General features: G+C 40.8%; 4 protein-coding genes across 31 annotated transcripts; 2 read left to right on the top strand and 2 right to left on the bottom strand.

Annotated features, from left to right (window-relative positions):
* Positions 1 to 11,435: 11,435 nt before the first annotated feature.
* Positions 11,436 to 43,111, top strand: ston2 (stonin 2). Of its 3 annotated transcripts, none has more exons than XM_010878600.5 (9): positions 11,436 to 11,551; positions 17,562 to 17,725; positions 19,603 to 19,752; positions 20,989 to 21,198; positions 28,049 to 29,448; positions 29,637 to 29,969; positions 30,135 to 30,357; positions 34,599 to 34,801; positions 40,273 to 43,111. In XM_010878600.5, the coding sequence occupies exons 2-9, from the start codon at positions 17,635 to 17,637 to the stop codon at positions 40,360 to 40,362; spliced, it is 2,700 nt and encodes an 899-aa protein (XP_010876902.2). In that variant the 5' UTR covers positions 11,436 to 11,551; positions 17,562 to 17,634; the 3' UTR covers positions 40,363 to 43,111. The 3 variants fall into 3 exon arrangements, with proteins under 3 accessions (XP_010876902.2, XP_034153248.1, XP_010876903.2); XM_034297357.1 differs by lacking the exon at positions 11,436 to 11,551 and adding an exon at positions 11,747 to 11,837; XM_010878601.5 differs by lacking the exons at positions 11,436 to 11,551; positions 17,562 to 17,725 and having other exon boundaries at positions 19,661 to 19,745.
* Positions 43,112 to 45,871: 2,760 nt separating this feature from the next.
* LOC105015439 (thyrotropin receptor) lies at positions 45,872 to 57,969 on the bottom strand. 2 transcript variants are annotated; one of them, XM_010878602.3, is made up of 11 exons: positions 57,627 to 57,969; positions 57,139 to 57,210; positions 56,742 to 56,816; positions 55,916 to 55,990; positions 55,051 to 55,125; positions 54,137 to 54,214; positions 53,742 to 53,810; positions 50,034 to 50,111; positions 49,615 to 49,803; positions 46,500 to 47,586; positions 45,872 to 46,207 (listed from the first exon to the last, which is right to left on the bottom strand). In XM_010878602.3, the coding sequence occupies exons 1-11, from the start codon at positions 57,794 to 57,796 to the stop codon at positions 45,977 to 45,979; spliced, it is 2,199 nt and encodes a 732-aa protein (XP_010876904.2). In that variant the 5' UTR covers positions 57,797 to 57,969; the 3' UTR covers positions 45,872 to 45,976. The 2 variants fall into 2 exon arrangements, with proteins under 2 accessions (XP_010876904.2, XP_010876907.2); XM_010878605.4 differs by lacking the exons at positions 55,051 to 55,125; positions 55,916 to 55,990; positions 56,742 to 56,816; positions 57,139 to 57,210; positions 57,627 to 57,969 and adding an exon at positions 54,557 to 54,731.
* An 85,969-nt stretch (positions 57,970 to 143,938) lies between these two features.
* On the top strand, positions 143,939 to 149,788 carry dio2 (iodothyronine deiodinase 2). The gene is made up of 2 exons (XM_010878606.4): positions 143,939 to 144,599; positions 146,424 to 149,788. The coding sequence occupies exons 1-2, from the start codon at positions 144,210 to 144,212 to the stop codon at positions 147,009 to 147,011; spliced, it is 978 nt and encodes a 325-aa protein (XP_010876908.2). The 5' UTR covers positions 143,939 to 144,209; the 3' UTR covers positions 147,012 to 149,788.
* A 28,584-nt stretch (positions 149,789 to 178,372) lies between these two features.
* nrxn3a (neurexin 3a) lies at positions 178,373 to 515,012 on the bottom strand. 25 transcript variants are annotated; one of them, XR_001198455.4, is made up of 27 exons: positions 514,768 to 515,012; positions 495,844 to 497,097; positions 491,727 to 491,747; positions 491,300 to 491,329; positions 490,750 to 490,761; positions 430,937 to 431,238; positions 426,172 to 426,195; positions 424,763 to 424,924; positions 405,748 to 406,041; positions 404,890 to 405,037; positions 402,142 to 402,525; positions 379,378 to 379,581; positions 375,779 to 375,805; positions 371,858 to 371,977; positions 370,734 to 370,854; positions 368,496 to 368,756; positions 367,747 to 367,937; positions 367,053 to 367,226; positions 363,812 to 363,838; positions 361,259 to 361,378; positions 244,532 to 244,713; positions 222,846 to 223,017; positions 213,395 to 213,484; positions 211,775 to 212,073; positions 192,975 to 193,065; positions 183,055 to 183,601; positions 180,387 to 180,488 (listed from the first exon to the last, which is right to left on the bottom strand). XR_001198455.4 is itself a non-coding variant. In XM_010878613.4 (26 exons), exons 2-26 carry the CDS (start codon positions 496,547 to 496,549, stop codon positions 179,536 to 179,538), a joined length of 4,809 nt encoding a protein of 1,602 aa, XP_010876915.3. In that variant the 5' UTR covers positions 496,550 to 497,097; positions 514,768 to 515,012; the 3' UTR covers positions 178,373 to 179,535. The 25 variants fall into 25 exon arrangements, 20 of the variants coding, with proteins under 20 accessions (XP_010876915.3, XP_012992874.3, XP_019909781.3 ...); XR_001198457.4 differs by having other exon boundaries at positions 192,984 to 193,065; XR_001198456.4 differs by having other exon boundaries at positions 192,975 to 193,062.
* Between the last annotated feature and the right edge of the window lie 30,110 nt (positions 515,013 to 545,122).

Genomic DNA, 545,122 nt, shown 5'->3' with positions numbered 1-545,122 from the left:
CTATCGATAAGTTTAACTCAAATGTTTTTTTTTTATTCTTCATGTGTTTTGTTGATTTTTGGTTTGCTTTATTTGTGTTCAACTGCCATTTTTCTTTTTATTGTTTTGAGGGGTTTTCTGAGGAGAAAAGCAATGGATCTTCAGGTTCAAGTTATTTATAGTACACTATTCACCTGGTCGTCATGGAAACTGCATGGTACATTATGAAACTTATGTCAAGAAATCCCAACAGAATTGGCAACTACTTGATGTCAAAGGATCCTTGGTTGTGCTTTTTTTTAACTAATCACTTGAACAATATTGAGTGATTTGTTGTTCTATTTAAGCAATAAGGCCCTAGAGGTTGTATAATAAGGCCAATATTCCATGGCTAAGAGTTGTTTGAAGCAATGGTATATTTGTCATATATCTCAATCCCCTGAGGTTCCTTATCACTTTAATAAACTGGTTACCAATGTATATAGAACCGTAAACAAGTACTTGTTTCTCATACCTTGGGTATACAATCTTGTATACCCCGTTTTTCAGCCAATCTGCATCCAGGGGCTGAAGCTCCTGGTTTATATTGAGTTACTTGTGCCATTGGTAACAAAAAAGAAAAAAATACATAAAAGTCCCCATGTAGTTTTTATGTAAATAACAGGTAGGTAATGTTCTGTAAAAACATGCTACTGATCATTTCTGTGTCCAGTTTTTTTAACCCTGTAGTCTTAATACTATGACCTTCCAACTGATCTGTTACTATGGAGACTGACCTCCGTAGGTGCGTTCTGTATTTCCTTGAAGTTTATCCATATTGCCAAAGACAAACTACTTTATCAATTCATGTAAATATCACCTTGTCCATTACTATGACAAAAGTATGTTTGTTTGAATTTTTTGTTTTGTTTTTCCAATAAGAAAAAAACCTACCATAAAGTTTCTGTGCTGTATTGTCTTCCAGTTGCAATAAAAAAAAATGCATTGCAAAAAGTTACACCTGTGGTCAAGATCTTTCAATAACCCTTCATTTATATTTCCTATTCATTTTCAAAATGTTTGAGCCAGTTTCCTTGACTTAAAGAAAAGATGGAAAAAGGAAAGAACAGCAAAGGCAGGAGGGAGATCGAATAACTGGCATAGGAAATTATCTACATACTGTCTAAAACACTGGCTATCACACTTTGGCTACAAGCTTGTTCCTATAGGAGCGAATTCAGAGGTAAAGGACAGACGGGAGGAAAGGGGAATATCTGTACACAGACATGTTCTGGGACACAGTGGGTCTCACACTGACATGTTTTCTCCGGCCCAATTACTCACAGCTTGTTTATGTTGCACTGTGGACACTATTAATTACAAAACCTCAGTCCTAATCTCAGAGTACAATAAATCTCTCCCCGTCTCTCTCTTTTACACTTGCGCCACACCCTCTGCCAACTCTGTTGCTATGCAACAGCGGCAATAAAGAATGTGGAGAAAGGGTGCATTTAACCAGTTACTGTTACACCCCTATCACAGGCTGCAACCTGCCGGTCTGTCCCCATTCTCACAGCCGGTCGGAATCTCCACTACATCAGCCAATATGGTGATAACTATGTTGTCTTTTTGTTTTTTTTTATTGTGTGAAAAATATGATATAAAAAGGTAAGTGAAGTAGAATGTAAATGTTCTGGTTCTGGCTCTGGTCAACCTTGAGGACCTTTGACCAGGGGTTATGTAAAAACCCATGAGACAATCGTCCACGTTCTGGACTTTGGATCAGGGCCTATGTAAAAACCAGTGAGGCTCAATGTAATGGACTACACACAAAAGATGTTCTCATTTCAATATTCCAGACAAGCCATTGACCAGTGTAATACTTCCTGGTTGGGGATGTCATCCCATGGGCTGTGTCCTTTGTAGACGCTAAATTGGCCACAGTAGACGCCAAGCACTTCCTGTCGACACTGGTCCTATTGCTAAACATGTGTTGCCAATCTTTGTTGCTGAGGAAACAAACTTCATACTTACCTATATCTGATAAGATAAAAGAAGAAAGAAATGTCTGTCTTTTTTCTTTTGTTTGTCCGGGTATTCTTGTTCAGCTTGGTCGCCATGGATACAAAACCCTTGTTTCTTCAGAAGGGCAGGAAAGGTGGGGACTTGTGACTCCTGTGTGAAGTGTTGTGTTAACATATGCCCTTAGAATAAAGAGTCCAAAGTTTTTTCTCAGCGTTCCCTATAGGAGAACCTAGAACAACCCTTTTGGATTCCATGCAGAATCCTCTATAGAAAGGGTTGTGTAGGGTTCTGAAGAAACCTTTTAAGTTCAAGATATCACCTTTTTTCTAGTGTAAAGTGGTTTGCTACCTATGTTATGGTATGAGTTTCAGCTGTCTTCAAAGTTATCTGTCATGTTTTCGTGCAAGCGTGCAGGTGTGTGCGTGCGTGTAGCAAATGCGTGTGTAGCGTGCTCCAGTGTGCCTGTGCCCTCGTGCGTGTCTTGTTGCAGTGCCAGATGTCGCTTTGTTCCGACTAACAACCCACAACCCTTTACTAGAACGCACCCCGCTGCTTACTCCAGTTGTTGCCAAGGTAGCATGGAAATGGAGGTGTTCATCATCTCAACAAATCAATAACCTCCTTGCAGACAGAAACCCACACGAACACACACACACACACACCGATCCGCAGACACCAGATAATAACCTGACAAATCCATGCGTGTCCCCCTAATTCGTCCCAGGGTCCCTGTAAATCAGACACAAATACAGCCGCATTACACGAAAGCCCCGGTATTAGGCTGCCTGTGTTTGCATACATTTGCAAAAGGCTTCCTATCTGTGGGGAGAGGCCTTGATTTGCATGGGGGATGCCAGCTAGGGGGATTTGAGAAAAGATTGAAGGCTTTGTTTGCAGCCTTGAGGAACGTGCCATGACTTCATGTAAGGACGCCGACTGTAGCCTGCGGTGGAGAGAGGAGGTGTGATTGGGATGCTTCTGCACAGGATCTACCTTACTGTACCAGGACAGGAGGGGTTGTTCATGCAAATCAGGAGTGGGCAACTCTGGTCCCATTACAGGGGGTGCTGCCTATTGTGTCATTAGGTCAAAAAGCAGGGCTGGAATAAAAGCCTGGAAACTTACCAGTAGGTCAACTGTGACTCCACTGTAACAAAAAAATTAGATGCAATGACAAGAAAGCTGTCAATGTCACACTGTCCAATAAAAAAATGACACATTTGATCTTTTGTTGTTTCTTTTGAGTTGGCCGTGAGTGTTATTTTCTGTTTGTGCATGCATGTGTGTGTGTGTGTATGTGTGTCTATGGTTTGAATCACGTTGAGGAATGTGACCGCACGGAGACAGAAGGTAATGAGGCTGGCATTCCATGCAGCCACTGCTGACAAAGCACCTGCAAATGCCAACCTATGTGACTCCTTCTCCCCTGCGATCTCTCATTCTCTCTCCTCTTGTTTCACACTCTCTGTCTCTGTCTCTCTCCCCCTCCATTACAAATGAGGCTGCGGTAAATGTAATGTTCTGTGTCGGAGCGTCTAACTGCAGGTAGCCCACTTAGCTTTCTGCTGGGCTAATGCCCTTGATCTTTCATTAGGAGTCTACCTACAGTACCTAGGGGAGAGAGGAAGCAGCTGAGCGAGGGATGAGTGAGAGAGAGAGAAAAAGAGAAGGAAACCCTTACATACGCCTCCGCATTCATATTTAAGCCCTGGTATATGCCTTTTCCCCTTTTTCTATTTAAACATTTGACTTTACCAATCGCTCTCTGCTTTATTATGTTGGTAACAGATGTGTTTTGGGTTTCCTGTTATATCATATATGTGTTAAACTTGTAGGTTGATAGCAAACAACATCTTAAAAAGGTTCAGTAAAGGTAAGTAAAGGTGCCAAAGATGTTTCCATTTGTTGCGCTGCCATGGCTGAGATGCCACTGATTACATTACAGGAATGTCCTTATTACACAGTCTAATACATAAAAGCTGCACTATTCTACTGACACATGTGTATTTATGTGTATTTCTGTGTGTAGCCATGTGATAGTATGGGTTTTGTATGCCAGCTCACTATCATACAAAAGACAGGAGGGTGTCCGAATTCTGCAGATGCTACATTGTGTTTGATCAGGCTAAATGTAAGCAATATTGTCTGCTATGCGCAATGTAAATGAGTATAAGCTATTAGCAGGCTCTAGAGCTCACAACTGTAACCCAAACCTGACGCCACATGGTGTATATCACATTGTACCTGCCATGGCACTGCATGTTGACGCTTGATTGCACCTGAGTATCTCTAATCCTTACCTAACCTTAACACGTACCCAAACAGTTTTAGAATTAAACTTATTAAACTTATTAAACTTAATCCACCAATCGCATTCATTTCTGACTTCAGGGCATATCTTCCTTCAATACATGTGTAAGTAAAACTCCCAACTTGGAAGTTTGTGAGTGTTCCCCCTTTAAAAAGATAAATAGTGTATATATACATATACATGTATTTACAGTATTGTGCAAAAATAATTAGGCATCTATTTGCAACTATTTTCATGATGAGATGGAGCCAGCAACGATTCTAGGTCCATTACAGAGTAACACACTAATCTCAAGACATTTGACTTGTTATCGAAACATGACATGTGTAGGGTTGCCACATAGAAAATTAAGGACGCTCCCCAAGCTCATCGGGGCCACAATCATCACCGGCTGAGGGGTGGGGCGCCAGTGGTGGTAAATCATAGCTTGAAACATTTGTTTCAAGAAAGCATTTAGATTCGTACTTAAAGTTGGAAGTGCTTTATTAACAAGGAACATTGAAAATAAGATAAAGGGATTGAAAAGTTTATACCTCAACCCCTTTCCACAAACCGTCTTATTAGGAAAACTAGAAAGTCTAAAAGTATTTTTATGTTAGTTTTAGTGGACCACTAACAACAGTAAACAGTCAACAGCCTCTCTCTTCCTAGAATCTGTGGTCTTACCTCTTTTTCGATGTGTACTTCTTATCACTGCAGCGCTGATAGCTGTTTGTCTTCAGAACGCTGCAGTAAATGTCGGTAGCCTGTGCACCTGCACAGACAGTAGGCGATTTGGCACAGACAGAGGCGCAGGACTCATCCTACAAGCTGGCCTTACCATTTCCTGTTTTATTTTGTTCATTATTGTGTATGGGACGTTTATGAAAATACGGGACATTGATTCAAAAAGTGTCAAATACGGGACGATTCCTTATTTTACGGGATCTCCATACATCTCTATATGGTGGGCTAGCTGAAGTGCTATATATAATGGAAAAACGTAGTCGTTTTCCATTATATTTACATTTTGAACTTGAGAGGATTTAGTTCTCCAACCGCTATAAACGGCCGATATAGGGTAGCCGATAATAGGGCTATTTAGAACGAAATCCAAAGTATAAAAAGTTACCCAAAAACGCTGTGAATTGTAGTTTGAATTCACTATGTATTAATGGATTAGAAGGGCAATCGTTAACATTGTGCCAGCTCCAGTACAGTAAAAGTCACAAAGTAGGGGTTAGTTAGCAAAATGAGGGTCAAAGGATAGACCTGTAGAAGTGCGAACATTTGAATCTCTCTGAAATGTTTTAGGAAGTCTGCAAAAGTTCTGATGTGTTAAAACTTTTTTGCAATCAACTGAGGGAGTGGGGATTTCAGAAAACGGGCCAATGGCAAAGTATAAAAACTAAAAAGCTACAGCATGAAAGTGGCGAAATAATTCAGGTTCCTATGGTATGATGAAATTAAACAAACTGGGATTGTGATATTAATTAAGGGGCTTCACGCATAGAGTTGATATTGGTTAATGTCATCGTTGCATTTCTATTGCATTTCTACTTTTGCCCCAATTATCTGACCAATGGAAGAAATGTCCAACCACATGCTTTTTGTTTAGAATTTGGGCAGTGTGAAACCCTATCTGACTACATATTGTATTAATGGAAACAACATTTGATCAACCGCAAGACAGGGAAAGGAATAAAACACAACCAAAGTTATAAGTACGGGTATCGCCATGTATTTGCAGAATGGATTTGCGCACGTGTGTGTGCATGTGAATGGCTGTTTAACTCAATCCAGTGAAACCACCTGCAGCCCAGGCCTGTGCGCCATCTGATTGTCCTGTGATTTTAATAAGGGTGTTATTAACTGAATCAGTGTTTCTCAGTGGACAGCTGTAATCCCCTATCAACACTTATCAAATCAGGGATTCATCAGACACTATTTACCAATGCGCTTATGGCTCCAGTTTCTCAGCTGTGTATGTGCATGTTTCTGCGTTTGTATTAATGTGTACTGAAGAAAATGTGGGGAAGAGATGTTTGCATTTGTGTATGTGTGTGTGTGTGTTTGTGTGTCTATAACAGGTGTATGACTATATGTTTCAACAAATGTGGTGACATCTTTTCTTGTTTTCCACTCCATTTCTGAAGAGAGCACAAGCCTTATTAGATCAGCATGTTCACTGAACTCTCTCAGGGGACTAGAAGAGCAGAGATAAGGTCTCTCACTCACCTCCTAGAATGCAGAGAGGTAGTGTGTGTGAGCATGTACGAGTGTGTATATGACTTATGGAGGTGTGTGGTGGGGTGTGTGTGTGTGTGTGTATGTGTGTGTGGTGTGCGTGTGTGTGCGGACCTATACAGGCCATAATATAAAACGTGCAACTGATCCACACAAATTGGTAGTAATTTAATAGAGTTCCTGTTGATGTCTCGGATTTGATACTAAAACAGTGTACCAGCGCTTCGCTCGCCCCTAATGTCCTCCTCCTGTTTCATCTTTTACCATGCAGAGAGGGGAGGGGGGGCGGGGGACGAGGGAGAAATGGAAAGGGAACAGGAGAGGGGGAGGAAGATTAAATAACATGGAGACAAAAACACTGAGTGTAGACAAACAAAAGGAATGAAGGGGATATTTGTCAGTTAGCTGGCTTTTCCTTTTAAACCCTCTGGTTTGGAGAGGTGTGGTGAGCACCCAGCGACCAATTAGGATTAACTGTTTTGCTCAAGGACAGAACAGTAGTATTTTAACCTTGTCTTCCCAGAGATTCAATCTAGTAACCTACTGTGTGGTCAGCTCTAACCGTTAAGCTACCTGCTGCCCCATATGTATACACACTATAGACAACTGACAAAGGTTTTTTGAGATGAACAGAGAGTGATATGGAGAACCCTAAGACTGAAACCAACAAACGAAAGAGAAAATGAGAGTGGTTTGTTGTTCTTGTTCTTGGGGTAGCACATAGCCTTAGCACCCAGAGTGGATCAAGCGAATTGTCTGTGGAGGTACTAAACTGTTAACGTTTCAAGGTTTAGTGTAGTTTCTGTGTTTGGGATGTTATCAAATAGGGACATCATACAGTGAGTTAATATTTTGACCCTGACAAAAAAAATTGTCTCTCTACGCCACCACAATGGGTTTGAAATGAAACAACCAAGATGGAATTGAAGTGCAGACTTTCAGCTTTTATTTAAGGGGTTGAACGAAAATATGTTAAGAAATGTTTAGGAATTGCAACCATTTTCATACATGGTTCCCTTAAATCAGCGGCTCAAATGTAATTGGACAAATTAACACAATCATAAATAAAATGTTCATTGTTAATACTTTGTTGAGAATCCTTTGCAGGCAATGACTGCTTGAAGTCTGGAATGCATGGACATCACCAAACACTGGGTTTCTTCCTTTATGATGTTTGCCAGGCCTTTACTGCAGCTGTCTTTAGTTGTTGTTAGTTCGTGGATCTCTCTGCCTTAAGGTTTGTCTCCAGCAAGTGAAATGTATGCTCGATCAGATTGAGATCAGGTGATTGACTCTGCCATTGCAAAATATTCTACTTCTTTGCCTTAAAAACTCCTGTGTTGCTTTTGCAGTATGTTTTGGGTCATTGTCCATCTGTAAAGTGAAGCGCCATCCAATCAACTTCGCAGAATTTGGCTGAATCTGAGCAGACAATATATCCCAATACACTTCAGAATTAATCTGGCTGCTTTTGTCTTCTGTCACATCATCAAAAAACACTAGTGAACCAGTGCCATTGGAAGCCATGCATGCCCATGCCATCACACTGCCACCACCATGTTTTACAGATGATGTGGTATGCCTTCTCCATAGTTTTTTCTTCCCATCATTCTGGTACAGGTTGATCTTAGTTTCATCTGTTCAAAGAATGCTGTTCCAGAACTGAACTGGGCTGGCTTATTTATATTTCTATGGCAAAGTGTATTCTGGCCTTTCTGTTCTTGAGGCCTATGAATGGTTTGCACCTAGTGGTGAACCCTCTGTATTTGCTCTCGTAAAGTCTTCTTTTTATGGTGGACTTGGATAAAGATATGCCTACCTCCTGGAGAGTATTCTTCACTTGGCTGGATTTCTTTTTTTTGCAGCCTAAGGATGGCCTGTTTCACTTGCATTGATAGCTACTCTGACCGCATGTTTTGGTGTTTACAGCAACAGCTTCCAAATGCTAATGCCTCTGGAATCAACTCCAGACCTTTTGCCTGCTTAATTGATGAATAAATAATGAAGGAATAGCCCACACCTGTCCATGAAACAGTTTTTGAGTCAGTTGTCTCTTTTTCAATGGTCAGCTTTTGGACCGTTGAAAAAGCGGGGGCTAATTATTAAAGAGCTGTAATTCCTCCAATTTGGATATGAATATCCCCTCAAATTAAATCTGAGAGAATGCACTTTAAGCCCACATTCATTATTTAACTGTAACCTTAATATATTTAGGTAAACAGCCAAAATAACCAAAGTTGTGTCAGTGTCCAAGCAGAGAATCAGTGATTCATGCCTTGTGTGGGGCCAGCCAAACTGTCAGTGGAGTACGAAAAGCTGTTTTAGCAGCACATTGAAGTGGGTTTCATTGACAAGGTGAAAAATAAATATCTAGTTGTGCCATTGCCGGAGACACTTCACCTTAACTGCGCATATAAGTTGTACCGATGGTGTTTTAGTGTCTGTTAAAATGTAATTGTATGTTTGGTATTCCTTGTTCTGCTCATTTCAATCATTTCCATATTGTGTTGCACTGGGTATTGAATTGACAACGTTTAGATTTCACGTTTCCCATGCCAATAAAGACAGCGTGTTCAAATTCGAATCGTGCGACAGAGACGGAGAGAGAGAGAATCCGAGAGAGATGGAATGAGATGTGGAAACAGAGTGAGAGAGATTGAGTAGGGATGGAGGGAGATAGAGAGAGAAAGTGCCTTGGGCATTTTAATTGCCTTCAAAGTAGGTTAACCAGAGGGAGGCATTAGCTGCATGTGGAGTGAATGGAAAACAGAACGGAGGACAGGTAGAGATGAGATGAGAGGAGTAGAGACGAAAGGAGTAGAGAGGAAAATACATGAGGGGGAGCAGGAAGAGTGGAAGAGAGGTAGAAGGGGAGAGAAGTTATGGAAAGAAGAGAAGTTGGAAAGAAAGTTGAGAGAAGAGGCTGAGAGTATTATGTGTGTGTGTGTGTAACAGGACAAAAACATATGACAAAGCAGTAGGGGTCACATCCAACACATCTCTGACAGTCAGACGTCAGACGGCTGGTGTGCCTAGCAACAGCCAACAAGGCAGAGGCAACGTCACTTCACTGGCTCTTATGCAATCACCTAGTCTCACCAGCTGTCCGCATGTGTCCCAAATAACAACTTGTACCACGCACTACTTTAGGAGCAGGGTCCATACAGATGCCATCTCTTAATTATCCTGTTCTTTTAGGCATTGTCATGCATTGTACTGTTTTTGACTTAAAGAGGACTTCTTGTTCCACTTTAAAACATCTGATTTAAATGAACTCTTATGGAGAATGTATCAACCCCTAAACGAATTACATTAATTATATCAACATTACAATTCACAATTCCTGTTGCCTCATTACTCTCACTGCTTTGGTGTAACTGGATCAAATTAAGAGCTTGAACTGTAAAGTTGCCCATAAGGCTTTGGTCAAAAGTAAATCACTACACACTAAATAGGATTTCATGTTGTACAATCCATGTACATTATACAGTACATTTACAAATACATATAGCAGCTATAGACTGTAGATGAGTCTAGCGATGAGCTAACCAAGCGTCAAAGGGGTAGATGTTGCCCTCAGGCATATAATACATCTACGTTTGAATCTCAGATCAGCCAGCACTGTGCCAATTCAAACGTCAGAAACCATGCAGAGAAAACAGAAATATGACTTAAAATCGGTATCCAAAGGGGAAACTCATTCTGCTCCTCCCTTGGTTGCAACCCATTTAGACACTAACTATGTATCAACAGTAGTTGTGCCATAGCAATTTAATCCAAAAGAGCAAAGACAAATCTTAGCAGGTGGTCTTTGCCATTGAATAGGTGTGTGTGTGTGTGTGTGTGTGTGTGTGTGCCTGACAGAGAAGAGAAAGTCACCCTTGAGCTCATGTCTCTGATCATGGTGCTAAATATAGACTCTGTCTTCCGGCAGGGGAGACAGGTTAACCTTGGGGGCTCACCTGGGAGGCATTACACAGAGAGGAGATTTTCAGTGTGTGTGTGTGTGTGTGTGTGTGCGTGTAGTTATGCATGCTTGTCTGTACGTGTGTGTGCTTAAGTTTGTGTGTGTTTGTCAGGGATGTTCGTTTCCTTTGCCAGTTCAAAGGCTGACAGTGTGATGAGGTTTGCCTTTCATGTGAATGATAGACAGTGAGTGGTTCCCTGTAGGCTTAAATTCAAGTTCAAGTGAAGGGGGTCATTTTCTCTCTTCCTCTCTATCTGTATCTTTTTCTCTCTTTCTCCATTATACTTCATACATGCTTTTATCTGTCTCCTCCCCACCTTCATGGCACTCCTTCGCCTTCCTCCCCTTTTAATTATTTTCCATGCACAGCATCTATTTATAAATTGCAAAATAAGAAAAAAATATTGTTGAAATGTAGCTGTGTTCACTGGGAAGTGCCACTGTCAACGTTTCAATGAATACACTATACACATGTCCATACGATCAGTAAACATTTCCATGACTTTAGCGCCATCTATTGTATCACTCGATTAATCTCAATATTGCTGTTGGAGAGTCCTTAGTTTCAAAACCACGAGGTGACGCTAGTAGATATCTATTGCATTTATAGGTACGAGTTGATTAAAACTGTTAACAGTATTTTGCATTGTCAATTGACGCTTAGCTAAATACATGGATTTTGACAAAGGAAAATATATATATATATATATATATTTGACTGGGACTTTAACCTATACAATAGCCTATGTTTACATTGTAATAACTTAGCAGGCGTGAGAAATTGGTAACTGAGAAATCAGTAACTTATTGTTAAATATAGTCATCTCAAAGACATTAAATATAATGAGGAAGTAATGTAATTACTTCCTCTTTGTATGGATCGAAAGTAATTGTTTTGTTACTCAGGTAGATCTTTATTTTTTTACAGTAGCACATTGACCAATCACAAGATGCGAGGGCAGCGCATTGTGCGTGTCTAATCCTGCCGGGTCGACTCGCTCTCTAGTCTTGTCAATGGAACACGGGACGATATACAGCAACGCTCGTAACTCGACATAATATCGGTACGTGACACTGAATTAATTATTTATTGCAATCATATTTAAATGACAGTGTACGAGCTACATTGTTGATACTTCTGTAGTTTAGGAGAGACATTGATTCCTTATGATGTGTTACAATGTTGCCTGCAAGTGCGACAGAGTGAGTCAGGTCGGTCAGTTTAGCAACAGGTTGTTGCAGAGGGACGTGTCTTGTTTCTACAGCCTCAGAAATTGAGTACAGATGGATAATTTGCCCCTAACCTGGTTGGAGATATCGAGAGCAACTTGTTCTATTGGGACTATGGGCGTACGTAGCCTACATTTTTAAAACATTTTTAACTTAAACAATGCTTGCGTGGTTATGTCAATATAAGCTGTGGATAGGCTGGCGTACACATGCAATCGGGTTAAGGCAGCTAAACCCAGAATCATGTTCTAGTCAATGGAATACACTAGACTTACAGTAAGCTACTGTGATATACATTTGTGCTGGTATCATTATCGATGGCTTACACGCCACTGCAGGCTACTCCGTGTCATGTGTCCAAGAATGTGAGGATGACAAAGGAGTAGCAACGATTGGACTGTTAGCAGAAGTGACTGGTAGTCAGGCTGTTATACTTTGCGATATAGTAGACTTCCCTGCCCAAGGCCTTTGTGCCAACACGGGCAGAAAGTAGCCCGAAGCAAGGCAAACAGACAGACTCCCACACAGACGACTGCAGTAGTTCTGTATCAATATTACGTCTGCAGTGTGTTTACATAGTGGAGGGGGGTTGGGTGTATGCCATAACAGAGCTGTAGGATGGGGGCTTCGGTGGGCTGCTGAATGCTGTCTCAACTACATGACAGACTTATTGCTGGAAAGTGTGTGTGTGTTTAGAGGCAACCCGCTACCCCCACATAAACACATGGTTGACTGTGCGTGTCTGGGCACTTGGCCCTGTGTGTGTGGGCTGGGTGCTGAGTCAGTGGTTCGGGTGCGCCCCGGGGTAGAACAATCCAGGCCTGTATTCTGCTCCCTCCTCTATCAGCTCAATCCTATCCACACTTTCACTCTCATCTCTGTCAGCACCTCGCTAGCTTTCCGTTTTACCCCTGAATATGATCTTTCTGATTTATTGAATTGTGGCGAGAGATGGAGGAGTCGTTGTTAGAAGAGCAGTGGATGGGATTTGAACCCACGCTGAAGAGGTTCATATGCCCATGGGGCTGCATCTCAGCAGCTGGACTGTCTTAGACCAGACAAACCTATAAAGTTCCTTAGTGTTTTGGTGTCAAATGAAAGCTAGCAATGTATATTGTCTTGAAAGTTGTGATGTGTAAGAAACTAAACTATGGACATAAAATAGACAAGCTTTTTGAATATATCATTACATATCTGAACATACACACATTAAAATGTTTTTTTATGACACTAGTCATTTGGAAGGTTTCTGCAAGGTCAGCAGAACACATTGTACCTTAAGATGACCAAGCAATGGGTTGAGTTGATGGTATACGGTAGTCAGGGCATACACCCTAATGCTATCTTTTTTCAAATAGGACTAATATTTGACACATCGTATTCAAGATATCAACAATTGCTTGAATATAGTTCTAAAAAATCCAAACACAACCAAAAATAATGTTGTGAAAGGAAGCTTCTAAAACTAAATTGTAAAACATAAGTTATCACATCCTGTACTGTTATTAATGATACAGATATTGCTATGCTAAGATAGAGAAATTATGTAAAACTTGATTCCATGTAATGTGCTTGTTGTACATCAACTTTACATCCACAAGGTTATACACTTTTGTATATTTTTTTTACAAAGTTCTCTCTGTCTCCTTTAAAAGGCCCTAAACTCAAAAGGCTTATTTCATAAGTTTGGCATACATTTCAAAGGAAAAAATATAGAAGTTTTAGGCTTGACATGAAATTAACCATCTCCTTTATATTTCCATTCACCGCTCTTTCCTTTTATACTATTTAAAGAGATAGAAGACCCCAAAATCCCTCCAGTTGTTTATATTGCAGTCAGATTAGTTCAGCATTGCAGGAATTACTTAAATATGTAACTAACTTGTAAACCTTGGTTACGGTAAGCTATTGTTATACCTAAATAACTCACAATTAAGTTCAATATTAACATATGAGAAGTGCCACTTACCTACCATCGGAAACCAGCCACCAAGGGCAGTTATAAACGTATTAATAGTTAAATGATGTGGCTGTTTGCAAGGATGTCGTTGTGGGAGATGGTGGGTGGGTGTTTCTGCAACTGACGTTCAGTCTAAATGCGGGATAGTGTATGAGTTAACGTGTGCGGATCTAAATGCGGGATAGTGTATGAGTTAACGTGTGTGGATCTAAATGCGGTATAGTGTATGAGTTAACGTGTGCAGATCTAAATGCGGGATAGTGTATGCGTTAACGTGTGCGGATCTGAATGTGGTATAGTGTATGAGTTAACGTGTGTGGATCTAAATGTGGGATAGTGTATGAGTTAACGTGTGTGGATCTAAATGTGGGATAGTGTATGAGTTAATGTGTGTGGATCTAAATGCGGTATAGTGTATGAGTTAACGTGTGCGGATCTAAATGCGGTATAGTGTATGAGTTAACGTGTGCGGATCTAAATGTGGGATAGTGTATGAGTTAATGTGTGTGGATCTAAATGTGGTATAGTGTATGAGTTAACGTGTGCGGATCTAAATGCGGTATAGTGTATGAGTTAACGTGTGCGGATCTAAATGTGGGATAGTGTATGAGTTAATGTGTGTGGATCTAAATGTGGTATAGTGTATGAGTTAACGTGTGCAGATCTAAATGTGGGATAGAGTATGAGTTAACGTGTGCGGATCTAAATGCGGGATAGTGTATGAGTTAACGTGTGCGGATCTAAATGCGGGATAGTGTATGAGTTAACGTGTGTGCGGATCTAAATGCGGGATAGTGTATGAGTTAACGTGTGCAGATCTAAATGTGGGATAGTGTATGAGTTAACGTGTACAGATCTAAATGCGGGATAGTGTATGAGTTAACGTGTGCGGATCTAAATGCGATATAGTGTATGAGTTAACGTGTGCGGATCTAAATGTGGGATAGTGTATGAGTTAATGTGTGTGGCTCTAAATGTGGTATAGTGTATGAGTTAACGTGTGTGGATCTAAATGCGGTATAGTGTATGAGGTAACGTGTGCGGATCTAAAGGTGGGATAGTGTATGAGTTAACATGTGTGGATCAAAATACGGTATAGTGTATGAGTTAACATGTGTGGATCTAAATGCGGTATAGTGTATGAGTTAACGTGTGTGGATCTAAATGCGGGATAGTGTATGAGTTAACGTGTGCGGATCTAAATGTGGGATAGTGTATGAGTTAATGTGTGCGGATCTAAATGCGGTATAGTGTATGAGTTAACGTGTGCGGATCTAAATGCGGGATAGAGTATGAGTTAACGTGTGCGGATCTAAATGTGGGATAGTGTATGAGTTAACATGTGCAGATCTAAATGCGGGATAGTGTATGAGTTAACGTGTGTGCGGATCTAAATGCGGGATAGTGTATGAGTTAACGTGTGCAGATCTAAATGTGGGATAGTGTATGAGTTAACGTGTGCAGATCTAAATGCGGGATAGTGTATGAGTTAACGTGTGTACGGATCTAAATGATCTCTTCAGTTGAGTGTGCGTGAAAAACGTCTGTGCTACTGGTTACTTTGATATTACACCTTTTTGTCTTTTGGGAAAACCATGCAAGTATGCGCATAATGTGTTGTGGTGGATAATGTGTTGTGGTGGATAATGTGTTGTGGTGGATAATGTGTTGTGGAGGGTAATGTGTTGTGGAGGGTAATGTGGAACCGGTGTGCTGGGATGCTTGCTATCAGGGCCTAATGAGCTGTCAATCGTCATTAGAGTGATAGAGAGTTAGTTGTCTGAAGAGATATGTGAACGGATCCTTCCAGTTGCCCCATCCAGAGGAAACTGAGCGACAAACAACAGTGTGGAATGATTCAGGAATGTTTATCAGACAGTTTCAGAGGCCTGGAGTGTTTCCTTAAGCTTTTCCTGTTACTCCCTTTTTTGTTTCTCCTCTCACCCTTTCTGTCTATCGCTTCTCTGTTGTCTCTTTCTTTGTCTCTTCTTCACAGTGCAGCATAGAAAAAGCCAATGTGATTGTTCGGAGCTATGTTTTTTCTCTCCCCCTCCTCTCCTGACCTTTTCTGACATTTTCAAGACTTAACTGTGACCTATACAGCGCGGAGTTGATCTGTATCCCATTACACACACTTACTGTCCCATTTCAGGGGTTTGGGTCTTCTATTTCACACCTGACTTGAATTAACTTAGATAAAAATCCATATTGGCTAAGGCTGGAATGTCGTGATAACTAGAATTATGTGCTTATAATGAAAAAAAATTCAAATGATTATCCCATACGCTACTATTATTGTTTTGATGGTTGTAGCCCTGTTGTCCCAAGAACATTTGCACCGGATTAGCAAACCTATTCAATGATACATTCGTCTGGTAGAGGCTGCTAATCATAATGAACGATATCAGCGAAAGGCGGGCGGTAATGTGTCATTGTTGATCGATTCGGGTTAATTGTTCCAGCTCAGTCCCACATGCACGCACCCACACACTGTCACTGTGCCCTGGTATAATATCTTAATACATCAGTCAACTGCTTGTGCCGTGATAAGGGGAAATCTGGGCTTTTAAAGAACAGGAAATGTCCCACTGTCGTTGCTGAAGATTTTCATTTGGGATTCTCAGGAAAACATCCTGTACCACATCACCAGTATTTCCACCAGTAACAGGCGGGTTAGAAGACCGGAGCCCAAGTCCAACCGGGATAGGGATATTTCTGTTTGGTGTTCCCATCACAAAAACTGTGAGAGTGACCCAGTCAATGTGTGTCATGTCTAGTTTGTAAAACCCTTTTCACATTAGCAGTTGTCACGAAGTGCTTATGCTGTACATAGCTTGAGTGAATGCCCTCGGTATTTCGTGACATCAGAAAGTGAATAAGGGAATGGAGGCACGTACACACAAGAACAGGAAACAACCACTTTGGTATTTCGACGACTGTGTCAATTTTGTTATTTAATATCCGGCGTTATAGTCCGCTCAGGGACTGAGGCTGAGAGATCGGGCTTACAGATGGAATCTGTCACACTGACGGCCTCTTCCTGACCTGAATCGCACAAACCCCACCCTATGAGATGGACTCGACACTATGGTCAACCTCTGCTCTAGTCACTGTCTAATGATGTTTTGTTATTAGCATTTTGTCTCCGCTGGTTAGAACGTCATTACTCTACAATAAAATGACAGAGTAAAAATAACATGAACACAAAATGTAAATTCACTTTCTGATTCACACTATCAACGAGAAACTGTCGCTTTGCTGAGAAACAAAACACTCGCACACTGTTTTGGCCTGACCGTTAACTCAGAAGGGATATAACTCACTGACCCGCGTGAAGTGTTTTTCGTTGCTTCCCAACAACAGTGTATTTTTTCCTGATTCTCTTCATACATGTAGCAGGGCCGGACCTACGTAACCGCTCATTCCACTACAATACACACTGAATGAGACGTGGTCTTTAGAGGTCAGTAGCCGCTGGAAGAATCTGTCAGGAAAGTGCATCATGTAATCATGAAGGTTGTGTGTGACAATTAAGATTTTCACCTGATTACTCCATATGTCAGTGTCATTCGTAGCTGTTCATCCAGATAAAGCTATAGTAGTCTAAACATGCTCTTAGTCAGGCCCACATGTTACAGCATGCATACAAAATGGCTGCCCACTCCTTTGATGGCGACATTTGACCAGGGCCTGTGAAGTCAATGCCAAGTTTGGATTGAGTAATAAGTGCCACACCTAAATCAGGCCTGTGTTGAGTGTTTCTTGTTTCACACACACACATTGGTCTTCTGATCAGCTGTTCAAAGGCTGCCAGGTCTCGGTTTCTGTTTGTCCTTCTTCCAAGTTAACTCTCTGCCTCTCTGTCTCCACCTTCACTTCTTCAGGTGCATGGATGCAGGCAGACGTAAGGTGTGAGGACAGGAACTCGTGGAAATTAGTGGAGCGGACACAAACATTATGGCCACCGCCAGCAGATCCGGCTCGGGGAGGGCTGGTTGGGTGGCATTCGCAGAAGAAGCCTTCAGGACGAGCACAGATCATCACGCAGGTACGAGTGACATTGTGAATATGGATTTTATATCCTATGCTGAAGAATTCACATCAGGAGTTTTATTGTTTTTGCAATGGAGTGATTGGTGGTGTTTAAGACATTATTATCCACCAAATTGTTTTCTAATTTTGGGCCGCGAAAGTTCAACCAGTGATGAAATTTGTTGATTTGGCCTGCGGATTCTGCATGTTTTGTAGTAGTTTAATGTGGGCTTTGTATTTGCTGATTGCTTTATCAACACTAGTGGCGGGTAGATATGGTTGCTCTTGTTCAGTAGAACCATTGGACCTGTCTCAACAATGTTCCTATAGGACACAACACTTCTAGATAACCAGTCTGACTAATAGATGACAAATTTTTTCTGGCTTTGTAAAGAGTACAGCCTGACTGGAGCCCTGTTCCCACCTTCGAAGGTAGGCTTTTCAAAATGCGGGTGGTACTAGTTTCGGCAGATTTATAACTAGCTGAGATATTTTCACTGTTTCCTCACTGCAAGAAGACCTGGAGAATTCTTAGAATTTTGGATTTTGTGGTTTGCTTAAAACCAGGAAATGTACATGGCCCTTTTCTTCCTATGAAATGTAGCAAGCACTTTGCATTGTGTGAGGAAATGTTGATGACACATGAAATGTTAATACCATATTAAAAGACAAAGGCCTGTATAGGTAAATGGAGCAGTGAAATATCGCTATAATTTGATCAGTGTATTTTTACAAAAATTACATAGTTAACTTGTAATGTATTGGTTCTTAAAGGCTTTTAATATTTCTAATCTTCACATTCAAATGTCAGACATAAACATAATATCAGTGTGATTGTGCGCTTGCGCGGTTTGGAACAGTTGGGTGTGTTAGTGTTGTTGTACCGTACATCACTCGTTGTCCATCCAGCTCTGGATTCAGAGAGTTTAAGCGAGAAAAAAAACAAGTGTACCTTTTTGTTCAAATATTTGGACACCTGGATGTGAGCTTAATTCCAACCATATTGATTGATAAAGGTAACCCACTTTAAGAAATCACGCCGGAAGGTAGGAAGAAGTCTTAAGACATGACAGACATTTGCCAACACCTGGGTAAAACTCCTGGAACACCAGTCTCTGGACAGATGATTGAAAGGTAGAGTTTGTTTGCTGCAGCACTGCTTTTGAACAGAGGAAACTCATACCGACTGTAAAGCATGTGCCATTATGGTTTGCTGCCTTAGGGTCTGGCCAACTTGCCATCATTGAGTCAACCATTAATTCCATATTGAACCAGAGAATAGTTGAGGAGAATGTGTGGCCATCTGTCCAATGTGGAGCTGAACCAAACCTTGTATAAATGAGTATTGCAACGAGACAATCTAACACACGCAAGCAAGGCTAGAGCAGAATGGCTCAAAATTAAGAAATGTGAGATTATGGAATGGCCGAGTTAAAGCTCAGATCTCAATCCTATTGAAATGCTGAATCGGGACTCGCATGCCCTCGATCATGACACAGCAGTACTGTAAAGGAGCGTGCAGAATTCTTTTCAGCCAATGTATAAGAATGAAAAACTGTTACAAGAAACAGCTACATTGTTATTTCTGCCACAGAGGGCAACAGCCGCTATTGAAGTGATGTATTTATTATTTGAGCACTATGAAATTGCATTTCTGTAAATGTTTTGTTATAAACTGGTTGCTAAGGATAATGGTTCAGTGTTATTTTTTACTTTAGGTTACCTGTATCTGTCAACAGATTTTGAATTAAAGATTACATATACATTTTTCCAAATATGTAAAGGAAAAAAGTGTACTTGCCTTCACACTGGACTATACAGGGCAGAGACGTTTTCATGTTAAATTAATTTCTGTGGATAAATCTTGTGTTTGTGTGTCTGTGACAACATTAGATGTGAATAGCAGCTTGCAGAGGCCTAGCCCCGCCCATAGTGAGAGCTCCTCCAGTGTGGAGCCTTTAGCCCCTCCCCCTCAGCAGAGCGCCTGGGTCCTTTTTGAGGAGAAGCCCTGGCCCTCACCCAATCATCAGTCGCAGGTAAAAGGTAATGACACTTCCACCCCCTAGAATACTGCGAACTATATTCTTACAGAAATCGCATTTATTCAAAGTGCACAGGTTTCGGTCAGAGGCTCCCTCTGCATGATGTTAATTTGGTCACCTCTTCCTCTTATATCTCCTTCTTCTCTTCCTCTCTTCTGTCGTCCCTCTCTCCTCTCCATCTAAGTTTTCTCCTGCATGGCTTTTGGGTCCTCCATCATGGTGCATACTTTCAGGGTTGGTCCTGGTCACCACGTCTTCAACGCTCTCTCTATCCACCTCTCCTCTGTCTTTATCGCCGCCTTGTTTTTCTCCTCTTCTTCCTCCTCTACCCTCTCCTTCTGTTCACCTCTGTCGTCTCATGTGACTAGCACAGAGATAGTCAAGTCAAGGTTTTTGCAGGGTGACACAGGAAGCTAGGTTATGCTGCCCTGCTCCACGGAATTCCCCCGGTAGCGTGTCTCTCTCCCCGCCAGTCTGGTGTGGTGCACTGGCACACAGAACACAGTCAGAACCTCCATGAAAAGATATTTTCCAAATATCTATTTCTAGATTTGTTGAATGTGCTTTTGGGGGCCCCCAACGACGGCTGTGATCAAGACTGGACCGTCCAATTTGGCAGGGGGAACACTTGACGTGTGCTGTTACTAGATAGTTCCGCTTGTCCTACTCACTCCAGTGAAGTGACGTTGATGCAGCCCCTGCACAGGTCCCAGTTAGCTCCCGACCCTGCTCTCCATCTGTCCACTGAAGGACGCTAGGGGAACGGTTGGTTGCCAAGGGACGCAAACCTCATCATTGTGGAATGCACATGCTTTGAAATACTCTTCTGACATTGTGTTGGATGGATTCTAATGCTGACATTGGCTCAGGAAGCCTATATTTAGAGGAACAGTGTGTCTTTGTAAAGAAACAGAAACAAAATAAATAATGTAAAATATGCATTTTCTCTCCTTTGTTTGTTAAAATAAATATACCTGACATGATTCTATATTGTGAAGATACTAGTAGGTAGCTGAGATTACCATTGTATTAAAAACATAATATTATAGGATTAGTAGAAACAGAGAAACACAATGACCTGTCATTAATGATAGAATTGTCATTAACACTGCAGCCAGCGATCAATCACAGTTGAAGGAGGCTCGTTGTGAGCATTGATTTGTGTTGCATGAAAAACAAATAATATCATGAGAGTATGTGTTAACTCTGTCTCTGTGTCTCCATTTATGTTTGTCAGGGACGACCAGACACAGTATGTGTTCCACAGCCAGTTTCTGGAGTGCCGTCCCACCCTCGGAGAGCAGCTGGACCCAATCAGAACCAGGCTCCACCTGGACCACCCAATCAGAGCAGAGCTCTGTGAGCATCGGGGCGTCGTCCAGTGATCTGCCTTCCCTAAACGCGGAGGATAAGCCCAACGAGACATCATCACGGCCTCAGTCACCCAGTGAGTTTTAACCCAAAAAAGTGTTTTCCTGAACCAAAAACCTAACCATGGACCCAACCTTAAACCTAACCCTCAACCTAAAAAAACATCTGTCCCTACAACATCACATTTTCCTTTTTTCCTATCCTTGTGGGGATTTGTGGTCTGTAGAAGTATAGTAAAACAAGGATACGTACTCTGCCAAAAACATTGTTTCTGTGGTTGGTTGTGGGGTGTCGGCTCTGAAAAATGTTAAATGGATACTTCCCCCTCTAAGCCACTCAGGTGTGCTACACAACACTTCACTACAGAAAAGGACTGTGCTCCCAACCTAATGATTAGAACACATGTGCACACACCCTTACAAGACCAGTCACATCTCTAGTCTCTCTCTTGCTCTCTCTTTGCTTGCTTACTTTCAGGCACTCCCTTCAAAAAACAGAGAGGAGGAATGGAGAAAGACTTAAGGAAAGGGGGGAGGAATTGAGAAGGGTTTAGAGTCCAGCTGCTCTCTCCCTGAGGATGTGGCGGAGTCAGGAAAGGGTTTGGTAGAGGATGACTCCAGTTGGGTGGACACATCTCTTCCTATTCATGTTCGTTAGCTTCACAGAGAGATGTCTAGAAAAAGCATGTTTGGGAACCGACACACATTTGAGGAATTGTTTTCTGTGTTTATGGATGTTGTTTTACTGTGTAATGTATCAACAAATTGGACAGGCATTAAGTAGAACTCTTAGACTGACGCACACATTTCCAGCCAGACTGGGATTAGACGGGGCAGAGGCTTGGCAAGTTGGATACTGTTCTTGATGACATCAGTGTCCTCAGAGCCTCTGGCAATAAGCATACAGAGAGACAGACCGACTTTGTTTCTCTTAATAATATAGCTTTATACGCTCCAGAGGTGATATCTATTCTCCAGTCCTGTAAAATGGAGGAGGAACTGTTTTGTTTTGTTACACACCGTGATCACTTTAGTCAATCTTTAGATACCGTTGGTTCAAATTTAGAATGGCTGTTCCAAGAGTCAAGTCAGGGATTCTGGTTTCTCTTGGACCATAGTCTTTTTTTTTTTTTTTGGGTAAGGAACCTGCTAACATCACATTAAAGGAAAGTGATTTAATCTCTCTCACTTTTCTGTCACCCCATTTCATCTATTTTCTTTATCTCTATCCACTCTTTTCTTCAATGGTTAAGCAGTTGTTAACAGGATAAGGGTGTGTCAGTCTGAATGACTATTGTGTATTCTTGGAGTACACGTGTTTGTTTTGACCTAAACCTAACCACTTAGCTGGAATGCTGGAGCCTTTTTCTTGTAAGAACCACTCACCAACTAAGACAAAATATAACTTCTTCCTCTCACTAACAAGAGATTCCAATTCATTATTTGCATTTGAGGTTTAGTCCAACAGAAGTCAATGTTTTATTGTATTAGAGGAGAATGTCACAATAAAAATTTTCAAGGAAGTTTCAATTCCTCAAGTTGAATGTGGAACACACCCCACCAAAACTTTCATAGAACTCAGTTTGTGGCGCGTTTGGTGTTGCAGCACCAATCACTGTTAGCAGCATTTTAGCAAGTTACAATTGACCCACACCAGAAGAAGCCTGTCTGTTTGGAGGCAAAGGGGTCCGACCTGGTACGGAATTGGTGTTTCTAATAAACTGGACCCTGAGTTTATACGCTCTTTGAAAACCCTTTTTGGTTTATGGTAGAACCCTTTTGGATTTTTTCCATGGAGAATTGTTCAATGGGATAACCAGTGGAAAAAATACTGAGTGTGAACTACTAGATGAGAGAAACCGATTCTCAACAGGAGGGAAATGTCTTTCTTTTGTGTGTGCTTGGAACAGAACTTTATTCGTTCTGTGAGGAGGGTCAGAAGTGAACCTTGTGTTTATGCTGGGAATGGGACATTGGGGGATGTGTGTGAATGTTTGTGTGTGTGGTCATAAAATGGTTTCTGCTCTAGTAATTGGCTGAAATAACACTGCTTTTTAGGTGACCTCAGTGACCCCAGGGCCTGGTCACTTGTTTTGGTTTACCACTTGTGTCTGTCACTCACACACCCATTGGGCGGCTGAGATGTGGAACGTTTAGGTATAAATATACAGAGCACAACAGACATGTCTGTGTTTACTTGTGAGTTTAAGGAGACTTCAGGTCAATTGACCTACATTACCGGGTTCGGCACATGGGTGTGGTTCAGTTTAACAGATTAAATTTAAACCAGAAGTCCTCTCAAGGATAGTAAAACACAACGGTCCTACTTAAGACCTTTTGTCAAACCCCATGAGGACAAAGTCAATTTCCAGCCGGTTGTTTAGGTTTCGGGTCAAGCTTACAATTCGGGCCAGTGTTACTGATAGGCCTGATCGTGTTTTGTAGGGAGGTAACAGATTACAACCTTATTCCCTAAAGACCTTTGACCTTTCAAGTTGGGTACAGTCCCAGAGGTCCTGTCCACTTCAGGCTGGGTTTATGGTCAGTGGAGACACAGAGAACCATCCCTACGCCAAGTGTTCCCACTCTAGACAAGTGCACCTTGTATAAATTCAGACTTCGTTTTAGTTGCAATGAAGTTCCAGCAATTGTTTTAATTGCTCCTGACAACTCCCAAGCTCCAGTTGACTGGTTGTGTTAAACAGTAATCAAACGTGCTAAATGAGATAGTGGGCCCTCAAGTGAACTGCACAGAAATACAGTCTTCCAGTTATGCAGGTAAACCCTTTATTTACTAGGTATCAAGAAAGGAGAGCATTTCCATCAGGTAGTGAGTGTAGCTGGGGTCTGAAGGTAATCAGAGACCCTCTAAGCTGCTTATGCTGCCTGATCCCTGGGACACCCCCGTCACCTTATAGTGCTGCCTGAACGACTGAACGTACTGGTTAACATACCTGCTCATTTGGGAGGACTGCACAGAAAGTGTGACAGACACGCTGTAAGGTGACTGAAGATCCGCTACAAGAAAGCAACCAGGGAAAGGCTGACAGACTAATTAACAGACAATCGGTTAAGAAGTGAGTTAGGGGGAATACGAAGGTGGAGAGTGAAGAGAAGTAGATTGACAGAGATGAATAATGACAAAAAAAGAAAGGATGGTTTTGGAATGAGGCTTTTTGAGTGAGGCAGTTGGCATGTGAGAAACAAAAAGGTAGACTGAGGAAAAGTAAGAGACAGGCTCTTACACGTTCCAGTTAAACTATGCAGGACGACTACTGGTCACATGACCTATCCTACAGCCAGCTAGCACTGTGGAGTAATGGGGAACTACTCTTATCAAGGCAGCCATTTATCCAGATCTCACACAAAACACCACACCACTCAATCCTTCAGGCATCAAATAGTGGTGAGTGACATTTTCTTCAGCTTTCTCTGTAACTATTTTTCTTATTTTGTCTTAAGTGGTACAAATGCAGAGGTGTGTGTGTGTGTGTGTGTGTTTGGAGGAGGTGATTGGAAGTGTAGTCCAAAGTGTGTAATTTTTGATAGGTTGGTGTGTTATTTTGTTTTTTTTCCTGTGTAATTTGTTTTGAGTGACAGGTAGCAGTTTGAAATAGGATACTAAAATGAAAAATAAGAAACGTTGCCTTTCTGCTGTATTAGTGGCCACCTCTCTTCAGCCTTTGGAGAAGGCTAAACTGGAAAAAGAGAACACATTTGTGTTGGTTTCTAAAGTCCCACTTCAGTCCTGCTGAAGTTTTAGAGCGGGTCTCTCTCTTTCCTTTGTGGTCTTTACTTGGCGAGACATAGCCTGATGTGCTGGCGCTTAGCAACAAGAGCCGTCTTTTTCACAGGGTCTTAGTCCACTGCGGGTGAATCATGCCCCCCCTCGTCTGCCTGTGGCTTTCCTACAGAGGAACAGAGCGTGTGTGTGTGTGTGTGTTTCACATTCAATAAAAAGCAAATGAAACCAAAACGTTAAGTTTCTGTGGTACCAGTAATTCAGTGTGTGTGTTATGTTCTGATGGCTGTATTGAAATGGTGCATTATAATATGCAGCCACTCTGTAGTTAGTTTAGAACAGGTTGTGCGAGCGAGTGTGAATTTATTGCAACGTTACTGTACATTTCCACAGTGCCAGTAAATCCTCTCCGCTCTCCCAGTCAGACTTTCGCCTTTGTCCCCATCTGTTTGTCCCCCCATCCTGACGTGAGGAGACTTGCCCTTCACGGCTCACTACAGCCACAAAAGGAGCCAGATTCCCAGTAGCTAACATACTGCTCAGGTGTTGTTGGCAGCACACACACACTGCTCCCTTCAACTCCTCTCTGTGGCCCTCTCAGATACCTGAAAACAGTTGTTGCTCAACTGCTCTGTTTCACCCGTTCGCTTTGTTCATAGAAGGCTGCAAAACTAGGATTAGTACGTGGACAAGGAGTAGTAAACAAAGAGATTCCTGTTGAGAGCCACACAGCAATGATTTATGGGTAATGTAGTGTAAGGAGAGTGAATGAATGACAATGTCATCAGCTAGTTGAAAGCCCAGAGGATTAGTATTATTTTGTGTTGGTTTGAATGGAGCCTTGTTGTTGCACTGTTACTTCATTTGCCTGCGGATCTGTGAACTGTGCATGTCAGTTACGTCTTTGGAGCCTGGGCAGCTTTTGCGTGGCCTTTTTTGTGTTTGTGTGTTTCATCTGCTGGCAGTGTGTGTTACAGACGTCTTCCTTCGTGTGTTTCCCTACTCTGCAAATTAGTTTCCCACCCTCATACAGCAGAGCTGGCCCTGTATTGTCATTGTTCAGAGGCCACACATCTATCTTCTGTCACTCTCTTCTCTGTATTCCTCCTCCCTCCTGTCTTTTTCCCTCTGCCCTTGTCATTCTGTCTCTGCTTGTCACTCTGGTAAGGGCTGACTACACTGGAGCTTAGCAACTACTGAATAAATGTTATTTTCTACTTTGGAAGGAGGAGTGAACATTTTACATTCTGAGGGACGCAAAGGACGTTAATTTCCCTCACAAGGAGCTTGTATGCAAATGCATTGAACCAGAAATGTGATCAGTACAGAACCCGTTGGCATGGTGGACACCACAGGCCACGCTGAGCTATGTCACATGGTCTGGATGCTGATTGGTGTTTCGTTGATGAAGGCCTACAGGAATTGCTTTACATTTTTACAATTGATGTTTTCCTTCAAGTTAGTTTCGATCTTCCTCCACGATTTTGAATTTTTTTGGTTGAAAACCAACAACAGAACTACACAGACCTAATAATACAAGGTTTGCAGTGGAGAAAAGTAACATAATCCAAATTTGTGTTCAAAATTTTCAGCAACATTTTCAGCAATTCTATACATGCTCACATTTTACAGGTCTAATGCTGTTTGCTTAAAAACTGATTGTGTATTCTCAAAGATTCTAAGATATACCTAACTGGTAGAGAGCTGAGCAATATGGGTCATTGTATGTGTAATTGAATGGGGAAACCTGTAGCTGCTGACACAAACAGTCTCAACCATAAACAACTCTGTGTCAGCAGTTGTATTGGAATTAACTATGTCTGCATGCTTGTACACACACACACACACACGCGCGCACGCATGCACTTTAACTGTCTGTCATTCTCATTGAAAGCAATTCTGATAAATGGTAGATAAATTTTGTTTGCTGCACTATTATTGTTCTTGAAATTTTAGTTTTTTGTTTGTTTATGCAATACTTTACTTTTGTTACTCAGTTCTGTACACTAACCTCAAGAAAAATATTAGTTCATAGAAAAATATATGGACACATCATTGTGCTTTAGTTAAAGCGGCATATGTATGATTTTAACTGTATTACTAGCATAAATACAAACATAAATGGCCAGAAAACATGCAGTAAATGTTTTAATTAATGATTCTTTAGCGCCAGTCCGTCGATCTGTTTGCATTGACTTGTAGTCTCCTCATACTGGCTTTAGACACAGGCAGTACCATCCCTCCCTCACTAAACCACCCTGGACTAGATGATACAATGCCAGTCTGGTTCTGTATGGGATGACAAGGAGGGGACAAGTCGTGTTATTGTTTAAATTCACAACACGTTAAGAGGCTGGCTTCTACACGCCCCTGTAATTTCTTTCTAAAATGTTTTGTTGGAATTTAAAAACCCTTTATTCTAGCTTTTGGACACCATGTTCAATTTTTCCAATATTGCGAAAACTGTAGTTGTATTTTTGTCATATTTATTTTGTCCACATTTCACACAAGCAGTGTAATCCTTTTTAGTTTTCTTTTACTTTGTATACCCTGTTTCTTCATATTTTGTGATATCGAATCAACACACCGTGAACTTGGCAGTTGATGTCAAGACTTTCAAAGCACATTTGAACATGCTGTTCTGTGTCTTATTATGCTCACGAGCCTGAGGGAGCGCATTATCTGAGCCACTACTTTGATTAAGCTCACAGGCGCCCAAGCCAGCAACAAGGAGTCTCTAGAGCGTGACAAGGCGAGGCAACCGTATTTAAATAATAACCCCCCAAGCCCAGCTATTTAACTCAGTGATGGGACCCTGTCCTACAGTACTGAGGTGAGCCATCAACTTTTGTGGCTTGTGATTTGGAGTGAGAGTAAAGCAGCATTTAAAGCCTTCATCTGTAATTACCATTTATTTGCGTTTAGTTGGTTTAAACAAAGAGGTCACTCTTCCCCATGTGCATCTTCAACCAGATATTCTCTTAAATGTTTTTGGCCTCACTCTGTTTCGAGAAACTGTTCCATGCAGTCTAGACCAGTCCAAAGTTCAAATCCGTCTCACTGTTCTTTCAGCTAAAACTCCATCCTCTATTGATTCCACTGTCTCTTTTCTATCCAATAAACCATATCATTGAGTTCTTATGCTAAGAATGAGTCTCATACAATTTGTGTTTGTGTCTCTGTAGATTCATCAGTGTTCCCAGAGGATGAAGGCATAGAGATGGATTCAGTCAGCTGGACATCAAACACCAAACTCCCAATCAGCCAGTTAGAGACCCCCTCCTCCACTGGGCGCTTTTCTTCATGGGTGACATTTGACGACGACGAGAACATGCCACTAGTCCACTGCCGAGAGCGGCCCTCCCACTCCCACCACGGCCTCAGCCACTTCCAGGACGCCAACAGTCATCTAATTAATTCCCTTCCTGATGTTTGTGACCAGAACATGATCCAGAATCGTCACCTCCTGGACCTGACGCCAGGCGGGAACCTGCCTCAAACACTGCTCACCGTCGGCACAACAACCTACACCAAGAAGAATCCTTTCCTGTGTGAAGACCTCAGTGACATCCAGCCTTCTCCTATCAACCCCTTCAGTTCTTACTTTGACAGCAAACAGGAAGTCCCATCACAGCCAATTCAGCACAGTGGTCCTGCCCACCACAGAGACAGCACTCCCTGTGCTTTCACATTTAGCTCTCCTTTCTTCCACTGTCCCAGCTCCCACAGTCAAGAGCTCAAACGAGAATCGAATGCAGTGTTCACCTCTGATTTCGAGCCCAGCGGAGTAGGAGAGACGGCTACTACTCCCCAAGAACGACTAGATCTAAATCAGATGAGAAACCTCCACATTGTTGACCCAGATGACCCAGGAAGCCCCACTCTGCCAGATGACTCTGTTGAAGAGGCGCAAGAGGCAATGGAAGATGGGGTAGAGGGAAAGGAGGAAAGCAGCCCCTATCTCCCGAACCACATGGCTCCTCAGGAGGGCTGGGCCATGCTGCTCCGTATACCAGAGAAAAAGAACATAATGTCCTCACGCCACTGGGGGCCTATCTATGTCCGCCTCTCAGACGACGGCGTGCTACAGATGTTCTATGAGAAAGGCCTGGAGAAACCCTTTAGAACCCTGAAACTGGACCCTCGCCACGAGGCATCCGAGCACCGCCTGCAGAACTACGATGAAGCTGGCCGCGTACACACCATTAGCGTAGACCTTGTCCAATACCGCGAGAGAAGGCGGATCCAGCCAAAGTCACCCATCACCCACCAGCCGATCCGCGAGCAACTGGTGAAGCTGGGCACCACCTGTTACTACGACTACCAGAGTTTTCGGCACTCGCTGGAGGAGACGCTGAGGCGTTTGCCAGCTAGTACGAGCGGGGCCTCACCGGGGACGGCAGGTTCGCCCGTAGGTACAGGGCTGACGGAGGAGGAGGTGCAGGTGGAGATTAGGGACGAGTTCTATGGGACTGTCGCTGCTGGAGACGGGAGGATTCTGAAGCAACTTGTGGTGACGCGGGTGCATGTGCTGGCATTCCTTTCTGGGTCGGCGGGCTGCCGTCTCGGACTTAACGATGTCCAGGTATGAAGGTGGGAGGAGTGGAGAGGACAGTGGTGCATGCTGGGTAGCTCCGAGGTTTGAGGGAGGGTGAAATATCTAGGGGCTGGGCTCCGATTAGAATTTTGTCGGTGGGATGTTTGCAGAGTACGCTGCTGTGAACCACAACGTGGTTGAAATATGAAACCCTTCCCTCAATGTTGTTTGTTCAGGTCAAAGGTAAGGAGGTGGTTTCCAGGCATGACATTATCCCCAACACGACCACACGCTGGATCCGCCTGCGCGACTGCGAGCTTCATGACGAACACGCCGACGAACTAGAGTTCCTGTCGTCGCGCCAGGTCGTCTTCACACCCCCGCCCTGTCGTCGCTTCCAGCTGCTTGCCTTCCGCACAGCTTTCGCAGAGAAGACCCTCCCCTTCACGCTGCGCACCGTCGCCTCAATACGCGGCGCCGAAGTCACGCTGCAGTCCTGGCTACTGATGTCACAGGGTTTCTCTTCCAATCGGGACGCCTTAAATGTCATCCCATGTGAGAATGTAATGGTAAGATTATAGTATTTCATTTGCAGCTCTTGGTAACTTCTCTCAACCATCTTCTAACATCTTTGGGGGTCACTCAATTTAATGCCAAATTGTTGCTATTCCACAAAAATATTTATTTTGGCTTTTACCCTTTTTTCTAACATTGATTATCGTACTTGCCCCTAGATCCGCTATCCTATACCAGAAATCTGGGCCAAGAACTTCCGTCGGGAGGGAGTGATGGGTGAGAGGTCACTTAAGGCCCGGTTTAACAAAGGTGCCAGCTTTGGCACGGCAAGTACTTCCGGGTCAGAGCCAGTGATGAGGGTCACCCTTGGCACGGCCAAGTATGAACAGGCTTTTATAGCTGTGGTTTGGAGGCTCAGCCGCCTGCCTGACAAAAACTCTGGTAAGAAGGGTTGGTATGTTTTTGGGGTTTGATCTTGATTAGATTAATATCCATTAGATTGAAGCCAAAATACACTAGTCAAGCAAAAAATGTTCCTGTCTAGAGGATCATGGAGTTACTGGTTATTTTCACTTGACACAAGGATTTCTGTAAATCCTGGGAATTTTGGAAAAGTTCCTGGAATTTAGCCATCCTAGCTATCAGAGGAGTGTGAGGAGATTGACACAGAAATAGTTTAGTTGTTTTACTGGTCTATTAACTTTATTTTATGATACTGTGTGGTGGTTATTTGTGAATCGCCATTAAAATACTTGGCTTAATCTGTGTCAGGATAACTGCTCCTAAATGTTGACACATGCAGAGGATCAGATCCATCCCCTTTGGCCCAGTTTCCCTGTCATGTTAACAACGCTGTACATTTCTCACTATTCCTCAGATCATTGCTGTAGACTTACCTCGTGTTCTCAGTCTATTTACCTGCGAAAATTACTGTAAATTAAGACCGGTATGTGAGGTTGGGACAAAACTGTAATGTGTTTGGTACTACACTGAACAAAATTATAAACACACTTTTGTTTTTGCCCCCATTTATCATGAGCTGAACTCAAACATTTAAGACTTTCTCTATGTACACAAAAGGCCTATTTCTCTCAAATATTGTTCACAAATCTGTCCAAATCTGTGTTAGTGAGTACTTCTCCTTTGCCGAGATAATCCATCCACCTCACAGGTGTGGCATATCAAGATGCTGATTAGACAGCATGATTATTGCACAGTAAAAGGCCACTCTAAAATGTGCTGTTTCACTGTATTGGGGGGGTCCGGGGGGGTCTGAAAACCAGTCAGTATCTGGTATGACAACCATTTGCCTCACGGAGTGCAACACATTTCCTTCGCATAGAGTTGATCAGGTTGTTGATTGTGGCCTGTGGAATGTTGGTCCACTCCTCTTCAATGGCTGTGTGAAGTTGCTGGATATTGGCAGGTCCTGGAACATGCTGTCATATACGCCGATCCAGAGCATCCAAAACATGCTCAATGGGTGACATGTCCGGTGAGTATGCTGGCCATGCAAGAACTGGAATGTTTTCAGCTTCCAGGAATCGTGTACAGATCCTTGCAACATGGGCCTGTGCATTATCATGCTGCAACTTGAGGTGATGGTCATGGATGAATGGCACAACAATGGGCCTCAGGATCTCATCACGGTATCGCTGTGCATTCAAAATGCCATTAATAAAATGCACCTGTGTTCATTGTCCATAACACACGCCTGCCCATACCATAACCCCACCGCCACCATGGGCCACTCGATCCACAACGTTGACATCAGGAAACCGCTCACCCACACAACGCCATACACGCTGTCTGCCATCTGCCCTGTACAGTTAAAACTGGGATTCATCCGTGAAGAGAACACCTCTCCAAAGTGCCAGACGCCATCGAATGTGAGCATTTGCCCACTCAAGTCGGTTACGACAAAAAACTGCAGTCAGGTCGAGACCCAGATGAGGTGGACGAGCATGCAGATGAGCTTCCCTGAGACGGTTTCTGACAGTTTGTGCAGAAATTCTTTGGTTAGGCAAACCAATTGTTGCAGCAGCTGTCCGGGTGGCTGGTCTGGTGAAGATGAAGATGCTGTGTGTGGAGGTCCTGGGCTGGTGTGGTTACACGTGGTCTACTGTTGTGAGGCCGGTTGGATGTACTGCCAATTTCTCTAAAACGCCTTTGGAGACGGCTTATGGTAGAGAAATGAACATTTGGTTCACGGGAAACCGCTCTGGTGGACATTCCGGCAGTCAGCATGCCAATTGCACGCTCCCTCAAAGCTTGCGACATCTGTGGCATTGTGCAATAATCATGCTGTCTAATCAGCATCTTGATATGCCACACCTGTGAGGTGGATGGATTATCTCGGCAAAGGAGAAGTGCTCACTAACACAAATTTAGACAGATTTCGGAACAATATAAATGTTGCGTTTATAATTTTGTTTGTGTATTTATAATAATAATACTATGTTACTATTATTATTATTATTATTATTATTATTAAGTTGTTAAATATTAGCATCAGGGATAGTAAATGTTTGTTTATATAATTTTGCTGTCAGCAAAAAGACCTCTGATGGTTTTTGAATATAATTGTTCCACATAAACTGCACCATGGAAGCTAGGTGAATTCTTAGCTTAGTTTGTTAAATGTTTCATAAGATCTTTTCTAGCTCGTTTGACAAAACAGGGCTGCTAGCAACTTTGTTATCGAATTGTAATGACAATTCGAGCTATAAGCATCACTTAGTGTTGTTTGTATTACTGCTTGAACCGTAGCATGAAGCCATTTCAGTTGTTGACGTTTTAGTATAATGCCATTGATTTGAGATGATACAAGCTTTATTTGATTTAATATTATACTTAATGTGATAATATTTATTTTTGACCCATATGACGGAATTAGGGTTTATTGCCAGCATGACATTCATGTTAAATTCTTTATTGTAATCCCAATGTTGTGCTGAAAGCGCTAAATAAGTAACATGTTAATTGCGTTGTATGACTTTGAGTTACTTGAAACAATATCACTGCCATCTGCAAATTCAACTGTGTGAATGTTGCGCCATGTAAACTGCTTGACAGCCTTATATTCTCATTTAAGTCACACAATCCGTTATGATGTGGACAGTCTGTGTGAGTGGAAATGGTTGGTATTTCACAGTGCAAAGGGGGACAGGACACGGTGTCTATTTCACCCAGCAGTAAGACAAGATGAACATTGATCTGTTACTGTTGTCATTACACTGTGCACACACTGTCAATAGTCCTTACCCCAGGCAGTGGGGTAGTCCTTACCCTGACAGTGTTGTTGTGTGTTAGTTCTCTCTATATGAGTTGGCCTGTGTGTATGTTCTCCCTGGCTTCAGTCCAGTATTAGCATGTCTCTGTCAGAATGTGGTCCCCCTCCAGGCCTTTCGGCAGCCCGTCAGCATGGCTGCCTGTCCTGAGTGCCGATTGGCCAGACAAAGCCCTGGCTGTCACCATGCATTACCTCACAAACCAACCGGCCACAGGCTTCTATTGTAAATACACAGGCCCTGACACATGGCTGCACCCCCCCCCCCCCCCCCCATTTTGTGGACCTCTTTTTCCCTCTTCCCTCCTACTCTAAACCCTTTCTCTTCTTTCTATTTCACCTTTCATTCCCTTGTCCCTTGCTTTTGCCCTCTTTCTTCAGCTCTGCTTCTCCCTCCTACTCGTCTCTTCTTAACTGTGACCCTCCATTTTGTCTTTCTCTGCTCTTTGTTTGTGACATTTTTGTCTGTCTTGCTTTTAACTTATTTTTTTCCTTTCTTTTTCATACGTATTCATCCCCTCAAGGACCTTTATACCCCCTCACATTTTGTTTTGTTACAATTTGTAATGAAAAGGAATTTAGGTATTTGCTACATTTTATTTGCACCACATCCACAATACTTTTAAGTTGCAAAGTATTGGTCTTATGTGGAACAAAAGTTAATTAGACTTACTGTACCAGTGGAAGATTTTGACCCAAGTATCCATTCATTTGATTGTGTAAATGTCTGAACTTTTAATGAGATGTTTTATTCATGTCCCAATGGATTGTGTCTTCAGTTGATCCTGTCCACAATCCCGTTCAATGTAGCCATGGCCTTTTTGATAATTGTCTTGATAAAAGGGATTATCCAGCTTCGTCCAAGGTCTATCCTGTATTTGGGTTAATCAATTATTATTATTTCCCAGTCCTAGTAATTAAAAAAAGTCTTGGGTGCCAGAGTTACTCCTTTGTTTTTTTTTGTTTTTTTGCTGTGTGCGTGTGTTTGTTTGTGCGTCTCTCTCTGTCTGTCTGTCTGTCTGTCTGTCTGTCTGTCTGTCTCTGTGTGTGTGTGTGTGTGTGTGTCTGTGCATCTCTGTCTGTCTGTCTGTCTGTCTGTGTGTTTGTGTGTCTCTGTCTCTATGTGTGTGTGTGTGTGTGTGTGTGTTTGTGTGTCTGTGCATCTCTGTGTGTCTGTGTGTGTCTGTGCATCTCTGTCTGTCTGTGTGTGTCTGTGCATACTGTTAACCCCTTATCCGACAGTTAACCCCTTATTGGTCCCAGTGCGCCTGAATTTGCACTTCCCTGCACTGTAGGGGTTAGGTTAAAAGTTACATTTTGATTGGACCGTGTGTTTCAGTTGACTACTAGATCATTATAATCTTTAATGAGTGCTTGTCTGTTCCCCTGTCAGCATTGGGCCACCCTCACACCTTCTTCTGTCGTCTGGAGCTGGGTTCGGACCGGGAGGTGCCAGACTCTCTGCAGAACTACCTGGAGGTAGAGTTCGACATGCCTGCCGCCTCTGCCTCTAAAGCTACCGTCCGCTCCCTCTCTGTGGAGGACCGGGCCCAAGTTAAGAAGTGGATCACTTATAAATCACACTACTCTTACCAGGTAAGAGGAGACCAGGTGTTTTTATTTGTATTATTTCCTTAATGGGGCAGTTCTGGCTGTTTGTGAATGGGCTGATAAGGTAAAATAACACCCACCCACATGTGGGCTGTCCTTCTGGTCCGCTGCGGGAGTGAGTGTATGCGTGTGAGTGTGCATGTGCGTGCACTTGCGCGTATGTGTGCATGAACAAGCCGTCCAAACGTGTCATTAGGAAAGATGAGTAACCACTCGCCCTCCCACTAAGGCTGAATTGTAGTCAGCATAGCCACTGTAGATCAACACAACAACTAACTGAGGCCCCCTTGAGTGTTTTCCTGAAGCTAAACCACTGATGACATGGTCACATCCTCCCACTAGAATTTACCGTATACATCTTCTAGCGATCTAAGTTGAGCCATGACTGACTGTAATTGACAGTGAAGCACTATTAGTTTAATTATGTGCTCTGTCCTGCATCCCTGTACCCGTTTTGTTTGCCATGCTCAGTGATTGGTCAAAGTTTAGATGCTACAGAGATTTGATTTGTGACAAACAGTGTTTACTTGTTAAATACAGTCTTGTGTATCCTACATAAATCATTTAATGTCCATGGTACGTCATTGGGAAAATTTAAGCAAATATTTAATGTGAACTTCCTTGGATATGTGTGGATTGGCAATGCTATAGTGTGTGAATCGTTAAGTGTACCCTACAGAATTGCGTCGGTGGCATTTATTGGGTGTAATTTACTCATTTATTTGTGATCTTTCTGCAATTATCTGCAGATTAATTCTAAAAACTGTGATGAATCCTCAGTGCAGGAACAAGAACATACAGCAGACAGGTAGCCTCATCCTGGTCCAAAATACGATGATGATGATGATGATAAATGTAATTACAGTGGATATAAAAAGTACTGTCTGTGTGCTACATGTGACCACAATATCCTGTATTCTTCATATGAATGGGCTATGGGGTAGGGTGGCAAGATGGAAAAACAACACTGCACATCACCCAAAGAACACCATACACACAGTGAAGCATGGTGGTGGCAGCATCATGCTTTGGGGCTGTTTTTCTTCAGCTGGAACTGGGACCTTAGTCGGGGGGGAGGGAATTATGAACAGTTCCAAATACCAGGCAATTTTGGCACAAATCCTTCAGGCGTCTGTTAGAAAGCTGAAGATGAAGAGGAAGTTCACCTTTCAGCATGACAACGACCCAAAGCACACATCCAAATCCACAAAAGCATGGCTTCACCAGAAGAAGATTTTGGAATGGCCTAGCCAATGCCCAGACCTGAATCCATTTGAATTGTTTACGGTGCCCTCCAGAATTATTGGCCCCCTTGGTGAAAAGGCAGTGAAAAAAAGAAATGTGTTTATTAGCTTGTGAAAATTTTATATGAATGTAACTTCTTTAATTGAGTGTAAATGTTCAAAGAAAAATTATATAGTCATCAAGAAATAATTATTTTATACGAAAATCATTGGCAGTAAGATTTTACATTTTTGTCATATTATACAATATCAATAAATATAACATCCTTGGAATGGGAATTCAATAAAATGTTAAATAAGACTAACAAATATAGTTAAATCTGCATGCATTTTATTGCAAATGTAATTAATATATTTACAATAGCTTATTTAATATATATCTTGCTGTAGCTTGTTGACACCCCTTTCCCCAAAAAAATACTAACTTAACAATAGCTAAGTACAAAGTGAGGTACGACTTGACCACATACCATTGTTTGTGGCAAAGCAGGTTACATTATTTTGTTGGCTGTTCTTGCAACTTTCCACTATACAGCATAAAGTTGGGGCAGTGCTGCCTATGAAAAATTCTGTGGTTCTTTTACTTCTAAAGGCAAAGGGAACGTTATTCGGAGGGTGATAAAGTACTGTGCCAATATCTTCATTAAGATTTTTTTCTTTTAATGATTTTCACTCTTAAAATTTAGGTTTTTATTGTGTAAGATCAAACTGATAACCAACAATGACAATTACTGCCTGTTTTGTCCATACTTACCTAGGCTGCCAATAATTCTAGAGGGCACTAGCCCATGTTTAAAGTGTCTCACTTTTTACTTGACAATCTTATTTAGAAATATGTTAATTTTCACAAACTATTTTATCAACTTCAAATAAATATTCCTGATAATTGACCTCTAAAAACAACAAATGCTCTCATACATTTTCAGAAATTTAAACAGTCATATTTTTCTATACAGTACCTCAACTCCTTACAAAAACAGTTATTCAGTAATTTCATATATGTTTATTGAATAGGGACTGACATCAGGTAAACATAACATTTGAGCGATTATGTGTTAGTGAGTCAATGTAATCAAGGAAATAAATCTTCTAGTTGTTATTACTGTTGTAGCCCTCTAACCATCCACTCAGAACAATTTTAAGACAATATTTCCTACAAATGAGCAATCTAAAATGTATTGTAAAGTCTACTGCAGGGTCCCAGGTTAATTCTCATTAAATGGAGAGCTTCAGGCTTATCAAGTTTGAGGTGACAGCTGGTAACGATCACCCAGTCCAACACAGGGATCTATCTGTATCCAGCTCACAGCATGTTATCTGCCAATGTAGTCCCTTGATCGACCTGCTTATCCAGGTGGCCAGATGGTAGCCCGGTGCTATGACCGACAACACTATCCTCTGCTTATATAGTCCAGCCTTAACCTCCCTCTTGTCAAAAGGTTTTTACAGAGACGGGAAAGATCAAATGCCTGATGAAGATTTTCATTAAAAAAATGTAACACTTGCAAGCAGAAACAGTGTGAAAGATTGTTATTTTCTACACTCTAGCCACTACTGTCTCCTGGACTGGTAAAATGTTGTTTTTCTCGTCAGATTATTACGTATTTTGGAGAGTATTGAATACAAGTGGGAAAATCCTTCAATTAAGTGGAGGGGGAAGTCCTTCCATCTTTCGGAATCATAGCTTTTTTAAATTAAAATGGCCTTGTTAAAGAGTGATTTAATCTATTTTGGCTTTAAGCATTAATGTAAGATATTTTATTCTTTCTGGAGACCACTTGAAAGGGAAGGATGCAATTCTGTCTTTGTCACAGTGTCTTACTCACTCCAATTGATCTTAAAGCTGGATATCTTGCTTAAATGTGAGAATATTACTGGTACATGCTTATCTGTGGGTTCGGTACTGTTTGTAACATCTGCATGTGGACTTAACTTAATTTAGCCTCTTTGTTTATTCTAATTCCTTGTGTCCTTTAGTCATCTCTGAGTATGTAGTCCAAATGTTCTGCAAATAAAAGAAAAGGTGTGGTTGAGAGGGTGCACACTTGACACATTCCTCAATGGGGTGTCCACATCTTAAATCAGACTTAGCAATAGGAGACTTCTGTATACAGTGATATACAGTATTTAAACAATAAAGCACAATGGGACGTGTTAAATGGCCAATATACCACAGCTAAGAGCCGTTCTTAGATATGATGTATTGCGGCAGAGCCGTGGATGGAGTACTACAACAATCAGGCCTCGGTGGAAGAGTCACTAGACTGCCCCTTCTGAATAAAAAAAAACATATGACATACCTTCTGAAGCATGAGGGGAAAATATAGAGTTGATGAAACCAAAATCACACAATTAGCCCCAAAATGCAACATCTGGCAAACAGACAAAATAACACTCAACACCAGGCTTATACTCTGGTGAAGCATGGTGGTGGGAACATCGTGCAATGGGGATGCTTCTCAGCGGCAAATACTGGGAGACTGCTCAGGATGGATGAATGGAGCAAACTGGGATGAGGTCCTTCAAGAAAACCCTGATCTAGAGCACATAGGACCTCTGACTGGGGCAAAGATTAATCTTTCAGCATGAAAAACACTCAAAGCACACAACTAAGAAGACCTTGGAGTGGCTTCGGGACAAGTTTGTGAATATTTTTTAGTGGCCCAGCCAAAGCCTGAACCCTATTGAACATTTATGGGGATACCTGAAAGTCACAGTTCACTGACACTCCCCATCCAATCTAACAAGCTTGAGAGGATCTACTAGGAAGAATGGGGGAAATGGACCAAAAGCAGGTATGCCAAATTGGTGAAGTTGATGGATACTGAAAAAGTTGAGCTTACACAAAGCACCAAATAAAGATTCTGAATACTTAAGTACCTTTAGATTTTTTAAATATAAACATATTTTGGTTTATCATTATGGAGGGTATGATGTGTAGATTGATGGCAAACATTTGTATTTAATCAATTAACTCTATAACACAGTAAAATCATGAAGTTGAAGTAGTCTGAATACTTTCTGCAGGCACAGTACATTTTAGCCTTTCCAACTTCTGTTATGGGACTTTCTTTGATTGGCTGTGCATACGTAGGCCTCTGTAAAAGTAAGCTGCAGTGGAAATATACTTTTTATGGATGTTGTCATAGAAAGCAACCTGGTTTCAATAACACTGAAATTGTATAACAAAGAAATGGTGTAAACCAGGATCATAAGTTCACACAATGTCAAAGAGCAGAAACTGAACACATTTTTAATAAAAAAGGAATCTGCAAGAGCATCAAGTTTCATATATGTAGTGATTTACTAATGTCACTAAGTTTCTATCGAAGAAATATCTAAATAATGGACTCTCACATCATCCAACTTACTGTATGGGCTATGATCACCACCTTGTGGCTAGAGACAACAATAACTTTCTTACTGGGGTCCACTTGCTAGTCACTCCTTCCCTTTCTTCTACCTTTCCTCTCTCTTCTCTTACCGTTCTCCCACTTTTCTTTCCTTAGTTTTTAGCCGGAGAGAGGGACTGCTAACTTACTTAAGGCCTGCTAACTAGCATTTTTATACAACACAAGTGCACTGCCCCATTAGTTACAAAGAATGGAAATGTCTCCTTTCTCGATTCTCAACAACCCTTATAGGACAGCTGTTAGTCTTCTTGTGATTACATCTTTGGGCCATTAACTGAATCCTGAGATGACAAGGTTACAAAACAAATATCATGTCTGCTCTTAAGCAAGGCAAAAAATATAGTTTTATAAACCTCACACCACTTGTGTGAATATGACTCAGTCGGGCCGATTGTTTAACTCCTGTTTGCAACAGTGCCTTGGGATCCAAGAGAGGTTGACTTGAATTGGCTCCTTACCGCCAGGGGTGGATATTGAACAGGGCTGCCTTGTCTCATCACACCCTAGCATCCCCTTGTGGTTGGTCAGGCACCTGCGTGCATGAATGTGGTTGTTGGGCTGGGAAGCAAGCAGCGTGAAACCAAACAGAACAGCTTGACGAGATGTGCATCGGAGGGCACGTCTCGAACTTGGACTCCCCACACCTGCTGGGGAGTTGTTGTACTGAGGCAGGACCATAATCGTGAATTGGTAGGAACACCATAAAAAGAATTAAAGAGCAATATCAGCAACCTGTCGTTAAAATTTGACCTTGTGTTTTCCTGCTTGACCATATTATTCCTCCTGTCCCCCCCCCCAGGTGCCAATAGAACTGAAGGCAGATGGTGTTTCAGAGAGCAGCAGCCCTACACTGGAACCAGAGATGCCTGGAGATTGTTCACAGCAGTGAACACATAAACAGAAAGACTGGATGGAGGGAAGGGAGAAAATTACTGCTTTTTTTTTACAAGGGAGGGGAGAAATGTCACTTTTTGCACTTTGAAGAACTGGACAGGAAGATGGTGGGCCAAGGACTCGTTTGGTCACATACTGGCCATAACGGTTTGATACCTGGATATAAACTAGACAGACAGGTTTCAGACTTGTGCTGGGCATGAAATCATATTTTACTATCAATAACCATTTTGAGTATTGCTTTACCTTAAATAACAGTATTTCAATGTTTGGCTTGTTATCATTCGTTCTTACCGCCAGTAAGCGGATCCAAACTGTTAGAACTGCTAAATGCTTGCAAGGGGCTTTGGGTTCATGCGTATAATTTTGAGCCATTAACAGGGCCTGAGAGGTAACGCTGGTGCAGAATGAGCTCACTGTCATGTACTTATGTGCCACAAATTATGATTGTCAGAAACTGACCCCTGAAAGTAAAAACTGCCATTGAATCAATTGAAAACACTTGGTCATGAAGGAGAATATATAAAAATATTTTGATATAGAGGAACATAAGTTATTCAAAGAATAAAAAGACAAACATGTGGTACAATGTGGAAATGAATACAAATGATCGAAGTAAATGTAGAAATGAATGAAAATGCTGACAGTTATTTAAGGTATTTAAGGGAAGTATCATTGAAAAGTATAGAACAGTCAGAAGAGAGAATAGATTTGGCCAGCATGGTGTTACTGAGGGACAACAATTCATTTTGTATTGCTAATGGATTAACCTAACCTGGCGGCCTTTTCATTTTGGTATACAACACAACAATGTAACAGAACGTTCAGTTACAAATGTATTGTGTAAAACTGATATGATTGTCTGTGAGAGTCGAGAGACATTTTGAGTACTTTGGGGATTTGTTTTAAGATGTTGCAAAGCCAGACATTTAAACCAGGGACTTGAGATGGCTGAAGAACTTGCACAGGATTAGAGTAATTGAAGTTATTGAGGCTGTAGAGTGGATTTCCTACACTCTAAGGTTTGTCAAATCGCTAGATAACATGCTCTTACAATATGTGACAATGTAACTGCATGTTGCCAAATGTTACACAGTAGTATGCCACACTACTGCCAGCTGTCAAAACTAGAGAATTCGGTGCAGTTAGAATGATGGCCATTTAACCAAAGTAAATGGCCATCAAAGCTGGCGCTAACTAGAAATATTTTACAGTATTAATGGCCAACTGTTGTCACTGATCTGTGACTGTTCTGTTCTATAGCCATTTACAGAATTTCAAAGCTAGTGTTTGATTAACAAAATGTATGTTTAGTTGAGTACCACAATTGGGTAGATTCCTGGAAGTGCTCCTGCATATGTAATGAGTCTATCTTACATGAGACAAGACAACTATGACATCACTAGAAAAAAGTATTGTACTGAAGTATGTAGCGAACAGTATAGCCACAAGTGTACTTTAATACCAACTGGTTCTATGCATTTTCTGCAGGTTTTATTTTCAGTGTGACAAGAGTTTTGCACTGTTTAGTATTCTTCTGAATACACTTATGTTCAGTCAGTCAGGAGTGGGGTAAGAATATGTGCCCTCTGGTTTTCTCTTGCAAAGTCTCAAGTTATTTCAAAAGGCCTTACCGGTATGTATCTTGGTCCTGTCAGATCAAATGGTTGTCTACACATGAGTTAACTGTCATAACATTTATTGTCCATCATGCAAAGTAATACACCTAACAACAACAACAAACTTTAGTTTGGCTGTACTTTGCAATCTAATGAATACTACTAAGCATTCTTTAAGGACAGTGATGTTGCTTGGTGATAGTTTGCATTTTTATTTTTCTATATTTGTACAATGTGCGTACTACTAATATTAACTCAATGTGAACAAGATACTGTATGAACAGAAAATATATGCTGCAATGGACACTGTCTAAAGGTTTACAGATGTAAATTCTAGCTCATTACAGTAGAATATTGTTGTCTTTTAGTTGGCACAATGGGTGCAAAAAAGACTCCTTAGAAAACTTGAAGAATATGTAGTCTGTTAGCAGAGGGAATTTTACACTTGAAAGCACAATAAAAATAATGCAAATCTACTGTTAATAGGAATTTCTGTGTTAGATGAATTTATTCTAGAGGCTAAATAAGTTTTGGAACAATCTTTCAAAAAATTTACACAGCAAATTGAGTGGAATTATAGAAAATAGTTCAGTTTATAATAGTTTTTCATAGAGAAAAAAACGAAATGCATTTTTACAGCAGGTTATGTACAGATCTGGTTGGAAAACTAGTCTGAACAATTATAAACAACAGAATATTTGAATTATTTTAAAAACACTGAGATATCTATGTTGAAAAGCTATTATTATTTTACATTTTTTTACAAGCCCAGTACATTTCAATGGTTAAAAAAGTGAACTTCTTAGGGGTAAACATTATGCTTGTACAGTCATGATGATAACAAATCATGTAATCTGACAATGTAACATTTTCTTCTTCATGACATTTTGATTAAATGGTTGGGTTGTGCTAAAAAATATGCATTTTGGGAGATGGGATCATCCTGTTCAGTAACATGGCTTTGTGTTATGTACATTTCAACTGTTTAAATCTTTAGCGGCAATAATAAATTGATAAGATCTGTTCTTTTGACAGATCCAAGTGGAGTACTTAAGACGGGTTAAGAGGTATATTTGATAAAAATGTTGGTACTTCAAACAAAATTAAATATATTTTTCTCGACTATTGATTTTGTACTTATCTGTACTTAACTCAAGAAGAGTGGGCATTCTTCAAAGAAAATTATCAAAAGTGAATGCAAACCAGCAAAGGAACCTGGCAAGCCTTCAGCCGGCCCGCAATTAAAAGTAATACTTTTTCTTTTTACCTTCACTGGACTTGAACCCTGTTGTCCCACATGAGAGGTGTCCTTAACCACTACAACACTGTGCTATATGTTTACCCAGTGACTGTATAGCATCTTGACATTAGATCGTTCTATCACACATTAACATCATGCCAATTTTTCAAAAATATTTCTTATTAAGCTTACCTCCACCACAAATGTTAAACTTTTGCCACTGGCTGTTTTAACTAGTATCTACTAACTTACTACTTGGAATAGTCATCAGAATTGAGCAATTGCTAGCGGGAGTGAAGCAGACCTATACACTGCCAAAGCTATTAAAATTCATGACATAATAACATTAGTTTTTCTTTCATTTGTGAATGACACTGGTACAACAACTATCAATATAGGTGACGATAACTCTTTCGTCAAGTGAATAGATGTGAGAATCACGGAAACCCCTACTATTTTACTGCCCAAGGGGTTTTCATCTAGCCTATATTACCCCCCAAAACATGCACGGATGCAAACTTAAAAAATCCACCAGAAATAGTTGCAGTAAACACTTTTATTTTAAGCTTACTACAACATAGCTACTGAAGGTTGTAGCCAGCAAATCTTTGATCCATCCTGAACAGATCCTATGCATAAATTGTTTTGACTGTGATGAGAATCAAATGCAGGACTTATTGTTCACAGGTCAGCGTCTCTAACCACTACCCTATTTAATAAGAGCTGACCCAGCTGACATTTTTATTTCAACACTATTATCTCTCAATGCATTTTATTGAGTTTTGGCACTCTGGAGCAAAGTGGCATTGTTATGAAATTCTATGCATTTAATTTGGGAGACCATTTATGTGGAGTTTGATTGGGGATCTTTAATCAGGGACTGAGGTTGCTTTTGTAATTTTGCATCAACCAACTTCAACAACCAATGACAACCCTTGACATAACCTGAGTTTTGCTTCGATAAATCTACAACCGAATCTCAAAGCAAACCTCTCACATGGGCCTTGTCTGTCATCAATAATGTGCTTCTCTTAAAAAGATGCAGGCCTAAAAGCGATGCCTTGGGGGAAACTGGCTTTATGTACTCAACACATGCCTCTTAGCCTTGGTATCAAGCGTAACATCACTAAGATCTGATAAAGATTATAAAAAATACATAAACAGTTGAAAAATACCAATTAGCACAGTCTGGGAAATAAAACTTCTGGAATTGTTGTTGTTTTATATACATGGATGAGCACTACACAAACCAAATATTATGGCGGCACAGAGTTGTGGACAGAGTTGTGGACACATTTGGATCTAAAGATCGAAGCACTAAGTAACAAAAGTTTTACATTGCAAATCACCTATTCACTTACAGGAGCTTCTTTCAGATGAACGAGTTATGTTTAAGGTATCAAAAACAACCAAACATGCTGCCAAATGAATAGGCTTCAATACAATTTGTGGAGACGACTTCAATGTAGAAATTAAACATCCTGATGCGTGGAATTTAGAGCGGTCAAGTAACTCAAGGGAATTACTGTGCCCAAACCAACCCTCAACTTTATTGCGTTATTGGAACTACAACTTGATTCGTGTTGTGGTGAGATGAGACAAAAATTAAAAACTTTTTTTGGCCACGCACATCATTTGCGTGTTTGGCGACAAAACTTGACTGTATACAAGGAAAAGACTCTGACATTCACTCTAAAATATGGTGGTGGATCATTGATTCTTTGGGGCTGTTTGTGACTAGTGGCTCAGGGGTTCTTGTCAAGATTGATGGCATTGATCGAAATTAATGTCATTATCAACACAGAAATGGTTGCAAGACCACAAAATTAGGGTTTTACAATGGCCATCACATTATCTGTAGTCTTAATTGAAGACTATCAAGGGTCTTGAAATGTGCCACATGGAGTGGTCTAACATCCCTCCAAAAATGTGCACCAACCTCGTCAGACCTTACCGGAACAGTCTCAGTGCTGTTACCCATTCCAGAGGAAAAATATTTAGTTTAGGGGTGCCAATCATTTTGAAACCTATATCCTTCTACCCATTAAAATGTTTTTTGGTTTAAGAAATTATTGTGTTGAAATAAATGTATATGGCTACCCCGTCAGGTTGAAGCCAAAATATGACTAATTGTGTTAAATTTTTGCATAAACCTTTCCCAGTTTCATAGGTTGCCAATACATCTTGAGTAGACTGTATATACAGGCAAAAACCACGATCTCACTAATGACCAACTGATCATTACAATACACACCAGATCACTTCAGATGATAAAAACTTGCAAGAAATAAATTAAAAAGCGATTTCATATTTCCAACATCAATTCCAACATTCCCAAACTGGGTTGTTCACCACAGATTCAGACTTTATTCTGACCGAATACATGGTGGTCTTCATGAAAGATTATGGAACCCAGTTTAACTAGTGTATGAATATACAGCTCCGGAAAGAATTAAGAGACCACTGCACCTTTTTCTTTCCTTTCCAAAAAAGTCAAAAATTAAGGTTTTGAGTGAGGACCAGAAGGGTTAAAATTAAGAGACCACTGCAAACTGAACGCTTCTGTTCCTAACTCAAAAGCTTTACTTTTCAACTTTTTTGGAAAGGAAAGAAAAAGGTGCAGTGGTCTCTTAATATTTTCCAGAGCTGAAATCTATGAATGCAACCTATCTTTGCTACAGATGTAATACATACTAGAGCTTGAAAACTCCATGGGTCCCTCATGTTAGACAAGCTTCTCCTTGGTGTCTCTACACTCTCTGCCTCTGTGGAATTCCAGGACTTGAGAACCCTTGGCTCTTCCTTCCCCCAGCGGTGCTGCTCATCATGGCCTGTGCTCCTCGGTAGAGCTGGGCCTGGCGTTGACAAAGACCCACGCGACTCAGCAGCATCAAGACATCACCGTGGAAGGCCCGCGTCAGGATGCCATACAGGAATGGGTTGGCACATGAGTTCAACGGGTAAAACAACACCAGAAGTACCTGGAGGAAGATATGGACCAATAAGATGAGTCAGTGAATAAAGATAATTGGACAACGGTAGAGAATAAGAAAAATGAGTAGGTGAATGAAAATTATCACAATGATTATTAGAGGATAGATGACGAGGAAAAATAAGTAAATGAAAATCAGGACGATGAGAGGATAGAAGGAAGGAGAGGTGAAAAGTGCCTCAAGATCATGAAGATAATCGGAGGATGCATGAAGATGATGAGGACGGGTGAAGATGATGAAGAGGTGATATTTAGATAAAGAGAGGGGTGACATGGAGAACCTTGGAGTCGGTGACGGTGATGAGTGGGCGGTGCAGCACAGCGGAAAGGCCAAAGAAGGAGATGGGACCCAGACACAGGAAGTTGGTGAAGATGAGCACAGCCATGCGCTTCGCCATGCTGGCGTCCCCTTGGCTGGAAAGGTGCTGCGGGTTGTGCACCATGCAATAGATGTGCACATAGCACATGCACACCACCACAAATGCCAGTATATTCAGCACCAGCAGGGTTACCACGTAGACTGTTGCGGCGGTCGAGTCTGTGTCCATGGGCAGACAGATGCTAACCCTTTGGTAGCTGCTAACACCAGCTAGTGGTAGTATGGCTAGCACCAAGCACAGCAACCAACCGCCTAGCATTAGCACGGCCACGTGGCGTAGTCGCAATTTCCTTTCGGGCCTCATAGCAACCGTGATGGCATGCCAGCGCTGGAGAGTAATGGCGGTCAGCGTGTACACTGACAGCTCGCAGGCGAACACTGTGAGCGCCCCAGCCAGTTGACACCCGGTGCCAGTCTGCCAGTCGATGGCGTAGAGGTGGTACTGGGAGCGCGTATGGAGGTCCACGGATGCGATGAGCAGAAGGTAGGTGCCCATGCAGAAGTCCGCCAAGGCCAGATTGCACAGGAGGAAGCGAGTAATGGTCAGTTTGAAATGACTGGTCAGCATGATGAATAGGACCAGGAGGTTAGCTAGGACTGCTAAAAGGCTGACCAGCCAGACAGACACCCGCAGGAACCCCAGGCTCATCACATCTTCGCAGGGGTTGAAAGCGTCAGGTAGAGGGGTGCAGGGAACACTCTGGTCCTCCAGGTCATCGTCACACAGGGTGTAGTCGAAACCTTCTTCTGGGCCTTCCGTGGGGAACACTATGTAAAGGGCATCACTAAAGCACTTGCCTGATGGGGAACAACTGTAACTATCGGAGTAGTACTGGTTGTCACGGGGGTAGAACCTGCTGCCGGTGGCGTCGGAGTCAAGGGGGGAGGGGCTGAGCCACTCGTAGGCCTCATGGGTGGTCCCAGAAGACCTCTTGGATCGCTGACGTCTGGCAGAGCGGGTCAGGTTGCAGATGACCGACTCGACGTGTCTACAATATTGAATGCATCCACGTGAGCATGGACGCAGAGGAAGAAGCTAATAGGTTAAAGAAGTGCCTTCACTCAGCCAACAATTACTGTGCACTGTAAACATGCTGATCACCAAATATACAGGTGCTGGTCATATAATTAGAATATCATCAAAAAGTTTATTTATTTCAGTAATTCCATTCAAAAAGTGAAACTTGTATATTATATTCATTCATTACACACAGACTGATATATTTCAAATGTTTATTTCTTTTAATTGTGATGATTATAACTGACAACTAATGAAAATCCCAAATTCAGTATCTCAGAAAATTTGAATATTACTTAAGACCAATACAAAAAAATAATGTTTTTGAAATGTTGGCCAACTGAAAAGTATGAACATGAAAAGTATGTACAGCACTCAATACTTAGTTGGGGCTCCTTTTGCCTGCATTACTGCAGCAATGCGGCGTGGCATTGAGTCAATCAGTCTGTGGCACTGCTCAGGTGTTATGAGAGCCCAGGTTGCTCTGAAAGTGGCCTTCAGCTCTTCTGCATTGTTGGGTCTGGCGTATCGCATCTTCCTCTTCACAATACCCCATAGATTTTCTATAGGGTTAAGGTCAGGTCAGTTTGCTGGCCAATTAAGAACAGGGATACCATGGTCCTTAAACCAGGTACTGGTAACTTTGGCACTGTGTACAGGTGCCAAGTCCTGTTGGAAAATGAAATCTGCATCTCAATAAAATTGGTCAGCAGCAGGAAACTTCCTGGTAGACAGCTGCGTTGACCTTGGACCTCAGAAAATACAATGGACCAACACCAGCATTTGACATAGCACCCCAAACCATCACGGACTGTGGAAACTTTACACTGGACTTCAAGCAACGTGGATTCTGTGCCTCTCCTCTCTTCCTCCAGACTCTGGGACCTTGATTTCCAAAGGAAATGCAAAATTTACTTTCATCAGAAAACATAACTCAGCAGCAGTCCAGTCCTTTTTGTCTTTAGCCCAGGCGAGACGCTTCTGATGCTGTGTCTTGTTCAAGAGTGGCTTGACACAAGGAATGTAACAGCTGAAACCCATGTCTTGAAGCACTGACTCCAGCTGCAGTCCACTCTTTGTGAATCTCCCCCACATTTTTGAATGGGTTTTGTTTCACAATTTCTCCAGGGTGCGGTTATCCCTGTTGCTTGTACACTTTTTACTACCACATCTTTTCCTTCCCTTCGCCTCTCTATTAATGTGCTTGGACACAGAGCTCTGTGAACAGCCAGCCTCTTTAGCAATGACCTTTTGTGTCTTGCCCTCCTTGTGCAAGGTGTCAATGGTTGTCTTTTGGACATCTGTCAAGTCAGCAGTCTTCCCCATGATTGTGTTGCCTACAGAACTAGACCGAGAGACATTAATTAGCTGATTAAAGTGTGGCACCAGGTGTCTTCAAAATTGAACTTTTTCACAATATTCAAATTTTCTGAGATACTGGGTTTTCATTAGTTGTCACTTATAATCATCACAATTAAAAGAAATAAACACTTGAAATATATCAGTCTGTGTGTAATGAATGTATACATTATACAAGTTTCACCTTTTGAGTGGAATTACTGAAACAAATCAACTTTTTGATGATATTCTAATTATATGACCAGCACCTGTGCAGTACTGTTTATGCATGGATTCACTGTGAAACTCAATCAATTCAGGATAAAGAGCCACAAAAAGCAACATTTTGTAATGGGAAACTATATCTTGTATCTGAAACATAAAAGGTGTAAACATGAAACAGAAAAAGGGAAAGGTTTAAGTCATTAATTCCTGAAGTATCTCTGTTTAAGGCTCTGTAATGGTGACTGAGCCGGCGATTCACTTCTCATCAGAACCAGTTGATGAGCAGAATTAGAGAGGAATGGAGTTAGGCCCTACACTTTTGGAATACACGACATACACTGACTTCTAAGATCAAAGAATATGTACCGCATCAATATTTGAGGAGGATAAAACAAATGGAGACAAGCTGTTTTTGGGGTATCTTTCCCCTTCTTACCCTCTTTTCCTCTTCAGTTTGCTCAGCCCACAGCAATGACTAGGGTAGGTGAGCTCAGCGCTCTGTAGATGCTGGAAGGCCCTCAGTGGAGGTAGTTTCTTGAGGGACCAAGTGTTTTTAGCCCTCAGTTTTTCAACGGCCTCCAGTCCCATGGTGGGTAAGGAGCTCACTCTGGACTCAGAAATGTCTCTGAGAGGGAGGAGGAGAGGGCGGTGGAATGCACTTTCCCAGCTCACAACAATACCCAACTACCGTGACAAAATCATGTTATTTTCGGCACTTTTGCTGAATGAAAAACATGTTTTGACGAGTTTATTGAAAAGGCTATTAAAAGGGTGAACTTTGACATGGTTGCGTTTTTTTTACGTGTGTAATTTATTCATGAAGTGGTACTTGAAGAGTAAAAGCCTTTCACTCACAAAAGACTTGGCCCGCTGATCACGCCAAAAAATGTCCTCTCATCTAAACGTACCAGAGCCAAGTTCTTATTCAGGAACCTGTAGAGAGCAGAATGAGGAAAAGAGAGGAACCAGAATGGAAGACAGTCAGTGAGGGGCTGGATGTAACCGTTTGCTGCTCTTTGATGCCTGTAATCAGGGTTGCGGTCAGGATTTTGTACAGTGGGGGAAATTAGATGTCATTCACAATTCAGCATTCAAACTATTCCTGGCATTGACTGTTCTCACAATTGTGCTGGGCCTCTCAAATTTCCACTCAGATGCTGCCTTCATACCTTCATGTGGGATGTGGGAATTTACCAGCAGTAAAGTCCTACATTTTGTTTTGGATGCGGCTTGGCTAATGTTCAATAAGCCTCCAGTTGACAGAACTTTGCTCTCACAAATTGGCCAAATATTTGGAAATATTCAGCGAGGTATGTAAATATAAGTTTCTCCCTATATTAACCAACCCTAAACTTTCACCTTAACTGTACTTTTTAAATTATTTTGAATTGACATTCTAATTACTTGCATTGGCATTTGCTTTCATCCTAGAATTTTTGACAGTTATCTTTGCTGAATGAAGCAACTCTCTCCAGCTTTGAGTCGCAGTGTAGATATGATTGTCAGACTCCTGTTGAACAACACATAGGATTTGAAGCAGCCCAGTAGTGGCTGCTTCAAATTTGCAGTAATAATAAATAATTTCCAGAAGAGTTTAACCATTTCTATTGTTCATCCAGTATGATTTGCGGCAAATCATAATCTCCTGCAAATTACACTATGTCCCCTTTTAATATGAACTAAATCTGCCTAGAGTAAATATAGTCTGCATCTATAGCTATTATTCTTGCAAAACGTCCAAGGTCACCTTTTGGGAGAATTAAGCGGGTGCTCAAGATGATAGATGAGTTTCCTCATTATTAATGACTATTAATTAGAAGTTGAGTGAATTTGTGATAAATTCCTATCAGACTTTTGACTCTAAAGGGACAGTGTCTGTGACATGCTAAGCTAGTTATTTTTTGTTTGGTTTTCACATAAATAAAACTCAAACAAAACAGAGAAATTGAATACTTAACACTACAACAAGTAGCATCAGCCCATGATGAATAACAAAAGTAAATGACAAAAACATGGATAGTTTTACAGGGATTTGGTCAAGCATCCCACCCGTCACTAACAAAAAGGATGTAGTCACCTTTTTCTCTTAACAACGAAACACAAAACGGGGGTGAGAACCAGGTGGGTGTGGCACCAGGAGATCTCTTACAGCAGAGAATGACCCTGAACAGTTGAAGGATTTGTCTGGTTAAGTTTGGCTGGTGTGCATTTCAAAATAACAATATTCTGAAAAGCCATAATCCAACAAATATGAAAAGCAGTAAAAAAAGTATACTTTCTGCCGTCTGGTTAAAAGAGTCTAGCTAAAAGAGCATGAGTCAAATTATAATGATGATTAATTGATATGGATGTAACACTGACACTCATCAGTCTTGACAGTACAGATCATAATCATGTCACTCCAAAATGTATATAACATAACAATCCCAAAATGCATGCATAATGGCACATCCAGCAATATTCATATGAATGTGCAGTTTTCTTTTTTCTAAAGAGCATGACATAGCATTCTTAGCTGCTTTGTTTAAATAACAAAGTAGCTAAAGACAGAGAGAACAGTAGTGGGGACGGCCTTGTTTAGATCCACGCTGTAATAGAAACAAACTGGCAGGTGCATCTGTCACCTAAGCAGTGAGGTATTATATCATGTTTCTATCATTTAGATGAATCTAGGATCCAAATTACTCAGAAACAATCCGGATGGTTTAATGCGTTTTCAGTATTTAGTGACATTAGGCGCAGATTGTAAGCCATGTCACAGTATGCAGTTTTCAGGCAATATCTCTTTACCAAATCCAGTATGGTCATGACTCAATAAAAACATCAGAAGTTCAATTTGCGTGGCCAATTATTTTGCATACAGCTCAGCATCAGAGGCAGGTTGTTAACTCAAGCATTTCTTTTCCCTTTTCAATACAAGTAAATAAAACTCCCTGTGAAACAACTGATGGCAAAATAAAGGAGTCCAGAATCATATTTCACACTTCGAGTAATACAGCTTAGTGGGGGACTCTTATCAGGGCTTACGTATGGTATTCATTATTACCAGGGCCTTCGTATGGTATTCAGTATTACCAGGGCCTTCGTATGGTATTCAGTATTACCAGGGCCTTCGTACGGTATTCAGTATTACCAGGGCCTTCGTACGGTATTCAGTATTACCAGGGCCTTCGTACGGTATTCAGTATTATCAGGGCCTTCGTACGGTATTCAGTATTATCAGGGCCTTCGTACGGTATTCAGTATTATCAGGGCCTTCGTACGGTATTCAGTATTATCAGGGCCTTCGTATGGTATTCAGTATTATCAGGGCCTTCGTATGGTATTCAGTATCATCAGGGCCTTCGTATGGTATTCAGTATCATCAGGGCCTTCGTATGGTATTCAGTATCATCAGGGCCTTCGTATGGTATTCAGTATCATCAGAGCCTTCGTATGGTATTCAGTATCATCAGGGCCTTCGTATGGTATTCAGTATCATCAGGGCCTTCGTACGGTATTCAGTATCATCAGGGCCTTCGTACGGTATTCAGTATTATCAGGGCCTTCGTACGGTATTCAGTATCATCAGGGCCTTCGTACGGTATTCAGTATCATCAGGGCCTTCGTACGGTATTCAGTATTATCAGGGCTTTCGTACGGTATTCAGTATTATCAGGGCCTTCGTACGGTATTCAGTATTACCAGGGCCTTCGTACGGTATTCAGTATTACCAGGGCCTTCGTATGGTATTCAGCATTACCAGGGCCTTCGTATGGTATTCAGTATTACCAGGGCCTTCGTATGGTATTCAGTATTACCAGGGCCTTCATATGGTATTCAGTATTACCAGGGCCTTCGTATGGTATTCATTATTACCAGGGCCTTCGTATGGTATTCAGTATTATCAGGGCCTTCGTATGGTATTCAGTATTATCAGGGCCTTCGTATGGTATTCAGTATTACCAGGGCCTTCGTTTGGTATTCAGTATCATCAGGGCCTTCGTATGGTATTCAGTCCTACTATTCTCCCACTGCTCCTTGCTGATAAGCAAAAAAAACCTTGTCCTGTTGGTTTATCAGGGGGATAAACCCCTGGTTTGACCATACAGAATTGTTGATATGGCATTGCTTTAAATGTGATTCCTCCTTCCTCCCTCCCTGTTGAATGAAAAGCCTATTGACAAGCTATAGTATCCTGTACTAACAAGGCAGCATTTACTTTGAAGTAACATTACATCCAGTACTAATTAACAATACTAGTACTACTATAATACAATACTACTGCTAGTCCACAGTCAGGGCAGTTCAATCATGTTAATTAAAGCAGGCATTTCTCCAGCCCCATCCCTCAGCCCATTCTATCAGCTGAACTATTGTTACTTGGCCTCATGCTAGTTAGCAATGTAGTTTAGTTCCCAGTGTCGACCGTTCCAAGGCTCAGTTAAAGTTTTAATAACTTTAAAGAAAATGTTATCAATCAGGTGAACTCTTTCTTCTGCCATCAGAATCAAAAGATTACAGCAATTGGAAAATGGATTGAAGAGAGGTTTGTTAGTGTTAGGCTTTAACAGATCAACATACACTTCATCCAGTCTGGTTCCATTGAAAGCGTAGGGTTGGATGTCCGTCAGGCCATTGCTGTTCAGACTCCTGTTGAACAACACATAGGATTGCTTTAAGTTACAGAGATACACCACCTTCTTCTCAACTTCGTAATTTCTTCTGTTACACAGCCATCTGGCCAGAGATGTATTCTATGCCTAGATACTGTAGGTTGCCCTGACTGCCCCACTTTATATAACAGTGATACTCTGATACAGTATGTGATTTCACTCACAAGAGTAGGGTTGTTTACTTAGTATGTTAGCAATCCTATGATAATCAAATAGGCCACGCTGAAATGACAAGCATAGGACGATATACACAGCAGAAGAAAACACTAGGCTCATAACCAAAGAAAGCTGTTCACTCCTCACAAGTTGATTTCAGTCTCTGAGATCCCATTGAATGAGTTGGCAGGTATGACTTTGATGAAGAGGTTGTCTACTATTTCCCTGGAAGAGTGAGAGACATGAAAAAGAGATAGGAATATATTTATACACAGTCTGTCTGTGAAATACTGTTCATCAACCAATCCCAACGGCCTGTCTTTATTCAGGCAACAACGCAGCAGCGTCGCATTGTAAACAGCGTTTAATCACTGGATCAACTACAGTTGCTACCAGAGAACATCAGACAGCCAGCGAAGCACTTTCCTTCAACATCTCCATGGTGATGGTGATCAGACAGTGACAGAGATACTACTGGCCTATCTCTGACACAATCGACCGTATCCATTGCCTCAATCGGTTGCAGTAGCAAGACATGGTGGAAGGAGACAGTGTGACTTATCTTACCGTTCCATCTTATAGCAGCGTTCTCCCCCTCTCTCAAATGCCACTTGGTTTTGGAGTTGTCCTGGTTCTGCCCACGCAGGCCTGACCTCTTCTGGGATTTCTGATGACAATTCTGGCCAGGCTGGTGCCTTGGTCATCATGTTTTTTTCATCATCTCCATGTTTTTTTTGCCCTACGTCTTATTGTGTCGAGGGCAGTACATGAATGAATCCTCTCCTGAAAGTGCCGGGAGGGACGTGTTTCCCAATCCTGGTCCTGAGGACTCCAAGGGGTGCAAATCTGGTGTGTGAGTGCTTGGGCAAAAATGTGCACCACTTTGGGTCCCGAGGACCAGGATTCAGACACACTGCGGTAGGGTGTTAGTATTCTTGTCTATAACCAGGCTCCCCAAAATGGGAATGGGCCAACAACGAGTTCCCCAAAATGCATCGTTAACATTGACGCACGAAATGTATGCACAAACATCCAGATGTACAAACAAGCAGTATACTTACAGGATGAATTCGTCGCTCATAGAGTGGATCTGGCCCAGGGCAGGAAAGGTCACCAGGCCAGTGTTGAAGATCCCCCTGCAATGGAACATGTAACAGTCTACCTTAGGGCTATGTCTGGGTGCCAGTCGGTTCATCTTTATGTAGTAGGACACAGCACAGACAGATGTGGGTCCAGGATAGGTAAGGTTGAACACTGGGTGAAACTGGTATTCCAGGGCTAAAGCAAAAAATTGTCTAAGAGGGATTTCACAGATTTTGAACAACTTTATTATTCATCATCATCAGATCCATATTCACCCTTTTCCAATAGATGAAAACTGATGTTTTAGAATTGTCTATAGGCAATCAGAATCTTCAATCTACAATTTTGGGCCTTGAAATTAATTATACTTAACAAGTGATTATTGAAAAACAAGTATAAATACCTTGTGAGTATATTTTACTTTTGTACCCAAAAAGTATTGGCTTGTTTCACACGAACTGAATGTACACTAACATCCTACAGTGGCAAAAGATGATGAACACTATTATGTTCATTTCTTTCTTGTCAATGAATGTCTGAGTGGTTAACATTTCCCCAGCCCCATCCCTCAGCTTTTTAAGAAACAAGGTTTGTTATTGTTTCAACTGCTGATTCACACATTAAGAGTGACAAAAATCTGAAGTACATGCATTCCATTGGTTTCAACCTAGCCTTCTAATATTTTATTTTTAATAGGAAGTCATGTTAAAGAACATGTACTTGACCCAGGTGCATGATCTGTAGTCAAAACAGCCATGACATATTTTATGTTCTCAGTCAACTTACATACCCGGTAGTAAATAATATGGCTTAACACAATGAAAGATTTCTGCCCCCACTTACAGGTACTTTAAGTTCGGAAGATCCTTGAAAGCCTCTGGGTCAATATATGACAGGCTTCTGATACTCCTTATTTCTCTGTTACACAAACACACACAAAGACAGCAAAATAAATATAATGCACATTTTTACATTACAATATTTTTTCCTGCCTCTTACTAATACAGATTTTTTCCTGGTTTGCCCATTACAGTGAGAGCCATAGTTTGCAGATGCTCAATGAATTAGCCCTCTCTTGTTTGCGGAAATTAACACAATCAAAAGATACATGTGTGTACAGTACTTTCAAATTGAATCTCTATAATTCTACAAAACCTGAATCATCCTGAATTCAGTAAGTTCATGTACCCAGAATTATAATTGGTTGTAATGGTGCAATGAATAGGAATCAACGCATAGGGACAGAAAACTCCAACGTAGGGGGGCAGACACTGTTGAGCTTTTTAAACGCTTTTAAGCTTGGTGATTGGTATGGTCATCCTATGTGTTTTATGTTCATTTATTCATTCTTGTTTTATTTTTTTATCTTAAATTAATGTTGCCAATTTAAATTAAATTTGAAGTTTGATTTGATATTTCAGTGACTCAACAAAATCCTATAATGATTAATTCTATTGATTTACCATGTAATTTACATTTCTTTGTCTAATCCTTTTTTCAGTTCCAAACCACATAGATTGGAAACAAACACTGGATCTGAGCTTTTAGTGTCAGTGTTCGCTACACTGTGTAAACCTAAGCTGAGGTACATCCATTTCCAGACGTATAGCCTATTAACAATTATTTTTGACGACTTGAGAAAATCTAGTAGGGTGGCCAGCCTACTTACATGTGGATGGATTTGGGTAGGTTGTGAAAAGAGTGCCTCTCCAGTCTGCTCAGATTTTCATCATCTGAGATGTAACTGAAAAGATATAGACAAGGATAAAGAAAAACTGGTTACAAGACAATATGTGGACCACAGGAAGTGTTTCTGCTGACAGCTAATGGGAATTCTAATTAAAAAAACTTAACAACACAGCAATAAACTATGCAAATTAAAAAAAGAACAGTCCTCTACACACAAACTCTAGAACTTAATTCAATATCTAAATTAATTAATCCTATTCTATAGCTCTCCTGTAGGTCTTATGGAAATGTAATGGATGCACTGCAGTTTATACAACGACGCCAGGCATCACTACATTCTCATTTGCATTTGGTTTATTTTACAAACAGTAACCTACATGTGGGAGATGTTTACCAAGTTCGCGAAGGCATCCTGAGGTATGGAGGTTAGTCTTGTCCCCACAAGCCACCTGTTGTTAAATACATAACACATTGTATTGTATAGCGCTGGACGTTTTATTTGTTTTGTGCGTGTAACACTAGGAAGGATAATCTGCTAACTGAACAAACAATGCCTTCACCTTGTCAATCTACAGACACTATGTGGATAAAAATGATATGATATAATTGTCAGTTTAACAGATAGCGAGAGAGAAGAGCTCTTACAATAGGATCAATAATGTCGACAATTTCAGTTACCGCAAAAAAGCTTCGCAATTCCTAGACTGCATGTTTAAATTAAAACATCATAACGTGTAGGATATATGTAATACCTGTTAACGATTCTTTAAATGTCCGTCTGTTATACAGCATTATTTAACCAGGCTCATTTCGACTGAGTCACAGGGAAGATAAAACAAAAAGTACCAACAACTTCAGAACTTACAACTGTTTGGTGCTGGGGTGGAATGCAGGCAAGACATCATTGTCGAAGCATGACACTGTATGTGTAATGCTCCATTTGGTGCAGTCGCAAGATGATGGGCAAATGTGCAAAATATCGGTTTTCACCAGTGAAGTGAAAAAAAGTAAAAGAAATCGAAAATGAAGATTCATTTTCAATATATTGCTATGTGGAGCTCCTCTGTACTATTAAAAGACAGACATTGAATGCATATTTGACGTGCTGAAGTTCATCCAGTGTCGAGATATAAAAAAAATGTTTTTCAAAGGTGTATTTGCCTGGATAGCGCGATTCGAATCTCAGGTAGACATCTGTGTCCTCCGCAGTAAACCGACTTCAACACTGAGTGAGGCGTTGTGGCCGCGTTCCAGTAATACAATTAATCTTGGGGGCGTTGAAGACGTCGAATAACAAGTCCTAAGGATAGAGAGTAACTTCTATCCTTTGGGTAACACGTTAGGCTACATCCGGAAAAAAATGCCAAAAACTTTCCCTACTGCATTCGCCAACAGCCAGTTAGATCAAGGAAGACCACTACAGTGGATGAGAGAAGAAAGCTTACCATAACAGAAAAAACTATTGCCTGATGGATTTGGGACACTCTCCAGGAAATTGGAGTGGATGTGTAAGCCACAACCATCCGCAAAAGACTTCGCTAGCAGAACTATAGGCTATACTGCAAGGTTGAATTTACTAGTTAGCTTTTAAAACAGGTTGGCAAGTATAGTACCTAACATAGCCTGCAAAGGGAATAGAAAAAAGGTTATCAGCAAATCACCAATAAAATATGGTGAATGGAGTGTTATGTCTGGCTACAACTGGAATTTGCTCACTTGTGTTCCTAAAAGGGCTGTCACAATATTAGATTTTCACTACATGATTATCATGGGCAAAATAATTCACTGTCCCAATATTATCGCGGTATCCATAGAAAATGTGAAGAAAATAAATTCTGTCCATCAAAATCATCTTCAACTTTGTTTAATGTGTTTTTTTTCTCTTTTTTGGCAAATTAATTACACTCAAAATAAGAATGAATGGAGGTGGAGAGTCTGTAACCAAAACTGTACAAGCAAAAAAATTTTATCATACAAAAAGAACAATTACACTGGTTCAAACAGATGAACTGATAAACAAAAGATCCACAAGACATAACACCGAGAGGAGTTTTTGGAAAAAAAAAAAAAAAATTGCCCAGTGAATAGGCTACGAAAAGGCCTTAATCCAAACACTAGTGTATAGGTCCGGTGTATAGGTCCAGACTGGTAGTTTAAGAAAATGCATTGTTTGGCCATGAATAAGCCATTGAAAAACCGAGAGCAGTTTTTGGAAAAACACGTCCTTTTAACCATGTGAATAGGCGGAAATGCGAATCTCTCCCAAGGGTTTTAGTGGAGCTAACGAGTTGATGTCAACACCAGTGCATAGGTCCAGTGTTTAATTTAAAGCTAATTGAACATGCCTCTCATTTGCTGATGATGAGACCAAAATAAAAAAGCATTTTCCTTCTGAGTTTTGTATACACAGGACATCCACACAAGACTCCTTCAATATCTTCAATTTTCACATTTTACCATGCACCATGTTTTATGTGAACTATAGGTCAAACAACAACAACTCAGACCATGAATAGGTCTTCATTTCCTGAAATTGAACATTTGAACCACTTTTTCACAACTTTCACATTGTTAACATTTCTGACATTACCCTGCTGGTTTGCTAAAGAGTGTAGTGAATTTTGAACAGATCCATTCTGTGTAAGTGGTTTTAAAGTCTGACTAATTGATTATCTTATAAGATATTAGCTTTAGCTTCATGATTGTAACTAATAATCATAAAAATAAATTACATTTATAAAATTCACTCAAGTATTCTCAAAATGAAATACTGTAAACATTTATTGTAAACAATCATTGTAAGAGCTATAATACAGAACAAAAATTTTTCAGTCATTTCAGATTTTGATGTCAACTTTGTGGACAAAATGGGAACATATCTCTCACTGCTTGGATCAGTAGAGCAAGAAGTCGTACTTCTATATTGTTCTGACCCTGCTAAATGTGTCACGAATCCCTCCGGTGCTCCTCTGTTGCATCGGCTCCAGAGGTCTACGTCACCAGCCTTCTGGGCATCACTGTTCCAGCTAATCACCTTCACCCCGGACTGTCCCCATACTGTCGCCCACACCTGTTCCCCATTCTCACTATATATATGACCCTGTTTCCCCAGTGCTGTGTTGGTTATTATTTCCATGTCACCGTGCAGTGAGTATGACTATTCTGTGGGTATGGGTATGGGTATAGTTCCGGCTTCGTCTGTGTGTTCTGTTTTGGAGGCTTTTCACCTCACTTTACTTTGGCCTTGCACAGTCAGTTTTTGAGGTGCTTTGAGTTGGGTTATAGAAACCCGTACCGCATTTCCTGCGTCTGTCTCCACTTCCTACAACACTGTGACAAAATGTTTGTTTTTTTACTTTTAATCTAATCTAAAAGGTCAAACAGAAGCTTTTTATTCTTTCTAGTTGGTGTCAGATACTGCTTTAGACTACTGTGGCTGCTCCACTACAATTAGTAAAAACATGATTGAATAGAATGTCATGAAGGATATCAGTAGGCCTTAGCAAAAGAAGGTCAGAACTGTCAGGATTTTCACAATATATTACTGCCACATTAACCAAAACGCTTCATTTGGAAACAAAAACGGTACAGTGACAGTTGTTGTTATGGAAATGTAGAACTGAAGAGGGATAGAAGATTTTTATGAAGCTCTGCAATTTTATCAAATGTAAATGACTGCAAAAATGTAACTCTCTTGAGGCCTGCTAGCTGTTAAACCAGCACAACTGTGTGATGCATTTGTTATTAAGAAAGCAACATATGTCCAGGATAGTCAAAATAGACCAAAGAATACATAAAAGTATAGGGAAGATAATTATATATTTTCTTTAGAGACACCTGTCTGAGTTGTTCCTATGTCATGGTACTTGAGGGGCTTGCATATCTGTCAAAGTTTATCACTGGTTCTCAAAGTGTGTGTACCATCTTCTCCAGTTTGGCCTGACAAAAACACAAGATCTACATTAATATGATAAAATACAGTTTAGCATATCTGCTACAGATGCATCGTTGAGAGACCTATCCTTGGCGTGGAGGTTGGATCACATACAGAACGTCACAGGCCAGACCCACGCGAAGATAAACATGGAAAATATGAATGAGAAGTCCTGCAGTGACAGAAGGATGTGGGAGATGGTAGTTTTAAAACATCCTTCATCTCTCAGAGACCTTCTGATGTCCGGGAACTCATGCCCTCAATGAACACTTTATTGTCAGAGCCAAACTTGACTGAATGCCATGGCTGAATAAAAATGACTGGGCCTTGTTAGCTGAAGTTTGTAATAATATAAAAATGGTAAGTTTGCACTTTCTCTGGGCCCATATATTACTGTCAAGTTGAGGAATCATCATGATTTTAGCAAGCAAGCAAGTTTATTTATATTGCACAATTCATACATAGAAGCAATTCAATGTGCTTTACAAAGAAAAAGAAAAAATATAAAAACACAATAGCATAAAAACAAACTCAATTGAAAACATCAAAACAACATCATAATAAGAAAATATAGAATAAGAAAATAGAAATAGAATAAAAACGGGATAAAAACATAGGAAGCTATAAAATCTGTAAGGCTAAACAGTGCGGTTTGATTGTATAACTAAAAGCACCACTTTAAAATCTATTCTGTAACTTACTGGAAGCCAATGCAAAGATTTAAGAACCGGAGAGATGTGCTCTGTTCTCTTGGTCCTGGTTAACATTCTAGTAGCAGCATTCTGAATGAGCTGACGCTGTTTTACAGTCTTTTTGGGGAGTCCAGTTAAGAGGCCATTACAGTACTCAACCCTACTAGAGATAAAAGCATGGATGAGCTTCCCTTGGTCTTCTCGGGACACCAAGCCCTTGATTCTGGCTATATTTTAGACAGCGAGGAACCATCGAACAAATGGGAAAAAAGTTTAATTACATTTAATTAAGAGACTGATTGAGAGACTGAGCAGCGCAGTCAAAAGGCCATGAATGATTGCTGATTAATAATGTTGCATTGTATTGCTTCCTCTAAAGTTCCATAATTTTGCAATTTTATTAACATCTCATATAATAAAACCTAAAATGCAGCTGCATTACCTGAGCTGTAAAATAAAAAAAAATAAACTAAATTAAATAAACAATTTAGGCTACAGACTTCAAGCAGAAAATGCAAAAACAAAGTGTAAATGTTCCTTGTATTTTTGTTCATCGGGTAGTTCTTTCTTCACAGTCTTGTCCTGCAGTCAAATGCGTTTAGCAATGTCATCATGAAAATTTGAATTTGTAATTAATGGGCCTGGTTACTGTAAATAATAATTAAATTAAATCAACACTGGATAGAATATGCTTACAATGAAAGACTTAGCTACTGTTGAAGTGGATGCAATCTTCTTCAGCTGAGACAGTAAAGTATCCAGGTGAAATGTGTTCCAGAAATAAAACAGGTGAAGAGAAGCAGTCACATCTAACAGCTTAATTTTATTCTGCAAGAAGCCCTACTGAGATCAGGAGGACCACTGAATAATTCTGCTACTATGCCAGAGGAAGCTCTGAGCGATTCTGTCTAAAAACCTTTGAGTTGCAACCTCTGATCTTTCAACATACCCACAAAGAAGTTGTACAATATAGAAAACCATATGCTTGTGAAGCTACATGATTTTGGCCAGCCCCACCCAATTTAAATCTGACTAACTTTGGTCTTGCCATCTGATAAAAGTTATCAGCATACAGGTTCCAAAGCCACATCATGCCACAATCAAAATACATCCCTGAACATCTCTGGAAAACAAACATTTACGCATCAGTTTGGAACTGGTTACAAAGCCATATCTAAGGTTCTGGGGTTCCACTGAACCACTTTCAGAGCCATATTGTCCGAAGGCAGAAAGTTTGAGACAGTAGTCAATCTTCCTAGGAGTGGGTATCATGCCAAAATCTCCCCAAGAGCAGGGCATTGAATTCAAGAGCATGGGATTTGCTGGCCACTCTTGTTTCAGCTACTGATTGTTCATGACCACTATCATCAGAAAGACACGATTAAAGAATGGGATTTATGGCAGAGTAGCAAGGTAGAAACCAATGCCCACTATGACTTGTTCAAATGCAAAAAATCTGAAAAAATGTATTAATAATTGCACTTCATGTTATTTACAGATAATCTTTTTGCACATTAATATAATATTAAGTAACACTCCATTATGTACTCAACATTTGCTTCGAAAACCCCTGTCAGAAAGCTAGAAAGCATCTATTCATTTTCCTTACGAAGTTGATTGATTTGGGAAAGGCCAAAGAGCACATTATCCTTTCATGCACACAAGTACGTTTGTTCAGCAATTGCTTACACATTTTATTAAGTCTTAGAATAAAGCTGCTGTTAAGCTTCTCAAGACCCAGTGAACGTGATATGTATAGCCTGTCCTCTTCATTAGTAGGCAGCCGAGAGATTCACAAGGACAATATCAATTTCCTTCATTAACTTCAGACCAAAGGATGAGAGCATGATGATTCATCCATCATCCACCTTTACAATCAGACATTAACTGCTCTCATGTTACGCATAGTACTCATACTGTACATTTTACAATCCTATCACCCATCACAATATCCTCCTGTCGAATAACCACATTGGCAGAAGAACTGTAATAAACAGAGAAATGCTGTTGCTTTCATTCATGTAGGACCAAATTGTGCCTCCAGAACAGCTGGAATTCTTGGCGACATGGATTCAACAAGGTGCTGGTAACATTCCTTAAGGATTTTGACTCAATAAGGATGTTGACTCAATAGTTTCACAAATACCCTGAAAATTGTTTGGCCATACATTTATGCTGTGAACCTCCTGTTCCTCCCCATCTCAATGGTTCTCTATTGGATTGAGATGTGGGAACTGTGCAGGCCATTGGAGTAAACTGAAGTCATGGTCATGGTTGTGTAACCAGCTTGAGATGTTGGATATTACATGACCTGTTGCATTGTCCTGCTGTAAGTACCCATTTAAAACAGTTACACTGTGGGCATAAAGGGATGCACATGGACTGTGGCATTCAAATTAGGCTTAATTGCTATCCGATTACCATCTACAGTGGGGAGAACAAGTATTTGATACACTGCCAATTTTGCAGGTTTTCCTACTTACAAAGCATGTAGAGATCTGTAATTTTTGTCATAGGTACTCTTCAACTGTGAGAGACAGAATCTAAAACAAAAATCCAAAAATTCACATTGTATGATTTTTAAATAATTAATTTGCATTTTATTGCATGACATAAGTATTTGATCACCTACCAACCAGTAAGAATTCCGGCTCTCACAGACCTATTAGTTTTTCTTTAAGAAGCCCTAGATAAAATTGTAGACCTGCACAAGGCTGGGATTGGCTACAGGACAATAAGCACGCAGCTTGGTGAGAAGGCAACAACTGTTGGTGCAATTATTAGAAAATGGAAGAAGTTCAAGATGACGGTCAATCTACCTCAGTCTGGGGCTCCATGCAAGATCTCACCTCGTGGGGCATCAATGATCATGAGGAAGGGGAGGGATCAGCCCAGAACTACACGGCAGGACCTGGTCAATGACCTGAAGAGAGCTGGGACCACAGTCTTAAAGAAAACCATTAGTAACACACTACGCCGTCATGGATCCACGCAAGGTCCCCGTGCTCAAGCCAGTGCATGTCCAGGCCCATCTGAAGTTTTCCAATGACCATCTTGATGATCCAGAGGAGGAATGGGAGAAGTTCATGTGGTCTGATGAGACAAAAAGAGAGCTTTCTGGTCTAAACTCCACTCACCGTGTTTGGTCAATCATGAACCCCAAGAACACCATCCCAACCGTGAAGCATGGAGGTAGAAACATCATTCTTTGGGGATGCTTTCTGCAAAGGGGACAGAACGAATGCACCGTATTGAGGGGAGGATGGATGGGGCCATGTATCACAAGATCTTGGCCAACAACCTCCTTCCCTCTGTAAGAGCGTTGAAGATAGGTCGTGGCTGGATCTTCCCGAAACACAAAACCCAAAACACACAGCCAGGGCAACTAAGGAGTGGCTCCGTAAGAAGCATCTCAAGGTCCTGGAGTGGCCTAGCCAGTCTCCAGACCTGAACCCAATAGAAAATCTTTGGAGGGAACTGAAAGTCCGTATTGTCCAGCGTCAGCCTCAAAACCGGGTCAAAATCCCAGCTGCAGTGTGCGCAAACCTGGTCAAGAAGTACAGGAAACGTATGATCTCTGTAATTGCAAACAAAGGTTTCTGTACCAAATATTAAGTTCTGCTTTTCTGATGTATCAAATACTTATGTCATGCAATAAAATGCTAATTAATTACTTAAAAATCATACAATGTGATTTTCTGGATTTTGGTTTTAGATTCCGTCACTCACAGTTGAAGAGTACCTATGATAAAAATTCTATGATACACACTTCAACATGCTTTGTAAGTGGGAAAACCTGCAAAATAGGCAGTGTATCAAATACCTGTTCTCCCCACTGCACATGTCACAGCAGAAATCAAGATTTGTCAGAGCAGGTGACATTTTTCCAATTGGTTTTGCTGATCACTTCCCCCAGAGAAATGCTGCTCAGTGGACGTTTTTTGTTTAATCGCACCATTCTCTGTTTACTCTAGAGACAGTGTTGCATGAAAATTGCAGGAGATGCTGGAACCACCAAGTCTGGCAACAACAACCTCATAGTATTTTGGTCAAAGTCGCTTAGCTCATACGTCTTTCCCATTCTAATGTTTGGTCGAACAACAACTAAACCTGTAGACCACCATGTCACTTATAAGTTACACGTTCATTCATAAGGAGTTATTTGTGTAATAATCTCTTATACGAGTGTTTCTTTTGTCCAGAACTATAGTAGACACACAGCTAGTTGTTTTTGCAGTATCAAATTGTTCTGTAATTGTACATGTAATGTAATCGCTGGATCCGCCCTCCTCCTCCATCCAGCCTTCGGTGTGTCCCTCCTATTAACTACTATTCCAGTTTCCAGGGAAGCACAAGGTCCCATGGGGACATGAACTGTGCATTTATGCACCTGTGTATGATTTGGGAATCGGTGGGGAATTTAGGGTGTGTGCTGGCGCCTGTGTGGTGTCGGTGATTTATCTTATGTGTATTCTGGTTTTTGTTTTGTAGGGTAGTTTTCACGCCCAGGGCTGTTGTTGTTCGTTTCTCTGTTTTTGGAAGATGGATCTATGTTGGAGAGCTGCCATTAAACCACGTATTCAGTGAGACCTCGTTTGTGTCCTCTCATTTGCTTCCACCAGCCACAACTGTCACAGTATATTTGAAAACGTGTTCCTTTGATAGGTGAATTTTAGATGTAATTTCTATTAATTGTATAAAAGCCAATCAACTTCATCTCATGTCATCTTCATCCGCTTATCCGGTATCGGGTTGCGGGGACAGCAGCTCCAGCAGGGGACCCCAAACTTCCCTTTCCCGAGCCACATTTGCCAGCTCTGACTGGGGGATCCCGAGGCATTCCCAGGCCAGTGTCGAAATATAATCTCTCCACCTAGTCCTGGGCCTACCCCGAGATCTCCTCCCAGCTGGACGTGCCTGGAACACCTACCTAGGGAGACTTCCTGGGGGCATCCTTACCAGATGCCCGAACCACCTCAACTGGCTCCTTTCAATGCAAAGGGCCAGCGGCCAATCAACTTGCAGATGATTTTTTAAATTGTAATTTAGGAAATAAAGGTTTATGTACAGTGTCTTTGAAGAATTCCTTGGACTGCAAATGTGTCACTTTTTGTCAATATTTGCAGCTTTATATCACAAAATATGCAATCCTATTGAACCACCAACATTTGACCTTTTACTAATTTAGCAGCCCCGCATCCCATAATGTCATCCACAAACTAGGCTTGATTTGATGGTGCAAGGAGCAACAGGAGAGATGGTTGGGGTGCACAGAAAGCTAATGGCACTATAGCTATTGGTATTGTTAGCTAAATATTTACCATGTCAAAAACCTAACGTTTGCTCCCAAGTTTATTATTAAAAAGGTTTCACTTATTATTGCAAAGAGACTTCAATAAAAAGATTCCTTCATTAGCAACTGTTGAGGTTTTAGCATCATATGCAATATAACTGGCATAAAGAGAGTTGAGAGTCCCCAAACAACAACCGAAACTCTATGTGCCATGATTAAAACGTGTTAACTACATGGGTAATATGGTAATAATAGGGCTTCTGCATTATGATGCCTAACTGACGCGGCAGCATTCTATGGCAGCAATGCTTTTTAGATTTAGAAAAACATTCAAAAGATGACTTTGAACAGGGGTATTGTACTATGATGGCCAGTTATGACCTTATAATGGGGTTAATCATAAAAGGGCTAATGATAAATATCATAGATATCCCAATTTTCACTCAACCATCTGGTTAATCATTCTCTGGACAACATGTTGTTTGCCTTTAGCTTGACATTTGCTTGGAGTCATGTAGCCATTTACCTCAGATTTGATCTTTGGAGAATCAAGGGAGAGTACTGTCTGAAGGTTAGTAGGGAATGTTCTCCTTGTTGCTCTGTAGATGAAAACCACAGTCTTTTAGTGGATGTGAGCCTCAACTGGAAGCCACTGAATTGTGCAGAGGAGCTGGCTGACCTAGGAGAAGGACTGAATATTGAATGCTGGAAGAGCCTTCTGGATAACTTGCACAGGTTTTATTGCAGTTACAGAGCCTTGGTCTGAGGCACATTTAAAAGGTTATTTACCACATCCAAAAGTGCAGCCTGGGTAATAACGAATATAAAATATTCTATGAAGTTGCAGATAAGGTGATCTTTAATATTGTTAGAGCATGGCACTTACAACACAATGGGCCTCACAAAACAGGCTATGATGTAATTTCACCACATCAGTTTGTTTGTAATGACAATCCATAAAAAGTAGTTAAAGTGCACTAGCCTCATGTAAAACTATTGATCAATTATTGTATCAGACAGAAAGCAGTGGCTATCGTTAGATCTTAAATGTATTTTGGAGAAGCAAAATAACAAATGCTATTCTAGTGCATATCCAACTGCCATAACCCCTCAGTTGAACCCATGTGGAAAAGTAATATATGGCAATATATGTATGTAACTCATATGTCTTATATGAGCATATACAGTTGTGCATACCCTGGCAGAAATTGTGACATTTTGGCATTGATATTGAAAATATGACTGATCATGCAAAATAATGTTCTTTTATTTAAGCATAGTGATAATATGAAGCCATTTATTATCACATAGTTGTTTAGCTCCTTTTTAAATCATAATATTAACAGAAATCACCCAAATGGCCCTGATCAAAAGTTTACATACCCTTAAATGTTTGGCCTTGTTAAATACATACAAGGAGACACACACAGGTTAAATTACAATTAAAGGTTACACCTTTTAAATTTCAATTAGTGTCTGTGTATAAATAATCAATGAGTTTGTCAACTCTCACGTGGATGCACTGAAGTGGCTAGATACTGAGCCATGGGAAGCAGTAAAGAACTGTCAGAAGACCTGGGTAACAAGGTAATGGAACTTCATAAAGATGGAAAAGGATATAGAAAATATATCCAAAGCCAGTCAGTACTGTTCAATCACTTATTAAGAAGTGGAAAATTCTGGGATCTCTTGATACCAAGCCAAGGTCAGGTAGAACAAGAAAGATTTTAGCCAAAACTGACAGAAGAATTGTTCGGGACCCAAGAAAAACCTGCAGGTAACCTCAGGACAAATACAGGCTGTTATGGAAAAAGACAGTGCAGTTGTTTCAAGGAGCACAATACAACAATACTTGAACAAAAATGAGCTGCATGGATGAGTTGCCAGAAAGAAGACTTTACTGCACCAATGTCACAAAAAATCCGGGTTACAATATGCCCGACAACACTTTGACACGCCTCACAGCTTCTGGCACACTGTAATTTGGGGTGACGAGTTCAAAATAGTGCTTAATGGTCTCAGCCATATGCGATATGTTTGGAGAGGAGTCAACAAGGCCTATAGTGAAAACAATACCATCAATACCATTTGGGGGTGTGTGAACTTTAAAGGCATGGGGAAAATTGATGGCAAGATGAATGCAGCATGTTATCAGAAAATACTGGCAGACAATTTGCATTCTTCTGCACGAAAGCTGCGCATGGGACGCTCTTGGACTTTCCAGCATGACAATGACACTAAGCACAAGGCCAAGTTGACCCTCCAGTGGTTACAGCAGAAAAAGGTAAAGGTTCTTGATTGGCCATCACAGTCTCCTGACCTAAATATCATCAAGCAACTCTGGGGAGATCTCAAACATGTGGTTCATGCAAGACAACCAAAGACATGACCTAGAGGCATTTTGCCAAGATGAATGGGCAGCCATGCCACCTGCAAGAATTTGGGGCCTCATAGACAACTATTACAAAAAACTGTACGCTTTCATTGATGCTAAATGGGGCAATACACAGTATGACTGAGTTGTGCTTGTTTCACCAATACTTTTTAAGTTGCTCTGTGTAGAAGCATCTGCTAAATGAACTTAGAACTAGAGTTACACCACCATGTACTTTGACAGACACTCCAACATCAGGTGGAGTAAGGTTTTGTCACAACATTTCAGAAGAAAATTATATTGTTTGATTTAAAGAACATAAATAGGAATGCAGTAACTGTTAACATTTAGATACAACAAGAGTTTCACCTTTGAAGAAAGAGACATATCCGATTGTAGCTCCACCTGATATTTGCTGTTTGGCTTAATTTTCAGTTTTTTGAGGGGTGGAGTTGGTTCTGCAACCTCTTGCAGCAGGTCATTCAGGTACACTTGTAGTGTTGCTTTTCTCTCTGCACATGAAAAAAACATGTGCGCATACAAATTATCATTAAGAAACATAAAATCACTACATTATTAGCTAAGAAGATACTTGTTAGCAGCAGAGGCTAAGATAGTCAGCATATGGTGTGATGTGCTACTAACATTTCTTTGTTACTAGGCTAACCACCTAGATAATTAAATAACTACTGTAGCTAAAATTTACTTGGCTAGCAATACCACAAGTAAAGAAAAAGCTAGCAAGCCAGCTACATTATTCAAATAAAGCTATGTAGCTAGCTAGATAGCTATCTATTTTTGAATTGTTTATAAAGTGGTATGTTTACCTGCAATGTTACCTTCAATCCTATATTTGCAAAGAAGTGTCTTTAACTGGGGCCCATTGTGGGCCCATTCAGCATTTGTTTTTGAAAATGACAATGCTGGCTTACTGAAAATGGTGCAAAGCACCCAATGTGTTGCTGTGCAGATCTGCAAAACCTTTTTGATGGAGAAGGCTCTTCCGCTTTATGCCAAAAAAAAAACATGAAGAATGCTACCTTTGAGTGCATGGATGTTTTTCAGTCATTAGTAAAGACTAGACATACAGTGAAAAATGTTGTGAGATGTGGAGGAGTTACAGTATTGGGACAACCTCAGAAAGAAATGATTGAAAAAGAGGACTGTCTTGCCCTGCACAGTGTTGCCCATCATGTAAAAATGAGTATTGTCAATTTCTATGATATTGTGCTTGTTAAGGGGAAGATCATTCACCCTCAAAATTACAGACGAGAACGTAAAAGGAACTCATATACAGTCATACTTCATGATTATGATCACAGTGCTTTCTCTGTCAAAACATTATGGCAGATTTAGGCAATGGAACCACTTGCTGTGCAAGTTGGTCGGTACCTTGAGGTGGAAAAACACAACGTTTTCCAATTGTTAACAAATCCACAGTATTTCCTAACCTGTAAGGAAGGTATTGGGGCACCTCACAGCTGTACTTGCATCTCAAATTGAGCACAAATATGTATTTATTTACATGCAAAAACAGCGAGTTTACTACATTTTTCGATTCTTGAACCATTCAGTTTGGTATTCCCATAATGAGTTTCAGAATTAGGAGCTGTGGAAATAATAAAGGAAATATGCCCAATATGAGTGCCCTGGGAAGCACACTAATAATAAAAACAATGACAATCCTAATCACATTGTTACAACAAAAAATATGTGTGCCATGTTTGGAAATTGTAGAAAATGTATGATTCATAGATTTGCTATGATTTACAGTGTCTGCGATCACTATGTTAAGTGCTGTATAATGTTCTATATGAGATTAATAAATAATAGGAAAATTCATTAAATATTTGATCATATCTTGTTTTAATGTATGTCACATTTAAATATATAATTAATCTTTATGATCATATATTTTAAAATGAATGTAATTATTTTCATGTGTGTGGCATCTCACCCGATACATGCCTCCGAAACACTTTTTTGTTTTCCTATGCTGTCATTCAACAGGTTGGTTTCAAATGGAGTTTATTTGTTTACTTGCCATTTGTGGGTTTTTAAAATGGTAGGAAGAATAGACAGCAGCAAGATTGACAAAAAAACACAGTCCCAAGAATAGTATGTGAGCCGAACATTCTTCCACTCAGTTTGCTGGTAATATGTGTAAAAATGCAGCTGAATGTGAAAACAGCAGGTGGAATGCAAGGCACAATGATGGCATTTGTATAGGCAATAATCTTTTCTTAGATGTTTGTGTTCATTCTTCGGCATTGTGTTTCACACAGGCTTAAAAGAATGATTTTAATATGGTTAACAAGGGCCGTTTGGACATGCAAATAGACATGGTCTTGCATGAAGACTGAGTCCGAGAACACGTGATATTTATCAATGAAATACTACCGGTGTGTGTAAAATAGTTATAGGATTGTTTAATAAATCCCAATTTTTCTATTCATACATGAATTGTTAATTCTGTTATTCGTTAACGGTTAGGGAAATTTCTACGCAATGTTGTTAAATGAGGCAACCAGGCTGTGGGTTCAATCCCAATGGGGGGCCAATATAAAAAGTAACAAAATGAATGCGCTCACTTCTGTAAGTAACTCTGATTAAAATTCTCTGCTAAATTGCTTAAATGTAATGTGATAAATAGAGCAGAAGTGACTACTAATTGTTCATGTCAGAGGCACGTTTCGTAATATTTCTGAATGTTCCAGAATGTAATCATGTTCAGAATGCAGCTCAGGTAACAGATTTGTAGTGGTAATTAAAGAGAGTGAAGTAAGGTGTGGGGGCTGAATAGAAATGACTCACAGCTAATGCTTGTTAGAAAGCTGCATTCAATGCAACTAAAGAGTTGCAAACAATCAGAAATTAGCTGTTTAGCAATTAGTAGCTGCTGGTTCTTGAGTTGCTAGGAAGCTACATTCAAGACAAAAAATGTAAAGGGTGGCATTCAATTCTGTTCTTCCTGGTTTTCTTGAAAGATTATTGACATGGGAAATCCATTAACAGTGAGTTTGCATCCTCACAGGTTGTAGGAATGTAGTGTAATTATAAAAGTTACACATTTGTTTTTAAATCATGAATGTGTTTTTAAAACCATGACTACTTAGGACAAGTCTGCCAATGGCCTATCATGGCCTGCCCACTAGAGGGAACTATCAGCAAGCAAACTGTCAGTCCTGTGAGCCAATCATCGAGCCTTGTGCAGAAGGCCTATCTCCTCCTTTCTTGTATTTTCTGGGGCATTTTCCTCTGCCCGGGCAGTGGACACATGACATACCTTACAATGGAGGGGTAGTTATTTCCCCTGAGTACCAGAACTTTTTGGGGACGGGTGGTCGACAGTATACTGGGCAGAGCTTTATACAGTTGTATATATACTGAGCAATGATGTCCCTGTCTCCTCATTTCTAAGTATATCTGGGGTGCCTAGTATGTGCTAGGTTCTGGCTCATCACTGGTCCGTGGAAGCATGTGGTCCTGTGTGACGTTTCGCCATTTTGACGACTGCTATTTACAAGGGTCAGTGGAGTTCGACTTCGAACTTGCAATGCCATAGTCAGACCAAGGTAGCACGAAACTTTTTCCCTGAGAGGCTGACCCTAACCTAATGCTTATTCCCTGTTATTGTTTCCTTGGCAAACATAAATAAATGGCAATGGCCAAGTTAAGGTTATTACCATACTGATTACACGTCAGATCCTCTCAGACCTCCATCAGTGGATAGAGCATAGGATCTAGAGATGCATTTGTGACAGGGAATCTCACTAGCCACATCTGCACACCACTACTACCTTTCTAAATAATGGGAATTATGAGTGTGCAAAAATAATACCTATAAAAAACGTATGCTTTAAATGCCAGGATGCCATCAAACTTTCTCAGATTATCTTTTATGTGTCGACACCTGATCATGAAATAATCATGCACAAAGAAAAATAAAATACTAAAATAAGTTTTATCTGAATGAAGCAATGGCATGAGTTGACACAATGTGTAATAGGTGATATATTCTGAAAAGCCAAGTTACATGCTTATAATTATCAAATGTATGTTTTAAATACCCTGTATGCTGTTTAAGTAGTAGTCAAGCTAGACATGGTTGGCAATTCCCTCCCTTATTAAATCACTTGGATATCCAAGACCTTGTATCATAGTATCATAAGCCAGATCTGGAATCCGTTTTCAGAGACACAACTGTCTCAACAAATGGGTAGGAAGGGCTAAAAATGCAGGTCTAAAGTTTTAACCTGTGTGCCTAGTGAAACCAAGTATTCCTCTTTACCCAACTCATTTGTAAACTGTGACGTGTGTAGTAGCATGGATTTACCTCAGTGTGTGGGTGGGGAGAGGATGGTAGTGCCAGGGGAGGCTGGCGTCACTGAACCCTGTAAGCCCTTTGGTCTGTTGGAGTACTTTGAAAATCAATGGCCCAGAAGTCTAGACAAATGTCCAGGTTTGTTTCCAGTGATCAGAAGTCACATGCAAACACTGTTCTTATTAAACATATTTGTCTGCAGAAAGTTAATCTTGGTCTGGTCAATGGTGTGGCTCTGCTGTTGGTTGTTGACCATATGCTTTCCAGGCCCAATAAGTTGTTTATCTCTGCCCAGTGTTTAGTTAAGTACAATGGGGTTTCAGTTTGGTAAAGAAGATGCATGGCAGGTATCTGGTGACGCTCCCGGCTCATCTCTTAGGACCAGGACCTGCATGCAAGGCAGGCTCTGTTTAACCTCTGAGATTCTATTACTAAAAGTCTTAGTGCAGTTCCTGGATTCACTTTTCATTTCAACCTTTTTTCATGACAATATGAACATTATTGCTTTTACATTCATTTCAAATAATTACATTATTTTAGGATAAATCAGAGAAAGAAATAAGGTTTGGTAGAATATTTTGCCAAAGAAATTAATTTATGTGTTGTAAAGCTCGTTGTAGGCAAACTACTCTTGTTTTTTCCATTACCCTTTGCAAGATATGAGACAGATCATTGCAGTCAGAATCATTGTGCTTTCTGACGTGAGACAGTGGGCTGAATGTTAAATTGCTTCCCCCCCCCTCTACTTTCATTTATCTGAACGAGAATCAATTGTGTCTGCAGATGCGTACATTCAAGTGTGTTCAAGTGAGGTCAATATTTTCATTCTGTAAACATTCATTCTTCACCTTGTTTTTGGTTATTGTAAATTTCCATACATACATGGTTTATTTGCTGATCTAATCTAAAGGCCTTATGACATACAACCTGTCTTGTGTTTCAAAGTGATGTAAACCTGTCTGGACTTCACATAATGGAGAGTCACCCTTACATCCATGTCATCACCAACTCCTTTTCCATTCTTTGTGACCTTTGACCCTACAGAAAACAACATGTTATTTCTTTCTTTATCTCTCAGACAGGAAGGTGACTTTTCCCCGACTGCTGCGTGCGGCCAGATCCTAGACCCCCATTGTACAATCAGACGGTTACGCTTTGCTTCAAACAAGACCTCCTAGACTACTACTCACTTCCTCCACCTTCGATCCTTGCAGTTCATATTTTGGAATAGAGTCCATTGTGAGCAAGGTGATTGGTTTGTTCCCTGTATCCTGGCTAAGCTCGAGACTTGGACAAAAGGCTGTGTGATTGAGTTTCATGAAGTAGAGAGAAGGTAATCTGAAGAATCCCTCTAAGTTTTCACTGGAGGTCAAGGAGTTATCTTTGAAGGAGAGAGGATAGGAAGAAACAAAAAAAGTGAGATAAACACTACAAATAGGAGTGGACTTTGTTGCTAGGGAATGTTGTTGTATTGCTCATACATCAATCCACTATGTGGAATGGGTTCTACCTAGAACATATTAACTGTAAATCACATATTAACTGTAAACTGTAAACACTAAAGTAATCTGCTTAATAATTAAAATATAAAAATATAATGCTATATGAATGTTTACTCCAAGTACCGTATGGTTCTACCAACAACCCTCTATGAACGGATTTGCATAACGCTATTATTTTACCCAGACATTGTGATAGACATAGCCCGGTGTTTTGGGGACGTAGCCTGGTGTTTTGTGGCAGCAAATAGTTGTGGCTTGCGCTAGCTAAAAGCATGTATACGGTTTGGTCTTAAATATTAACTAAACAAGCTGGCCAAGAACGAGGAACACTGATCGGCTTGTGCTAGGGCAGAAACTCTTATGTTATGTAGCGCATCAATGCTTTGATGAACATATTGGAGTGGGTAAAGAAACACTAGCTTAACTTGTAAATATTTTACTAGCGGCTAAGAAAACACTGGCTTAATAAATAGTTATATACTCTAGTCTCGGCATGAATTAAACTTATTATTACAGTTTTATGTAAACTTTTTGTAGTTATGCTTTTTGAAAGAAAAATATCAATATAACATCATTGTCCTGAAGCAGTGTAAGTGCAATGATGACAGACCATTGCCAGCATTGTATTGTGATCCATCATTCATTGTCTTACTAATAGCGTCATCTATTATCTCAATGCTTTGGCTAAATAACAATAAATTAATTCTAGGCTTAAATGAAGCATGTATTACCACACAGTTTGGTGTTCTTTTTGGAAACAAGCAAGAGGAAAAATATACTATTGTTCTTGGATGCAAGCAAGAGGAATAATTGGTACTGCTGGTTGCCCAGACAGCTAAAACATAGAAGTCACAGTAAAGCGTAGTGCGTGCACATTGGTAATGAAATCCAGCTATATTAAGGAATGGAGTGGAATCATTAATCAGCCAAAAATGAAATACAATAATTTTGACTTCCAGGGTTGAGAACATTTTTGAATTAGATGTTATTATAGTCAACCACATTCCCAAAAAACTTGTGACGCTGTGTACAATGTAAATAAAACAGAATGCAATGATGTGCAAATCATTTAAACCCTACATTCAATTGAAATAGTACAAAGACCACATATCAAATGCTGAAACTGAGAAATGTTATTGTTTCTTGAATCTATGCTCACCTTGAATTTGATGCTAGCAACACGTTTTAAAAAAGCAGGGACAGGGGCAATACAAGACTGGAGAAGTTATGTAATGCTCAACTAATTAGGTTAATTGCCAACAGGCCAGTAACAGGATGAAAGACTGCACAGGCAAATAGTGAAACAATTTAAGAATAACGTTTCTAAACGTAAAATTGCAAACAGTTTGGGGATCTCATTATCTACAGTATATAAAATCATTAAAAGATTCAGAGAATCCAGAGAAATTGGTACGCAAAGACAAAAACCAATATTGGAAAGCCATGATCTTCAGGCCCTCAGACGGCACTGAATTAAAAAGATGAAAAAACACTTCGAAAAACCATTGTCTGTGAACACCGTAGGTTGCTGTATCCGCAGATGCAAGTTAAAACTCTTAATCAAGAGTTTTAACTTTCATTTGCCGCCTTCTCTGGGCCTTACAATGGACTGAGGTGAGGTGGAAAACTGCCCTATGGTCTGACGAATCCAATCATGGATGCCGCGTCCTCAGAACTAAAGAGGAGAGGGACCATCTGGCTTGTTATCAGCATACAGGTCAAAAGCCAGATTCAAAAGCCATTATGGTTCAAAAGCCATGATGGTTCAAAAGCCATGATGGTATGGGGGCGCATTAGTACACATGACATGGGTGACTTGCACATCTGTGAAGGCACCATTAATGCTGAACAATATATACAGGTTTTGGAGCAACATATGCTGCCATACAGACTACGTCTTTATCAGGGAAGGCCTTACTTATTTCAGCAAGACAATGCCAAATAACATTCTGCAAGTATTACAACAGCATTGCTCCATAACAGCACAGTCTGGGTGCTAAACTGGCCTGCCTGCAGTCCAGACCTGTCACCCAGTGAAAACGTGGCGCTTTATGAAGCGAAAAATACGACAAAGGAGACCCCGAACTGTTGAGCAGCTGAAATCCTATATCATGCAAGACTGGGAATACATTTCACTTTCAAAACTACAGCAATTGGTCTCCTCAGTTCCCAAACACAGAGTATTGTTAAAAGAAAAGGTGATGCAACATGGTGGTAAACATGCCCCCGTCCCAACTTGAAACTTGTTGCTGTCATCAAATTTAAAAAGGGCATGTATTTTTCCAAAAACAATAACTTTTCTGTTTCAACATCTGATTTGTTGTCTTTGTACTATTTTCAATCCAAATAGGTTCCATACAGGTTCTTCGGCTGTCCCTGTAGTTTCGTACATTACAAGGAGAACCTTTTGGTTCCAGGTAGAACCCATTTGGGGTCAATGTAGTATCCAGGTCCTACCTGAGGAAACAGATAATGCTAAATTCAAACTAAGTTTTGCTGCGCTGATAAAACATTTGCATCAGATGGCAGGCCATTCTAAAATGAAGGAACTGGTGAGGTGCTGCTATGTTTTCTCTACCCATAAGAATCTAGACATTCAATATCTTTAAATTAAATAAAGTTTTTAATATTACGCTTTTAACAGGGGTAGCAGAGGGGATGAATGAGCTAATTGGAAGCTGGGAATGATTTGGTGACGATGGAATGACAGTGTAATGGAATTCTTAGTGACCACAGGTGTTTGTTCTGCTACCTATTTGGAGACTGGAGCAACTAAAACAACAAAACTAGTTTGATCTTTTATCCCTTTTAACATTTTATCACAGTAGGGTTATTTTTTACATCCCTTTTATTACTGCAACATTTACATATCAAACAAGAGACATCCTTAATATGACTGCATCAACCACAGTGATTATATTTACTGTATATGCACTAATAATTGGATATTAAGCTGACTGTGTAGGCGGAGTGTGGGATTAGTCATATTATGCAGACATATGTAAAGAGCTTAAAGATATACTGGAGATTGTGTGTAATATGAGCCTGTTATTAGGAAATTGCTGCTCACCATTCAAAAACGGGTCCCCGTTTACTGCAAATGTCAGAACTCAAATTGGCTTTCCAAAAATTGCACAGTAGCTGCATATCTGACCATCAAAACCTATCCTCTATTTCACCACATTACAGAGACAATTCCTGAAAGAAATGTGACCTATTATTAAGATTTTATACATTTTTACAGTATTATTTCTCTTTATTATATGGGGTGACTACTCTCTGTGGTTTAAATACATTGTCCCAACATAGCAGTTTGTCAGAATCCTCAACTTTCCCACTTCTGGGCATTCACAACAGCTTGAACTTTTGAACTGGACTCTGCAAATGTTTTACGTGGTAACAGGTTAGTCAAGTGCTGGACACAAATTTTCCTAAATAATAAGAACATTGGGAGTCAAGAGAGAAGAGATATGCCCCAATTACCCCTTGTTTTTATCTCCTTCTCTGCCCTCCAGACGGACTGTGTCACTCTTACCACCTGCCCCATGTCACACTTCCACTCAATAAAGGCCAGATAGCACGCTCAGTGTCTGCCCAGATTTAATATTAACTTTTGCATGTATTAATGTCTCATCTTTGCTGGCACTATGCTGGCATTGACAGGGTAGCCACCAGATTGACCTGGATTGCTTTGTGCATATCTTTCCATAGAGGAGGGCTGCCAGGCTGAGTACACACATATCCTCTAACTTCTGCTATTTTGTGCCCACTTTCACTATTTGTACTTTTAAAGTATTTCATTTAGACATTTCATTTCTTTAAGTATATGTCAGATAATGTCACACATAGTGCTCTCTCCTTTTTATTTAGAAATGTTGTTCGCAGGGGCACTATGTACGATTTTTGCTAGCATAAAAACAAACTTAAATGACCAGTAGACATCTGCAGGTAATGTTTTAAGTAAATGTTTCAAATAATATTTCTCTACTAAATGAATCAGTGACCAATAGTCCCCAATTAAACTTTCTTGCCTGTCCGTCTACAAGTTTGCACTGACTTTATACTTACTCTAGACACTGACAGTACTATCCTTCCCTCCCTAAACCACCCTGGACTAGCAATTACTATACCAGTTTCTTCCAGTAAGCGAAAACAAGGAGGAGACAATTCGTGTTATTGTTTAGAGGTTGTTTAACATATGTAACTCTATGGCGGTGAATTAAGAGAGGTGAGGAAGGCCATTTTGGACACCATGTCCTCTCATACCTCACCTAACACAGCATTCCTGTTCTCATTGGTATGTGAGAATTTTGACTGGGTTCAGAGCCTGTAAGAGTGTTGAAGAGAGTAAAATATCTATTTTATTTTATAGTTTACATCTACCAACAGATAAGCCAAGAGAGATGTGTTTGCTGGAATTGAGGGATATGTGAACACAAGAAACTAGACCAGCCCATTATCCAGATGTTGTTTATTAGCTAGATCACATATAGTGGGTAAAGAAAGTCACCACCCCCTTTCAAAATATTCACCTTTTGTTGCCTTAATACACCTTAAACTGACCTAATTTTTCATCACACCATAAGTCTCTATCATCGCAAAGCTCATTTCATTTGGAAAATGTCAATTGCATAAGAATACAAAGTCACACTAAACACCAATGTCTTACTAAAATCACCTGGATTAGCATTTGCTCTCTTGCAATAATTCCACATTTCCCTTTATAGCCAGACCGCATTCGTATATGGCATGGGAAATCTCCTAGTCAAATATCTAATAGCATTGTTATATAGCTCCGGTTTCAAGGGGAAGTGATATAGTGCATGTCAGACAAAATGAGGTTTTGACAGAATGTGATGTTATACAAAATGATCTGGATTAGTGCCGTCATCTCTGTCCCCCATCTCAGTCCTTCATTTTCTTTTGGTTTGTATTTCTCTCACACTACTCTCTCCCTTCATGTTGACTATCAGTCCGTCCGTGACTGGTCCATCATCCATCTGTCCGTGAACGCGTAAAGCCCAGCATAGACAGATCACGTTAATCCCGGACTCGTCACCTGATAGTTCTTAGAACTTTGTTGGCCGAGACGGGGAAAAAACAAAATCCTCCCAACTATTCCCAAATCTATTCCCTACTCCCCCAGACATACGATATTAATCGGCTCTAACCCCCCAGTGCTCATACACTGACATGTCGTCTGGTTATTATAAAAAAAAAACGTCACCTAGAAAAAATGAATTCGTATGCTGAGCTGCGGTTGTAGACCTTAGTGTTTAACGTCAATTATAGTTGTGGGGAAGAGGAAGGGAATTAAAGGGACGGCTAGGACAGATCAAACATCGGACAACCCATTTTCAGTGTTCCAAACATGTATTACATGTTATACAAGTGTGTGGGATTCTGCATGCATATCCCGTTTCCCCTGAGACATCCTCAGAGAGTCAAAGCCAGGAATCAGACATTACTGATTGCGACCCTGAAGCAATGAGGTGAAGAGGCTTTCTCCGGGGCAGACCAACAGATCACCAAGCAAACTCGTGGATTCGACCCGCAACCTTCCCTTAACCGGCCAAGCATCCAGCCAAGGAAGGGGCTGCATGGTAATCATTTGCGTACTGTAGATACACTGCGTCAAAGACCCTACTGAACAACACGGATGCACTCATGAAACGCATGAAAGCACAAATAAGAAAATGATAAATAGAAATTCTAGATAAGTTCTGTGTTTTCCTCTACTGTCGCTTTCTTTGTCTTATTCTCTTTACATTTTCTATTTTCTACCACACAATGTTTTATACAGTACATGTCTGTGCTCTTTAAGTATTTGTTCAGTCACAAACATTGCCACATACGTCTCCAAAGCCAAGACCTTGAAAAGGTCATGAGTGAGATTTGTTCTGGGGCACTCACAACATCACTAAAGTGTCACCACTCTTGATATTGGAAAGATAGTATGTTTTAAAGTAAATTCTTTATATTCAAGAGAGAACGATTAACTAAATTGGTAGGGCTGCAGTTGAAGTTCACATCTGTTTTCAGGCCATGATTGCGTCAACTTTCCTTCAACGAATTGCCATGGCTAATTGCCATTAGTTTACTGAGTGATAGACTAATAAAGAAAACTAAGTAAACTTAAAAGAAAAATTATTACATTTATTAATTAACAGGGGTTTTCATTCATATCGCAGAGGCCAGGGCCCATATCCACAAGCACTTGAGAGTATCAGGTTTGCTTTTTAGATTACAACTAATATAATAATAGGAAAATATCGCAGATTATTATTAATTTGAGCCATTTTGTGGAAACAGGCCCTGAACAGGGAAAACTGGAGCCCTAATCATATTGATCCAGCTCAGTGTGACCTTGCATCAAAGCTTAGGTTGTGCAATATCCAAATAATGTCCTAATCCTGGGATAGAAAGTGTACCCCAGTGTACTAGGGAGTTTTTTTTCTTCCATCATGCTATGTAACATTACATAATGTTATGTAAGTCCTGCTCTATTCACTCCCTCCTACTCCATTCACCCAGGCTGCACCACATTCCATTGCAACAAAGGTTACTAAGCTATTACATCATTGACCCACATACGTAAACTTGACCCACTTTGGAAGTCATTAAGGTAATAGATATTACATGCCACACAGGGCAGCTATGTGCGTGCATCGTTGTACACCGTTTCATGGATTTAGCTTCTGTCTACAAACAGCAGCTGCAATCAAGACATTCAACTTGAAATACTCAAACAAACTGTGCATGAATTAGGTAGGTAATTCGGTCAAAGGTTAGCTGTTGTTTACCATTTGGTTGTTATTTTACCTCAAATGCTGATCTTTGCAACTTTTCAACACAGTCATAACACGTTCTGTTTCTATACTCCAAAGGTCAATCCCCAGATAAGAGTATTTTTTGGTTATTACATCTCTTCTAGTTCATCTTCTACTGTATGCACTAACATGGGTTCTCAGGACTCACTGCCAACCAATATATATATATTTTCATTTACATCAATGCAGATGCTCTGAAATTATTACTCAGTAACTTCTTTTGTAATGCTGTTGTGCCTATGTAACCAGTCTGGGCAGCTTGTGGTTTGTTGAAAATGTCTTACATTTATTACTTTTGCCAAAGAAGACCTGAAAAAAAAACATCACATGGGGCCTGGACATTTCTCAGCATGTGTTGTGGGAATGCCAAGGTTTGTTGACTTCTCTATTGGTAAACCAATTTTATTTCACATCTGAATGCCAACAAAGAAATTTGGCTTTAAAAAAATCACATCGGTCCTTGTGAAATAAGAGATATATTGTAATGGAATTAAAAAGTTGTGTTTTGGAAAGGCAAATATTGTCTAGCTTCACAACTCAGTTGTATATTCTTATCTCACACCAATCACACCATTTGCCCTTTTCTCAGAGGAGCAAATCTACGAGGTGGGGAGGCTACATTAACCGCACCTGCTCAGATGAAGTGCAATGAAGGATAGTACAACAATGCTACATTTGAAAAAAGCAAAGCACATTATACTGAAGTTATAGATACAAAACACATGCCTAGATTATGGAAAGGGTGAAAATACTATGAAGTTCAGGGGATTAGTGGGACACACTGTTTGAATAGTTGACTTAATTACCCCTGAAGACTAAAAGCTGTTATTGCAGTGAAAGATGGCAATACCATACATTAATGGGTCTTGAATAATTATGCAAGCAAAATATTTCTGACAAATATTTCCTAACATGAAACCAATGTCACCTCACAACCATTGATTTAGATTTGTTTTTAAAATAAAACATTAAAAAAGAACGAGATTTCAAATATGACTTTATAATGTAATAATATGAGAGAATTGGTCAGAGGTCTGAACTTGTCTCATGAAGAAGGGCACTGATGATTTTTGGATTTTAGTATGTCTTTCAGCATGGTCATCTAAATAACTATCCAGAGGCTGATGTATGAACCACCCAGACACATCAAACATAGTTGTCTTTCTTAAATGAGCTGTAGACCAGGAAGGTTGGCACCCTGAGGCCATTGGTGACTGTAAAACAGATTCCCATTACAGTATATGGTTTTGCTTCAGCTTGGATGTTACTTTAATTTTCACTTAGAAAACCTCAAAGCTGCCTCGTTAAATTAAGGTATTGTGAAGATTAGCTTGGTGGAAGTCCACATTTAATTACTCATAACAATAGAATTTATCTTGTAACTGCGCATTGTCACTCCATGAAACAAAGATGTGAGCCCACCATTCTTTTCCAGGATGACTTTCTGGTAATTATTTTTCAGGAATTGAACAATGGTGGAACTAAGTATTCTGTTTGATTGACAGGAATGAAAATGGACAAATAAAACCCCATATATAACATAAGGTGACTCATAAACCTCTGCAAAAATGAAGTACAAATACTATTAATGCTTTCCAAAAGTTTCACCTCCATAAAATATATAAAACACTATTTTTCCTGCCGATTCATAGACCCATGCAGTAACAATTATTGCTTGAGAAGAAGTCCTCCAATCTATCATATCTGTAGCAGTTAAAAATTAATGCACAAAGAGCTGTGGTATGTTGCCAAAGTAGTAAATATAGGGTATATTTTGTCAGAATGGTTATTTATGATCCTGGAGGGCAGGGCTTCCAGATTGATTTGACAGGTAGGCGGGACATTCGGTTTGCAGGATGGGACTTCCGGAGTGACATATGGACTTCCTGTATGACGTGTGTTAGGGCGGAACTTCTGGAATGACGTATGCCTGTCCGGTGACTTTGTAATTTATGATTACATTTATGTGTCCATTTTTGATGTTTTACAACGACTGATGAGCAACCCAGACTGGTGTTATAACAGGTGGGTTATGTTTGATGTTTAACAATCGGTCTTAGGGTTCCAGAATGTTAAATTCCCTGACAATACATAAGTGTTATATCAGCGGCAAGATGTTTGGTGTTTAGCAAATGGGGCGCCAGGGTTCAGCAATGCTATAAGTGCCTAAAGGGGTCGGGACTTACAATTTTGGGGAGTTTCAACCCATTTTCATTTTAACAAGAGATGGGCCTTAAGATCAGATCTGCCTGTAGAACAAACTGTAATATATGCAGGTTGAAAAACATCCTGTTTTTCACACAAGGTTTGTAGTCCAACAAAGCAATAGAGTAAACAAACATTGTATGAGCAATGCTGTTATTTTGAAGAAACAGTCATGGCCTCTTCATGATATTCACAGATATACTGGTCTTTAGCATCATCGTCAACCACAGATGGCGGGAAGCCGCTAGCTTCCTGCATGTGCTTCTGGAATGTTCTTATGTAATCCGCAAAAAGATTATCTTGGTGAAATCCCAGACTTCGAATATTTTCACAATGCGATAACATTTCTCAACAGCCTTAACCAGCTCAATAGAAACCCAGGTACCAGTTAAATATCTTTCTGAATCAGTATGTGAACAATCAGTTACCTGGTTTTCAGACTCTGCACATAATCTACACAAGGGAAAGAACAGCTTACTGCCGACCCTGTGCGTTAAAACGGGGTGATAAAGGCCTTTCGGTGGACACACCATAGCCCTAACAATACCAAAGGAGGTGTCTAGCGGTTTAAAATCTCGAAAGATTATGTCTGGACAAGTCTTTGTCTTTTTGCAGAGTGGGTAAAGACTACAGACATGGTTATACTGAATAGTCTCCTCTTCTCGAGCCATAAACTTCAAATGAATTGTGTTGGTACAACCGCCAAAAAGAGAATCCCGAGGGTCAAGGCGCTCTGGAGCATTAAAGGTCTTCAAGAAAGCTTTGACATCTGCAGATGTGTTTTTAAGCTGATTCCACTCACACTCCCATATGTATTGAACATGTACATTGTTTTGTTATTTTAAAGCCTCTAGCTTTGTCAGCCATTGTTTGTGCATCAACCCGTACTGAATCTTTGTCAGCGGATTGGTGCTTGCTGAACAATTACACTTTGGGTGACCATGCCAGAAACAGCATAGAAATGTATAGACTGTGCACACCCCATTGCGTTCAGCATATCCATCAACATAGTAGGCACCGATTTTCACTTTACCCCTGTCCAGGGCATGCTGTATTGATATATAGATTGAGCTTTTTGAGAATGTCTTCTGACAACGATTGTAGTTGTCTGAGAGGACCAATGCAATGATGTCCTTGGTGAGGAATCTGTTGCAAAAGACTTTCATGCAAACCGAAGCAATCGTAATTGACTGGAAGGGGTCAACACTACCACACTCCAGGAACTCGAGTCTGTAACAAGTACAACCCTCTCTCAAGATGACCACATCATTCACGCAGTAAGCCTTTATTTCATCCTGCATGACAAATGGGTCTGTGGAAACAGTTGCATACCATTGCAAAAACTCATCTTCTTCTTTAGCCATCATGGTATTCACACCATAGTAATGCGTTTCCGGATGGGGGCCAACATAGTTCTCATTCTCCTTGATGTTAAACTTGTAAGGAAAGTAGCCTTTTTTCGAATGCTTAAAACCCATAGCACGTGGCAAGGCCGACAGCTTCATAGGTAGGAAACAATGACGATCAATGTATCTCTGATTGAATGTGCTGTCTGTAAAAATCATGCGCTTGCTACCATTAGCAATAAGTGTCATGTCAATACCATTGTTAGCAAGGTACTGCATCAAGATTGAAACCTTTAGAGTTGTGTGCTATAAATGTGTAGTTATTATATTTCGGTTGCCTAAAAAAAGCAGCGACACAACCATCTCTGTCTCATTATCAAAGCTTATTGCGCAAACAAAATTTGCAGTGTGTACACCATTCACCGGATTGGCAATTGTCTCAAAATCATAAAATATGTAGCGCACACTGGGGTCCTCGGGCTTAGACGGCTTTATGAAACACTGATGATTCATTTCAACTGTCACATCCATGTTACAATTGGGACACATGTTAGCCGTGCACTTGTGCGCTTTATAGTTGTTAATACTAACATTGTAATGACGGCCACAATCGACACAGTATTTCTTCTCGTCACACCTGCTAACCCAACGATCCAATCAATTTTATTTCAATCAAATTTATTTATAAAGCCCTTTTTACAACAGCACTTGTCACAAAGCGCTTTACAGAGACACCCGGCCTTAAACCCCAAGGAGCAAACAACAGTAGTGTTGAATTTCAGTGGCTAGGAAAAACTCCCTAAGGTCGAATTTTAGGAAGAAACCTAGAGAGGACCCAGGCTCAGAGGCTTGAAGCATCCACACTTTTGTGGTGCTTCAAGCGTTTATGCTGTCTGTAACAAAAGTCAGGTTTCAACATACCCATCAAACAAAAGGAAAAACATGCAGAATCTTTATTCACTGCCACATATAAATGCCTTTTTTTATTGATAATCTGCTCTATCAACATTGTTTGAGCTTTACGTTGCGGGGCACCACCCTCACGGTTGTTGACAATTTGTACCACCAGCCCTTGTGATTCATCAGTCATCACCACAGCATTACTCTGCATAACACTTTCAAGTAAATTACTAAACATGCATTCATTATATTAATCTGCTCTCATGGTCACATGTACAGGGGATATCAGAGATTCACCAATCAACTCAATCTGCAGACGATCACTACTAGATCATGTGAAAAACAGGGGCTATAAATATGTATTACCTTCAGCTTTCAAGCATGAAAGAAAACAATGAAACAAAAATCCCCTGACGCTGTGCAACCACAAGCTGGGGTGTCCATAACTGAAGCCATTATGGTGATGTACTCTGTATCATCACCGGGGGGTATCATCACCTATAGTTTGTAAACATCGTTGCCTGTTAAACATTTCTACCAATGGGAAGAAAACAATATTTTGTTGATCCCCGTTGTACAATTTCACATGTCGCCTTTACAAATGTTTTGATTACCTGAAATAACATATCTTGACCTGTCAAAGATTCACGGTTGTTCATACAAATTTATACGCAACCTTCCTGGTAACTTTGTCAAGTTTTGCCATATAATGCAACTTAAAACAAAAAAAACACCATTGCTCATACATACACATGTACCAAAATCATTGTTTTTATTTTTAACAATATTTTAAACCCAACTACGATACAATCAACCTAGTCATAATGTGTGGTCGGCCCAGGCCATAACTGTTCTTTCAAAAGTAATAGCATTGCTCATGCTATGTTTGTATACTGGATTGCTTTGTTGGACTACCTTGTGTGAAACACGGGATGTTTTTCAATGTGCGTATACTACAGTATGTACTACAGGCAGATCTGATCTTAAGGCCCATTTCTTGTTAAAATGAAGTCCAGACCCCTTCTTTATATCTTACACAAAAAAGCATGTTTCCCACATGTAATTCTGTGCTTGTCGAAAAACACCATGCTACATGCACATTGTAAAACATGAAAGGTTAACACCCACCGGTTGTAGGACATCTGTTGAAGCACGGGGGGTTATAAATGCGGGGGGTTATAGCATTTCTGAACCCTGGCGCCCCATTTGCTAAACACCAAACATCTTGCCGCTGATATAACACTTATCTATTGCCTGGGAATTTAACATTCCGGAACCCTAAGACCCCATTGTTAAACATCAAACATAACCCACCTGTTATAACAGTCGTCCGGGTGCTCATCAGTCGTTGTAAACATCAAACATGGACACATAAATGTAATCATAAATTAAGTCACCGGACAGGCATACGTCATTCCAGACGTCCAGCCCTAACACACATCATACCGGAAGTCTCACTCTGCAAACCATCCCGCCCACCTGTCAAATCAATCTGGAAGCCCTGCCCACCAGGGTCATAAATCACCAAAGTGACACAATATACCCTACATTTACTACTTGCCAAAACACTACAGCTACTACAGCTAAGAGATGTTCTTAGGCAAAACATTTCCTGAGCTACTACAAGGACTAGATGGAGTGTGAGAAGACAAGGCAGCCTTATCTGACATCCACCCATCCATCCTGTGTAGCATTGAGACAGTATGCTGCAAGCAGGATTCTACACCTTGTAATGAACACCGAGACCAGGGGTGTGTGGTTCCAATCGCAGAAACGCAACTGTCAATTTATTTTCGTACAGGGGAGCAGGCAAGAGCAAAAACGGTAGAAACGGGCAGGTAGGTTCGGTAACCAGGAGATCAGTCCACAAAGGCAACGGCACAGGCAGGAATAGACAGAGAGGAGAAACCAGAAGCAGGCAGGCAGGTCAGGATACCGGGTGATCAGTCCGCGATGGCAACAGTACAGGCAGGGGTCAACGGCAGGAGAATCCAGGGGCAGGCAGGCAGGTCGGAATACCGGGTGATCAGTCCATGATGGCAACAATTCAGGCAGGGTTAAACAGTAGGAGAATCCAAGGGGCAGGCAGACAGGTCAGGATGCAGGTTTCTAGATAACAAGATAGGACGGGGACGGGAAGGGAGAGAACGACAGGCTGGGAGTCAAAAGGCAAATGTAATGAGCTATACGACGGCTTGGCAGGTCCACTACGAACAATACCTCACTCTAGAGTGGCGGCAGAGAACAGGCTAAATAGAGAGGCAAACAGGGCACAGGTGTTTAGTATTCCAGTGATTGGGATCTGGATTGCTGGGTGCGTTCATGCGTATCGGGAAGGGAGAGCGTAACGGTGGCAGGTGAGGAGCGTGACGGGGAGGAGCTGGATCCGGAACAACGCGAGAACCTCACACACCTGGCTGGAATGACGCAGCTGTAAAGCAAGGCAGTGACTTATACAACTATATTTATATTGCATTTTGTATAAGTGGAAAAACTACATTACACAGCATGAAACTAAGCCAGTGAAAAAACTAAATTAAAGTGAAAGACAAGTGTACACTTTCTATAAGCACTGTGTATTTAATTTAATAATTTTCATTTCATAAATGTTTATGATCTTATTACATCTACTTAGTCGGGTTGGAACAAAAAGTGTTAATACCAATAAAATAAATTGCAGCAGAAAGTAAAAGTAGTATACAGCTCTGGAAAAAGTTACAAGACCACGGCACCTTTTCTTTTCCTTTCCAAAAAAGTTGAAAAGGAAAGTTTTGAGTTAGGAACAGAAGCGTTCAATTTACAGTGGTCTCTTAACTTTAACCATTCTGTTCCTCACTCAAAACCTTCCTTTTCGACTTTTTCTGGAAAGGAAATAAAAAGATTCAGTGGTCTCTTAATTTTTTCCGGAGCTATATTTCGATTTGTAAATAGGCTTTGTATTATTATGATTGGGGCCTATTGGCTCATTATATTCGAATGTCATTGTGACTGCTGTCTTTCTATCGTACCTATCCTACATGAAGTGTACTTATATTCTGGTTGCTGTCTCCTTAGTATTCTATTGTGTCACAATAGGACTACTGAGCTGTATACCTGTGGGTCTGTTTTTGTGAGGAACCAGGGTGCACTGAGCTCACCCAGCACAACATCCGACTATCCTCACCAGGCCCCATACCCTGCTGTTGGATATGAGCCAAGTTTATACCCGCCTTCAGGCTGGAAACAAAGACTATGTCAGAGATGGGAACAATTGCCTCTTCACACTGTGTAGCATGGTGGTGCCAAAAAAGATGGACATTTGCATTTCTGTATGGATTGCTGTATGGATTGGATTACACGTTTTAATTCCTAAACAAAAGGAAGTAAAAATACCATAAGTACCTTGGACATGTGTAAAGGATGTCAGCAGGTCCCCTAATCTCCTGAGGCCCAAGAACTGACTGCTTTTAGAGTGCTGTGTGGTGTTTTTCATTGACTGTCATGCTATTTTACTTTCACAGAGCTTTGGTACCACTTCCCTTCCTCGTGGACCAAGTGCTGAAGGGGACTGAAGACCATGCTACAGAATACATTGATGAGCTTATAGTGAACAGGCCAGAATGAGAGAAGCATGTGCAGAAACACAGTTGTGTTTCTACCCATTTGCAAAGCTCGACTGGTTGTCAATGCCAACATGTATGCCCTGACCAAGTCTGGGTATCATACCTCGGAGGAGGTGTCATCAAACCTCAACTTAATACAGTTGAGGTCGTCAGGAGCAGTTTTTCCCATGACTACCAGACTGGAGTATGTCCTGGAGCAGTTCTGCAACGGGGGAGAGGAAGAACAGTGAACCTGTACCAGCAGGAAACTCTTTATTTGAGAGACTACTCTACAGTGGAGAAAACGTGTCTGGCGATAAATTGTGCCCTTTACAGTCTTAAGAATGATCACAGTGCCTTACAGGGCCTACTTCGAATGCAAGACAGTAATAACTGTTTGAGTCACTGTGGTACCAGGCAATGGTAGCCATTTAGGTTCGCCATAAGGTTGGCACAATGTCACTGCTGATGATTTTGGATCTCTCAGAGGGACACTTCACTCACACAATCATCATGCATAAATGCCAATAGAGTTAACGTTGTGTGTGACTTTTTTCTGATTGTTATTTATTTTGATAGTCACATAAAATGTTATTACTTCTCCGGTAGTGAATTTATTAACTGAGTTGTCATTTGCCAATTTGGTTAAATCACCCCCTCGAACTGTTTATTTCCTTTACTTGGTTTGAACAAGAAAACAATAACCGATCCCCTCAAAATATAGAATACTTAAAATGGAATAAAAGTGAAGTGGCAGTTAAATAAACATCCCCAAATGCTTCAATAAACATGTTTGTGCCCAGTGAAGCCCTTGTTGTTACATAATAGATAGCAAAGCAAAGCCGGATAGAAAGAGGAAATGACAAGTTCAGTTTCCTATCCACAGGCTCACATCAGCAGGCTGGAGCATTTAGTTCCAGGTCATTGCCAGGCCATAAATGCATACACGCCTTTATTAACCACCTCAGTAACAAAACAATTTGAAGTATAAAGTAGCCTAGGCTTGTGTGTAGATATGAAGACTGCTCATCACCGGACCCATTAAAAGAATGGACTGAGTGGTAATGTTAGAGCTGTAGATCTGATTATTCTACCAGGCGCTTGATGAGTTTCTTGACACATGACACCCCTACATTCTTTCTTATGTAAAAAGTAAAGAACATTTTTGGTGAGCCGGCTCTTGTGGCTCTGTTCACCTAAAAGAGACATTCAGCTCATTTTGGTCCAAAAAGTCTACTCATTCAATTTGCTTGAAAGTTGACCGGGAAAAATGAAAACATATCATACCTCTAAAGTCCCAATAGTCTGTTATGTCAGTTTGGAAATATAATTTAACATGGATTACAGGCAGCATCCATTTCTGGTATAAAGTCTGAGCCAGTGTCAATGTGCAGACCGTGTCTTACTTCCCTTCTTCACCTCTGGTGTGATCCCTTAAAGGAGAATGAACACTATGAAAGGCCTGTGCACTGCTCCTGCCTAGATGAACTGGCTAAGGCCAATATACAATAACAGTGAAACTAACAATGCCTGTAACAAATTAAGTTATGATAATCTGTAACCGATTTCTGAGCGGTCTGTTTCAATGCCCTTGGTCTGCCATCTTCACGAGACGCGCCCCCCCACCCACCCAACAACTCTCATTACAACATCCAAAACAAAACAAAGACAGAACAAGTGGGTGATTCATGGTCAGAGCGAAGCATTGGCAACGGCTGTCATCGTTCGATTCCCATGGCCGAGACAGAAGGGGGATTGTAACAATCACTTGTTTCTTCCTGCACCGATGGACCTCACAGGCAACACTGTGTTCCAAACTGCTTTCCATTTCCTAGGGAGGACCAATACATATTCCTTTTGATGATGAAAAATCAGATAATTATCACATTGTGACCTCACTCAATAGTTTTTTTATGCAGGGTGTGAAGTGAGGGACTGAGATGACAGAGAGACGATGAGAGGGGAGGAGTTTCCATAATGTTAAATGAGACTGCCAAATGATTATCAAATGGCTATCCACATTTGTCTAAATTTTTGAACTATTGTTTTAATAATGACTATATGCAAACACACTAAACGTAAAACACTTCATCCTAATCCCAAGTTATAGTTTTGTCTGACAACTCCATAGGAACGTGTTTTTTGTTCTTTGGTAACATTTAACATGTTCTAGAACAACCGAAGACGTTGCATTATTATCATGAATCATGTTAAACCAAACTGTTACTAGGTAGATTAGCATTTTAATAGATTAACCTATTGTAACATGTTGGCGCAACAACTGTTTATTATCTATCCAACCCGTACATCCATTAATTAATCTAAATATAACATTTTCCCTGTGTTTCAGTCTTTCAAAAAATAATGATATATCAGTTACTCTATTGTACTCTTTTGTTTGTTAATGAAGCATGTGAAAAATTAAATAGATTTTTTTCCATTTTTTATTTAATAGTATTTCTGTTTGGCTGTCCGTTGCCTTTTGGTGCTGTAAAGGAAGGTTCAGTTGGGCCACACAAGTTTAGTCAAAAACAATAATGGAAGACAGACAGAAAGAGGGGGAAAGGGAAAAGTGGAGTACACAGAGACAGAAAGAGGCATGATCGTAGAACTGGGACAAACTATTGTACGATTAGGTACCTTGTCATTATTTAATACATTTTAAATAGATTCTGAATGTTTTTCATGCCTCAATCATCAAAATATCAATAGATCCATGTGGCATCATTGAATATCTTAGCGATGGTTTCTTCCAGATAGAGCTGTAATAGGGTTTACGGGTGACCCCATTTCAGTAATGAATGAACCACATCCAACATCACTAAGGAGTTTAGGATTATAGGGTTATTTATAGTAACTTTCCTTTTTTAGCCTCAAAATAAACTGAATGATCTAGGTCATAGGGGGATACAAATAGGTCTTTCATTTTCATTCATGTTTGCGATGACTGCACTAGCCTTTGTCTGGATGCTTATAAATGAGTGGTCCCTCAGTAAGACTTTGGATAGGGAGACCCTGACCTCCTGTTTTTGCATACAATACAAAAGGTTAAAGTGAATCCTAGCTGCGATACATTTTTACAAATTCTAAAATAAGCTTTGAATGTTGATTTCATTAAAAAAATATATTTGAACATTACAATATTAAAACTTTAATCACAGTCACTTACCCTAAAATAAACTTTCCCTAAAGAAGTATTTATTAAATCATTTTAAATTATAGATATACTTAGTAGAGCATTTATTTAATTGCTATTAATAGGTTTACAAGGGATAAACATTTAAAATAAGACTATTTCCACGAAAAAGAATCTGTGTTTTAGCCCAGTTTACTTTGTATCCTGAAAATTATCTTAATTTTCAGGAGCTATGCTAGATTCAGAAATATTTTTAGTACCTCTTTAATTATCTCTGGAGCTCTAATGCATACCTTTAATCCAAAACAAATTTTGGGGTTATCTCTAAAGTCTGGATCTATGCTCATGTGATCCCACTGCAAAAGTGTGGAGACACTAGAGTCCTTGATAACTATCAACCCTTTCTGTAAATTGTTATCCCTTGCTAAAATCCTGGAGACTTTGGGAAACAAACATTCTATTCCGTTTTATCAGAAAATTGCAATTTGGGCCCAATGCTATCGCAGCAACTACAGAGGTTGTAAATTGTATTTCCAAATCCTTAGATGAGACATCAAGACGTGTTGCTGTTTTTTGACTTGTCAAAGGCATTCAATACAGTAGATCACTAAATCTAATTGAACAAACTGTCTTCATTGCGTACTCTCACCTTTGGTTTGAAAATTACTGTAGCTACAGAACATAGTCCATTATATCTGATAGAATTAAATCAACATGTCTTGTAGTTTACAAAGGAGTTCAACAGGGTAACATTTTGGGTCCTACATTGTTCACTCAATATATTAATTAAATCTGCAACTCTTTAAGAACTTGTGCACTTCCCTTATGAACCCCAGGTTGGTACTAAATGCAAATTAAACTAATCACATGCTATTTTCTAGGTCACAAAACCTAGCATTGGATGACCCTAAAATTACTACCCTAAAGGTTTCTTTTATAGAACGCGTTGCTTCCTAAATATAAAAATTGGTTTCTTTTATTGTAAAAAATTCAGCACAGAGAATATATATTTCAAGATATTTTATATCGGTACTAGATTATGGTAATATACTATATATGTGTGCCTTGTCACAAGATCCAACAGCCTCTTCCCACATGAAGCACCGACACCCGTTTCTCGTTATTCCCCTCACCTGTTTTCCTGTCACTATGTAAGTTCCATCTTTCCTAGGCCTAGTTCACATGTACACAGGTATTTCCTTAAATGGGGGGCTTCACTCCTTCCAGGGTGAAGATATTCAGAAACTTTGTGTTCTGTATTGACGTGTAGACAGGGAAAACCGAGTTTTTGGCTTGTAATGTTAAATGAGGCAATTGTGTGCAATGGCGAATGTAGCAAAAATAGTGCTGGTTTTAATCTTCCTAACGGGACTTTTTAAATGTTTGCACATAAATGTTTGCACGGAGGTCACAGGCTTCTGACTGGTCAACATGTCTTTAAGGTTAGGGTTATATCTTCGCCTGTTGGTTTGACATGCTCTTGACAGTGCTTGACAGTGTGTTTTTGCATTTTCATGTGGACAGAGATTTTTTTTTAAACATTGCTCATATAAACAGGATTTTTTTTAATGAAGCTGCCAGTAGAGGACCTGTGAGGCATCTGTTTCTCAAACTAGACACTAATGTATTTGTCCAATTGTGCACCAGGGCCTCCCGCTTCTCATTTTATTCTGGTTAGAGCAAGTTTGCGCTGTTCTGTGAAGGGAGTACTACATATTGTTGTATGAGAGCTTCAGTTTCTTGGCAATTTCTCACATACAATAGCCTTCACTTCTCAGAACAAGAATAAACTGTCAAGCTTCAAAAAAAAGTTTTTTGTTTCTGTCCATTTTGAGCCTGTAAGTGAACCCACAACACTAAAGTTGTATTACTTCTTTAATCAGCATAACAGTTTTCATTGATACTAACACAATTGCAAAAGGGTTTTCTAATGATCAGTTTTTTTAAATGAAAAACCTGGATTAGCAATAAATATGTGCCATTGGAACACAGGAGTGATGGTTGCTGATAATGGGCCTATGTACCCCTTTTTAGATTTTCCATTGAAAACCAACCATTTCCAGCTAGTCATTAACAACACTAACAGTGTCTGCGCTGTATTTCTGATACATTTGATGTTATTTTAATGGACATAAGTGTGATTTTCTTTCAAATATAAGGACATTTCTAAGTGACCATACAACTTTGAAAGGTAGTGTCTGTTTTATTTTCATGTTGTGTGTGTTTCTATTGTTGTAATACATGGCTCAGCTGTAAAATAGATCTCAGCCTCAGCTGATTTCTCTGTATAAATAAAGTTTGGTAATGTCAGTAAAGTATGAAGGAAAATTCAAAGCAAATCCGGAAAAAGGTTCTTCAAAAGCACCAGTCAGGTGTGGGATATAGGAACATTTCCAGGGCACTGAATATCCCCCAGAAGACATAAATATCCATTATTAAAAATATATATATAGAGAGAATATGGATCTGTCTATAACACTACGAATCTGTCTTGAACAAACCGTGCTCAGAAATGTAATATCTGTGTGAGAAGGGCACTAGGTCAATACTTATTTGGATCAATAATCTTCTGTTTTGTATTTGTAATTAATTCTGAACCAATTCAATTTTTCCCTTTGAAATTCTGGACTTTTTTGTGTTGATCAGTGGCAACATTTCTTGATTAAATCAATTTTCATTTCTTGTTGTAACACAGTAAAATGTGGAAAAATCCAAGGGTGGTGGATACTTGCGAGAGCCACTGAATTTTCCATCAACGTCATGGTTATGATTGGGGTAGGATTTGGGGATATCTTAACCTAGATAAGCAGTTAAGGTTAAGCTCTGCTTAGAATCCACAGTACCTGGTACACATACAAAGGACTCATTAAAAACAACCTAAATAATAGTAATCATTGTAATAACCAAAAAACATATTTTGTATCTCCTTTAGGCCAAACTATAGTCTTGATATGTTGGTGTTTCTGTAGTTGTACAAATTCTCCCAATAATTTCTTCCCTCCCTTGGATGTGTAAATGAAAATATTTTTACTGGATTTTATAGGAAACAAAACTCCACTATGTGTCTTTGTTTAATCTTCAAATCATGATTATTGTTTTCAGACCAGATTAGATTTTTTGTAGAGTTTGAATCAACAACAACAAACTTCTGAAATTCTGTTTCAGAAATATAACAAGATATTTAATTGTTTTCACGTATTGCTTTCTGTCACTATTGCAAAGGGTTCCCGATGAGTTATTTTCTACCATGGGCTTCCTCAGGTTTCAAAGTTAGGTAAGCCTAGTTTCGATGAGGCTAGTCATTCTGTATCACTCTGTCTCTGATTAAGTTGTGTAAACATCTCATATGCCCAGAACATTTTGTCCAGCCCAATGGGATCGGACACACCCACAAAAACACCCACGCAAACAGAAAAGACGCTCCGGAAAAGATTAAGAGACCACTGCACCTTTTTCTTTCCATTCCAAAAAAGTTGAAAAGGAAAGTTTTGAGTGAGGAACAGAAGCATTACATTTGCAGTGGTCTCTTAATAACCTCCCTTTTTTACTTTTTTGGAAAGGAAAGAAAAAGGTGAAGTGGTCTCCTAATTTTTTTCGGAGATGTATGTTAATTACATATTTCACTTTGACAAATATAAAAACGGTAAATTCTTGTATATTTTGACATATGTACATATATGTATTTTCACAAGTTTCACGAGGTTTACAGCTGGACATTTTCTCTGAATTCTGCAGTACATCTGTATGGGTCAAGCTAGTTTCACCAATGACCACAATCGCCAACCCAATCACCTACCTTTTTTTGATGGAGCTCCAACTAGTGGGGGCCTTCCCATTAAGGTGTTGGGGGTGGTAAAGATTATGTTATAATTAATAGAGTTTACACTTTTCATAGAAGTTTGGTAAATGGGTGCAAATAGTCACCTACTACTATCAGCATCATATCTGGGTGTTGAGCCAGGCATCAGATCTGGGTGTTGAGCCAGGCATCATATCTGGGTGTTGAGCCAGGGATCAGATCTGGGTGTTGAGCCAGGCATCATATCTGGGTGTTGAGCCAGGCATCAGATCTGGGTGTTGAGCCAGGTATCAGATCTGAGTGTTGAGCCAGGCATCATATCTGGGTGTTGAGCCAGGCATCAGATCTGGGTGTTGAGCCAGGTATCAGATCTGAGCGTTGGACTAGGCATCATATCTGGGTGTTGGGCCAGGCATCAGATTTGGGTTTGGGCTAGACATCAGATCTGGGTGTTGGACCAGGCTTCAGATCTGGGTGTAGTGTAAAAACAGACATGATCATTCAGAAAAGAACCTAAGTAAACTTCCACAGTTATTTGAGGTGGTGGATCTGTGATGTTATGGGACTGTTTTACTTCCAAAGGCCCAGGGAACCTTATTATGAAACTTTGCAGATTGCAGTGTTGAAAGAGATGCATATTAGGCTCGCTGATTTGGATACATGGTGACATGGACTCAAAGTACCATTTTGCCATTGGACTTCCAGAGTGACAGAACTTCCAAACATTTTAAAACACTTGCTTTTTTTGTACCATGTCACTCATTTCAATCAACAGTAAATGAATGTATACACCTGCATCTGTTGGTGTATATCGCAAATCACATGGCTTGTTGCTTAAATGGTGAATGTTCAAAATGATAATCAGCAAACTCTCTGATATCCTGGTATAACCTCTATTTAACTAGCTATTCACATTAAAAGAGGGGGGTTACTTATCATATCTAATATTGGCCCTCTGGTCACATAGATAACTATTTACTTAGCTTGTGGCTGGCTTACTAATTGCCTGCATTCCCAGGTATATTATTAGTAAAATACATCAAAACTAATATTTGGAATGACATTTTCATCGCTATCAGCAATTCTCTAGTACCCTTTTCAGACATACTGTACCTTTACAGTAACCTATTAGATAATTAAGACAGTGGCACAGCAGTGGCCGTACCCTTTCAGAAAATATAATTTTTCTCTAACATAGTATGTTTAGAATTGGTCTCACGCTGCTCTAGAGACCTGTAGCATTAACAGATGCATTGAACAGAGGGAGCTTTTTCTTATTTCCTATTTACCATTGTGGTCTGAATGAGTTATATTTTTCTGTGCGGGTTAGGGCCAGCTGCACTACACATAGTCTGAAGAAAAACCGAGACCAGACAGAGATCTGTATGTGTGCATTGGGGTGGACTTGAAATGACTGTAACCTTATATAATTCCTTGCAATAACTCTGTCTGAGTTACTGAGTTCAGTTCTGACAGACCAGTTCTGTTGACAATATGTTGTGTATACGAATGTGTGTTTGTGCAAGTGTGTGTGTGTGTGTGTGTGAATACCAGCTCAACTCCTTATTTAGCTTGACTTTCTCATATAGTCCAATGACCATCATCTGATCAACTCAATCACTGTTCTATTCATGAAACATATCAATGATTTCCATCATTGTTTCTCCTAAAGCATGTCCAATTACATGGAGGTACGGTGTGATTGTCATGTGTCTTATGTAGCCAATGGAAAACTCGTAAAAGGGCAAAGGGTTCATATCATTTAGAGTCTGTAAGCACCCTACTCAATATAAATTCAGGAAGAACTAGGTCAGAAATGTTCCTGTTCTCTGAATGTATAGAATCACACAAACATGCGCACGCACACACACAAACACATCGTCAGCAGACTTGATGAGTCAGAGGCAGACCTGAACTCTGTAACTCCATCAGAGCTATTGCAGATAATTATATAAGATTACCACGGTGTGTATCTAACCTGCAGTGCTCAGACAACCACAAGGTTAGCTATTTGGCCAGACAACATAAGTTCATATTTGGTCATCCCCACGTCTGTCTGTTTGTCTGTCTGTCTCACTCTCGTTCTCTCTCCTCTTTTTTAAAGTTCAGTGTGGATGATTACATTCAGAGGGTCATAAAGAGAAACATAATTTGTGGTAATGAGTTTATAGTTCTCCCCATTATCAACGATGTTGCTTTGTGTAGGCCAATTGCCATTGTCTCTCATATACCTTTCATGGAGACGTGCATTTTCCTGCTTGTGAGCAACACTTCTGGTAACTCCGTTTTGCAGTAGACTAAGCAGGATTTCTTCAAACTAATAGGGAGATACTTGTGTATTAAATGTCTCAAACCATTGGCGAAATTCAGAGTATAAAGGGTATGCTCTTATCAGACAAAGTATATATTGTCTATACATGGCACACAAGACAAGGTATGTGTGTTTGTTTGTGTGTGTGTGTGTGTGTGTGTGTTTGTAGCAGTTTATTTTCCAGTGTGTTTGCCAGGTACACTGTTGGCAGACATATGCTGTCTATTCAACTGGAACATTCTTGTTAACTTTAAATCTTTCCACAAAATACACGTTTCTAGGAATCATGGCCATACCTCGAAAAAAATATGTTTTAACGATTGGTCAAGAGTGCATGTGTGTATGTTCATGTATGTGTAGATTTGTGTAGGTGCCCATAGTTTTCTCTACTTAAAATAATCCCTACATGGATAGTAAAACAAGGACAATTCGACCTTGTTGGGACATTTTGCCAATCCTCAGAAGGGAACATTTTTATTTTTGGCTTAGGGGTGAGGTTTAGAGTAAAAGTTTCCTTAGGAATTAATGTTGTAATTACAGTTTGAGGTGAGGGTTTTTATTTTATATAACCCTTAAGGACAGCATGGAAAAATTAAAAAAAGGGCAGCTGACACAGCAATAGAAAAGTATAAAAATAAGCAGTGCAATCTTATTGGCACCCTTTGGAAAACGTTGCAAAAGAATCTATGAAAAGTTTTGGTTTGATATATGAAAGAAATCTACCTTTTAATTGAAGCAAAATAGTTTAAACAAATTCTGAATCAAGAAATTCTGAAACTCTTATGGATATTGTCAGATTTGTTGTTATATGTGCACCCTCCCCTTGCCAAGGAGTCTTCTCGTAATAATGTTTGATGAGATGGGAGAACACAGAAATGGATCTGAGTTCATTCATCAAGTAAAATATCTCCACATCCATTAGGGTCCTTGGCACTCTGTAACAGTGAAACAGGAGGCAGGACACAGGTGCAGGGAGAACTAGGGACTTAAAAGGTAACAAAAACAAACCATACCACCCCTCATTCTAATGCCCCTTCCTTTACACTAGCAGGCTCTTGCCCCTGTCTGTTTCCTGCCTGCTACATATTCCACAGCAGTAAAATTCAGTCTTACCCTTGCAGTATAAATGTGTTTGAGAACTGATGGGTTATGAGTTTCACCTGTCAGTTAAATTGGACAGCTAGTTCCCCATCTAGTCTAAGTCTATCCATCTGACAACTATTACAACAACACTACGTAACTATTATGTCTCTAATATATGTGTGACAGATTATTGTGATTGTTGGTTGTTCTTTTTAGAATGTAGTGATTGTGTGTATAATTGCATTTGAGAGTAATATCATTCAATAACAAATGAATGCAAACTGTTTTGTTCTGCAAGGCTTACACAATGCATTTTGTGACAAAGTTACTATAGTCAAATGACCTAATGTTCATAAAGTTAGTCATATAGTTTGATGAAATTTGGTAGTCATTTGACGATTGTGCCAAAGCGAGGTGAGGAGGAGAGCCGATTCTATTTGAGATTCATAGCAATTTACAAGGAAAATCACTCTTTAAAGGAACCATAAACATACAATAAAGCACTCAGCTTACAGTAACAATAGCAAATGATGGCATAACTCCAAACACAATGCATACACACGTAAAAGACAGGGGAAACCGATGGTTACATATACATGGGCATAACATGGGGAATTGGAATCCAGGGATGAGACATGGAAATGGACCAGGGCGGGATGGAGATGGAACAGGGTAAGTGACAACTCATGGGAGGAAAAGTGAAGCAGGTGTTACAGGACATATTCAAAGGAAATCCAGAATAAGGTTCTTCAAAAGGAACGGGTTGGATATAAGAATATTTTCAAGGCATTGCAAATTCTCAGAGCACAGTAAAGTCAATTATTAAGAAATTGGACAGAATATGACGAAACTGCAAATCGAGAGCAGGTTGTCCCCAAAAACTGAGTATCCAGGCGAGAAGGGCACTAGTCAGAGAGACCCACCAAGAGGTCTAAGGCAACTCTAAGGGAGGTACAGCACAACAGCTAAGCTGGGAGAATAGCCCAGTTGCTTCACAAAGGTGGCTTTTATGGGAGAGTGGCAAAAAGATCCGCCCCCAGAGTTTGCCAGAAAGCACCTGGAAGATTCTATGGTTTGATGAGAACAAACATAATTTTGTGTCCTCGATGCTAAGCGCTGTTTGGCACAAGTCTAACAATTAAACGAAATATATATACAGTGGGGCATAAAAGTATTTAGTCAGCCACCAATTGTGCAAGTTCTCCCACTCAAAAAGATGAGAGAGGCCTGTAATTTTCATCATAGATACACTTCAACTATGAAAGAAAAATGAGTGGAAAAAAATCCAGAAAATCACATTTTAGGATTTTTAATGAATTTATTGGTAAATTATAGTGGAAAATAAGTATTTGGTCAATAACAAAAGTTCATCTCAATACTTTGTTAAATACCCTTTGTTGGCAATGACAGAGGTCAAATGTTTTCTGTAAGTCTTCACAAGGTTTTCACACACTGGTGCTGGTATTTTGGCCCATTCCTCCATGCAGATCTCCTCTAGGGCAGTGATGTTTTGGGGCTGTCGCTGGTCAACAAGAACTTTCAACTCCCTCCAAAGATTTTCTATGGGGTTGAGATCTGGTGACTGGCTAGGCCACTCCAGGACCTTGAAATGCTTCTTACGAAGCCACTCCTCCGTTGCCCAGGCGGTGTGTTTGGGATCATTGTCATGCTGAAAGACCCAGCCACGTTTCATCTTCAATGCCCTTGCTGATGGAAGGAGGTTTTCACTGAAAATCTCACGATACATGGCCCCATTCATTCTTTCCTTTACACTGATCAGTCCTGGTCCCTTTGCAGAAAAACAGCCCCAAAGCATGATGTTTCCACCCCCATGCTTCACACCCCCATGCTTCTCCCCCATGCAACTCAGCATTCTTTCTCCTCCAAACACGACAAGTTGAGTTTTTACCAAAAAGTTCTATTCTGGTTTCATCTGACCATATGACATTCTCCCAATCCTCTTCTGGACCATCCAAATGCCCTTTAGCAAACCTCAGATGGGCCTGGACACGTACTGGCTTAAGCAGGGGGACACGTCTGGCACTGCAGTATTTGAGTCCCTGGCGGCGTAGTGCATTATTGATGGTAGCCTTTGTTACTTTGGTCCCAGCTCCCAGCTCTCATTCACTAGGTCCTCCCGTGTAGTTCAGGGATTTTTGCTCACCGTTCTTGTGATCATTTTGACCCCACAGGGTGAGATCTTGCGTGGAGCCCCGGATCGAGGGAGATTATCAGTGGTCTTGTATGGCTTCTATTTTCTTATAATTGCTCCCACAGTTGATTTCTTCACACCAAGCTGCTTACCTATTGCAGATTCAGTCTTCCCAGGCTGGTGCAGGTCTACAATTTTGTAACTTTGGCCAAGACCAAAGAGACAGCTCTTTGGTCTTGGCCATAGTGGAGTTTGGAGTGTGACTGTTTGAGGTTGTGGACAGGTGTCTTTTATACTGATAACAAGTTCAAACAGGTGCCATTAATACAGGTAACGAGTGGAGAACAGAGTAGCCTCTTAAAGAAGTTACAGGTCTGTGAGAGCCAGAAATCTTGCTTGTTTGTAAAATACTTATTTTACCAAGGAATTTACCAATAAATTCATAAAAAATCCTACTATGTGATTTTCTGGATATTTTTTTCTCATTTGCCTCTCACAGTTGAAGTGTACCTATGATGAAAATTACAGGCCTCTCTCATCTTTTTGAGTGGGAGAACTTGCACAATTGGTGGCTGACTAAATACTTTTTTGCCCCACTGTATGAAAGTCTGTGCATTCGTCTCAAAATATCATGGTCGTATAATTTGAGCTGTATTTGACAAGATTGTACAACGAAGTTTGAACCCATTTTACAAAGTCGAGATTCTGAAACTGTTCATCGTTTTATTGCGACTATTTCTGGTGGAAGTACCCATGTGTGCATGCTATTTGGGTTAGGATAGACAAAAACTTCGCTGGCTACAACGTTCGGTAGCCACGTTATAGTAAGTCTAAAATGGAACTGTTTATATTGCGACTATTTCTGGTGGATTTTCGAAGTTCACATACATTTTTGGGGTTAATATTGGCTATATAAAAACCCCCTGGGTAGTAAAAGAGTAGGGGTTTCCACGATTCTCTCGTTTTTCCACTTGACAAAAAAGTCAGTTATCGTCAACTATATTGATAGTTATTGTATCAATGTCATTCACGAATGGAAGAAAAACAAAGTTTTTGTGCCATTAAATAGCTTTGGCTGTGTTGAGTTCAAGTAGTAAGTTAGATACTAGTAAGCCTCCTGGATAATAAGCTGTTAAAACGGCCAGTGGCAAAAGCCAAAACATTTCATAGATGCTATTTGTGGTGGACGTAAACTTAATAAGAAACGTTAATCAGTTTAACACAATGCTCGATGGTGTCTCGCATTATTCCACAACTTTGAATAGTTTAATGATCTATATGGCACTTCTGTGAGCTGTGTCATTTTAAAGAAAAATTTGCCTCTATACTCATATAAATACAGCAAATTTGAATGAACCCACCTGCTGTGATTGACGAGCAGGATATAATCCTAGCAGCACTAACTCAGATTGTTAACTATGAATTTAAATTTAAATGATGGCTTTTATTGTGCTAAAGAAAATCTGAGAGCTGTCAGTGTAATATCCTGCTGCTAAAATGACACTAATGAAGCCTCGTTTGGCCATCTCTAGTTTAAGTAGCTAGCTTCAATAAAAGGAAACTGAAAAACATACTTTCTCGTGTTCAGCGAGTGCATTATGTATGATACATAAGATTTGCTATGTGTTTGTTAAAAAACATTTTTGGTTATAGATATTTGCTTAGGGAACTGATGCTGCTTTGAGAACATGCATTTGGAGTGCGTGCATGACATGCACCTACACCAAAAGTACTTATTTGAATAATATCAAAAAGTAAATATTTGAGCAAAGTACATGACATGAATAAGTATATATATATATTTAGCTCAGTTAGAAACTAACAACTCACTGAAGGGCAGATCATTAAACTTTCCACAATCGCAGAGAAATAATCGTCTTTTGGAAAGAAATTATTTTGATGGACTTATCCGAACAATGGTAATGCAAATGTCACTGATTGGTCAAGAGTAGAAGGCCCATCCCTCACTTGTTTGCAGAATGAATTTACACTTATGAACCTCTAAATGCACAACTTCTCGTTGTAAACCTGTCAAAAATCTGAGGGCACAAGATCAACACTTGCAGGAAATTTCCCGCTTTAAATACTCTTGTCATAAGTCTGAAAAGAAAATATGCTTGCAATTCTAGTTGAATTTCTACAAATATTTGGTTACAGAATTTCAAATTTGTAAAATAAAAAACCTAAAAACCTTTTTACAAACTTGTACAAACTCAAGTATAGCTTGCAAGCAAGAACTAAATGCATAAACGTGCGAAGCTTGCAACAACGTACCTAAATGTACAAAGTTACAAAATGTAACTACAGATTTGAACATCATAATACAGAGTACAGAATACATCAGAATACACATACATTTAACATGTTTAATATTCCATAGTTTATCATCTTTTAATTGCCTGAAGAGAAATAGCCCAGCTCAACCACAAGTCTGTAGTCAAGTCATGCATCTAATGCCACTAATTCTTACACATTTTATATAGTTACAAGGTAGGAGCTGATCGCACAAGTGTATAAGAGAGAAAAATGATGGGTAGAAAAAGACAGTCCAATACATTAGTGCACACTGTCTATGTAGCTACATACAGTAAACAATTTCCCAGGACTTTGATGAATGAGATGAATGTCAAGCTAGTCTCAGGTAGCTGAGTGTGTGTGTGTGTGTGTGTGCGCGCGCGGGTGTGTGTGAGAGAGAGAGAGTCAATGACAAAGAAACAGAGAGAAAGGGCTATATTTGAAAGTGTTGTGTGTATAATATAGAATACCTGAGGGAGAAAGACTAGAGTATGCGTCAAGTTATATGAAAACTAAAGGATGTTTCTTGGTGTTTTCCCATTTACTGCCACAATGACATGCAGATCATTATTGGTTTTATTCCTGCCAAATCACAAGTAGAGCTTTGAAAATGAGGAAATACAAAATCATTAGCAGTAGTAGTATAACAATTTGAATTAAAATTGAGGAGTGTCAGGGACAGGTTTTTGTGTAGCACATGCACTGAACTTATCAAAGATTCCAAAAGATGCCCAGGGTGGCAGAGCAAACAGAATGCTAACAGCATTTACCAAATGTCATTATTAAAATGTTTATTATGACAGAAATACCTTGAAAATAAGCTCATTTTCTGTGCTTACGCACACTTGTGCACTTTCTTTTATTCATGCCGCAATTGTTTTGGTAAACATATTTTGGCTGGTAAAGAATACAAGTGCCTGGTAACAAAAAGTGTCCACCAGCCTGGAGGCCAAAAAGGTTTATTTCATAACCCTAATACCCATCCAACTTCACAGAGCTTGAGTTATTCTGCTAAGAAGAATGGATTATTTGTCCAGATGTTTGAAGCTAGGAGAGATTTATCCAAATAGACTAATGGCTGTAGTTTCTGCCAAAGGTGCCTCTTCCAAATATTGACTAAATGGTGTGTATACTTAAGCAATCAATTATTTTCTATTTTGGTATTATAATTAATTTAGAACATATTGTAGATTTAACTTTTAACCTTTGACTTTATGGACCCTTTTTGTGTAACACATCCAGCCCAAAATGAGATGTTAAAAAAATATATATTTTCAAAAGTCCCGGACTGCATGTTTTATTATTTTATTTGTTTTAAATCCCAAAGTGCGTCTGGCTATCTTGAATGTGTGCTTGGTTCTGCAGACATTTTTTATGGTTTTGGGATGTTAGCTTGAACATCTGATCACCATGTGTATGCTTTTGGTGACAGTGCATAAACGACTGGGAAAAACTGTCAAAGGAGGTGGTTAATGTAATAAAACTCCAACTTAAGTTTTGTTTGTATGTCGTCACTGTCTGCCATTTGGGCATTATAAAAATGTAAAACAATTGCCCATTAATGTACTTTTTAAAGTACTTCAGTTGAAATACAACAGTTGGAAAAGCACAGTGGTGGAATGTTCATGCCTCATTCATTTACTGGAATGGAAAGATGATGTCTGGGACAGCAAATAAACATATTTTCCAACCTCCCATTTTGGGCTGGATGTGTAAGATGTTGTTTATATGTGCATAGTCGACTCACTCTCATACCTCAATTTCCCACAAAATTCCAGGTTTCAAAGTGATTGGTTTTGGGTGACATAGTACACAATTTTCTGCTTTTAGAGAAAATTGACACCACATCTCAGAATAAATCTTGAACTTATATTTGAAACAAACAAACAAAAAATCCCACCCAAGTTGTCAGACAAGTGTATACCCAAAAGAGTTTGATCCATGAGCGCGACTTCCAAAGCTTACTCCGCCAATTAGAATGTGTGATTGGCCACTACTCCACGTGATTACACAGCATGGTTAATTTTAGTTATGTCTGTGAGCAGCTGCTAATGATGAAGCACAGTCTAATTATGAGTTGTAATATATGCTTGCCAGGCACAGCTGCTGGAGAAAGTGCTAAGTCACGCACAGGCCTACTAATTGATTCCACAACACTATAATTGTTATGTCCTGCTGGACCATGATCCTGGCGTAATGCCCAGCGTTGCTGTCACACTGCGTCAGTTATTGTAGGTCACTACCTTTCAATGCTATTTCCTCTAGTGTTCATGTCGCAACGCCATTCCTTTCAGACCTCCCTGCTTTCGTCTACAGGAAAAAACCCTCTCCCGTCATCATTCTTTTCCTGGTTACACAAGATGTGAGAATTAACTCTGCGCTCTCTAGGCTGGTTACACCGGGAGACCAATTCTTTATTTCCCTGTAATTGGTCTTTTGACCAATCATAGCAGCTATTTTGCTAATAATTGGGCAAATAATGTATTGGATTGTCTGTGTAAATACAGCCAATAAACAACATTTACACAATTTGTCCCCCACACCTTCATGAACTCATCTGGAAAAATAGTTTACAACACAAGAATCTGACCTCCAATGCACCATGGATATTTACATGAGCATTCCCTCCTCCTTTAAAACAAGATCTCTACTCTCCAATAATCAAGCTTTCAGGGGCCGCTCCAGGTGTTCTCTGATGAGTTGTGTAAGTTCCCTTTTTACAATGTAAACTGCTTTGGGCCCTAGTGAAAAGCACTAACTATGTGAATGCATCCCAATAGAGAATGTTCTGTCCCCTGGCTCTGTCTGACCCTGTTGGTAGCCCTCCACTACATTGCCTGTGCCATGAACTGACTTGACCTACCGTTTTTTTACTTCCCCTGGATATTGTTAATTGCTGTTACTTATTGTCTCCCAGTGTACTTTAATATTAAAGACATGTGCCTTGAATGAATTAGATCTTCATACAATGTGCAATAAACAAAACTGACTTCCTTCTCAATGCAGTAGCATTAACTTTCTACAACAATAGTTTTAAAGGAAAACATGAAACCGGTCCAGGGAGTGTTGAGTTTAATGGTTTCCATAGCATCCATCTGTGGATTCCAGGTCATGTTTATTTAGTTGTAAGCTGGTTTTCTGTAGCCAGGCCAAGTGTTTTCTTGGAGGTTGAATGACGTGAGAGTCTGCCTTACAATTTAAACTGCTTTTACCCAGTTTATTTGGGGTTGAATGGTTTAGTCCACTCACCACCCCACATACACATCAAATGATTTGAATCCCTGTCTCTCCTGGTTTGTAACCCTCCTCAATACTGGTTATTCCTTGGTTTGACTGAACGACAAGTCTTCTAGACTACTTCTGTTCCATCCCTGTGGGAGATTTTCCTTGTGAATGTCACCATAAACAGCCTCTGGGATTGTTTTGATCTGCATTTCATGAAAATAAAGGCTTCCACCACTGGTGTAACTTTAACTGTAAGGATAGCTTGCACCTCGGCCTGGCATCTCCACACTATGCCTGTGGCTTCCACCAAAGGTGAGCTAGCTGTCTAGAGTTGCTTAGATGGTAACATTTCTTTTTCCAAATTAGCTGGCGGATAAAATAGAGCAATATCAGAGAAACATACTGAACAGACTTTTTTTGAATATCTCTGAATAAGTCCTTAATCATCCATTTTCTAACAACCTTATTACTGTGGGTTTTAATAGACAGGTTATCATCCAACCAAATTCCAAAGTATTTGTAAGAAGGAAAACGATATGCTTTATTTTATTTGACAACAGCCTAAGATATACAAAGGCTGTTATCTATACATTTTGAAGAAATTGACTGCAAGTGCATAAATGCTTGGGCATGAGCTGGAGCAGCCATGTACACTATTGTGTCATCAGCATCAAAGTGAAAATTACAGTTCCTTGCTCAGGGATTTTCTAAATCTGGTCCGCTGACTGGTCTTATTCCATGGATGAAAGCTTGTCTGGCTGTAGCATATCGCTCATGAAAAACTCCCATTTATTGCACTGATGCGTGTACAGCTTGTATAACAGTGTAAATTTGCTGTCCCCCCAAAATAACTCCACACACAGCCATTAATGTCTAAACCGCTGGCAGCATAAGTGAGTACACCCCTAAGTGAAAATGACATGTGACTCGTTAGTGTTACAAGGTCTCAGGTGTGAATGGGGAGCAGGTGTGTTAAATTTGGTGTTACCGCCAGTGGCTTCGATAGGCCTGGGCGTTAGGGGCTATAGCCCCGGCTCTTTTATGAATAGCTCCGGATCTCAAATTGACCCAAAGTATAAGAAGTATAGTAATAAAAATAGCCCCTGATCTATTCATCTATAATTACGATTGCGCATTATGACAATGTTGACGTGTAGGTCGCTAGCGTGTCCATCGAAATGTTCTGCGTGTACATTCAAAACCCTGTACTTTCTGTCCAGGGCGGGGCAGGTGAGTGGGCTAAGCCCCGAATGTATTATGATCCTAGCGACGCTGGTGGCCACGGAGTCACAAAGAAGTTCTGCCTTCGGCTAAGAAATATTTTCCCTTTCTTTGGAGAATGGCAAATTGTGGTCCAATAGCAGCGGATCACTGCAAAAGATGCTACAGCAAATGATTCATATGTGCTTCAAATGCCATATGTGAGAACCCTACCAGCTTAACCACCATCGTAAGTCATGAGCACACTGCTATAAGGACAATGTGCTCATGACTTACTCTTGTGGCCGAAGAGTCGTGGAAACAAGAACCCTCCCCCCATTAGAGACCGTAGGAACTGCATGCTGGTCATGTCACAGGAGCAGATGAAGAACTCCCAGTGTGCAAAACAACTTACCTACAGTTTGCTGGCACAGCTTTTGATAGTTCCGTCTGGTGCCGTGCCCCACTGTTAGCTGTAAGTTCTTAGGCACTGGTAGGGGCCCTACATATCCATTAAGCATGTTTGCCCAGTGGACTACCTTGTTAGTCATTGGAAGGTGGGGAGCGGACCTACCATGTAAACCTGCTTAAGGCATGGATAGAGGGTGGGGTGGATGTGGTGACTGTCTTGGCCACAATAGCCCAGGACAACGTGCGGAAAGCACTTCTCGTCCCATCTGGAGCTGAAGAAGTTGGTGAACCAGTATACCAATTTGTCCTTGGTGACTCGGTTGGGGTCCCAACATGGTAACACGGATTGGCTCTGAAGGATGCACACTCTCTGAATGGGTTTGCTGGTACTTCCCACGTTCCCAGTGAGGCATGGCACGAGGCTTAGAAGGGGGCTGGGTGTGTCACGCGGCTGCACCTTCTCAAGCGTCCGTCACTCCAACGCCTCATAAGGGCCATCAAGTCCAGGAGATACAGGACCATGGACAGCGCTGTCAATCACAGCAGGCCTGGAAGATAAAGGACCATAGACAACACTGTCAAACACAGCAGGCCTGGAAGATAAAGGACCATAGACAACACTGTCAAACACAGCAGGCCTGGAAGATAAAGGACCATACACAACACCATCAAACACAGCAGGCCTGGAAGATAAAGGACCATAGACAACACGGTCAAACACAGCAGGCCTGGAAGATAAAGGACCATAGACAACACTGTCAAACACAGCAAGCCTGGAAGATAAAGGACCATAGACAACACCGTCAAACACAGCAGGCATGGAAGATAAAGGACCATAGACAACACCGTCAAACACAGCAGGCCTGGAAGATAAAGGACCATAGACAACACTGTCAAACACAGCAGGCCTGGAAGATAAAGGACCATAGACAACACCGTCAAACACAGCAGGCCTGGAAGATAAAGGACCATAGACAACACTGTCAAACACAGCAGGCCTGGAAGATAAAGGACCATAGACAACACCGTCAAACACAACAGGCCTGGAAGATAAAGGACCATAGACAACATCGTCAAACACAGCAGGCATGGAAGATAAAGGACCATAGACAACACCGTCAAACACAGCAGGCCTGGAAGATAAAGGACCATAGACAACACCGTCAAACACAGCAGGCCTGGAAGATACAGGACCATAGACAACACCGTGAAACACAGCAGGCCTGGAAGATAAAGGACCATAGACAACACCGTCAAACACAGCAGGCCTGGAAGATAAAGGACCATAGACAACACTGTCAAACACAGCAGGCCTGGAAGATAAAGGACCATAGACAACACCGTCAAACACAGCAGGCCTGGAAGATAAAGGACCATAGACAGCACTGTCAATCAAAAAGGGAACAGCTGCAAAGAGTAGAGGCCATCGATTGCAGCACTATTCTAAAAAACATCAGTGTCTGTTCACTGGTTTTACTCATTCGAAAGGGAATAACTGCAAATATCTCCATTTGTCTAACTTCAGAAATCACTACAAATAACGTTGGTCTCTCAATGCCCGCAATGCTCTCCCTCAGGGATAGCAGGGTCAAGCTAGTGCGGGTTCAGTGCCATCTGGATATATTACTCTCCCCCCATTAGGCTATTTGAAATTTGTGAAAATTATGAAAAATGAACGTTCTGTCACAGTGAAAACAGTCGATTGTGATACATACCACATACATTTTCTTAAAAAAAAAGTCTGTCGCTGGTTTTAAAGTTTACACTTTGTAATATCACCTTCATAAATTGCTAATGGGCTGCACAATACAACTGTACTGTCCCTTGAAAATTGAATGCAGTTTTCAACAGTTTAAGCTGAGCTGGGAGTCTCCCCACCCCCTATTTAATGTTTATTGATAACCTATGTTCACATATTTCCAAACCAATGCCAACATTATAATATAATACGAGATAGCAAATAATATTCAGAACCTTACAAATTATGATGTAATTGACGGTCATGTAACATTTTTATATGGGTTTAAAACTGGGTTATAAGTTCTCTTCCCTTTCATCTGAAGTGCAGCCCTAAATTTGCTGCCCCTTTTCTCCACCATCCCATCCTCTAAATCTCTTCCAACCCACTCTACTCCTCACCTCAACCCATTTAATTCCACCCTTGCCCTCCGCCAGTATTATGTAACATTACTGTACATGTATTATGTACTCCACCAGATGCCAGACACTGTTTACTCTTCCTGGAAAGGTCATGGTCTGTGTGAGGCGGTAGGCAGGGTTGAAAATACTTGAGGTTGAAGGGAAACGTTAAATGTCTATAGCAGTGTTCCTCAATGGGGGCGTTCAGAGGACGATGGGGGCGCTGGAAGCAATATTTTGGAACGGGGGGTGTTAAAGTGCCCTTGGGGGGCGTTTATTTTAAGGCGAGTTTACACCAAAGATTCACAACAATACAAGTTTAATGTTTCAACTACTTGCTAAAAACTGGTCTGCAACCTTAAAACCTGCCTGTTTACACTGCAACTGGACAAGACGGTGTATCGTAACTCTTCTTCTCTTCAGTGTTTCTGTCAGCTTCTTGTGGCACAGCTCCGGGACATCAGAATATCATCTAAAAAATTTCACCCACATGCCGTTTATGTGAAAACTCTTGAAAATGGATGCTCTTTTTCTTGGTAGTACCCATGGAAGAACATATTTCTCTTAAAAACATTCATTTCTGAGGGATACACAGTGATTGCCTTATTACAAGAGGGATAATCCGAATGTCGAACTTGAAAGCAACTTAGCGACCCGCATCCAGACGCACATTAAAACACTATTCAATACAAATGGCTTTGCTGACATGACTGCAATACAACCAGGTGCAGGGCCCTCACTTCAATGTTTTTGAATGTATTTATTTTGAAAGTTAATCCTTCTGCTTTTACCCCTTGATAAGTGCCAGCTTGTTTTCCGTTGAAACAATTCAAAAGAATGATTATTGTTTGGCATTTCTGATTGGCTGTTTAATTAAGATTTGATTGTTAAATTGCTAGCTGTTTCTAATTTGCTGCTGTTTGTTTCCCTGGGAAACTAATACATCTGTTGTTCGTAATTCAATTAAGTGCTTTTTAATGTTTTTTGATGATAACAATAGTAACAAAAATAATAATAACAACACTAATAATAATAATCCAAACAATAATAATAATAATTAATTAATTAATATTCAGGGCAATTAGCCTATATCTTATTTGATGGGGGGCGGTAAGGGACCTGGATAATGGATAGGGGGACGCTGGCCCAAAAAAGGTTGAGGACCACTGACACTATAAGGGTAAGTATTGCTATTAAGCCCACTAAAATCTAAGCTTAGACATTTCGAATATACACTAGGGATGCAACGGTACAGCGGGCCCACGGTTTGATACATATCGTGGTTTGTGGGTCACGGTAATGGTACAGTTTCGGTATGAATGATGTCATCATGTTAGAAGTGTTTACATTTAAGAAACACAAAGCAATGCTTGCAGACTGTACTTTGTTCACGGTCTTCTTACGCTCGTCATCATGTTGATGGTTAACACTGAATCCAAAACCCACACAGCAGATTTGAAAGACGGCGGTGCCTCTTCAAATTTGCTTCACTCTGTCTCACTAGCATTTGCCATTGGCACGCTGGAGCTGAGAGAATATTTGTTTTTAGTTTCCCCTCTCTTCATGGGGCCAGGATGTCCGAGGGTCCTTAAAAAGTCTTGAATTATTTTAATAAAAGGCGTTGAATAGTCTTACATTACATCTTACATTTCATCTTTTTAATGCTCTTAAAATGCATTTCAGCTCTGGTCGCATGCAGCTAGAAACCACTATTTCAGTCACAATATTAGATACACACCAGATACTGACTTTACTATAAGGCATGCCGAATTGGCACACTCCAAGTTCCACACTGTTAAATATTCTGAAGCACTGCAATCAGACAAACCATGGGGAGACACTGCTAACAATTAATTTACAGGACTGCACTGCAAATAATCTAGTGGAAAGCATTGCAAACGAACACCCTTGGCCCTGCTCTACACTGTCCACCCCTCCAAAAGGACACTCCAATTCTACGTGGCATTTGGGAAGAGGTAAAAACAGACATCATATAGTAAAGGTCACCCATGAAAAATAAAGACTCTATATGGATCTCTCCCGAAAGCCTGGGACACACTGGGACACAACTAGCTTGGTGATCCAGAGTCATAGCCAAACCCTGAGTTACTGGAACATGGCTGCCTGGGCTCTGCTACAGTAGGCAACATCACAGATGGCCCCACCTCTGGAAAGGAATGAGAGAGATGCCAGGCAGCCTGCTGGTTAAAGGGAAAACTAAGTATCCACAACCCCTAAAAGCTCCTAGATGCACGTTGTGCCAACATCTCTCTCTGTCTTTGCTTTCTGCTCTGCTTGTCACCAGCACAGCTGTCCACTTTCCAGAGACACTGTGGCTCCAACCAAAGACGTTTGGGCTAGAGGACTGTCCTTCTAATGGGAAGCATTTAATGATATTTTACTTACTGTATATGTCAATGTTATTACACATTACTACTCCTCCTGCCAAGGGACAGATCAGCATTCATTCAGTCATAACATTATTTAGAAACTAAACTTTCATCTCTGCCTCTCACCCACTGCCCCTTTCCCTCTCTGTCTCTCTATACCTATCCCCCTGTGTGATAAGTTGTGACAGCATTGGTGGTAGTGCTAGTACATCTGCCAGACCAACTTTTGGAATTAGTTGTTACGCTGCACACAGCCAACCAGTGGGATCACAATCAACAGAAACTGGCTTTGTAGATGGTGATGGCTGGGCAGACCTGCTGATGATTAAGTGTTTCATGCTTCAACAGGTATTCACACAAGCATGCACATGCTCGCACACACACACACACACACATACACACAGAAACAGACAAAAACTGTGATTTTCATTAAGGCTTCCTGCCAGTAGCAGCTTCAGCCAGATGCTCTTCTGACTGACAGATAGGAAAGAAAATGCTGGGCTACTCATCAACATCATTAGCTAATGAACGTTACTCAAACTCTTGCCCTCTCTCTCCCTTGTCCTTTCTCTCTTTTTCCATCTTTCTATATAGTTTTGGATATCTCCCACAATCTCTTAGTTATTCTGTTTATCTTACTACTGTGATGAGCTCAGAGGCTGGCTATTGGATCTATCATCTTCACTACATTACCTCTCCCTTTGTTTGTCTCCCTATCTCACCTCAGAGGAGAGGGTACGGTGTGTATTACCAGTTGGTTCACCTCAAATAAAGCCAGTTACATTTCTGAATAGTTAGTATTTGCTTTAGTGTCTGCCCTCCTCTTAATCCCATATTTATTGAATAGCTGTGCAATTACCTAAAACCATGTGTCAATGAATAACTATGGGAACTTTTAGACAAGAAAAGGCCTGATTGAACATGTATTGTCCTGCTTTGGCACCATACCTCAGTAACCTGAGGATCCTGTTAGTGGAAAAGAACCAGGTGGTAAACAACATTATTCTTAAGCCTTTTGGGCAGATCAAGTTATATTAAGCCCCTAACTCTTATCAGTTCAACTAATGATGTTCTTTCCCATTAGGGAATGACCCTGCAATATTTATTTACATCAGAGAAGCGCAGAAGGTTTGGTCAAAGGGAGTGCCAGGCAGGTAGAATGCTGGAAAAGGCAACCGGATCTCTAAAACATTGAGCCGATTTTCCTGTCCGTGTAAGGATGCACTTTGAAACATCTACCCTCTCTTTGTGAATTAATGACCCACATACACTATTCATGGGCAATAATCCTGAACTGAGCACTCAAAGTGGGCTAAAGTCCACTTATCTAGATGTTTTAGGTGGTCCAACAAGTATTTCAATGGAAATGAATAAATACCAACACACTATTTTTCTACACAATTTAGACAAAGGACATTTATCCTCCATTTCTCAGACATTTCCTTCAACCTTATGGCTGGGTATTTTTATTTTTTTTGGGGTGCAGATCAGGGAAGGCAGTCAATGTGCTGTCGGTACCTTCATAGTTATAACAATCCTTCATAACTTTAACAATCCCTTTTTTATTCCTTTTATTTCTTAAATGCCTGTAATGCCCACAAACTCAACAAACAACTCATACAAACGTACAACAAGCATTATATCTTAGACTGCTGTCACAACACAGTAATTCGGCACTTGCTGCCGTAGCCCACCCCTATGAAAGGCCAGACAGGTTCCATGTAGAAGGCACCCAGGCTCTAGAGAGACCATGACAAGGCCTATAGTTGGACCTCTATTTCCCTCTGGCTCTGAACTCCAACATCTCTCCCCAGGCCTGGCCAGCCTCTGGCTCTCAGCTCCGACATCTCTCCCCAGACCTGGCCAGCCTTTGGCTCTCAGCTCAGACATCTCTCCCCAGGCCTGGCCAGCCTGATTGTCTTAATGCTCCGATGGTACAGTACACTGCCTGTGAGTGTGCAAGTATGTGCTTCAAGCATGCACGATGTTGCCAGATGCACGACTCTGCTGGTCTTAGGTTGTCCCGGTATCACAGTAAGGATCTTACCAGTCTTTGGCTTACCAGCCCTCCTCACTGTCCACACTTCAGGACTCATAATGGGAAGGGTTGAAAGATGAAAGTTTTTTATTATTAAAGTGACAGTACTTAGCTTAGATCTACATGGATATAGTTGCTTGTACAGCAAATATAATGGCTGTTTTAAAATGCTTTCTAATTAGAAAAAATATAGCTCGTTCAGCGGTCAACAGTACTGTAATTTTTCAAATGCGATTCTAAATGTACGAATTAGAAATGACAAGTAGGTACTTAGCTTGTAGGAAGTTCTGTGGTGTACATGGGAAATCTAGATAATGAAGCTTGGACCATACTTTTTCATGTGTTTTGTTCCCAGTTTTGTATGTTGTTTGTTAATTCATAATGCCAGAGCATAGAAAACTGTGGCCACTTTAACAGGAGTTATTTTATTGGTGGTATTGGATACATCATCATGCCATTTTATTTGCCAATATACCTAGCTTGTAGCATGAGAGAAAAATCGCCTGAAGCCTGCTGTCTGTCAATTGTTGCTAGCTGCACCCAACTGTGCTGATGATGAAAATGTGTCCTTTCCACAAGTTCTAATACCTTTCATATTTAGCAGACTGTGTTCTCTAATATTAGACAGGTACACTCTCTAAGGTCCTGTAGCTAGCTGAAACACAGCCAATGTCACTTGGTTGTTCCTGTGAGGCCACTGAGTTTGCAGCTCCAACCGTTGTAGTTCCAACTGTTCAGTCCAGACAGTCGTTGTTACTAGACAACTTTTGAAAAAAAAAGACGTGGGTGACACAGATCGAATTTCTGTGAGAGCAGTGACAGCCAAAATCTAAAGACACACATTCCCTAGACTGTACTTTCAGAAAATTTGACTTATTTAGAACCAGTTTTAGCTCAAACTGAAATAACTTATTCTATATGTGATGGACTTAGACCAAGGATTTCAGGAAAACCTGGAGGGGAAAACAAAACAAAAAAACACAATCTCTGTAATGTAAACTACCACAGATTTATTCAGTTGTGGGGTAATAAAGTTGTTTTTGGAAGTGGTGTGAAGAGGCGTCTGGCTCATCAAACCGATTCAGTGATGTGTATAACATCACCAACACAATATACCTTTTGCTTACATAACAGAGGCGGATTCATCGTAGCCTGACTTGTGCCAACGGGTAGCTATAACATCAGGTAGCTATAGCATCTTATACATTGAGGGTTATTGGGAGTTTCTGTAACCAAAACTCCAGACCACTCGTCTGCTACGTGCTTTAGATTACATTAGATCGGAGTATCTACTGGTAGTGATTGATGACTTTTTGATACGTAAAGCTCTATGTGATGAATTGTTTATTGCTTAAGGAAAATATATGGAATTACTTTATAATATACAGAATGCATTCCTTGCAAATGTGGTGTAATCTGCTTCAATGTAGCCTAATAGTTTATGGTAAATGTATGCTCACAAAATGTCCATTTTCAAACTTCAAGTATAGCTAACTTGTGCTTGATCAATATAGACGTTACGGTACAGACATATTCATTAATAGTACTAATTGTGACATCAAGTATAGCTAACTTGTGCTTGATCAAAACAGACGTTATGGTACAGACATATTCTTTAAAACAAATTAGGGATTAGTTTTACATTAGTTTACAGTAGTTCTACCCAATTATTGTTGTCACAAAGTCAGAACATTTGTCACCACACTCTACAAAATTGAATTTGATGGTGTTATGGCAGTCTACTCCAATGTTATGTTATGTGAAAGTAATCAGTGGTTGGATAATCTCCAACCAGAGAATCATAGAATCATGATAACAGATACATTGTTAATGGGTGTGCGGTGATTATGAGTAATTCTGGGACAAATAGCACACTTATTCAAGGAGTGAATCGTTTGTAAATTGGATGCTAGCTTCACCATTTGCATGAATTGGGTCTCATCAGACCAGATAATCTTCCTCATTCTCTCCTAGTCCTTGAACCATTTGACACGTACGCTCACACGTCCATGATCATGAACCTCTGGTCCATGAAGCATACAATCACGCTTCATAGAAGCATCATTAAAACTTAAGGATGACAGAATAATCAGAACTTACCACCGTTACTCACTCACAAAGACCTTTATAGCTTAATATCTTCAATGTGAGCAATTCATTTAATGGTGTAGATGTTTTTGAGTCCTCACAGAAGGCCCCCATTCATTTCACCACAGTCCCTGCAATCACCTTCAGTTAGGGGCAGTCTGGACCGCAATCCCCTTAACATCTCTGAGATCTTCAAGCTCTTTGTGACTGAGCAGCTTGTTGGAGACTGTGGAAGGGACCAAGCACTATGCACTGGAGTGTTCCATACAGGTTGGGACTTGGCATTTAGGAACTATGTGAGTTACTGTTGCTACTCTCACTTGTAGCTAGCCAACTAGTAACTCTAACAGTATACCATGATGTAATTCAATTTATATTTTTTTATGAAGATCTGTGATTTAAATATTTCTTGCATCTATATCATATATTCAAACTAGTGGTGTAACGATATGCAAAAGTCATGGTTTGGTATGTACCCCAGATTTTGAGTCACGGATTGGTATGATTTCAGTACAGTGGAAAAAAAGACAAAACATAACATTTCTTTCAATATATCATGAAAATATAAACTTGTAAGTGGCTAATTGGCCATAATTCCCTAAACAAAGGAAGGCACATTAAAGGTACATATCTTTCTTTAAGTAACAAGAAATTAGGCATGCAATAATCATAAGAATTGAGCAAAATATATACAGCTCTGGAAAAAATTAAGAGACCACTGCACTTTTTTCTTTCTTTCATACGTTTTGAGTGAGGAACAGAAGGGGTAAAATTAAGAGACCACTGCAAATTGAACACTTCTTAATAATAATAATAAACAGATCCATAGGATACAGGAGGGTCCTCAAGCTCTGGATTCTCATTTGCGTTTGTCATATTTATTCATGAGGCTGCATCACGTGCTAGGCTACTTCAGTTGCTAAGTTACGGCTCCAAGATTTCTCTCCAAGGGGAAACTCAGCATTTCGAATTTTGCATGGTTAAAACTAGAGTATGTTCATCCAGATGCGTTCCGAACCGAATGTTCTGTACCGAAAGATACGAATAAGTGTACCATTACACACCTAATACAAAGCAATTCATTACTCATACATATACAAAATGTATTTTTTATGTCTACATGTTGTAGTAGCGACATGAGTGCCACTCAGTATTCCTTTATGCAAGCTTTGTGGCTGTTCATTTTGTAACTGTTTATTATGACACTTCGGACAATGCCAGTGAGTTTTACTTTTGAAGGCTTATTGTTTATGTCCAATATTTCACTTGGGAATTGTTTGCAATGAGAAGTTGGGGATAAGAGACTAGGCAGACGTGGTCAACAGCTTAGTGGAGTCAACTCCCAAAACAAGAGTGGTGAGATATTTTTTCAAGCAAATTAAGTTCCATGCAGTTATGCTGACACCATCTTCCTCATTATCTTCTCCACCCCCTCTCACCTGTAAGTGAAGAAACTGTATGCCAGAAATAGATGGAAAACCTCAATAGACCTTCAGAAGGAGGACCTCACCCCTCAGCGTCTACCCGCGGGAGGCCATCCGGCTGGTGACAACCCCCTGTGCCTCATTGCATGGCATTTACACTCTGAAGTGCCTCAGAAGAAACCCAAGGCAGCCGCACCAGGAGGCACAGCAAAGGCTGCCTGTGCGGGACCAGGAACAAGAAGCAGAGGTACGAAATGTGTGACACACCCCTTTGTGTTACACTATGCTTTGTGGGGTACCACACTTGGAAGCACTACTGAGCAACAATAAGAAACTCAGCATTTAATAACAGGCCATGTAATTAAGCTGAAATGTTTGACATAATATATACTTTGTAGTTTTGCTGTGTATGGATTGTATTGTTAATGCCTTGCATGATTTGTCTTATACAATGTGTCATGCTGTGATGTATGACATTCCTTGTAGAGGCATACCAAGGGAACTTTTTTTTTTTTAAATGCAATACCCCTGTGCAGTTTTATTCCAGTAAAACTATTTAGTCAGTGTTTTATGTATGTAATAGGATGATAAGGCTACTAAAAGACAGTAATGTATATATACTACCGAGAGCCCCGTATTCAGTTCATCACCAAATTGGCTACACAAACATCAATCTGAAGACCATAATAGAAAACATAACACCAATGTATAGTCTCTGTTTCTATGAACTACTTACAATTGTGTTGGGAAAGGATCTGAAACCACTAAGAGAAGAGGGTTCTGAATGGTTGAGATTGTATTGGTATTGAATATTAAATGAACGAACAGGCGATGTGTACCTTTTGGTACACATAAATTATTAAGAAAATAGTTACGCTGCAATATATACCAAATAATGTACTTTTAGCTAGGAAACACACTGGCTAGCCACAGTAGAGTAGCAGATGTTAACCACAGATTAGTCTTGGTGTAATATTGAGAAGGTAGTATTCATAATGTTAATAATTAATGCCGGTAGACATTTACAAATATTATTTAAAATTGATCACCAAAATATGGTTACACTTTATTTAGAGAATCCCAATTTCAATCTACAGATGTTCTATAAATAATAATGCTATCAACAAACCTTCAACAAGCTGCAAACAAACTATTGGTCAATAAACAACTGCTTGCAAAGGTTAAGGTTAGGTTTAGAATAAGGTTTAGGGTAAGGGTTAAGGTTAGGGTTCGAATAAAGGTTAGGGTTAGGGTATAATTAGTTAACATTTTACAGATAATTTGTTGACAATCTGTAGATAATCTACAGGCACACTTTTGGGACTCAATAAAGTGAATAAAGTGTTACCAAAAACATATACACATATAAACATTTTTATAAAAATTACAGACCTCTACATGATTTGTAAGTAAGAAAACCTGCAAAATGTCTGCAGTGTATCAAATACTTGTTCTACCCAATGTATATATACAGTGGGGACTTCTACATGCTTTGTAAGTAGGAAAAAAGTAGGACAAGGGTAGGATGGGCTACAGGACAATAGACAAGCAGCTTGGTGAGAAGGCAACAACTGTTGGCGCAATTATTAGAAAATGGAAGAAGTTCAAGATGATGGTGAATCTCCCTCGGTCTGGGGCTCCATGCAAGATCTCACCTCGTGGGGCAGCAATGATCATGAGGAAGGTGAGGGATCAGCCCAGAACTACATGGCAGGTCTTGGTCAATGACCTGAAGAAAGTTGGGACCACAGTCTAAAAGAAAACCAGTAACACACTACACCCATCATGGATTAAAATCCTGCAGCGCACGCAAGGTCACCCTCCTCAAGCCAGCGCATGTCCAGGCCCGTCTGAAGTTTGCCAATGACCATCTGGATGATCCATAGGAGGAATGGGAGAAGGTCATGTGGTCTGATGAGACAAAAATAGAGCTTTCTGGTCTAAACTCCACTCGCCGTGTTTGGAGGAAGAAGAAGGATGAGTACAACCCCAAGAACACCATCCCAACCGTGAAGCATGGAGGTAGAAACATCATTCTTTGGGGATAGTTTTCTGCAAAGTGGACAGGACGACTGCACCGTATTGAGGGGAGGATGGATGGGGCCATGTATCGCAAGATCTTGGCCAACAACTTTCTTCCCTCAGTAAGAGCATTGAAGATGGGTCGTGGCTGGGTCTTCCAGCAAGACAAAGACCCGAAACACACAGCCAGGGCAACTAAGGAGTGGCTCCGTAAGAAGCATCTCAAGGTCCTGGAGTGGCCTAGCCAGTCTCCAGACCTGAACCAAATAGAAAGTCTTATTGCCCAGTGACAGCCCCGAAACCTGAAGGATCTGGAGAAGGTCTTTATGGAGGAGGGGGCCAAAATCCCTGCTGCAGTGTGTGCAAACCTGGTCAAGAACTACAGGAAACGTATGATCTTTGTAATTGCAAACAAAGGTTTCTGTACCAAATATACATTTATGCTTTTCTGATGTATCAAATACTTATGTTATGCAATAAAATGCAAATTAATGACTTAAAAATCATACAATGTGATTTTCTGGATTTTTTTGATTCCGTCACTAACAGTTGAAGAGTACCTATGATAAAAATTACAGACTTCTTCATGCTTTGTAAGTGGGAAAACCTGCATAATCAGCAGTGTATCAAATACGTGTTCTCCCCACTGTATTTATATTTATATATATACATATGTATGTATATATATATAGATATATATATATATATATATATATATATATATACACTCACCTAAAGGATTATTAGGAACACCTGTTCAATTTCTCATTAATCCTCCATTCACATGGCAGTTACTTCAATGCATTTAGGGGTGTGGTCCTGGTCAAGACAATCGCCGAAACTCCAAACTGAATGTAAGAATGGGAAAGAAAGGTGATTTAAGCAATTTTGAGCGTGGCATGGTTGTTGGTGCCAGACGGGCCCGTCTGAGTATTTCACAATCTGCTCAGTTACTGGGATTTTCACGCACAGCCATTTCTAGGGTTTACAAAGAAGGGTGTGAAAAGGAAAAAACATCCAGTATGCGGCAGTCCTATGGGCGAAAATGCCTTGTTGATGCTAGAAGTCAGAGGAGAATGGGCTGACTGATTCAAGCTGAACTGTACTGAAATGGCCCCCACAGTCACCAGATCTCAACCCAATAGAGGATCTTTGGGATGTGGTGGGATGGGAGCTTCGTGCCCTGGATGTGCATCCCACAAATCTCCATCAACTGCAAGATGCTATCCTATCAATATGGGCCAACATTTCTATAGAATGCTTTCAGCACCTTGTTGAATCAATGCCACGTAGAATTAAGGCAGTTCTGAAGGCTTGTCAAAGGGTTGTCAAACACAGTATTAGTATGGTGTTCCTAATAATCCTTTAGGTGAGTGTATATATATATATATATATTGCAAGCAGCGTCGTTATTCTAGGCAGCTGCAGGTAAATCCTGTTTGGTTTAAAATTCCGGAACAGTGAGCGAATATTTAAAAGGCATGCATAAAGAACTTAATGGTCAGAAAAATGTGAAGAACTCCAGACAGCAGGTCATAAATCTTTCTGTCCGAAGTGGCTTCTGTCCTGTCATTTTGCGAGGAACTATGAATAGAGTTGGACAAAAAAAGGACTGTTACTGTGAAGTAACTAAATCACAATTACAAACACAGCTGCAGAGGTTGCATTAGGTTGATTGCCAATTACAAGAACCAATGTGTCAGCAATACAGTCTGACACTTAACAATTTGATATTTGAGTTTTCATAGCAACATGAAAAAACTAACATACTTCCAAAGATCAAAAATTAAATTCCTGAAATGAAAGTATAATGCTCACAAAGATGTAAAAATTATTCAACGTCGGCAGTGAGGAACTGTGGTCGCAAATCCACGCTGACCAACAAGGATAAACGGACACTTAAGGATATTTGCTCAACTATCCAAACACTTACAGATAGTTGCTCAATGCCCCAAAAGCATTGCCTTGATTATTCTACATAATTGGAATGATCTTCTCTGTGACTCAGTCTCAACAAATCTGTATGTCGTGAGCTTCACAAAGCTGTAATTTACGGCAGGTTTGCCATTTGAAAACCACTTGTATCCAAGGCCAATGCAAAAATACACATAATTTGGTGTAGGAGCACAAAACCTGGACCCCTGAGCAATGGAAAGAAGTTATATGGTCATGAGTCATCTTTAATCCTATTTAGTATATCCAGTCGGGTTAACATTTGGAGAAAGCCAAATTATGTCTTCAGTCCACAATGTCTGGTGCCAACCGTTAAAAATCATGGGGGGGTCTGTAATAGTATGGGAACTCATGTTGTGGGATTCATTGGCTCCGATGATTGCTCTGAATGGTCATATAATGGTCAAGGAACATGTGGCCATTTTACAAGACCAGGATGGCATCAAATGGCCTCCCAAATCACCAAATCTAAATGGTCTTGCTCAGATCCTGGAGTCTTTTGCAAACCTACAGTTATGCTCTTCTCAGAAAATTGCATTTTGAAAAGATACCCATATGGTTTAAAATCTGGGCATAGTACTATTACTATCATTAATGAGATTGCCAAAGCCTTGGCAAAGAAATTGCATTGTGTTGCTTTTGATACAGTTGATCATTCCATCTTGGTAAAGATATTGACCTCATAAGATCTGGCCATGGACCCTTCCTTGCGGTTTCAGGGTCATCTTAGCAAAAGTACTCAGGGTATTATAACAGATGGGGTCAATTCAGAATTTCTTGTAGTTGACAAAGGAGTTTGCCAGGTTTCAATAGATATGTTACTGCTCATATATATTGTATTTTGGTGTATATTGGTGATATCTATAATTCAGTGAGAATCTGTAAATTTCATTTCCATGCTGATAACAAATGCTGTAAACGTCAGCTCTCCTGTTTACATACTTACAGTCAAATTTCTAAATCCTCCAAATGCATTTGTAGATCTTAGGTTGGTGCAGTATGTACATAAAACGAAGTATTTACTATTTTCAGTGTCTCAAAATACAGTTTTGGAGTGTCTCAAAAAAACGATCCTGAACAGTTTTGTTATAAAACGTTCCCTTTTACAAACACCTTGGAATCTGGTTAGATTAAAATATGTCATGAAAAAAAATTATGTATCTTTGTATATGCATGCTTATGAATGAGTATTAAAACCTCTGGGTTCATTCTATCATCCAGCTCTGAGCTTTATTACTGGTGCAAACCTTCGTAAACATTATTGTTTATTAAACACTTTGATTGGCTGGGATAACCAGACTTCTCAAAGGGCCAGATACTGGCCTATGTTTGTATGTTGGGCTATCTTGCAGAAACTTCCTTACTATCTCACCACAAAATATTCAATGGAAAAAGCAGTTATCAGAGACGCTGACAAGACTTGCTAGTACTAGAGAAACAGAAGGCTAACTCTGAACTAGGCAAAACTGTCGACAATGCCTATTATTCTTGAAATGTCTTGCAGAATGAACTTCAGTTAAACATTGGTGCCTTAAAAACCATTAAAATGATATAACACCATTTCACAATGAATTGTGATAGCTTTTCTTAAACGTGTGTTTCCTTTCCTGTGTTTCATTGTTCTTTTTTATACTGTAAATTTCTGTAATACAGCACATAACTATAAAATAGACTTTGGTCTAAGCTTTATTTCAATGTTTAAATAAGTGTCTTTCATAACATTCAGCAACCAATCAATTGCTTTCATTCTTGCACCAGGCCTTGCACCAATTATCAGTTTTATAATTCTGTCTTTTTATTGTCTAATGCTACATGCAGCTCGATCTATGCATGTGAAAAAAATTGTTGTTGTTGGAAGTATTGAGCTGAAACTGATCCTGTTGTACAACTTAATGTTGATAGACATTCAAAAGAATGACAGAATTACTCAAAGAGAACTACAAAATAAATGATTAGTGATTAATACAAAAAAATATACAACATGATTCAACAACGAGTTCTTCAAAATGAATGAATCGTTCGCTAACTGCACCTCACTAGCTACTAGCTTCACAGTGGGAAGTGCCAAACACAGCTTAAAGTCCTTTTGGAAACAGATAGTACAATTGCTACTCTACCTAAAAATGCACAAAATGTACCTGTGCCGTGAAGTCAATCCCAAACAGCTCCTTTAAGCAAATGTCAGGATTATGATCTATCCTGAATTTACAGTAGGTTGGAGTTACTGGGGTATTGGCTTTACTAATTTGGATGAATGATTTTGAGTTGTCTAATGCTCAGAATGAAGGCAAGAATGTCAACATGGAGACGTTAGCTAGCTGGTTAGGGTTTGTAATTAAATTTTCCCAACATGGCATGTAGGATGGATTAGTCCTTGTTACAAGATTAAAGCTTCATTTAGCCAGCAGGTGCATGTAAAATCCCATTATTAGCATTTAAAAAATGTTTACCTTCAGTAAAAGTTTAAATTGCATTTTTGTTGCAAATCTGCCTTATTGTGTTTACATTTATATTTACACACACAAAAATAAGCTTAACATTTAGATTTACACACAAAAAAAATAAGCTAAGATTTAGGGTTTAGATGGGTAACTTCAGTTTAATTACACTTAAATAATGATGTTATTCAAAATCAATGGGTATAGCGCTATAGGCTATTATTAATATACAGTATCTCCAAAAATGTATGAATCAACTAGTTTTCAAAAAGAAATTCTACTACCACCTTCTCACAGTATTTTAATAAGTCAGGAGGTAGTCTGTGTTATTCGAAAAAACAAAATAGACTGCTAATACTCTGTTCCCTTGTACCCTCGTTCTGGCCAGCAAACATTAGACAAGCATACCAGGTCTATCCCTAAAAGTGACTCATTGAAAACATTTCCGAAATTCGAGTCATGCCCATCTACAAAGCTGGCAGCTGCTGGTAGCAGGCTGCAGCTGTTACACTGTGGGCAGACTCCTGAGTTTACTCTGTCAAGCAGATAACACTGTCAGACCTGTCTGTAAACAAAAGAGGTCACAGCAGCTCCCAAAGACACGTCTGCATTTCTGAAGAGAAATCTCAGGTTGTCTTTTGCCAGTTTCAAAATGGATCAGGGGCCAAAAGAAGGATTGGGAGGGCAGTGTGGAGAGGGAGGTGGCACAGAGGAGCAGTAGGTGTATGGAGGGAGAAAGCAGGAGTCATGGTTTAAGGGAGCTGAACTTTGACCATCTAATATTTAAGGGTGAACCTTTAGCTAGAACAGTGTGATAGGCAGCCATGTGACAGCTGTCCCTTATAACGTCTCTGGACCCAGGGCCATTAAGCCCACCCTAGTCACTTAGAAACACGTCAAAATGTGACATAAGGATTTGGGTGCTGACCTTGGGATCACCCTGCTAAATCTTCCTTCGCCGCATGCATTGCTTGATTAGAACGCTGACCCACACCAAGAAAAGTACAATATGGCCTGCAATCTTAATCTAGATATGATGAAAAGCGGTAGAGTTTGTGTGCTGTCGAGGCTTTAACAGTCAGTTGTCTCTCAGGCGACTGGTACTGTAACACAGGCAGGGTCTCATTTCATTCAAACCTGCACTGCAGTATCTAAGTAAAGCTCTTTTTCATACCTGTCCTGGACATTAGGTCAACACCTACAGTACAACTACTGCCAGGGGTATCCACCTCACAGGTATGACTTGTGTTCAGATTGGAAGTGTGGGGACAGGAAAAAATGTCCATAAAGACACTATGCAAATCCCAGCTTTTGTGTAAATACTGCAGTGTGTGTGTGTGTGTGTGCTGTTGTGCTGTTGTGTGCTGTCTTTCTTTGTTAATTGCCTTTTTCTCACCATGATAGCAATATAATACTTCCTGCAGTACAATACCGTCCAAATAATGCTTAAGAGGGTATAGTAACAGAATGGTCCATCAATGCTTTTGGACAGACAGAGGATATGTAATTAGTAAATTGTGAGCATCAACTTTGAAGGCTTAATTAACTTCCATGGCTGCAGAACAGCTATAGTAACACCTAAAAGCCTTTTTTTATAACTCAGAAATGTACATTTTTCATAAGGCTGTTGTTTTCTTACCTCTGGTAGTTTACCACTTACTTTTTTATAATTTCAGGGTCTTCACTCGGCTTGAACGGCTTAAATAAAAAAAGTAATACTGAAAAGTTGGGGAGATCTAAAACTTTTGACTGTTAGTACAGTACTGTATGTACAACCCTGTTTCCAAAAAAGCTTGGATTCTGGGTAAAATGTAAATAGAAGCAGAATGCAATGATGTGCAAATCATTTAAACCCTATATTCAATAGAAAATAGTACAAAGACAATATATCAAATGTTGAAACTGAGACATTTTATTGTTTCCTGAAAAATAAATGCCCTCTTTGAATCAGTTGTTATCAGCACACTGTCCAAAAGGCAGAATCCGTGATGGTATGGGGGTGCATTAGTGCACATGGCATGGCTGATTTGCACATCTGTGGAGGCACCATTAATGCTGAACAATATATACAGGTTTTGGAGCAATATATGCTGCCATCCAGATTACTTATTTTTCCGGGAAGGCTTTGCTTATTTCAGCAAGACAACACTGTAATAAGTGTTCTATTGATTTTCAAAATCAATAGAATTTCTCAGTTTCAACATTTGATATGTTGTCTTTGAACTATATTCAATTAAATATAGGGGAAAATGATTTGCACATCATTGCATTCTGTTTTTATTTGCATTTTACGCATCGTCACTACTTTTTGATATCAATTTGTTATCCTGCCATATCCAAAGCCCAATTTACAATATATATATATATTAAATACAATAGTTGTGTAATGTAGAAGGAAAGATCCTGGTACAACAAACAGTGGAATATACAGAATTACAGATTATCTTGTTTATACCTGTGCAAAAATGCATCTTTTGCATTGTGATTGTGCCCAGATTTGTAGATAGATGTGAACAATTTCAATTCACAATGTGATGTGACTGTGATCAGATTTTGAATGTTAACGGAAAATGTAAGATTAGGATGAGGGATGCATGTTATAACCAGTTGTATCCAAATAAACAATAATGTCGGGCAGGTTATATGTCTTGCACTTTCTACACAGTGATGGATCCCTCCATATTTTTATTTATAAGCTGTGCTAGGGAATTGTTATTGGCAAGCAGCCCTGTTAGTCACAAGAACAACAAAACAGACCCAAAAAGTGAAATTTGAAAAAAAAAAAAATAATGACATCAACAGACTGTATCCATATGCAGATGGATTAAGCAAAAGGTTCAAATCTTTTTAATAGTGCTGGGAATGTCTGATTTGTTTTTGATGAACTTCGTATTTACAGCTCTGATAGTGCTGTACTACCGATAACTGATAATTACATTATTACCACATGTGGGTAAAAGAAACAAATATATTTTAGTGTGGTCAAACAATTAAAATAATGAATTGCATAGTCTTCTGTAGTTTTTCATGGTATTTTACTTTAATGTTTAGGCTAAAATGCTTTTCGAATGGATATCAGGGGAGGCCTGTAAACAGTAGCATTCCTGTTGAATGGTTAGCCACAACCAAATACTTTTTGTTATTAATTGATTCCCAAATTCAACCACATGCATTACTACAAGCTACTTGAATAGGCAATGGCATAAGGTGGTCAAGGCAGTTAGAGGTCTAAAAACAATAATCAGGAGAGATCTGTAATTAATGCAGAGCATGTAAGTTGTTTATAAATTCCACGATTGGAATATGTTTGGCTGGAAACACGACTGGCAACAAAATTAATGCTTTGCTTAGAAAACATTAAATAGTGACAACTTACATGTACCATGCTACAAGCAAGGTTTTAAGAGGTGGCTTCAAGCAACACAGCATCAGAGGGAGAAGAGGATCAGAGTTAGGGGAAGCCTTCTCGTTCGTAGTTTTTTTTTTCAAGGGCTACTTAGAAGAACCTAAAATATAAATGCAATTTAATTTGTTTAAAACGTTTTTCGTTACCACATGATAACGTATTATTTCATAATTTTGATGTTTTCACTATAATTATACACTGAAGTGCCAGAAAAACGAGTACACCAGTCTAATACTCGGTAGGCCTCCCAAGGCCTAAAGCCTGACCAAAGAAGTCATGCTTTTAGCGTTTTTGATTATTTAGACTCTGTCCATTACCTAGACTCTCCAGCTTCATCTCTCTGATTTTGACCTCAACAGGGGTGGAATCATCTGCATATTGACCCTTTCAATGTTCCTATATTTACAGTATACTAACGTGTTGTCCATGTCAGACCAAGGTCATTCAGTAGCCCAGACCAGATCCTTAACACCATGGGTTGGTAACTCCAACAATGCATCAGTCAAACATCTCATGTTTGCAGATGATACAACTCTGATCGCTCTCATCACTGCAATAACAAGTACTGTGGAGATTTACCGGGTGATGGCAGTAGTGAAAACCACTGTGCAACCACATCTGGTAAGACAGAGATATTTGTATTTCTTATTACAGGATTCAACCTGGCACTAGTACAACTTTCTGATTTGAATAAATATTTGAGGATACCAAGTTTGCCTGTGTATGTATCTGTGTGGTGTGTTATGTTTGGAATCATGGGGTATGTTTCAGACAGCATCTCCTTATAAGACTATTGTTTATATATTTTTTTATACATGTCTGATATCTGAGGGTAATGCTTACATGCCTGTGTTTGCAAAGATTATTAGTCACAGATTCTAACCAAGGGGTTCCCAAACTTTTTGGGCCTGTGACCCCATACTGTTATAAAGAACATGACCTCAGCATGTAAAACAATATTGAACAACCAATGTTTACTTTGTTCTAATACTACTTTCATCTGAAGTATGGTTAGAAATGCTTTAAAAACAAATTCAGGAAGCTCCAGAAAACACTAACAAAGATTATCAAGCAAAAGCTGGGTTAGTACAATACATTTACCCAGTTTTATTGAGGACCTGTCCACTGTTTTAAGGGAAATAGGGTTGTACATGAATAGGGGAAAAGGGTTGTACATGAAACAGAGTATATTTGTTAGTCATACAGTTCGGTCCGGAAGTATTTCATAATTTTGTCTCTGCACACCACCACAATGGATTTAAAATGAAACAAACAAGATGCAATTGAAGTGCAGACTTTCAGCTATTGGAACAAAATTATTGTAAGAAACGTTTAGGAATTGCAACCATTTTCATACACAGTCCCCTTATTTCATGAGCTCAAATGTAATTGGACAAATTAACACAATCATAAATAAAATATTGATTTTTAATACTTTGTCAAGAATCATTTACAGGCAATGTCTGCTTGAAGTCTGGAATGCATGGGCATCACTGAATGGTGGGTTTCCTCCTTCATGCTTTGCCAGGCCTTTACTGCAGCTCTCTTCTGCCTTATATTTTGTTTGTGGGTCTCTCTGCCTTATATTTTGTCTTCAGCAAGTGAAATGCAAGCTTAATCAGGTTGAGATCAGGTGATTGACTCTGCCATTGCAGAATATTCCACATCTTTGCCTTAAAAAACTCTTGGGGTTTGCTTTCACAGTATGTTTTGGGTCATTGCCCATCTGTAAAGTGAAGCGCCGTCCAATCAAATTAGCTGAATTTGGCTGAATCTGAAAAGACAATGACGCTCATTCATGAAACATGCGTTTGATCAAATTTTATCTTAAAATGATCGTACGATCATTTCACCGACAGATCTGTTATTCATCAATACTATCTTGGTCGTATATTTACGATCAAACTGGTCGGAGACCGTGTAAACCATTGTCAAAAAATAAGATAATGCTTGATTTGCAATAAGACCATCATTATCATGAAAAACAACAATCGTAACAGCCTTGTAAAAATCACAATTATAATAATAGGTAGGCCTAACATAAGATATGATGACGTTGAATATAACACATATACAAACATACCACCATATTAAATATTGTATCACTATCCTAGGCTATTATTGTAGTATTTATTTCACTTTATTCTGCATTTTGCCTCTGTTTGTTCATGCTTTAAAATGCCTTTGTGTGCGTAATGCACCAACCTTCGAATCTGAGCTCTTTTCTGAGGTTTCATGGATGAGGGCCAACATATCCCTATACACTTCAGAACTAATCCAGCTGCTTCTGTCACGTCATCAATAAACATACTGACCCAGTGCCATTTAGAGCCATGCAAGGCCATGCCATCACACTGCTTGCACCATTACAGATGATGTGGTATGCTTCGGATCATAAGCCGCTCCAAGACTTCTCCATACTTTTTTCTTCTCATCATTGTGGTACAGGTTGATCTTAGTTTCATCTGTCCAAAGAATGCGGTTTCAGAACTGGGCAGGCTTTTTTTGATGTTTTTTTGTCTAATCTGGTCTTTCTATTCTTGAGGCTTGAATGGTTGAATGTTTTGCACCTTGTAGTGAACCCTCTGTATTTGCGCTCGTGAAGTCTTCTCCTTATGGTAGACTTGAATAATGATATGCCTACCTCCTGGAGAGTGTTCTTCACTTGGCTGGATGTTGTGAAGGGTTTTTCTTGACCATGTAAAGGATCCTATGATCATCCACCACGTCCAGGCCTTTTTACGCTGCAGAGCTCACCAGTGCATTCTTTTTTTTCCCAGAATGTACCAAACTGTTGATTTGGCCACTCCTGATGTTGCTGCTATCTCTCTGATTGATTATGTTTTTGCAGCCTAAAGATCACCTGTTTCACTTGCATTGAGAGCTCCTTTGACTGCATCTTGGGGGTTCACAGCTATAAATTTAGAAATATTATCAAACTGGACATTTTACAAATAATTAAAATATAAGAAAACAAGCCAATTTAAATGCATTACTCTTCATTGGGTTATTTCCTTTTCAAATGGTGAAGAATTGTGAAATCAAATGTACAATAAATTGAAACAAATATTAATATTATTAATATTATCCAACTGACAAAATACAATCACACAAGCAAAGACTAACACTTTACTCTTTCTTGTTGTCAGAAATGATCCAGCGGGCACCTTGATGCCAATTTGACATCAACAAATAGTCAAGATTTTGACCACCATGTATGTCATGCATGAATATGCATATTTTCATTATATTTTGTAATTATTTCCTTTTGGTTTTAAAGAGGCCCAACAAAGGTATCAATGTGACATGTTTTTCTGGTCCAATGTCAAAAATTGGTGGAGCTACCCTGCAGGAAAATGTCAACAATTTGATGAAAAGGTCAGTCTCTGAAGTTGTGCTGTTAATATCTTAAAATGCATGGACTTCATTTTTCTTAAATGTGTACCCCAACATTTTGTGAAATTAGCTTATTCACAGTCAGAGCTAGATACGATGAGACACTGTTCTCGTGTCTGTGTGCAGTAACTCAGTCTGACGCACCCATTGTTAGCCTAGCTGTTAGCCACACATATGTGCACACACATGAAATATTTCACATTTCATGCTGTACAGCATGTATAACTTTGTTTATTCCCAATTGTATTGACAGGGTGCTCACAAATAGCCTCTAGTCCATAATGAACATGGATGGGACGGGTGACAAGCTGCCATTCAGAAGAATGGAACTTTATAAGGTCATGATAGGTAATTATATTTTCAATGTGTGCACCTACATCACCTATAGCTCTATTCTCAAATTTTTTTTATTTTGATCAGTATGTGCAAGATAAATGTCAATTACTGTTAAATTTGTCAGGTGCCATCCAGAAGTCACAACCCGGCATCACAGAAGCTTCCATTGGTAGCCTGATGGCCATCCATTTGCGCGCTGCGCAGGACAGAAGAGGGGGCACTGGGTGCCGGGAAGGTAGGAAGTGCTGCAAACAACAGATTTAGGCCCAATCCCATTTCTCTGTTTTTACCCTTCCCCTTTGTTTTATCCCTACACCATGTAATTCGAAACAGAGTGGCAAGACAAAGGGGTGAAAATATTCCCCATGGAAATGAGACACCACTAGCCTACATAGGGAAGAGCCCAGACGGATGTTTTGAAACCGCTGCTCTCTGGCTTTGAATGAATGTTTACATTCTACAATTCAGTACAAAATGTGGACTGATTACTAGCAGTGAAATGAGATCCTGACATATGACACTATTAACAGATATTAACTAAAGGTTTGACTCGATCCATTATCATATATTAGTACACATTAGGCTATAATGTCGATTATCTTTTAGTTGTCTATATACTGTAGAGTGGCCTACTACTGATGGGTACTAAGCGTTAGTTATGTTAATGGTAGGGCCCATTTTAATGTTTTCTTTCTTGTTCCCTTTTATAAGCACTTGAGAGTGTGAATCCATAGCGCCCCCACTGTATTACACTGCTCAAAAAAATAAAATAAAAACATATCAGATCTCAAAGTAAGTGTATGTTGTCAGTCATTGTACATTTAGGTTGAAATGTAGTGATGCTTGACATTGAAATTATATCAAAATGTCAATACATTTTGATGTAATTTTGACATCAATGTTTGACGTCACAATTATGTTGAATTGACATCAAAGCTTGATATTGAATGATATCAAAATAGCATTAAAATGACATCAACATCATGACATCCTGACGTCAAATAAATGTTGAAATGACGTCAAATGCCAACAAAGCATGACATCAAAATAACATCAAAATGACATCAGCAGAGGTCAAAATCTTGACATAAAATTGACATTGACACTTTGACGTCAGTTTGACTTTCATTTTTGACCTATTTCATGACGTAATTTTGACATCAATGTTTGATGTCATATTGATGATAAATTGACATCAAATGCCCACTGAGGAGCCTGAGTGGTCTTCAATTCTATCTTCACCTTCCTTTGCTGTTGGACCCGTTGCTGGACCTGGACATGGACAATGAAAACCAGTTTAAAAACAGTATAACATGGAGTGTCAACCCTTTTGATTCAGTTCGTTCATAATTTATTTATTTATCAAATAACTTGTTGAATCATTACTTGTGGAACTAATAGTAAAAATCTTTACATTTGAGTACTTGTGAGTTGACTCGATGTTCAGCTATGTTTGAAAAAAGTTACCAACCAAGCTAGTAAGTAGTTGACCTTTTTAGCTAACGTTAGTTGGCTTGCTGAACAATACTGTAATTCGATGGGAACTACCAAAGTGATTTTAGCTATATGACAGATAGTAATCTAACTGCTTTGTAAATGAGTTAAATACGCTTACCTGAGATTCCTTGTCCAGAAATGATGACGGTGCTCCAGAAATGATGTCGGCTTAACGAACTAAACTGATGTTTAACATAGTCTTACAGTCCCGTTTGCTAGCTGCAGTAGCTAGTTAGCCAGGAGTACCTTAAAAGAAAACTTGCACTACCTGCAGTAGTTAGCTAGGTATATTACAGTACTATAATGTAGGCTACACAACTAAATAACTACATTGGAAAATAACTACATTGGAAAATTGCTAGATTAGATAACGAAAGTGTGATTAACATCAATGATTATAACATTTCTAAATAGCAATAACTACTAATGTAGGCTAACCACAGTAAGCAGAAGAGTACTGGTGAAAATTCACAGACATGACTAAATCAGAACATGAATCAGAATTATCTTAAACTGGAGTAAAATAAACGTGCTATAGCCACTGGTTATGTCCGCTGAGATGTCTGACGACTATTTAGGAGTACAAACTATAACGAACAAGAAATAGCGGGACGCTCGAGCTGTGGCAAATCTGAGTGTGCACAGTTCACAATTTGTGTACGCATTCCGTCTGTGTTCTGGGAGATTATATAGAACTATTTGAATTGGTCTGAATTGCGGTGATTGGGAAATTCTTGTGAATCTAAAGATCTTTGAAATATTTGGAATACTTGGTTTCCAATGTGGTGGCATTAATGACACTGTAAGCAAAGTAAGTTGTAGCAACGAAAATATCCAGCAAGCAACACGCCAATGGCCCACCGGCGGCCCACTAGCTTTTTGAGGCCGCCGAGCGTTTCTGCAAAGCGTCTGGCCAGCTTTTTTAAAGCGCGCATCGCAGTCTGGCTGCCGGTGGGCCGTTTTCATGACAGTACCTTCTAACAATGCCTCACCAGCGGCCCGACGGCAGCTAGCCGCTTTTATGCAGTGAACCCAGCGGGATGCCTCACGCCCCAATATTAGGTTTTATTTATAATAATCCTTTATAATAATTTCGGTAATATAACAAATGACAATGAACTGAATCAAATCTAAACAATTTATTTCAAATAGTGCAAGATGCATACAAAAAAACATGCATTATACAGCAAGCATACAAAATAAACATGTGCAAATGAATTGAAATAAACAATTTACAAAATCAAAAAATGTGTCCAGCAACAGATAAAGTAAAATTACAGTATATGAATGTGAAAGTACAAAATAAACATAATACATTATACAATAAACAAGGGCTATACACTCACCTAAAGGATTATTAGGAACACCTGTTCAATTTCTCATTAATGTAATTATCTAATCAACCAATCACATGGCAGTTGCTTCAATGCATTTAGAGGTGTGGTCCTGGTCAAGACAATATCCTGAACTCTAAACTGAATGTTAGAATGGGAAAGAAAGGTGATTTAAGCAATTTTGTGCGTGGCATGGTTGTTGGTCCCAGACGGGCCAGTCTGAGTATTTCACAATCTGCTCAGTTACTGGGATTTTCACGCACAACCATTTCTAGGGTTTACAAAGAATGGTGTGAAAAGGGAAAAACATCCAGTATGTCCTGTGGGCGAAAATGCCTTGTTGATGCTAGAGGTCAGAGGAGAATGGGTAGACTGATTCAAGCTGATAGAAGAGCAACTTTGACTGAAATAACCACTCGTTACAACCAAGGTATGCAGCAAAGCATTTGTGAAGCCACAACACGCACAACCTTGAGGCAGATGGGCTAAAACAGCAGAAGACCCCACCGGGTACCACTCATCTCCAAATCTCCAAATAGGAAAAAGAGGCTACAATTTGCATGAGCTCACCAAAATTGGACAGTTGAAGACTGGAAGAATGTTGCCTGGTTCGATGAGTCTCGATTTCTGTTGAGACATTCAGCTGGTAGAGTCAGAATTTGGCGTAAACAGAATGAGAACATGGATCCATCATGTGCAGGCTGGGGGTGGTGGTGTAATGGTGTGGGGGATGTTTTCTTGGCACACTTTAGGCCCCTTCGTGCCAATTGGGCATCGTTTAAATGCCACTGCCTACCTCAGCATTGTTTCTGACCAAGTCCATCCCTTTATGACCACCATGTACCCATCCTCTGATGGTTACTTCCAGCAGGATAATGCACCATGTCACAAAGTTCGAATAATTTCAAATTGGTTTCTTGAACATGACAGTGAGTTCACTGTACTGAAATGGCCCCCACAGTCACCAGATCTCAACCCAATAGAGCATCTTTGGGATGTGGTGGAATGGGAGCTTCGTGCCCTGGATGTGCATCCCACAAATCTCCATCAACTGCAAGATGCTATCCTAACAATATGGGCCAACATTTCTAAAGAATGCTTTCAGCACCTTGTTGAATCAATGCCACGTAGAATTAAGGCAGTTCTGGGGGTCAAAAAGGGGGTCAAAAACAGTATTAGTATGGTGTTCCTAATAATCTTTTAGGTGAGTGTAATGGCAGTAATATATATAAGTATGACCTAGCAGCAATTGATAGTTATTGAATATCATACATAAATCAGTGCAATAAGCTTATGAATGGTGGCATAACACTACAACTACAGTCAGAATTAAGAACATTCACACAGAGCTCTAAATATATGAAGAGGATAATGCAACCATAAATATAACACTGTACATAGCAGCAGTTAAAAAAAAAAAAATGCAGTACTGCAGCTTAGCATTAATATTGGTTGTGCTGGAGTGTCATTCATATTCACAGCAGGTCCCTTGTACCGCCGCGACATCTTCTCCCACCTGCATGGTCAGTTGCCCCTTTCTGGTACCTGGGGACATGGTTCTGGACAGCCTCGTCAGTGGCATCCCGGTTGTAAGGATTCTTCCTTATGGCTCCTGTAATACAGTAATCAGATATTGTACTTAAATGGTCTGACATGATTTTGAGAATTGCATGACATTCAAGACAAATTAAATGTTTCATGAAGAGAACATGCTAGCGAAACTATAGTCATGTTTTCCCCTGATTTTAGAGCCTGCTCTGCCCTCGGCTTGACATTCTTTTCAGTCAGACATTTATCAGAAGCTAAAAAGCACAATGAAATGTCAATAGCTTAACAGTGAAATAAACAAAACTGCCATATACATGTAATTTCAGAAAGGCTGTACAGTATTGCATTTTAGTAAAGGACACACGTTCAGACAAATGCAGTTTCATAAAGACAAGATGCTAGCGTAACTATAGTCTTGTTTTTACCTGATTGTAGAGCCAGCTGTGACCTCAGCTCGATCTTCTCTTCAGTCAGCCACTACACTCTAACTCTGCCTTCTTGCCCTTAAAAACTAAATTGGAAGCAACATGCTTTAATAACAAGTTAAGCATCTGGGTTAAGTGAATGAACCCACACTTACCTATTTAGCAATCTTCTACATATTTTCATTCCATCCATCCATCTTCTTCTGCTTATCCACGGCCGGGTCACGGGGGCAGCAGTCTAAGCAGAGATGACCAGACTTCCCTCTCCCTAGACACTTCCTCTAGCTCTTCCGAGGGGACACCGAGGCGTTCCCAGGCCAGCCGGGAGACTTAGTCCCTCCAGCGTGTCCTAGGTCTTCCCCGGGGTCTCCTCCCGGTGGGACGGGCCCGGAACACCTTCCCGGGAAGGCGTTCAGGAGGCATCTGGAAAAGATGCCCAAGCCACCTCAGCTGACCCCTCTCGATGTGGAGGAGTTGCGGCTCTACTCTGAGCTCCTCCCGGGTGACCGAGCTTCTCACCCTATCTCTAAGGGATCGCCCGGCCACCCTGCGGAGAAAGCTCATTTCGGCCGCCTGTATCCGGGATCTTGTCCTTTCGGTCATGACCCAAAGCTCATGACCATAGGTGAGAGTAGGAACGTAGATTGACCGGTAAATCTTCACCACGACAGACCGATACATCGACCGCATTACGGCAGAAGCTGCACCGATCCGTCTGTCAATCTCCCGTTCCATCCTTCCCTCACTCGTGAACATAACCCCTAGATACTTAAACTCCTCCACTTGAGGCAAGAACTCTCCACCAACCTTAAGTGGGCAAGCCACCCTTTTGCGACTGAGGACCATGGCCTCGGATTTGGAGGTACTGATTTTCATCCCGACCGCTTCACACTCGGCTGCAAACCTGGTTTGAAGGGGCCAACACGACAACATCATCCGCAAAGAGCAGAGACGAAATCGTGTGGTCCCCAAACCTGACACCCTCCGGCCCCTGGCTGCACCTAGAAATTCTGTCTATAAAATTTACGAACAGAGCCGGCGACAAAGGGGCAGCCCCGCCGGAGTCCAACATGCACCGAGAACAAGTCTGACTTGCTGCCGGCAATGCGGACCAAGCTCCTGCTTCGGTCGTACAGGAGAATACGGCCGATAGTAGAACCTCGGATTCAGGAGGAACAGTGTGGTTTTCGTCCGGGCCGTGGAACACTGGACCAGCTCTATACCCTCAACGGGGTGCTGGAGGGTTCATGGGAGTTTGCCCAACCAATCCACATGTGTTTTGTGGATTTGGAGAAGGCATTCGACTGTGTCCCTCGCGGAATCCTGTGGAGGGTGCTTCGGGAGTATGGGGTCCTGGGTCCTTAGCAAAGGACCAAATCCACAAAACACATGTGGATTGGTTGGGCAAACTCCCATGAACCCTCCAGCACCCCGTTGAGGGTATAGAGGACGAAAACCACACTGTTCCTCCTGAATCCGAGGTTCTACTATCGGCCGTATTCTCCTCTCCAGTACCCTGGCATAGACTTTACCAGGGAGGCTGAGAAGTGTGATCCCCCTGTAGTTGGAACACACCCTCCGGTCCCCCTTCTTAAAAAGAGGGACCACCACTCCGGTCTGCCATCCCAGAGGCACTGTCCCCGACCCCCACGCGATGCTGCAGAGGCGTGTCAACCAAGACAGCCCCACAACATCCAGAGACTTGATCTCATCCATCCCCGGTGCAGATCTCCTCCACCCCCGGTGCCTTGCCAACAAGGAGTTTCTTGACTACCTCAGTGACCTCAGCCTGGGTGATGGACGAGTCCACCTCTGAGCTCTCAGCCTCTGCTTTCTCAATGGACGGCAAGATTGAGGAGATCATTGAAGTACTCCTTCCACCGCCCGACAACATCCCCAGTTGAGGTCAACAGCTGCCCAGCTCCACTGTAAACAGCGTTGGTAGGGCACGGTTTCCCTCTCCTGAGGTGCTGGACGGTTTGCCAGAATCTCTTCGAGGCCAGCCGATAGTCCTTCTCCATGGCCTCACCGAACTCCTCCAAGGCCCGAGTTTTTGCCTCCACAACCACCCGGGCTGCGGTCCGCTTGGCCTGTCGGTACCCGTCAGCTGCCTCAGGAGTCCCACAAGCCAACCAGGCCTGATAGGACTCCTTCTTCAGCTTGACGGCATCCCTTACTTCCGGTGTCCACCACCGGGTTCGGGGATTGCCGCTTTGACAGGCACCGGAGATCTTACGGCCACAGCTCCGAGCGGCCGCTTCAACAATGGAGGTGGAGAACATCGTCCACTCGGACTCAATATCTCCAGCCTCCCTCGGGATCCAGTCGAAGCTCTGCCGAAGGTTGGAGTTAAAGATCTCTCTGACAGGAGACTCGGCCAGACGTTCCCAGTAGACCCTTACAGTACGCTTGGGTCTGCAGAGTCTTTCCAGCTTCCTCCCCCGCCATCGGATCCAACTCACCACCAGGTGGTGATCAGTTGACAGCTCCGCCCCTCTCTTTACCGAGTGTCCAAGACATACGGCCGCAGGTCAGATGAAACGACAACCTGTTGGCCCGCTGGGTGTATGACATTATAGCTGCCGGCGGGGCGCCAGCAGCAAAACGCTGGCGGCCGCCATTGATTGCTCACTGGGTTAATATTCACCCGGTTGTAGTTACTAAGATCATTACCAAACTGGTACGAAAGTTGTTACATTGTCAGTACGTCCTGTAAATTACGTTTCTGCTACATCCTGAGCAGGTAAGGAAGATTACCAGTAATGTGGTCATTCATTTCCTTCAGATAATGTTGGAGTTACGTAGGATCGTTACCAAACCGGTATGTAATAGTTACCTTGTCAGTACATCGTGTAATTACGCGAGGTAAGGAAGATTACCAATTATGTGGTCATGCAATTACCTTCGGATAACGTTGCCACAACGTTTTGAGAAAGGTAATGTCATGACATTACCAATCCATTACCAATACACAACATCAAGGTTGGTCGTGGTCATGTAACGTGTTAGTTGGGTATATAATATATTTGCTTAACTCACCGTTTTCTGCACTCTTATAATGCCTTTCGATTTCACATGTAGCCGAGCTTTACATAGCGTTTTCCTGCCAATTTTTTTTTCCGTAGGTAACATTAATTCAGTAAATATATTCCATCTTCTCTTGGATTAGTTAACTTCCATCCACTTGCTAACATTAGCGTCATTCTGGAGCTCACCACACAACAGTACTACCGTTCTTACTGACAATTGTAAACAACAAACACGTGTGAGGGAGCGCATGTCATAAAAACTTATTGAAAACGTATATTTTTTATAAATGTCATGGTAAATCGTCATATGTAAACATTTTAGATTTGAAAATAATATTCAGGTCAATTTATTTCAAGCAAAAAAATACATATGCATAAAAATAAATATGGGGTGTTTAATTGAACAGTACTAAATTATTTTCGGCAATATTTGAATATCCGTGCCCATTCCTAACATACACCACATGCACTTTGAGCACTCTGCAGGAAAACAATTAAAATTCTAGCTAGCTATATTCAACTTTGTAAAATGGATACATCTACTCCTGGACAGTGTCTTCAAAACATGTGTTCACTCCCGTTTTTAGATGTTAATAAATATTTCTTCAGAAAGTTAGCCTTTTACATATTAGGCTAACACTACTTAGACTAGCTAGCTAACGATATAATTTTTTTCAATCCTGTTTTGTGTAATATGATTTAATCCATGCACTTACTCTGAAATTGCCCAGTTCAGTAAAAAGAGCTCCAGTGTGAACAAAATGAGTGGTGGTAGAATTGCAGTTAGATCTAGGCTACTCTAGTTATAGGCATCATGTGTACATGTGTATATTAAGAACTAATGAATTTAATGTGTTATTAGTTAGTAACGCTGTTAGTAATATTGTAGTAATATTGTATATCTTACCAACTGTAGAGGTGTGTTATTAATTCTAATGCATTTGTTTTAGTAGTACGCTTACCAACTGTAGAGGTGTGTTATTAATTCTAATACATTTGTTTTAGTCTACACTTAGCATATATTAGTGCTTTTTTACATGTATTTATTTCTGTAGGCTTCCAGTTTTGAAGAGCAACATTCAACACATGCTCTGGGCCAAAGTGCTTCTGAAAGGGAATGCGAAGGGTAGTTGGGTGCTTCCCAACAAACAGAGGGTTACCCAGATAAAGTAAAAATATTTAAATTAATCAACAACCAAGATATAAAACAGTATGACTTCATTCTATTATGCCTATTTATTTATTCTATCAACAGACTAAGTTGGGGTGCTGGAACACATTACACACAATTATATTTGGCTGAATGTATCCGTCTCGTAGCTAGTAGCATACTGAATCATGGAACAACTTTATACTTTCTAAAACAGGTCAGATCAAATTACCTGTTGTGTCTGATGTATCCAAACTGGGATATATCAGCATAAGCTTAAATTGAGCAATTATGTGCTGGTACAGATTTACTAGCTAATATCAGACACGCTTTTGGTCCACAGCACGCACAATTTTAGGATTACAAGACAATTGGTCGGGGGTTAGCCCAGACAAAGGCTGAGGTAGGGAGGGGGGCTCACAAAACAAGCAGATATCTTATCTTCTTTTTTTTTTTTATTGGATCAAAAGACCCAGGACTATTCCCTAACCAAGCCCTAATGATGCCACAGATATCAGAAATTTGATAATGCCATTATTTATTGTAACAGTGTTTTTACTAATGACTTATAGTACCGTCAATGAAAGGATCTTCATAATAAGATTACAATTATATTTATTGTAATATTTTTAGTACTATTAATTAAAATGTAATCACATATGTTGCATCATATTTATGTAAACAGCAATTGCTTGTGTTAACTCATGTCTCACATCACATGTAAAACTGTGGAATAAATCAATATTTTTATACAATACAATTGTTTTATTATTTTATTCGGTTTCGAGCCAGTAAAAATCTGTTTGGTCTAGTTGATTTCACACCAACTGGCCTGATAGGACCAGTGAGAAAAAAAGTTTTGGAGCCAGACTCAACATCAGCAGAGTGATGTATCAACATACATACACTCATTGTAATACTCAGTCTTGAAATCATTTGTAATCCTTTGTTTAACTGAATGACTTGGCAGGTCTGTTCTTGAGAACATAGCCTCTTTACTGTTCTTCAACCACCACAGTAAACATTGCTAACTTGGCCACAACTTGCAAGACGGCAGGGGAAAGAATGAAACCGAATTTGATTTAAGAATTATTTATGCTGTTAGATGGGTTTGGACCAGAGGAGAGGGAGTGAGGTGCGACAGAAAAAAGGGAGATATGGTTGTGACCAAATTGCAGAACAAACTGTTTAATATAACGTTTGAAATGCTTTTATCTTTTTGAAAATTAACAGAGAAAGGGAGGTGAAGAGAGAGGGAGAGTAAGTGCAGAGCGAGCTTATTTTAATTACTGAATAATACTACATTATTCAGTAATTAAACATCTGATATCGTCACCACAATAAGACTTCAGAATGACGTCAGAATTACATTGTGCGTGAGTTGAAGGAGCCCGTCGGAGCTGTGAGGAAAGAGCCAAGGATGTGAAAAAATGAAGCGTAAACCTGGCATTGTTGGGTCAGGTCAATTAAGAAAGTAAACTTAATCCCAGTTTCAAATATTACCTATTGAAAAATCATTGTGCCAGTGTGCCCTCGAGCAAGGTATTAAAGCAAATTTCTCCTGAAGGTCGTCCAGGATATTAACTTCTGATAAATAACTAAAATGTAAAACATAAATTACGTGTTAAGCGGCTGGGCTCGCACTTTTTAGATTACGGAGAGGCATTTTAAAAAGCTGTTAGACCGATATAGGCCTATCGGCCATATATAAAATTGTATTTGATCAACTTCATTTTATAATCTAGCCTATTGTTCATGCTTACCTCTGGAAAGATAATACATTCTAAGTAGAAGTATTTTTGGGATTGTTGTTATGGAACATTATCAAGTTAATCTAGGTTTACCGTTTCCTTTTCCATGCGTTTAATTACCTACTGGCTTTCTAGACCAGAGAGAGTGCCAGAGAGTCCTCGGCGTGACGTCACGATCTTACCACAAGATACGCCTGGAGCTTTATCACCGAGGCGAATCATTTACAGTATAAAAAGACTGTTTCAGTCGACAGGGCTGTCGTTGGAGCTCAGGGGCAATTTCAAAGAGGGAAGGAATAGCCTTGATACAACTTTTGGCACCAGTGGAGCGCAGCGCTTAACGCTCGGATACGCTACTTGAGCCCTTTCATGCTTCTCTTTATACCTGTGAGTCAATTCATTCGTGCGTGCTCAAGTCAGATTGAACTCCGTTGAAATGGTAGCACTTACATAAAGACAGGGCACGATCGAGCGAGGAGACCAAAACCTTTATGGACGTTTGTGACAGTGTCAGACGTCGAGCACGGGACGGAAGCGCAGCACTTGCCTTCACGGGATGTGTTTGGAGAGCAGCTAAAACCGAGAAGCAATTTCGAGGACAGCTGTGCTGCTGTCCACCCCAGGACTCGCGTATAGTCTGGGGACAGAAGTCTAAAACAATGTGCGCTGCGAGCGTGGACCTACTGGTCACCCTCCAAATCTTGCCCGGTTTCTTCTCAAACTGCTTATTCCTTGCTCTCTACGACTCCGTGGTGCTGGTGAAGCGCGTAGTTTCGTTACTGAGTTGTTCGGGTGGCGGTGGGGGAGAGTGGCAGCGCATGCTTACCTCTGCGGGGCTCCGGTCTGTATGGAACAGTTTCCTGCTTGATGCATATAAACAGGTAATTGTGATATTGTCATAAACATTACCACACTGGAATGTACTGTGTGGTTATAGTTTATTGTTAGAGTTCATGATTACACTGTGGGCTGTTAGAACGTGCACTGTGGTATCCTGTGTGAATCACGCCCACCGGTCTTGGGCATTATGCCGGCTAATGTGTCAGAATGGCAAGTGGTCAAATCCGCGTCAGCACTATCTAATCTCAAATGTAACTTTCTATTTTATAAACAATATACATACAAATTCTGCATCCCTTAATTCTTATATTGCATTCAGAGACCATGTACAAGGGGTCCCCCTTGTAAGATTAAAATGACCTTCATTATAATATCAAATGTAGGTTATCAGATCTGAAAAGTATGAACTTTTAAACTGCCCCCAGACAGTCAAAATCCTGAGGGCCATCCACCCCCAGTTTACTTGGAAGTTCAGAGGTGTGTCTTCTTCTGAATGTTACATTTTAACTCCCAAACCAAACAGCTGTCATCACCAACAAACCCCTGACAAATACTACACAGATAATATAACATGTACCTTGATAGGTAGGACTTGTATAGTATTGATGTGCTTATCCCATTTAAACACATCCACGACTCAAGTAAATAACACACAACATGTACATGGATCATCTTGCTTTTGGTCATTTGGCAGGGGATTCCCCTACGTATCTCTCTGCCCCCATTGTTGGTAGTCGGATCCTCTGTATCATTGTCAAGTTTCTCGTCTCTCTCTGCCAGCGCTTCTCTTCTGCTACCCCCCCCCCCACCCCACCCCCGTTGTTCAGTCTCTGAGTTTTACTTCTGGCATCACTTTATGTTCCCAACTCTTTCCTCTCCTTTATCTCTTCCCCTTTTCACTCTCCTCGCAGCACCATGCCGTCTACCTAACGACTACTAAACATTACATTGTTCTACTTCCTGTGGCATGCCTTCTGTAGTCTGCATCAGACTTCTAACAGTGTTACAATGTTAGTGTCATTAGGCTCGTACCAGAACAACACTTCCTAAACAAATGCTTATTCAATTGCTAGTTATTCTCAGTTTTATGCTTTATTCAAGCCCTGTTTACACCTGCCTCTTAAATGTGGCCTTTTTTATTATCTTGTCCCAATTTGGACCTGATCTCATCGGTTTAAAATCCGATCACAATCATAAAATCTGCTCACAAACAGAATGTGTACAAGTTCAGGATAAACAACGCATGTTAGAACCAAGGTCTTAACAGGGCTTTAGGCTGCTTCCTCTGACTGGAAGACACGCCCATTCATAAAGTGTACTGATGTAATCAACTTACTGATGTAAAACAAATATCACACAGATATGACCAGAAGAATAGTTTATAGTTTATAGTTTTAATTCAAGGATTGAGATACAAGCACTTCATAGATACGGAAGAACACTCTGTCCAGCACTTTCCACCCCACTTAGACTAATTACTTTTGGCTTGGGTGGCAGGAACACACACACGCGCACACACAGACAAACATTCTTGAAGCTTGCCCTGACTGAAGTTGTTCATTTGTTATTCTCAGTGTTGTGGAAGTTTCCATTACATGGTGTCTAGCACATGGCACCTCATAACTGAAAATTAGAATTGGTTCTTGACTGACGTGCTTGGTCAAATAACAATAAAACAACAAATACAAAAAAAACATTCAATTATTATTCAGTGTTTGGTGTGTTTTTATTGGTGTGGGGGGGTTGAAACTTAAATGACTGTCAAAACCAATTTTGTTTTATTTCAGAATGGCTATTAATTACAATCTAAACATCTGATCTCTCTCTGTCATTTAATTGTTCCTCTCCTTCTGTTCCCTATATAGGTTAAACTGGGAAGTGAGGCTCCCAACTCCAAAGTGATCAAGATTCCTGCTAGCAGTGATAACCTTGGCTTCCAGCGACAGAGTAGCATAACCACCACCCTGAGCTGTCACCCCGAGGACGAGTGCCGCCTGCTGGACTTTGAGTCGTCGGACCGCCCCCTGGTGGTGAACTTTGGCTCGGCCACCTGACCCCCCTTCATCAGCCAGCTGCCTGCCTTCCGGCGGCTGGTGGAGGAGTTCTCTGATGTGGCTGACTTCCTGCTGGTCTACATCGATGAGGCACATCCCTCAGACGGTTGGGTGGCACCTGCCATGGGCCCGTTCTCCTTTGAGGTCAGGAAGCACCGGTCGCTGGAGGAGAGGGTGGTTGCAGCCAAGAAGCTCATTGAGGCCTTCAGCCTACCACCTCAGTGCCAGTTGGTGGCCGACTGCATGGACAACAATGCCAACGTGGCCTACGGAGTGTCCTATGAAAGGGTGTGCATCGTGCAGAGGAGGAAGATTGCCTACCTAGGTGGGAAGGGACCCTTTTTCTACAACCTAAAAGATGTGAGGCAGTACCTGGAACTGAGCTACGGCAAGAGATAGGGTCAGACATCAATAAGGAAATGCCTTTAGTTCTCTGACCAACTGCACGCCTGAAACATTTTGTTTAAAGGAGAAAACAGGCAAGGTGCTTTCTGAACTGTTCTGTGCTGAGTGCAAACGACAGGCAAAAATCGGAAGAGAATATGGTACAGGTTATAATGTCCCAAAGTTCTAAAACTCTTTTTGTGTGGAGACCAACATTTCATTCAACTTTCCTCTAGAACCCAAGTGAACCAACAGACTTTCCAAGCATGGACTCGTACTCTGCTGCCTATGGCATATTGAAAGAAAAACCTGATAAAGTTGACCGCTGACTCACTTTATTAATAACTTCAGCCCCATTTTGTCTAATCAAATGTTCTTTAGTTACTGTCCATATTACCTAACCTGGCTTCTTTCAAAACCAAAACCAAATTACTGAAGTACCCAACCCTATTTACATATATAATTTATTACTATAGGTGTTTGTTTTTATTTTGTCTCTTGATGCACTTTGAGGCCTTTTATTTAAGAAGACAATCCTTCATACGCTGTATGTGTGTGTGTTTGTGTGTGTGTGTGTATGTTTGCGTGCATGTGTGTCACATTGTGAGGGGTGTTGCAACCTTATTCATAATCAACTAGAGTTGACTGCTTAGAACCATCTAGACTAACGCTGTTCCTAGTCCTAGCGGTCATGTTACAACACCACTGTTGTGAGTAATGTATTTATCTCCTCAATATGGTCATTCTAAGTTGACAGCCTATACCTCGGGTAGGAAAGGTGAGATGGAGGAAAGTGAAAAGAAGAGCAAAATAGAGCATCAACAGAACATTATCCAGAAAACAGAGGCAGTATGTGTACTGTAGATGGAGCGAAGGCTGCTAGCTAGCCAACATCATTATAGCTGGCTGACAGCATTACATTCTGCCAGTTAGCTGACAATTTTAGTTAACTAGCTAGCTGACAACAATAGCTTGATGGCTATAATCACTGCTTTTTGCTGATGGGGATGGTTTGTGTTAGCGATATGAGTGGTGTACAGAGATGGAATGGGTTGAGTGAGATGGCCATTTCTTGAAGATTTGAGGTGAGTTTCCTGAATGCTTTTCAGCTAACTGATTTCACTTGACAATGCTGTCTCATGATACCCAGTCTCACGGTAGGACATCAAACATTTAAACATTTATAATTGCTGCGGTCGTGGTTGGGTTGTCAAGATAAACCAAGTGACATGTTCGCAGTCAGGTTTTTGGGACACTGAGCTATGAGCAGCTTGGCAGGATGTGAGACAGGTTGGTGTTTAGATGGTTTAAGAAAGTGTTTCCAAACGTGTGGGTCAGTTGTACAGTTGTATTGAAGGTTTTTTGTTCTCCATGGTACAGACAGACGGAGCAGACAGTTGGTTTGGGTCAAGACAGAGCAGGTGTGAGAATGAAAACCACTGACTAAAGGGTTATTGACTCAGTCTGTGGTCGGATGACAGACCTCACCTCCCTGACCTAGACTCAAACCAACACTTCTTTTGTAATCATCAAACCGTCCACTGTTAGCACCCAGTCTCTCTAGGATTTGTCCGTAAAGGGATCTTTGTTTTTCTCTCTATCCATAATGCTTTCTCCTGTGTAGTTCTGCTTCTCCCCCAAAAAAATATGAATGAAGAGAAGAGGAGTGACAGAATGGAAAATAAAGTGAAACATTTGCTGTTGACTTTGTGATATGTTATTTTTGTCGGTGTGTCCCACTGGGGTATTGGTAACTGCAAGAAAGTTTGTAAAGAGCGAGAGTGAGAAAGTACAAGAGAAAGGTATTAAAATAAAGAGGTTGAAGACTTTTTAGGGAGTGTTAATGGAAGCCCTCTACTTATACACACATGCGTGCCTATAAGCATTTGACCTCTCCTGCTCAAAAGAAGAACAAAGTGAAACATATAAACAAAGTGAAAGGAAACCTGAAATCCAACAGCTGTGGATGTGGTCCATAATGGTAAAAAAAAAAAATTGGGTTGCAGGCTAAATGCCTGGCTTTGTGTTTACAACAAGGTCCTGAGTGTGTTACCGCACTTTTTTTTTTTTTTACATGTTATAACGTGTCTACCAAGGGCCATAGGAATTCCAGTGAAGCCACGACTCCTGGCTGACAGTTTGCTTGGGAGAGCCTGCCAAAAACTGCATAGAATGTTACAGACATCAGGAAGGTGCACAGAGAGGGCAGGGAATGGTTCTACAAGTGGGAGATCTGTTTGAGGCCTGGTGAAAGGGGTGAATGACAGGGATCCACCTCGTGATGTGAAATAGAATTGTTGTTCCGGTCGTCTGGATGGAAGGGGCCCTGCAAGCAGCACACAGTGAATCCGGTAAGTTTGGTTAGATTTAGACAAAAAGAAAGCTATTATTAAGTTATGGTTAGGGTCAGGGTTAGGAAATAGGTATTTCTGTTTTCTGGGTTCATACAACTATTGAAAAACAAACGTGTGTGTGTGTGTGCGTGGGGAGGTCAAAGAGAGTTCAGATTCCAGGGAGTAGTTAAAAGGAAGCTCAGAATGAGGAAATTGTTTAAGATACCCGAACAGTTTTGAAAAAATACTGCGCCAATATCTCTTTAACAAGCATCCTAGTTACTCCGACAAGTACTCTACATGGTTATGGTTGTTGAACTGTCAATAGAAAGATCCTCAAAAAATAGGTAAGTGTGATTTCACCTACCATTTCTGTAGTAGTAGTATTAAGTAGTATTTTATATATTGCACAATGCGGGTGTGCAAAGCCTTTAGGGAATTAATCATTGCCAAAACGTGTTTCTAAAATGTATTGACTAATGAAAATACTATATATATATTATAGCTTGTGCTTATTCCTTGTTTCATCACACATTCTTTATATGTAATTAAACTACTTTTTATATCCATAGACTGGGATTTGGATTTGGTTTTGTAACTAGCAGTGGCAGCACAATGAGGTAGTGTGCTGTGTGTTGTTGGCTGGTTAAAGAGGGTACGTGGTGAACATGTTGGTCTGCCAGAAAACCTCCAAACCTTGTTTCCACAACAGAGAGAAAAAGAGAGGAAACAGGAGCAGACCTCTGAGGGTGTCATTATCTCAACCTGACCCTGTTCCTGAAGAGGTCTTTCTTTCTCCCTCTTTTCTCCGTTAAAGCTTTTCATGCTTCATAAACATACACACACACACACATACTCAGGACTCCACTAAAGCCAGTTTCTTCATGGCCCACTTTAAGACCTGTAATTAATTGATTTGGGACTTTTTCCCCTGGCACTGTAACCAGTGTGAGGTTCTTCTCACTACTGAACCTCTTACCTTTCAAGTTCTATGTGCATGCGTCTCTATTTATGATGTCACATGACACTGAAACAGAAGACTCATCCAAATGAGCCGAATCTTTGTTTTTTTTACCTACCTGGTTAACATCCATGGAGATGGCTCACATTCAAGGAAACTCAATCTCAATGTCATTCTTCTGGCCCTAGGTAACATTTGTGACCGAGGTTTGGATTCAATTATAGACTCTTTCAAAGGAACTTTGATATGGGGACACAAGTGTCCCACAGTGGATCCACTTTAGCCACTCTCTCTCAACAAATCACACTTCAATTCAAGATTAACCATTAAACTTAGAGGGATGAAAGAAAGTATTAATATTATTGTACCTTCAATTGCTGATTGAATTGTGTCAGTAGCTGATTGGAAGAAATAGAATGCTTTTTTCTCAAACCTGTTTATGAGTGTAGGTCAAGCCATGTGGTAACTACCATATCAAGGATTGGTGAAGGGGATGAAGTTTAACAACATATTATTATATTATTTTGTCCTTATTATAGTTATTTTGTCCAGGCTGTAGTTAGCTAGTCACTGATTAAGAACAGTCCTGGACTAAGAAATTACAGCTCCATTTTAGACCATTGCTTAATCTGTGTTTGGGAAACTGCACCTTCGTGTTTTATTAAGGGTCGACTTCGCCGACAAATAGTCCCGTTATAAAGTTAGCACAAAAAGCATTATGATTGTTAAAATACTTCTACAGGTTTATTCAAGGAAACCCCTTGTTAACTACACTATTGGTATGCACTCTGTTTAGCTCCACCCCCTAGACGATCATCTTTGGGGTATGACTCCGTTTTATATTAGCGAGCGAGCAGATGTAGACTCAGCATTCAGACGAACAATTGGTTATTTAGATAAATGTGGGAAATACATTCAGAGAGTTGCAAACTATATTACTGCATAAATTCAGAAGTTGCATCAGTTGCTGGTTATTTCTTTTTGAATCTCGGTAAGCTGGTTTTGATTATAAATTAGCAATGATTGTGAATAACCTTAGCATAGCCTAAGGAAAGCCTTATCCTCTGGTGTACGTTAGCAGTAATATTAGTTGTTATCACCTCGTGCTTGTTAATTGCCTTGCCATTTTAGCATGGAGATAATGCAAATGCAGTTTGTTAGGGAACAATTTATGTGAAAGTTGAAGTAAATGTTTAATTTGTCAACACTTTAATGTGATAAACATCAAGTGTCATTACATAGATATCTTGCAAAATCTAAATTGTGTGCCCTGTTTCTAATGCAGGCTGGGTTTTTTGAGAAGACCAATTCTATCTCGGGAGGACTTCCTGTGTAATGTGTGAATAATCTAAACTCTCCTGAAGGGAGATGGCGAACAACAGAATATAGATTTAACAACAGATAAGGACATGATTTCAATAATTGTATTTTATTTTTGAATGCACCCAACCATCAATGTGTGCAAATATTTAACGTATGACTCGGTCGAGGATGGGTTACAAAGATGTGAAACATCTTTCTGAGAGGATTGCAAAACATGAGAGCAGCGGGAGTCATCTGGACAATGCTGTGAAATTGGGCTTACTTGGAAGGGTAAATGTTGCAGCCCAAGTTGACAGTGTATACAGGCGCTCCATTGAGCAGCATAACAAACAGGTGGAGGAAAAAAGGTACATTCTCAGTCGGATCATAACGAATTAAACTGTGTGGAAAATGTGACGACGAGTCGGTACGCTCCCTGAATCCTGGAATATTCAGATGCATTTTCGAGACAATGTGTGAGGGCGATTAGAGACTTCAGAGGCGACTAGAGACTTCAGAGGCTCACCCCATCTTCAAAGGGACATCTAGCACTGTACAAAACGAACTGTTGGACTGTTTGTATGAAGTGTACAGGGAGGAGATCGCCAAGTGGACGAGACATCATTTGTTGCCTTACAGGCAACTGATGTCTCCTGTAAATCACCAATGGTGATTGTGTTGCGATACATGTTGCTTGACAGTACAGTGACAGAGAGGTTTTTGGTGTTTGTGGAAGTCAAAGATAAAACAGGACTTGGCCTCTCTAATAGCATCAAGGGTGTGCTGGAACCAGTGAAGCTGGGAGAAAAGCTGATCGCTCAGACTTATGATGGTGCGGCTGTAATGAGTGGAAACGTCCGAGGGGTACAGACGCTAATGAAAGAGACATACCCACATGCCCAGTTTGTTCACTGCTATGCTCACCAGCTGATCCTGACCTTTTAGCAACTTTGTTCAGCAAGGATGAGCATCCTGAAGGTGTTTTTTTTGCAGATTTAACTGCTTTTTCCTCCAAAACGCAGCACTTGCTGAGGCAAGACAGAGATGCATTCCAAGGCCACTTGCTGTACGATTGAACTTTAAAAGTAGAACTGTCAATGCAGTTTGGGAAAACGGCGCTGCGCTGCTCCTGTGTATGGAGGACATACGCACACAACCAGGATTGAACTCCGGGACCGAGCCTTTCTGCAGCTGCTGAATTTATTTTTCATCCTTATGCCAGAAGTTGCTGTTTTATACAACACTCTGCAAAAACAGAGCATCCATGCATCTGGAATTAGCAGTGCACTCACCCGTTTCAAAGAGAATGTCCAGAATATGTGGAAGCAAACTGATGAATGGGCTGCCACCGTTCACGATGGAACAGACGAGTAACCAGCACAGCGCCGGTGATGAAGGAGGCATGCGACACAGTCATCTCCCAGGTGGAGCAGAGGTTTTCACAAAGTGACCACCTGATCTGGTGGACAGCTCGCTCTTCCCACAATTTGTCCGGTCATTCCCTACATCTGAGCTTGACTGTGTGGTGAAACAATGGCCTCTAGGAAACAAGGATAAGTTGAAGTCTGGGCTGACCACTCTGTACCGCCACACTGAGCTTCACACTGGTAAGACGGCCCTGTCTCTGTTAAGATCCATCCATGAGAACAACCAAGAGGAGGCTTTTGCGGAGACCGTCACTGCTGAAAATTATCATAACAACACCTATGACGACATCCGAGTCAGAGAGGAAGTTATCCACCTTGAAGAGGGTAAAAGCCTTCACTCTCAATACCATGGGACAGCCGCCACTCAACGCATTGGCCATGTTGTCCATCAAAAGCCAGCTGATTCAGCAGCTACATGACTAAATTCCCAAAGTCATCAAAATGTTTGCCCAAAGAAGAACCGCTGTGCCACCTTTCTTTTCAAGTGAGCCCTCAGCCTTGGTGAGTGAAAGCATATTTCATCATCCTGGCTTTGTGGTGCTGGTCCGTGCATTGGTCATATTTTTGTGCTGGATCGATTGATATAGATGGTGACGAGTGTCAGTGTGTACATGCATATCTATTAAGGTTGCTGTCATAGAATGGATCTGTATCCCTAAAGTTGTTTTTCTGCTTCCTTGTGGCCTTCAGTGGTGTTGAGCTCATTGCTGAGCTCATTGCTGGCCCTGTAGGCACATTGGTTCTGAGCTTGGTTGCATTCCTAATTTAGGTTTGTAAATGTGACCGTGGTAATTTTACATTTGTGTGAGAGAGAAGGAGAGCAATTACACAAGAAGTTCTCTCTCTCTCTCTCTCTCTGTCTCTCTCTCTCCAGTATGTGTACTACAACACCTGGTAGAAGCAAGCCGCTCTGTCGTTAAAAGTGTTTTGTGGAGCCACGCTGTTTGTTGATGTGTTAAATAAACATAAATGCACAATAAACATGTGTTAAATAAACACATCAGTAGCAAGAGGGAGTTTTGTAGCTTTACTGGTATGTATCCTGTATTTTGAAAGGTTTTGTGCCCCACCAATTTTTTACATATAAAAATGTCACTGCCTTTGTCCAATTTAATTTAAACCACGAAACCATATAACGAGCCTACTGTGTATTTACCCAATTGATGGGTTACACAGACACAGATTAAGCCTAGTCTAGGACACAAAAAACAAGCTCAATAGATTTTTTATTCCTAGACTGGGCTTAATCTGTGTCTGTGAAACCGGCCCTAAGAGTTAAACACCTTTATCTTAAGGTCTCACTCTTTGCAGGACAGGTGTAGTAAAAGATGAGACAGGAAACCAACTGTGGTATACAAAAAGGAACGTGATTTATTCACTTCAGTGGCCTGTAGCCCAGTTCACTAGTGGAAATAAACATCTGTCTCACCTCTGACATTTAGAACTGCCATCAGTCTCCCATCAGTCTCTGTCACTTGCCTAATATGCTGTTGGTCCTCCCTGCTGAGGAATGAACTCTACTAGCCCCCTGAAGGTGTCCTGTGGTATCTGACACCAAGACATTAGCAGCAGATCCTTTAAGTCCTGTAAGTTGTGAGGTGGAGCCACTGTGGATTGGACTTGTTGGTCCAGGACATCCCAAAGATGGTCGATAGGATTGAGATCTGGGGAATTTCGAGGCCAGGGCAACACTGGGTTGCTAACTTCCCACAGCGCCTCCTGGTGCCATCACTTCCCCAGGTAAATGACACACACATACATGGCCTTCCACGTGATGTGAAAGAAAACTGAACTCATCGGACCAAGCAAACTTCTTCCACTCCTCCAACATCCAGTTCCGATGTTTGCGTGCCCATTTGAGCCACTTTCAATGTTGTACAGGGGTCATTATGGACACTGACCGGTCTGCGGCTATGCAGCCCCATACAATGTATCGCACCCTCATTCCTCCCATAATCACCATTAACATGTTCTGTGACTTGTGCCACAGTAGACCTTCCGTCGGTTCGGACCATCGATGAGCTTTGGGCGCCCAACACCCTGTTGCCGGTTTATGGCTTGTCCTTCCTCGGACCATTGCCGGTAGGTAGTGGGAGCACCCCACTGGCCATGCCGTTTCAGAGATCCTCTGACCTAGTCGTTTGGCGAAGTCACTCAGGTCTTTACTCCAGTCCATTTCTCCTGCATCCAACACATTGACTATGAGAACTGATTGTTCACTTACCATCTAATCTACCCAGACCTTGACATGTGCCCTTGTTAGGAGACGTTATTTACTTCACCTGTGAGCGGTCATGTAATGTTTTGGCTGGAAAGGATGGAGAGGCCACCTGACCAATGACCGCCCTCACCCGTTCTTCCCAATTCGCCACCGGGAGGCTGCTCTGTTGAAGATGCAGCCACCCAAGGTTATTGGTATGATTGCTTTTGATTGTCCCCTCTCCTCCTATTTCACTTCCCTTGATAAAACGCCCTCCAGGTCCCTAACCACTTCCTCTGTTCCATGTGTCCTACATTGTTACAGTAGATATTACTATATTTATGCACACTACCGTTCAAAAGTTTGGGGTCATTTAGAAAGTAACATACCTAATGTAGCTCATGAAGGACTTGATAATGAGCTTATCATTTGAATCAGGTGCGACAGAGCAGGGAGAGATCTAAAACATGCAGGGCAGGGGGGGGTGCCCAGGAGCAGGGATGAGAGACACTGCTCTAGATAAAGTACCCAACTGTTCTAAAGAAGGCCAGTTTTATTGCATCTTTAATCACCTCAACAGTTTTCAGTTGTGCTAACATAATTGCAAAATAGTTTTGTAATGATCAATTAGCCTTTTTAAAACGATAAACTTGGATTAGCAAACAACGTGCCATTGGAACACATGAGAGATGATTGATGATAATGGGACTCTGTACGCCAATGTATATAGTCCATAAAAAATCTGCTGTTTCCAGCTACAGCTGGCATTCACAACATTAACAATGTCTACACTGTATTTCCCATCAATTTGATGTTATTTTAACAGACAAATATTTTGCTTTTCTTTCAAAAACAAAGAAATTCTAAGTGACCCCACACTTTTGATCAGTAGCATATGTGACATATATTTTCTTTGCCTCATATCTATAAAAACTTAAATTATAGTCCAATTTAGAGGCAGTGATGTATTTTAAAGACAGGCTTTATTATATACTGTTGATAAGACAATAAGAAGGAGGCCTGCATTGCTTTATTTTTCATAGGGTAATCATAATACGTTTTAATTTTAATTTAGTTTTATAAAGTTGTGGGCCACTGTGTTACAGACCAACTAAAAAATCATGTCAGACTTCAATGCAAAGACATGTGACTGCACTGAACATAATGGTTCCTGTAGGCTACTCAGTTGTAATCACAAGCTATTTCTATATGAGAATGCTATAGGATTTGTTACACTGGTTTTGTTTGTAGGGGACTCATATTTGTCTGAAGGACCCACATTGACCTATTGGCTACTGTCTGAAACTAACTTAAAGTGGGTAGAGCCTGAATGTTCACTGATTGTTTTGCTCCGGAAACAAGACATGGAAGGGAACACTGGAGGTTAGGCGTGGTGGACTCTCCACTCCAACAGTGAAACAATCAGGTGTCACCATCTCACAAGTCAGGCATGTCCATAAAGCGCTTCCCAGTTGTCACAGGTAGACCGAATGTGTTTATGATAGAACCCATTAAAATTCCAAACATAACATAGCTTTTTCCTAATCTAGAAAATAGTTTTGTGAGATCTGTTGGTGCTTAGAAATTTGTCAAATGTATGACAACACTTTTTGGAGAATTGAATGGCAGATTTAGAGACTTAACTTTGGTCTGCATATTTACTGCTGAACAAGCTGTAGAGTGTTGAAAGGAGCTTGATGAAGAACAGATGAGGAAGAGTAACTATTCAGGATATAATTACCACATTTGGATCTCTCAAAGAGGAAGACATACTTGTAGGAACAATCTTTGAAAAGGGTCCACATCCTGGAGTGTCCCAGTCAAAGCCTGGACCTCAGTCCAATTGACAATATTGACTATAGGTGGTAAATACTTATGAAATCAATAATTGTCTGTTTCATATTTTAATTAATTAAAAACAATTTGTGGATAAACATTTTCACTATGTCATTATGGAAATGTTTGTGTTGATCAGTGGCAATAGGGAATTTAAACCATGTTTATGTAATGTTGTAACACATTCAAATGTGGAAAATACCATGGGAGGTGAATCATTTTCACAAAAGATGTTTAGTGAAGTTAGATGGAATGAATTTAGTCTGCTCATAAATAGTTAGTGTTTCTGCTCATGTATGAGTTGAATGTATGTCTGAGGACTGACTCAGAGGCAGAATGGGGACCTCTTGTGATGGGGACCTGGCTACGCTTTTCACATGATTATCAGATGAAACACCACAGCCATTCAAGTCCAGTTGTGAAAGGCTGACAACAAACTGTTTTACATCCTGTCTTTCCACTCAGGGACTTATCAGAGACACAGTACAGAGAGTGAGACACCTCTCATTCAGACATGCCTCCATTACTGTCCGTTATCGGCCTCAACGTGTGGACGGGTAGAGGCAGAACAAGATACACTGGCGTGTTCTGATTGGGGCAGGGACAAAGAGCAGACTACCATCTGTTTTGGGGTGCCCAACTCACTTTGCAATAACCCAAACAAAATTGCCAGTGAGGTGTCCAGCTCTGGGGCACTATTCCAGGGGTCGAGGACAATAAGCATTCCAGATTCACATGGACAGATTCATTTAAAAAGATTATGGTGACGCATCTCTAAGTCAGATCACTCTTCTCTGTACTCTGTTATTTAAACTACAGGCACCAGGTGAGCGCAATTAACTACCAGGTAGTAACTAAAAGCAGAATGGTTCTGTCCCTTCCAGCGCCGGAGTTGAACAGCCCTGCTGTACATTAGTAAGGACTGTTTGGTCATCCTTCACGTTAAGGTTACATTGGAGAAATTTCACATGTATCTTGATTAATATAATGTGCTTTAGCAGACACAATCACATTCATATGTGCATACATTTGACACATAAGCGATCCCGGAAATTAAACCCGCTGTCCTTGCGATGGCAGCACAATGCTCTACCAACTCTGCTATAGAGGTTCTGGGTGTTTATGTTTATTATTTATTGATGAGTAATATGAGTTATTAGTTAATGATGTATTTATTTCATGAATGTCACAGGTATACACTCAGCACTCATGTGGACCAGTTGACCATACAGGTGCATCTCAAAAGACTTCAATATCCGGGAACATTTATTTTGTTCCGTAATTCTAATCTAAAAGTGACACCTTCATATATTCTAGATTCATTAAACATAAAGTGTAACATTTTAAGCCTTTTTGTTTCAATCTTGATGATTTACTAGGAAAAAAACATTTGTTTAGGTTTTTTGATTTACAAGAGCTGTGAGACGTAATCATCAAGATTGAAACAAAAATGGCTTGAAATGTTTCTCCTTATGTTTAATTAATTTAGAATATATGAAGGTGTCACTTTTTGATTTGAATGACGGAAAAAAATAACTTCTCCATGATATTAAATTTTTTTATTATTTGGGATGTTTATGTTTTTTAGAAGTGATGACCACACAATGTAGAAATATAAATACTTTCCACACCAAAGAGCAGGATTCCACTTCCGCTCCGTCCTTCCAATCTATATCTGCCTGTCTACTTTCAGATTTCCCCCATGTCTAAATACAATGCTAAAACACTATGAATAATTGATCATGTTTGTTTGCAAGATTGAATGGACTTCATGGGTATTGCTGACACTGATTTAGGCTGATTCCTGTCTGCCCAGAGCCAAAGCTAAATGGGCATCATGCGCATGTACTGATAGTCAACATTATAAAAACAGCGATTAATGCCACGACATACGTTTAATTTCAAACTGTTTGACAATACGATAAAAACACACATAAGGCTATCCACACAAGTAGCCCAATTTGAAAATGTGTTCCACTAATTGGTCTTTTTACCAATCAAAATATATTAACATCAGATCTTTTTCAGAGCTCCTTTGATGAAGCAAAAACTAAATGAGGTAAATGATCAGGCAAGTCGGTGTGCATTTGATTACACCAGGTTATTGATGGGGCCAGGGGGTCTTGCTAATATTCTCTTATTTCATCTCAATTTTACCATTGTTCCAACAAAGCATGCTTCAAAGAAAAAAGTCAACCTGATATTATAAATATAATCTGTTCAAATAAAATGTTAACATGAATGTGTCTGATTAAACACTATATATATTCTTGATAATGACACCATGTGAAGCCACATGTAGTCCCAAGATTGGGAAACACTGGACAAGGGTTTGGTCATCAGTGACAGACTTTGGCTAAATATTATAATGTAACTCGCTCTGGATGAGAAGGTCTGCTAAATTACTTAAGATGCATCTGTATACATGTTATTGTTTGTTGAATTGTTATAACAACAAAAACCCTTTAACCCTGAAAAGTCGTGACAACGTAAGTGGTTGGATGAACGTTTTTGTTCAAAGTGTTGAAAATGTAGTGGAGCAAGGAGATGGAGATCTGCTGCTTTTAACTAATTCACATCTGTTTTCATAGTAATGACATACTGTATGTCTGTGACAAAAACATAGATCACTGTAAGAAGACATGAGCAGATCCTCCCCGCTTGCAGCAGCAATCTGTGCCCCTTATGTTCCCTTACCCTGGAAAATATTGTCTGGATTTTAAAGATGATGGAAAACCAGGAGTGATCGGGAGGCACACAGATCTGGGCTGCTTGACACATTGTTGTGTAACAGATCGACACACACAGACAGTCGAACTGTGTGTGAGTGTATGTGCCTTCAAGCAAGTGTGTATGCAAACAATCAGACAGATCAAAAGACTTGTGTATGTTTGTGTGCCTTCATGCAAACGTAGAGAACCTGCTAATGTTCATGCTTGCGTGCGTAAGTGTGTGAGAGCGGGTCTGCTAGTGTCCTGCTCCCAAATCCCTACCGTACTGAAAAGCCAAACAGATGTCCTCTACAGTCCACACCGATATCTGCGCAAAGCTCCCCTAAAACCAGACAAGCAGTTCATGCACAGTATGCTAGAGGGCGCTGTGGGCTCATGACCAGGCATGCCTTATAACATTGCAGCTTCAGATAGTTTTTTCCAATTTACATAAAGGCTTGAGGGTAAAGTCTATTAGACTAAATAAGAATGAGTTGAAAATGTGTCAGTGGGTGTACACTATGTATTCCTATTGATGATTTAACAAATGAGGGCCAATTGAAGAGAATCCTCAGGCTGAACCAGAGAAACATGACACTTTCACATGTTGAGGGTATTCTGTACATCTTTGTGTTTTTTATTATACATAGATAGCGTCATTAATATGGAACTCTGTGACCCACTGTTTACACACCTCTGGCAGTTTCCCCGGAATGGCGTCAGAAATGTGGCTTTTGGAATTCAGGGCAACACAAGATTGAATGGAGTCCAAATGCACAGTATATATTTTATGTCTGTCATGAATAATTCAAGCAGAGGGATGCAGCTGTGACTCCAACTCCCAAACCTGCCTGGTGGAATCCAAATAGGAATGAACACCACACCAAACGCTCCTGTGAGAGACTGCCTTTCAAGCAGCTGTAAATCTGAATCAGAGCTATCCTGCCAATAGGCCTACTAAGTGTGATGATGCAGGCCAAACAAATGATTGCTGAACATGTTTGTTACAGCAGAAAATTATGTGACTGTGAGACAGAGACCTATATATTAATCATAATAGCCCTCTGCTGCATGCAATTGTAACAGAAAATGAATGTTAAATAGCTTAAAACAGACAAATGTAAAGCCATGTATAGAAAACAAAACAATAGCAATTAATTTGTTTTAGTTATATTGCCAATTGTCTTCCTGCTTGTTATTATATGCATCAAATATTTTGCCACAAGTGTCTATCCTATACTCATTTTAATATAAAATATTTGAATTACAGTTTTTTTGCTGTCAAAATCCAGGATATTTTTTATGATATAGACAATACTTATCATCTTAACTGTAAAAGGAGCCACACAGAGTAAAACAAAGGCATTTAGCATCATGTTACATCAGTCAAGCATATCATTGTTTTCTGTAAAAATCTATGATCTTTTCATTCAGGAAAGCAAGTAGGTGAAATTACATCACATCATGCAGAAAAGGGATGACGCAGAAGGATGTCCATACATTTTACAAATGGGTGGTCTTGGTAAATTATACTTTAACATCAATAGGCCAATATGGCAGACATAAAATGGACACATTTCGATTTTTATTTTTATCATCACCAGAATTTAAAAAAGACAGATTACTGTGAACAATGCCAGACATGGATTTTACATAAGGTCTTAAAATTATTGTTTTTCTATTAGATTGATTTCAGTAATGAACTGCTGCGTTGATAACAATTGCTATTAAGCTGGCTCAAATAAATACCGGTGGACCCACTGCAATGCTAATGCTACCATATCTGATTAACTTTCAATTATAGAGATTATTGATTTTCTTGTGAGAATCCTAATCAATTTACCTTCTCTGGGCCGCTCTGTAAATTAATCTGATATTCTAGAATGCTACACTAATTTATGGAGGTGGTGTATTCATATTCCAATATTGTACCTTGTGGAACAACAGAAAAAGCAAAAGACATTATCCACTTCAGCTAAGATTGTTTTTAATGTGTCTGCCAATTCATTATTGAATTTCACTCTTGTTTAATGAATCTGTATGCATACTCAGCTGCTGGAGGTTGTAGAGTGTTGATAGGTTGGTCCTTGAGGGAGGCAACTGGTGGCTGTCTAATGGGGGTCTTTCGGAGAGGAGATGTAGTTGCTGATTGGTCTCTTTAATCAGAAGGTTGGCATGTTTCAAGGTGACAGGTTTAGGGAAACACTAGGTAGGCTGGATTCAGATTTGCCTATGTTGTGGGATCAGTATAAACAGGATAGAACAGGGCACATGCACACCGATACACACATACAAACACACACACACACGCACACACAGTCAATGGTGTGTGTTAGTATTCCGATGAGGTTGGAGCCGATCTCCAGTCCAGTATAAATAATGAATCAGATCTTTTATCAGGCCTTTCTCTCCAAGGATATACTCAGTGCCTGCTCCATATCCAGGCAAGCATTTTTTTCATACCTCCGTAATTGTATTATTCCTGTCTGTCTAATAATAGTCTCTCACGGCCAGTCTTCCAAAATCCTGTCTCGTTTAGATGATTTTGGAATTCTGCCAAACACCTTTGGATTTCAAGTTTGGGTTGGCATTAGGCACATTTGATTGGCTCAACTGAGATTTTTTTAATTACGTTATCCTGAGTCAGCACCAGGCGTCACGCTACCCAGACACCACCAAGTAAAGGCCTTCCCTCAACATTCAGCATTCAAACAAGGAGAACTGTGAGAGAAGTCACAGAGAGAAGCCAACAATCACATTGAAGGTGCTATAGAGTTCAGTGTATTTGAGTGCAGTAATGGTACGATCGTCCACTGACAATTTTGGATAAAACTGGCTTGTATTGGAGGCTAGTAAGAAGAAGCCATTACACCAAAAATATTATCTGAAAGCATGATTGAAGTATGCCAGAATGCATGAGAATGAATGCAGATCAGACAACACAAAGGTGGAGCTTTTTGTCCAAAACTCAAAACGTTTTGTATGGCGTAGACCTAACTGACAATATCTCAACTCACAGCATCCCTTCAGTGAAGTATGGCAGTGGTAGCATCATTCAGTCGGGATCCTTTTGGTCTGCAGGGATTGAACATCTAGTTAAAATTGAAGGATCCAAAAACTGGAAATACTGCAAGAAACCCTGCTTCAGTCCATTCAAAAATACTGATGCTTGACTACTGACTATAACTCCAAGGCCAAAGGTACATTGGCATTGCTGAAGAACAAAAAAAATGCATTGTGTAACAAGCTCAATGTCATTAATAACTAGAGGTCATCTAATCTCTCTTGTGGTATTGTTTGAATTTTCTAAGATAGTGGGCTTTGCTGGCTGGTAGGCTGGACAACTAATGCTAGATAACGTTAGCCAATTGTATTAATGTAAATATTATTGTCTTGTTTCATTTCCTGATATCAAAGTGATAAGGACCCTGGTTAATGTCCGAGTTACACAAACCTAGCTAGATATGTAGTGGCGATAATTACCACAGCTCTATTTTACCGAACCTACATTTACTTTGAATCTCATACCATGAAATGTTTACTCTTGACTGTATCCCAGTAAATTACAAGGTTACAATGTTTTTCATTATAATATTTTTTTAATTCAATGATTAAATCAGTTCAATGATTGTCCCTGAGTTTCTTGACTGATAAAGGAAAATGGAAAGATCGAATAAAAAAAGCAAAAGTTTGGGAAGGCAATAGTACTCAAATACTCCTAAAATGTAGACAAAGTTAGAAATGTAACCTAGACATTTCAATCAAACACTGATATATCAGTGGAAACTGAAGGGACCACTACTTCTAGCCAATATAATGACCACTTTTGATGGTAACATATATTTGTTGATTAATTTGGGAATTTGTGTAAAAGGTCTTTAGACATAAAATGTAGACATATATTGAACCACAGATATCATGTCCCAGACTTCAGGAGGATAAAAACCTGAAAGAAGTCAGTCTTTAACCTCAATTTAAGTTACTTCAAGTGATTGTGTCACTTTAAATTTAAAGTATTGGAATACAGAACAAAAATCCCGGTCCAAATACATATTGAGTTCACTGTACCAAGTGTACAGGTTTATACACTACTCAAAAAAAAAAATTAAGGGAACACTTAATCATCACAGTATAACACCAAGTCAATTATTAATCTGTCCAGTTTGGGAGCATAGGCGATTGTGAATCAGTGTCACCCGTTTTGGTGCAAATGAAAGTGACAACAGGTGCACTGAAAAGGGCAAAACATTTTAGCAGGTGGTGGCTACAGACAATTACTCTCTCCTTGTCTTTCCTGACTGATTCTTCTCTAGTTTTGCGTTTTTGCTAATGTCCTTGAGGTGGTACCTGCAGCCCATACAGGATGGCACATCCATATGTGCAACATCATCCAGCATGACCGCTTTGGCAGTGGGTCAGTGATGGTCCGGGGAGGCATATCCTTGGATGGCCGCACAGACCTCCACGTGCTAGCCAACAGTACCTTGACTGCTGTTAGGTACTGGGATTGAATCCTCAGACCCATCGTCAAACCTTATGCTGGTGCAGTGGGCCCTGGGTTCCTCCTGGTGAAGGACAATGCCTGGCCTCATGTGGCCAGAGTGTGTAGGCAGTTCCTGGATGACAAAGGCATTGATGCCATTTACTGGCCCTCACGTTCCCCAGACCTGAATCCAATTCAGAACCACTGGGACATATTGTATCAGTGCATCCGACAGCGCCAAGTAGCGCCACAGACTGTCCAGGAGCTCACTGATGCCCTGATCCAGTTCTGGGAGGAGATCCCCCAGGACATCATCTGCCGTCTCATCAGGAGCATGCCCAGACATAGTCGGGAGTGCATACAGGCATGTGGGGGCCATACAGGTGCCATGATAACGAGATTATCAGTGTTATTCACTCCACCTTTCATTGGTCATAATGTTAAGACTGATTGGTGTATTTCATTCATCTTTGACCTGATGTGTGATTTAACTTCTCCCTTAATTTTTTTGAGCAGTGCACATGTGTATATATATTAAATATGAGTTGGTGAGTTGGAAGCTGTTTATTCAATATGGTTCATGTTGGGTGTTTACGGATCATTGTATACATTTGTCGGCTGTATGCAGTGAATTATGCATCATGGTTCACCTTTTTGGATTTTATGCTGTCAACAAATATTGTGTCAGGATTCAAAACCATAGTGGCACTGTTCTTCCTCCATACACATTACAGCTCATCATGACATACCTGTTGTGAATGGAACCATTATCCTCGATTAGGCCGATTACTTTTACAATGGGGTACTGCTTACTGCAAGTTAATAGGGGGTTTCGACACTGATTGAATGACTGCAAATCAATCACTGTCGACTGAACTATACACTCTTTTGACATAAGCCAAACAACATCTGCATCGAACTGATAAATAGCGTTGTATGAGCATCAGAATGTGTAAATTTGCACACGTCTGTCTGACTGTGTGTCAGAGTCTGTGTGTATTTGTCATAGTTGTTCATCTTATACCGTGTCAGAGTCTGTGTGTATTTGTCATAGTTGTTCATCTTATACCGCTGGATGAGCACATTGAATGTTTCCAGTCTATTTAATTACCATTTCGACGTTGACACGCTGTGTCTGTGTTGTTGTTGATGTGCTTGGTCTCTGCGTGATTTAAATTATATCCTGTGGGAAAGAAGCATTTGTCACAATCTGCTTGACAATTGGTGGGTGGGTGGTGTCACCAATGTGTGTGACAAGTTTAAATGAGCTAGCAAAATACATAATTCCTTTCATTAAAGTGTCAAAACAACTAACTTGTAAAGGCTCTTAGTTGTTGTGTTTTGGCAATCATTCTATAAACAGTCATCATTGAACAAGTCAACATTGGCTGGATGAGACAATGAAATATTACCAGGCCAAACTCTAGGGGATTATCCATTAATCAGTTCAACTTTATTCATATAACTAATGAATGCAATGAAAGGTGTTTATAATGAAATAAAAGATGAGGAAGATTACGCTAAACAAATTACCAAACAGATTTTGATTTGATGGTAAAATAATTTAATTGCAGTGGACCTGAGGGACACAATAATTAATTTATAAATGCAATAATTAAGTTACATACAGTAACATAAAATAAATTAAATAGGATGATTAACAGCATGGCTGAAAAAAATAAAAGACTTGTGACAGATTCTCATCGGGATGTGACATGACTATTTTAACTGACACATTTTTCTTGTTTCAATGAGAACAATAATAAAAAAAGACCAAATTACATTTCATTTTAGAATGCAGTTTGAGTTCAGCGCTTAATCACACTCAAAAACGTAATCCTCGGTCTCTCCACCTACTTTTCATTCCTGCTCATCTTCCCTCCAATCTCCCTCATCTACTTTCTTCATCTGTCTAACTCTTTTCTAGAGGATGCCCTTTGTTGAGGTTCATCTTCCTGTTAACACGGTCCTTTAGCATGGTCTTTCATCATGGTCCTTCATCATGGTTCTTCATGCTGTCCGTGCAGTAACAAAATAAACAGTCTGCCGTCTTCTGTTGAATTGGACATTCTTGAAAATCATGGCATTTTCAGTTGACCGAAAACACCTTTGACCTCCAGTAGACACAACTGACTTGCAGTCAAAATTAGTTCTGAAGAGGCTATAGGTCAATTATTCCTTCATTCGTAACCAGTCTGTCTTCTTGTCAACCTGCTTACCTACCTGTATATCTGTCTGCAAATGAATGTGTGTGTCTAATAGCCAGTGAACACATACTGCGTAGACATACATCGTTCCTTCATTTGTGAGTTGATCTCTGTTGGCATTTGTTACTGCTGTCTGAATCTCATTCGTTTACCAATTTCAGCTCAACTCTGTTACATTTGTCCAACCGCATATCTGTATTTCTGTCTGTCTATTGGTCTGACTGTCTGACTGAGGCCCTCGTCCCGTAGAGCCACGCCTGTCAGGAAGAAGCAGATTAGTGCAGCATCCTGGCCAGGCCGCCACAGACCCAAGGTGATGTCATGCAGGCCCCGCCGAAGGAGAAGCCAAAAAGGACTGTGGCACCTCTGGCCACACCACCAGAGTCACATAGGGACAACTGCTGAGGCAGAGGGAGGCACCCGACGAGAGGCCCAGGGCACCGGCCATGCCAGGGAATCCTCCCAGATCCATCCAGAACCTTGGCAGAGCCTGACCATTCACCCAGTGCCCCATCAGTGGCTGTCAAGCAGGCCGGGACCCAGCGGCTGTACGACAGAAACAGTCAGCGCATTTAAAGGGGCGTGGTCCCACACATTGGGCGGTGCGAAGTGTGGCGGCTATGGACTCAGCATCACACTAATGACCTCACAGAAGGCTGGCAGGTTCTGGAACATTTCAGGGCTGGCTGACAGGGCCAGCCCTGCACCTACACACCTGCCTGCCTACAACTGAGACCTCATCAGGGGAGATATGTAAGGCCTCCTATGGAGCTGCTCAGAACCAAAGCAGAATAAAGAGTCCAGAGAAGATGTGAACCCCAGTGCTGCCTTACAAATTTACAGATTTGAGCTGTAGTGTCTCTCCGTCTAATTACCTCAGCAAAAGGATCTGCCAGATAGCACAGCCTGATTGCACATGTAAGCAGTTTGACATGTATGATCTACAGTCACATTGGTTTGGTTAGAACATATCGATAGAATGGATCATTAGAACATTTAATTACAAGTAACGCAACAATAACTGGTGAGTCTGACCACTCTGCTACAGTAAAGTATTTGATTTTGTACGTTTGCCCACTGACAAAGAGATGATCAGTCTATAATTTTTATGGTAGGTTTATTTGAACAGTGAGAGAGAGAATAACAATCCAGAAAAACGCATGTAAACATTTTTATAAATTGATTTGAATTTTAATGAGAGAAATAAGTATTTGATCCCCTCTCAATCAGAAAGATTTCTGGCTCCCAGGTGTCTTTTATACTGGTAACAAGCTGAGATTAGGAGCACAAAGGGAGTGCTCCTAACCTCAGTTTGTTACCTGTATAAAAGACACCTGTCCACAGAAGCAATGGAGAAATTATTTGTGATGATTAGCGTGCGTTTTATTGAGCGTGCCAGTACGTTTTGCGACACAACTCAGGAAAAGCACACTATTTTTGACAGTTGCTCAATAATAACTCAGTACACTTTTTAACAGTACAACAGCCAGTTGTAATTTACAAATGTAATTTTAACCAGTCAAAATCAGAAATTAGCTACATATCTAACAAGTAGGATGGTGTTTCTTGGCTGCTGTGGGTGAAATGTATTGTTGCATCATAATCAAATCCCGGAATAGCTCGTACTGACATAACAGGCATTAAGAACTCACGCTGGGAGGCCTTTGGGGCTGTTTCAACCATGAGGCATTCATGTTTTCTCACTAACACGTAAAACCCCCTGTTATATAAATGCTAAAACGTGCAAGGATGTATATCTATGGTATGATGTTGCGAACAGGCAGGAACGTTGTTGCTGAAGGAAGAATCACCAATTTGTTTGTCCTGACCTATGTGCCACGTGACCTTGGTGACCAATAAGGCACTGTACAGCAACTTTTGTAATGGTTAAGAATGTGCACTCTATGGCTCAGCATTTTCTTTTCATAGCAATTTCTAACTGTCCACTAGGCCATCAGGAGTGCCTGTTACCATCTAGTAGGCTCTCGATTAGACAGGATTTAGGGTTATGGGGTTGAGGACAAGCCTAAATCGTGCGCCAAGCTTCAGAGCATTGCAGTTTCAAATCCCGTGCCAGGCACACTCCATAATCTACAGACGGCACAACAGACGGCTCCACACTCCATAATTAAAAGGGAAAGACACTCCATATCTCTGTCGCCTGTTAGCGACTAATTGCATGCCATAGGGGAGTACTGATTTGTGAATGTAATGAATGGGAGATCATCCAATGCAACACACACTGGGTTTGAACAGAGTTCAGGGAATGTACAGTAACATAGGGTATGTCCATAGGCACTCTTTAACGCTTACTCAATAAGATATCTCATGGATAATTTCTGAAAAACTGTATTTTCACTTCCCATCTAAGACCTCCACTGACTAATAAGATGGCTACTTGATGCTTAGAAAGTCCTAAATAAAGCGAGAGGGATAGAGATAAATACATTCTAATGAATCTTCCTAATCAAGAGAGCTCATCTGGAGCTGCAAGGGGGATTATTGAATTCTCAGCCTTGGAGGAATTTTAATGACGTTTTTCTCCACCTGTGAAAAGGCCTCTTTCCCTTTGTCAATGGCGCTCAATAAGGCAGCCATCCATGTAATAAGATGTTCATTTTGAAATCCTGTATTTGGCCCTCTGCTCTTTATACCTGGAGAGAGACAGCGATAGATGGATGGAGAGATAGAGAGGGAGAGAACACTAACCCAACACATTTGGGTTACAGTAGATTTCACCCAAATGGGTTGACTTACAAAAGACTGGCCAAAAATATGAATGTGTTATTGTTATTCCCGGCATTCTAGTTTCATCTCAATGGCTGGGATAATGTAAAAAAAAAAAAGCTGAATACCCATATTATTGCTTAGGATTCACCACATACTGCGAGGCACCTGAGTTTTAGTTGGAATAAACTGTGAGTTAGAATTGCATATTGGACACTTTGCAGCAGACAGTCGTTTGAAGTAAATTAGGTTCCATTATGTGGAACGCTGTTCCGATCCGAATGGACTCTTAAGGCAAGCCCATGTAACTGTGACGATTCAGGAACTGACATTCACTCACATAAGATTCCTACTATAAGCCCTCTCACCCATGTGCCAGAATGGATGGTGTAATGGTCGTAAACCAAATAGTAGACATTTGCATTTAGTGTTCACAAGAATGGGGATGCAATTGAGAATGACTAGGAAGACATTCAACGAGAACATACCATATTTACAAAAATGAGATACAGGGGACATTACTCAATCCTCTCAATATGTTTGCTGTAAAAGCAAAAAAGTAAAGTGTACACGGCTGATTTGTCCTTTAGATAGTTAGTAATATACACTCACCTAAAGGATTATTAGGAACACCTGTTCAATTTCTCATGAATGCAATTATCTAATCAACCAATCACATGGCAGTTGCTTCAATGCATTTTGGGGTGTGGTCCTGGTCAAGACAATTTCCTGAACTCCAAACTGAATGTCAGAATGGGAAAGAAAGGTGATTTAAGCAATTTTGAGCATGGCATGGTTGTTGGTGCCAGACGGGCCAGTCTGAGTATTTCACAATCTGCTCAGTTACTGGGATTTTCACACACAACCATTTCTAGGGTTTACAAAGAATGGTGTGAAAAGGGAAAAACATCCAGTATGCGGCAGTCCTGTGGGCGAAAATGCCTTGTTGATGCTAGAGGTCAGAGGAGAATGGGCCAACTGATTCAAGCTGATAGAAGAGCAACTTTGACTGAAATAACCACTCGTTACAACCGAGATATGCAGCAAAGCATTTGTGAAGCCACAACACGCACAACCTTGAGGCAGATGGGCTACAACAGCAGAAGACCCCACCGGGTACCACTCATCTCCAAATCTCCAAATAGGAAAAAGAGGCTACAATTTGTACAAGCTCACCAAAATTGGACATTTGAAGACTGGAAGAATGTTGCCTGGTCTGATGAGTCTCGATTTCTGTTGAGACATTCAGATGGTAGAGTCAGAATTTGGCGTAAACAGAATGAGAACATGGATCCATCATGCCTTGTTACCACTGTGCAGGCTGGTGGTGGTGGTGTAATGGTGTGGGGGATGTTTTCTTGGCACATTTTAGGCCTCTTAGTGCCAATTGGGCATCGTTTAAATGCCACGGCCTACCTGAGCATTGTTTCTGACCATGTCCATCCCTTTATGACCACCATGTACCCATCCTCTGATGGCTACTTCCAGGAGGATAATGCACCATGTCACAAAGCTCGAATCATTTCAAATTGGTTTCTTGAACATGACAATGAGTTCACTGTACTGAAATGGCCCCCACAGTCACCAGATCTCAACCCAATAGAGCATCTTTGGGATGTGGTGGAACGGGAGCTTCGTACCCTGGATGTGCATCCCACAAATCTCCATCAACTGCAAGATGCTATCCTATCAATATGGGCCAACATTTCTAAAGAATTCTTTCAGCACCTTGTTGAACCAATGCCACGTAGAATTAAAGCAGTTCTGAAGGCGAAAGGGGGTCAAACACAGTATTAGTATGGTGTTCCTAATAATCCTTTAGGTGAGTGTATGTCGCTTTAGAGTAAGAGCTAATACTATAATTTAATTTATCCTAAGGAGAAAAACTTTTCTGTAGGAACTGATTCCTAGTTAATTCTATGTAATACCAGCGAAAGAGTCTGTACAACAAGTGTCCAGTGCATACAGATACCTGTGCTAAATATTTCTCTCCTGTTCTTAGTTTTTTTGCAATTACTAAGCTTGGGAAAAGCTTGGAAACAGCCCAGGCAATGACAAGTGTAACTATTTTCACAGGATCCCTGGCAATCAAAACACAAGCTCCGACAGACACCAAAACACACACCTGAGTTATATAAAAGCATCAGTGCAACATCTGTGATTGCGGTGGAGATGAAATTGTCTCAGTCAACATTCTTGCCAATGCGGAGGAGTTAATCTTAACTGGCTTTCATGTTTGCATCAGACAGCCTTGTATACCTACAGAATATGACATCTCATTTGGAAACGAAGCTACAGGGACAGGTGGAGGAGTCTCACTGCGGTTTTACAGTTCACCGAGTGTGAAGAAGTGGGTTTGAAGAAGAGCTTGTGCCCCTCTTTTACCCCTCCTCTCCACCTACTCACTCCATTTTGATCTAGACTCCTATTTAAAGTAAACAGATGTCTCTCTCTCTTTACAGAAATACACTCAGGAATATCTTTGCCAATTAGGGGGATGTCTTTTGAATTTGTCTGTATTTCCTCTTGATCCTAACATGAAAATAAAACCAAGCTGAATGTCTTTTCTAGATCAGCATGGTGGACACTATGAAGTGAGCAGGTTCACTCAGGATCAGCTCTCTGAGCTTCATCACCTGGGAGAAACTGCATCCCTGGATCAATACATCCAATCACAGATGTGTTTCAGATTGGGACAAGGAGAGTTATCTAGAATCTGTAATGTTATACTTTAGACACAACAGAAGCAAAATCTTAAAACTAGTGCTGTCAAACAATTAAAATAATTTATTGTGAATAGTCACATAAAATTCGGTAGTTAATTAATCCCAATTTTAAAAGATGTTAAAATGTTGCCCTAAATAGAAACATTTCTCTTTAAAAAGCAGTGCATTATGTTAAAGACATATTCTTTTGTAAACTATGGACAGTGCACGATCTGTATTTTTTTAAGTTGGTCCATCAGAACTGGACATGTCATGGCCCTTAAAGGCTCCCCTCAATTTACCACAATGACTGGCAGAATATATTTGTAACCCAAATCTAAATATAAAGTGGTTGATCTCTGATCCCATTGATCTACCATCAACTACCAATATGCTGTTGATCAAGGAACCAACTATAATAACGGCTATGTTAGGTTACTGTATCACACATATCAGCCCCTCTATCTGGGCTGCAGGCATGTCATCCAACTCTGTCATCCAAATCACAGCTATACTTTTTGGGGTATTATCCTTTTATTTGTATTTTTAAGTGAAAGTGCCAGTTTTGGTGAGGGTAGATTTGGTTCCAATGAGTATGAGTTCTGTTTTGTCACTATTTAGTTTGTGAAGGTTTTCTTTCATCCATGCTTTTTTTGCCGTCAGACAGGATTCAATATGGGTCAGAGGTGGGTTGCTGAGAGATTTGGAGACTAGATATATTTGTATGTCATCAGCATAGCAGTGGAAATTAAGGTAAAAGTGACAGAGGATTTGACCAAGGGGAAGGATGTAGATGATAAAAAGTAGGGGACCAAATACTGAGCCCTGAGGGACAGCTTGAGTGGCTGTGGCTGAGTCTGAGGCCTTTGAGTAAAATGTAATAGGTTAGCTTAGTGAGATAGGAGATCAACCAGGAGAGTGCAGTTTCTGGCCGAAAACCAGACTGAAAAGGTGCCAATGAAGTTACCCAACACTTTTGAAAGAAAAGTGACAGCTCCCGCTCAAGTCAAGCTCTAACTAGTGATAGTTCTGAGGCTCAAAATGTGATAACGGAGAGAAAAATAGTTCACGTCATTAAGCATTTTCAACTGAGCTACTGTAGGCCGACTCTCTGACATATCTGTCATGCCTTGCGCTCATGCCGTGCTTAGCACTAATACTGCTACGTACGAGCATATGCTCTGAGGTGGTCGAGTATTAATGCTAGGCTGCGCTCATACATAGATTCAACAGTCCCTAGCTGATTATGGATTTTCAAGTTCATTATCTGGTAAGAATAATACACTGCACTGTATTTCTCAAAAAGTTATTAAACCATTTTATACAGATATATATATATACAGTGGGGAGAACAAGTATTTGATACACTGTAGATTTTGCAGGTTGTCCCACTTACAAAGCATGTAGAAGTGTGTAATTTTTATCATAGGTACTCTTCAACTGTGAGTGACGGAATAAAAAAATCCAGAAAATCACATTGTATGATTTTTTAATTTGCATTTTTTTGCATGACATAAGTATTTGATATATCAGAAAAGCAGAACTTAATATTTTGAACAGAAAACTTTGTACCAAAAATTACAGAGATCATACATTTCCTGTAGTTCTTGACCAGGTTTGCACACACTGCAGAAGGGATTTTGGCACACTCCTCCATACAGACCTTCTCCAGATCCTTCAGGTTTCGGGGCTGTCGCTGGGCAATATGGACTTTCAGCTCCCTCCAAAGATTTTCTATTGGGTTCAGGTCTGGAGACTGGCTAGGCCACTCCAGGATCTTGAGATGCTTCTTATGGAGCCACTCCTTTGTTTCCCTGGCTGTGTGTTTCGGGTCATTGTCATGCTGGAAGACCCAGCCATGACCCATCTTTAATGCTCTTACTGAGGGAAGGAGGTTGTTGGCCAAGATCTCACGATACATGGCCCCATCCATCCTCCCCTCAATACGGTGCAGTCGTCCTGTCCCCTTTGCAGAAAAGCATCCCCAAAGTATGATGTTTCAACCTCCATGATTCAAGGTTGGGATGGTGTTCTTGGGTTTGTACCCATCCTTCTTCTTCCTCCAAACACGGCGAGTGGAGTTTAGACCAAAAAGTCTCATCAGACCACATGACCTTCTCCCATTCCTCCTCTGGATCATCCAGATGGTCATTGGCAAACTTCAGACGGGCCTGGACATGCGCTGGCTTGAGCAGGGGGACCTTGCGTGCACTGCAGGATTTTAATCCATGATGGCATAATGTGTTACTAATGGTTTTCTTTGAGACTGTGGTCCCAGCTCTCTTCAGGTCATTGACCAGGCCCTGCCGTGTAGTTCTGGGCTGATCCCTCACCTTCCTCATGATCATTGATGCGCCACGAGGTGAGATCTTGCATGGAGCCAGAGACCGAGGGAGATTGACCGTCATCTTGAACTTCTTCCATTTTCTAATAATTGTGCCAACAGTTGTTGCCTTCCTACCAAGCTGCTTGCCTATTGTCCTGTAGCCCATCCAAGCCTTGTGCAGGTCTACAATTCAATCCCTGATGTCCTTACACAGCTCTCTCGTCTTGGCCATTGTGGAGAGGTTGGAGTCTGTTTGATTGAGTGTGTGGACAGGTGTCTTTTATACAGGTAACCAGTTCAAACAGTTAATACAGGAGGGCTTCTTAAAGAAAAACTAACAGATCTGTGAGAGCTGGAATTCTTACTGGTTGGTAGGTGATCAAATACTTATGTCATTCAATAAAAGGCAAATTAATTATTTAAAAATCATACATTGTGATTTTCTGGATTATAGTTTTAGATTCTGTCTCTCACAGTTTAAGTTTACCTATGATAAAAATTACAGACCTGCTTTGTAAGTAAGAAAACCTGCAAAATCGGCAGTGTATCAAATACTTGTTCTCCCCACTGTAGCATAATATTATGTTGCATTCTTACTTCAAGATCTGAATGAAAGACATGAGAAACACTACATTACTCTCAAATATTTGAATACTGTATATCAACATTATATATACATATGACATCCCTTTCTTCCTCTGTTTCTAGTGGTCTAGATGAAAATTGAGTGTTTCTTCATTAGACCTTGATTTAAATCTGATCTCCCAGACACCTGTCCCAATCTTGGTTAATGTGATGTTGCAAATATTTTAACTAAGATGGCAAGATATCATTATTGTTAACTAACATTTATTTTGTCTAAAACGATGGGATCTTTATGTTTTTGTAATGGTATTTTATTAACGTATTTAAGTGAAAAAGACTTTTGCAGCAAATGTGGAGTCACATGAGGATTTCTTACAACAGACCTCCCCATTACAACAAAGCATGTAGTGTAATAGGCTAGAGATGAAATAAGAACTGACTATATTTACAGGATGGTGAAACTGCACAAGGTTTTTACAAAAATCACTTAGGTTATCCTGAGAGAATTTAGGGTTTGGAAATATCTGTCTTTGTCTAATCCATATCAATTTCACGATGTAGAATTCGCTATTGGATGCAAGTTCAGTAGAATTGAAATGGCACTGGAAAAACTTTTTACTTAGTACATGAAACCCCACCTGTGTGTCATGCCCAAGGGAAAGTGTGACATCATCACATTCTATAATAAATAACTATGTGTATATGTTTATGGAATAAACTTTCCTTTTCAGATAAACTGTATCTGTCTGATTCCCTTAGTAAATGGATTGCATAGGGCTTACGGAATGCAATGTTTGAACAGAATAAAAAATATTCTGAAGGTCTTGTCACAAAAATGACAAACTAAAAAATACATTAGACTTAACAGAGTCTCTGGAACCCGAGAATCTCAGTTGTTTTGCTCTACAACCCACACAAGCTTCGGTATTCATCAAAAGGTAAGTACCGTTGCTGTTAAAAATGTGAAGAAACGATAGCTGTGCATATGCAGAACCACTCATGAAAGAATTGTTTTTATTGTTTATTCTTTTTTGGTAGAATATCAATTTATCTATGTATGTTTAACGAAGGGTTACTCAGTAGAATTATGAGTATGGTTACATTTACTTGCAATTAAATGTAATTCTGATTGTATGTACTGTAACAGTCGACTTTTGTTATCCCTGGGTAAAAACATTATGATTTGAGTTAAAAGCTTTATTACTGTCTTTATACTCCATCTTTGGGGAGGGTAACTTTAGTGTCCTTAGAAATCCTAAAGCAGCAGTTTCCAAAAAAAAAAAAAATACATGTACACTTAAATTATACTCGACTAACACAAACATCAGCCATAATAGACTTTGTCCTAGACTCATTGACCCACTACCAAAGCCCAAAAGTCTGTATATATTATTTAAATTTAGTTATGAGCTTTAAGGCCTGGTCCAGTCTAAGGTTTGTTATATCCACACTAAGTTAAAATATCTTAATAAAATGGTATAAATTACCCTAATGCCTTTTTAGTGATTATGTATTTTGTTATAATGGTGTTTCTGCCAGTTTGGGTATTTCTGGCCAGCTGCATAACATCTTAAGGCTTTGATTACCACTGTTAAGGCCGGGTGTTTCTGTAAAGCACTTTGTGACAACTGCTGTTTTAAAAAGGGCTTTATAAATAAATTTGATTGATTGATTGTTCATTTGTGTAAAGAGGTGGTATTTAAACTCTCCTGCCAGTCAGTCAGGTCTGTATATTCAAATATCAAATATTTTTTTCCCATCAGAACACCCACATGACAAAACTGAGCATTAGAAGTGCCAAAGAAGGCACAGGGAAATACAGTATAATATATACATATAATATGTTTGACATTACCAGTCAAAAGGTCAGACACACCCACTCATTCAGGGGTATTTATTTATTTTTACTATTTTTCACATTGTAGAATAATAGTGAACACATCAAAACTATGAGATAACACACATGGAATCTTAGAGCAAACCAAAAAAGTGTTAAAGAGATCAAAATATATTTCATATTGTAGATACTTCAAAGTAGCCACCTTTTGCCTTGATGATAGCTTTGCACACTATTTGCATTCTCTCAACCTATGCCTTGTTAAAAGGAGCAGACATCTCAAAATTAACTGTTCAGAGGAGACTGGGTGAATAAGGACTGTATGGTCAATTTGTTGCTAAGAAACCACTACTAAAGGACAACAATAAGAAGAGATTTGCTTGGGCCAAGAAACACAATAAATGGACATTTGAGAGGTGGAAATCTTTCCTTTGGTCTGATGATTCCAAGTTTGAGGTTTTTGGTTCCAACCAGTGTTACTGTGAGACGCAGAGTGGATGAACGGATGATCTCTGCATGTGTGATTCCCACCAGAAAGCATGGAGGAGGAGGTGTGATGTTGTGGGGGTGCTTTGCTGTTGATACTGTCTGTGATTTATTTAGATTCAAGGTACACTCAACCGTGGCTACCATAGCATTCTCCAGTGATAAAGCATCCCATCTGGTTTGTGATAATTGATCATTTAATTTGATTCCATATGTTATTTCAGAGTTTTGATGTCCTACAATGTGGAAAATAGTAATTATAATGAAATACCCTTGAATTAGTAGGTGTGTCCAAACTTTTGTATGGTACTGTATATACATAAATATAACAAGGACAGTGATTAATTAAACAAATTTAGGATTATTTTAAATTAAAAAGACTACATGAGGTGACTAAACCTTGGCTTCGAGAGAAAAAAATAGTTATAAACAGTGACTTAAACACATGTTTGGGAAAAACATTTTATTGCAATGCAATTCCTGAAAAAAAGAGCATGAGAAAATATGGAAACTCGTAGAAAACAATATAAAAAATGAAATAAAAAAGAATGATGAAACATAAAAATGTCAGAGATCTCAATCAGTCTGCAAATTTGTATTAATTTACAGGAGCAATAAATAATGTTTAAGCAAAATGTATAGGAAACAATGTGAATGAAGTTTTTTGAAAAAATTATGTTTAAAAATATATAACCAAAAGCAAGACAAAATAAATATGATGAGCAATGATTTGAAATGAGTGTTAGTGTCCAGACCTGGAGGTAAGAATCACACTGTTTAGGGAGGTTTTCTGAACTGTGCATCCATCCATTATATTCTGTCTTTATTATAGTTTCTCTTTATTCTTTTCAAAATAGAAATAACACTAAAATATCCCAGAAGAACAAGAAAGCCATGGTACAATTAAGATTGGGCGTCTTGTCCTTGATTGACACTTCAAGTAGTCAAATATTCATGCGACTTCGAAACATCTGCGATTAGATGTCTATCCTAACATAGTTTTTCTCTTTCTTTACAAAACGTGTATTTTCTCTATTTCAAAGTCTTTCTTCATGTCAGTTAACAGTTATAGATTTTTCTTCATGAAATACACTGATAAACCATATGATCAGTCTGTACAATAGAAGTACTAAAAAATTACAACTTGGATGGTATGTACAATATCTAGTACCTACAAAGTACAACGGCTAGAATGTAATAAAATATGTAAACAAATTTGTTTGTTTGACACAGTTGACTGTGACAACAGATATAATTCACACTTTTCACATTAGATTTATTTCTGTATAGACATCTTTAACAGTGTTATAGTACTGCATTCTGTCCTCAATGGAACAGCTCCATAGAAAATAGAACAAGAGGCGATGAACCAATACACAGAGGCCTGCCAAAGATACAACCAGCAATGGCTGAAAACCAATAATAGACCTTTTTATCATTAGGGATAATAATATTTTCTTAGTTTCTAGGGTACAAAATCAACAGCTGTGTAGTCCTGATGATGATGAAGAAGTATACCGTTTGGGGTTTGTGAGAACTGGACTGTTCAGTCAAAGCTGAACACTGTATTTTGTACTGAACTTTACTGTACTGGGCCGTAGTAGTAGGATGGGCATGCATTACAATCAGTTGCTTTTTACCAAGACAATTAAAACCCACCACTTCTCACCACGGTCAAACAGGTCAGAGTCACTCTGTCCATCCGTCACACAACAAGAGTAATCATGTCGAGATCAGATGAGATCAGAGCTATGAGATCTGAAGAAATCCTAAGAGATCTGTCCTTAGCCATATGAGCTTTCTTGGTTTCATTTTATACATACAGTAGTTGTTGTTCCCCTTTTTTTTTGCGTAGAGCAAAAAACAAAACAATTATAAGACAGCACACCTTTATCATGTATAAACAATACAAATTAGTCATATCTTTTTACGGCAGGAGTCCATTTTTTTTCATTGGCTTTACAATGATCCTTTTTGTCCTGACCTTCTTGTTAAGCACTTAATGTCGCTTACATGCTCAAAATGGTCAGGATATATGAACATCTTTATTTTGTACAGGTTTACAAAAAAACAAGATTTTTACGCCAAGGATCACATAGCTCTAAAAGTCACTTAGGATAATGATGTGGTAGCCATTAATTAGTTCTACACTGATTACGTCTCCGACCAGATTGAAGAGTAAGGTCACTAAAGTTGCTATTAGCCTTCTTGTAATGCTTACAATAGTAAGTGTGCTTTATATTACAGAACATGTCATAGTTCAACCACTCTGCACAGCATGAAGTAACCGTTCCATTAATTTACCATCGTTCGTCGTTGTAGCTCCTTAGAAAGTAACTGTTAAATAAAGTTCTATGTAACTCTTTTTCTCTTCCTCGCGTTCTCTCTCTTTCTATCTTGCAACGTCCATCGCTCACACATAATACTCCTTGTCCTTGTTTTTCTGTTTTCCTTTGCTGCCTTTTGAGCTCTGCTGTTTGTCCTTCATGATGGCTCCGTTGCTCTGGGTGGCCGAGTTGGTGATGTAATTCCGGCTCTCGTCCACCTGGTAGGAGCCCTCGTCCCTGTTCCGGTACTTGTACATGGCGTACAGGAGGATGAGGATGCACAGGGCAGCGGCCGCCACTATCCCGACGACCATCCCTGTGGTGCTGCTTGACTGGCGGGAGACTTCCGGGGGCCCCGGGACTCGGTTGACGCCGGGCTGGGTGGGGAGGGCTGTGGGTACATTACGGAACACGGGGGAGGTTATTACAGGAGCCCTCTGCTTGGTGCTGTCTGCCTCGTAAGGCAGCGTGGACAACGGGAGCAACACTAGGTCAGGCTGGGGTTTTAGCTCGCGGTTATTCATTTTGCCGGCAGGCAGCTTGGCGGGTGACGCTCGGCGCTGGGTTGCGGTGGAGGTGTAGCGGCTCTGGTCGGGGGCTAGCGGCAGCACGACGGTAGTGGTAGTCCTACCGCGGTCTGAGGACGGTTTGTTAGGTCTAAAGTCCTTGGTTTCCCACTTGGGCGCGTGAGCTTTGTAGCCACCTTCATAGGCCGACGTGGACAAGGTCTTATCTGTTACCAAGGAGAAGGTGGTGTAAAAATCTTCATCATCAGTAGGGGGCAGGTTAGAGTTGAACGCTTCCCCTGAGCCATACCCCGATATCACCAAGCCATCATCATCATCACAATCATCGCTGCCTCGGTCCGACAAGCAAGGTACCCCCGCCTCAGTGGCCGTGGACAGGGACTCTTTGGTGGTCTCAATAATGGTGGGGGGTGGGCGAAGGGTTGGGGGGAGGGGGATGAAGGGGGCACGAGTAGCTACAGGGGGCAGCACTAACGGGTCCTCTAAAAGTACTGGGGTCACTAATTCACCTCCTAGAGGTGGGGACAGAGAAAACAACATGTCAGGGAGATGCAGGGACAGTGTGGCAACTTTACACACATCTAGCACATTCACCCAAAAATGTTAAAGAGGTCACTAAAATAACACAATACTGTAACAAAACAAAAAACACTGTACTTACACAACAAAACTTCAAATAATAAACAACATACGTGAAAACAGAACAAAGAAAAAAACTAAAAAGGTTGTGCGCATCAAAAGGCTGTAAGGGGTGTGCTAGGGTGAGCCAGACCGGGTGTGTTCAAAGAAAGCACCGAAGGGGACACTGCAAGATTTCGAGACAACAAGCATCGTTGTACATACCCAGAGTCAGACAAAAATACGGACACCATTTCTCAGGTATCCGGGTATTTGGGAGATTATTTAAATAAGCATATCATGACGTAAGCTCAACTGCTGGAAATCTCCAAAGACGGTAGCCACTAGCCAGGTCCTCCATAAGCAAAGGAGCTAGACCTAAATACTCCAAAGCTGGCAGCTTAGACATTTGCACAGTAATCTTAAAAATATATACTTAACATATTTTTCTTTTTTTATCTGGTAATCAGAAGAAACATGATATTATCCAGTTCTTCCTTCTATTCTCAAGTTCATCTAGATATGTAGAACAATGATCAAAATCTTGAAATCTCACATTCCTTAAAAAAGATAACTAATAGGGCCAACATAATGTAGAGCAAACTCAATTTAATTCTCTCTTATGTGACACTAAAATCATCATGTAGCTGAAGTACATAAACCATATTACTATTTGGAAAAATAAAAGTAGCAGTTTAGTTAAACCTGGATGTATGGATATCATTCTAAATGAAGTCCCAGCTGGGTAGACTACCATAGAGCCATTTGGAAAGATCTGGCTCCCCAGCTGGCCCCAGCCTCTCACCTTTTGAATGGCTCTGTACAGCTTCCATAATGGCAGGACCTTATGGGTCAGACTAATGACAGCTGAATGTTCACCAAGTAAAGATATATTTTTGCATGTGTCATGGGAGGTGTGCCTGTTGTCCTCGGCATAACTGTGTGAGTATTTGTGACCCCTCGCAATGTAACTGTTTCATCACCTCAGAACATGATGCATTGGACAATTCATTTTAGTATATCCCAGCGAAAGAAAATTGTATTAAAAAGGTCTACTTTGAAGAACTTCATCTTTTCTGCATTGTCAACAATGGCCTCATTTGTATCAATAATGAACTATTAAAAGGGCAGTGCATGTAACTGTAACTGTACAGCGATGAGAAACCCTTGAATTTAGTTTGTTCAGGTGACATAAAGTTTTAGACCCAGATCATGACACATAATCTGATTATGCCAAACCAATTCACATGGATAAGGGGGTAGTCCCGAGACCATCCTGTCAATGAATCATGGCGTTTATGAAAACATCTTAAGGCGCCAATGTGATCAGACATTTCAATGGCCAAAGAAGCCTCAGGGAGATAAATAATATTCTTACTCAATAAATAAAAACATTGTGATTTATTGAAAAAAAATTATGATTTAAATTAATAAAGACTGCACTGGGGGAATCAAGAAACAGTAGGTCCTTTAATATGCCTACAAATTAACTGTAAGCAATCAGTTAATGTAAACAAGGATCAGCCAGGGGATTCCAATATAAAAAGCTGTTAATTATGCTTTCTCACTGCACTTGATTGCATACTTTTGAATCGATAGAACAGCTCAGAATCTCTCTTTCCCCTCTCTCTCCCTCTCTGCAATTCAGAGAGCATTATTCTAACTATAAAGTAAGCCAGGCAACAACAAAAAAAAAACTGTTCTCTGAGCAACATTGTTCCCTGCTTCAAACTAAGTATCTCATTAAAAACCAAAAAAACAACAACACCGGCGCAATGAAGAGCTTATGTAGTGATTAGGGCTACACTGGGAACTGAGAGGTTGGAATTAGACTTGCAAATCCACACATCTTGCAGGCACTTGTGGGAGAATGGTTCAGAAAGATGACAAAGCTAATTTAGGAGGCGAAAAAAAAGAATTGTGCATTAAGTGTGTGTGAGTGTGTGAGAGTGTAAGCACGCAACACACAAGAGTAGGCCAACATATGAGGTAACTAATCCAATATTTTTTTTCACGATTTTGGGTGCTATCACATTATAAGTATAGTGTTGTCTTAAAGGACAGAGTAAAAGGGGTGTGTTTCTTAAAGGGGTATGGTGGACATTCAGCGTGTCATCTCAGTTGCCCAATTCTGCTGCCATCAAGGTTTGCGTACAGTGTTCTAATAACAGCTGTCTTATTCCAAAGCAATACAAACTGATGCAACTTGACTGAAATTATAAACAAATTAAATGAAAATCAAGGCAAACGTACATTATATTTTATCACAGAATTTACAGCAATCACTACTACATCAGACATTCACGAACTAAGAGCACAATTTAATCTAATAAATAAATATAGCTACATATTCTACGAAGCAAACATTCAAAAACACGCAAGTCAGTCACAGACATCATAACAGCCCAATTAAACATTATTCAAGGAAGAAAGCATACCACATCGTCTTTGTGAACTTACATCAACAAATTGCCCGCATGATTTTGGCATGAAGAAAAAAAGTTTACAAAAGAAAGTTGTGTAAGAATGTTCTTGGCTAGGTATAGTTTTGTATAGATAAAAATAATTTAACAATTGGACTTCTTATTTAATTTATCTGTAGACATGATGGTACAGGGAGGCAACAACACAAACATCCACACCACATAACATGAAAAATAAACTTTACCATAATTCTGTTTTGTTTTTTTTCTTCAATAAATAATCCAGCTTTTACAAAAAACTGTACATCTATACGTTTTCGCTTGGATAGACTTCTCAATAAATATCTACATTCTATTAAATGTACGTTTTTGCTTAGTTTGTATTTGTTCTTTAGTTTAGAATGGATGGATGACTGTCCATATTTTAACATCGCTAAAGAGAGGGAGGGGCGGGGAGTGACAGGGGGGAGGGGCCTATGAACATACTACAGAGGAGATGAGGATGGTGAGGGTGATAGTGGAAGTCAGTTGCCATGTCCATGTAAAGGCAATACGAAGCGGTCGGGCGGCATTAGAGCTTTTGGCTGTAAGGAAGGGATGGGGATATACAAACAATGAGCATATACATGCCCATCTACAGAAAAGAACAGAACTCTAACAACACTGACAGTCTGACAAACCCTAAACTGCAACTTCTTAGCCATGCAGTTTTTTTTTTCTTTAAAGTAATCAATCGGTCAATAACAAAGTTTAATTGTTTATCAAAATAGCTGTAAAAAAATCTGTAAACCAAGGACGACATCACAGGGATCTGAAACCGCTTCACCAAATATTGTGTACTTTAATAGACTGTTTTTTGACAGAGGAAAACTACATGTTTTTATCTTCTTTTACATTTGTTTTTATTTGGATGATAAAAAAAAAAGCAGTGGTCTAAAGCACACAGTTCATTCGCTGAAGTAATTCCAAATCCCGTCAAAAAAGTAAAAAAAATGTATTCTATAAAAATGATGAGACTGGGATTACGAATATTCAAATCTGATTCAGTGGTCAAAACTAACGTTTAATCAAAAACAAACTGAGTAAACTAAGTAATCCAAATAAATCGAAAATCATAACCAAAATGTCATATATCAATTTCAACATATCGATACAAAAAATATGAACGGGTAAATTATCAAATCATAAATGTCCATAGAAGATGAGAGAACAAAGCCATTTAAATTTGCACACACTACAACCAGATGCACACACTAGAAAACAGACACATTTGGGAGGGGCAGTCGGGTGAGGACGTCCCCTCCATCATGTGTACTTGGATGACAAATTAATCTGTTCGTGTTAGTCTTAAGACATGGACCCGGCGTGCAGTCTGGGAGTACGTCAGAGAAAGAATATTGGCTGAGAATGGGTTCATCTTTTTTTTTTTTTGGTTGTACTGCAAGATGTTGATGCATGCTTAAAGTAAGTTGCATTTAGGGAAAGTAGAAAATAAATATACAGCAAGCTTGGGTCCGTTAAAAGTAAGACATTAAAGGTTGAGTACATTTAGAGTAAGTAAAGGAGCCGATTCAACCAATGGCTGTTGGGAGCTAAGAAATTAATGTCTTCTAATGCAGTATTCCAATTATTCACAATCATGAATGCTAATGTGTATGTTTGACATAGAAGTAATCACATTCTGGATGAAATATTAAGGACTTTGGAGTCCCACAGCTTTTGGTTTCAGGACAAGACAGAAATACAGGAATTCCACAAGGAGGTATTAGAATTATTGTAATGTGTATTGTGTATGTTTTTTAATGTTATGAAAACTGAATATATCTGATGAACAATTTGAACTATTTTAATTTCCATTAGACTCCTCGGTCACAACACTGTTTATTTTTACTATCTCTAAAACTACCGGGAGCTTAAATAAATTGCGAATGCATTTGATATTATTCTTGCGGACACGAATCATCGCAGCATAAAAGTGTGTAATGTCAGGTGGAACATTGATTTTGGCATGAGGGTCGAACCACTCCTCGCTGAGAGATAGTACCAAGCGAATGTCTGAGAAGCCCTCGGAAGAGAGATACAGGCACTCTTATCTTGAAATGCAGAAAGCACAGTGGCCAGTGGAGACAGAGGACACTTTGACAGATTTCACCTAGAACAGTGGGTCTGAAACGGCCGCTTGATGGCTCGCTACCCTTGTGCAATGCCAAGAAATCTAGAGAATGTTGGGAATGTGTTCATATTCTATTTGGAAAAAGAAAGGTATCTGCTAATTTTAATGCCTGGTCCTCACCAGCTAGGGCGTGAGGAACGAGTCTATGTCATTACGTGGAAACACCGCAGCCCCTAGCAGAATCGAAGGAGGCCTGGTTTTTTAGTTAGATCCGCCTCCCTAGCTCCTCCGTGAGTTGGGTTGTGGTCACAGAAGTGTCCTCTGCTCTATGTCCATCACAGCAGATGTATCAACAATCGTGGTCCTACTTAGGGCACACCCCTGCAGTCAGCCACATAGAAGATAATTGAAATGGACGTTAAGAAAGACACGACTGTCGTAACGGTTTGATCCCCCCACTACAGCCAGACTACCAAGGCAGTGAATGGCTTTGGAGTATCCAAAGTATCAGTTTAACACATCAGTTTTAGGTTTAACATGACATTTTCGATGTGTTATTGTCATCAATATGCAAAGGACTAAACCAATACAGCATACATACATTTGTGCTTACATGAACACTGTAAGATAATTCAGAGCTTACATGTATGGGACCTTGTCAAGAATTACATTCTGACAAAAATGGTAGGAGCTTTACGCATTCCCAGGAGGCAAAGTGCTCTTTTGTAGCACCAAACTGTTAATCGTAGTTTAGATTTGAGACTTGGAGTTGTTACGAGGGGACTGGGGCATAGTTACAATTGGGAATGATGAAAAGAAAACATTAGGTAGGGAAGTAAGGGCCAAAAATATATTAATTGATAGTGTAAAGATATGTTCGAGCCATTTGGTGGAAAATGTAGTTATTCCGTATTATAATAAAATAATTTTGCTTATTACTATGTTAAATAGAAATTCAAAGTAATGAAATAATTGAGTGAGGCCATTATGTGGAGTGAGGTCTGTATGAGTGAGGTCTGTATGTGTGTTTCTGTTCTTATCACTAAACGGGACATGGCTACAGCAAAGTATAACTATGGCTAAGTTCTTAAGGGCTGTGGACATCTTGTTATGCCGATCTTCTCAGAAAGGCTTGTGAGACATGTAGTCTAACCATGCATGGGAGGGGGACACAATTGGCTGTACTGAGTGTACGTATATAGGCCTGAGGTCAACCTTGAACAAACGGTTCGATTGATGCTAGGTCAGGCCAGTTCTCTCCTCGTCTGACAATACACTCACACTTTAAAACCAAAACCCTGGAATAGTTGATGTTTTGTGAATCCCAGAGTTGCCCCAGTTTCCTTTTCAATGATTGACACATAATACCTGGGGAAATATATCTTGAAGCCCACCTGGCTGTGTCTGATAAACTAGGAGTGGTTTGCCGATGAGACATGCTCTCCTGTCTCTGCCAGTCTTGCTTGCTTATTTGTGCAATGGACAAATAAGCAAGCACTTGAAACACAACATAAATCCTTCAACCTTGGCTGAAATCTGGCACTGATTCTGATCAGAATCAGCATTGGCGTTACAGAAGAGTTGATGTCAATCAGCAGACGACCCCGTAGGGGGTTACACAGTGACTGCATACATTTGAATATTTTAGATTACGATGCACGACGGACATATTCCACATTGTTACTAATGACGTTATTAGATGTTCTCTTCAAATGTATAACTAGGGCTGCCACGATTATGACATTTTAGTTGACGATTAATTGTTGCACAAATTACTGTTGTACAATAATTCATAAACAACTTATATGTCTATATTGTAAATGTTATGCCACTATTATAGAGTAAGCTTAATTATATTGTAAAAATACATGTGGTGAATCAGGAGATTCTTCAGATGTGTGGTGTTTGCGCTTTTGAGCGTCACCTTTCTGGAGCAAATCCGCTAAATCAATGTACTACCACTAAATCAATGCTTTTAACAATAACTGTTCACAAATTTTTTTCTTTTGTCGATCAGAGTTGATGCAACAGATAAGCAACTGAAACACGTTTGTCTATCATATAATTAATGTTGCGAAATTACTGTGCATAGCAAAACAATTTTAAACTAGGTTTAAACATGCTGAAATTAAGAAGAAAAATACTTTCAGTAAATGATTTGCACCTATAACTTTCTGCAGAGCTGTGAACTCGGTGGCGTGCTTTACACCTATTCTGGATTTTGCACCGGTGAGCAATGGGCCTGGCTGAAATACCTGAACTCTATAATTAGTAAGGGGGTCTACATACTTTTGGCCATATAGTGTATCTCATCAACACTGTCTGAAAACAAAAAACAAACAAAAAAATTCAGCTGCCATCTACAATAACACTGCAATAACACTGCCAATATAGCTGGCTTAGGGTTCAGGATTGCAAAATCATTGTGCAATTTAAGGCTGGCGGCAAATCATTGTTTACTTTGAGATTGATGCCAAGGAATTTCTTTGCCGTAAAGCATTGTTACATTCAATCTTTAACTGCTACATTTGAATGGCTGGGAGGTTGCATCAACTTTTCTCACTTAGCTTCACATCTGTATATATGTTATTGCATTATGCTGTGTCTCTGCGCACAGAATACCTACAATTTTGAGACATCCAATTTGTGATTAAGGCCCTGCTTCATTGCAGCAATTCACAGCGAAGTCAGGGCAATCAGTATTAAGATATGTATCTTCTGAAGCAGATGCAAAAAGATCTAGTTCTTATCAAGCTACTAGCTCAACCAGGCAGTCTACAACAGAATCCTCACGCCCGGAACATTGTCTTCAACCTTCTACCTCGACCCAAGCCGCTACAAATTGCTAAGAATTGCTAGAGCTCAACGAGACAAGGCAATCATATTCGATTACTAATCCCCCAAACCTGGTCTGTGCTGGTTGATTGCACTGCCTCCACGGAACCCCTGGGCTTGGATGAAAGATTTGTGACCAAATTTGTAGTAACTATGTTGCGTTTTTAGGGCAGCATGGTTTTAATAACCATCGGAGAGTTTTTATTGGTTTAGTTAACCGTATGAATGCTTTTGTCTCTACACTTTATGATGCTAGTATAGGCTTACATGGAAATAAACACTTGCACGCTATTATCATTGAAATAAAAGGTTTAGAGCCTGCTGTTTTTTATTTACTCTAGACTTTCACTTCATAAAATGTATGGAATTCAATGAAAATGTATGTTTTAATTTGCACCAGTGTTATCTGTCTTGTGGAATTCCTGAAAGGGAAAGGGGGAATATTCAACACTTTTACAAACAGAGAACAGAATCACATGACAACACCTCAACACAGACGGAAAAATGAACAGACGAAAACAGACAGTGCAGAGAGAAGAGAAGAAATATGTCAACAGGCAATGTCGATACGACCGTAAAGATGGGTGCGAAACTCAAAGTGGCCAGAAAGACAAACCAGCCCTGTTAGCCTAAACGCAGGGTTATGGGGTCAAGAGTCAGATATACGATGGAGCCAATCAGAGTCCATGCTTGGAAGAGACGGAAGGCGCCCAGGGGTGATTAGGTTAAGAATGGGTGGGTAAGCCACTACTGTTAATGCCATGCCACAAAATGACTGCTGAAGAGCAACTTATAGAGGAAAACAGATATACTTTTGTGGCAATAAAATACTTTTAATGCCATCTGCATTGAAATAAATTGAATGCAGAACGGCTTGGCGAGGTTTGAGAGAGGAGAGAGGGAGGGAAAGGAGTATAGGCAGGGGTAGGGGTCTACAAGATATGATATTATTTTTCAAACACAACTTTCTTTGGTTTGATATTACAGTCTCCTGCTTGAGGCCAAACAAGTTGATGGCAAGAAAAGATTTTGTTGCCTTTTCATTTGCTTTGATAATCAAAAAATGGGAATGTTTTCTGAAAAAAGCCTTATGGCACAAATGTTCGAAGAAGAGATGAGGGAAGAAAAAAATAAATTTCAACCACCAAAATGTGATGCTGCACATGATGAGTTGATACAACCGCAATGTTATTATGGATAATTGGCAGATAAATGAAAGACAATGACTCGAAAATCATAACCAACACAAACCGGAAATACAAGAGACCCGAACATACTAAAACTGCATGTGAGAGTATTAAAACTGCTACCAAAAAAATCACCCCACACATGCTTCACTCGCAAAGAAACTATGACGACCCCAAACGTAAATAAATAACGAGACCACGTAGCATGCAGCTGTCCACGTCAACTGATGTCGGGGTTAGAATGGTGTGAATTTCTGTGTAAACGTATGATTGGATGACTGGGGCCCTGATGATATCTGTCTTCAGAGTTCTGGAGAGCTCAGAGAGCTACCGTAAAGAGCAGACCTGTGCTCTTTTACATTGCTATCTCTTCCAGGAACTTTGGAAGGACTTGGGATTGACCTCTGACAGGATGATGGTCAGCTAGTAATAACACGACACCCTCATGGTTTACGTGGGCAATACCTGAGATAACATATTTTAGTTTTTACTACATTTCATATCATCTTGAGTCTCTTATTTGTGTAATTTTGAGTCACAATCATGTTACCTCAGGCTGTGCTGAGTTAGTTTTTTTATAGTTAACCTCATAATGGACTGTCATAAGGTGACTTGGTTAATATATTATGCATATTTAATATTATAGTGCTAAATATTCCACTTTTCTGTCTCTTTAAATGAGCTATAAAGATATTCACCCCTAAAATATTGGTCAGGAAAAATCGTAATCTGTAGTTCAGTTTTCTTTAGTTAAAAGTCATTACATGAGCTAAAAATAAATGTAAATGTGATTTACATATCCAAACAACTTCCATTGACTTTAAGCTAATGGTAGGAAAATATAGCTGAAGTTTACATTGGAGGATTTAAACTAGGGAAAAGTTCACCTTGCTCATTCTTTTAGGGCAAGGAACTAACATCATGCTGTAAAACAGTGTAGGACTATTCCTAGAACAATATTTACATTTGCAAAAGGTGATCTAATCGATAGTGTGAAAGCCAATGTGAAATTGGTAACACTCTACAGTAAGGATACATTAACTAACATTAGTTAATTATGTAGTAAATATTAACAAACAGTATTGATTCAAATGTATTAACATTTACTACACTAATTTAATATGTCATTATCCATGTTTATTTCTGTTGAAGCAAACATCTATACATACATCTATTAATGACTGTATTTTACCAAGCTTTTTTTGGACTCTTCCAATCTTCCAGCATCACATTTTCCTCTTGAGAACAGGTTGAGAACACAGGACAAACTTGAATGTACTCATCTTTGAGTGACTACTATACATTAGAAATGATTGTGTGTGCACATACAGTACAATTACTAAATAGTGAGGAAATATTCACCAAATGTACTGTAGGCATGAACATTATGGTATGTTTGAAACCGACAACAATAAATGTTTTACCAACGTTTGTGAGCTATTCCTTAGCATGACTCAATAGTAGTACAGTAAACCATTCAATCAATTGTGACCTTTATTGTAAAGTGCAAACATTGTGGATAGCAATTAATGGATAATTAACATATGCAATAAGTAATGCTAATAAAGACTCTACAAATGTTAACAATCCATTAATTACTATTCATATTGTTTACACTCTACAGTACGGGTCACAAATGCCTTTAATAAATGTTTTACTACTACTGAGTAATGCTAATGAAGACTCCACAAACGTTAATTATCCATTAATTATTATTCATTTAGTTTACATGTTACAATACGGGTCACAAATGCCTTTAATTAATGTGTTACTACTATTAAGTAATGCTAATGAAGACTCTACAAAAGTTAAGTATCCATTAATTGCTATTCATATGGTTTACACTTTACAATAAGTGTCACAATTGCTTTTAGTTAAAGGTTTACTATTATTAAGTCATGCTAATGAATAACCCACAAATGTTGGTAATATATTTATTGCTGTTGGTTTCAAATATACCATAATGGTCATGCATACAATGCAGTACATTTGGTGAATATTTCCTCTAGGGCTGCAACTAACTATTTTGATCGATGAATCTGTCGATTACTACTTCGATTAATCAGCTAGAAAAAAAGTTTTCAGTGTTTATCTTATCCTTTTACAATGCCTTCATTAAAACAACAGTAGGCAGTAGTTATTAAACAAATAAAAATGAGAAAAAAACTGTTTTCCTTGAATACTTAAGTAAAGTGATCCCAAACTTTAGAAGTTGTTGGTCGTATATGACTTCCTCTGGTATAGCCTCCGCCATCTTTCAAAATGTATTTTTGCTGCGTCTTCATGCCGACCAGACTAATCCATAAGGACATTCATTGCTAACAATTTTTATTATCGATGTTACCGATTTTTATCTATTAGTTGCTGCCGTCGTAATTTCCTCACTATTTAGTAAATGTACCGTTTGTGCACACAAGCATTTATAAGGTATAGTTATGAGTACATTTGAGTTTGTCTTTGGCTCTGAACCTGTTCTCAAGAGTAAGATGTGATGGTGGAAGAAGAGTAAGTAAGTTAAATGCACAGTCTAAAAAGTTTTTGGTAAGATACAGTCACTAATAAATGTATGTATAGTTGTTAACTTCAACAGAACAATCACTTATTAAATGAATGTAGTAAATGTTAACTAATATTAACTAACAATTAATACTTACATGTATAACGGCTTCAGTCAAAGACGAATACATATTTATTAAGTAACTCATGTTTGTTAATACTTACTACATTATTAACTAATGTCTATTAATGTACCCCTATAGTAAAGTGTTACCTGAACTTAATTACTGACTTACTGTTTATATAAATAAAAATAAATATATAAACATGCTTCAAAGCTTTAATTTTTGCTTGAGAAGTAAAAGCTTCAGGTAAATGTTGGTTTTGGTTCCCATAGATCCATAAAAGATAGCTGGCATGTTATATTTATCAAAACATGTTGAGGCAATTCCCAAGTTCTCTCAAAAAGCTCAAAGGGGTGTGAATTGAAACTTCTAAGTTAGCTCAATATTCTATTTTTCATATTTGGGTTGGAAAAAGACAGCAGGATAACATGTTCATCTTGAAGCAAAACTATAAAAAAACAAAACAAAGACTTGTACACAGAAATTCGATGATATCTGTTCTCTATTAATAAATGTTTTAAGAAGGCAAGCCTCTAAATATGGAGAAAACAAAAATGAAAAACAAACCAACGTAAATAAACCACTAATTCAATTCCTGCTAGATAACACACATTCATTTAGCTGAAAGCTAATCTTTAAGAAGAGACTCTCAAAATGTATCATGAGTAAAATGCAAGTCATTACAATACCACATGGCAAAAGCGTTGGACCCAAACACAGAATGATACATTTTGAAGCATCAACAGAGAACATGGCACATTTCCATACCAATTTTGTATCTTTATATTAAAGTCCTACAGTTTTTCTCTCCCAAATTTAAAGCTGAGAGGACAAAATTTGTATGTGTTCACGTGACCATGTTAAATTGGACCCCATAGTCAAGTGTAACTCATGTAACAATTAGGTCGCTATTTGGTGCGTCTTTTGGCACAGCGACGTCTTTATATTATAGATGGAGATTCTTGACAGATTTGACTATTTTACATACTATGTTTAATGTAATTGAATCAGATCTTAACATAACAATCCTTCCTCAATACTTTGTGTTGCTTGATAAATTCTGTTTTGTTAGATTTAGACATTTTTGGTTTCTATCTTGGAAGTTACACATAGCGTTTCCATGGGGCTGTGATGCTTGGAGAATGCAGTGCTTCATCCTCAGGTGCGTATGGGGTGAGAGAGCAAGCAGAGGTAAACTAACCTAGCCCACCTGCATGGCTCGAGTCGCACTCCTCTAGGTCCTCGTCGTCACTAGAACACTCCGCCGAAGACACAATGTCCTCCGATGTCTGCTTCACCACCAAACAGGAGAGAGAAGACAGAAAAAAATAGAAACACGGATACAAAGACAGAAACGCGCAGACAGGCAGACAGACAGACAAGGCAGACAGACAGGCAGACAGACAGGAAATGAGAGAAAACACAGACACACAATATCATTAAATTCAATATCCAGCTTTTTCGGGGGGAAAATGAGCTCAGAGAATGACCCATATAACATTTTCATGTGACATTTCACAAGCAATCTTTAATGTCCTATTTCCATACTATAAAGGCTTGCGTATGACAGAGAAAATATGGGAAGTACTTTTACACTTAATCTGCTTTCGTTGAGTTCATATTCAGGCAAAGCAGTCAAAGCCCTCTCAGACATCAATGCACTGCACTGTAGAGCGTAGTTCTGATCTGAGTGGCTTTCAGCTCTCCATCTTTCACTCTTTACTGCACGGGCAGTCGGGTAATTGAAAAACTTCTGCTGTGTTTATCAAAGCCTTTCGTTCAAACACCTGCCATAATATTTCCCCGGCGACGTCTTCTCGTCGCGGTTGTTAAGTCAGTCCAATTTTTTACCCCTGTCACCTCCATCTTGCCCTCTCAATAGTTTGCATGGATTTCCATTAATAAATATCATGGCTATTGAACGGGGCGGCTCAATCGGAGGGTCCCAATGATTGACAATCCCTTGCACCTCCATCTCTGATTTACCAGCACTCTCTCTCCATCATTCCGGCCGTGCTCATTTTTCAGTTTGGCGTGTCTTTATTAAGAGTAGATTAGGAAGGGGATAAAATAAGCGTTGTCATGGAGCAGCGTTATGAAATTATAAATATCTGGAGGCGTAAGGGACTCCTCAGGGGTTGGACAGACCAAAGGCATCGTAAATACTGCCGGGGCTGACGGGACAGTAAAACAAACACACACGCTCGCTGGAACGCAGAACAACACTAGCACATACCCACCCACCGACACACATGCACACAAAAACACACAGACACACACACAAACTGAATAGGAGCAGGCGAGAGAGGGTCTGTGGTGAGAACTGCAAGCACACACAAACACACATACGCAAACTTCCCAAAAGTTTTTTTATGGGTGTAAAAATGAAAATTGAATTCATAAAGATGAATAAGCAGGCGTCATTTACATTCCCTCACTAAATACAAAATTATTCATAGAATGTATATTTAGTGTGGAGAAAGACTGATCGCTGTCGTTCAGAGGAAGGAGATCGCAGATGCGAAAAGCAATGAGAAAAGTAATTGACTGATTCCCACTGAAAAATCTGAAATGATTTCCGATGTCACAGCCAAACAGCTGAGAATGACCGTGTTTAATGTCATAAACCACCGATGCCTCACTCGTCCCGTTCCCATATGCAATGTTAAGAGGAATGCCGTGGCTGTCTGTAAGCTTACAGATGTCCACTGCCGCACATAGGGATATTTCTCTTATACGCAACGGGCCGGACACAAAATCAATGGAGTGAGTAAGTGTAAAATTACACCTTTCATCTAGGAGTGTAAGTGAATCCAGCCATGGCTTACAATAATGGCGGTCTACTTTTGTGTGTCAGCGTTAGTGCACTTGCTCAGACACTCCCCTGTGTGGGTCAGTGGAAAAGTCTATAAAATCTACATGTAGCTGAGGCGACTGTGACCCGCTGGTGTTAGGATGAGCGTTCCACTATTTGGAGAGGACTAGTCCGGATCGGAACAACCACATGTTACTGTAGAGTACCTCTACAGAAGACGTGGAAAGGTTTCAGGCGACACATTGCCAGTGTTCACTACATTGGGTTTTAGATCACAAAGGCCTACTGCCGACTGTAAAGCACATGCACGCCATACATGTCTTTCGATTGGACACATATTATGGTTGTTTTGTCCAGAGGGGGGTGACAAAAGACTGGGCATACTTCTCAGTCCCCTATTCAATGCCTGACAAAGAGATGCACTCATTGATGCCTTCACCTAACATTCAGTGATATGCAACAACACAATATAAAGTGTCATATTTGCGATAACAACATTTTTGCTATATTGTTTTTTGTGTGTATTTCTCTTTTTAACATGTTTCTACATACATCTTTACTTTTTTACTAATATTTCTGCATTCATGCTATATGTCTTCTACCAATCTTGTACACTGGCTGTTAATCCAATCTAGGAAACTGTCTATTGAAACTCTGTAGTAGATTAGCTCAGTTTTGTTGTTTCTGCAAACCTTACCGAAGAGTGTGCGTCACCCTGGCCCACTGGTAAGTAAATAAAACAGCTAATCCAGGCAAATCCTTTTCCATTAATTGCCAGTCGGCTGCAAATTATTCAGAGCGTAAACATGTCCTCAAATCGAGATTAATCATTTTTTTTATTTGATGAAACATTTGTCCCTATGAAGTGGAGCTGAGCTTTGGTTGTCAGGTGTGTCTAAATGTTGGTCTGCAGCACAGGACAATAACATCTGCATAGCCACAAAGCTAAGCCAAAAGCCAGTCTCAAAAGGTATATACTGTAAAAGGACATAGAAAGGGAGTGTCTGATTAGTATTAAGAACAAGCTGAAAAGTTTATATTCTTTTTCTGTATAGTGCCTCATGGCATACAATCTTTGAGATGAAAAAACACATTTTGAATCAACAACTCAACAAATGCACCTCTAAAGTGATAATACTGAATTAGAGAGGGCAAAGGTCAGTACTGGTGGGCTACAAAGTCCAGGCTGACCTCAGAGTTTAAGGGCATGGAAGTAACATGATTGATATTTAATAGCAACATATTTTTTGTTGTTGCTTTTAAACAATCTTAAAACTTTAGCATCAGCTCATGTAGGCAGTCCCCAATATCCTAGCCAAGATCCATTACCTCTAGCTGTCCTGAGTCAGGTCCCATAGTGCCATAGTGTAGTGTATGTGTGAGTATGTGTGTGTGTGTGTGTATGAGTGTCTGCATACTGATGCTTGCAGGCAAGGTAAAGAACCTCTAAGCTCCCGACAGACCAGGGCCAATCAACACAAGCACATCCAAACTAAAGGCCCACATACGCTAAAGCCTGTCTCTGAAACAGCCCTCACTGCATGGCTAGCACAGATGAACAGATGCCAGTTTGTAGCTTATCTCACACACACAGTATTTTGAAGGATCTTTCTCATTGTCTATGTAATATGCTGTTTTTTTTAGCATTCCACTCTTCTCCTGTCTGCTCCAGGCCTACGGTGTCTATGCAAATCTGCCTAATCAATGCGGGATATTTACCTCGGCTGGCCGGCTCGCTAACTGACAGCCGCTGCAAGCTATGCCAAGCAATATTAACATCCCACTGAGAGTGAGGGAATGTGTGTGTGTGTGTGTGTGTGTTTGTGGGGTAGGGGTGAATGAGGGTGGATGAGAGAAAGACAGAGAAAGACAAGAGAGAAAACATTTGGGACAGAAAGAGATGGAGAGAAAGAGAGAATCAGGAAGCAACAGAAAGAGAGAGGGTAAGGGGTAGGTGAAAAAGAGGCTGGCAACTCAATTAGTGGATCCATTAAGTGTTTTGGCAACCCTCAGGATGATAAACAGCAGCCAGTGCACTGAAATCCCCTGTAAGCTTAGATGTTGCTGGCTAATTACCATGACGTGAGAAGAAGTAGCTAGCTAGCTGCCAGGGAATATACTTCCAACATGGATGGAAACAAAACTCCCGATAGCCGCTCTGATAAACTTTACCACAGAACAACAATGCACAAAGCCTCAGATACAAGTCAAAGTGATGGATTTCTTTACACTCCCTGATGCCACAATTAAAGAAACAATATGATCAGACGCTATTAGCAACTAAATGTGAGAGATGGAAGTTAGGAGTGACTTTAGTTTAATTGTAAACATAACGCTGCAACATGGATTTAAGTCTTGGATGAGTGGCTCAAGTCTCTATGTCCAGGACCCTGCTCATACATACCTAATCTAGCCCCATGTTGCCCCTAATCGATGGACAGGCTAGACAAGGTGGGTGAAGAGTTTTCCATCTAGCAACTCCCCACAGTGACTTCTCACTACATTAATGAGGCAAACTTGGAAGACCTTAGCGATTCAACAGATAGAATGGGAAGAAGTGGCTTTGGTGAAATGTCTTGCTGGGTGGTTAGACAAAGGTTTTGGTGTAAACCCTTATTGTAGATTCGGCTAGGAACAGAGATAGAGGTGGTCTAGCCAGGCAGAAGAGGAACCAAATTCATATGTTATAGAGACTGCTTCAGCTGTCAACTGACTGTAAAAAAATAAATAATAATAGAATAATTGTGTGCTGTATAGTGCTGCTCGAAAGTATATGAACCCTACAAGGTTGGTCATTGTTTTTGTAAGTATTAAAATAAAGTAATAAAAAAAGTTTCAACCACAATTCTTAAACACATTGAAAAGCACAAACAAAAACATATGATATATTCTTGATGATGTTCTTAAATTAATCCATGGATATAAATATGCCTAGTTTTATATCTTTTTTCAGATTATTCCATGGCCAAGGTGCATAGTAAGAAAATATAATTCTCCCCAGATCTGTCAAAACCAGAGGTACATTAAAAGGCAAAAGATCTTCATGAAATCAGCCTTTGACAACTTTTTGAGAGATTTTTGCGCAGTCCTCCTTACAGAACCCAGCCAATTGAGTGTGGCTAGAAGGGTGTCTGGCATGCACTACCCGCTTCAGGTCCTGCCACACCATCTCTATTGGATTAAGGCCAGGACTTTGAATTGTCCAATCCAAAACACAAATCTTCTTTCTCCTAAGCCTGTCTTTGGGAGATATGTTTGAATGCTTTGGGTCATTGTCTTGTTGGAACACACATTTTCAGCCCAGCTTTAGCTCGTTGACTGATTTCCTGAAGTTCTGTTCAAGAATCTCCTGGTATTTATCCAAATTCATGGTTCCCTAGATAATATGCAGTCGACCAGGTATAGAAGAGGAAAAGCAGCCCCGGATCTGGACATTCCACCATGCTTGACTGTTGGGAACTTTCTATTTGTGGTAGGCAGGGTTGAGTTTTCACCAAACAAATTAGTTTTTATTGTGATCAAAAAGGTCAATTTTGGACTCTTTTTTTTTTTTTTTACCTTCAGGCTTGTTCAGGTGGTCTCTGGCAAAGGTGGGCAGTTTGGTTAATTTTTAACCGCAGAGGCTTTTTCCTAGCAACTCTCCCATGGATTTCATTTTGTTCATTTTGTTGAAGCATGCACAGTAACATGTGATGCAGAAAGTGATGTCTACAAATCTATGTTATGTTTGGATTGGCATTTATCTAATTCTGTATTTTTCTTGTGGTTCTTGAGGATATTTTGGAAGGGTGTCCACGTCAAAGCCGAGTTGCTGTAATTTCTCCATTTGTAAAGTTTTTGTCTCACAGTGGACTAAGTGAACCTCAAATCTTTCATAGCCTTCCCCAGAGTGATGTGCTCTCACTACTTTCTTCTAGATGTTCTCTGAGCTCTCTTTTCCTCTTGTCAATAGTGTGTTTTGTAATCATCTGTATGGGTAACACCACACTGACCAGGTTTCTTGTTCCTATTCATTAGAGTTCCACCCAAACTATTTCCTAGAGATCCCTCCTTTGTTGATTGGTTCATTTGGTACCCAATTATTTACCCACCTGATTCTACTTACCTACTTGATTTAACCAATGCAACTTGGGGTTCACTTTTATTTGCACCTAATTCATTTTTAATTTTTATGCATGATTGCCTGTGTTATGTCAGATAAAAAGATTGCATGGTAAATACTAATAAAATGTACAATTGCTCAAGGGGTTTACATACTTTCAAGTGCCAATGTAGATTTGCCTGGACGTCATTCATTTGTTTGTTATTAACACAGCAATTCAGACAAAATGGAATTATTTAATTTGAGCTGATATAACTATACTTATGTGTAGTTTATTTCTAAGGCAGTAATCCATTAGAAATACACAAGCTACACAGTGGCATTTCGGTGCTCATTGTCTGCATGAGATATATATTGTACCATTTAGGTCAGTTGGTTTGAGCATGGTACTTGCAATGCCACATTTGTGGGTTCTATTCCCAAGAGGGGTGGTAATAAAATGTATGCACTCACTGCTGTAAAGCACTCTGGATAAATGAATACATTATAGGATTAGCTCTTTACTTAATAGCGAGCAAATTGATGTTCAGAGCAGTTTAGTCTTCATCTGAAAACTAAAATCTGATACATCCTTAAATATATTGATTGAATATATATATTTTCTTTTTTTCTACCTCTGTAGAAAAACACAGCGCATAGGAGTCCAGCAGTCAGCTTTTTACCAAATTACCTAGGTGCACTATAATCGATTAGGAGCTGCTGCCGGGAGGCAGGGGCGCGCGCGCTCGCGCGCGTGTGTGTGTGTGTGTGTGTGTGTGTGTGTGAATGTTTGTGCATGAGCATACTGTATCTATGTGTGAGAATAAACATCCCTGCAGTGCAAATCAGGACACAGACGGGGCTCCACCATACTACATTTACATGATCTATGTATGGCCTGTCGGGGTACACATCACACCGCTGAGTCACAGAGCTTGACTAGGGTTAAACAGCATGTCGAATGGGACAAAATGGCTTCCATTTCAGAGAGTTATAAACGTCAGTATTAGTTGTCGTTTTGGAAATAGGTACAGTCACTGTGGGACTAACAACTATTTTGATAATCGGTTAATCTGCCGATAACAACGTAAATAAATTGATTAATCAAATCCCCCAAAAACATTCCATCATTAAATTCAGATTTTTTTAAACTAAGGTTATGTGTTCTTCATTTGCATAATGCCCTATTCAAAACAACTTGAAATAGCGCTAATTTATCCCACCCTGAAAACAAGCTGGAGGATGTGGCCTTTTTCTGTCCTTCTCCCTTGTCCACTGCACTCTGCGTTAATCTGAACTGCCTGACTTAAATTATAGTAGATATAGGCTTTAGTAGTTATAGGCCTCAATCGTAGGTATAGCCTTCACAATCCTTCAGCTGTATCTAAACATTTATACCTCATCTTTTGTTTCCACTCCAGACCCTGAGTGCCTTTTCCGTTTATCTCCAAACACACCGAGAGAGTGAAGAGAATTACTTCTAAAAACCATGAAGTCAGAAGGCTCCATAAGTCTCTGCTCTCTTCCCTCTCCCACTCTCTCTCTTGATCTCTCTCTCTCTCTCTCTGGTAACCTTGCATAATTGCATGTTAAGTCCAGGGAAGTTGTCAGTTGAATGGTCTTCTATGGTAATGGGTCTAATTCCTCATCTTTGGTTATTCATGACAGTATTAGTCTAACTGTGCCATCTCACACCAGCTGAGAAGTCTGACCTGCCATTTAATTACTTCGGTAGCCAGACTCAAACCCATGTGCATGTTAAATCTGTTAACTTCAGACACTGAATGCTTTAAGTCATAGGGTCAGCAGCTTTTAGTGTCTACTGCTGCTGTTTTACAATCTAGTGTTATTTTCTTCCTTCCTTTTTATGTCTTCCAACAGTTCGATTGTTTACATAGAACAGTACATAGAACAGGTCATCTGTTTGCTAGACTGGATGCTTACAGGCCACACTCAACATCTATTCTTCCAGGGTATAAAAAAGCGATCATCTGCTGTTGATGACAACATTAGAACTGATGGCCGACCGCATATTCTGATGTACAGGCTGCTTATAATTTACAAGAAGAAGCTGTAGGTATATGGTAAGAGTGGTAAAAATGGGAAAATATTGCCAGACAGAACTCACTATGCACATTTCTATTGTTGAGATTACTGCGCTTGACTATTCATGTGTTGTCTCCTGAAGTACATACCACCAAAGCGTTCTGCTTCTTGTCACACCTCTTGATTGACCAGAAAGTGATTTGAGGAGGGTGCTCCTCCGGCTAACGACCACAGCACTGAGCTTACGGTGATTAGTAGTCAACAGAGCATATCTCTGTCTGACCATCCCGTTCCCCAACACAGACGCCGCTGATCGTATTTGCAGCCTCCACTATGCGACCTCCGGTCTGGCCAGTATGACATGACATGGGTAAGAAGACATGTCGCAAGGGCGCAACATCACTGACATACTGTCACTAATCTGTCTCTCTGTTGTCTGAATACGGGACACATTAAGTCAACTAGGTAAATGTGATTGTGTTCCTTATACACTGTAACATGGTGAACAGCTCACATTATGCTACAGGACTATTTTCTCAACACTTTTAACACTGACCCGTCTCAAACACCACCTCACCCACTCCTCAGAAAGAAGATCTTCTTGGAAAACAGGCCCAAAATAATATTACAAGGGAAAGAGAGAAAGATGAATGTATTCATACGAACATTGGTGTTAACTAAATTGTTAGACTCATTGGTTCATCCTTAGTGGTACATTTGAAATAATTAATAAATATTATTGTATTTTAATCTTAGATTGATGTCATATTATTTGATAGTCACTGACAGTGCCTTTCTGACCGGGCCCCAGAACAACTCGTCCCATGCACCATTATCCACTCCTAGCACACGAGAGACCGAAGGTCGGCCCAGAAGGCACCCATCCGCAGAGTAAGTTATTCAGAAAATGTGAGGAAATCCTACAAATACATACATACAAGTTAATATATAGAAGTGAATATGTAAATATATTATACAGTGCTGTCCGAAGGTATTTCAACCCCTTCTAGATTTGGTTGTTCTTTGGTGTGCACCATGACATGTCTTTTAATCTGACATAAAAGGGTTATATTTACCAATTCCATATATGTTGGTTTAGAGGAAATGCATGTAGTAAAAAACTACATTGAAAAGGAATTAGTGCAGGTGCAAAAATAAAGGTCAAATCAAGCAGTTAAGTAGTTTCAAGTGTGTAAATAATTGGGTACCAAATGAACAAATCAATGGAGGGATCTTTAGGAACGAGTTTAGGAGGTACTCTGATAGAGACAAGAATACACGGATGAAAGCAAAACACACCATGCTGAGAGGAAAGGAGATCTCAGAGGACATCAGGAAGAGGATAGTGAGAGCACATCAGTCTGGGAGGCAAATAATTAACAAATGGAGAGCATTCAACATGACAGATATTGTGGAATTGACAAATGGTTCAGGAAAGGGTTAAAGTTAGGGTTAGGATAAAGGTTAAGGTTAGCAGATAGGTAAAATCATGCTGATTGTCACAATAAAGTGACTCCCAATAAAGTGTTACTGTTATTATTGCAATGCAGTTACAGTTACTTATTATTACTGTAATTGCTTTACGGTTGTTTATTATTACTTTGATACAGTTACAGTTGATTATTATTACTGTTATACAGTTACTGTTGTTCATTATTCGTGCAATATAGTAACTGTTGTTTGTTAATACTGTAATTCAGTTAGGGTGGTTGTTAATACTGTAATACGGTTATGGTTGAAATATTGAGCGTATAGCATGTGTACTTTACATTTGTCAGTGAAGTTGAATTATTCATTGTTTAATAGGCTATTTGCTCAATTCATAATGGCATTTTATAAAGGCTGTTTAATAATGTAGATATGAGAAGAGCAGCATCAGATTGTTTTACTAAGCATGCAACTTAGATGTGAAGGAGTCAAAGAGCTAAAACTCCGTAGCAAATGCACATACACTAAGGAACAAAACAAAGTCCCGGGCTTAATGTTATTTTCTAGTGCAGTTTCCTGATTCATGCAGATTGCTGAAACAGCATGGAGTGGTAAGTTACCCTGAAATACTCACCAAGGTTTACAAATGTGCATGCAATCACACACACGTGCACACACAGTCATGCGCATCAACTCACACATTGCTAATGCACATTCTACCTACACAAAAACTACATCTATAGGACAAATCCATACCAAGACAAGGACCATTAGTACATAACATACTTTAAAAGAAGCCCAGTCAAAAGAGGAGTATACAAAGGCTCCTCTTTATTAAGCCATGAAAGGAGAAGTGGCCATATTTTAAGTTGACACGGTAGAACATGCAGCAGAGGCCACCAAGAACGTTTTAACCCAACAAAGGTTTAATTGTGATTAAAGAGACTTGTTGCCAGACAAGGGTCTGAGGGACATTTCCATATAGTGTAAAATGCAAACAGTCACCTTCTGTGGGATACCTTCCTCACATCTGCTCTCTGCAACCTAGGAGGTCTAAAGATGATCTCTCACTGAAGGTTCAGTGGAGTGGAATGAACGGCAGTGTCGGAGGGTCTTTTTCTTGTATGAACAGAATTAGAAAAAAAGCAACTACCAATCTCTCCCACTGTTCTAATATCCTCAGCAGCAGCTCTTGTTGATAGGACAACACGGTGTTAGTAACCAGGTGAATGACAACACGGTGTTAGTAACCAGGTGAATGACAACATGGTGTTAGTAACCAGGTGAATGACAACATGGTGTTAGTAACCAGGTGAATGACAACATGGTGTTAGTAACCAGGTGAATGACAACATGGTGTTAGTAACCAGGTGAATGACAACATGGTGTTAGTAACCAGGTGAATGACAACATGGTGTTAGTAACCAGGTGAATGACAACATGGTGTTAGTAACCAGGTGAATGACAACATGGTGTTAGTAACCAGGTGAATGACAACATGGTGTTAGTAACCAGGTGAATGACAACATGGTGTTAGTAACCAGGTGAATGACAACATGGTGTTAGTAACCAGGTGAATGACAACATGGTGTTAGTAACCAGGTGAATGACAACATGGTGTTAGTAACCAGGTGAATGACAACACGTCTGAGTCAGGGGTCAGATTGCTGCGTGTGTGCGTTGCCCCTCCCCGCGTACCTCTAGCACAGCAACATTTCTCATTGCTATACAACTTTGGGAATAGAAAAGTTGTATTTAGATATTGCGCGCGTTTTGAATTCACTTGCTGTCAAGGCAATGGTTGTTGTCTAAATATGCTCAGATATAGTGGGCCTTCGCTTGAAAGGAGACATCCATATCGTCCGCGTGTTCATGGGCTCCTTACATCTTTTTCTTCTACCTGCGATTGGGTCACACGGTTGAAGTAGTTTGTCTTTTTCTTTCTCTTTTTGTTTTCCTCTGTCGCTTTGTCTGTCTTTAGGTCTCTGTCCCTCTCTTTCGCTCAAAGTATAAACACCAGTGTCCACTAAAATCACGGGGGCAGACACACACGTGATATCTGATCCCACTACACCAGACAAATAAGCTTGTTTCATTTCCATAGAGAGATATAACCCCCCCACCCCCACCCCCCAGCATATTGAGACAGTCAAGCATCTTTATTGCCTATGGATATGACTCTTTGACGTTAACCTAGTGTCCTACCAAACCTGTTTACTTGCACATTTTGACCTACAGTGGTTATTAAAGGAAAACACTGGCCTGGCATTTAGTACAGTAAGGATTAAGTTACATTTGGATTTAAAACCGCTTTCATTAGGGTCCAGTGGGACCGCATCCTGGGCAACGTCAGGATTTATCTGCCCTTGTCGGTTTTTACGGCCCCATAAATTGACACAATAACGGTGTTTACGGCCCACGGTAAAGCGCTGGCTAAATGAAAGCCTTGGTCGGCGGGGTGGGGCCTGCTCCATGAAGACACGATCCCCTCGGCACCTGACACCTACCTCCCCTTCCTCATTAGTGAGTATGACCGCTAAGTGCCAAATATATCACAACAGACAAAGTTTTCTCTGTCCAGTCAGTCTGCCCGTGTGTGTGTGTGTGTGTTTGTGTGTGTGCGCGATGAAGTGTCTGTTGTGTAGTGTGTTGTGTGCATGTGCTGGTTAAAGGGCGCAGTGAAAGAGGACACCCTTCCCTGGTCGTGAATAATGCAGTGGCTGCAGTGAAAACATATGAAACCTACTACTAATGCCCCTATAATGATCCACCCAGGGGAGCAGAGGAGGAGCGAGGGAGGAGCGGGGGAGGAGGGGGGGAAATGGAGAGGGCTGGATGCAGAGGGACGGTAAGAGGGATGGATAATCAGGGAAAGAGAAGGAGAGAGAGATGAAGAGTAAATGCGGGGAGGACGACGGGCGAGAGAGTAAGAAAGAGATTTGAAATAAAGAGTAGAACACTGAACATAGAGGACAATAGATATGAAGAAGCTTCAGCCAGACACCCACTAATCTAACTTAGCTTCAAAGAACACCCACCCCCCCCAAAGTGATAAACCTGAGATATTACATGATTCAACCTCCAAGGGCCCGGGTAATAAATCACAGTCTAGAACAAGCTGAATGATGGGAAAGTGAATAATGATGAAGTAAACATGCACTGTTTGTGGTGTAGACTCAATTTGCGGGGCCATTTGTGCATATACCCTCGGGGACCAACCCATCTCTCCTTAAATAACAGGCTCTGACTACTGATCCCACAGCCCATCCAGAATACTAGGCTACATTTAGTGAGAAAGAATTGAATAAAAAAATATATATATTGACTGGAGTACTTCAATTAACCTAAACTCTACCAATTATTCCATAGCGAATGTGGGGGAAGGAAAGTGGATAAACAAAGAAAAATAAACAGTACAAAGTGAAAGTACTCAATTTAATTAATTTCATTTTTTACGTGCTTGATAAAACGGATGATTGATATCAATAGACTGGCCTGGAGGGCAATGTTGAGCATTTCTAAATGGCAGCCAGTGAAATGCTGCTTCTCTTTCTCGCCCTCTCTTTCTCTCCTTCCTATCTGCCTCTCTTGCTTTCTGTCCCTGAAAGAGATCCAAGATCTATCAAAAATAATATTAGTGTGGAGCCTTAGAGTCCTGGCTATTTTAATTCTACTGTAACACTCGAACACCGCTTACTAAACACATCTATTTAAATCCTGGTGTCTAAATTCTATGGAGTTGGAGCTGTTCGTCGATCACCAAAGATGTGTGTTGGGTGCAAAGACACAAAGATAGGCGCTTCCCCTCTTGTTGCAATTAGACCCCCCCCCCCCCCCATTTCCAATCATTCCTACTTTCACTCTATCCTCCCAACACCATTACAGCGTTCTTAATTAAGAGTAAGACAACAGATAGGCCCTGTTCAGGTTCCTGTGGACCCGTTAGGATAGTAGAAATGATTAATAGACGCGTGTGCGTGCACACACACATTCACACATAGTGGGGAGAACAAGTATTTGATACACTGACGATTTTGCCCCACTTACAAAGCATGTAGAGGTCTGTAATTTTTATCATAGGTACTCTTCAACTGAGAGAGACGGAACCTAAAACAAAAATCCAGAAAATCACATTGTATGATTTTTAAGTAATGAATTGGCATTTTATTGCATGAAATAAGTATTTGATACATCAGAAAAGCAGAACTAAATATTTGGTACAGAAACCTTTGTTTGCAATTACAGAGATCATACGTTTCCTGTAGTTCTTGACCAGGTTTAGACACACTGCAGAAGGGATTTTGGCCCACTCCTCCATACAGACCTTCTCCAGATCCTTCAGGTTTCGGGGCTGTCGCTGGGCAATACGGGCTTTCAGCTCCCTCCAAAGATTTTCTATTGGGTTCAGGTCTGGAGAATGGCTAGGCCACTCCAGGACCTTGAGATGCTTCTTACGGAGCCACTCTTTAGTTGCCCTGGCTGTGTGTTTCGGGTTGTTGTCAAGCTGGAAGACCCAGCCACGAACCATCTTCAATCATGCCAATGATCATCCAGATGGTCATTGGCAAACTTCAGACGGGCCTGGACATGTGCTGGCTTGAGCAGGGGGACTTTGCGTGCACTGCTGGATTTTAATCCATGATGGCGTAATGTGTTACTAATGGTTTTCTTTGAGACTGTGGTCCCAGCTCTCTTCAGGTCATTGACCAGATCCTGCCATATAATTCTGGGCTGATCCCTCACCTTCCTCATGATCATGGAGCCAGAGACCGAGGGAGATTGACCGACATCTTGAACTTCTTCCATTTTTGAATAATTGTGCCAACAGTTGTTACCTTCTCACCAAGCTGCTTGCCTATTTGTCCTGTAGCCCATCCAAGCCTTGTGCAGGTCTATAATTTTATGCCTTGGCCATTGTGGAGAGGTTGGTGTCTGTTTGATTGAGTGTGTGGACAGGTGTCTTTTATACAGGTAGAAGTCTACCTATGATAAAAATTACATCTACATGCTTTTTAAGTAGGAAAACCTGCAAAATTGGCAGTGTATCGAATACATGTTCTCCCCACTGCACACACACACACACACACACACACACACAGACTCATACACTACAGAAAGGCCTCTTCAGAAAATAAGAAGCACAATAAGATTACCTTCAAACTGTGACAGACTGATTGTTTACCCATGTTGTTTGCTCAAATTAACGTGAGAGTTAGCAGACAAGACTGTAATGGCCGCAGTGTGTGTGGTATCTATGTGTGTGAGTGCGTATGTGTGTGTATGTGTGAGTGTGTATGAGTGTGTGTGTGTGTGTGCATGCAAAGGAAAACAAACAAGAACAGTTGGTTATGGACCTAGACAATGGTTGAGTCTTTAATGAGAATCGCCCTGGGAGGTCCACCGCACACACATACACACACGCACACACAGAAACACACTATTAACTAAGCCCACAATGAAGTGTAGTACTCTAGCGGTAATGGAATGTTCCGGTCATACTACACTGATCCATGAGTAGTGAGATGGGGAATACAACAACAGTGATTGATCACTCAACCCACTGACCACCTGTCAGTATCTATGGCCTCTTTCTCTGCCCCCTCTTTCTCTCACCCCCCCCCATCCCATTCTCTCACTCCCTCTCTTTCTTCCTCACTCTCACTTTCGCGTCCTCTCTCCTCAATCCCTGGTTTTTATTAGTGAGATAGCAAACGCCTGGTCAGCCAAAGAGAGAAAGAGGAAGTGGATGTGATTAACACAGCTCTCCTGTACGTGTCACCGCCTCTCTCAGCTGTTATTCATCACATGCTCCAGATTGACCTCCACAGGAAATCCATTCTCCATTAAACGGGGGAGTGGGAAATTTCCCTTCTTTGGCCTCCTTTGATATATTTTTTACTCCTGTTGTTGCAAGACACTCAAAATGTCCCATTTCTAATCTCTCTCTCTAGCTCTCCCTCTAGCGCTTTCTCGCTCTTCCATTCTCTCTCTCTAGTGCTCTCTCTTGTTCTTCCTCTAATCTCTTCTCTTTGTTTTCTTTTCCTTTTGTGTTTTGCATATCATTTCCATCCAGAGAACAGAAGTTTGGGTTTGTGAAGCCTGACTGAGTAACTACAGTATCATCGGTATTGCTTACATGTTAAGTGCTGTGAAAAAGTATTTGCCCCCAGTCAGATTTTTAGCATTTTTGCATATTATTTTAGATTGCACTTTTACATTGATCGTTGTGTGGGTTGTAATACAAAGAGGAGGTCTGAGAAAGAATTTCAAAAAGTGCTCGCTTCATTTGTTTGCTGTGGTAGGTAATAAAACATGCACTCTTTCAGGTGTAAAAAACAGATTGCCCCAATAAAAAGCATCATTAGTGTTGGATGTTTTAGCACTGCTAATTTAGACTAAATAAATGTTTGTGAGAACGAATTGTTTGAAATAACAATTACATAATATATTATAACATTTTCTAGTCACGTTAGTAACAAGAAAGTCAACATGTGCACAGTGCTTTATCAAGACCCCTGACCCAGAAGATGCATAAACGTTGCTCTCTTTTCAAACAAGTGCTGTTGTTGGTGACAGTAGAATTGTTTAGGTGCCAGTGTGAAATATTATAGTAGCTTCCCAATAAATAATTTTATTTTCTGATTCTGATTATACAAAGGGCTTCTAGACGAGACTTGCTATTTCACTGCACAATTGAAATGTTCACCCCTTTTTCACTACAAAAAAAACCTCCTACACAAATCTGGCAATAGGTCTCATTCATCTAAATTTTATTTTTTTTGTGTAAAAATTCTCTAAATCTGACAAATGTTGGCTCTTTTGTTCAGATGGCAGTTGTCAACACACAGTTTCCAATGCCATATCATGCCACAATAACAAGAAATGCCTGAACTCTGGTAAAACGTGGTAGGCCTCATGTAATCACAAAGACACTGGGCTAAAATGGGACTCATGGCAAAGTAGCAAAGCTGAAACCACTGCTCACTAAGAAAATATTTATGATCATGTCGAGTTTGCCAAAAAGCCCCCCTCTTGATCCTCAAGAGTTCTGAACAATGTTCTAAAGACACATTTCAAGTAACATGGGCCCTGCTAGGTCTAGTTAAAACCAAACATTGCATTCCACATTAAGGACCTCATACCAATTTTCAATCATGGTGGTGGCAATGTCGTGGATAGGGTATGCTTTGCCACAATCAGGGCCTTGAAAACCAGCCATCACTGGGACCATGAATTCAGGTTTGTATCATAGAATTCTACATGAGGATGTCAAACCATCCAGCCTTGAACAAAACGATGATCCAAAACAAAAAAGCAAATCTACATTAGAATGGTTGAAGAACAAGAAATATAACGTTTTGGAAGGGCCTAGTCAAAGCCCAGATCAAAACCCAATTGTGCCAGGACCTTAAACAAGCAGTACTAAAGTAGCTCTGCATTGAGGATTGGGACAAGACTGATCAATAAGAACGGGAAGCATTTGGTTGCATTGAACATTTTCTCTTGCTTTGTTGAATGGGTGTGCTAGCGTACATCTCTTTCTTAGTTGAATGGGTGTGCTAGCGTACATCTCTTGCTTAGTTGAATGGGTGTGCTAGCGTACATCTCTTGCTTAGTTGAATGGGTGTGCTAGCGTACATCTCTTGCTTAGTTGAATGAGTGTGCTAGCGTACATCTCTTGCTTAGTTGAATGGGTGTGCTAGCGTACATCTCTTGCTTAGTTGAATGGGTGTGCTAGCGTACATCTCTTGCTTAGTTGAATGAGTGTGCTAGCGTACATCTCTTGCTTAGTTGAATGGGTGTGCTAGCGTACATCTCTTGCTGAGCCACCATTAAATTAAGGTGACGATTACTTTTTCACAATAGGGGCTCAACAGTTTTTTGTTATCTGTTAACTCTGAGTCTCTGTTATCTTATATTAGGTTTTGGTTGAAGATCTATTAACATACATTGTCAAAAATATACATTTAGGGTATATTTTGTAACATGTTTTCCTATATGCAACCTTTGGTTTCCAACCACACCTACACATTTAAGTTTATCTGAACTTGTTTGTCTTTTACTTATCTTCTTGAGTGGAAAATAAATAAAACAAAACACCAAAGGGTCTTGTGGGAACCGGTAGATATGTAACATGGATAACCCAGCAGGGGGTGTTTAAAAATTCAATAGTGTCTCTGCCTTTCCAGGTACACTACAGCAGAGCACTAGAGCAGCTGTGAAGTTCACTGGGAAAGGCTGGTAACGCTAGGGAGCTGGCATCCTTTACCATGAGAACCGCCATACTCCATGTCAAAGTCCCTCCGTGCAGAGTTATGGCTTTAATATCATGACCGCTAGCTGGGTCCATTTGTTCTCCAGGGCATCTATGAAATGGTCAACGTGATTATGTTTTTCACTCAGCCACAGACTTTTATCGGCTCCAAGCTGCAATTTTTGTAAAGCGTTGTGATTTAGACGGCCAAAGAGAAAAGGAGAGAAATGGAGGTCAGTTGGAATTTAGACGTTTTTAGAGGGGGAGCAGAGATCTATCTTTCTTTGTGGGAAGGGGACACCTGCAGTACACATAGACACACTAAATCCTGATTTAACATACGACCAATTCATCTTCCCATTTCAATGTTAGAATAGTCACAGATCAAATATATATAAAAAAAATATTTTTGCATGTAATATTCAAATATTATATTAATGTTTTTAGAGATTCTGGAGATTTTTAATAGGCGGGAAATTCAATCTTACTAAAACATTAATAAAAAAAGGCACAACTCACACTGTAAACCAACCATACCAGTGCTGCATCTTATAGTGTCTGGCTGTGCTTAAAAAAAACACTCAGTGCTTTGAATGCATTGGTTTGCATAATATGAAAAACCCCTAGCGCACCTGAACACACCTGGTTAAGCGTGACAATAACTCTCCCTCTGTTTCCCACAAACCCTGGGTATAAGCCTGGGTTCATGTTTTGTGTCTTACATTGGTCTAATTAAACCAGGCACAATCCAAACACAGATAAACAATTTGTTACAATTTAAAAGTCTAAAAGACTGATATCTTGCCAGTAGCTTTCCTTTTCCTGGCCTCATTTACTTAAAGTAAAAGACAAAGAAAGCTTGTAAGACAGCCAGTATCTGGGTTACGTGGTTATTTGCGGTATATGGCAGACGGGGAGAGATGATTAAAGGCTTTGGGCTAATTCATAGAGCACAGGGTCTCTGAGCATCTCCCTGTCCCAGAGGAGAGGGGGTCCCTCTCCACACATATACTGCAATAGCTGTTCATTGGATATCTAATGGCTCAGAGATAACATATGTTGTCTGCATGTGGTCGTCTCGAAGCTGTTGCTGTTGCTTAATGCTTCTCAGGTTAGCTCATTTCATATCCCCCATTCACATGTTCGTAGTAAAAACAAAATAACTGAATAATGTGATGAGAGATATTTTGGAATACGTTGGAATTAACATAAGAAATATAAATTTACACCCCTATGAGCATCCTGACTTGATGACCAGTCACTCCTGACAAACCGAAACGCATCCCACCCTTTCATTCTCTACCACACTCTTGCATACACCACCTCCACCCGCTAATACCTCCCACCCTGACCGTCCCCACTCTTCCCCGGCCCTACCTGGATGGTGGGGGAAGAGCGGGGCTTGCGGGTGGTGGTGGTCGACATGGTGGTGGTGGTCTCGATGAAGGTGGTGGACATCTCGGGAGGCTGGGCGGTGGTGCGGGCCGACCCAGGCACTTCACCCACCAACCGGACACTGCCATTGATCTTGATGTTGGGGTTGCCCTCGGCGGCCATGTTGAGGACCTTGAGGCCATTGTAGTAAAGGCCGGACAGCTGACCCTGGTAAGGCCGACTACGGTCACTGCCGCCGATGGTGACCGTGGCCTGGGTGTTGAATATCGTTAGCTGCCGGCCTAGAAGAGGGAACCAGAACGGGGTCATTCGTTTACATTAACGAACAACAAGGAAATGAGTGACAAAGCTAAGGTTTCAGATTTGCTTTTCGAGATAGGATGTGTTGGTGGACCCCTGGGAACTTGGATTTGAAAATAACGATTGTGACGATGTATGTTTCCAGCTTAACACGATACATGCTGATTCACCATATTCTTATTGTGAATGTGTATGCTTTGGTGTTTGTGTATGTAATGAACTGTGGCCTCTGGTCAATTAGGGATGCTATAACTAGCCTGGGTCCAGTGAGTTAACCCCTGGATATATGATGCTTCTCACTGATGTCTCCCAGGATGGGATTACTGTAGAAAGACCATGGTGTTGTTATCTGTAATTATGAGACAGGAATGGGATGTGATGCCAAGGGAGGAGAGCAGGGAGCAGGGAGGGAAGCAAGGGAAAAGGTCAATGCTGTATGTCTGTTTCCTCAGACTGGCCCGGTGGGATGGCCTCTGATCAGCTGCATCTAAAAAGTCTAACGCTAATGCCAAAGCTAAGGAGCTAGGAGACAAGGTTTTAAAGGCTAGGGGGAAACACTGAAGCAAAAAAATTAGGGCCAAGAACTGATTTTTTATAAGGGTTTATGTCAATGGTAGAAGTTAGGGTCAGAAACAGATGTGTATAGGGCTAAATGGCAAAGAAATCAGGTGGAGGAACCTAAAAGAGAAAGGCAGTACACCCCAAAGAGCTGTCAAGTTTCAACATTGTGAAAGGATTATGTACAAAGCATGCCCTGACACTCAACCTAGCATATATTAAAGTACATTATTTAGCAAGTCCTTTAGCAAATTTTATGCAATCATTCTCCAGTATGATCAATGTAGCCATTTGGTAACTGAATTGCAGCATTATAAGTCATGGCTACTATAAAATATTTTTACTGACAATTTATCATTTTGAAATGCACTAGATTTGTGCAATACATGTCTCTACATGCGTTTTAAATATCATTAAAGTTCAAGGTGATATTGAAGAGCTATTTGATCTGTATGTTCATGTTTAACAAAAGCTACATTTTCAAAGGATTCAGTGTTTTTCAATACAGTAAAATCATGTGAAATGAGAGATTATGGACTATGATGATTGGCCTGGACAAAAACTACTTGGGGAACAGAATAATTCAGAAAGAAAATTACTATAACATTATAAAATCTGGTAAAAATTATTAAAAGGAGAAAATTTGTTCAAAGGATTTGCTACCGTTTAACAGTAAAAATAAATAAATGTAATATTGAGTTCAACAGAAGAACATTTAAATGTTAGATGTTGTGTTAAGGTTACCTTTCTCCTGTAGCCAATCCACTACTGGCCGGGCGTATTTCAACGGGAATTTCTTAGTGGCAATTTCAAGGCGTTCATTATCAGTCGTTGCTGTTTAAAGTTTAAAGAAGCATTTAAAACATTTATTAAACAGTCTTCATTTTTCCTTTTAACACATGCCCATTTTAAACTTCATTTCTTTTTTCATGCAAGCATAAAAGAATTGTACACTTTTAATTGCAGGTTAAAATTTATGTCTTGTTTATGAGATAGCTGAAGGGTTATAAGTAGTGTTAACAAACATTGAGGTAATTTGCTGCTCTACTGGGTTTCATGAGGCCTTTTTCACAGGGGACAGAAGCACCTCCATACTCTTGCGTTCAATTATTTTAAACATCGACAACAGTCTTGAAAAAAACAAGGCATCATAAAAACCAGCAGTTTTTTTCCTCATGGGATGCAGTGTATTAAAGAAGTCACATAACAGTTAATAAACCCATCAAATACACATGCACATGCAAAGTAAATAGGTGGAATTAGCAACAGTTTGCATCTTTGTTTTTGTGTTCTTCAAAAAGCTAAGAGAAATCTGCCTAAAGCTGGGATCATTTCACTGTCCAACATTTGCTTATCTTGTCCAGTAACCAGTCCACTTCAGTAGTTAAACATTTGCAATGTGTGTGCGCTTCCTGTGCTTATGCAATATACTTTGGGAGCAAAGACAAACACGGTAGAGTTGAGATTACCAAGGAATAGGGGTTGAATATTATTTTGGATGGGTACACCACTAACGTCAGGTGATAATAGAAGACAGAGGTTGACATGCAAGTCCTGTTCTGTCTTCCCTTACTGTCCCGATCCCGCACCAGTTCTCAAACGCCAACCACATGGCTTTCCTGTTCCAGTAAAAATCCCTATAGTCTCTTCCCATGCTAATTTCAGCGTGCAGAAACCCAAAATGTCGGTGCCTTATAAAATGTTGGCGCCTTATCCTGTACATTCTGTTCCCCATCATGCTCTTTCATAGAGCATGATGGGGACACAACAAGTAGCTGTTGTGTGTGTGTGTGTGTGTGTATTCCATGCTCTTTAGCCTGCCTGCTGTAAGTCAGCTGCTTTACAGATGTTGTCAAATTGCTTCACAAATGAAATATATCCTTCTCCCGGCACTAAAATTGCATCAGCCGCATAGATGTCAACGTTCATTGTTGTGACTGTCTGAAGACTGATGGCAATAACAAGATAGAACAGAGAAGATAGGCAGAGGAAGACATTATGGGTGCCTGTGTACATATTGGCCCGACGCATTTACGCCAGTTCGTATTTGCATCAGTTACTGTCAAAACAGGAGGCCTGTCATTGTCATAATGATTCCTTCAGCCAATCACACTTGTGATGAGCAATGTTATGCCTGGACTGTGTGTGTTTGTGTTCCTGTCCAGCAAGTATTGGTCAGGCTCACCATTTTACAATTCCATCCTCATCATTAGCAACCTTCTGATTCTACACGTCGCAAACCATTTTGGTCTCTCTTCTCCTTCTTCCTCCTCTGTGTCCTTCCAGAGGAGAACAACGGCCATCATTCATTTGCGAAGGGCTCCGTGGCTCCCAGTGTCTTTCCTCCCGCTGACTGCCCATTGCCCATGGTTCTGAAATGGGAGCTTCATTTTGGAAGATGTCCCCTCAGTATCTCCAGGAGACAATGGCAACCTGTGCCCTTTATCTGGTCATCCGCACTGCTCTCGTTTAATCGCGGGATTAGACACCCGTCTCATACTGAAAAGCTTATCTCCCTCCTCCCTTCCCTCCGTCCCTGCGTGTTCGCCAGTGCCAGGCCCCTCCCCCGCTGAGATTTATGCGGCGGGAGATTCTGTTTCTCGATAGCAGTAATTGTATTTGGGTTGTAGGGTACATGAGTATTTATCCCACACCTGGAGACGACACCATTTCCCTACATCCTTTGCAGATAAAGGTGCCCCAAGGTGCTTTCTCTGTCTCACTCTCGCTTTCTCTCTACTTCTCTCTCTCTTTTTGACAAAGTGGATGTTTTGTCTTGTTCTGCGGAAGTGGCAGTGCGGCATGAAATGTCTCCCACGAACGTCCTGTATCGTTTGCCTCCACCCCCCTGATATGGGACACAGGAACGCGTTCCCTTCCGGCGTGCGGAAGCTTCTTCGTTGTAATCTTCCAGACGGAGCCATAGGCCGACAGATCTATCAATCAATCTGACTCCTCCTGTTAGGAGGTCAATGCTCATGCACTCATCAAGTTCTGACACGTCGTCTCGATGTCTTTCCACCGGTGAAACGGCTGAGGTTGGCCTCGGAGGTAGGTTACGGCGCTCCTCGCCTTCGTAGTTTTTGGACGTCGAGTCCGCTGGCAAAGCAGGAGGGGAAAAGAAACCTTCGACGGCACGACTGCAACAGGATGGCTTAGGTGAAGCACAGCACAACCTCATTCATATGAAATGGGGGGACGGGGGGGGGGCTGTGCAAATGAAAGCAATCATCCTCAAACACGCAGTGTGGTTTCTGAATGCGGCTCCTGATAAGCGTGGAGGAGGTGCTGCTGCTTTTTCAAGGCAATTTGACGCAGAGCCTTTCTTCTCATTCTCTGTTCTCCATTCCTCTCTTCTCAACAACAGGCGTGACTCTGGCAATAGATCCATATCTCACTACCTCACAGACAAAAAAATATATCAGAGGCAATGAACCACTGTACGGATTGCTACAGTACTGTCTGAACACAATGAGCAGATCAGAACGGAATACATTCGGAGGGAGTGCGGGGACACGTGAGTTATTTGGTCCCGCAAATAATTTTGTCCCATTAATAACGAACAATGTTGCAATGAGTCTTTTGGACTGGAGAAATTCCTAAAAATTAAATGCCTCGAAACTTTACAATGTATAAACACACTTTGCTTTTATGCATTCTCTCTGCTTACAAATGTCTAACATTGCCTTGACATGATACAGTGTCATAATTAAGTGCTCAGAATCCATCCTGTGAAGCTGTCCCTCTGCCACAGAAAATAATAAACAGCCGTTGGATCTGTGTCCAGCGACTACCCTGTGGGCATCTTAGCATGCAGACCATGGTTTAGCTGAAATAGTGTTTCTCTAAGCCAGTTCCTGTGGGATTACAACACATATCTGCATGGCTGGCTACGATAAGTTGCTGGGTGGATCTTTCTATGGTGTACTATCACTTGATGTACAATTAGGAAGGGGAAGCTATTTGCACGTGTCCACAATCACCCAGGACTGAATGTTCTATTGAGTGGAAAGGGAGCAAATTAAATTTAAAGTACATTATTTATCTGAGCCTTTTTGGTAGATTGGATAAAGGAATAATCACATGAAAACGCCATGCTAAATGGCTTGGAAATTATACTGGAATTACAGGGGAGACAGATTTCATTTTTTTTTAATGCAGAAAGTGTTTGCAGACTCAAAGACTTTGCCGATCACATGCTCACGATGGCTAGCAAATGTGGTGATGTAAAACAGCAAGCTTCTATCTCACTGTACAAATGGATAGCATTTTGGGTCATTTCATGGAATTTATTTAACCTATTTGCCTTTTAAAGAATCTCTTTCTGGCTTTTAAATGCTTCCCCGGCACATCTGACTTTCCAGTCCCAGGGTCACAAGGATGGAATAGTTGAAAGGGGCATTCTGAAGCAGAACCAGGAGCTGTCTATTTAAGCTTCCCAATAAACCAACATTAAATCCGTAATGTGACCGAGAAATAAGATAACTAAAATCAACTAAAAAAACAAGCTAGCAGGATATTGTAAATCAAGAGCTAACAACACAGTAAATCGAACATCCCACCAGAGCGTCCAAGCAATGTGTTCACGAAGGCTACAACAATTTCCATGTCCAATTTCCGTTGTCATAACACCAGAGCAGGTGCGAGCGACCAAAATGCTGTGAAGAACATTCTCACAAATCGAATGCGCAAGTGTATATGTGGCTAGAGATGAGGCTGTTTTTGTCTTTCCCATCAGCCGATTGTTCCAGAGAGATTGTGCACCGCACGCCGTCCCTGCAGCACCTCGGCAGCTCCGAAATGATCCAGTGATTTGACTGCCACACGTGGGGACCCGGGCCAGCGTAACCCAGGTAACAGCACAGAACAGCCCAGTGGTGGGGGTAATTGTTGACCATTTTCCATGCTGTCATTGGCCATTACCGCCACAGAGGCCTGTGGGGGAGCCTGAGGCTGACATAGGTACATCACAATGAATCACAGGGCCTGCGTGGCAATCCTTCACCGCACATCCCGCCTGTGTTCTTACACATCTCTCCCCCCCTTTCCTAAATGTGGTTAAATATTGGTTGAGTCCTTCATCCCTGCCATCGCTAGAGAAACAACCTGCTGACCTGGCACTTGTTTCTTTGCCTTGCAGCTGCTTGACAGACCTATTATGTACGTTGTCTCACACTTTTGCACATGCACCTTTGCAAATATGTCTATACATGAACATATATAAATGATGGGGCAAGAAAACCAGTTGGCCACCTTTGCACCTTTTTTGAATAATGCACAATTTCTTCTAGAAAACTGTTTGCAATGGGAAAGGAAATCTGAATAACTTACTAAATCTATGCTCATTTCACAAATAAACTCCAAAATTTCCCAGACAATATTATTGGCACTTTCTAAAAGTATTGTTGAACATAATAAGTAGGCGATTCTCCTTTTTCTTTGGAATGTATCTCATATGTGGTGAGTTGCAGGTGCAATATGATAATCACTCTCATTCAACCAGATTGAATAGAGACAATTACACCTGTTTATGTCACTGTGTGTACCGCAATGAGCATGGAGAAAAGAAAGGAATCCAGAGAAATGTCTGAGAAGGTCAGACACAAGATGTCCATGCATGGACAATCTCAAGGCTACAAGTTTATCTCCAGAGATCTTGTTGTTATTATTTCTACTTGTGTTATCAAATCGTTGAAGGCCCATGGCACTGTATCAACTCCCTGAATGTGGCTGCAAGCGAAAACCTGATGGAAGATCACAGCAAAGGATTGTTTGAATGGTGGAGATATCACCTCAATCAACTGCCACATAGACTCAAGCTGACCTTCAGACACAAAGTATAGCAGCTTCAACTCGCACCATCTGTTGTTAACTCAGTGAAAGGGTTTTGTATGGTAGAAGACCCACTGTTGAGAGAAAGATATAAGAAAGGCTAGAAATAGCCTCAATCCTAAACATGCCACAATCCTTTTGGGACAGTCTCCTGTGGACAGATGAGACCAAATTCTGCTTTTTGGTAAATCAAACTATCACTATGTTCACAGAAAACAAAATTAAGGCTTCAGAGAAAAGAACACCTTCCCCAAATTCAAACATGGAGGATGTTTTTGGGGTCTCTTTGCTGCCTCCGCCACTGTGTGCCTTAAATGTGTTCATGTGTACCAAGTCATTTTGGAGCACAATGCCAAACCCAGGGTCAGAAACCTGCGTCTTGGTCAAAAATCATGGGTTTTCCAACAGGACAATAACCCCAAACGCACTTCATAAAGCACCCAGGAATGGTTGAAGATAAAACGGCAAGCAATATGTAAGTCCAGATCTAAATCCCATTAAAAACCTGTGGAGAGCTCTGATAACAGAAGTTTGCACAATAATTATGGGCCAAACTTCATGTACATAGGTGCAGGAAGCTCATACATGGCTTCAAGAAACACTTAAATGCACTTATTTTGGCCAAAAGATACCAAATATTGCTATGAAGGTGTGCTGTGCGAATGCGCCCGCACCCCATGGATGAGCGTCGCACCAACGCCCCCAACACAGGATTCTGGTAGATTCCGGAAGATCCAGGCAGGGCCAGCCCCGCCCCTACTCACCTACCTCCTATTGGGATTTCATTTGGGGAGGTATTTGAGGGCTCCCAAGGAGCAGCTTAGGGCGATGGTCAGCAAAGAAAATACAGGAGAGGAAGAGAAAGAAAGAAAAGAGGGAGAGAGAATTAGAAAGAATGAGAAGGAGAAAAAGGGGAAGGAGTAAAGATGAAAGAGAGAGAAGTATAGGAAAATATCTAATTTATTTAAAAAGGGACTCTAACATATGGATGCCTATGAGAGTAAGATTGTGTGCACATGCAGTTTGGTCTCAATCAGAATCTTGGCAGTGTTCCAGAACACTCCTGGAACATCGCTCGTCAGCTGAGAATGGCTCCCGGCCCAAACAGTAATGAAGGTTGTGAGCTCTAGTGTTACCGTTTATGGGTCAGCAGGTGTTTTCAGTTAACCCTTCACCTTCAATTTAAGACAGAGGTAGGCGGAGAAAAATGTATTTCAAAGCCAGCCATATAAATTGGACTACATATGTAGGATTTTTTTTCAGGCTTAATAACCTATTCTGGGCCAACATCCCCACCGTTCACTGTTAGATCATTTGGAAAGCTAGCTGATTAAGTGGGGACTTTTATGAAAATCTCAAGCCTGCTTGCTCCTCCTGCAGACTAATCATGGTGCTAACGCTAGAAATTCAACTTGCTTCGAAATGCATGCAGACACATCAAAATGGTTTACATGAGCAATTGACTCAAGAAAAAAAAAAAAATCTTGCCAAAATGACATTGTAAACCACAAGCATTTATGGAGGGTACATACACATCCTGTACCTAATCTACTTCAAGCAGGTGTGCAAACCTTATCACCACTCTCTTATCTAACAGAGCTTGGGAGTATATCTAAATTCCTTATATTCTCTAAATGCCTGAAGCCTCCTGTGAAGCAAGCAGTAATATGTGCCCTTCCGTCCCCTTGTCAGACACTGAGAGGTTAGCTGTAATAGCTAGGCAATCACAGAGTTGGGGAAAAAGCTGCTACCAAGCCATTAAGGATTAATACCTTCAAGCATTAACAAAATAAAAAGCACAGATGTTTGGCGCCGTTACCGGCGAACACCTTGGTCCATTTCCCCGTCTTTAGATTTAAAAAGCTTTATAGTCCCCAAGGCGGCACATGAAAAAGTAAAATTTACAGCCTGCCAATGTAAAAACATCCACACTGAAAAGACCAAGTCATTGGGGTCCAAAACATTATAGTAACCACTTAACAGATGAGTCTTGAAAATGAAGTTGATCTAAAATGGACACTGTATTAGAGGTCCATGAGGTGGAGCATCTTATAAAACGGTGTCCATTTCCCCAGACAGAAAACCTATGGGACACATTTGGTCTTTGTCTATTTCTAACATTCATGGTAACCTCGCATTTGCAACACACCCAGAAAACCATGCTTTTCTTACCCAACTTTCATCATGTCGCATGTCGAGCATTTTTCCAACAACCAGAAATGTCACATATGTGCTATGGCCTGAAAATGACACAAATAACTCAACTGCAAACCACTGGATCAATTGCAAAACCCTTCATTAATTGAATCTGATGTGTCAAGTCAAACATATAAAGGAGGGCCTGAGGAGTAAGGAGCCCGTTACTGACTTCAAAGTCTGGTCATTCATTTCATAGCCCTGCTGTTGCTCATTTTTGGAGCATAAAAAGGCCTTGATTCAGACACAGACTCTCCCATCAATGCTTTTCACATGTAATTTTGAAGAACCCCAGGGCTGTGGTCTAACTAGCAATTAGATTGGAAATGACACTGATATTACTGAAGGGAGGGGGATCAATGATGGTTGAATTACAGTCTTTACTCATCTGGAAATTAACTGCCAATTTGGGGGCAACGGGGCTGGATGAAATGCCTAAATGGGCAGCTTTTAGTAGGGAGTGTGAGACTATAGTCATCTAGAAGTCTATTTAGAAAAATGAACGGCCTCTTGTCAAGTGTTGATCAGTGTATGCAATGGTGTGTTTGGGAATTTGTGTGTGTGTGTGTGCCTGCACGTTTAAAAAACAACAAGGACAAACAAAGAGCGAATGTGAAGGGAAAAGATCTCTCTCCTGACTCCAGTTTTCATCAGAGAGTACATGTCTGTGTTGTGTTGAAGTAATGAGGCCTTGTGGACTGCTGTGACCAGTCGGAAGCATTAAGGTGAGTCATACTGGCAGGCCTAAGATACGCAGAGTGTGGTTGTCTGTGTGTATGGCAGGTGGGAATGGGGGAAAGGTTCTGCATTGTAACTGCACATCACAAGAAGACATATGATTTTCCAAGTGGTATGCTACAGTGTTGGCAGTAATGTTTCTACAACTTGTTGCAGACTGAATGAGGGTTAACATGTTCGGCTGGGTTCAAAGATAAACCCACTCCAGGAAACAACTTATTGTCCTACACAAGGAGGGGCCACACTGATCGGGGCCAACATTTTTTACAGTTGCATGTTTTAATTTTTTATTACTATGGATTGGCATGTACACACACACAAACCTCGCAAGTAAAACATTTTAACAGGCCTCCTTTTTCCCACAGAAAGGGAAAGTAATCCTGCAATTCGGCACATCTTGCCATGCGACACAGAGAACATTTTCCAGTTTTATAGAAAGTATATTGCAATTTTATCATTTTTGCCATTCATAGGAGGATTTTGCCATTACATAACACAGTTTATACAATTCTCCTGTTTTCTATGGGCATAGAGAAAAATTGGGTGTTTTAAAGTACATCTTCTGCAGTTGTACACAGTTACCATGGGATGGTAAGAAATCTTTTCAATGTTTATGATATCTGAGTGAGAGTGACAAACAAAATCAATGGTGGTATAATTACAACCATGATTACTACACTCTGTTCCTGGAGTGCCAGAGGCATTTCTTATGTTTGATTTAACCAACCCGGAAGACCACATTTTGATATTAGACAATCAATGAACTGAGCCAGTAGCCATGTAGCTCGGTGGGGTGCTTGGTCTAACACTTCTTTAGAAGTGTCCTTTCGAAGCCCAGCCTAACAAGTACCGGAAATTCCTGGAAATGCAAAGCATTGTCTGCAAAGTATAGGTAGATAATGGAATTTGACTAGGAAAAAATCTCATTAAATCTCATGTCATTAAATGCAATTAAGTATGCGGGCATTCATGCACTCATTAGTATGTACTTGGAAGAATCTGACCCATTGACATTGCAATGCTGTCAAACAAAATGTTGCTTTATTAGATGACTGCAAATGGGTGCTTGTAGTCTAGTGACACTAAGGAACCCAAAAGCTTAAAGGAATGAAAGAACAGTAGAGGAGAGGACAGAAGGAGTGGTGTTGGTGTTGATACTGAACACCAGGATGGACGGGAACCCTGGGAAGGCACTCTGAAGCAAATGCTGTACAGTGAGGTTAGGCAACATTAGGATGTGTTTACAACTTGGGTGCAAGACCTAAACCGTGCATTTAAAGAGATTAGTCAAACACAACTCAATCATGCTAAGGTAACATGCAAGCAACATAGGCCTACACTGAAGAGGTAAGCCATGCATTACAAAGGAAATGGGTAGGCCACAGACTGGGTTAAACCACGCCAGAGTAGTAAGAGGGGGGTTCTGTACCTAAAGGGACGTGTTCGTTTATGTCCCAGTTGTCCACCTGGAGTGTGGCGTTGCCCCCGTTCCGGGTAAAGCGCACCACGTGGTACTTCCCATCATTCACCGGGTTATTGCTTTCTCTCACGCTGATGTCCATTGTGCCAATATTAAATGTTACTCCAATCGTCCCTTGTTCCTAGAAAAAAAAAAAAAGAAGATTTTTTTGAGGTTTTCAATAGTAGATGTTTTCAGATGATGCATTTATTTAAGCTGTTTACTCTTTGTTATAGGTTTATGTCCCATTTGATGAAAAGCAGTGGAACTCAATTTTTACATATCTTTTGTATTTTACTCTTTTCAAGTCCTTGAATAATCCATTATCTCAACCTTAAAGGCCCCATTCTGCTGTACAACACACAGACACCTCCACAGACAACAACCTCATGACACACACTGACAAACACCAGCACCTACACACAAACGCACACCCACACGGACACATACACTGACATACTCAGACACTCAAACACACACACAGACACACACACACACACACACACACACTGACATGCAGACATCCCTGCACGCACGCATACACACACACATTTACAAACACAGACACATGTTTGTCTAGGCCAAGGCTCTCAGATTTGTTTCGAAGACATTGGAAACAAGAGGTGAAAGACACTGGACTTAAGTTCTGCAGTTCACATTCATTTCTTCTTTCAGGGCAGATATGCATCCTGTACCTGTTTGAATAGGATCTTATTTTGTCAGGATAAACACTTAACAGGACCATTGAGGTTAAGGACTTGTTCTAGATGGTAATTCCATAAAAATTCTGAACATTTGTAAATGTTTTTGCCATCTTTTTGAAGATCTGTTTTTTTATGGGTGGTCAAAACTTGCTGAAAATTTTCTGGAAACATTATTTGATTTACTTCCTGTTCATGTATTTAAACGGGATGGAAAATGCTTGAGAGCAGCTCAAAAAAAGCATTTTGTCATAACATCTACCCTTTCTCTGTATGACAGTAGAATGAAATGTGGGAACACTTTTTGCAGTCACTGTATTTTAGCTTGTAGCATGACTATTTGATCATAAGCTTTCCTCTAGCTCTTTTGAACACTTCTGCAACATCAATCAGTGAGGTTTAAACAAAACCCCTGTTTTATATTTGCAGCAAATGGAACCATTTACACACACCTTTTATTTAATCTGAATTTTTCTGAATTGTTCTCTACATCCTAAAGTGATTTTCATTCAGGAAAACATTCAGAGAATGTTGAATTATTGTATTGGAAGCCTTGGAAACTTGAACATTTCCAAGTAGTTGAAATCTGCAAACATTTGGTCAAATACAGTCAATTTGGTCTTCCCAAAGCAGTCAATTATGTTTTTTGTGATATGTAGCTTTTTCTAAGCAATCAGCAGTATGCATATAAAACTGCCTCTTCAATTAATAGTTTATGATGAATAAGAAAAAAACAATTAGCCATGAAATATGCTTTTATAAGCATTCTCTTTTAAACAGTAAATGAAACTGACACCAAAAGGAACCCTCCATCTCCATGGCCCCTTTGAGATTTTTCTCTAATGGCGCTGCCATTTAACACTCCTCACTCAATACTGAAACAACGACACGGCGCAGTGATCCATCCTTTGGAGTGGGGCAGAATACTGTAGCAGAGAACAAAAGCAGTTGACAAGGTGATTCCAATGTATATCACCTGCACAAATTGACAACTGTTAAAGAAATTACTAGAGCTCCCTGTGAAAGCGAAGCAGAGCTGACAAGTGCTTTATCAATAAAATGCTGGGGTTAGCTAGAAGTCAGTGTATCTGAGTAACTGATAAAACAAAACAAATAGTAATTTTATTTCTCAGTAGCAGCGCAAACAATTTTCCCGGAATTGAAATAGAATAGAGACCTTTTTTATTTGTTACATTTGGCCACTTGATATTAATAATTACACTGATTATGGCATAAAACGATTATAAAACATGCTTTTCATGGTAATTACCAGAGAGTCAACATCTTGCGTTGGGTACCAGGGAATATAATTACAAAGATCCAATGGCAGTTACGTTGACCCAAGGCCACCATTTATAATTATTATTCCAGACACACACGAGACATGAGTGAAACGTACTTTAACATTTAGACTAATTGGTCGCCTAGATGGCACAGGAGATGGCATTGCTAAAAGCCATTTAAAAAGCAAGTGTAATACAGACCTGTTGTTGACATCTTAGCAGGAATGCCAACATATAAAATGAGCACAACTGATTAGGAATTAGACCAATTATCGACACATTCAAGATTATTGTCTTCCGTTAAGACTGTGGTTTCCAAAATGTACCCCACTGGGCAAGCGATGTTGCCAAATGATTGAAAGAACTGCATCACAGGTAACACTACACATAGGAAATAATTAGTAAGAGTCAGTTCAACTTAGATGATTAGGTCATGTGTTGGTGGTTGGTCATTTATTGTTCAGACAAAAGCATTTTCAGATCTAGAATCTAACCACGTGGGTACCTGGAATGTAGGAACAGACAGGCCCGTTATGCAGGCTGTTATATTAGCCATTCAGAATTTAAAAATAGCTAAATTAGCACAGCTAGCTAGGTAATTAGATACCACAGGCTGGCCGCCAAAAACACAACAGACTAGCTGGTACTGTCTGTGCAGTTCACCCTGACATTTAAACAATATTGACATTGTAAAGAGAACATAGTTATTAATGACACAACACTGTTTGAAGTGCCATTCTGTGTGTCCTTTTGTAGACGTGCATGTACATAACATTGTTACAATTATGTTGGACGTGTGTCTGTCGTCCTCTTTGTAGGCACGCAAAAGAGGACGCAAGTTCATCCTGGATTACCATGGCAACTATTGATAGTGAATTTGTGTGATATTGCTAAAAGCAAATAGAGTATGTTGGGTCAATAGGTTAATGCCATTTACAAACGCCAAAAACAAGTATAGACAAAGGGTCACAAAATGGCTCCAGTTCAGTCATTTTACAGCATGTACATTCTGTCTGGGTTGCATAGTAAAGTTATAAATGAGAAATGCAATTTAGATTAGTGCATTTAAAGAAGTTGGGTCGAAACATTCACTGAATGACAAAAAAGCTATCCAGGCGGGAAGTCTGCCTTCAGGACCATTAGAATAAGATTACTATTCAGAGGAGGAGAAAGAAAGGGATAATGAAGACAGTGGGAGGTGGAGCAAGAGATAAAGGAAAAGCATAAGACACAAAGCATCAGATTCCTATTAACTCAATATACTTAAGGGTGTGCCTTCACACCAAAATCCGCCAAGTCAACACTGCAGTGCTCTACACGCACTTCCAAGCACATGGCATAGACAATCAACAGTAGCTCCCTCAAGAGTCTCAAAAAGAGATGAAAAAAGAAAGTAAAACATATGGTAGTCGTGCACTGACAGTCTTCAAGCTGCTTTCACTGGCAAAGTAGGAACACACACACACACATGCACACACATACACATGCACTCACCATCACACTCCGGCGCCACACACCCACAAGGGCGCGCACACACACACACACACACACACACACACACACGCAACCACAGGAGCACCAATAGCTTTGGCTTATGAAGATATCAGAGGTGTTGATGAGGCAGAACGAGCCTTTTAATTCACTGGCTGCTGCTGTTGCTGCTGCTGCCACTGTGACTGCCAAGCCAGGCAGCATACTGCAAACACAGGCAGATGCCAGGCCATTTTAATCTGCTGAGAACTTGTTTGAATAGACAGTTCCCATGAGGAAAGAGGAGCAATGGAGGGGGGGGGGGGAGAGATGGGAAGGGTTGGGAAGAGGAAGAGGAGCATAGGGACAGAGGAGAAGGGGAACGAGAGAACCAGAGAGAGAAAATAACAAAGGGACGATGGGAGCGGGAGAGCAAACGGCTTGAGGTAGTGGGAGAGAACTTGAAAGGATGTGGGGGTGAATATGAAATGCTGACCATTAACCAAGAGAGGAACAAACAAGACCAGACACTCACCAACACAGGCACAAACACACATACCCAAATTAGATTCCAGAGTGTAATCTAGCAACACCAACAAGGCTAATATTGCCATTTGATTCTGTTCAGTTAAGTCAACATAATATTACTTCAGGAGCATTGTAAAATAAGCTGTCATTTTAATCTTGTTTTTCTTTGCTTTAATTTGACCCATGAATGTGTCTAGACCACATATAGGGAATTTATTACAGTAATGCAATGGGTCGATAACCAGGTAAATATTGACAGATATGGATGGATTTATAATGCACAGTTGAGAGGAATATAAAAAAAATTCTGTCAGTTGATATCTCTGGCAGTGGCAGCATTACGGGGTCTCCCAACTGCTGATTCAGTGTTCCGATCAACGGAACTTGCGGTTTAGTACTGACACATGCACCTTTCTTTACACTTTGTCAGATTAGATTACAGAATCATTTACTGTAAAATGAGCAAGTACCTCCTGTTAGTTATAAACTTCCAGTTTGCAGTTTAAGACATGTAGACATGTTTACAGAAATACTGAAATGTTCACCACTGGCTTGCTACTGAAACTAATGAGGCTGTACTTTATGAGTGAGTGTATTCAGCACTGGAAAGGCGAGAACATACTGGTTATATCCAACAAAGAGGCTTCAAAACCATGGGAGAAACCATTAAAAGGTATTTTTGTCATCGTTGATGCTTTTACCCCAGCCGCTATAATGACACCAGAGACAGAACAACCCTGTAATTGGCTGGCCCTTGTGTGGGTGCACTGTGCTGTAGGGTACCAAAGTTTACACAATGTACCGTATCATTACCATGTCTTTCTCTGTAAAAGCACATCCCGTAATTGCGGTCGACAGTGCCAGTCATGATCCGAAGAACCGAGAGGGTCCGGGAAGCTAAGCCGAGTTCAGAGGTGAGCGATGCTACGTGGCTAAATGTTTGCCATTATTTGGGACAGTCATACCTATCTGATGCATGAGACTGTGGCGGGGGGACTTAGCTGAAGCTTGTGTCCATATGACTGTTAAGAGGGGTTGGGTCCACATGACTGTTAAGAGGGGTTCATTCCAGATGACGGTTGAGGGGGGTTGCGTCCATATTACTTTTAGGATTCAATGGTAGCCAAGCCTAGACAAGTTTTTTCTTATCTCTGATTGTTATAGTTTGGTTGCTGAGGTGCCTGTATTGGTGACAGAGAGATGCTAACTCTGTTTTTTTTTTGTTACTTTGACCCTATGAAGCTCTGTGGCAACTTGTTTTTGTCTTAATGAGTATCAGCAGGCGACTGCTAGATGCGGATGGCTGATGGGAACATCATTGGAAAGTCAAAAAAAGATGGGTAGGAAACCCGGGTAAAAAGTGGTGAAAGTGATAAAAGGGAGGAAAGCAGCAGAAATGAAAGAAAGAGGAATGAAACAAGAAGGGCCTGAGAGAGAAAGAAACACAAAGACAAGAAAATAGTCAGAAGTGAGATGGTTACACAACATGGTGGCACAAGCCTTAAGGTTACAGAAGCGGGCAACCAGTTGTCTTGGAAGGACTGGTTGGCTTTTACTGAATGGACTGTGTGTTTTATTTGAAAGGACTGTTTGAGTTCTATAGGAAGGACTGAATAAATTCCTTTGGAAGGACTGCTGGGATTCTAATAGAAAAACTAGCTGAGTTCTATTGGAAGGACTGACAGAGTTTTATTAAATGGACTGGCGGAGTTCTATTGGAAAGACTGACTGAGTTCTAATTGAAGAACAGGCTGTTGAAATGGAAGGACTGGCACACCGTTTCAAGTAATTACCAGAACGACGGAGAAGGAATTGGCGATCTCCCTTATGGTCTGTTTATCTTTCGAAGTCACTCCATTGGTTTTTATTTACCTGCTTTGATTCCTGTCAAGCTCAAAGCAAACTGGGATTTCTGTGATCTGTCAATCAAGATAGGAGAAATGATAAGGAGAAAGATGACAGCAAAAATATGGACAGGGAGGTGGCCTTAGTGGACTGCCTGTAAGGTTTTCTCCCTATGTGTTGCCCCATTCAGATCCTTTTTTCACCGTGTTTCTTTCTTTATCATCCTAGCATCGTTCCAGAATGCAGCTCACCTCCTGTGTCCCGTTACATTCAGTGGGTGCACCTGTGTTCCTTCACACCTGCTCTCATTAACACAGTATTTCGTTCCGGACATTTGTGCTAGTTCTTTGTGAGGTATTGTTTCATTTTTCAATTCAACTGAGCCTGTTTTGGATTATCCTATTAGGATAGTTCTTGCCTTCTGTGTACCGGCCCTTTTAGCCCATGTTTTCTTGTCATCGATTAGTCTGTTCCTTCTGTACCGAAGTCAGTGATCTGACCTTCTGCCTGTTTTTGGACTATGCCTTTGCCCTACCCTTTGGATTTTCTGCCTACTCTGACATCCTATTTACCGACTGTTCGCCTATACCTGGAGTAGGAGACCTCCTATTGTGTTGTTGAGGAAAAAAATAAACATCTGCTGCACTCTGTACTTGAAACCTACACTCTGCTTTCCTGTGTCCTATTCATTACAGTGCCACTGTTAGTAGAGGTGTTTGAAGGCAATCACTTCTCATCTCTATTGACACAATAAGGTTGTCCGGTATAAATAGTACCTGTGTCTAATTGTACAAATCTGATTATGATGAAAATACTATTTCAGGTGGTGCTGAAATCCATACTTGGCATTTTAGGGCAAATAAATGAGAAGGTTTTTCAATGTTCAAATGATATGTTGATCTGCCAATCTTTGCCTGAGGCTGTAACAAATTGCAGCTTGTTTTTTTTCTGTATCTTTTCATTGCTAGGGGGAAAAAGATATATATTTCAGAAATATGGTTTTCAATCAAACATTGTGTGAATGGTCTTGATCAATCATAAAATCCCATTCAATCAATGACTACATTAACAAAGGCTGTGAAAAAGAGCACCCCGTGAAAGTTGTATTTAATTTTTTTTTACATGACAGCATAGTATAATCTTCCAGTGTAATTTGTAAATATTATATACAGTTGTGCACAAAAGTTTGCATATCCTTGGAGAATTGGTAATATACAGCTCCGTAAAAATTAAGAAACCACTGCAACTTTTCCTTTCCTTTCCAAAAAAGTTGAAAAGGAAGGTTTCAAGTGAGGAACAGAAGGAGGGTCAACTTGGCCTTGTGCTTAGGGTCATTGTTGTGTTGTAAAGTCCCAAGAGCGTCCCGTGAGCAGCTTTCGTGCAGAAGAATGCAAATTGTCTGCCAGTATTTTCTGATAGCATGCTGCATTCATTTTGCCATCAATTTTCACAAGATTCCCCGTGCCTTTAGAACTCACACACCCCCAAAACATCAGTGAGCCACCACCATGCTTCACAGTGGGGATGGTATTCTGTTCAGTATAGGCCTTGTTGACCCCTCTCCGAACATAACACTTACGGTTGTTACCATAAAGCTCTCATTACTCCAAATTAGTGTGCCAGAAGCTGTGAGGCGTGTCAAGGTGTTGTCGGGCATATTGCAACCATGTTTTTTTGTGGCATGGATGCAGTAAAGGCTTCTTTCTGACAACTCATTTTTGTTCAAGTATCGTCGATTTGTGCTACTTGAAACAACATCACCGTCTTTTTCCAGAGCAGCCTGTATTTCTCCTGAGGTTACCTGTGGGGTTTTCTTTGTATTCCAAACAATTCTTCTGGCAGTTTTGGCTGAAATCTTTCTTGGTCTATCTAACTTTGGCTTTATATTAAGAGATCTTCAAATTTTCCACTTCTTAATAAGTGATTGAACAGTACTGACCGGCATTTGCAAGCCTTTGGATATCTTTTTATATGTAAGTTCCATTACCTTGTTACACAGGTCTTTTGACAGTTTTCTGCTCCGCATGGCTCAGTATTTAGCCTGCTCAGTGCCTCCATGTGAGAGCTAACAAACTCATTGACTGTTTATACACAGACATTAATTGCAATTTAAAAAGCCACAGGTGTGGGAAATTAACTTTTAATTGCCATTTTAACCTGTGTGTGTCACCTTGTGTGTCTATAACAAGGCCAAACATTCAAGATTATGTGAACTTTTGATCAGGGCCACTTGGGTGATTGCTATTATCACTATGATTTAAAAAGGGGCCAAACAACAATGTGATAATAAATGGCTTCATATGATCACTATCCTCAAATTAAATATTTTTTTTATTTTCAAAATCAATGCCAACATTTCACAATTTCTGCCAGGGTATGCAAACTTATGAGCACAACTGCATACAGTATAAAGCTGCGAAAAAAATTAAGAGACCACTGCACCTTTTTCTTTCCTTTCCAAAAAAATTGAAACAAAAGGTTTTGAGTGAGGAACAGTGGTCTCTAAATTTTAACCCTTCTGTTCCTCACTCAAAACATTCCTTTTCAACTTTTTGAGAAAAAGTGGTCTTTAAATTTTTTCCAGGGCTGTAAATTCCAGGAGTTCACCGAATTTCTCACAAGACTGGAAATGGATTAGAGAAAAAATAAACACCCACCCAACCACACAACTCTAATCGCAGTGCACTCAAAGGCTGAAGGACAATAAAAAAATCTAACCTTTTTGTGCCGTCATGGTGTGAAGTGCCTTTTATTCATCAGGTGAGTATGCTAAAATAAATTTGCATTAACTGTCTTGCTCTGTATCAGAGCAACAGGACTTTTCACTTCGTCGGCTCAGGGATTACAATCAGTGACCTTTGGCTTAATGGCCCAATGCTCTAGACTACTAGGCTACCCTGCCACCTTTCCCTCTCTCTTTCCTCCTCCTTCCATCCTTCCCTCTATCCTACCTTTCGCCTTATGGCTTAGCCTCCTCCAGAGAAGGTGATTTTCTCTCACTAGCTGTGCAGATGGGTTTAACAGGCTGTTCACTGTGGAGTGTGTGGTTGTGGTGACCTGAATCTTCACACAGGTCTCTTCCTTGCCTGCCTGGAAATAAATGGGACCATCTTTTGGACTTCCAATAACCTGACTGTCTTTTTGCCGTAGAAAGTCTGTTAGGAGAGGGACATCATTTAGTGAAAAGAGAAAAGGCAAAAGTACACAACCCTGCTGCTGCACATCCGACATCACTTGGCTCCAAACGAATTTCTCGTGGTTGGGGAAAATGTGACTGGTCTTGGATGGAACTGCTACGAGTTTGCATGCTTGAAGGGAAAATGTGTGTGGAAATATGTACCTTCCCTCCTCTCCACTCCACACTTGATAGAATAGTACACCCAACTCAGTGTTCAATTGGCAGACATGGGTTCTGTGCTTATTACAGTTATAAAACAAAAACAGCCAGCCAAAATGCACCTCTGTTAGTTTACTAAGAAAAGTTTAGAGTACCAGATTCATTGTGAATCACTCAAAACACCCCCAGTCTATGTCTGCCACGCAACTTTCGATACCACAACTTAAATAGATGTAAATCAACTGAAATCAACAGGCAAGTGCCATGTCGAGACGGTAAATAACAGCCTTTACTGTGGTGAAAGTAAGAATGTAACAAGCTCTTGCCAGAGACTGGGGCTTATAAAAGAAACATGAGTGGGGCAAAAACACACTGACCTGTACTTACACCTCCCTCATCATCCTGATCGGGTCTGCGTGCCATTAACACACAAAGACACACTCACACATACACATCTGATTATTTAATGACAGCATAAAGTATGGCCAAATGGGAGACCATACTGACTCAAGTAACTACTAGTGAGCTTTTAGCATCGAAAGGTTCAGATGAAAGGAGTCTGCCTTTATAAGAAGAAACAGCAAAACGACAAAAGCATTGCTATTGCCTCTTACTACTAGTATCAAGGACAGGCGGGCTATCACACTGCCCTACTTATAAAGCCAGGATAACAGTACATGAAAGACTAAACCAGCCAATCCACAGTCAGACTAAGTACATTTCCTGCCCCAGTGATGGGATGAATTGTATTTACATTCTGATTACTATGAAACCTTCAAGTGAACTGTCACCATGCTGTGGCTCTCTGTTGATAATTCACAAGAGAACATGCTGTCATTCCTGGGTCATCTCTATATTAAGACAGGCCAAAAGCTCATCTCTGCATTCTGGGAATGGAAATAGATATTCACTTTAATACCTATATCTGCTGAGGACAGAATTGATCTGAGTCGCACTGAGGGATGGGCAGGTGCATTTATAGATGCTGACATAATCATAGACCATCAATAAAACCATTAGGAGGATGATGTTTTTGTTCTGCCTTGAAACTGCTCAAGTAACTTGATGGGTTGAATCTAGATTGAAGTATCATACCTGTTCTTACATTTGGCTGACTTTGTTACTGACACTTTATTTTATATTTTTATATTTATGGGAGACTAGTAATGGGCTGTCTTTCTGAACCATATGTCTTTTCAAAACACTGTCCTGGGTATAACGTTATCCTAACCTTGCCAATCAGTGTACGCTCGTTATGGTCTGTCCTCCCTAGCTAAATGTTCACACAGACACAGTCAGACTCCATCTGAACATCTCTCCATGTGGGAAGGTCACTGTGAACAAACACATCCAACAAATTATTTCTGAGAAGAAACCAATCCTCCCCCCACCCCGTCGTTAGCCAATTGGAAAGGTTGGGGGGAGTCGGACCGACAGCAATTTCCACATGGAATTATGGCATGCATGTGGTGAATGCATAGCAACAACATGGACAAAATATTCTGCCGCCACTTACAGATGAATAGCTTTCCACCCTGCCTGTGTACAAAAACCCCTAAAATTCAGGCTTGAGTAAATGACATTTTCTCTCTTTGTGGTGAAAGTGAGTGACAGATCAAGAGGGGGAGGGGCAGGCTGACAGAGAGAAAGGCAGATACATGGAGAATAAAAGTGATTCACTGAAAGACGGAGAATGCAAGTCTCCCCCTCCTCGCTTGAAGCGGAGTCTTCTGGCAAACGCTTACGCCCGCCGACACCTCTGCCATCATCACATGGACAGCTGTTCATGCAAATGTCCCATCAGAAATCAGCGGCCATGTTGAAATAAATGTGTCATTTGCACGTTCCTCTGAAGGGCTGATGACTTCGCTGGAGCTTCATTTAAGAGTTCACAGATACAAGACTTAGTGCAGATGGGGAATAGTTCTCACACTTTAGACTGTTACCCTGGAAATTACAGCTTAATTCACAGCGCCCCACATTCATTTATCTTTAAACACTGTGACAACCGACCCAATGTAAGAAACCAACTCCACTCTGCTCTAGCCATTAACTTATTGTATGCCTCAGAGACGTGATCCTCAAGCTTTCCCATCGGTCTTGGCACCATGTCACAATCCAGTACCTCTGACCGAACCAAAACAGAGCGACAGTTTCCCTCTTTCCACAGAGCATCCATCAGCGTCACTCAAATGATATGCTGACCTGAATGGGGAATGGAAACTGATTAGCCAACGCAATTGAAACCCTCGTGATGGCAGGTCCACCCGGACCTGTCCCCAATCAGCCTCTTTGGTTTCTCAGAGCCATTTATGTTTTCTCAAATTGTTCCCAAACCAGAAAACAGACCAGGCTGATCGATAGGCATGGCTGGACCTGACCTTTGTGGCCGAGTGAGATTCTTCCATCTCAGCTCAGGTTCATACACTTCTAAAAGACATGCAGCTCAAATTCATCGGCCTTCAAAAGCGGCGGCCAGACAATTTAATGCAACTTCCAGATCAGAAACATACCTGCGGGGGATCGCATTACAACTCTGCACTGCTCACTCCGAGACACAAAGAAGCCTAGAAGGGCTACAGTTAAGTCTGTCTTTCTCGAAAAAGGGAACATGAAATGATGGCTTCCATCCTAAGCTGATTCCATTAATCATGCTGAGAAGAGGGGCCGGGGGAGGAGGTGGTAGCATCACATCCTCATATAACCCTCAAGGCTCTGGGAACTTGATGATTAAGGCCAGGGGAAATAGTACAGTATTGTGTGGGAGTGTGTGACTATTTTTCGTTCATGTCAGAACTAGTAGACTCGTCACAGTGCGGCAGGTTAAATGCTCTTGAAGTCTGTATGGATCAGGGCAAATGCTTTCTGAGGGGTTTTCTTTCATATGTCCTTCCTCAGACCAGATTTTATTCTCTATTAGCCTGGCTTTCTCAATAGATCCTTGAGGTTTAATATTTCCTCCTAATGCTGTTTGAAAAGCAAATGCAATCTGGATTTGTCTCCTCTCATTCACACACTCAGATTCACACACAAACACACTCACACACACACTATTTGTCAGTCAGACAATTTCTCTCCTATTACTTGTTAAGCACACGATACAAACCAGAATGGGCTTGGTACACACTGTAACACCTGATAAGTTTGGTGAACTAAATATTTTTGAGGAAACTGATTACCTTGAAAATAATAAGTTAACTAACTCATTTTTTTTAGGTAAGATTTGAAAGAATGCACTTAGGCAGCATCACTGGCTTTCTGTGGTAGGCTGTTCCAGAGTCTAGGGGCCCATATAGCAAATGCCCGGTTCCTTTTAGTTTTCAGTCTAGACTCTGGGACAGCAAGAAGTCCTTTTTTAGCTGATCTGAGAGGCCTATCAGTGCGGTACGGGATGAGCATGCCACTAATGTAATCAGGTGCCAGACCATGTAGTGCCTTAAAAGTGATAGAAATTGTACTCTGAAATTCTCTGAAAATCTGAAACCAATGTGGAACTGCCAACATTGGGGTTATATGAAACCTTGATCTAGTCCTTGTAAGAAGTCTGGCTGCTGAATTCTGTAAACTTAGAGTTAACCTGGCGACTTACTGTTGAGGCATGTAAACAAAGCATTACAGTAGTCTAGGCGAGATTGAAAGCATGTATAATTTTCTAAGTGTCCTCAAAAGATAAAATCTTATTTTGGCAATGTTTCCAGTTCTTTGACTTACATTCGAATTGTAAGTCAAAGAAAAGTCCCAGATTTCTGCTATCGATCCTAGAGCCAACTGAACTTCATCTGAAATAGATGGGGGGCCAATAAGTAGAACTTCGGTTTTATCAGTGTTTAACTGAAGAAAAATATTACTCATCCAGTTCGTAATGTCTTTAAGGCAATTTGCAGAACACACAACTCGCTGAAATCATTTGGCTTAACCATCAAGTACAGTGGCGTATCATTACATTAGATTAAACTTTATTGTCACTGAATAACTACATGTAAAGCACAATGAAATGCAGTTTGTGTCTAACCAGAAGTGCAAATAGAGGAGTGCAGAACATTTGTGTATTAAGTACATGTATGTACATGTGGAATTTATAGGTGTGCAATTAATGCAAATGCATTACATATGGCAATTCTTAATGTGCAGTGGAAAATTCACAAATGTACAGAAAATGTACAGGTATTAAGTGTAATGTATATATAAGTGAGATAAATAGTTGCGAACAAGTGGCAATTCTCAATGGTATTCTGAATTTGTAATCGAGGTAAATTGAAGGAGTAGGGTAGCATGTGCAACTGAAATGCAGGGATAGCTGCAATGAGGTTCCCGAGGTAGACGTGTATGTAACAACTGAAACAGAAGTACAGTGGCAGTTCTAAATGTGAATGTGCCATGAGGGCAAGTTTAAGGTGCAAGTTTAAGTTTAAGGTGCAAGTTGGCATGCGCAAATGATATACAGGAATAGCAGCAATGACACATTCCGGTAGACAACTGAAACTGAAAACTTTATCAGACTTATAAGGCAGTGACCGAGTCCAGTAGTACAAAGGGTGCATAACATTTTCTGCATAACAATGAAAAGAAATGTCATTGAGCCGAATGATACTACCTAATGGAAGCTTATACAGAGAAAACAGGATTGGCCCCAGGATGGAACCCTGCGGAACACCACATATGACAGGAACAGAGGAAGACGTGTAATTGTTAATGGACACTATAAATGCTCTGTTGGACAGATATGACCTGAACCAATCTAGGGCAATCCCAGAGATCCCAACCCAATTTCTAAGTCTGTCAATTAAAGTGTTGTGGTCTATGGCGTAGGTCTTCAAACTTCTCCTGGGGTCCCCCCAGCCATCTCACAGTTTAGTTTTAGCCCTGAAATAGCTCACCTGATTGAACAGGTAAGGGCTTGTTAATTAGTTAATAAGTTGATTCCGGTGTGCTAGCTCTGGGATACATCTAATAGATGGAATGGCTGTGGGATCCCCAGGAGAGGGTTGAAGACCTGTGGTCTATGGTGTCAAAAGCTGCACAAAGATCCAGTAACAACAAGACTGAACATTCTCCAGTCAGCATTCAGCAACAAGTAATTTGTAACCTTAACAATAGCAGTCTTAGTAGTGTTTCTGACGAAAGCCTGACTAGAATTACTCAAAAATAAGATTGTGTTCTACCACCACAAAATCTATAAATTTGGCTAAGAAGGGCAGCTTGAAAATTGGCCTGTAGTTACTAAAAACAGAGGTTTCAAGATCATGTTTTTTAAGAAGAGGCTGAACACATGCTGCCTTAAAATAGTCAGGGACACAACCTGTGCGGAGAGGACTGTTTATAACGTAGTTCAGGGTCTACTAGTCCAATAATTTCTTAAAGCAATCTGAGTGGTATAATGTCTAGAGGGCAAAATGAGGGTTTTAAATGAGATGTGATATCTAAAAGGTCTTCTAAAACAATTGGAGTAAAAGAGTTACATGAGTTTAGACAGAGGCAAGGAACTTAAATATGGGGCAGTGTATGGTTTATCATAGATCTAATATTAGCAATGTTCTGATATATATATATATATATATTTTAAGAACTTTTCAGTCTGTAGCAGTTGGAGAAATAAGACAACTTTGTAGGTAGGACTCTAGCCTTAATGTTGGAATTCAGCACTTCTGCCCTATATGGCAGCACTTAAAAACATAATGTTTTAAAATGCAAATACATTCAGAAGAAGCCACATTTGTATTCAGGCAAAACCTCAAGTAGTGCTTAAAATTCAGATAAGAGCACTAGGCATTCAAGCCTGTGCTCATTTTGCAGCTTATTCCACTTCTCTGGAGCAAAAAAGTAAATATGGTTTTATGTAGCTCAGAAGCTACCCTTGGTGTATCAAGTACTAACCAATCTTGTGTTCTCATTGCTTTAATATGTGATATGCTGGAAGATTCTGCAGGATTGCCTTGTAAATAAACAAAAGAGACTGCTTCTCTCATCTTATATTCAGTGACGCCCATTCCACATTTTGATAGTAAAATGCTATAATGAGTCCTAAAACTATCCCCAGGTAAATATTGTAGGGCTCAGTTAACGATAGAGTCTAATGATTTAAGCGCAGAAGCTGTGGTTTGCATACATAGATTATATCCCCATAATTACAAACAGACATGAAAGTGGCTTGGACTATGTCAATAGTAGCATAGTCAAATGCAATCTCTCTGCATTGATGAAGTACAATTAGTGCATTCATCTTACGATAGCCAGGTTAACCAGCAATAGAAGTTAGCTAACTCAGTGATCGAAGGAAGAAAAGGGGAAACATTTCATTTACAGAAGGCGACTGTGGAGTTGTCTAACTACTATACTTTATATCTGCGGCATTATGCTCTATATAAAGGTAGGGTATTGTATGTTTTCTGAGAATAGATAGGTACTCATAGCGTAATGGTGGTTCATGCTGTTTTCACCTTTGGGGTGCCAGGACGGAGAAGGGCTTTAACTGGGCTCAGCGGGAGCTGCCCTCCCATTTCTTCTCTCTTTTACTAGGTAGATTAGAGCTAAAACCAGAAAATAATAGAAAAAAATATGACATTTACATTGTCTCCAGTAACCTTAATCGTTATTTAGGCAGTTAGCTAATGACGTCCTCCTACAGCATACTCTGTCCTTCAGTGTTCCTGGTCAACGCCTCTTCCATTAGTCTGCTGTGTTTGGTGAAAAGACTTGGATGTCTTGCTGTCCTGACTGATTGCTTTTTACCATTAGGGGAGGCAGTAAGCAGCCAATTAAAATAAGCACTACCAGAGCCACTAGGGTGAATGGTCTTGCTCAAGGACAAAACCACATATTTTACATTGCTGGCTCAGGGGTTTGATCTAGCAACCTTTAATTTACTGTTCAGATGCTCTAACCATTAGGCTACCTGTTGCTGTCCTTCATTCCTCTTTTCTTCCCTAAATACTGTGCCCTCCATAGGTATTGGGACTGAATTCAAAATTGCTGTGTTTGTTGTACACTAAAATCATTTGAAAATATTTATTTCTGACCATTTCACATATGTTTAATTAACTAAGAATAACAGCACTGTCAGAGTTCCATCCCCCAATTTTTATGAGAGCATAAGTAATGGGACATTTGGCTTACAGGTGTTTGTAATAGATCAGTCGTTTCCTGGTGCCTTGATTGTTCACACACAAGATCTGTGAATCTTTAGTCTCAATTCTACCCTTTGCTTTTGCTGTTGGAGTCTGTGTTTTGTGTTGGCAGGAAAATCCAACACAAAGAATTGGAAGCTGTCTATGAAAGAAAAGTGAGTGGTTTGGATGCTTAAAAGAAAGAGGAACTCAATTAGAACCACAGTACAAAAGTTGGCCATGGTGAAATCAACAGTTTGGATTGTCTTGAAAAAGAAAGAAATCACTAGTTTCTACAGCATTTACCAACGACTAGGTCAGCCAAAGAAAACAATAGCAGTTGATGACAGAAAAATGACTAGAGCTATAAAAATTCTACCTAAATAAGCATAAACAACATTCAGAAAAGTTGGGTGAAAGTGTCACAATCCATTGTTCGGAGATACCTTTGGCAGCAGAATTTGAAAAAAGCCTACAGAAAAAACAGAAAGGTCAGATTTGAAATTGATAAAAAGTAGAGAGATCAGCCATTACCGTCTTTGAACAGATTTAAACGGGCAGAGGAGATGAAAGTGAAGCTTTATCAAAGTGATAGGAAGGCAAAAGTGTGTAGAAAAAAAGGAACTGCAGGTGATTTGAAGCATACCACCTCATCTGTGAAGCATGGTGGAGGTAGTGTCATGGCATGGCCATGCATGGCTGAACATACATTTTACTGGCTGAACAGGAGGCTTAAGTCAGAAACTGACCAAAACAAGCAACAGTTCAAAAGGGCTGCTGTAAAAGCTTGGCAAAGCTTCTCAAAGAATGATATCAAGAGTTTTGGTGAGGTTAATGGGTTGCTGACTGCTGTTTACATGAAAGGGATTTGATTTAAGTTGAATTGTCTCAATACTTATGCTTGCATTATATGCGAATCTGAAAGCGCTATTCTTAGTGGTTAATATATACAGGAAAAAATTAAGAGACCACTGCATCTTTGTTTTTCCTTTCCAAAAAAGTCGAAAAGGAAGGTTCTGAGTGAGGAGCAGAAGGCTTCAAATTAAGAGACCACTGCAAATTGAACGCATCTGTTCCTCACTCAAAACTTTTTTTTCCAACTTTTATGGAAAGGACAGAAAAAGGTGCAGTGGTGTCTTAATGTTTTCCAAGTGATAAAATGGACAGAAATAAAAGATGACAGTCTGTACTTTTGGCTCATATTCATCTTTAATTCGTATTTTTATATGCCTTGAGTGATTATCAAACAGCAATTTTGACTTTACTGTCCCAATACTTTTGGAGGGCACTTTACATAGCTTAGAAGGGAAAGTAATAGTTCAGTAATATCTGCATACTTTAAATCTGCTTCACCATAATGTGGCACAATTCTCTGAGCTTTCAACAATTTCCCCCAAATTCTGTTTGGAGGATTGCTAGAAACCAGAAGTAACAAGCACACATTTACCTTTTCCATCAAATTCATGAAAAGTTTCCAGACTTCTACTATCCATAGGAGATATTCAACAGAACAGTTTAGTGTTTTAGCAACTTTTCTGAGGAAGAACATGCAAATCTGTTTCTAGAGTCAATGTCAGCTGGATGGTCAGGTTTTTATGTCCGTTGGAATGTCTGCAAATGCTTTCAACGCTTTCAACGTGAAGGGGAAAGAACCGCCTTGTTTAATGGATGAAACAGCTGTAAAACGAAACAAGCACAGGTAATTGTGCTACTGCTCCCTCTCTCCCTCCTAATGCTATCACCAGCTGAAAGGCCAATGGAAGACTAGGAGCAAGCCTGTGGCATATTGATGCGTCTGCTGTGGGGCTATTCTCTCCAGATTGAAAATCAACAGAGAAGTGTAGTTATGCACCCTGCTGATTAGAGCCCATCAACACTATAGATTTCCTGTACACTCTGATCTCTCTGCCTTATAGAATCTCTTTGGAGCATGTTGGGTGGCGACAGATGTTTGTGTTTAGGCCTTTTCTCCCTTCACGTGTGCGCCAATGAATTGTGAACTACCAGATAATGATTCTCAATTAACAGAGGTTGTACTTCATTTGGATAGACAAAACAATTTAAAAGTCTAGAACGTAAAGTAATTTAAACACATTTAACTGCAGTAAGCACAGTCCATTTGAGGTTAGCTATTCGATAGAAACAATGTCTTAAACTATGGCCATATATGATGCATTTGGAAAAAAGAAAATAATAAAAAAATACATAATTGGTACAGAAAGATAGCTGAAAATAATTGATAAGAACTCCACTTCCTGCCAGATGGGATATTTAGCTCGACCACCCATGCAAAAACAAAAAACTCTCTAACTTGTGGAAGTAGTAATTTGTAGATGCATTTAGTTTGACTCTCATTATATGCTTCCCAGCATGCTGTGCAGCAGTAGGGAGGAAGTGAAGACATTTGTCGTTAATGAGTAGACAGTATTTCCCCACCAACAAATATGCAGCTCGGTACAGGGAGCGCCTCTGTTAGAAAATTACAGTAGAGAGGGGAGAGGAAGAAAGTGAATTAGAAATGCATTTAAAAAAAAAAAACTTTTTTAATCTTCAAACTTTGTCCAATTAGTTTTCGAGTTTAGAAGAACGAAGGGGAAAAGAGGAACAGGGAGAGCTCTTTTATATTAATTTGCTGAGCTGGTGAATTCCACACCACACTCTGGCTGAGGAAACAAAAGAGCAGGAGTGAGATGAATATTTTAGAAAATATCAAGAAATGGAATAGAGCAAGAGCGATAGGTATAGAGTGGGAGAGAGGTAAAGCATGAGGGGCGGGTGGCCGTTGGCACAGGTTGTTGTAGGCAGATGGTCCTTTTGGCCAGGGGAACAGTCTGGTGATACCTCATCCTCAGATGGATGAAGAGACAGAAAATCTACGGAGAGTCTTTCCATTCTGCTGGAGGAAATAAAATACCACTTTGCACAGAATTACTTGCACCATAGCTTATGGGTTTCCCTTGGCTTTGGCCTTCAAAGGAAAGGAAGCAACAGCCTGCTGCCTGTAATGAATTCATGCTGCATGTTTTACTTACTGAACATCTAGATTCTGACAAAACCTGTTCTCAGAACATATATTTCAATTTTGTGTCAATGGCATCTGCAAATAAACAAGAATAACCTAATAACTTATATTCTGTTGCCTTAGGGTTCAAAAACTAAACTTGGTTAACTGCAAATAAAAGTATCTTGCGAATGGTAGTCAATTCCTCTTTTAGAACAATCCATCTTTGTAAGATTACGTAAAAACGGATCCATTCTAGAATAGGCATTTTTTTCCCAGTTTTCCCAGCCATACTAAAGGCAGTCAAACAGCCAGAGTTGGAGCTCTTTCGGAAATCCTTCGTTACCCTAAGAAACTGTCAGTTGATGATGAATGAGTGAAGTGTATAAACACTTTTTGTCCCTTCTTTGTTTGATTCTTCTAATTCCTATCCAGGTTACCATTTGAACAGCCGACTTCTCCAACATGTTTGAAGGACGGCGTATGTGACATTTGCCAAGCCTCAGGGGCCCTCATGTCTACATCGAGATGGACCTCAACCCCGCTCTCCACAAAGGTCAGAGGACGGACGTTTATCGGTGAAAATGGCACGTCGTAAGCCCGCCCAAGGGGAACCGGTGGCAGTGAACCTGCTAACGCTTGAGAGCCCTGAGGGACGGCAGGGACAATCTGTTGTTTTACCTCACCTCACCTCCTCCCTATCTCTCTTCCTCTCCCTCTCTCTCTCTCTCTTTGTCTGTCAGGGCTGTGTACATGACGAGCCTCTAGTCTGTGTCCAATAATAAAACCAAAAAACATCAGAGCTGTATTACTTAGACTCATCACTGTATTAGCCAACCATTCGTTTTTTCATTGCTTTGATTAGTCTTGGACCTGCATGTTCGATGTCATTCACACCAACGTAAAACAAAGTCTAATGTGAATCAACCTTTTACCATGATGCATATGTGTTTCAATTTCCGCTTACTGCTGGCTTGTTCTCCAGGTTTGTGCTGATTTAGCAGGTATAACGTTTGTATGCCCTTCCCCGAGAAAGAGGTCCCAATTTGGGGTGAGGTGGAGCATAGAGGGAGGGCATGTATCTGGTATGGTGTCATTGCTTTGAACGCCCGTTTAAGGCTGGAAGGTCTCAGCGGACCGGACTCATGAGCCACAGTAAAACCAGTGGGCAGATGGAGGTAAAGGAGACAGAAACAAAGAGAGAGACGGGGAGATTTGGCCGCCCCTTACAGCTAGTAGAGGCATGGAGGCAGTCGGACATACAGCACAAGTTAACAAATGTATGAGCAAATCCAATTAGTTGGAACATATTAATTCACCAGTCATAATAAAAATGCATTTTGGACAGGGGCGGGAATATCACTATGCATTAGCTTAAAGGAACTGCTTTTCTAAACGTAACAAACCGTAACAGTTATGAACCTCAGCTATTTTTCAATTCAGCAGGCTCAATCAATTTGGAGTACACTTAATCACGTATTCATAAATTGTTTATAATTAAGGAATGAAAGATCACACACTGATAGAGAGAGAAAAGTAAAGAGAGAGAGAGAGAGAGAAATGTCTAGATCCAATTTTAGATAACAATATCAGGCAGTCCTGCACTGCAGCCACAGATCAAGACCCTACTGAAAGGCCACACTATAGATCCTGACACTCTGTTAGTAAACCCAAGGACCAACGCTATAAAGAATCTCTCAGGGATTCCACTGAGAACAATATCCAAATTCACAGCTTAATAATTAAGCGGGTCATACAAAAAAAGAGATATTCTAAAAGACTGAGTAAACGCGTGGCATGCGCACGTGTTTGCAAATGTGAAATGAGGTACATCTGTGTTTGAGCCGGCGTATGTGTTTGTTTGCATGTTTGTGTGCATTCTGCAAGTGTCATCTCATTGCCAAGGGTAATAGATCCAGGAAACAACGAGCCCTGGCATTATAAGATCATTTCTAACAAAAGGAGAGCCAACCACTCATATTGCATCAACACCATCATTGACCTAAGAGTCCATTTCGTATTAATTGCAGTAAATTCAGGAATGTAAAAAAAAAAATCACATTTAATTTGAATTTGGTTGAATTGATTGGTTCTGCTACCTAGCCATCATATCCTTAAACAATAAGGCAAGGGGGTGTGGCATATGGTTGACATACCATGGATAAGAGCTGTTCTTAGGCCAGAAGCATCGTGGAGTGCCTCGATACAGCACTTATCCATGGGATATTAGTCTCATACCCTTGAGATGCCTTACTGCTATTATAAATTGGAGACCAACACAAACACTTTGCTGACTGGACACATTCCACAGCCTGTCGTGCCTTCTTGCTTACAAATAAACCATAGCAGATACAAATGCAAATAAAAGGAACAAATCAGGACACTTACGATGTGGAGCATGACATAGTCGCCCAGCCCCGGAGCGCTGTCTATCCGAACCAGGATGCCGTCCTTCAGGGAGGTGCTGAACCCAACAGTCAGCCTGTCTGTACGTGTGCTGGGCCTCTCATTGGCAGGCCAGTTGTAAGTGATTAGGCCTCCTCCTTTACCAAATATATATGTTGTCCCAGCTGAAAAGAAATAGGAGAGAAAAGGCAGAGCTGAAAGCCATGACAAAATGGGAGACAAGTGAATAGAATGCTGCTCTTTTTAGACAACCCAAGATCCCACCAAATAATCTGTGATTATCGTGTCGATTGAAGACATACTGCGTGGGTTATAATTGGTATTTTCTTTTTGTTTTTGTGTGGGTTGGACTTGCCTGTGTTTGTGTAAGAAAATCTGTTCACCAAAATGAAGTTTACCAACATGTTTGTTGAACAGATAGTCTTTGTTACTTTCCTCACACAAATACACAGGCAAACACGGAAACACACACACATACACACGAAATAATTATGCCAGGGAGCTGTTACGTGTGATGTACACAGCCAAATTACTACAAGGCGAAGCATGGGAGCAAAACACTGTTCATTTTCTTAATTAACGACAGCAACCATCCCTCCCCTGTGTCCCCTGGTCATGTTCTAACCATCACCACGACGACAGAGGAGCACTGTGACCACTGGCACTCCATTAAAATGTCCTCCTCGGGTTTTGGAGGCCAAGTAAGACAAAGACAGTGAAACAACTTTTTTCCTCGAACAAGCGATCTAGTGGTGCCTCACTTGCTTCTTGAACCTTTGTCTCGAAAGAGATTTTGGAATGACTAATGCTCTCACCTGGGTCAGAAAAGTCGTAATTCACAGGCTGATTTTCTCTATCCCTGACACCATGGGAAATGCTTCGACCTATACGAGTTATATATAACTCTCTCCAATGGGGATCAGCGATTCAGATTTTGACGAATGAATTCTCTGGTTCACATGTATAATACATGACAGAAGAACCCAAGAGAATGTGTTTCCAGTTGAAATCGAGCAATACTCTTACAAATTTAATGTGAAAAGAGACAAACACACACAGACCGACTCTGTTCCAGCAGTCTTAAAGGAGTTATGAAGTTACTGTGAGAGAGAGAGTTTAAAGACGTGTGTGTATAGGTTTCTTTGTACATGGGTTGCTTATGTGGAGATGGTGTGTATGTGTATTTGTTGATATGTGAGTTTGCATGTGTGTTCTAAGGCTACATTATATGGGGCCAGATGGCTCTACCGCTTCATGTCAGGTTGTGTGTCATGTAGAACAGCTGGCACATGGCACTGACAACACCTGGACAACCTGTCTCTCTCCACTCACCCTCTGATAAACATTTACATGAAATGTTCATTCAAGACTAAGCATTTGCACATTAGATAGGCTTACTGTGGGGTAAAAACAACATTACTACATAGCAAACTGGGTGATTAGCTAGAATTACCCGGGCCCAATTTGTGTAGCTGGGTTTCTGCGTGAAGCAAAAAAAAAAATGTCCCTTAGAACTCTAGGAGAGAGTTTAGCAAGCAAGCTAACATTTGCTACAACAGAACAATTTGTTTTGATGGTCATATAAACAGTATACACAAGATTTCTCATTTTAAGTTTTATGAATTATTTGAGCAATTATTTAATGTCAGTTAAAAATGTTTTATAAAACCACGCATTCAATATGAATGATATCTTTTGCAGCAAACCTTTGTTTTTACTTCAACACATGTTTTGCTAATGAATCGATAATTACTTTTATGATTACAGTTACTGATGAATTCGGTTTTTTCGATTTGTTTCTTTTAGGCATCACATCTAAAAAGAAAACAAATGAGCTTAAAAAATACATAATAATTTAAGTTATTTTCAAATAAAATGTATCGGTGATAAATAAACAATTATTTATTTTAATTTAGAGTTTCATTTGATTTAATGCAAGGGTACTTTTAAGCCCATACCCTTCTACACTGACTGACAGGAAGTAGTAGCACTTGGAAATTAATGAACGATTAATAGCAAATCTGATTGGCTTTGACAAGCATGCACACTGATGAGCCAAAACATTATTATCACTCACAGGTGAAGCGAATAACGTTGATCATCTCCTATCCAGGGGCTCATGTCAAGGTCTGGGTAGATTAGATGGTAAGTGAACAATCAGTTCTCATAGTCAACGTGTTGGATGCAGGAGAAATGGGCAGGAGGACAGAGTGAGTCTTTGACAAGGGCAAAATTGTTATGGCCAGATTACTGGGTGAGAGCATCTCTGAAACTGCAAGGCTTGTGGGGTTTTCCCAGTGGGATCTCCCAGTCAGCAGGGGTGAGTACCTACTGACAGTTGTCTGAGAAGGAACAAACCACAAGCCGGCAACAGGGTATTGGGCACCCAAGGCTCATCAATGCGCGAGAGCTAAGAAGTCTGTCCTGTCTGGTCCGAATCGACAGAAGGTCTACTGTGGCACAAGTCACAAAAAATGACAATGATGGTTACGGGAGTAATGTGTCACAACACACAATGCATCACAGCCTGCTGTGTATGGGGCTGCGTATCTGCAGACCAGTCATCGTGTCCATGATGACCCTGTCCCCCATCAGAACTGGACCTTGGAGCAGCGGAAGATGGTTGCCTGGTCCGATGAGTCCCATTTTCTTTTACATCACATGGGTGGCCATGTACGTGTACACCGTTTACCTGGAGAAGTGATGGCACCAGGATGCACTGTGGGAAGACAACAAGCCGGTGGAGGGAGTGTGATGCTCTGGGCAATGATCTGCTGGGAAACCCTGGGTCCGGGCACTGATGTGAACGTCAGTTTGACACCTACGTAAAGATTGTTGCAGACTAGATACACCCATTCATGGCACAGTATTCCCTGATGGCATTGGCCTCTTTCAGCAGGATAATGTGAACACATTGTTCAGGAATGGTTTGAGGAACATGATGAAGAGTTCAAGGTGTTGACGTGGCCTTCAAAATCCCCAGATCTCAATCCAATTGACCATCTGTGGGATGTGCTGGACCACCAAGTCAGATCCACGGTGGCTCCACCTCACAACTTACAGGATTTGAAGGATCTGCTGCTAATGTCTTACCACAGGATACCTTTACAGTCTCTGCAGGCCGGTGCTGTTTTGACTACATGCGGAGGACCAATTTGGCAGGTGGTCATAATGCTTTGGCTCATTGGTGTACAATATATTGGTAACCATACTTGAGTAGTTTGACCTTTACAGCACCTAAAGATTTAAAAGAAACAGGTAGGGTGGGAGCAAGATGGTAAACTTTGAAACGTCAGAAAACCAAAAAGTGTTCAAGTATTCCAATGTAGATAATTTCAAGTATACATATTTAAATAAATAGATAGGTTATCCTAATGCATGGAGTCCTTTTATAATGTCATAAACTGCCTCATGAAGTTCCCTTCCTGCCACCTGTTTTATATGTTTTATCTATCCATCGACCCATTAAACTGCAATGACCCAACTCCCTTGGTGCTTATACCAAGTTGCCAACCATCATAATATCTTATCCTGGAAAATGGGTTTACATTTCACTGCTTCATATCCATTTTCTGTTATTTCAAGTTTGGACAAATCTGCTGTTTTCGATCCTCATTCAAAGGATATTGGAAAATAAGCACAGTTTAGGAATATGAGGAAAATGGCGGGGCTTCAGAAGAAAAATGTAATTTTCTTGAGTGCCATAAGTTTGCTGATGATAACGTTAGTTTTAGCACTTAGTTCTAACCTCATCCCCGGGCTTGAATATTTGTCAGCTTGTTGAGACATAATCACAAAGTGGGTAGCTGGTATAACTAGCTAGAAGAGTAACTTGATAAAATAATCTTTCCAGCTACTAATAATCTTTCTTTAACATTAACCTTGCTGCTCAAATCAGGCAACTAGCTAGTAGATTATGTTAGTACAATAAATAAAAGCGACACTAACAATAGATCTAACTGTATGGTTTGGCTCGCCACTAGTCTAACCAATGTCAGTAAGATTGTGTGTATCTATGAGAAAGATATTTAACATGTTTATAACTACACAGTAATGTGTGCTTGATTACATGAAGACAATTAGGTAACTAGACCCACAGTTGAACACTAAATGTATTAAGTACTCAAGTAGTGTGTGTGTGTGCGTTTGTATGATGCGATAACTGCCAGTACACTAGTAGTGTTTGTATATTTCAAAAGAAGCTGGCAAAGAAGATAGCTAAATCACTTAAAATATTCAACAAGATGCCAGAGACAGAGGGTCTCCAACCCAGGGCTGGGTATCTCCCTCAGTAGAGCTGATTACTGGTGATCTATACACAAACACACATGGCACTCAAACTGCTAATCTAGCACTGACTTTCCTACAACCATAACACAACACCTTCAACAACCTCTCCCACTCTCAGCTCCTGTGCTATGCAGTGGCCAGTTAACCAGACTGGGTGTAGCTATCTTACCAATGCTTCAGGCCTGTGTACCTACCAGAACCAACCATGAACACATCACTGACATGATATCCTGTACGTGCTTCTCCCTGTGACAGGAGGAGGCACATTTCAATGGACAACAACCATATATTCCTCCACTCTAGGCAGATTATTACCCCAGAAGAGAGTCCTATCACCATGCCCCCATTTCATCTTGTTTAGAGAACAAAACTATTAAACAGTCTTCAAACACACATTGTTTTCAGTGACTCAAAATATATTCCATATAGACCAATTCCTAGGTTGCATGGGCCCATACATCACTGTTTAGACTGTTTATTGCCAAATTAACCACATGAAAATGTAATGTTCCCTATCCCATAGCCCTAAACCTAACCTGAATTAACTCAATTACAGTGTGCCTGAAATTAACCTAGCCCTCACGACTAAACCTAACACACAATGGTGTGTCAGATTTTACTCTTTCTGTGTTCCTTTTTACTCTTTCTGTGTTCCTTATACAGCTCTGTAAAAAATTAAGAGACCACTGCACCTTTTTCTTTCCTTTCCAAAAAAGTTGAAAGGAAGGTTTTGAATGAGGAACAGAAGGGTTAAAATTAAGAGACCACTGCAAATTGAATGCTTCTGTTCCTCACTCAAAACGTTCCTTTTCACATCTGACCAAGTACTAAGTCATGTTTTGCTGAGGCGTTGAATACTTATTTCACTCATTAAAGTGCAAATCAATTTATAAAAAATGTTACATGCTTTTTTCTGGATTATTTTGTTATTCTGTCTCTCACTGTTCAAATGAACCTACCATTAAACTTATAGATTGATCGTTTCTTTGTCAGTGGGCAAATATATATAATCAGCAGGGGATAAAAAAAAATCCTCACTGTAAAATTAGTTAAGATGCCCCTCTCCCAGTTTCTTTTGAAAACTTAAAAAGTTCCAAAATATTTGTTTAAACATTTTCTCTGGCTGCCACTAGACTTTAGAAATAAAAATACTATTTGTTTCTTATACATGCTTTAAGTCAGTGGCTCCCAACCTTTTTCAGTTACTGTACCCCCAAAAAGAATTTGCACTGCTTGGAGTACCCCTGAAGTACCCCCTCATGTTCATTTCACTAGTAAGTCTATGGTGTCATGAGTGTTTTCAAGTACACCCTGTGGAAAGGCCAAGTACCTCCAGGGGTCCTAGTACCCCTGGTTGGGAACCACTGCTTTAAGTTATTCTATCGAACAGATTTTGAGTTAAGTTGATCAAATGTTTTTGTTATTTACAAAACGTTGTGGACAATTTCAAATATAAAGAAAAATCTATTTTCTATATATATAGATGTAGGGACGCCTTTGTTTAATCCACCCCCTTTTTCAGAAAGAAACCTGTTGATGGTTTTAGAAAGAAACATGCATCTTCTTGCCTTTTTATGGTTGATTTGTTATTAGCTGTATTTTAGACACTGGTTTGCGCAGTCACCCCAACAAAAATCAAGTACACTTCGGCATATTATTTTGGAACCACCAGCTAAGTTACACTAAATTGTATTGTGAAAAGGAATAAAAACAGAGACTGACTATAATGTTAGTTGACTTTGCTTGTTTTTTCTGATATAAACTGCAGATTAATCCAAACTTCAAGTAACAGATAAAAGAAATGATAAAAAAACAGATTAGAATCATTGAGACATGATGAACCGTTTTCCTGTTTAATTCAGTTAATGAACACATTTAAATATTTACAGTTCCAGTTGTCATGCACATAGTCCTGTTAGTCTCTATGGCACAGATGGTCGGTTGCCGAGGGCAACAGTGTGAGGAAAGATACCATTCATGTGGTGGGTCTTTTTGGTCATGATTAACCTACCCTCTGCCTACCAGACATTTTTGTAACAGTGGGTGGCTGGGTTGCAACTTGAATTGTATGTACCCAATTCATATTGTTACTGTTGCAATGGCCAATTAACAACATATGTGAAAGTAAAACGTGAAATGTCCATCCTCCTGCAAGGTGGATACGCAATATCTTTCTTCTCGAACATGATAAATATGCTTCCAAGCACAGAATGATTCAGAGATACATATTTAGTTTGTGTTCACACTAGCCTAAACAAACCAAACTAAGGGTACCAGCTGCACCCAAGTTGAAATGGTAATTTTCAAACCTGCAGAAATGGATTATGGGATTGGCCCGAGGTCCCGTGCTCCTAACAGTGACAACCTTTCCCAAGGATGAGACTGACCCCATGAGTAGTGTCTCCATAGCTGATATATTAACTGTGTCATCAAATTGGCTTGTTCTCAGAGAAATGCAGTCAGTGTTTCAAAGAAAATATGATAAAAACCTAGACGGGGTATTAACATTATTGTAACTCTAAAAGTGTATTCAAATGTTGATGTAAGACAATATGCTGAAGCATCTTAATGATTGACTGAACTTGAGGTACTTGGATTCTTGACATCAACAGTCCCTGCTTATCATGAATCAGTCAGGGAGCTAACTCATCAAATTTCAGGCTGCTTTAAATAGGAAGAAGTGTTTAGAAAATCCACTGAGAAGACCAAAAAATGAACATGGCAACAGCACAAGTTAATTAGTTAATTTCAAGTTTCAACTAACTTTTTCAATTAGTAACACACTTTGCCCAACTGATTGCAAGTTGTTTTAGCATTCAGTCACCAACCAAGGCAAGCAATGACTCAGACGCTTTTAAAAGAATTAAAGAGTGCCTTTCTTTGTGCATATTGATGAGCGTGATGCATTTCTTCTTAATTCATTCCAGGTACGTGCATAAATGAATAATGTGGCGGAACATTTTAAGAAGGAGAAGATGGCCTGAAATGCTAACAGCTTTCAAAGCGAAGACGTGTGCACCTTTAATTGAATAATGTGGCTTTAAAATTGCTAATGGGGATTATTAGAAAAAAACTGACAGGCATTCAGATGGTGGAGAGCTCTCTGAGAAAAGATGACAAGACTGATGGTTGTGTTTGAATTTTCATAAACTTCAGGCAAAGACTGGTTGAAGGATTTCTACGAATTGTTAATTCTACAAACTCTAAATAAATGCATCTTTTATGGATTATTTATAAAGTTCTGACCTTGAGCTAAAGCTTTGTCATCAAACTACGAAAAGCAAGCTGAGTATCCATTGTGGGCTAGTACAACATCTAATAAAAACCTGCCTTTTATTCCAATGAAACATCCTAGTTTCTTGTTGAGGTTCTCAAGTGTTTACTTATGTCTGACCTTAATCCTGTGGTGAACAGTTTGTCTGGTTCTAAAATGTTGCACATTAGTCCTTTTGAAAGAAAATAGTTATTTGTGTTTTTCTGCTTACAAGCGCACCATGAAAGGTCATTAAAAAAAAGCTCTCATGCATTTAAAACACTGAATCCTTGAGTACCTTCAGTAATTATGGAAAATTGTACAAAATGGCAAAGTATAAACCAGAGATGCTCAAAATGTTTCAAGTCTGAACAATACAAAAACAAAAAAGTGCATGAAGGTCCACGCACCACCTTCAGGCTACAGGCAAGGAAGCAAAACCCCTGTCACAAGGGATGGGTACAGGGGTGGAGAATCTCTCCAGACCCCTCGGCTTTCCTCAAAACCCAACCCCAATGAAGTCTTTCCCTTCATGGGAACTAATACACCACATACTAAGCGTGATGGATCAGCATCCTTCGCAGTGGTTCCATTGACATTCCATATTCGTCAGATGAAAAAGATGTCAATAACACATGATCAAGCACACGGCGGGCTGCCCATAGGTGCACACTCCAAGGTGTGGTAGTTTGCTTTCAACTCTTCTGGATGATATCAAATTTGTATCACTCTGTATGTACTCTGCACATCTCACAGTACAATATAAAAACGCTAAAACCGACTGTTGTGTACACACAAACACAGAGATATGCACAGACACATCATCCCGCGCGTGCCTTCCGTTGCCTACACAGACGCACACACAACACCCAAAACACTTCTAAGACAAGCCACACACGCTCACACAATCCTCGATCTCATACATTATCTAAAAATGGAAAGCTTTAAGCATTTCAAACGCCACGAACTCAACACCCCCCCACTCCCCCCGTGGGTTCATCGGGAGAGAGGAGCTGAAGTATTGTGAGAGATTCGAGGGCTTTGACATCTATCAGCTGAGCGATTGGATTCGAGTTCTCCTTAGATAAGGGACTGATTGGAGAGGGATTTTAAAGCGGAAGAGAAAAATAAAGAGAGAGAGCCTCAAAACCAGCCATTTTGAATTTATCAACAGTTAACATGATTACACTACAACTGATGCATGGAAATTAGGCCAATTAGTTTGTTATAAAACCAGACAAAATCAAAGGGGAAGTGAGTGATGAACCATAGATGAATGCCGACTTAGAACATAGGCCCCCGTATCAGGGCAATAACCTCTTCTATCCTTTTCAACTGTATCTACATTCCTCTTAGCTCAACTTGACTAAACAGCTGAATTGGGGTCAATTCCATTTCCATTCCCCTCAGAGGACTTATTATAGCCATTTCCCCCCCACCCCAACCCTTGTTACATCCAGTTGTATATATGGCCCTGGTTCCACATATGCGGAACAGTTGAAGATCGTGGCAAGCCCTTCTCCAAGGATCTGCTTCAAGCCATTCTGCTTTTTTTTATGTTACTCAAGGGCACAAAGACAGATTACCCACCTTCGCTGATTCCATCTAGTGACCACTTGTTTACTGTCCCTTCTCTATATAAACTAGACTACCTGCCAAGGTCCTTGTGGCTTCTTAATGTAGTTAATTGTGCTCCTACTGTACCAACCTACCACACATTCTCAATTTTCTCACAAATGAGGTGAGGGGGGTGTAACCCAAATATTGCCAAAATAGGGCCAGTGGTGTGTCCCCCCCCCCCCCCCAACAGTACCATCCTCGATGTCATGGTGGGACGGACACGGCAGGTGAACCGTTTTTTGGGTAGGAAGCGTTGTGCAAGCGTTTGTTGTGCACTGCGTATCTCGTCCCAGGAGTTGTCACTACCTTTCCTCCTTTCCTGCTGTCAGCGACTACAGAGTGTGCCCGTCTCAGAGCGACAGGGGAAGGAAGATAGCGGGGTGGGGGTGCAGAGGTAGACTGAAGGAGAGCACGGCGGAGCAATATGAAAAGTGTCACCGCGCAGCATCAGAGCCGGTCGAAAATGGGATAAACTGAGGAGGCAGGGAGGAGAGATGGGATTTTGATGGAGCCTGCTTTGAAGACGCCACCTCTAGACCTCCAAAGAACATAATTTTCAAAAGAAAATGTGCCCACAATTCTCTGAAGTGTGCTTCCTCATGACCGGCCAAGGTGACCCGGAATACAGAAACTGCCTTGACCTGGAGTACAGTAGACATGACCCATGCGGAAATTGGGTAAGGATTTGAGACTTTTACAGTGATTCGGAAAGACAAACGACCAGTGTGCAGACAGTTTGAAGTATTACCTAGCTATCTTAAGATGACCGCTCAAAATGTAATTCACTCTGGGTGAACAACTTAAATGTACAGAAAATGTGAAGAAAACTTTTCAGGGAGCCCGCTATTCATGTAAAATATACATTCAATATTAGCATTTATAAAATTTATTTATGTACAAACTGGCAGTGATTTAATCCTCCATATCGTATACAGTACTTATCAAACAGAACTGTCCACTTGCACTATTTGATGTAAGTGTGCTTGCTGGGTCACGCTGACCCAAACACAAGATATCCTTGTTTTCTCCTCACAGAAATCAATAGAGGATATTTTCTAAACAACGATCAAACCAAAGAGCAGGTATTTCCAGACAAAAGGATCCATTGATACAAAACCTCTAGCTGTGATCATTTCTCAGATGGTGTGGTCGGCTGGGAAACGTTTCCATTGTTTACACATTGTGTGGAGTCCAACAGCTTGCCAGGCCATCTGTGGGAACTGGCTGTGAGGACCGGGAAGCACTGAGGGACATTGGCGTGATAGCCAGGCAGCAGCATAATTTGCCATTTCAGCATCTCCTATAACCAATTATGTGCAGCTTGTGCAGTTCTTTAGGGACCAGAATGTTGATCCCTTAAAAATAAAATACATTTAAATTAAATAAAGGTAGCATTGAAAAGAGCGAGAGCTGCCTTGACACATTAGGAAAATGACACACAGGCATTTGCAAAGATACCTTTACAATAGGGCCAATAAGATGAAACCGTCCCAGAAGGAGCAGTGACATTGGTGCCCAAAGGAATCATGGCTGCTGCTCGCCCTGCCATCTGCACTGGGTAACCTCTAAGACAGGGGAGTGTAGGAACATAGAGGAGGTTTTCCTGAAGGCTGGGCCACAGTCGGAGCACAATGTGCCATTTCAGTGGATTCTCACCTCACCAGCAGGCAGCACAGGCTGCCCTGGGACAGGATAACTGCTGCGGTCATGGCTTCACCTGCTTCTGTGCGGCTAATCAACAATATGTGGATTGAAATGGAACTCGGGCTGCCTCTGTTGTTCAGAGGCAGCTCGAACTGGTTTTGCTCGGTATGAGAGCACCTGTCAGCAGTTCTACTCCTGGGAACGTGGTACCAAATACTCTGAGGTTTGCTGCTATTACAGTAAAGGCGGGCAGATTAGCTGTAAAGGACATATGATTGCCGTATAACTGCTGAAGTAAAGCTCAGCACTAAACATTAGGTAAACCTAAGTCTTGTTGATGCATTACAGGAGGGTGATCAAAGGTGGGGGAGAAGAAGTTTAGAAGTGGATTTAGAAGTGGGATGTTGGACAGAGGAAGGAGACGGCTTCTTAGCATCAGTACCTGGCGTTGACAGCGCAAAAAGGCTCTTTGAGCAGCTGGACATATAATGCTCGGGATCAAGAAATGGAGAAGAGGGACAGGGTGACACGTTCATTAACAGATCGTCCTATAGGGCAACACAAGCAACAAGGGAGTTCCGAGTTGTCAGTGTCCTAAGGTGAGGCAGTGAGGTTGGGGTGGGGGGTGGGGATGGTGTGGTGGGGGGTGAAGTTGGGGGGGGGTGAGTGGGTGGGGGGGGGTGGGGGTATGAAGTTGGAGTGGGGGGGTGGGGACGGTGTGGGGGGTGAAGTTGGGGTGGGGGGGTGGGGACGGTGGGGGGGGTGAAGTTGGGGTGGGGGGGTGGGGGGGGTGTGGGGGGTGAAGTTAGGGTGGGGGGTGGTGACGGTGTGGGGGGGTGAAGATGGGGTGGGGGGTGAAGTTGGGGTGGGGACGGTGTGTTGTAAGAGATCTGAACTGATGATCTGAAGAAGACGGATGACTGACAGGAGAAAGGGTTTTGCACGGTGGGAAGACAAGGCGACAAGTGGTGAAAAGGGAAAAAGGTAGAGAGGAGTATGGGGAGAGAAGGACGCAGGGACAGTCTCTGTCCCACTCCAATGAATGATTTGAGACACAACACATCCCTCTAACAAAGTCCCAGCTCAACTGAGGATTTAAATAGGGGGGAAAATAATATTGACGTTGGCTAACAAAAACCCCGCTTGACGATATTAAGTCTATATTAGGCAATTCGGTGACGGCAGAGCTTGTGAAGCTTACAACCCTAGTCGAGAAACAAAACCATTCCGAGTTGCTAAATCACCAACTTCATCTTTAGGACTTGAATGTTTTCGCTCTGAGAAAAAAGCAGGAATAAAATGTTGAACACCTGGCATGGAATCAAGCCATTAGCATTTCAGCCGCGCCACTAGCCTCCCCACACCATCACAGTGTGGCGCTGATTGTTCAACCCCGATAATTGGCCATTACTTCTACTTTTGTGCTAGTGTTCCTGCCTGTGATTTGATAAGGTTATATCAAGACAAATAGCACAATTTACAAGGAGCCATTTCACTTAAAAAAAGGTTGAGGAATGTTCTTGAGCTGGGGTTATTTATTTTTTTAAGCTCCATTCTAAGCACTTGGTAATGAGAAAGAAATAATTGAACATTCACCTAGATCTTGAAAGGGGATTCATTTTATCTGCTTGGATCGGGGTGGGTTGGGGGTATCCGATTGGTATCAATAGGAACAATCTGTGTTTGATTTTCCTGCCTTTACATGTCTTGCAGTTTTTTTCTGAAAGCCTTGAACATTTTTAATTTCAAAGAAGACGATAACTATGTCTATAAAATATGACAAAAATCGTACATCTATAGAGATTGATTTAGGCCTTTATTTCATCAAGAATATTAGTAGACTGATTTAATGATCACTGTCATCTGGCCTTTGTGGCCACTCACATCATTACATAGCCTTTTCAGGTGTTTCGGGGGATTCACGCACACAGATGTCTTTCCCGGTCGTTGTCATGACAGCAGTCTCCTACCTTAGTTTGTGTAAAAAAAAGCTTTGTCTGTTTGCTGAAGGACTTGATTGGCTGACTGGTTAGCAGCCTGACCCTTCGGTTCCTCTCTCCATTTAACAGGCTGTGACTTGGCCTGACTCGGGCATTGCTAACTCGGGACTGTACGCAGATGCTTTTCATTTCTGATATTGAACTTGGCAATTTTTCTAATGTTAAACCTTAAACCAAAAGCTCCCTTAGAGTGTGGTACTTGACACATTGATCCAAATGAGTCCGAATCTCTGAGTCTGACCATGTCACTCTGATCGTATCACTCGGACAAGTGACGCGAAGGTACAGGTGACAAAGACAGAATAAACTATAGAGTGATAGTGCATGTTTATCATCATCTGGCACAAACCCATGTTTATCATCATCTGAACCTCTACAGGCAGTTAGCCATGTTGGCTGTAATCACTTCAATACAGCAGGAATAAAAATGATGGAATCCAGGCTCTCTCTAAAGAATACCTAACTGGGGCAGTGAAGAGAGAAAGGAACAGACAGAGAGGAGAGAGAAAAAGAAAGGAACAGAAGAGAGGGTTGAGAGAAAGAGAAAGGTACAGACAGATGAGAGACAAACCAAGGAGGGGGGAACGCCACAGAGACATATGCAAAAAGAGGGACAGATTTAGAGATTAAGCGAAAGATGAAGAGATACTGAAGTGACTGCAGAAGAGTGACGTGTTGGTAGAGAGAGACGAGAAGCAGAGATGTACTACAATCCAGATCTAATCCTTCAACGGTGTGACTCATATCAACTACAGCATACTTGCTCTCTCTCCTGCACACTCGTGATTTCTTGGTGTTCCGAGTTCAGTGTGAATCCATGGGATGTTGATCGTATCTGAGATTCTGCTCCACTTCCAACCCATTCGGTCCACGTGAGATGGAGCTCTTATTTTGTGCTGTGGCACGGAGGAATACCGCAACATCCCCACTCTGCCTAGCCACAGCTGTTTAAAGGAAAACTTTTCGAGGCCTTTTATATTGAAAGGAAACGTTGGTATATACAGCGCAGGTGGTAGTTCGGTCCCGGATGTTGAGCTGAAACCCGTAACCGGTGTGTCTGTACTCAGATGCTCACCGATGACTCCAGTTAAACGTAACCCCTACGCAGAAGCAGGTACGCGCATTTTTTCCCCCCTCAGCCTGGCGTGAAGACAACAGGAGAGGGAGTAAGAGAGAAAGAGACAGAGAGAGGAGAGAGTGCTGGAATAAGTGATAAAATAAGCAGAAAGAGAGAAAAAGGGAGAGCAATAAGAATGAGAGAGAGAGAGCGCAGTCTGGCCAGGGGTAATGCGGTTTGTTAGCCCCTGATCGCGCTCTTCTTGGTTTGGCCTCCGCTCCACCAAACAACAATGACTCTACTGCTGCAGTGGATGAGCACACCTGTGTGTGTGTGTGAGCGCGTGTTACACACCAATGCGCATTTGTACGTCTGTCTCTTTATCCCTTTTTTGCTGTCTCTTTCTCTCCCCACTCTCCCCCATCTCTCTCTGTTCCCTCTCTTGTGTGAAAGCAGTCACTCTGCTAAAACCCTTTCGCTTTGAAGATGTGCTTAGAAGAAAGGGATAAGAAATTAAAGGAAGGAGCGATGGCAGCTCGCAATAGCACATGAAAGGGGGGAGTGGGGGGTTGTGGGGACAGCGCACAGGCAATTCATCCTGGGGGTGGGGGTTGGGGGGTGGGGCACTGCAGGCGGTGCTTTGGACTGTGAATAAAACATTGACTATATGACACAACTGTTCTACAGACACAGAGAGTTTGCAACAGGAAAACATGAGAGGATGAGGGGAGAGCTGCGATTGGCTCTGCTCTTCCTTCGGCATGACAGCCTGTCTGATCTGACACGAACAGGGTTCATTTGGGGGAACATTACGTTCTCGTTTTAAACTATAAGCACCGTTTTGGTTTGAAAGTTTGAAACACTTGAGGACAAAAAAAAAGGACACATATTTCTATAAGTTCACATATTTCTATAAGTTCATAGTTACTAAGCTTTTTGCGTATACTACTGCATCTACGGGAGAGGTTAGCTGCTTCGGGGGCTAGAACACTTCCGCTTCTGATTCCTGCCAGCTAGTTTATTGCCTTTATCTGATGTGTCAAGTCTGAATGAATCCTTGAATTACAAGAAAAGGATTAAAACCACAAGTGCTTTGGCCCTCCAGGACTGGTGTTTCCTACCCATGTCAGTGTAATTTGTATGTGCAACTGAGTATGACTTCTATGTTTACTGCAGTGGTGGCAGAACTGATTTTACACCTGGTTGGTTGACAATGTCAGTGTATTCTATGGGTGTGTGTGTGTGTGTGACAGGATTGGTTTTATAGGTGGTTGTTCATGATTCTGGCGATCAGAAGTCTTAACCAGAACATGAAAAGGAAGAGCTAATCATGCATGGTTAAAATGTAGTCTGTAGGTGCTTGACTTGCTGACCAAGAAGATGTTTTCTCATTATTGGTAAATCAACTATGTATATTTGTATATACATTTTGGGGAGAACAATCATGGGCTGTGAATCAGGGGAGTTAGACGAATAGAGTATCACAGTAACTCACTCATTTCCATTCCTTTTTGAATTGCTTTTTACATTAACAGATGTTAGGAATCATCTTTGAATTCAATGAATACAGATGAAATATATTTACAAATGGAAGGATATTGTAAAATGGTCAAGGCAGAGGAGCCAATGTTGTAGATTAGTTGTGGAAATTAAGTAAGAATAGTTGGAGAAAATGTATGATTTATGATTTTGTTTTTACAGTCCATAGCAGTAACATTCCGGATACAAAAACTTGAAATGGACGAAGGACGGCAAGTCTGAAGCTTGGCCTCTCTTAGGATATCTAACGCAACTATAAGGCTAAATGGTCTAAATGGTAAACAGCATATCTAGAGATTTCCCTTTTACAACTCTAGCTTGTTCGTAAATGTGAGTGTAAACATTTATTTATATGTATGTGACAAGTAGAACACCATTCTTCAGTGATACAATGCCGAAACGCCCATTTATGGCCGAGTCAGTGTCACCTTTCTATATGGGCCAAATTCAGGAAAGAAAATGTTTCTTGCGGATTCAACAGGCTATGCAGTGAAATAGGAGTTTTATATGGAGGGGTTCAGGGTTAGTGGAGTTTGTCGTGACTTAATCTGTCCTGGCCCAGGTTAGTTCTGGAGAATACGTTGCCATAGTCACTACTACTGCAGGCCGGATTGAATCAGATTGCAGAACTTTGTTCGCCCACAACTTTATTGGAAGACACTCTTTTGAACAACAGAGGTGCGATTGAATGTATCACAGCTCTATTGATTTCAATACAAAGATAATGACCCAGCTTTTTCAGAGCCATTGGAGTCAAACGCTTATTTAAATCATTCAGTACATTGCAACTAAACATTGCTAAGGTAAACTAGCATTTGAATTGGACTGATGAATACTACTCACCTAAGTATAAACCCCTGACCCTAAATCGGAACACCTACACCTAAAAGTAACTAAACCCAGTCCTGACACAAACCAACACTGTAAGTTTAACCCTGAACCCGTTGGTCTGACATTCTTATTCTTATTATCTTAGTTGGGATTTCTAGTCCCAGCATTTAATGTTAGAACTGGATCACACACACAAACTGAACAAAGTGATACATCCTTAGAAAGAGAATTACAGATGCTGACTGAAAAAAAACAACAAATGAACTATGGTCCTTCCCGACAGCACCTTGTGCACTCATGTTGAAAATGTGCATTTATTCAATTCACTTGTATCTATGACATCAGTCATACAGCCCACCTGAGCTAAATAAGTAAGTTATAGGCAGACCTTTCCATCCATCACACACCGGTGTGGTGTGTCTGTGGCAAGGATGTGTGCATGTGTGTGTGTGTGTGTGTGTGCGTGCGTGTGTAGGCTGCATGTCTGCATGTGCCCCATTGCAGCGAAAAAACTAATCATTTCTCACAGTGTGTCATTGAATCACAGCTCCTTGGAAATAGGGAGCGGGAGAGGGAGGGCTTGGGTAAGATGGTGAGACACAGAAAGAGAAGGTGAAGAAAGAAAAGGACAGGAGATGGAACTAAAGAGAGTGTGTAGAAGAGAGCCACAGACAAATATGGATGAAAAAAAACAGACAAATGACAATGGAAGCAGTACGATAGGGAAAACCAGACAGAACTCAACTGCAGGACATTTCTTTAGTGTACCTTAAAAATGGGCAGATAAAACACATAGCACCTGTTAAAGATGCAGTCCACGATTTGCTGGTAGCTAAACACAAGTCGGAACAAGTAATGTGGCTGTCGTCATTGAGCATAGAAAGACTTGAGCCAATTTAATAGTAAATGGACAAATACAGCAAAACAATGTTTGCACGGTTAAATGGGCCAGGCTCGCTCAGCTGTGAACGGATTAACTGTCGATATGATCTGTTAGTGGCCAAAAACAAAGATGCTGCAAGTTCGGATTGTGTTCAGGATATTGCAGGATTTTTCAAGCGACACAAAATATGAAGGAAAAAGTGAGCCTTGGGAGAGAGAGACACAAAGTGTGAGAAAAGAGGATGGGCATATACTCAAGGCAGACATTGACAGACAGAGGAAACAAGCAAGCGAGAGAGACAGAGAACGTTTAAATAGGTGAAAAGAAACTGAGGACATAAGCGGAAGCATTGTCAGACACTACGAGTGAAAGACAGAACTGCATATAGAGGTAAAATGGCAAAAGTAGCACTGAGAAACTGAACAATAATAACACACACCAAACCAAAAAAATCTACGCATGGTTCCAGGCCCCGCGCGGCCCAACCTGGCGTCATGCAGGCCTGCAGATAAGTCTGGCATGGAGCAAGGAAGGCACATCAAACGCAGCAACAAAGCGCAGTGCCTGCTTTGTCCCAGCGTCCATTGTGCTAATCAATGCTGCCCAGCCTCTCTCCCACACCTTAGCCCAGCACAACACCTCGGTTCCCCCGCCGAGCAGATCAATGCTCAGCCCACAGAGTCTCGCGAGGGACCTAATACAACTAGATTAGATTCAGTGTTTATGGGATTTTTCTTTCTCTCTCTCTCCAAGAGAAATCATCATTATTTAGTGATTTTCTGCCCGAACCAATTGGGAGTTAGGACACAGCTGGTTAGAGGTGTGTTTGTGTGTGGAGGAGGGGAGAGGGGATTTTCAAGTTATGTTCCTATCTGTGCTGTGTAACATTAAAGATGCCGCCCCCCCCCCCCCCCGTGGCAGACCTAATCCCTCTAACGCAAATATGGTAATTATGTGGTTGCTGGGTGCATACTGTACAGTGGAAACAGGCAACACACCCCCGCCCCCCCCCCCCCCCCCCCCCCCCCCGGGTCATTACCAACGGGCCTTAATGACATCCAGGTGTTCATGCCTTGCTGAAGCACCACTACATTTTCCCTATAAATTATAGCTTTTGTGTGTAATCTTTAAAGCAGAGAGAGAAGATATCACAAATGTCCTGTCTATTAGTGATCACAATAAAATGACCAACCATGCTAATATAAATTACTGAGTGAACATGTAATGTTTATTTCTGGTGGTTGAGCACAGTAGAGTCGTGGACACTCTTGGACTTTATTCAAATAATTAAAATTAACTGTTTTTTTTTTTTTTTTAAAGCACAGACTTTGGCCCAAGTGACTGAAATGATGCACTTCTTATAGCTATGGATGAGCTTGCTGCAGTTTGGCCAATTCAGAACCGTCCAACATTTCGTCTTCAACATCCATGGGTGCTTTTTGAAGTGTGTTTGGGGTTATTATCCTGCTGGAAGACCCATAATCTTCGACAGAGGCCAACTTTCTGACACCAAGTTCAACATTGCACTCCAAAATGCTTTTGAACTGTCCTGAAATCAAGAAGCCGTGAACACAGTCAAGTCACTCAGTGCCAGAGGCAGAAACATAGAGATTCTGTGCTTTACCAAAAAGATAGGATTTTGTCCCATCTGCCCATAGGGGATTGTGGCATGTTCAAGTATGTTGTGGCAAATTGCAGTCAGTGTTTCAAATGTGACTCACTTAGCATTGGGATCTTCCTGGGTCTCCTACCACACAACACCCGTGTATTGAGTTGACAATGGATGGTGCAAACTGAAACTGTCGTACATTGTGTCTCGAGGTCAGCTTCAATCTGTACGGCACTGGTAAGTGCTTTCACCATTGTTTTAACAATCCTTCCCTGCAATCTCCCATCAAGGTGTCTTGCAGCCAGGACCAGGGAGGTTGGCTCCAGTGACATGGACCTTAAACGTCTTGATAACATTACATACAGGTGCTGGTCATAAAATTAGAATATCATCAAAAAGTTGATTTATTTCAGTAATTCCATTCAAAAAGTGAAACTTGTATATTATATTCATTCACAAAGACTGATATATTTCAAATTTCTTTTAATTGTGATGATTATAACTGACAACTAATGAAAATCCCAAATTCAGTATCTCAGAAAATTAGAATATTACTTAAGACCAATACAATATTTTTTTTTTTTGAAATGTTGGCTAACTGAAAAGTATGAACACGAAAAGTATGAGCATGTACAGCACTCAATACTTAGTTGGGGCTTCTTTTGCCTGAACTACTGCAGTAATGCCGTGTGGCATGGAGTTGATCAGTCTGTGGCACTGCTCAGGTGTTATGAGAGCCCAGGTTGCTCTGATAGTGGCCTTCAGCTCTTCTGCATTGTTGGGTCTGGCATCTTCCTCTTCACAATACCCCATAGATATTCTATAGGGTTAAGGTCAGGCCAGTTTGCTGGCCAATTAAGAACAGGGATACCATGGTCCTTAAACCAGGTACTGGTAGCTTTGGCACTGTGTGCAGGTGCCAAGTCCTGTTGGAAAATAAAATCTGCATCTCCAAAAGTTGGTCAGCAGCAGGAAGCATGAAATGCTCTAAAACTTCCTGGTAGACGGCTGCATTGACCTTGGACCTCAGAAACCACAGTGGACCAACACCAGCAGATGACATGGCAACCCAAACCATCACTGACTGTGGAAACTTTACACTGGACTTCAAGCAATGTGGATTCTGTGCCTCTCCTCTCTTCCTCCAGACTCTGGGACCTTGATTTCCAAATGAAAATGCAAAATGTACTTTCATCAGAGAACATAACTCAGCAGCAGTCCAGTCCTTTTTGTCTTTAGCCCAGGCGAGACACTTCTGATGCTGTGTCTTGTTCAAGAGCGGCTTGACACAAGGAATTCGACAGCTGAAACCCATGTCTTGCATTTGTCTGTGCATGGTGGTTCTTGAAGCACTGACTCCAGCTGCAGTCCACTCTTTGTGAATCTCCCCCACATTTTTGAATGAGGTTTGTTTCACAATTCTCTCCAGGGTGCGGTTATCCCTATTGCTTGTACACTTTTTTCTACCACATCTTTTCCTTCCCTTCGCCTCTCTATTAATGTGCTTGGACACAGAGCTCTGTGAACAGCCAGCCTCTTTAGCAATGACCTTTTGTGTCTTGGCCTCCTTGTGCAAGGTGTCAATGGTCGGCTTTGGGACAGCTGTCAAGTCAGCAGTCTTCCCCATGATTGTGTTGCCTACAGAACTAGACTGAGAGACCATTTAAAGGCCTTTGCAGGTGTTTTGGGGTTAATTAACTGATTAGAGTGTGGCACCAGGTGTCTTCAATATTGAACCTTTTCACAATATTCAAATTTTCTGAGATACTGAATTAGGGGTTTTCATTAGTTGTCAGTTATAATCAGCCAAATTAAAAGAAATAAACACTTGAAATATATCAGTCTGTGTAGAATGAATGTATACATTAAAAAAAGTTTCACTTTTTGAATAGAATTACTGAAATAAATCAAACTTTTGATGATTTTCAAATTTTATGACCAGCACCTGTATAGTGGAGACAGGAACGCCAACATTTGCAGCCTTGAAGTTGTCCATGCATGGCTATAATCTTGATTCTTCAGACAATCCTCTTTTTTTCTCCATTCTCATTTCAGTACATAATTCACACTGGTTGAGTGAGTGACTTTGATTTTCAAGCAGTACTATTAGAAAATGCCAACAGTATTGTTTGGGCCTTTTTAGGATTTCGTTTTTTATTTAGTGAATTATTCATGTTTGTTGGGATTTGTAAGAAAAACCTATGTGGATACCAAAATAGCTGTTAATTTGTTTTCTACAATAAATTAAAATAATTTTAAGAAAGGACAAGTGTGTCAATACTTGTGGCCCTGACTGTGTTGTTTGAATCAACGATGTGTTCATTACCATGCTCAGGGTTCTGATGGGGGAATGAATATGAGTCCAAATGGACAAAAGAGTGTTACCAATGCAACTACAAGTGTGAACAAGTAATTTAGCATTATGGTCTGGTAGACCACAGTTTTCAGCCAATCAACATCCACATCCCAAAAAACAATGTTAATAATGACCATTACAGTATGCAAGTATCAATCAATCAAACTTATTTATAAAGCCCTTTTTACAACAGCAGTTGTCACAAAGTGCTTTTACAGAAACACCCGGCCTTAAACCCCAAAGAGCAAACAATAGTAGTGTTGAATTTCAGTGGCTCTGAATAACTCCCTAAGAAGGCTGAATTTTAGGAAGAAACCTAGAGAGGACCCAGGCTCAGAGGGGTGACCAGTCCTCTTCTGGCTGTGCCGAGTGAGATATTAAGAGTCCAATTGGAGTAATTAATAAATGCATGTGGGCTAAATCCAGATTCTATTTAAATTTAAACTAGGTCAGAAGTCTGACCAGATGGACAAGGACAGGGAAAGCAATGTGCCCCCCAAACCAGGTACTCTGCCGATGTGGACCAGGCTCTCATGTCCTCCTAAAGTTTAAAACGGGAGGAGACTGGGAAAGTTCAGAAAATGCATCCCTCATATCAACAACAATTTATAGTGGAGAAGGAGAACTTAGTGGGGAAGGAGAACTGACCCAATCCCCCAGCACAATAGTATAGCAGCATAAGACCTTGGAACTGAGACGGGGGGGGGGGTCCGGCGAAACTGTGGCCCTACCCGGGGGAGGCCCCTGACAGGGCCCAACAGGCAGGAAATCAATGAATAACCAACAACATTCTTAATGAACAAGGTGAAAAGTAATTCTGGGTGTTTGGTACCTCAACAGAAACATTTAAACGTTGGGTTTATAGGTCAACCAACCATATACTAAGATTGTTAAGTTAGACGAAATCAACAGACATGATACAAAGTTTTCAGCCATTTTGGCCCACTGAGAATAACAATGTCGTCTATCTCTGCTTTGACCTGTCACATTCAAATGTGTTTAGATATTAAAGAACATCTGTTTTTAGATTCTCTCTCAGGAAGACACTGTCAAACTCAAGAATGTATGATTGTCCATTGGGCTTGGGGTTGTCATGGTTGATTGGCCTGTTGGACACAGAATTTAAATGCATTGTTCTAGGTAGACATCTTGTATATATTTTGCTAGAACGACCATCTAATGATGAGACTGATATGGAACATTTGTGAAAAGTACTATGCTGCCATTCCAATATAACTGAAATAAATGAATGTATCTCTCCCTTGACTCGAGTGGGAACTCAATTATTTTTCAACAATACGTAATTGATAAAATCCTACAGACGTGTTCGCTGACAAGGAAGAGGGGCCTATGTGCATGGCACCATTAGGATCCTGGTGACAGATGCAGAGCCTCGAAGACATTTTTAAAAAGCGACTTGAATATTAAGCAGTTATTTGTTTATTTTCTAGAATATAGATCTTCAAAATATGATACAGATTTGAGAGGAAAACTAAGTAGGGTTTATCATAATTGGGAAAAGATAAAAGATAGACAAGAAGCCACTGTGAACGGTTCATACTCACTTTCGGGCTGCTGTGCCTTCACCGCCAGAAGCAAAATATATCCAGAATTTGACAAACTGTTTAAAATACAGTATATAATTGCATCAAACATTTTCTAAAACTCCTGCATTAAATATGCAAATTACAAGGTTCATGTAATGGAATGTTTGTATCCAAAATGGTGGCTATTTTCCAGTACTCTGTGAATTGACAACTTTTTCTCCACAACTACAACCACACACTCCTTCCAACTGTATTTGGAGCTCAGGTAAAGTGACAGTAACAAGCAAAGTTATTCACTCCTCCCTACAGCTACGATGGCCATTAGCCCTAAAAACATACAGAGAGAGCAGCATGTTCCAGAGCTAAATCGGAGGGTGTTTTATGTGTTCTCTACTCTCTGGTGTGCGTTTGTAGTTTTCTACTGCAAATTAACCCTCCGGGCAAAGGAAAGCTACCCACAGGTCTGATAGCGTAAACCAATTTTATACACTTTTAAAAAGATCAATCTCCTGTCGGCAGAGTCTGTATACGGATGGTGCTGCTGACAAAATTACACAAGATTTCACTTCTGTGTTTCAGAGATTAAAAAAGAGGAGAACTAAACTTACATTAAAGAGTAGAGGGTGATGCAAGACTGAAATGTGATAACAAGAGGAGTTCATGAGACAACCATCGGCCCACGTTCTCCAGATTAGCCTGCCGCTAAAATGAGGGGGAAAGAATTTAGCTAGTGTGGATACATCCATGTGGATTATAGCAGGATTAGGAGAGATTAGAACACGGCATCTCTTAAATGAACAGATTGTTTAGGTGGCACCCAGCCTGAATCCCGAGATGAATGTCTGTGTATGTCATCTGACTGAAAGCTAGAGAGCTCTCTTTGGAAACAAACCTACGTATCTTTCACTTGCCTTTCCACGTCGACACACAAAGTGACCATTCTTTTACTAACTTGTTAGTGCAACAAAGATGTAGCGAAATATTTTCTTTTTTCTCTCCTCATATAAATTCAATATGTTCCAAAATTACTTGACGGTGACATAATACCTATTTATAACCATAAAGAACAAAAACAGCAATACTGTTTTGTAAAATTAATGACACCATCTTTAGTCACAACTCGTATTGACCTCCGACTGCAACCACCCATCACAAGCAAAACATCACAAGATAAGTCTACGATTATTTTTAGAACCAGTCTGATTGGTTCTTATCTTCCCAGCACAGTACTGTGACTTTATTCTCTCAGAAATGAGTCTGTATCTGTTCATCCGTGGGGTTTTGTGTGTGTGTGTGTGTGTGTGTGTGTGTGTGTGTGTGTCTGTGTCTACTGGCTTTTCAACCATGGATCCATTGGAAGCACACAAGACAACCTTTTCCCCAAATCCCCCAAAGATTTATCCTGACACCACAGGCTCTTCCTGGCACCACTTAGTCTTTCCCTGCTCAAACATTCCTGGAAATACCACATTCCAGGAGAAAGGCGTGCCGTTGAACTAGCCACGTCGATTACACAGATCCACAAACCAAGACATTGGACCTGGTAACCATGAAATGGCCGACTCATGTCAGCTCACACACGGTTTGTTTACGGAAATAAAGAACAGTGTTGTGGACACTGGCAAGCTGTCTTAGTAATTGGATACATCCCAGACAGCACAAACCCATGCTAAACAAGCGCAGAGACAATGTGTCAGTAAATCTGACAACATCTAAGAAGTGAGCAGAACGCTTAGAGAGGAGCAGTTGAGCTCAATTTAGCGCAGCGCTAGGGATCAAAGCGTCAAATCAAGATGGACAGCACCGCTGTTTGTCTTGATCAGCCCTCTGACACTCCGTAATCATGATATGTGGCTTAAAGTAGCACATAGTGGAGGCTTGTAACGGGTGCACCAGCCGTTCTGCTCAAGGGAGACAGCACAAGTTATAGAAGTGTGTGTCTTCTTATACGAGCATGGCTCTTGCATGCAATAGTTGACCTTTAAGGTATGCGTATCATTTCAGACGGCAGATGATCCCCGACATTTCAATTTCAAGCGGTTATTGACTTCTTCCAACAGAAAGCCAGCATGTTCCATGTCCAATCCACAGTGAAACCATATGTGTGAATAATCTTTGTGTGAATAATGGGTGGAATACGTGTACCATGTGTAAATAACTAGAAAAAAATGTAAAGTCCTTTTGTTTCCATCCTTTATCCTCTGCCAACTCTCAGTCTTTCACCAGTCACCCCCACTGACTTCATCTGAGAGTTATTTCATATCAAGGCAAATAAGTGAATTGGCCCGCAAAGATTCGGCTGGACAATAAGTCCTCCTGTAACACAGAAGAGCATATCCCTATAAAGATCGGTGTGTAAGGCAGCCTCATCGGTTATCTTCCTTCCTCTTCATTTAATCCTGATTATGTATCACCCTTCAGTCCCTCGCTTCTTTCAAGGCGAGTACAGTTTACCAAGCAACTGGACCACTCTGCAGACTCTGACAAGAAAACAGTCTAAATCAATATGTAAAGTCATGTGTTTTTGCTACTCTGGCGGGTGGGAATAAGACTGTCAGCTCTTGCAACCATCTTTAGGTCTTACATATTTCAGGTAATTTATGGAAATGGTGGACACTTCCCGTCGCAACAGAGGAAGTGCTGTTGTTATGCATAACAGAACTACATTAAGTGAGTTAGTGCGAAAAGCAGAAGAGCAGAAACCCGTAAGGCAGACAAAAAGAGACCCCTGTTAAAAGAGCAAGCAAGGAAATCATTATGCGTGTTTGAGTAAGTAAAAAGGAGTGTTCCATTAAAAATGTCACACCTCAGGGACTGGAAATGTAGCAAGGTGAACATTATTGGGGGACACACACTAGATTAAATGTGTACACACATAAACACAGACACACACAAACCTTTACCATATCAGTAGTGTTGCTAGTGGTTTCTCAGTCATAGGGATGGACGGGCGGTTTGGATCAAGCCTTTTGGTTTAATACTGTTCATTGCTGCATGGGGACAGAGGTGGATAATACACCTGTTTTCAACCATATTGCTACGCTACAGGTAGTGCTGAGCTATTAACTGGTTATATTTTTGGATTATTTAATAAACAACTAATCAGATTTTTGCAACAGAAATCTAACACACAAAAGTAAAAATATTCTCTATGGTTTAATTAGTTCAGGTCCATTTACTTTTATTGTGAGGTCCATGTGTCGTTTAAGAAATGAGGGCAAGACTCAACATTGTGAGAAGCTGGGCTTTGGGGCGTTAACGAATCCAAACAGGTTATTTACCGTTTTAAATGTAATTCATTTTCCGAGTGTTTTAGAATTAACTTTTCAGTTGAGTGTTGTGGGTTGATCTGTATAAATATAGCCGTAAAAAGTCAGATTTTAAGTATTTTCAAGGCTGCAGTGACACAAAAGTAGAACATTTTGAAAGATAGTGGTGACTTTCTATACCCCCTGTATACCTTGAGCTAGAAAAAAAGTTTGTCAGCATGCAACTATAGTAGTAATGGCTAGCTATTATACAGTGGGGAGAACAAGTATTTGATGCACTGCCGATTTTGCAGGTTTTCCTACTTACAAAGCATGTAGAGGTCTGTCATTTCTATCATAGGTACAATTCAACGGTGAGAGACGGAATCTGAAACAAAAATCCCCATAATCACATTGCATGATTTTTAAATAATTAATTAGTATTTGATCACCTCCCAACCAGTAAGAATTCCGGCTCTCACAGACCGGTTAGTTTTTCTTTAAGAAGCCCTCCTGTTCTCCACTCATTACCTGTATTAACTGCACCTGTTTGAACTCGTTACCTGTATAAAAGACACCTGTCCACACACTCAATCAAACCATGAAGCGTGGAGGTGGAAACATCATTCTTTGGGGATGCTTTTCTGCAAAGGGGACAGGACGACTGCACCATATTGAGGGCAGGATGAATGGGGCCATGTATCGCGAGATCTTGGCCAACAACCTCCTTCCCTCAGTAAGAGCATTGAAGATGGGTCGTGGCTGGGTCTTCCAGCATGACAACGACCTGAAACACACAACCAGGGCAACTAAGGAGTGGCTCCGTGAGAAGCATCTCAAGGTCCTGGAGTGGCCTAGCCAGTCTCCAGACCTGAACCCAATAGAAAATCTTTGGAGGGAGCTGAAAGTCTGTATTGCCCAGCGACAGCCCCGAAATCTGAAGGATCTGGAGAAGCTCTGTATGGAGGTGTGGGCCAAAATCCCTGCTGCAGTGTGTGCCAACCTGGTCAAGAACTACAGGAAACGTATGATCTCTGTAATTGCAAACAAAGGTTTCTGTATCAAATATTAAGTTCTGCTTTTCTGATTTATCAAATACTTATGTTATGCAATAAAATGCAAATTAATTACTTAATAATCATATAATGTGATTTTCTGGATTTTTGTTTTAGATTCCGTCACTCACAGTTGAAGAGTACCTATGATAAAAATTACAGACTTTTACATGTTTGTAAGTGGGAAAACCTGCAAATTCGGCAGGGTATCAAATACTTGTTCTCCCCACTGTAGCTAGGTAGCTACTATAGCCTAGTATACCTGGACCTGTAGGAAGATGTTTGAGTGTAATCCGTTACAGTTACTTGTCCACTTTGGTTTACTCAAACTCAGTAATGTAATCTGATTACTTTTAGATTAAGATGCATTAGAAGACAAATAAGAATATTACCAATTGAACATCTTTTGCGGGATCAATCAATGTTAGAGATTACATAGCTGGCCAAAAACAAATTTTGCATTTTACATGATAGGTTATGTACGGTAACTTTGGACCAGGCTAAATCTCTACATTACACACTCAAGGTCTGTCCGATATTCAGTCACTCTAATAAATCCAATAACCTTTGATCTTCCAGAATCTGACTTTTTAGTTGAACATAACTCAAAATCTAAGGATGTGTTAGCCTATTGTTATTATGTTATTTGTGTTTTATTCATGTTTTTTATTGATTCAAAACATGAATGGCAATTTTTCAAAAAGGGTATTGACATTATTGTATGTAAAAATAAAGATACCAGTAGCTTTTCGCACATACACTATATTTGCAGTAGTATGATGTCTTGCTCCACTTCTGAACAAGTTGTTGCCTAATCTTCTGAACAACAAGTTGTATCTGAAAAATATAAAAATATCTTTCTGAGAAAGATGTGTCGATAGTAGATTACTAAATCACATTTAATATGGGTGGGGTAATGTTATCGTCGACTTGCTCGGTTTTTACCAGCCTAAACCAGAGAAAATGAAACAAGGCCTTCATCGGTCACTAACCTGGTTATCTGTGCCCACCTTTGCGTGCAAGATGATCACAGACACAACAACTGAGGCGCGCAAATGTTATTTCGTTTCAAATAACCATGTTTTTGAAACATTAATTTAAAAAATCTAACATGCAACATGTCATAATTATATTGCGCACCTATTATTTTTCAATTGAAGTAATACAAGAAGTAATCATACATGCATTTAGATTGATGGAACAGCCCATGTATCTATTCACACCCGGGGTGGAATTCAAGGCAGATGCTATTTGCACCTGGATGTCTGGGTGTAACCAGAGTTAGCTAGAAATTACTGTATGCCTTCATCTTTGCTGGCTAACGTTTGCTAAATAACTGGGCATAGCTAAGCATAGTTTGCACATTGGATCTTTTTAGTTCAATTATACAAATAGCGAGAAAACACAACGTTGCTGAAAAGGGTTATATGTTGTGTTTAATGTAGCCTACCTTTTTTAATTGAATCCTCCTTTGGCACCTGCAACCGTTGAGGCACGTAGCTATCAACTTTGGTATTTTTTTAGATTAGATTAGATTCAACTTTATTGTCATTGAACAAGTACCAGTACATTTCAGCGAAATGCAGTAAAAGCTGTACCCCCTGTGAGGAGCAAACTCACAACATTGAGATTATGAGATTGACGCCCTACCTACTATGCTAAGAAGTCTGCCGCCTGAACAGAGGGCCCATTATCCTTCGGCGTCTGCTGCCGTTGATGCACGTAGCGATCCGTTACACATTACATAATTTATTTGGGTGGGTGTAAATAGCCGATTAGCTGCTGTGTGGCTATTCTCACCAGGGTGCAAATAGACACTCTGTTGTTTTTAAGTATCTGTAATCCGATTCCGGCACGACCGCGGCCTCTGACGGATACAACTCATTTTCTATGGATAGCGTCAAAGTGTCATTGAGCAAAGCGTCTTGGGAAGGTGCCATGGCGCCGTTGAGGATTGCTGCCATTTTTCGTGCTCCCAACCAACTATGCGGATTTATTGTTTTATTGTTGTTACAATTGTGTAATTTTGCTACATTGGAAACCGCGTTATTAACCTATAACAGACAATCACTATTGGACAACTGCACTGGAATCGTCTTTTTCGTCCAAAATATCAAGTTCAGCGAACAACCCTTTGTTGTGCTACCTGTGCAAGCACCTGGACAACGACGCAAAAGAAGGAAGCTGGGTGGAGTTTTGGTCTGACTGCGGCTGCAGGGAAACCGTACTCATCTCTCAAGTATTCTCTTAGCAAATGTCCAGTCACTAGACAGCAAGCTGGACCAACTCAAGAGCAGGCTAGCTTTCCTCTCCCAAGTATTCTCTTAGTGAACATCCAGTCACTGGACAGCAAGCTGGACAAACTTAGGAGCAGGTTAGCTTTCCAGCAGGACCTTAAGAACTGTAACACATCCCAGATACGGACATTGTTCCGAAAGGGCTATCCATTCTTCGGCAGGATCGAACAGCAGAGTCCGGTAAAAGCAGGGGGGTGGTGTCTGCTTCATGGTAAAAAATCTTTGGTGTCTGGATGTGGACTGTATCTCTTCTGCGTGCTCTCCTGATCTGGAGCATGTTACGATTACATTTCTCCCTTACTATCTACCCCGGGAGTTTACATCAGTCATTTGAACAGCTGTGTTCATTCCCACCCCATGCCAACGGGGCTGCACTCGATATGCTTGAATGTTTGTCGATAGGCTTGAATGTTTACATCCGGAGGCTGCTTTTATTGTTGCTCGCGATTTTAACGGCGCAAATCTGAAGAAAGTCCTACCGAAGTTTAAAAAACATCAACTTCTTGACATGCAGGAAAAACACTCTGGACAATGGCTGTTTATCAATTCCAAGTACGCTAAGAACGTACTTGTGTCCTTGAGAAGAACATTTTTGCCAAGCGTCCCTGCGAGAATGGTCTTGCAAGTTCGCAAGAACAGACAACGCGCCTATCTGGATTGAGATGCATAATGCGTAATACCCCTCCACTCTATGAGGGCTGTAACCTCCTCGTAGTCCCTGAATAAAATATGAATGTGAATATGAATGGCAGAAGTTTGTATGGAGACTATAGCCATAATCATATGATATGTGACATTTGTATATAATTTTTTTTTTGAAAGTGAAAATCAACTGCAATTCAAAAAAAGCTGCCCCTCTCTACCGGTACTGTAATTACTTAACTTAGATAACATTAACTAGCCTCTTCACTGCACTGAATAACGTTAGCTAGCTGATCGTAAAGTCGGGGCAATTTTCGGGGCTAAAACAAGATAAGCCAGTGACGAGGTCCATTCATAGATGGACGGACAAATCGGATGCCGATTTACTTGACTGTTTCCTCACCACAGAATGGGAAATGTTCCGAGAGGCGTCTACGTGGACAAATAGCGAGGTGCTGAGCATCACAAATTGCCTGCCAAAGATGGGTGTTCATTCTCATAATCTGGGGTCTTACTGGTGCCAACAACTAATGTTTGGACAGTCTGAAATACTGCTGGAAAAGGGCATCTTGAAGGCGAAGCTCCTGAACCAGGCGGTAGTAGGCTAACTCCCCATGCTGCTGCCGCGTTAGTAGGATTGGGTGAACTTAGTGGCTACGGTGGCGCTTCGGAGATACAGCAACAACAACAAGAATCCTCTTTTTTCTATTCATGGCTAGGTATGACAGCTCAACCAAACCCCTGTATTTAAACAAATGTGTCTATACAAAACCCTCAAAAGTTACAATTTAAAGAAGGAAGGATTGTGGTGGTTTTCATGTTAAATTAAAAAAAGTTCACAAAGAAATGTCAACACAAAATGCTAGTTCAACACAGCCCACCCCCGCCGAGAAACAAACACCCATAGCGGATACTCCCATAAACAGTCATCTGGGTCAAGGCGGGGCATTTGCAGGGGAATTTGCGCCGGAACAGTGGACGTCCACCATTAGTGTGGCTTGGGGTTAAACGCCTTCCTGGGTTAAACAAAATAGATTTTGTCTATTTTACTAAATCTGTCAATTTTTAAGATTTCCCTTAAGGGGTGCGTTTACACTACTGTTTCTTTGTAATCCGTTACTTCCCAACTCTGCTGGTAGCTAAGTTAACTGCTAGTACTAGACTGTAGCTAATGGAAGCACAGCCATCGTTGCATGGCTTCCCAACCTCATAGTTAGTGTTGCAAACTCACAAATACACCCTATAGACTCTGGAACACAGTTATGTTTTACCATAAGTTATAAAATTGTAGTATATAAAATCAAAAAGTAATAAAACTCAAATAATGTATTAATGTGTATAAATTAGGGGATACACACTGAATTAACTGCAGTTACATTAACATTAACCTTGATAGGGGTATAATTGTTCATTTTGTGTTGCCGCATTCAGCTCACTTTCAATGTCAAGAAAAGGCAGGTGATGGCTGAGGTAAGAGAAACAGGTGATTGCTGAGGGAGGATAGACAGGTGGTTCAGGGAGGAGAGTTAGAAGAAAGGGCCCTGTCAGCATCATGTGGGATTTCTTTTCAGAAGACAGAAAAGGAAAACTGCAATGTGCAGTCTGTGCAAAACTGAAATCAAGTGGTTGGCAGGAAACAAAACCAATCCAACAAACATTCAACATCCTTATTTTGTAATGCAAAATAATAAAAACAATGTATTCTCAAAACAGTAATAAAACAACATGCTTTTTACAAGTAACCTTTGCTGAAAAAGAACCAACCTCAAAAAGCTTGATTGCTCAGTATTCGCTATTAACAAGACATGCAGCATCTGGATTCATGAACATCCTCTATCAGCACACTGACTAGCACTACCACTATGCTGGACTGTCTTTCTGCCCCTCTACTGGTGTTAAAGAGGATAAGAACCTAAACTGTCTCGTTTGCTGTGATCAATCGCCGACACTTGGTGGAGCATACACACATCCTGGGATGCTTCTGTGGCTCGCGTCCACGCACAGATCAAACTGAAGCAGCATGAAGACAAGCCACTATCTGGGGTCCGTGTCAACAATGGCCGTGACAACGGAACCAATTACAATACAGAGACATAGTGTTTATTCTGGAAAAGGAAATTATCCTTAATGTAAGTGAGCAGGCGAGGTGATTATTTTAGTGTTCATTGTTACAAGAGTAAGTAATTGATTGATTGATTGATTTATTTGTATTTGTGAGGCAAGGTGTTTTGTAGACCAGCCAGTCGGCAATCATCTGCAGTTACTTTGAACCTTCTAATCACAGCCTTTGTCCCTGGCGACAGCTCTGAAACAGTTACCTACTGTAGCTACCACTGAGTGTCAGAGTACACATGTTGGACAATCAAAAACATTCCCGGGCGATCATTAGTTTCAGTTTTTCCCACCAACTTATACATTGTATCATAGTATCTCCACCATCATGGCGTCCGTTAAACCATGGTCAGCACCTTTGAGGGTATCTCCATTTTGAGGAAGTACATTTTCTTATTCACAGCTAACATTTTTTGGATAATCCCTACAGATCATCTGATTAGAGGCATGTGGTACTTCACTAACACATAGGAAGTCCCACGCCAGTTGACTATTTTAAAATGATGGAAGCCCTGGGTAAGTATTGTATGCATAAAACATCCTGTGGGATGAACAAAAACCTCCCTGGTTGATGTATCGTCCTCACAACACAACGGAGCCTGGCTGGAGATGGACACATTCAGCACACACACACAGAAATCCACACAGCCGTCTGTGAGCACTGTTTAGACATTCCAAATGGCAGTGATTTGGTTGAACTGCCATATGTGCTGACTGAAGAGACGGGTGAAGTCGTACACGCCAGTTTTGTTCATTCAACTGCACTGGAAGAAAAAGGAGGAAAGAGAAAGAAGAATAAGATGGTGCACGAAGCTGACGCCGCAGATCACGGTGACTTCACTCATATCCGTATGGTGGTTAAGAGGCACGGCAGAAATCTGCTTTCGATGGGGAGAGTTGTTGACTGCATCGAAATGGAATATACAGTGGGGAGAACAAGTATTTGATACACTGCCGATTTTGCAGGTTTTCCTACTTACAAAGCATGTAAATGAAAAATAAAATCTTTTGGAGGGAGCTGAAAGTCCGTATTGCCCAGCGACAGCCCCGAAGCCTGAAGGATCTGGAGAAGGTCTGTATGGAGCAGTGGGCCAAAATCCCTGCCGCAGTGTGTGCAAACCTGGTCAAGAACTACAGGAAACTTATGATCTCTGTAACTGCAAACAAAGGTTTCTGTACCAAATATTAAGTTCTGCTTTTCTGATTTATCAAATACTTATGTCATGAAATAAAATGCAAATCATACAATGTGATTTTCTGGATTTTACAGACTTCTACATGGTTTGTAAAAAAAATTACAGACTTCTACATGGTTTGTAAAAAAAAATACCGACTTCTACATGGTTTGTAAATAAAATTACAGACTTCTACATGGTTTGTAAGTGGGAAAACCTGCAAAATCGGCAGTGTATCAAATACTTGTTCTCCCCACTGTATAACAACAGGCTAAACGCCAAAGCTTATTTCAAATCAACCTACATTATAAATGTGTTTGCATGTGTTTTTCTGGGATGTGTATGGGTGTAATAAAACAAGGACCAACTGAACTTTGCCAATGCCGTTTCCCACGAGGAAAAAGTATATTTTCAATGTAACCATACCCAACCCCAAACGTAACCATACCAACCCCAAACGTAACCATACCAACCCCAAAACCCAACCCCAAATGGGTTTAGTATGGTTACATTAAGGGTCAACGTTAGGAGTAGGGTTAGGTTAGGATCACCACAAGGAGAGTGTGTGTGATAGAATGGTTTGTGACTAACTTAATGACGTCAATAGGAAGGAAGTAGAAGAAGCTGGAGCAGGCTGCGTCTGCCAGCCCGTATCTCATCCACAGAGAGGACTCGACGCCTGAGAGAAACTAAACCAAGGAGAACCTAGCCCAGAAAAAAAAAAGCTGGAAAGTGTGTGCGCAAGTGTTTCATTTCCTCTGTTGTCCCTGAAGGTGAGCAATGATAAGAGGGAGGGAACAAGGAATAAAGAGAAGGGAGAGAGGAATGAGAGCAACAGACAGAGAGAGAAAGAAGAGAAAGCAGGAGAGAGGGAAGTGAGAGAGGAATGAGAGTGACATTCAGACGGAAGGCAAGAGAACGCGTGAGACAGAGGACTGCATAGAGAGAGAAAGAGACTGGAGGTTGAGGAAGATGTGAGAGGAGGGAGAACAAGAACAAGAGAGAAACTATGTTAAAACGAGTTAGTGGGTCAAACATATAGATGTCTTTCACTTTTAGAGGTGAATGACACTGGCAGCATTTGACCAGGTAAAGTAATGGACAGTTGATTAGGAGGTCCACCCCGCCTCTGATAGTAATCACAGGAGTCTTTGAGAGAAATGACATATGTACTCATGCTGTGTGTTGTTGCGTTTATGCATGTCTAGTCTCAGCATGCCTATTAAGCCCACACACCCTTGAATCCCACTAGCAAATTTAGATTGAAATCAAAAAGAGAAATATTTTATACCAATCATATTTGCCATTATTAAGTTGTTAAACAGCTACTACTAACTACTGGTCAATCTAGAAGTTGGTGAAATAATTGTATTATTGATTCATTGTTTAACAAGGTGAAAGATCACAGAGACCACACCAGTGGAAAGAGTTGTGCGACTGAAGCTGTCTACATTTGTTAAACACTTTATATTAAAACATTTGCAAAGCTAATGTGAGCATGACTGTGATGCATGAGGCATCAGAAGAGAAAACACAATAACATGTATTGATAGCCATTAAAATATAAAAATATGTACAAATTATTATATAAAATAATGGTAAAAAATGTGGTCAACTATCAAGATTAAACATAGATTTTTGGGGGGGAAGTAATAACACTGTCTTTTATATATTTTGAGGTATTACATTTTTTTAGTACTTCTCTAGACATATTTTACCATGTTCCTATGAAATCCTCTGTGCTTTTCTCAGCGAAAGAATCCCATCATTGAATTATGACAGAATTTGATAAAAATACAAATTTGGGAGGAATGTCACAGGCACCCCATAATTAAATCTGATCTAACAAGGTCACAGGCGAAAACAAACTACTCCACCTTGCAATCTAGACTCCCTGCTTCCATCAAGCTCTCTGCGTTTCCAAAACGACCTTGTGAGGATTCTCACCCTGATAAAACATTGTGATTCGTCCACCTCTTTAATGCAGTGCACAAATGCTTGATGCCAGCAGATTATATGTGTTATGGTCACTGCAGAAAAATACTAATAGTTTCTATCATTTATAACATTTTGCTGTCACCAAGACAAATAAGTTGGATAACTTTTTTCTCTTTTTATTTTCTTCAAGCCCTGCTTTTCCTAAGAGCCACTTCATTAACTGAGGTGTACTTACTGCTAATGGGTTGTCCCACCTAGCTATCTTAAGATGAATGTACTAAGTAGTGCTGGATAAATGATTAAAATGTTAACATGTAAATGTATGGAACTACAGTATGTACAGACACTCAAAGTGGTGAATACTTCAGAGGGTTGATATCACAGTCAAATCAAGAACGGTTCAATACAGTATTGTCAATCCGGTACCAACATTTCAAATGTACGGTTTCACAGTTCTACTGCACATTTGGCAAATTGGTACAATATCTGCATCTCTCTCTTCCCACAGTTTTATATTTTGTATCTTTGTCTGTTTCTCTGTGACTCTCTCTACTGCGAAGGATTTAGCGCCAGCAGCATTAATCCCATTAGAAGTATATCTCCTCCCCTGCACCAATGGGGAACTGTTTATTTGTCTCTTAACACAATATGCTAATACTATGTAGGAGTAGTAATTCAAATGACATGCCCCAAATTCATTCCCCCAGAATGCTCTGCAGACTGCCCACTCCACTGCAGTTAACAGCTATGAATATGGTTCAGTGCACCAGCTATTGTGGCGCTGAACCATAGAGAGCGTTTAGTAATGATTGTATTGTTTGGGGTTGTGAGACTGAGGTTGTGTTCCGAACATCCCTGTTTTCTGGGTTTAATAGGGGTGGAGGGGTTACAGACAAGTACAGCAAAAAGGGATGAAACACAAGTACACACACAGGACAGACGCTAGTGTTACACACACTCTGAAGGGTTCACTCAGTGGCTTTGAAGAGAGTACTCTTCTGATGTGGCTATATGCTTTTCTGCAGCTTGTGTGTAAGTGTGCATGTGTGCATGCACACACACACACACACACACAAACACATGCACACACCTGGCCCCTAAACACTCAAACCAAGCAAAGCTGTGTTTGTTGCCGTGGAAAATATTGTTGATTGTAATAATTACAACAGAATGAGGATCAAAAGGTTTCCCGCAGCAATCACCAAACAATCACTTCTACCAGTAGATCGGTGTGTTATATATGGGCTGTGCCACAGCAAATGAACACTTCTACCAGTAGATCGGTGTGTTATATATGGGCTGTGCCACAGCAAATGAACACTTCTACCAGTAGATCGGTGTGTTATATATGGGCTGTGCCACAGCAAATGAACACTTCTACCAGTAGATCGGTGTGTTATATATGGGCTGTGCCACAGCAAATGAACACTTCTACCAGTAGATCGGTGTGTTAAATATGGGCTGTGCCACAGCAAATGAACACTTCTACCAGTAGATCGGTGTGTTATATATGGGCTGTGCCACAGCAAATGAACATTTCTACCAGTAGATCGGTGTGTTATATATGGGCTGTGCCACAGCAAATGAACACTTCCAAATCCAGTTGGGAACCACCAGAAACACTCTGTGGCCCCAAAGAAAACTGTTTTAATGGAGCAAATATACTGCGTGGGACTGGTTCTCTCGTAATGCATTATGTACAATATTCATGTGTTTATTTGGGTATGTAATAGAAGTAGTATATCACACCCTTTTCTGTCACTTAACATTCCCCACAGTAAATTATGTGTTGCATGTTATAGTCTTTCGCATGTAAAGTATATTTGAGGTTAAAGATGATGTTAATTATGATACCTGCTATTTGTTCCCGGTCATTCTCAGAATCATATTATAGCTGCTTTACAATTTGAAGCACCAAAATAAAACAGGTAAAAGTGATAACCTCTGATGGTCGTCACAATTCACAACACCAGCAGTACATCCTTTTCAAAGACAGACCATTTATTTCGGTGTAAATAAAAGGAGGTTTATCTCCCAAGGAAAATGGATATCTGGAGAAATCACTAGATGTTTGAACTCTCCTGAAAACCTGGAGCGTTGGTTAATGATTGCAATAAGTGCCTGATTTACATTTTATATTTGTCATTCAGCAGATGCTCCAATCCAAATCGACTTACAGCATTATGGGTCAGAGTTTGCACTTCACAAACTATCCCACTTGCTCCAAATGTGGCAGCCAAGCTTGACAGAGTGCGACTTAAGCATTTGAAAGATTTCCGATGACATTTCAACCAAGGTTCGCTAATTAACCACCTACCTTACATCTTCCCAGTAGTCCACTGACTGTCAGTTGTTCTGATCTAAGGCCTAAGGTGAAATCAACGTGACCAACTGGGGTGCCTCTCAGAATGGGGCCAACAGAAAATCAACACAGATTTGTGAGGACGGACGGATGTGAAGTGTGGATGGATGGATGAGTCATTCTCCCCCTCTTGGTATGAATCACAGACACCATGGCCCAAACGATATCATCAGGTCCATGAACCGAGAGAGGGGGTGCTATCAGTGGCAGCACTTCAGATATTGCACAATGATAAAAGCTACATGGCATGCAAGTTGTGCATGAATATTTTTATTCATAGCTCCTTGTGGATTTTAGAATGTTTTTTTGCCGGACCGCGTAAGGGGAGACAGCCAAGAAGAGCTAATTTCTCTTACTCAGTGAGTGACTGAGTGCCTGACTGACTGACTACCCCTTGTTAAATATCGTAGTGGTTAGCGACACGGACCTGCAACCAATAGGTCCCGCATTTCAATCTCGTCACATTCACATTGGTCAGTAAATGAGCAGGGGTTTCTACGATTCTCTCGTCTTTTCACTTGACGAAAAAGTCAGTTACCGTCACCTATATTGGTAGTTATTGTATCAATGTCATTCACGAATGAAAGAAAAACTAGTAAGCCTATTACTGGCAAATAAGCTGTTAAAACGGCCAGTGGCAAAAGCCATACAGGTCATAGATTTCATAGCTATATGTGGTGGAGGAGAACTTTGTAAGAAACATTAGTCAGTTTATCACAATGCTTAATGGTGTCTAGTGAAAAATGTAAACTTGGCGTGATGTTACTACGTCACAAAATCTAATGTCGAGTTGCTATACAGACACTGGGCAAACGTATAGCACCGTGGTGTAGTGGTTAAAGACCCGGGTTCGAATCGAGTAAGGGTAACAACATTTATCGCTTTTAATTGCAGGCCAGCTGAACTAGGCTTGCCCTATCGTATATCTCAAGAATTAAGTTCCTTGGGAACTATTGTAAAAAACGTGATTACGTTCTATGCCAACATATCTAGTTGCCATTACGTTGGTCAAGAACGTTATATATCAATCTACATTTTGAATGGCCACACGCGGCGCTCTCCATACAGGTTTTCGTCTTGTATTTTTCTTTTAAAAACAACTGATTTGGCTTGAGTGGGGATGTTGAGTGGGGATAGTCAACATAAATTGTCTTATTTGGATAGGTGAAATTCCTACAAAACTCTTGGATTATCACCATACACATCGATTTATTTTTCTAAATATATAACGTTCTTGACCGACGTAATGGCAACTAGATATGTTGGCATAGAACGTAATGGTGTTTTTTACTATAGTTCCCAGGGAACTTTACTCTTGAGATATAGGGTACGGCTTTCCTGGTTCCTTTTCTGGTTTACAGTGTTCATCTATACGGCATCAATGTATTGCATTGCATAACATTGATTTACAGTGTAAAAAGTTCAGGAAGACAAAAGTAACAAAGAAATTTGTCATTATCTTTTTGACTTACCCAGATAAATTTGTGCTCAAAAGTTTGAATACCCTTGGAGAATTGGTAATATATGTACTATATGTACAGAAAACATGAGTGAGCAGGCAAAACACATCTTTTTTATTTCTTATGGGATTCATATTCAACTGTAGGTCATAACAGAATGGTACAATCATAAAACAAAACATGATAACAAATATTTTTTTTTTTAACTGACCCCTGTTCAAAAGTCTGCATACCCTTAGTTCTTAATACTCTTTATTGCCCCCTTTTGCATCAATGACAGCGTGCAGTCTTTTGTAATAGTTGTCTATGAGGCCCCGAATTCTTGCAGGTGGTATAGCTGCCAATTCGTCTTGGCAAAATGCCTCCAGGTCATGCAAAGTCTTTGGTTGTCTTGCATGAACCACACATTTGAGATTTCCCCAGAGTGACTTAAGGTCAGAAGACTGTGATGGCCACTGCTGAACCTTCACCTTTTTCTGCTGTAACCACTGGAGGGTCAACTTGGCCATGTGTTTAGGGTTATTGTCGTGCTGGAAAGTCCAAGACATCCCATGCTCAGCTTTTGTGCAGTTGTGATCATAAAGCTCAATTTTGGTCTAGTCACTGCAAATTGCAGAGTGCCAGAAGCTGTGAGGCCTGTCAAGGTGTTGTTGGGCATATGGTAACTGGGCTTTTTTGTGGCACTGGCGCAGTAAAGGCTTCCTTCTGGCAACTCAACCATGCAGCTAATTTTTGTTTAAGTATCGTCGTATTGTACTCCTTGAAACAACAACACTGTCTTTTTCCCGAGCAGCCTGTATGTCTCCTGAGGTTAACTGTGGGTTTTTCTTTGTATACCGAACAATTCTTCTAGCAGTTTTGGCTCAAATCTTTCTTGGTCTACCTGACTTTGGCTTGGTTTTAAGAGACCCCCGAATTTTCCACTTCTTAATAAGTCATTGATCAGTACTGACTGGCATTTGCAAGGCTTTGGATATCTTTTTATATCCTTTTCCATCTTTATAAAGTTTGATTACCTTGTTACGCAGGTGTTTTGACCGTTCTTTTCTGCTCCCCGTGGCTCAGTATGTAGCCGGTTCAGTGCATCCACATGAGAGCTAACAAACTCATTGACTATTTATACACAGACACTAATTGAAATTTAAAAAGGCACAGGTGTGGGAAATTCCCCTTTAATTGACACAAATGCAAATTTATGAGCACAACTGTAACGGTAAAATAAAACATATATTTTCTTTTGTTCATTTTATGTTTATCTGCAGAGAAAACTAATTTTCACATTTTTGTTGTGGGACTAGCAGTTAATTCAAATTCTGTTTATATTTTACAGTTTGTTTTGAAGGACAATAATAGTAAATGCCAAATCACATTCATCTAAAAAAAATGATCTGGAGAATACCTACATGAGGGGTTACTTACAAATTTACATACAGATGGGGGACACATTAAATTAAATGAAAAAGCTGAATAAATGAGTGGAGGAATATAACATATAAGAATGCTGAGCAGGCCCAGTTGACCTTGATTTGGATCAAGATGGCATGAAGAAATGATCTAAATGACTTTGAAAGAGGAGTTAATTATTGGAACATGGGTGGCAGGAGCTACAGTCAAAGAGTCCTCAAGTGGCTATAGTTGAGTACCAGTGACAAAAGGTACGTGTGCATTTTGATCTGTAAGAATGTTGGAAAATATTTGTCTAAAGCTGACATTCGATGACTGTGATCCTTGTGCATTACTGTGATATGTAAGGAAAAACATTGAGCAACTCTTTCCCAGGTGACTGAAAATGTCAGTGCAGGACGTGATCAGACTGTCAGCAAGAACAGTCCGTCAAGAACTACACAGAGAGGGATATTATAGTTATATTGTAGTGCATAAACCCCTCATTACAAAGACAAATGTACATTTGAAGGATCAGTGGTACAAAAACCATAGTCACTGGTCTACAGAGATGTGGAAAAAGTGTATATGGCCAGATTAAGTTATAGATTGTTCTCCATATTCTTGACACTCGTCTGAGTGCATGCACGGCAAACACCAAGAGAATGGTACAGGCCTGAATGCTTGACCCCTACAGTGAGGGGGTCCTGAGACTCTGTTATGCTGTGGGGGCCATTTTCCTGTCATGATTTGGGTCCACTAGTCCTCTTAGAGGGAAGGGTCACTGCAAATCATTACAAAGTTATTCTGAGTGATAATCTTCATCCAATGGGAGTGATCTGTTCCAAGATGAAAATGCCCCCATCCACAAGGCAGGATGGATGGATGAGTATGAAAATGATATGAATCATATGCTATGGCCTTCACAGGCACGAGATCTCAATTGAACATCTATGGAAGATTTCAGCACTCTCCACCACCATCATCAAAACACCAAATGAGGGAGAATATGTTTTGGAAGAATGGGGTTCCATCCCTCCAGTTAAGTTCCAGACGCTCATAGAATCTATGCCAAGCTGCATTGATGCTGTTCTGGTGGCTCGTAGCCCAACATCTTACTGAAACGCATGATGTTGGTTTTTCCTTTAATGTGTCACTGTCTGTATATCCTAACACTCCACAGAAATTATCCATGGTATCTCCAAATTAAATTCCATATTTTATCAACTCCAATTCCATATCTTAAACAGTAATGGCAAATTCAGGGACGAGACGGACAAACCCCTGAGCTATATAAAGTATTTTTGTTTGTTTTGACTCTTTACTCCAGAAAATTGGATTTGAAATTAAATAATGTGCTGGAGTGCGCTTGGAGAAACAAAATTAAACACAACTAATGTTTTGGCTATTTATCTAACCCATTTAAATGTATTTATCTGCACCATAAGGATGATCAGCTTGACTTATATTTGATCCTTCTTGGTCCTCCCTTTCTCAGACACCAGCAATTGACTCCAAATGCAAATGCAAAGCCTAGAATCAAGATTTGAATTCGACAGCTCTTTAGTGCATGCAATAATGATTCAAACAAACACTCCTGTCTATTTAAGAGAGAGCTTATATTTGGTATCATTAAATTGGGGAACAATGTACAAAATATGCTGGTATTTCTAGGTGGTTCTTCCGATATGGATTCACCCTTGATTTCCAAATGACAGTCTGTACTTTAGCCCCATTGTCAATGTATTGATTGTAGAATCTTTCAAAGTGATGAAATACAAAAGCAACACAACAAAACTTGTGCCACTGTGCAAATACGTATGGACAGTACATTATGGCCAGTTTGACTTGCACTTACACTTATTTGAACATTGTTGTCAAACACTCCAAATGCAAATGCAAAAAGTAGTATCAAGATGATATGTTGAAAGCTCAATTGTCTATGCACTATGCAAAGAAACACACTGCCTGATTTAAATATCCTCCACATTTTGATATGTTAAAGACTTCATTTACAATTGACGGAAAAATATTTAGCCATCAATCTACACATACAATCTTATAATGAGAAACTTTCTTTTAAACTTGGGCAAATTATTTTGGAAAACAGAAGTATCTCAAGCACATAAGTATTCAGCCCCTTTGCTATGACATGAAATTGAGTTCAGATGCTTTGACTGGACATGAAAGAGAAATATATAATAAATTGATAAATGGAAGGCGTCTGAATATGTGCGTGTGGTGTATATATCTATCTATATAGATAGATACACACACTGACATATATGTACAAAGACACCCTCCTTTCGATACCTTGTTCATCTCATCAGCCAAGCCATTGTTGGGCGGTGCTTTAGCATTACTGCTAGTCTTTCAGTCTGTGAATCAAATAAAACTTTGTGAGTTCCTGGCCCCAGTTTTAGGGCTTCTGCCATCATACTGGTTGTTTTCACGGTACTATCCAACCCTTCCAGCTGTTCAGCGTGCTGCAGTATTTACCCGGGGACCCTAGGCTTTCTGTTCAACCTATCCATCTCTCTCTTTATTTTCTATCTCTTCCAATGCTCTCTCTCTGCTCTCCATTTATCTCTCCTGTCTCCTCTTGCTGTCCTCTCTCTTCATTTATCTCTCCTCTCTCTCTCTCCATTTATCTCACAGCTCTCTCCTCTCTCTTCTCTTTCTCAATTTATCAGCTTGATCTTTTCACTCTGACTTAGAACTGAGACATTTGTCATCTAGCGTCTGCTGTCCTCTCAACTGCCATGAGGAAACTGGGAAAAACAATGTTATAAAGTTGTTATAACCAGAGATGGTGTGTGTGTGTGTGTGTATTATGTGTGTGTGTTTGTTACAGTATGTGTTTGTTTCAGAATGAAATAGTTTTTCACAAAGTATTCTGGTGACGTGAGTGCTATGAAAGAAACTTCAGCTTAGACAACTTGTGAATGGTACTCTCAATACGGACAGAGCTGGGACAACAGATGGCTTGGTGTCACAGATGTAGTGTGAATAAAAAAACATTCCCACCAACATTTCTCCCGAGCAGAGAACATGATGCAGCACTCACTGTGTATTAATATCATCCTGTAAAGTGCATATTATATTTATGGCATCTACTATTTAATATTTACGTATATGTGACATTTGGTTGACCCGACTGGAATGACTGATAGAAACAGAAAAGTCATTCTCCCTGTGCCCTTGCTGTGAGCTCTATCCTGATTCCATTGCAGTCTTTTCCATGCAGTAATAAACAATTCAGGCGAAAGTTACTCCTTGAATCAGCCTCAAATGCACAGTAAATGTACAGAGTGGTGAAAACTCAGTCTAATGTGTGAACTAACAAGTTGGAGAACCATAAAACAAGAAACTTACTTTAAAAAGTGTAGAAATTAGTCAAAGGTCAAAAAAGAATAAAAGGAGCCACTTGGTGGTAACACAATCGCAATTTTAGTGCAGGCGTCTCCTATTCGTTATAATGGAATGGAATTAGAACCATCTATTGTAGAAGCCAATTACTTCTCCTCTGAACTCGTCTACAACGCCTGTCTTTCAAGTCAAACACAGGCCAGTTAATCAAATCTTCCAGGACGGAGAAAAACTCTTAAGAATACTGTAGGTGATTGAATTCAGTGAAGCAGAAGTGAAAGTAATTTCAAAACTGCTTTCTCTTTTATTCTTTGATGGATTATAAAACATTATGGAAATTCCCACCAATGATCATATGATGTGTTCGACTGTTTCTTTTGGCAGAGTAGTCATTTTAATCTATTATTGCAATTATAACCAATTATGCTTAATTTTCTACTCATTTTACCAGGAACTGCCATGGAAGGTTAAAACATGGCAAATCAGCCTGTAAGGAAAATACAAAAAAATGAACTTCAGTTTTAGAGTCCAGCCATTCAAGTCAGTGTTTCCTTCTTATTAAGTGAATATTTTATTAACTTTCAATTTCTTAAACCAAGTCAAAATGATAAATCAAACGTACAGGGCCACATGGGCCCATTGGTACTTTGTCTGATACGATGTTTTACAGTGGTTGATCTATGGAATTCCCAAAGTCATGTGCAACTACAGCACATTAATTCATAAATATAAAAACTGGAGCATCCAAATTACATTATATTCACAGATTTCAAGTAGATGTCTAGACAATAAGGCGGATGAATAGACCACTTTGGGAGCCACTCCATCTTGTGAAATTACACCTGCAGTAACTGAAGGAATGTATTGCAATGTCTGCCTTTCTGTTTGCCATTCAATCCTGTCTTTATCAGTGGGATAAGGGGAAGCCTGCCCGTCAACCCCTTGCTAATCCCTGAACCATGCCCCTGGGGTCCTCTTTGTGAGGGCTGAGGCTGTCCAGGCACACAGCTTTAGTCAGGACATGGCCTGGATATCATCCCCCCCACCTCGATGCACTCGCTCTTGGCTGTCCAAAACACTCCACTTTGAGCAACATCCCAATTCAATGGGGTTATTTAACTGAGGTTATCTATTCAACCATGACCGCAGGAAATGACCTAACAAATCACCTTGTTCAGGTAGCTACTCAAACTCTCACACTCATTATGTAAATGGATAGCAAGTTTTGTTAATAACAATTGCTACATTCTAGGTTAAGTGCATTCACTGAGGATTTTTTGTAGGAATGCTAATCCTACAAATTCAGTGTGGAACTGGAGTTAGCGTGCTTGGGCTGCAATAAACAAAATGTTTTTGTCAAGAGACTTCCCACCTCAAAAATAGAACATCTTGTTTGAATTTACAACTAGTAAAAACAGGTGTAACAAAATAATGCAATGGCTGTGATGTTTATTTTTTTGTGTATTCGCTGTTGAGGTTTTTTTGTGTAGTCGTTGTAATAGTTACTGTTAGTGGTGGTAGTTTTTGTATAGCTGCTGTTGTAATGGTATTTGTATAGTTACTGCTGTGGTAGTTTTTATGTAGTTGCTATAGTGGTGGTTTTCTTGAAGTTGCTGTAGAGGTTGTTTTTGTGTAATGGTTTTTGTGTAATTGCTGTTGTGGTGGTATTTATATAGCTACTATTGTAATGGTGTTTGTATAGTTACTGTTGTGGTAGTTTTTATGTAGTTGCATTAATGGTGTTTTTTTTTGTTGTTACTGTTGTGGTGGTAGTTATTGTTGTGGTTTTTGAGCCACTAGCTGCTGTTGTAATGGTTTGTGTGTAGTTACTGTAGTTGTTGTTTTGGTGTTTTTTTCTGTAGTTATTATTGGGGTGGCTTTTGTGTAGTTGCTGTTGTGATGGATTTTGTGTAGTGGTTTTTGTCTAGTTGCTGTTTTGATGGTTTTTATGTAGTTACTGTTGGGGTGGTTTTTGTGTAGCTGCTGTTGTGTTTGTTTTTGTGTAGTTATTGTTGGAGTGGATTTTTTGTTGTTGCTGTTGTGTTGGTTTTTGTGTAGTTATTTTTTAAGTGGATTTTGTGTAGTTGCTGTTTTGGTGGGTTTTGTGTAGTTACAGTTGTGTTGGTTTTTGTGTAGTTATTGTTGGAGTGGATTTTGTGTCGTTCCTGTTGTGGTGGTTTTTGTGTAGCTGCTGTTGTGTGTAGTTGCTTTTGTATCCCCATTAATAAGCCTGGCTTGGAAGACAAAGGTGATACATATCCCCATTCCTGTGGGATAAATCCCCGGCCTGACGTCTTTCCCGTCCTACACGTCGTTATATCCCATACACGCCAAGCCTCCCTGGTCACGGAAAACTACACCAGTTCTCTTAATGAGATGGGAGAACAGGAGGCTGATTAGTCGCACACACATGTGAAGGTACACGCTTGCACTCAAACATGCATACACAGACATCACGAACACATACCAAAACAAGCTTGTTAGATGCTGTTGACAACCTCCTGTAGAAGTCCCTCGGAGGTGAGAAGTGAATCGTTTCTCCGCCTCCTGCTCCTCTGGGGAACAGTCGTTCTTGTATTGTAATGAGCTAGATAAGATCGGAAACAAAGCTCGGCTAAGACCGTCCCCAGTCGCTACGCAGCATACCCTGCCTGAGTACTCCACCGCTAAGCCTGAGTGCCCCCGCCCCCATCACCAAGGTCTTTGCTGAATTTGTAATTAAAATGTTGCTGAACGCAAAGCTTCCACACTCAGCTGCTGCGGCTATCTCGCAAACAAACAACACTTGACTTCTTCAGGGGTGGAGAAGCGGGTGAGTAATGCGCCGAGGATTTCAGAAAAAGGGGGACAAGCAGGATTCAACTTGAAGGGCATCCAAAAGTTTTTGGGGATGAAAAATAGGACGGACAAAACAATAAGGAAACCTGAGGAGGAGGAGGCGTAATTGATAAGCTTTCGAGGTCGGAGGAAGAGAGAGAGAGAGAGAGACAGGGATAGAGCCAGAGAGACGGAGGCAGACGTAGCTTTAGGCGATGGAGTGTCCCAGATGAACTGCCTGAATATTGAAATTATTTTGGGTTGCCGCTTTTCTCGCAGTCAATGCAAAATACATTTCTGACCAAGCATGTGTGCACCCCAATCACACCCCCTACACCCACCAAACCTCTCCACACAAACAGAAATATCCCATTGACCGCAATCATGGTCATCAACTATGTGGTTGTTTTCATTTTCCAAAATTAGAATAAAAGTGGACCACTCTGAAATACCTACAGTACATTACACATGACTGCCTCCCACAACACGCATACAGAATATTCCCCCTTTCCACAGTCAGCATTTCCCGGTAATGGTATAATTGCTGTGGCACCACGGGAGGGGTGCAGAGCTCCCCTATAATTGTAAAATAGCTGCCAGACTTATCAGATCCCTCACACTCCTACCAAAACACAGTGGCACTATCCGGCGCAGTGAAACCTATATCTTCTGCCATGTAATTAAACGGGGGGGGCGGGGGCACAGATCCCAGGAACAGATAGAGTCCTGCTGAGATCTTCTTACTTCTCTCATCCCCTCTCCAAACTCATCCCCTCTTCTCATCCCTTTCTTTTTTATCCCCTTTCTTCCCCGTGGACAGCTCCACTACAGAGCTATTACTGCCAATCAGCTAATGGACCCGATGTCTTTGAAGAAGACACTTTACAATTAACTGCTATTAGCACTTGGGACCTTAATCAGAGTCAGCAACATGCACAGCACGTGAGAGTAGAGGGAAGAGCGGGGGTTTCTCTGTCTCGTCCAAATAATATTTTCTCCATCCCTTCTCCGGTATTTTCGTGTCCATTAACCCTTTTGTTCCTCTGTCCGTTTCTCTTGTCTCTATTCTTCTTCACCAACTTCTATTAAGAAATTTAAATTTGCGCAAAGCAGGGAGTAATAAATATAGTTGGCTCATTAGTGTTGCGCTCAGTGTTTCTTAGGGTCAGGGTAGAAAAGGTATGGTTGGAGGTTCATGAACACATCCCGAAGGGTTGAGAAGGTTTAGGTTCTAAAGTATGACTCACCGTGACCCCCCCTGAGTGAGGCTGGCGAGCGGTAGATTGAGATGGGTGCAGACGGGTGATGCCGTGTGTCTTGTAGGTGATGCTCGGGGCTGGTGTACGACAGCGCCTGCCCAGGAGGTCCGGCAGCGGCCATGCTGTTGTCCTGCCTCCCCCTGGGAGAAGAGCTCCACACAGACCCAGCGATACATCCCAGAGTCAGAGACCACATCCATGGGCTCATGCGCAATCGGAGGGGGCTGGGGAGGCGGTACATGCCACCCCCTTCCCCGGAGCCTCGCGGCAGCTCGGCACCGGCGGAACGAAGCATGATCCGAGCCCGAAGGACAGACGACGGATGTACAGGAAAAACTCCACAGAAACCTGGCTCATGATGGAGACATCCCCATACTAAGACCCCTCCGAACCTGAGTCCACCTGGTTTGACTACTTTACCCAGGTTCAGGTCCGGCTTCAGTTTCAGCTAAGCCAACAGAGGTCCGGCTCTGAAGTCACTCCCAAGGGAGAGTCAGTGAATTTCTACTTCACCGTTTGCAGCTTATGGAAAGTAAACGAGGTGGGGGGGGGGTCTCAATCTCCGACAGGTTTTCCCAAATGTAAGCAGACCAAGGCTCTTAACAAGAGTTTTTCCTTGTCACGTCCTGATTTGTCCCAATGGAACCATGCCTTGGGTTTGCCTTTCACGCTCACACAATCCTCACGCTCGTTGACCTAAAGGTGAAGAAAAATAACCGTCGTTTTTTCCCCCTGTGAAGAAACGGAAATTGGAGGACTCTCTCTTCCTAGGGTCTTTGTGCGTCGTTGGGTACAGCTCCTTGTGCTCTCCTGGCTGCGAGGGTATCTCCTGCGCTCGGTCACTTGCTCTCTCGTTTGCTGGCTCCCTCACAGTCTGATGTGGCGCACTCTGCATGTGTCTCCAGCAGCTATCAGGCGCACATGGCAGAGCGTCCGCCCCTCTCTCTCTCTCTCTCTCTCTCACTCACTCAATCTAACACACACGCACACACAAAATCACCACCTCGTCCGCACCCGTCCACGCATCGTCCACGATGAGCCACTGCTGTTTTGAAAAAACAGAAACTAGCACGTAATGGATAGACTGCTTTGTCAACGTTGGCTGTCTAGCGCGCCGGTCCACTGCAGAGCTCCAAAGTCGCTGCAGTGTAGATACAGATAATCCCCCTTTTCTTTTCTCGCCTCTCAATTTCTTCTTCTCCCATCTGGGGGGTTGGGGTCGTCCCGGTGGTTCCACTCGCCTCCGCCAGACTGGGGCTGAGCACCTGAGCGCAGCCTCCTCGTTGGGAGAAGGGAACCCTAATCGGGTCTTTCACGCGCAACGGCGGGCAGTACCAGTACCGAGGGAGCCAAGGGGGAGAGAAAGAGAGAGAAAGAGACGGAAGGAGAGAAGCAGACGAGGAGATGCAAGGGGGGAGCAAGAGAGAAAGAATCAGAACGGTGAGCTAGGCTCAGGTGAAGCTAAGCAGGGAGGGTTTGTAGAAGGACTTAATACAAACGGGGCAGTGAAATGAAAATCCTCATACAGAAGGCTGGGGTGGTTGCTGCTGCAGAAGAAAAGCACGCCTAGAGAGGTTCATAGGAAGGAGGCAAATGTGCAGGAGGTATAAAGAGACTTGGAAGGACAAATGGGAGGGGAGAAATGAACAAAATGTGAAAAAGCAGGTGAGACAAAAAGAAGGAGAATCGGAGGAAGATGATAGAGACAGAGTGAGAAAGCAAGGCAGAGTTAGAGAGACAAAAAGAACGAGAGACAGAATGAGAGAACTTAAAGCCGAGTAGTATGTGGAGCTGCCTGCTCAGCCCTGGTCAGAATAGGAATCAAATCTCTGTGTCCTGCTGTGTCCCATGACAGCAAACCCAAACTGACAAGGGAATATTCTAATGGAAAATGTTTTGATCATCCTTGCTTTACTGTGGTTCTGTTCCCCTTCCGATCGCATTAGGATACACATGCTGTATGGAGCCACCAACCATGCTTCCCAAAATAGAAAATTAGGGAACTAACAAGCTTAAGGTGCAAGAGAAGCGCTGATGTTTCCACTCATAACAGAACAAGCGCTGGGAATCAAATTAGGAGAATACATTCGATGCTATTTCCAACCATCCATTTGTGACTTTACCAAAGGAACTATTCTATTGGGAGTTTACTGTTGATGTAGGGACATTGAAAATTTGGTTAAGACCTGGAACTGTATTTTTAATGCTAGTTCAGACCCACGCTGATCTAATGCTCTTCATTCTTAAATAAAAAATGTAATAAATAAATTCAACCGGGACTTGACGCACGTCTTGTAGTCTATGCATAATGCAAACATTTCTCGAATGTCAACATGAAACAGCTTTACAAACAATATGCCAGGAAGTCCAGACCTTCTCTGTCAATTTATGGAAAACAAGGAGGAAACATTGGTGTGTGTGTGTGTGTCTGAGTGCTTTAGCATGCGTGTGACTGACTGTCCATATATAATACAATGTGGAGGGCTGGCAGCATGCAATTCCAGTCTTAATGGACATTCAAATGTTAGACTCCTTGCCTTTAGTTCTGGGTTTGATTATGTCTATCTGGGCTCTACCTCCCAACCAGGCCACACAGTTAACTACTGATGGTATGTAGAATCCTGTGAATATCTCTCCTACAGATGACAGTCAATTGTCTAGGTGCAGTAATTGCATATTCAGATGAAATACCAGGTGCCCAGTTAACATATGTCACCTTAGTGCTTCCAGAGTTTCTTCAGACCTTCATACTAACCCAACGTAAAAAAAAAAAAGTACTTATGCAGATCCTCAAAAATTTAAGGTGGGAAAAAAGGGAGAAGAATAATTGCACACGTTAAAGGGTTTGAAATCCAATAATTGTGTAGGTTAAGTATCGGGAATGCAACCCTGAGCGTTGCATAGGTGCTCGTTTTTCACTGCTGCTATTTTTCTGTCCCATTAAATCCAGACAAAACTCTTTGGTAGATTTTGCCCAAGGCAGGGCTAGGGGACAGATTTCTGACTGAAAATATAATGAGTCAAAAACATGATTTATGTATCTCTGTAATAAACATGCTAGGGACTGAGAAATCGTCTTTTCATTACAATAATACATTAAATGATTGTAATTTCAGCTAGCGCTAAAAGCTACAAATGGCCATTTACATCAATCATTTGCATTTAGTGGCAGAATTATATTATTTATTGAGCTAGCATTAATATTTTCTTTGTCATCCATCAACAGTTATTTTTTGATGGTGAGGTAAACAGTTGCAAAATGCAACATAATGGGATATTTTTTTTTTTATCTCTCTTACACACATAGAAGAAAAAAAACCACACACTAGCACATGATAACCATGATATAATAACTATGAAACTTTGGAACCACCTGCAGGACACTTCTGCCATTTAAAGTGACAACGGCAGTCAGTCACTATTTTGGCACGCGCACACACACACACACAATAGGCCGAGTCCTTGCATCCAAATGTACCAACGTTCTTGCAATGTACATAGCCCTGATCGAAACTGTCACCATCTTCCTCCTCCACATGTGAAAGGCATTTAAGGCAATAAGCATTTGAAACTAGACAGACTGAATATTTTGAGTAATAGAAATATGCAATCCCCCGCTTGGTACAGAAATGCATCAGTCACTTCAATGTACAGTAGCGATGAAATATTCAACAACACTAGCTGTTACTTACACAGGTAACTAAACAGTTTCACATCTCTTTCATCCTGTCCCTGACAGAAGCACAGTTTTGGAAACTAAATATTTTACGAAATTCTTATGCAAATGCGGTGCGGTTCTGCTGAAGGAATCTGTAAGTAACTGCAGAGACAGTTCAAACGAGAATGAAGAGTCCATTAATAAAGTGTGTACAGGCATGAAGTCTGGCTTTAAGACGTGATGTAAATTCTAACACATCACAATTCTGCAAAGGTATCTGGGTTTATATTGCATCAAAACTAAAACATTTCTTTGCATTTCTTCTCTCTAAACTGCCCTCGCTCTGTCGCTCACCTCCTCCATCTCTGTCTTCTACCTTATGCCTCATCCATCTCTCATTCTGTTCCCCATCTCTCCCTCTGTTCCCCATTTCTCCCTCTGTTCTCCAGCGCACTCTCTCTCTGTAGGGGGCCCTGTTATGTCCCCACACAGTCATCTGTCAATATGTGTAGCTTATTTCAACAGCCATCAGGGTCTTTGACCTCCTCCATAAGGACGCAGTCACACAGTTGGCCCAGTTCTCCTCTTTTGGCTGTCATTGTGAATATGATTTTGTTCTCATCTGCCCACTAAAATAAAGGTGAAATATACATATTTAATTACTTTGCGTGTCCTCAACGTCATGCTTACGCTGCCCAACATTGACTGATTTATTTAATTAAAAAGAAGTAACGTCGAATAACTATGATTATGCATGCAACCTCCTCACTCAGGGAGAGAAGGGCTAAGCTTTGTCCTCCTTCATATGCATATCTTATACATGACCCAGCTGTGATCATTTGGTATGTGATGTAACAACTAAATTGTCACATCTAAAGTTGTAGGTTATATTTGTTACCGTGTTTCAGAGGACGTCTGACCAGGAGGAATCCAACTGTTTTCTTTATAACCACCGAATATAAGTCCTAGATCACAAAGCAATGTGGAAAGGAAGTCATATTTCGGTAGCCGCAAAGAACTTTGCAAACGACTCAATTACAACCGGCATATAAATGACGTGATTAAAAACAGCACGTGTGACCACGCCGTCGTAAACTACGTCATAATGAAGTCACTGCAATCCTTGCAGCCCTCTGGGGAGGTTCCATGTCAAACGTGACAACAACCTCCTGATAAAAACTGGCGACTCCCATGGACATGCTATGATCCTCTTGATTGAGACCTGAATTGATGGAGGAGATGAAAGGGGCCTGGGCTGAAGAGGCTGATCTGTATGCACGCGAGACAGTTGGCTTCAGCTGGGTTGTCTTTGGTGTTGTTTTTCGCCTGAGGGGAAAAGACTCCGCTATGGCATGCAGACTGCATACAGGATACGTTGGGAGAGAGAGCTACTGTCAGCAGCAGGCTTGGCCACAGCTCCGCGTTTTACACGGGCTTCAGTCTCTTCCCTACACATCCCTGTTGAAATGAGACAAGAGCGTGTGGTTTTGCAGTGCTACAGAGTTTGACTGAGCCAGATGTTTTATTGAACTCTGTAAACCAAAACGGATATGGAGTTGCCGTAGATAAAAGCGTACTGTAGCTAACTACGGGGGTGGGGTTCAAATCTATTGTTTGAATCTATTGTTTGATTGGGTAAAGGGATTCAACCAAGGTGGAAGGAGATGATGCAACCACAGGCAACACTGGTTTATTCCAATATTCCAAGTTTCTTATAAATATTTAAATTTGTGTGTGTGGGGGGTTTATGGTTTTGCATGTGTGAGACTGTATGTTTGTTGTTATGTATATATGTGTGTGTGTGTGTGTGTGTGTGTGTGTGTGTGTGCATTCACAGTGGTGCACGTGTGTGTCTATGGGACTACAGTCTTTTTTCAGATGTCATACACATGGTTGCCAACACCAGTAAACCCCTCACCAGCAGTGTAGTGCATTTAGAGACAGCCAATAAGGGGAATTACAGCAAATCAATGGCACCAGTCAATAGAACACAGTCTGCTCATCACTATAGGAAGGCTTTACTACCTTCATCATGAAAGAGGAGAGGTCAAGAGTTATCATTAACTCAGACATCAGCATGTTTGTTTACTGCTCACACAGGCAAACACACGCACGCATTTGCAATCGTCAAGCACACACATGCACACACACGCACACACACATACATACATACATACATACACGGACAGACACACTGTTCATGGTTGTGTGTGCATAGAAAGACAAACTATAGTCCTACTGCTTTTTGTTTTTGCAGTCCAGCCTATTGGAACACTTATGACTGAAAGGTCATCTTTTTCAACTGCATGTTTATTTGCTTATTTTTATGCCCATTATGCCATGGTGAACTGATTTTTCAATTCGGGGCACCAACAATTCACAAAAAACTGTCAGACAAGCGTATCTCCCCAACTGACATCCATATGAAGATATTTCAGACATCAGAATATAAACAGAGCAAAAATAACATCAACTGAAGACACACACAAAATGGTTTTACTCCTTTCTAACCACATAATGCACTGCAGATAATCTTAAGCTATAATAGAATACAAGGATGCTAAGATGGAAGCACCAACAAATACAATTTGTCAGTCTGTCTGTCATTCTGTCTGTCTGTCCTATCATGGTATATAAGGAGAGATGAATATGGCAGTGTCAGCAGTGTATGCAGATCTGTTAGCAGCTAACAGAAGAGTCCTGGTGGGATACAAATGACAGTCTATCATCTTCTAATGTCATTGCAGGAGAGACATTGTCCCATTCGTCTAATTATTCACAGTTCTCAGTGAAAACCGTGTCACACGTTAGAACGTTGGGAATGCAGGATGCTGAACGAGGATGTACAAGTAAAACACCAATTAAATAAATGTGTTCTACTTCCATCCAGATTTTGGTCACGGTCACATTCATTTTGGAAATCGTTTTAACAACATGAGTGAGATAAATTGAATATAATTTAAAAACCACTTTCTGTCAGATGGAGACAAGAACGAAAGGCAACTTGCAAACAAGCAGACATATCTAGTAAATTCTTCAAAAATGTATATTATTCTGGCAATAAGGGCATTCACAACATTGCACTTAAACAAACATTTCATAATAAATGTATTTACTTGGAAAGATCACCCAGTTCTACTAGTGATTCGGCCTGGACAAATGTGTCACCCTGATCAAGATTTACCACTTCTCTATCACCTTTCTGCTGGTATGTTTTTTTAGTGTGTGGGCAGTGCTTGATGGAACTGAATTACACAAATACTATTAAAACACTATTAAAACATCATTACACCACTGAGCGAACCTAATTATTTCTGTTAGTTTCCTTGAGTATCTCCCGATGGACATCAAGCAAGGGGAGAGAGTTGCTCAGAAATCCAGCCGAGGATTGATTGTATTGTAATGCATTTGAGTCTGGTTCTGGGCAAACTTCCACATACTTCCACTCTTTATTGTTATCTTGCTCTAAAAGCAGTAAACAAACATAATCACCCTCTCACATTCATGCTTCAATCTCTCCAGCACTTTTTCCTTTACTGAGAAAGAGACAGAAATATGCCAAGCTTGTTTCCAGAAACAAAAAAAAAATCTGAAGACCGTAAAAGAAAATTGCTTAGTGGTTGACTGCTTTCAGTGTTCTCCACCTGCTTAAAAGGCAATAGCACTTGTGATGAACATCCTGCTCTGCAGTGCTAGGCTTCCAGGCAGGTGTTCCAGCAATTTGACTAAAATAAAACAGATGGAAATTAATGTTCGGTAGAAGTGCATTCGGGAGTAATGGGTGGGGTTTATAACTAAACTGGTTAATCAATTTTACCTCTCACTGAGACTGGAGGGATCATTTTTCACGTTCAAATCATATCAGGATGAGAGATTCAAAAAATTAACATGTTGGGTCTTTTGTCATGGCTGTGCTTTATTGTGTGTTTTATTGCGTAAAGCCATTATTTTAAAGAAGGCTATACCGGATGATACAGATTTCTTGTTTTTTTACTTGTGCATAAAACACATATGCAATATTTTGCGTGCTTTCTAATGCAATATTTTCCCGAAAGACTGCATGTATTATACAATTCTGCGGTCTCTCCGGGTCTCTGTAGGACCGTGGGTCTTGACTAGGTTCAGAGCATCACCTGACAAACGGTACTGATCATTGAGAAGACGAGACTATCTCTGTGTTTTACAATGTGCGCGTGGCCGTGGGTTCACTGCGATCGTCTGGGACCTGAAGGTCTTTTCAAACATCAGGCAGATTGATGGGAGCGCGTGAGGGGAACGGTCGCATTGACCGAACGATGACACGTGTCAAACCCATCCCGTGGCTCAGGCCGCGCCAAAAATGACAAGGCGTTTCCTTCGGTGTGCCTTCCTGTCCAGACGCTGGCAGCAGCGTCAAAAACCAATTTGATGAGGCGATGACGTCTCTTCTCACACTGCTACCTCAGAAATAGGCGAGAGGTCTGACACAATCTAGGTCTGGGAGACAAATATACTACATAAATGATGTTTCATTTGCAGATATGTTGCCCCGCTGGCATCGGACCTCTCACTGTTCAGGCGTTCTGATGGAGTTCTGCTCTCATGTTTGTTGAAGTTTCCCTCAGCAAGACAGTATTTGGAAGAAAGGACAAATATGAATTAAGTTAGGAACTGGAATCAAAGGGAAGCAGGAAGTTGGTCGGTGGTGGTGCAGCAGCCTGATACAATTATCAGCTGTGTGCAATGCACCGAGACACACGTAACCACGGGAACCCTAATTAGCATCCTGTTTGTGAAGTTCCCCCTGCTTCCGCTCAGCTTCTAAATGACACGCTCAACAATCATTATTAATTTGCTTCTAATTTGGGTTGTTATATATTGATTTTGGGGGGCGAAATGGTCCCTGTAACACAAGTATGGTGATACTGCCGGTTGCTTAAAGTGATAAAAAAAAAGGTCAAAGGTATCAGCTTAATACTTTTATCAGCAAGGAGAGCCGTGGTCATTTGGGGTTCTTGATTTAGAAATCTGATTAGGGGTGTAGAGCCAAAGGTCACATGGTATTTGTAAATAGCCACGTTCAACACACATCAGATGTTGGGATTCAGTGGTAAATTGTCTAATGGTGAACGTCAAACCAAGATGTCTCCAACAAACACTTGCAATGTCCTGAAATGAACATTGTGTTACATACTTTAAAGCAGTAAACAGCTTTGTCAACAGCTTTGTACAATGGAATAGAGGCACATTCGAAAAGGCAGTGAGGAACTTAATTGCCAGGATGCAGACATGGAGAGTAAAAAAGTGAAGAGAAGAATTGAAAAGGATCACATAATAAGAGCAGCACAAGACCCAGTGAAAATACCTTAAGGAATACCAAAGACAGAAAATAGGTTTTGGCCTATTTTTTGTATCGGATCGTGTTACTTCGCGATCTCCTCTGTCTTTTGGTATGTTACTTTCTCAGTTTCTGTCTTTGTGACTGTAAATCTCAGGAGCTAAAGACACAACCGCAAGCGTGCAAGAAAGCTGCATCGAATTCTCTGGTGCCGTATCAAAGGTCCTCATATTTCACCATACCCTAAGACAAAGAGATGTCTATTATCACTTCCTTGTGTAAACACAAACGATGGAGCGAAACCTGCAAACAAAGGCAAGTCTCTGTGGGCGATAACATCTGCTGTGGCTATCTCCTCTGAGATGGAGTACTGAGATAACAAAGGATCCTAATTGATTTCTCTGCCTCCTCTTGTCTCCTGGTGCATGGTAATTGAATAGGCCGTTACGTTAAGAGATTAGTGTTGGCCTTGGGCTGTTTAAAGAACGGGGGGTTTAAGGTGCAGGGTATTTACGGCATGGTTATAAGCGGCCTGTAGTGAATCCCTTATGTATCGCAGCCCAGAATTTGACTTCACCGTTCAAACTTCATCATGCTAAGTTCTGATAACTGACATTAAAGGTAGAGATTTAACTCAGTCTGACCTTCAAATTCAGAAGTATTTTATAAGCATTAAAGAACAACCCCATTTCCGAAAAGAGTTGGGATGCTGTGTAAATTGGAAATGAAAACAGAATTGAAAATAGTAAAATATGTTGTCTATTTTCTATTGAACATTGGGTTTAAATTATTTGGCAATCATTGCATTCTTTACCTTTTACACAGCATCCCAACTTTTTTGGAAATGGGGGGTTCTATATTAAACCTGTTTAAATTCTTAACATTTTTACAGTGTGGCAAAAGTGCAAAAAAAGTTATAAATGTAAATATGTTATTGTAAATGCCAATTCAACAATTAGATTTGGCATTAAATGCACACAATATATTTAATGTTGTTCCAATATACATATATATTTTTAAAAGGTTTCCACTTGCACATTTGTATGTTATTACAGTTGTAGAGAACACACAAAGCCTTGATGACAGACAGATTGTCCACCATAGCTTTAACTTGACCTTAGCCTTTACCTGTTGTACTGGTGTGGCAATTGAAAGATACAAACTGACAAACGTATCCTCAAGGATTGACATTTCATGACATGAAAAGTCAGTGTATGAAACGTACACCGCGAGCCTGCGGCAGTGGCTAGCTAGCAAGAACCTCTCCGCAGAAAGATCTCCGTCTGAACTGAACACAGTGAGTCAGAATGAGAGCCTCTTTATGTCTTTGACATTTTGTCTGAGTGTGTTGGACAGCTTCCAGTAAAATGGGAAGAAAGAAAGATGGACGCCGCTGATAGCATGCTATCAGGGCGCCCGCCCATAACCGTGCCTTGGCACATTCATCACCATCTCTGCCTGTTTGTTCCCCAGCCCACATTAAGGGGCCCTCACATTTGAGTCTTCTTGATCTAAATAGAAATTGATTTATTGTCATTGGTGGCAGGCTCTGGTGCTTCTCTCTGCCTTTGGAAATGAATGCCTCCCACACCCTACAGCAGTTCTCACTCTTTTACCTCACAACGCTAACTGAGGAGTGGAAAGCGGGGACCGGAGGTTGAGGCGATGTTTCAGCAGCAACTGCCGACATGGAAGATGTTGCCTCGTTAGGACTCGGATGTCGGAGTGGCCTCTCGCATTCAACGGGACAGATTGAAGTTCTGTGTCGATGCCATTAAAATGTGCATACTCCACGTTGAGTATTATAAACTGCCAGGTATGAGGAGCAACTAAATACAACATGACAGAAACAACTGCGAGAAACTGTCATCTCAAGGGCTTGTGTACATGCGCGCATGCAGCTTAGAGGGCAGAGAATACAGGCTGGTGGAACGCACCAAAGGTCCAACATTGACGTGGCTCTGTGCCCTGTTCGTTAAAGCGTGGGAGAGCAGGGCTCTGTGAATCACTCACTACTCACCTCCACAAAAATCCCCCTAATCTGCATGGATGTTTTGCTGTTAGGAATGACACATAAACAGATGACACACTAATAAGTCCCTCCTGGAGTCTGCTGAGATGTTTTTGTAAAATCAGCGCAGGCTTAAAATGTTTGAGTTAATTATTGCATTTTGCGTGACTGTATGCAGTGATCTTGTCAAACGTGTCACAAGAATGCACTGACGAAGAAAAACATTTGTTGGCACGTGTCTTGATTGAACCATATTGTGTGGTAAATGTAAATTGGTCCAAAGTACAAGCGGAAGCAATGGGGTGGTTTTTTGATGATGAAAAGGATTCAACTGGCAGTCTCTTCAGAAATGATCATCGAAATAGTTCAGGGATTGGTCAGTCATGCAAGCCCTCTGATAATATTTAGCGGGCATCCTAGAGGGACTGAATAACTGTATCTTCCCAGCATTTAGCAGACTCACAGCAGTAGTTACTCTGCACATTTTCATACTTTGACTAAAGGGCCCCACATGGGAATCGAACCCAAAATCCAGTCTTTGCGAGTACTGTGTGCTACCAATTGAGCCACACTGGGACATCATTTCATTTCAATTCCCCCTTCCCTTTTTCCTTTTCAGTGAACATTATTTCAAAAGCATTTTCAATTAAAGTGAAATGAGTGCTATAGCTACAGTATTATCACAGTTCCGCAGGCCCTGGCATTTTCCTGGCGGGTTCTTTGATCGCCATGGAAACGGCCTCATCATCATCATGGCTACCTTCTGCTGCTACATGTAATTTTCCAACATGTGAGGAGCACTGATAGTGCTCAATCAATAGCCGGGGCAAAGACGGGGGAGGGGTTTTTTAGGGGGACAAACTGGGGGGGGGGGGGGGGGGGGGGCTTCATCTTTCTATAGGAATGGATGAGACTACCGGCTGGGCAGAGATAGTGTGTGAGAGAGGGAGGGATAGAAGGGGAGAGGGACGGAGAAAGACAAGCGAGAGAGGGCTGAAAATGAGGGAGCAATGCGTTCCACACCTGAAGGCACTGACATACTGAGTTCCGTTCTGTGCATCAGCTGAGGGGCTCATGGGTAGATGAAGAATGTCCTAGTCTTCAAACAGACTCCATGCTCGCGGTTCGGCACTGCTGAAACATCCCCTCCCTCTTACTCCCTCTTTTTTATTCCTTTCTTTTTCTCTCTGTTGTACACCTGTATTTTTCAGTCCTCCAGCTCGCGTATCTAGTGTACAAAGTTTCAACGAAAGACACATACCTAAATTGTCTCTATGGGATTTAATTAAAATTGCAGTGAACTTTCACTTTGTTCTAACTAATTGAGCGTTGCCTGCATCCGTATCAATCAATCTGAAAATCGTGTTCTTCCAAACTCCAAAAAGACAACTGAACCTGTACCTAACAGTATCTCAAATTTAAAGAGCACAGAAATAAGCATTTTTGACATGTATTCACAAATCCAATTTGAAGCACTCAGCTGTTATGGTGGTCAATGACAAATCTCAAAAGCTAATCAACACAACTATGAGGGATTTCCAACCCGTGCGCTACCAGCTTACATAAACACAGAGGCCTTTCAACTCTGCTTCTCCTCCACTGGTAGACATATTGTAAGAGGGAACAAGCAACATGCAATGTGCATATAAAGGGGCCAATATGTAACATCAGGGTCAACTTTTCCAAATGGTTTAACATTATTTGAAATGAGATATTCTTGCAGCGCAACTTAACCAAATAAAGTGTTTGCAGCTTTGCTGTAGTGGTAAGTTTTCATTCATGAATTTGGGCAATGCTAAGAACGCAAATTACAGCCTGGGACAGAGCTGAATAATGGATGGTTGGGAAAAAAATTACTCTATGTGCATTCTGGAATAAATGTTAGTGAGTTTTCAGAAAAATAAGATTTTTGGACAAACAGTACCTTTAATAACAGCTCCAAACAGTGTTCCACTATAAGAACGTTTCACTGGCACCATACGTTTATAAAAAACGTACTTCCTGAATTTTTGCCAGGAGAGTTTTTTCCTGGTATCCACTCATGTGTCGTCGCAGTGGGAGGATAATTATCAGATTTTTGTCAATCTACCCACATCACCTCTTTTGTTATTGTGCTGGCCATACTTCTAGCAGTGAGATTAACCATCCATTTCAACAGACAAGAGTAAAGCTTGACAGAGACATTTTTGATTGTGGTGTGACGGTTTAGTTGTGATGGTCAGTATAAATGCAGGGGTGGAAAGAAAGAGAGAGGCGCATTTACTCTACAGAGGAACTTTCTAGTTCAACTTCAGTCACATTTTGTTGACAAATTTCCATCCCTTCGTCTTATAAAAAACAGGACACGTTGACTCCACAGTGTATTATTTAGTTGTCCTAACTTCCTGGATCCCCATCGGGGCAGAGATTGGTGCCACCCACATTTGAAGCCCCTAGTAAGTACAATTCCTTGTTCCTGCTTCCTCAACCACAATCAAGGCTAGGCCGGGGGGAACATCTGCGGACGTGTCCAACTTTCATGAGCTGAACAACTTTAGGGCTTTTAACGATGGGAATTCATTTAACGTATGCATGACTCTCACGGCGGCGCCTGTGTTAACGAAAAGAGGACGGACTGGAACCGTTACAACAAGACTCAATTGTTAGTATAGGAAGAGAAAAGGGAAGAGGTAGGAGGGAGCGTGGCGACTAAGGCTGCTAAATAAAGAATGAGGTAATAAAGCGGGGAAGTGGTATGCTGCCGCCAAGAGATCCCATTTAGAACCATCCTTCAAATATTTATCTTTGTCAGGCTACTCAGCCATCTGAGACAGATATTGTTCCTTCTCCAAATAACTGATTGATGTCGTGTGCGTGCGTCTCAGTGTGCCCGTGTGTGTGTGTGTGTGTGTGTGTGTGTGTGCGCATGCATGTGTCTGGACTGTGTGTACGTGCGTGTTCATGCCTTTATGAACACCCCCTGAAGCCAATCTTATACACGTACGTCCATCTCAGCAGAGCCCCCGACTGGCGTCAGCGAAGCATTATGGGCCGCTCGTAATGTTTATGTTGACAAAGTGTTATTAAGTCACAGGCCTGTTTCAGTGCCTCAGGCTCGCTGTTGCCTTTCTGCCGAGGAGAACAACATATCGATGAAATAAGCAGAAGTGATTTGACTGATGTGGCGTTTATGGCGAAGTGAGTGCAGCGCGTCCGGGACAGAACAGCACACCGCCTCCCGGTCAATACAGATCAGGAGGGAAAGAATTAAAGGAATGCCTTACACAGCCACGGTAAGAGCCGAAAACCACAGATTTCATTTTCCCCTCTCTCTCTCTCTCTCTCTCTTCCTCTTTTTCTTTCTATAACAGATTAGAGTTAGTGTAATCCTATTATAGATAGTTTTTATTCATATTGTTGTGTTCCCATCGGCCTGCCTGCCTAGCTGGCTGGGGAAAGGTCGTTTAGCTGTGCAGCTGGAGAGGAAACCTATTCCCCCAGCCTGTCTGTTCGTTAGACCTGCCCCTCTACTGCGCTGCTGTTGTCATTATCTTGCCGTGGATAACGAAGCAGTTGTGTGTCTGAGTCAGCACTAAGGGTGTTAGAAAGAGACAACGATAGCCAGGGAGACAAGCTTTTAATCCTGTAGCTACTGCAGAGAAAACCCCCAAAAACAACATATCCAATCATGTGTTGGAGGCATAGCTGACGTGTGCACAAAGGCATGTTAACCTAACGGTTTGACCGCTGGGTTGGTTGACCAAATTGTTGCTGGATCCAATCCCCCGAGCCATTAGGGTGATCTGTCAATCCACCCATGAGCAAGGCACTTAAATCTCATTTCTCCAGGGTCTGTGTTAATAGTGGTCAATCCTTGGCTTTGACCCCACTCTCCGAGGGGGGTGTCTCAAAAACTAGGAAATCCCATTTCACATAGGCACATTTTTACAGCACTTGTGGTACTTGTATACATACAGTATATACAGGACAAATACAAGCACCTTGTATTTGATTTTTGAAATGTAGATATGTTTAGGCACGCACACGCACCCTACCCCTCAACGTAATCCCTATATTAAATGAGGAGGAGGAGACATTTGTTTAGATTGGTATTTGGGCAAGAAGCAGCATCCCTGCTTTCACAGCCCACTTGGCATGCATACATATAACATTACAAGCATCACAGCATGTTTTGACAGAAGCAGCAAGCTCGGCTGCACCCAAAACCATATTCGAAATTAGGTTTTAGGGAGAATTTTCCTTGCTTCATTTGCTCTCTAACTCTTCACTTTCAAATTAGAGCCAAGAGATTCTTGTTCCACCCACCACCTTGAAGCCCCTTACCAACCCAGTCCTTCTAAGTTTGTAACCGAACCGTGAGATGACAGTTAATACCTTGCCTGCTTTACAGAAGAGGCCCAATCATTATGTAATAATTCTTCATAATTTCCATCATAATATGTACCATTTGAATTGTCACGCCGCGTGATGCATTAGCGCTCTGGCACTCGATTCCACATTCATTTTTCTTACTATGATTCATTTAGGAGGGTAATTCGCTCAGCATATGTAGGGGGGTAAATATGGAGGAGGATTGTGTGCTGAAACTAATTGGGACCGCGGCAAATGCATTATGTTGCCCTGGTTGGAAACTATTTATGGATGTAGGTTGGGTATGTGTTGAAGGATTTGTTCAGCAAGCGAATGCTAGCAAAGGCTAATGTAACGGGCAAACTGAGCTGTTACAGTACGATATCTAGAATGTTTGCAAAAGAGTAATTAGAAAAAAAATAATGAGAGGACTTTGAAAAGCTCTCAGGTAGAAAAATGGTTGAGCAACTGTATGAGAGGCACAGAAAAACTAAATCTGACAGGGCTGTGTCCTTGAACAGGGCAGTGCAACCAAACCGCACCCCAGGAATGTCCAGTGCCTACTGTATAGAGGTAAATGGCAAAAAGAAATTAAACTAGTGCCAAGTACCGAGTAAACAAGGGATACAAATGAAATCCCATCATACTTTTGATCATGTAGAAAAAAAGCCTGGCGTATTACTCTCACAACCCCTTATTTTGGCTTACATGAAAAGACAGGTGAATGGGCTTCCTATTGATCTAAGGAGCTATTTTGTAACAATAAGCTGGGCGCCACAATTTAGCTACACACCTCGACAGTGCCATTGTGGCTGGGAAACCTCATGGGTGATGCAAACTGTCCAGCTTCACCCAAGAAGGGGGAGGAGTTGTCATCAGGAGTTCCTGGTCTCATCACACTTTAGCGACTACCTCCGGCGGCTTGGGTGTCAGCAAAGCTAACTGAGGTCACAAGGTGAATTCCTGTCTGGAAGAGCAGTGTGGGAAAGATCTGGCTAGGTGTGGATGCTTAGGAAGAAGGCATGCAAAGATCTTCAGCTCTTGTAGGGTGTTGTATCTAGAGATACAGCAAGATGACAAAAATTTATAAATACATTTGATTGATTGATCCTTTTTGAAAACTAGGCTTTGCATGATATTTCCTACCGAACAGAACAATGTAGACGTTCCATTCTTTTTTTGGTTTTATGTTTAATTTTGCCTTGCCATATTAAATAAATGTGTTGCAACGGTCCACTTTTGTTTTGGTGTCTCTACTTCATTATGCCTGCTTAACCTGGGTAGAAAGAACCGGTTACTTTCCCCAGCCTGTGACACATTGACTGATGATCCTGGAGACAGCCTGTTCCACCATTAAAAACCACTAAATGATGTAATTTAGCATAGGTGAATGGTGTTGTATACCTTCAATAGAAATTAGGACACTTTAGTATCTATGATTAGTGCATTCAGCTGTTTTGTTGTCTTCTGGTGTCCAACACCCTATTAAGACACTTAAGCAGTTTTTTATGTAGTCAGTACCATGTACATTACAATCACTAATATGTGCCAGGAACATTATAAACACCACAATGTATGTTTACATTGTTCTTTTTATTTTGAATGAATTTTTACACTGTTTTGGTCGCCTGACAATTTTGTCTAACTCACATTTACATCCTTGTCTCATCGCAGTAACAACCGATGTGTCCTCTGAAGTACTTCTCCAGCCCTTCTGCTTCTTCTCTCACTACTCAATAGCAGTCCGGTGCATGGAGAAGAATGCATTCCCAGGCCTAACAATCATCATGGCTTGAAAGAGAACAACCTACCAGAAAGGGTCGTTAGAGTGTGATGAGCAACCCTTGTCCGACACCAACTCTGAACATTTGGCACCACCACATGTAAGGCCCCTGGGCATTCTCCAAAAAGCAGCAACCAGACGTGATTCAAATTCCTTGCCGCACTGTTTATTTTCATGTTTTCATGTTAAATGCATAAGACCCAATGCTGATTCCTGCAAGCCAAATGTATACCTTCACATCTGACTACTTTGAAGTTAGCCCTGGAAAGTGTCAGCCAACTCATCTTCTTTGATCTGGACTGATTGGTGGGAGGCAACGTGACACATTGTATTTCAGGCCCCCTACTTTCCTCACTGCTCACAATGAAAAAAGAGAAGCCTATAATGACTACTCCCTAGATTGAGCATCATGTACAGGAAGAAAGCAATTAATAGTTGTCAGAATCATTTAAAAGGAGCAGTCACGATATCTGCAGGCAGTTTGCGTGTGTGTGTTTTTGTGCGTGTGTGTGGTATCAGTGTTAAGTGAATCAGTGCTATGGAGAATGAAAGCATGATAGCTGCACCCGCTATAACAGCATTTCCCAACATAGGGGTCACCTAATTTGTAAATGGGGTCATGAGAGTAACTGGAGAAACAAAGCTGTGCTTGGTGCATAGAAAAGGGGTCATGGGGCATCTTAACAGCTTCCGTTGGGATTGATGAAAAAACCGAGGCCCATTCATTTCACTGAAGTAAACTGAGGTGGGAGGGGATGGTCGGGCAATGCAAGTATGGCGTGGGAACACGCCAGGACCAAAGCATGGAAAAGCTGAACATTATGCAAATACGTATTACATGAGAATACATTGCCAGTGAACAAATCGAACATCATTATAACTTCCAGATCCACACAACTGGCTATTGCAGTATGCAATACCTGGCGTCTTGTAAGCTCACTAGTTCGCTATTAATTGTTGCTATGAGTTGATGCTTGCAAGGAATGTTTAAATACCTCGAAGAACAATCTGGCCTACTCAAAGCACATCTAATACTGTTATCTGCACCTGGCTAGGCAATCCTTTTTGACTGGTTCCTCTCTAGGTTTCTTTCTTTATTCCAACATTTCTAGAGAATGTTACCCAGCCATTATGCTGCAATATGCATTTCTGCTTGATATTTGGGGATTTAGCAGGTTCTCTGTGAACGCTTTATGACAACTGCTCTTCCAAAAAAATATTTGATAAAATAATTGTGATTGGTTGGTTGATGACATTATTTTAAATACATGACTATACAGACCATATTTTTGCTTAAAATATTTAACTTACTGTAACATATTGGCAATCTAAAGAGAAACAATGAAACTGACTGCTAATCATTAAATTGGCATTTATTTAAGTCATTCTGAGCCAATGCATTGTAAATACCATGAGAGGAGTACTCAATACATTTTTCAAGACAGCACTTTGCCTGGCAGAGGACCCTAGGTGCACTCTGCTGTCTTAACAAATATTGACAGGCACTAATTATTTGTAGCTAACACTAGCAGGAGTCACTTCGTTTAGTCCTTGTGGAAAGTAAATCAAATAGATGAGACTTCTATGCTAATGCCAGAAACATGACTGTTCTTGAGAGAAGTGTGCTTTTCGCAAGTGAGCATTGCATGACACACACACACACACACACACACCTGAGAAAGACTAAGTTGGAGAAGCTCTCTGACCTGTAAAATCAAAGCTGGGCACTCTGACCAAGGCCAATCAGTCCAATGGCTGGCAGATTGCTCTGTCTGTCAGAACGGGACCTCAAGAACAGAGCCAATCACTGCCTGGGTCAGAGGATTAGGAGAAAGGCCTAGAAAAAAAATCGTTGTAACTGGTGATAAGTGGGAATGACTACTAAGTAACTCATTCTTCCCAGCTATTTAATATGCTGCCATTTGTGCAGCCCATTTTTGTAATCTAATTGTTAACTTGGTAGAATCATAGATCTTCAATCAAAACCAGCATCCCGTATTTCCCAGGGTAGGGAAAGAAATCTTAAAGTGTTAAGATAATGTTAATTTGTACCCAAGTATTCTCAATGTGCACACAAGTAGTTATCGAATAGAAAGAATATTAATAGCGTGGTTTTGTACCATAGAAAAACGACGACCCCACTGTTTTTTGAAGAACGTGTTTCAGATCGTAACTGTTACTAAGTTAATTCACAATGCTCTAATTACTGAACGTTTTTTCCGCCCTGATTTGTGTGAACAGAGACATAGGAGAAGAAAAAACTGCTTGTAAGTTCGGAAAGCACTGTGTTAAACTCGAATGTCCCTATTCTGAATAAAAGAGCCCATTGTAAACAATAAATGTCAATTATCACCTTATGCACACACCAACACTCACAATCGCTAAACACGAACACAAGTGGAGAACAGCACCTCTTCCTCACACTCTCTTTTATAGATATTACAGAAACGTGCCTTAGATTACCATTCTACACACCAGTGAGATCTATTTTAATATTACATTTGAAGTAGGGCATACAATGTCTCTGAAGAACACTTTAGAGAGCCAACAAAATAAACAGTGAATTAGCTAAGCTCCATGTTTCGCTTTCCACTAAACACCAAAGCTAGATATTTCTGTGAAACTCAATTAGAATTTCAAAACAGCCTAAATTAATTTGGATGGTAAAACTACTGATTCCTGATCACATTTCAACATGGTTAATACTAGGTCCCCAGCCTTAACACCAGCTGCAGCTGTGATGCTTTTGAGGGATCCTCTTCTTCGTTTTAGCCTTGTACATTAATGTGAGTCGTAGCTCCTATGAAACATACAGTACAATGAATGTGAAGCAGTGGAGGCCACATCAGCTGACTAGACGTATTATAGCAAATGACATCCATTTTTATTTAGAGAACAGGTTGATGTGATGCCAAGGAATCGTTTGCTTAGCTTTTTCACAGCAATTTGAATATGTTTCATCAATTCACTGCAATTTCACAGCAATGCTTTTAGCGAGCAGGCGTGAGGGTTTGTTTTAACTTACTGGGCTTTTCATGACAAATAACAGTATTTTTCCAGTTCAATGCACAAGCTAAGCTTGGACATCGGCCTTTCCTTCACCATCTGCCAGTTTTTCCTTCCACGTCAAATGCTAGCTGAACAATAGCCTGTACAGGCAACATACAATTACAATATGCAGAACATACCCATTTCACACTCGCTTCCTTCTCAAAACTCTGAAGGCGGAATTGGAAGGTGCCTTATGACCTGTACACGCTTCCACAAATTATCCCTTCAGGGTATATAATAATACCTTCGGTAAAATATTGCCATTGTTACTGGTTAGCGGCTAACAACCGCTCCAACCGAACCTCAGAAGGAAAGAGAGAGGACATGATGAAGGTAGAAGCTCTCCAGGCCCAACTGATTGACAGACAATTGATTTTCTGGACCATGTGTGCACATACTGCTCAAAACAGATGGTCGTAATAAGCATTCTGGACAGAACACTAATGAAAGATTATTTTTGTCCAATAGCAGATCAGAGACGGCAGCCTCACCAATAGACTGTGTTGTTCTGTGTACTCGGACACTGAAGAGTTATGGTCAAGGCTGGAGTTAGTGCAGCTGGAGATGGCCTTATAGCCCTTTGAGTTAATCATAACTGACAGGAAATTGAGTCGTAAATTAGAGGAAGTGGCCCATTAGAGACAGGAAGGGGATGGATCTTCCATGGGCCAGGACTGTCACTCTTAATTGACCAATCGTGGGTAGAGAGATCAATTCTCCTGGAAGGCAAAAATACTGGTGGACTAGAGAAGCTATGCACATGCAGCTTACTGCATCTTATAAAACCTCGGATTGAATTTATTGTAACTATATATTAGGGCTGCAATTAACCACTATTTTGATAATTCGATTAGTATGTCAATTAATTGCTAAGTAACAAAACAAATCACAGCATTAAATGCAGATGTATTTTTTTATGAACAGTTAAATGTTTTTCCTGATCTTGCACAATGGCCTATTCAAAACAACTTGAAATTCAAAACAACTTGAATAAGTATTTATTGTTTTATAATGTTTCATATAATTCCTCAGTGTGCCTAATGAATCTGCAAAATATAGAGACTAACACGGAGAAAGAACGTACAGTAAAACATCAATGAGAATCTTATAGCCGGCAGATTTAACTGAAGAACACAGACAAGATCACTATTAAAATAAATGGATTGACTGAGCATGCATTTTCCTCAAAGTTTCTATTGCTGAGTAATATAGAATTGGCAAATTCTGACAATTCCCACGATCCATCAGTAAGAGTAATGATTTTAAATACCAGGCACTGCTTGACTGTGAACACATCCCACAAGCAGACCACTGGTTTGGTGGTGCAAATATTATGTTAATGCACAGCTCAACCATGCCTCCAAGATGAACATTGTTTCATTTAAAAAATGTCTTGCTACAATTTATTTTCCTTTAATATTTGCTAAACTACATGTTAGATGTGTATAATTGTTTTGTGTAAGATGAAGCAGAGCAATAGTAATGACCTATTTTACAGCCATTTATGTAAAAGAATGAGACAAAGGTAAATCATGTCAGAACTTTTTGCACCTTTAATGTGACCTATAACGTGAACAATTCAATTGAAAAACAAACTGAAATCTTTGAGGGAAAAAATAAATACAAAATAACCTGGTTGTATAAGTGTGTACATCCTTTAATTAATACTTTGTTGAAGCACCTTTTGATTTTATTACAGCACTAAGTATTTATGGGTAGGAGTCTATTACCACGGCACATCTTGACGTGGCAATATTTGCCCACTCTTGTTGGCAAAAGCGCTCCAAATCTGTCAGATTGCAAGGACATCTCCTGTGCACAGCCCTCTTCAGATCACCCCACAGATGTTCAATTGGATTCAGGTCTGGACTCTGGCTGGGCCATTCCAAAACATTAATCTTCTTCTGGTGAAGCCATGCTTTTGTGGATTTGGAAGTGTGCTTTGGGTCGTTGTCGTGCTGAAAGGTGAACTTCCTCTTCATCTTCAGCTTTCTAACGGATGCCTGAAGGTTTTGTGCCAAAATTGCCTGGTATTTGGAACTGTTCATAAATCCCACCACACTGACTAAGGAGCCAAACATACCTTTTGGAACTATTGCCAAAAAGTTCAACCTTGGTTTCATCAGACCATAACAAATTTTTCCACGTGCTTTTGGGGGACTTCATGTTTGTTTTTGCAAATGGGCTTGGATGTTTTTCTTTGTAGGAAAAGGCTTCTGTCTTGCCACCCTACCCCAAAGCCCATTCATATGAAGAATATGGGAGATTGTTTTGGAGGGACGTCAAATTCTTGGTAATGTCTCTGTTGTCCCATATTTTCTCCACTTGAGGATGACTGTCTTCACTGTGTTCCATGGTAAATCTAATGCTTTGGAAATTATTTTCTACCCTTCTCCTGATTGATATCTTTCAACAATAAGATCTCTCTGATGGAAGCTCTCTGCAGACCATGGCCTTTGCTCTGTGATGCAACTAAGAAAATGTCAGGAAAATCCTTCTAGAACAGCTGAACTTTATTTGTGATTAATCAGAGTCACTTTAAATGATGGCAGGTGTATAATGACCTCTATTTAACATGAGTTTGAATGTGATTGGTTAATTCTTAACACAGCCACATCTCCAGTTATAAGATGGTGCACACACTTATGCAACCAGGTTATTGTAATGGTTTTATTTTTCATTTTTCCCCTTTGAAGATTAGACTTTGTTTCTTCAATTGAATTGTTCACATTATAGGTCACATTATAAGTGGAAAAAGTTCTGACATGATTCATCTTTGTCTCATTCTTTTACATCACAAAAACCTGGCACTTTCACAGGGGTATGTAGACTTTATATCCACTATAAGTATCTGCATCTTCAGAAGACGGACACAAAACCTGTCTGAGAAGGATTATTCAAAAAACTTGACTGTAAGACAGCAGAAAAAAAGGATAGAAAAGGAGCTATGGTCAGAGCCTGGACACGTCGCTCACATGTGAGGCCACAGATCATGCGGCACAATTGAGAAACCCTTTATCTGGAGGCAGGGAGGACAAAGACTTCTTTATTATAGAGCACATTAATGTAATGGCTGACAACTTGTCAGGAGTAGAGAGTTGGCCTCCATCGCACAGCTCTGCCCTCACTGTTGCCAACAAGATAGAGGGGGGGGGGGGTATCAAGAAGATGTAAAAAAAAAAATATATATATATATATATCAAGAAGTGATTGAAATATGTTCCAATTCAGCAGGTCCACACACTTCTGAAAATGATTTTTCTTCAGAGATCTCTTTCCCTCTCCCTTCCTCTCTCTACCACCTCTTTCTCTCCTTCCCCCTCTCCAGCTGTCGTCACTCCTTTCCTTCTAAGAGTTAAACAATACAATCCCCCACCCTTCCCAGAAAACGAAGATAAAAGAGCTGCAAACATGCCTATCTACCAGGTTGGGACGGTCTCCTCACTGAAAGGAAAGCAACGGTATTTCTCAATCATCAGTGAACTGTTCAACCCTGAGCAACGTTGTGTTTCAACCCAACCCAGGCACACCACCGACCTACAGTGAACTGTTCAACCCTGAGCAACGTTGTGTTTCAACCCAACCCAGGCACACCACCGACCTACTAAAATACTGTCATTACACGGAACGCTCTAGAAAATCTGCTATCCACTGATAAAGCCCCTTTCAAATTGATGTTCAGAGCAATTTGTTATTTTTACATGAAAGCTTTTTGTTTTTTGTATAAAGCAACTGTGTAAATGCTCAATAGAAGAAATTCATGCTATTGGTAGAAAAAAGAGTGAGATAGACTGGAAAGTCAACTAAAAAATATAAAGAAAATTGGAATGCCTCCTTGCCTTAAACAGTCTGCAGTGGCAGATCACACAAGCACTTTGACCCAAAAGGAAGTGAACATGGATTTGTTATCAAGTTAGGCCACTATATGCAAACCTGACTCCCAACAGAAGTCAGGCTAAATGAACACTGATGACAAAATGGGGTGGAAACGGAGCTGCACATTCTAGCCTTCTGGCAAATGTATTACAGAATTAGAGACACACTTCCAAGACAACTCTGGAGACATATTTCAGATTGCATAGACTCCTGTACAATGTCTGCAAAGCAAAACACTGCATTGAGCAATCACCGCAGCAGGATTTGTGACCTATTGGCATGAGTAAAGGGCAACCAGGGGAGCACAAAAAACTTTGTGAACTTTACCCACATTCAAGTCTTCATTTATTTACCTTCTTGAGAACTGATAATAACATATCATTGAAAATGCCTTTATCCTTTTGAATAGTCTGTAATGTAGAATTTCAGATTTTATTCTTATTATTGTACTTTTGTTATTCAATACCTTTCTATGAGCCACATCCTTTGGCAATGTAAACAAAAGCTTCCCATGCCATTAAAGCCTTGAATTTAAATTTGTTTGAATACGGAGAAAATGAGGGAGACAAAGAATGAAAGACACAGTAAGAGACAGAGGACAGAACAAGAGAGACAGAAAGAGAAAAAAAACACCAGAAAGAGAGAAATATTGTTGTATCAAGTGCATTCTGCATTTAGGCACAGTAAAATGCATTTCCCGTTGGCACATTTGCATATGAATGAGAAGACAGCGATAGAGGAACATACCCAGGGTGGCCCATATAATGAGTTTTCCATTTATTTAAATTAAACATGCGAAATTGGTTCAGTAGCTAATGAAACGGTCTCAGAGCAGCTGACCTTTATCAGCCTGTCATTTCAAAAAATCCAAACGTCAGGTTTGTGTTTTTGTGTGTGTTTGTGTGTCTGGGCAAATACTTTGTTCTGTCAATTTTTTGGTTGATTTGATGCAAACCTTTTTCTACGCCAATTTTATCAACAATTGCTTGTTGATATTGGTAAAATGTTGTGTCTAAGACAGCAGATTGTCCTCTGTAACTCTGCAGCAATAATTTATCATGCTCATTCAATCATATCCAGGGAGCAGGTGAAAAGCCCCAAAATGTGCATTCCTAAAGAAGTAGAGCATTTTTTGCAACCCTCTGGTACTTTATCCTTGAGAGTGTATGCTAAATTACCTTAATACCCGTTTTTATGATCTGGACTAAATCAATGCTCATAGTCAAGCTTGGTACCAAATGGTGGCAACCCGCTTGCTATAAGGTTCCACTTGAAAATGTCTAGAAGGCAAAAATGAACATAAAAGTGTTTCCCCAAAGTCTGTGGTAATAAAGAAAGCATGACCGACTAATGGAAAATCATTTCACAGATTAATAAAGTGTTCAAATGCCATTTGGCACTCTACTAGTTGAAGATAAATGACTTAACTTAATGACCATTTAGGTGACACGTGTATTATCATTACGGATGCAATATTAATGTTGCAATATGAATAATTAAGTGACTGCAATACAAAAACGACTTTGAGTTTGAAAAGCAAGGAAAGGAAGGGCAGAGGGTAAATTGGGTAGATGTGTAGGGTCACCCAGTGTAGCTGCTGCACAGAGATCTTGATAAACTAATAAAATACAATTCCAATACAATTACAACAACAATCAGGGCCATCGTGAACAACCGGGCCATTTCACAGAACGCAGAAAAGACAAATGGGTTGAGACAATTTTCTTGTACAGAAAACAACTTGGAACAGGAAAAGAGGGGATATTGTTTATTGACTCATTTGCATTTATGTCACAGAAGGGAAAAGTCTTTATCAGACCTGTAGTGATAACATAAGAATTGTCGATTTTAGTTGGTCGAATAAATATTAAAATGTTGTTTTTATTTTATTTTGTTAACAGCATTCAGTCCCTTTATGTTCCATGTAAGACTTATTCATCAATTCTTGTTAAAGAGGACATGGTGTCTAGTTAGTCTACCATGGAAAATTCTAACAAACCAGAACATTTTAATGTCCAAAACTGGTCATCTTAAGTGGAGGCCATCTCCTATATTCTTTCTAGAACTTCTGAGTTATGAGGATTATGAATCAGGCTGATACTCATCTTTTTGGAGCGGCTTCAGTGACAGCAGTAGTGATCAGTCCTGTGTAGATGTCATTAACTCTCCGACCCTTTTTTCTTCCTACTGATACTGTCACAGGATAAGGGTTGAGTCAGAGGAATCGTGAGGACTCATTTACCTCAACTCTATTCTGCCTTCTCTTCTCTGACAATCAAACGTGTTATGGTGTTCCATTTTCTATTATATTACCTAACTGATGTTCTCAACTTTAGCTGTTCAACATTGTTCTATTAGCCAATGTTGCAATGCTCTTGTTTTCTCTGATCCTAGTTCACTAGTGTTCCAAGTTATTTTGTTATCGTTGGTGTTGTGCATAAGAAATAGACAGCAGAATATGTCTATGCACATGGCCCATTTGTTATAAGGTTGCATGCACTTGTTTAGTGCATGATCTCTATGTACAGTGTGTGTATGATTGACTGTATGTCTAGTAATTGGCAGGACCTCTTTGGATGGTGGCCTGGGTATTGCCTCCGCCACCTGTGTGAATGGGTGAGGAGGGATAAAACCTTCATATGGTCAAGTCATTATCATTTCTCAATTCATTTTAAAACCGTCAACTCAAAAAATGCTAACTTCATACTGTCACTCACACTCCTTCCCAGTAATGAAAGAACACACTTCTCTTAAGCAGGGATCCAACTGGTTCCATTCCAGCAATGAATACACAAAAAATGTGTGGCTTACTGGGAAGAAACAGATGCATTCTATGACACAGCAGTAACGACAAAGCTGTTAAAACCACTTGTTCACAACATGAGCAGCTGTTATTCTGACTGTGCTTCAATTGCTTTTTCCCCCAATACAAAAGATACCCAGTTTCTCTACTTTTTTTTTGAAACTCAACAAAATCTGACTTCAGCGTTATGTTGATTACCTATTGAGACTGGTGTGGAATCAGATGTTCCAAAACAGCATGTAACAAGTAGAGTAAGTTGTGTGACTACACTTTTTTTTTTCTTTACCCCAAAAATGATTTTTCCCCCAAGCTGTTAACCATGCAGAAACAAAAGGAACTGCAAAAAAAAAAGAAAATAGCCAGAGCCATACATTCAGTAACAAAAAAAACAAACAGATAAAAAAAAAATGCAAATAATTAGCAAGAATAGAAATAGCCACCGAAGAGAATTGGAAGAAAATACTTTCCTTGAAAGAATCAGCAACAAAAGCTAACTTGTTACCTCAGAGAATTTTGCCATCTCTAAACTTAACCTTCCCACAACAACCTAAATTACAGACCCCCTCCCAATACCAAACCACAGCAATGGTGAATTACACTTCTCTCTTTTTTTCTCAATTTTTTTTGTTGTGGTGGGGTGGGGAAGGGACGTGTTGACATGTCCTTCCTGATGTCTATAGACATGTGATAAATAACCAAAGGACGTCCTCTACTATAAAGCCAGTTAATTCCGGGCGGGTCTAAATCTTTGAGCTTGCTGCAGATACTAACACAACAGTTCCATTAAGGCAAAATTAAGCGCTACAAAGGCGGTGCCTCAGCAGAAATATACAGCGCAGCCTGTCACATTAACATAAAGCATGGCCCTCAGAAATTATTAGGCTCTCTAATCTGAGGAACACTCAGACACAGCATTGCACTGTTCAAATGACCTGTCCACGGTGATGCATCACTGTTTTTCCACACACACCTTGCTCTTGTTTCTCTCTGACCCTCTCTCTGCCCCTCTCTCTCTGTCTCTCTCTGCCTCTCTCTCTCTGCCCCTCTCTCTCTGTCTCTCTCTCTCTGTCTCTCTCTCTCTGTCTCTCTCGCTCTGCCCCTCTCTCTCTGCCCCTCTCTCTCTGCCCCTCTCTCTCTGCCCCTCTCTCTCTGCCCCTCTCTCTCTGTCTCTCTCTCTCTCTCTCTCTGTCTCTCTCTCTCTCTCTCTGTCTCTCTCTCTGTCTCTCTCTCTGTCTCTCTCTATATGCCTCTCCCTCCCTCCAGATTTATGTGAAGTGGGATAGAGAATCCAGCACTCATTGAAGGGCTGGAGCCTTAACTCCAGCGTGCATTCAAAGACCACACAGGCCATCTTGCTGGCTGGCAGGCAAGGTGAAGGTCAACCAACACATTATCCCCCTGCTTATCAACACTGCATTAAAGCCGTGACATGATGTAATTCAATTAAACGTTGCGTTCAAATAACATAGTCTCCTCCTCTGTTTTATCCCGGACGACCCACCACGCAAGAGGAATGGATTAAGAAACGTGGCTGGCTGTGATTAAAGTTTTTGGGCCGCTGTGCATAACGACTTGGCTTTATGGTGTTGGTGGGGGGAGGGACAAATCAATGGCAGTGATCTAGCGCACGGCAGGACCCATGGAAAAAGCAATCATGGGGAAAATAGACTCTCTGTCACCCCGCCGACCACCCTGACAGTCAGATTACCCCACCCAGCCTCCATCATCCCCCCCGACCGTTACCGGCAGGGACTCCCCGTTGCGTCTGACAGGGCATGGGCGGACTCCCATGTGCCCGGACAGGAAGATGGCTGGGCTCGATGGAGATGGAACCAAATTAGAACGGAGAAGAAGGATATCATTGACGAGATGACCATGTTACAAAAGGGTAAGAAAGCGTGTTTTACCAACTGTGCCAAATAATAGACAATAACGTGGCTAGCACTGATCGTCAGCAGCAGTTAACGTTCTTAAAATATTCCAGGTAGAATCAAAATAAAAGGAGCCGACTTTTCTTATCGTAACCGTCGGTGCAGAACTAAAATGAATGATTTGTTGCCTGCTAATTTATTTTTAATCTGGAGAAAACTACATTAGCACACACCCACTGAAAGCACCCCTGCAGTTCTAACCAGTGATGACAAAGAATGAAATGGGGTAATGGATATAAGCCTGTGGTTCAACAAGACATGAAAACCTGTTTCAGGTTTCGCTGAGTAGCCCAGGGTGGTCCAGTGTTGGAAGCCACTGCCTGCAGTGCAAATGTCCCACTGCAGCGTCAGTCTGAAACAAGCCCACTGCACTTCATCAACAACTCCGTCCCCACTGTCCCTATCCAAAATGGCAAGGTTGTCCATCTCTCATTTCAGAATAAAACAGAATAAAAAGTTCTGTTAAAGGAGAAAGAGAGAGAGAGAGAGAGAGAGAGAGAGAGAGAGAGAGAGAGAGAGGAAAAGCTACATTAGTGTTGATGAAATATTCAGACTATTCAGAAGACATTTTAGTCTCAGAGTGAGGTGTTGAAAAAATTGAAAAATCTAGAGAGTACATGTCAGCATGTCAGTGTTTGAAGTGAACACCAAAAGCCACTAGCTCTTCTTTCCTTGCCCCTTCTCTGTCATCCCAAAAAAATAGACCTGACTCTTAACAATGAGCTTCTCTGACATAAGTACTGATTCCTTTTCCCCGACTGAGGGTCCCGTCCTCGCTGTCTGCAGCCATATGCTAACAATAGCAACAAAACAGAGACGGACATTAATGTGCTGGGGAATTCAATATTCAGGTAGTTATTTACTTGGAGTATTGCTGAAAGATGTGCACACACCGCCAATGCACTTTATCTCTCCCACACGAAAAGACACTAAAAATCTTTCCACTAACGTGATACAGTATTAGCAGGCTGTAAAATCAGTTGGGTACTTATTAACTTTGGTTCCAAAGGGACAATATCCTCTTCATACATGATATATACAATTCATTATTATGCTTTACATTAAAGAGGCTTTACAACTCTTTGAAAGATGCAGGAAACAAAACAAAAGATATATTAACCATGTGAGAGTATGTATCTTCTGTGGTAGCACTGTTTGTCAACCAGAAACTCTTCCACATTCAACACAAAAATAGATGCGGTAAAAAGGTCAATGGATCTCCAGAAAAACAATGGAAATGTCATGGCAATGCATGGGGGAAAGATGCTGTAGGGTAAAGCCTGTGAATCTCCCCATTCATGTCCAGCAAAATTTGCCTACATTTAGGTTATTATTCAAACATGTACTTTATTTCACACTTTTTGAGGTAAAAAAATTGTATGATGCTTGTAAGGATTTCAACCCCAATATTGCATTCTCGACAATCTACAAGCTGCATTACAGCTAAAAACAACTTTTACTACACCTACCGATTTCTTTATGCTGGCTATTCTGGAATATGTACTTATTCCATATTCCCTGTAATTTTTCAAAATTGTTGTTAACAAGAACTCTGCAAACACTTAGACCTGACAACATATCGGAATCCTCTTGAATATTCCGCTCACATTGCGAGACGTTGTCCATCTCCGTATTCCGCGCCGGCCGCCTCATTAGACTGGGTACAGGGATGAAATGCTGACACAGTTCACGTGAAATGTATATGATGGTGAGGTTAACAGACAGCTGTCTACAGTGAGAGTGAAAAAAGCCCCCTCCAAGTTCATTAGAACGGACACCACAATCAAAACACACTGTTACTGTAGCGAAATGTATACCATGCAACGCTTTCATTTCCAAGTGACTTGACTGTATTATGGCTATATTCACTGTGCACAGCTTGACAAAGTTTCTAGTTGGATTCAAGCCAGTGCAGCACCTCCAATATAGCTTTAACATTGTACATACTGTAGGCCAACCATGTGCTGTTTGACACAAAGCTAACATACGGTTTATCACACATTTCCTGGGTAATTGCCCATGTATGTTTTAAATAGCCTCTGCCAGGCAATACAGAATCAGTGGTCTGTAAAGACAAAGCACATTGAAGTAACTTGAATGCAGTAAGGCCAATCATCAGGGAACATGAGACTTCGCCGGCATGTGGAGCCTTCTAACAGGCTGAGGGAAGAAATCTCAGAATTTTTTTATCTCAGTGTTTTCGTTTTTTTAAATGGGGAGGAGGGATTATTGAAAAAATAAATTTTCAAAAAATGAGGGGTAAAAACACAAGCCTTCAACAATGGAAGTATTAATCATGCAAAACATGTTGGACAGGAAAAATAATTACGCATCTTAAATTGATAAGCCCCTTCTCAACGAGTAGCTGGCGCCCAGCCGCTGTAATCTGGCATATTCTATTATCACTAGATCTGATAAGAACAGACGAGGACTAGGGTGGAGGCGACAAGTGGCCCTCTCACACCTCCTCCTCTTCTGGTTTCATTTCAACCTCACCCTTTTTTCTCACCCACCTTGTGCTCCTCCCTCTCTCCCCTGTCCATCACATTTTTTTTCTCTCTCATTATGCCAGTCTTCTCAAGAAAAGCAAAAGCGGAGCAGCTAAAGATACATTGCACTGGCCTTTGTGTTTCTGATTCCCTGTGCTAGGGCCTGTCGTAGTCTAAGACAGATGTGATTAGGATTAATGAGTTTAATCTAATTAGACTTTGGATCCAAATACACTGCAGTTAGGTTCACAAGGGCACAGGTGCTGACGACATGAGAGAGTACCAAATACACACACATAGTATTACATCGCTTCTTCATCTCCTGTCCTATCCTTTTAAAAAGGAACTATACCCCCGCCACTCAGATGATTTTAAGGAGGAAGAGAACATAGAAGCTGCATTCCAGCACAGTAATAACTGGCATTTGCTGGTTGTTAGAGGTTTAATTATAGAGAAGCAGACCCTGAGGTGAGGATAATGGGTCGGACGCAGGGTAACCCAACCTCAAATCGAAATGTCCTGAAAAAAGGTTGAGTGTATGAAGCGGTCCCGGTAGCCGATTGAGCTCACATTGATTAGTGTGACTGAGGTAAAACGGAAAGCTGATTTGGGTGTGTAACAGTTGGCTAGCAGAAATGGCATTGGAAAAATTCACATTGGATCAAAATCTACAGGGCAATTATATAACTGCTTGCAGGGTCAAAATAGAGTTTAACTGTAACGATAGTGGAAAACGCTGAAATCACCAAACAATGCCCATATTTACTGTTTTGACCAGAATTGATGTAGCATTTTAATTCTTTCTAATCAGCATTTAAAGAACTAACATGAAATCAAAATATATTTCAAAATATTCGGAAGAAAACAAAAATCGGAGAGAGATTTCCGATCAAGTCAAAAAGCCAGTCTTTAGAATGCAATGATTGGCTGCTCAGACTGGTCTATTGATCCATGTCTACAGGAAACAGTGGAGCATTCACTGGAACCCTGCCATCTAATCAAAAGCCTCTGTCACACAATAAATCAGGGATCCGCTGGCTAAAATGGCAGCGCCAAGTGTTATAATGGCTTTGGATAAGTGTAATTGAAACAAATGCCATTGATCTGCCTGGCCCTAGCCACGCTCTCTCAATTTGCAAGTAAATCCTAACTGGGTGTGCCTCGACTGAGTGAGGGTTTAGTAGTGTATTATTCTGTTAAACAGGGAAATTGAGATGCTGTAGTATGAGAGATAAAAACTACACCAAAATGTATTTTGATCAGGAACAGGACATCTTTCCAGTGAAACCGTTAAGAAAAAAGGATGGACCCAAGAGAAATGTTAATTGCACTTATTTGCAGGTGTTATCACACTTGTATTTATGTTGTAAAAAAAAAATTGCAGCGCAGGGGATTGGGAAATCTTCCTACTTCCTTGATGATTCACATTTTAATAAGTCCCTATGGCAATTCAGAATTCATGGTTAAGGTAAAATGGCCCACTTGTGCTTCGAAGGTTCTGACACCTCAGAACTTATGAACTACACAGACCATGATTCAATGCTCTAGGGTCCCTCTTTAAGCAGCCCCCTGAGTACATCACCAGCACCTCGCGTCTTGGCCATCTGAGATTACTGGGCTGCTAAAGCTCACAGATCTTATCACAGTCGCATCCCCGGATTTTCAAAAAACTGGGAATTCACCTTCCAGCAAATGTCAGGAGATTATGTCAAAGGGAGGTTACAGCCTGGAGCAAAACCACCTCAGAGCCTGATTTCTTTCAAGCCCTGAGGCGTCTCTGTGGCGCTCCGTGAAACCAAGCTCTTCTAGGATGGAATTGCACAGCAAAAACAACAGAAGGAGGGGTGGAGGAACAGATCAGAAAGGTATCTTTTCCTCAATTCCGGTTTGAGAAATAAATAAAAAATAAACTGCACTTTTTTGGAAATTAGTGACTATCATGGATGCAGGAAAAGAAAACCAAAAGTATTGTAGCTGTGTCCTGTCTTCCCCTAGATATCAGACAACGGTACATTAGGGGGAACAGCAGGGAAGCTCAATCCCTTTGCCTAACTAAATCCCTCTTCATCACGATTATTCCTCGAAAACATAGGCGAGCAGACAGAAGAGAGACGAACAAAGAGAAAGCCGGTTTATGTTGGTGTTTGTTTACCTGCTCCGCAAGCCTGGCATGCGTGTAAAACAACCGCTATTTTTATTCCTAAGGATAGAACGTGTTCGTTCTGACACTCATATCAGCTTATAGAAAAAAAAAGCTCCAACAGGCTCAAAGTGAGGCGATCAAAGTCTAACTACATTACATTCTCCTAACAAACTACTACTAACTGGTAATTTGCTAAACGCATTAGCAACTCAATTTTATCTTTATTGTGAGAAGATTGTCCAGCGCATGTTTGGCAAATTCAAGATCAATTAGGAAGAGTTTGGGTAGATTCTACCTTCTTCTCAGGCTTGAATGAAAATGTCTAATCAAATGGAAATGTTTATTCATGAAATCATCTCTGGTAAGTAAAGGGGTTTAAAGTTCCGCAGGCAAAGACGGCTGCAGCAGGTAACACGACATCTGATTTAATATAATCAGTTTAAAAGATAATGTTCTTTCAGCAGCTAAGGCTTTTGACATGTATTATGAACAGAGAAATGCCTTGTTGCTGCAAAGAGAATAGGAATCAATTAGGATGTATTTAGAAGTGTAAAATCAGTCTTTCACCACTTCACAATTACAACCGAGAAGAGAAAAAGGGACAAAACCTGATGCACACCCAAGCTAGTTACAGCATCACAACTCATGTCACGATTTCATTGTCGTCAACCCATCCCTGCTGAGAACTTGTACTCATCCAGCTACTCCCAGAGGAGCTCTGACGGGAATGAATCCCAGTTTGACACAGAATGGAGTGGAATTACATCTACTAAGAGTGTGCCATTTTCCCGAGATGCATTACAGAGCCAAGTCTGTGGAAGCGATGTCCATGGAACACGACAGTCAGTCCCCGCTGGTGCCGAAAGAGGGAGCAGAAAAGCGGGAGGGAAAAGAGTGTAGTGGGGGAAGACATCAATTACTCTTTGAGCTTATATAGCTCTGCGGCCTGGGTTAGTGGGGTATGATGTGGTAGTTTCTCTCTTTCCAATGAGTTAAATGACTCAGTTAATATGGAGTGGAGCAGACTCTGTGACTGTAAAGGCGGATAGGATGGGCTTATTGGAGAGAGTTGGGCTTTTGTGTGTCTCCGTGGGTCTGGAGTGGAAATGAAAGACCATCTGGACGTTATGCCTCCTCTCCTGCGTGTATTTATATGAGAGGGCTCAGAAGAATGATGGATAGAGCAGACTTAGACATGAGAACATAGACCTCTCCGCGTGACACAGGACCCTCGGGACAGATTGCCGCTATGACACAAGATCCTTAAGACGGAGGTAAATGGCGTTTCGAAGGAGAGTGTACATTTGAGAAAATGGGTCTTCTCTTCCACGGCAGAAGAAAAATGTTTTCGTTTTCTCCTTTCATTACTCATTTTCCCTCAAACTTACTTCCTCACGCTGCAGCTGTTTGTCGGTGACCTCCCTCTGTTAGGAGAAGAAAGCCCAATCACTAATTAGGAGACATTCCCTGTATATTCCTCCAGACAAAGCTGATGCAGAACCGAGGCTGCGAAGGCAGCTCACTTCTCTGCCTATGGAATCCTGGACTGCAGGGGTGTCCGCGTGTTTGGGGTGGGTGTGGGTGACGTCACACTCCAACCCGGCGTACTCTGCCTCCCCCTCACCGCTGTACAACATCACATTCATGACGCAGTAGGAAGACATTGCTCGGAGCGCTGCATTTTTTTGTCCTTTTATTTCTGTTCTGAATTTGACCGTTTTTTTCTGTCTTTTGCTTATTTCTCTCCTCTCCCTTTCTCTCCTTCTTTTGATTTGGATTTTTCAATCTTCTTCCTTCTCAACCTTCCGTCCTACGTATGCGTCAACAAACTTGTCTGTGTATGTTTATTGCTGAGTTTAGTTCCCTTTCATGTGGTCTTCATGTTCAGTATTTGTCTTTGTTCTATGTGCAGTCCTGTCATGCAGTCAGTGTATGCTTTTGGACAGGCTGTCTTTGAAAACGAGAATTGGTTCTCAACAGAATTTCCTGGTTAAACATCGGTGAAATAAAAACTAAGAATCCCTGTTGTTGCCGTGCTATCAGAGGACAACATTTAATTCTCTGTTCTCCCCCAGCTCCTCTGTTCACCAATTCAAAATTATGCATTCCTATAGGGTTAAAAAATTTACTGTAATTGATATGCTCTCAGGCTCCTAACGACAAGTAATTTGTCTACTCAATTACACCAGGTTCACTTTATCACTAGTTGCCTGCTGCTCCATTTTCTTCCAGGGTAAAGGGATTGGGAGGGATTTTTATTTAAAGGGACAGGTTGATACTTCTCTATGGGGTAACAATCTGTGTTCAGATTATGTCGAGTTGTACCATGTTGGGCGATGGAACAATACATTATATAGCGACTTGTCACTTAAGAAATAGTCATCATTCAATTCAAGTGAACAGAATACATGCTGGATTAGTAAGGCTTGGCCACTTTGTGTGAATATTGAAAAATGTTGGCTTGTTTGGAGTTAATCATGGGCATTATGAAGATGCATTGGCATTTATGGCTGCCCAATCACAGGCTACATTGAAGCGTTTAATGTGTTTTCCTGTGTGACAAAAACAGCAACTTCTGGAAAAACAGCAACTTCTGTGAAGGGTCCGGTAGTGGCGTCATTAGGCCTGGGATTGGGGGTCTTTCAGGGCCCACCCTGGGTCTTTTCATGGTCCCTAGTATTATATATATATATATATATATATATATATATATATATATATATATATATATATATATATATATATATATATATATATATAAATAAAAATAAAACATATATTTAATTTTTTAAATAACAGAATTTCTTAACAATTTCATGTATTTTGTTATGGAAATAAGTTACAAATTTGGAAATATTTTTCATTTTCCTTTACTTCATGTACTTACATAAGTCGTGTATGACCTGACCAAACATCACCTACAAAAGTGAAGATCCAAAAAGAGTGGTTCCATGGCTATATTTGAACCTTTAAACTAACTTATGACTTGCAGATGAGCCAGGATGAGGACAGATGACATCAGCAGGCTACTGGAGCTCTTAGAAGGGCAGTGGGCAGGAAGGAGAATTATTTAGGTGAACAGGTCTCAAGGAAACCCATAGCTACTGTAATTGAGCCCCGGCAGTGTCTGCTGTATCAGGAGGAAGGTGCACTACACTACTTTTCCTTTTTTCCTGACCCACTCACTGGATTTAGGCCCCCCAAGATCTTTAAATCGTACTTAGACCCCTGGTGTTGGGTTTTTGTTACCTTCATCTCTCATCTGGCTAATAATATTATATCATGGCTTCTTTTGTGACAGATATGATATTTCATCATTCAATGTGTTTTTAAACCATCAGACAAGCTCTTATTTAAATGTTGACCAAACGATGGTGGACAGAAAAGCATAGGGAATAATGAAACACCACCAGTATACCTGTTTTTTGGTTTGTAACATCCCCAGTGTGAAATCAGACCAGCTGATAAGAGAAGGCTAACTGACACCTCCTCAGTCACATTTTTAAAATGACGTTATTAACACATGCCACAAGGATGTCCAAAAAAAAAACACAGCAAGATAAGAACGACCTGAAGAACGTATGCAAAACCAAAATGAAAAGAGCTAGGATCCAATTCATGTCTACAACATTTACACTAAAGCTGCTTTGTCCATTATTGTACACTCACACCCCCAATCTCCCACTAACTGAGAAGAGCCCAAGAACAACCCAACTGGGTCTGTAAACCTTCTAAAACCTTATGAACTTAATCTGACACCAAACTTAAGATAACTAGATAAGCTTAAAAAAATAAAATAAAAACCACGGTACGGTATTGCATATCAGTACAGGCTAAGTCGATCACAAAGACAATGAATAATAAAAAAATAGGGAGGAGACCTGCTCTCTTTGAGAGAGAAGATTCTCGTGAGTCCTGTCTTTGATCCTTAGATTACAGGGTGAACGTTTTGATTTGTTCTACAATGTGAATGACGCACTTCTACGGGTTTGTGTGTGTGTGTGTGTGTGTGTGTGTGTGTGTGTGTGTGTGTGTGTGTGTGTGTGTCAGCCTATCAGGGAGATAAAGGGAGGTTTAACCTCCTATAAAAGCCTATGAAACTAAACAGCTTGGCTTTAGAGGCCCACTGAGATACCCTGATGATGAAACACTGGTGAACATACAGAAGGTTGCTGGTCCAACCAAGTTCTGTTAGCTACGCTGTCGCCTCGAAACACGCAAGGTCAAAGCTAAGTCGCACGTGCTTATGGATAAGATATTGACAACTGGGTGAGTGACTGAGTGACTGAGCAACTGTGTGAATGAGAGAGTCGGCAACTGAATGAGAGAGAGGGAGTTATTGTGGGTGAGCGGAAGGTTTATGTCCACTCAATGAAATATAGAGAAGCTGGGTTTTTGTCTGTGTTTTACATCTGTGTGTGTCAGCAGGGGGGTGTGTGTGTGTGTGTTTGTGTGGACAATCCTCGACTGAGCACTTCAGATGCCACACATCAATCTCAACTCAGCTCTCAAACCAAGTCAGACAATCGCACAGTGATTGCATGTGTCTACGAGCTTTCATATGAATCAATAATGCCACATTCTTTGAATGGTTTGCGCCAGGGGATGAAAAAATAAAGAACCAAAAACACCTAAGTGCAGTACATAATCATACTTCACAGGTTTTGCAGTGCTAAAACAGTCTCTCCAGCCTAAAGTAATACCCTAATGGACAGCCCTCTGGCACTGTAGTTCTCTACAATTGAAAAGCAGGATTTTAACATTCCTTAGTCTACACCTGGGTTTCCATTCAACTGTTTACAGCGTGTAAAGTAGCCTACATTTTACCTGATGGAAACAGCAAAGTCCATTATGAGTCAGTAAAACTAAACGAAATATGTGAGAAATAGTCGTGTAAACACCTTTATGCACAGTTATCAATATTAGAACGATCATGTCGTAGTTAAGTTGGAGTCACACCATAAATCCCAACTAGGACTCGGGGAAGCTTGCAGTTTATTGGGCTAAAGATTTCGTAATGCCATAAGAAGTACCTTCGTCAATAGCCACTGCTTTTGCATTTCTGATTTTTTTTTCAGATTGATGGAATATTTACATGTTATGAGTTGAATATAAATCTAGGTGATTTCCAGTTTCCCCCCTACAATGCTCCATCAGGTATCTTACAGATGATGAATTAAGATGGTTGGTTTTGAGTTAAGTTTGTTTTATAGTCTTTACTTCCACTCCCAAGTAATGATTGAATCCGACACAGAAAATGTTAAATACATGTGGATAATTAAAAAGTAGCAACAATTTAAAACAAAGTGTTATAATGTTTTGTCATTCACATGCACCCTTTTTTCCCTTCAATCTTTCCATTGTTTTATCATTTACTAAAGATACGTACCCTTGAAATATACTGTGAGAAAAGAGAAAGTTGCTGTGAAATACAACATTCATGAATAACCTGCGGCACCTGCAGCTAAATCAGTCAGCAAAGAACATGTACTATCAATTATAGAACCAAACTTCCATAAACAGGGCCCTGGGGACTCAACGGGTTTTCCTTAACACATCTTGCTAAACACACCACAGAATGGTTCAAATTTCAATAATGTATGCAAATGGGCAAATTGGGTTGGGAGGAAAATTAGCAATTGCAGTCTCTATGAGGAATAGAAAATAGGCAATTAAGCTTGGTGTCAGGGCTTGCGGTTCTTCATGATCATGACCTTTTGTCTTTTAAAAGAAGAAATGTTGTTCATTTAATGACAATTCCTTTTCCAAGAGTGGTAACTAGCTCAGGTTTAAATCTCAGAAAATGTAACAGTTCAATTCTGATCACACCATCTCAACCTTATAAGAGAGCACATTAAACTGCTATACATTTAAGCTACAAAAAATAAATCTGATGGTAACAATTTTCACAATTCATTCATAATTGGATGTTACATTTCTATGTTCTATGACTGAATTCTAGTTTTCAGTTTAGTGTCTTCTTTGTAATTGGTTTCACCTGTGCCTGGTTATCCCACTTTTTTAGACTCTATTTAAATTCCTTCTGCCCAAGTGATTTTTTTCTTTCCCAGTCATTCTTTTATGTTATGGTTGTAGCTTTATGTTGTGTCAAGTCTTTGAAGTAGTGATGGGCAAGACAAACTTATTTCGTGCCTCAACAGTTGGGTGCGTGAGATACTTGAAAAGTAGGGGTTCGTATCCCGCTTTTCATTTAACCATTCCTCCATTATAATGTTTAGATGATAAAGGCATGTGGGTGGGAAGGGTTTCATTCCTATTTGTATTCCTTTTGCAGTAAATGAGACATTATTTGAACAACAATAAATATTGTTTATTAAAAACATTTAAGATTATCTGAGTTCAAACCTGGGTGGCCTTGTTCAATAGACAATAGAGTAAAGTGTCAATAATTTATGTTGTGCTGCATGTGTTATTTGTGCAGACAGTAGTCGTTTTCATTGATTGCATAATGCATGTTCGTTTAGTATACTGTATAGCTGTATTTGCTTATGATAAATATAATTATTAGTGTTTATTTTATTAAAGTGCAAGCAGTTTTATTAGTCAGCTTTCATTCACAGTGAGTGTCATCATGAACAAGAGGAGTGGCAGTGACATTCATCAGTTTTTTGGGCAGCCTCAGAAAAGAAAAGTTGAGAGCAGTGAGAAAATGAGTACCAGTTGATAAGTATGCACTAGCACAAAAGGTTGGTCAATGTTTATTTATATAATAATCATTGCCATTCAGATCAGAAATGGTTAGTAATCCATTCCTGAACATCATGGCAAGAAACATGTTTACTGATATTTCTTTCATGTTCACTCTGGTGCTTTCAGAATAAAGAAAGAGAGGGAGAGCGATGTTATGAGGATGCCAACAGGGCAGAGAGAGCAGGTGACATGGAGGTGAGTGAGAATAGGAGTAAATATTGATGACCGATCTGATATTGCCATTTGTTGTTCCGACAACATCATAATTAATGTTGGCACAGGTGCCACTATGGTTTGGTTTAGACACCGGTGTCTCTGAGGTTAGGGTATGGCCAAAGGGTGGGGGGCAGGGGTATATTCTGTCTTTGGACTGGGGTAACCAACTAACTACAGGTCAGTTAATGGTCCTGGAGCAACATTAATTATGATGTTAGGAATACCAACAGAGTGATGTAGGATTTTGTAAATATTGATGGTTAAGAGTCTTATAAATATTTTAAAAAATTGACTCCATGGCTAGGGCCTTGGTCGATGAACAAATCCCCTTTGGCCACTGGCCGTTTTAACAGCTAATTGGCCATTCATGAATGATATTGATACAGTTAAACTGACTAACGTTTCTTATTAAGTTTTACCTCCACCAGAAATAGCGTCTATGAGCTGTTAGCTTTTTCCACTGGCAGTTTGAACAGCTTATTTGCCAGTAATAGGCTTACTGGTATCTACTAACTTCTTAGGAATAGTCATAAGAATTGAGCAATTGCTAGCGAGGCTGAAGATGAACTTCAGTCGCAATATAACCGTATACAAATTCAGATTTAGTCAGCAAATTTTTCACCAATACGGAATAATTCACAATGCGTACATTACTTTGGCTGCTAGGAGTTATGAACTTGAGACCTAGAGTTCACAAGTCCACTTCTCTAACCACTACGCTATTTAACAAGGTGTAGTCAGTCAATCAGGCAGTCAGTCAGTCAGTCACTCACTCAGTAAGAGACATTCGCGCTTCTTAGCCGGCTCCGCTTACGTGGTCCGGCATAAAGTCAGTTATCATTAGTGATGGCCATTCGAGGCTTCATTACCGTTCTTCTAGCAGCAGGATATTATGCTAGCAGTGCTAACTCAGATTTTCTTTTTCAAAATAAAAGCCACCATTGAACTATATAAGTTAATATAGTTAACAATATAAGTTAATAAAATGTAACAATGTACATTTTGGTTAATGTCTGTTCTAATCTTGTCTGTTCTTTTTCACAGACTAGATTGTTAACTACATTGCATTATACATTTTAATTATGGATTTTATTGTGATATAGAAACTCTGAGTGCTGCCAGCATAATATCCGGCTGCTAAAATAACGTGAATGAAGCCTCAAATGGCCATCACTAGTTATCGTCACCTATATTGATATAGACTGTGTCTGTCATTCATAAATGGCTAATTAGCTGGCAAAACGGCCAGTGGCAAAACAGGATTTGTTCAGGATAGACAAAAACCTCGCTGGCTACAACCTTGAGTAGATAAGTTATGGGAAGCCTAAAATGAAATTGTTTACTATATGGTGACTATTTCTGGTGGATTCGAATTATGTCTCAGGATTTGTTCAGGGTAGACAAACACTTCACTGGCAACACAATTCTCTCATCTTTTCACTTGACGAAAAATCTGTTATCGTCACCTATATTGATACAGTAGTTATGGTATTAATGGCATTCACGAATGGCTAATAAGCTGTTAAAACGGCCAGAGGCCACAAATAGTTCATAGATACTATTTGTGGTGGAGGTATACTTAATAAGAATCATTACTCAGTTTAACGCTAGTTAATGGTGTCTAACAAAATATTCAAACTTGGCATGATGTTAATGACTGAAAGTAATGTAATGTGAAGAGGCTATACTAATGCCTGGCATGTGTGCAGTTCGGTGGCGTAGTGGTTAACGACCTGGGCTTCACGTGAGTGACCCGGGTTTGATTCTTGAGAGGGCAGCCATGATTAACACATTTTATTGCAGGCTGGCTGAACTAGGCTTGCCTGGTTTCTTGTTTAACAATGCATCCATTATAATGATTCGGATGATAAAGTCAGAGCCATAGGATGCTCTAAATGAAATTAATCACTTAAAAACAATAAATAGTCAAGTTTCAATTGGGAGAAAATAACTGGGATTTGAACTTGTGTAGTTCCACAGGAGTGTCTGTGACACAACCCCCAGGACCACCGCTGTAGTGGCCTGGTGGAATTGGTAATAAAATGTTCAGTAAAGGCTGCGTTGCGTACTTAAAGAGTTACTGCCATAGACGATGGAACATTTCTATGGTTACTACCAACTACGCTAACTTCCAACAAAGTGACGCCACCCATTCAAAATTGTTGGTATTGCACCTGATTATCAAAACCTGAGTCAGTAAATTATTTGTGACGAACTGCGCAGGCTTCTTTCAATAACACGTGACAGTGTTTCAGCACCCAGCGTCACATGACCAGAAGTGTTTTAGAACATGTCTCGGAACAGTGTTTCGCTGCAACGGATATCGAACAGAACTGAACAGTATCGAGCAGCCCATCACTACTTTGAAGTAAAGAGCCTTTTATTTAAATCACCTCTGAGCCTGCGTCCAGTTACCTCCACTCCTGTCACTGTTGTTCTTTTGAATACCCCTTCTGCATACCAACAGTCTAGTATCAATGACTCAAAAATTAACTGCTTTAAGAATGTCAAAAGGTCTAAAATGTCTCTTTAGAGTCATCAAACATCCAGATTGCAATTCATTTTGGAATGAATCTATATTGCATGTGCAGTCTAAATTCATGCAACATCCTGGCACTACAAGTTTGATACAAGATGAAACGGGGAGAATTATCAATTGTGTCGCCAAACTGTCAGACTAAGGAAGACTAAACCAAAGGACAGTAGCCCTATGCAGGGAGAACGGTGTCTTTTGGTGTCACTCATAAGAGAATGTGTCACCCGAAAATGCGTTCTGAAAAGCAGAAAGGGGACAGAGAGTATGAGTGCCGACATGAAAGCGTGCATCTAGACAAGAAAAGCTGTGGGCACACAACAGAAATCACCAGACAGCCCAAGATGCCTCATTTGTTCAAGATCAAAAAATTGTCGGCAGAGGTCTGCTGGGCTGCGAGACAGAATCAGGGCTATTGAAAAGTAATTGGGGTATTTGTAGAAAGGAAATCATGGTTACTGAAGATGAGATTGATTATGGCTCAACTGTGTCCCTTGCGTGTCCTCTTCCACACCATTTTCGGGCCTAGAGTTGGTTACAAAATGTGACTTCATTAGTTGCGTCACTTTGCATCGCATTCAAACACAGTCTGGTATTTCAACAAACTTTATATCTAATCAGAGTGGCCAACTTTCTAGAAAATTCCAAATAATTCTAGAACCTAACCTTTTGAACCTCCCTTGGACGCAGCTTTTGCTATTGATCTGGAAACAAATTCAGATGACTTAAGACAAAAACCGAAGAAAAACATCCTAATAGTTTTGTGTTTTTAGAAGCCAGGATAAGCAATAAAATTAGCATTGCATACAAGGATACTGCCAACACAGGTCATATGCCTCTTTACAAAGACTAGGCTACTAATGATGCGTTTAAAGAAAGGCAATCATTTCATCAAATCAGCTCTGAAAACCATCTGATGTGAAAAGATCTGATGTGAATGGTCAAAAAATTGTGAAGTGGAGGAATAGCCACAGGCAAAGGCCTTGGCTGCCTATGTAAATGCAGCCTATGTGCTTTCAGATACATAGGCTTTACAGCAAATGTAATGCTTGGCTTGGGTTAAACACAACGCAATTGTGCTGATGTCTTCCCTGTGCCGAGTTGTGTCCTCACTGTGGGAGAAACACAGAGGAACATTTAGTCCTGCTGGGCACTTGCTCTGAAGTCTCACTGAGTAGCCATGTTTGACACAGGGTTAGTCTTCTGCCTGGATCTATTCCAGAAGCTTTGTCTCTTGCTGTGCCTGGGATCCAGCCTCAGCCCCACAGCGCTCTTACTCCGCCTGCCAGGGAAGCAATATAGACTGCTCCAACATGGACTATAGCACCTTCAGGGTTAGAAACACATTCATAAACTATCAACTGCTGTTGTGAATTGACTCCTGCGGTCGAGCAGCGAAAGGAAACTGAATGAATAATGCACAGGCTGAGGTACTTGCTGCAGTGACGGGAAACCCATGCTCCATGCACCACACCAGACTTCTTAAAGCGACACTAGGTAGGATTTTCAGTAAAAAAGAGATTACAGCATTTTGCAATTACTCACTGGTCAGAGAGCGGTTCCGGACCAATGCCCGATAGAGAATGATAATAGGAAAAATAGAATTACCTGTTCCAAAAAAAAAAAAATCAGAGTTTTATTTTAAGCCTCGCAAACGTTAGCTTAGAGTTCCTAGTTGCTAGCTTTAGAGAGCTAGACTTCTTTCACATCTTTGCAGTTTTCATAGTGTATAATGTAGTAGACAAGGGAGTTTGGCAGTTTGTCGTCCTTGTCTTGAGCTGATATTATAGTTTCTTACAGTAAGCAAACTTACTTATGCATATGCTTTCTCAAAATAAGCCAAGGAGGAAGGCCCACCTCGCAGAAGGTGATTGCCTGGAAGGCCTGTCTCGCCAAAGGAGATTGGCTGGAAAGTGATTGCTGGAAAAGAATTGACTTGAAAGTTGCAGCACGCTCCAAAAATTATAAATTGACATTCCACTAGCACAGAGTTGTCTGTGTTGCTAAACAACTATTAGAGGGCCTCAATAGCTTACATAGCAGGTTTATAGGGGACAAAACTTTTTTTTTACTGAACAAATCCTACCTAGTGCAGCTTTAATCTATAACTCCTCACCCAATTGGTCTTCATGAAACCAATGACACTTCCCTAACAGTTAGCTCCGCGAACACATTTCTCAAACAACCTTTGAAACTCTCATTGGCTCCTGTCTGACCGCCAGTCCTGAAAAAACTACCAACACCTCGCCTCACCAATTGCCGATTCCCAGTGAGAGCCCAAAACCTTGACGGTTTTACTAACTGTGAGGTCATGGAAATTTTTCACCCCTTTACATTCCCCCCTTAAACCATTTCAGAATAGGTTGAAAGCGATGAAGCTCAAACTAAGACCCAACAAGGGACCTGCCGGCCAGGATCTCCACAAAGCCCTTCAGTGCAATGTTGACTCTTATTCAATCACAGGAATAGAGGAAGAAACAACAGCAACAATGAAAGCATTACAGAGGAGAGGCATTAGCCAGCAGCAGGTCCTGCTCTCTTTATACCTCCTCAGCCTGGGTGAGAATGGGCAAGTAAGGAAACGCACAGGGATTGAACACAATGAGATCACTGCCCGAAGAGTACGGGCTATCTAATGGCTAATGTGTGTCGAGTGAGAAAGCGAGATTCTATGTAAGTGTGTGTGTGTATTTGACAGAGCGTGTGTGTGCGTGTTTGTGTGAGAACAACTTTACTCCAGATCGATTTGAGCTGCTGTTACAGTAGAAGAAACACTGACTGACACTTCTAACAACACTACACGGCCTGAATATGAAACACTGATGGGCAACAAATATATATATTAGAAAGAAAAGTAACAACAGCCTGGTTGGATCAGAAAGAGAAGATGAACTTGTCGTTATGGCCAACCTTGGGTAAGATACTGAAGGAATACAATTACGGAGAGAGAAAGACTGCTTCGCTCCATGTTTTCTGGGAGATGAGCCAAGCTGCAGAACTTGCACTCACTTGACCTTTACTGTTCACCGTATTAAAATCACAACAGTAGCAGGTAACTCACAAATCACATCCACTTTCGCTGAACCCTTCCTTCCCCCTTGTACGTCAACCCTCTCCGCCACTATCTCTCTCTCTCTCTCTCTTCGTATCCATCCCTCACTATCCTCCGTTTTGCTCTCTCCTAAATAAAGTACCCAATTTGTTCCTCAACCATTACATTTAGCTAGATATCGGTCAAAATACTCAGATCAGGTTGGCCTGGTTTGCAGTTTCTCTCCTCCCAGGTGTTTGAGAGATGCTAACATCTGTTGGTTGGAGTGCCTGTCTCACCTCTCAGCTTCCAATCCAGTTAGCAGGGGCCCAAGCATAAAAGGCACCATCTGTCAGAACGCTCTCCCTGAACGTCTTCTGCAACAGCTGATCTATCGTCGCAGGAGAGGGTTAGGAGAGAGAAAGCTTCAAAGAGCTTGCCTGCTGAAAAGTCTAAATGAATAAGGGAGCAGGGCTACTGTCAATGTTCACTTCAGACAATGGAGGGATACCCATTCAGTTCAACCAGTGTCTGGGCCAAACCCTACTGCACAGAATTGAATATGAGAACTAAATTAACTAATCAAAGGACTAACCAGAATGGGCAAGTGGCAAATGTTCAAGGAACTGGAATGAACACCCAGGCCAGCATAGCCAGACTCTGGCCTCTATTTATGGGGAGTGTTACAGTCAAGCTAGTGTCCAAGGAAAGTTTGTTGGCAGTTTTGAGCTGTTAAAGCGGGAGTCTTGCTATATCTGAAACAGTTTCACTCCATCTGGGGATAGAAATATTTGAGGAGCGTCCTTCACAATGTGATCTAAACTGCTAATTTCAGGCATTGCTGGTAAAGATATTTAAGACAAGCATCAAAGGACAGATGGGAAGCTATATCCTTGTTACCTTTGGTGGACCTGGAATGAAGAAAAAAGCACGATTGTGGGTTCCTCTGTTCCATTCATCAGCTAGCATACAGTGGGACCCGTTATGTGACTCATTAACAAAAACAGGCATGAATGACCACGTTTGCAGAGCAACTAAGTGAAACCAAGCTTAAGAGTATGTAACTCAGTTCAAAAAAGGGTTAATTTGAACTATTATGAGCATAAATTCATTAAAAAAAAATCCCAGTAAAATGTCAAATATGCGAAAGAGCAATCTTTACTGGAAAATGAGGGTAAAATGTGATACAACTCAGAATTGGTGACTTAGTATTAAGAACATGGCTCCCCAACCTCGTGGTGAGCTACCATCTTTTTTCTTTAACCCCAGTTTAGCTTTTCATCCGGTTAACACTAGAACCACCAAGCCTTTCAGACAAACGGTATCAGCCAGAGCCGAACGCTGTTTCTCGTCATTAGCATTTGAATCGTCCCTATTAGCATACACATTCTCCTCCACAGCATCACCATCCAATCAGAGCATCAGGTCATCTACTGGTTGATGATGTACAGTGGATATAAAAAGTCTACACACCCCAGGTTTTTGTAATGGAAAAGAATGAGACAAAGATAAATCATGTCAGAACTTTTTCCACTTCTAATGTGACCTGTAATGTGAACAATTCAATTGAAAAACACATTGAAATCTTCAAAGGGGAAAAATGAAAAATAAAAACCTTACAATAACCTGGTTGCATAAGTGTGCACACCCTCTTATAACTGTGGATGTGGCTGTGTTCAGAATTAACCAATCACATTAAATAGAAGTCAATACACACCTGCCATCATTTAAAGTGACTCTGATTAATCACAAATAAAGTTCAGTTGTTCTGTTCATGGCAAAAGCCATGGTCCCCAGAGAGCTTCCAAAGCATCAGAGAGATATCAGTCAGGAGAATATACCATGGAACACAGTGAAGACAGTCATCATCAAGTGGAGAAAATATGGCACAACAGAGACATTACCAAGAACTGGACATCCCTCCAAAATGGATGAAAAGACGAGAAGACAACTGGTCAGGGAGCCTTCCAAGAGGCCTACAGCAACATTATAGGAACTGCAGGAATTTCCGGTAAGTACTGGCTGTGTGCTACATGTGACAACAATCTCCCATATTCTTCATATGAATGGGCTATGGGGGTAGGGTGGCAAGACAGAAGCCTTTTCTTAGAAAGAAAATCATCCAAGCCCGGCTGAAGTTTGCATAAACAAACATCAGGTCCTCCAAAAGCACGTGGGAAAATGTGTTATGGCCTGATGAAACCAAGGTTGAACTTTTTGGCCATAATTCCAAAAGGTATGTTTGGCGCAAAAACAACACTGCACATCACCCAAAGAACACCATACCCACACTGATGCATGGTGGTGGCAGCATCATGCTTTGGGGCTGTTTTTCTTCAGCTGGAACCAGGGCCTTAGTCAGGGTGGAGGGAATTATGAACAGTTCCAAATACCAGGCAATTTTGCTACAAAACTTTCAGGCATCCGTTAGAAAGATGAAGAGGAAGTTCACCTTTCAGCATGACAACGAACCAAAGCACACATCCAAATCCACAAAAGCATGGCTTCACCAGAAGAAGATTAATGTTTTGGAATGGCCCAGCCAGAGCCCAGACCTGAATCCAATTGAACATCTGTGGGGTGATTTGAAGAGGGCTGTTCACAGGAGATGTCCTCGCAAATATTGCCACGTCAAGATGTGCCATGCTAATAAACTCCCACCCAAATAGACTGAGTGCTGTAATAAACAGGACTCCGTAATAAGGCCCCTTATTAGTTTAAGGGTGCGCACACTTATGCAACCTGGTTATATATTTTTCCCCCTTAAAGATTTCAGTTTGTTTTTCAATTGAATTGTTCACATTATAGCTCACAGTAAAGGTGGAAAAAGGTTTGACATGATTTATCTTTGTCTCATCCTTTTACATCACAAGAACGTGGCATTTTAACAGGGGTCTGTAGACTTTTTATCGCCACTGTACAATGTAATAACGGACATTATCGACCCGTTTGCGATGATGAAAGGATCTCCGCATGAATAGCCATACATAGGCCTAAAGCACAGTTGCTTGATAAACACCAAAAATTTCAAAGAATGAATAACACATAGGCTACAACAATACTGATGTGTATTATTCAATTAATTTGATTTGTAAATTTGATTAGCAGAGTAAAAGGTTGATCAAAGGATGATTTACAGTAGCCTAGACTGTCACAGTGCCTCCTGTGATCACGCCTCCCTCCGGGGGGAATCTCGACCTCATTGCTCCCTGTCGCCGGCCTATTAGCCACCACTGTCCATCTTCCACATACACATTTACGGAACGACCCGGACTAGAGAGCTGTGTAAGGACATCAGGGATAAAATTGTAGACCTGCACAAGGCTTGGATGGGCTACAGGACAATAGGCAAGCAGCTTGGTGAGAAGGCAACAACTGTTGGCGCAATTATTAGAAAATGGAAGTTCACGAAGACGGTCAATCTCCCTCGGTCTGGGGCTCCATGCAAGATCTCACCTTGTGGGGCATCAATGATCATGAGGAAGGTGAGGGATCAGCCCAGAACTACACGGCAGGACCTGGTCAATGACCTGAAGAGAGCTGGGACCACAGCCTCAAAGAAAACCATTAGTAACACACTACGCCGTCATGGATTAAAATCCTGCAACGCACACAAGGTCCCCCTGCTCAAGCCAGCGCATGTCCAGGCCCATCTGAAGTTTGCCAATGACCATCTGGATTATCCAGAGGAGGAATGGGAGAAGGTCATGTGTTCTGATGAGACAAAAATAGAGCTTTTTGGTCTAAACTCCACTTGCCATGTTTGGAGGAAGAAGGAGGATGAGTACAACCCCAAGAACACCATCCCAACCATGAAGCATGGAGGTGGAAGCATCATTCTTTGTGGATGCTTTTCTGCAAAGGGGACAGGACGACTGCACCGTATTGAGGGGAGGATGGATGGGGCCATGTATCGCAAGATCTTCCCTCAGTAAGAGCATTGAAGATGACCCGAAACACACAGCCAGGGCAACTAAGGAGTGGCTCCGTAAGAAGCATCTCAAGGTCCTGGAGTGACCTAGCCAGTTTCCAGACATGAACCCAATAGAAAATCTTTGGAGGGAGCTGAAAGTCCGTATTGCCCTGCGACAGCCCCGAAACCTAAAGGATCTGGAGAAGGTCTGTATGGAGGAGTGGGCCAAAATCCCTGCTGCAGTGTGTGCCAACCTGGTCAAGAACTACAGGAAACGTATGATCTCTGTAATTGCAAACAAAGGTTTCTGTACCAAATATTTAGTTCTGCTTTTCTGATGTATCAAATACTTATGTCATGCAATAAAATGCAAATTGATTTTTTAGAAATCATACAATGTGATTTTCTGGATTTTTGTTTTAGATTTCGTCACTCACAGTTGAAGAGTACCTATGATCAAAATTACAGACTTCTACATGATTTGTAAGTGGGAAAACCTGCAAAATCGGCAGTGTATCAAATACTTGTTCTCACTGTAGGTTCATTAAAATCTAAAATGCTTTGCCTGGTCATGGATATGCCAAGCCTTGTCAATTAACACTAGGACAACCAAATGCCTATGGGAATTGGCGTTTGAGTTTATAATTAAAATTAAACTGCCGTTTTGAAGGCTACACCCTCCTCCTTCCATGACATTTCCTAAATGGGTGAATATTACATTGTTCTGTTGTCAGAATTTCTAAACTCACAAACGGAAAACTATTTAGAGACTGTTTACCTGTTCGTTTGTTTTTTACCCTATTTTCTGACTTAATCGGCCAACAGCCCACGGTACTTAGCGGTGGTACCCAAATGCCGCTAATCACCCCTCACTGAATGCATGATGTCAGTGGATAAATGCACCTAGATGAATGAATGAACTTACAAATGAATTTGAATGAACTTGCAAATGAAATATCAGATTTCCATGACCATTCAAAAATGTAATTAGGCTATTATAGAAACATAATACAAACGATATAGGCTACTTGACAATTCAACATATAAACCACATGTTACCGTTTTTCCTTAGGAGATTTAACTTCTTGTGTAGTTACATTTTTGTGGAGACAGCGTAGGTTTGTCAAATGTTTATGGTCATGTACCTACATAGCAGGAAGCAAAAACATTATTTAGCTATGGTGCAGGTTCTGATTTGTCAGTGACTGTTCAAGCGTTAGCAACTACAACTTATTTGCTCATCAAAACCCATCCCTCTCATGGGAATGCCTTCATGCGCCCGTCATTTTTGTTTGTGAATAAAGACTAAAAACAGTTCGAAGATACACACCCTAAAACCTAAAGCGCCGGCATTGTGTTTTGTTTGTTAAAAAAGAGCTCTCACTTCCAGTTTGAACCTCAGCCCACGTACTGCTAGCAACCCCAGAATAAATTCCCTTCTTTTTTGCTATTTCTGGCTCAACGAGATATTAGCAAACATGACAGGTATCTTCAAAAAAAAATAATAAAAAGAATCCTATAACTCACCAGGTTAACAGAATCAAGCTTCTTTTTTGTCTCCTCAATTATTCATGTGACATAATCCTGGTGGGGAACAGCCTCTTTCATCTTAACTTGTTCCACCACACGCCTGAAAAAAGAACCTGCGTCGCTTTCCAAATAAAATACCTCAGCGGAAGGTTCTTAAGAGGAATCCAAAGCTAAACTGACAGGGAAGACGGAATATATTTTAACTATGCAGTGGGTGTATTGAACACTTCTAAACATTTCTGAACTATGACATTGAATTGATGGGAACTCAGCCATATATTCTAAATGAACTGCGTCTATCACAGGGTAGGTTGTCAATGGACTTTGTTCGATTATGGGGTTGAATAATTTAGGTTTGAATAATTCAACATTGAAGATTATGTATGGGATGCACTAGAGGTAAGTGTAAGGATATTGTGAGATCTGATATTAATAAGTGTATACCTTAATGGGAAGGATTTTATGTTACATCACCACCCAGAGGGATCGTTGAGTAGCCAAACTGGAACTCTGTTTAGACAGGAGAGACGCTGAGGAACACAATTATAATTTCTCATCTTTTATTTCCCCACTAAAAATAGGGAGACTGTAAAGAAGTGTTTAGTAATTAAAAATACAATGGGGAAACCAACATAAAGTTGATAATCTATACTTTAACCTAACCAATTTGATTGATTAAAATCTCAAATACTGGCATATCGAAGCAATAGAAGAAGAAAAAACTCATTCTCCCAATAATGGAAGCCATTGTATATGATTTGGGATTTAAAAACATTTAATTTATTTTGTGCTGTATGTATTAGTTGTGGCAGCGACTACTCTTCCTGGGGTCCAAACAGGAGACAAAACACACCAATAAATACATTAAAATTCATAATATGCATAGCACAACAATTTGATAACAATTAAGTCATTCATCTTTCATCCAGAGTGAATTACCGCTCGTACATTTATGTTAAGATAACCACAAAACCACAGGCTTCCAGTTGAAGCTGACCTTTACTCACATCACTGTGCTCAAATATGGAGCAACAAGGGGATCTTCCCGTCAAACACTGCCCAGCTACTTGTTCTGTCACCTTGGGTTACTTGGCAGTACCACCCCCATGGGAGGGCAGTTCATGTTTAGCCCAATCAATGCTCTTATCTGCATGGGCACCACAGTGGAGTCCCTTTTTTGGGTGCTTTTTGGGACCCTACCTTTCAAAACCCTGCTATAGCCTTTGGTTAAGTAATGTTTATAATTTGCTGTATCCACCGTTTTTGCTGATAGCTATTTTATTCATTAAATTGTTAAGATTTTACTGGGTTTTGTGTTTGAATGCATTAACTGTGAGTGGCTCCTGATAGGAGGGTGTGTTAAATGACTAAACTGACATTTTTTAACCAGCTGTCATGGAGGCCTTGGGATGTTCTTGTGGCCTTGTCGACCAGGTTAAGGAGCACAAGGGGAAATCAGAAGGAAAGGTGCTGAAGAGCGTGAATGCCTTCTTAATTACTTCAGTCAACGGGCTCAGTAGAGCACCACTAATGAAAGCATGCTCATTATCAGAAGCAGGCACAGTCTGAGGTGACCGTTAAAAGGCCTGGTGTGAATCTCCCCTCAGTGGGGGATGAAGCAGAGGAAGCAGACAGCCAAATAAGGATCCACCCATATCCTGAAGGAAGAACCAGTCCATATCTTTGTTCGCTGTTTGTCAGTCTGTTTTGTATTTGGCATTAGTCGCTACAAGAATCATTTTGTTGTGTTTTTCTGTTAAGTAATGTCCATTTCAATACCATGTCTTACATTAAAATCCAAGAAACTACTAGTTGTGTTACAGTGTCAGTATTGGTACCACAACAACATGTTCCTACAGGTTTGATGAAGAGTCTTGTTTTAGCCTTGACAGTTGACAGGGTTTGAAGCAAGCTAACCCAGCCAGAGCAGGAGTCTCATAATCAGGACGCAGCTGTACAGGATGTTGAACACTTACGAGAATAATGTGAAGAAAGGTATGAGCTAGCCATCTAAATTGGAGGAGACCGCTGTAGTCTGCACATTCCTGTGAAACACGATGCTGTTGTCTTCCCTAACCTTGCGAATAGCAAAACGTTGCATTGAAAGGAATGTGTGTTACTGTAGCTGTTGTTTTTCCACAGACATTTTTTGTAAATTTTTTTACTTCTGCTGAGCTTAGGGTGATGTTACAGTTGAATAGAAATGAAAAGACTAACTCATCTTAGTAAACAAAATCACTCACCTGTAAGTCCTTCAAAGTTATAAACTGCAACACAAAATATAATCAGGAGAAAATACTTAGATTTTCAGCTCACTGTGTCTCTCAAGACCACAAAGCATTTTTGCTTGTTCTGCTTTGGTCTCAGGCATTCAGGACTTTTTTCCCCGAGTCCAGTCATGAAAAGTAAAGTAAGAAATTATTCTTAGTTCCGCAATAAAGTTCACTTCATATTTCTTTTTATAGTGATACTTGCATTAGGTTTCTGGTCTGCTTTAGCTGTGAGATGATTGGCGAAAAGCACAGCTATTTCCTCCTATAAAATTGTCAAGAGACAAGTAGATAACATTTGAGCGAGGTGGCGTGAGAAATCTAGTCATGTCAGCGATGTCTGCAATGTCCGGTATACATTCCAGCAACACACAGAATTTTTGTGTAAAAACATAAAATAAAAAAGCACAGTGGCATTTTCAATTTATGCTTAGTAAAAATAACTGAGCAGGGACAACATCCAACTGTCGTTAGCTTGCTAACTGTCGTTAGCTTGCTAACATCAAGTCTTTCGCCAGCCTTTGAATGCTGGCCATTTACTGTAACTGCATTCTAGCTCCATAATGTGAACAGGTGCCCACACTGTTGCTTGCTAATGGAAGCATTGTAGATGGTTTGTGATTTAAATAACCTTGTTGATAGTACCAATAAAGACGTTTTTGAAACACTGCACTTGAATGTGTTGAATGTGCACTGTGTCTGTAATCTATATGACTTCCTTGTTTTATATCATACATACAGCACCTCTGTAATTATTATGACAGTGCAGACAAACATTTAATTTGGTTTTATTTGGTTTTATCTAACCTTTTGGAGAACACAATGTCACCATTAACTTTTAGGGTATTTTCAGAGATACTGTATTAAAAACAAATAGTGACGTGTGGACAATTTGTGCGTCCACCTCCTCTCTTTACAAAACATTTGTATTTATTGCTCTGTATGCCTTATCAATACTTCATAATGGATACCATAGATTTACTTTTGTTTGGATTTTAGACACTGATTTTAAAAAGATTAAAAAGCAGACTATGGAGACTGAGAATGCATTTTAGTTTAGGACTGGCTTAATATGTTTCTGATACTAACCCAAAGTATATCTAAAGAACCCATTATGTTTTCTTGTGAAATTGTAACAGTATAGTGGGGGAACTGACAGAATCTGACTCGCATTACCCTGGACTTGGTCTTGACGTGGTCTCGACCCCCCATAGTCTTGATCTTGACTTAATTTCGACCCCCCACTTTCTTGGTCTTGACTCAGTCTCAACCCCCCACTTTCTTGGCCTTGACTCAGCCTCAACCCCCCACTTTCTTGGTCTTGACTCTGTCTCGACCCCCCACTTTCTTGGTCTTGACTCAGTCTCAACCCCCCACAGTCTTGGTCTTAACTCTGTCTCGAATCCCCACAGTCTTGGTCTTGACTCAGTCTCAACCCCCCACTTTCTTGGTCTTGACTCAAACACGGTTTGCTATAGTCTTGGTGGCTCAGTCTCAACCCCCCACACTCTTGGTCATGACTCAAACATGATTTGCAATGGTCTTGACTGCAACGCTGAACTCTTCTTTTACCAACACTCTGTTTGTTCAGCATTAATGATGCCTTGTACAAGTCACCCATGCCATGTGCATTAATGCACCCTATACCATCACAGATGCTGGCTTTTGAACTGTGCGCTGATAACAAGCCGTATGGTCCCTCTCCTCGCGGCGTCCAAAATAATTTCAAATGTTGATTTGTCAGACCACCGGAGAGTTTTTTACTTTGCATCAGTCAATTAAATAATCTTGTGCCCAGAGAAGGCATTTCTGGATCTTGTTTATATATATGTTTTCTTCTTTACATGGTTTTATCTTGTATTTGTGGATGCAGCTATATACTGTGTTCACAGACAATGGTTCCTGAGCTCATGCAGTGATGTCCACTTCAGAATCATGTCTGTTTTTAATGCAGTGCCGCTTGAGGGCCTCAAAGTTCACGACCATCCAATATTGGTTTTCTGCCTTGTCCGGATTCTCTGAATATTTTAATGATATTATGTATCATAGATGATGAGATCCCCAAACTCAAATTTAAATTGACAAAAGTTGTTCTTAGATTGTTGCACTATTTGCCTGCTCAGTCTTTTTACAGAGTGATGAACCCATCCTCATCTTTTCTTCTGAAAGATACAATCTTTATATACAATCATGTTACTGACCTGTTGCCAATTCACCTAATTAGTTGTGTGATATTACACTAGGTTTTTATTAGTATTACACACCTTTTCCAGTCTTTTGTTGCCCCTGTCCCAGCTTTTTTTTTTAAATGTGTTGCTTGCATCAAATTCAAAGTGGGCATTTACAGTTTTTTTCAAGAAACAATGAGATTTCTCATTTTTAAAATTTGATATGTAGTATTGTCTATTGAATATAGGGTTTAAATGATCTGCACATTCTGTTTTTCTTTACATTTTACACAGCATTCCAACTATTTTTGGAAAGGTGCTCTGTGTTTTATTGTGTAACAGGGCTTTTGTTGCCGCCAATCCAACATTTTTCATGCATTGATGTGTATCAGGGATGGTCAACTACTTTCAATGTAAACTTAAACTACTAAAACCAGATAAAACCAAATTTAAAGCATGTAGAAAATATGATCTATGACTAATCTTTAAGAAGCTGACAACTACCCAAACCAGACTGTCAGGGAGAATAAAAAATCCCTAAAATGTAATGCATACAAGCTTCCAAACCCAGTGACACACATACAGTATGTGTTTGTTTTTCGATCCTTGTGGGGCCCAGAATACCATTTGTCCCTAAACCATGGCACTAAACCAAACCCTAACCATATCCTTAACCTCAATAACATAACCATTATGTCTAAAAAATTAACTTAGCCCTAACTCTAATTCAAACCCGTATTGACTAAACCAAAAAACTAACCCCAATCCTAACACTAACCCAATTAGATGTGTTTCCCTAAACATAACCTTCATGTCAAAAATTTCCTTTGTCCAAGTGGGGACCCATTTGTCTTGTTTTACTATGTTTGTGGGGTCGTCACATGTATTTTTAGTCCTGGATCAGACACCCACAGACACAGTTTCACTGGCCTTTATGCATGTGGACAGTTACGGCGAAGCTTGGTCTCAACTTCACTTACTATGATTTATTAAAGACCCTTCTAACCCCCTACATCTTTCCTCTAATGCAAATGAAATTATCTCTTGGAAACAGAGAGAAGCACCCACTGTATGAAAGACAAAGCTCTCTGCTGCTCTCTGTCTCTGGCTGGCCGGGCACTCACTGTACGATGATGCTACTGTTCCCCAAACCCGATCTGTCTTAATTATATCTGTGTCCTAGTTTAGTGGCACTAGCTCTTTGTGCTTGTGGGGAACGAGTGTATTTGAACAATACAAAGAGACAGAGAGAAAAATGGAGGAAAGCAGAGAGTAAGACGAAAGAGTGAGAGAAGTGAAGGGGGAGCAATAAGCAGGGAAAAGGAGAGGAACAGAGGGAGGAGGTGGAGAGAGGGAGCCCCAGAAAGAGAAAAGGCGAAGGTGAGAGAGAAAGAAGAGGAGCGTGACAGTAACTATCTCAGTCTGTCCGCCTCTCGATTGATGGCCACTTTTCTACACTAATTAACTGCTTTTCAAGTGTTTCTGCCCGTTTTTCTAGAACCATACCCCCTCAGCACCATCGCAAATCATCGTCAGGCCAAAGGTGAATATGGAGAGGAAAACGTACATGGCTGGAGCAACGCCAGAAGGATGTTGTGGTTATTGAGGAACGGCGGAAGCGGAACACATGCAGCTTGCTTGTTAGTGGAGTTGTAAGCAATGCAGTGGTGTAATGAAGGATGGGTAATCAGGATAGTGTAGGTACAATTATTCTCAGTGGTAAGATGTGAAAACATTGTTTGTATGGTAATCGTTGAGTGAAAACAAAAGAGGTTTTTGACTGCATCAACTGTGGTTTAATGGAATGCTTTAATTATGCTATTGCGACATCTGTAAATTCATTTCTACAGTTTAAGTAATGTAGGATGTGTGTGTGTGTATTTTTGTTGGGGGGGGGGTCAATCTACGCTATCCATAATTAGAATTAATGCATAATTCTGTGAATGTCACTCGGTATTCATCAAGCCTGTATTGACATTGCCAGTCGCTTTCAGAATTTGCTCAAATTAATTTCATGGCGCCCCATGCCATGGCGGCAGCTTCATTCCCATTTACACAAATGAACTGAAGCGAGACACCCACGGCTAAAGCTTTACACAAAACAACTAAACCTCACAAAAACACCTCATTATCGACTGCAAGAGCAGTCTTTAAAAAAAAGGGGCGAGGGGCGACTGGTGGAATCTGATAACACTTCACAGTTAAGTCGCATCAGCCTCATTCAGAGAAAGAATAGTTTTACACACACACACACACGCACAGCTGATTAGAAATGATCTAAAATCACTTCATGGCAGGGGGGACAAAGATATGGATATGCCATGTTTATGGACCAAGACATCCCATAATTTCTCTCCCGTCTCTACTTCCTGGAAACATGGTGGTGATGGATGGAGGTACTTGCATTAGTCAGCCTCACAAAGAGAACCTTCTCACTACTCCAAGGTCACCTTGCCTCCACAAACAAATGGCTTTTTTTAGCACTCTCTATATCTTCTCCATAGTCCCAATTCAATACGACCACCGCTCGGAGACCAACCTTTTTAACGAGCGTGACAGCTGACACTTTATCGGAGAAGATGACGAAGCAAGAGGAGTATATAAATGACCTACAGTTTTAGGTAAAAGACAATTTGTCCTGACAAAGTTTCTGGGGTAAATTTTTACGGTCATAATATTATGAGTGAATGTGTAGAAAAGCTAAATTTGCAGCTGATGAACTGGGCTCAGATATTCTGACCTTTATCTAGTTGGCTTTTCTAAGCATGCATGCACACACGCGCACACACCATATATTACATATTACCCGCTGACAGAGAGGGCTCGCTTGGTCGATTGAAAGAAATTAAAGACATTAAAGTCATCGATCGATTGAGCCATATATATTTTTGAGATGGCGGATGCTTACATCCCTCAGCGCCTCGCTTAGGATTGGTTCTTTCTTAGAGTCATGAAGGAGAGTAGAAATAAACCATTCCATCTTCAGGATCTTTCTCTGTCTCTCTTTCTCTGTCTCTCTCTCTGTCTCTCTCTCTGTCTCTCTATTGCTCTGTCTCTTTTGTCTCTCTGTGCCTATCTGTCTCTGTCTGTCACGGTCTCTCTCTTTTTGTCTCTCTGTCTCTCTCTCTGTGTCTGTCAATTAAATTCACTTTATTGGCATGATGCATATATGTACATATTGCCAAAGTACAATCACAGTCTGTCTCTGTGTCTCTAGGTCGCTCACTCTCTTGCTTGGTCTTCTTCCCTCGGGTGGGTGGAGTTCATAACACTCATCATGAATAGGACGCCCAGTCATAATTCGTGATCGTATTCAAATCCATTTTCTGCTTTTCTACAGGGCTGTCAGGCGAGGTCATTTCCTGCGTATCAAACCTCTTCATCTTTTGTCAGGGCCCATCATAAGGCCCTGACAGCCACGAGATGGATATGAACCCAAACGAGTGATCCGTCTCCTCTACCGCTCCATCTCTCCACTCTCTCTATCCCTTCATCCTTCAGCAAAACGGCCGTATTCATTCAGACAGGCTCAGAAAACTAGAAGAGATCTTAGACAAAGCATGAACAGTGTGAGAAAGAGAAATGGAAGAAGGAAAAATATTTGATAGAGCTAGGGACACCACCCTGCGGCACCTTTCTGTTTATTTGCATGTTTTACTATTTATTCCTAACAGTAAGTTTGAATAAAACACCAAAAGGAAAATGTGTTAGAGTAATATTTCATAACAAATGTGAAGCATGAAAAGAACAATAGTCACAAGGGAAGATGAAGATCTATGTACATACAGTGGATATAAAAAGTCTACACACCCCTGTTAAAATGCCAGGTTCTTGTGATGTAAAAGAACGAGACAGAGATAAATCATGTCAGAACTTTTTCCACCTTTAATGTGACCTATAACATGAACACTTCAATTGAAAAACAAACTGAAATCCTTGAGGGGGAGTTTTTTTTAATTAAAAACTCTGGTTGTATGAGTGTGCACACCCTTAAACTAATACTTTGTTGAAGCACCTTTTGATTTTATTACAGCACTCAGTCTTTTTGGGTAGGAGTCTATTAGCATGGCACATCTTGACGTGGCAATATTTGCCCACTCTTCTTTGCAAATGTGCTCCAAATCTGTCAGATTGCGAGGACATCTCCTGTGCACAGCCCTCTTCAGATCACCCCACAGACATTCAATTGGATTCAGGTCTGGGCTCTGGCTGGGCCATTCCAAAACATTAATCTTTTTCTGGTGAAGCCATGCTTTTGTGGATTTAGATTTGTGCTTTGGGTCGTTGTCATGCTGAAAGGTGAACTTCCTCTTCATTTTCAGCTTTCTAACGTACGCCTGAATGTTTTGTGCCAAAATTGCCTTGTATTTGGAACTGTTCATAATTCCCTCCACTCTGACTAAGGAGCCATACATCTCTCTCTCATCTCTCATCTTTCTCCAATTTAACTGGTATCGGGTCGCAGGGCCAGCAGCTCCAGCAGGGGACCCCAAACTTCCCTTTCCCGAGCCACATTTGCCAGCTCTGACTCGGGGATCCCGAGGCATTCCCAGGCCAGTGTCAAAATATAATCTCTCCACCTAGTCCTGGGCCTACCCCGAGGTCTCCTCCCAGCTGGACGTGCCTGGAACACCTCCCTAGGGAGTTGTCATGGGGGCAAACATACCTTTTGGAATTATGGCCAAAAAGTTCAACCTTGGTTTCATCAGACCATAACACATTTTTCCACGTCCTTTTGGGGGACTTCATGTTTGTTTTTACAAATGGCTTGGATGTTTTTCTTTGTAAGAAAAGGCTTCCATCTTGCCACCCTACCCATAGCCCATTCATATGAAGAATATGGGAGATTGTTGTCACATGTAGCACACAGCCAGTACTTGCCAGAAATTCCTGCAGTTCCTTTAATGTTGCTGTAGGCCTCTTGGAAGCCTCCCTGACCAGTTTTCTTCTCGTCTTATCCTCAATTTTGGAGGGAGGTCCAGTTCTTGGTAATGTCTCTGTTGTGCCATTTTTTCTCCACGTGATGATGACTGTCTTCACTGTGTTCCATGTTATATCTAATGCTTTGAAAATTATTTTGTACCCTTCTCCTGACTGATATCTTTCAACAATGAGATCCCTCTAATGCTTTGGAAGCTCTCTGCGGACCATGGCTTTTGCCCTGAGATGCAACTAAGAAAATGTCAGAAAAATCCTACTTGAACAGCTGAACTTTATTTGTGATTAATCAGAGTCACTTTAAATGATAGGAGGTGTGTAATGACTTCTATTTAATGAGATTGGTTAATTCTGAACACAGCCACATCCACAGTTATAAGAGGGTGTGCACACTTATGCAACCAGGTTATTGTAAGGTTTTTATTTTTCATTTTTCCCCCTTGAAGATTTCAGTGTGTTTTTCAATTGAATTGTTCACATTACCGGTCACATTGAAAGTGGAAAATGTTCTGACATGATTTCTCTTTGTCTCATTCTTTTCCATTACAAAAACCTGAGGTGTGTAGACTTTTTATATCCACTGTACATCATTAACCAGTAGATGAACTGATGCTCTGATATGTCTGAAGTGTTTAGTGTTGCATATTTGCCTGACTCTTGCTTTTGGTAAGTCCAGTGAAACTGTGTAGGATCACAGAAATCTTTCATATTTGCACACAGACATGATCAAATATCATATTCTTCCTTCGCACTGCAGTCATTTTCACAAGCTGTCTACCAATATCAATTAATTATCTTAATTGCAGACACAAATAGAGATGTGACTTTATGCTCTGGTTATATGAATAGCCATTACTGGTGAGTTTGTTTTGCATGACAGGCCATAGTTAGGACCAATAGAATGGTTGGACAGCAAATTCTGCCTGCGTCACAGATATTCAAAATCAATTTAATACTTGTTACATTAGCGGTCAAAACCCCTCATCTTGGAGCAGAAGGGATCTGGGTTTTAAAATGCAATCATCCCACTCAATTCTATTTTTTCAGCCATGCTGGTGGGTGGTGGCGTTTAAATATTACCCAGCCCTGAAACGAAAACTTGATGCAAAAATTATAATTGTGATTTACCCCCTCAAGGCAAAATTGAATATTTTTGTTCTTTGACTAAAGTGATGACTTAGTATTTGGAGTTGTACAACATATTGTGGCCTGGCCTTTGTGTTTCAGGTCAAAAAACATGCATTCCTACTGGTGTACGGTTTTAGGAAAGTCTATAATTGTGGTTTAGACGAAGAGCTGATAATGGAGTCCACACTGGAATGAGTGAACATCAAACGCCGGGAGAGAAAGATGAGTGAAAGAGGCAGAGAGAAAAGAGGACCTTGGGGAAGTGGAAGCATTTTCCCGAAATCCAGTTTCTCCTAAGAGAAAATTACAGCCACCTTGTCTGTCATGGTCCCAATGGGAACTCTCCACACAAACAGATACTTCCTAAGAAAGGGAAGCAAGAAAGAGAAAGCTGTAGAAACCACAGCCATGCCATTTCCAGAGACACCCTTACGAAATAGACTTAAGCACGAGGAATTTTTACTTATTCAATCATGTATTGGAAGCAGATCTGCCCTGAAGGCTGAAATGTATGTTATTGTGACTTAACAGGATGTGCCCCATGTCATCAAAACCACTTTCTTTCAAACATGGAATTTCATGGCTAATTGAGGTAAGATAGTGATTCAACTTATATATCATAAACATGGTTACATATTACATATCTAGCCCAAAATGGGAGGTTTAAAAAAAATTCTCCAGAATGCATCTTTAATGCAGCGTACATATCAAACAGACTGAATGCTCAGACAGAAATCAGAGTCTTAAGCATAACCCTAACCCCTGCCCTAATTTTTACCATAATGTTTTAAATGCAAAGCTCAATTGAGAGACTTCACCGCTGGGACCCACGCTCCGGCTTCTGCACCGAGTCAACCAATCAGATGCATTTCTGTTTGAGCAAGCTACTGTAAACACCTGACTCCTAAAGCTGACGGCAGCATCACCCTTCCCCAATACGACGGCGCTCTCCCTAATGTACTGGCATTCATTTGCAACAAGATCATTTAACAGGAAATGGAGCCACTAACAACTCATTTATTAGTATGGCTCAATCAAACATGGACGCCTACACTGTTTCTGTAGCATTGTAGGGATGGCTTTATTTGGGTCCACAGGACTGAATGTGTCTGATGCTGAAGGGGAAAACGGATATCTTCTGCTGTTGGGTGACGCAACTCTGTGTGTGTGTCAAAAATACATCTTTGTTTGTACATTTTCTCTGCGTGTTTGTATACTTAGATTCTTCATGTAACCTTTTCTTTATTGTTTTTACTTTTTAGCCTGTTTTCCCCACAATTCTGTGATATCCAATTCCAAATCAAGGCCTTACTTTATCACAGCTACCTCCAGCAGACTTGGGCGAATAAATGGAAAGATGTGTCTTCTCCAAACATATCTGGCACAAGGAGTCGTTAGAGCGTGACAATGCCAGGCCACCATATCCTGGTAGTGCTGGCCAATTGCTTTGCCTTCCACAGAACCCCTTGGCTATAATCTGCAAGCAGAATTTGAAAACCTGCTGCTAACTGGAAGGATATACTTCAGGATTTCAACCACTTACCCTACCCCAGAGTGGGGTGAATTTGTGGATATACATGTTTTTCCAACATTCAGTTTGAAAGGATGGTCAAGCCATCGCACTTCAATGCCAAAAGCACGAACTGTCCATTTAAGTGTCAGAGTTCTCATCATAATGGCCTAAATAAAGCTGCCCATCCAATAGAGTATAGTCTCTATGAAACACAACCTTTTCTCGGAGAGACAATAGGATATGGAAGCAATGTTAAAAGGAATCAGTGTTTATGTTTTGTTTTACCCTTAAGTGGAGTTGCCAGAAGGTGAGGTGGTGATGATGGCCGTTGAAAAACAGACCGTTGCAGCTTTGTATCCAGGCAGGCACACACACACACACCAACAGAGACATGCAGAGTGCTTCCTTGATGATTCAACATCCTGTTCTGTGAACTCCATTCTCATTCAACACAAAAGAGTATTAGTGAATAAATAAGGAACACACCTGTATGCAATGTGTGTGTGTGTGTGTGTGTGTGTGTGTGTGTGTGGGGGGGGGGGGGGGTCAGAGTGTTTTCTGTCCTATCTATTAACAATGCCAGTGTGACCTTTGAGGGAGAAATGATAGCAAGCCAAGCTACTAATTCAATTAGATTCATTGAAAAATTAGACTGTCAACTGGCCTGAGGCTCTGGCTAGCTGCTATAACAGCAGCCCAAGAACACGAGTCCTTGAAATAAACTGTAGTCTGCATTGTTATATCTACAAAAGAAAGTGTGGGTGTCTGCGTGTGTCGCAGTGGGCGGGAGTAACCCTGACACCTCTGGTTCCAGGTTGAACCAGGATGGATAAACTGGACCCAGGGTCTAAATCCCCACACCTCTTAGATTAGCAGTGGCTAGAATGGCAGGATTAACCACAGCCCACAGCATAAAGCCAATGGAGGAACATGCTAGCTGGCTAATCCTCCTCTGAATGTTCACGCCAGCGGCTCATTACAAAGGAAAAGTACATACAGTAGGGTAGCTACCTCATGGGATTTTGGTCAGCCACAAATCCATCGCAAATGAGACCCACTCACTATCAAACAGAATAAATCATTTTAAATCAATGTAAATTAAGCATTATACTCTCCTACAGGGCTGGAAAATCTAAACTTATTTCTTGTTTAGAAATATACTTCTACTATATTTATGGTTCTAATTATGTTTTTAAATGTCTCTATTTTATGTTTCTAAATAATACAAAGGTCTCATATACTTAATAGTTTGCCTGATTAAATGGCGATACATTCATTCTATGAAGTTAAATAATTTGAATTATTTCATACTCAACTCAACATGCAGAAAACAAGTTAAACTGTACACCTTAATCAAAAATACCTTAATAGACAATGTTGTAAAACTCCATAATGTTAAGTGGATTCATAAGATGGTGAATTAAAAAGATGATTGTTAGAAGACAATGTATCGCCTGGTCCTACATTCCTTTGGCAGCCAATGCAGTGGCAGCTGCTCTGCTCCAGTTGTTGGAGCTTTCATCTTCAAGCTCCCTGTCTGATTAGCTGTACCGTCACAGTTCCTTTGCTGTATTTAAGCTGATATGAAGCGGGTTTGTAAGCGAGTTTCACAGCCAAGTACCGAAAACCACACAGATTTCAATGCGGCTGTAGGTCAGATACAGACATTGGATGTAACCAGAGGAAAATATGCATGTTCCCTTTCATGGCACGTTCAATGAAAAATTAGTCTGCTAACACCAAGTAAGATTTCATTTTTCTGAGAATTTGATAATCACTTACTATAGTCCATGTAGGAGTTAACCAATGCAGAAATTAAAACCATATCAGAAAAAAAACATGACTGAAATGGTGATTGATTTCTGTCAATACTATGGAATTCAGGGAAATGTGTGTGGGCCTGTGTAGGCCTGTATGAAACAGCAGATGTCATTTTGTTAAATGTTTCTCCAGCTAGATTATGTAGCTCCCTGGTTCGGTTTTCCATGATGTCCTTGACCGTACGACACTCTACTGCCACCTGCAGGTGAAACACTTTGGTAATTTAGGAAATGAAAAGGGACTGTTAAAATCATTGGAACCATTCTGAGACTTAATTGTAAAAGAAAGAACCATTAATTGGCTCACTGGGGCCCCATTAGTCACTGTAAGAGGCATTCAGATCAATGGATCAGCCTAGTAACACACACGCATAAACACAATGGTCTTAATCACCATTGTTTACTTATACAGGCATTGCAAAGGTCAACATAGCTCTGTCTCTACATAAAAATGTTGATCCAGAGCCGGAGCGAGACATCAGATCTGAACTGCTGTTGTGTTGCGCTGTGCGTTCAAGCATGCATGGGCACAACAATATGACGATAGCATCTCCTCCTGTCATTCCCGGTAATTTCCTGTGTTATCTGACGAAGCGGAGAGCCACATGAGAGACAGATATTTGTACCGACTGGCAGACCTGACACACGCATTACTCTCCTGGCATTATTTAATTAAGTCACTGCATATCTCCCCTAACGCACTTTAAATCAGCAGCTGCGGCTGGTGGAGTCACGACAAGGCATGACCTCTTTGTCAGGGTGGGAGGGAAAGGGCGGGGGGGGGCGACAAAGGAGCACCTGTCATTGTTAATCACAAGAAGGTCAACCACAGAACCAAAGAATACGACCTATCACCTATACTGCAGAACCAGAGTGCGACCTTTCACTTGCCCCGCGCACAGCCTATCACCTCTACATTCACAAAAATGTCCTGACATTACATGAAAACATGAAACATGGTGAAAAGTCAATATTCTTTGCAAGGCCAGACTTTTCAAATTTGCTTTATACGCTTAAGGGCAGGGTTTAAATTGGAGCAGAACAGAGCGGAACAGCATTCTGGCACACCCTAAGTCGGATGAGGGAAAAACAACCCATATAATAAAAAATATAACGTTATTTGACCCCCCCCCCATTTTTTGCTTAGTTTTATTTGCAGCCTGAACCGTATTTGCTGTCGCTGTCAATTTAATTAAGATCCAATCGGCTAGCTATGTTAGAGGGCGTCCCCGTCATTCCACGTAATAGTGGAGGAAGCTCGGTGTGGATGGTGGAATGCGAGAGGCAGAGCATACATGCCAAACTCACACATTTTTAATCTATTCAGTTAAATTTAACCATGCTAGCTAGGTAACTTTGCTGTCCCCCCTAACCAAACTTTTTACAATAAATGCGATAATCTTATGTACAATTTACAATGTCATATAATATAATGTCTCAAATTATGTTAAAATGGAGCTTGCTCACTACAGTAGTTGGTTTGCATGGCGTAACATTAGATTGTGGTTTGGTATTGAAGTCCATTGCTGTAGCCTATTTCAGCTAGTGAATTTTAATAATAAATATGATAATCCTATCTTTAACATACAAACAGTGTAATACCACACTAGCTAATTCAGGCCAACTAATCGTTCATTACAACTTACTGTATCATACAGAGATGGACAGAAGAGGAGCCAAGCAGAATTTGCTGAGTGATTATTTTCAAGGATTATGTTGTGATTTTGGATTATTACTATACAATACGAGTGTAAGTATTGATTTTTTGTTCTGTTTAATATCTAACTCACTATGCATTTGCTTTTAGATTGAACAGTTGTTGAATATAATATAATGGGTATATGGTGTCCTGGCACTGTTTATGGTGCTTAAGTAAAAATAATTACAGTTTGTAGTGTTAACTTACCTTAGATGTTTATTAATTAAACAAATGTGATTTTCTTCAGCAAAATGGATGACAATTGATTTATGGTAAGCTGCCGACCCTCCGGCCCCATTTACGTTCAAGATTTCCCTCACCTTTCAAATTCCAATTTAACCCCTGCTTAAGGGTTAACTTTGGGCCTGGGTTTGGAGTTAAGTTTAGGTTAGGTTACTGTATGGGCTATGGGTAAGTTTATGGTTAGACTTTTGGGGAATTAGGCTTTTGAATAAACCAGGGTGGACACAAACCAGGTATTTGTACAAACCATGGTGGATAAACTCAACCCTGGGGTCTAAATCCCCACACATCTTAGATTAGCAGTGGCTACAATGGCAGGATTAACCAGAGCTCACAGTATAAAGCCATTGGAGAAACATGCTAGCTGGTAACTTGGTGTAAGAACATGGTCCTTTAGAAATATGAAGACATAAAACACACACACACACACACACACAAACCTCCATTCTCAGTGACAATGCCCAGGCAAAGTGTGTGTTTGTGAATGTGTCTCAAGGAGGTTGAATGGTTTCTTTGGAAATAGGTGGGAAAAAACCCAGGGATATTTTCAAGTGTTCTTTGGTTATGCTATGCACTGTGGGCCCCCTCACTGTGAACACACACTCAGAACACACACATAGACACAGACACACACATAGACACAGACACACACACACACACACACACACACACACACACTGACTGTGTCTTGTCATTGAGAATGGAGGTTTCTGTGTGTGTTTGTGTTCGCATGCGTGCGTGCGTGCAAGCGAGAGTAAAATGGCCCACACTGTATAGCATAACCAAAGAACACTTGAAGATAACCCTGGGCTTCTTCCCACCTCTTTTCAAAGAAGCCATTCAACATCTTTGAGATTTACTGCCATGTGCGTCAGTGTTCATTTGAGCGGGCACGGATATTAGAGTCAGTGACTCAGTCAGTGGAACATGACCTTTTAGCTAAACAGCCTTTTCCAGCAATGATTAAACCGCTATTTATGAAAGATATTACTATGAGTAATACAAAATATCAACAAGAAATTCAGCTTAATAACATATGCAGCACCTTTGTGGGGCCCCCGGCACTAAATTATAAAAAAAATACAATATTGCATTTTCTTTAACCTGAGATTCCTGTATTGCGTCTTTGAGAGTTTTCAATGGAGCAATTTAATGGATAAACCGATGGATTTGCGCAGGTCAATGAAATGTTAATTACTCACCGGTTAAGAAGATCAATGTCAAGGCAAGCTGAATTATGTGTCTAAGCTATAGAGGAATCTCTGGTGCACATATATTCACATTTATATTTCAGGTATTTAGCATGGGCCACTTTCTAATGACACTTCTGGCTTGATTCAATCAAATTGGATTTGTAGTAGATTTTTGGCTTGATTCAATCAAATTGGATTTGTGGTAGATTTTCGTCTTCATTCAATCATGTTAGATCATTGTTCCTAAGGTTACAGCCCAGTCAAACATACATTTCAGAGATTACATTTGGTACAGTTGAGATTGTTCCTACTGGCCATCTTCACAGTTCAGATGATGGTCATCTTATAGGTCACAATGCTCAAAGGCCATCTTAGTTAGGGCTAGTTTCAAAGAAATAATGCAAGTAAGCATAAATGCTTAAAAGCCAATGTGATTGAATTGAACACCATTAAGTCAGGTTTTATCTCTAGCACCACTATAGGCTGTGAAATCTCTAAAAACACTCTAGAAAGGTCATAAACAGCCATTACCTTGAGATGTCTTCAGAGTTGTCTTCAAAATCTTTGCATCTCTTGCATGTGTTTCTGTGCATCTATTCATCTGTGTGCATGTGTGCGTGCATGGATAGCCCAAACAGTACTTACGATCATTGCACTGAGTGCCTGTGTAGGAGGTCATGGAGCAGTCGCAGGTGTAGTTCTCCCACTGCTGAATACAGATGCCCATGTTGGCGCACGAGTCCTCCTGGCAGGTGGTGCTAGGACCTACAGGTGGCAGAGCAGAGCCATGTGACACCAAGGCACCAGGGTGAGCCCTCGCCTCGCCAACAGCGCCCCCAACAGGTGCCATGCAGAGTTGTCAGTGCACATCGGTGAGCCATGCACGAATCAAGGTTAGTAAAAAAGGTGACATCACTTCCAACTGTTTTATCGTACCATAGAAGTACACCAAACTGAAGGAAAAAATAAATAATAACACAGAGCATTCCCTCCAAGTAGGTTTTAGTACAAGTTTTAGTGCACAGACACCGAACAGAGTACTGGACTTGTTTTCAACATGGCTGGTTGATGAGAGAGAGAACTGGCTAGAGTGCCCCGTCTTACGTCATGTGATCTTATCGAGTGGCCGTGGAACTGTGTTACAACATGGAAAGCGACAACTGTACCCAGGCAGTCTACAATGTAGTTACATGTTGTTAAATAGTATCATGTTACAGTGACCCCAACAATGTTGTCTGACTGTCGTACAGTTAAGGAGTCGTCTGCACACTTGCCAGACTTTTTACATCGTGCAAGGCGCCCCACCTGCATGTAAATACCGTTAAACAAGATGTAGGTAAACACTGTAGTCCCTGTGAGCCTGTTCACACTGGCCCTCATGTGAATACACAGTTTCGGAGCCACAGGGAGTTGTGAAGTTTATGACACCCCGGGTGAGCCCTCTCCCATCCTCCCTCCCCTCGCTCTAGCCAAGAGCTAAGTCACAAAGACACATGGGAACAACATAGATGGGAGGGGGTTGGGTTGGGGGGGGGGGGGGTCAAAACACAAAACATTTTATAGCAAAAGTAGAGCACATAGCCGGGATTTTCTTTTGTTATAGAAATGTTGGTGCGGTGGAAGGCCAGGGCTGTTTCATCACAGAAAGGTGTTCCCTTCCCATCTCCCCTCACTCCCCTTCACCAAACCGGTCGGAACTGGTCTGACCCTCTCCAGTTCCGTGGAAGTGAGTGAGCGAAGGTGTAGTCGAGGATGCATCTGTGTAGAATGAAACCCAAACCCAAATAGGGACTTGGGGCTCCCCGTCTACAGACTCATCCCATATTTTTGCACACACGTTTTAAAAGGGAAGGCAGCCTCTACTGTGCAGCAGTGCAAAACCAATTCAGCGGGAATCGGGACGATATTCCCACTCAGAAACTTAAAAACCATGTGGAAAAAAGATAACTGCAAATAAACTGGGTTTAAGTGCAATTTTCTTGTGCAAGACCATTATGAAACAAAAGTACTAAATATAGAACAAAATCATAATAGGCTAAAAGTGCATTTATTGTGTAATGTAAAGTGCAGTGGAGCTTAGATTCATGTGAGATAAAATGATTCACTTCATATTTCTTCTCTAACATCACCGATTTATTCTACAAGCCCTAGGTAACCATAAGTAAATCAATACATGAAGAAGGCATTATAATATATTACCAACAGCAGATGATGATTCTGACGAATTCCGGCGAGTCATCGTCTCAGGTTTAAATTGCTGGACATGGGATACTGTATAAACTTGTAAATGGCATCTATCTCCAGACTGCATTGAACATGTGAAAACCTTCTCGCGCATTCTAATGAAACTAACTGTCCCTTTGGGCTAATTTGTGTGCTAATCAGGAAGCATCCAAATTCTAGGCCTAAAAGCATCGAAGGGGACAAGGATTGTGTGTGTAGGTGTGTGTATGTGTGCACGCGCATGTCTTTCTCCTGTATGTGTGTGTGTGTGTTTATGTATGTGTGTTGGGGGGTGGGGGGGGTCCTGGTGTGAGAGTTAATGGATTCCTCAGCAGCATTGCCCAGACAAGCGGGAATAGAGGTGCTCTCTGTCGAACAACATTAGCATAAAACAAGTACAAGGCCCGATCCAGGAAAAATCAAGATCTGCCGACCTAATTATACAGGCCGGCTGATGTTTTATTAATGAAATACACTCCATCGCAATCATTTCTCCGTCTTCCTACCTGGCTGGCTGCCCACTCGCATGCCAGGCGGGCCTCAGCGCCAGCAGCCTCTAACCACCATTCCTCAGAAGTGAACCATTTTATAACAAGCACATAGCCAGCCACAGAAAAGCTTCCAATACCAGGCCAGGTTTTGCAGTGGACTGTGCTCAGTGGTACACGTTGCAAGTTGTCATCGTCATACACAGCGGGGGAGACTTCCTGTTTCAGCCTCAACGACACGAGCCTTTAAAATCAACAAAGACCTCGGCTGTCTCTTCCAAATGTGGGCTCTACCTTGAGGCTGCATCCGATTAGATGGTCTCTGTTGACGACCTCTGTGAGCAAGCAAGTCACGCCGCTGCGTACGATGACGTCATCTCCCTGAGAGTACCTTTAAGCCCAGCCATCTTTCTTTAGTAAGTGGTGACACATAACATTACACACAGCATCTTTGGGCCAAGCTCAGAATGGAATTTGAACCTTCTACCTTGTAGGTCAGCTTTGGTGAAACCAACTTTGTTAGCAAAAAGAACAGAAAGCAAAACGATAAAATAAGGTTAGTAGGTGGCCAATGACTGTCGGTTAATAAAGCAAGCGCTTTACTAACAGGGACATGCCCCTTTAACCTCTTTAAGGAAGTGGTCAGGGGTCAGGGCTACGCTACTATGACAACGAAACTATAAGGAGACAGATTAAATTGATGGCGACAGTACAGAGAAAACATGTGAATGATAAGGTGGGTATGGATTAAGGGTTTAAGGACCTATGGAGACACACTGTATGTTGTCAGGAAGACACACTGTATGTTGTTAGGAGGGCCACAGCTCCACTGGTTGAGCTTCTGTTTACCTTTTTCTTTTTTTCTCCTCAAAATTCAGAAGCACTTTTAAAATATTTGTATGACAATGACAACAGGAAATAACATACACACATCTGCATGGAAACCCTGCAAAGAAAAATTATGAATGAAATATTTTCATTTTACATGGAAACAGTATTAAATCAAACCTAATTAGGGTTTTAACACATTTTCTTGATGTATATTGAAGGCACATGGGACCATTGCTGCTCAAGAGTGATGGTTAGTATGAATATGTTTTGCCATGAAGGAATGAGAAAAAAACACAAAACATGATTTAGGATTGTAATCAGTCAGAGAAAACAAGACATAAAGCCTATCGTGAACCCCCATTTGGTTTTAACTCACGTGAATGGAAGCGGTATTGGGGAATGTGGGAACGTATTTATGACCACTCTTCAACTCAGTATGCCCAGGCCTGCACCCAACTATGTGCTTTAAGCACTGGCGCCATCTAGTGAAAGTCGCCCTCAATTACATTGAGCTGTGATTTGACTAGAAGTTCATAGTCATGCTGTTCCTCAAAACAGTCTGTATATTTCTTCACTTGTTGCCTTTGTTGTGAAATTACCTAGTGTAAAAGGGCCTGATTATACTTATAGTCAGCATGACCATACTGTCTCTAAACGTTCTCACTGATTTATTTTTAACAGTAAATTTGGTAGCCTATATTGACAATCTATTGCTTATCTTGCTCTTATCACATGCAAAGATTTATTCATTCAACTTGAATGTCAATAATACCTCTTTACATGCTTAGACTCATTCATTTTGTTGCAAAAAAACTGTTTACATGTCTATATCAACTCACTAGCTTGATGGTCTTTGTTACAATGCGGGAATGACATATTACTGTGGTACCTTCTGTGCATCGTTTGGGATAACCTATTCTGATAAACGTTTCTTTAAAAAATATATATATATTGTCGCTAGTGTGTGCTTTGCATCTTTTTCGTCCAGGCTTTTTTATTATATAACTTTTTTCAGGATAAATTCCTTGATTTTAAATTGGACTGTGGGCCAACAACACAAATGCAATCCTTATTTCAAATCTGCTACATCACAGATCTGCTGTACTTCAAACTAATCATACTCAGACATTCATTTTGAGAGGTGCAATTACAGGTTTAGCTAAATAAAAAGTGTCAAAATACAGCATAGATTTAAACATGCACACACATTCGCATCGCCACTCACAAACACACAGACAATAAATAATAAATAGTATGGATGTGAAACAACAGAAGACCAAATAAATATGATTTATGAGCTTTTATTGTGAAAATAAATAAACAGAAATATAACATATACAGTATACATACATACATCATGGTTTGTATACCATATACTGCATACAGTCAACAGGACTCCCAAAGTGACATTCAGGCTAATGACAGGAAGACTTATGGGGACATTCATTCACTATTTATATTGCACTATTATACTAATGTAATGGTAAATCATGCATGTATTGCGCCAATTATGAGGCTCTCCAATTATGGTCTCTTTCAAATAACAAACAATAAACAATGAAAACAGATGCACAACAGATAAGTTGAAATTACAAAAAGGATGTGAAAACGCTCACACAAAAGAAAAAAAGCTCATGGACATAAATGAAAAGAAAACTAAGTGATTCAAAGGCAAACAATGATGACCCACTTGCCCACTAACCAAAAACATGCTCTAACTGCCCTTTAAAAATGAGAAAAGAGTAAAGACAATCTGTAGTAATAACTCTTAATTTGAATTAAATTGCATGTTGTATTTGTAATTTCATTGTAATTACTGTTATTCCTTCTATCTTTGCTTGGTTGATATGCATGTAATTATTTGAACAAAACAATAAAGACACTGAAACTTTTGGCATTTTAGTATAGCTCTTGTATCATGTATATGTGGAGTTTTCGTAAGGCTATACAGAGATATTACAATTTGTCTTATTATTCTCAGCAGTTTCTTGGACGGAAATATAAAATTACACTTCTTACCTGAAAATATGGTCAAATAGAATGTAAATCTGGAATTTTCAGTATAGTACTTTAAATAAACAAATAGCCAATCTTATTTATTATAAAAGTGTATTATACTGAATTAAACTGTAACACTTATAAGCCCGTACAATCAAACATTTACATGATCAACATTCTGGTAGCTTCCTATGGTATAAGTAGTAGTAACCTAAATAGGGTAGCCTAACACTCCTTACCAAGCTATCGTTTGTTACTCAAGTTCGGTTTTTTTACCAGTGTGTGTGTGTGTGTTTTTATCTTTCTGACATGTGACTGTACTAATCCATAATGAGTAGCTTCTAAAAACACAGACTTAAAAAAAATACAATAAAAAAAACAGCAACGTTATCACTTGCTTTTGCTAATGTTTTCTGCGTTTGAGCCACACTGATGTGACTACATTGAAGCTGCGACTAATGTGGCCTATAGGAGCCCGGGGCTTGTGTTGGAGGTCACCCCATCATCAGCTCTAGGATCACATTTCCCCAAACCAAACCCTAACATTAATATTAGGCTGAAGAAATACTAGCAGACCCCGGAACATTATTTAGGCTTGACGTCCATTGTGCCTATTCTAAGGATGGCAGTGACGGGTGGCTGTAAATGTCCGGCCCTCTTTGCTTAACAGAGCGCTGTCTGGGTGATGAGTGACGTGACCAGCAAGGTTAGTAGGATGGAGGACGGAGCGTTTGACACAAGGGAGGCGGAGCTACTGTTGGAGTTAAGAAGGAAGAACGGGCTCCCTGAGCTCTCGTTAAAGTAGTTCCTGCTGTTTCTGGGGTTGTAGTTCGGGTTGTAGTTCGTGTTTGAGTTGGGACTGAAGTCCGAGTCGGACATGTTTTTGAGAGAGGGTGTACCTTCGCATCCACGCTCGATCTGCCCGCTGCGGAATAGCGCGTCTTGGAGGAGGTCTGGGAGGCGGCCGTTGAGGTCCACGGAGGCCAGGCAGCCCTGGAAGCCGTCCCGGGACGCCACCAGTTTGGGTAGGCTACCGTACATACCAGGACCCAGCCCGGCGATAAACAGGTCACCTGGAGGAGGAGAGAGGACATGGACCTGTACTGACACAGTCTGCGTCAACAAGTCATATCCCAGTTCTGCTTATGCTTTAGCTTCATGTTCTTGTGTTAGTCAGTACACACAAAGAAATGCTGTAAGTAAAAAGTGTTTGATGATAACTACTTCTACGAATTCCAAACAACCAAAAGGATCAACGTACAGTGGATATAAAAGGTCTACACACCCCTGTGAAAATGCCAGGTTTTTGTGATGTAAAAGAATGAGACAAAAATAAATCATGTCACTTATGCCCCCCTTATGCCCATTAAAGGTGGAAAATGTTCTGACATGATTTATCATTGTTTCATTCTTTTACATCACAAGAACCTGGCATTTTAATAGGGGTGTGTAGACGTTTTTTATCCACTGTAAGTACCAACGCCTGCTGCGCTAAAACCTAGTGGTTTGCACCAGAACACAGACATTCAGATCAAGCATGGTTAGTCGTACCCCAGTCAAGTCTCCCCAGACCAACTGGGTTGACCGCTCTACCTTTCAGGTCCAGGTTCTTGGCTCCATTGACCACTTGGCTGGTCGCCTTGGCATCCACCTTCAGCGTGTGGATGTTGCTGTTGTCTCGGGTTATAACCACGTTGTGCCACTGGTTGTCATGGAGGGCCCGGTCGCTGTTGCCTTTGATGACATTAGGCCCGTTGCCAAGGTCGAACACATAGTGGATGTACCTGCGGGATGTCAAAGGTCACTTTGTCAACTGGAAAGAGCACCTGTTCGACCGATACGGGCGGTGCAGCAGACGACCCTCGGCATATGCGGGTGGAGTAAGTGGAGTTGGCTATCAACTAAGTAGAATATCCAATATCCAAATATCCTCCTGTAACGGCACTTCTGTAAGTACATGTGGATACTGCACAATACGCAAGAGTATATCTGAAGATATTTCTTAATAATGAAATAAACAATAAGTTATAGACACATGTAGGCTTACAGTACAACCACTTTTAAATGCTTTTTAAAAGCATTACACTTTGTACGTTTATATTAAATAAAATGAAAACAATCTCACTATCATTGTTATTAAACCTTAAACTGTAATTTCCACACGATTCTCGTCAATCGGTATTGGCCGTTTTTGTTTTACTTTTGTTTAATCAGACTCTGAAATCCTGATGGGTCATCTCAAGAGATTTCATCCGGCAACATGTTGAATAAATCAATAAATAATTTTTTATGCTGTGACAAGAATTTACATAGACTCCAAATAACAGTAGGATCCCAGTTACCCTTTGACCAGCTCCACAGCAATGAAGTCGTTCCCATCTCCGCTGTTGAACATTATGAAGCCATCCGGAGAGGTGGTCTTGAACTGGAAAAAGAGGTGCATGGAGGTGTAAGCCTGCAGCGTGGCCAGGCTCAAGTAGCTGCTCTTGGACTTGAAGGTCACTGGGTCTGCGATGATGGAACGCATGCCGAATCGCGCGTTAAGCTCGCAGAAGTCAATGTCTCCGTTCTTACAGAGATCGATGTATAGCATACCATTGAACCTAGGGTGAAAAAGATAAAGTTATTAGTAGATAAAATACATTTTCTGATAAATGTCAATACATTAGCCATATTCTAATTCACTGGAAAGGAATTGTAGGGAAGCTCTGGAGCATCAAGGAGAAAAAGTGCATTGACACTAATCTTATTTTTGTTTAAATGTCAGGTGACTACATTCATTTTGATAGTAGAACTAAAATGTAATCAATCCAAAGTGTTTCTATGGAGCAGCCCATTTATGGGCAGTAAGTGGCAGAAATATTAACAACATTTACTGTTGTTTTCATTGGCAAAATCATTTTATTCATCTTACATCGATGATGGTCCTGTCCTAGGCATACAAAAAGTACTCCTTGCGGTAGATCAGGCCACTGTGAGCAAAAAAAATTTTACCTTACGGAAAAGAAATGTATTTTAAATATATTTTTGAATACATTTGGAAAATATATTTCTGAACACATTTGGAAAATATATTCCTGAATACATTTGGTAAATATATGTCAAAACGTTTGAAACTGGCCACTTGAATATATTAGTAAAAAATGTATTTAATGCATATCTTAATTTATCAGACAATTGGCAAGGAGGTGTTTTGAACCTGCAACCTTATGTGCCACTGCCAGGCACACTAACCACTACTCCAAACAGTATTAAGTTGAAAGTTGGGGCAAGTAATGGTATTACCAAGTTTACCTTATATAGTAGGCATGACTATTCGTGACTAAGATTAAATGTATTTTGATAATGTACACATCTAAAAAATTTGTTTCAACACCTAAATATGATATAATCAATACGTCTGTAATTACATTTCATCCTTTTACTTTCACAGGACCAGAAAAATGCATTTTAATATGGGCTTCAAAGTATTTTCTATAATACATTACAATTGTAATAAGATCATTGTTGAAATACATTTGGACGAAACTGAAATGTATTTTGAATAAGGTAAAATGTATTTATACATTTTTAAATACATTTCAGAATAAAAGGTGAAATACATTTTGATACCTGAAATGTATTTTGAATTAAGTTAAATGTATTCAACATATATTCAGCATACATTCTACATACATTTTGCATTGCAAAAATATATTTATTTTCCATTTGGGTTGTTGCCTGGGGATTTTTTTTCTCCAGGGCATGCATAGTAGCTAAAACATATTGGTTTAGCAAGCACTGTGATAAAAAGTGGAATTTAACCAGATAAGTCAATTGAGAACCAATTCAAATTTTCAATGACAACCTAGAAAAAAGGTACTTAATTGGTGGAGGATAAGACAACACTCACAAAATCATAAAATTACAGCACTGATCAGATAGCAGCTTGTTTAGTTTTGTTAAGGATATAGGTGTGATAAAAAAGGATTGCATTCTCTGGCCAAAAACCACGATTCAGCTTGAAGTCGCCTGATCTACTAAACAGTCGCTGGAGAGCAATGAGACATGGCAGACCTGTCTGAAATCCTACCCATCTACACATGGATAGTCCTGAGACAATTTGCTGTGCCCTCTGCGGGATCCAAGTTCATTAGGTAGGTATGTCATGACCAGGAAATAAAAACCTAGGTACGTTTATCACTGTAAAACTAAATAGTTTTCAAATTTTAATGAGATAAATTAAATGCCGCTGAACGTTTCTTTTTGTGTAATGAAGACACTCTTCTTGTTATAGCGACTGTCTCGATATAATGAGATAAACTGTGTGACGCTGCACCATTTTATAGGGATAGATCAGCCATTTCCTAGGCAAAAACCTATCAATAAGACCTGTTTAGGTCATAACAGCCCTTTAAAATGATTTTCAGTCAAAAATGTCAAAATTTTCAATGTGATGACGATATAGTTACTTGGGAATTTAATTCTATTTGATTTACCTGTAAGGACAGTGTATAGTGTTATGTCTTCCTGGGTGAAATTACGATTACAAAAGCAGAGCAGAAAGTCTATAACAAGGTACAGTATGAGAGTAGAGGAACCTGAGGCTCTGCAGGTGTCCGATGAAGCTTGACGGTATGACCGAGACGAAGCGTCTCTCAGTCATGACGCCGGTCTCAATGTTGTGGAACTCCAGACGAGTGTGGTCACCCGCCATCTGACCTGGAGTAGGGGATGAAGTGAAAAGAAAGAAAACCCGAAAAGAAAAAGAAAACTGTCTGATACTAACACAAAATGGTAAATTTAAGGAGTTGGTGAAAATTCAGTACAATAAGGATAAATGCTATGGAGGACTAAAGGTATATTCAGAAATAAAGAAACACACAAATGCAAATATTAATTTACAATGCAGACTTTTACGATGCAAAAGTCTTAGGCACCTGAAAGTTGAACTAAAGCAGTTTATTTGGGTTCATTTGTAAAAACTAATTTTGCATGCTGACCATTGATCCTAATCGATTTGTGAAATGACTGATAAAAAACAAATGTTCCCATGTTCTCAAAGAAATGCCTTGGTGGCTGAAATGCTAGTGACACAAACTCCTGTCACCCCATATATTTTCCTCTGTTAGATCGTTTTCAAAGTAGTCCAATGTGTAGAAATTTAACAAACATAGCAACATTACATCTCATTCCTGTGTTTTTTGATTGACAGCTCACATCTGAACTTCATTGTTAGTTGTATGTCAAGGGTCTAATCTCAAAAAGGAACACTGTAGACCAATCAGAGCAATTCAAACTAATTAAAATTCCCACCCACCTATTGTATTTGCAATTGCACTGCACACACAATAAATAAACAATTAGATAAATAATGATATATATAATTTAATAAATAATTAAATATATAAATGCATGTTAAATAAATACATATAATTAAATAAATAACTTTACAAAATATACATATCAATAATTGCATTAATGTATTGATTATATTTTTTATTTCAGAATACCACATTTAGCCCTCCATAAAATGCAGTGTAACACTACAAATGAATGAAGTTCATTGAGAACATTTTCGAGTTATCAGTCGATTTCATGAGTTTAGAATCAGCCTTCTCAAATAATAATTCCAAATAACAGAAATAAACCATTGACAGGAAAGCTTATATTAATTAGCTCATTTTGTAATGTTCTTTCTCTTGGACTGTAGCTAGTATAGTACCTTCTGCTACGTCATCATCCACCATAAGCTTGTAGGTTTTGCCCCGGCGGACCACACGAACCGTATGCCACTCATTATCATTGAGCTTTTGCCCAGCATACAGGGTCTCTGGTCCCTTGCCTGAGAACGATGGTTGGTCACAAAGTTAAAGTCATCCTGCCTCACCAACCAAACCTTTGATTTTCACTAGGGTCCACTTTCGTAATAGGGGCTGTTATAATATGCCTTTTCCAATATGTGGTAACATAATGGACATATTTGTAGATGCTTATATAAGCAGGTGTAATTAAAGGTGTATGTCACAGGGGATAATAGTTTACTTGATTTGGGATATACTTTTCAAATTACGTGTATATTGATTGTAACGGCTGAAAACAAAGGTTTGGTTTCATTTAGGAAATACAATGAAATCAACAATGAATGCACTTTTCTAAAACATTATTTGTGTACTCGTGATAGCCTACTGGACATGGTACCTTCACTGTGGAAATATATAAAATTGTATTTCTGTACTGTGTTCAGTAGGGGGAAAAATGCATTTGAGGCAATAATTACACAGCTTTTACTCATCATAGGGTCTGGAAATACCTTCCACATTTCCAAATATGCTATTAATAAATGTATGCTTGTTCAAAGAGGACTGTCAAGTCTCACCTACAAGTGTATTAGTGAATACTGTATCTTCCACAGCCAGGTAAAGCCCTAGAACCGATGGTTTAAACTTCAGCTAGGTTTACCCTGAATCCCTCTGAGTAACATTAAAACCTTGGTATCAAGACCTGCTGCACAAATACAGAGGGGAGAACAAGTATTTCATACACTGCCGATTTTGCAGGTTTTCCTAGTTGCAAAGCATGTAGAGGTCTGTCATTTTTATCATAGGTACACTTCAACTGTGAGAGACGGAATCTAAAACAAAAATCCAGGAAATCACATTGTATGATTTTTTATTAATTAATTTGCATTTTATTGCATGACAAAAGTATTTGATCACCTACCAACCAGTAAGAATTCCGGCTCTCACAGACCTGTTAGTTTTTCTTTAAGAAGCCCTCCTGTTCTCCACTCATTACCTTTATTAACTGCACCTGTTTGAACTCATTACCTGTATAAAAGACACCTGTCCACACACTCAATCAAACAGACACCAACCTCTCCACAATGGCCAAGACCAGAGAGCTGTGTAAGGACATCAGGGATACAATTGTAGACCTGCACAAGGCTGGGATGGGCTACAGGACAATAGGCAAGAAGCTTAGTGAGAAGGAAACAACTGTTGGCGCAATTATTAGAAAATGAAAGAAATTCAAGATGACGGTCAATCTCCCTCGGTCTGGGGCTCCATGCAAGATCTCACCTCATGGGGCATCAATGATCATGAGGAAGGTGAGGGATCAGCCCAGAACTACACGGCAGGACCTGGTCAATGACCTGAAGAGAGCTGGGACCACAGTCTCAAAGAAAACCATTAGTAACACACTACGCCGTCATGGATTAAAATACTGCAGTGCACGTAAGGTCCCACTGCTCAAGCCAGCACATGTCCAGGCCCGTTTCAAGTTTGGGAGAAGGTGGTCTGATGAGACAAAAATAGAGCTTTTTGGTCTAAAATCCACTCGCCGTGTTTGGAGGAAGAAGAAGGATGAGTACAACCCCAAGAACACCATCCCAACCATGAAGCATGGAGGTAGAAACATAATTCTTTGTGGATGCTTTTCTGCAAAGGGGACAGGACGGCTGCACCATATTGAGGGGAGGATGGATGGGGCCATGTATCGCAAGATCTTGGCCAACAACCTCCTTCCCTCAGTAAGAGCATTGAAGATGGGTCATGGCTGGGTCTTCCAGCATGACACCGACCTGAAACACACAACCAGGGTAACTAAGGAGTGGCTCCGCAAGAAGCATCTCAAGGTCCTGGAGTGGCCTAGCCAGTCTCCAGACCTGAACCCAATAGAAAATCTTTGGAGGGAGCTGAAAGTCCGGATTACCCAGCGACAGGCCCGAAACCTGAAGGATCTGGAGAAAGTCTGTATGGAGGAGTGGACCAAAATCCCTGCTGCAGTGTGTGCAAACCTGGTCAAGAACTACAGGAAACATATGATCACTCACAGTTGAAGAGTACCTATGATAAAAAATACAGACTTCTACATGCTTTGTAAGTGGGAAACACTGCCGATTTTGCAGGTTATCAAATACATGTTCTCCCCACTGTACATTGTGTGTGTGTGTGTGTTTGTCTGGCATTTCCTGCCTGGCCCTTTGGTAATGACAGGGTCAACTGGAGCTTCATCAGAAGCGATGTTCTCTGGAACACCTCTGTGTGCTCCCAACCTGTCATGACTGTGTGGTTGATATGAACCAGCAGGCACAAACAGAGTCTGCCAAACAAAACCAGATGAGCACAAATCCCCCGGAGAAATGCTGCACTGACCCCACAACTGTCAGTTTGCATTGTTGACACCTTGATATACAGTACACTTTGAAGACGGCTTTATAGTTTATCGTTCCCTGTAATGTGAGGTAAAGGCTCATTATTCTTTGGGCGTAACATAATTTTGGGTAATGCGTGCAATATTTCACAAATAGAACATACTATACAGCTGTCTGATAAAGGAATTAAACTCATGCAGCTAAAATGGCAAAACAGGACATTTCTTGGGGTATTTCACGAACACATAAATGGTTGACACATACTGTGTGATTATGTCTGTGACAAAACCTTTTTTTCTTCTGCAGGTGGGCTACCCAGCAGGAGATGTTATGTGATATGTGGATTCTGCTCTATGTCCGGAAATGCCGCACCAATTTATCGCAGCAATTAGTGCCAGACATTATAGAAGACAAATGTACAATAAGAGCAGTTATATCTGTCACTCACTCAAACACTCACACACACACATTCTATCGCTTACGTAAATCACCTCAGACCACAATTGCTCTCATAGTCTGTCAAGATTTTTTGTAACGAATGTTCAGAACTTTAAAGGTACTTTTTCTTCATGTGTCTGGAAAGAAACATCCTAGATTGTCTGATTCCAGAGATGTGTGTTTTTGTGTGCCTGTGTCATCCATGAAATGACAATAGCATCTTTCACTGTGGTTTACACACAGACAGACATATAAACAAATATAAACAAAGACGACAGACAGACTGACAGATTTCCGAGCCCTATTCATGAGTAAAAGCCCCTACTGCAGCTTCTCAGTGGTGTGGAGTGCTATAGTGTCCCACTAAAGCTCATAGAGACACACATTTCCATGCAAACAGAGCTCAGTGAATTAATACCATAAAACAACTATTAACTAATGTGTTACATTTCCCTTTAAGGGGACTGACAATGTACAAACAGCTTACATTTTTTATGAGTTCATGTATGCATTTACGTTATTTATTCTACTACATCAGATTGGTTGTCCAGCTATGATTAATTTCTGTTTGCATATACACACTGTTTTATATTTAGTTATGTAAGAACGTGGTGATTTATTAATCCCAACTTTGCAATGAAAACCACATTTCACAATTGTGTACCGTGTATGCCGTATAACATGATGAAGAAAAAGGATACTAGAGACTGTAGATCTACACCTTGAGGTGTTGCATATCGCTTACAACATGTAAATCAAACTTGAATTACACTGGAACTTAAAATACATTTGTGCCTTAAGATGGAATGTTCTTATTTAGTAAATGATGACCTTAAATAAAACCCTGCGCTGAAAAGAGATTAAGAAATCACCACAAAGACTGAGTGTTCCACTCTGAGTATTTCTGTTCTCTGTAATAGTCTGACCAGATGAACACACCCTTCTCCAACCAAGAAATTAGGGATTAAAGACACACTTTAAATAACACAATATTTTAAACACCAGAGTATAATAATACAAAAGCAAAATGAAACTTGAGTGTTAACTTACTGGAAGTACAGTTTATCCTGATACAGTCTAGATGGGGAAGAATAAATGACAGATGAAATTGCATCCTTCAAGGTTATAGCTGCAGACATCCAAAAACAAGAATTCCACCCTTCCGGGGACGTCCACATGCAGAGAGGCGGCCATTTTGTAAAGAGAGGGGGTCCCTTTATGGGACTTGAGGGCTGAGCTTGTTAGCATAAATTACAAACTGCTAACTTTATTCTACAGATTTGACTCCAATTGCAATAGGATTATAATGACTGGTAATGTAGCAATAAGTCTGAAGTAAATATGTTCACAAATGTCAAATCTCTGGGTCATATACAAAGCTATGTCTGATATTACCGGGTGATGTATATTAAAATGCTATTCATTAATAATTTAAAGTCACTACTATAATTCTTAGATAATAAACATACTATAGAGGAAAATGTCATTTATTTAAAACTACATAACAAGGACATTGGCTGTCAACATTAAAAATGGCCGCTTTTATTTTACCAACCACATAGATTCTTAAACCCAGCATAGACTTTCATTCTGGAAAAGTCTCCAGCTCCAAAGCCTTCACACCAACTTGTTGACTAAACAGGCTATTAAAATCATATGTCTGGTATTAGCAAAAAGGTGGTGTTGGCAATTTATATTGGAGCTACGGATCTTTGAAGCCCAGATGCCATTATGTAAGACACTGGAATTAAGAACATTAAATACTTCTATAAGATTACCAATTGTATTTGCAAATATCATATTTGCTGAAAATTTATTGTTTTCTGTTAAAGAGGCCTACAGGTTTCTGTGGTGGCTATTTAAAGTCAGCCTATGGGGTCCTGGGAGGGACATTCTGGGTTGGTCACCATGTGGCTGGTGGGTTCATGTGTCGTCAACCGCAACAGAAAAGTGGGAGCGAACAGCCACGATCCAATCAGCACCAGCACCATGCAGAGGCACAAGACCCTCATTTCGAACAGAATGATAAAGAAAATGTGTGGTTCAGTAGGAAGAGCTTTGTGTTTGCGAAGCCAAAAGTCATGGGTTTGATTCCCGCTGGGGACACCCATATGTAATATGTATTCTTTGAATAAAAGCATCTGCTAAGTAGAATGATATAGCTTTTTTTACTTTCTAAACCATTCATCTCATGGTTTTTGTACACACATTAAGAATATACACTCACCTAAAGGATTATTAGGAACACCATATTATTACTGTGTTTGACCCCCTTTCGCCTTCAGAACTGCCTTAATTCTACGTGGCATTGATTCAACAAGGTGCTGAAAGCATTCTTTAGAAATGTTGGCCCATATTGATAGGATAGCATCTTGCAGTTGATGGAGATTTGTGGGATGCACATCCAGGGCACGAAGCTCCCGTTCCACCACATCCCAAAGATGCTCTGTTGGGTTGAGATCTGGTGACTGTGGGGGCCATTTCAGTACAGTGAACTCATTGTCATGTTCAAGAAACCAATTTGAAATGATTTGAGCTTTGTGACATGGTGCATTATCCTGCTGGAAGTAGCCATCAGAGGATGGGTACATGGTGGTCATAAAGGGATGAACATGGTCAGAAACAATGCTCAGGTAGGCCGTGGCATTTAAACAATGCCCAATTGGCACTAAGGGGCCTAAAGTGTGCCATGAAAACACCCCCACACCATTACACCACCACCACCAGCCTGCACAGTGGTAACAAGGCATGATGGATCCATGTTCTCATTCTGTTTATGCCAAATTCTGACTCTACCATTTGAATGTCTCAACAGAAATCAAGACTCATCAGACCAGGTCTCATCAGACATTCTTCCAGTCTTCAACTGTCCAATTTTGGTGAGCTCGTGCAAATTGTAGCCTCTTTTTCCTATTTGTAGTGGAGATGAGTGGTACCCAGTAGGGTCTTCTGCTGTTGTAGCCCATCCGCCTCAAAGTTGTGCGTGTTGTGGCTTCACAAATGTTTTGCTGCATACCTCGGTTGTAACGAGTGGTTATTTCAGTCAAAGTTGCTCTTCTATCAGCTTTAATCAGTCAGCCCATTCTCCTCTGACCTCTAGCATCAACAAGGCATTTTCGCCCACAGGACTGCCGCATACTGGATGTTTTTCCCTTTTCACACCATTCTTTGTAAACCCTAGAAATGGTTGTGTGTGAAAATCCCAGCTGAGCAGATTGTGAAATACTCAGACCGGCCCGTCTGGCACCAACAACCATGCCACGTTCAAAATTGCTTAAATCACCTTTCTTTCCCATTCTGACATTCAGTTTGGAGTTCAGGAGATTGTCTTGACCAGGACCACACCCCTAAATGCATTGAAGCAACTGCCATGTGACTGGTTGATTAGATAATTGCATTAATGAGAAATTGAACAGGTGTTCCTAATAATCCTTTCGGTGAGTGTATATCTCTTCATCACTTAAATGTGGATGTATGATGCTTAGCACTGATACTGTAGTTAACTGTGTAGAGTGGTTTGGTGTAGTCAATTTTTGTTGACGCATTGAAGTTGTAAGAAGATAAATGACTTCTTATGATGATGACGATAAGAGGCATTCATGTTGTACATAGTATTGTACGTAGCCTGTCAATGGTTACTATGCTATAATTATGCAAGATAAAATGACAGAAATATTCAGCCATATTAAAGCTGTAGGCTATGTATGTTAGTGCTTCTTTCCTTTTTGTAACACAGTGGTGTGTTTGTAAAAATGAAAGGTTGCCTGGGGGGGCAGCCAACTGCAGGTTTGGCTGGGCTCTGTTCTCGGGCTGTTCGCCTGACGGGCCGCAGGCTTAAGGCCTTTGAAGGGGTGAATACCATCTTTTGACAAAGCATGATGGGAAATGGAGTTGAAAGCTAGGAGATGTACATAGAGAGTGTGGATATTATGTATATAAACAAAGAGAAAAAAGTACCCAAAATCAAAAGCTAATAATTTTTATGTTGAGGCAAGAAGATGAAGTTAGCGGAAAATGTAAAGTCAATATTTTCTTTCTCCATTTCCTGTAGATGATTAGGTGAAAATCAGTTTGAGGAAGTCACCTCTTAGAAAGTCACAGCACTACACAAGAATTAAAGATATGTATTTCATATGATAAATAGTTTTTTTGAACGTTTGCTAATCAGCAATATTTTGACATTACAAAATACACGGTTCATTTATAAAAAATATAATTAGAAATCTCCCGGTACTGTGACTGTCTGAAAAGTTATTATTTTTACAGGACTATGACAATGGCTATGGTTTATCTGTTCAAAAGATGGGACCGTACAGCATGTGTATCAATGTAAATAACTTTCAGAATGAAATACTGTAGCATTGATAATGCTAAATAAAAACTATATAACTAGTCAAAAATCTATATTAAGAAGTTTTTCAAGGATTTATTCAATCAGTATCTAATGACACAGATCACAATTAAGTCCATGCAAATAAAACAATCGCCTTCAACTATTATAGCTATCCTCTATAAACCAAAGCAAACTAAGACTTTCAAAAAGCTTAACAGAGAACAGTGATGACGGGGATAGAGACAGCGAATGGAGAGGGCAGAGGACACGGCCACGCGTTTCAACGTGTGGCGCGCTCGGTAGTGTCATACGATACCTAGGTTGACCGTTAGCTTGACCCGGCCCCCGTCCAGCTCCAGGCGCAGCGTGTCGGCCGAGTCCCGCGAGGTGGTGGCCATCAAGAGGCCGTAGGCCCGCTGGGACATGAAACGCAGCGACGCATCCTCCGCCTCCGTGTGCATCACCTGGGGCATCACCACCTTCATGTACATGCTGCCGTCGTAACTCAAGATGGACGCCTCTGTGTGGGAGATGGAGGGGGGGGGGGGGGGGTCTTGTTTAGGGAAAGAAATCGCCATTGTAAAAATAGGAATAGAACGCTCCCCATGCTATAGCCCCGTGCTGGTTTCCCATCATCCCCCTCCACAGGTGAGACACTATTCATCTTTTTTTTCCCGTCTGTCAAAGCCATTTCTCAAATGTTGGGTACATGTGTCTAATGCACTACAGCGTGCTGTGGACACCCCTATAGCACGTCCAACCGTGCTCATTTACACACAGATGAGGGCGGAGGCGCGGCACAAGGGTTGGAACATGGAGCACACACACATACCTCCCAGCCCGCTCCGGTATACCTGTCTCTTCACGGTAACGACTAGAGGGGGAAGGTGCTTGCATGGAAATGCGTTAAATCAGCCATGAAATAGCTCCTCTGACAGAGGCGGGTTTTAAAGCACTGGGGATGAGTACCGGAATGAAACGGGAGGAGACTGACTGGGCCAGCCAACATCTGCTGGAATCTGGATCCACTCTTATTACCAGCCCGCTCTGTTCTCTTTCTCTGCTCTTGCGCTTTGTCTGTTCTTCAGTCTCCGCTTTTTGCTTCCCGCCATTCAGTCAGCAGCCACAAGCACTCATTTAATTATGACGGTTGTAAAAACAGCATGCGCAAAACACACACAAAGTGGGTGCCCTCGCTTGGTGCGGCCGTGAAGGAACTGCCGACAAACCCCCAGAGTACATCCCGATCAATGCTGTTATGTACGGTTAGAGGACCCCCTCCCCAGGCACTTGTCAATGCTGAAATGATGCCGACCACGCCGAACTGGCTTAACCAGGAGATGGGGGGCACCAAACCACGGAGAAAAAGGGGAACAGAGAGGAGAGAGAGAAAGAGGTTGGGAGGAAAGGAAGGGAATATGGAGGAAGAGGTAGTGAGCTGGAGAGTGAAGGAGAGATCAAAATACAACGTTAGAGAGAAGGCTGACAGCAAATTCAGAAGCAGGAGAGTTAACTGGGGAAAGAGAGTGGTAGAAAGAACGAGAGCTGAGAGGAAAAAAAAGATACAGCAAGAGGCACAACAAAATTGTGAAATGGTATTTGATATGGACAGAATGTACTGCAAGCGGAAGTGACAGAGCGAGAGGGACAGATAGAGAGGCCTTCAGACAACATCTACGGTTGACTATGAGGTGTGAAGAGAAGAGGATCGGAGAGGTTTAATGTGCCAGTGAGTGACTGTCAGGCTGATGCTAACTGACAGAGCTACAGACCCCTGAGCGACAGACAAACAGATAGACTTGTCACTATAGTGTTCACACAGACAGACAATAGTTAGAGATATCTTCTAAGATGGAAAAATCTCAAATCTATGCTTTGTAAGTTATCAGTCTGAGCAAATGTATGCAATTATTATTTCTTGTGAAGAAACATGAGAAACAGATGAACAATCATCAACTGATGATTTATACACTGATGAGCCTAAACATCATGACCACCTGTCTAATATGCTGTTGGTCCTCTGTGTGTCACTGAAACAGCACCGACCCAACGAGGCACGGACTCTACAAGACCCCTGAAGGTGTCCCGTGGTATCTGGTACCAAGACGTTAGCAGCAGATCCTTCGAGTCCTGTAAGTTGTGAGGTGGAGCCACCGTGGATCGGACTTGGTGGTCCAGGACATCCCATTGATGGTCAATGGGATTGAAACCTTGAACTCTTTATCATGCTCCTAAATCCATCCCTGAAGAATGTGTGCAGTGTGGTAGGGCACATTATCCTGCTTAAAGTGACCATTGCCATACCTGGTTTGGAACAATGTTTAGGTACAGTAGGTGGCACTTGTCAAATTGATGTCCACATGAATGCCCAGACCCAGGGTTTCCCAGCAGAACACTCCCTCCACCGGCTTGTCGTCTTCCCACAGTACCTCCTGGTGCCATCACTTCTCCAGTTAAATGGCGCACACGTACACAGCCTTCCATGTGGCGTAAAAGAAAACAGGACTCATCGGACCAGGCAACCTTCTTCCACTGCTCCACAGTCCAGGTCTGACGCTCACGTGCCCATTGTAGGCGCTTTCGACGGTGGACAGGAGTTCCCATGGGCACTCTGAACGGTCTATGGCTACACAGCCCCATACGCAGCAGAATGTGACGCACCGTGTGTTGTGACACATTTGGCCCTTGTCAAAGTCGCTCAGGTCTTTATTGCTGCCCATTTCTCCTGCATCCAACACATTGACTATGAGAACTGATTGTTCACTTACCATCTAATCTACCCAGAACTTGACATGTGCCCTTGTCTGGAGATGATCAATGTTATTTGATTCACCTGTGATTGGTCATAATGGTTTGGCTCAACAGTGTTTATCCTATGTTATACTCATGTTCTGCTGTCTGCCTCATATTACGCCTCTCAGAACAGAATAGTGTATATACAACCAGTTTTGCATTTTAAAACATCAATTACAGTCCTCTACATGCTTTGCAAGTAGGAAAACCTGCAAAATCGGCAGTGTATCAAACACTTGTTCTCCCCACTGTATACTTCATGTACACTTAAATGATAAATATGATTACAGTTAAAACTCAACCATTTAACTCAAGACAAATATCTTTTTTGTCTAAGCCCCATAGGCAAATCATACATTCATCTATTTAATCAGAAGGGCTGTTCAGAAAGCAGTTTGTTTTTACAACAAACAATTAAAAAGATGTCAAACTACACAGCATAACTAAATGCGCATAGTCCGCTAACAGGTCAAATTATTAGAATAATTTTTTCAAATGATGAGCTTTACAGCTGTGTGGCACCTACTAAAGATAGTTGATAAATAACCTTCCCAGTGACCCCGGTCAACACCTTGTCACTCTCAGCAAACATCAAGGTGGTGACTCACTTCTGCGGGACCATGTTCTACAACACTGGTAGAGTGCAACGTCACCTCACACAGGAAGCCTCGCAGGTACTCATCCAGGCACTTGTCTTCTCGTGTCTGGACTACTGGATCTCACCGTTGGCAAGGCTCCCTGCTCGTTCTGTAAAATCACAACAACTAATCTAGAATGCCACGTCACACCTGGTGTTCAACCTTTGCCAGGTTCTCCCATGTCGTCCGACACATTGCACACTCCACTGGCTTCCAGCTGAAAAACACATGCACATAACTATGGTGCTTCCCTGGGACTGGCAAGGGAACTTCCACTAACTTCAGGCAACAAGCAAACCTTACATTCCTACCCCAGCTCTTGGTCCTGCCACTTCCGGTCACTTATGGAAGGAAAACTCCAGTTCGGCCAAATCAGTGCACAACTCCATGTTGGCCCAAACTTCCCTTGAGGCTTGAACAACAGCCCCTTCTCATTTCCAGAAAATCCTACCTTTCTAAATAGTAGCTTAAGTAACTCAACTTTTGACTGATATCCAACTCTGTTCTGAGTCTGCGTCACTTGACTTATATGCGAATATTCGTACATTCGTTCATGTTTTACAAAAAGTGTGTTTGATCTTAGTTTAACAATATTATGAAAATATATGTAAAATGAAGGACAGGATGTACTGCAGAAGTGATTTAAGCGTATGGAAAACCACCACCCTTCTAATGAAATATTCAACTGTATCTCCTTTATTCAACTGTCATTGATTCAACTGTCATTTTGTAGTATTCTGTACATTTCAGCTTGCTGTTTCATGTTCATGTACAGTTGGCAAAATTATATTCCCAATAAATGAACAAGATATTACATTTTATCGAAAGCGACTTTGAGTCTGGCATGCATATAATTTACCTACAATGTGGCCCCAGGAATCAACCACACAGTCCTGGCATTGCAAGTGCTATACATTCAGAGCCACAAAAGACCACATAAATCATGGAACTCCCCCACACTGTTAATATATCATGAATGCAGACCTTATCCCATGCCGTGGCTTACTCAAAGCTCTCATTAAAGCCAGTAATGAAGTGACAAACTGCCTTACCACCAGGGATTTGCCCAATTGAATCAACAAAGAGCTTTAATTGACATTCCATCCAACCTATTGATGATCCAGCCTCAATGCTGGGATGGAATGTTCAATCAAGATGTGTGGATCCGGGGATGTGATTGGTTGACTGTTGTGACATTCAATCATCCATTTGTAACTATCTGATTCTGTTGTCCTTTGTATTTTCTGTGATAATGTAAACTCTTGTTGAATATTGCATGTCTTTGAGAGTATGTGTGTGTGTTTCGTCGGGCATCAGCCTCTCCGAGATATGCATTCAGATGACCTGCTCCGTTGAAAGGACACTGGCAATGTGCTCTCTGGTAATGAAAGGACTCGCCATGCATTAAGAGCCAATCAATGTTCATTATACTGTCAGCATCCTTGGCATCGGCAAAAGAGCTACTATCTCCCAATGACAAGGGCACTGCACTCACGCCATGACGACCGCACTCCGCTGCTCCCCACTGTCCTGTTGTGTGTGTGTGTGTGTGTGTCTGCGTGGGTTCAGGCACCAGCACGAGAAACATTATGTAACCGCTGTGAGAAAAGGAGAGAAGTCGGAACACCTTTCACTGTGTTCTGTTTGACATGCTGGGGACTTGGCACACTTCCATTTCCTTAATGAATGAGTGTGTGTCCACAATGCTTAAAGGCTATATCCTTTATGTATATTAATTTGCTCTCACATGATGGAGGTTAGCAGAACAACTGTTCATCTACTATCTACAGGCTATCTACATTAAACCTAACCTTAAACCTTCCCATATTCCTTACACTGATTCTAAACGTAATCCTTAATCCTAGCAAGCATTTACTTTGTTTTTGATAGTTTGTATATAGTATGAATATCTGCAGCGCATCTACAAATGGTAATTTAGACCAAAAATAGTGTAACCAAAACTTAATTTTGCATAATCTAAAATGATAAAAAGCAATATAGATGGCACACCGACTCCCCACAATTACCAGTTCCTGTTTTCTCACTTGATCAGAAATTGAGAGAGCTTTGTTAAATTTTAGCAACCATGAAATGAACGAGAGCATTGGGTCTCCCTAAACGTAAGGCATTTTGACCCACTTTTGGTCAACCAGCTAACAAAAGCTATGAAAACATTATTTGAGGATATTTAAAAAAATATGAAAAAGTGATCAAGATGTCACAATGATTCCCTACAGTATTCACTTTAACAGATATTCTCTCACTTTAACAGATTTTGAGTGACCTGTGTCGAATTTTAACAACCAGGAAATGAGCAAGAGAATTGGGTCTCTCTAAAAGCACTATTTCGCCCACTTTTGGTTGAACAGCTTACAAAAGCTGTAAACCATTTTTTTTTTCTCAACAAAATAACAAAAACAAAAAGCTATTTAGATGTCACAATGGTTCCCTACACAATTTAATGCTTGTTTTCTCACTTGAACAGAAACAGACTGATTTAGCTTTTTGCCACTTGCTATTTCTTGGGAAGATAATCGTGTGGCTTTGTGAAGACGATGGGTGAGAAGGGGTGTGCTGGTTTTCCATTTGCCAACAGATGCTGGTGTGGCTTCTGTTGGCCAATAGACATTCTGCTTTTTAGGATGCCCTTTTGCCTAAACCCACATCATTTCTGAGGAGTAAATGTTGTGAAACTCTAGCTTACCAAAGACATGTTACGGACTGTGTCTTACAATGAAAATTCTACACTTTAATGTTTATTTCCTATAATTTCGTATAATAAAATACTTTTTAGTTCAGCTGATAGACATTTCCTGAATTTAAGCACAATGGGGTATATGGCCATAATATCAAGGCTAAGAGCTGTTCTTAGGCTTAACATATCATGGAGTGCCTGGACACCAGGCTTAGCTATGGTATACTGGCAATATACCACAAACTCCCAAGATGCCTAATTGCAATTATAAACTGGCTACCAACAAATTAGAGCAGTGTAAAGTTCTGTAATGTCATACCGTTGTATAAGGTATCATATACCACGGCTATCAGCCAATCAGCATTCCAGACTCAAAGCAACTAATTTCTAATTTTGTATGAACACACTTCTCAAAAGACACACCATGTTGATTAAAACTCACAATATGTGACATTATACTCCAGATTATCTGTCATTTCGATGAAACTTTGCCATAAGATGCCACAAAAAAGCATAAAATACAATCACACTACTGAATACCTATTACAAACTGCTGAGTGGAATTTAAAACACTATTATAAAACAGTATTAATAAATCATAACCAGAAGATGTTACTGAATTTCAGCTAGAAATATGGCGATTTACATGATATTATAGACTGTAAATTATGTCTTAAGAGTATGCTGAAAATATACAAATACCTATTTTGTTGGGATTTTGCATTGTAATTCACCAACACTTGAAATGAATCCCAAGAACACAATGGGACAAAAATAAATGTTTGGAAGAGTTATAGGTTTGTAGCCAAAAAAAAATGTTTATTCTGCTCCAGTCTCAGCATTTTGTCTCAGAATTAGGTCAAAGATATTCACCTAAATCTTAGACTATACCATAAAAAATGTCATTGTTTTTAATTAATCTTCTGGACATGATTTCTATAAACATATATGATTCAGATACATTTAATAGAATATGAATATGAGTCTCAAGTTCATGTAATTGTATTATACTGTCCTGTTGTGCTAATGGATACAGATACAGAGTGCAGGAAACATACTAGTCAGCACAGTAGATTTACAGTAAGTTACCAATTTTCATTTCTGAAAGTCCGGACAATTCATGCAACAGTGAAACGGGTCAGGTTTGGCTGTACTCTCATTGTCCTACCATGTACAAGAAAATGGTAAATGTATTTGTGATTCCAAAAAATGGTAAGCTTTGTTCTTGTTAGATTTTAACTGAAGGTCACAGGTGGGGGATCTTGTAACAGTGTTTTTGAGCAATAGCAAACAAACTGTAATACAAACCCGTTTCTCTTTTTAATTTCACTGAGGGTGCTCACACACACGTGTGAGAGAGGGAAAGGGAATCAGTTACTCTGTGCGGCTCATTGTAATTGCTGATGAAGAAGATGAACATGAGAGGGTGGGGAAGGCAGACTGATTTTAAAGTCGGCTCCACTTTGCATAATTACCACACAAATTACACCGGAAAGAGAAGGTACCATTAGGATAAAAGCTTGGAGGATTTGAAAATGAGAGTTTTGCGGCAATCTACTAGCAGATGTGAGGGCAGCCGAGGAGTAACAGGAGGTTGATCTAATAGATGTGCTCATCTAGAACGTTGATCCAGAATCCCCCAACCCCTCCAACACACACACACACACACTCAGGAAAACATGCACATGCATGTGGGCGAATACACAAACAGACAACAAATCCCACATACAGAGATCCCAAACCTGGGGCACTTCCCCATTCTCTAACCTATAAGGGAATTTTGCTGGAGTGCCTTCACAAGTGGCAGAATTTCAAAGCAAAAAACTAAAAAACGCTTCCGTTTTTTCAAGGTCCCTAGTCCTGAGTGCCTGCCAGTGGATTAAATGACTTGAAATAAGAACAAAACTGCCCTCCACCCCCCCACACACAGAAATAAATAAGCAAGTTAAGCAAGAGACCAGTTCCAAACTAATACAGACAGTCAAAAGAGACCAACGTCACAGTTGCTGCTCTCAGTTATTAAGTTAGAAATGCATTCAATCATATCAATTGTCTTGGAACTCCGACTTGAAGTCACTCAACAAACGCTGACATCGCCACACCCTGCAGAGAACATAACCGCCGGTCATTGTTTCATTGCATTCCCCAACGTTGATGTCGAACGCTGATGATCGTTCATGGCACAGTACCCAAAGACAAGCGAAAATTATAAATGAACTTATGATGCGTCGAGACATGACCTTACCAATGTCCTCTGTGAGTCTCGACTGTGCTGTGGAGACCTGCGGTGCTCACAAATTACCACATGGTGGCAGCAGAGTCCATGCTCACTTGTACATTTTCACTGTAGCCTGAGGGGCGACAGGGGTGCGGAGCGGTGATAGGAGTGAGGAACAGACAGCAATAGATGGAGAGTGGGGAAGAGAGTGAGAGAGTTGGATAGAGAAATAGAGTTGGGGGAGAGGGAGAGACTAGTTGTATAGAGAAATAGAGTTGGGGGAGAGGGAGATACTAGTTGGATAGAGAAATAGAGTTGGGGGAGAGGGAGAGACTAGTTGGATAGAGAAATAGAGTTGGGGGAGAGGGAGAGACTAGTTGGATAGAGAAATAGAGTTGGGGGAGAGGGAGAGACTAGTTGGATAGAGAAATGGAGTTGGGGGAGAGGGAGAGACTAGTTGGATAATGTTTATGGATCCGGGGAGAGTTTAAATCAAAACAACAAGTCACTGTTTGTAGGCAGTGACGTCATTGAACTATGGTGGACTGAGTCAAATGTTTAGTCAGTGTGGTAAGAGTGGGTTTGGCTTTACAAGCAGGTCGTATGACGCACTCCTCTGTCCTTCCCCCTAAATCCACCTTCCTGACATCGGCCCACACTGGTTTCACTTGATCCCACTACAAACTCCCCCTTCTGTCAACTCTTGCAGATGACAGAATCTCCATAGAAATGTGAGAAGGGTGTGTCAATAAACTTCAGAGGGTAAAAATCATTGACACTGAAATAAAGACGTTGTACTCCAGCAGATGGACAACTCAGAAAATGACTCAAGGAAAACCAAGCCTGAAAACAGAATGCAACGGGAATTCTGCAGCGGCATTCTGGAGTTCTGATTTACATGTTTCTTAAAGATATAATGACAGAGAGCGAGTGTGTGAGGAAAAAAAAAAGAGCAATGATAGTAAGAGTGAGAGACTTGTAGAATAAGAGAAATAAACAGCGTGTGTGTTTGACGGGAGAGAGCAAGACGACTGGATATGGGGGGCTGAGCAAGGGTTAGCGGAAGGATAGAAGTACAGAGATTGATGAGGAGACGGAAATCGAGAAAAAAAGGGTGATGCAGACTCTGGGAGGGGCAGAGAAGGATGGGGGAGAAATGTAGAGGGCCTGGTAAGGAAATGTTTAGGGGAGGAAAAGAGGGATGAAAGGAATGGTGAAGAGAGGGACGGAGAGGCGCATCCTCCCCCACGTGCTTTCCTTCCCCAGGCCACTGACGGATTTGTGGTGTTTATGTAACAAGCTGGAAAGCTCCTAAACAAACGTTCAGCTGCTACGCAACACACACATTCAAGATACACAACAAACACACATATATACACAACAAATAGAGGATTAGGTAGACTGGAATAACACTGAACACCAGTTCTTCAGCTACCAGATATAAACCACTATCTATTTAGCATGCCAAGGTCTGTTATGGTTTGTGTGTGTGTGTGTGTGTGTGTGTGTTTCACAGTCCTAGGGGAGTTCTTGATTTCATACTCCTTGCGTCAATCAATCTATCAATCAAATGTAGCAGTTGAACTAATTTCACGTCACAGACAAACTGCCTAAAACCCCCAAGAGCAAGCAATAAGCAAGCACTGTTGATTAACAGTGGCTAGAAAAAATCCCTAGAAAGTTTGGAACCTAAGAAGAAACATATAGAGGAGCCAGGCTCTAGCAGCTAACCAGACCTCTTCTGGCTGTGCTGGCTGGAAATCTTAAAAGTATATATTTTTATCATTCTACAATATATTTAAAAGTTCAGGTGACCAATGGGTGAATAAATGAATGTGGGCTGTGGCAGAATCTAGATCAGCAATCAGCAAGACAACCAGGTTGTCTCTAAATCAGGCCCGGTAGTTCTGAGGCATGATCCTACTACAGTTCCACAGCACAAATAAATTAGAGGGAGTTTACTTGAAATCCAATAAGATACCAGATAAGACGAATTTCACCTGACAGGGCCGACTGATCCTGAACTTCCCACACATCACAGCATAGCCACTGGGACAGTGGGGTATGGCCACACTGTGGTCCTGTCCAAATGTAACTCTGTCCAGGCCAACCAGGCAGAACATGGATCTGTTCACGTTGCCAAGCATAGACCCAGACCACCAAAAGGACTCCAACTAATCCACCAATAGACCTGAGACAAGGCAGAGTACAGCCCAGAGAGTCCCAGGCAGCGGTAGCAGGAGTCTTGGCGAGAAAGAAAAACTTTTTTTGGGGGGGGGGTGGGGGGGGGGGGGTTCTCTTGTGCACTGTTGAACCAATCCAGGAAATGTGGAGGAGGAGTTAAGGCCTTATTACCATCCAGAAGCATTTCCTGTGAAAATCAGAATTTTCAGCTGTGGGGCTCTGCCATGAAGCATAGAGAGAGAGAGACTACTCAGATAGACTACATGGAAAGAATACTGATTAAGAGACTACTCAGAGAGACTACATGGAAAGAATACTGAATAAGAGACTACTCAGAGAGACTACATGGAAAGAATACTGAATAAGAGACTACTCAGAGAGACTACATGGAAAGAATACTGAATAAGAGACTGCTCAGAGAGACTACATGGAAAGAATACTGAATAAGAGACTACTCAGAGAGACTACATGGAAAGAATACTGCATAAGAGACTACTCAGAGATATTACATGGAACAAATACTGAATAAGAGACTACTCAGAGAGACTACATGGAACGAATACTGATTAAGAGACTACTCAGAGAGACTACATTGAAAATATACTGAATAAGAGACTACTCAGAGAGACTACATGGAAAGTATACTGAATAAGAGACTACTCAGAGAGACTACATGGAAAGTATACTGAATAAGAGACTACTCAGAGAGACTACATGGAAAGTATACTGAATAAGAGACTACTCAGAGAGACTACATGGAAAGTATACTGAATAAGAGACTACTCAGAGTGACTACATGGAAAGTAATGTTCAATTTGATAGTGGATGCACTGATGTTAGTTTCTCCTCTCATGGTACTGTAGACAGCAGTGCTTCACCAAGCGGGAGCAAAGGACACAGTGACTCTCCCCACTGAATATTCTGTATCACCATGACATTCAGATGGTTACTGGTAAAAATATTATATAATCCAAGTAATTTCTTCTTTAGGCTGCTATCCTACTCAAAATAATTCTTGAAAGGTAAATAATAGGGGCTATTTTATCTATTGCAGTGATTGATACAGCTGCCATGCAATCGTCTTTAGCTGGCTTTTGGGAAACAACTCACTGTCAGTCCTCTTGATCCAACATTGGTGCTCTGGTCATTCACACAAGCATGTCATTGTGCATCCCAGGGGTGTTATTGGAAGCTAATTGGCATTTCACTATGACATCCAGATGGTGACCGATGCTTCCAAGTTATATCGCTTACCCACTGAAATAAACATAACTTTCTTTGACAGACTTTTTAACAACCTAATCACCCGGTTTGTGTTGTCAGCTGGATAACAGAAATTACTAGTTAATTACCAGTTAGCTGGTTATTGGGTGGATATTGTCTGTCCATAGGAAGAGTATGACATCACTTTGATAAGAGCTGCCAGCCAATAACAGACTAATACTCAGAGGAAATAATCAAATATAAACTAATCAGTGACTATTCTGATGAATACTGTACTATTCAATGAGAGATACTTATTTAGAGAGAGAAATGAAGTGCCTTATTTACAATTTAATCTCAGCCCTACTGAAAGCCCTACTGAAATATTACACCTGGATTTGTGTAAAATATTTTAAGGTTTTCACAGTAATACCTCTAACCCAGCCTATGTAGCAGAACTTAGAAGTTGCCCCTTAGCACTCCCTAGTTAAGAATAGCGCCAAAACATTTTGGGAAGACCAAACACTCTGTGATTCAGAATATTACTGTCGCAAAAAGTTATCATGCAAATACAGCATTCCAGAGAGTGACCATTTAGAAAGATTGATTCAGAAACAGAAGTTATAATCAACAACTAGACCATTAATAACTCAATTCAAATCAAGCAAAATTCCTTCCAAAATGTACAGAATCAAAAATATAGAGAATATATTGCTCAAAAAATGAAGGGAACATTAAAATCACACATCGGGTCTCGATGAATGAAATATAAAGAACAAAATCTTTACTGTGTATTGTGTAATTCGTTGAGAAAAAAGTACACCAAAATCACCAACCGATTGAGGGCAGGATTCAAACTCACACCAAAAATCTAAGTAATCAATTGAAATCACAAGCTGTTCCAACTGTATGGCCCCCATGTGCCTGTTTGCACTCCCAATTTAGGACTGGGAACGTGAGGGCCTGTCAATGGAATCAATGCCCTCTTAATCTAGGAACTTCCTACACATTCTGACCACATAAGGCTGGGCATTGTCCTGCACCAGCAGTGGGCCCTAATTAAGCTCCCTAACTGGACAGATTGATATCCCTGAAGTTTAACTGACTGGGTGTTAAACTGTGCTGATTACATGTTCCCTTAATTTTCTTGAGCAGTATATATAAAATGGCCAAATGAAATGTATTTAATTTGTAAACTTCCAATGTAACCAATTTTAAACCGAGATACTAAAAAAGGATGACAACTTTGAAAGACAAAATAATTTAGAGATGAAGAAAAAGAGAGGGACAGAGAGATATGTAGAAGTAAAAAGAGACAAGGGATAGAAGGGGAAGAGAAAGAATGATTGCTGGAGAGAAGGAGAAAAGGGGATAGAGGGGATTGGATGTCTTCTTTTGCAGTCATCACTTAACGTAAACTCAACCCAGATCAATTTTTTCAAATATTTGCCCTATTTAAAAAAATAAATAATAATAAGTATCTTGTTTGAGTCGATCACGCTCTCTGAAGTGGATATTATTCTCTTTTCCACCCAGGAGGACAGTGGAGGATGAAGCCCCAACTCAAAGGGCTTTTTAAGAACTGCTTAGAATCAATATCTAATTTCCAAAAGGATATGTTTCTTCCAAACTGTCCGAATGCAAGAGCCATCTAAGAGATACAATCCTCTGTAAACTAAATCAGAGTCAACCCAGCAAACCAGGAACATTCCTAGTACAAAGATTAGTGTGTAGGTGCACACCTCCAGTCCCAGACAAATACTTCTATTTTGTATCATTCCTTCTAATTAGGGAATACAGATCAGGGCATTTTTATATGAATTAGGACAATAACATTCCAAAAGCATTCAAATAACTTCTAAATTCTGAACACATCCTGATAAAAAAAAAAAATCTGTTAGTTTCTTAATTGACCTGTGTATCTTAAATTCATAATTAAGGCCCTGCTTCATCGCAGCAAGTCCCAATGTACCATGGACAGTGGATTGAGATATGTGTTCCGAAGCAGATGATGCTGTTCAGGTTCTATTCACGCTGCTCGTTCAACTAGGCAGTCTAGACTGAATCCTTATTGGAAGGAATGCACTCTCATGACTTCACACTCTCACGAGCTCCAAGGTGACCCAACCTCCACAAGGTATCGTTAATGGGAAACGGGGGAAGCCAAGCTCACATTTGTTCATTGACCCTCCAACCCTGGACGTTGCTGGCCATATGCACCGCCCTCAATTCTCAATCAGATGCCTGGGCTAATCTGAGAGCTGGATTTTAAGCAATCAATTACATTTTAATTTGATTATTTCCATAAGTAAACTGACATTACAATGTAATTTCCCATGCTCCTCACTACCACCTATAAGGATATTAAATTTATTATTTCCCCCAGAAAATTTCTAATTAGATGAATTTATATTGACAGCAACCCTGAGCTGGACTGTACTGGCTGTATTTTGCCTAAGTGTTCCTCATTAAGAAATGTGACTAAAAAGACCTTTGGCTCTTTGTTATACAAGCAGACCAATTATGATGTTTTGCCCAATTATGGGGAAAAAAGCTAATTTGATTATGTAAGACCAATTAGTGAAAAAAATAAATATCACATTTGGACATCCAGTGTCTTGGAAGCATGCTAATTAATGCAAAATGTTGAATTTCCTGGAATCTTGCAAATGCCACATGATGTGATACAAGTTGATACAAAAGAATTGATGTTGATTATGAATGTTGTTTTAAATATCTGTGCATCTTTGAATGTTATTGGGATTGTTTTTATCAATGAAAGGACAGGGGTTGGGGTCAATTCCATGTCATTGAATTCAGGAAATTCAACTGAAAATGTTCTATGCAAGGAATAAACATTTTATAATACGCCCTATATAAGGTTAACAATATGGCACATAAGGTTTTATGAAAATGTCTAAAATATTTCTGGCGTGATAGTGCAATGTTAGTGTCTACATAATTTCACCAGAAATGATTTGGGTGCAAACACAACATTTCTATAGGTCAGCAAAAGTCGCTCTATTCTGTTGTGGTCACTTAGACATGACTACTTGTCCCTCAGAGTCCCTCAGAATCCAGCTGCAGACCCGCAACTTCCTCTCACTAAACACCACCTCGCATTTAACACTAGTAATGTACAATTCGGGAATGATTCTCTGGACTCACAACTCCTTTTTTCTAGTGACTCGTTCAATTGTATCGTTCATTTGAACGTTTGACAGCGGATTTCGACAACATGATCACTTGCTTCAAACCCGCTCCTTCAGCTCAGTTTTCCAGTTAACGTATACAGTATGTACATTGGCAGTGAAAAATAGATCAAGGCAGGAACATCATAAAGACGTGTTTATAACTGAAAACGGAAAACAGACTATAATAATTAATATAGTTAGTTGACTATTGATGTCATGAAAAAGGCAGATGAAAACAAGTGCGGAGGCGCTGCCTTTGCCTAAGGGTGTCCATTGGGTTAGTAAAAAAGACTTGTGAACGACTGACTCGTTCAGTTTTATCGTCCAATTGAACGGTTGTTTCGGTTGAGTTCTACCCCAACCGCTGGCTTCCAGCTCAGTAACCTACTGTACAACAGTCCAACAGCTGCTACTTTGACGCTCTCAAAGAAAGGTTGATCAAGAATGTAGCATTTTAAATACATGTTTGTAACAGATAATTGGACACATAGCCCACAGTAATTAATTTAGTAGGCTATTTGATTTTAGATTGTAATGAAAAACATAGTTGTAATCATGGAGTAAAAAAGGCATTTGCTCAAGTAGAAAAGACATGTAAACGTCATTATGATGGTGAGCATTCATTGGCCCCTGGCGGGGGGAGAGTAGGGGGTAGGCATAACTGACTCAAATGAACGAAATTACTCGAAAGATTCAAACTTTTTACTGAACGATTCGACAAGATCCGAGTCAGTAGAATGAGTCAAACTTTCCATCACTACCTCTCACTAAACAATGATAATTTCCCCCTCGTCACTTCCAGACCCATTCTTGCTAAAACCATGTCTGCAGACCGACGTTAAACACCACTACTCACTAAAACAATGACGCATTTTCGCTTCGATACCACGAAGCGAAATGATTAAAAATGTTCTTTTTTCTAGAAGGCTAATTTAACCTAGACACTTGTATTTCATCCCAATTTACAATTCTTAAAACCCAACATTATTCATAAACATGTAAATAGTCCTACATGTTCTCCTACATAGACTAACTTGCATTAGCTAACACTAAAACAGTAGCCTATATAATCAACTGTTCAAAGTACAGATGAAAACAAAAAACGTTGTCTTAAGTTTAGACAATCCCCCCCAAAAAAGGTTTAAACGGGCAGCCTGTTGATAATGAGAGTCTAAATGCGTATACATGTGCACATCTTAAATCACATTTGTTTCACGTGTTAAGCCATCCCAACACACAGTTGTTAAATGTGTAACAATACATAATGTGTATACATTTGCATTAATTTGGCCTAAAGAAACAGAGTTATTTCAAACAAACTTTTCACCTTTTAAAATGTTTAAAAACATTTATTGACAATAACCACAAATATGCCAACATGTAACTTTCAAGCTAAAAACCCAACTCTATTGGCCATTGCACTTTCCAATGGCACAGGTGTCTCCTCCATTACAACCTGGGGCATCTTCACATTCACCACACATTAATAATTTCAATGAACTTAAGATAAGTGTTGATTGGTACCGCGTGTATGTATGTAGCCTCTACATGGAATTAATTAATCTGATATACATGATGTGTAACGGCCATCCATCCATCCATCCATCTTCTTCCGCTTATCCGGGGCCGGATCGCGGGGGCAGCAGTCTAAGCAGGGATGCCCAGACTTCCCTCTCCCCAGACACTTCCTCTAGCTCTTCCGGGGGGACACCGAGGCGTTCCCAGGCCAGCCGGGAGACATAGTCCCTCCAGCGTGTCCTAGGTCTTCCCCGGGGTCTCCTCCCGGTGGGACGGGACCGGAACACCTTCCCAGGAAGGCGTTCCGGAGGCATCCGAAAAAGATGCCCAAGCCACCTCAGCTGACCCCTCTCGATGTGGAGGAACGGCCATATATAACGGCCATATATGGAGATAACAGCTTTTAGATAATTGATGATGGCTAATTTGATTTAATATGATTTAATATGTCCTAGGATAATGATTAGCTACCTAGCTAACGTCATATTAGCCTAACTGCTTTAGAATTGACAGATAACCAGATAGGCCTACCCTGAGAACAATGTTACAAACTAATAGCTAAAGACCTACATTTTTACATCTAGAAAGTCCTTTTAATTAAGTCAGACAAAAATCGAATTGCTTTCTTACCAGTAACATCAGCTCTATCAAAAACGTCTGTTCGCACACCAAAAAAGAAAATGACCTGTTCAGAATAAGATTGCGCTGATATGCGCTCATTAAAATACAAAATAAAAGACCAAATGGAAAGAGTTTAGTGAGAGGCGGTGTGTGGTTAGCGAGAGGTGGGTCTGCGGGGCTGCAGCTGGATGTCTCTATGACTGGTTACTCGCAACTTTGCTTTGCTTTTATGTTGGGCATGATGTTAAGTTTATCATTTGTTCGGCGGTCCCTCACTCCGCTTCTCGTGGCTTTCCTTTCATTGTACATGCTGCGGGGTGTATTATGGACATATATATTTCTAGGGATGATGACATATTCGGGGTAATAGGCTATCATACAGAACTACTAACAGTCGCAGGGGAAAAAGGAGAATGGAGGAGCCTTTTGCGGAGCATATCCCTCACGCCCGTGTCGCGAAAGATTTTTCACCCCTGGTGCACAATGTGACACTACAGGAAATAGGAGGCTGTGGCCAGACTTCATAACCTATGTCCGATCTGATAACCATCCGACAACAGAAACCCTGGGGAGTTAAGCGACGGAGGATATGTGTGTACGTGTAGTGTGTGTATGGTTTGTGTTCACGTGCAGGAACTCCATGTGCCCGTGTGCATGTGTGCGCACGTGCGTGCATAATGCATGCATAATTTACCTTCACAATAAAGACATGCATCACTAATACTGCAGTAGCCCTACCAAGGATGTTTGTATAGAGGTATTTACTGTAGTTCAGTGTAAACGTCTTAGGCCATCTGAGAAAATCTTTTAAAGCCATTTCTCTTATTTAAGAGATAATATATTATATTGTAATGTCCTATAACATTAAATAATATAATATGACACTGTAATGTCATGATAAATAATAATCATAATTTACTGTTATAGGAAATTAAGATTATCTATATAATTATTACAAACTACAATGGAAGTATCAGACTGCCTCATGTTCAGTTAGCTTTCATATCTTATTGACCTCTCTCCATCCCTCTCCCTCTTTTTTCTCCCTCACTCTCTCTTTCTTCAACACTCTCTCTCCCTCTCCTGCTCACACAAAGTTTTCCCTCTAAAGTCAAAATGAGATTAACCAGAAACTGGAGGATGAATAGAGAAATGGAGCAGTATATAGATGTTATCTCCGTGCCTTTATTAGATATTGTACAAGCGTCTGGAATAATATGTCAAATGCATTAATTGGTTTTTCAGCCATGCTTTTGATCAATCCATATGAAACCAATCTTTTGATCAGTCCATATCCAAACTCATTGAAATGGGAGATTTTTCTCTAACCTTGGGACTTCTCCATGCATGAGTAATAATATACATCACTATCTCTATCTGACAAAGCTAGAGAAGCAAGCAATGTGTGCGTGTGTGTGTGTGTGTGTATGTATGTACCTACCATCCTTGTTTGCAACACCTTTGCAAGCCATCAGTCTATTTACCATTGCCCCTAGTGGATAGTTTTCAAGTCATACACAGTGCCTCTGGAAGGTATTCAGACCCATTCTATAGACTTAATTTATAATTGATTACATTTATAATTTTTTTCCATCAATACACATGCAATACCCTATAACATGTTTTATTTTTTTAAATGTGTGGCAATTTATTGAAAATGAAAAAACTAAAATATCTCAAATACAGTGGATATAAAAAGTCTACACATCCCTATTAAAATGCCAGGTTCTTGTGATGTAAAAGAATGAGACAAAGATAAATCATATCAGAACTTTTTCCACCTTTAATGTGACCTATAACTTGAACACTTCAATTGAAAGACAAACTGAAATCATTGAGGGGGAAAAATAAAATAGAAAACTCACAATAACCTGGTTGCATAAGTGTGCACACCCTTAAACTAATACTTTGTTGAAGCACCTTTTGATTCTATTACAGCACTCAGTCTTTTTGGGTAGGAGTCTATTAGAATGGCACATCTTGACATGGCAATATTTGCCCACTCTTCTTTGCAAAAGCTCTCCAAATCTGTCCGATTGCAAGAGCATCTCCTGTGCACAGCCCACTTAAAATCACCCCACAGATGTTCAAATTGGTTCAGGTCTGGGCTCTGGCTGGGCCATTCCAAAATGTTAATCTTCTTCTGGTGAAGCCAAGCTTTTGTGGATTTGGATGTGTGCTTTGGGTCATTGTCGTACTGAAAGGTGACCTCCCTCTTAATTTTCAGCTTTCTAATGGACGCCTGAAGGTTTTGTGCTAAAATTGCCTGGTATTTGGAACTGTTCATAATTTCCTCCACCCTGACTAAGGCGCCAAACATACCTTTTGGAATTTTGGCCAAAAAGTTTAACCTTCGTTTCATCAGACCATAACACATTTTCCCACATGCTTTTGGAGGACTTTATGTTTGTTTTTGCAAATGGGCTTTGATGTTTTCCTTTGTAAGAAAAGGCTTCCGTCTTGCCACCCTACCCCTTAGCCCATTCATCTGAAGAATACGGGAAATTGTTGTCAAATGTTGCACACAGCCAGTACTTGCCAGAAATTCCTGCAGTTCCTTTAATGTTGCTGTAGGCCTCTTGTAAGCCTCCCAGACCAGTTTTCTTCTCGTCTTTTCATCAATTTTGGAGGGACATCCTGTTCTTGTTAATGTCTCTGTTGTGCCATATTTTCTCCACTTGATGATTACTATCTTCACTGTGTTCCATGGTATATCTAATGCATCGGAAATTATTTTGTGCCCTTCTTCTGACTGATATTGTTTAACAATGAGATCCCTCTGATGCTTTGGAAGCTCTCTGCAGACCATGGCTTTTGATCTGAGATGCAACTAAGAAAATGTCAGGAAACTCCTACTAGAACAGGTCAACTTTATTTGTGATTAATCAGAGTCACTTTAAATGATGGCAGGTGTGTAATGACCTCTATTTAACATGAGTTTGAATGTGATTGGTTTATTCTGAACACAGCCAAATCCCTACTTATAAGAGGGTGTGCACACTTATGCAACCAGGTTATTGTAAGGTTTTTATTTTTTATTTTTCCCCCTTGAAAATTTCAGTTTGTTTTTCAATTGAATTGTTCACATTATAGGTCACATTAAAAGTGGAAAAAGATCTGACATGATTTATCTTTGTCTCATTCTTTCACATCACAAAAACCTGGCATTTTCACAGGGGTGTGTAGACTTTATATCCACTGTATATACATATTAAGTCCCTTCCTTCAGGGGTTGTTAAGGGGTTGAACAAAAATATTGTATGAAATGTTTAGGAATTGCAACCATTTTCATACACAGTCCCCTTGTTTTAGGGGCTCAAATGTAACTGGAACTTGAACACAAAATTTGTCATTTAACATTAATAAAATGTTCCTTTTTAATACTTTGTCAATAATCCTTTGCAGGCCATGACTGCTTGAAGTCTGAAATGCATGGACATCAGCAAACGCATAGTTTCTTCCTTCATGATGCTTTGCCAGGCCTTTACTGCAGCTGTCTTCTTCTACAGTTGTTGTTTGTTCATGGATCTTTCTACCTTAAGATTTGTCTTCAGCAAGTGAAATGCATGCTCGATCATGTTGAGTTCAGGTGATTGACTCTGCCATTGCAGAATATTTCACATCTTTGCCCTCAAAAAACTCCTGGGTTGCTTTCACAGTATGTTTTGGGTCATTGCCCATCTGTAAAGTGAAGCGCCATCCAATCAACTTTGGTGAATTTGGCTGAATCTGAGCAGACAATATATCCCTATACACTTCAGAATTAATCTGACTGCTTCTGTCTTCTGTCACATCATCAATAAACACTAGTGACTCAGTGGCTTTGGAAGCCATGCATGGCCATGCCATCACACTGCCTCCACCGCGTTTTATAGATGATGTGGTATGCTTCGGATCATGAGCTGTTCCAAGCCTTTTCCATACTTTTTTCTTCCCATCATTCTTGTACAGGTTGATCTTAGTTTCATCTGTCCAAAGACTGCTGTTCCAGAACTGGGCTAGATGTTTTTTTTTACAAAGTCTAATCTGGCCTTTTTATTCTTGAGGCTTATGAATAGTTTGGACCTTGTGGTGAACCCTCTGTATTTTCTCTAGTGAAGTATTCTCTTTATAGTAGACTTGGATAATGATATGCCTACCTACTGGAGAGTGTTCTTCACAGTTCCTGCTGCTGAGACGCTTGCACATAGCATTATATTTTCACAACTGAGCTTCACCGTAAACAATGTATCAACCATCATGCTCTCAAATTCCTTCAGGCAGCATGTGTTACGCCTTTTACTCATTAGTGGCTTCCATCTAGCCAATGTAGCATAAGGCCTGATTGATGGAGTGTTGCAGAAAAGGTTGTCTTTCTGGCCTGTTCTCCCATATCTAAAGAGAAATTCTGATACCCTTTTAGACTAACCAAACCTCTTCCACTTCTTGCCAGGTTACATAGTTTGGCTGGACGGCCAGCTCCATGAAGAATTTTGGTGATTTAGATCTGTGGAAAATCTTTGTAAAATCTGGCCCCAGAAAAGATTCAAGTCTTGAACACAACAAAATGTGGAAAAATGTAAGGAGTCTAAATACCTTCCGAAGGCACTGTATACTTCACCACCTGGACAAATGCATAATGAAGACTTCGATTTAGTGTTACTCCTCCACCCTCTCTGCCAGGGCCTGGGTTTGGTGACCTTCACAGTGCCTGAGTCAACAGCCATTAACTCGGAGAGCAGTGCCCATCCGGCTGTGACATAAAACTCAAGCACGAGAACTGCAGCCTTCACCTGGCAGGGCTCGGCCTGCCCTGAATCACTCAGAACAACAATCTCGAACCACACACTGACCACACATGTAGAATAATCTAAAGATCATTGGAGGAATGCACGTTCATGTTTTGTATCCTGTTCTAATTAATCAAGAAAAATGCTTTTGCATTGGTAACCAAATGACCTGAGTACGGTTCTATACTAAGACATTCCATTAGAATAGCTTTGATATCCAAAATGTGGTCTGACTACCCATACTGGTTTTTATTGCACAAGATTGCATTGGCTAAGGACTGAAAGACATACCTTAAAGACCGTAATCTTTCATCAGACTCTCATCTCCTCTCCTTTCTCTGTGATAATACTTTTTATGCAACATTATTCTATTGATACTGCAACATGATCTCATATTTAAAGAAACTCAATGATCCTGTGTGTTTTCAGAGGTGTCATATACATGTGACCTTGTGAAGAGGTGGTTCTACAGACTATGGAACCTTTTTGTCTTGCGTATTGGATGAACAGATTCCACAAAAGATATAGTTATAGCTAAGCGGCTGTAATTCCAACCCTTTTGCTGATGCTGGCAATAAGAGTTTTACCACACAAATGCAGGACTTTGATGGGCTGACCCTGAGGCAAGCACAAAATGAGTCTAAGACGGCTGATTTATGCATATTAATTGCATAATATTGTTATTCGTATTCAATGTCTTAAGTGCATAGAAATTGGCTTGTAGTTGGATCTTCCAGCAGTGCATTGATTTCAAGCCTTCTTTGAGAAACTTCAGAGTGTTTGGGCTTTGTTTCTGCTCACCTTACTGACCACATATTCAAGCTTTTGCCATGGCCGTCCTAGTCTCTTGACCAAAACCCCACTGAAAAAGCATAATTTTCCTTCACATTTTGAAAACCTACTTTGATTCTGCGTTGCCATGGGCAGAGTAAGATTTAGAAAGGTTGGAAACACCATTAATGTCTCACAGTCTCAACATAAACAGTCTCAACATAATAAAGCTTTTACCACAAACTCTGCAGCCTTCACCTCCCACCGTTAATACACAGCAAGGCCCAAGGCCTGCTACTGTTTTAATACAACATTTCACAGAAACACTAATGCAGTAAAAAAAAAAAACACCAGCAATATCCCCTGAATTAACAAAAGAACACACTAAATCCCAGCACCGACCTACATTGATATGTACCCAGCTGCTTTCGCACCTGCAGAAACACATAAGAAAATACAGGCTGCATTTCACCTACCTCTCTCACAGGTGCGTGACCAGTACCCAGTGCCAGTGCAATCGCAGATAAACCGGTTCCAACCCTCTTTGCAGACACCTCTGTTCTTGCAAGGGTAGCTCTCGCATTGTTTCCCCACAGCCTTGTTGCAGGATGGCTTGATGCCAGCCCCGTTCTGGGCCTCGGCGATCTGCCGGATGTCTTTGCTGCGTCCATCGATGAAGAGGTCGCGCACGCAGCCCACGTAGCCATAGTTGAGCATGGCGGTCCACAGCTCGGTGGGCAGGATGAGGTTGGAGCGGTCCGAAGGGAGCCCACCCAAGTACATGTCCCCCTCCAGGTCCAGGATTTCACTCTCACCACTGGCCGTGAACGGGGTGCGCCGGCTGTTGACCGAGATGGTGCCTGGAGAGGGTTGTAAAAGAAGTAGTATTGTATTAATGCATTTGTTAACATTTGTTTTATTCTTTTTTGATATATAAACTAACCCCTGATTAGAATGGAATAGAGGGTTGGGGGGCTGTGGAGCTGGGTTCAAGATCCAGTGTTTCAGGTCTCTAGACTATGTGGTCCAAATTGTAGTCAAGGTGTTCAATAAATGCATATAAAAAGTGTATATGCTAAAAAGGTGCCAGGTCATTTCACAAAAAATCTTTGTTTATGGAATATCTACATAGGCGTACAGAAGCCCATTATCAGCAACCATCAGTGTGTTCCAATGGCACGTTGTGTTTGAAAACACTTTTAGAAAACACTTTTGCAATTATGTTAGCACAGCTGAAAACTGTTGTGGTGATAGAAGAAGCAATAAAACTGCCCTTCTTTAGACAAGTTGAGTATCTGGAGCATCAGCAATTGTGGGTTTGATTACAGGCTCAAAATGACCAGAAACCAAGAACTTTCCTCTACAAATCACCAGTCTATTCTTTTTCTGAGAAATGAAGGCTATTACATGCAAGAAATAGCCAAGAAACGGAAGATCACACTGTGTACTCTCTTCACAGAACAGCGCAGACCGGCTCTACCAGAATAGAAAAAAGAGTAGGAGGCCCTAGTGCACATCTGAGAAAGAGGACAAATACATTCGTTTGAGAAACAGATGACTCCCAGGTCCTCAACTGGCAACTTAATTAAATAGTATCTGCAGAACACCAATCTCAATGTCAACAGTGAAGTGGCGACTCCAGGATGCTGGCCTTGTAGGCTGTTGCAAATAAAATGTAATATCTCAAACGGGCCAATAAAAAGAAAAGAACACATGCACTGGACTGAGTAAGATTAGAAATGTGTTTTGGACAGATTAAGTTTCAGTTGTTCGGATCACAAAGAAAAACATTTGTAAGATGTAGACCAAATGAAACGATGCTGGAGGAGTGCTTGGTGCCATCTGTGATGGTCTGGGGCTTTGGTGGTGGGTAAGATGGAGATTTGTACAGTTTAAAAGAGATTTTGAAGAAGGAGGGCTATCACTCCATTTTGCAGCACCATGCCATACCCTGTGGATGGTGCTTGATCAGACTATGCAAGAACTATTTAGGGAAGAGAATAATGGAATGGCTAGCACAGTCACAGGATCTCAACCCTATTGAACTGTTGTAGGAGCAGCTTGACCATATGGTACAGACAAAATGCTCATCATGCCAGTCCAACTTGTGGTGCTTCAGGAAACGTGGGGTAAAATCTCTTTAGATTTCCTCAACATATTGACAACTAGAATGCCAAAGGTCTGCAAGGCTGTAAATGTTGTAAATGGAGGATTCTTTGATGAAAGCTAAGTTTAAATGAAAAATCATTATCTAACCTTGTCAATTACTATGTTTCCTATTAATATTGCTATAGTTCCTATTCAAACCTATTTTATGTATATTTTAATGGAATATAAGGACATTGCTATGTGACCCAAACTTTTGAACGGTAGTGTATGAGCTTTGTTGTGATTGTTAGTAGACCTCCGAGACATGGGGAGGGTGATAGAATGACAGGGAAATTGGGGAGATAGAATGAGAAAGAGAAAGAGGGACAGAAAAAAGGGAGAGAGATAATGTCGTAGAGAAAGAGAGATAGTGATAGAACAAGAGATAACTAAAGAGCGGAAGAGAACGTGATAGAAAAAGAGAGGCCGATAACGAGAGTGAAAAAAAGAGATTGCCCAAGAACGCCTTTATAAGAGGCTTATCCTTGTTTATGTCTCAAGCAGGAGTGTGTGTGGGTGTGATTGTGTGTATGGGTGTGACTGAGTGTGTGTGTGTGTGCATCTTTAACTTCCATTCCATCAGATTCAGATTCAGATAAACTGTGTGTATAAATACTTTTGTGTTTGTGTACAACCCCTGTGTGTGTGTGTGCCAGTTAATTTAGAAAAAAATATTTTTTGGTATTAACTGTGCACCACTGTATGCCCCTCAAGCCCCCCGGGGGATTTTCCAGGGGCCTGAATCCTGGCGGCGTCCCTGTGCCCCTATGTGTGTGTGTACCTGTGGGTGCACGGCCTTATTCGCGTGTGTGTATATGTGTTCCAGAACTGGTAATCAATAACAGTAAGGTGTGCTGCAGTGACAGTCACCAGGCCAATCAGCCGAAGCGCTGTCCAAGAGGCTGTCTGTCTGCCTCCAATGCCTCTACATATGCCCCCAGGCCCAGGAGTGGGCACACAGTTATACCAGACATTCATATTAATCCAGCATCACACACATCCAAGAAAGACAGAGTGGAGAATGAGCGTGTTGCATCAGAGGGTGAAAGAAGAGACGCAGACACCGAGGCATTCACCTGAACGTCCGTCCCTCTGTATGTCCACATGGTACCAGGCCCCGTCGTTCACCTTGTTCTGCGTAGCTTTGACCTTGATGGTCCCGGAGCCCATGTCCAATAGCAGGTATAGGCTGCCATCCAAAAGCTCAACCGCAAAGAAGTCCACCTGGCCAAGAGTCAAGATGGTTAGTTAACATTAAGGTAAAAACGGAACTCCGTTATCATTACGAAAAGGAAAAAACTTGAATAGAGTATTTGTCTTCCATCTTCCACTGTTGACCAGGTTTTGACCCAGCTTCACCTAAAGGTTTAATAGATTCTGTTCAAAATTGTGTTGTAAATTATTTAAACATTCTGGGGTTGTGGGTTACAGAATATGTAAATTTCACGCACATTGTATTAAACAAACAGCTTTGATTAATCAGAGTAAGAAAATTGTTGTTAAACTCCAACTATGTTTTCAACTTATATGTTTTCAACAAGCATTGTGAGCACAACATGTTCTCATTGCAAGTGTAAATCCAAAATTGTATTTACATATTATGAATTACATTGTTGTCAACACAGTTGTTGGAAACTGAACAGGCCCTTTGTTACACTCAATCGATTATTTTGTCTGTGACACCCAAAAGTGCAGCCATTTGAAAGTGGGGATGTTCTGTGGCTTTTCAATTCAGTGGTTCAATTACTGATAAAAGCATAAAGAAATGAACATTGTGAAATATGAGTCAAGAGAAGTGATTTTTTTCAATCTCTCTCTAATACCTCTCATATATTGGAAAGTCTTTAACACCGTTTATTTTTATCACAGCATTTAGATTTTTATCATGGCAGTGTAAAAACAATGCAAACCTTAGTATTTGGCCACTGGTTTACCTTAGTGTTCTTCTGGCTGCGCTGGTCTTCCTTTCGTTCCTGTGGTTTACCATGGGTGAACAGGATGAGACCATTGGGTTCAGAGGTCCTGAAGTCAAAGGAGATAGAGCCCATTCTCTTGGTGTTCCACTTGGGCAGGCTGATGAAAGCCTCAGGGGTCTCAAATGAAATAGGGTCCAGAGTGGCCACATTCTCACACTTGAACACCACGTCTCCCTGGATCTTCATCTTAGGGTCCACAATGCGCGCCAGACGTGAGAGTTCCAGGCGGATGTCATTGTTCTTGTACACCACCTGGATGGAGAGATTGGTAGATGGGAGAAAGCAGTCATTTTTGGTTATCTTTTGGATATTTCATGATATTAAGGATGGCTTTTTGTTAGCCATGTCTTTCGGTGGATGATTCCAAACAAATGGGTATGATGTAGTCAAACGTATTCGCCAGGTTAAGTAGGTGTAAGTTCTCAACATGGTCTGTTGTAGGACAGCATGTCGTGCACGACTGGAATCATTCCGCACTGCAGAAAACCACTTTACAACACAGTTAACATCTAGAGGTAATTGTAATTTCCGACATCTGCAGCGTTAACGTCAGATGTGATCTTTGCGACCGCTGTCATGCACCATTTCAAGGCAATTTCGCAGTGTTTACAAAGATCACATTTTGAAGTAAATGCTGCCATGCACCATTTGGAATAGATCTAGTGTTAAGTATTTTTATCAGATAAAGTACATCTAGACAAATATGGAATATACACTTGAAGATAACACTTAGCTAATGTCACATTTTCAGGGTGGTGTCCTCTCTACATGAAGCACTAGGTGAAGTTAACGTTTATCAGTCACTATTGATATATCTGTGTTAAATACCAATAGGCCAGGCCCCACAGACACACAATAGCTGTCGCTAACTGGGGGTAATTGACTCTCAATGGGCTGACATATGCATGTGGGTCTGTTCTCGCTGATAGCGATGCTAATGGCTTCACAAAAGGATGGGAGACACACGCACATGGATTAGGTTGTGCGTGCACACGAACATGCAGGAGGGCGCGCGTGCACACACATTGGGAGTGCCATGCTCTTTCCTTTAACTGGGGATTGGGGGTAAATGGCTGCCAGTTTGAGAGCTTTATATAATGCTCTGGCCCTAGATCAATCTGCCCCCCCCCATATACACACACACACACGGTCTGCCAAACAACCCCTCCCTCTACACCTACACACAAACAATATCCAACCAAATCTCCAAAAGAAAGGCAACCGCAAAGTGTTTTTCATATACCTATTCAATGGTTCATCCCAAATGTATGCTTCCTGAACTGAATCTGGTACCGGCATACAATTTACCTGAGGACTACAGGCTGGAAATATCCCACCATTCTTAGAGGGCAGCTGGGTCTATAAGTTTAAAGGTTCTCTTCTAAACAAACCAAATTGGGGTGTTAGATCCTTTATCGTAGTGGTCCAACGACCAGAGTCAACAGTGACGATTCACTACAGTCCGTGACTGAGAGTCTCCTTAGCAGTGCAAAACAAAGTCTGAGTCCCACTAAGTGGCCAATCTTTTATCACAGCAGTTAATGCTGTCAGTAACCCAGGGGACAGACAGGGATGGGTGTGTAAATTGAAATCTGCTCAAGTGTAAAATTGAAGGCTTTTTCTTTAATTCTCTGGGCAGGCCAGAAGCCCCGCTCTCATTTTTCCGGAAAGCCTTTTAGTGGCAGAGTGTGAACATGCATACTCACCTGTGGACACACAAACAAACTCGCTAACACAATCTCTCTCTTTGTTTCTCTTTGTGTGTGTGTCTGTGTAAGTACACATCTGTCTGAGAGACTGTGGATAATCCAGCCGATCTGACAGTAAATCATGTCATCCCTCTGGTTCCTGGAGGAGACGCGCCCCACCAACAGGCTCCAGTCTTACCTCATCCACTCTCTCTAAAGAAGACCAAAGACTGAATGTGTGTGTGTGCATGTGTGGGAAATGCTTCCATCCTTTCCAGATTCGGAGTTGATCCCAGCCATCAAAAATGTATTCCTCCTGGGGAGAAAGCTTAACCCAAACAAAGCCACACTGAAGATACAGTTTATCACTCCAAACATTTTATCCATCACTCCATTTACACCTGGAAAATGTACACCTGTATCCAAGCTTGTTTCTACAGTGGGGAGAACAAGTATTTGATACACTGCCGATTTTGCAGGTTTTCCTACTTACAAAGCATGTAGAGGTCTGACATTTTTATCATAGGTACATTTCAACTATGAGAGACATAATCTAAAACAAAAATCCAGAAAATCACATTGTATAATTTTTTTTTATAATTAATTTGCATTTTATTGCATGATGTAAGTATTTGTTCACCTACCAACCAGTAAGAATTCTGGCTCTCACAGACCTGTTGGTTTTTCTTTAAGAAGCCATCCTATTCTCCACTCATTACCTGTATTAACTGCACCTGTTTGAACTCGTTACCTGAATAAAAGACACCTGTCCACACACTCAATCAAACAGACTCCAACCTCTCCACAATGGCCAAGACCAGAGAGCTGTGTAAGGACATCAGGGATAAAATTGTAGACCTGCACAAGGCTGGGATGGGCTACAGGACAATAGGCAAGCAGCTTGGTGAGAAGGCAACAACTGTTGGCGCAATTATTAGAAAATGGAAGATGTTCAAGATGACGGTCAATCTCCCTCGGTCTGGGGCTCCATGCAAGATCTCACCTCATGGGGCATCAATGATCATGAGGAAGGTGAGGGATCAGCCCAGAACTACACGGCAGGACCTGGTCAATGACCTGAAAAGAGCTGGGACCACAGTCTCAAAGAAAACCATTAGTAACACACTACGCCATCAAGGATTAAAATCCTGCAGCGCACACAAGGTCCCCCTGCTCAAGCCAGCGCATGTCCAGGCCCGTCTGAAGTTTGCCAATGACCATCTGGATGATCCAGAGGAGGAATGGGAGAAAGTCATGTGGTCTGATGAGACAAAAATATAAAAATATAAAAATATTATCTAAACTCCACTCACCGTGTTTGGAGGAAGAAGAAGGATGAGTACAACCCCAAGAACACCATCCCAACCGTGAAGCATGGAGGTGGAAGCATCATTCTTTGGGGATGCTTTTCTGCAAAGGGGACAGGTCGACTGCACCGTATTTAGGGGAGGATGGATGGAGCCATGTATCGTGAGATCTTGGCCAACAACCTCCTTCCCTCAGTAATAGCATTGAAGATGGGCCGTGGCTGTGTCTTCCAGCATGACCACGCCCCGAAACACACAGCCAGGGCAACTAAGGAATGGCTCCATAAGAAGCATCTCAAGGTCCTGGAGTGGCCTAGCCAGTCTCCAGACCTGAACCCAATAGAAAATATTTGGAGGGAGCTGAAAGTCCAGCCACAGCCCCGAAACCTGAAAGATCTGGAGAAGGTCTGTATGGAGGAGTGGGCCAAAATCCCTGCTGCAGTGTGTGCAAACCTGGTCAAGGACTACAGGAAACGTATGATCTCTGTAAATTGCAAACAAAGGTTTCTGTGCCAAATATTAAGTTCTGCATTTCTGATGTATCAAATACTTATGTCATGCAAAAAAATGCAAATTAATTACTTAAAAATCATTCAATTTTCTGGATTTTTGTTTTAGATTCCGTCACTCACAGTTGAAGAGTGCCTATGATAAAAATTATAGACTTATACACGTTTGTGTGTGGGAAAACATGCAAAATCGGCAGTGTATCAAATACTTGTTCTCCCCACTGTATTACCTATAGCTAGTAGATTCCAGCTCTGTCAAGTGGTAATAAGTATACTCTCACCGTATACACTCACTGCCCACTTTATTTGGTACTGTACACCTATCTAGTTTTGGGTAGGACCCCATTTTGCCTCAGTCTGCTTCAAGGTTGTGATTTGTTGTGCATTCCCAGATTCCCTTCTGCACATGCAAACTGGTCTCATTGTAATACATCTATTTTAAATAAATCTTTGACAGCTGAATTTGAAAAAAAATATATTACGTTAGGTGAAGTACAGTAATAATCCAGAAAAGAACATTTGCGATCAGCAGGCTATGTTTCAAACCCACGTCCTTCAGCTCCACAGACGGGTGCACTACTCGCGACTCCAAATAGAGATTTCCTGTTAGGGGCGGGGAATAGTGGTGTTGCTATATAGTGGTCAATATGTTACAAGTGATTTTGTTTCTAACCATAACCCAAACCTTAACCCCAGTGCTGTGATACCTAAAGTTGAATGTAATGTTAAAATGCATTTATTACATATTCTAGCGACCTTGGTAAGGCCATTACTTGTCCCTTCAAATCCGTTATCCTTGTATGGAGCAGTCGTAGTATGCCCGTCTGCAGAACTGAACGTCACCGATTTGAACACGGCTTGGATGTTTTGTGCAAATTTGTAATGTATGATAAGTTTTAGTAGCATTTGTAACATATCATACGTTTTCGTACCATTCGTAACATATGTTTAATAGCGTTCGTAACATATGTTATGTTTGAGCTAATTCGTAATGTATTATACTGTACGTTTTGGTAGCGCATTTTTATGTAACCTAACGTAATGTAACATATCATACAAAATCGGTTGCAATAGATTTAAATTAAATAGTCTACGTATTCCAATGAGACCAGGTTGGCACACCACTGTTGTTGAGATTGTTTTATATATTTGGCCCTTCTGTCAGTTTAAACCAGTTTGTCAATTCTCCTCTGGGCTCTCTCATTACCAATGTTTTTTCACCTACAAAACTGCCGCTCATTGGATACCACAGTTAACATTGCTTAGATCTCCACCATTGTAATGTTTGGCTGAAAAACAGGTGAACCTCTTGACCAGATCTACATGTTTTATACATTAAGTAGCAATCACATGATTAGCTGTTTCGCTATTTGTATTAACAAGGAGGTGTACCAAATAATGTATTGTATGCTTCTAAGGGTCATCTACTTTAAGGACAGTCTATGTCCTGAACAGCCTACCTGAACTTTGAACTGCTGACTGTGTATAACATGCTGCTAGCTTATTGTTGACAATTCAACTAGATTGTCACTGTTTTGGTATTCTTTGCCAGTATTTGAGGTGGAGAGGTTTTCCTCTGCTAGGCATTCATTGATTAGCGTTAGTCATAATGCCTTCCCACATGTTTCTATGACAGCTGTAAGAGGCATTCTTGTCAAGCGGTAATGGTGCCCAAAAGGAAGAATGACACTGGAACAACAGTTCTTCTGTAGAGTAATTTAGGGAAGGAAAAATAGGAAGGCTCAAAAAACACACTCCTACTTACATATCTCAACTAGGATTATGTTTATTATTAATGAAAAAAGATATATTTTTCAGATCTAATTATGCATATTTTCAACCAACCAAGTGTGTGCTTTTTCTCCCTGTTCAGTCCTGTCCTTGCAGATTTTACAAAGATTCTTTGCTTCCCACCCCACTGCCTCAAACCTTTTAATCTTGTGGCCCCTGCCTGCACATCAATGTGGACCCATCCCAGGGGCCTCATTCATCAAGCGTGTATACGAACAAATCTGTGTGTAAACCAGGAGTGCAATTATTTCTACACAAAGTGTTGGATTTAACATAATGAATGTACACTCACCTAAAGGATTATTAGGAACACCATACTAATACTGTGTTTGACCCCCTTTCGCCTTCAGAACTGCCTTAATTCTACGTGGCATTGATTCAACAAGGTGCTGAAAGCATTCCTTAGAAATGTTGGCCCATATTGATAGGATAGCATCTTGCAGTTGATGGAGATTTGTGGGATGCACATCCAGGGCACAAAGCTCCCGTTCCACCACATCCCAAAGATGCTCTATTGGGTTGAGATCTGGTGACTGTGGGGGCCATTTCAGTACAGTGAACTCATTGTCATGTTCAAGAAACCAATTTGAAATAATTTGAGCTTTGTGACATGGTGCATTATCCTGCTGGAAGTAGCCATCAGAGGATGGGTACATGGTGGTCATAAAGGGATGGACATGGTCAGAAACAATGCTCAGGTAGGCTGTGGCACATAAACGATGCCCAATTGGCACTAAGGGGCCAAGAAAACATCCCCCACACCATTACACCACCACCACCAGCCTGCACAGTGGTAACAAGGCATGATGGATCCATGTTCTCATTCTGTTTATGCCAAATTCTGACTCTACCATCTGAATGTCTCAACAGAAATCGAGACTCATCAGACCAGGCAAAATTCTTCCAGTCTTCAACTGTCCAATTTTGGTGAGCTTGTGCAAATTGTAGCCTCTTTTTCCTATTTGTAGTGGAGATGAGTGGTACCCGGTGGGGTCTTCTGCCGTTGTAGCCCATCCGCCTCAAGGTTGTGCGTGTTGTGGCTTCACAAATGCTTTGCTGCATACCTCGGTTGTAACGAGTGGTTATTTCAGTCAAAGTTGCTCTTCTATCAACTTTAATCAGTCGGCCCATTCTCCTCTGACCTCTAGCATCATCAAGGCATTTTCGCCCACAGGACTGCCGCATACTGGATGTTTTTCCCTTTTCACACCATTCTTTGTAAACCCTAGAAATGGTTGTGCGTGAAAATCCCAGTAACTGAGCAGATTGTGAAATACTCAGACTGGCCCGTCTGGCGCCAACAACCATGCCACGCTCAAAATTGCTTAAATCACCTTTCTTTCCCATTCTGACATTCAGTTTGGAGTTCAGGAGATTGTCTTGACTAGGACCACACCCCTAAATGCATTAAAGCAACTGCTATGTGATTGGTTGATTAGATAATTGCATTAATGAGAAATTGAATAGGTGTTCCTAATAATCCTTTAGGTGAGTGTATGTTTGACCGTATAATAATAGTTTTTGTTGTAATGGTGTAAAGACAATTGAAGTTATTCATATAGGCTTTTGTAAAAGGCAACACTGCTTTTAAAACTTGTATCTTAATTAATATGTTCAACAAAAGGAAATAGCTGCCTACAGACTTTTATAAGTGGCCAATTTGTGATGATGATTACAAAAAGGCTTTAGATTTGTCCAAATTAGAGCTCTCCCATTACTCTATTCCCATTTCTCTAGAATGTATAGGGACAGAGGGAAGATGACCGTGGCTTCTCTTCTGATCTCATTCTGTTTGTGTTCCTATATATCGCACAAGACATACCCATACCCACAAACACGCACCAACAATCAAACACATGACATCATACACACACACCAGATAAGTGTTTAAGCCATTCACACTTCACATCCTGATGGAGTTTGGCTAAGTTATGTAAGTAATGTAAGTTAATGCCTGGGATGTTTGTATAAGCTGTCAGACTTGACAGTGTCTCTACAGTCCATTTGTAGCATTTGCTGACAGTACTACTACATACTGCTGAGGCAAACTCTAACTAAGGAGCTCAACCCATGTTAAAAAATAATATATTGGAATATTGGAAACAAAATTATATTTAAATACATTGGTTCAATATAGTTATAAAATACACCCCATTAACCTCTCCAGATTGTCATGTCAAGTCTCCTCTAAATTGAATTGAACCAAGTCACAGAATAGTTTTATAATATAAATAACACATAAAAAATGTGTGTAGGGTAATGTACCCTGTAGGCTATAGAAGGTATGGACAGGGCACATTGGGTATATCCGCTACTTAAAATGTATATTTAAATATATAAACATACACTGATCATTATGAACACCTGCCCAATATTGTGTAGGACTCCTGTTGCCGCCAAAACAGCCCTGACCAAGGGGCTGGACTCCACTCCACCTCTGAAGTTGTACTGTGGTATCTGGCACCATGAGATTAGCAGCAGTCTCCATGGATCGGACCTGTTTCTTGTGATGTAAAAGATAAATCCTGTCAGAACTTTTTCCACCTTGTGATTGGTTAATTCTGAATACAGACACATCCCCAGTTATAAGAGGGTGTGCACACTTATGCAGCCAGGTTATTGTAAGGTTTTTATTTTCTATTTTTACCCCACAAAGATTTCAGTTTGTTTTTCAATTGACTTGTTCACATTATAGGTCACATTAATAGTGTAAAAAGTTCTGACATGATTTATCTTTGTCTCATTCTTTTTCATCACAAAAAGCTGGCATTTTCACAGGGGTGTGTAGACTTTTTATATCCACTGTACGTGTCAATGTAACATCCACATGAATGGCATGACCCAAGGTTTCCCAGAAGAACATTGCCCAAAGCATCACACTGCCTCCGCCAGCTTGCCTTCTTCCCATTGTGCATCCTGGTGCCATGTGTTCTCCAGGTAAGCAACGCAAACGTGATTCATCAGACCAGGCCACCTTCTTCCATTGCTCCATGGTCCAGTTCTGATGTTCACGTGCCCATTGTAGGCACTTTCAGCAGTGGACAGAGGTCAACATAGGCACCCTGACTGGTCTGCGGCTACGCAGCCCCATACACAACAAACTGTCAGCCTTCGCTCCCCACGTGCATTAATTAGGCTTGGCCGCTTTCACCAGTTCACCGCTTTTCCTTCCTTGGACCACTTTTGATACTGACCACTGCAGACCGGGAACACCCCACAAGGGCTGCAGTTTTGGAGATGCTCTGACCCAGTTATCTAGCCATCACAATTTGGCCCATGTCAAAGTTACTCAGATCCTTACACTAGCCCATTTTTCCTGCTGTTAACACATTAACTTTGAGGACAGAATGTTCACTTGCTGCCGGACATATCCCACCCACAGACAGGCGCCATGATAACGAGATTATCAGTGTTATTTACTTCACCTGTCAGTGGTCATAATGTTATGGCTTTTCAGTGTATATGTGGAAATACTTTACCAAAATTGTGAAGCCACTGTTATTTTATTGCAATTACCAAGACATATCTGGATATTATTAAAACTTAATGACAGGAAAGGAAGGTAGACAATTTCTCCAAGGTTTTTCAAACAATCCTGAAGCCAGATGTGGTAATATTATTGTCTGAAGTGGCAAAGTTTCAGAGGGGAAAAGCACCAAACATTAAGACCTGCTGCAGGACTGCAGAGACAAATGATGGCACGCATAGCTGTATCCAGTCAAGATTGGATGTAGAGGAGTTCCTGCCGAGTCAGTGTAGAGAATGGAAACATCCATTGGAACGTCCAGAAAGGAGAGAAAAGCAACAGCTCCCAGACTGGAGCAAGCTGCCAAAAAAGCTTTTTTGCTTGCTGTGGAATAGGAAATAGTAGTTGCGCTGGAAGCCAGAATGAGATGGGCAGTGAATTGAATTGGCGAGCAATGCTGACTGGTCAACAAGAGAGTCAGGGTCAAAACATCCATGGAATGTTGAACACTTTCTGATGACATCAACTCCTGGCCAAGGTAGGAGTCAATTACTTTTATATACATTGAATTCATTGAGCATAACTTCTTATCCAAACTGTCTTACCATTGTATGTGTACATATTTTCAAAGTTTTTGCCAGACCTTGTAAGCGGTGCCGGCCAAGAAGAGAGAATGTCTTTTACTGAGTGAGTAACTGACTGACTACCCCTTGTAAAATAGCGTAGTGGTTAGAGAGGTGGACCTGCAACCAATAGATCCTGTGTTTGAATCTCATTACATTCAAAGCAAATTATGCATTTGGATTTGTTCTGGATAGATAAAAACATTCCTGGCTACAACCTTCAGTAGCTGCGTTATAGTAAGCCTAAAATAAAACTGTTCACGGTTATATTGTGACTATTTCTGGTGGATTTTCCAAGTACGCATTTGTGCATGAGATTTGGGGTAATAAAGGCTAGATAAACACCCCTTGGACAGTAAAAGAGTAGGGGTTTTCAAGATTCTCTCATCTTTGCTGTTGACGAAAAAGTCAGTTATCATCACCTATATTGATTGTCATTGTATCAATGTCATTCAAGAATGAAATAAAAATGAACGTTTTTGTGCCATGAAATTGCTTTGGCTGAGTTCAATTCTCGCTAGAAATTGCTCAAATCTTATAACTCGTCTAAGTAGTGAGTTAGATACTAGTCTATTACTGGCAAATAAGCATGGCCAGTGGCAATATCCATACATTTCATAGATTCCATTTGTGGTGGAGGTAAACTTCATAAGAAATGTTAGTCAGTTTAACACAATGCTTAATGGTGTCTAGCAAAATATTCAAACTTGGCGCAATGTTAATAAGGGATGAAGTGATCTAACGTCGAGATGCTATACCAACACTGGGTAAACGAATAGCACTGTGTTGTAGTTATTAAAGACACAGCCACTAATGTGGGAGACCCGGGTTTGAATCCAGCAACATTTATCACTTTTAATTGCGGGCCGGCTGAACTAGGCTTGCCTGGTTCATTTTCTGGTTTGTACTAGCTGCTAAATTTCTTAATATAAAATGAGATTGGTGATAAATTATAATGAGATTAGTGACACATTTTCGTATGTCCGTTATTCAAAGATTTTTTGTTTTGTTATTAATAGACAGGCTAGAAGCTCATTTTATTGTTTGTGTGTGTGTAATGCTTGCATAATTATCATAATTTATGGCTGATATACTCTTAAATCAACATGGTTGTTTCGATCAACCATGTTACTTAATTTGGCACCCAATACAGTAGGCACATGGAAAAGTAACTTACTATGAATAACCTCGGTACTCTCGCTGACCTGGCTAGATGAAGAAACAGGGCCTCTGTAATGTAACCTATTGGCTTTAATGAAACTACAAAGGTTGAACAGTTTCCGTTAACAAATAAAACAATAAATCACAGAAATATCCCATTAAAAAGGTATAATAACATGCTGCATATTCCAACATAATTCTGCAATCGATTCTTTGATGAAGCCCACATACGCCTTCATCTCTTTCTGGATCCAAGGACTGTGTCTGTTGCCCTCTGCACCTGAGATTCTACAGATCTCTCCCTTCCTCTGTCCCTTCAGTCTGGATTTCCTCTTCCCTGACACATTCATTGGTACTACAACAGGTCCGAATTTCATCCCCAAAAATAACTAGAGATTAACTCTGTGTGTCCATACAATTTTAACCACTTGTCCAGCATGGACTGCGACACGTAGGCAGATGTCATCAATAACAGAACATGATTTCTGCCAGTTCACTCCTTCAAGCATCCCTGTGAGGTGTTGACTGGAGGAGAGAACAGTTGAAGTAGATGTTGCAATCTGGACGACCCTATGTCATGGGGTCATTGATCTGGCACTGTTTCAGAACCCACATCCTCTCCATGCTATATAGCATTTGGTAAAAACTGATTTTGCCCAGTTCAGTCAATTTCAATGGCCTGTGGCTCAGTTCCAGGTGCTGACTGTAGAAATGGAGGTGGTGAAGTACAGGTCGGAGCAGGAATACCCCGAAAAGCGCATGAAACGTGGAGCCGACACATCGGTAGTACATTGCTGTAAACAGGCAGCCACACGGTATGAGGCAGCCTCATCGATAGAAGTCAGGTGGGAACAGCTTAAGAGCTGAGCATTAGCTTTAGATGTAGATAAACACAGTTAAGAAAGGGTAGACAGCAGCTATCGTAATAAACATGCTACTCCAAATCATACACAAACTGTGCTACAACTCCTAACCAAAACGGTAGCAGACAGAGAACAAGGCTGTCCAACTGTGCCCTAAAGTCTCCCGAATAAAAAAACTACTGACATATGCTCCTCTCTAAATCCCTTAAGTCAGAATTCTGGCGCTGTCACCCACGGCTTCGACCTCCCTACGACCTTCAACAGCCCCAGTCACAGCCCTAGAAATCCCCCCGCCACGCTGATTGGACAATGATTTGTAATATTATCAGTGCTGTTTGCCGTTTATCCCCTTTGTCACGTCGACCCTGAAGCATTTCTCATGAACTAAATTGAGTTTAGCCGGCGGCGGCTCTGTAATTTCCAGACGTCAAAAGCCGTCAGACTCAGATGTTCTGTTTGTGTGACACAAATTGATACTTTGCAATTTGGATTCCGGCAACGTTGTCATCGGGACTGGTGGCGGACGTGAACCTAAAATGTCAGCTAGCTAATTCCTTCCCGAGCTGGTGACGAAGAGTCGAAGGCAGTGGCACATTTGAACTCTCCTCTTTTTCTGTCTGTCAGTCTTTCTGTCTGTCTGTTCTCCGGCTCAATCACTCTGTCTGCGTTGTTCCCTGTTTGTGTCTGTGTCACTCTGTCTGTCTTGTTTTCTGTCTCTTTCACTCTGTCGAACTGTCGTATGTATCTCTGTGATCAGATATTCCAAAAGACATAGAAAGTATGATTTCACAACAGTGCTGTCACACTTTGGGCTTGTCCTTGTTTGAATAGACGAAAATATGGTGCAGGCTTGGTTGGGTTACAAACCAAAACCCCTCAGAATCATAACATCATAACGTATTCATTTAAAACATGTAGAACCGTAAGCTACAATCTATTTATTGGCCTTGTACAAAAACACAGTACAAACGCAATACAATGCATGGTATCCCTAAACCTAATCGTCTTTTCACTTCTAATCGTCTTTACACTTCTAACCACTGACCCGTCTGTGTGACTGATTTTACAGTGTCAGTCAACGGGGAGGAATAGCTGTGGCAATTTGTTCAGGTACATTTGAAACTGAGCGGCGGCATCACAGCCTACCTGCGCTCTGGGACCAGTGGTTTGTACTAGTACAATAGCTGCACATTACTAATCCTCCAATTGCCTCCTGATAAAACGCTGAATATATTACAGTTGGACACAAATAAAGATCAGCTCTCAGAGGGAGAACCTTGACAAGATGACAAGTCACTTTCAGTGAGGCATACACAGACAATATTGCGAGGAGCCTTGGGACATTGTGGGTGTTTTATCAGGCCGATGCAGAGGGCAGGTTTACCAGCTGAATAGTGCATTAAATGTGAATTAAGCTGATAGTGAGCTGATAGTGATCTCTGATTTGTGTTCTGGAGATGACCTACACACACACACACACACACACACACAGCGAGAATATGTCTATTCAATATCCATCTGACATGAAACGAAACAGGTGTGTCCGCAGGACTGCGGAGAATGTGTGTGTGGGTGTGTGTGTGTGTGTGTGTGTGTGTGCGTGTACCAGCAGGGAAAAGCTCCGGAGAGATCCTGGACCGGACGCGTGCACATGTCCATTTGCAGTGTAGAAATGAAAAATAACCTGTGTTTGAATATGATAGAGGAAGGGAGAGTGGAATTCCATCGGGCTGTTATCTCCTCCACCAGACAGACTCTCAGAAAGAGACAGACTGACAGACAAAGAGACAGAGAGATGGACAGACATCCACCCACGGTCTGGCTGCGAGAGAAATGACACAGGGGGTACGACCAAGGCCCAACCCATTCGGCTCAAGTGTCAATTCAATCGCGCGCAGCTCACCGCATACACAGGCTTCTACCAACCGGGGCATCGTGCCTAAGCCATTGACATCTGTGGGTGTGAAGTCCTCTAGCCCCTCGAGACAGAGTCACTGAGAATGGAGGTGTGTTTCCTATGCGCGTGTTCTGAGACACTGTCTACACATTTCCGATAGGACTCTTCGTGATCCTGTTCAAGCACACACAAACACGCACCTACACGTGACACATACACATTATGTACCGCGCGTACACCCGCAAACCCCGCAGCAGTGCTCCACCAGAGAGATTTAAATGGCATGGTTCTCGCTAAAGGCCCCGGACGATGCGTTGGAGTGTGCATTCGTATCTGCGTGCGTGCGAGCGTGCACGCACCCGGGCTGAGCGAGGCCCTGGGTGACACACACATTAATCATCCATAGCTGTCTGCCTCTCCCATAAATCTCTGCCTTCCGGCCCTGCCCACCACTCTCCAGGAATTAATGGCCCTGGGTCGCTGTGCAAAGACCACCACACACACACACACACACACGCAACACACAAACCCACGCGCAAGTATGCCACACGCCGCTGGCATGCTCTGTGTGTGTGTGAGTGCGTTCTATGTGACCAGACTAGTCACTGCTTAAGAATGAAGCTAGTCCCTGGCACGTGTGACTGGCATGGGCACTGTAGGGCGGAGGCGATGAGGGGGAAGATTTCTAGGGTTGTTCGGTGTGGTTGCCTGGAGGCTAGCTGATGGTAGCTGGAGTGTGTGTTCAGACATGTGTGCCCCTGACGACTCGTTCTCTCCACACGCTCATATCAGACAAGAGACCAACATCGGTGGGTGTGGTGATTGGCCGGCAACAGGGGTTTGGGCAGACAGGTTGAGGACCGATCTAGACGCTTCCTGATGGCTAAGAGGGCAGAGTCAAACTGGATGAACAACAATAGCCTAAAGTGCTTGTTCCATTCCCACAGCCTAACCTACATACACAACTACAGCAGGAATGCTACTAGATGTTGTCCACCAATCTCTCACAATGTATTTTTGGACGAGAACGGGAACTGATGGCGATGGCGAATACATTACAAGACACCCTGCCAAAATGTTGTGAAACAGCAAATGGTGGCCAAAATCCTGACAAGCTGTTACTGTCAAGAATCCTCTCCCTTTCTGTCTCAGTGTGTCTCTCTCTCTTTTTTCAATTTCTCACGTTCATTTCGTCATTCTGTCACCTCGATTTCAATTCAGTTTAAAGGGCTTTATTGGCCTGGGAAATGTTCAATTGCATTGCCAAAGCAAGGTGATTTCCCTCTCTATGTCTCCCTCACTTTCTTTTGGTCTCCCTGTCCTGTCTCTCTCAATATTAGTCTGCCTGTCAATTTGCATCTCTTTCTCACACTCTGAGGGGAATAACCTGCAGTTGCAGTGTGGACGTTATTCCACATGGTGGGGTGCTCTCCAAACTCCAGTCCTATGCTTTCTCACAGGCCTGGGAGTATGCTGTGGACAAATTCACATGTCAGACTTTTTGCGGACCTAGCGTTGTGAGGCATTTATGCTGTGTGTGTGTGTTTGTGTTTGCGTATTGTTGACAGGGGGTAGTGTGACAGTGCAGATGGGAACAGCCACAGGCCACAGACCACAACTAGCCAGCTAATCTTAACTCTGATCGGAGGGTTGACACACACACACACGCACACACACACCAACACATACACAAACCAACACACACACACACACACACATACACAATCAAACACACATACCCCAACACATACAGTAACACACACACACACACATCTTCCTGGGGCTGTTTGGATAGGGTCACTGCATGGTCATCTGAGGACTTGACCTTTCTCCAGATCACACTGGTTCAGACATATTCTCCAGAGAGTAGATATCAAACACTGTTTGTAACAAAGGAAATCTGATGAAATATCTACAACAGAAACTCCCTTACAACAATGCCAAAAAGGTATGCATTCACTACTGTAAGTCGCTTGGGATAACAACGCCGGCTAAAGTTCAAATCTAAATGTGTCTGAAATAAGTGAAAATAAATAATCTTCTTTTCAGAAAATGCAACACTCAATCATCAAAACTGAAAATGTACTATTGAATTGAAGATGATTTAAATTAGAATAATTTTAAATACATTCAATATATTTTGTTGAAGTGTTTTAATTACCATTCATGTATACTGAATACATTTAGGCATATCTGTGTTTGGACCACAACAAAAACAAATTTTCTGATACTTTTCAAGTTAAGATGTTTGAATGTTTATTAAAATATTTAAAACACATAAAAAATAATAAATTACTAATAAAGTAAAAAAATAAAACACATTTAGGGCTAGTTTTGCAGGCACAGATTAAGACTTCATGACAAAAAAAATCGGCCTAAAAGAAAATCAACCTCAATCTAGAACTGCATTGGGCATCATTGTTTTTCCTTGACTAGCTTTCCCAGATGGGTTAAATTTGTGTCAGATTTTGTTCAGGATCTGGTGTTATCCCGTCTTAATTATTTTCCATTAGAACAGTATGTTATCCCGTCTTAATTATTTTCCATTAGAACAGTCTGTTATCCCGTCTTAACTATTGTCCATTAGAACAGTATGTTATCCCGTCTTAACTATTGTCCATTAGAACAGTCTGTTATCCCGTCTTAATTATTGTCCATTTGAACAGTCTGTTTTCCCGTCTTAATTACTGTCCATTAGAACAGTCACGTCCGCCAACAGAAAACCAAAAAATAAATTAAAAGTTTAGGCATTCATTCACACTTGTTAATAGTTAAGCACAAGGAAGAAACTGACAGAAAGTGCCTAACACTGGGACTGAAACTGCCATTCTAATAGCAGATGCCTGCAGTTTAAAGCTTGAGTTTATGTGTTTGTCTCCCTAAAAATAGTCTGTGGGAGAATAGAAACTAATCCGTGGTTCACAGTGATTATGAACTTCAGCTAATTTTAGCCACCTCTAGCAAAATTATGGAAGTAATCAGGGCAAATGAGCATGTTTATTATTCAATGAAGCGGTGCTGATTCCACATTTAAAGAACATGCATTTAGTTGACTTCCAATTTTTTTAATGTATATCTTTTTTACACGCACATCAAGTATATCTGGTCTTTGTGAGATATGGCACTGCTCATTGCCAATGTTTCTTTGGGAAGAGAAGAAGGCAAAGATGCCTTATGGAGGATAAAAGAAGCATAATGACTGTTATTATGTTCACTTATGTAAGGTACAATAATCGGCTACCAAAAGCAACCAAGTCAATGCTAGCGTGTGTGTGTGCAGGCTCTGTGCGTGTGTGAACAGCGGGTGCGAACAGCGGGAGACATGGTGGTCTACCTGGTGCCATGGTAACAAAACATTTATCCATAATAGCGTTTGATGGCACAGACAAGAGCATTGCCAGCAGGCAAATTAGTGTTAATGGCAGGGAGTGCATTGTGGGGGAAGAACAGTGGCTCTGTACACACGCAGGTTTGCATGTGTGTTTGTGTGTTTGTGTGCGAACATTTGAGTGTGTCATCCAAACACATGGATGCAGAAAGCAAAGGGAACCAGGTGCATTTTCATGAACAATGAGACAACAGCAACCAGCACCAGGGGCAGTTGGGAACATCAGTTCAGGCATCGGATTGCATGTATGTGGGTACCATGGTGTTGGCAAGACTGGGGCCCACAGGCAATAATACAGTGGACATTGGGTCAATGTAGGAAGGGCGGCGCTGTCCAGGATGTAGGGTAAGGGGAGGGTGCTCTGTGCTGCTTGCCAGAATGACTCCCTGAGAGAGATGTGAAGAGAAGAGGTGGTGGCTGGAGGTGTGGGAATGTGTGTTTGGGCTGCGGGTGAAAGCTTTTTTCTCAGTGTGTGTGTGTGTGTGTTTGAGGGTGGACCAGCAGGGAAGAGCTCCAAACAGAAACAAGGACCAAACTGCTACACTGCAGCAAGCGGCTCCAGCCAAGCGCTAAAATATGACATCACCAGCTTCAGGGACTTGTGTGTGGGCGTGTGTGTGTGTGTGTGTGTGTGTCCGTGTGCATATATACTGATGCAAGTTCTTTCGTGAATGTGTGCGAGTCTTTGTGAGTTTTTGTGTGTGTGTGTGTATGTGTGTGCAGCTGGCGTGTGTGTATGTCTGAGTTTGTTTCACCAGCTCCGGGGAACTGTGTGTGTGTATTTGTGGACTTGCATGCATTCGTGCATACGTACGTGTGTCTCTCTGTGTGCACAGAGGGCAAGTGTAGCACTGTTTAAAATTGGCTTAATCCAAACATCTCCGAGCAGAAGACTCAGTGGAACTGTCTCTTTTGAGACCATCTCCTTGCATCCTACAGTTTGATTTAAACCCAGCTGCCTAGTCGACGAATCCCATCCTGTCACTTTGTCTGGGCCTCTGCATCCAGGCAACAGCTAGACAGACGTCCACAGTCGTAATCAAATCATTTACCAACAATTGAAAAACAAAATTAAATGTGCCTGCTACAATTTCATGTCGAGTGAAAATGAATAACCACTGTGAATTGGATAAGATGGCTCCCAGAAGATAACGAAAGCTCTCATCTCTGCCTTCTTCAAAACCTGATAGGCTTTATTGAATTCTGTCCTGATTTCATATAATACACTTTGCATGACTAGTCTGACAAGCACATACCTTGCTGATAGCTAATTTATTGCGGTAAAATGCACTTGCTATTACATGTGGTTCTCTCAACCAGCTATCTGGAGTTGAATGCTCTAATTGTAATTGGCTCAGGATAACAGTGTCTGCTAACTGGCAAAATGTCTGATGTAAATGCAAACTGCTCTCATTAACATCCAACAACATTCAATACATTTTTGCCAAAACCCAATGTAGTGTTGTAGCGGTACCCAAAAAAGTTAAACCCCAGCTTGAACCCAAACCTGCTGGACAAGTTGGTCCTAGACAGCCATTTTGGAAACACTGGTGTAAAGCACAACTTTAGTTCTAAGTGGCTCTGACTAAGAACTTCTGATAAATGACAGAAATTAAAATCTATAAAACTATCGTGACAATGTCGCTGCCTTCCTTTTTCTTCGCCGTATTAACACAAATTCGCTAGGCCTAACTGTAAGTTGCTAAATAACAAAATGTTTGTTTCATTCTACATGTATTAAACAACTGTGGGATGGGACTGTTTTTGAGCCATTTATGTGTTTACATTTGAGTCATTTAGCTGATGCTCTCGTCCAGAGTAACATACATCACCAAATGTATATAGTATCTGTGGTCCCTCAGGAGAGAATGGGATGAATGAGCCTTTGGAAGCTGGTGATTATTAGGTGGCCGTAGTGATATAAAGGCGGGATTCGAAATCCCATCCAAAAGACATGCACCCTAAACAGATCACTTCACTGCCCTGGCACATGTGGATTCAAAAATAGTTCATTCTTAAACCTTACTGGCCTTTCAACAGCAATTCCAGCAGAACCTGGTCTACAATCCCTGGACGGATCAGGACCGACCCAGCTTGGCTTCAGTGACACCGCGGCAGTGGGATGCAGGGTGCTACGCTGCTGGATGTCAATCTCTCATTTTTGGAAGATACAAGTGGATGTTTTTTGCTTTCTGTGTACCTCAGGAAGGGTAGCTGCTGCTTCACCAGGAACGAGTAGGCATCTAATAAGCAATAAAAATTATATTCAACCAGTCTCACCTCTTTGAGGCAGCCCATGAAGTTGTTGCTCACTGGGGATCCAGGCAGGTCAGCAGTGCTGGGGCTTCCACCCACATAGAAGAAGTCATCTGACCCCAGCATGGTGTAGTCTTCCTGGGTGTACCCAGTGGTTGTCAGGATACCATCAACCGATATTGTCACCTACACAACGGGAAGAACCAGGAAGGAGAAAGTCCACTCATGACCATCTTGGGATTGGAGAATGGAAGGGGATCAGGGATGTAGGCTGAAGTTTGTACCTAGGTTCCTCTACAGGGGGACTAGGTTTGGACTTAGTTATTGTCGATATACAGCATGTGGCCCAGTCCCAAAACCTGGACCCTGTCATTGGATTGCTCTGTGTTTCTGTCTCCATTTTAAGGCTCAACCAGGACAGGAAAAGAAAATATTTCAGCGGTATATTTTCTTTAACTTTGATGCAAGTTAGTAAAGGACATTTATTTGAGGATTTTGGAATTTGGGGTTAGTAGGATGCCGACAACACCAAGGACAAATTGATTGTGCTTGTTCAGGTTTGTGTTCAATCAATATCTAGATAGTTGAGACATTGACAAGCATGCAGATTACAATGTTTTGCTAGATCTAAACATGAACAAGCCATGAACTATTGTAATGTTAGTTTCTGTTTAAACATCAAGATGAGCTGAGTGAATGGGGGTGCACACCACATTATGAGTCCTACCCTTTAAAACAGATATATGGAACATGCCAAAGGCCAATCATCAACACTCAGACTACACCAAGTGCCACGAGAGGGGGGAGGTTTTAAGGAATGCATAGCATCACAATCACCACTTGCACAAAGATTGACCGCACACAAATGACAGCATGAATGGAAGTTGACAGTTAGGCAGGTTATTGGGAAAGCAGGGGGTGTGGCGTCAGATGGTAATGGCAGGGAAAAGAAGGTTGAGGCATGCCATGCACCACTGTGTACTGGAAACAACTGTCAGAGCTCCCGTTGGTGAACTTTTGGGTTTTTCTTTCCTCTTTTTTTGTAGTTGCAGTTGTGGAAAGCTTCTGGCAGTTTGGTCGACAGTCATCGGCCAAAAAAACACAGGGAATGAAAAGGAGGCTTTAGTCAAACAGGAGGCCCTAAATAAAGACTTGATACGCAGGGCTTTGGAAGAGAGGAAGAAGTTGTTGAAATAAAGGCAGAAATGGAGGAGGGGAGAAGCCATCGTGAGAGAAAAAAGAAAAACGAATGAAAAGAGGGAGGAAATCAAGAAAGAAGCCAAGAAAATACCGACCCCATTTCCTAACTTTTTTGAGAATGCTGTCTAGAATGAAGAGTCAACAAAAAAGGAAGAGGAAGGAAGGACACACGGCAAACCCAAAAAATAAAGGAAAATAGGAAGGATATCTACCAGAAAATGGAGTTTGTTTACCATAGCGTGTCCAATGCCTGATTGCTTTGAGGAGAAGGGGGGAAGAAAGGAAATTAAATAGTGAACAAAGGGGTTGTTAATAAAACAAATTAAAATGAAACAAATGAATAAACAATGACGAAGAGTTAGGTTAGGGTGTTGTTAGTACAATAGCTGGTTAGCGACGGTTAGCAGTTGGACAATGAATCGTTCCATGAGTGGTTTGTTTAGGGGTCTCCTACACAAGTTCGAAGGGAGAAAAAAAAAAGAGAGATTGACAAAGAGAAAGACTGAAGTCAGTAAATAGATGTAAAATTAGGATAGAAAAATAGGGGTATGTTCTATGGGTTTTATCTCAGCATGTGAATCTGGAGTATTCCACAGGTTGTAATATGAACCTTAATGAAGTTTTGACATAACGTATGTATATACATACAGCATTACACAGCTTTACGTTCCAAAGAGATGCAAGACCTTCCTTCCCATGATGTCTTTATAAAATTACTTTCCCAGATACCATAATTATATAATATTGTAATATAAGTAGTCAGAACTTAGTAAGCATCTTCCGCTAAGCTTTGGTTCAAGGTCAGAATTTCTGATAAGTTGCATAGAAATTGCATAGAAAAAGTATCAGGCCGAAAATAAAATCCTGAAATGATTCTCTTACTGTGGTTTTCAGAGGGAAAATGTGAGGTTGAAGGTACTGAATCAAAACCGTTTTTTTATAGCAAAAACACAGTTAAAACACCATAGTAGTACTTAAAATGTCAAATTAAATGTCAAAGACAAAATTTGGCATTAATATGTTTAAAGAAAACATATTGTCTAAATTTGGCATCTTCGCTTAGTACCAGATACCTTCTCGTATTCGCTGTCACAGAGGAGGTGAAAAAAGAACAGGACCTCTTCATTATTATCATAGTTCATAATGTGGGTTTGCGGGTGATTTATACAGCTGAACAGGTATCATTCTGGGGTCAACAGGAGCCGTCTAAATGGCTAGAGCATCCCTCTCCCGGAACCCATGATATGAAGAAATGGAGGGTCAAAGGGAAAGAGAAAAGAGAGGACGAGAGATAAAAAAAAGAATCCATCAAGCGTTAAAGAGTTTACTTCATATGTCTGATTCTATTCTTTCATGTTTGTTTTTACTTTTGCCATTTATGATACCTTTGGCAATGTAAACAAATAATTGCCATGCCAAAATTGCCCTTTGCACTGAAAATGAGAGAGTCAGAGAGAATGACGAAAAGATAGGGAGAAAGAGGCAGAGAGTGAGAAGAGAAAGGGGGAAAGGGGTAGACCGAGGGAGAGATAGGGAGAAGAAGGATAGAGAAATTAGTGGGGAATCTTTTGAGGTAAAATTTGAGGTTTGATTATAAAATTAAATCAGATTGGAAAGTGTTTGGAATAAAAAAATATATATAGAAAAAGTTAAAGTTAAAAAAAGTAAGGGTGAAATAGAAAATAGAGATTCTTGTGAACTTTTACAATAATTATAGGGAATAACACTGTTTAATAATGCATGTTGTATTTGTGAAAATGCTTAATGTTCTTATTTTATATAGGTTTATGAAAAATGTCCCAGTTTACTTAAGGACATGATAAAAGGTTAACGTAATAACTTTTTCTTCTGCTAAATGTAATAACGTATTCAATTATTACAACGGGTAAGTAACATCTTACGTACACTATATTAATAATCATCATCATTTCTCCCAATCAGGTAACATACCAAAATCTATGTATTTTATGTTAATTTTCTTCTACTCAATCGTACAACACAAACCCATCACAGCATACACAAATATCTATAGTGACACTAAGAAATTTGTACAGTACACAAATGCCAAAGGCAGACGCACACAAATACCAAACACACACAAATACACACACAAATTAACTGAACACATAGACTGTCAACTCTGGTAATTCATACAATCAAGATGAAACTATTCATCAGTGGAGTGTCATTTAAAGAGAAGTCACAATTGAATTGCATTAGTTCCACAAGCAATAACATGTTGCAATACAAGTATTGCCCTCCAAATAATTAAACCGGCAAGAAACACCAGTAACTTTCCAATCCCTAGATGCCCTCTGCTGCCCTTGTTCCCTGAGTAACTATTTTCTTCAGGTCTCCACAAGCTTATTTAACAAGCAAATCTGATTCAACAAACTACAAAAACACCTACGTCAAACCTTAGAAAAGGTCTGGATTCAATTTGGACAGTGGAATATATGTATCATGGTTTGCATTTGCTTTGTAAAGGTTTCATGAATGTCAGTCTATAATAAAGTAAAGCATTTGCCTATATTTGTAAGTGTGCATATGCTTGTAAGTGTCTATATGTATAAATATTTGTGTGTGATGAGTTTTTGATTTAAGACATTTTCAGCTATAAAGTTATTACTCACTGGTAGTGTAATCACCTGACATATCTAATAAAAACTAAATACATTAACCACTTAAAATGTTATTACATTAACCAATAAAGTTATTACAATAACCGATTATTTTAAATAACAAAAAAAAGTTATAGCAGATAGGAATGTTATTAGAGCAACCTTTTTAACTACAACCCTGTTACCAAAAAGTTGGGACGCTGGGTAAAATGTAAATAAAAACAGAATGCAATGATGTGCAAATCATTTAAACCCTATATTTAATGGGTTTATATATTTAATGGGTAAGTACAAAGATAACACATCAACCATTAAAACTGAGAAATGTTATTGTTTCTTGAAAAATATATGCCCACTTTGAATTTGATGCCATCAACATGTTTCAAAAAAGCTTGGACAGGGGCAACAAAAGACTGAAAAAGTGGTCTAATAAAAAAAACCTGGTGGAACATCTCACAACTAATTGGGTTAGTTGGCAACAGGTCCATAACATGATTGGGTATAAAAAAAAATATTCCCGGGGAGGATGAGTCTACTTCTGAGAGGATGAGTCTCAGAAGTAAAGATGGGGAGGAGTTCATCACTGTGTGAAAGACTAGTGCAACCACTTAAGAATAACCTTTCTCAATAAAAACATTCTAAGAGTTTGGTGATCTCATAATCTATGGTACATAAAATCATTAAAAAGATTCAGAGAATCCAGGGAAATCTCTGACGCAAGGACTTTTTAAAATACAGATTCTCTAGTGGACATCACTGCATGGCTTCAGAAACACTTCCGAAATCCATTGTCTGTGGACACAGTACGTTGCTGCATTCACAAATGCAAGTTAAAACTCTACCATGCAAAGAAGAAACCATCTATGAACCAGATCCAGAAACGCTGGTGCCTTCTCTGGGCCCGAGCTCATTTAAGATGGACTGAGTCCAATCAAAATGTGAAATTCTTTGGATGACGCATTGAATCATAGACGCCGTGTCCTCCGGGCTAAAGAGGAGAGGGACCATCTGGCTTTTTATTAGCGCAAACTTCAAAAGACAGCATCCCTGATGGTATGGGAGTGCATTGGTGCACATGGCATGGGTGACTTGCACATCTGTGAAGGCATCATTAATGCTGAACAATGCACACAGGTTTTGGAGTAACATATGCTGCCATCCAGACGATGTCTTTTTCACGGAAGGCCTTGCTTATTTCAGCAAGACAATACCAAACCACATTCTGCATGTATTACAACAGCAGGCCTATGTAGTAAAAGAGTCTGAGTGCTAAACTGACCTGCCTGCACTCCAGACCTGTCACCCATTGAAAACATTTGACACATTAAGAAATGGAGAATATACATAGGAGAGCCCGATCTGTTGAGCAGAAGAGATCCTATATCAAGTAAGAATGGGAAAACATTTCACTTTCAAAACTACAGCAATTTGTATCCTCGGTTCCCAATTGCTTAGTGTTATTAAAAGTAGAGTTGATGCACCACAAACATGCCCCTGTCCCAACATTTTTTAAACGTATTTGTCACGTTCTGGCATGGCAGCTAGCCAAGCCAGTGAATCCAATGCCCTCTCTCCCTCACTTCATCATGGAGACTGTTTTTGTTTTCGTTGATTATTGCCCACACCTGTTTTCTCTCATTATGAACCCTATTTCAGGTCCTACTTCCCAATTGTATCCTGTTGGTCTTTGTTTTGGTTTCCCCAAATGTTACATTGTTCTTTTTTTTCCTGTCGTTAAGTTTTGCTTTTGCCATGTCATGTCTTCGTTATTAAATGTCCTCTGTTCTCCCTGCGCTTGTGTCCTACTTCCATCCTTCAACGTTACAGTGTTGCGGGCATCACATTCAAAATGGGCATGTAGTTTTACAGAAACAATAACATTTCTCAGTTTAAACGTTTGATAGATTATTTGTGTACTATTTTCAATTAAATATAGGGATAAATGATTTGCACATCATTGCATTCTGTTTTTATTTGCATTTTACGCAGCGTCCCTAGTTTTTTTTGGAAAACAGGGTTGTAAATAAAACGTATAAAAGTTGTAAACAAGATACTATTACAGGACTCAACAGTAAAAGGGACCTCGGTCTCAGCTTAATTTTCCTGTTTAAAGGGTGAATATAATGAATGCATCGCTATATAAGACCAAAGCTGAAACATAGAAATGGTATCCACCAGTTTGCTTAACTCTAGTGTAATAGATTTAGGCTGTGACTGAAAAAATCCCCCCCCAAAAAAGTTTTTAGGAATTGAATTGAAGCCACCCAACTATAGTACCAGTTAACCGGCATGTCCTGAATACGTGTGTTTTTCTGCATGCATTGCATGTGCGGACACTACGGTGCCATCAGCTCTCACCCTCCCTAGCCACTATTACCTGTCTGAGGTTGCGCGTGACCTTAACGTCGTGCCAGGTGTTGTCGTTGAACTTCCCGTTGACGGGCTCCACGATCGCCTCGAAGGCCCCGGAGCCCAGGTTGATGACCAGGCTCACCGCTCCGTCCTTCAGGGCCAGGTTGACGTAGTCAGCTGACTTCCCAGTGTGGAGGAGCAGGCCGTTGCGCTGCCACGTCTTGAAGGAGAGCGTGATCTCGTCACTGCTGCTCTGGATGGGGTTCTGAGACAGGTCGTAGCAGAAGTACTCGGAGCCACGGAACGTGGCCACGTTCTCCTCCCGTGCTGCAATGGCCCGGAGAACAGAGAATCAGTCTAAAAACCAATGATAAAGATGAACTGAAGATAGAAAAGGAGATAAGAGTTAGAACCAACGACAGAATGCAAAACAGAGAACCGAGGAAGACGCTTTTATTATTAAGATCCACACTCGAGATGTCTCAGTTATTTATAGATGAGAGTCATGAGACAATACAGGCTCCACCAGCATGAAGTAAAAGCATTTCATACAGACGGCAATAACACAGACAAGACAGGATTGACTGAGTTTAAGAGCAGTATGACCAACAAATATAGCATTTGGAGAGAATGTGTCAGGAATTGGTGTTTTCTTTAAAATGGCAAAATTTCAATTAAGGCTTATGCTTTCAATTCTGAAAGAGAGTTGGAGTGAGCATGAGAAAGTGAGAGAAAGAGACAGAATGTGACATAGTGTGAGGGTTAAAAAGGGAGAGAGCAAAGTAAAAGAGAGAGAAAGGGAGGGGGAGGGAGAAAAAGAGAGTGAGAAAGATAGAACAAGAGAGAGTTAAAGACAGAAAATTGAAAACAGAGATAGATGAGTGAGAGCTAAATGGAACGCTACCTCGCCCCAAACCAGAGAGTACAGCGTGGCAGAGTACCTGGCCACTGTGACAGAACTAAACAATACCTTGAGTCATTCAGCATGGCCTTCCACTCGAAAGACGCAAACCTGGCTCATGTGAACTTCACACAAAATGAGTTGGAAATAGAGCTGCACTTCCTGACCTCCTGCCAAATGTATGTCCACATTAGAGACATATTTCCTAAAATCATGTGGATCTACAAAGGATTTGGAGAAAAAAAAGAAGAAATCGACAAACTCCTGGTTCTATTAGATAAAACATCACAATGTGCAATCACAGCTGGATGATCTCTGATGCTTTGCCATGAGAAAAAGGCCAACCGCTCGAGTATAAACATAGTGCAACTAACCACTATTCATCTATTTCCTTAACACTCAAAATGCCTTTTGTGTAATTTGTACTTGTTGTTACTTGTAATACGTTTCTTTTTTCCACTTGCACTGGCAATGTTCCACTTGCTTTGGCAAATGTTTCCCATGCCAATAAAGCCCTTTACACTGAAACTGAATTGAAAGGAAGAGAGAGTGAAATTGAGAGATGGAGAGAGAGATGAGAAAGAGATGAGGTGTTACAGATACGAACATGGATGGGCACATTTGGATTTTGCCTTGACAGCTGTGAAGAAAAAAAGAAAGTCTGAAAAACAGAAAGAAAAAAGAAAGAGATGAAAAGAACACCACTAAAGAAATAACTGGCTAGTGAGTAAGAAAGAAAGAAAGAAAGAAAGAAAAAAAAAAAAGAAAGAAAGACAAAAAGTGAAAGAAGGAAAGAAACGCTGCAAGGGGGCAGAGGGCAGAGAGTGCAGTGTGGAACACTTATCTGTGAGATCATCTTCAATTAGCTCTGTGTCTGCTAAGTGGAGTGATGTTGGGAGTGTGTGGGTTTAACCACGGCCAGGCGGAATCTATCAGAGCCAGCCAGCACCGGCTCTGGGCTACAACATGTGCTCTGCATACTCAATAAGGCCCCGGTCGACACAAAATGGCTTCCGCCTTTCATCCTCTAAATACGGCAGCTACAGAGTCTTCAGGGCACATTTCCACAAAAGGAATGTATTCCACAGTGAAAGTGGCACTTGGCGATGCGTTTGCCCAATGCATTGTGAGGTGTGAGGTGTGAGGGCTAGGGAACGGCCTAGGACCGGAGCTGATGTGCTGGCTCCAACACACCGGCCTTTGACCCCAAAACAGGTGAAGTGTCAAGTTATCATAAGATAATATACAGTTAGTATATTCATCAAAATATATTAAAAGACGGAAAAAACGATGCAAACTACAATATATCAAGACAAGCTAAAGTTCTTGTTTGATAAATAGTACTGACCAGGGCTATAATATATATATATAATATGATGCTGTAATAATATGCTTAGGAATATATATTAAGATGTTGATTGAGTACTCAGTTGTCCTGGATTAGAATGTCTGCTAAATGACTTAAATGTTAATAATAAAAGAAAAACTGCGCATTATGAGTTCGAATTTCTCCAGTTGTTAGCAGCGCAGAAAACACTTCCACTACTTATCTTAACTAGCAGAGTAAATAAACTATTGTGTTAGACATGGCACTTTGGCACACAGTGTTGGCACTAAACAATAAACAACATGCATTATTAAATGCACTCTCCTCCGGGGAACATCCATTATCTTGTGATGGGTGCAAAAAGAAAGCTGGAGCCCTGAAGAAAAAAGGCCCAGCGGCGAAATGACAATGTTCACTTCCATTTAGACAAATAGACTCCAGTGTCGGAAATAAAAGTTAGTTGCTGCGGTACGTTCATTTAAGAATGTTCAGATACAAATATGCTATGTAGAATATCGACCTGGATCTTTGACATTTAGGATAAGGAATGGTGTTGGCTCTATATGGGTATTTCCAATCTGCAACATTAGAGAACAGTTTGTTCTAAGCCTTTACATCAGTGGCCCACCTGATTTAGCCAATCACAAGCCGATTAGTTAAGTCCAGTGCAACCTGACATCACAGATGCCACCACACCTCTTAATAAAGAATCCCCTGATAGGCTTTTCTGATAATTTATTCATTAACACAAGGTTTGTTTTAACTAAAGACCCAGCCTGGGCAGCGAATCTCACCAGATGTTAGACCTCATCCATTTCCTCCACACTGGTGAATACGTAATTAGCAAGGGCGGGGCGGGGCGGGGCGGGTCAGGGAACCCTGAGCGAAGAGGCTGTCCTTAACACCCTACTAGGAGGGAAGGAGGATCAACACTGAAAGTAATGTGAGACAGCGATACTAGCTTGGGTAATATCCAACAAGTACGTTGTGGATAATATTATGGAGGTGAGATATTTTGGGGTTACGTTACCAAGGTGAGGTGAGACAGCCTGGAGTTACGCTATAGATGACATGAGACAGCCTGGAGTTACGCTATAGATGACATGAGACAGCCTGGAGTTATGCTATAGATGACATGAGACAGTGTGGGGTTACGCTATAGATGACATGAGACAGTGTGGGGTTACGCTATAGATGACATGAGACAGTGTGGGGTTACGCTATAGATGACATGAGACAGTGTGGGGTTACGCTATAGATGACATGAGACAGTGTGGGGTTACGCAATAGATGACATGAGACAGCCTGGGGTTACGCTATAGATGACATGAGACAGTGTGGGGTTACGTTATAGATGACATGAGACAGCCTGGGGTTACGCTATAGATGACATGAGACAGTGTGGGGTTACGTTATAGATGACATGAGACAGCCTGGAGTTACGCTATAGATGACATGTGACAGTGTGGGGTTACGCTATAGAAGACATGAGACAGTGTGGGGTTACGCTATAGATGACATGAGACAGTGTGGGGTTACGCTATAGATGACATGAGACAGCCTGGGGTTACGCTATAGATAACATGAGACAGCCTGGGGTTACGCTATAGATAACATGAGACAGCCTGGGGTTACACTATAGAAGACATGAGACAGTGTGGGGTTACGCTATAGATGACATGAGACAGTGTGGGGTTACGTTATAGATGACATGAGACAGCCTGGGGTTACGCTATAGAAGACATGAGACAGTATGGGGTTACGTTATAGATGACATGAGACAGTGTGGGGTTACGCTATAGATGACATGAGACAGTGTGGGGTTACGCTATAGATAACATGAGACAGCCTGGGGTTATGCTATAGATAACATGAGACAGCCTGGGGTTACGCTATAGATAACATGAGACAGCCTGGGGTTACGCTATAGATAACATGAGACAGCCTGGGGTTACGCTATAGATGACATGAGACAGCCTGGGGTTATGATACGAAGATAAAACAGTCTTGAGTTATTGTAGGGAGGTGAGTTGAGACTGTCTTGTGTTACGTTAGGAAGGTGAGGTTAGATGGTCTGGGGTTATTGTGGAGAGGTGAAGTGAGACAATCTGGTGTTATGTAAGGGAGGTGAGACAGTCTGGGGTTATCGTAGAGAGGTTAGGTGAGACAGTGTGGTATTTTATTGAACAGAAATGAGGTGAGCCAATCAGGGATTATGTTAGAGTGGTGAGGTGAGTCAGTCAGCAGTTACGTTAGGGAGAAGAGGTGAGAAAGTCTGGAGTTATGTTAGGGAGAAGAGGTGAGAAAGTCAGGAGTTATGTTAGGGAGAAGAGGTGAAAGTGTCTGGGGTTACTGTAAGAAGGTGAGGTAAGACAGTCTGAGGATATTGTAGAGAGAAGAGTTGAGACCATCTGTAGTTATATACTGGAAGAGGTGAAACTGTTTGTGAGGGAGGGATGTTGAATGGGAACAAACCAAGTAATTTGAAAATATTTTCAGCAATAACCAAATAGGGTTAAATGCCCTACAGAAAAAGAGGTTTATCAGGTCAGATCAAGACTTTTGGTTACTGGTCAGATGCTCTAACCACTAGGTCACATAAAGGTGCATTGTCACTCACATTAGCTCCATGATGGACAAAGGACAAAGACATTTCGCCTGTCAGTTCGTTTTGGGATAGAAAAGACTCACCACAGCCCAGATGACATCTGCTCGGTTTCAAACAAAGTTAGTTTCACTTTCAGAGATTCCATTCCGCTCCCCAAGGCTCAGTGGAGTGAGGTGAACGCTCCCTCTCATTCAAATATCCCCTGCCCCCCCCCCCGAGCTCCCAACCACCTCACACCAACTATTCCCTCCACTCCATCTCTCCCGGTCTCCCATCCGCCACAAGCCAAACAGCCCTTATCTGTGTGCATAGGTTATGAGAAACCACCAGGAAGCCAGGGGGACCACACAGATACGCCGGAGGAGCTAAAAGCCAAGAAGGACAGACAGGAAGACAGCCATGTACACTAAAAGTCTCAGAGCCCTCTTCATTAGTAAACACACTCTACTGGAGCTACTCACCAACACTGTGCAATGCATCCCCTTTGCCTTGTACCAACGCCAATAGTACACAGACAGGCAAACTGGTGAGAGGTGGCCCCTGGGTTTTACAGCTAGCAACTGTGCTGAAATATGGAATATTTATGAATATCTTTATCAGTGAAATCTGTATGGTGTGGAGGGACTGTTATGGTGCAGTAATGATTTTAATGGCTTCTGTAAGCCTTTCCTTTATAACACTGTGTGTGATGGATGAGACGGGATGAGCTCTGGCAGGGTCATCCGTTAAAATGTCAGAGAAGAAGAAATGGCAGAAAGGAGAAGTTATGGCTCCACTATATGTTGTCCGTTTTGTGGAGGAGAACTGAGCTTCGCCTCAGTTCTCAGTGGTAATGTTTCTCAAAATGTCTCCTTCTGAAAAAGAGGGCTCTGTAGACTTTATTGAAACACTCTGTTATCCAAGTGTCTAAATCTCTGGCAGAAATTAATCTGTTTTGCTCCAATTTATATACACATTAATCTAACTTATTGATTGGTTGAAGCTGAAATCAGACTAAAACACAGCATTTCTGCTCCTCTGGTTTAAATCAGCATACGTTCATTTAGAACCTGCTGTCAGACTAGACTTGGTTCTACCGACTGACTAAATTTGGTTCTAGCACTGTCTACTGACCATCCAAATGGTGCTGCAATGTGTTTTATTGACAGACCAAACTTTGGTTCTAGGGGTCTACTGAAGATTAAATTGGGTTCTAGTGGGTTTAGCGAAATCGAAAATTGGGCTCTAATGCAGTCTACGAAAATACAAAATTGGTGTTCTAGTGGGGTCTAAAAGTGGCAGGCCACTACAGACTGTGATAAACGACTACAATATCCCTGATTCATTAATAACATGGATTGTTTTATATGAAACATTAATGAAATGACAGGCTTCAGTGACACCACAGTAATGGTTTTCTTTTTTTTATATCTACAATGAATGTCATTGCCCATAAATAATCTAGTGACAAAATGATTTATGTTTTACGACAAATCCCTGGTTTAAGGCTCTTTGGCCAGAGCCGTAACTATGAATAAGAGTTCACTTTGGACTGTTTCTGTCACCCTCCATCTTACTGATGAACTCAACATCAGGGAGTGGGTCTAAGGGTGTGGGTCTAAGGGAGTGGGTCTAAGGCTATGGGTCTAAGGGTGTGGGTCTAAGGGTGTGGGTCTAAGGGAGTGGGTCTAAGGCTATGGGTCTAAGGGTGTGGGTCTAAGGGTGTGGGTCTAAGGGAGTGGGTCTAAGGGAGTGGGTCTAAGGGAGTGGGTCTATGGGAGTGGGTCTAAGGGATTGGGTCTATGGGAGGGTGTCTAAGGGAGTGGGTCTAAGGGAGTGGGTCTATGGGAGGGTGTCTAAGGGAGTGGGTCTAAGGGAGTGGGTCTAAGGGAGTGGGTCTAAGGGAGTGGGTCTATGGGAGTGGGTCTAAGGGAGTGGGTCTATGGGAGGGTGTCTAAGGGAGTGGGTCTAAGGGAGTGGGTCTATGGGAGGGTGTCTAAGGGAGTGGGTCTAAGGGAGTGGGTCTATGGGAGTGGGTCTAAGGGAGTGGGTCTATGGGAGGGTGTCTAAGGGAGTGGGTCTAAGGGAGTGGGTCTATGGGAGGGTGTCTAAGGGAGTGGGTCTGAGGGAGTGGGTCTAAGGGAGTGGGTCTAAGGGTGTGGGTCTAAGGCTGTGGGTCTATGGGAGGGTGTCTAAGGGAGTGGGTCTATGGGAGTGGGTCTATGGGAGGGTGTCTGCATTCAGGAGCTTCAGAAAGTATTATTTTATATTGACATTAGGGTTGCACCCTAAAATATTTTTGTTTTTCTGCAATATATATTGCGATATGAAAAAATACAGGATGTCTTCTGAAAGAGCTTTGGCTATCAACCTGACAGTACGTATCCTTCATTCTTCCCCAGACCCATCATCTACAATTAAAATGTATGAAACTCATGAAAATTGTTATATTTCAGAACAGGTAGCTAGGCCCCAATCAGCTAAAGCTTCTCTCATCCCTGTTATGATGTTCTCACTTGTATGATCCTCTGGGAAAATCCAGTTGGCAAACAGCGACTTTTCAGGTGGAAGTCCTCATTAATAAAGTGTACGGTCAGACTTATGTAGGGCTCCGTTGTCCGGCTGGACCACAAGTCTGTTGTTGCTGTATAATATTCCACTTGTGACAGCTCTGTTTTAACTTGTGTCTTGCATTTCTTGTACAGCTCTGGGATGGCAACTTGAGAAAAATTGTTGCGTGATGGCATTACATACCGCTTGTCAAGCAAACAGTTCATGTTTTTAAAACCCTCTTTGGTAATCGTGTTAATTGGTATCATGTCTTTGGCGACGTGAAATCTTATTGAATCTGTGATTTCTCTCTGCCGTTTGGGAACTTTCTTATATGGTGTTTTTGCTTTGGACGGCACTGAGATGCTTTGCACTCGTCATACGAAGATGTGGTGCCGCCTTTAATGATCAAACTAATAGGTCGTGTTGCCTCGTGTTGTGCCTCGTGTTGTGCCTCGTGTTGTGCCTCGTGTTGTGCCTCGTGTTGTGCCTCGTGTTGTGCCTCGTGTTGTGGCAACAATTGCAAGGCACTCTCGTCAAAGTACCTGTTTTTGGTCAACATCATCCTGTCTGTAGACAAAATATTTCCATGTAATTGACGATGCATTTCTTTTTGCAACCAAATTCTCAATTTCGGTCTGTTAAAGTCCATCTGTCTCTTTCTTGCATTCTGTCTGTCTCTTTCTTGTCTCTCTCCATTCTCGTCTCTGGGGCCCTGCCACAACCTTCTGCTTTAAACTTTTGGCAACTACATTACTATTCACCCACCCAAACCTTGCTACCTTCTTTCTTCTCTATCCTCTCCCTCTATTCTATTTCTCTCTCTTTTCTTCTCTATCCTCTGCCTCTATGTCATTCTCTCTCTCACCCTTTCTTTATCTCCCTCTTCCTCTCTCCATCATTCTCCCCCCTCCCACAACAGGTGGACATCTTGAGAAATCAACATGTGGTTCCTGTGGAGAACACTAGAACATACATTTAATTAATTTACCTGGAAATGTTCATTCCAAAAGATGTAAAATTGGAAGGAAATGTTCAATTAAATGTGGTGTTTTCCTTCAAGTGTGAGTACAGATTAATGGAAAAATGACATAATTACAGATTGGTCGCTTGATTTCCTTCACTTGTTCGTTGCTTCAAATGTTAATTTATCAGCCTTCGTGGCACAATCCAATGCAAATCAACGATACCCATATAGATTCATATGGTTGTTCTTATATGGATACGCCTGCAAAATGAAATGCAGTTACTCTGTTTATTTCAAACAACTAGGAGAAGAAGAAAGCACTTGAAAAATACACATGTATATACATCTTCCCTCCATATCCGTGCTTTTATATTGTACTTCTGTGGTTCCACACTTGCCTGCCATATATCAAATCAGCCTGTATCTTTCCTCTAATTCATTTATCCTTTGAAAAAGGCCCTGAAAATGACTCATTCTCTTTTATAATTGTCCCTCCTGTTTTATCTCAATTCCTCTCTACCTGTGTAAAGTAGTCCTAAAAGCCTTCTCTCCAGGAAACCTCCGGCAGTTAATTAAAGAGGAGCTCATTTAATTGACGACGAGTAGTTTAATTCAACAGGAGCAAGGCTCGATTTCATTCAGGAGCAGGAGGATAAAAAAAGTCCCATAGAAAATGTACAATGTCTTCAGTTGGGTCGGACAATTATTTACAGAGAGCAGTTAAATTATTGACATTTCCAAAGGTTAGCTAAAAAAGACACCAGAGCTGTGCAGATGTAGGCTGCTGCTGTATGAATCTTTCATTGTAGTGAATTGTTATTTATACATTCATTGACAACTGGCACTAACACATGGTCGTACAGCTTGGACTGTATTGCACTGGTTCTTGGCAGGCTAATAGACCGAGCAAGCAACATTACAGACTAAACGCTCAAATCCTGTTGAGGCATGATTGTTCTGGACAATATGGGTCAAACTAAGATTGTCCGAGGTGTGTGGGAAATGCAGTCAGAACAGCAAGATGGGGAATCGTGACGTCATGTTGGCATGCACACACAGTACCCTCCCACACACACACACACACACACGCACACGCACATAGTGTCGGAGGCGTGGCCAGCAGGGTGTATCTGGCCTGAGATCAGGTGATAGCACCATGGAATTCCAGGGATGCCCATCTGTCAGCCTTATTCAAAACAGAGCCTGAGACAGGCAATAGGACCGGTCCGTGGGCTCATGCAGAGGTCCATACATATTCAAAAGAACAAACTCACTACAACGCTCCTCTAGCTCTCCTTCTCTGACACCCCCTCTCCCTCACCTGACAAGGACGTCTAACATGGAAACAGATTGCCTAGCAAAGCGGGGGGAATTATTCATATGAGCTCGGTATTGTTAATCAGAGTAAAAGTGTTTTTCGCAGAAGGCTGAGAATAAATTACACAACACGCTGGTTAGAGTGGGGCAGTGGGAGAAACAGAATGACAGAGCCAGAGAGAGAAAATGAGAGAGATTAAGAAAGTGGCCGTGAGAAAGAAAGAGGAAGTGCAAGAATACAGCGGAGGAGAAGATAGATAGACTATGAAAATGTACCGATTCAAATTGAACTGAATGTATCCCTCTACAACCTTGTTTACTGCCAGCTCTCCACTCTCTCTCTCCACCAGTTGGCGGGTCAAATCAGACGGTTCTCCCACACCATCACCACTCCCAGCAGCAGTATGGGGAAAGCCCCATGAGGCAAGGCCCCTCAGAACGGTGGCTCGCTTCCCTCCGTCCACGCTCGGCTGTGCCATGTCAATACGAGCTGCTTTGTTTCAGCAACACAACGGGACATGACAGTCTAGGGAAGGGTTCAGCCTCACCGAGAAGCAAGTCGACAAAAAACAACGAGGGCTAGAACGCGGATTATCCGTTTTTACGGCCCTCTCGCTTCATCCCCGCCTAGGAAAATGTGTATTCCATTTGGCTGAAGCCGCGGGTGACTGTTTAAAGCTGTCGCTCCCGCCATCCACTGCTAGCAATTTCATACCCACCTAATTAGAATTTGCCAGCTCTTTTTGATCTCTGGAATTAGCTGTATTTCATTAATTCTCTCATCTTTTCAATTACAGGTAGGGCTGAGGTGCAGAGAGAGATAAAAGAGAGTCACTGAGAGAAAGAAAGAGAAAGGGTAGAGAGAATGAGATGGAGAGAGAGATGAGAGAGAGAAGAAGAGAAAGAGGGACAGAGAGACGGGGGAGAGACAGAAAGAGTAGAAAGGAGAAAGACACTGGGGGGGAGAGAGTGAGAAGCAGAGAGAGAATAAAAGAGGAAGTGGGCTACAGAGAAAATGGATGGGTATAGACTTTAACATAGTCAAATGAAATCAAATGTGATTCGTCACTCACTTTGTAACAAGGAACATGTCGACAGTGATACAAATAACAAAAATAGCAAATAACCCAGAAATTAAGAGTATTACATTGTACATTGTAGTCACTGAGCAGGAGCTTAACGTAAGATGGCTAGGTGGGAGAAGTTAGCTATCTAGCACTTGAAAAACGCAATGCCAGAAAGAAGAAAACATTTAAAGTCTATGCTTCATGTCCATAGCAGATTGTATATTACAATATTATAATTAACTGTGTGTCAGTCCTGTTCATAGGTTCCAGCTTGGAGGATTGCCTTTTTTATTTTTAAGTACATATTTGAAAACAAGTTAAATTGCCCAAATTTTCAATAGCTTTAAATGAAAAATCATAATTACCAACACAAACACACACACACACACACACACATAAAATCATACACACTCACACACACAAGATGTAGTCTGGGGTACAGATGCTTATTTTGCTTGTGGGAGGAGATTATATCCCGGACAAAAGAGTGATTACATGGTAGAATGAGCGGGATATTAAAACATGATCACCTTTCACCAGACCTCAGATGGGAGCAATCAGGTTACTGCAATTATACCAATTACAAATTGAAGCAAAGGACATCTTGCCAGACTCGGAGAAACTAAATTGCAAAAAGGTTTAGGAGGGCTTTTTTCAGTTCTCTATTTTCTAAATAGAGAGAGGCAAGGGCCGTATAATCCTCCCCCCGTGACAAAAAAGAGATAGAATGAGAGAAAAAACTGCAAGAAAAATAAACTAGACAAACCACAGCGTCAAACGAGACTGAAATGAGGGGGGTTCGCCTCTCTTGCTTCTCATCCGAGAATAACAACTGTCATTATAGCGGATAGAGGGAGGAGAGGAAGAAAGAACGCGAAAACGAGAGGATGAGAGCAAGCCAAGATGGAGGAGAGCGGAATCGTCCAATGAGGCAGAAGGCAGATAACCATCAGTAATTTCAGCGCTCAGGCGGATTTCCATTTGTTACCAGGCTTGACCAATGGAGCTTCCCGATGTCGGAAAACCTAACGACCAAGCGCAATGGAGTGAGGGAGAGAAGAATATAGCAAAGGGTGGCGGGAAGGAGGAGGGAAGGAGCCCATCTCCTCATTGGCAAGGTTGTAGAGAATTATCGGTCGCCATTTTGAATTCAACCATCGAGTGTGCAGGTAGCAGAGGACGGCCACACCCAGTGTTATTACAACCTTTTCAGTTGTGTTTTACGCAGTTTAATATTGCCTCCAAGAAATGCATCAGGATCCAGAAAGATGAGCTTAGCTCTGTCTAATAATATGACGAACCCGCAGAAGTGTGTAATTGACTGTGACACCCGTACGGGGACATTCTCATAGCCTGTAGAAAAATCACAGACTACACTACAGCGCCGGACCGTAATCCAGGGCAGAATGTGTCAGACACACAATAGGACATTAAACACATACTTTCAAAAGCGTCATATTTTAACTGCTCAGCGAATAGGAAATGCATAGGTTTTTCATTGTCGGAATGCACTGGACACATTCCCACGGTGTAAACGCCGGTACCACAGTTCATCATAAAACCATACAGTTCATGATTTGAATTGTGCTTTTAAGCCCTCCTGTGGAAAAGTTAATGAACATAAAACACGAATTGCCAAATTCTTTACCAGTGTTTTTATCTCCCTCTATCCCAATCTCTCCCTCTCCCTGAGTTTCTCTGCCTCTCTAGTATACTTCACTCCCCTTCAGTTTTTCTAATGAATAAAAAATTATCCAGACAGAAATCGCCTATCTACTAGCCACACCGAGCCTCTGGCCGAGAGTCAGCAAGTTCATCCTACACAGAAAGAGAGAGGGAGATTGGGAGGAATGAGAATCAGGATCCAGGGAGGGAGTAGCCTATGGGGGGTTGAATCTCCCCCATGCGTGATCCTTCTGTCTGGGGCAAATGTGCGGGCATAACTCCCTGAACTGAAGCATGACAGGCCCCTGGTTCCCTGGAGACTTTTCATTTACTCCCCAACATAATGCAGCGTTATTGGCTATTATCTCTGCTGTCAGCGGCTGTGTAGATACCTAATGAAGGGCCAGCCGATGCCGCGTTCACTCCACCACCGCTGCCATTCCTCAGCCAAGCGGCCCGTTGCCTTGGCGACTGGGAAAAGTAACAACGGTTGGTCGCAGATGGGGAGAGGACGGATGAACGGGATGGTGGGGGGGGGGGGGGGGGGGGGGCGGTTGGGGGTTGGATGGAGTCGTGGACCTATCGTTTCCCATTTGAACCGGATGAGATAAAAAGCAGCAGCAGCCACAGCACGCATCCATTCCAGCCGACCTGTCATACCGACTCGAGTAGGCTACTTCTAGAATCTTCCTCGGCCTCTCGCACCTCTTCATCCTACAGGTTGAGGTAGCTGAACTAGCACAGCCAACGTGGCAACTGTAAAAGGAAATGGTGTATGACATGAGACCATACAGGAATGCCTGACTTGGATAGGGTTTGGGTCGGCACATAAAACTAAGGCCATATCTTGCACTCCGAAAATACTGAGGTCATGACGTCAACGTTTAATTCAAGCCCAGAAAGCAACACTCTTTGCTCACTTGAATCAATACAAAAAGCCTCCAACATAAATATTAAAAATGCAATCATCATCACAGAGAAATACGTATTACAAGGGACGATCCATTTGGGATTTGCCTACTGGCAACTCAAAAAGATAGGCTTTACCCTTCTTATCAACTGCTTGTAACTTTCTGTCTCCTTTCTGCACAACCCTGCCAAAATGTTTTTAAAATATAAATATTTCATAATGTCAGAGAGCTTTTTAAACGTGTTAGGAGGAGCATTAAAAGTGTCAGGAGGAGCATTTATTCCTATATAATTAATATATTTTCTTTTAAAATACCCACATTCTCAAAACACCAAAATGGTGTGAACACACACAAGCATATTGATAATTCACACCTACTGCACACTTTTTGACTATAAAACCCCAGAAATCAAACCTTTTTATTAATATATAAAATCATTAAAAACATTATAAAAACATTGTTGGAATGCAATTACCCCTTAAACCAGGCCTGGCTTGTCGCTAGGCCTCGGAAAGACCTATAAGATTTTTGTTGCAAAGGAGAGGGGAAACTTTTCTTTTCATTTACATCAAAAAACATGGAAACCCAATCAAATGAATTTCTTGGGCTAACACCTAAAAAAATAAACATTACCCAGTCCAATTTATTGCTAGGGAATGCTTTATACAGGTGCTCCCAAAACACGATTCCTTCAGTGCAACATTAACTACCTAAGTGAAGGTGGAAGCAAAATCGCCAAACTGATTCTTCTATAATTCCTGACGGATTCTTCTATAGTTTTGCTTTTTGCTAGTGTCCTTGTCACTACTGGTAGCATGAGGCAGTACCTGCAGCCCATTCAGGTTGCACAGGCAGTCAAGCTCCTGCAGGATGGCACATCCATACATGCTGTAACAAGAAGGTTTGCTGTGTCTCCCAGTACAGTCTCAAGAGCAAGGAGGAGATACCCGGAGATGGGCTGTTACATGAGGAGAGCTGGACAGGGCCGTAGAAAGGCATCAACCCAGCAGCAGGACCGGTATCTGCTTCTTTGTGTGAGGAGGAACAGGAGGAGCACTGCCATAGCCTTACAAAATGACCTCCAGTGGGCTACTGGTGTGCATGTTTCTGACCAAACAGTCAGAAACAGACTCAATGAGGGTGGCATGAGTGCCCGGTGTCCTCTAGTGGGATGTGCGCTCACAGCCCAACGCTGTACAGCTCAATTGGCATTCGCCAGAGAACGCAAGAATTAGCAGGTCCAGCATTGGTGGCCCGTTCCATTCACAGGTGAGAGCAGGTTCAGACTGAATACGTGACAGATGTGAAAGAGTCTGAAGACACTATGGTGAACGTTATGCTACCTGCAACATCATCCAGCATGACCGGTTTGGCGGTGGGTCAGTGATGGTCTGAGGAGTCATATCGTTGGAGGGTCGCACAGACCTCAATGTGCTAGCCAATGGTCCCCTGACTGCTGTGAGGTACTGGGATGAAGACCTTACGCTGGAGCAGTGGGCCCTGGGTTCCTCCTGGTACAGGACAATGGCCCAGTGGCCAGAGTGTTTAGGCAGTTCCTGGAAGACGGAGGCATTGATGCCATTGACTGGCCCTCACGTTCCCCAGACCTGAATCCAACTGAGAACCTCTGGGATGTTATGTATCAGTGCATCCAATGCTGTCAAGTAGCGCCACAGACTGTCCAGGAGCTCACTGATGCCCTGATCCAGGTCTGGGCGGAGATCCCCCAGGACACCATCCGCCATCTCATCAGGGGGATGCCCAGACATAGTCGGGAGTGCATACAGGCACGTGGGGGACATACACACTACTGAGTCACATTATGAGTCGCCATGATGAAATACATGCAAGTTGGAATAGCTTGTGATTTCAATTGTTTACTTCAATTTTCAGTCTGAGTTTGAATCCAGCCCTCTATCAGTTGGTGATTTTTGGTTTCCATTGACCGCTGTTACGTCATTTTGTTCTCAACGAATTACACAACGCGCAGTAAAGATTTTGATCTTTAATATATATCGTTCATTGAGACCCGATGTGTGATTTAGGTGTTCCCTTAATTTTTTTGAGCAGGGTAGTTGATTAGCATTCAATTTAGCTATTTGGCTTGAGAATCATCATTACGTTTGGTTGGGATAGACAAAAATAATTTGTGCAAGATGGCACATGCGAACGCCACGCACAGCCGGTTACAGAGTAAATACACAAGCGTTGTGTTGACTTGCCATCAGCATCACATCAAAGTTCTACCTGTACACCAGAACCCATCCATAATCTTTTCTCTTAAAATGTTAATAAATAATACTAAAAACAATGCAAGCATCAGCCATCGAGAATTAAATCTCAGCGTCTTGCTAAGCTTTGATGCTGCCATTGGAAATGATGCAAAGCAAGTAGCATAGCAGCAGTTATTTCTTTCAATAAGGAGACTTTCCTTAATGGCTGATAGCATCACCAGATGCTCAATGGATCTAGCGTAGCTACTGTGTTAACAATGCCACTGATACCAACTTGATACCAAGTTGCTCAAACTAAATGGGGATTGACATCAAATAACCATCTAACTGCAAAAATATCATGGCCAACCAAGAGTTTGGAACGCCCCCCATTCATGTTTTGGGTTACAGAAAGTGAGAATTAGAAGGTAAACGGCTTGTCAACCAAAAAAATGAAGGTATCACATTATCTACAGCATCAGCGGGGTAGTTTTGAGGACATGCAATTTAAATATGTCAAGCTCGTCAATTGGAATAGTGTTAAAAACCTGTTCATATTGTAGTCCTGTCACTGTATGTGTGTGTGCGCGCACACAGGTGTAATACAGGCCTTGATGGATGCCAAAACCAAATTTCAACAGTAAAGAGTAAAAAATAAGTATTTCAAAGGGATACCTTTTAGATGCCAGATATTCATTTTGACTACATTTTCATAGATTCTGACCATACACACCAACAAAACAGCTTAAAAATACCCGGCAAACAATAGGAACACCAGACATCAGAATCAGGACAGAGAGTCCTTCCACCCAAACTAACCCCTTTGCAATCAAACCCAATTGTCCAAATTATGCAAAAATAGACAATTACACATAATTACATTCTGACAGGGTGTTATTGCCGCTTGCTCCATCTAAATGTTAAACTAATTTACAGACGGGATATTTCCGAATGTTCGCTATCAATACTTCTTGGTATCACTGTCAAGGGGACACATTTAAATGTGGCACAATGTGGCGATGACAGGGTAAATGTTGAAAGATTACGATTCATTCGGTTAAAGTGTGAGATGAAAGGTCATTGGCTATTGGCCTGACACCTGAAACATGCCTAAAGGCTCACAGGCTTAATGTCATTGGCCATTTAACATAGTTACTAATCCAGTGCTTGCGATTGATGCTATGATAGAAGGTTATGCGGTTCTAATTTAGACCCACCTCTGTCATGACAGAGTTTAAGGAGGCTATCTGCATATTCACAAAGAATACTTTCATGCTATGAATGTCTGTCTAAAAGATGAACAAATGAGCATCTGTAACTGTTGTTGAAACTGATTTGCTTTGATTGGAGTTAACATGTGAAGGCTCTTACTGGATTCATACTGTCGGCTATTTATGATCACATCTCTGTTCCATGGATGCCGTGTTTCAAATGGAAAGGTAGGCCAGACCTAATGTAATACAAATCTATAAAAAAAAAAAGAAAAAAAAAAGAATAAATAAAAGGGATTGTTTTGGTGTGAATAGGCCTTTCATCTGAATCCAGGCTTTGATATTGTGGGCATGTTTGCATGCGTTCTGATAATGCATATGGCCTTTAAAGTGCATCCACTGTACCATTTTACGTTCCACTCAATCCAGTCAGCATTTGAGACAGTCAGATATTAAATGCAGACATTTCTCATCCCTCCACATTCCCTATCCACATCTTTAGAAAGGTTATCATGAATGTTGGATCTAAAGCGGCCAGTGTGTGTGGGAGTGTTCTGCCGTTTTTTAAAAGCCACCCTATTGAAAACCAACATCGAGCAACTACATAAAGTAATACAAATGCATGGTAATGGACTTCTTAGAGCAGGGGTGTCAAACCGGTTCCACGGAGGGCAGAGTGTCTGCAGGTCTTTGGATTTTCCTTTAAATTGGTTCCCAGGTCAGACCTGAACAACCAGGTGGGGGTAGAAATTAACCAATTAGTGAACTAATTAATCAATCAGGTACAAGGTGAGAGCAAAAACCTGCAGACACTCGGCCCTCCGTGGAACCGGTTTGACACCTGTGTCTTAGAGGGTGTCTGTAGTACAGTGCAGGGTGAAGGAACATCTTTATATGGTGGCAAACATACCATGGATAAGGGCTTTTCCTAGATGCAACACAAAACAGAACCCAGTTACCAATACACACTGAAGAGTGAAATGTTCTGTCACACCGTTTATGGTTCCATATACCTGAGCATTCAATCATTCAATCAGCCACTCACCACTGAGGGTTCGAAAAAAACAGTTTTGTTTTTATTCAACCAGTTCGGGTGCCATAGCAATATTTTGACAACGAGACATAATTTTTTCAATATCCATCTTAGACCTCCTATGAATTTACTAGCCAGCTGGTTTTAACACGTATTGGTAATCTCTCCTGCCACCTTTACCCCTCTCGCTTCCTCTCCTTCCCACTTTCACTCCTCTCCCCCCACTTTTCCCTCTCTCCCAGGGATTTGGTTGGCAGCTGGAGCCAGCAGCAGTGGCAGCGTGTCACCCACCACGGAGTCCATGTGGGCAGGGGAGCGCTCCAGTGCTTCCCCCCTCTGAGAAAGAAAGGGGCTGAAAATATGCCCTGCAAGGCTGGATACTGTGGTTCATCAGTCTAATTCAGAGTGTGGAGGGGTTTAATACAAAAAGTGTGTGGGCATGTGTTTCTGTGTGTAGAGCTGATTTGTGCTGAGACAAGAGGTGACATACTGAAACACACAGTAGCTACGCTGGACAGCTACTAGCGTGCAGTGGAAGGGATTGGTAGAGGGACTCCAAACTACTGTCAGACAAACCCTTTACTCAATAAACATTCTTCAAAAGGCTAGCATTAGCCGCAGGCTTCATAATTCCCGGCCCCCTCCACAGAAACATTTTAGTATTTCTGTGTGTGGAGGGGATGGGGGGGGGGGGGGTAGAGAAAGGGAGAGAGAGGAAGTGGTTAGAGAGAACGAAGTGATTTTAAAAAACAGCGGGTGACCCCATCATCATCTCTCAAACCCCCATCAACCGCCCAGCCCCCAACGCAACACACCCACACACACTTCCCCGTTGCTGCTCGTCTTCCCTGAGGCTAAGTGGTGTTAACCCATTGTCCCCTGGGACGGAGACAAAAGGCCCCCTAGGACAGCCAATAATCACTCCTTTCAACAAAGACCCAACTGGCCCTTTAGCCCCCCCCCCACCCCCACCAAATCGTTTCCCTACCCTTTCTCTGACACCGCCCCTCCCTCTGTTCCATTTTCTCCTCCCTCTCTCTCAATTCATCTCTCCCAAGCTTCTGGCTGACATACTTCAGGGGGGATTTTCTAAAAATTGCTCAAATTCGCTCTGACGTTTCTCTACATGATTGAGTCTGGCACTACCAAAACACTGCAAGGATTATTATATTTTGTTGAATGGTAATAACTAGATTAACTAGGGGGGGGGGGGGTAAAAAATTTAATCCCGTTCAGAATTTGTAACTATAAATAAAAAAATGGTTAAATCATTATTTAACCTATTTCATGCTCGAACCCCGACATTGGCTGCTTGCAGAAAGCGCTAATAATATTTAAAGTTATTTGATCAAAACATTCCCATGAGTTCCATGTATGTATCTGGGACTGGGGCAAATATCGGCTTGTCGGCAATTATTGATATTTTGTTGGACCACAGGTATCTAGGGAGATGTGAGAGTGGGAACACAGGTTATATCTCTGTCAATACCTTATTATTGACATTTCTTCCATACGAAGGTTAAACAAGGGAACACAAATGAAACGGTACGATCTTTTTGATTGTGAGCATTTCAATTAACATGCTAAGGACAGCTTTACCTGGGATCAGAGAGAGTTGAATGGGTGGATGGAGGGATAGAGAGGATGAAGGGTTTGAGAGAAGGTGGTGTGATAGAAACAGAGGGGATGGAGGGAGAGAGAGAGGGTGGTGTGATAGAAACAGAGGGGATGGAGGGAGGGAGAGAGAGTGGTGTGATAGAAACAGAGAGGATGGAGGGAGAGAGAGAGGGTGGTGTGATAGAAACAGAGGGGATGGAGGGAGAGAGAGAGAGAGTGGTGTGATAGAAACAGAGGGGATGGAGGGAGAGAGAGAGAGTGGTGTGATAGAAACAGAGGGGATGGATGGAGAGAGGGCGAGACAGGGGGTGGCAGAGGAATGGAAAAGGCAGCAGCCCTAGGGGATAACAGGGAGCCACTCATGTGCAACGCCTCTCATAAAGTGGCTTGATTGTCTGATTTTTCTTTCTCCCTCTCCCCCTATTTACCTATCTCCTTCCACCTACCTCCCTCTCTCCCTCCCCGATCTTCCTATCTCCCCCCTCTTTCTCCAAGAAAGATTGACACAGTGGATTCTCCCTGTCCCCTCTCCATCCACCAGCCCAAAGCCTGTGTCTGATGAGCTCCTTCTACTCTGAATGGAGTCAGGGGCCCAGTGCACAGCTGTCTATTTACACCCATTCTTCAGTGCATGTGTTTGGGTGTGCATGTGTGCATGTGTGCACGTGTTGGCACGATTGTGTGTGTGTGTGTGGGGGTGTGTGTGTGGGTGTGTTACCCTCAGGATTTATACCCGAGAGAGACAGAGCGAGTGGCAGGATGAAATCTGAAAAATGTGGAAAAACCAGAGGTATTATGTTCTCACTGTATTTGTTTTGGACAGCTTGCAAAGGTTTTATGTCTACGCAGAATCAGGTAGATCATTGTTTCTTGTCAAGAGGCTGTGGATGAGCATCAGTGAGATACAAAAATAGGGAGATGTAAATTTGAGAGTAGGCGGAAGTCCGGAGTTAGAGAGGGTGTGTGTGTGTGACGGTGGGGGGCAGGGGGGGGCAGGATCTGGAGAGTGTGAGATAACACACTCATCCTAAGAGTTGCTGGCAATAGCCATGGCACCTTGACAGACAGGAAAGATATGGACCATGTGGTAATCTACTAAGTGCACACACACACATACACACACATACATATTCCACAACCACACACTCCCACATACACCTTATCAATAACCCTATTTGCTCAGGCGAGGGATTAATTAAAAATGATATGAATGGCAACCATCAACCCATCCAAGCCAGGGGAATACAAACAGCCAACGACACAGAACCGTGCTAGGCTTGGGACAAAACCGAAACCCAGTCCTCATATGTTTTACAGGTTGTAGCTTACTCACCAGGGGTGAACATGAAAAATGTTGACATACAGGACCATGCCTTGCCTTTTTGTGGCCCTAAGCAGGATTTGGCTCTTAACCTTGCAATGACTTAGCTATGTCATGTTAATGATACATATCTGGGTGAGAATGACTAACAAAATCAATAGGGGCTCCCTTGGAGGTTGAGCCTTAAGGCATGTTTTCCACCAGTGACTAACATACAAAAATAAAACTGTGAATGCAGAACCAAATGTCAACCAAGCGCACCTAGATTATTTTACGATTCATATTTGTTTGTTTACACACCATAGTAAAATGAGACATGATACCCAATCCACTCACAACACACATATCATAAACTGATCATACACATACACAATACACACATTACTCACAATACACACATCATACATGATAGACACAACACACAGAATACACCATCAGACACAATACACACAGTACACAATACACACAATAAGCCATAAATCACAATTAGATACAATAAACCATCATTCAACATCAGACACAGTATATCACCAGACACCACATGCCATCAATCACAATCAGACACAATATACCATCAGACACAACATCCCATCAATCACTATCAGACACAATATACAATCAGACACAACATCCCATCAATCACCATCAGACACAATATGCCATCAGACACAATATACCATCAGACATAATATACCATCATTCACCATCAGACACAATATACCATCAGACACAATATACCATCATTCACTATCAGACACAACACACCATCAGACACAATATACAATAATTCACCATCAGACACAACACACCATCAGACACAATATACCATCATTCACAATCAGACACAATACACCATCAGACACAATACATCATCAGATACAATACACCATCATTCACCATCAGACACAATATACCATCATTCACCATCAGATACAATACACCATCAGACACAACATACCAGCATTCACCATCAGACACAAAATACCACCAGACACAATATAGCATTCCCCATCAGACACAATAAAGCATTCACCATCAGACACAATATACCATTATTCACCATCAGAAACAATAAACCATCAGACACAATATACCATTCACCATCAGACACAATATGACATCAGTCACAATCAGACACAAAATGCCATCATTCAAAATCAGACAACACACCATCAGACACAATATACCATCATTCACCATCAGACACAATATGCCATCATTCACCATCAGACACAACACACCATCAGACACAATATACCATCATTCACCATCAGACACAATATACCATCATTCACCATCAGACACAAGCTGCCATCAGACACAATATACCATTAAAATGTTTTTACCTATATGCACAAAAAACGGTTTGTGTCTGAAAATGCTATTAAGCAAACTCACAATACAGCTGTTTGGATTGCAATGAAATGAGTAAACATTTTATATGTTTGTTTCTTAACAAGGACATGCCTGAAAGCCAACAGAATATAACAAGGCTCCAATGCAAACCCTCTAAAAGGCTTTTTAAAATCTGATTCTGGGCAGGTTTTTAAGGTCCGATATTGACCAAGAAAATGTGTGATATAACAAAAAGAAAATATATTTGAATGTAGAAAAAGGAGAGCTAAAAGACATGTTCAGTGATTTATTTTGGGCCGTGGAGGTACAGTAGCTGTGTGATTGACACTGACAGACAAGCAGGCTTCCATCTCCCAAAACGACAAACCTCAAAACACAGGCTCTCTGGGAGTGAAGTCTCAAACAGCCCCCAAAGGAGGCCTGCCATCTGCATATTGTATTTGGCACACACACACACACACACACACACACACACAGCCTTCCTATCCACACACACACACACAAGTGCAGAGCTCTGAGCATGACAGAAAAACTGCAAACACTGTGGATTCCTCCTCGTCTCCCTGCCTCTCCTTCTGCCGCCGCAGAAGCAAAGGCAACTGTCAGGAACACAAGTGGAGGAGGAACACAGGGATCTGAAGGCCTGCAGCCACTTCAATCCACTCCAGTCAGTTTCAGTGGTAACATCCTGAAGCAGCTCCCTCTCAACCAGGGTGTTATAAAAGAAGCTCTCCTCGCCCCGACTTGAGGCCAAAACCCTCCATTTCCGCTGGAAATGCCTTACCACTCACTCAGTGAAGAAGTGTGTGTGTGTGTGTGTGCAGGCTCAGCCTCCATTCAGTTATGTAATGCCGCAAAGGGGACCTGAGGAGGCCATGTCCGGTACAGGCTGGTATGTGGAGGAAGGGAGTGCCTGCATTTGAATCCATTTTCTGGTCCAGAAATTGGTCCACAGTGACTCGACAGCCATGGCCCTGTTTGTAAAACATGAAATATAGGCAGTTACACACATCTGACCTGCCTACTCCAACTTCCTCCAGGCAAATGCCAAACCAACGGACAGGATCTTAGTGACGAATTGCAGAAAGCTAACAAGTTCAAAATGTACTGATTGGCCAAAACATATGCAGCTGAAGTGGCACTTTTTTGTGTTTTCATTTTCCATGCTTCCAAAGGCTACAACTCATGTAGTCTCAGACTGAAGTATGTGGAAAACAAGAGAGCCGTTTGAGTCATCAGGCAATCCCTCCCCCGGTAAGTTAGCTTAGTTGGTCTTTTCAAAATTAAATATGCTTTGACTTTCTGGTTTGCTGAATCAAAGTACCACAGGAGTCGCTACAGAAAGGTTGCTTACACTTGTCCCCCAGGTCTATCCATTTCCATTTCATTTGGGACAGGAGGGTAGCCTGGCGGTCAAGAGGGTCAACGCATGCGAGGGCTTGCTCGCTAACTCACCTGACAACCTCCGTTGGCTTTGCACCCCAGCTGCCTGGGAAGGAGTCAGTAGAGTTAGATAAGAACAGGAGAATCCTGCTGACTAGGCCTTCCCACTCTCCAGGCGATTCTGGCCAATTAACACCACCCACAGGCTTCTTTCCAGCCAATCATCAGCTAGCTAGACAGTCAAGGTTCCTAATAGGGATCCAGAAAATTCCAAATTAAACTGTTTTTTATTTAATTTTAATGTAATCTCTACCTGAGAAATCACAGGGAAATATCCACAGTGTCCTAATCTAGTAGCTTCACAAGTGCTTATCCCCAGAATAAATACATTGAGCCCAATGCCCCTGGGCCAGTTGAGGCAGAAATCAAATATTAGTTAATCAACTGAGCCGACTGCCACAGACTGGTAGCTCTGCTATCAGTAGCTCCACACGGTAAGGCTTTCACTCTGTTCTTTCTGTCACAGTTCAACATCAAAGGCGGTCTTTCTAGTTGAATGCAGTCGACAGTGGAAATAACAGGCAATGCGTATCAGAAACCTCCCCTTTAATATGATACTACTACTGTATATAGCGATGCATGTAGGCATTCACAAACGATCATTGCTCCTCACCCATCGCTTCTCACTTCAACAGTATATCTACAGTACATCCAACAGATATAGAGAAAGCCTTTTTATATATGCTACAGTGTGTACATATATAGGTACTGCATACGTTCGTATTTCTATACATGTGTATTTATGACAGAAACATTATTGTCTTACTGTTACAAATATGTGAAGCAGACATGAAAAGTGTTGGTCTTGGGGGCCAGCATGGAGCCGATGTTCAGAGGTGAATTATACCCATGTGGCCGATCTACTGGGGCCAAAGGTTGGTCAACTGGTTACCTTTTCATCGTGTCTTTTATTTTAAACAAACTTGACATACACATACTTTCTCAGCATGCAAGCAGACTTGTCTCTTGCTATCATCTCACTGTATCCAGAGTAGCAGGCACAGCACAGACCAGGATAACAGTGTGGGGTCCTTCAGACAGCCAGAGTCTACAGGACGGCCTGTGTCCTCGAAATCTGCCAAGGCCGTGCAACTCTCTGTGTTCCCTTCTCTCCTTCAACTCTCTCTTCCTTCCTCCCGCTAGTCTCTCTCTCCCACTCATCTCTCTCTCTGCCTTGTCAATCTTTGTTACAATATGGCACGAAATATCAAAACCCTCATTCAAAATGAATCAACATCCCTGACACGTACCAACATTTCTTTGCATTTTTGCATGAAACTTTCAATGCAGAACGGATTTTACACCGGTCCAGGGAGAAACCAAAAGAAGGGGAATTACGCCTATTTCAGCGACTCACACATCTCCTGTCCAAGGGTACGGGGCCTGTGGGGCAAGACTGTGTCCCCATGACAGTAACTGAATAAGACTCACCGTGATGTGTCACTTCCTCTTCAGTGATCGAGACCCCAATACTGCCCCTTATTTAAAAGGACCCTCAATCACCACTTGACATATTCAGTCTCTATCTGACACATCCCAGACTCTGGCCTCTCCGTCAAGTGATTCGGTGGTTCTAAAGGGAAGCTGTAGGGGGTAAAGGCTGATTGGACTGCCCAGGGTAATGGGGTTAATTTGGCCCTTTGGTGCATGTGCTTGAATAAGCCACGTCAACCAAGAGAAATGCCTGAGGCGGTCAGAGAGGACTGTCGCTGGGAGGGAGTGGAGTTGGACAGTAGAAGAACACTTGTGCAGAGAGGCATACCAGAGAGGTAGAGGAAAAGGAGAGTTGGAGGGGCTTGTTGGGTTTGTTGATGGGGGGGCTAAAGTGTTCATGTGTGTAGAGCCGTAGCAGCCTGCACATACGCAGCTTCCAGCTGGAGACCAGGGTTCAATGCCTGTCTCCACCCTTCACCTCTGTCTCCACCTGCCTCCCCCGATCCCTACTGCATATTAAAGCCTGGAAAAAACAAAGCAGGTAATGAAGGAGTGTGTGCCCACTCTCCATTGAAAAAAAACCTAATAACTTATAACAATACACCACATTGTGTCAGTCTAATATCAAATGGCTGAAGAGTCAGTATGGCCTCGCAAACGCACACACATGCACACACACACACACACACACACACACACACACACACACACAAAAACATACATAATCTCCCCCAATTTTTCAAACATACAATTTATCTCACTCTGTCTGTCCCTCGTTTTCTCTCTTCCAGCCTCACTCTTGCCTTTTCACACATTCACTTTCTCTGTCCTCTCTCTCTTCATTCTCTCTTCCTCTGTCTGAGTGGAAAGCTCAGCACAGCATAGGGAGAGTGTCGGGTCTTCTCTATGGCCTGAGGGGGTATTCTACATTAGTGTGCATGTTGTGTGTCAGCACAGTGTATTGACTATAACCATCTCCGTCCGATGTCTGTATATATGATGCTGCCGACAACATCTCCCCCTACCCGAGGTGAAATAATGTAACGTACAGAAGGAGTCACTGACTTAAATGGAGCCAATCAAGTCAGCTTGGATTCAGAACCATGGACAATTACTGACTTACAGCCAATCAAGTCAGCTTGGATTCAGAACCATGGACAATTACTGACTTACAGCCAATCAAGTCAGCTTGGATTCAGAACCATGGACAATTACTGATTTACAGCCAATCAAGTCAGCTTGGATTCAGAACCAAGGACAGTTACTGACTTAGAGCCAATCAGCTTGGATTCAGAACCAAGGACAGTTACTGACTTAGAGCCAATCAGCTTGGATTCAGAACCATGGACAGTTACTGACTCACATATACAGGGTTCAGATCAGACACCATTGAGCCCGCTAAACATATTCCCATTTAAGCAGGTTTGTTGCCAGGCTACTAGGCTCCCCTAGGACACAGGGCTGGAGACCTGTGCGGTGGAGAACTTAGATAGGTTAACAGAGGGTTTGGCTGGAGAGACATGTTAAGAATTGAAAACATTACAGAAGGTTAGTATTTTTATTCTCAAACGCGATATGTCAAGATTTCAGTGTGAAAGATGTTACATTTCCATAAATAAGGTATTTACATCCATTATAGCTATCAAATAATGTTTTGTTTAAGACAGCAGAGTATTTATGAATCTATTTTAGTTTTTCCTTCCAATGTCATAATATCCAGTTCAAGCTGAAAGCCCTGCTTCATTTCAGCAACTAACCAGTGGAGTCGGACAGAGACTTTCGAGATATGTGTTCACTGAATGTCATTCTGCTCCTTACCACGTGACTCACAACCTGGACGTCTAGACCGGGATCCTTATGGGCCAGAGGGAACACATTCTACATCCTTCCACCTTGATTAAGCTCACAAGCGTTGCTTGTGCATTACTTCCATCGCGTAAGGATCTTTGTCTAGACTTCCTGGTTGAGCGAGCAGCGTTATAAGAACCAAAACCACTGGCAAACATAACTCAACACAAACCAGCACAGCATAGGCTAATTCAGGCATTACGCAGGAAATAAGTACTAAAGCAGAGCAGCAAATCATTTTATGGATCCTGTGTTTATTTTATCGTCACAGGGTTTATGAAATGTATGTGACCTAGAGTTCATGTCTGGGCCTAATAGTTGAGTGGCATTATGACTCTGTGTGCCCATAATACTGAATGATTGGTTCGGCACCCCATGCCAGAGAAACATTTGGGATGAGTGATTGCAGTCCAGTGCTAGAGTCGGAGTGAAGCCTGCAGTTTCTCAAACCCTCCCTGCCAATGTGTAGCTCTCTAGGCGACTGCCAAGCAGGAAGTGAGTGGAGCACTCACTGGTGATTACTGTCAGTGTTTATGTACGGGCCGGTGAAAGACAGAAAAGGGGGGAAGGCTCAAAACACCAGCTGCAGGACAAGTGTCTGTGAGGGGATAAGAAATAGAAAGCAAGACAGCGGAGAGAGAAGGAAAGGAAGATATTGAGAGAGAAAAGAGAGAAAGAAAATGAGAGGAAACCGAAAGAGAGGGGGAATTAAAGAAAGAGGGATAGAGACAGAGCTAGATACCGCTAATGGAAAAAGGACAACAAGAGTCAACATAAAAGAAAGAGAGAGAGGCTGAAAGAAAGTGGCCGATTTTCAAACAAGAAGTGGAGCAGACAGACAGACAGACAGACAGACAGACTTCAAGAGACACCAAGAGATTCTGGAGAGTGTGTACAGACACTCAAACAGCCCTTCCAACTGTCCCCAAAGTCAGACTCCGATGAGGGGAGAGAAGATAGACCTGTCTCCTTTCAGACTGTTGGAAGATAGGCCATGAACAAAGTGCCAAATCTGGCACAGGCCGAATACAGTTTATGAATGGTTATTACGCACTATGACACTTCACGTGGAGTGGAAGGGGAAAGAGATGGGCTGTAATTAATTTGGAGTAGTCAGGCACTTGAGACAGGAAAACAGAAATGATTTGAACACAAACATGCACTGTGGGACAACGGCTTTCAACACATCACGTCGATCCCCAGACATGTTTTAGAATGCAGCATTAAAATCAATAGAAATATTCTCACCACCAAAGGCCACTGTCATTTTTCCCATTGCTTTACCTGCAAGTGGGCATTATGTTAGACCTACAGTATATTCTATTCTATATCGTAATGGCTCTGCATCCAGATAGAAAAATGAAAAGAAAACGTTATCATAACAAAAAGCCACACTATTAACCCATAGCGCATCGAGCCCATTCCCAGGGAACATATATCACTGTTCTTTAGAAATGACTGTTATTATTGTCACTCAGGAGACTGACGAACTTTCACCCGCAAGGGAGGCTTTGGAAACGTGGAGAGTCAAGCAGAAAAAACATGTTCCTGGAGTACGCAAGGTGGAGAAAGAGAGGGGGAGAGAGAAAGGGGAGGGGTGATAGGTGGAGAGTGAAATCGAGGGGAAACAGAGAGATGGAAAATAAGAGTGAGAGAGGGAGAAATGGATAGTGAGAGAGGCAGCCTCTAGAAAACAATGTTCTCCTTCTTCAGAGCATGGACACAACAAAAACCTGCTAAGTTTCCACCCACACACATACAACCCCTGAGCCCAAGCGCATTCCCACAGATCACAAGCCGCGAATCCATTACACAACGTTACACTACAGGCCAACTTATGTTCAACAGACCTTTGGATAAGATTAGACCCACAATGAAGAAAATGGACGCCACATCATTTTGGTAAAGAGTGAACTCGGTCACTCCCCGAATTTGTGGAGAAACATGATGGGAACGCCCTCTGGACCATGCCTTGACCCAGGGCCGGTTCTAGCCTTTTGGGGGCTCTAAGCAATATTTTATTTGGGGCCCCCTCCCCTAGCAGTCCCTAGCGGTCGAGGCCTCCAAGTGGTCTGGAGCCCAAAGCCACTGCTTATGTTACTTATGCCTAGAATCATCCCTGCCTTGACCAATTCAGTGTCTTCACTCTCAGCTCTAAGATGCTCCAGAACTACAGCTGTCTGTCATCAGTAAATCCCTGCAGCATTGCCTATCCTCCCAGGAAGTCTGTCACCATAATGGCTCTCAGCTCCAGGGAAGAACGTCACAACAGAAGCCACACAGATCCAGAGGATGCACATACACATGCACTCATTCACACACATAGAGACCATTACCCAGACAAAATCATACACACACATACATACCATTACCCAAACTCATACACACACATACATACCATTACCCAAACTCATACACACACATACATACCATTACCCAGACAAACTCATACACACACATACATACCATTACCCAGACAAAATCATACACACACATACATACCATTACCCAAACTCATACACACACATACATACCATTACCCAAACTCATACACACACATACATACCATTACCCAGACAAACTCATACACACACATACATACCATTACCCAAACTCATACACACACATACAGACCATTACCCAGACAAAATCATACACACACATACATACCATTACCCAAACTCATACACACATATACAGACCATTACCCAGACAAAATCATACACACACATACATACCATTACCCAGACAAACTCATACACACACATACAGACCATTACTCAGAGAAACTCATACACACACATACATACCATTACCCAGACAAACTCATACACACACATACAGACCATTACTCAGAGAAACTCATACACACACATACATACCATTACCCAGACAAACTCATACACATACATACATACATACCATTACCCAGACAAACTCATACACACACATACAGACCACTACCCAGAGAAACCCATACACACACATACAGACCATTACCCAGACAAACTCATACACACACATACAGACCACTACCCAGAGAAACTCATACACACACATAGAGACCATTACCCAGACAAACTCATACACACACATATAGACCATTGCACAGACAAACTCAAACACACACCCATGAACCACTGTACTCAGACAAACCAGTTCCTATACCCAGATCAACTAGCCTCTATACCCAAACCAACCAGCCACTGTACTCAGACAAACCAACCACTATACCCAGACCAACCAACCACTATACTCAGACAAACCAGCCTGTAAATCCAGCCAGATAAACCCCAAAGTCCCTACAGCCAATACTGAAGCATAAACAACACTACATTTCTAATAATGAAACAGTAATCAGGTGTTTTATTTCTTCTCTAATAGAAGTGTGTTGATTGAAAGTAGTACAAAATCGTTCAGAGGAATACATTATGTTGACTTAAATTACAAGGACGGAGCAATCCAAGGACTGGATCTATAAAGGCATGGGGTTTGTCCCTTTCTATGGATGGTAGACTGAGATTAATAAATGTAGAATTCTTGTGCAATTCATTTCCACAGGCTGCAATGAGGTTTTTCTTTTAGTATTTCTATCTGACATTCAGTGCCAGCTCTAGCCTTTCTGGGGCCCTAAGCAAAATTAGATTTGGGGCCCGTTTTATTGCCAGTGAACAAACAACTGGCCCACACATCACAACTGCATGTGTCCTTACATGTGACTTTACAAATGTATCAATGAATTGCTCACTAAGTTAACATCTTAATATGGCCTCTAATTCATGTGAATGGGTTGGAGCTCCGACACCATTTAAAGTGCACTTTATTTACAAACAATTCACCACCCAAAGTATACATAGAGCAATGTTGTATATCTGGGCTGTTCTTACAATGTTGAAACATTTTTTTTTACTCCAGTCATCGCTTAACTAGATCTTAAATGAAGTGGAGATCACCTGGCTATATCTGATAGTACCGCAATTATCATTTCAAGCACTGTTTTATTGCAGTGAGAACTAAGGGGACAAAGTTAACTCAAGGTGGTGTTCCTCCTGTTTCAGCCTTTGAAAATATCTGAAAGGGATAACACTTGCTCAGATAATGGGTTTCTCAGTCAGTGATTCTAAGAATAATGAGATGTCTGTAACATCAACATTTCTGTTCTTAAAATAAACAGCAGTATTGCTCCTTCTGAACTTTGTGACTGATAGATTCATATTATTTGTGACTGAGTGGGATAGGTGGAAAGAAGTCATGTGGAAAACCAAAATGACAGAGTGGCAAGTCAATAGTATATTCCAAAACAAAAAAAATGTATACTTTAAGTGAGATGTATGGAGTGTTCTGAACACTAAACAGGAAAGGTGATTTGCACTGCAGCAAAGTAACGTGTTGCATTCTTTTTCCTGACAGTATAGCGACCAGACACTTCCTGTCCTCCTTAGCTTATTCCATTCTGGTTCCAATCACACTGTTCATCTATACCGTTATCCTTAGGCACCAGAGAGGAGCATTATGTAGCCCTATAAATTGAGCTCAAATACACTCAAGCCAGCACCAGAGTACAAACGGTAACTTCTGAAAGTCAGGGAGTGTTGGCCAAATGCACTGCCCTCTGCAGGGACCCTAGGCTACTTCACGAGCAGGATTCGAACCCAGGTCTTGCCTGGATACAGCTAGTTGTGAGGCAATGAATTTTGCCACAGCAGCCATGTATTGCATTCCAACCGCACATTAACTAAACACACTGAAGAGTCAATCATAAGGATAAAGAGGTTCATAGAGTTGCTTCTGACTGCTGTAATCATTAGCTTATCTACTGTGCCTTCGGAAAGTATTAACAACCTTTCACGTTTTCCGCATTGTGTTTTGTTATCACTTAAAAAAACTGACATCAATCTGCACACTATCCCTCATAATATGTTTTTGGGGAATTTGTGACAATATATTGAAATATATATTTTTTTCCAAATGCCCTGTACTCTAAATCAATGCAGATCAAACATATGCAATTCTGTAGATAATACAATTTTATTAGGAAAATATTATATAATCTGCTCCAAACCTTGAGCAACTTGTGTTTTTTGCTGCCCCCCATATAGAATAAAAAATGTTTGGGTTCATAATCTGTTTAACAATATACAGGTGCTGGTCATAAAATTAGAATATCATCAAAAAGTTGATTTATTTCAGTAATTCCATTCAAAAAGTGAAACTTGTATATTATATTAATTCATTACACACAGACTGATATATTTCAAATGTTTATTTCTTTTAATTGTGATGGTTATAACTGACAACTAATGAAAATCCTAAATTCAGTATCTCAGAAAATTTGAATATTACTTAAGACCAATACAAAAAAAATATTTTTAGAAATGTTGGCCAACTGAAAAGTATGAACATGAAAAGTATGAGCATGTACAGCTGTATACCTTTTGTTGTATACCTTTTGTCTGAATTACTGGAGCAATGCGGTGTGGCATGGAGTCGATCAGTCTGTGGCACTGCTCAGGTGTTATGAGAGCCCAGGTTGCTCTGATAGTGGCCTTCAGCTCTTCTGCATTGTTGGGTCTGGCGGATCACATCTTCCTCTTCACAAAACCCAATAGATTTTCTATGGGGTTAAGGTCAGGCGAGTTTGCTGGCCAATTAAGAACAGGGATACCATGGTCCTTAAACTAGGTACTGGTAGCTTTGGCACTGTGTGCAGGTGCCAAGTCCTGTTGGAAAATGAAATCTGCATCTCCATAAAGTTGGTCAGCAGCAGGAAGCATGAAGTGCTCTAAAACTTCCTGGTAGATGGCAGCGTTGACCTTGGTCCTCACAAAACATAGTGGACCAACACCAGCAGATGACATGGCACCCCAAACCATCACTGACTGTGGAAACTTTACACTGGACTTACACTGGATTCCTCCAGACTCTGGGACCTTGATTTCCAAAGGAAATGCTAAATGTAATTTCATCAGAGAACATAACTCAGCAGCAGTCCAGTCCTTTTTGTCTTTAGCCCAGGCAAGACGTTTCTGACGCTGTGTCTTGTTCAAGAGTGGCTTGACACAAGGAATGCGACAGCTGAAACCCATGTCTTGCATACGTCTGTGCGTAGTGGTTCTTGAAGCACTGACTCCAGCTGCAGTCCACTCTTTGTGAATCTCCCTCACATTTTTGAATGGGTTTTATTTCACAATCCTCTCCAGGGTGCGGTTATCCCTATTGCTTGTACACTTTTTTCTACCACATCTTTTCCTTCACTTCGCCTATCTATTAATGTGCTTGGACACAGAGCTCTGTGAACAGCCAGCCTCTTTAGCTATGACCTTTTGTGTCTTGCCCTCCTTGTGCAAGGTGTCAATGGTCGTCTTTTGGACAGCTGTCAAGGCAGCAGTCTTCCCCATGATTGTGTTGCCTACAGAACTAGACTGAGAGACCATTTAAAGGCCTTTGCAGGTGTTTTGGGTTAATTAGCTGATTAGAGTGTGGCACCAGGTGTCTTCAATATTGAACCTTTTCACAATATTCTAATTTTCTGAGATACTGAATTTGGGGTTTTCATTAGTTGTCAGTTATAATCATCAAAATTAAAATAATTAACACTTGAAATATATCAGTCAGTGTGGAATGAATGTATAAATTATACAAGTTTCACTTTTTGAATGGAATTACTGAAATAAATAAACTTGTTGATGATATTCAAATTTTAGGACCAGCACCTGTGTATATATATATATATATATATTTAAAAAGCAGGACTGTGACTTTGGGTGGCCTAGACTGTCTAAGTCTCTGCCAAATAAACTGCTGTAGCATGGGTTTGATTCCCATGTAGTGCTATTTCAGAACCATCTTTCCATTGCCATTGAAACATAAAATCCCCTTTAAAAAAATCAACATCAATATTAAAAACAAAATAATTTTTTTCATGTAAACTTCCTCCTTAAAACTTCTCAGTTAAGATATGATGCGGACAAAGATTAAGCTTAATGTTTCCACAAAACATACAGTTCCCTAAGTGGCAGTTATCTTTTCATTGTCACAGACTCTTTACTTTAACCTAACAAAGGTCCAAAGGCAGTGTTTCACAATATTAAGTAATAGTAATTCCTTGACAATGCTGTAGCCTAACAAAATCTACAGTCTTTTACCATTTCATAAACTCAGTGGAGAAAGAACATTCTCTCTCAATTCAGCTATGGTTGTCTGCTCCACTATAACCTTGAGGCCCCTACAACCTTGAGGGGCGTTTCTTTAAAAAGCACATCGAATCCCCTTCATTTCTTACACAGTAACTAGACCAATCATTTGCTTCAATATGCAGTGGTTATGTATTGTGTCAGGACAGTGTTGGGAGCTCTGGCAACCGCTCCACTGGCAGTGTGATAATCGGTCAACAGAATCGGCTGTCAACACAGATTTATTTAAACATGTTATTAGGCTATACCCAGGAAACAAATATCTGTTAGGACATTTCCACCACATGATCCTCTGAACGTTTTCCAGTTTTCCATTTGGTTCCATTTGGTTCACATTTTCTTTTAGGATGTTTTTACAGCATTGGCTAGAATCTTTCATGGTCCAAAAAAGGTTAATGTTGTTTGCTCCTGGTGAAACCCCTTAGGATGTCTTTAGTATGTTCAATGATAGGGACACACACTTTGACATACATGCAACTAACACACTTTGACATACATGATTACAAGTTTATTCAAGCAGAAAGGACGTTCCTTAGGAACTGCTTTGCATCATCCAAAAACCAGTAAAATGGAGGTCCTGAGAACATCCTAAAGCAGTTCCTGGAATGATCCTCACTAACATCCAGGGACTTTACAGGCAACAACACAAATACCCTGCAGAGAATCTTTTCATCACTTGACATCCCCTGAAGTCCTTTGGATAACGTCTGTCTGAAAACCTTTCAATGGATATGAGGGGACTGTCACTGAACGTCCTGAGAACATCCCCAGTTTGCAGGGGATAAATAATTTATGAAGCGGCAGCTGACCTGGCTGTTTCCTGCTCTTTAATTCTCCGGACTATATATCCCAAAGGTTTGGCTCGTATGCGTATATTTATCACATAGAAATCTAAAATGGAAAATTCCAATCATGTGTTGTCTATCTATGTGTTGTGATAGCATACCGGCATGACAATAGTCAGACAAGTAGTTAAATATGTGTTATTTTCAGCATCTTAGACTAAAATATTGCAGCTGAACTTTAAACATTACATCAGACACTGTATGTAACTACATGGCCGGTTAAAATGTAATGTGTGTAGACTGCACCCTTCACCTCTGACAATATCCTAAGTCTGATTTGGGTCTGTAGCCTATAATCTATGTAACTGAAATAATTTGAATGAATTAAAATTTCCATATATGGAAATGGACATAATAATAATTCAGAGTACATGTAAATGTACTTAAGTACGTATAGTAGATATAAATGTACTTAATAAAGATGCATAGTAGATGTAAAGTGTTACATGTAATCCAAGGTTACCATACTTCTGCATGTACAGTGTATGAGAGAAGGTTTATGTTCAATAAACCACTTGCTGCTTTCATGTATAACTGCTGGCTTTAAAAGATGTTATGAAATAAAACCAATTCTCAGTTACAAAAATAAAATTTTAGGGAAAGGCTGGAATCACAAAACAGAAGAGAAATTCACACTTATTCAAAGATTGCTTTCATATAATAAAAACAAGCTTGAAAAGGTAATGGAATGGCATAATTACCTACGGTCTTATCATCCTCCAAAAAGCATACTGACAACCATAGCACTGTTCTAAAAGGTTCATCGCAAAAAATATATTCTTTTAATATTTGTTGGTTTTCATACTTTTCCAGATTCTGTGCAATGCTTAAGCAGTCAACATATTCAAATAGTCCCAGAGTCACGTTGTTTGGGAAATGTGAGATGCACATTTGGGCTGTGCTTCCCCCACGGACCGTTGTCTCAGAGCCGCAGAGTCACCGTGTAGATGTCACCACGGGACTGTGGACTAGGAATGGGCTGAATTGTGGTGTGTGTAGAATAGAATACTTCACACAGTAAAAATCCCATAGTTGTGGGAGCACGTCCTGTAAGAGTATGAATTTGTCTATTTGCAGCAGTATGAAGCCTTAAGCCAAAAACACAAGGAAGGCAAATGGAAATCACGTCATTATTGCTCATGTAACTTTGAACTTGTCAATTCACATCAGGAGTGCAACTAGGTTTAGGGCCCTTAGGGGCGTTTCATTAAAAGAAAAGAAGGGTGAGAGGAGGAGGTAAGGAAGAAATAAAAAACAAACAACAAATGTCCTTTAAGGGGACCCAGCGCTGTCTCTAGGGCGGCTTTCTGGAGGGAAATTGGGAGGAATGGGTGCATAAGTTTGGCGGCCGAAGTTGTCCTGGCTGTCTTCCTCTACCTCTGTTAATCAGAGACAAAAATTCCGGAAGCTACCGGCATTCTCTATTGAGGACATGTGACACTAATCCATGGGATGTGGACGAGTTTGCACCACACCAAAACATATATTTGTTTAGCCAGCTATCCTGCTTTATTCTGATGATATTAGCATGTCAGCTTGAATGACCAACATTTATTAAATATTAATTTTAGGTTTGTTGTAAAAGACATCAAAGCTATAAATCCAAGCCATTTGTAAAGAATAACTTTTTCTAGTTATAAAGTAGCCATTTTTAATTTTTTTTATCAGTTCAGTCCTTGGTCATTGCTTGTGCATTCTTCTCTTCCACTCACTCCACCGGTCAATTGGGTTAGGGGATTGAAATGAGTGGTTTGGAGGAATGTTTTGGATCATTGTCCTGTAGAAAGATCCAATGACAACTGAGTTTTAGCCCTAGGGCAGAGGCAGACATATATTGGTTTAGAATCTCCTGGCATTTGACACAGTGATGCCATACCTATTTCAATGTTTCCTGGGCCTTTGAAGGAAGAACAGCCTCACAACAACACATATCTACCAATACGTCACAGTAAAAAGTCATTTTTTTTGTTTCTGCATGACCTCTTTCATGCAAACCCCTCTGGTGTTTGGGCCAAACAGTTATATTTCTGTGTTAAACTAGAAGGGTTAAATAACATTAACACTGTGTTGAACCTTTGTATTAATAGGGACATAAAACACATGAAGAATGTTCCTACACTAAGATCTATTGAACCTGACGTCAACGTGCTGCAGCATACAGTTAAACTTCCTCCACTACCAGTTTGTCTGGCAACTCTGAGTGTGAACTGGCATCTGTTGCGTCGTATCCCAGGTGACCGCCCTCCTCGACAACATTCCGATCTTTTGGGTAAAACAAAAGGTACCATTTGGATAGCACCAAAAGTCGGTGACATTTCAAGCTAGCTGTGGAGTGGGCTTACGGTACTTTCTCAAAATTGTTACGCTACTATAATTGTACAGTATTGACTCTATAGGAATACATTACTGTTCACAGCTGTAGGTGCCAAAGCTGGCTTCATGTTTTACAGTACAAATGTAAGTGCAAGAGTGGGAGTCCTATTAGAGTCCTGAGTGCCTAATAAAATCCTGATGCTTCTTGAATGAGGATCCCAGCAGACAGGGCAAGCAAGCAGACAGAGAGACAGGCAGACAGGGCAAGCAAGCAGACAGAGAGACAGGCAGACAGGCAAGCAAAGATGTTTAATAAATGGAACTTTAACTAAATACATTTTTTTAGGAACTTTAGCATGATAATGAATCTGTTTGTTAGAGAACGTCAAAGCCTTAACCAGGCAGGCTATAGGGTATCCTGTTAGTGGAAAAACATAGTGATACACAGAGGATCTCATGCAGACTAGGCACACACACAAATCCATTCAAATAACCAAAAAATCCATTCAACATCTTCTGATATAATTTTTTTTAATCATTTGACATTTTTGTCAGTGTTTCTTCTGAGAGATCATCCATCAAATCGTCCCGAATAAAATGCATAAAAAGAAAGCCAGTCAGCTTGTCAACACTGCAGCTCTTCCCAGTGGGGTCTTTACTCTTTATCGTCCTTCCCTAATCGCTCATAGAAGCTAATTTCCCTCCGTAGGGTCCAGCTTACCAGTTTGAACCATTCTCAGACCAGGCCTGGGGAAGCCATTAAAAGACTATTAAAAGAGCATTTGTTCTCTGACACACACAGAGGATGAACAGACACACACAAACTCACACAAATACGTATGCATACATTCATACATAAATAAACTTGTATCTGTAGAAATGCAATCAACCTTTCTATCATTAAAACACACATACACACACACACACACACATACACACAGCTAAGTGACTGGAAACAGGATAATTTACATCCATGCTGTTAAACAGCAGAGATATCTGACATAAAGACACTCATCAGGAAACATTTTCTAATTAAACGTTGTCCAGTCACACACAAACACCCACACGCATACACACAGACACACCCATAGACATAAACAGCTGCCTCACCCAAACAGTAGGATTTTAATAAAACACAAATTGATTGAATATGTCTCCCAAAACCATTTATTGGGATTGGCAACAGACACATTTTATGCGGCACTCAGTGGTGGGAAGAGATATTGATTTGAGTGTTGAATTTATAATTGCGGTTTTAAATGGGGAATTATTCACTGGAGTAACATTGGCACAATGCTGTTTACAGTCAGAGTCAGTCTGAAGCTGGCTTGAGAAAGAATGGAGGTGTATATTGCTTTGCCTCTAACCGATTTGCAGTCACACTTTGTAAATATGTTGGGTTTTTGTTTGGGGAAGAAGATCCTTTATTGGGTCAAGACTCACTTGAACATGAATATGAAAAGGTGAGGCAGACATACAGACACACAGACAGACAAGTGACACTAGAATAAACAGAAAGAGACAGAAAGGGAGAAAGAGAGAGTTAGAGAGGTAGAAATGGAGAGGGAGAGGGAGAGAGAGAGGGCGCAAGCTGGCCCCAGTCTGGGGAAAGATGAATGACGGAGTCTAAATGAAATGTCACTCCCAGTAATTGGAAAAGGGCCCAGCCAGAAAGCAGGTCACTTATATTGCAAAAGATATACTTAAGCAGTTGTGCCTCGGGCGGTGTGCGCTTGACAAAACTGTTAACATTAGCTTCCAAAAAAAAGGAGTGGAGGGAGGGAAAAAATGCAGGCGAAAATAAAAATGCATTGCTTTGCTACGAGGCCCAACCTCCACTATCATCACTGGAACTGTTATCATTAGCCAGACTGCTCTTCTCTCTCTCCCACACACACACACACACACACACACAAACACAAACAGAGAGTCTCAAAACGCACACTGTCCAAGTAGTCAGTCCTGGCACCATTTTAGACTAAAGGGCGACATTATGCACTATGCTCTCATAGATTGAATGATTCATTCTACTGCAGGGCTTTATTGTGGCCACTCAGATAAGAGCAGGTGAATTTAGAGTGACTGTTTATACGTTTTCAGTTTAACTGAGTCAATAGTGGTTTGGTGTCTGTCGAGTAAAAGACCAGCTAATGGCCCAAAATGTCACTCTGTGGTGTCCATCATTAACGAGTGCTCCGTGGAAACAATGCCATGCTTTTGGGCTGAGTCGTTTAAAACAGATGATGTTTTATAACGGGTATCTGAATCATCGGCGCAATAGTGACGTGGTTTTCCTCCAGAATAAATATATGCCGTAACGAAACTCAACAAACAGACTTCTCTTTGAAAAGCATGCTGCCTCCAGCACAAATCAATAGAGGAGGGCTGGAGAGAAAAACACTTCCTTTTAATTAAGATAACCAACACGGTTTTTCTCTCCCACACTCTTATCGTTCTTTCTCTCTCGCTCTCTTCCTCACACTCTCTTGTTTTCTTTTCTCAGTGTCTTTCGCACTCTCTTAATTTTTTCACTTTCCACTCCTTTTCTTTTCTCTCGTAATATTTTACTAATCTTTCAGGGTTTGTAGAATCTGGTGGTTAAAGGATCTTAGTTTAATTGTTCTAAGTCATAGACTGTGTTCTTCACCTCGAGCATGTTCTCTTTCTCTCCTCTTTGATTTCTGTCAGGGGAGCATTCTGTCCGTCATTGAAATGTGCACACTGCCTCCAGGCAAAAGGACCCAAGGGAGTTTGGCCCTTGAACTGAGGGTCCTATTTAAATTCATTGATAGTTGTGTATGCTTGTGTGTGTATGTGTGTGTGTGTGTGTATGTGTGGTGTGTGTGTGTGGTGTGTGAATTTGTGTTTGTGATGATCATCATGATGGTCATCATCTTTACCCTCTATATTGATAATGCACTACTTAATAAAGGCTTTATGAACCATATTAAACTGAGGCTTCACAAAGCATCTTGGTAGCGCATTGCAATGCCAGGATAGTGGCTTTGATTCCCAGGATCACCCATAGTAACGTATTGACCAGGATCACCCATTGTAATCTACTGACCTGGATCACCCATTGTAATGTTCTGACTGGGATCACCCATGGTAATGTAATGACCGAATCACCCATGGTAATGTAATGACCAAAACACCCATGGTAATGTAATGACCGAATCACCCATGGTAGTCTAATGACCGAATCACCCATAGTAATGTAATGACCGAATCACCCATGGTAATATAATGACCAGATCACCCATGGTAATGTAATGACCAGATCACCCATGGTAATCTAATGACCGAATCACCCATAGTAATGTAATGATCGAATCACCCATGGTAATGTAATAACCAGATCACCCATGGTAATCTAATGACCGAATCACCCATAGTAATGTAATGACCGAATCACCCATAGTAATGTAATGACCGAATCACCCATGGTAATGTAATGACCAGATCACCCATGGTAATCTAATGACCGAATCACCAAAAGCTCTAAAAATGTAAATTGTTAAATTGAAGGTTGAATTGGGCAGATCAAGTCAACAACTCAAGACATTTTGGCACCCTTCATCAGACTGAGCAAAAGTGAATACCGGCCTGACAATATATACCCAAAGTAATAATATCTAACCAATACATTTTTTATGTAGTTCAAGAACATTTAGGCATTCATCCTTAAAAAGATACTAATCTGAAATGTCATCTGCCAATAACAGCCATGTTTTTAAAGTCAGCAATGTAACTAGCCATATGTGACATGTGACATGCAATATGAAGTGTGATATGTACATTCAGTCTTGTACTTATTGCTGAATGGCATACCTGCATGATAAAAAATAAAGAAATATGGTATTTTGTTTTTTGGGGATGTTAGCAATTTAATTGTATACATTTTGGTTAGAATTTGATTCTGCATAAATTCAAACCTTGTATATTGCACTGATATTTGGGATGTCATTTATAATTTATAACACACGTTGGGAATGAAGCCTCTTCAAAATTGTATAACTTAAATTTTACACACAAAGTCCTGAAAACTAGACTGTACAGCAGATTTGCAAAAAGTTCTCTAATACAAGATATTTTAAAAACATACACCAGGGTTGGGACTAAATACAATCTAATCAAAAATAATATAATCGAAAGGCTTTCATCTGTAAACACAGCAATCCAATGTGTGATCCTTTAGAACAGCTGGCCGACAAGTACCAGGTAAATTTAGGAACTCAGTAATCCATAGCACAAATTCTGTGTATTCAAAAAACATAGACTAATTACTGGCATAGCTGTGTATCATAGCATGTGTATCAATTTCAGCATAACACCCTGTTAAAATAAAAAGAAAGTTAAAATAAATACAAAATGTACACAATCAGTAACCATCGCCTGCGTGGTATACAAATTGAGACTTTGTAAACACTGTGGGACATAAAGTTTAAAATGAACAACATCTCCTACTCCACTGTTCTAAATGATCATTCAGGACAACCAAGGCCACTGTCCAATACTATTGTTGCTCAAACAATTGTTAAATTTTGTGATACTTTACATGCATTGCTTGTCAACTAATTAATGAAGGAAGGGAGGATACAGTGTTTAATTGTAGTACAAGACACTTGAAAAAGTGGAACATTCAGTCTATGATCAGTAACGCTCCCTAAGACAGACGGGAGATTACACAGACAAATATACCCCAGCTGAAGACCAGGTCTCAATCAGATGCCTGCACCATTCTCCCCTCTGGACACAAAAGCCTACTGATAAGGACAAACAGCTATCGCTACACATAAACACAGCTCAGCTAAACAACATCCCTCTCCCTAGAACTCTTTCCTTCTCCTCCCTCTCTCTAACGCTTTCTCTCTTCCTATCACTCGTTCCTCCCTCTCTTTATTCCTTCACCATCCATCTTTCCTTCCCCTCCCTCTCTTTCTTCCACCCACCCCCACGCCTCTTTCTTCCACCCACAATCCCTTCACCTCTCTCTCTCTCTCTCTCTCTCTCTCTCTCTCACTGCAGAGTTAGGCCTTGGATAGATAGTCATTGAAAACGAAAGACAACAACAGACAACAACAGACAACAACAGAGTCGTTAGAAAACAGTGAGAAATCTGGAAAAAAAATCCTCTCCTTGGCATTAATCTGCACTTTGTGCCTCCAGCTCTGATGGGGACGGCCTGTGTCTGATGTGCAGGCTCGGGCAGATGCATTCACATGGCGCATACATGACCCCTGCTCGTACAGATAGACGGCTTCACTTATTTTGGTCTATAAATCATCTTGCCTCCCCGAAACAACCTGGTCTGAAAAGATGTACAGATTAGAGTGCTTCTCTGCGTTCCGACTGACAGTGAGATAACATAAGGATCCCATGGGGGGGGGGGGGTGCGGGGGTCTTGGAACCCAACAGACCGGGTTCCAAGACACCGATTCACTGCTGGAGGACAGGGACGGATGTACTGAGACGATGACATGGTTATGCCATGCTTCAGGAACACAGAACAACCACGCTTTGGCATAGAGAGAGACCGTGAGAGAAAAATATATAGAGGGATAAAGAGAAAGAGAGTGAGAGACAGACAGAAAGAGACAGGTAAAGAGAGAGAGAGATGGAGAGATAGACACTACTTTAGCAGTGTTTACGGATCCTGGGAGATAACTATGTGAAGAGGAACTGGAACCCAATAGCCTGTAGTACAAAGACAGGCTACAGCTTCAATTTCACCTGACAAACATCTAAATGAGCAGGGAGGGCAAGAACAAAAAGGTTTGTGTCTGTGTGCGTGTGTGCGTGTGTGTGTGTGAGTGTGTAGACAGGAGACCATGATCAAAGCACTGACCTCTCACCATAGCAGCCATGCAAGACTAGAGCCATCTATCCATTGTAATGTTCACACACACACACACACACACACACGCTACTGTGGGCTGTGTGAGAGGACCACTCCATCTCTATAACAGGCTGCCACCAGGAGAAACGTTGCCCACATTCAGTCACTGTATGCAGTGAGAGGCTCTGGGAGTATACACTCATCACGGCGGAGCAGTGAAAAATCATGGCCGAAAGAAAATACAGGCCAAAACATGGGCACCTCCAAAATCTGCACCCTTGATAAAAAAGCAAAACAGCTTGTATAAAAACAGGTAATGAGCGATACTGTAATTTGCCAACATGTACTTCCAAAATGTTTCAAAGGAATTAACCAAAATTACACAGTTCTTAAATGAGTTAGTAATTTTTCAAAGAAGTGTCAACATGGTTGGCACCCTTGTTCTCATTACTTCCATAACAGCACTGATCTTTCATCATTTTGTCCAGGATCCCTGAGATCTCTTGAGACCTCAGACCTCAGGTTTTCTATTAGATGAGATGGCCATTGCCAAAATATAAATGTTTGGGGTAAAATAAACAGTTCAGTGAACAATTTCCCATTTTGAAGGTTGCTGTAGGTGGGGGAAATAAAACAGTTGGCATGGTTCATTCTTATTTGGCTGTAGAACTAAACAACAGTGTATTATAGAGGCCGTTGGAAACTAACAGGAAAATGATCTAAGTATGTTTTCTTTTTTAAATAGCTTACATATAATTGACCAGCTCACTTTGCCATCATGCAGGCAACACGAAAGTCAACCCTATGAAACTTAAAATATTTAATCATCTGAATATTATTCAGTTTGAATATGCTCCTTTTCTACAGAGCCTAGCCACCTCCTTGTCCACCGGTACAAAGGAGAAGTCCTTCTCTAATCCCAGATGCTTGGCACACATGAAAGGACATCTTTGAAGTCTCTGCTTCCATAAATGGAAAGATCGGGAAAAGACTGCCTGACAACTTACAGTTTCTTTATTAACATGGAGAGGGAGTTAATGGACTCGCCAGCCGGCCAGCCAGTGTACAAGTGGGTGAAGAACTGGGTCCAGCCAAGGCTCTCGCAGTTGTATTGATTTGTCCCTATTAGCCACAGTGTTAATCGCTTCAGAAAAAGCCGGCTGCATCTGATTCCATATACTTAGTAGGTAAACGGGAAGAAAAAGAGTTTCCCTCTGGCCCTGTTAGGACAGAGACTGGTGCATTTTGGATTCTCAGACCAGATATCATTTATTTATTTTACCAGGGTTGTTTTCCATTTGCTGCAACGACCTGGGAATTATTAGGGAAAATATCTCACATTATTTTACCCAATATAATACACCTTGGTTAACATTGTAAACAAAGCATACATTATACGCTGGATGATTTGTGGCTAGCTGATCTACAGTATGTTATAATAAACAATATCTGATAGCGCAATGACATTTGTAGATCCCTCCCATTACATGGCTTACGCAATGGCTCCATGTGGACTGTCCAGGTTGTCTGTCTGAACCAGATACTAACAATATGCCCAGCAAAGTCATTAATGCCTGCCTTCTGCTCCCGAACATGCAAGTAAAATGGATGAGCCATGCACACACCTATACAAACAAATGGTGTTCAAAGACAGTCTGACGAATAGCTGGTGGACACTACTGAACAAAACAACAATCTCCAATACAATTACCTCCATCTACTTTAACCCAGATCTAGCCTGAAATGGCAGTTGGCATGAGGTCAGCGCCAGCGTTATCATCTGTGTGTGTGTTGACGTTTTATTGTCAGGTCGGGTTGCTAGGGCCACCAGGAGGGTTCACCTGTAGCCTGCCACTGGCAGGAAACTGACACCATTAACCTAATACCATCCAGGTCCTCTGGGTAGAGTCAGGATGTACCCTTCATTTAACCTCTGGCCTAGGATTCTACCTCTAGTATCCCTCACTCTCACTCTCACTCTTTTTCCTCACTTCCTGTCTCCTCTCACTCTCTCAATCTCCTTCATTTCCCGAAACTTGCGTTTGTCTTCTCATCCTCTCCATCTCTCTGTCTCTATGTGCCTTTTTCTACTTTCTCTGTTTCACTGTCTGTCTCTAACAGGTAGGTTTCAGCTGTACATATATAAATATATATTGATGTGCCCTCCTGCTGCTTTGAAAGTGTCTGAATATGTCATAGCAGGGAGCAGTTGTGTTGGTGAGCCTACGCACCAACAAACTGACACACACACACACACACACACACACATACTTTGCTTGCTCTCACACTCGCCTCCTACCAAGCACTATCTCTCTCTCTCACATCACGCTGAATGGGAGTGAGTATATCTTGTTGTGCCTTATTCTACCTGCCCGGCACGGAGCTCATGCATTTTTAACAACACACACATCATTCAATTTCTGTCCTACATGCTCTCTGCAGACCGAAGAGCCACACAGATGAGAGAGAGAAAGCGAGAGAGAGAGCGAGGAAGAGAGAGAGAGAGAGAGAGACAGAAGCAAATGAGAGGAGAAGAGATTCAAGAATTGTGGAGATACAATGGATTTTATGTGTATTTTCACACGTTGCTGGATTACAAACTGCAATTGAAATAGATGTTGTCATTCCTTTAAGGAAAGGATCTACACAAAATATTATGATACTCATTTATTTTGTTTAGGGAAGCCTAAATCAGTTCAGGAGTCATATTTGGCTCAACAAATCACACAGTGACATGGACTCACTTTGTGTGATATGACAGGCATTTAGATTTATTTAAAATAACTATCCCTTCCTGCATATGTACGATCCATTTATATTGTATTTGTATTTTTGTGGAGATTGTTGACAAGTTATTAAATCAATTTCAATCATACACTGTAATGGACTGCAATACAGCTTGAGAAACAGGTGACCCATTTAAACATGTATAACCAAGCTGGAGCTCATAAACAACAGCAGCCAACTCAAGTTTAGCACTGTTGTGGTTCACACACACTCACACACACACAGAGCAGCATGCCAATAACTCTGCCCTCACAGACTGGGGGACTAGGTTACCGTAGCAGCCATGTGCCGCTTGAGAGGAGTATCGTTTATGCGCACGAGCAAGCCTTCACTCACACTCTCGCACACAGACAGAAACACACATGCGCACACACAGGAGAGAAAGTAAATCACATTTCAATCGTATGAATTTTATAAAGCCCCATTTAGATAAGTTGTCACAATGTGATTATAGAGATACACAGCCTAAAATCTTGAAGACAAGAAATGTTGACGAAACAGTGGATAGGAAAAAATCTCCTCATAAAGGCAGGAACCTACCTAGGAAGAAACCTAAAGAGGAACCAGGCACAGAGCAGTGGCTAGTTCTCTTCAGGCAGTGCACGATGGAGAATATAAGAGTACTTAGTATCATGGCCAGATCATTCTTCAAGTGCCTCAATTTGCATTCATTCCTCAGTTAAAATATAAAGACAGTTATTAAAGATAAGTAAATGTCAGTTGGGTTTTATAATCCAGGAAATGCAGGAGAATGTTATTTAAAAACCTCAAGAGCTGCAGTCCTTGTTAAAAACATTCACTTTTACAACTGGTTCTTAAGCAATTGGGGGATGTGGTAAATGGCCAGCATACCACAGCTAAGAGCTGTTATTATACACAATGCAATGCTGCTTAAAGCCCTTAGCTGTAAGTAATCTCAGAGGTCTCTTATTGCCATAAAAAACTAGTTATTTTCTATCCACCCCCTAAGCCACATCAGATTTAACGTCTCCATTTTATTCATTTCGATTAATTGAATTTGATTAAACAGTTAAATCTACAACTTGAAGTCTTCTGATTGGCCTTTATAATGGGTGGCAGGGATCCTATCTGTTTGAACATCTGACCAGAAACTGAAAGTTTGCAAAATTCAATCCCAGAGGGGTTGTCATTAAACAAGGATGTTAACCCAGTAATGGTTATTGAGATAAAGAATATTACATATGTTTGTGCATTTCTAAACCTGGAAACGAAATGTACTATCAGGCAGCGTTACATACATGTCGCTGATTATCAGAGAGACATTGAAAGGGGCTTGTAATGTTGTTGCTATGTTTTTTTCTTTCCCCCTAAGGATTATGGGTGAAGACTGTTAGATAGTAAGCCAATCCTAGCTATGTGAACAATGATCAGAGAGATTGATGGGCTTGATGGGTAATGTAGTTGCTGATCCCAGCTCTGTGGACAATTATAATAGAGATGTTCCAAAGGGCTTGATGGATAATGTAGTTGCTGATCAAAGTTGTGTGGACAATGATCAGAGAGATCAAATGGAATCAATGATCATTACAGTTACTAACTAGACTGTTCATGCATGGCAAAGGTAGGCAGTGGGGCTGCTGCCACATACACACAAAAATATCTGATCAGTTGCCACTTAAATGAGGATCAATGACAGTATTCCATACTGCCACCTGGCCTCAGCACAGCTGGAGCAATACAAAAACACACTGGTGCACGCACACACATGTAGGTGTAACTTTTATTAAAGTCAAGGTCAACATATTTTTTCAACACCCCCCCCCCACACACACACACACACACACACACACACAGACATACATACACACACACCAACAGGGTTTACATACCAATAGTGTGCTTTTCAAGCAATGACGCCCATCGAAGATGAGATCTACATCAGACACCTTAAAAAAATCATCACATATTGTCTTATGTACATACAACAGTTTCCAGAACTCTCCTTTAACAGAACATCTACAAACCTGTTCAGAAAAAAGTTGGGACCCTGCGTAAAATGCAAATAAATTCCGAAGGCAATGATGTGCAAATAACTTAACCCTTGTTTGCGAGAGTACAGTACATCACCACCAGGTACAGAATAAGTGGGAAAGAGGGAAAAACAACAGAGGAAAAACAAAAGGCACACCCGGTCAGGACCAGGGACAGGTCCCTCCGTACAACACTCAAGCACAGGGCTGGAGAGTACTAATGAGCAAACACACCTACATCAGATTGAGGTTCATCGGCCGTGCTGTAAAAGAGGTGAGGGAAGAACAGTTCTGGACTGGTTACACTGGGAGCAATGTTTGTCTTTTCTTGTCTATTCTGGCCTTACCCTAGAGTCGACAGAGGAGACTGACGCTGCCTCTAATGAAGGACAGATAATGTAAAGAGGAGGCAACAAGGACAAAGTCAGACCGTTTCAGGGGTTGTAATTGCTTTTAAATTGTTTTGTTTGGGGCCGTCCCAGATGAACCAGTTATTTTGGTAGAAGTTAGTTTCTTTTACACTACCTCGTGTTTGGTTTCATGGTTATGTGCTGCCTCTGTTAAAATACAACCCTTTCGGGGGAAATCCAAAGAAAACTCTGTGCCTCCTTTCTCTTTGCCACACTATATATAATTGAAAATAGTACAAAATAGACAAAATATCAAATGTTGAAACTGAGAAATTGTTTTGTTTTTGGATAAATACACGCCTATTTTGAATTTGATTCCAGCAACACGTTTCAAAAAAGTTGGGACTGGGGTATCTGTACTACTGTGTTCTATCACCTCTTCTTAGAACAACTATCAGAAAGTGTGTAGGTACTGAGGATACCAACTGCTGTAGTTCTGAATGAGGAATGTTGTCCCATTTTTGCTTGATATAGGATTGCAGCTGCTCAACAGTTCGGGGTCTCCTTTGCTGTATTTGTCCTATCATAATATGCCAAATGTTTTCAATAGGGGACAGGTCTGGACTGCAGGCAGGCCAGTTTTACTACAGAGCCATACCATAGTGGTACGTGCAGAATGTGGTTTGGCAAGGACTTCCCTGAAAAAGATGTTCTCCAAACCTGTACAGTATGTATTGTTCAGCATTAATGGTGCCTTCACAGAAGTGCAATTATCTAATGCAAATATGCACTAATGCAACCCCATACCATCATGGATGCTGGCTTTTGGACTGTACGCTGATAAGCCGGATGGTCCCTCTCTTCTTTAGCGGCGTCCCTATATGATCTCACAGAGCTATTTCATACATAATGGCATGTGGGTAATGTGTCGGTTTTCCGACGCCCAAGTCAATAAATTAAATTCCATTTGCTGGACCTTTTCCTAGTTATTCTGACTAAACTAGGAATTTGCCCACTTGATTATATAAGCCTAAGATGTTATTTAACACATTTATGTATTATTATTTATTCACATTCATTAACAATCACCATATTTTCTTTTTCATTCTTGAAACATCCTATTGAGGATGAATGACTTAGAACATAGTAGATTACACTGCTATAGTAACCGTAATATGGAAGTTCTATTTTTCAAACACAACATGTTTTGGTCAGGGTCGAAATGAGTAAAAGCTGGGGTCAAGCTTGCTCAGGTCCAAGCCAGCAGTGCCCCTTCCAGGTCCCCTTTTTTGAAACATGTTGCTGGCATCAAATTCCAAGTGAGCATGTATTTTCCAAGAAACAATAAAAATGCTCAGCGTCAACATTTGATATGTTGTCTTGGTACTACTTTAAATTGAATATAGGGTTTAAATTACTTGCACATCATTGCCTTCAGTTTTTTTTAACATTTTACACAGCATCCCAACATTTTTGGAAACAGGGTTGTTATTTATTTCTCAGTCTTTGCCTTCAACGAACAATCCACAAAGCTAACAACTGGAATTGTTTAAAGTTGGATAATTCAGCAATATGAATATATATTTCAGGGCTTATGTAGGTATACATAAAATTATTACAATTAATCGGAGAGGGAGAGTTTGAGGGACAGAGACAGAGAAATATGGAAAAATAGAGAGAGGGAGGGATGGAGACAGAGAGAAAAGGGGGATCCACCTTGCTAGTATTTGGATAGATTTGGTTCTTCATCAGTGAAGAAATTAAAAACATACAAAGTAAGGCCAAAATGGCACTGGGTGAGACACTCTCCACCATGGCCACGGGGGGTGTGTCTGCATGTCGGTTGGCTGACACAGCTACTAAGGGATTAGGGGAGCAAATGGAATTACCTCCCATCCAAGATAATCATTTTATTATCAGTGTCACACACACAAACGTCGCCTGTCACCTCCCTGTCACAAACACCGTGCGAGCAGCATCAAGCAGGCCCCAGAGGGACAACACACAACACCAGACCGGGTCAAAGGAAGAGCTGACTAACAAATTGTGTCAGGATTCAAACGTCTGAATAATCAAAGAGTCAAAAGAGTGACAAATAAGAAAGGTGGGAATAGGAGTCAGTCAGGAAAATTAATTCCTCAAAGCGACTGTATGGTTTGAGGATAAGTTAAGGCCTCTCCCTGACTCCAGGTAAGAACTTTGTGGAGAAATAAGGCCTGTTGATATTGAAGGAGAGCCAACATAGCAATGATATTTTCTAAATGTTTTTCACCACACAACTCCAGAGCAACCATATCTAAATAAACCACAGGTACACTGTTGTTGTTTAAGACCAACAACAGTAAGTCTAAAGTCTGTCTACCTGTACTTGTGGGAAAAATACTGTTTTCGGCTTAGGGTCAGATTTCAAATAAAAAATAAAACTTGAGTTAGGCTTGAGAAAATAGGTTTTGAATTGATTTAATCCACTTGGACAGTTATGGTAAAACATGGATGGTAAAACAAGAATTCTATGTGTTCACGTTTCCCAAGCGTGGTGGAGACCACAAATCTCCACAAGGACAGTAAAAGAATGAACATGCATGAGCCGGTAAGATATGATAAGCTACCACCCTAGATATGTTATGGTACTTTACTCATATCAAGAGTGATTTAGAGTCATTTTTGGGGGGTTTAGGAATAAGGTTATGCTTTGTGTTCAGGTTAAGGCTTGAGTTTTAAATTAGAAAAACAGTGTGTGCCTCTATAGAGGGATTTACAAAACGTGTGTGTGTGTGTGTGTGTGTGTGTGTGGGTGTGCGTGTGTGTGAGGAGATAGATAGATGATCTCAGGGGACATGGATGAACTCACTCACTGGGTAATGAATTGCAGAGACATTATGCAAATAGTATGCTAATTATCTAATCAGGTTTGATTGCATTAAGGAGGTGTCTCTTGCTAACCTTGAGGAGACATTGATAATCAAATGCTGATCAGCGTTTGGATTGACACTCTTTCACACACACACACAGATTTGTTCTTCTATCCTTGTGGGTACCAGAAAACCAGAAATCCATGTTCCCTAACCCAACACCAAACCCTTACTAGTAACCAGGGCCGGCTCCAGGCATAAGCAGCATAAGCGGTCCCTTAGGGCCCCCGACTGCTAGGGGGCCTCTAACCGCTAGGTAGCTCCCGACTGATAGAGAGGGGGCCCCAAATAACATTTTCCTTAGGGCCCCCAAAATGCTAGAGCCGGCACTGCTTGTTACATTGACCCAAACATAACATTAACCTAACCTTCATGCCTAAACCTAGCCTTGTCAACTAACCATATTTCGAAACTGTAAAGGCTGAACCTAAAAGCAGCCCAAACTCCAACACTAACATTTTGAGTTTTATCCTAAACTTAACCAATAATTACAGACTTGTATGGTTTTGCAAGATCTATTGTTAGATTTGGATTACACATGGACAGACACACACACACACACACACACACAACATGTAAATCATGAATTAAGGTGCAGAAATATCTGTCTCTGCATTTTTGAGTCCCTTCTAAACCCGTCTCTCTATGTTGTTGTTGTTATTGTGGCTGTTTGTCGGCATATGCCCACTGCCAGCATGGGATCACCACAAGAGCCAAACAAGCTAAGCCTCAGAGTGTGTGTGTGTGTGTTTGTGTATGTGCATGTGCGTGTGTGCATGAGAGAGAGTGTCATTCCCAACGCTGATCAGAATTTGATTATTAAAAAAAAAATCTTGCCCTCTCTCTCTCCATACCTTTATTTTTCTCTCATCAGATGGTGTCTGCAATCTCTCTCTCTCGCTCCCTCTCTCCCTTTTCGTTCACCAGCTGGTGCATGCAATATCTCTCTCTCTCTTTCTATCTCTCTCATGGTTGCATTACAGCATCAGCCAGTCAACCATGAAAAAGACAACTGTCCACCACAACCCGGTACCAGCCGCTTCTCTTTCCCCCATTACTCAAGAAAACTCACCCATATCATTGATCTTCCACCACTTACACAACCTAGAAACATTTGCTTCATGTCATATTCGTAACAGTGATGGGCAATGAAATGCCTGAACGTATACATTGTTAATCAGTGGGGAATAAGACACCATACTTAACAAAACAAACAGGTAATGGGTGTATAAGGCAAAGCGGAGACACAGGTCCCAACCCCAATCATTGGAAACCAATGAGCTGAAATATCAAATGCTTTTACTTAGTACTATTTCTGAAACACACACTGATGTGGGCAACAAAATGACCGCCGAAGAATGAATGCCTTTTTTTCCTTGTGTAGCTATTTTTGGTAGAGCGCGGCACTTGCAACGCTGGGGTTCGGGGTTCAGTTCCAGTGGGGGGGGGGGGGGGGTTTGGGGGGGGGTAGTATAGGCATCTCTCTAACGAAAAGTACAGTACTTGAGAATCGTTTCGAGGACAAAAGCCGCTCACTACACTTCATACGGCATCAGAGAGGGATGGAGAGGTCTAGAGGAAACCAACAGAAGAAACCAGCTGAACACCACAACAACAGCGTTTGATGAAACGTTTACAGCTAAAGCATGACTCTGAGAGGAGGGCGGAAGTGTAAGCTCTGCATGAAACCAGCGGAGCGTAAACGTCACCCTGAGCCCTGTCAGACAGGCTAGCCCACGGCGAGTTCCATCCTGGCAAAAGCTTATAGAGAATTATAACGCAGTGAATCACATCACAGCCAGGTATGATTAGAAGACCGGCGAGGCAGACGGAGAAGTGAGGGAACGGAGGGAGTAGGCAACTAGGCCAACAGGAAGAGAGAGTGAGCGCTAGATGGAAAAGATACATTGAAATAGAATGAGACAGAGAAAAACAGTGAGAAAGTGAATTATACAAAGAGCAATGTGATAGATCAGAATATATTCCAGCTGATGTATAACTAATCCTATGTATACTGTATTACAGGAGGGCTCTTCCATAAACCTTCCTCACCCTCTCCCTCTCTACCTCTCTTCAATATCTCCCTCTGTCTCTCCTCTCTCTCTCTCTCTCTTTCTCTCTTCCATCTCTCTCTCACTTCAAGCTCTCCCTCACTGCTTTCTCTCCCTTTGTCTAGCTCCCTCTGTCTCTCTCCCTCTCTTCAACATCTCCTTCTATCTCTCCTCCCTCACTTCAATCTCTCCCTCACTCTCCCTCTTTTCCTTCTCTCCCTCTCTTTCTTCTCTCCCGCTCTCTACCACCCCCCCCCCCCCTCCCATTTATGTCTTTCTTTCTCTGCAGCCACTGGATGTAAATACATCCAGAATTAAGTTCCTGTCTGCTTAACAGGAGCCGACAGGGGGGCTGATGGGTAATAATGTCTGCCGTCTCACAGAGAGAATAAACACTGGAAGCAGGACGTAAAACAGACAGTGGAAAGAGGAAAGGAGGGATGCAGAGAGAGGGGATGAGAGAATACTGGATATTGGATACTGATATAACGGTACAGCAAAGACTTCTGGGTTTCACTTCGGTTTAGACATGGGGAGAGAAGAAAATGACTCAACAACATAGGCGGCCAATTGTACACAGGGTGCCCAGAGTTTTCTGGGCCATAGGGTTCGGTTCTGACCCAATACAGTATGAAAAGAGGGGAGTTGTTTGTTGAAAGAGCAGTGGAGCGGACTAGAATCCACCCTGCAGAATAAATATGCACTGGATGTAGCGGCCTTGACCGCTGGACCAACTAGAGCCACACACACCAGATGGACACTTAGTTGATCTAATCAGTAACCACAGCGTTTTCAACCACAGAGGCACAGCATTGCATGAATTCCAGGAACACCAGTGAAGCACACTCCATAGACCAGACCAGGACTTCAGTCCGTTGGAAAAGTAATCTTTTTTTTAATTTTATGAAACCAACGTTAAAGTCTGGTTTCCCCATACTAATGACTATAACTTTTCCATTTAACGGATATTGTGAACGCCGGGCATTCCCCACAATATTTGTTTGCCTTCTTTATGTCCAGCGTGCTCTGAGGGGGTTCCGGTGAAGTGGGTCACAGAGGAGGCACCTGACACTGTACATTTTTCTGGATCAGCCTGTTAAGCCATCCAGGTGATGAGAAGGTACAGTGGAAAACTACCACAGGCATTTCACAGGCCACACACACCTTCATAGCAGTTTTCCAAACGTCCCACTGTTTGGGTTATGTCGTGCCAGCACATCAGCATCAACCCCAAATGTAAAAGAACCGGATGTCCACAAAGGGGTAAAATGGTTGTGACTACAATGTTGCTTGTTATTCATGACTAGCATAACAAGATACAAACCTTCCGTAAAGCAGTTCATAGATTGTATATATATTTTTTCAGGTAAGCAATGGATCAAAGTACCAGGTTGGGTCCCGATCCCCTTCTATCCCAGGTAGTCCCCATCCATGGCTAAACCTGCTTCTCTCTGTGTGTGTGTGTTTGTGTGTGTGTGTGTGTGTGTGTCTGTGTGTGCAGTGTCTTCCTGTCTGTCAACGCAGTACTCCAATGAAAAACTAAAAATAGACCATAAATATATCAATCAATAAAATGTATTTATAAAGCCCTTATTACATCAGCAGCTTTCACAAAGTGGTTTTACAAAACACCCGGCCTTAAACCCCAAGGAGCAAACATCAGTAGTGTTGAATTTCAGTGGCTAGGAAAAACTCCCTAAGAAGGCCGAAATTTTGGAAGAAACCTAGGACCCAGGCTTAGAGGGGTGACCAGTCCTCTTCTGGCTGTGCCGGGTGAACATATTAAGAGTACAAATTGTAATAATTAATAAATGCATGTGGGCTGAGTCCAGAGTCTATTTAAACTTGTCCAGGTCAGAAGCATGACCAGATGGACAAGGACAGGGACAACATGGGGGAGGTGTCAGCACAGTGGCAGCTGAAATTGTCAGGTATCGTCTTGATCTGCAACAGAACCAGGAGGACTTTGGACAGGAACACCAACGAGTCTTTCAAGCCAGGTACTCCTCAGGTGTGGGCCAAGACCTCATGTCCTCCTAAGTTTAAAACGGCAGGAGACAGGGAACATTTTGAAATTGCATTCCTTAGATCTACAAGGATTTATAGTGGAGAAGGAGAACTGACCCTACTCCCCCAGCACAATAATATAGCATCGTAAGGCCTTGGGGCTGAGACAGGGGGGTCAGGTGACACTGGCCCTATCCACCCAACCGCAACCACCCTGTATGAGGGCCGAGTATTGCCAGCAGAGTACAGTCCAACTGCACAAGCGAGAGACAACAACAAGCCAGTGACTCCGCCCCAGAATGGCATTGGAGGGAGGGCATCCCAGTGGCGATGAGAGCCCACCTGGCAAGACAGTTTGCGCTGAGTTTTCATTTCTAACCTTAGTTGGCAAATCATTCCTCAGTAGTGGAGCTCTATGAGAGAAGGCCCTGCCTCTGGCTGTTTGTTTAGAAATTCTAGGAACAAATAAAAGGCCTGCATCTTGCGATCTAAGGTTACGTGTAGGTATGTACGGCTGGATCATTTCAGCGAAGTAAGTAGGAGCAAGTCCATGTATTGATTTATAGGTTAACAATAAAACCTTAAAATCAGCCCTAACCCTAACAGGCAGCCAGTGTAAAGAGGCTAGCACTGGAGTAATGTGTTTAAAAAATTAATTCTAGTTAGGATTCTAGAAGCCATGAGCAGCACTAATTGAAGTTTATTTATTGATTTATCAGGGTAACCAGAAAGAAGAGCATTGCAGTAATCTAATCTAGAAGTAACAAAGCATGGATTTGTTTTTCTGCATCAGTTTTTGATAGAAAGTTTCAGATTTTTGCAATGTTTCGAACATGAAAATAAGCAACTCTTGAGACATATTTTCTTACAGTTTTTTGGGATGCGACCATGCAGTGTAATCTGCTAACAAGGCTCATTGTTTCTTAGGTCCTAAAACTAGCTTTTCTGTTTTTCTCTGTCATCGACTTCCTAATATCTGAAACACGTGCTTCCAAAGTAGCTGATTTTGGGACTTCTCCATACTTCATTGAAATATATAACTGTGTGTCATCAGCATAACAGTGAAAATTGGCATTGTGATTCTGGATTACATCACCCAGAAGCAGCATATATAGTGAAAACAATAATGGGCCCAGAACCGAGCCTTGAGGAAAACCAAAACATACCTTTGATTTGTCAGAGGATATGCCATCCACACATACAAACTGATATCTTTCAGAATAAATAAGATTTAAACAAGGCTAGAAATTATCCACGAAGCCCAATATGGCAAGACTAAGATCAAGAAGCAATAGGAGAGATGCGAAACCTTTGTCTGAGGCCATAAGAAGGTCATTTGTTACCTTCACGAGTGCAGTCTCAGTACTATGATGGGATCTAAAACCGGACTGGAGCATTTCTTAAATGTTATTTGTCTTCAGGAAGGCATTCAGTTGTTGGGAAACACAATTTTCTAAGAATTTTGAGAGGAACGGGAGGTTCGATATTGGCCTATAATTGTTTAATATGTCAGGATCCTGATAAGATTTTTTTAGAAGAGGCTTAATTTTTTTGAGGCTATTTTTAGTGAGTTTGGTACACATCCGGAGGAAAGGGAGCCATTTATTGTGTTCAACATTGGCTGACCTAGCACAGGAAATAGCTCTTTAAGTCATTTTGTTGGAATCGGGTCTAGCTGACAATTTGTGGGTTTAAAACTCATTACAAATTTAGTGAATGTGTCGAGCGATACGAGATAAATAAATTAAAGTGTCCCCATTGACACTTGGTCAGGGAGGTTCAGGACATTCTCAGGACAATTTTGAGGACTATAACTATTTACGGAGGAGTCAGTTATTTGTTTTATAATGGTGATGATCTTTTCATCAAAGTATGTATTCAAATGTATTCATTACAGCTAAAGTGAAGACCCACTTCACTTGTTGAGCCTTGCTTTTCTGTTAACTTTGCAACTGTATCGAAGAGAAATTTTGATTGTTTTTGTCCAATAAGCTGATCGAACAGATGTGTGTGCTTTTCGGTATTGTAGTGTACTGTCTATCCAGGCAAGTCTGAACACTTCCAAATTACTGGAGCGCCACTTTCGCTCCAATTTTCTGGATGTTTGCTTGAGTGCTCTAGTATTGTCTGTGTACCAGGGAGCACGTTTCTTGTTGCGTATTTCTTTAGTTTTTAGTGGTGCAACCGTATCTATTTCACAGTGTTGAGTTTAGATCCTCGATTTGATCGTTCGCAGATTTATTTACTCTGTCGTTGATGAGCGAGCTTGTAAGAATATCAAGGAATGTATTTGTAGTCCGAAAATTTATAGTACAGCTTTTGAAACTCAATGTTTGCGGAGGAAGTGGATTTCTTGTTTTAACGGTAAATGTAATAAGACAGTGATCTTCCAGGATTTTGCGGGGAAATTATTATATCTACAATATCTATTTCTCGTGACAGGACTAAATCGAAGGTATGATTGTGGCAGTGTGTTGGACCTGAGACATTACCCATTGAGTCAATTATGGCTTCAAAGGCTTTTTGAAGAGGGTCATTGGACTTCTCCATATGAATATTGAAATCGCCAAAAATTGTAATACTATCTGCCATGACTACAAGGTTAGACAAGAATTCAGGAAACTCATTGAGGTACATTGTGTATGGTCCAGGGGGCCTGTAAATAGTAGCTATGTAAAACGATAACTTTAATGAGTAAAACTTCAAAAGAATTAAAACTAGTGATTGAGAGTACATTTATATTTACTGTCATAAATATTAGCAACCCCCCTCCTTTTCGGATCACTAGTATAGCCAGAAGGAGAGGCCTCATTTAGGGCAGTGAATTCATCAGGCTTTAGCCATGTTTCACACAAGCCAATAACATCTAGTTTATGATCAGAGATTAATTAATTTACTGCAACTGCCTTTGGAGCAAGGGATCTAACATTTAGGAGTCCCATTTTGAGATGCAAGGTGTTACAGTAATTTGTATTTGTGATCGAGGTGGAGGAAGGCTTTATCTTAATAAGGTTGCTATTGTTAACATTACCTTGTTTAACTTTTCTTAGCCTGGAACGAGTCACAGTGGCAATAGGTAAAACTGTACTAACTACTCTGGCTATGCTATCAACAGACTCCACTATTCTAGCAGGCTGGCTAACAGCCTGCTGCCTGACCTGCACACTCTCATGGTGAGGCTATAGGAGTGAGACTCCTGTAAATGTTCCTAGATAAAAGAAGAGCACCACTCCAGCTAAGATGGAGTCTGTAGCTCTTCAGCAGATCAGGCCTGGCCCTATTTTTGGGAGAGTCCAAAAAGAGAGCCAGTTATCTACAAACTCCACCTCCTGCGACGGGCAGAACTCTGTTTTCAGCCGTTTTCAGGTATTTTAAAGCATGTCTTCCTGGACAACACTGTCTCTCACTCTCTGTCAATCACTGTCACCCAATTCAATTTTAATTTAAAGGGCTATATTGGCATTGCAAAAGTATGTTTACATTGCCAAAACAAGTGGGGGAAAATAAGCATAAACATAGAATAAATAACAGTGAAAATAAAAAACTGAATTAAAACAGAAAAATACTGAGTAAACATTACTGAAAAGGCATTATCAGTGTTATATTAAGCTATGTATGTAGACTCTCTGTCACTCTCTCTGTCACACTCTAATTACTCTCTACTCACCCTCTCCTCACTCTGTCACTCACTCTCTCCTCACTCTCTCCTCACTCTGTCACTCACTCTCTCCTCACTCTCTCCTCACTGTCACTCACTCTCTCCTCACTCTGTCACTCACTCTCTCCTCACTCTGTCACTCACTCTCTCTTCACTCTGTCACTCACTCTCTCCTCACTCTGTCCCTCACTCTGTCACTCACTCTCTCCTCACTCTGTCCCTCAATCTCTCCTCAATCTCTCCTCACTCTCTCCTCACTCTGTCCCTCACTCTGTCACTCACTCTCTCCTCACTCTGTCCCTCAATCTCTCCTCACTCTCTCCTCACTCTGTCACTCAGTCTCTCCTCACTCTCTTTATCTCTCTCTCTCCCCTGGCTGTCACCTCCAAAGAGAAGCGCATTAAATGATATTGCAGCATCACGCCATATCTTGTAATCGCATCATTCACACAAGGACATTTCATTACGGAGCCAATGAAAATGTCCGCTCAACACCACTTTGTACTTCAGATATGAACGCAGGCTGACCAAAAGCAGATTATCACATAATCCATACAATCCAGCTCAGACAATGAAGGGCAGGGGGGAAAAACATAATTCCTGAACATCACTGCAAATCTCACCCAACCTCTAGCTGACAAACTGACAGAGCCTGTCTTGCCAATCCCATTCCGTCCGTAATCTAGTACACGCATAGGGTGGAAATCCTGCATTCTGCAACTTTCTAGCACAAGCTTCCACATTTCCACTCCCTGAAATAGACACCATGGGCACTTTGTCTCGAGAACCAATTAAGGTTCATTTCATTAACCTTCCTAATCCAGGCACACTTGGAGATCTGCCATTACACAGGAGACGCTAAACACGGAAAGGTAAACACAAAATGAAAACATGGAGACAGAGGTCCCAGCAGGGAAGTGTTTCCAATAATGTTCAGCTTGGTGTTTTTACGCACACATAGAGAGAGACAGACAGACACACCAAACACATTAGACGAGAGAATACATTTAAAAAAAAATCAACACAGTGATACACATTGAAGCATGTACAGGGTTTGATGTGACACTCACTCCATCGTGCCCAGGGTTTCTTAAAGCGAGGATAAGAGAGAGACTGGTCTGTACCTTTGCTTTTAGCTAGGGAGAGGCGAGGAGGAGAGAGGTTGTAGGAATGAGAAGGTCGAGTATCCACATAGGAGGAAGGCGAAGAGGAGGAAGAGAAGAGAAAAGGCAACAGTGAATAGTCTGACATGGAGAAGTGCTCAATGAGTAGAGCAAATCAATACATGTACATTGATACTGTTCATGTGTATTATCAATACACATTAGGAGGACGTTAACACATAGGTATAGCCAGGCCAAACTATCCCGACAACTCAGTCTACACACATCACAAACACACACACGCACACATCAAGGCATTAGCATCGGTTAAGTCAGGTCATGCAAGAAACACACATCTGAGTCAGTTGAGGTATTTTGATTTGGAAAATAGTATTCATCCGTTGACGTTTTTCGATGTTATACTGAAACAGGGTTATTAACATTGCATTACAGAGAGAGAAGATGCACTTGGCTTCTTGAGAGACAATCGTCAAAACAACACAACAAGCCTGCACACACAGCACACAACAGCACGGAAACGGATGATGGTGAGAAATGAGTAGAGGCATACCTTGCTCCGCCATCATCATGTGTGAAAATCCTTGAGGGAACGAATAAACGAGAGAGGAAAGGAGAGAGAAAGAGCACTTCAAAACCCATATTCCAATAATCTGTAGGAACAGTATTGTGATGTCCCATATTTTCCTGTCAGAGAAAGCATGGCATCAGACACACTGAAAGACAAAAAAGCTTTCCACAGTAAAGGGGAAGGCTTCTGCAGCAGGACCACAGTGGTCCAACTAAAGACGTAGCTGATGAAGTAAGAAAAGATCTTTGTAATGGGAGCCCTCTGATTATAACAGAATCACTGCCCAAACATCTCCAATTCACATCCTTAAAAAGTGGAATGTTTTATAAGAGCTCAATGACCTCAACACATTGGGAGTTTTCTGAAATAAGATTTCTAAAATGAGATAGGTTTTCCTCTGAAAACTTACCTGGAATGTTGTGGTTGACCTCTACATTTACAGAAAGAAGCAAAAAAAAAAGAGAAAGGGAAAGCATTAGAAACACTCTCATATTGTTTGCATGGAGTCTATCATGCAAAACCAACACACAATTACACCATACACAGACAACTCCCTGTGCATGTATAGAAGTGAGAGTATGTGACATTAATATATTACACTGAATATATTCTTGTACGATAGAACACTACAGCCATCATCTCATTAGATCACTAAAACATAAAGTCATCAGATCAACCATCAGGTCACCAACCGCTGAACGATGGATTTGATCCCCAAAAAGATTTTGACATAAGTAATACTGAGGTAATTGTATCATCTTCTTTCGGCTCCAGTCACAGCACAACAGGTACACACAAAAACACAACTGGGACATAAATCAAAGCAGGAGGAAACCCGAGTTCTCTGTAAGCAGGTAGTTTTCTGGTGAGGAAGTCTGAAAATGCAGAAATCTTTTATCCAAATAGGTGTTATGACATAAGGTTTATTTAGCTTTATCTTCTGTGTATTTAAACGTGTTAAGATTGATACCGTGTTTTCAAACCCTTGGACTAAGTTTTAAAGCACATCGGGTTGGGCACGGGTTGGCATCCTGGCACCATATCCAGACTTTTGATTACATCATGGGGCTTTTGGTGCCAGGCCAGGGCAGAGACAAGCCAAGATCAATCATCCGAGTAGGAGAATGAGCAGAGGCACACCCCAATTCATTTTAAGGGAGGACAGAAAAAAGGATCGATCACATTTTTACCATAACTTTCTCCATTGCTTCATAATTGAAACACTGAAAGTATTAAAAGGTAAAAAATTCTTATGAAATGGATCCTGATTCTTTTCCACCAACCTGCACCAGTGTAAGTCTTGCGATTAGCCTGACCACAAGAAGTGATTAAACGAAGGAAATTAACAGGAGTCTAATGGAGTCGGTCTCCATTAAATGTTTTCAGTGGGCAGCAATCAGAGATCTATTAGTGATTCATTTAAATGATTTCACTAGCCAGTTATTAGATTTGTATTAGAGATGTAAAGATTAAATTCAAACGGTTTTACCGGACAGCGATTAGATATGTATTAGGTATTCATTTAGTTAGTGAGCAAATTCTGTCTGCCTGAACACAGTATAAGCTGTTCAAACGGAGTGTGTGTGTGTGTTCAATGTAATCTCTTTTAAATTTCCTCTTCAATAGAGTGCTGAAGCCTACACTGTGACCTCCTGACAGTGGCATTCACATGGCAAAGTCCCAAGAGAGGACACTGGGGAATTGAGGAATTAACAAGATTAGTGAGAAGGAGTGTGTGGTTGGGGTGATAATGTGCTCTGTGTGTGTGTGTGTGTGTGTGTGTGTGTGTGTGTGTGTCACTCTTCATTTGGCTTTTCTTCCATTTTCTTTTCTTTTTATTAGACCTACTTTCACACTGACATATTATTGACATTGTACTGCCTTTTTTTGCTCTCACACACACACACACCCACACACGCACACACACACACACACACACACACACACACACAAACTAATAAACACATTCTGTGTAGGCTCGTATTTTAAATGTTATCTCTTTTTCTTTGTATTCATTGTGGAACAATCATGCTGCAGTTAAAATTCAGCGAGTCTCTCCCCTTAAACAAATGGCTTGTGGGAAAGGAATTTCTCTCAGGCTTCATATTAAATAAACATAATTCTACATAATTATCCTGGTAGGAGTCAATACCTAAAGTAGACTGGGCTGAGTGGCATACAGTAGAACATATCAAAGGTAAAGGTTGTGCTATACTGTACTCTGTAGGCCAAGAACTAGGCATTATTATTATACAACATGTACACGCAGTATTTATTGTTTCCAAAACCTCCAAATCATAGGCCCTTATAAAGTAATTGTTTGGTTTTAGTTTCAATTAAGAACAAGCTAAGGTAGTAGACAGCCTTTAAACACACATACACAATTTCATCCAAAAGAGATAACAGATTGAGTATGGTGGGTGTTGCCAAACTCATTATTATTATTACTATTACTACCAGGGTGATAATCTCGGATTACTGTTTTAGCTTAGTCCTGGCACTTCGGTAAACCACATATCGGCTATCTAAACGACTGTACAGCCAGACCGGAGAGGAACATACGCTGTGGTTGTGGCAATGGTTGTCCAGGCCACTCGAGCCATCTGCCCCGCCTGGGGGAAGTGTCAGGTGTCCGTTGCCGTGCCTACGACGGTCACACCAGACTGTGCAACAAGCAGACTACAGCCTGTCTGTGCACATGTTACCCTCTCTGCTGTAACGCATTGAGTACCAGCTTATTACATTTACTGTTTGTAATGACTGTTGTTCCTGCTTGTCTGTGCAGGTCTACACCCAGCTGTGGTTTAAGTGAGAAATAGGTTCTACAGGTCAGCGGTTGGAGGGGATTGTGTGAAGTGTGTATTTGAGCTTGTGTAAGCGTAGAATCCGTATTTATGATCCATGGACGGTAGGCGATATTTAAAGAGACAGCGCCTTGGCACATCGTCCACATAAATACGGCTTGACTCGAGTAAACAGCGTTATTTATTTTTGCATGATGGCCTGAGTTCACTCTCCTGGCCCATAACAGGACTGGTCCACACACACACACCGACACACAGGTCCAGGGCCTGCTGAAGCCCCCTATCAACGGTGTGCAGCTAGCCAGCCAAGCAGACAGCACAGACAGGGGAAGCAGCCATAAATCAGCCGGAAAGAAGGCCCGCTGGAGGGTTGTAAATCAGGGGGAGACGGACCCTCACACAACTCGGCAGGCCACTACATCCCAGGCCAGCCTCGCTTTGTGGAGCAGGAAGCTTATGTATGGAGGTCTGGGAGTGGGAGCTTAGCGTCTGTATTGATAACTATGGGGCTTTCTGATAGATGCAAAGCTCAGAAATGTTCATGGGTGTTTTAGCGTTCTTGATTCCATACAGGTCAGCCATTTTATTTTCTTGCATCTTTTGGTGAATATGTATGTGAAGTGAAAATCAGTTGCAAGGGCTCCATAAACACACACAAACACACACCCATTTGATTGAATGGCTTAAATTCAGGAATTTAAACAAAAGCAGCTTAACTCTCATCAAGACAAGACAGAGTAAAATTGGACCCCTCCCTTTTAACAGCATAGCGTGACATGAAAACAATGTAATCTTTACGTTCCAGATCCACTGCCCTTTTGTCTGTTGGTTTATACTTGGGCTTGATGCCAAAACAGATGTAAATTGCCTTTATGTTGTGTTAAGAGAGAAAAAGGACACATTTTGAGAATATTTGAGAAAAAGGAATATAATTTTATAACTATTTATTTCTCACAGGATATATTTTTGATATAGACAATTGCTAAAACACAACTCATTAAATTCACTAGTGTAAATTAAATCTAAATGTATATTGATTCCAGTAGAGAATTTTTTTGAAGTTGTCTGTGCTTCATAAATAATTGTGCATAGCATATGCAGTATGTACCCACTGCTATCAAGATTTCCAATGTCCCTCAAATAAAAAGTTGCACTCCCTTTATAAATAGAAAACAAATGTTCTTATGCTCATTCCAGAAAAATGTAGGAATAAAAAAGTAAAAATGTAGCCTTACCAAAAGATCCACCCCCCCAAAACAAAACAAAATCAACACCAGCTGTGGAGAGAGGACAGAGATGGATTTTTTGTGATTGAATCAAAGCACTTCCAATGCTCTGCTACACAAAAGGATGTGATTCTGACACCTGCCATTGCGTGATTGGGTGAAGAAAAGGGCTCAGGAGGCCCGGTTCTCTATACAGGCATCCTTATCAGAGCCTGCAGGGCAGCACCATTAACCTGCACCGTGATGGCGAAACGCACCACTAACCAAGCTTAGATTAGCATTCGGCTTTTGGTACCACACAGGCATAATGAAACACAAAGAGTATAAGAGAGTGCACTGCGTTTGTCAGTGAAGAATCAAGAACATGATGAAAAAGATCCATTCACTTGGACTGATGAAAGAAAGTCAAAAAGGTTAATACAACAGGGGAATTCTCTGTGGGTAATAAGTTGGTTCATGCAAAAAGATGACAGGAAATAAGTTAGCATCATCTTACCTTCGTTGCAGAAACGGCCTTTGTATTCGGTTTTGGAGCAGTCACACATGGGTTCCCCATCCACCACTGTGCAGCTCCCGCCATTCTCGCACAGGTTCTCCGTACAGCGTCCATCCGACTCCAGACGAACCCTCAGGCTGCTTAGGAGAACAGGTTCCGTGTTCCCGTACTTCAGATCGGAAATCGTCCCTCTGAATGGCAGGGCGTCGCGGACCGTGGGCAGAGTGAGAGCCGACACGCGGATGTCCCGCGGTACACCGCCCAGGAAGAGGTCGCTAACAATCTTCATGTGCTGCCGGCTACCGCCGGTGGGCCGCACCTCGTCCCCCTTGGTCTGGCCGTCCAGCCCTAGCACCGTCCGAAGGCCATTGCGACTCAGCGTGGCAAAATGCCAGCTGCTGTCATTAATCAACTTGTCCGACACTACGGCGGTTTCTGCGCAGTCGATGCTGAAGCGTAGCTGCAGCTTGCCCTCCACCACCATCAGCTGCAGGAAGTCGCAGTAACCGCCATCGTCGAAGTACAGAAGCAGTGCCGTGGACACGTCTGTCTTGAACTGAAAGCTGAGGTCACTGCGTACGCTGGCGTCCCAGCGGAGGTATCGGGCCCACTGGCCGGAGGCACCGGTAAACTCCAGGCCCAAACACGCACCCAGGAGGGTGGAGAGCAACAGCTGCAGCCTCGCGGACCAGCCCAGCACATCCATGGTCAATAAAGTGAAGGAATGGGAGAAGGAGGAAGGAGATTATATTCCGGATGGCTTCGATCGCATCGAATTGGATCCAGTTCAAATGTCGTAGAGTTCGTGACAGCTTCTAGACTGCAGTTCTTTCCAAAAGTATAATCAGGTATGTTTGACACTTTTGAGAGATGTATTACAAAATCAGCGGTCGATTTTTTCACAGGGAGTAGGCTGGCATTTATGATAACAGTCATAGAAGTAGGCTAAGTAACAGTCATGGGCCAGGATCTTCTTGAGTAACTATCCAATCGCTGAGTCTGAACAACAGGTAGAAGCAGCTGCCTTTCCTCCTCGATAAAAAGAGGGAGGAAGAAGGGAAAGGGGGAAAAATGGGTCAAAGTTGGCCTTTATTATCCTTTACAGTCCAAAGACGTTGCTATGAGGAATCATGGCGTGTGGTTCCGACTGGACTGGCTCTTCTGGTTGTCAGGGAGACCGGGACATCCTTCTTCATGTTGCCTGCTGAGACATTTTGTTCACAGGGGATCCGCTGGATCTCCTAAGCTCCATCACTGTCAGAAACAATGAGGAAAAAGCATTACACATACACACACACATCATTGATTTTCAGACTTTCTCTAAAAGGTTTTCAAACACAGACTGATATTTTCAGACAGGCCTTCCTTCACCAGCTACAACTTCAGAAAGGAAAGATCTTCATTAATTTCATCCTTACTACCCCACCTTGCTAAGAACATGTGAAAACATGCTTTATTCCTTAACAGACCGATACGTCACTACAAGCATAATAAAAATAAAAGGATCTGGGTGCAAAATTCAATATATCTGATGTTGGAGATACAATTGCTATTCACCAAACGTAATTAAGTGCAATTTTTTTCACCTCAGTAAAGGTTGTTCAGCCCTATCGGTCATCTGCTAGCTAAATTAGCACCATTATTCTGCTGGCAGACCCTGACTATCAATCAGGCCAGCAGAGACGGACCTTATCTGATGGCCAAGGGAATGAACAGGCTTTTCTGCTGACTGCACAATACAAAGGCCCAAAGACAACTGAGGAAAGAGACTAAATGAATGGAGAACAACATTTGCATGGAGAGAGACAAGGCAGACCCCTAAGTATGAGTATTGAGACTAGAGACCAAGTGATCAAGCATCAGACAATTCCCTCTTATTCTTCCTACATGTCATTAACAACTCACAAACTCAAAATCAAAACAAAAAACCTGTTCCAAGTAGCAGATTGCAATAAACACCTTCCTGCAAGTGACAGATTTTTACTTCAAAGGACTGCCAGTGACGTGTCTTATTCACATGAGCTGGGTTATCTAACCTTGCCATGCCATTTTTACCCTGTTTTTCTCCCCTCTTAAAAGTCTGATGTTCAGTTTGCACTTGTGGTCTTGCCTCATCACGAAGGGTTCAGAACTATTGAATGAGTGTCCTCTGATGCCCATCACACCAAGCCATTCTGCTTCTTATTCTATGTCTATGCTCTTGGAGGAGAGTGCATTCTCCAGGCCAACCACCACAATTGAGCTTGCAGGCGCCCAACCACCCCAAGAAATAGGTAAAGCGCAACAACATCCTACCCATTCCGGATGATGCTGCTACAAATTGCACTGACCGCTGTGGGACCCTGATTGATTTGAATTCCAGCTCAAAATGATATAGCTGTTCTGCAAGGCAATGAGTGCAAACAGTGAAGATACTTTGAGAATGGCTTTGAGAAATGGGCGTGTTGGCATATATATTAAAATGTGCGGTTATGTATCAAGTTTTGACCATATCCAGTTTGTATTAAGTTTTGAATAAGAAACAACAGCACAGTCCATATATATTTTGACAGTGACACCAGTTCTGTTGACTAAGCTTTGTACTGTAGTGCTTAAATAACAAAATGACACTGATGGTCTATGAGTTTTAATTTCAGGGTACCTTCATCCATATGAAATTAAGCATTTAGGAATAACAACACAATTTGCACTCCACGCCAGGACACAAAAATGATTTGGACAATTGGCTTAACAGCTGTCTTTTATTAGGATTGCATCATTACAGCCTGGACAAGAGAGCCATCAATGCCTAGTCTTGATTCTAGGTTTTGCTGATGCAAGTCAAGCTCGTCATCAAGATGCAAATAAATCAGAGACATAGCCAAAACATTAGGCGTGCCAATCTCAGATATTACATTAAGAATAAAAAACAAAACACTGGCTAGTTTAGCAATGCCAAATTTTCTGCTTGACCAAAGAAGACCTCTATCGTGGATGATTAAAGAATCACATATAATGATGAAAAATTAACAAAAGACAAAAGATCAGGATCACTTTTCAGGACGTAGGCATGGAAGTGTCAGCCACTACTACACAAACATAGTATCTGCTCAGAGACTACTTTATGACTCAAAACTCTTTGGACGGTGCCTCACCTTGCCACAGGCCAATTACCCTAAAAATACTGCTAAAGCAATGGCCCTGAATCCTAGGCAAAAATGCCCCAAAACAAACTGAAGATGGCTGCAGTAAAGACCTGGCAGAGCTTCACGAGAGAAGATACCCAGCATCTGGGGATGTTTATGAGTTGCAGACTATGTAATCAATTATGAAGGATTTGCAACCAAGCACTAAATATGACAGCTTATCGAAGCACATTTTTTCAATTACTTTTGGTCCCTTAAAATGAGTGGAACTGTGTATGAAAAGGGCTGTAATTCATACAAGGTACACAATTTATGGTGGTACATAACATCAAACTAAAACTAATAAGCTGTTATTTAACCTCTCAGTCATTGCTTTATTTAAAATCCTATGTGCTGGAATACAGAGGTAAAACAAGGAAACGAGTGTCACACTCCAAATCCTTAAGGACTCCCCTTTATGTGGTTTGGTTATTAAATGGGCAATTACCAGTTTACTCCATTATCGTTTTGTGATTTATTCTATTAAAAATCGACACTTTCAAAATCAGAACAGTTTTGTATTTGCTATTAGCTCAAGTCGACAAAAGGCAACATTATTTTTACCTTGACACAAAATTAAAAGTCTTCCTGCTAGTATTGATATTTTGGGTGGGAGTGTATTGCCTTTTCAATAAACTTAATCAACATTAACTCCATTTCCAACATGAATTGGAAATAAAGCGACTTCTGGCTACTGTAGAGATATGTCAACGGTGGAAGATGCAGCGTCAGTTTTCTGCCTACCCAGTGTATTAGACTGAACTTCCCAGTCTTCTATACTGCAATTCAATTCAATGTAGCAACATTAAAATAATGACAGAATGATTTTCTACCAATGATTTGTCTTTTCTCCACTGGTGAAACCACCGGGGTTGCAGCTGCCATCCTAAAAAACAAATCTTGCCACCCTAGTTGTCAGGAGTGTCTGCTATATTATACATTTATAACATTTTATTAAATGGTATTATATTGTTCTTCTTTAGTTGTTAATCTCTATGGTAACCCGTTCCAATACCTTTGAATCCCCCCTTCCCTGTAAAATGCTTGAGTCAGCCGGCTCCTGTCCCCTTGCTGCTCCCCCTTCCTTCCAGTGAAAACACAAGGCGTCGGTTCATGATACTCTATGCAATGGAGCAACCAGGATTGTACTAAACTAGCCTAGCAGTAATGAAAGAAAGTACTGCTGCTCATGTTTACTAAATATACAATACAATATATTATTACCTTGCATTAGCAGTAACCATTTATTGTAGTTAAGATATGTCAGATATTGTCTACTAACTAATGTAATGCAATTGTCACTATTATTGGTAACGTTAGCTAGCTGGCAAATTTGCAGACGGAGTAGCTTGTAGCTAGCTACCATCATTGCCATGAAATGCTTGTCCTGATAGCTAGCTAGCGAAGGGGCATTGAACAATGTTGATGTAGCTTGCTATGGATAATTAAATTGTTACTTTCATCTGTGGAGAAGGTTAAAGTTAATCTACAGTAATTTTTAATTAGACATCTCTGGACATCTTTATAACATCAACAAAATGTGATGTGTGGTCATTGTGATAGACAGTTGTGATTTAAATTGTGTTAGTCTGTTTAATTGCAAGCTTGCCTGCAAATATTGTTAGCCTAACTAGCTAGCTATAGCTTGCTTCTGACTTAATGTTAATCCAACTTTTGAGTTAGCTAGCTAGACATTTGAAATACTTGTACCAAAGCTTGAACACATAAACATCTAAGTGTAAAACATGTACATTATTTATTAGCAAGACATTACACTGTCCATATTCAGTAACTGGATTTGTATAAATAAAGTGGACATAACCAACAATAGAATTCTATGCCACCCTTGAATTTCAACACCCAGCTTAATGTCTAGATTGAAGTATATTATAATGATATGATAATTTTACATAAAATTCCATGGTAGTCATGTTCGCTCCTCCAAAAATTTTTTTCAATGCTATGCAACTGAATGCCTAGAATAAGAATATCATTCAAAATGCTGTACGTCGGCCTGACTCACTAAATCCATTTGTTCCGATCTTTAATCATCTGACTCCTAATGGAAGATTTTCTGCCTTTTGTTTGGTTTCTCCTGCTTCGGGTGTGTTTTTAAAGTTTATTTTAAAAGTGTTTGATGCTATGTATTTCTTTTTAGAAAAACACTTCTAGTCTATTGTTATAAGCATTGCTTAATATAGGCCTATTGGCTTTAATTAATTAAAAAGTAATGGTGTATGCTAGGTTGCTTTAGTAAACCAGCTCTTTTTTTTCATGGGTTGTACTGAGTTAACAGACATTTCCCTCACAGACACAATTCAACATATATCATCAAAGCTTTGTCTATTCCCAAATGCACAGATTTAGACTAGTAAGTGATGAAGAAAAGGAAGGGGAAAGAAAAAGAGAAGGCAGCCTGGTACAGGCAGCCTATTGCTTACAGCGTCTAAAAAACAACCGAAAAGCTGCTTGATCAAATACCTGTACTAGCAAGATGAAATATCTGTCAGTCTCTGCCACTGTTCTCAGTTAACTTACCTGGTAAAAATCAGGGTAGAAATTGAATAAAATATAAAAAGAGAGAGGGAAAAGAGGGAGATGGAATCATCCAATTGGACACTATCTCAACTCCTTCCTAACCCAGATAGATCATGTCAGTGCAACTCTCAGACACACTTTCAAATCCCTGTTGACACCTCAGCTTGATGCATGTCATCGCTGGGATACACTGCTCCCTGACACTGGTGTGATGCAATGACAAGCCAATGTCTGGCCATCAGCAGCCTGCTCCACAATGAGAGTGCGTGTATGTGTGTCAAAATCTGTGTGGGTCTGCGCCTGTGTGAGAAGCGTTGCTTATTGTCCAAGAATGAACAACTGATAAAATATCTAGCTAATGATCAGACCATAAGTAGGACTATATAAATATTGCCAATAGCGGGTGTCTGAGCTTTAAATGTCAATTCACTATCTTTCTCTGATTAAATATCTACAGGAGCAAACACTCAGCAACAACACATGAATAGATAGCTTGGCGTCAACACAGAAAGGGTTTGTATCCCAATCCAGGTCAGTTAAACGCAGCTATCATTCTGTCCCATGTTGACAGGAACCACATCATCCAGTAACAATAACCACATCAACCAGGGTTAGGTTCCACTGGCATTTACAGAGAGTAACCTTATAGGCATCTAATATTCTCTGTGTCCATGCCAACAGCCTCAGCCCCCGGGCTCGGTACCACAGGACAAAGGCTCAGCAGTCAATGCGGAACCACTGACCCAGAACACACTAGGAAAATGGGGGGAGTGGTGTCGGAGAGTAATTTGGCAATTTTGTACATTTTAGTATTTTAGCAGATTCTCTTTTCCAGGGTAACTTACACTTGTTTCATCGATTTTATGATGCAAGGTGAAACAACCAGACAAGTACATTCTACTCAGTTCATTAATTATCAGCAAAAGTCAGAGCTGGAAAGCAGACCATACCTCAAACAAACATAATACGCATAGCAAGTTGAAGGTAGCTATATAGGTATTTTGGGGATATTCTTTGAAAAGGCTGGGTTTCGGATGTTTTTTTTGAAAATGGGCGGAGACTCTGCCATCCTAGCCTGAAGGAGAAACTGGTTCCACCATTCGGGTGCAAGGACAAAGAAGACTACCGACTGGGAGGTTTGGGAGCTGTCTTCCCGAAAGGGCAGAAGTGGCAGAACAAAAAACTGGGTTAGGGATGTAGGGTTTCAGCATTGCCTGAAGGTAGGCCAGGGAAGCTCCTCTTGCTGCTCTGTAGGCAAGCACCATGGCCATAGTAGGATTGTGAATAAGAGGCAGGTAATGGGGGGGGGGTCGGGGGGGGGTAGTGATCACAGCTTTACAGTGTTCTTGGGTATGCCTCTACCAGCTCTATTTTTGTTCTGTGAAATGAAGGCTATTCCATGCAAGAAATTGCCAAGATACTGAATATCTTGTACAATGCTGTGTACTATTTCCTTCATTGAACAGCGCAAACTGTCTCTAACCAGAATAGAAAGAGGAGTGGGAGGCCTCGGTGCACAACTGAGTAAGTGGACAAATATATTACAGTTTCTAGTTTGAGAAACAGACATCACAGGTCCTCAACTAACAGTTTCATGAAATAGTAACCGCAGAACACCAGTCTCAAAGTAAACCATGAAGAGGTGACTTTGGGATGCTGGCCTTCCAGGCAGAGTTGCAAAAAAAAAGGTATATCTCAGCCTGGCCAATAAAACAAAGCAATTACAATGGGCAAAAGAACACAGACACCAGACAGAGGAAGATTGGAAAAGTGCTATGGACAGACAAATCTAAGTTTGTGATGTTCAGATCAGAAAGAAGAACATTCATGAGATGCAGACCAAATAAAAATATGCTTGAGGAGTGCTTGACGCCATCTGTCAAGCATGGTGGAGGCATTGTGATGGTCTGGGGGTGATTTGTTTGTGGTAATGTGAGAGATTCGTACAGGGTAAAAGGGATCCTGAAGAAAGAAGGCTATCACTCCATTTTGCAACGCCATGCCATACCATCTGGATGGCACTTGATTGGAGGCAATCACTCCTCCTACAACAGGACAATGACCCACAGTTCCAAACTATGCAACAACTATTTAGGGAAGAAGCATTCAGCTGGTATTCTGTCGATTATTGAGTGGCTGGATCTCAACCCTATTAAGCTGTTATGGGAGCATCTTGACTATATGGTACGGACAAAATGCCCATCAAGCCAGGAGGAGGTGCTTCAGGAAGCATGGGATGAAATCTCTCCAGATTATCTGAACAAATTTGCAACTAGAATGCCACAGATCTGCAAGGCTGTAATTGCTGCAAATGGAGGATTCTTTGACAAAAGCAAAGTTTGAAAAACACAACTATTATTTCAATAAATTTTTTTATTATTTCTATCATTGTCAATGACCATATTTCCTATTAATTTAGCTATATTTCCTATTCAAATTCATTTCATGTATGTTTATGGGAAACAAGGACATTTCTTAGTGACCCCAGACTTCTGAACGGTAGTGTATATAGAAGTCTGTAACCAAAAAACGAAACCTTTATTAATATATGTACAGATGAAAAGGCAACCGACACATTGAAATGCTACAGGTTACTTACTGACCAGAGGTTATACCCATGGTTAAATAGATACTTACTGAGAGGAAGGGTCAACCCCCTTCCCAGGCCAATCAATATCCATTGTCCATTATATACAGCAGGCCTAGAAAACAAAAAACTTTCAACTTTAAGCTTCAATGAACAGGGACAAAAAAAATCAACCCAGGTCAACCAAAGTAAGCCCAGTGAAACACAACTGTTGGAACAGAGAGCTTTAATCAAATGTATTTATTAAGCCCTTTTTACATCAGCAGCTGTCACAAAGTGTTTTTACAAAACACCCAACCTGAAACCCCAAGGAGCAAACAACAACTGTGTTGAATATCAGCGGTTAGGAAAAACTCCCTAAGAAGAAAGTTAGGAAGAAACCTAGAGAGGAACCAGGCTCAGAGGGGTGACCAGCCCTCTTCTGGCTGTGCGGGGTAAACATTTTAAGTTGTAATAATTAATAAATGTGAGTCCAGCTATAAGCCTCTTGTTAAACACAAAACACTCAAAGTTGCTCCTCTACAGGAGCATCAGTGAACTGCCATCTTCAGGTCTCTCCATTGGTCATTATAATAGAGTGACAATTTCTCAAATATGTGTTTAACTGTACAAAACATATTCACAAGCCTATTTCTCTTTATCTACTCTATTTATTGAAGTAGAGCAAGCAAACAACCAAAGTCACATCAAGGGAGACTAAGAATGATCTTTTAATTCAAATATCTTTACTTAACATTGGAGATGAAAACATTACACAAGGCAATATTGGTTATTACAAGATAATCCTTAATAAACCAAGCATTTATCCAAACATGAATCAAGGAGGTAGGCAGAGAACATATGCATAGCCTAAAAGGCCCTTAATCCAAAATCTGGTTAGAGAGAGAAAGATAGAGAGGGAAAGAGGAAAACAGATATATGGAGAGAGGAGAGTATTGTTACCATGACCAGTACAGGAACCAGGAAAGAGAAGAGGCTCAAAAATGGCATTCATGTCATTACTATAGTTTTATCTCACAAACAGCTTTTCCCTCAGGCCATGAGTCTCCTCAACCAGCAACACTGATCAATGATCATACTGATCACAAATCAACATTCAAGATGCTCTGATGTCCTTTCAGGTACAATTAACGGGCATCTGAATATTAATTTGCATGTGCAATTCATAAGCATATTACATTCATATGTATCTATAACATTGAATACCTCCACCATACTGTTCATACTCCCCTTTCTACTCTTCGTAAAATGGCTGCTAGTTGACATTGTTATGTATATTATTGCCATCTTTGCCATATTATTCAATACTACTACCCATATTGCTGCTTATTTACAGCACTCTTTTAAATTGCTGCTAGTGTACAGTGTTATGTATATGATTGCTTTATTTTTTAACTCTATATATTTTTCTTCTAATCCACACTACATAGTTGTAGTGTGAAATTTCACTATTCATAAGCTTATTACACTCATATGTGTCTATAATATTCTATAAATTTCAATAATTCTACCAAATGACATTGTTATGTATATTATTGCCATCCTTGCCATATCTACTGTATAATATTCAATACTACTACACAGATTTGCCGCTAGTTTACAGTACTCTTTTTAAACTGCTGCTAGTGTACAGTGTTATGTATATTATTACCTTATTTTTTGTTTGGCTATATTTTTGCTTATATAATCTTCTTGTAATTCTCTCTACGTAGTTGTCGGGTGCCATGTCACAACAATTTCAGTGTGCTGGATAACACTGTTGTTCTGTGCATTTGATAAATGAACCTTGAATCTATCTACATTAATAACATTTTAAACAGTTTTGCTTCGGAGACACTATTTTAATGGTGTAAACAGGTGAAAATCTTAATTGTCATACGTTGCCTTCTCGAGGTTACATGATACACTTTCCTAACATATACTCCTCAGAGCTACTGACCTCTAGAGACCACGTCTCATTCAGTGTGTATTGTAGTGGAGTGAGTGGTGACGTAGGACATCTGGTCTTGCTACATGTATAAACAAAATAAAACATAATTAAAGTCATCATTGGTGAGCAACTTAAAACATCTTACATTGACACTGAATCAATTCTACTATTACTAGGAAAAGCACTTGTTTTACAGAGAGCACCAATTTAACTACAACATAAACAAAACAGTGAGTTTATACACCCTCCAGAATAGAAGGCCAAAGGACTGTGTGCGCATGTGTTGAGCATTACCGCATTCGTCTGACACAGGAGGAGATTCTCGTTACCAAATAGTTATAAATTATATACATTTTATTTATTATCTGTAAAACATTGTGTTGTAAGAAGCCTCTGTGTTGGTGACTTTGAATATAATTCACCCAGAACAGATACATTACCCCAGAAAGCATACATCTATTTACATCAAAAGTTACAGAATCAAAGTTGCATCAACATGCTTCACCAAGAGAGCCAACATGGATGTACTTATGTATTCCTAACAACCACATTCTATTAGTTATGTTCAAGTCCAAGCTTTGGCTGGGCCACTCAAGAAAATTCACAGACTTTTCCCATGCTTCAGGTAGTAGTCATGCTAAAAGATGAATGCTTGTCTAAGTCTGAGTTCCTGTGTGCTCTGGTTCTGGTTTTTATCTTAACTTCTTTAGTCCTGGGCTGGGCTTAATCTGTGTCCACAAAACTGATGCATAACATCCAACTGTAGACCTGATGTTTAGTATTTGCTTGAGTATACTTTGTATGCAGTAAGTGCCTGAAATACTGTTACACATTGACCCCACCAGATGCTTCATATCTTCTCCAGTGATGCTCTGCCAGGCCTGTACAGCAGTCATAATTGGTTGTTTGTTTTTAGCCTTTTTTTACTTAAATGTGTTAAGTGGGCTTTTAGTCTGGAGATAAAGTTGGTCAGTCAAGGTTTTTTTGGAGCTAAAATAATCCCTAGTTGTTATGTCAGTATATTCAGGGTCATCACTCAGGCCATCCGATGGTACATGTTAATCTTGGTCGCATTTGTCCATGAGAACTTTCTCCAGTTTTTAAAGCCACTGTAGTTCTACTCCCATTTAAAGATAGTCATCTGTAGATGGGAGTTCCTGACACACTTCCTAGAGGATTCCTGATCTGTCAGGCAAATTATTTTGATCATTTTGATGCTCCTTAGCATACCCCAATGTTTTTTGATTGCCGAGCTTACCATTGCTTTCTTTATTTTTAAGGCTGTTCCAAACAGTTGGTTTTGGTAAGCTAAAGGTTTTGTATGGTTTTAGGTAAACATTTTATTATTTGTTTGCCTAATAATGGCATTACTGCCTTTCACTAACGCCCTTTTTTGTGCTCATATTGACCGACAGCAATAGTAAACTCCAAAGGCAAATGCAAAGCGTAGAATCAAGAGCAGATATTGACAGTTCCTTTATGCCAGGACAAAGTATATGACAGAGCACTCCGAACTAACTAGAAACATAGGTCAAGAACAATGGTCCCAATAGCTTTGGTGTTCTTTAACAGGCAGACTATACAAAAAGGTGTTGTCATTTATAAGTGAGAAAAAGAAAATGTACACAAACAATGTGAAGTATAAGCTGAGACTCTAACTTTTAACTCCATGGTAACAGTTTGATGTAAAATCCAAATTTTTGGAGTACAAAGACAAAGAAGACAAGATGTGTCACTGTCCCAACACCTACACAAGGCATTGGATGTAATGTCCTTGTAACAGATATTTCTCACTGGCACTAGCCCATACATCTTTTCACTACTCTGAGTGTGTATTGAGTGTGTGTGTGGATGGGGTGTACATATTCCTGCCTGTGCATGCCTGTTAGCTCTCCCTTTGTTGCAGCGCGGGCCATGCTGAGAGTCGGATGGGCAGAGGTTAAAAGGCTAAACTGCATGGGCCATTGTTTCCATTGAGGGTCGTCTGCCATTCCCCACAGGGAAGACACACACGGGACAAAGCAGCCGTTGCAAGGGCCTCCCATTAGAAAACAATCAACGGAGAGAGAGAGAGAGAGAGAGAGAGAGATGGAGGGATGGTGGGGAGGAGAGATGGTGGGAGGAGAGATGGAGGGCTGGATAGGTAATTTGAGAGCGCCATGTTAATAGGCAGGTGCACTGACTACACACACTGCATTGTGGTCACACACACTCTAGACACGGCCACAAAATGTCCCCTGTGGCAGTCAGCTGATCTCATAGGTGAGGAGGAAAAGAGGGATGTCTCAAATTGTGTCTCTCCATCCATGTCTCTCCCTCTTTCTCACCTTCTTTCTGTTCCGGTCTTTACTTTTACCTGTCCCTCTCTCTCTCTAGACATTACTTATTTCTTCTCTTTCCCTCTCCCCCTTGTCTCTTCCTACCTTTTTCTTTCGCTGCCTCCCTCTCCCTTTATACCCCCCCCTTTCTCATTCTCTACCTCCCTCTCTTTCTCCATCCCTCCATCTCTCCATTCCATTTAAACCGCCTTACTGGCTGGGGAAACATTTGTTCAAACTTCCAAGCAGGTGGAATCTAAGCTAAAAATATAATAGTTAGCAGAAGTGAAAACCAAAATAATAATGATATTTTAAACAGTCAACACACACATTTTCACAATTATTTAGGCATTTCATATGATTGCACACTCTCCATTTCTCTCTCCTTCTCTCCTTCACCTTTTGTTCTCAGCCAAACACACATGCACATAGGTGCACATTTTAATGTGAGGGACGAAGTTTGTGGTCCTTTATCTCCCTCTTCAATCCACTCCCACAGACCATGTAAACTGTTAGTCAGCTACAAAATCTCTGCGAAGCATGGGGCAGACATGACAAAACGTCACCATTCAAAACCAAAGTTGTTTTTTGTGAAGGCAGTTGACGCAAACTAGCAGCTTGGGAAATCCACCCATTAAACAAAAACTGTGGAATGTAGGTTGTTATGTATGTAGTTCATCCATTTCAACTGAGTTGAACATTGAAACCAGAACCTGGTCATTGTGCCCAGGGTCTGATTTTCTGGAGTACCTGCCAATCTGCACACAATGCCGGCCTTTTGATTTCTGAAGTAGACACGCACACTGTCTTTCCAACATAATAGATACACAAGCCTGTTTGGGGAGGACATCTCCAGCAATAAAGCAAGCCAGATAGTAAATCAGGTATGTATATACAGAAAATAAGAGAGAAAATAGAGAATGAGAAGTAAAATGTGATTTTCATATCAAAAATAATATTTTATTATTCACTTTTGTTATTTGTTACAGCTTTTTTATTTTTCAATTGTTTTGGCTATGTCAACAATTGTTTCCCATGGCAATAAAGCCATTAATATTGAAAATCTAAATGTAACTGAATATGAGAGAGCCTCAAAATTCAAACCTTTGCATATTTTTTTCAGTTAAAATGTGTAATGATTGGCATGTAAAGTTAAAACTCAAAGCCTGCAAACTGCAATTTCTGTTTTGTTTTTACTTTTGTAATTTATTACAGCTTCCTTATTTTCCACTTGCTTTTGCAGCATAAAGAAATGTTTCCCATGCCAATGAATCCATTTAAATTGAATTGAGAGAGAGAGAGAAAGAGAGAGGAGAGAGAGGAGAGAATAGTAAGGACAGAGAATATGAGGGAGAGACAGAAGGGGTAAGAGAGGAAGGTGGATGGGATGAATAACAGGGAGACAGGGGTGAGGATGAGAGACCAAGAGTGATAGAGAGAGAAATATTCCACCTGAACCCACTCCCACTCATGCATCCCATTGGATAGTAAGACCCCTCTTCAACACCCATACATCTCTTCCCATCCTACTATCGACCATCACCAATCTAACAGCATTTGATGGATCTAAGCAAAGCCTCTCCATTCCCACTGTTAACGCCTATCCATCTGTATCACATCAGCGATCATCATGTGGGAGGGGTCTTGGAGACGGGGAGGGTGCATTTTCTGGAAGACAGACAGAGACAGTCAAAATAATGATTCTCTAATGACTAATCCAAGAGCACTGAGGGGAAGCCAGTCGCCCCCTACATTGTTCTCACCTATCCAATTTAATTTTGGTGATCAGCTAAAAAGACGAAGAGAGAGAGCGGAAGGAAGGGGATGCTTTTGCATGTGTACAGACACAAGCTGTCTGGCAAAGACAAAAAAAACATACCTCGGCCGATTTTGTTAAACCTATGCAATTACAATGAGTACGAAACGGATGGAACGTAGGCGTTAGGAACGAAAGAAGAAAGCTGAGTTCTACATATTATTTTCGTCAATTTTGTTCTTGTAATTAAAGGAAGAAGCAACATGTAAAAACACAAACTATTTACAATTTGTTTATTATTATTAATTTGAAAAGAATGGGAGCAGGCGCGGGTGAGATGCTAGGATATACACACAAACAGGCACAGACCAAATATGCATTGAGGCTGCAGCGTTGAGTGAGTGTAAGTGAAGGGCCCCACCACTTTGCTTACACCTATCCACTTTCGTTATATCTTAACAGAGAAACACTATGTTTTACCAGCCCCACACAAACGAGGACAGACATACAGCAGGTACAGACTGAAGCTCCGCAAGACTAGACGAAGGGGAAACTCATACCATAGAATATATTACAATATCACCCAATGTGCACTGACTGCCATACCACAAGTTAAAACATAATAATTTTTTCCGTTGATCTCGTATGTCGACGGACACAATCCGGCACTACCAGACGGGCAGAATCATGTGCTCAGCCCCGGTGCCCAGTGAGGGTAACCGAGCATGGGCATCCAGCTCTCTTTAGGAGGAGACACACCTCCTTTGGGCGAATGGGGAACGGAAGGGGGAGAATAGAGGAAAGGAGAGGGGAGGGTTGTTCTGCTGCAGCACCTCTCTCCTGCATTACATCACCCCCAAACTGCTACACACTTACACACACACACGTACGTGTACGTACTTCCCACAGACACGCGCTGTTAGAAATATGCTGCTCCTACACGCACAAATTTAGACTGATACATACACAAACTCAGACTGCTACGACGCCAACACCGTCCGCGGTCAACCCCGGCCTTCATTCTAGAAAAACCTTATTTGATTTATCTACCGTTCTAAAATCACCCCCTTTTCCTGCATTGCATTAGTCTACTCCTACACACATTTCTACAAAACACACACACAAACAGATACACAGTAACTGCATATTTAGGACCAGTTCCCACACCAGCACAGAACAAATCCCTATTTAAATTAATCAAACGCTGATCTTCATCTTTATCTAATTAAAATAATATTTATCCTGCATTACATCACTCTGCAGCAACACATACGCACGCACGCCCCCCCCCCGCCCCCCGACACACACACACACACACATACACAGTCACTAACCCGTCAGCTACACTTTTAACGCTACACCATTTCTGTACAATCATGAGATTAATACAAATGTTGGCAATATTCTTAATATTACTACCATTTTCATTGGTGGGATGAGAGCCTACGATCGTGTTACCTGAAAGAACATAGACTAAACCTAGCTTCCATTTCCAAAAGCAGACAAATATATTCTTATAAATATTGAAAAAGAAATCGTCTACTGATAATGCTATAATTCTCTATATGATAATTATTTGCTTTGCATGCATAGCACTCCACGAATTTTGTTTGTCATTTGACACCTATGTATTATCCGTCCTTGTGGGTGTGTACGCAGTTGTACACACGCGCACACACACACCCACTTGCACTCTAAAACGCATCCGCGTGCACGCACGCACGCCGACACGCACACACACCCAAACCACGTAGCATAGGCCTGCACAGTAGTAATTTAAAGTTAATTCTAGAACCCTTTTTCACAAGCAAGAAATTACTTTCGGCGATCAATCCTTGTTTATTTAGAAATGCATGACGCAATTTCTACAACCCCAGATTTTGATATTTCATCGCGCTGTTAAATACCGTCTTATTCGAACTGCATTAGACTGCGTGTGGTATACGCATTCAAGACCAACGTTATAGTAGATCAGCTCTAGATTAATTTGCAATAAAAAAGGACATCGAATCAGTTTTTTTTACTTATATTAAAACGCCAGTCCAAGAAAAATAACGTCCACAATTATATTGTGAGTAGTAGCCTATTATGTAGGTAATATTGGAGCCCCTCTCCCGCCCTTAAGGATTAGCGTTACCTTGAGAGCCCTTGGCTGTTTTCGGTTGATTCGTCAGAGCAGTTAATCGCCTGCCAACCAGCGCCCAGAAAGCAGGACAGCCAAATAACACCATGCACCAACCAGGATCACCCAGCCACTAGCCAAATCACATCACCACAAAATAACCACATGAGTAGGGCAGGTAATCCGCATACACCACACGACCGCATAGCACCACTTCAATTGAAAATCTGTGTTGTGCTTTTCTGTGTAAATGTTCGAAAATCTTGATAGCCAAAGCTAATTTTACAGAAATTATTTAGAATTAAAAGTATGTATTTTTACAGTGTATTGTCGTTGATTTTGGTGTACATTATGGCTTAATACTAGTGAGTGCTATTATGCATTAAAATAATTTAAAACAACTAGGCCAAAAACTGTAGTTTTTATTTTGTTATGAAATGTGTATTTTATCTAGATGAAATATGCCTCCTTACTAAATCATTAATCGTTTAAATGCTTTTTCCATGTATAATTACAAAGAAACATTATAATAATCTCACATTTTAACGGCCATTACACCTAGAGCGCTGGTGCTACATTTCAGGCCCAGCAGTGTGAGAAAAAGAGAGACGCATTTCACAGGGGTCACGCCCATTTCTGAGGCATATTTCGACGCGTTGAAACGCAAGATTAGGAGTTTCCCAGCGTTCTGATGTATTATTCTCGAGCCTATTACATTGTAAATCCAAGTCATCGAATCTGTGACACAATGACACATTAACTACAAACATCACCATATCTTCTGGCAGTGGGAAGTGTGTTTTATTAATCACCAAGATGCTGATCAATCCGATATTGAAACAAAAACGGTAGGCCAAAATGTGAGATTTATTTCCACCATTTTGAGATCTCTTAAATTATGTTCCTACAGGAATTAACCTAATCCTTTTTACATTTTAAGCCAACTATGTTTTATTCTTGATTTAAGACAAACAAGGAAACTACATTAATATTAAAATGCATGATATGACATAACGGTGCAAATAGTTGTAGGGGTTTTATTTGTCTACTGTTGATTTTTTTTGTCTCTTTATAACCTGCTAAAAATATTTCGACTATCTCAAAATGATATGCATTCTGCTAAATATGAGTTGGGCTACATGTTTCGTTTTAAAGAAAAAAATACAAGCGTGTCCATACATGTCAGATTCCATATAGCTCACCAGCACCCCAAAAACTCCCTCCCTCGTTGTTCTGCAGAGCTCACAAGCTCATTTTGATTCCACAGGGAACGAATTCAATCGGCTGCCTCAAAATCATTAAATTTCCTTGATTATTTTAAACCTAAATACATGCTAATTTGACTAGAAACATTTTATTCTAACGTATTTTCACTGTTGTTTTAGGTTGTGTTTTTTGATTTATCAGCTACACATTAACAACCTAGGCCTATATGTCTGGGGAAAATCGATTTGGAGACCTAATGTGTTCGTCTCCTGGATTTTCTGAACTGAAACCGTTCTATTTCGTTAAATGTGCAAAACGCCAAATAAGTAACGTAGAAAATTACATAAATTGAGGAAAAGGGGAAAACGAGAAACGTTTCTGCTATTATTTCTGCCGCGTATAAGGTTGTCAGCGGAACGTAGAAGGTCATGTCCCTACATCAAATTCAAAGAAGCATTTCTAGATCTGAATTGTACTGCGCACACCATGAAAGCAGATACATTTTATGCTGCAATTATTTAGATGCACATTTCCTATTTTCCTATTGGTTTTTTTCCAGTTCGTTAAATAGCTGTGAACCGTCATTGATATTTTAACATTACCCCACATGCACGCTTACTGCCGTAAGACACTGGACACCACTGTAGGCCTATCCATTATTCAATAGGCTACTTTTCAGGCGAGAAAAATCCTGGTAAGGAAGAAAGAGTGGAAGGCTAAGCAAGCATTTATTTAGCGTCGCTTATGCTTCTTACGACGTCCCTACGCTTTGTGTATGATACAGATTAATAATTCATATAATAAATATTGCCCATGGGAGCGGAAAACGCCAGTGGCCACGAGCTGAGCGATGTGACCGTAATTCTATCGGTCCCGGGGGGCTTGTCCATGCCTGTCACCCTGGCCTCGTTGACCGGGGAATGGGCATAGAATCAGTCCAGACGACTTGGCCGGACTGACCCATTTATACCCGAAAACCATTCTGCAGTAGGCAGCGATCTTATTCGCCTAAGAGTCGATATCATTCGTTATCGTATGCTTCCCGTGGAAAGATATAAGTCTGTTACAGTGTTTGGTTGATCATTGAGTAGTAATGACAACATGCCGACGTTCTCAGTGTCTAACTTGTTCCAGACTGTTCTAGACAGTGGACTAGCAAAACTAACTGTATGTAGAAAATGTCTACGCTATCTAATACCAATTCCAACCCAACATTGTTCCAAAACATCGATAGAGACAGCTCTTGACAGATCTTGGATGACAAGAGCCCTTTGGCAAGTATAGTAAAGAAGGCAAAACTGACCTTAGTTATGGGTTAATATCCAATGCATTGGCTAATATTCCGACAATAAACTCCTTTAACGTTAAAATCCAGGTTCGGTGTAAGACAGAGTAGAAAAACCACCGCACCGATTAAAGCGAGACTTCTGGCTAACTACCAGCCGTCAAACCAGGGCTACCAGGCTGTTCTTTTCTCCGTCCCTCTCCGGTCGGTCTCCGCCACAGTGCATCACAAGAGCCTCGCGCTCGTTCCGTGCGACTGGCGGAGGACGATCACCGGATGTTCACACACACGCCGCACGGGTCCGCCCTCTCCTGGTCTCTCCTCAGCACCACCACCGCGCGCGCCATTTAAAGGCGTAGTCCGAGAGACAGAGTGGTGAAGGAATTACTCACGGAGAATGCTATGGCATGTTTGTTTGGATAGAGACTGGAACACATTTAAAATTGTTTAAAAAATATATATTGTCTCCAAAAGTGAAACGTTCTCTTCCCAAATAGTGGAATGCGATCAAAGTTGAATGCAAATAACTAATTCCATAGGTAACTAACAACTTGGTAAAGTGATGTGTAAAATAATGCGCATCTCCAAAAAGCCTATATATTTTTTGGCGATCCAAAACAAAATACAGATGTTTTGTGTTTTTTACTGAAAATAGCCACAGTTTATGTGCTTAAGAGGGGTGAAAAAAGCAAATAAACCGAATAGATGTATCAGATTAAATTGAACGTAAATGGACACGAAATCGGTATAGGTCTACAGACGGCAGTATTAAAGTAAATCAAGTTTGTAGAGCACGGCGCACGAAAGGTGGGGTACAAACCTCGGAGGCGTGGTAGGCCTCCACAAGTGCTGTCCATGGTGCTGAAGAAAAACGAGCTGCACGTGGAACACGCTTTGTCACAATCTACCCAATTATAACTCAAACAGAGATAAACTAAATTAGAAAACTCTTCATAAATTCAAGAAAGTGGGGTATAGTTTAAACTAGGCCTATTCGACCAGGAGAAAGTGGTTTTCTGCACTAGATTAGTTTGTACTACTCAAATGGTTAATAAAATAACACAACGTCTAGTTCAACGCAAAGGTCTACACTCTAACCATAATATTTCCAACAATTACCCATAGCCAAAATGTTCTACCACAAAACCGGCGGATTACTGAGTGAACCCTAAGCCGTGGATCAAACTCCGATGTCCGCCAGAGCAATGCCGCACAAAAGAGCCCTCAGATGAATCAATTATAGCGGTGATAGCTTAGCAACGTCTCCACTCTTTGGGAAGTACTGAACAATCGTGGTGTGGGGCCCATGCCCTGTGTATTTGACACCCCCTGCGGATGATATGTATCAATTTAGCACATTTGAAACACATGTTCGGTCTTCTATTAAAAGGCTCATCATTATTCAGACAACATTTGTCTGAATGATTAATATGTTAATTTAACCTCAATTAAAAGCCTACTTTTATTAGGATCACCCATTAGCAGTTGCTAAAGCAGCAGCAGCAACTTCCTCCAATGTCCAAGCAATTGAACAAGTCCCACGTGTGCTTGTAAGTGCGTGGGGGCGGACGGGCGGGTTTGTTTTGGCACAAAGGGTCTGACCGTGCCCACGCCTCCGGTTTGTGCGGCCTTATTGCAGGATGCAGAGTTCACTGAACTCTGCTTTTACTACTCTTCTATGGCTTTCTTTTCGTCCTCTCATCTCTACCTCCTTTTCCTTTCAATCCATTACCCACTCTTGTGTTTTTTGACTCGTCTCATCACAACATGTCTTTCAATGATCTCTTCCTCAGAGAGACAGATAGATAGAGAGAGAGAGAGAGAGAGAGAGAGAGAGAGAGTCCACAATCCCCACCCAAGAATAATTCATATAGTTTGCCCGTCAGAAAACCCCGTTGATGCGTAGAGCAGATTGCGTATCATGTGTCAGTGATGTAAGACGCTAGAGCAAGAACAGGTGTTCCCTACTCCATTACTAAACAGATTGTACTACATTACACCTGTATAAAACCCTTCATTTTGTCTACGCAGCAATATACCATCTGTCTTTATAGAATTGAAAACTAACCTACTGTTAGCTTGTTGGCATATCACCCTCTCCCTCAATTCAATAGTCAATAGGTGCTTTATTTGTATAAATGGATGGTTACCACTATTGCCAAAGCAAACATATTTAGGCTGCAATAATCATGCAGTATATTTATTTAAAAAACAATAATAACTTACATTATAATTAAAATAATAATATACAAATCAAAGATTTAGAGGGCTATCTCCTTTATTTTATAATGACAGGCTAGTAGGCCTATGTATTAAGATATACGTTCTCTGTTTCATCTTAACAAAATCCTAATCACAGTTCAAGGAATCTGGCAATTCTAAATTTCAGGAAATAAATATCTGTAACTGAATTGTATTTAGAGCAGTAGATCTTAATAAGGTGTTGTGCTATTTCAATATCACTATTCAAAATGGTACCATTCAAGTTTGTGATTCAGTTAAATTTTTCACTAGTGTAGCTAGATAGAGATTTAAATTTGTTTCAGGTTTGTTACTGATACATGCTTAACCTTTCAATGTAAATTTGTGTAAAGGTTTTATTGGCTTGGTAAATATTCCTTTACATTAGAAAGGCAAGTGGAAAAGCACAATATAGTAAATACCTGAATTGACAAAAAAATTCAAATAAAGATCTGACATTTTGACATTACACACACTTGAAAAAGAATAAGGGCTTCCCTGTCCTCTGTGCTTTCTCTCTCCTCTCTGGCTCTTTCTGCTCTCTTCTTAGGCCTCCTTTCTCTCTCAGTCTCTCTCTCACTCACTCTTACTCTCTCAGATATTGATCCCTGTGGTTAATTCATAAAGGTCTCAGCCAATGTTTTTCAATTACAGCCGGAAGCCTTCAGGTCAAGTGAATCAATCTAGAGCCCACAGGTGGCTGGTGTATACAGCTGCACTGTACTGTCATATACACACTCAGGACACATTCAGTCATACTGACTTGACTGAAATACAGAGAGACCAAAGGGTGAATAACATTCTTTCTAGTGTACACACACACCTTGCCAAATCTGCTCTTTGCCACATAGGGAGTTATTCCTGCCAAAGTGCTCTGTAGGCCTTTTTTCCTATGGTTGACTGAGACATAAAGTGAACACAAAGGACAGGATCTAATTACTCACCTGGTTAGAGAGATGACTCAGCTAACGCACATAAGCACGCATGTACCCAGGCAACAACACACAGCTCAAATATTACTTCCCCATGGGGAACACTTGAGAAAGGTACTAAAAATACCAGAAATTTAATTTGTCTGGTTTAAAAGCCCTTTTTTTAATGGCGCTTGGGGAGTAAGAGTTGAAAGCAAGTCTCTCTGGATTCAAAGCCGCATCTACTTTGTCTCACCCTGGGAACTACTTCAGTAAGCAGGCCACTGTTGAGAATATGTGAGATGTTTATTTGGAAGGGTTGAGGAAAATGAGGAGGAGATCAAGCCTGTTGTTTTCTATTACCCCATCTCTTATCGGCCGACTCGCTAAGAGGCCTGTCAAGAAAAAATTTACACTTGTTTCTGGGAAAATTGCCTGAGACTAGAGAGAGAGAGTGAGAGAGAGTGAGAGAGAGAGAATGAGAGAGAGAGAGAGGAGAAAGGAAAGTGTGTGTGAACAAGAGAGAGAGATGAAAAATGGGAAGCCTAAGTTTTCATCAGCTCGTCTTTTGACAAGGGAGGATTCTACAAGAGAGAGGGGAGACAGAAGGGAGAGGAAAGAAAGAGAAGAGAAAGAGCAACAGAGACAGGGGTACAGTAGGGAGAGGGAGAAAGACAGTGAGTGAAAGAGGGAGAAGGAGACAAAGGCTACAACTCAGATATGACACAAGTAATGAATTTAACTACAAGGACTGTTTTTCCCCCCTGCTTTCTAACAAACACACAAATCAACATGTGTGTGTGTGTGGGGGGGGGGGGGGGGGGGGGGGGGTCTGCTAGGTGGCCTAAACTCTAGACTACACCTAATTACAATCTTTGGTAAACACTTGAAGGTTGAGACTGAGTCTACATCTCACATTAATTAGCAGATCATTGCACAATAATGGAGCACCCTGGTAGAAAGCCCTACCTCCAGCTGTTTAGAAATTCAAGGTGCAGTAAGGAAGGCCTGCATCTTATGAGATTAGTGGACATATAGGTCGGTCCAGCAGGACACATTTCCAGAGATAAGAAGGAGCATATCCATGTAAAGTGGTTAACAGTAAAACCTTAACATCAGTCCCATCCTAAACAGCAAGCCAGTGTAGACTGGCTAGTACTTCAGTAATGGGATACCTTTTTTTCTGGTTAAGATTCTAGCAGCTGTATTTAACACTCATTTCCAATGTATTTAAGGTCTTCCTGGTTTGCCACACTTTAATGAATGAGAAGCATTCATTAAAGCTTATTGCCTGCTTGTCTCTTTCTCCTTGTCTCTTTTATTCTCACCCTTGATGCTCCCCCCAAGCTTTCTCATACACACTCCCTGTAGACTTTCTGTTTTTCTATATTATGTATGTTCACCACAAATTATTACTGACCGCAAATTATAACTCACCTATGCGTGAGTAAAGAGTTACTGTTTATGTGTGTGTAATATTTTTTACTGCATTCAGATTTTAAAGGAATAGATTTGTGATGTTGTTGTTTTCGGTATCAAAATGTTAGCTGTCCACGGTCTACTTTGAATGTATCGTTTGAGTATGTATGCATTATATTATTCAATACTATTCATATTTGTCTCTTTTCAATGTTTACACTCTCTCCTTTGGTGTGTTCATTTACAACTTTACATAAAAAGTCTTAGAAAATACCAAATGCAAATAGGGGCCCCGTACATAAGATGAAAGTGCTTTTTCAGACTGGAGAATCTTAAAGACTTATATTTGAAAGCCTAGCACAAAGCTGAGCACATTAAATTCTGCTTATTTCTCTCAAGCAGCTCCTTCGGCTGTTCATTTTCACCTGATTACCATTTGGCCTGTACAGTGTTCCAGTCAAAGAACACTTTTCTTTCTCTCTCACACTCTATCTAACCCCCCCCCCCCCCATGCCTCTTTCTCGCTCTCTGGCCACCCCGTCAGCCCCTCTTCAAAGATAATTATCATAATTACGTGAACGCCATCTTTATAAACTCCCGGTTCCTTCATTTTTCACAGCGACCATTGGCTCTCTTGTCAAGTGGAACGTATTATCACTCCAGCCCAATGTTCACAGCTTTAAATACCATCTGTATCTTGGACATGGGGAAACAACAACAATGTACGTTTCTTGGGACAACACTGAAGTGAACTGGACTTATTTTCTGATGTGTGAATATATTTCATACAGTCACGGGACTCTCAAGGGACACAAACCACTTGCGTCTAGGTTCAAAACCACTGAAGTTCTCAGAAAGTCACAGAAAACTATTTTAATTGCCTCTTTAGACTAGCCACTATTGAATTGTCTATGTTCTCCTTAAGTATTGGGACCGTTGGTGTTAAACTCCAAAGTGTCCTTAAGAATAGTTTTTTGGTTCTATACTTCAAAGGTTCAGAGTATTTGTGTACACATTGGTTTAAACATTTTGAAATGAAAACACTTTTTATACATAAAAAGGAATCAAAGGTATTAGGACAATCAGCTTGACAGATGTTTCTGATTAGTCAGGTGTGTTCCATCACATAATTTATACAGGATAAGAGAGCTCTCAATGTCTAGTCTTAATTCTAAGACTAATTTGCCTCAGGAGTAGGAATGTGCATGATTCATCAAATATCAAAATATTCACAATGAGCAAAGTATTCGAGTAGTTGTGTGAGTATTCTTTTCTGCAAAGAAATACCATGTTGAAATAAATAGGTCTGAAAATGCTTTTCCTAAATAAGATTTAAATACCAATCTAGGATATACAGTACCATGACATTTTAATAATATATTTTTTAAACCACGTTTCGATAAGCCTGATGTGTTCCCTCACGCAGATACATTTATGGGAAGATACATTTATGGAATTATAAAACACAAACAAAAAAGATTTGGCAACAAAAAGTTCAGTTAGATTAGGCTGTTGTTGAATCTAAATGTGGTTGGAAATGATGTGCAGAAAACAGCCAATAGTATATAGCTGTGTTATCTTGTTAGCTTCTCTAGGTGTCTTCAGTCAAGAAAGCACTCTTATGGGTTGATAAATAATGGCTCCAAATGTTTTAATAGTTTTTCACAAAATTCTAAAAACATGTAGAATTTCCATGACTCCAAGTCACTTCAGAGGTTTGTTACAGTGCCATCATACATACCACCATCATCTATAATTTTCAAGACTCTAAATCACTTTAGAGATTTGTTACAGCGCTACCATGAGCTTGATTTGCATGACATCGTATGAGAGGACGTGGCCCTTGGGTCTGCATGACCATGTCCCTTTTTACAACAATAGATGTCATTAAGAAACACTTTGATTTCAGGTTACAGAAACTGCAGGCCAACATCAACTATTGAGTGTAAAGATTGCAGTTGCTTTCTCTCGCACCTATAGAACTGTGTTGGGGTAAGGACTAGGTGATTCAACAGGCCACAAAAGACTCATTTGCTCAGAACGTAGGACATGATTGCACACGAGAGCTTGGAAAACAAGCATTTAAAGAGGTGTGAGAATAAAAAGAAACAGTGGTGGAGAGAAAAAGGAACATTAACTAAAGAATACTGTACACAGCAGTATTACGTTGATCTTTCGTGCACTACATTACACATATTATCTGTAAATACCCGTGCATGCAAATGTGTGGCACATGCACGCGCACACACACACACACATTACCCCTGACAAGAAATGAATCATCTGCACTGCGTGGGGATAAGGCAGAGTAATGTGACATTGAACAAATGTCAGGTTGACCCATGTACAGTAGGCTTGTGAATGAGCTCTTCCTATATCAAATAATATACCATACACGTTAACTACAGCCCATTTGACGAGAGGAGAAATTATCTAGTAGCCTATAGAACACACCATGGAGAATAAAATACATTATATCTGGTGAGCTAATTATATAATGTGTATGTAAATTTGTCATATATTACCAGTTTTTGTTGCCCACCAGTATTACTCTTACAACATAGGGGGAAAATGCATAGACATTTAATGAATAGGAGCCCCAATTCCAAAAAATGATTCTTCTGTTTAATTGATTATATTTTATACATATTTAATCCTACCAGACACATTTACTTTTTAAGAGAGAGCAAAACCTAGAACGCAACAGAGTTACTGAGTGTTTAAGATAGATAGAGCGAGAGAAGAGAGAGAGAGGCAAACTGAGCGGGAACCTCTTTCATGTGCCTGACTTGTAAAATGATGACAATTTTAAAGGTCAGAGCAATGTAATTCAGCTCACTATGTTCCGAAGGCTGCTCAGACTGTCCTCACCTAACTGCAATGCCAAGTTGAAATGTTCTTCTGCAAAACAAGCTTATGAAAACAGAATATGTTCTAACCAGGGAATATTCCAAGAAACTTGATAGCAACTTATTATAATAATCGCAATGGCAAGTTTCTTACCTTGACCCTCATTTGATACAGCCACAGACTGGCTTGATTTACTACTGAGAGAAATATCTCAAAAAGATATCCTTGAACATACTTGTTGCAGGTCTATAAAAAAAAACTCCAAAAGGGAACTAAATTAGCATATCCAGTTCAGACAAAAAACCAGGGCGGTCATTGGTCAGCGACGTATCAGCTGATATAGGTCGCGGTCCACTCCTATCACAATATCAGATTTCATACTGACTATTTAATCATCAGATTATTCACTCAGTCTGAAGTCAGAATAGTACTCAGTCATTGTCGTACACACAATCAAGTAATGGCAGTGAATTACCCCAGAGGAGCAGAACCTAACGCCAACAGTATTGTTGTGCATGTCTCCAATGAATGGTTAAAATAAGATTCAAAGTAGGAATTGAACGATTTAAATTATAAAATATGCGCCCAAATTCAGTTCAGTTTAAAAAAGAGTGGTGTCAGGATACTGATAAAATTGCCACCTGTAGGATTTGAGTTCAATTAAATAAAAGACTTTCTATATTTGGCAATTTTTTTTATGTCATATTTTAAATAATACCCTGTTTGTATTTTAATGATACCCAACACCTTTATAAATACAATCAAATATTCTTTGTACAATAGCGTATATCAAATATATATTTATGAGACTCTTAGAGTTTTTGCAGACAACAATGAATTCTAGTTATGGACAAATCAAACTCAATGGAGATTTCCTTTGTTCATCTAGCCGAATCCAGCCATTTGAAGATTTGAGTTCATATGAATCCTTACGCATTTCATAATGCGGCCTGGCATTTCTGGTGCTAAGCAGGGCTTTATTACTGAGAGACATATTATTTTTTTTTCTTAAGAAGCAGTAGTTGGCGAATAAGAGGAACTGACCTGAACATTTTAACTCAGGAGAGCTCAATGTCTTATTTCTGAAAGTGGCTCATTTATATTTTCAGAGAAGTGAATGTTTAAAGAGTTTCCTTTAGTGTAAAATATTAAATCATTTATTGAAAGCCTTTTCGTTACCAAACAGGATTGACTTTGAATGAATGGATAAAACTGACACAAAATCTAAATCTCTAACCCCGACCCCTAACCCTAGACATTACCATATCCCTAACATTAACCCAATGTTTAAACACAAACTGTACGTTTTACCCTAAACCTAACACTTCATTAAAAATGGCCTTTTCCTAATGAGGTGAAAATATGCCCACAATGTTGCATTTTCCATGTTTTACTATCCTTGCTCTAACATTTGGTACCCACAAGGATAAATTCACAAAAAACACCTGTCTGTGAGGTTCTGTTTTGTTCTGTTTTGGTTTTGCGTTTGTTCTTGAATGTAGCCTGTTCCGTTGTTTTCTTTGTTTTTGAACATAGCATATTCTTTTGTCATTATTATTTTGTATAATTATCTATATTAGTTCTGTGTTTGCTGTTCTCCATTGTGAGGTATTTTTGTTTGTTTTCAACCCTACCAAGCCTGTAAATACTTGCTGAATAGTTTACCAGTATTTTTGACCCTTTTGCTCGCCTTGACAATTCTCTGCCTACTTCCCTGTGTACTTTTGCCTGCCTGATCTATTTTTCAAGCCTTAGCCCCCTTTTTTCCCATTAAATCCACATTTGCTATGTGTGGAGTCAATGATTACACTCTCTCACTCTCGCCCTCTCATGCTGTCTTTTTGTAACCATATGCACCACTTCAAATTTATTTTTGGGGGGGGTATATGAATGTGTGGACGCTCACAGCATATTTAGTAATAGCCTTGGGTGTATAGATACACTGAACTGGGAGCTGTATTGATCCAGCAAGAGGTTTTGCACAGTATAATCCTGTAGGCCTTCAGGTCCCAGTAGGGCTGGTCAGGGCTATGATATGTCTGAGTGTCTGGCCAGAGTATTTAGCAAAACGGAAAACCCCACATTAATTATGGATGAAGTACGATATGCAACAAGAATGTTTAATTGAGGATGGTATGTAGGCTGAATATATTCAGATAGTAAATATTCATCTGGATTTATATTTTACCAATAAAATATAATAAAATAACTAGATTAAAACATCACTATGGGGTGAGGATAGTTACCAGAAAGATTGAGGGTTTCCTACAAAATGGGCCAATTTTTAATGACATGTGCATGGGTAGGAAAGGGCTTGGTTGGGTAAATTTACAAATATGTTTATTTTTTTTATATTTTTTTGGTGAGGTTGAGTACATCTTTAGTTATAATCCGTGTCAATGACTTGAAATTACTTACCTTATGTTTGTGCTAGCTAACAAGTAGTTACGTTAGCAAGCTAGCAGCTATGTTAGCTAGCTAATAGCTACTTAGCTAGCTAGTAGTTATGTTAGCTTGTGAGCTAAATTAGCCAGCTATTTTACAGCAGGTATTTTTTTATTGTGTTCATTATCGCCCCAAAATACATCTTATTTAATTTCATTATATGAAGTATAGCCAATAGAATCAATTCACTTTAATTCCGGAGGGTAAATATTTTCTTTGGTTTGCTAGGCAGTTGTTAACAGCTCCTCTCAGGTTTCATCATTAATTTGAACGTGATTGGGAGCAAAGTGCTGACACCAGAAAGAACTGACTTCTGATTAACTGTTTGTCACTAGTGGCAATATATATTGATGCCATAGGTGCCACATATAAAGTAGATATCCTGAGAGAATTGTTTGCCAGAGCAAAAACCTCTGGAGAACTAGTGATAATTAATATTATTGAAGTTGGCTACAATTTCACCACTAGTGTCAAACATTTTGAAACTTCTGGCAACATTTTATGACACTATTGAATTTGCCAGAAGTTTGTCACAACAAATTAATTTGTTTAAGTACTGATTTGACAAAGGAGAGAAAGACAGAGGGAAACAAAGACAGAGAAACAAAGAAAAAGAGAGGAAAATATAGAAAGAATACAACGGGGAGAGAATGACAAAATTAAAGAAATAGGGGAGATACAAATAAAGGTGAGAATGAAAGAGAAACAGACAGACAGGTCCATTAGGATTTGTATTGCCCTTCACCGGCATATCCTCTGGGTGCAGAAACAGAGAGTGGTTGGCCACCAAAGTGCTATTGATCAGATTTTCTCCACCACTGGAGAGCGTATAAGTCATGGCTTCCCTGAGGGACCTATGTATGGTGTCTATGTGTGTCTTTGTGTGTGTACGAGTGTCTGAAAAGCTGAGAAGTGCAGTGACCACACACACCTCAACAAAGGCAGCCAGACAAGCCAACGACCTGCTGTGTCAACCCACTGAGCCTCTCCATAGCAGAGTGATTAGTCAGCGCGTTAGTTCACTCCTGTTCAAGTCAATATGGAAATACTGCCGGTGTCATTGAGGACACTTGGGGAGTTTACACTGTGTATCAGATCTTGGGAGTCATCACTCTTTATTTGTCACAAGGAGATTTACAAAACATGAACAAGGTGTTTGAAAATAGGTGTCTATTACCGGAACCCTACCATTAAAACCATTACCGCTATGCCAGTCAGTGTTAAATAAATATATTCTGCTGTGAGATTTGGAGGTTCAGTGCCTTAAAGCTTGATATGATTTGACAGTTCATCCGTCAATCAGATCTGAAGTGTAGAAGTAGAGAGAGGGAGAAGTATGGAAGGATCAATATGGAGACATTTTCCTCTCTTCTCCTCTGTCAGCAACTCTTTGTGGAAGCTTTGTCCAGGCCTATTGATTGGATATTGGGTGTCATGCATCCCTCATTTAAATTTCACTGCTATCATTAATTTCCTACAATAACAAGCTGAAGGGGAGCGAATGGTGTGGGGGAGGGGTTGAACTAGAAAAATATGTCAACCATGAGGAAAAAGGCTTTTTTGCCTGAAGGATAAGTTACAACTGGGATAAAAAGTTAGGACTACTATTAGTTGTGTGGAGCTAAGGTTAGGGGATAAATTAGGATTTAATTGTGAGTAAATTTTATCATCCCCAAGAGGATAGTAAAACTAAACTTTTTTTATATTTGGGAGTTTTAAAAGAGTTTTTGTAAAAAACAAATACATTTTCCCTGTTATCTATAGATTACCCTTAGGTGTAAAAATAACATTAATTTGTATTACTCTGAGTCAACATTCTACCAAGATCCAGTGCAAAAAATATTGATACATTTCAGATTAAAAAATAAAGAAGAAAATCTATATGCATATACAACACTAATTTCTCAGCAACAGCAGCTATTCAAATGTTTGTTGTTTCATGCGTTTCGATCCTTAATTAATATTGTTGGTTCACATAAAACCTTTTTAGTCATCAAATTATAATTTTTCTATTTCATTTCGGCTACGAGAATCCAACTAGCACGATCATGTTGAGAAATGTGTCCATGTCACCAGCTAACAGCGTTGTTGTATATCTTATTAAGCAATGTGAAAGGTGAATGCATTTCACTTATCAGTGGATCTCACAACATTTTATGTAAGGCACTTGGGCTGTTGTTGATGCTTGTCACACTCGAGACAGCAGAAATGCCCTGACCTAACCAAATGTGCCAGCACCAACTTGTCACACACTTGGCCAACTCGCTCCACTTGTTGTTGCTGTAGCAGCAATTTCCCCTATGTACAGTAGCCTCTCCATATAGTAACTCACGGATGAAGGAGAGGAGAAAATTAGTTGAGGAGGCCCCTGTAGACTATCAAGACACGCCCAAGCTATATATCCCCCCCTTCCCCAGCCAGCCTCTCTGTGGCTTCCAGCTCAGGGAAAAGCTAATTGCATTAAACACAGATAACGAGCTGCTTTGATGATCGATTAGAGAGGAAGTGGAAGATATGGAGCAGCGGTGTGTAAAGTGAGTCCTGACACTCAGTCACATGACAGAGAGTTACTGCTCTTGCTCTGGGAGTGAACTTATCCTGTCTGGTTCATATTGTGGACTACACTTTGAGAGTACAATGATGAGATTCTATGTGCTCTATGGACATGCTGTGATTGTGCATGTGCCACAAACAACTAACTGATAGAGGCATACAGTGGGGAGAACAAGTATTTGATACACTGCCGATTTTGCAGGTTTTCCTACTTACAAAGCATGTAGAGGTCTGTAATTTTTTATCATAGGTACACTTCAACTGTGAAAGACGGTTAGTTTTTCTTTAAGAAGCCCTCCTGTTCTCTATTAATTACCTGGAACTACACCTGTCCACACACTCAATCAAACAGACTCCAACCTCTCCACAATGGCCAAGACCTGAGAGCTGTGTAAGGACATCAGGGAGACCTGCACAAGACTGGGATGGGATACAGGACAATAGGCAAGCAGCTTGGTGAGAACAACTGTTGGCGCAATTATTAGAAAATGGAAGAAGTTCAAGATGACGGTCAGTCTCCCTCGGACTGGGGCTCCATGCAAGATCTCACCTCGGCATCAATGATCATGAGGAAGGTGAGGTGATCAGCCCAGAACTACACGGCAGGACCTGGTCAATGACCTGAAGAGAGCTGGGACCACAGTCTCAAAGAAAACCATTAGTAACACACTATGCCGTCATGGATTAAAATCCTGCAGCGCACGCAAGGTCCCCCTGCTCATGCCAGTGCATGTCCAGGCCCGTCTGAAGTTTGCCAATGACCATCTGGATTATCAAGAGGAGGAATGGCAGAAGGTTATGTGGTCTGATGAGACATAAATAGAGCTTTTTGGTCTAAACTCCACTCGCTGTGTTTGGAGGAGGAAGAAGGATGACTTTTCCTCAGTAAGAGCATTGAAGATGGGTCGTGGCTGGGTCTTCCAGCATGACAATGACCCGAAACACACAGCCAGGGCAATTAAGGAGTGGCTCCGTAAGAAGCATCTCAAGGTCCTGGAGTGGCCTATGGTCTCCAGACCTGAACCCAATAAAAAATATTTGGAGGGAGCTGAAAGTCCGTATTGCCCAGTGACAGCCCCGAAACCTGAAGGATCTGGAGAAGGACTGTATGGAGGAGTGGGCCAAAATCCCTGCTGCAGTGTGTGCAAACCTGGTCAAGAACTACAGGAAACGTATGATCTCTGTAATTGCAAACAAAGGTTTCTGTACCAAATATTAAGGTCTGCTTTTCTGATGTATCAAATACTTACGTCATGCAATAAAATGCTAATTAATTACTTAAAAATCATACAATGTCATTTTCTGGATTTTGGTTTTAGATTCCGTCACTCACAGTTGAAGAGTACCTTTGATAAAATGACAGGCTTCTACATGCTTTGTAAGTGGGAAAACCTGCAAAATTGGTAGTGTATCAAATACTTGTTCTCTCCACTGTATTTATTTATTAAAATGTTCCATCTGGAGTGAAAGATTGCAGCTATTGATCAGCATGTACTGCAGAACAGTACAGATGCTAGGTCACCAAAACATTCATTTGGATAACAAAAACTTGGAATGATACTGTGGTGGAGAAGATAGCAGAGGAAAGTATTGACACAAATAATGGCATGAACATCAAGTTCAAGAGGTATACATTCTAGTCTTTTTGTTTGATTGTTCAGGTGTCCTGTCCCATGTCAAAACCGTCATTAATAACTCCCTAGACCACAGGTGTCAAACCGGTTCCACGGAGGGCCGAGTGTCTGCAGGTTTTCGCTCTCACCTTGTACCTGATTGATTAATTAGTTCACTAATTGGTTAATTTCTACCCCCACCTGGTTGTTCAGGTCTGACCTGGGAACCAATTTAAAGGAAAACCCAAAGACCTGCAGACACTCGGCCCTCCGTGGAACCGGTTTGACACCCCTGCCCTAGACCCACAGCAGTTTGCCTGCAAAAGCCAAAACATCTGTGGACTATGCTATCAACACTACATTCTCCAACATAGTAAGGATATTGTTTGTTAACTATAGCTTTGTATTTAATAAATTCATCCTAAAACTAAATCAAGAAAAGCTCTACCTGCTGAACAGATAACAGATTTCCTGACAAACAGGATGCAGTATGTAAAGATGGGCATGCACTCAGTCTCCCTTAGAACAGCAGCACTATAAGGATGCATGCTCTTGCCCTCAGTATGTTCCCATCACTGAGAGCCATTACTAGATGTACTATAAAGAGTGAGACTGACTGGTGGCCTGATGCAGTCAAAATAACCTAGAACTCAGTGCAGACAAAATAGTGGATTTAGTGGTTGACATTACAAATGTGAGATTCAACACTACTGTTTGCTCCTTGGGGTTTAAGGCTGGGAGTTTTGTAAAAGCACTTAGTGACAACTGCCGATGTAAAAAGGGCTTTATAAATACATTTGATTGATTGATTGATTGATTGAAGCCCACCTGTTAGCTTTTAGTTCAGCTGAATAATTAAAATTCCTCAGGATCATGAACTCCCACAATCTCTGGTTGAATGATACTATCACAATGATGGCCAAGAATGCACACTAATGCATGCAGCACTTGCAGCAGCTGACCAAACAAAATGATGATTTAAGCATCAAAAATATTTTTCCTCATTCCCACCAATTTCTGGATTGGGTCTGCCCCGTCACAGGGGTAAAACTGCAAACGTATTGCGTAATCTATAGAAAGAGCAGTCAGCAGTTATCCGCCTTCCATCAAGGTCCTACATGACCCGAGGGCTAGAAAGCATGTAAGAATGTCCCCCCAGCATCACCCACTGTTCCTCAAATTCTTCTTGCTGGCAGGCAGAAGGCAGATGGTCATTGCAGGTCAAACATCACCAAAACACCCTGCCATCAGAACACTTTCTTTTCCTAAGCTGTGGCCCTCAGCAACCTGCCATGTGGCGCTCAGGCACCAATAACACAAAGTTGACACCTTTGTGCAGTTGCAAAATAGCTGCACTTTACTGCACTCAAAACTCTGTTCGTATCCCAGTATCTAATTTTTTCAGGTAATTTGTCTAAGGGCACAATTTCATTCACACCAACAACCTTGGGAGCAATTTTAACTGCCTTGCTGTTCTCAGGGACAGAACAGCAGATTTTTCACATTGTTGGCATAGGGAGATAACCTGTTACTGGTCAGACGTTCTTAAATAAGCACACAGTAAAGTTGTGGTGTAACAAATTGCCAAGTTGAATAATGTCCACCTGTGTGGAATTAGTGTCACATGACTTCATGAAATAAATCTGTTTCTTCATAAGGTCCAGAGTACGGACACAACCATGACCAGACTGGTGTGGTTAAAGAACAAAAATAAATTGACCTAGACTCCTTATCCAGCCCTTATGAGTGTCCTGAATGGTCATGTGTTGCTGAAGAAACAACTAATTTAATAAACGCATCAAATCAAAACCAACATTTCCACCACAAACACAAAAATGTATGGATAAAAAGAATGTGTTGACATCACCCTTGAATATATATCCAACCAGCACATTTTAGTTTTTGTATATGTAATCATAGGAAGTAATACATTCAGGTGTTGTGAATGTGGTTCAAGTTAAAAAGAGAAAAATCCCAGTGAACTGAATAATTTTTTTTGAATTATGTGCAACGTTTGTGTTGATTGTATTCTGTGCCTATATTATAGTATGTTTTCTATTGCTAGCAGGCCCGTTACACCAAGCAACATTTGGAGTATGTGGAAATTACTTAATGATGAAAAGTGATTAGGATTTATACGTCCTTTTGCAAAGTGTCTGGAGTCGTACAGTACAACAACTACAGGATGTTTATCATTTTAGCCACACATTCACATGCACGCACACACATATACACATACACATTACAAGGGCATCTAATCTCTCTATGTTTCCAAGGCTACAGGAAAATACATTTCTGAGATTATCCAGATTAGATTGTTCAGCAGATAAGTTTTAGTACTGTCATCTTCAATTCACCTCATTGAGCAATGAGAGAAACAGGGAAGAATTCACTAGGTGTCGATGCTACAGAGGACAAATATAACTTTATAGTAAGAATTGCATTAACTATTTAATTATAATACAAGTGAAAACATTGTCTTTCCTGGTAATTAAACATATCATATGAATCATTTCTGGATAGCAAGCATTTAAAGAAAATTAAAATGTTTGAGAGAAAGCGAGAATCCTGATTTTGCATGCTCAGAGATTATGATGGAAACATGAGCTCCAAGTTTGAGAGCATCCCCACAAATGTGGATAGAAACCGTAACTATTGTTTAAAAATGGTAAACAGTATAAGTAATGTATATTTATTAATTATAGGGATGCACAAATAAGTACGTTCATACTTATAATTCTTGAAAAAGTCCAATACCGATTGCCAACATTCATTTTCCACAATCAGCCAATACTGACGTTTTGTTATTTCTGTACCTTGGCATAGATTCAATAAAACAGTTGCTTCTGACAATGCTTCCTATTTCAACAAATGTAAATTAAATCATACAAAAGTTATTTCAATATACCTTAATAACAAGACTCTCCAAAATAAGTGTGATCCTGAATGGAAAATGGAAAAATTATATGAAAAATTCACATTTCCTTTCTGTACATTGTAGGCCTACAATGCCTGGATAAAAATGTATTAAATAAAGTAGTAAGGTATTTCAAAACTGCTTTAACAAATGCTTTGGTGTTTGGATTGAAAGTAATTTACGATCTACAGAAAAACAAATCACTCCATAGTAAGGATTTTTTAATGCTCCGGCGAAGTTGCATCCTTAAAAGGACTTAATTATTTTAGGCTCTGAATCAAGTTAACGTTTTGGTTCCCCGGCAAATATGCCAAATCAACAACTAATTTTGACAGCCCATCCCTTTACACCCTAAAAATAGGATAAATGTATGCTGAGTAATGATTCGAAAAAATAATACAAGTATGTCAAGTAATAAGTAATGTGGAATATTGCTGCTAAATTCACACAAAACAAGAATTGTGACCTCACCTTGAGTCTACTCTAAACCAAGATATCACAGACCGGGTACGTTCAGCTGCACCAGAAAGGAGGTTACCATGGTAACGGAAACAACAGCACGTGTGTTTTCCTGCCGTATCTGATTAGAATCAAACTGACCTGTAGAAATTGTATGTATTTGCTAGTAGTTACAGTTTACTCAAATGAATATTGAAAACCACCATGCGTGTGAACCAAACAATGAAAAAACAGAAACGCTGACGTCAGAAGATGTTCAGTTAGAAGGAATCTTGCGCTGGAAACGAATCGTTCAAGATGTACTCCGGTACCTCACACGTTGTTGGTTTGCGCTCTCTTTCCATATTCCCTTCTGAACACCATATACACTGAAATTCATTCACGAGGTTGGTCTGTATAGAGTGTGCAGGATTCATTAGCTGCTCTGAGTTGGACAGTGTGCTCTGTGTATCTCAAACGAATATGGAGCTCAATAACCTTAAGAACAGTGCTGTAACTCAACAGATTATCTGTATACCAAGAAAATGCAATTAATGTGTAACAAAAAGTTACTGTCAGGAATTTCTGTTTTGCTTCTGCTACTATATGGTTTTGCCACCTTAAAATGAACTCACTATCGGAACTCACTATTGGAACTCACTATTGGTAAGCACTATCGGTTGAAAATTTCAGGCAAATTTAAAGCAATCAACCGAATATTACATTTTTGCCTATAATAATTGTCCAATTCCGATTTCTGGCTGATTTCCGGTGCCTCCCTAATTAATTCCCCATCTTTGATACAAGGTTGAGGTTTGTTTTCGTTCATATTTTTATTATTTTCCACAAATATGAGTACAGGAATCAACAGCTACGATTGATTATGAGTAAATAGATTATCAGCTATTTAAAGCAATATTTTCACTGAACTATAATGTTAAAATTAAAGATAGGGTTGGTTTCAGGATTTGTTTTTGGGTTGAAGCTTAAAATCACACACAAAGTGTTGTACTTTGCTCCTTTATAGTAAAATCTGATAATGATGCCCTAGAATGCTTGTAGGAAGATAATTTTGTTTTGGTACTTGCTCAAAGAGGTAATGTTGGTAATGCTTTCATAATTTCACGCTATCAAATGAACACTGTAATAAAACTAAGTTGCACTGTACTGTCTTTCTTCTGGCTTGTAATCACTAAAATTTCAGCAGTATAGCACCCTGTGGTTGATGTTTTTTCTGGTTTGCCTTTAAAGCTAAGCAGTCTTAGTCCTGGTCAGTTCCTGGATTGGAGACCAGATGCTGACAAAAGATGTGTTGCAGGGCCAGTAAGGGCCAATTTTTCCTCTGGTCTAAAGATCAAATCCAAATGCCAGAGGGCAGTGAATGGGTCATTTGCCTGCATAGGGTACTCTATTTTAAATGTCTCTATATGTTCATTAAAGATCCCAAGGCGATTATCGTATGAGTAAAACGGTCAATCCTGTGAATATTCCAAATCTAGCTCTGCCGTCATCATTCCCAGAAGCCAACTGGCTCATTCAACCTGTCTCCCCCCTTAATATAAAACATGAAACAAAATGGTTAAGTCCTGTAGGTAATAAGTATATACGATCCATAAAGTTGCTTTGGAAAGGAGTGTATGCTAAAAGACTACAAAGTAAATGTGCATTTCAGTTAGTGTTTGTGGGATATTAATATCCTTATGTAATGGTTTCTTTCACCATCATAAGGCATTTGGAAACATAAGAACATTTACACAAAGGCATCTGACAGACCCAAAGCCACAATAGAATCAGAAGATAAGTTTCTGAGTTAACAGCTTACTTTATAGGAGGCTCACAGGACAACAGCTTCAAGCACAGACTAACACTGATTGAAGTAAGCAAGTCTCAGTTTCAACTGTGAAGAGAAGTCTTGCAGGCTGCAGGTTTGACAAGTCGAGTGGAGGTAAGAAAGCCATTGCTAAGATGGCAAAATAAGAAAAAGAGGCTTGTCTGGGCCATGAACCATGACCAGTGGACTACTGATGACTGGAAGAAGGTCTGGGTCAAATAATGAAATCTTCTGTGCATCACGCAGGGTTTTTGTAAGCCGCCAAGTAGGCGAAAGGATGGTTCCTTAGCGTATGATTCCAAGTGTCAAAAATGGAGGAGGAAGCATGATGGTCTGGTGCTCTTTACCTGGATCCAGTGTTGGCAACTTGCACAGAGTTTGTGGCATCCCGAACCAAAACGGCTACCACAGCATTTTGCAACAACATGCAATGGGGTACGCTTAGTTGGTCAGGGGTTCATCCTACAGCATCCTACAGCTATGTCAGAACTACCTTAGAAGAAAAGAATGGTGAAAGGAAAGCTGGAGGCTTTAAACTGTAGGCTTCAAATCATGGAATAGCCAGCACAGCCTCCAGACTTAAATCCCATTTAGCTGGTTTTGGATGAACTGGGCAGAACGGTGAAAGGAAAGAAACTTACAAGTGTAACACATTAGTGGGAACTTCTGCAAGTGTTGGGAAGAACTTTCCGAATAATATTTGATTTTCACTGTAGAAAGAATACCACAAGTGTGTTTGTCTATTATTTCTGTAAAAGATAGCTACTTTGATCAATCAACAATGTAGATACAATTTGGGAAAAATAATAGATTCCATCATTTTTCTCCAATTGTTTATTTTTCCTATGCTATAATTTCAGAGTACACAGTGACATTAAACTGTGTGAATGACAATAAAAACTGGGGGAAATGTGGTGGGTACAAACAACAACCATATTTCTCCAATGCACACACTCTCCCACACAAACTCACACACACACACACGCACACACACATAATACATGACCTGACGAAAAACATACTGTCAGCTGTGAAATTGCTTTAACCAACATCCGCCACAGCACATGCTGAAGACAGGAAAGTCACTGAGGCACATTGACAGGCTGCAGTATCCTGCCTCGCCCCACACACATGCACACCCAAGTGGGTAAAGTAGAATGAAAAACCCTCTCTTTACCTGATTGTCTCTTGCCTAAAATCAGCAATAGGTCGATTCTGTTTTAAAATTAAATCTCTCGACAAGCCGCTTACAACAACACAGCAGTGTTAAATGAGGCGTTAAGGCCTCTGATCTTCTGTCACCTCAATTGGACTTTTATAACGCAGGTATTTCAGTGGTTTTAATTATATTTATATTAGACTAACATAATTGGGATAAGAGGAGGAGTAAAACAAAATAATGACAGAATTGATGTAAACCTATGGAGGGGAAAAACCCATCTCAGCAAAACAGTCAGTCTCCAGAACTGCAACAAGGTCCAGCCACAGCATGTCAATTGAATTAAGGTCAGGACTTCCACTCAATATTTCACAAACATTTCTCCTGAGCATTCTTTGGTAGATTTACCTGAATATTTTGGGTCATTGTCTTGTTGGAAGACCCATTTTTGGCCCAGCTCTATCTCCTTGACTGATTTTCTAATGTTCTGCTCAATAATTTCCTGGTATATCTCAGAAATCATGGTTCCCTTGATGATCTGCAGTAGACAAGGTCCAGTGAAGGAAAAGCAACCCCAGATCTTGGCATTCCCAGCACCATGTTTGATTGTTGGGATAAGGTTATTTTGGTAGTAGGCAGTGTTAGCTTTTTACCAAACATAGCAGATATGATTGTGACAAAGATTGTACATTTTTTGAATCTGTCCAAAAAATGTACTTATGGAAACCTGGTTTGTTCTGGTGGCCTATGGCAAAGTTAAGATGGGCACTTTTTTGACAGCAGTGGCATCTTCCTAGCAACTCTTTTAGAGATGGCTGTATAGCTTTCCTCAGAGTGATGTGCTCTCAAGGTCACAGTCATTTATTTATCAAACGCACCGAATAACATAGCGTCATTCTGAACAGTGAAATTATTGTGACATGGCACACGACATCTACACAGTAAGCATTAAGAAATACACAAAGCAAAAATATACATAACAATGTAAACTAGTAGCAATTCCAAAGTTTGTAGAATGGGGTATTTGTGAAATATGGATAGAAATATAAAATATTATAAGTGTGTAATATTCCTTGAATGGTACATTAAAATATGCTAATGTACATTGAATGTACATAGAAAGTCATCAGAGCATTTGAAATGTTCATGTGATCAATATGATCATGGATTAGTGTTGCTTGTTGAGAAGACTTATGGCCTGGGGGAAAAAACTGGGAGTCTGTAATTGTGTGCCCTGAGGCGTGCCCACAGACAGCAGCAGTGCGAACAGACCATAGCCTGGGTGGACCATAGCCAAGGCATTGTTTATGGTAGATGCCTTGCACGGAGGAGAGATGGCAGCCGATGACGTGCTCCGCAGACTTCACCACCCTCAGCAGAGGAGCAGCTGACATCCCAGGCAGTAATGCAGCCTGAGAGGATGCTCACTATGGTGCATGTGTAATGGTTGGTGAGAGTGTTTGCAGGAAGTATAGTGGCTTTTGGGCCATTTTTACTGCCGAGTCTCCTTGCCTGATCATCTTTGGTTTCACTTATTTTTGCACCTTAACCGATTCCTATTTAATTTAGTTTTTATGCTACACAGATGATTTCCTCTTAACCAACATACGGAATTGGTAGCTATGAGGTTGTTAGGTCAGAAAAAAAGAATGGTTCGGATTAAATAAAGATTTCATGGTGAACGCTAAAACAATCTAGGCTATAATTGCTATAAAGGGGTTCTATAAAGAATCTATAAAGGGGTTCACATACTTTCATATGCCGCCTAAGCCTATGCCTCGGAGTTAGACGAGTTAGTCCTAGTTTTCCAATAGGACTTGAAAGTATTCCCAATAGTTAAAAAAAAAAGTACTATATTATGCTGTGGGAAAAACAAAAAAAGCATGCATAATTTTTATATACACATATTTACATATTATATTCAGGCAGTTACACTGATGAGCCACAATATTGTGACCATTCAGATGAAACAAATACCATTAATCTCTGAACAAGGCCACATATAAGTCTGGTTAGATGGCAAGTGAAAAAGCAGTTCTCGTAGCCAACGTGTTGGATGCAGGAGAAATTAGCAGGAATAAAGGCTCTGAAACCGTAAGGCTTGTGGTTGCATTCATGTGAATGTCAATTTGACATGTGCCATCTACCTGAACATCTTTGCAGACCAGGTACACACTTAATGACAGTGGTATTCCCTGAATGGAAGTGGCTGCTTTCACCAGGATACTATGCTCTGCCACACTAGGGTGCGCATTGTTCTGGAAGGTCTTGGTGCCAGATGCCACAGGAAACCTTCCAGGGTCTTGTAGAGTCCATGCCTCGTGGGTCGGCACTGTTTTGGCGGCACAATGAGGACCAACAACATATTAGGCAGGTGGTCATAATGTTTTGGCTCATCAGTGTACAGTGCCCTTTACCTATTTTTGCACCCTTTGGAAATATGAGCAAAATGGGCTGTGAAACAAGTCTTGGCGGTTTATAATCTTTGTCTTTCATTCAAATTGTTTACAGAAATCAAACCCCAAATTAAAGTAAAATGATTGAAAAAAAACAGCAATTATTGAAGTGGTGCCAATAATTCTGGCAGGCATATATTTGAGAACAACAATAATATTATAAGAATTCAGATTTCAGATTTTTGTTAATAGTTTGAATGAAATATCAAGAGGATAAACAATAAAGAATTCACTGACCGTTTTGCATATATTTAACAAGCTTGCCATTTTTAGTGGAGGGCACATATTCTGTTCTAGAAAGGTCCATTGCTTAATATAAGGTTCAACCATTCAAAAGCAAAATTCAAATCCTGTAGATGGCATTTTAATAAATGTAATAATGTGCCCTAAACAAGTCTTATTTAGTTGTCTACTAATTTGTTGCAAAAACATAACACAGACAGTAGTGAATTTCCAAATACATTTTCGGGAGAAATTGTTCTTCAAAGTTATGCAATTCCTATGCAATTCCTATCGAAACTTTCTTTCCATTCAGTATATCAGTTTTCATAGAATTGTAGTCTCCTCATTCTTACTTTAGAATAGAATTGAACTAATGAAACCCATGTCATTGTATTTTTTGTTAAATGTTAACATTTATTTAGTGTGAACAGATAGGGGTGTAACCGCACATAAACATTAAATGGGTCAGGTGGGTAACAAACAAGGCTCGAAACTAAGCAATAGTTTTTATATTATTCAATATAATTCAATAGGGTCTTCAACAAACGTTCTGACACATTACTTGAGAATATTCTGCAACTTAGCTAAATATCTGTGGTTTGGAAGAAACATTTGCCATGTCACCTTAAACAGAACATCACTGGAAATGCTTTAAAAGACACATTTCTGCATTGTTTGTCCCCAATCCGCTACGAGTTGCTGCAATGAAGCAGGGCCTTTATCATAAAGTGAATATCACAAAATCCTTTAGAAGAATGTAAATGTGTATACTGTATATTAAACCAATTAGCCACATTGAGATGTTTTGAATCCAACTTGCAAGAGGATGTCAAGCACTCCCACATAATCCGGAACTTAGAATGTGTGTCTGCCAGACAATGGCTGGCTGCCTGTCTACTGGGACGTTAAGGGTTGTACCTCAGTGTTAACATTTATTTTACACTGAATGTATATGGTTTACTGTGTGCAATAGAGAACGTTTTCAGTATTTGGCTGCTTTTGCTGTATCACATTAAGATATTTTTTTATGATAAAAAGAGGTCTCTGCTAAATGCTGCCTCTCATATTAGTTGGCACATTAACTAGCATTCAGAAATTGGCAGTGGTAGTCATAATTGTTTTTAGCTGGAAAGTAATGTATTGGTGATAATGACATTCGCATATATTGGGATTGACATTCAGGCAAGCATACTCTGAGACTTACTATAACATACTGTCTTAGAAAAAATATCTACCCTGAATAGGGTTATTTTTCTCTCTCCATTGGTATTTGTATTTCCAGATAGAGCCCTTTTGTGTTCCACCTAAAACCCTCTGTGAGAAAGGTTATTTTTCCCAGGGCATCTTTGCCCCTCATGTTTGAATGGCATTAACACATTGTTTTTGTTGAGTTCCATTGACCTTTTTACAACATATATTGTGCCAGTGTGCTTATTATTATCTGAGATACATAAAACACCACCAATGGCTTCAATAACATGGCTCTCCAATCACCTCCTCTCAACCAGTCCCGATCCCTGCGTCTGTGCTTCCTAAACCAAACCCTGTTTCCCACATAGTGCACTACTAGTCCTACACAGCCATATTGGACCTGGTCAAAAGTAGTGCACTATAAGGCATAGGGTGCCATTTGGAATGTAGTCAGTAGCTCTGATTACAATGGACCTCTTGCTCATTCAATCACAGCAAACTAGACATCTTTAAACAATCAGTAGAGTCAAGAGACGAGGAGATCAACACACGCACATGAATCGAGTCTGAATGATCGCTAGGGAGCCGCATGGACTACAACGGTGGGAGGGTGGAAGAAAGTTAGGGAGGGGGAGTAAGTAGGAGATGGTTGGAGGAGCAGAGGGCGAGGGAGTGAGAGGGAGAGAGAAAGGGATTGGATAAAGAAGAGAGAATATTACAGTCTTGCTCTGAGAGAAAAGGGATCAAGACAGAGAGAGAGTGGTCAAGGGAATAAGAGAGAGAGAGACAGATAGCGAGTGAGAGACAGAGAAAAGCACCATTACTTGGTAAATTAGTGTTGGCATCAACGGGCAAATCATCAGGATAGAGATGGATGGTTCTCCCTTTGTGCCCAGACACAGGCACAAATGCAGGCGCACACATGCACACAAAATATCTCCGTACCTTCATGGGGCATCGTCCCAATGACCTGGTGAGAGAGATCAGGAGGGGCTTGTCTACTTGCTCCTGACCATGTACCTATGTCAAGCAAAAAGAGACAACAATTGGGTGGGAAGACTAAGGCTATGGGTCGCCTATAACGGGTGTAAAGTTCAATTATAACTACTTTAAATAACATTATTACAATGTGCATTTTGTCTGCATCACACTCATGATACTGTTAACAGTACCTAAAATCCAATAGAGTGGTTGACTCAGCAATGTATATATTTTGGTAGTCAAAAGTATTTGCTGTCGCAAAATTGTTTCAAAGTACTATTTAATGTGTTTTTTTAAATGTTTAATTTAAATGTTCTTAATTATTCAAATATGCATTTACTTTTCTTGGAAGTTTCTTTGTGAACAGGGTTGGAAACTTCGGCCTCTGGGCCACATCTGGCAATCAAACCAATCCAAAGGTTAAGACAGCACATTAAAAAAATTTTTTTAAAGGCAACTGTTGACAAATTAGGAAGAAACCGAGAGAAGAACCAGACTCTGAGGGGTGGCCAGAGACTGTGCCAGATTGAGATTATAAGAGTAACATTTTGGGCCAAGTCAATGTTTTTTCATGATCAGATGACAAGCAGGTCAATAAATGCTAGTGAATCCAAGTCAGAATCCAAGTCTGCTGAATAATCAGGTGTGCAAGGACAGGGACAGTCAGGGACAATTGGGTGGGGTGTTTCCAGTGGATTAATGGATTAATCATGCAGAAACTTAATCTGCAACGCATCCAGGAAGACTTTGGACAGGGAAAGATACAACTCATTCAGGCCTGGTAGTCCTGAGGTGTGGTGCAAGGGCTCACGTCCTCCTAAGGTCAACCAGGAAACCAGGAAAGTTAGAGCATTCCTGGCATAGTAACGTAATAACTGTGCTCCCAGGGGAATGTGTGAGCTCCAGGCTAAACTTAATCTTAGATTATTACAGTGTTAAAACTAGGGACTGAGACACGGTGCTGGACACTCCCTACCACATCTGAAGGGTTGGTAGGGTAGTGAAGTATTTAAGATCATAACAGCACAGACTGATCCTAGTCAACTGGCACAATAATATAGCAGCTTAAAACTAGGGGCTGAGACAAGGGTTCAGAGACATTGTGGCCTTGTCTGAAGGCAACGGTGAAATCATTTCCGTGTCCTGAGGGTGGCATGGTAACTGGAAGGCTAGGCAGTATCTGGCAAACTTTAGCCAAAATTTGATGAGTTGTTTTCTTATTGCCTCTCTTCCATTAATTCCACTTTTGTGAAGCACCTGGGCTATTACAGCATTATGCACGGTGTCACCCAGCTCAGCTGTGGAAGAGACAAGCTACAGTGGGGAGAACAAGTATTTGATACAATGCCAATTTTGCAGGTTTTCCCACTTACAAAGCATGTAGAAGTCTGTCATTTTTATCATAGGTACTCTTCAAGCTCTCTTCAGGTCATTGACCAGGCCCAGCCGTGTAGTTCTGGGCTGATCCCTCTCCTTCCTCATGATCATTGATGCCCCACGAGGTGAGATCTTGTTTTTGTGCCAAACATACCTTTTGGAATTATGGCCAAAAAGTTCAACCTTGGTTTCATCAGACCATAACACATTTTCCCACGTGCTTTTAGGGGACTCGATGTCAGCCGGGCTTGGATGTTTTTCTTTGTAAGAAAAGGCTCCCGTCTTGCCACCCTACCCCATAGCTCATTCATATGAAAAATATGGGAGATTGTTGTCACATGTAGCACACAGCCAGTACTTGCCAGAAATTCCTGCAGTTCCTTTTATGTTGCTTTAGGCCTCTTGGAAGCCTCCCAGACCAGTTTTCTTCTCATCCATTCATAAATTTTGGAGCGACATCCAGTTCTTGGTAATGTCTCTGATGTGCCATATTTTCTCCACTTGATTCTGAACAACTGAACTTTATTTGTGATTAATCAAAGTCACTATAAATGTTGGCAGGTGTGTAATGACTTCTATTTAACATGAGTTTGAATGTGATTGGTTAATTCTGAACACAGCCACATCCCCAGTTATAAGAGGGTGTGCACACTTATGCTACCAGGTTATTGTAAGGTTTTTATTTTTTATTTTTCCCCCTTTAAGATTTGTTTTTCAATTGAATTGTTCAAATTATAGGTCACATTAAAAGTGAAAAAAGTTATGACATGATTTATCTTTGTCTCCTTATTAAATGACAAAAACCTGGCATTTTAACAGGGGTGTGCAGACTTCTTATATCCACTGTATATCGAACATGATGATTTTTACAAAAAAAAAAAATAACAGCTTTACTGACCATATGTGGTTTTGTTAAATCACATTCAACTGGTCAAGAACAAGAGGTCCTTATTCCTGTGGTAGAGCTACATCTTTTCTGATAAATATGAGATTAAAAGAAATGTTTCAGATCAGATACATTTTTCAAGAAGTTTTAAATACCTGTACGATATTGCAAGAAACGACATAATATCCTTTTAAAATTATTATTCAATCGAACCAGATGTTAGATTGTTTTGGTAGAGTTTGAAATGTTCATGGTACAGTGATGGTATAACATAGTACAATAAAACTGAATATATTCACAATCTTTCAAAAAAAACGTTATTTTTTTTACCAAATCCCTTTAACATAATTTGAATGATAAAATAATGAAACAAAATCCTATTTTTCCCCAGATATAAAAAATTATTTTGCAGCTGGAAAAAGGATTGTCAACGTTTTTTAAATCCCTGACCTATATCTGGACCAGTAGATTGGATTGGATCTTTAAAACCTTCCATTATAAGATGGAATATGATTGAATGAAAACCAAACGCAGACTTTAAGATTGAGAAACCTCTTATATTCCAGTCATCAATGTTTTCACTAACCACAAATGGCTCTGGGTTCTAAATCCTGCAGGAATCAACACAAACAGAACCGTAACTAATTCCAGCTCACCTGACTTGACACTGAAAATCATCACATTACCTCTACCATGACCATGCAATCCAAGAACAGCAAAATATTATACATTTCTGGAAGTGCAACATTTTGCAATTACACAATTTGACTGCATATAATCCATATTGGAAAATTAATAAGGACCCTTGACTCTTGATATGGATGTGTGTTACTGTGTGTTAGCAGAATCTGCTGGAGGACTTACTGCGTTTGATGCTGTAAATGAGAGTGACACGGATCTCAGCAGTTTCATTTCAGCTGCGGTGGCTGTAGTCACAGAGCCCGCCCCCCCCCCCCACACACACACACAGTAATGTCCACAGAGCCCACCTGTAAGACTGATAAGTGAGTTTGGCAGGAGGGGACCACATGAACACATAAGATTAGCCAGGACAATGTGAGCGCTTTGTGTGCCCTCACATGGATGTAAGTGTGTCGTAGGAACATGAAATGGCTCTGGCAGTGGACCATGCATTGTTGCTGATTTACGTCCTCAGCCATGGCTTTCAGGCTGCAGGCAGTATCAGCAGGCCAAAGATAATCCAGCCTTCATAGACTATGGCAACTATGTATTGCTAGGTCAAAAAAAAACATGTCTGGGAACTAGAGTGAAATCCACTGACTTGGGTCTTAACGTTTAAAATTAAGAAGTTAATTAAAACAATTTGACTCACCAAATAAACTGATTATAGAACTATATTGAAAAAAAACAATGAAAGCTGTACAAGCTAACCTACCAGCCCAGTTCTGCCAAGCAAAAGCTATGTAATGTAGTGTGTAGCTCTGCTATCTGGAATAAAACAAAATCAATGAACTGAATACAATAATCTAATTGTTTTTTTAATATCCGATTGTAGGCTAGTAGTCTACACAATAGACAAGCTATTGACTAACACAAAGCATCGTAATACATATTAAAGTAAACCGGTTTGAGGCCTATTCTGTATTCTGCTCAATCATCTCAGCAACCCCTTTACTTTCCCTCACATCCTCTGAAAGTCTGCTGCCTCGGGCTCAGAATTTCTCTGCAGTCAGACATAAACTGTAGACATTCCATAAGAAGTTCAGATCTAGGGTATATCAAATAATGCTCCTCTAGTACAGAACATGCACTAATGTGACTTACTACCTACTACCTACTACTTATACCTACTGCTGCCTCCCTGTTATGATGGGTAATGTTAAAGCTGATGGGAGAAAGTATAAAGGGCCCATCTATCTAATGTAATGGGTTGTAGGACATAGTTGATGAAGCTGACGCAATGCTGCATCAGTGCATTAGACTGCAAACTTTTAATGATGACATACTGCTTAACCTATAACAGGATATAAAATGCAAATATAAAATAAGGGGAAAGGGGATGGCGACACCTTCCAACTCTATATCTTGACCTCTCTGACTCTCCTGCCCACAACCCCTTGCTCCTTCCTCACTCAGTCAAATAGCTTATGACGTCCAACCAACTGGTACCTCACAGTAGTCAGATACAAGTCCAATGGGTGAAACTGGCGTTGCCACAGATAGACATAGAAATGCAGGACTGTTGGAAATGCACTGCAGTAATGTTAAGTCTCCCTCTGCCGCTAGTGTAGACATCCCTTTCATGCACATAGTAGATAGTTTCTCAACTCACGTTTGAACTCCCCACAGAACCCATGAAGTCCTGTAATGTACTGCTCAAAGAAGCAATGCCACGCACATACAAAATAAATCTCGTCAGCAACTTGCGGTGGAAGCTATTCTAGCCATGATGAGACCTAATGATCTAGCTGTCCATAGAATTGTAGAACAACTTGGCACGCAGGAGTAAAAAAGGCTCCCCACAAAGTCCCTGAGATTCTTTCAGTAGAGTTGCAGACCACAGATATAGTCCACATTATTATGGAATGCTGAAAAAGAAAACATAAGTATGGAATACTCACACTGTTCAGAAATTGGAAAAATAAATCCTGTTTTTGTTGCTCGGGACGTACAGTTTGAATTCATGGCATTTGACAATGTTAATAATGCTAATTCCAGGCTGGGACAGAGGTGAATAGTGGCTCTTTGTGAAAAATTACTGGGGCTTCATGAACCAACCAAGGTAAGTGTTATTTCACCCCAGTATAAATCTAGATCGACCTATCCGTTTAACTAGTGCAAAATTCTAACTGCCCTTCCAAGTTTGCTTAGCATAACAACCTTAGTATTCCAACATGTCTGCTTGTGATTTTGTATGTTATC

This window comes from Esox lucius, chromosome 15 (assembly GCF_011004845.1).
Source record: "Esox lucius isolate fEsoLuc1 chromosome 15, fEsoLuc1.pri, whole genome shotgun sequence".
Taxonomy (NCBI): Eukaryota; Metazoa; Chordata; class Actinopteri; order Esociformes; family Esocidae; genus Esox; species Esox lucius.
The sequence above is the reverse complement of the archived record's forward strand: the minus strand, read 5'-3'. Positions and strand labels throughout refer to the sequence as shown.

Bases quoted from the DNA above. Each gene is read 5' to 3' on its own strand.
- nrxn3a (XM_020054222.3), bottom strand. From the start codon at position 496,549: ATGGATGTGCTGGGCTGGTCCGCGAGGCTGCAGCTGTTGCTCTCCACC. The intron at 405,038-405,747 runs GTAAACCAGTGG...ACTCTTGGCCAG, and splicing joins GCAGCCAGAAGAACACTAAG to GTGGACTTCTTTGCGGTTGA. The intron at 244,714-361,258 runs GTAAGTACTGTT...ATTTCTTTTCAG, and splicing joins AGGCACTCAGTGCAATGATC to CTGGGACAACATATATATTT.
- ston2 (XM_010878600.5), top strand. From the start codon at position 17,635: ATGGCCACCGCCAGCAGATCCGGCTCGGGGAGGGCTGGTTGGGTGGCA. The intron at 19,753-20,988 runs GTAATGACACTT...TATGTTTGTCAG, and splicing joins TCATCAGTCGCAGGTAAAAG to GGACGACCAGACACAGTATG. The intron at 21,199-28,048 runs GTGAGTTTTAAC...GTGTCTCTGTAG, and splicing joins ATCACGGCCTCAGTCACCCA to ATTCATCAGTGTTCCCAGAG.
- LOC105015439 (XM_010878602.3), bottom strand. From the start codon at position 57,796: ATGAATCTTCATTTTCGATTTCTTTTACTTTTTTTCACTTCACTGGTG. The intron at 55,991-56,741 runs GTAAGTAGGCTG...TTTGTGTAACAG, and splicing joins CTACCCAAATCCATCCACAT to AGAAATAAGGAGTATCAGAA. The intron at 55,126-55,915 runs GTAAGTGGGGGC...GTTCCATTGCAG, and splicing joins CTTCCGAACTTAAAGTACCT to GGGGATCTTCAACACTGGCC.